Here is a 576,716-nt window from a genome sequence, read left to right on the forward strand (position 1 = left end):
AAACAAGAGATATTTGATAATACATACTGGGCCAATGAATATCACTTTGAAACTATCATATTTTGTAACATCTTTTATTAAACTTCTTAGTCCTTCAACCATTAAAAGGAAGAGGAGAGGGGAAAGGGTGCATCCCTTCCTACGGCCCCTACTTGGTTAGAAGAATGAGATGCAACTCCATTCATTAAGATGGAAAGGGACATAGAGGTATTGAAATTGATCACCTAGACAACAAATTCATGATAGAAACCCAATTGAATGGGGATTAATCCTAGATAGATCTAAATTACCCTATCACGAGCTTTGGAGATGTCCACTTTGATGAATAATGCTCTTTGACTTCTAACCTTGATCAAGTGAAATCTTTCTATTGCTATCCCAACTACCTCATGGATTTATTTTCCATCTAAAAAACCAAATTGTTTTTTGGAAATTTGTTTTCACAAACCCTTTCAAGTCTCATGGCAATGAATTTTGAGATAATTTTGTAGATACAATTGCATAAGGATATTGGTCGAAATATTTCCAAAGACATTGGATTATCCTTTTTAAGAACAAGTGTTATAAAGGCAGTGGTGAAGGCTCCTAGGATTTTGCCAATGGTCCTAATGGCCTCCACCACCTTTCTCAGATCTTCTTTTATGAATTGATGACATCCCCAAAAGAGTTCCACAAGGAGGCCATTTGACCCTGAACTTTTATCCCTTTGGAAGATTCATAAGATTTCTAGGAATTCCTCTTTCCCCACTTGTTTCATCAATTCTTGGTTGACCTCGTGATTGAAAAACTAGGGAATGAATTGGATAGCTTGAATACTTGAGCAATAGTAGCCTAAGAGTCGTCTTTGAAAAGATTTGAGAAATAAATGACTCCATCTACAACTTCTTTGAAGTGTTGTTCGACTATCATTCCCTTTGTCAATTATGAATTAGAGTTCATGTTTTTCCCATTGCTTGCATATAAATTAAAGAACTTGTTGTTTTCATCACTTGCTTGTAGCCATACGACCCTGCTCTTTTTTTTAATAAGAAACAAAGAAAGATATTATATTAAAATACATTAAGATAAAGCTTAGTTCAAATACATGATTTATATAAGCAAGTTGAAACCAATGGACATGGTTGGAATGGAGTATGTATCAACGACCATCTACAAAATTCTAACCTCGAATATTTTGAATAAAATGCTACAATATCTACAGTATTCCACTTGTATATTCACCAATAATGACCTAGAAAAAACCAAAATTTACAAATAATCCAACCCTTTTTCTCCTGTTAAGGAGGGAGGACATACCCCTTTTGCCCCTACCACCAAATTTCACCTTTATTTAGCCTTGATCCCAAATTATCCATGTGATCATCCTTGGAGTTGATTGATTTGAGAACATGCAGACATTTCTTGTTGGGGATAGACTGATACAACTAAAAAATCTGCTTGAAAATATGAATTAACTTTGTATATGAGGGGATAGATCTTGAATATAAATGGTGAATTACATTCAATGAATCACTAAAAACAATCACATCCTAAATTCATAGATTCACAATTTGCCTAAAACCTTGATAAGGCACAGTCTTCAGCAACGTTGTTGGAAGTGCGACTAAAACCCCAAGCATACCTATGTTCTTCTAGATTCTCAAGGCAAAAAATTACCCCCTTGCTTCTACCACCCCCATATGGACTTACTATTGATCCTCCATTATTTCTCCTTTTCCATCAATATGTTACTTTTTTCTCTTCCAGAAGCTTCACATCCATATTTTGGGCCTCATTCAAATACTCAAAACCCTCACTGTCAGATAGTGTTTATCGCTTCTTCCACTTCTTTAAATAGCTTGTCATATTTTTATTTTTTATCCTTATCCCATTGAACTACTACCATATTGTCTATTTATTTTAAATTGTACAAAAGGGTAAATTATCTTAAGGTTGCATCATGGGATTTATATCATTCTTTTATCATGTTTACAAACTCCTCCATCTTGATCCACCCATTATTTAGTTTGAATAGGCTAGCTGGATTTTCCTAACTATAAGCTACTTCTAATACAATTGTACAATATTCTCCTCCCAAGTTGACCCATTGTTTTACTCGAGTAACCTCGTCTAGAATGCCTTGAAAGATTAAGAAAAAGTGAAGCTTCTTCACGATTCTATCATCCCATGTTCTCTCATTCCTCTAAGTGTCAATTGGATTTGTCAATTTAATGTCCAATAGGCCCACTTCCTCCAATTTACTTAACCATACCAAAAATATAGTCTATTAGAGCCATTGTTCCTCATATTTCAAAGGCTCACAAAGTGAATTTTAGGCCTCCCCCTATCACCACTAGGCCATTTTGTATAACTTGCTCGTATACTCCACAATGGATTACATTCCTTATTTCCATGGAGAAAATGGATATCCATTGGGTTGTTGGAAAATCTTAAGACTTATTTAGGGTATAAATAAACCTCTTCCATCTAGTTATGTTCCACTAATAGCATCATTATAGTTGAAATCCCACCCACTCAAAATTATGGAAATTTCTTATGTAGTTTTCTCTCTATCTTGGACGAATTGGTTGGTCTTCAATAGTTTAGTGTTAGAAAGGTCATTTTAAACCCTCCCTGGAGACATTTCTCTAAGGGCCCCTATAAATGATAGTTGCTTTCCATAGCTAATGTTTATGGATGTTTGTTTCTATGCAATGGATATGTAAGGCTTTCTCCCTCTCTAATTTTGTTTTTGACCTTTCTCATCTAGGAACCCTAGCCCCCTTGCCATTTTCATAGGGAAGTCAAGGGTTCTCTTACCCTTGAGTCTAAGGTTGTATTCAAAATATTTTTAAAGAGCTAATGTCACTTATGCCTTTGTTCCCTTTAGATGGAAATTAGATGTCCCTACTTGGGCATTATTGCCTATTCAAGGACTTTCAATCATAGATAAAGGAATGGCAGTCATACTTGCAAATAGATTACGACCGTTTAGTTTCTACCTCTAGCCCCAAGATCATAAAATAATTTTTTCAGAGGATTTTCTTTTAAAAGGGGAAGGTAGCTATGAAGACTTACTTAAATATGGATTGCATACTTTGTTGTCACTGATAGCATCTAAGATTTTACCCTTATGAATACTTGAGGCCAAAAAATAATCCTCTAATTCCAGTGGATAAGGCTAATCCTCTAATTCTAATGGATAAGGATAATCTGATAATTCCAATGGATTAACAAGAGGTTTTTCACTAGTATTCTTGTTTTATGTATCATTCGGTCCTATTGGAATGATAAAGGTTTATGTTAATTCCACCCTAACACTTTTGGCTGACTTTTTTACATCCACACCTTCCTCTAATATGGGTATGGATAATCCATACCTAAATTCCCATAGCTATGGAATCATCCACACGTAAAAGGTATACCTTTAGATTCAATGGTGAGTTGGTATAGGTTTTCCCCTCCCTTATTGACCATTTCCTCCACGAGACCTTTGCTTGTTTTTATGCCCATAAGAATTATTGCCATAACAGACTACCCTATATCCTAGAAAGAGTATTAAATTTCATAACATGGCCCAAGAACATTCCTTATTGCTTTAATCACATCTTCATACCATAATACTGGGGGAAGACCCAAAATTCAAACCAAGTCTATAATGGTATTAACATGAGTAGTTATGGCATCAAAATCCTCATGCCTTTTTCAACAAATTTTAAATTTTTTGAGAACCCCATTTCCATCAAATGCACAAGATTTTGTTCACCTCTATCACCATTCCAAAAACTAAAACTAATTAGTTGTTTTTTGTATTCACAATACAAGGAATTTATCCAATCAAATGTTTAAAAATTAATTTGGTCTAGTCCCTAAGACAATCTCTAGTCATCTTTCTATTAGGAAATTGGCATGTGAACACCAATTATTTGAGTTCCAAGACATCATAGATCCTAGTTTTGTTCCATAGGTTTAGGGTTATTATATCCTCCACTTTTTATGCATTTATACCTCTTGTGTCTCCTTTCACTTCCCAAAGAAGCACACCCTAAAGCCCTTCTTTGACTATGGTGGAAACATCATGCGTATGATCCAATGATTTATTGATAAACTCTTCCTCTAATTTTACTACAAACATGCAAAACAAGTGACATATACGTAATTCAAACCTTTTACAAAATGCCAAATATGGTATATTGGTAACAACACCTCCATAATGGAAATTAATTGCCACAGTCTCTTTAGCACTAGGGAGTGAAAGGCCAGGATTTCCAGTATCCTCTCCATCATGCACCATATGTAAAACATTTGTGGTGGAATTACTTCCCGTAATGGAGATAAACCACAAACCACTCATCCGTCCTCTAGTTTTTCCTCCATCAGGGATCCACTGGTCACCAACCCTTATGTTATCTCACTGTGAATTTTCAGCATATCCTCCTCCAATAGAAGTGCCTCCACTAGGTACCTCCCCATGTAACAATAAGAGTTATAAGTGCGTGTGGATGAAAATTTGCCTAAATTGACCCACCCACTAGTAGGTCATTTGAATAATCCAACATCTCTTCATCCATTTCTAGCCACTATACTTTATTATAATGGCAATATCATAGTAGAGGCCAACTTATGAAGGAGAAATAAGTGTGGTGTTGATGAAGAGGGATGATTAAGTCAGTTAGGCACACTGGAAACTGGTGACTTGAGAAATCCTAATTTTATCCACACTTCACATGTCTAAAGTTGTATCCATTCTCTTATCAATCAATATAGTCTTTGTATTAGCCAATGCTGTTAATTTAGGTCAAATAATGACTCCTGATATGAAAATACACACAAAATTTTAATTTCTTTAACTTTGGTTAAACCATTATATTATCACACCACGAGTGCTAATCCCATCCACTCATTTTACCCCACTACTAGAGGTAGATCATAGATATGAAGCTAGGATTTTTGCAAGAGAATGCCTAGAGCTAAATACTTGAAACATGGTGATATGTGCTAAAGAGGACTATAGAAGTCATGTGTGAATGGTTTCATGGAAGTTTCATAAGAGTGAGCTTGCATGGGAAAGTTAGGGTATTATGTATGTGTTGTATGATCTAGACATGAGCTCCACATAGCCTATTGCTAAAGATAAAAATTGAACATTATATGAAGTTAATATATTATGAGGATTGAAGCTTAGAGTGGATGAGTGGTGTAGCTCCTTTTTTAGTAGTTCATGTACAAACTGATTGGAACATATGCGTTGCAATGACATGATCCTTAAATCACTAAAGGATCATAATCATACTATCCATTATGCTAGAATCATGCCTTAATTGACCCTATGTTTCTCTAATATGTGGGTAAATCTCCATCAAGAATCAAATATCACACATGAGTTTGATTAAGGGCACATAAGGATACGCCCCAATTAGTAGATTTTCCATGTAGAGGCCACAATATGCTTTATGGTGTTGATGTGTGTAGGACGTGATTTGTAGAGGTTGGATTCATATAGAAAATCCTACGCACCATAAAAACATGGATCGCCATTAAAAACATAATTAAACATCACACAAATCTTTAATAAGTAATTAAATAAAAACAATTAAATTTTCAACAAGAATTAAATGAATAATTATAATTAAATAATAATAATATTTTTTAGGAAAAAATTAAATAGCTTTATTTCATAATAGAACAAAATTACATACACAAATGAATACTTTTTTTTATTATGAAATAAAAATATACATCATTCTACTTGTAAAGGCCTTATAGCATGTTTTTTTCGACAAAAAAAATACAACATTGTTATGCTCTTCATTAATCGTTTGTTCACGTATATATCATCATCATGGTTTGCTTTGAACCAACCTTTACTTCTCAAAAAATATCCCTGCATATCTACTTCAATAACATATAGCGAAACCCAAAAAATTATGGGATAACATCTCAACAATTGCATTAACTAATGAAAAGAAGATTCCATTATACAGTTATTGTCCTCTTCTTTAAATTCTTAAGAAAATGGGGACCCCTCTTCCATTATCACAAATTCCTTAGAAAATTAATCAACTCTTGCATTGAATTCTCTATATACATGCATGAAAAATTTGGAATTTCCATAAATCAATGTGTTTATATCGCTTTTCCTGTGTTGTCTTCATCAAAATCCAAAGAGCATAAAACTCTTCTATATTGCTTTTATCTCTTTCTTGTCACATACTTCATAAGGAAATAATGAGAAGGATCTAGAGACAAAATGGCTCGTACCCCAACATTAACAGGTCTCCTTGACAAGCGCCATGAAAAAAAACCCATGTTTTTACATAATCAATGTTAGGTTCCTTTAAAATTGTCAAAGATTTTCTTTTTAAGGACTCCAATTGCCTTTAAAGGATGCCTTGGTTTCATGGGCTAACATAGTTGAATTCATATACAATCCTCGGAAAATCATATTATTTCTCAAAATGCAAATTCCCTATATCATAAAGCAAAGTAAAGCCTTGAAGGATTTTTCAGATTTATTCGACAGACATGAGAAAAAATAATCCATTAAAGTTGATTGATCCCATTTGGTTGATCCAAAAGAGATTTTTAACAATTCATTCCAAACAGCCTTAGATAAAGGATAGGTGACAAAAATGTGGTCCATCATTTCCTCCTATAATTGCACAAAATACACGTAGCAAGACCATAGTAATTCCTCCTTTGTCAATTATCTCATGTAAAATTTGTATTTAACATTGCAACCCAAAGAAAAAATCTTGATTTATGAAGGATTTCCAACTTCCTTATAATCTTCCACCACCAAACTCTTTCTTTTAATTACAATTTAGTCCTCCTTGTTGAATAGCCTAGTTTAGTTGTGTAGTCACTCGTTTCTTTATTTTTTAACCATTTAATATATCCCCTTAATAATATAAATTGATAGCACAATGTTTCAACAACATAACATTTCGAGACCATTCCTGTAGTTTTCCTCCTTGAACATGGAAAGCTAAAGCTAATTTCCAATGTTGACATCATGTGTTTGATCCATTGGTAATTGTTGTGTCTTTCAAAGAGAACATTCCCAATGAATGTAAATCATTAATAAACTCTTCTAATATCTTATAATTTTGTTTACTCTCAAGCTAAGGATTACCCTCACCTTGTTTCCTTACCTAATTTCTAGAATGCCTAAATACCAGTTAATGAGAAAGCCCTGATTGGAGCTTTCCAAATAATCATAGAACCTTCGTAAAAAAAAATTTCTATCTTAAAACAATCTTCCATTTATTTGTCTTCTATTTACTCATACTTCATTACTTTACCTCATATACCTTCATTTTTTAACACAAAAACAATTATGATTTATATTATAAAAACACTACATAGCAATTGGCATATATGCTCAAAGAGATTTGAAACAAAAAAATTATGAGATTTATTGCCTTGGACAAAGAAAGCATTTGAGGGCTATTGATTTCCTGAAAAAACTACTAGTATAATTTTTTGCATATTAGGCTTGGAGTAATTTAACTTTACAAAACATCAAGAAAGCCTTTATACACTGCAAATTTAGGTTTAAAATCACTAGATGATGAATTCCTTTGAGTTTCTCTTTAACCGATAATTCTTGGTCGTGATTTCTTTGCTTTTGAATAACTAAAAGCTTTTCCCTTGGAATGGAGGAGCCAATTTGTGGTTGATTCGAAAAAGTAGACTATAGGACAATTTGTGCCAATTTTTTCTTCAACATATTTTTCTCCTTTCTTAGAATGAAAATATATACTCCCTATTCTGATGCAATGTTGGGGATGAACTCAATTTCTTGGTCTCAAGCTTGACTCTAATTGAGAAGAGACAAACCTACACAATTTTCATAATTGGATAGAAATGGGGCTCTGCACCACATTGAGAATGTCTAGAAACCCAATGACGAGAGAAAAAATAAAGAGGGCAGGAATCCTAATAACTCTTTGCACAACCACAAATAAACAATAATTTACCTTGAAAAACAACAAACCCAACAAAACAAAGCAATCGAAAAATAAATAATAAAAAGTTCTAAAAGGAAGAAGTAATGACCTGAAGCGGGATTTAGAGGTTGATGAAACAAGAGAGAAAAGTTTAACTAAGATCATAAGACTGGTGCAAGTGAGGCTGATAACACGAGATAGAAAGCCAAAGGAAACATTGCAAAGCCAAGGAGGAAAATCTTGTAATTACACCATGACATGAAATTGAGTATGCTACTTAGGGAGATTATTCCACCAGAGATAGTTATAAAACATTAGAGGGGATCAAATGGAGGGGAGAAAGACATTAGAGGTATAGTACCCATGATCTCTAGACATGGAAGAGGAATACAATATGATGCGACAAATGTCAAACATGTAGTGATATAACTTAATGATTCAAATGAGTGGTGGATTATTGAAAATAACACCCATTTTTTATTGATTGGATGCACAAGACAAATAAACTATGGAATATAGACATCATGGTTTCCCAAAGGAGTAATGAGAACTCCTTTTTGGAGGGAGGATGCCTCTTTAGCCAAAGTATTATTACATTCGTTAAAAAAATTTAGTATGTGGAAGAAATTTACCTCTCTAAAGTTTCAAATTTCTTTCTGGATTATGATGAAATTACATTCCATGCGTGAATGAACATTTTCATTTGGATTTTGCTTTTTATGGTTACCTAAGAATCTCCTAGGACCATTAATTTGGTGATCCACCATGAGGAATCCAATCAAATCCTAATAAAAAGAGCACAACATTCAAATTGGTTATTAGTTGAGTGTCCTAATCCCCATGAATAATCCAATTTCTTAGTTCCATCTGGGTTTGGATAACTCATACCACTCCTACCTCCCTTAGATTACCTTTGGAAGCCCAATCGAAGAAGAGGATGTAACTTTCCTTCTCTATTTCCACTAATCAAAATCTTCTTTAGACATACATGGGTTCCAATCTTCTCTCTTAGAAGGAGGATCAATTTGGAATGAATTTGGTACATGTCTCAGGAGGAGAATTTTAAATAACCGACTACACTCCTCTATGTCTAATTCACCAAGGTTAACATTTTTAATCCTTGGAATTTTTAAGTGCTTCAGTAGCTAAACTACAAGCAAGAGTTGCAACTCTCGCAGAGGGAACTTTTTACTATTGAAAAGTTATTTTGTTTCTCGTGAGCCATATTTCCCAACACACAAATTTGGAGATTGCTATCTATAATATGATAAGTAGTGCTTTTTTTGCGAAAATATCATAAGTAATTCTTATGCGAATCTAGGAACATATCATTCTAATTTTGAGGAAGAGTTTCTTGTGAAAGAATGGTGTTTAGGTTAAATACCAAACTTGATGAAGGTAGTTGCATTCTATTGTAGCAGCTACAACAATTGGAAATTCACGGGTAGGACCTCAACATCTCTGTTTAGGCCTTATTTGTGATAGAAGTTTATTCCTCAGGAAGTGTTGACTCAACCCATGAATCCCCATAGCCTTTATCCCTGGTTATGGATGTAGTTTGTTCCATTGCTTTCATCAGTTAAACACATTTCATAAGAATTTAGCTAGACTCCAATTGTTTTGATAAGGGAGAAGGATAGTATATATTTCTGAGTTAGAATGTTCAAAATTTTGATATGAATCCCCGGTGTTGCTCCATTTCCAGTGAGCATCCATAACCCCAATGGTGTCACTCAAGAAATCATAAGATGTCTCATACGTGCTTTTGAATTCATCTATGATCAGTTGAGATCTCTACGTCTTGTCATTCGTAAGTTCACAAGAAAAGTTGGAGTACTTCTGGTTACATCCATTCTCCCTCATAAGCATTCAACCAGAGAGCATACAACTCATTGCGCTGTGTTAGTTAGTATAGTACAAGAATTGGTTAACACCTCCTTAGATGATCTAGTAGATTCGTTCAAAAGGAATTCAGATGAAGGTGAAGAAGGACCAGCCAATTCTAGAAATCTGGAGGGGAACAATGAATTTTTTTATATACCGGAGAACGAAGAGTGTCACGAGAATGAGAACAATAACAAAAATGAGAGATAAGATGAGACCTCTGATTCTAAAAGTGATGAGGAGAATAAAAATAATATGGTTGATTATTAGAAATGGGATCAGATGGCCCAAGGTCCGCTTAACCTTCTAGGGATTCTACATCCTTTACCCTGCCATCTAGAAAAAAACCCTCGCAAAATATGATATAGATAAGTCTATTTCTACAAAGGACCATGTTAACTATTTTTATTTATAAATAATATTATTGGTTGTGCAATATGATGATGTCGCTTGTAGAATTTTCCCATACACACTTGAGAATAAAGCTAGAGAATGGTACCACAGTCTCCCTATTGGATCAATTAGGAATTTGGGATATTTCAAGAAGGATTTTCTAGAGAATTTTGTTGATGATAAAACATCAACCGTGTTGTTAAAATAATTGAACAATCTTAAGATGGAATAAAGAGAAAGTAAAATATTTTAATAAATGTTTAACAACAATTTTGAACAAGTTTCCCATAAATGTCCAACCTCATTACTTTGTCACTTCATATTATTATACTTCAATCTTGTCAACTAGCATTGTTATGTTTATCAAGAGAGTTAATAAAGGCACTTAGGTAGAGAACTTCAGTGAAGCTTTAGCAGTGGAGAATGATCTTAAATCCAATGGAGTGATCGATGTGAAAGGAGACTCAAAGGTTGTTGGTAAGAAAACTCAACCTTGTTCCAGACAATCTAATGATAAAGATGCTTTTGATTTGGAAATCATAACTAAATATCTTAAGAAATTAACGAATGAAGTGTCTGATTTGAAGAGGAAGAGTATCGAGAGCTCTTCTAGTAGTAAATCATTCAAACCCTTTTTCAAGAAGAATAATAACTAGCCAACTAAGTCATCACAAAGTTCAAATGTGATTCTTAACGTGGAAAAGTTGGGCATGGATAATTTTTGCACATTCCATCAAGAAGCCCACTTAGAGAAAATATGCCCACAATGGTTGCACAATACAACTTCCATGGCCAATAAATTCCTCAACGATCAATACACTAAAGATTAATTTGAACGGTTGAAAGACGAAGAAGAGGCATCTCCACTAGAGGAAAATGCTAATGCTAGAGAATCCATATTCACGTTGAGTCTGATTACTATTGAATCCTTCATTTTTGTGACCAATTTTGGCGAAAAATCTGTGGAAATAGGAAATGCAAGCTGGAAAGGCAAATGTCTGAATTGGCCAGAAAGCATAGCAGCACTAGAAAAGAAGAAAGGGATAGGCAAGGAAAATTGAGTAGTTATATTGTAATTCATCAAAGACGCGAAATAAGGATCGAGTTGCTAAGGTTGAAGAGATCAAGTAAATGTGGACCAAGTAGAGATATATATTGTCATGTTAGTTAAAGTGGACCACATGAAGTAAGTGTAGACAATATATAAGAGGCCAAAATTTATATATAGCCGCATAGAGCAATATGGGAGAGAAGAGATCACAAAAAGGTTGTTATGTTGTCGGAATGAGAACTTGTTTTCTGCAAAGTTATTATGTTGTAATGTTACCATAGTTTTGAGTTTGTAATGAGAGATTTGGATATATTTTTGAATAGATCCATCAGAGTCTCTATGGATCGGTGTTTATAATGATTAAACCGACCTAGTTATATACATCAAAAAGAGATTGTTGTGGGGAGTCATATATGTGTTCATGGATGAGTGTTATTGTATTGCATGGTATCTTAAAAAAAATTTATTCTGTTAAATTATTTGTTATGCATTTGCTTATTTTTGTGCAAGAAATATTCAATAAAATTATGGATGTTTGTGAGTTTAATGTGTATTTCAATTAAGGAAATGAACCTTTTCGCTTTCTAAAACCCCAAAACATCATTTACCAATCTCGACACGTATCAAGTGAAACTTTCTCCCTTCGCAGAAGACTGAAGATGTCGGCATTATGCTAGAATACAATACACCCTTTGTTGGCACCCTGCAGTCAAACCCTGGGTCTTTGCAAGAATAAAACTTTTCTCCAACAAATGGTTTTGTTGTCATGACCCAAAGATCAATTGGGGTTCTTAGATAATGGTGACTAGGATTATCAAAATTAGTATTCGAGAATTGTTGGAAGAGAAGATTCATTCATGTATTCATCAACAGGTTGAGCTGCGGCAAATAAATCTAGATATGGTTAGGGACGATATTCTCTTTGCAGAGTCTGCATGCAATGAATGTGAAATATTCTGGTGTAAATTCCCTAATGAATTGTATCATTGTTTGAGTAGAGTGCAACATACTTTTGGAGCCAAAAGTGTTGGGTGAATCTTCAAGACTTGGACCAATGCTGATTTGGTTGCTTTACATCAACTGGACCACAAGTTAACAAGGGTTGTTGATTTTTGTGTACAAGACACATAGGAAGGCTATATTATTGAGTTCACTGTGGAGAATCACCAATTATTCTCTAAATTTGAAGCACTGTTCAAGTATGGATTAAGAGGCATATTTCGCAGAGAAATTCCCAAGTGGATTAAAGTTCTTATGGTTCAACAATAAAATATGGCAACGTAAAACCCTTGTACTAGGGGTAGGGTTCTAGGGGAAGATGTCGAATAATTGTAGAAGTTGAGAAGAAAATGCAATGGATGGGGAGGAGTTGCGTAAGTCACTAGATTTCAAAGAAATTAGGAGGCTACATATATATGTCGAGTAACGGGAACATAAGTTGGATTAGATTAGGAGAAGACGATGGGAGTTGCAGCAGATAGGTGAAGTATTGAGCAGTCAGAGGTTGCAGAGAGGAGAGGTGAGAAAACCATATTTATGAAACAAGATAGTAGGAGAGGGATCAAGTTCTATCGCAATAGGAGGAGCTATAAGAGATGGGACGAGAGATAAAAGTAGGAATAATGAAACCCATCAGGAATTAGATGGAATTTGAACACCAAAAATGCCATAACAAAATATTGTAATGATTGATCTAAGTATTCTGTGGATGAGGAAATGGACTTTTTCATGAGAAGGTTATTTCATGAGGATGACTCCTTACCCCCAAATAGCAGTCCACGAGTTAGTAGCATGGTTGGCTCTCTCCCTGACCTTCCCCTTGTACCCTATCAAAATATTGTCGGTTTTATTTGTAATTTAGTCAAAATTTTAAATTTTAGAGAGTTCATAAGGTGTATGTAGCTGGTAGATCTCATAGTAGCAGTCAATTGCATTCAAAAACTTGCTGACAACTTTGTTCGATAGGATTCATTCTAGTTCCGCCTGGTCATGATTCAATAGTTGGGAATTTAGCAGGATCATTTACTTGACACCCTAACTTTTTAGGCCAAGGAGATGAGGATCCAGAACAACATTGATACCTATGTGAAGATATTTGAAGGTCCAGACGGACACTATATGGTTCCAGGATAAATGACTTCCATACCACTTTAAGAAATAGAGCCCTTCGATGGTTTGTCAAATGGTCAAAAATTGTTCAAGATCCTCCCTTAGATATGGTTAAGCGAGAACTCATTAAGGAGAATAACCTCCCTCAAACCAAGCAGCAAGACTTATTCAAATTATGGGACATCAAACAATGAGAGGGAGAATCTGTATGTGAATGTATGCAGTGGTTCAAGGATGTAGTTTGGAAGGTGACTTATCCTATTCATCCACATCACCAAAAGGATTAGTTCATCAAAACATTTTTATTGTTGACTATAATTACCTTAATGCAACAGAAGATCAATACTATACTAAATGTGTTGGAGCAGGCCATGAAGATAAAGGCAATGACGGGGTATCCTCACAATTTTAGAGCTATTTTTGCTTCTAGTTATCTTGCTATAATTGGTTTGCAACATCAAATTGTTGATTTGACTGAAAGGATGAAGGATATGAATGTTGATAAACCTAGTCATTTTCAAGTTTGGTGTACTATTTTTTATACTGAAGGACATCATGCTATAGAGTGCCTGAGATAGCGAAGTGTAGGACCTTCTACTATACCTTTGGGACCACCTCCGCCATAGCCAGGACCTAGAGGAGTTGCACAAGTTTCAACAAGTGTTCCTTTCCAGGGACATACCCAATAACATGCCTTCCCTAATCAACAAGGTACATATGCTAATTAATATTGTGAAATATGCCGTACTTATGGCCCTTCTCCTCGACTTTGTCCTATGTTGCAGAAATATTCAAATGTCTTCAATAATATGTTTTGTGAGTTTTTTGGGTCTCCCACTGACCATATCAACCATTGCAGAGCTTTAGATGCTTAAGTTGATCATCTATACCATATTGCATTTTTGGTAAATGAATCCCCTCAAGGGAGAGGAGGAGGTGGATATAGACGAGGAAGGGTTGGAGGTAAAGGTCCAGTTCAGTGCTATAATTGCGACCAAGAAGGTCATGTTGCTCAAGACTGCCCATTGCTAAAGAGGCCTTGTGTTCTCATTGTTGAGTGAATTCTGACACCATTGAATATTGCCACGAGTTAATTTCTCATTGGGATGAGAAGAATAGGAAGAGGAGCGCTAACCTTATTAATGCACAACCAAGGGAACCCGAGTCAAGTTTCCAACCTAATATCAATTTTGTTACTAGAGGGGACAAGCACACTCGAAATGACAAGGAGGTGTTGTAATAGCCTGATATAACAAAAGTTGCATTTCCAAGGAGACCATATGATCTTGCTCATAAAAAGGAATATTGTATTAATTTTGCTGATATTTTTAAATAGTTAATTTCCCCTCATAGCCCTAAAGCAGGACAACAGAAAAATAGACAAGTGAATAGTCCTCGACTTCCACAAGAGACATCTCAGCCTATCATGGAGTGGTTCAGCCTGCTTTTGCATATTATGAGTAATGAGCAATTGTATGTTTAGTTGCAGAAGAAGCACAAGAGTGTTGTGAAGAGATGAGGAGTTGGAAGAACAACCCATTTCTGCAAACTTGCCAGAACGACATAGTAGAGGAGTTCGCCATAATAAGCGCAGAACTGGAAGAGAATTCTACATTGATACTTAGATTACGGGATACCAAATTAAAGGCACCATGTTGGATCTCGGTTATGATGTAAATATTATAATGTGGAAGACTTGGGAAGCATTGGGATGACCCAAGTTCAGTATGGCCAACCAGTATTGCGTTCTCCCTATTAGTTGTATGGAGGATGTGGAAGTTGATATCGTTGGAGTAAAAACTATGTTGACTTTGAAGTCATCGATATTATTAGTGACAAAGATCCTTATCCGTCCCTTCTGGGAGTTGATTGGGCATTCAAAAATTATGTTGTCATTGATCTCAAATGGGAGACTATGACATTTGAAGTGGATGGAGTTAGAGTCATACAACCTTCAGATTCTTACCAGGGTCATAGGTTCATGGAGCTTGTTGATGATGCAGAGGAGACTAATTTTCTGGATCAACTATATCATTCAACTATAGGGAAGAGGGAGGATTACATTAATCCTACAATGGATGGTTCTCTCAGTTGGAGGAGTGTTCAACATACTGAATTTGGTTCAAATGTTGGATTGGAGGAATGGAAATAGAGAGATCATGAGTTATACTCTAGAAGATGTGCCACTATTTGATGTGCTAGATGGATTGGTACAAAGGTAAGGCATTATCCTACTTTTAATGGTATTGATCATGTAGCTAATTTCATTAAAGAAGTTGAGTTCAAAATTGAAGAATTTCAAATGATTCCTTTAATGGGTGTTACCTTACAAGCCACTCCTGCTCGATGGTGGGGATCTCATCGCAACCAGTTCCAGACTCGGGACTAGGCTAAATCTGCTATGTTGTGCCTGTTTAACGTACCTGAGAACAAAATGAATGTAATCCCTATGTATGAAGGTTACACTAGCCCACAGAAGCATGTTCAAACACGTAAAATTGTTTGGAAGAAGAATGGATTCCATGTTGAGTTGTGGGTGCACCAATCTATACATACTTTGGGCACTCTTCCTCAAGCTTAGTTCTTGAAGGAAGAAATGAAGAGGCAGATGACAAATTGGGATGCATTGATATCTTAATTTTGTAGTGATTTTACTTTTTCAAATGAGGATGAACAGATCACTGAAGCTTTCAAAGCAATTAAGAGGGTATTGTTCCCTACTGGAAAGCCAATTTTTGAGTTTAGCAGTAATCTAAGCTGTGAAATTCTACCTGAGTCAGGTTTCCAAAAAGTTGTTACTTGCAGAAAAATAAACAAGGAGACTAAAGATGATGATTTGGAAGAGTTAAGGAATTTGTCCTTCAAAGAGTCTAAAGGGGAAAGGAGTACTAAAGATGTTTCTGTAAAAGATGCTTTGCATCTAAAACCTTTAAAGTTGTGCATGCATAATATTGGGACTGAAGACAAACCCATGTTGGCTTCTATTGGTGATTATTGGGATGAACAAACCACTAAAGATATTTTTGATTTGCTAAAGGAGTATGAGGATTTGTTTCCTACATCATCTTTAGAACTTAAATATATTAAAAGAGATCTGAGAGAGATGAAGATTGTTTTAAAACCTGATGCTAGACCAATAAATCATTGGCCTTATCACTTCAATCCATGAATGAAAGAAAATGTTAAAAAGGAAATTGACAAGACGTTAATAGAGGGGTTGATTTTTCCTCTTGACGAAGCTGAATGGATTAGTCCCATTGTTATTCAAGGCAAGAAATATTCAGATGATATCAAGGTCTATGTAGATTACCGTAGCCTCGACAATGCTTATGTTCATGACCCATTTGCCACTTATTTCAATGATGAAGTATTAGATAATGTTATGGGGCATGAAGCTTACTCATTCATAGATGGGTTCTCTGGGTCATCAAGTCATAATTGTTGAGGAGGACAAGAAGAAAACCACCTTCATCACTTAATGGGGATCATATGTTTATCATATTATGCCTTCTGGTCTAAGGAATGCTCCAACTGGCTTTTCCAGAATAGTTATTATTGCTTTTGGGGAGTATATATATAAGTTCCTTGAAGTTTATATGGATGATTGGACGGTTTATAGTCTTCTGAAAAAACACTCTAGTTATTGCGGGTCATGTTTAAACAATGTAAACTATCAAATAAGAATTTACCAAGTACTCGTTTTTTTTAGGTAGCAAAAATTCATCCGGTTTTGAAAAATGTTGATTCAAAATACATTTTTTTTGGAGCATATTTTTGACACTTTAAATATTCTTATGTATCAAGTATGAACTCTTTTTTTAAATCTTAGTGATTTTCATGCTAATTTTGAAAAGTGTTGATTCCGCATAAACTCCTTTCTTTAGAGGGCTTATATTTTACACTTCAAATTTTCTAATGTCTTAGTGTGGCTAATTTTTTTTAAATGTTGGTGATTTTCATGGAGATTTTGCAAAACATCAACAATTTTTTTAAGGCATATTTTTTACACTTTAAATTTTCTTATGTTCTAAGTATACACATTTTTTTTAAATGTTGATTATTTAACCATTTTTCAAGTTGTCTTATGCCTCTTCATGTTTTTCGTCCTAAGGTATTAGTTTTTTAAGGGTTTTCCAAATTTTGTTTTTTGTTTTCCTTTGCAATGTTTTTTTATAATGAAATTTAAAAAATATATATTGCAAAGTTAAAAAAATAATAATAATAAAATTAATATTTTGAGGTTATGATTTTTTTTATATTTATATATCGTTAATTAATATTTCAATACACATAAAATAATTGTCACTAAAAATTAATAATTTTAAAAACTCGACAACAAATACACATTTTGCATATAAATATAATTAAAAAAATATGTATTTCGGAATCTTTTCGCTAAATATGACATGTTAAATAAAATATTTTTATGAAAATTCGAACAAAAAGAGTTGGAAATATAACAAATTTTACAAAATTTTCATGAATTTTATATAAAAAATGATGACATTTGAAAAAAATAAAATACAAAATTCCAAAACAGAATGATTCAGATAAATTTAAAAAATAAAAAATAAAATTGTAAGCTTGGCAGGACTACATCTTCATCATGTCAAATATTGAATTGGTGGCTTCACATCAAGGAGTGCCTTAACAAAGCACCCGATCACCATCTATCCAAGACCAAAAATATATATATATATATATATATATATATATATATATATATATATATATATATATATATAACATTAAAAATAAATAAATTTAAAAATAAAAAATTGCAACCTCTCGAGCTTGGGCCAGTGGAGCCGGCCTAGCCCTGCCCAGGGGTTTGAGGGGTCGCGGGCCCCTGTGTTGGGCGGGGCCTAGCCGATTCGTGCAGTGTCTGCAGCCCCTCAGTTCCTTGGGCGGGGCTTTGGAATCAGCCAATCCCTGCCCAGGGTCGAATGAACCGCAATTTTTTATTTTATTAAAATGTTTTTCATTTTTTATTTTTTATTTTTTAATGTTTTTTGTTTTTTTATTTCTTAAATTTATTTTCTTTAAGCTATGTTTGTTGGTTTTTTTTTTCTTATTTTTTTAAAATGTTTTTTATAATTGTTTTTTTCATGTTTTTTCCTTTTATCATTTTGAATTTTATTATTATTATTATTTTTTATTTTTATTTTTTATTTTTTAATTTAATTATTTTTTTAAATGTTTTTAATATATTATTTATTGTAATATTTTTTATTTTGTTTGTTTGTGTTTTTAATTATGCAATAAAGTATTTTTTATTTAATTATGTTTTTTTATATATATAACTTTTTGTTTTTAGTTTTTAATATATTTTTTTTATGTTTGATTTTTATTTTCTCTTTTTTATATTTCATTTTGTTTTGTTATAATATGTATTTTTATTTATTCGTTATTATTTTTATTGTTTTAATTCTTTCAATGTTTTAATTTTTGTTTTCTTTTGTATTTTGTATTTTTTTTTATTTATTTATTTTCGGCTAACAACTTCATCTCATTATGTGTAAATTTGATAGTTGATTTTAAAGTTTTCGTTATAATGGATACAGTCTACCCCCAAAATGTGTCAATTTCATGGTTGGTTTTTAAGTTTTCATTGCAATGGGTTGAGTTCGTCTACACTTCGTGTCAATTTGATGGTTGATTTTTAAATTTTTGTTGCAACGAATCAATTTGTCTGAAGCTATGATTTTAAAATAGCTATACCTTCAGCATTTAAAAAAGAAATTACTCTTGGTATAATGAGTCTTTCATTCAAGTGTTCATTTTTTAAGTTTTTTTCGTCATAAATTTTTTCCATAATACCATAATTGAAATATGTTGAAAACTTGAAGTTTTTTGTAATCATGATCTTTGGTTTTAATTCCATGGTTGAAAAATTGGCAAAATTTTAAGGTTTTTTTGAAAAAAGATAGTGTTTTTCTTTAACATCGTGGCTGAAAATTGTTGGAATTTTAAGGTTTTTCAAAGATGTGATATTTTATCTTTAATTCCATGCCTAAAAATCATTAGAATTTTAGGGTTTTTCAGAGACCTGATTTTTTATCTTTAATTTCATCCCTCGAAATCGTTGGAATTTTAACGTTTTTCAGAGTCATGATATTTTATCTTTAACGATATTATTAAAAAATGTTGAAAATTTATCAAAAAAATGTTATTTCAACATCAACACTTTTCATTTCAGATTTTTTTTTTTGCATAAGAAAAATTGGCTTTCACTGCCATTTAAAAAAAAATATTGAAAATTTACCCTGCAAATATATATATATATATCAACACTTTTTGTTTTCGCGTTGTTTTTCATGTTTTTTGGGGTTTTTTTGCTAGAGTTCTCATTTTAAGTTTACACTTCTCGTTTGATAGTTTATATTGTTTTTTACATATGTAGGCAATTATAGATCTCCTTGAATCTAAAGAAATGCATTATTGTTGCGCCATTTGGAACTTTCTTAAGACATATTGTATGCAAAGATTGTGTATCAGTGAACTCTACCAAAGTTGCAGTAATTCTAAATATGTTGTCATCTTCAAGCATTAAGAAGTTGTGATCTACATTTGGGCATACAAGTTATTATTGTAGATTTATCCGCAACTATGCTTTGATCATTACGCCATTGGAGAGACTGTTGAAGAATACCAAGCCTTTATATAGATTGTTGAGTGTGATGCTACTTTTGATACTTTGAAAGAAAAGTTGGTATGCACTCTGATTTTGGTCTATCAATAATGGAATAAATAATTCCATGTAGATATTGATTCATCTGGTATTGCTCTCAGTGTTATTCTTGCACAACCTAGAGAAGGTAATCTTAATCATCCTATTTATTTTGCTAGCCAAAAAAATTCTAATGTTGAACACAACTACACCACAATTGAGCGTGAAGTTCTTGCTATGGTATATTCACTTCAAAATTTTCAACATTATTTACTTGGGGGTTATTTTTAAAAATTTGTTGATCATTTTGCATTGAAATATTAAGCGTGTTATGGAAGGAAGGATTTGTAAATGGTTGTTATTATTCCACGAGTTTTCATTTGAAGTTATTGTTAAGCCAGGTCGAACCAATGTGGGGCTTGATCATTAATCACGCTTGGAGTCGGGAGACTCTGGAGGTTTGGTTGATGATTAACTACCTAATGTAAATTTGCTTGGAATTGAAGTTGTTCTGGATTACCTTGAACACGTTGCATTGTTCTTCACCATTGGTAAGTGCACATATGATTATTCTGCCACACATAAGAGGAAGCTAGTGGTGAGAGTAGTTTATTCCCAGTTGATTGGAGGTCATCTGTACAAGATGGGACTTGACAATATTTTGCGCATATGTATTTTGAATCATGAAAGGGATGATATCTTATGGTAATGTCACAATGGTGTTGTGGGATAACATACAGGGGGGAAATCTATTATACAAAAAGACAAGTGGGACTATGGTGGCCAAATTTATATAAGAATGCGATGGATTTTGCTAGAAATTGTGATGTACGCCAGCAAGTTGGAAGGCCTTCTCATCAAGATGAACTTCCACTGCACCTAGTTCGAGTATTACAAGCCTTTGAGAAATGGGTCATATATTTCATTGGTGCCATAAACCCTCCTATCCAACATTCACATGCCTGATATATCATCACCACAACTGATTATCTGACATGATAGACAGAAGCGGTTATTGTCAATGATTTCACTACTAGTACTGCATATAGATTTATATTCAAGAACATAATTACTAGATATGGCTATCCAAGGAGCTTGACAAGTGACCAGGGACCCCATTTCATTAATGAGACCATTGCAACTTTGACATGAGAATTCTTGATTCAACAACATAAGAACAATCCCTATCATCCACCAACAAATTGATTTGTTGAAGCATTCAATAAAATTTTGGAGAAGGGAATCACTAAAGTGTGCTCTACTAACAGGGATGACTATGATGAAAGGATTCCTGCTATTTTATGGGCTTATCAAACTATTGCAAAAAGACTACATAAGCATAACCCTTTTGAGATTGTATATGGTAGAGAAGCTCTAGTACCTATCGAGTTCATTGTTCCTAATTTCTTTATTGCGCAAACCACTTAGATGTCTGATGATGAGCTTGTTGCGAAGCATTTATAAGAGTTATGGGAACTTGATGAGCAATGATTTCTAACAGATTTCCACCAGAGTGTAAAGAAACATTGACAAAAAGCTTGGCATGATTGAAATACTAAATGAAAATCTTTCTCAATTGGCAATCAAGTTATGCTATATGATGGCAAGTACTTGAAACACCCTAGAAAATTAAAACTACATTGATTGGGTACTTTCATTGTTGCAAAGACAAGGGAGTATTGAGCCGTAGAGCTCGCACAACTTGATGGAATTCTCTTGACTAGTTGGGTGAATGACGCATGCTTGAAGCCCTACTTTTGGTTTTCAGATTGTCCTGGTGATTACGACCAACTCGTGAACACATTCAGTGGAGATTCTAAGAATCCTCCCGCTTCAGGTGACAAGGGTTGACCTCTCTTTGACCACAAACGGTATTCTCTCATAATAATGTTAAATAAAGAAATATTATATTTAAGCAAATAAATAAGGCCAAATTAATGATAAAATAAGAGTGAAAAGTTTTCAAACGTTTTATGGTTTGGCTTTGGGGAAAGAAACATATGTGCAAATATAGAATCCATGGTTAAAATAAATAATAAAGTACACAATTAAAATAAATAATTCAAAAGTACATTAAAGAAAAGACACATGTGAGAGAAATAGAAAAAATAAATAAAATAAAACTAAAAATATCTCTATATCTTTTTTTTCCCAGGGAAAAATCGTAATCTTTCATTAATTTGAAAAATTACATGTAGTAGATGCCATAGGCATATGCATAACTGCTAGTCGAAACCAGGTTCATAGTTGTCAAAAAATAATATTATGTGCCGAAGCCATAACCATTAGAGTGTTGTACACATTCATCACACAGGGTGTTCAGAGTTTGCGTAAAAAGATAGATTATCAACATAAATATATACATATATGAAAAAACTTGAATTGTTATGTCCATCAAAAATTTTGTGCCTGGTCCCTCCAAGGTCTCTATATCTTGATTATAATATTATTTATTTAATGCAAAAATAAAGTAACTAATATCATGTATTAAATTACTTTATAAATAATACATAAAACAAATAACTAATGCATTTACTCTAGCAATAATGTATATTGGTAAATAAATGAGTTCCATAAAGATTATAACAGATTAATAAAGTTCACGTCTATTATTAAGATAGAGATAAACCATAGTAAATTATATAAATAAAATAAAATAAAGAGAAATTCATTTGAAAAAAATATATATATATATGGAAATGAAACATGAATAACTTGTACCATCATGACCTAAACTTACAACATATAATTTAAATATGATTTAAAACATTTTTAAATATCATGTATTTAAAAAGATTAAATCAATTTATACGTGCAATATTTACTATCAAATCAAGTTAAATTAGAAATGTTGCACATTTTACCAGTAAACCCTAAATAAAATAAAAATAAAAATAAAATAAATATTGTGATTAATGTAATTTCTTTATAATTATTGTATGTAAATAATTGATTTCGTGCATTATATTATTTAATTAACAATAAACTAAAGAAATCTCTCAATTTGATCACTCTAACTAGTATGCATATCCTGTAAAGCAACAAATCAAGTAATGACTAAATACGAATTGATCAAGTTAAAATCATAAATTACCAAGTTAGATCAGAATATTCAAAAATTAAATAACAAGAACAAATATAAACATAAAGAATGCACGTAAATAAAGAAAATGAAAAAGAATTATTTATTAAAAATTACAAACTTTATATTATAAACTCCTCATGAATCCAGTCTATACAACATGTGTAGTCAGACTGCTTCAAAGCACGAATTATTTTCTCTCAAAGCCTCCATTAATCTCCCTCTTCAAATGAAAATGAAGGTTTTATACATAAATATTCAATAACGAAAATATAATTTCTCATAATTAAAAGGAAAAAAAATAATCTAGAGACAGTTTCAAAACTCCTTCCTCCTTAATGTTAACTTCATTCATAATCCCATATTTTATTTGTTTTCGTCTAAACATTCCATGTAAAAGAGTCTTTATTTGTTTTTTCGTACATAAAAAAGAAAAATATGATTTAGTTCTCTTGAGAGAATTATTTCACGTAGCTTTATAAAATGAATATTCATTTTTACATTGAGTAAAACCTAATGAATTTTTTCGAGCTATATGAAAACATTAGGTTATAAAATCTATTTAATACGTGAATTTACTTTTCAGAACCTTTAACGTGGCATAGAATCCAAAATATTGAACATGCATTAATTTTAAAATTGCCTTTCTTTTAAAACATTGAATTCTAGTCTTTGCAACAATGTAAATGAGCGATTAGATTTTAAACATGTAAAACCAATTTTAAATTTTTAAAATCATTGACCAAATTCTCTTCAATGCTCCTCCCTGTCATAAACAAGTTTACTACCTACCCATTTAAACATTAGAAAAAATAATTCTAAAATTAAAATAAAACAAAACTGAAATATGTGTGTCGAGCAAAACACAAATTTTATAGTAATGAAGGAAAAACAAGTACACATTGTTGGTCATCAACTCGTCATGTCTCACTCCGATTGGATTTGTTAGCAAGGAGAGTTAGAATATACAACCTAATAATTCTCAATATGCACCTTATTTTCGGATGCCTTCTCAGCCATACAAGCCAAAAAACAAACAAAATTAAGACACAGCCAAGCGTATGCATATCAGGGTGGTGGACGCGGTGGATGCATGTCTACATGGGTTGGTTGCTCCTTTTGCATTTTTTGGTCATGCTGATGAAATTCGATGTGCTCGAGAGGCTCCTCAATCTCACTTAGACTGTTATGAATTCTACGTTGGTTGTGACAAACAAGAGCTAGTTGCTCCAGAATTTCCTCTTGCATGAATTGGATGCCATTCCAGTAGGAAACATATTAATTGTGATCCTCATATCTGTGGTCCCGTAAGATGTCCATGTTGGCCTGAATTATCCTCAAGTGTTCAACAATGGAGTCCAATGTGTTAGCCTGGACTACATGGTCTGGTGGCTCACCCGTAATCTGAGAAAGCCCCTCCTCCCTATCCAGGCTAGTTGAATGAGCGTCGTTGGAGGAAGATCCACCAACACCACTATTTTCGGCACACCCATGCTAGTCGCCTCCACAATGGGGCCTCCCTCATTGTCGTTTCATTCCTATTGCAAAACCAATCTCGGGCTTCCACACTCCCAGGCACTCCCTTCTCTCCCTCACACATTTACACACCCACAATCGTAAACACTTAGCTCTTTCCACCCACTTGTCTTCGTTGACTTGTCCTGGGCTCCAAGAATGAGAGTCGTCCGCCCACCTCCAAGCAGCCCCCGACCTTACAAATCCCCAAGGACACTCCAACCTCTTGAATTCACAGAAACACTCTCGGTTCCTCTTAGGAAACCTCTCAAATTGAAAAGGTGTTGGATCTGTGATGTGCCCAAAGCACTCACAGGTATATAATTTCTTCCCCTCAAAGCCCCAAGACACCACAATATCTTGACTAGTCGAACTAATGAATAGAAGGGTCAGGGGAAGGGACTCACTAGAAGGACTGAAGAAGCACAGAGTTCGGTCCCCCAGGGGCCTAGACATCCAACCTATAACTCTAAATTGTTGCCCGCTCTAGCAATTCCCATACCAATTCACTGGGCTCTCAGGATTCCTCTTCGAGCGATCGACAAACTTATTCCGCAAAAGCCACCCGCCCGCTCGTCTAGTGACCCTAAAATTAACAAAGAAATTGAAGTCCAAACCAACGCACAAAAACCAGACCAGACACAAGGGCATTACCCAAGCTTGGAAGATGGAAGATTTCCAGAGAAGCAGTCTATATGCAACCAACAGAAGATAATGTCGCAAATCGATGAGGGTACAGACCACTACTCGTCTCCAAATCTCTAAAAATGGTGCACCAGGATCCTAGAAAAATCCCTGAAGGCAATACCAGACACACAGGCTTATCACTCCCATCAACAATTTCCCACTTTGGCCTTTTATCTTTCACTGGAAACCTGGACAGTGAACATAATCGTTGCCCTTCCACTCTCCTTGTGTTCTCATCGCCTGCCACAGACACATTACAACCCTCCTCCTCTAGCACAAGTACTTAAGCCTCTTATTCTCACGGTAGTTCCTTGGACAAGCTGAGAGCCCCTTGTCATGTCCCATTATGCTTCGCATGATTACCAGTTGGCAGCAGGTGGGGATCCCAAAGCCTCCTCAATCTCCTGCCTGTCACCCCCATCGGGGGAGATATGTTATAATTATATATGAGGCCTTAAAAGACAACATGGAAAGTTATGCATATATGCTGGCAGCTAGCTCTTGGGATAATCTATTTAGTGAGGGGTTTGTCGAGAAACTGGGAGCATTTATTGTGAAGCTTCACAAAAAAAAGGTCAAATACATCAAACAAATGAAAAAGCAATCTGTGCCATACACTATCTTTAACCTCATGAACGTTAAAATAATTTATTTCTTTCTTTCTTTATTTCTATGAATTTATAAAAACCTTAAAATTTTCGTGATTTTCGTGATTCGAGGAGAAAGAAAAATGAACCCAACAAAGATGCGATGAAAATAAAGGCCGTCAACTCAAAACTTTGCAAGATTTTAATTTCTCCGGCGAGGCTCGGTGATATTAACACGTACGAGTGCTATAACAAACCCAAGGTTTTATTCGTTTGGGACATTCGATGGTTCTTTAATAGGCATTTAATACATGCTAGCACATGTCGTAAGTTTCAATGTTGTCATTATATACATGCTCCACCCTTATTTATTTTTTGAGGTGCATGGGAGGTAGGGACCTTTGTTTGGTGCTCTTCGTGTTACTATATTAAGTCCTTTAATATGTGATAAGAGGTGATGGAGATAGGTTAGTTAGGGTAGGTTTTAAATTAATTCTTTTATGTTTTTTTTAATTTTTATTTAATTTATTTTACATTTATTTATATTATTTCACTTATTTAATTGGTTATGTTTGATTTTATATTTATTTAATTTAGGTTTATATTTTAATATTTATTTTTTATAATCAATTTTTTGTATTTTAATTTTATTTATTTATTTCTCACATTATTATAACAATAATTATAAAAAAAATTTAATTGTTTTAAGATTAAGATTTCAAATTTTTCATTCAATGTAATAGTAATTTTTATAAGTTATAATGATCATTATAATAATGGTCTTAATGCAAGGCAAAACATAAATATATTGTCATTAAGATTGGAGCATGCAATTTTGATTGTAGGAATATGAAATGAGTCATATGAGAAGGGAAGTGCAAGACGAAACACACAGAAAGAGCATAGTTGAATAAGGGGATAATCTAGTGACAACACCTACTATGGCCACTAAATTTATTTGGTTTTGATTGCTCTCTGTTTGAGAGCAAAAGTTAGGTTGTAGGGTCAAGTGAATCGCCTTTTTAGTTCTTTTGCTTGTTTCAGTTGCATCAATAGTGTCAAGTCTTATAGTTGCAATATACTGCAAATGATTGTGGTTAGGGAGGTATGGGTTGTGTCTTTTGTTGTTAATTGAGTCATTTAATGTGAGTATTTTCAGCCTGTCGAGTCTTTTCCCCATAACGGTTGAATCCACTTACTTGTGATTTAATTTTGTTTCGATAATTGTCCTTTTGCTTCTGAATAGCTAACGTGTTAAGGCCTTTTTGCTCATTTGTGTCATGCAATGGGGATTTGTGTCTTATTTATCACAAAGTCCCGAATTAAACTATGATTTTGTCAACCTTCTCATTTAATGTCTAACGACCTAGTTCTTTATCGTTGAATCATAACTTTCTATAAATGTCGAGAGTTGAAGCCATATCATTCACTTACCTTTTCATAGCAACTTTTGTCTTTCATCCTAGCTTCTGCATCCAAACCCTATGTTTCCAAAGTCCATCAATGTCCTCCTATCCATTTTGTCTACAGTCGTCGGTCTTCCACTATGGGTTGATGTGCCAAGACAATTGTTCCTTTTGTTTTCTTGGATCCCCACATTGAGCCCATGGATGAGTTATTAGGGCAGTATGAGAAGGAGACATTTGTTGACAACGATTTCTCTGACCCTTCCTTGTTTCTAGCTCTTCAGTGGGAATTATACATGGATTTTTCTTCAATCCCGTCTAGAGAAATCATTCCTGAGATTAAGTTGGATTTCCAACTGCTATATAGGTCCACTTTTATGAAGTTGCACGAGTTGTAAGTATTTAGGACCATAGGTTAAGTAGTAAGATGCACCAAATTCCTCATCAGAAAAATCCATAATGGATCTCTCTGGTTAGACAAGGAATACCCTACATATGTCCATGATATTCAGAAGCTCACAGGGTTGTCAATAGACGGAGAATATGCCTCCACGACCTTCCAAGGAACGTCTAAGTGCATCAAGAAAACAAGCATTGCAAACCTCTATGAAAAGTGTGGTACCAAACGTAAGGGTTGTGGAGTTGTCGTTGAGATAATCAACAATGAGCAGATTAGGTTTACATGCTACCTTATCGCAGGGAAGGTAGTGCAACATTATACTAAAGCTGAATGTACCCTTGACGCCATCTCTATAGCATAGTTTTTTTCTTGGGTTGCGCACCTCAATTGGTTCAAGATCTTATTAGATGAACTCTTCTTTGCATGTGAAGAGGTGTATTGCAAGTACGATACTTCATTTATGGATATTTGGTTGTGACTATTTCCATGATGAAATGGTGCACTCCTGAAGGTTTCACTTTGGTTGAGATTCCAAAAGGAAAAGCTACAGCCCTTTCTCTTGCTCCTTGGAAAGCACAAGCTAATTTCGTTAAGGCCTCTTTTAATGAAACAACCTTTGAGGATTGGTATAATAAGATGATTAATGATACAAGAATTCCTCAATCCATTTTGGATAGGCATGCATTACAAATGTGGTTTGGCATCGACTATAATCACTCTTATGTTCACCCAAAGGTCATAAACGAAGACATCCCAGATGTGAGCATTGCCTTATTATATGACTGGAGAGGCTTTTCACATAAAGGTTATGTCTTGGCCTGATATTCAATGCATGGAGACTCCTGCAGGTGTTCAAAATTCCTTAGAAGGCTTAATGCAACGATATTTCCGCTGGTGCTTCATCATCTCAGAAACTCTCGTTTAGAATTCAATCTAATTTTTAACCTCTTGTTAAGCTACTTCATGATTGTTTATCTTCTGTAAGTTCCCATATCTCCAACATCAAATATTTAGTAAGTACACTTGTTGTGACCTCTTATGTTCCTGATGTTGTTCCTTTTTAGGGCAAGAGTTTTAAACTTAGGGCCCTCCCCTTAGCTTTTGTGTCCCTGTCATATTTTGCACCACTCGTACTTTCTGATGTTGATCATGTTATATTTCCACTTGTTTACCTTTCAAATGTAGATCCTACCTTTTCCCTTGCTTTCGAATCATTAGTTGCTATTATGGAAAGACACTCTTCCTCACTTCTGAATCCTTCCACCATAGTGCATATTCCTAATGAAGAATTTGTAGATCCTATTTAGCCTACTCATGTTATCGAAGAGCGTATTATTCCTCTACCTTCTATATCTACTCCGCATAGCCCTACTTCTTTATCGCAATCCCCTGTACCCTCAGATACCATTTCAGAGGCTCCCTTGCAACATTTTGATCCAGAAGATACCAACGAGCTTTTGAGTGATATTGAAGTTATGGATGACATGGAGACAATTTTTGAACTAGAAGATATAGGGGAACAAGAGAAAATTTTAAAGACAATATCCTTGTCGCCTGTGTAACCTCCTTCCACATCGCAATTAGGAATAAGTAGCACTATTTCTCCTATGGAGATCTCTAATTTGGTTTGGAACCCAAGTCACTGTAAGGAATTTTTACATCTTCGTGCTCAGACCTTAGATATTTCTTTGTTTCTCCCTCTGCAAGTGCTCGTAAAAGTATGGGAGAACTTCCATAAAGAATTATGAGAAATGTCAGAGACATCAATATAGGCCCAATCTAAGAACTTTGTCGCCTATGTACAACCCCTGTAGTCTAGGCTACCATTGGTTGACACCTTATCCACATAAGAGCTTCAACATTGGTCTTCTCAGTAATTGTTTTAACTTATCTGAGCTTCTTCAGTGCAGCTTGAGGATCATTTGGTCATCATAGATTCAAGATATAACAACCTCATTGTCACACATGAGCAGCAACAATAACACCTTCTTAGAGTCATGGTGGAGTGAGCTCAATTGCGTGAACAGAAAGAGAAACTTGCGTATATTAATGCTAAACTTCAACAAATGTGGCCAACAATTGTAGATTATGCTTCCAATGCACCGGAAGATATTTCTCCATATCAACCAATGCAATGCCTCCAATTTCTTGAGAATGCTTGCACATAATTAGTTGTTGCAAATACAAATTTGCACCATAACATTTATGAGTTATGCAATACAACCTTCAATTCTGCAGAGTAGTTTAATGAGTAGATCTATCAAATCATACATCAAGGGTCTACACTTAGATATACACTTCAGTAGAAGACAAGAGATTCTCAGGAAATATTCCATCAAGTGCAGAATTGGAAAGGGTTGCTCGCTAAATGTAATCAATCATTATACAAGTTGTGAGAGAAAAGCAAAATCTTAATGGAGGAGGATCTTGCAAATGCAAACCTTGTGAAACAACATAAGCTCTTTGATAAGGCTGAAGAAATAGTCAAAAAAATTCTTGGTTTAGAAGATGAGTCCTACAAGGCTAAAACCATTATCTGGGACCTTAAACCTATAGCCCAAGAAAAATACATGCATTTGTGTAAGCTTAATCTTGCTTGAGATAATCAGTGGAAAATTTTGATTGTGTTAGGTCATGAGAAGACATATGTCGAGACAACTACGCATTTTATTAATAAAGCCTCCACCTTGCTTGGCACATGGAAAGATACAATGGATATGTACAAATATTTTTTATGCAAATTATTGGAAACATTCCTAAGTTGGGTCCTTCATTTGAAGGAGAGGCCTCTGCACAGGTATAGGGTGCATCAACACCAATTGTGTAGCCACAAGAAGGGCCAAGCACATAAGCAAAGGATTGAATCGAGGGTGATTCAATGGTGATTAGGTGCTCAAAAAAATAGCTCAAAATTCAAAGTTGTCGGATCGGTGTGGAACCTGAAAGATCGTGTAGTGTTCTTCATCCAGAATCCGACACAACGCGTTTTGCGCGAAATCGACTCATGTGCTCCAAAAATCATGTTCTGTTTGTTTTCCCAAACAAGCAAATTTAAAAAAAAAATGCAAACAACCCAATCAACACTCTGTACAGCTGACGTGGCACTGTCTGGGCATTCTTATGTGGCAGCGTGACTATGCAATTCCAGAAAATGGTGTGGTGCCAAATGGCATGGTGTGATTGGTTCAGATTTGGCGGATTTTGATTGGTCAGAAGGTGGCCAACCATAGGCTACCACATGGCCTAGCTAGGGGCAACAAGATAGTCCTCTTCCTAACATTGGCATGTACAAGATGTCAGTGATGGAAAGTGCAGAAATTAAAAAGAAAATTCAAGAGTTGTTGGATAAAGGGATCATCAGGCCAAGTCCTTCGCCATGTGGGTCACATATTGTTTTGGTGCCAAAGAAGGATGGAACATGGCACATGTGTGTGGAATTTCATGCATTGAACAAAATTGCAGTAAAGAACCATTACCCACTGTCTAGAATAGATGATTTACTTGATCAATTGAAAGATGCAAATTATTTTACTAAGTTGGACTTAAGGAGTGGCTACCATCAAATTAGAATCGTTGAAGGGGACATTTGGAAGACAACATTCAAAATAAAACAAGGTTTGTTTGAATGGTTAGTTATGCCTTTTGGTTTATGTAATGCTCCTACTAGCTTCATGTGTGTGATGAAAGATGTGTTGAGGCCATTTCTTGATGAGTTTGTTATAGTCTACTTAGATGAAATCTTAATTTTCAATAAATCTCATGATGAACATGTCATGCATGTGAGAAAAGTACTTAATGTCTTAAAGAAAGAACAATTGTATTTAAAGATGCCAAAGTGCGAGTTTGGAAAAACTTCTTTAGTTTACTTGGGTCATATTGTTGGAGGAGGTGAGTTGAAAATATATCCCTCCAAGGTTGATGTCATTTTGAATTGGCCAAGGCCCAAAACAGTTACTGAGGTAAGAAGTTTTTTGGGAGCAGCCCAATATTGGAGGAAATTCATTGCTAACTTTTCTTCTATAGCAGCTCCTTTGCATGCATTGACTAGTGTGAAAAAGGTTTTTCAGTGGGGAGGCAAACAACAAAAGGCCTTTGATGCATTGAAGGAAAAGATTAGTTCAGCTCCAGTACTTGCACTTCCAGACTTGAGACAGTCATTTGAGATCCAGACTGATGCTAGTGACTACGCCATGGGTGCAGTCCTCATGCAACATGGTAAGCCTATCTATTTTCATTCGGAAACTTTCAATGGTGCAGTGATTAATTATCCTACATATGACAAGGAATTATATGCATTGGTGCAAAGTGTGAAAAAGTGGAAACACTACTTGATGGGTAAGGAAACAATCATTCACACTGATCATCAGCCATTGCAATACTTGCAATCTCAATCTAAGTTGCAGCAATCAAGGCACTTCCAATGGATGGGTTTTCTTCAACAATTCCACTTGGTAATAAGGTGTAAGAAAGGTATCTAAAATAAATATCTTGATATGCTTTCCAGGCCTATTATTAGTGTAGCTACTTTACTCAAGCAATATTATGTTTTGCATGAAAGTTATATTGAGAAATATGCATTAGACAATGACTTTCAGGATGTTTATGTAAGCTTGAGTCAAGGTAACCAAGTAGAGGAATTGGATTATCATTTGCATGATAACTTGTTGTACCATATTGGTAAGCTTTGTATTCCACAGAGAGAAAGAGTCAACATCATAAGAGAGGCACATATTTCTCTTTTTGCTGGTCATTTCGGTGTAAGTAAAATGGTGGCACATCTATAAAGGTATTGTTATTGGCCTCGTATGCTTGAAAGTGTGTCACGTTTTATTAAATGATGTTCATTATGTGTAGTCAATAAGCCTATCAATAGGAAGTTAGGATTGTACACACCATTTTCGATTCCTTCACAACCGTGGGAGAGTGTTTCTATGGATTTTGTAGGAGGTCTTCCATTGTCAAAAAGAGGTCATGGTTATTTGTATGTCGTTGTCGATAGGTTCAGCAAAATGTGTATTTTGATGCCATGTAAAAATCAAATTACAACTAAACAAGCTGCTCAGTTATTATTTTAGAATGTATGGGTGCATTTTTTATTGCCCACATCCATTGTTAGTGATAGAGATTCTTGCTTTGTTGGGAATTTTTGGTCAAGCTTGTGGGGATTAATGGACACCAAATTTAAAAAGAGTACATCATTTCATCCCCAAACACATGGTCAAACAGAGGTGGTGAACAAGATGGTGATACATCTTCTTCATGGGTATTGCAGCAAGCATCCTAACTTGTGGGATGAACATTTGCACTACATTCAACATGCTTACAACTAGGCCAAGCAGTCTTCAACTCAAACATCGCCATTTGAAGCATGTTTGGGATACTTGCCTAAGTCTCATTTGGATTTCATTTTTTGAAAGGATGTTGTTATTGATGGTCATAGTGACATAGAAAAAGAAAGAAGGTTCATTGAACAAATCCAATTGGTACACCAAAGAGTTCAAGAACATCTGGAAAAGGGCCCAGGCAAGTATAAAGCAAGGCATGACAAGCATCGTGTAAATCACAAGTTCCAAGTCAGTGATGAAGTTCGGCTTCACATTAGCAAAGAGAGGCTCCAAGGAGGAGGTAAAAAGTTGAAACAAATTAGATATGGTCCATTCAAAATTCTAGAAAACATTGGCAACAATGCCTTCAGGTTGGATTTGCCTTCATATATGCAAATTTATGTTGTTGATTAATGTTGAGAGATTAAGGTTGTATGAGCCTCCTTTGATTGAAGATCAAGGAGAAAATGTCCAAATTCCTTCCATTGAGGATTTTTCTCCTAAATACCTTGATGAACTATAGCAAGACACCATTATTGACAGAAGAACAAGGTCTTCAAAACAAGGGAGTGTGGACTACCTTCGAGTGGGGCTCAAAGGAAAAAATCCTTCAAAATCCAAATGGATCAATATTTGAAAGGTGAGGGAAGTTTACCCTCACCTACTGGACAACTGAAAGTGATCTTTTAGGGTCCAAAAGGCTTCTAGTGGGGAGGTGTGCTAAAAAAAATAGCCCAAAATTCAAAGTTGTCACATTGGTGTGGAACCTAAACGATCGTGTAGTGCTCTTCATCCTAAATCTAGCGCAACTTGTTTCGCATGAAACAGACTCCATATGCTCCCAGAATCATGTTCTACTCATTTTCCCAAATAGGCGAATTTAAAAAAAAATGCAGACAGCCCAATCAGCAATCCGTACATATGACATGGCACTGACTGAGCATGCCTATGTGGTAGGGTGAATGTGCATGTGATTATGCAACTCTAACAAATGGTGTGGTTCCAACTGGAACGATGTGATTGGTTCAAATTTGGCAGATTTTGATTGGTCAGAAGGTGGCCAACCATAGGCTACTACGTGGCCTAGCCAGGGGCCACCAAAATTTTGGTCAAGGGTCTGAGTAGCAGCGGCAAGTTTTAACTGTTTGCAATTGAATGTCATGCTTAAAAGGTTGAAGGTCAAGAGATGAGAAGGGAAGCTGGTTGAAAGTCCTAAAATTGGGTCAAGGACAAGGAGTGCAAGGTTGCCACAATCTCCACCGCTAGTTCTTCCTCAAGTTGCAGTTGAAGCTTCAGTGAGCATGTCACATGAAGGAGAGCCTACAAATATGAAATAGGATGAGAAGGTCTTTAGGAAGGCTTTCTTTGACATGAAAAAGATGGAAAAGGTCCTCTATGAAGAGAGGAATACTAGACTGCGGGGTGAAAGCTCCAAGCCTCCAAAAGGAGAAGTTTCTTCAGGAGGAAGAGGTAATGGAAATGGAGGTAAACCTCCACCCTCTCCACCATTTTCTTCCTCTTCATCTTCACAAGAATCTTCACCCTCTTCCACTGATACAACCCTTACTCATACTCATCAACATACCTCAAAAATTAACTGGAAAAATACCCCTGTTAAAACTTAATGTTAAATTTGAACTGCCCATGTATAATGGTGAAGTGAATGTAGAGAAGGTTGAAAATTGGGTTCGTCAGTCAGAGGTCTATTGCAGAATTCAAAACCTTCAAAATGATGACATAAAGATTTAGCTAGCTTCCTTGAGACTAGAGGGTGCAGCACTAGTATAGTGGGAATCAAAGACACAAGAAGAGATAAAAAAACATGGTAAGATCTCAATTTCTTGGTCTGATTTCATTGCTGCAATTAAAATACATTTTTACCCTCTAGCATATATGCAGAAAGCCATCATGAATTGGCATAACTTTAAACAACTTAAAGGTCAAAATGTGCAAGATTACACCCAAGAATTTAGAAAAAGGTCTTTAATGTTAGGTGTAGATTTGAAATCACAAGACACATTGTTGAAGTATACAGGGGGTTTACACAGTTACCTTAGGCATACTATCTGAAGCATAAAAACTGATAGCTTGTTGACTTAATATGTTAAAATACATGATAGCTTGTTGACTTAATATGTTAAAATACACAAGAGGTATTTGTAATAATAATTTATTAATATATAAAAATGTACAAGTGATGATGAATGTTACAATGAGACCCTGCTTTTACACCTAAGTTGGTGACCTTTCGTGATTAGGCATATCTTTTAGACATGCCTTTTCACTTAACTTAATGACTATTTAACATAATCAATATTTGATTATTTAATATTTACATTTATTTTATTTATTTACTTGTTATGAATTATATTCATAACATAGCCCCTTCCTTCAGAAGCTTTGTCCTCAAAGCTTTAATGTTGTGGATTTTCTTCACTTAGTGTCTATCGTCTCGATGTATATAATCTGGCCATCCTCTCGTCATGTAGCTCATCAGTAATATTCCCTTGGATTTTTTTATTTTTTATTTTATTTTTTTAATAACTCTAATTTTTATTTTTTATTTACTCTATTTTTTGTGTCTTTTTTAATAAATCAATTTTTTTTCTCTTTTTAAATAACTCTAATTAATTTTTTACTTTATTTTTAATAGTTAATAATATTTTTAATTATATATATATATATATATATATATATATATATATATATATATATATATGTATGTATGTATGTATGTATGTATATATATATATATATACATACATATATATATATATACACACACACACATATATATATATATATATGTGTGTGTGTGTATATATATATATATATATATATATATATATATAGATATATATAATTTAATTAATTAAATTTGTTTGTATTAGTGTATTAATGTTGTATGAGCCACGAAATGACACATCCGCTGACCGAAATGACACACTCCGCCGGCATAGAATTTATGGGAGAAGAATATCAACGGAAATGTTGTGTTGATGTGGCCATAGTCATAAGTCGTACTCGGTGACAGGATACGGGGTAACATCAATTGGTTGACCACTGGCTGGGTGGAGCAGTAGCCGGGACGTGAGCACGATGGCAACGATGGCGTCCGTGGCCCTTATTGTTGATGTCTTGAAACCGTTGTCGTAGCGCCCTACCAAATTGGCAGCGCCTTTGGAGGGGAAGCCCAAACCGATGCACCAACGCAGGCAGTCGAGGTTCATTTTGCCTCTGTTTTCTTTGATGAGCAACATGGGGGCGTTATCCACATCAGATTTATGGTCTGCGAGGGGCGGAGGTGGCGGTTTTATATTTAGTTGCATCATCTGCTCATCCTCCTCATCCTATCCGTAATCGATGTCCTCTGCCGTTTCCGTGGACATTCCTATTCCAACTCTAGGTTCTTCCTCCACTAAAGACAACGTCTCATATCCTAGCCGTCTTCAAAGTTCCCTCTCTCTCTCACTCATTGCTTCCACTACGTTTTCGTTTTTGTTTTGTGCACCCCTCATTACTCTCTCTCTAACCAGACCTGTCAGCTCATCTCTATCACTCCTCAAACTCATATAAATTGCTTGCAAATTGTCAATGGTTGCCATTGCCTTCACTTGAATTTGGAGTACTTTAAGTTGCTTTTGTTTCTTTGATCTCATGTTGAGCCATTGTTGAGTTGATTTTTCTATAGAATCCCTTACACTTGCCCGTTTCATCACCAAAAATTTTTACTATAATTGTTGTGACCCTGCTTGTGTCTTGAAACACAGCAGGTAACTTAAACAAATCCAAAGCAGCAACAAGTAATCTTTGAACTATAACATCTTCATATCACTGAATTGGTGATGTAAAATGTGTATACAAGGGAGATGTAAGACCATAATGATGGAATTCCTGCGGAGTGAGGTCTCCACTGTAGAAATAAACTGCCTGGATCATGCATTGTGTTGTAAGAATTCAGACCAGCTTTTTAAAATATGGATCATCATCCACAACTAGATCAAGAGAATCAACTAATGATTTTGAAGATGAAATATCCAGTTCAACTCCAACATATGCCGTTATGCACAAGAAGGGTTCACTCATTTATGGCAGATGACGCCTCAAAAGTGAACACAAAGGGAAGTGTTTTAATATTTTCTCAACAACTGAAACTCTTGCAGGTAGCATAAATTCCTCAACCATTTGATTTTCCTCACGAATTTGATAAATACCAATATCAAGTGGATCATGCGTTTCAATATCTATGTCAAACTTAACCTCTGCAGATGCAAGAGTCAGAGCTCCTCTTTCAATCCATCTGGCCCTCATGATCTTTGCTAATGAATTCATATTGCACAGATCGACTGTTATAGGATCAGCCAACTGACTGTCATCCATCCGTGCTTGAGCCTCAATGTAAGACAATGTTGCACATGACTTGATAACACTTTTGGTAAATCTCACAGAAACAATATCTGCTGAAGGAGTCATTTCCCAAAGAACTGAAAAGGCCAATCTTTCAACATCTGAATGGAGGGAGCATATATCTTCAGTAAGTGGTTTTGGGAGCATATCTATTCTCCGCTCAACCAAGTAAACAGACGTGCCTCGTTCCGAAGCTTCTTCATCAAGAGGTGTACCCGGGAGAACAAAATTTGTAACATCAGCAATGTGGACTCCAACTTCGAAATTTCCATTTGGGAGTCCTCGACAGCATAGTGCATCATCAATATCCTTGCAACCAGGTGGATCCACACTGAATACTCTCAAGTGGCGTAGATCCTCTCGGTGAGGATCACTCAAATCTTCTGGTTGTAATGTCCAGGGCAAGGGTGGCAGACAAGCTAGAACCTGTTTAGAAAATGCTCTTGTGTTGGTGTCGTTCTCAATTAGTAAAACCTCGGTTTTTGTAGCATGATCACCTATTTCTCCTATCATCCACACATAGTGACTAGATGGATACTGTGATAATTGATCCCATTTATCAACAACTACAATGATATGCTTGCCAATGAGATTTCCAAGTTGGTGGGTTTGAATTCAAATTTTAGGTAATTTGTGATCAATAGATACAAATAAGGCGTTGGAAATTCCACCACCAAGTGCAAGCATAGGAATTGGCTCTAGAAACCCACAGTACGAATTCAAATTCCGCTTAATTATACCAATAACACGCCCAGTTGAATGGGCTGTAATATGACCTTCAACCCCCTTGGAATTCTACTCCAAAATGGCATCACGAGGAGCATCATCAGCGCTATTCGGAACTAAGTGGACCTCCTCGTCTTCATCTTCTTCATCTTCTACAATTTTCATTGTTTTCCCTTCCTCCCATTGATCCTTAGGCAAGAGCTCCATTGCAACTAACTACATCCCCGTCAAAATATCGATTCATATTATCACGTCAATAAATTATGATCTCGTCACCAATACTTTCACTACCAACATAGGCCTCAATTTGGTTGTAACAATTGACACACATTTTCCCTTGTCCATTTTTTTGTTCTAGTCCTTGCTTCCATGAACTTTACATTCGTATAGGTGGTTGTAACCCTTCAACTGTACTTTTCGTTTGTTCATCATTAAAATCAGTAATCTTGATTTATTCATCCTCTACAACTATATTTACATCTTCTTTTATAGATTCTACATGTTTAAGTGTTGTATTTTCAATGACTTCATCCTCTTTGACATTAAGATCAACTTCATTGGAATCACTATCTTGATCATTTTCTGCAACATCTTCATTTTCATTATCATCATTCTGGTCAACATCTTCTTCTCTTGCTTCACCTTGTTTTCTTTCCTCATTGTCGCTATCATCTTCCTTATTATTGATTTCCTTTAGACATCCTTTAACTTCTGCACATGATTTTTCTAAACGCTAAAATGCTTTTTGAATTTCACTAAACTGCTCAATGCATTCAGGACGTGAAAGTAATGGCATATTTTGTGGCGAACAACATTCAAAGACTCGCATCATTATATTGTGTGCCATGGCTCTGATACCACTGAAGCATAAAAATTGATAGCTTGTTGACTTAATATGTTAAAATACACAAGAGGTATTTGTAATAATAATTTATTAATATATAAAAATGTACAAGTGATGATGAATGTTACAATGAGGCCCTGCTTTTATACCTAAGCAGGTGACCTTTCATGATTAGGCATGTCGTTTAGACATGCCTTTTCACTTAACTTAATGACTATTTAACATAATCAATATTTGATTATTTAATATTTACATTTATTTTATTTATTTCCTTGTTATGAATTATATTCATAACATTATCCTTATGTTTAATCTCAATAATCTAGACGAGGTGTGTGTGCAAGCCACTCATCTTGAGGCAAGAGGAAAAAATACTCTAGAAGAGGGTATTAAAAAGTCCATTAATGGTAAAGCAAAATAAAAGGGTTTCAAAGGGAAAGGAAAGAAAAATGCATCCATTAAGAAGGAAGAAAAGAAATTAACATGCAAGCATTGTTCCAAAGAGGGTCACGATGAAGCTCATTGTTGGAAGCTTCATCCTAAGATGAAACTAAAGAAATTCAACAACAAGGGAAAACAAAAGACAGCTGCAACCACTCAACATGATTTGGGATCTGATTCAGGTGATGAAACTAAAATTACAGCCATGGGTATGAAAGGAAAAGAATCCATTGCTAGCATTAGTACTTAAAATTTACATAATGAAATTCCAAATGAAAAGAAGAGAATACAACTTTTTCACATAAGGGTAATCGCAAAACATATCAAAATTGATACTCTTTTTGATAGTGGCTCTCAAGTGAATCTCATCTTTGAAAACATTGTCAAAAGTTTAAACTTGGAAACCATTCCACATCATAAGCCATATCCATTAGGATGGGTGTGTGACAATGCACAATTGCAAGTAACTAGAAAGTGTAAACTGAAATTTGCCATTACTGCAAATTTCATAGATGAAGTGGAACTTGATGTTGTGCCATTAGACATATGTGGTATAGTTTTGGGCAGCCCGTACCTCTATGACAGAAAATCTATCTTCCATATACATGAAAACAAATACCATTTGTTCAAAGATGGAGTAGAATACATTGTAGGATCCCATAGAAAGAAACTAAATCTTTCATTTGTTTAATGTGAGGCAGATAAAAATACTAGTGAATTGTAGCAATAATTTTGTGCTTCTAATGATCAAACCTAAGAATGATATTGATAATGAAGCTTTTCAAGGTTGTGACTCAAGATTGAAATCTGAATTAGTTGATGTTGTTAACCAATATGATGAGATGTTTCAGGAACCAAAAGGATTGCCTCCCAAGAGAGGAATCCAACATGAGATATAATTGCAGTAAGATAGTCCTCTTCCTAGCATTGGCATGTACAGGATGTCAATGATGGAAAGTGTATAAATTAAAAAGCAAATTCAAGAGTTGTTGGATAAATGGATCATTAGGCCGAGTTCTTCGCCATGTGGGTCACCTATTGTTTAGGTGCCAAAGAAGGATGGAACATGGCACATGTGTTTGGACTTCTGTGTATTTAACAAGATTACAGTAAAGAATCGTTACCCACTGCCTAGAATAGATGATTTATGTTGTCACTAAATCACCAGTGGCTTGAGAATTCAAATAGCAGTGATGTTTGATGCCAAATTTTGAGCCATAGAAACTGTAAGAGCCAAACCAGACCCTCTCCAGTGCATAGTTCTTGGAAAGCACTTTTCGGTGGTATATATAAGTCCAAGAAAAGGTTCCTGGATCATAATTTAAGGCATGTTGAAGAATCCCTTTAGAAAGCTCAAAAAACCCAAAAAAATGGACAAGTGTTGAAGAAAAATCGCAATCGGGACTTGGGAAAGTTCGTTGCAATTGCATATCGGTGTCGGCGGGTTTGGGGGTATCACATATACTGCATATCGGCGAAGTCCCAGGTCTAGGCAGAACAATTTATTGGTGATTGCAATGGTTTAAGTCTCGAAACAGGAAAGGGGTCCGATTTACGATATAGCACTAAAGTTCCGGAAAGGGGCCAATTATGATTTACAAAGGAAAAGGTCACCAAACCAAGGATCAAGCCACTCCTTATCTCTCCTCCATGTGGACAAATCATGCATTATCACATATCGGCAAGGTTTGAGTCTCGAAACAGCGAAGGGGGGGCCGATATTTCGATATGGACCAAAATCGTCGGGGAGGGCCGATTTTTAAATACAAAGGAAAATCATGCAAAACCAAGGCCCGCCTGACCTCTTTCTCTCTCCTCCAAGGGGCCACATGCAGCTTCTAATTGGTCCTCAAATTTGATGTTGTGGATGACATCAACAATGACGTGGTAGTGATGATGCCAGCAGTCACGTCAAGAGGTTATCATCTATCGGCAATCAACGATTCTTGGTTTTAGGCTTATCGGCGATTACGATTGTGATTACGATAAGGAAAGGACCAAGATGCGATATATAATGAGTTGTTATTTATAAATATTTCGGGTTTGGGAAATCGACTGATGAGGGACTTCTACGATATAAAGAAAAGGTCCCCCGCACAGTTATTGTGAGCTTTAGCACCAAACACATGGGCCTTTGGTTCCAACCCTTGGTCGTATAAGGAAATTCATAAAAGGGGTTGTAATAAGGGACCTAAGAGAAAATAAAAAGTTCCCGCTTGTTCGTGAGTTTTAAATGATTAAATGACCCGCGGTCGAGCTGCACTGGTAGCGTTGTTGCAAAGATTAAATGGGCGAATGGGTCGGCAGCGATGATATTAAATAAGCCATGGCACGGCTGCAGATCGGTATGAGGAGGATTCAGGAAGTCTTAATGGCACGGCATGGTGCTCCACTCCGTCATGCAGAAAATGACCGCTTGGGCGCATAACTTTCACACTCCATCACTTCTCCATTGAACATCTCACTCAGGTAGTTAAGGTAGAATGGAAAAAAATCGGTCAAGCAGCAATGAACCGCCTCAACAGCAGTAAGAAGCATGATGACAATAGGTACGTGGCTAATTCAGGTGCTTCCACTGAAACATCAAGGGAACAACTCCTCCTTCCCCTTTCCTTTTTCTTTCTCTGTGCATTTTTTTTTTTTTAATTTCCAAGAATGGATTCGATCTCGATTGTAATTTTTTTGGGGAAGCAAAGCCTTAGACTGACCGAGACAGCTAGTCCAGCATGACATTTGGGGCTCGGGCTCAGATATTTTGTAAACTGTAATTCCAGCTCGCCCTCCTATTATAAATAGGCAAAAGCAATATTATATAAGAGGTTCTGGAATATCTCACCCAAGGGGTCTGAATTCTGAGTTGCCATTTTGGTTCAATTTGCTTTTCATGGGACTTCACCGATATCATGCTGAATGTGTGGACTGGATATTGGACACTTTGAGATAAATGGTGTTTCCCTATTGATTCCAAGCATGATTAATGTGCAACACGTTTCCTCTTGGTAAATCTCACTTCATTTGTGTTTTCCCATTCCTGAAATAGTGTAATGAGGTTGTTGGTTTCTTGTTGATTTGTGAATTTATCTTCGTTGTTAAATAGAGAATAGTAGCGGGGTAGCTCAGATTTAATTTAGATGTTGGCAGACAAGGATACCCATGTCATGTTTAGCCTGAAACCTTCTTTTGCACTCCTCTATTTCTATCATTTCATCGGAAAACCACGGTTTAGGATTTTGTGTTGCTTACAGCCCTATCCATCGAATTCCACTTTCTACTGGAACATTGCTACCTAGGATTATGTTTGTTACAACCCTATGCATCTATTTCCCTCCTTCCTTTCCTCCTCTCCACCATCACCACAACTTCAGTTTTAAGTTGTCTCATTATTGTCTGTCAGCCACCATAAGGAGAAGTCATTTCTATTTGAGATTGCCCAAATATTCCCCCAACATTTAGATCCATGAGTTGGCATGAATCTGCCTCATTGAAGCCTTATTGAACCAAGCCCCTCCTATTTCCTTTTTGTTTTACATGACAATTGGAGTGCCGCAACCCCCTCAATTATAACCTTAAAAGCACTCCTTTATTTAAGATGTCTTAGGCACTGGTCTACAATCAACCCATAGGCTATCTCTAGGGAGCTTTCCTTGCCTCCTGCTGCACTTGTGTTGCAGGTGCAAGATTTAGCCACAACATCTTTCTGGCGCCGTTTCCAGGGAACAAATTAGAATATTTTTCCTTGGGTATGAAAAAACATTTCATTTCCTCTGTTAGGTGAGCATACGAAGTGTGGGTTGAAGATATCTCACCTTGGCGACTCCACTGTCAAATTATGGTAAACATCCTAGCGACTCCATTGTTTGAATATCAATTGTAAACACTCTGGCAACTACCTTTGTCAAGACATGGAAGAGACGATGGAAGAGAAGGTTAGCTTAATAAAGAACTCCTTATATAGACTGATGAAACTGGAGTTAGAAAATAGAAGCCTTCGACGACAGTATTCCTCTTTCTCTGACAAAGAGCAAGAAGCCAAGACGCATGAAGAAGAGGAGGATGATCTAGATGAGGATGAGATGGATGATTGTTGCAGGTAGTTCGTCGATTTCATGATGGCTCGACTCCACAAGAGAAGTGCTCCTCGGTTATCTAGAAAGACATCAATGGGACATGACCAAAACGAAGACACTTCCTCCGAGGAGCCTCCCAGGCCAGCTGACAAGGGAAAGGGACTTCTAGATACAAATGGCTTTAAACCTGAAGTCCTCAAAGAAGAGAAGTCACCCTCCCCTTCCTGGCCCATCTGTGAAGAAGCCAAAGAGCCAAGTGGTGTTTGTGGCTGCCATGACCAAAAAGACATTGGTCAGCAGACTGCATGTGAAGAAGAGGTTGCTGCAAACATTCCTTTTCTATTCCATGACCCTGTGGCTGAGTACATAAGCATATTCTTTAGTCAGCACCAGAGGTCATTTCAAGAGCATGTAGCAGGTTCCATATTTTCATATTTTTCATGTTGCATGCATGTTCTAATTTTTTATTTATTTATTTATTATTATTTTTATTTTAATTATTATTTTTACCTAAGCATATTCTTCAGTCAGCACCAGAGGTCATTTCAAGAGCATGTAGCAGGTTCCATATTTTCAGATTTTTCATGTTGCATGCATGTTCTAATTTTTTATTTTTTTTTATTTTAGTGGTCCAGTACTCTTATGCTGGGCTGGCTCTATTGGAGATTTGAACATACTTAGTTGAATTAAGTATTGTACATAAGTAGGATTGTACATAAATAAGCTCACCAACTGAGCATTTACTTTCAGTTGTTAGAATTTTTATTTTCTACATTTTAGATTTCAGAGGAAAGTCCCATGGAGATTTTGTTTGTTTATAAAGTACATATATTACTATATCCATGACCAATGGTGAAGGATGTTGGTTTGTAGGTTCTCAACTCCTTGCCAGCAAGGAATTGTCCCTAGTAGGAGCTAATGTTGTCACTCATTTCCTTTTCAATCACTAGTGGCTTCAGAATTTAAATAGAAGTGATGTTTGATGCCAAATTTTGAGCCACATAAGTTGTTAGAGCCAAACTAGACCCTCTCCAGTGCGTAGTGCTTGGAAAGAGCTTTCCGGTGGTATATAGAAGTCCAAAAAAGGGTTCCTGGATCAGAATTTAGGGCATGTTGAAGAATCCCTTTAGAAAGCTCAGAAAACCCAAAAAAATGGCTAAGTGTTGAAGAAAAATCACAATCGGGACTTGGGATAGTTCGTCGCAATCACATATCAACGTCAACAGGTCTGAGCGCATTGTATATATCGCATTTTCGCATATCGGTGGGGTCCCGGGTCTAGGCAAAACAATTTATCGGTCATTATGATGGTTTAAGTCCCGAAACAAGAAAGGGGGTCGATTTACGATATAGCACTAAAGTTTCGGAAAGGGGCCGATTTCGATTTACAAAGGAAAAGGCCACCAAACCAAGGGTTGGGCCACTCCTTCTCTCTCCTCCACATGGCGCAATCCCACATTATCGCATATCAACGAGATTTGAGTCCCGAAACAGTGAAGGGGGGCCGATATTGCAATATGGACCAAAATCGCCAGGGAGGGCCGATTTTTAAATACAAAGGAAAAGCATGCAAAACCAAGGCCCATATGACCTCTTTGTCTCTCCTCCAAGGGGCCACGTGGTGGCTTCTAATTGGTCCTCAGAGTTGATATGGCAGATGACATGAGCAATAATGTGGTAGTGATGACATCAGCAGGTTATCGACGATCAGCGGTTCTTGGTTTCAGGCTTATAGGCGATTGCGATAAGGAAAGGCCCCAGATGCGATATATAATGAGCTGTGATTCATAAAGATTTTGGGTCTGAGAAATCGGCCGATGAGGGACTTTTGCAATAGAGATAAAAATCCCCCCCCGTACATTTATTGAGAGCTTTAGCGTCAAGCACATGGGCCTTTGGTTCCAGCGCCCAATCATAGAAGGAAATTCATAAAAGGGACTTTAATAAGGGAACTAAGAGAAAATCAAAAGTGCCAGCCTGTTTGTTGATTTTAAATGATTAAATGACCCGTGGTCGTGGTGCACTGATAGCGTTGTTGTAGAGATTAAATGGGCGGATGGGTCGGCAACGATGATATTAAATAAGGCATGGCGCGGCTGCAGATCGGTATGGGGAGGATTTAGGAAGTCTTAATGGCACGGCATGGTGCTCCACTCCATCATGCAGAAAATGACCGCTTGGGTGCACAACTTTCACACTCCATCACTTCTCCACTGAACAACTCACTCAAGCAGTTAAGGCAGAATGGACAAAAATCGGTCGAGCAGCAGTGAACCACCTCAACAACAGTAAGAAGCATGATGCAGTAGGTACATGGCTAAATCAGGGGCTTCCATTGAAACATCAAGGGGACACCTCCTCCTTCCCCTTTCCGTTTTCTTTCTATGTGCATTTATTTCTATTTATTTCCAAGAAGGGATTCGATGCCAATTGTAACCTTTTTGGGGTAGCATAGCCTTAGATTGACTGACACAGCTAGTCTCGCATGATAGCTGGACCTCGGGCTCAGATATTTTGTAAACTGTAATTCCAGCTCCCCCTCCTCTTATAAATAGGGGGAAGAAATATTATACAAGAGGTTCCAGAATTTCTCACCTGAGGGGTCTGAATTCTGAGTTGCCATTTTGGTTCAATTTGTTTTTCATGGGACTTCACTGATATCATGCTGAATGTGTGGATTGGTTATTGGACCCTTTGAGATAAATGGTGTTTCCCTGTTGATTCCAAGCATGATTAATGTGCAACGTGTTTCCTCTTGGTAAATCTCACTTCATTTGTGTTTTCCCATTCCTGAAATAGTGTAATGAGGTTGTTGGTTTCTTGCTGATTTGTGGATTTATCTTAGCTGTTAAATAGAGAACAATACCTGGGGTAGCTCAGATTTACTTTAGATGTTGGCAGAGAATGATACCCATGTCATGTTTAGCCTGAAACCTTCTTTTTCACTCCTCTATTTCTATCATTTCATCGGAAAACCATGGTTTAGGATTTTGTGTTGCTTACAACCCTATCCATCGAATTCCACTTTCTGTTGGAACATTGTTGCCTAGGATTCTGTTTGTTACAGCCCTATGCATCTATTTCCCTCCTTCCTTTCCTCCTCTCTGTTATCACTCAGATTTTCCTTGAAGTTGTTAGAAGAAGGAAAGGGGTCCGAGGTAACCACAAACCAATCTTTTAAGTACAGAATCTGAAGGGGGTCTTTCCTTTTCTCCCACCTATTCAGGAATTGTTGACAGAGAGTTCTTAGGCTATCTATACTATTTTCTGTTAAGGCTCTGAACCAGGTTCTAACTTCCCCAGATAAACTTTGAACAAATATTCTCATTTGCACATTAGCAGTATCTATTTCATAAATTTCAAAATAATCAATCATCTTCTTGGTGTGTTGCTGGGCTGTATAGGTTCCAGTGCCATCAAAAGTAGTGATCTTACTTTGGTAGTCCTGGGGCATGGCACCTAAGTTTGCTGGTAGTACCAGGGGGGCATATCTGTTGGCCATTGCTGTTGGTAATGGTGAAACAAAAGTTGGGGTTTGAATACTAGGGGATGTTTGAGTTGAAGATGAAGAGCTGGAAGTGATGGTCAGATGTGGAGTGGTTTGAGGTTGAGAGATATGAGGGAATGATAGTGAGCTTGTAGAAACATAAGTGATTACAGAGGGATTAGGTGTTCCTTCAGTGGTAATATCAGATTGTGGTGAGTTCTGCAAATATCTATCAATTGACAAATTAGCTGCTCGGATTTCTAATTCTCAGATAAACTCTGGGTCTTGGACTAGGTCTGCTAATTCAGAATCGGATGAAGTCCTAAACAAAGAGGTTTCAAAGTATTCATCAAAGGGTTGGTCTTCAAGGTAAATCCACCTAACAAGACAGGATGAGGACCTGAATGTGGGTCGAGGACTAACAGAACTTTCTTGTCTTCTAAGAATTCTGGGGATCAGATTGGGGTTCTCAAACACTTGTGGTGGATTGGGATCAGGATTAGCTCTAGTGTAACGAGTCCTTTCTGAAGCCAGATTTTTGGGTTTTGTTTTTGGTTTTCTTAACTGATATCAAAACAACTTCTATGATTTCTTTAAGATGCTTTTAGATTTAAGGTTTAAATTTTCTTAAAGATTTGTTTTGACTGAGGAATTTTCATTCCCCAGTGGAGTCGCCACTATGTTATCACTCATATTTTCCTTGAAGTTGTTAGAAGAAGGAAAGGGGTCTGAGGTAACCACAAACCAATATTTTAAGTACAAAATCTAGCCAATCTGTACTCAGAGAGGGCTCTCTCTTTATGATTTAGCTTTGTTTATAGGATATTAGGCTAGTTATGAAAGCTTGGGGGGTTTTGATTTTGTTTGGTGGTGGAATTCAGGAGCAGATGGATAGAACAAGGTATTTTAGGCCATCAGGTTATGGAGTCAACTGAGGATGGCTTAACTGGATCAGGTTGATTTAACAAAGGAGGGTTTCACAGGGCAAGATAGCTAAACAAAAGACAAATGATAATTTAAAAAGATGAAATGGTCTTGAAAAGGAGGAAGGGCAATTAAGAATCCTTCAACAAAAATCAAGATGAGGGAAAGTGGGTGATCATTAATAAAATGCAATTAAGAATTCTTTGTTAAATGATCACAATGGCAAACTAAAAGCAAGGAGCAATTAAGAATTCCCTACTTATGATAGCTTGGAAGAAAGCATTAAGAATATAAACGATTTTAAAGACAGAATGCAGTAAAGCTCTTTCTGAAATATAATTTTTTGTTTATCATTCAGATATGAAACACATGAATATTTAAACAGGAAAACTATAAAAACATAAGATATAGAATACTTATTTGTTTCTCGTTTGACACAAGAATCCTGTAAAAGTCCTTTGCTTTATTACTTTGTCCAGCCACCCATACAAAAGTTGTTCAACAACACTTCTATTCCAAAATAAAGTGTTTACAGAAATGTCTAAGAATCCACACCCAGTACTTCGAATAAGGAAGTACTTATACAAAATTTACATCAAAATATCTCCTAACTAAGAGAGATACATTTTAGGAAAACTAAATATCTTTTACATGAATGTAGAGACAGATGGTCTCGAAAGTAGAAACTGAATGTGAACTGCTTGTTTGTTGTCCCTATTTTTGTTGAAGGAGATGGAGGCAGGTCCTATGAATATGCATCTTGCTGTCTTGCTTGTAATTTTGTGCTAGCCGAATGATTTTAGCTTTTCATTGATACTCTTTTACCTGTGACTGATACTCTTTACCTGTTTTACCAACTTTCATCCTTTTTTACCAAAATTGACTATGGTAAATACTTCAATTTTCTTCACTTTTACCATGGTAAATCATAAGATGTCTGTCATGTTGGTCCACCAATCATCTCTCGGTATTCTTGTCCTTGTCAATTTTCTAAAGATTTCATCTGCTTTTGTGTATTTTACAAAATTTGGTTGTACTGGAAACAAGTGCCTCACTTCATGCTCAATATAAAAAAGGTTCTCCAAACTATCATAGAGAACTCTCCCTGTGGGCAATGCCTTGGGTGCAGATGAACTAGCTTGATTATTAGCATATTGATATAACTTGTTGACATAATCATCTTGCCTCATTAGCTTGTCATTGATGACTAAAGGACTTGGAAGTCCTTTACTTTGTAAAATGCCAAATTTCCCCATAAATTCATCTATGTCTTCCTGCATATTCTGACATTTGCGTTCCAGGCCTTGCATTAGACCCCTTTTGGTTAATACTTTCTTTATTTCGAGGATGGTAGCAGTCTTATCCTCAATGTTTAACTGTTCCAATTGATACCTATTTCTGTTGTTTAGAAAGTTTATTAACCTGATAGCTTCTTCAGGTTTCCCTCCTAGTTCTTCCTTGGTTTTTTCAATCTCTTGAAGAGCAACTTTCACTAAGTCAATTTGTTAAAAAATGATTTGAATTGATGACCAAATATCATTGATTGATTCAATGAGATTGGTCCATAATATATTTCTGATATCAGTCAAAGGCTTTTCAAATGTAAGATCTTTTTCCAGTGTTTTAACCTGTTGAGTCAAGCCTTTGTTTTTCCTCACCTCTTCGGCAAAATTGAATTTTGACACATCATACTTTTTCTCTAAAGTGATGAATTTCTCTTTTACCTTTTGCAGTTCAGTGACCTGGAGCTTCATTTCCTCCATGGATTTGATCAACTCTTCTATGCTCTGATTAGAGGTTACCACCTGTGATGTACCTGTACCTGTTACTTCTATAGTCTCAGTTGTTGCCAAAGGGAAATTTGGTGCTAGAGCAGTTGCCAATGTAGAAGGGACTGTTGTAGAAACCACTGGCACTACATTTTGAGGCTAAGAAGTCGACTCACTCTGCCTACTTTTTGTGTTTTCTCTAATTCTTATTCTATCTCTTTTAGTTGCTCATTTAGCTTAAGGACTAAGTCCATAAGCTCTTCTTCATTCTTCTTCTCAATCACTTCAGCAGTCTGTGGGTGCATGAGTGGTGGAAATTTCAACTGCTTTCTTAGTGCAACTATATCTTCATTCTTTTTCTTTATTAGGCTCTCTGCAGCTTTGATATCGTTTGAGTTGTGGCCCAACTCAATAATCAAATCCTCCAATGTTTTAATTATGTTGTCCTTTGCCTGTGAGGAGGCCTTTTCTAGTTGTAATTGGGCAGTAGTGTTGTTTAGTGAATTTTCCAACCTATGTGCCATCATGGCCTTGCTTGTCAGTGTAGAATAAACCATTTCCCCTATTTGCTTATGCAATTCTATCTGATCTATGGGGTGGATATCTTTAGCTAAGACCTCAAAATCAGTCTTGAGGTAGTCTGCAATTGACCGGGGCCGCTGTACTTTAGGCTTTAGAAAACTCATCTGCATTTTTCCTTTTTTGATGTCATAAGCTGACATCAATTTGGTTTGATTGGTTAGGGCCTTTAGCTGCTCATTTTTTGCCTTTATCTCCTTGAATTTTCCTTTTATGTTTGTGAACTCATCAGATGAAGATTTGAAATATCAAACTTCGGCACTTTGTTGTCTTTCAAGCTCTTGTCTATGTGAACTGGAAGGTGTCCCACCTATTGGGAATGTATGTTGACTATCCCCACCTTCTTTCCTCAAACTCCTTGTTGTTTCCTCAAAGAATTCTTCTTCTAAATATGGATTTATCCTGTGCCTCTTAGCACCAGGCTGGTCTGAAGGACCACTAGCAGGGGTAGCTACTTCCCTGTCTCTTTTCAAGTTCTTTTCCTCATTCAGAGGAGTCTGCAAAACCGGGGGATTTCCCATATTAACCTGGGTTGGATGAGGTTATGGTGGAGCCTGTTCTTCAGAGATTTCAGGCTGCTCTGACATCTCTGGTTGTTCTGATGCTGGAGTACTTGTTCCTTGATCTTGTTCCTGTGGTGGTTCTGCTAGGGGTGCACTAGTTTCCTGTGTGTGCCTTTGAGAAGTCTCTGCTGTAGAGGCACTAGGCTCTGGTGTTGGCTTTTGAGTAGATTCAACTGGTACCTGTTCACAAGAGTCTAGGTCAAGTCTCTTTTCTAAGTCTTTCATCACATTCTCTACATCAACTTGATCACTATCCATTTCAACTAGAGTTCCCTCTCTCCATTCATCCATATTTGCATACTGCTCTATTTCAGGGATTCGATGATGGAAATATGGTGATAGCTTATGTTTCATTCTCCTATCACAAATGAACCCTTGTGGATCATATCTCCAGGCAAAGCTTTTCTTTAATCTCATTTTTTCTAGGATTTCTTCTACAATGTTGCCTGCTTCTCTATTGTTGCAGACAATGGGCCTAAGTGGTCTTTAATTCTCAATTGTGCTTTCTTCTTGGCCTTGGTGAAATGAGTCCGATCAGAGTTTAACATTTGCCTATAATATTCCAAGGCAAACAACGTCATAGGAACATACTTTGGTAGTTTAAACGGAGGAAGTTCACAACCATAAATTTTGATCTCTGTGTGATTCTGGTACAAGTACCAGTCACCTATTTTGTACTGTTTTGAGAGCTGAAGGATTATTTTGATTTCATCACTAATCCTAGGAGGGGAACTTCCTGTCAGCATGGTGGTCACAGGGTGAACAAATTGGTCAATGAATTCATTGTATGAATATGGACAAGTATAGTGGAAGATAGAATTCCAAAAAATGACTGATCTAGGATTACCCTTTGTATCAAGTTTATTGACAGAGAATGGAAACTTGTCAGTCTGATAGTAAAGGAAAAGGCGATATATGACTGTAGAATACTTGAACACCTTTTCATTTTCTAACCTCATAAACTGGTCATGGATTTTCACAGCAATGAAAGCAGCATAGTTATATTTGACAGCAGGAGGCTGACTAGGGGTAAAAATGGACATTAGAGCTAGAATAAATTCATCCACATGCTCACTAGTATTGAAGCCCATGACTGCAACTATCATATTGACTATATTTTTGCCTATTTGTGTGAAGAAAGCTGACAAATAGGGAAGAGGATTTTTGGGTTGATGTTGTTTATCCATTAAAGTTTGGTAAAGGCGGTTGAGTTCAGACTGGGACAATTTAGATGATTTCTCTAGTAATTCTCCAAGGGAAATGGGGGTGAGGTCTTGACTGGGCTGAAACTGTAGCATTTCATTGATTGAATCTGCAGTAATTGTGAAAAGAACAGTTTGATTTGGGGACATTATTGCTCTAAGGGTGGGATCATAATTGGCGTGACATTGATGGATAATGTCAAGGAAAATGCACACCGAGGGGAGTATGTACCTTGGGAGATTTGATTCCCAAAGCCCTATGGGATCGGAGCCATTCAGGTAATTGTCCCGGCATTGGCAAAACACTTTCAAGGAGCTTTCTTCAGTTATCAGGTCTTTTATTTGAAAATATTTATCTGCTAAGGGCAGATAATCCAAGTCTCTGTGAGGGGTAGTGATAGGAGCTATACTGAGGGCCACGGGGGTTTCCATTCTGGTTCTTGTGGATTCAGATAGGAAAATGGGGTTTTCAAGTAGAATTGGCGAAAACAGAGGGTCTTGGGACTCTTCAATTCTAAATTGCTCAACTGAATTATAATGAATTTGGGTTTTTCAAAGTAATTACAGAGGCAACCAAGTATTTACAGGGTTTCTGGAAGGAAACTGGTAAATACTTGTTCTTAAATGACGGGCAATGGAGTGCAGGTTCACTGAGTGCAAATGGTGGACTAGAGAGGCGTCGAACTGCAAGTTTCAGGGTGGCAAGCTAGTCGACTTCAACATTCAGGTTGCATGCATGCGCTTTCAGAATAAGGATGAAAAACTGTTTAACTTTGTTTTTATGCAAAGTCAAAGCTTTTGGTGGGTTCAGGATTTGGACAGATGGCGTCAGCGGGGTGGTGATTTGATGTTTTGTCTTTAGCGGGAGGTGGTAAGCAGATTTCATCGCACCACTAGTGGGAGGTAAGTGGTATTTGGGTGAGACTGCATGATTCCATACGATGCATGACATGTAGCATATGTACTATTTATGAAACCGCTCTCCATCGCGCGCTAAATGTCGACCGCGGAGGCCCGTGCGATATGCACGATGACCGTCAAATCTATGGGATTCGATCGGACAGTTATCGGGGAGGTGAAGTGGTGAAAGGTTAACGAAGGGCGGGCCTAATATTAATTAAAGTGTTAATCATATCGAGGGTAAAGTGATTGGTCATCGAGTTATTAATTAATCCTCATTATATGGTGGCGAGGTATGGGTTCTTAATTAACTACGGATTAGTTAATTAATCCCGTTTTATTATTTGATTTATGGTTATATTTAACCATCAGGGCGGGATATGTAAAAATTTGGGGTTTTTATATAATGTAATAATGTGGGAGTGGATAATGTTGATTTATGGGGGAATTATATAATAAACGTTAGTGGTTAATATGACAACAGTGAATGGTAATGCGCTAAGTTCAAAACGTTTTTATCATACCCATTTAAAACATAGGCTAAGTAAATATGAGGGTTTGTATGGAGAGTGTTTTATTTTTCCTAAGTAAAATAGGATTTTACTTAGGAAAAGCTTTATTAGGGAAACAAATAACTTATGAAGGGGGTGAATATTGATGAAGGGGTTTAAGCACTTAGGCATTATAAATTATTGGGCCGAGGGTCCGGTCCCTCCAAAAGTCAGAGAAATGCTCTGAGCCCCTTTAACTTTGGTAATTACCTTTAGCACTTAGGGAATTAGTGAAGATTTTTAGGGGAATGAGTAGGGAAGTTAATTATTTTGACTTTGAATGTTGATGTGCCTTTCCATGTGATACATGCCTTTGCTCAGTGATGAAAGTAAAAGATTTAAACATTTAAACTTATCATTCACCATATATTTATTCTGCAACCATCATCTACTTACCCTACCTACTTTACCCTAGCATTTTCACTTCTTTATTAGGGTGCACTTGGACTGGCAAACCCTTATCAAACTTTCTTTTCTTTTACATAGTGATATCTATCTAAATCTACACTTATTACATCCAAGGGCTCAGATTAAATTGTTGAGCTCCTTTTATTCACTCTACCTATCTACTTATCTACCAAGATTAAACTGTTTGGTCAGATCTTTATTCTCTATTTCTACAACATGAAATTGAAAATATGAACTAGTCAAGCTTAAACTATTTGACTATTCATGAATTGTGGCATAAGTGACAAGCTGCACACAATTTTTATTATACAAAAGTACAAAGTAGTGGCATTTAGACTTGCACACTTTCCTAGTCTTTTCTTTTTGTTGGGGTTCATTTTCTTTCCTTTTTTGACCTCTTTTTTATTCTTTTCACCCTTTGATTTTTCTTTTAGGGTATACCCTCTTTACATTTTTTTAATTTTTTGGTTTTTTACAAATGTGGAAAACCTTTGCAACAAGTAAAGGTATGAACATATTTCGAAGCTAAACCAAGTCAATCATTATATATGACACCTATTGGTATAGGGGCATAACACTCTCCACCATCACTACAACCTCAGTTTTAAGTTGTCTCACCATTGTGTTTTAGCCACCAGAAGGAGAAGTCATTTCTCTTTGAGATTGCCCAAATATTCCCCCAGCATTTGGATCCATGAGTTGGCCTGAATCTACCTCATTGAAGGCTTATTGAACCAAGTCCCTCCTATGTCCTTTTTGTTTTACATGAAAATTGGAGTGCTGCAACCCCCTCCCATATAACCTTAAAAGTGTTGGACACCTAATCCTCAATTGGTTAGTGTGGAAGCCGAATAGACAAAAGGAGTCCAAGAGACCTTGGGATGTGGAACCCAACGGTCAAACCATGTACTATAAATGTATATCTCTTGTTAATAAAAATGTATTCTCATGTTTTATCCTTCAGATTATGTTGCTGCCCATGTGTGTTTAACATGGTATCAGAGCAGGCGTATTCCTGTCCTGCATAATTACTTTGAGCCATTTGTTTTATGGCCTTTATGTGTAGATCATTTCTGCCATCAATTCTGCATTTCATGAATATTTTCTCAGCTAAATTTTAGCTGCAACCTGTTATTTCTCCAACGCCATTTTTATTCACCTGCCTTCTAAAAACGCTCCTTGCTCAGACCTGCCATCTCTGCCCTAGCAAAAACGCACCTCTGACTTGTCATTGAATGGCACAATTTCATTTGATTTCTACGCACCGTTACTCCAGTCTTGTGTGTCAGACAACTACGTTGCCCACTGTCCGCTGTCATAACAGTTACATTGTCCACCTCTTCTAGTTGCAGAAAATGTCAGTGCGAACGTTCCTAGTATCATTTGTCTCTCTGCCTACCTAATGCCTGGATCTCTGCCCATATACTCTGTCGATTCTCTGCCCTGTAATCAATCATAATTCATGTTATTGCATCTGCTATACAAAGGGACCGTTACAAGCCTTCGATTACTGACAGTGCCTGGAATCACTCTCGTTTGAATGACTGTGCGTTGAATGTCGTCAAGCCGCTGAAGCAATCTTGAATATCCTGCATTTGTGCTCTGCATTGGATACCAAAACACCGTGCTATGAAAGCCAGCGATGAGTTCTGGAGCAATTATTTTTTGTGTGTTGAAGGGGTCATATTTCTTTTGCGTTGAGACATTGTATTGCAACCTGATGTGTTGAAAAGCTTAAATTATTTGAAGAATGGTGCGTGAACTGTGTTGAAGGTCGTCACTGCATTTGGTTGAACCTGGAGGTTAGTCTGTTGGAGTGTGCATTCAAAACCCTGTGCGTACGATGATCGAAACTCATTCATTATGTCCATACGCTTTGCTGCAAACAATCTTGTTATGTGCACAATGCACCATATTGTATGAATTGATTTAGACCATGTGTAGGACTGCGTTATGACATGTTATGGTATGCATTGAATGGTGAATGATGCTGATGTTGAAAAAAAAAATCTCTTATATGATTCTTAAAAAAAAGGTTCCTTCCTAGCCTCCTCTTCAGCTTCCTTTGATGCAAACAGCTTTTCTGCTTCCAACCTCTCCTTCCTCGTTACTTTTCTAAAGTCGAGCAACCGCAGCTTCTTCAACTTGTTAATTACATACAGGCGATAGTTTGGTTTCTTTGTAACTATATTATCCAATAGGCTAAGTGTCTGCAAATTCACAAGAGCTGCGAGTGGATCAAGATCCACCAAGTTCACAAGGCAGTTATTTGTAAGAACTAGTGTCTGGAGTTTTGGCAAAAATTCTCCAAGATTGGGGTTGATGCGGGCAATATGATTGTTATTTATTAACAATGTGGTCAGATGCTTCAGATAAGGAAAGTTTTCTAGCTTAACAATTTCATTGTCTGAAAGATCTATACTGTCAAATTGGTCCTCTGTTGCTCCCATGTTCTCGATAACTGCAATTTTATTGCCACGAAGGTCAAGCTCCCGCTCGCGTACTGGATTGAAATATTGCGGACAGCGATAAATGCGTTGAAGTCGAATTCGTGGAGGAATGTTAAGAAATGCGTTGAAGCAGTAAGTTATTTACAAGTTGACTGCATTGTATTGGTCATGCATTTAATGTATTGAACAGTGAAGGGGCTCAATTTCCTAATCATGAAAATGGCGGAGTTCCCTCTTTGAAATTGGGTTGAATTCCTTAGTACCATTGGCCGAGTCCATTGACAGAATGAAGACGTGTTCATACATCCTTCTGTTGGCTCGATGTATTGTGGAGAGGGATGAATGAAGAAATAGAGGGACAAGTCCCTGCTTCTCTACTGGCCGAGTGCATGCCTTAAGAGGTCGAGTTCCTGAGTGAGGTGGGCCGCATTCTTTTCACATAGAACCAAAGTGAACGTACTACACAGCCGAGTTAGAGCGTGATATCAGTCCACCGGTCATAAATTTCCAAGCTGTGTGGGTATGGAAGTGCAGATTTGATGACTGGTGCAAGAAATTATACGCTATTCAGTTGACTGTCCAAGTTCCACTGTATAATCACTTTTCTAAGTGTGGTTCTGCTATATAGTAGATTTCAATTATAAGGAATTTTGTGGCCATAAAAGATTCCTTGCTTGAGGAGGATTGTTTTAAGCTACCTCCAAATGCTTATTGCATGGCTTTTCTGAACATGGTCACTATTTCAAAAGAGGATGTGTTGGTTATACTGAGGTGTGGATATATGTTGAAGAGGTAGCCAAAAATCTGCCAGTAACTTACTCAAATCTGGTATCTCCAATGCTGAAGCGAACCATGAGTTAATGCCATCATAGACAATGCATATATATATATATATATATATATATATATATATATATATATATATATATATATATATATATATATATATATATATATCAGATTTTGTTTATGTACTTATTAAAAAACAAAAAAACTCTTTATATATATTTCATTCTGGCATATGCTCTCTTAGCTGTCCATAAATTCTGTGTGATATATGAGGGCAGATTGTTTTCTTTGAAGAAAGAGGCAAGATCAGAGAATATTTGTTCGTACCCTAGTCAAAGCATTTATATATGAGCATTCAAGTACTGTCCATGACATGGTGCTATAGTTGTTGAAGTTTTGATAGCCATCATTTTTGTTTTGAAAGTGAAGGAGTATTTGAAGGATCCAAGCAAGTTTGCAGTTGTTGTTGCCCCAGTTGTGGCATTGTATTTAAAACTCATTATAGTTTCTGTCTACATATATATGCATTGATTCCTTGATTCATTTGCTGCACATTTATAAAGGATATTGTTGTGTATTGTGAGTGGGTATTACTTTTCTGCATTGAGTAGTAGTTGTGATCAGTTTTTAAGGTGTAAATCTGACATTGAAAAAAAAATGGCCAAAATCAGTGAAGTATTAGAGTTCCTCAAAACTCTCATATTGTCTACTAATCATGATACATTAAAAGTCAACAAAGTTTCTGTCATAGACATTCAGGTCTGTCTACAAAATGCACAAGAGAAAATTGATTTTTTGCAGCTCGAATCTCAGCTACAGCAAGAAGAACTAAAACAGAGGAGTCATTCTGAACATGTTTTTGTTCAGAACATTGAGATTGCAACCCATCAAAAGCAAGTCAATAATGTTACAGTTGGTTCAGATTTAGTACCCAATAAAGCAGCAGTTGTACATACAGATGCAGAAACTCAGTCTGCACTTCCCAAGCCCATCATCAAACCTTGGGAATAGCTTGTCCACAACAAGCACAGAACTGGTCTTGGATATGAGAAGGACTTGTCCTTTCATATTCCAGACTACTCAAAGCCCATTCAGTTTCAGAGTGTTGGATTCCTTCATGAAAGTTCACCTCCAATTGCTCCAGACTCTGCCCCTCTTCCACAACAGCAGCAGCCACAACAGATTGTGAAATTCCAACACTGTGACCGAGTTGGCCATCTGAAATATCACTGTTTTGATCTTCATCCATGTAAGCATTGTCATAAAACCACCCATTCTTCACACAGATGCTTCAGAAACAAACGTCTTGCAAGAACAAAGATTCATCTTAGATGGATCGCTTCTTGGCAATGGGCATCAACAGCCAAGAAGATATTCCAATCACATGTCAGAACTTGTTCCAGAGTATTAAACAATCTCGCAGTTGATTTTTCTCCATCATCTCACCTTGTATCTGATAGGGGGGAAATGATGGTCATCTACAAGCTTCAAAGTCACATCAAGTGAGCCTGAGCCACAACCTGCCACACCAGTTTCAGAGTTGTAGCCAGAGACAAAGATGCCCCTGAGCATGCCTTCAGTTGGTAATCTGGGACACTTCCTCTAGCAGAGGACTTCAACTTCTTGCTAGTTTCGGAAGAAGTCCAGGAACAAAATTGGGGACACTTCCTCTAGAAAAAGACTTCAGCTTCTTGCCAGTTTTGGAAGAGTTCCAAGAATTGCATTAAGCATTCCAGAGTTGTTGGTCATCCTTAAACCATCACAGGTTGAGACTTCCCTATTCAGGTTGAAGTTCTCCCTTTTATGCGGGGTGAGACCTCCCTTTCATGGTTGAAGATTTCCCTCTTCAAAACAATAGGAGCGCTTCCTCTAGCAGAATAGTTTAGCTTCTTGCTAGTTTTCGAAGAGTTCCAAGAACTGCACTAAGTGTTCCATTGTTGGTGGTCATCCTTAAAGCACCGCCCTTTATACCAACATTTCAGAGAGCACATTCAGCCTAGTGTTGCCATGCATTTTTGAACATTTTGTATTACAGCTCTCTTTTCGGACTCGTACATAAACCTTCGGATTAAGGGGTGGAATGTTGGACACCTAATCCTCAATGGGTTAGTGTGGAAGTCGAATAGACAAAAGGAGTCCAAGAGACCTTGGGATGTGGAACCCAAATGTCAAACCATGTACTATAAATGTATATCTCTTGTTAATAAAAATGTATTCTCATGTTTTATCCTCCAGATTATGTTGCTACCCATGTGTGTTTAACAAAAAGCACTCCTCTATTTAAGATGTCCTAGGCACTGGTTTACAATCAACCCATAGGTTGTATCTAGGGAGCTTTCCTTGCCTCCTGTTACACTTGTGCTGCAGGTGCAAGATTTAGCCACAAAAATTTACTTGAGCAATTGAAAGATGAAAATTATTTTACGAAGTTGGACTTAACGAGTTGCTACCATCAAATTAGAATTGCTAAAGGAGACATTTGGAAGACAACATTCAAAACAAAACAAGGTGTGTTTGAATGGCTAGTTATGCCTTTTGGTTTATGTAATTCTCCTGCTACCTTCATGCATGTCATGAATGATGTGTTGAGGCCATTTCTTGATGAGTTTGTTATAGTCTACTTAGATGACATCTTAATTTTTAGTAAATCTTGTGATGAACATGTCATGGATGTGAGAAAAGTACTTGATGTCTTAAAGAAAGAACAGTTGTATTTAAAGGTGTCAAAGTGTGAGATTGGAAAAACTTCTTTAGTTTACTTGGGTCATATTGTTCGAGGAGGTGAGTTGAAAATAAATCCCTCCAAGGTTGATGTCATTTTGAATTGGCCAAGGCCCAAAACAATTACTGAGGTAAGAAGTTGTTAGGAAAATACTTGGGGGGGGTGGGGGGTGTGGGGTGAATCAGTATTTTCAAATCAAAAACTTTTTACATTTCATATTCATATTTGTATACATGAATTTATTGAAAGGAACCTGCTTGTGTACGCAGACTGTTCTTAAGACAATTAGCATATATATAGTGAACTTATGATTTAGTTAATTCATCATATGTTTGTCTTCAACCAGTGCATCATTACTTTATTAAACATTAGATAAACAGTAACCATGTGTTGTAATAAATGAACCATCACACATAAGAAACACACATGAACACCAATATTTAAGGTGGAAACCCAATGTGGGAGAAAACCACTTGCCGGTGTCGTTTCTGTCTTCTTTTTAATATAAAGAAAAAGTTATTTACAATATTATACTGGTGTAGACTCATACCAGTATGCAGGCACCCACCTGCAGAAGGCTACAACCTTCTCTCGTTCTCCAGCTTCTACTGGAAGGGAGCTACAAATCCTAGCTATTGTATTGGCTTAAATGTTTACCAGTATGTAGGAACCGACCTACAGAAGGCTACAACCTTCACTCGTTCTCCAGCTGCTACTGGAAGGGAGCTACAACCCCCTAGCTCTTGTACTGACTGGTATGTTTACCAATACATAGGCGATGGACTATAGAAGGCTACCACCTTCACTCATTCTCAAGGGACCACATTTCATCAAATTTTCAGACTGGATACTTCTGGTACACATCAACACAATAGTAGGCCACGTTTCATCAAATTTTCATACTGGACCCATTATCAACACTTAAGCTCAATATCAAAAATCAAACTGTAACTCATCACTGTAACATTGTCATTTATCTCTAACACATCTGAATCAATCAATCATTGAAACCCAATCATCAATCTCTGACATAACTAAAACCCAATCATCTATTTCTGAATCAACCAATCATTGAAACTTCTGACACAACTAAATCAAACAATCATTGAATCCTTTGACACAAGTGAATCACCCTGTTGGAGTCGGTCTAGTAGCCCTCCATCAGCGATCAAAACTCTTTGCATTTGCATAAGTAGGTGTATCATCAGTGTCAATTTTTGCATTCCATTAGGCATTCCATAACCCTGATGGAGGAGCTGGTGTCTTTGTCCCCCTCTTGGCATTGCTGGATCAAAGCTCATTTCAGTCCTTAATCTCTTTCAGGCTTGTCTTGTCTTGTCTTGAGGTCAAATTCCTAGGTCTAGGGTATTGGTCAAGTTTGTTTACAAGGTCATGACTCTGAAGGTCAATAAGTGCTCAGCAAGCCAGAGGGATGGTTTTCAAAGTGTTTCTTCGAAAGATTCTATCTTGTACAGTTAATTTTCACCTTGGATTTAAAAACACTGTTTTTAAAGCCAAGGTCATTTTTCAAATTTTTGTAAAAAGTGATGAAATTTCAAAAAACTTCCAGAGACAGCATGTAACCTTGGCTCCCTTGCCAAGATCCCTCAGATGCTGTCCCTACAAAAATTATCAAAAGAAAAGCATCAAATCAACCAATTTCAGGATAAAAGGAAACCATGCGAGTTGTGACATGAAATTAATTCAAACAAGGCTATAAAAGCCCTAATCTCCCTCTATCAAGCCTCATTATGCATCCAAAGTGATAGAGCAACTGATTGCAAGACAGTTTGGGTGAAATATGTGAGCTTGACAGGCGCGCGACCCGTCAGACCAGGCGCGCGACCCGTCAGGCACCCTCCGCTAGTGCAAAATTATAACGGGCGCGACCCGTCAGAGGCGCGCGACCCGTTGGGTGAGGCGCGCGACCCGTCAGCGCCCTCTTTGTAAAACCGCCTGAAAATTCACTAAGGAGCCACAAATTGCTAAATTTTGCAAGGAAGGCCCTCCATCATGAAAAATTATTGCTTGCTACAGTTCAAGAAGATCATGATTGTATTTTTAAAGGTCTTCATTTGCAAGTAAAAGTCTCCATTGTGCTTTTGGGCTTAAAGTTGTCAAAATTCCAATTCATGTCACCATTTAGCTGAGTCTATCATCATTCAGAGGGTTTTCATCATCATGTCAAGTTCCATAGGGTCATTCTACAGCTTATTCATGCTTCAGTTGCGCCTAGGCAAGGTCATTTCCCTCTCCTAGGGTTTTGAAGGCAATTTCTCTTGGGCGGCCAAATCATCGGCAAAACTTGTTTCCTGATGTTCATACACCTTCCCCTATCCTTAAAGTACCTTATCAAACACTTCCCATCCCTTAGATCCGCCAAATTCCTCATTTTTGCACAAACCCTAGTTTCTAGCTACAACTTGGCAATTTTCAAGGTTTGGCCTGTGTTTTGCCCTTTTGGACCCTTTCCCCTCACTCAATCTCTGAGATTCCATTTTCCCCTACTTCCTAACATCCCTCCCCACTCCCAAAAATTTCCCCAAGAATTTAGAAGCCTCTTATCCCCTTCATTTCGCTCCATTTCGACAAAATTCCTTGTTTCACACATCGGGACAAGTCGCACTCAAATGATGTTCCAGAGCAATCAAAGATGAATTTTGGAAAAAAGAGAGAGGTTTTTGTCCATAACATGCCAAAGAAGAAAAATTTCCTTCACTTTTTGCACAGGTGTCAAGGTTTTAGAGAAATGTCAAAATTACAATCGCTGGATCCAAGGCGGTTGACCGAGGAACTAAAACAGAGAAAGAGGCCCAATCCCCTCCGTATCTTGGCTGAGGCTTCACTCAAGGATCAAGGCACTAAATAGCCTAGCCACAGCACAAATCCCAAGAAATTTTGAGAATTTTGGGTGAATTTTGGCATTTTCAAGCAATTTGCGGGTTTTTCCCATTAACGGGTCTCACCCCCCGCGCGACCCTTCATCATGGCAACTCCATTTGGCAAAAACTCAGCATTTCCAGATTTTTCGTCCAAAGTTACACATGCTCATGGATGGACTTGAGATTTGGTGAAGTTTTAGACCTCCAGAAAGTCAAAAAACTAGCAAAAAATGACTTTCTGCCACTTTTTTGAATTGCAGAAAGCAGTCTTGGGAGATTTGATTTTTGACAAGGAAAATGAACTCCAAATTCAAAAATTCCAGTTGGGTTGGAAAGTAGACTCACAGACCTTTCCAACAAGCCTACTCTTGCCCAATTTGGACACCTTCAAGTGCCCCAAAAGTGGCTCCAAAGGCGCGCGACCCGTCAGGCAGGGGCGCGCGACCCGTCAGGCAGATTTTTCCAAAATGCACTGTACAGCTCAGAAAAACGCAGTTTGACCCAGTTTGACTTTTTGGGGTGAATTATGATTCTCGTTGATGTAATTATTGTACTTGTAAGACACCTTTACTCTTATGTAACACTTCTAGAAGATTCATTCATGAAAAGGGTAAATATTAAATGAATGAATTGGTTTCCTAGCTTATAGAGGCAAGTTGTTTTGACTGCCTAGATTTTAGTGCTCAGTTTAGAATTAGTTGAAACAGCTCCTAGAAGGATGAGCTCCACCCCTAGAGGCAAGGGAAGAGGTTGGCTTGCCTATATTATGTATTTTCTTAATCATTTTCAGGGGTTGGAAGGTTGGACTCTTGAGGGAGAAGCTATCATTGTATTATTCACTATATCTCTGCAATTTTTGGCTAAGGAAGACCAGGGTTTTGAAGTCCTCTTTGGGATTCTTGTGAACTCATGTGTTGATGGTGTGTTTCTCAATGTACTTGTAAGCTTGTTATGTGACTCATTTCCTTTCTTTTACTTCTGCACATTAAACAAATGAAGTGTTAAAGTAAGAATTCATGCTTGCCATGCTCTGCTTTTAAGTTTGTTTAATTTCAATGTTTTCTACTATCTAAAGAGAATTCAAAGTTATTGTTTGCTCTCTTTAGCTCTTCACCTTTCATTCCTGACCATCCACCTCAATCAAAGGCATCAACACTGTCTCCTACCTCGCCCCAAGGAATCCCCTGCAGAAACTGTGTCCAATCCCCGCACCCAGAATTGCCCTCTCCTCAATTTGCCACCAAAAACCCCAAATCAACCCTTTTGATCAGTTTACTAGCCTAATATCAGTGTTACCTTATTGGTCATCTCATCTATTGAAAATTTCACGAGATAGACCAGAGAGAGCCTTCTCCTGCCCCGTAGGGCTAGCTACGAGGCTAAATGGTTTGATGTTGCCTTGAGGTTTACCTTTCTCAGCCTGAGGTGAAATTTCAAGAGCTAACATATTGGCGACCATACTGGGGAGAACAAATTAATCGTTTGCTCATTGACGTGTTATTTCATAAGTCTTAGACGGAGCCTGAAGTTACGCCAGGTAGCCTTCGAAAACGCTCTTGTTTTACATCAGCGTTAGTAGATAAACGCTGCTTCAGTCAATCTCCGTGAGCTTGTGAATACAGCACTTCATTTTCATTTCACCCTAGTACATGTATCAAGTTCAGATCTGATTGTTGATAGTGGACAATGATCAGACACTTGAAAGGCTGAAATTATTCACTTGGCGACTCTAAATTATTTTCGAGATCAGATCCAAAGACTCCACTAGAGGATAATCCCGACCAGCAAAAACATGAAAGGACAACATGGACAGACCAGGTATTCAAGTTGGAATTTCATCCGAGACATTTTGTTCTTTGTCATAAATTATTTCTTCTCTTTTCCCAAGAATGTCAAGAAGGCTTTGCAAAGTATATTGTATTTGAGAAGAGATCCTCGGCCTGCAGTTGATTCTTTCCCTTTGAAGATTGTGAATACCAAAGATTTGCATACCTTTGAGCTTGATCAAGATCCTTTTTCCGAATTTTGTGATGACCATCTTCAAATTGATGAGCCCCAAGCAACCAAGACTGATCCTATACCTTCTGCACATACCCCTACACCTTGTAAAATTCCAGATCGGTATAAACCTCTTGTTTTACCTTCTGTTCTTCATGCTTTCCCCAAAAACTATGATCTATACTTGCCGAGGTTCGATGGTGAATGTAAGAATGTCAACGCTGAGCAACATGTGCAGAATGTTGAGACTTTTCTAGATCTTTTTGAAGTTGATGAAGAAGATGTTAGTATAAGGCTTTTTGCTCTTTCTTTGCAAGCCAAAGTGAAGAGTTGGTTCAAAACCCTGCCTGATGCAAGCATTTCAGATTTCCAGCAGTTTGTCAAAGTTTTTCTCGACAGGTGGATGATCGGACAGAACCTTCTCTTGATTGTAGAAGAGTATAACCAGCTGAAAAGATTGCCAGGGGAGACAGTACAATAGTTTTAAGCCAGATTTAACCAAGTTTATTATTCGATGCCAGTTGATATTAGACCTTCTCCTAGATCTGCTCTCTTGCACTATCCGGGTGCCTTTGATCCGGAGATGGAGTTTCAGCTGAGAGAAAGGGATATTGCAACACTTCACGAGATGCAAAACAGTGCAGTAAATGTAGAGGCTCATCTGTTGATCCGAAGGGCAAAGATGAAGGAAGAAGAGATGAAAAACATAGATCCGGAGGAATCAGCATCTCTAGAGGTGAAGCTTGACATTTTGGTAAGTGCAGTGGAAAAGATGATGGACAAGATCAACGCAAGGAATGATTATGATGTTCAAACCCATGGCTCGCTGATTGAAGAAGAACAAGTTGCTGATCCAAAATATTTTGTTTCTTATTCTAGTTGTCATAGATCTGATAACGATTGTTTTATAGATCACCTTGGCGAAGAAAGAACTGTTGATATGACCTGCATGCTTGATGATATGTTTTATACCGATGATTTGCCTCATTTTGATCAGTATGATGATGATTATGTTCTCCAAACAAAAGCTAATCTTACAGACAAATCAGCAGCTAGTTTGTGGGAGGAAGAAGTTCATTTTCAGCAGTTTGAAAACAATGTTCAGCCATCACATATCAGCTATGACAGTGACGAGGAAAGTACAACAAAGTTTTAAGTAAGTGAAGGATCTTTACCTTTTTGTTTTGATTCATGTCAGTTCCTTAGAGACAACTTCCATGAACTTAGAAATCAGCTGTCAACAAGTCTTCATCTAGACCATCTTGAAGGCAATAAAAACCTTGTTCCACACTTCTCATATTCAGATTTGCAACCCCTGAAAGCCATTGATTGTAAGGTTGCAGCTGAAGACTTGGAAGTGGACACACATGATTTAATGATTCAAGGTGACTCCGTACCATTCTGGTTTGAATCATTTCAGTTTTTGAAGGGTAGATTGCATAGTAAATCTTCAAATGAACAGCCTATAACAAATCAGCAATCTCTCAGTGTTAATGTTGAGGATGAGACAGATAACAAAATGCTTGAGCAGCCTGTAGCATCAAATTTGCAGCCACCAAATGAACTTGAAGGGCAGATTACAGATGAAGGTATGGCAGCCGAAATACATGATTTGATGATGCAGGAAGATTCTATGCCCTTTTGTTTCGAAGCATTTCAGTTTATAAGGCAGAATCTTCGTAAAATCTCTCAAGAAAAAGATGAACAGCTAGAAGGATGTCATACATTTTCAAAGGATACATTACAGCAGTCTTTTCAAGTTTTTCATGATCCAATAGCTGATGTTTTGGATGAGGTTTGCAGTCAAAGTCTATTTCCATTGATTACAGGTGAGCTTGAAACGTGTATTGATACAAATTTGATCCGGCAGTCGATTTCTTTGTCATTTTCAGCAGAGGTCTCGTCACAAGGCTCAGATCAAAGGTTGCATTCATGGTATGAGGAAACGAGAAGTAATCCATTAGATGAGCTAAGTTCCAGTGTGCTTGAATTTCAAGATCCTTATGCAGTGTTTTTGGAGGCGGATAGAGAATTCATATCATTCAACGGATCTGTTTCTAAGTTATCATGGGCGTTGACGTTCAGTAGTTCTCTCTTGTTGTTCATAAGTAAGCACTTGCAAAGATTTCAAACAGCAGACAGAATACTTACTTGGTTGCATTGGTTGTTTCATTTCACTTGATCAGGTGATGAATGAAACTGTTAGAGTAGGTTGTGATGAATAAGCTCCCCTTTGAGCATCTTTTCCAGTTTTTCGGTTTTGTCTAAGTATTGAGTCAGTTTTTAGTTGAGTGAGAGTCAATTTGTGTTGTCAAGTCATCAGTTTTCAGTCATGCCTTTCAGCTTGAGTTTTTGACTCCATTTCCCAATGATTATAAAGCACTGGTCTGCTCTCCCAGAGGTCTAAGGTTCTTGGTACCTCCAAGGAGCTACCATCCCCATTGGAGCCAATGTTAGAGTCGGTCTAGTAGCCCTCCATCAGCGATCAAAACTCTTTGCATTTGCATAAGTAGAAATCTCATCAGTGTCAATTTTTGCATTCCATTAGGCATGCCATAACCCTGATGGAGGAGCTGGTGTCTTTGTCCCCCTCTTGGCATTGCTGGATCGAAGCTCATTTCAGTCCTTAATCTCTTTCAGGCTTGTCTTGTCTTGTCTTGAGGTCAAATTCCTAGGTCTAGGGTATTGGTCAAGTTTGTTTACAAGGTCATGACTCTGAAGGTCAATAAGTGCTCAGCAAGCCAGAGGGATGGTTTTCAAAGTGTTTCTTCGAAAGATTCTATCTTGTACAGTTAATTTTCACCTTGGATTTAAAAACCCTATTTTTAAAGCCAAGGTCATTTTTCAAATTTTTGTAAAAAGTGATGAAATTTCAAAAAACTTCCAGAGACAGCATGTAACCCTGGCTCCTTTGCCAAGATCCCTCAGATGCTGTCCCTGAAAAATTATCAAAAGAAAAGCATCAAATCAACCAATTTCAGGATAAAAGGAAACCATGCGGGTTGTGACATGAAATTAATTCAAACAAGGCTATAAAAGCCCTAATCTCCCTCTATCAAGCCTCATTATGCATCCAAGTGATAGAGCAACTGATTGCAAGACAGTTTGAGTGAAATTTGTGAGCTTGACAGGCGCGCGACCCGTCAGACCAGGCGCGCGACCCATCAGAGGCGCGCGACCCGTCAGGCACCCTCCGCTAGTGCAAAATTATAACGGGCGCGACCCGTCAGAGGCGCGCGACCCGTCAGCGCCCTCTTTGTAAAACCGCCTGAAAATTCACCAAGGAGCCACAAATTGCCAAATTTTGCAAGGTAGGCCCTCCATCATGAAAAATTATTGCTTGCTACAGTTCAAGAAGATCATGATTGTATTTTTAAAGGTCTTCATTTGCAAGTAAAAGTCTCCATTGTGCTTTTGGGCTTAAAGTTGTCAAAATGCCAATTCATGTCACCATTTAGCTGAGTCTATCATCATTCAGAGGGTTGTCATCATCATGTCAAGTTCCATAGGGTCATTCTACAGCTTATTCATGCTTCAGTTGCGCCTAGGCAAGGTCATTTCCCTCTCCTAGGGTTTTGAAGGCAATTTCTCTTGGGCGGCCAAATCATCGGCAAAACTTGTTTCCTGATGTTCATACACCTTCCCCTATCCTTAAACTACCTTATCAAACACTTCCCATCCCTTAGATCCGCCAAATTCCTCATTTTTGCACAAACCCTAGTTTCTAGCTACAACCTGGCAATTTTCTAGGTTTGGCCTGTGTTTTTCCCTTTTGGACCCTTTCCCCTCACTCAATCTCTGAGATTCCATTTTCCCCTGCTTCCTAACATCCCTCCCCACTCCCAAAAATTTCCCCAAGAATTTAGAAGCCTCTTATCCCCTTCATTTCGCTCCATTTCGACAAAATTCCTTGTTTCACACATCGGGACAAGTCGCACTCAAATGATGTTCCAGAGAAATCAAAGATGAATTTTGGAAAACTGAGAGAGGTTTTTGTCCATAACATGCCAAAGAAGAAAAACCTCCTTCACTTTTTGCACAGGTGTCATGGTTTTAGAGAAATGTCAAAATTACAATCGCCGGATCCAAGGCGGTTGACCGAGGCACTAAAACGGAGAAAGAGGCCCAATCCCCTCCGTATCTTGGCTGAGGCTTCATTCAAGGATCAAGGCACTAAATAGCCTAGACACAGCACAAATCCCAAGAAATTTTGAGAATTTTGGGTGAATTTTGGCATTTTCAAGCAATTTGCAGGTTTTTCCCATTAACGGGTCTCACCCCCCGCGCGACCCTTCATCATGGCAACTCCATTTGGCAAAAACTCAGCATTTCCAGATTTTTCATGCAAAGTTACACATGCTAATGGATGGACTTGAGATTTGGTGAAGTTTTGGGCCTCCAGAAAGTCAAAAAACTAGCAAAAAATGACTTTCTGCCACTTTTTTGAATTGCAGAAAGCAGTCTTGGGAGATTTGATTTTTGATAGGGTAAATGAACTCCAAATTCAAAAATTCCAGTTGGATTGGAAAGTAGACTCACAGACCTTTCCAACAAGCCTACTCTTTCCCAATTTGGACACATGCAAGTGCCCCAAAAGTGGCTCCAAAGGCGCGCGACCCGTCAGGCAGATTTTTCCAAAATGCACTGTACAGCTCAGAAAAACGCAGTTTGAACCAGTTTGACTTTTTGGGGTGAATTATGACTCTCTTTGATGTAATTATTGTACTTTTAAGACACCTTTACTCTTATGTAACACTTCTAGAAGATTCATTCATGAAAAGGGTAAATATTAAATGAATGAATTGGTTTCCTAGCTTATAGAGGCAAGTTGTTTTGACTGCCTAGATTTTAGTGCTCAGTTTAGAATTAGTTGAAACAGCTCCTAGAAGGATGAGCTCCACCCCTAGAGGCAAGGGAAGAGGTTGGCTTGCCTATATTATGTATTTTCTTAATCATTTTCAGGGGTTGGAAGGTTGGACTCTTGAGGGAGAAGCTATCATTGTATTATTCACTGTATCTCTGCAATTTTTGGCTAAGGAAGACCAGGGTTTTGCAGTCCTCTTTGGGATTCTTGTGGACTCATGTGTTGATGGTGTGTTTCTCAATGTACTTGTCATCTTGTTATGTGACTCATTTCCTTTCTTTTACTTCTGCACATTAAACAAATGAAGTGTTAAAGTAAGAATTCATGCTTGCCATGCTCTGCTTTTAAGTTTGTTTAATTTCAATGTTTTCTACTGTCTAAAGAGAATTCAAAGTTATTGTTTGCTCTCTTTAGCTCTTCACCTTTCATTCCTGACCATCCACCTCAATCAAAGGCATCAACACTGTCTCCTACCTCGCCCCAAGGAATCCCCTGCAGAAACTGTGTCCAATCCCCGCACCCAGAATTGCCCTCTCCTCAATTTGCCACCAAAAACCCCAAATCAACCCTTTTGATCAGTTTACTAGCCTAATATCAGTGTTACCTTATTGGTCATCTCATCTATTGAATATTTCACGAGATAGACCAGAGAGAGCCTTCTCCTGCCCCGTAGGGCTAGCTACGAGGCTAAATGGTTTGATGTTGCCTTGAGGTTTACCTTTCTCAGCCTGAGGTGAAATTTCAAGCGCTAACATATTGGCGACCATACTGGGGAGAACAAATTAATCGTTTGCTCATTGACGTGTTATTTCATAAGTCTTAGACGGAGCCTGAAGTTACGCCAGGTAGCCTTCGAAAACGCTCTTGTTTTACATCAGTGTTAGTAGATAAACGCTGCTTCAGTCAATCTCCGTGAGCTTGTGAATACAGCAATTCATTTGCATTTCACCCTAGTACATGTATCAAGTTCATATCTGATTGTTGATAGTGGACAATGATCAGACACTTGAAAGGCTGAAATTATTCACTTGGCGACTCTAAATCATTTTCGAGATCAGATCCAAAGACTCCACTAGAGGATAATCCCGACCAGCAAAAACATGAAAGGACAACATGGACAGACCAGGTATTCAAGTTGGAATTTCATCCGAGACATTTTGTTCTTTGTCATAAATTATTTCTTCTCTTTTCCCAAGAATGTCAAGAAGGCTTTGCAAAGTATATTGTATTTGAGAAGAGATCCTCGGCCTGCAGTTGATTCTTTCCCTTTGAAGATTGTGAATACCAAAGATTTGCATACCTTTGAGCTTGATCAAGATCCTTTTTCCGAATTTTGTGATGACCATCTTCAAATTGATGAGCCCCAAGCAACCAAGACTGATCCTATACCTTCTGCACATACCCCTACACCTTGTAAAATTCCAGATCGGTATAAACCTCTTGTTTTACCTTCTGTTCTTCATGCTTTCCCCAAAAACTATGATCTATACTTGCCGATGTTCGATGGTGAATGTAAGAATGTCAACGTTGAGCAACATGTGCAGAATGTTGAGACTTTTCTAGATCTTTTTGAAGTTGATGAAGAAGATGTTAGTATAAGGCTTTTTGCTCTTTCTTTGCAAGCCAAAGTGAAGAGTTGGTTCAAAACCCTGCCTGATGCAAGCATTTCAGATTTCCAGCAGTTTGTCAAAGTTTTTCTCGACAGGTGGATGATCGGACAGAACCTTCTCTTGATTGTAGAAGAGTATAACTAGCTGAAAAGATTGCCAGGGGAGACAGTACAACAGTTTTAAGCCAGATTTAACCAAGTTTATTATTCGATGCCAGTTGATATTAGACCTTCTCCTAGATCTGCTCTCTTGCACTATCCGGGTGCCTTTGATCCGGAGATGGAGTTTCAGCTGAGAGAAAGGGATATTGCAACACTTCACGAGATGCAAAACAGTGCAGTAAATGTAGAGGCTCATCTGTTGATCCGAAGGGCAAAGATGAAGGAAGAAGAGATGAAAAACATAGATCCGGAGGAATCAGCATCTCTAGAGGTGAAGCTTGACATTTTGGTAAGTGCAGTGGAAAAGATGATGGACAAGATCAACGCAAGGAATGATTATGATGTTCAAACCCATGGCTCGCTGATTGAAGAAGAACAAGTTGCTGATCCAAAACATTTTGTTTCTTATTCTAGTTGTCATAGATCTGATAAGGATTGTTTTGTAGATCACCTTGGCGAAGAAAGAACTGTTGATATGACCTGCATGCTTGATGATATGTTTTATACCGATGATTTGCCTCATTTTGATCAGTATGATGATGATTATGTTCTCCAAACAAAAGCTAATCTTACAGACAAATCAGCAGCTAGTTTGTGGGAGGAAGAAGTTCATTTTCAGCAGTTTGAAAACAATGTTCAGCCATCACATATCAGCTATGACAGTGACGAGGAAAGTACAACAAAGTTTTAAGTAAGTGAAGGATCTTTACCTTTTTGTTTTGATTCATGTAATTTCATTAGAGACAACTTCCATGAACTTAGAAATCAGCTGTCAACAAGTCTTGATCTAGACCATCTTGAAGGCAATAAAAACCTTGTTCCACACTTCTCATATTCAGATTTGCAACTCCCGAAAGCCATTGATTGTCAAGTTGCAGCTGAAGACTTGGAAGTGGACACACATGATTTAATGATTCAAGGTGACTCCGTACCATTTTGTTTTGAATCATTTCAGTTTTTGAAGGGTAGATTGCATAGTAAATCTTCAAATGAACAGCCTATAACAAATCAGCAATCTCTCAGTGTTAATGTTGAGGATGAGACAGATAACAAAATGCTTGAGCAGCCTGTAGCATCAGATTTGCAGCCACCAAATGAACTTGAAGGGCAGATTACAGATGAAGGTATGGCAGCCGAAATACATGATTTGATGATGCAGGAAGATTCTATGCCCTTTTGTTTCGAAGCATTTCAGTTTATAAGGCAGAATCTTCGTAAAATCTCTCAAGAAAAAGATGAACAGCTAGAAGGATGTCATACATTTTCAAAGGATACATTACAGCAGTCTTTTCAAGTTTTTCATGATCCAATAGCTAATGTTTTGGATGAGGTTTGCAGTCAAAGTCTATTTCCATTGATTACAGGTGAGCTTGAAACGTGTATTGATACAAATTTGATCCGGCAGCCGATTTCTTTGTCATTTTCAGCAGAGGTCTCGTCACAAGGCTCAGATCAAAGGTTGCATTCATGGTATGAGGAAACGAGAAGTAATCCATTAGATGAGCTAAGTTCCAGTGTGCTTGAATTTCAAGATCCTTATGCAGTGTTTTTGGAGGCGGATAGAGAATTCATATCATTCAACGGATCTGTTTCTAAGTTATCATGGGAGTTGCCGTTCAGTAGTTCTCTCTTGTTGTTCATAAGTGAGCACTTGCGGAGATTTCAAACAGCAGACGGAATACTTACTTGGTTGCATTGGTTGTTTCATTTCACTTGATCAGGTGATGAATGAAACTGTTAGAGTAGGTTGTGATGAATAAGCTCCCCTTTGAGCATCTTTTCCAGTTTTTCGGTTTTGTCTAAGTATTGAGTCAGTTTTTAGTTGAGTGAGAGTCAATTTGTGTTGTCAAGTCATCAGTTTTCAGTCATGCCTTTCAGCTTGAGTTTTTGACTCCATTTCCCAATGATTATAAAGCACTGGTCTGCTCTCCCAGAGGTCTAAGGTTCTTGGTACCTCCAAGGAGCTACCATCCCCATTGGAGCCAATGTTAGAGTCGGTCTAGTAGCCCTCCATCAGCGATCAAAACTCTTTGCATTTGCATAAGTAGGTGTCTCATCAGTGTCAATTTTTGCATTCCATTAGGCATGCCATAACCCTGATGGAGGAGCTGGTGTCTTTGTCCCCCTCTTGGCATTGCTGGATCAAAGTCATTTCAGTCCTTAATCTCTTTCAGGCTTGTCTTGTCTTGTCTTGAGGTCAAATTCCTAGGTCTAGGGTTTTGGTCAAGTTTGTTTACAAGGTCATGACTCTGGAGGTCAATAAGTGCTCAGCAAGCCAGAGGGATGGTTTTCAAAGTGTTTCTTCGAAAGATTCTATCTTGTACAGTTAATTTTCACCTTGGATTTAAAAACCCTATTTTTAAAGCCAAGGTCATTTTTCAAATTTTTGTAAAAAGTGATGAAATTTCAAAAAACTTCCAGAGACAGCATGTAACCCTGGCTCCCTTGCCAAGATCCCTCAGATGTTGTCCCTGCAAAAATTATCAAAAGAAAAGCATCAAATCAACCAATTTCAGGATAAAAGGAAACCATGCGGGTTGTGACATGAAATTAATTCAAACAAGGCTACAAAAGCCCTAATCTCCCTCTATCAAGCCTCATTATGCATCCAAAGTGATAGAGCAACTGATTGCAAGACAGTTTGAGTGAAATTTGTGAGCTTGACAGGCGCACGACCCGTCAGGCACCCTCCGCTAGTGCAAAATTATAACGGGCGCGACCCGTCAGAGGCGCGCGACCCATTGGGTGAGGCGCGCGACCCGTCAGCGCCCTCTTTGTAAAACCGCCTGAAAATTCACCAAGGAGCCACAAATTGCCAAATTTTGCAAGGAAGGCCCTCCATCATGAAAAATTATTGCTTGCTACAGTTCAAGAAGATCATGATTGTATTTTTAAAGGTCTTCATTTGCAAGTAAAAGTCTCCATTGTGCTTTTGGGCATAAAGTTGTCAAAATGCCAATTCATGTCACCATTTAGCTGAGTCTATCATCATTCAGAGGGTTGTCATCATCATGTCAAGTTCCATAGGGTCATTCTACAGCTTATTCATGCTTCAGTTGCGCTTAGGCAAGGTCATTTCCCTCTCCTAGGGTTTTGAAGGCAATTTCTCTTGGGCGGCCAAATCATCGGCAAAACTTGTTTCCTGATGTTCATACACCTTCCCCTATCCTTAAACTACCTTATCAAACACTTCCCATCCCTTAGATCCGCCAAATTCCTCATTTTTGCACAAACCCTAGTTTCTAGCTACAACCTGGCAATTTTCTAGGTTTGGCCTGTGTTTTTCCCTTTTGGACCCTTTCCCCTCACTCAATCTCTGAGATTCCATTTTCCCCTGCTTCCTAACATCCCTCCCCACTCCCAAAAATTTCCCCAAAAATTTAGAAGCCTCTTATCCCCTTCATTTCGCTCCATTTCGACAAAATTCCTTGTTTCACACATCGGGACAAGTCGCACTCAAATGATGTTCCAGAGAAATCAAAGATGAATTTTGGAAAACTGAGAGAGGTTTTTGTCCATAACTGCCAAAGAAGAAAAACCTCCTTCACTTTTTGCACAGGTGTCATGGTTTTAGAGAAATGTCAAAATTACAATCGCCGGATCCAAGGCGGTTGACCGAGGCACTAAAACGGAGAAAGAGGCCCAATCCCCTCTGTATCTTGGCTGAGGCTTCACTCAAGGATCAAGGCACTAAATAGCCTAGCCACAGCACAAATCCCAAGAAATTTTGAGAATTTTGGGTGAATTTTGGCATTTTCAAGCAATTTGCAGGTTTTTCCCATTAACGGGTCTCACCCCCCGCGCGACCCTTCATCATGGCAACTCCATTTGGCAAAAACTCAGCATTTCCAGATTTTTCATGCAAAGTTACACATGCTCATGGATGGACTTGAGATTTGGTGAAGTTTTGGGCCTCCAGAAAGTCAAAAAACTAGCAAAAAATGACTTTCTGCCACTTTTTTGAATTGCAGAAAGCAGTCTTGGGAGATTTGATTTTTGACAGGGAAAATGAACTCCAAATTCAAAAATTCCAGTTGGGTTGGAAAGTAGACTCACAAACCTTTCCAACAAGCCTACTCTTGCCCAATTTGGACACATGCAAGTGCCCCAAAAGTGGCTCCAAAGGCGCGCGACCCGTCAGGCAGATTTTTCCAAAATGCACTGTACAGCTCAGAAAAACGCAGTTTGATCCAGTTTGACTTTTTGGGGTGAATTATGATTCTCTTTGATGTAATTATTGTACTTGTAAGACACCTTTACTCTTATGTAACACTTCTAGAAGATTCATTCATGAAAAGGGTAAATATTAAATGAATGAATTGGTTTCCTAGCTTATAGAGGCAAGTTGTTTTGACTGCCTAGATTTTGGTGCTCAGTTTAGAATTAGTTGAAACAGCTCCTAGAAGGATGAGCTCCACCCCTAGAGGCAAGGGAAGAGGTTGGCTTGCCTATATTATGTATTTTCTTAATCATTTTCAGGGGTTGGAAGGTTGGACTCTTGAGGGAGAAGCTATCATTGTATTATTCACTATATCTCTGCAATTTTTGGCTAAGGAAGACCAGGGTTTTGCAGTCCTCTTTGGGATTCTTGTGGACTCATGTGTTGATGGTGTGTTTCTCAATGTACTTGTAAGATTGTTATGTGACTCATTTCCTTTCTTTTACTTCTGCACATTAAACAAATGAAGTGTTAAAGTAAGAATTCATGCTTGCCATGCTCTGCTTTTAAGTTTGTTTAATTTCAATGTTTTCTACTGTCTAAAGAGAATTCAAAGTTATTGTTTTCTCTCTTTAGCTCTTCACCTTTCATTCCTGACCATCCACCTCAATCAAAGGCATCAACACTGTCTCCTACCTCGCCCCAAGGAATCCCCTGCAGAAACTGTGTCCAATCCCCGCACCCAGAATTGCCCTCTCCTCAATTTGCCACCAAAAACCCCAAATCAACCCTTTTGATCAGTTTACTAGCCTAATATCAGTGTTACCTTATTGGTCATCTCATCTATTGAAGATTTCACGAGATAGACCGGAGAGAGCCTTCTCCTGCCCCGTAGGGCTAGCTACGAGGCTAAATGGTTTGATGTTGCCTTGAGGTTTACCTTTCTCAGCCTGAGGTGAAATTTCAAGCGCTAACACACCCGATCATCAATTTCTTATGCAACTGAATCAAACGTTCAAAACCCAATCAACCGACAGTTAATCAAAATTCAACCAATCAACTGGAACAGTCAGATCACTGTAACCAGTACACAGATCTGAAGTTAGAACACTGCATCAACAACCAGAACCAACTGCAACCTTAAAAATCATATGTCAGAATGTATACACTACTTCAATGTTGACAACTTGTGTGTATGCGCTACTTTCTGTAACTCAACCTACGTATACCTCTAAAGATATTGAATCATGAAACTTATGAGTTGTACCAACCAAAGGCATTCTGAAGATCTACTGTCATATTACAGTTCTAAATAGATAGAAGCAAAGATCACCCTTCTTACTCAATCAATTAGTCATCCAGACTCCATCTCCTTATACAATCAGTTTTACTTCAGATCTAATGAAGACATCATTGACAAACATCATTAAAATAGCAACACTGATCAGATAGATAAGTCATTTCTGAACAGCAAGCCCTTCCTCTGCATACGCTACTTCGAAGTGTCGAATCCACATGTATACACACCTTAACCTAGGCGAACTTGCATGCAAATCTGCAAATAATGACTTATAACTTTGCAACTTTTCAAGACTTCAAATATACCTAGATCATAGCATTTAAAGGATAAAACATGCGTTAGCACTCAAATCTAGCCTATCCATTATTAGATGACACAATGATAAGTCATTTCCGGTCTCATGATCTTGATCCATCATTAGTGCATAATTCTATTAGATCTCATTCATCATCAAACACTCAAGTGCATACCTAGTTCAGATCAAGCAAAGCATCAAAAACCCATAACATGCATATTTTCTTTTGATCTAACTCTTCATAAGGTTTTCATCACTTATGCACTCTCACACTTTTATCTTCACCTCCTTATATAGTTTTAGCCTTTTTCAATACCTCAGGTCAAAACCATAGTTATGCCAATGGTATTCTTTGACGGGATCAATATTCTTTGTCACACTCATTACTATGGGCCAATACCATGGTAGGAACCCCTGGTATTCTTTATCCTTAATTTTCCATCCCATACGCACTTTTCCTTCTGTGAAACTGCATGCATATGTATACGCGCCTTTTATTCTGTGTACCCACGTGTATACAACTTAAAACATTCTCTTTCCTCAATTTATTGATTCTGATCTGTAATCCTTTGTCCCATCATCCTGTTCTTTTGTGCCATTACTTTGTTACCTCTGAATTGACCTATTACAATGTGAGTTGCCATCACTTTATCATTTCTGAATTGATTCCTCTAAACTGCCTTGCATTTTGTCACATCTGTAAACACAACGTCCATGCACGCTGGCACATCCTGTTTATACCTTTATCAAGTAGTTAATTCATCAAATAGGTTGTCATCAAGGACAACATCTAATTCATAATGCTAACAATTTCCCATATCAAGTTTCTGATTCTTATCCATAAAACTTTGACCCATTATTCTGTTCCATCATTTTGTCACCTCTGATCTCACCTGTAGATTCATCTCTTGTTCCATCATTCTGTCACCTTTGATCTGACATGTAGATTCATCTATGTTCCATCATTATGTCACCTCTGATCTGACATGTAGATTCATCTAATTACCATATAATTGTTCTATTACAAGTGAGTTTCCATCAAGGAAAACACATGAATGGAAACCACTTTGGTGTTTTGTCACCACGACCTGTAAATAACATCAAGACAAGCACTAAACTTTTCAAAACATCAAGCTACTCTCCCCCTTTGAAATCAAGGGCAAAGGGTTGAGCAATGTTAAATGAAGACTTCCATATCTGAACTGTTGAATATGAACACTGATCATGCTCTCCCTAGGCACATGTTGAATTCTCTTATCAAACTCCCCCTTAGTACATGCTGAGATGCACTATACTGTCCATGCTCCCCCTGAGCACATGCAGAGTTTGCAGAAATATTTTTCAAAAGAATAACATGACTCTATAACTCAACTATGTGAGTATGACCTTCCTATCACCAATGACTCATACATACATCAATCTCCCAACCAAGTGGGGATACATATTTGACTCATCCACCCAACCAAGTGGGATTACATATTTGACATGATCTCAAAAGTCCATACATGACTGAATATGAAAATTATTACATCATAGTTATTTTCATGACATTTACATCAAGTGATATACATGACATTTATAACAAAGACCAAATACCTAAACAAGATCATGATAGTTATCAACAACTATCATACACCATATATGATTTGCATCATAAACATTTGTCAGCAGCATCAAGTGTAACGACCTGTATATGTCCATCATCAATTCATAAGACAATGTAACTTTAATATCATCAACCAATGACTAAGTTTGCCCCATATAGATATCAACTCATCCTCTTGATCTTATCAAGATCAACTTTCTATGTTTCCTTAGTATAAAATGCCTTAACATAGCCTTCCATGAATCAACTAAGCATATGTCATATCTCCAAGCAGTAATACAAAACCATTCACATCATATCATATATATGTGAAACCACCATAGTCATCATCTATGACCATAACATCATCATCGTAGCAAGAACTGCATGATCTTTCCACAAGAACCCTCAATATATCAACCATGTATCATCACTAGGGAGTTTTCTAACATCCCACATCTGATAAGCATCAACCATGATAATCAACATATGTGAGTATCAAGCCTATCATCATAAAGTAAGAAGTCATCATCATTATGTGACTAAGTAATCCATGTCTCCAAATAGCCATGTCTTAAAATATCTATGTCTTCATGAAACCTACAATAACACCATTCTCTTGGCCAACCAACAATATTTACCAATATGCAACTTAAGTAATCATCCATGTATACAGCATAGAGATAGAAATATGTATCTAGCTTCTCATTAATGTGAAAAGAAAACCATGAGCTCACAGTCATTTTGTCAAACTTTCTTGATACCATAAAGTGCAACAATCCCCAAACAATATACCATGTGAGATCCAAGAACTATAGGAATCCTCATTCATAACTGCACCATATGAAATTTATGCATCTTTGAAGGAAACATCATAATGGAAATGATTAATACTTAACATCATCAAATCATGAAGATGTGTACTCAAGCTTTGTTCTTCTCCTTGAACTTGTGAACATCACCATGTAAGCAACATAACTATATGCATCATCAAAATAATCATCCACAAATCTGATCAGAAGCATCAAAACAACTAAGTGGCTCAAGCAAAGTATCATCTGTGATTTCATCAGAGGCAATTCATGATCGCAGCATAGTATGATGCATCATTTAAACACTTCAACAACATACGCATCCTCACCATTGATAAGAATCATTAGGTACCAAAGACTTCTAAACATAATGCCAACAATGCATTATTAGAAGCATAACATATTCTCCCCCTAAACCTGTGCCAACTGTTCACTGCCACATCTTATTATTGCATATGTCAGTAAGAATCATCAAGGCATCATCATCAACCAGTTATACATCAAGTCATCAACAACTTATGAGTGTAAAAAGTACTCCTAAGTAACATCCACAGACTGTAATCATCAACCATCAAAACAGAAAAGACAATTGATAATTGTCTGAACCATATCAGACCCTTTTTCTGAGTCTATCCCACTGCTTCTTCATCAAACCAACATATACGTGACTGTGCAGTTTCGAACTCACGTATATAGCAACTTCTCTTCATAATATCTGCGTATGAAAATTGGAACACTGAAATTTCATACTTTCAATTCCTCCTGAGTCTGTTCTGACTGTACCTAGTCCTAGAACTTTTGCTAAAACATCAGTTCCAAGAATATCATTACCATGATGGTTCTTCATCAGAGACTCCATTTTTCTCTTGTCTCCAGTCATGTGATGAGCACATCCAATATCATCTTCATCTTCAAATGAGCAGAGAGCAAGATCACACCTTATCTGATCTTCCTTTTCTTGATTCTTGGTGGATTCATCTTTTTCAGATTTTCTTATATAAATGTGCTTATTTGATTGCTTACCATATTGTCTACAACGATCCATAGACTTGTTCCTGCATTCTTTTGCTATATGCCCAAACTTGTTACAAGCATAACATCTTATATGTTTCATATTCCTTCTATAGCAATCAATGGCTTTGTGACCAAACATATTGCAAGAAAAACAATATCCCTTAAAGTACCTAGAAGTTGATGATCTTTCTGTGAGACAGTTATTAGCTTGAAACATTCTACTTCTGCACCTAGCTGCAACATGTCCAAAATTATGACAGATAGAACATTCAACATTATTCATCAGAGGAAAGAATCGATTAACACTTCCATAGTTAGGAGTAAATGATTTTCTTTGAAGACTTTCTTTCCTTGGTTGTTGATGAGGTTGACTTCTTATCTCCTTGTTGAGCATTTCAGATTTTGCATTAGAATTCCTTTCCTCAATTTGTGAGCTAGATTCACCTTTAACAGTTTCATGAAAACCAAGACCAGATTTGATGGCAGGAGACCTTTGACTACTAAGAATATTATCCAAAATCTTAGTACTATCTTGAAATCGTAAAAGTTTATCCTTTTCTTCTAATTTACCTTTTAGGATATTTACCTCCACCTTATATTGCTCTTGTTACACAGTAATTTATCACTGCCTTCCTGTCAGTCACCCTGCTGTGTCCAAGAAGTCACAATCACTAAGTGTTTGATCCCTGAACTGGCTAAAAACCCATTTTTCCAAAGTTTTGTGCATCAGCGCGTCTGTTCCTAAAATAACCGCGATGACCAGCGCCCCACAGTCTATTTCGTGCGCTGCCATCGCGGAAGAACATCACTTTTCCGCGATGACGCACAGCGCGGCTTTCACGTGTCCTTCCGCGCTGACATGGCTTGTTCAGTTATTGTCATGTGCTGACAGCGCGGCAGTCTCCATATAATCCGCGCTGATCCAGTTTGGGCGAATTTGTTCAAACAACCAGCCTTCCAGATCTCTCCAGGCTTGGTTGTTAGCTTTGTGAATGTCGACTCCCTTCTATGGCATGTCTGTTCGACCCTTTGCAACTACTCCCCTTGAAGATAAGCTCATCCTTCCACCTTTTTAGGAGACTCCTTCTCCTATATAAACTTCCACCATTACCATGAGCAGCTAGTTAGAAAATAGCTAGACTTAGCTTGGATTATACAAGAGCTTGTAGTGCTCAGATTGCTGCTATAGGTGTGGTGTGTTAGGAGTGGAAGTGATTGATTGCTTTGGGAAGTTTGTTTGTGACATTTGTGTGAGAGAGAGAGACTAGTTTGTCTTGGGAGAACCATCCTCAAAGGTGAATGCTTGAGATACATGCTGACTGATCCCTCCTGAGAAGTTTATCGACGTCAGAACATTTGGTTGTACTCTTCTCTATTCTGATTAATAATAGATGACTGCTATTATTGTTCCATTCTCGTTTGTTTATGCAATGGATAAATGTGAATTATGTCTTTTCTGACTGGCATATAGTTACTTTTACTAGATTTCACGCTTGCGTTTGCTTCCCCTTCGTGTGTGCAGGTGTCCGTTCGCGGGGATCGCGGAAGACTATGACCAGCTGAAGCGAAGGAGCAAGGGAAACATCCCCTCGTCAAACGACAGCGCAGGAATCCAAGTAGGTGCTCTTTACTTCTTGTCTAATTGTAACTAGGAACATGCGTGGCAGCATTGTGTGATTGTTGCTAGACCCCTGTTGGGCTAGTAGGGATCGCCTCTATCCGTAGAGGGGATTTACCTTCTCAACAATTTGGCGACTCCGCTGGGGATCAGCCTTTTTGTCTCTTGAGTCCATCTTTGTGTTTGAATTTGATTGCTCTCTTTTTGAAATTGGGGATTAATTATCAATCTTTTGCGTTTTCTGGGTTGATCTGGAAGTGCCCCTGTTTGATTGAAAGATTGGCTGTTTTGATTTGGGAGTTTTGATTTGCCTGTCACTATTTTTGAGCTCCATCGCGGATTTAATTTTAACAGTCGCGCTGAAAATCGGATCATCGCGGAAAAGACGTGTATATCCGCGATGTCAGCGCTGCTTTCTAGCTTAATTCCGCGCTGACTGTGTTTTTCTAGCTTAATTCCGCGCTGACTCTGCTTTTCTGAGATCATCTCGGTTTTTGGGGCAAAAGTCGCGCTGACAGCTCGGGTGGTCTGTGTAAAAGTTGCGCTGACATGGGTTTTTAGTGTAAAACTTGCGCTGACTCCTGAAAAGTTGTTTTTATAACTTTATCTCCTGAATTCATCAATCTTTCTTATCCCCTGTGGTTTCTTGTCCCTCATTAGCTTGTTTTGATTGCTTTTTGGTTAAGGGATGCTCTCTCTTTGGTTTCATTCGAGTGACTCTTGTGTCTTGTGACCATGTGACCTAGCCCTTTAGAAGTTTCATCGAGAAACCATTTGCTTGGGTTACTTGTCTATTCAAGGTTCATCCACAACCCTCTTATTGATTTGCTTGAGGCTTTTCCACTGCTTATTGCTGGTTGATTTTTAGTGTCGATTATTGAACCACCTTTTTATGTTGATTCGATTTCTTCACTACCAAGCATAGATTACGATTGTTTGGATCGATCAGTTCACATTCGCTTCCTCCTTGCTTGCAATCCTTGCTTGTCTTGCCGAGCTTAGATCACATAGCTCGTGCAGAACTTAGTTTTCCTTTTGATTTGGAAACCTTTGTTGAAGTGTTTTGGGAACTTTGTGTGCTTTCATTAAGTAGTTTACTTGGTGTTCCGGTTCCTCCAAATTATTTTAGATGCTTTGTGTCACTGAAAGAAAATCAAACTAGTAGCTTGCTTTAAAATTCGAAAAGGAAAAGAACATTTCATTGATTTGCATTTTCAAAAGAAAAGTTTCCTTTCCTCGCTTAAGGTTGCATTAAGTTGCTTGTTTGCTTGTACTTGTTTTGTTTGATTAAAAATTCCTTGCCCTCTCGTAGCTAGAATTCATCGAACAAAATGATTCTCTTTGGCATGTAGTTTGCATCTAGGTAATTGTGAGAGAACATACGATAGAGCTTGAAATCGAAACTTAATCTCAAGATCAACTATAAAATGAACCGAATGAATCTAAAAACGCATTGGAACTAAACGCAAATATCTAGAGGTCTAGGTTAGAGACGTGTTCCGGCGTCTTTAAACATAGTCACTGTTGTTTCACATTAGGTTGGGTGATTCCTCCTTCTGTGACTCGATAGTGGTCTAATACGGACTGCGCTCCCACGTACCGTCGAGTATATAGGGAGACCCCACTAGGCTTTTATCCTTTATCCATAGGAAGCCGAGTCGGCCGCCCTACAATTCGCAATGCAGTGAACACAGCATTCACGAAGACTGACCACCCGTACCCTAAAAAGTATTCTGTGGTTTTGCGAAGAGTTTGGCACACCTTCTACCTAGAGTTCCAGAGCAGTCACTTTTGATCCTTTTCGGACTCCCTAAACGAAAAGGTGCCTGTGAGCGTCTTGTCACTTCGTGCTCATTAAACATTCGAAGGAGACTGGAGTCATCTTTTCGTCCTTTTCTCGACTCCTGAAATATGAAAAGGTCAAGTTTGGTTCTTGTGTCTTAAAATTTATTCGGCCACGATAACATTCCCTGTTAGATCTTGTGTGCGTTAGCTTGAGTAGGTTTCGTTTTCATTTGCTATGGCAACTTTTCCAGGATTCACTAACCCAGGTTCCCCCTCTGATGGGAACCCAGGACAATTCCCTCCTCTTGGGAATGTTGGTGCTCCGTATATGGCGACGTTGTCCCTACCAGGGTTAACTGTCGGGTTGCCTGTGTGGTTGTTTTCAACCTCTTTGGTCTCTACCGTATCGGCTGTTAGTCCATCAGTCCCTCCACCTGAACAACATCATGTTGATCCTAAGGTGGATCTCTCCCCTTCGACGCCTACTTCTATGTCTTCCTCTTGTACTTCGCCTGGTGAAACTCTCGATGTGGGTAACCAGGTGGCTAAGAAGAAGAAGAAGAAGACCAAGAGGAAGAAGTCTCATAAGGGAGAGCTTACACACACAGTCCCCCTCTCAAGTCCAGCTATCCACTCCAGTATACCTGAAGTCGGGTCACCTTCTGCTCCTCCGCGGAAGGTCAAGTTTCCTTGTCGATTATGCAAGGAGGACCATCTGCTTCGTGATTGTCCCGGCATTCCCAGGGTATTAGAAGTTTGGTCTCACGATCCGGCCCGCCCTTCATCGTCCACTGATGATCATGGCGATGCTACCTCATCAGTTGGGAATGGTAAGGAGAAAAGGAAGTTTCGAATCCCCTGTCGACTTTGTGAAGGCAAACATCCCCTTCACCTTTGTCCCCTCATGGATAAAGCCTCTGCTGTGTTGGAAAGTCTTGCTGCTCCTCCGAATCCATTTCCCGCCGGTTATCAACGTCTTTCTACAACTGTAGATCGCGCCCTTGTTGACAAAGAGATTGTTTCAGATTCCTCTTTTGTCCAAGCCCCTCTTCCCGAACCTGGCTGTTCCCAGTCTGTTCCAGACCCGCCGTTGGTCGGAAGGAGTGTTGATTCGAGTTCACCTCCTCTCAAGCACTCTGTTTCGGAAGAGCAAAATTCTCATGTTCTTCTCGTCTCCTCAGATTCTCCTGAGCTTGATAAAGGTTCTCCTGAAACCTCTCCGGAGAATTTAGATTCGGTTCTTTCCGAGCAGGGGGGCAACCATATGGTTCCCCCACCAAGTAGTTCGGTCATTTCCTTTGATTGGAGTCGTTTGACTACCCCTCCCCTTCCATCCCACGTGCCTTTCTGGGTCACCGCCTATGCTTGCAATAAGGCGCTGCCCGGCACTGTGTTAGATGAAGGAGCATCGGTTAGTCTCATGCCCGTTACTACTTGGCGAGCTTTGGGTTCCCCATCGCTCGTACCTGTCGCACCGCATCTCACCGCGTTTGACGGAGGAACGAGTCAGCCATTAGGGATCCTTCCAAAGTTTCCTATTACTTTGGGGGGCAAGACTGTCTATATAGACATCTCAGTTACCCAAGGTTCTTTAGACTTCAGTCTTCTCCTTGGTCGTGATTATGTGTATGCCATGGGAGCCCTTGTTTCTTCGCTTTTCCGTGTGGTTTGTTTTCCACACGATGGAAGAATCATGACGTTCGATCAATTATCGTTCGTTCGTCCACCAGCCCCTCCGGCGCACTCGTCCTTCCCTCCTGGCTTTCATCCACAAGTTGCATCTGCCTCGCCGCAAATCAACTACGTGGCCACCTACCCCGTGCCCGTACCTAGTGATGACACCATCGTGCATAGTGTCTTGGGTGCATTAGGTCCTGATTTCCAAGATGTCGGCCTTCCCTCCGGAGCCACTTTCTTGGGGGCCTCCACTTCCCGTTCATTATGATGAAGTCTAGTCGGAGCATAGTTCACTTTCCTATGTCAAGCTCCCTAAAAAATGAAATTAGGTCTGGTTGGAGCATAGTTCCTTTCCGGTGTCAAGCTCCTTAAAAAATGAAACCAGGTCTGATGGAGCATAGTTCTTTTCCGGTGTCAAGCTCCTTAAAAAATGAAACTAGGTCTGGTCGGAGCATAGTTCCTTTCCGGTGTCAAGCTCCTTAAAAAATGAAACTGGGTCTGGTCGGAGCATAGTTCACTTTCCTATGTCAAGCTCCCTAAAAAATGAAATTAGGTCTGGTTGGAGCATAGTTCCTTTCCGGTGTCAAGCTCCTTAAAAAATGAAACCAGGTCTGATGGAGCATAGTTCTTTTCCGGTGTCAAGCTCCTTAAAAAATGAAACTAGGTCTGGTCGGAGCATAGTTCCTTTCCGGTGTCAAGCTCCTTAAAAAATGAAACTGGGTCTGGTCGGAGCATAGTTCGCTTTCCTGTGTCAAGCTCCTTAAAAAAATGAAACTAGGTGTCGGAGCATAGTTCCTGATCTTGTGTCAAGCTCGTTAAAAAATGAAACACGGGTTATGAGGATAGTTCTTTTACTGTGTCAACCTCATTAAAAAATGAAACACCTCCCTTTCCAGATCGAGTCTTTTGATTAAGATCTCGTAAAATACAAGTCAAGTCTTTCATAGATCTTGAGAGTGAACCTTCATTCCATCCACTTTGTCGAATGCAATGAAGCTTGGGGGGCATGTACCTCGGTTTGCATTATTATGCTGGGGGCATGCGAACTTATAACAAGCATAGTTTTTCGTTTCAAGCTTGTGTAAACATGAAACCGAATCCAAGCAAAGTTCTCCATGGTTCAAGCTTGTGTAAAAATGAACCCATACCCGATTTACATCTCGTGATTGCCATTTTTATCCGTTGAATTCTGCTAGATGAGCCTTGGTTGTTTCATTCCATTGCTACCATCTCTTTGGCCGATCATATGCTCTCACTTGGTTGTTTATCCTTTCCTGAGGAACCGCAGCGATGAGTGGTTTTATTAGCCAGCCTCTTAACCATTACATGTTTTGAACAGTTCCACCATTACTGGAACCAGTTGCTACCCTTTATACCACTCGTTCCTCTAGGACAAGTCTCCTTTAAGCTCTTTTTTGACTCGTAAAATGTGAAAAGATTGCCGAGTATTTTTCCCTTTTTGACTCGTTAAAGAGAATAAAAATGGAGGTCTTCTTTCAGCTCTTTTCCGACCGTTTAAAGATGGAAAGATTGCCGAGTTATCCCTCTTGACTCGTTAAAAGTAAAAAGAGGCGGTCGTCTTTAAACCCTTTTCCGACCGCGTAAAAACGAAAAGATTGTCGGACCTTTGTCGTTTCCGGTTCGTTAATGGTTACGAAACGACGTGATATCGATTACTTTTTTACTTTTTCAGATCGATATCACTACTCATGAAAAGTACTCCTCGATCATACTGGTCGGGCGGTTCTCTCGAGCATTGTTTTATACTTTTTCGGGCTCGAGAGACACAACTGTACGAAAAAGGACCCCCCTGGAGTCTCCTTTTCCGCATTCTTTTCAGACTCTCTAAATAAGAAAAGACGCCGAGTTTTTCCTTTGTCAGGCTCGTTAAACACTTGATGACATCGGACACCGTCGAAATGACACTCTTCAAGCATATGCTATCCCCGTCAAGCTTGTCACCCAAAAATAATCGGGGTACCTGCCTGCAAAGGTGGGGAAAATGGAACTTTGATTACAGTCGTCTCGGCAGTACGTCGCTTTTGAACATGGCACTCCGCTGTTTCGTGTCTGGGTGGGGTCATCTCATCCCATTTTCACTAGCCTCCATGGGTTTGGGACATCCTATTTGACCTCTCATCTGTTCATTGCCGTCATCATCCTACCCGCTGCTCGTTTGATGTCAAGTACTGCCAAATCCGTTACAGTGCCGTTATGTGTTCAAGAGAAGTTGTCCTCTGCCACAAAGCAACCTCGTTCGCTATCTCATCACAAATTATTATACCTCTGTCTCGTGTCGCTGATGTGGGAATCATCATGGCCCACCTTCGATCAAGGTCACTTCTCGTCGACTTCAACTCATTATCCGAGAAAGTGACTTAGAGACTCCTTCCAGGTGCCTTGGAGCCTGCATGCCTCAATGGCAGGTTCCTCGTGTTCGACGCGAGGTTTACATCATTGACCTACGATCGAATGATTCCGTGGGTGTTCGACACCAGCTCATTGATTCACACGCTACGGATTGTACCTATAGTACCTTGAGGGCCATTGTCATTATTGGTGGTACCTCTCGCGTCTGTTAACGGTTCTCATCATTGACCGGTAATCAGGCGATGTTCATACATGTTCGACTTCAACCCCTGTATTCACATGTGTGGACTTGTACTCTGTTCGGGTCGAGATGGAGCGCAAGACCCTGGATCCTTGCTCACTGTGGTCCAGGTTGCGATTTTGTGGATAATCATTACATGACTCATTGATGGATGGCTGCGCCCATACCTGAGTCTTCATGGATGGCTGCGACCATACCTTATCATTATTATGGTCTCTTTAGCTGGGTGGCTGCGTCCATACCATAGACCAGTCTTGCATGTCTTTTGGATGGCTGCGCCCATGCCTAGACTGCGTGTACATGATTGTCAGAGATTTTTCGGTACTTCCGGGTGGTGTTCCAGTTCGGCGTGTGTTGTAAAGCATTTCACCCCTCCCACTCTCTCGGTCTTCATGCTTTAGGGGGCATCTGTTACACAGTAATTTATCACTGCCTTCCTGTCAGTCACCCTGCTGTGTCCAAGAAGTCACAATCACTAAGTGTTTGATCCCTGAACTGGCTAAAAACCCATTTTTCCAAAGTTTTGTGCATCAGCGCGTCTGTTCCTAAAATAACCGCGATGACCAGCGCCCCACAGTCTATTTCGTGCGCTGCCATCGCGGAAGAACATCACTTTTCCGCGATGACGCACAGCGCGGCTTTCACGTGTCCTTCCGCGCTGACATGGCTTGTTCAGTTATTGTCATGTGCTGACAGCGCGGCAGTCTCCATATAATCCGCGCTGATCCAGTTTGGGCGAATTTGTTCAAACAACCAGCCTTCCAGATCTCTCCAGGCTTGGTTGTTAGCTTTGTGAATGTCGACTCCCTTCTATGGCATGTCTGTTCGACCCTTTGCAACTACTCCCCTTGAAGATAAGCTCATCCTTCCACCTTTTTAGGAGACTCCTTCTCCTATATAAACTTCCACCATTACCATGAGCAGCTAGTTAGAAAATAGCTAGACTTAGCTTGGATTATACAAGAGCTTGTAGTGCTCAGATTGCTGCTATAGGTGTGGTGTGTTAGGAGTGGAAGTGATTGATTGCTTTGGGAAGTTTGTTTGTGACATTTGTGTGAGAGAGAGAGACTAGTTTGTCTTGGGAGAACCATCCTCAAAGGTGAATGCTTGAGATACATGCTGACTGATCCCTCCTGAGAAGTTTATCGACGTCAGAACATTTGGTTGTACTCTTCTCTATTCTGATTAATAATAGATGACTGCTATTATTGTTCCATTCTCGTTTGTTTATGCAATGGATAAATGTGAATTATGTCTTTTCTGACTGGCATATAGTTACTTTTACTAGATTTCACGCTTGCGTTTGCTTCCCCTTCGTGTGTGCAGGTGTCCGTTCGCGGGGATCGCGGAAGACTATGACCAGCTGAAGCGAAGGAGCAAGGGAAACATCCCCTCGTCAAACGACAGCGCAGGAATCCAAGTAGGTGCTCTTTACTTCTTGTCTAATTGTAACTAGGAACATGCGTGGCAGCATTGTGTGATTGTTGCTAGACCCCTGTTGGGCTAGTAGGGATCGCCTCTATCCGTAGAGGGGATTTACCTTCTCATTGCTAGACCCCTGTTGGGCTAGTAGGGATCGCCTCTATCCGTAGAGGGGATTTACCTTCTCAACAGCTCTTCTTTTTCTAGATAGTGCTTCTTCATGATTTCTTCAACTTTTCTTCCTTCTTCCACTTGTTGCCTTAACTTGAGAACCTCATTTTCTTGTTCATCAAATGCTTGAAGTAGTTCTTCATTCTGCTTATTTGAATTTTCAAGATCTTCTTTTAGAGAGACGACCATAGCTTCAAGACCTTTAGAGTAACTAGTTCTTTCTTTTAGTTCCTTGGTTGTTCTTTCATTCACTTCATTTCTCAATGATGTTACTTCATCCTGCATCCTTTAAAATTGATCTTCCTTTTCCTTGAACTGCTTCCTTATTTTGTTTCCTTCCTCCAACTGAGTTTTTAACCTGGTAACCTCTTCTTTGTAGGTATACTCCCTTTTGTCAAATAGATCTTGTTTATCTCTAATTTTATCTGTGAGCCTTTTAACTTCTACCTCTATTATATTTCTTTCACTTTCACCCATAAGATCAAATTCAGTTGTTTCACTATCACATTCATTATCTTCAATATTGCATGAACAGAGAAATGTATCACCAGAGGACCAAAAATTAGTACTTGATAATTATTGCTTGTTCATCTTCAATCTGAGGTGATTCTGAATTTGAATAATTTCTTCCACCTAGTAGCCAATTGTCCTTCCCGTTGTGACTGTTCCTTTGAGATGTCTTCTTCTTTTGAGGTGATTTCTTCTTTTGCTTCTTTCCCATTGTTACAACAGATCTCCTTCAAGCAATCAAGCTTCTTCCAAAGGACCTACTCTGATTCCAATTATTGGGAAAAATACTAAGAGGGGGGAAGGGGGAGGGGGGGTGAATCAGTATTTTCAAATCAATAACTTTTTACATTTCATATTCAGATTTCTATACACGACTTTACTAAAAGGAACTTGCATGTGTACGCGACTGTTCTTAAGACAATTAACGTATATCCAGTGAACTTATGATTTAGTTAATTCATCATATGTTTGTCTTCAACCAGTGCATTAGTACTTTATTAAACATTATATAAATAGTAACCATGTCTTGTAATAAATGAACCATCACACATGAACACCAAGATTTAAGGTGGAAACCCAATGTGGGAGAAAATCACCTGTTGTTGTCGTCTTTGTCTTCTTTTTAATATAAAGAAAAAGTTGTTTACAATCTTGTACTGTTGAAGACTCATACCAGTACACAGGCACCCAGCTGTAGAAGGCTATAACCTTCTCTCATTCTCCAGCTTCTACTAGAAGGGAGCTACAACTCCCTAGCTCTTGTACTGGCTAATATGTTTACCAGTAAGTAGGCGTCGACCTACAGAAGGCTACAACCTTCACTCATTCTCCAACTATTATTGGAAGGGAGCTACAACCCCCTTGCTCTTGTACTAGATGATATGTTTACCAGTACATAAACGTCGACCTTCACTTTTTCTCCAGGGACCACGTTTCATCAAATTTTCAGATTGGATACTAATGGTACACATCAACAAAATATGTAGGCCACATTTCGTCAAATTTTCATACTGGACCCATTATCAACACTTAAGCTCAATATCAAAAATCAAACTGTAACTCATCACTATAACACTTCCATTTATCTCTCACACAGTTGAACCAATCAATCATTGAAACCCAATCATCAATGTCTGACATAACTAAAAACCAATCATCTATTTCTAAATCAACCAATCATTGGAACTTCTAACACAACTGAATCAATCAATCATTGAAACCTCTGACACAACCCAATCACCCAATCATCAATTTATGATACAACTGAATCAACCATTCAAAACCCAATCAACCGACACTTAATCAAAATTCAACCAATCAACGGGAACAGCCAGATCACTGTAAATGGTACATTGAATTGAACTCAGAACATTGCATCAACAACCAAAACCAACTGCAACCTAAAAAATCATATGTCAGAATGTATACGCTACTTCAATGAGGACAACTTGCGTGTATACGCTACTTTCTGTAACTCAACCTATGTATACCTCTAAAGATACTGAATCATGAAACTTATAAACCAAACATTGTACCAACCAAAGACATTCTGAAGATCTACTATCATATTACAGAGTTCTAAACAAATAGCAGCAAAGATCACCCTTCTTACTCAATCAATCAGTCAACCAGACTCAATCTCCTTATACAAGCAGTTTTACTTCAGATCTAATGAAGAAATCATTGACAAACCACAGTAAAATAACAACGCTGATCAAATAGATCAGTCATTTCTAAAAAACAAGCCCTTCCTTTGCATACGCTACTTTGAAGTGTCGAATCTAGGTGTATGCGTGCCTTAACCGAGGCAAACCTACGTATAGATCTGCAAATAATGACTTATAACTTCGCAGCATTTCAAGACTTCAGATATACCCAGAGCATAGCATTTAAAGGATAAAACATGCGTTAGCACTCATATCTAGCCTATCCATTATCAGATCATACAATGATAAGTCATTTAAGGTCTCATGATCCTGATCCATCATTAGTTCATAATTATTTTAGATCTATTAAATCTCATCCATCATTAAACACTCAAGTGCATACTTAGTTCAGATCAAGCAAAGCATCGAAAACCCATAACATGCATATTTTCTTTTGATCTAACTCTTCATAAGGTTTTCATCACTCGCACACTCTCACACTTTGATCTTCGCCTCCTTATAATTTTTTTAGCCTTTTTCAATACCTCGGGTCAAAACCATAGTTATGTCGATGGTATTCTTTGATGGGATCAATATTCTTTATCGCGCTCATTACTATGGGCCAATACCATGGTAGAAACCCATGGTATTCTTTATCCTTAATTTCCATCCCATACGTGCTTTTCCTTTTGTGAAACCACGTGCATACATATACACACCTTTTATTTTGTGTATTCGTGCGTATACGCTACTTGGACTAGGTTAAACAGCATATACAACTTAAAACATTCTCTTTCCTCAATTTCTTGATTCTGATCTGTAATCCTTTGTCCCATCATCATGTTCTTCTGTGCCATTACTCTGTTACCTCTGAATTGACCTGTTACAATGTGAGTTGCCATCACTTTATCATTTATGAACTGATTCCTCTGAACTGCCCTGCATTTTGTCACATCTGTAAACACAACTGCCATGCATTCTGTCACATCCTGTTTATACCTTTATCAAGTAGTCCATTCATCAAATAGGTTGTCATCAAGGAAAACATCTAATTCATAATGCCAACAATTTCCCGTATCAAGTTTTTTATTCTGATCCGTAAATATTTGATCCATTATTCTGTTCCATCATTATGTCACCTCTGATCTGACCTATAGATTCATCTCTTGTTCCATTATTCTGTCACCTCTGATTTGACCTGTAGATTCATCTATGTTCCATCATTCTGTCACCTTTGATCTGACTTGTAGATTCATCTAGTTACCATATACTTGTTCAGTTACAAGTGAGTTGCCGTCAAGGACAATACATGCATCATAATTCCAATAGAAGTTTTTTGGGAGCAACCCAGTATTGGAGGATATTCATTGCTAACTTTTCTTCTATAACAACTCCTTTGCATGCATTGACTAGTGTGAAAAAGGTTTTTCAGTGGGGAGGCAAACAACAAAAGGCCTTTGATGCATTGAAGGAAAATGTTAGTTCAACTCCAATACTTGCACTTCCAGACTTGAGACAGTCATTTGAGGTCCAGAATGATGCTAGTGGCTACACCATGGGTGCAGTCCTCATGAAAAAGGGTAAGCCTATTTGTTTTCATTCAGAAACTTTCAATGGTGCAGTGATTAATTATCCTATATATGACAAGGAATTGTATGCATTGGTGCAAAGTGTGAAAAAGTGGAAATACTACTTTATGGGTAAGGAAACAATCATTCACATTGATGATCAACCATTGCAATACTTGCAATCTCAATCTAAGTTGCAACAATCAAGGCACTTTCGATGCATGGGTTTTGCTTCAACAATTCCACTTGGTAATAAAGTATAAGAAAGGTATCTACAATGAGGTTGATGATATGCTTTCTACGCCTATTATTAGTGCAAATACTTTACTCAAGCATAATTCTGTTTTGCATGAAAGTTATATTGAGCAATATGCATTAGACAATGAATTTGAGGATGTTTATGCAAGCTTGAGTCAAGGTAACCAAGTAGAGGAATTGGATTATCATTTGCATGATAACTTGTTGTACCATCTTGGTAAGCTTTGTATTCCACGAGGAGAAAGAGTCAACATCATAAGAGAGGCACATAAATTCTCTTATTGTTGGACATTTCGGTGTAAGTAAGATGGTGGCACGTTTACAGAGGTATTGTTATTGCCCTTGTATACTTGAAAGTGTGTCACATTTTATTAAAGGATGTTCATTATGTGCAGTCAGTAAGCCTAGCAATAGGAAGTTAGGATTATACACACCACTTTGGTTCCTTCATGACCATGGGAGAGTGTTTCTATGGATTTTGTAAGAGGTCTTCCATTGTCAAAAAGAGGTCATGATTATTTGTATGTAGTTGTGGATAGGTTCAGCAAAATGTGTATTTTGATGCCATGTAAAAAGAAAATTACAGCTGAACAAACTGCTCAGTTATTCTTTCAGAATGTATGGGTGCATTTTGGATTGCCCACATCCATTGTTAGTGATCGAGATTCTCGCTTTGTTGGGAATTTTTGGTCAATCTTGTGGGGATTCATGGACACCAAATTGAAAAAGAGTACAACATTTCATCCACAAATAGATGGTCAAACAAAGGTGGTGAACAAGACAATGATACATCTTCTTCGTGGGTATTGCAGCAAGCATCCTAAGTTGTGGGATGAACATTTGCACTACATTCAACATGCTTACAACCGAGCCAAGCACTCTTCAACTCAAACATCGCCATTTGAAGCATGTTTGGGATACTTGCCTAAGTCTCCTTTGGATTTGATTTTTGGGAAGGATGTTGCTATTGATGGTCATATTAACATAGACAAAGCAAGAAGGTTCATTGAACAAATTCAATTGGTACACTAAAGAGTTCAAGAACAACTAGAAAAGAGTCAAGGCAAGTATAAAGAAAGGCACGACAAGCATCGTGTAAATCACAAGTTCCTAGTCGGTGATGAAGTTTGACATCACATATCAAAGAGAGGCTCCAAGGAGAAGGTAAAAATTTGAACCAAATTAGAGATGGTCCATTCAAAATTCTGGAAAAGATTGGTAACAATGCCTTCAGGTTGGATTTTCCTTCATATATGCAAATTTATGTTGTTGATTAATGTTGAAAACTTAAGGTTGTATGAGCCTCCTTTGATTGAAGATCAAGGAGAAAATATCCAAATACCTTCCATTGAGGATTTTTCTCCTAAATACCTTGATGAACTATAGCAAGACACCATTATTGACATAAGAACAAGGTCTTCAAAACAAGGGAGTGTGGACTACCTTTGAATGGGGCTCAAAGGATCAAATCCTTCAAAAGCCAAATGGATCGAGATTGGAAAGGTGAGGGAACTGTACCCTCACCTGATGGACAACTGAAAGTGATCTTTTGGGATTCAAAAGGCTTCCAGTGGAGATGAATGATCAGGTGCTCAAAAAAATAGCTCAAAATTCAAAGTTGTCGGATCGGTTTGTAACCTGAATGACTGCATAGTGCTCATCATCCTTAATCTAGTGCAGCTCATTTCATGTGAAATGGACTCCGTATGCTCCTAGAATCATGTTTTGTTCATTTTCCCAAACAGGCGAATTAAAAAAAATGCAGACAATCTAGTCAGCAATCCGTATAGTTGATGTGGCGTTGACTGGGCATGCCTATGTTGTAGGGTGATAGTGCAACTTCGCAGAATGGTGTGGTGCCAAGTGGCACGATGTGATTGGTTCAAATTTGGCAGATTTTGATTGGTCAGAAGGTGGCCAACCACAGGCTGCCACGTGGGAGCTTGAGGGCCACCAAAATTTTGGTCAAGTGTCTGGGTAGCATCGGTGTGGGTGGAACCCACGACCTCCAAGTATCAAGACAAGCCTTCTACCAATACGTCATACCATAGTTCTTAATATATATGGGTAGCGATGTTTATTTAAACATTGTGTCCACACCAATCCGGGGAGGGGCCAACCCTTGGATGCGCCACCGTATGTGACCACTAGCGTATGGAGCGGGGGTCCCGGATGGCAAGAGCGGGCCATTGGCCTTAACCCTGGGTACGTGGTCCCATGTGGCCATAAATTGCGGATTTTAGGTGTTAGAGGCTAATTAAAGCATCCGACAATTTCACCCCGAAATCGATGGAAATGGCGCCTGGTTAGCAGAAATCCGGGTGAAATTGTAGGATGGTGTCAGATTTTGGGGAATTTACAGTGCGATTAGTAGAAAGACTTGGGGAAGCCATATCTTCTTTAGTTTTTGACCAAATCAAGAGCAAAAAGAGGCTACACAGGCATTTTGGGCATTCTGGAGACATTGGAACAGGTTTCATAGCTATATGAGCATTGTAAACTGATGTATTGACACTTTTGAGCATAATAGAGAGGGCCAAGCCATTGGAAGTTGGACCAAGGAGACCTAGCCCAGGCAGGGTGAATTCCTTCATCATGTGCTAATGTGATACTATTTTTGGTGATGTTCATGTATGTTATATGCTGGTGTTCAGTCATTTGTTTATGTTAATTTGTACTTAAAATTTACATAAAAACACTAATAAACTCACGTTAAATTTCCAATTAACCTCATGAATCCTTAAGCACTTTTAATATATTCTAAAAAGGAATTTAGTACAGAAAACTAATTATCCCATTCAGATCAAATGGACTGTGGTTGGGGCTTGTTAGATTCTTCATTTTTGTGACCAATTTTGGCAGAAAATAGTTGTAGAAATAAGAAGCGCAAGCTGGAAAAGCAAATGGTTAAACTGGCCAAAAAACATCACTAGAAAAGAATAAAGCGACAAGCAAGGAAAATTAAGCAGTTACATTAAAACTTATTAAAGCAGTGAAAGAAGGATTAAGTGACTAAGGTTGAAGAGATCAAGTAAATGTGGACCAAGCAGAGATAGATCTCGTCAAGTTGGTTAAAGTGGACCAAATCAAGCAAGCACAGACAAGATCCAAGAGGCCAAAAATTATATATAGCCGCACAAAGCAAGCTGCGACAGGAGGGATCAGAGAAAGTTCGTTATGTTGTCGGAATGAGAACTTGTTTTTAGTAAAGTTATTCTGTTGTGATTTTGTTATAATTTTGAGTCTATAATGACAGCTTTGGACAAAGTTCAGAACATATCCCTTAGAGTCTCTATGAATTTGTATTTGTAGTGATTGAACTGACCTGGTTATATATATAAAAAAATAGATTGTTGTGGGGAGTTATATATGTGTTTTATGGATGAGTGTGATTATATTGCATGGTTCCTTTAAAAGAAAATATTTTTTTCTATTAGATTCCATATTATGCATTTGTTTACTTTTGTGAAATAATTATTCAGTAGATCTGTGGATGTTTGTGATTTTAATGTGTATTTCAATTAAGAAATGAACCTTGTCACTTTTTAAAACCCCAAAACATCATTTACTAGTCTTGGCACGTGTCAAGTGAGACTTTCTTCCTTTGTGGAAGACTAAGAATGTCGATGTTATGCTAGATTACAAAAGGCCTTTCTTAGCACCTTGCGATCGAACCCTGGGTATCTGCAATAATAAAAAAATTCGCCAACAATTACATACAATGAACCCCAAACAATCATTAAAGCTTTAGTCTGAGAAACTCCTCCTACAGAAACCCTTAAGACATACAATTTTAGGAGTAAAGGACTAGTACCTGAGCCTGTTGTCGAAGATAAAAACAAAATGTTTCTAAGAAGGATTATACCCCCTAATGATCTTGCTCAAAGTTCAAATTGTAAAACTTCAACTGACCAAGCTTTAAAAAATACTTCAAGAAATGTTGAAGGTAAGTCCAATACACTTGAAGTGGCTAACAAGGCTACTCCACCAACATTGACAACCCATCCAGTCAAAGAGGATAACATGTCATGTGATATGGACTACAATATTATTGAAGATTTGAAGAAGGCTCGAGCTAACATATCTCTTTTTGAATTAGCCAAGTTGCGTTGTCAGAGAGAATTGATCATCAAGACTTTTACACTAACACCTTCATCAAACAAACAAACTTCTTCTTCCAAGGCTACATCTTCTAGTATGTCTCAAGGTACAATGAATCATGAATCTATTGTGAATTTAACCAATGTTACTTTGAGATCGACCGTGTCTCCATTTTTATTGATGTTTGAGATATTTAATTACAAAGTTCATAATTTTCCTATCGATTATGGAGCATCAATGTAACAACCCTGGTGAAAATTCCATGTAAAATTATATAAATACCACAAATGATGAGACACGTATTCCAAGTTGAATGGTGGGCAGGACATCCTAGTGGGTGTTCATTTGGTTGTTTATGGCTAAGGAAATTGGTAAAGGCTATGGCTAAGGCATTAAAGAGGCAAAAAGGTATTTTGTCACATTTATTTATGAAAATAATGGAAATTAGGAGAAAAAGGAGGTGAAAGGTCACAGGTTGCATGTGAGGAGGAAAATAAAGGAAAATAATAGAAAATGAAGAAATGGAGGCCTCATTCATAAAAAGGCTTTTGAGGATCAATTGGCAAGCTTGGTCAGTGAAGGCTTGATCAGTTTAGTTTTGGAGCTCTCTCATTATTCTCTCTCTCTCTCATACTCTAGGATACTTAGAGTTTTCGTGGAACACTCTTAGAGGCTGTGGCATACTTGGATTCTTGGAGCAAGAAGGCAAAGGAAGAGAAGGAAAGTGCAAGAAGGCATCGAAATCAATAGCTACATCATATTTTCTTGTAGGTACCGAGTTGCATGTATGATTTCTTCACTAGTTTTGGCATGCATGGAACATGCATGTGGTTTCTTGGTTATGATATGTCATTGCCATGGAGGATACAATGGATTGCCTAGCCTTTCCATTTCCTAGATAGCCATGGTGATTGTGGGTTTACTTTCATTGCTTTGTTTTGGTTGGTTCTCATGTTTCCATAGCTTGGGTTGAGTTACTAGTCCTAGAAGCCCTGGTTGAACAAACACTCTGGAAGCCCTGTAACATCTTGGGTTGAGTTACTAGTCCTGGAAGCCCTGGTTGGACAAACGCTCTGGAAGCCCTTGGTGGGTTGAGTTACTAGTCCTGGAAGCCTTGGTTGGAAAAACGCTCTGGAAGCCCTGTATAAGCTGTGGGTTGAGTTACTAGTTCTGGAAGCCTTGGTTGGACAAACGCTCTGGAAGCCCTGGAAGGCTTGGATGGAGACCAATCTGATGATGGTTTTGGTGATGTCCGACCGTGAGGTGGAATCACTATTTGATGGGTTGAGGTGGATGGCCTCTGGAAGCCTTGGATGAGTTTTGATTGATGTGTTCTATGAGATCCCACATTCATGCTTGGAATATGGCACGGGGGTGAATGACTAAAGAGAGATTTGGCTCAACCATTCTATGGTCGGGTGGAACGTGGTAGTCCCATCTCCGGTTGGTTCATTGCATTCATTAATGAGAAATCCATTCCCTTGATTTTCATGTGTAAAGGTACTAATGTATTTATGGATTTGATGGCTAATATGTGTATTGTATTTTTATTCCTATTATGTTAGTTATATGCACATTTCATGAAAACAACTATGTATGGCTCTCAGCATGTTTTTACTTGTATATGAATGGATAATGTGTTTATGAGTTAATGGAGGATAATACAACAAATGGCATGAGGGAACAATGGTTCATAGCGATTCTCAGATAAGTATGAGATCCCTACACTTAATTTTGTTATTTACACCTGTAGGTTACATGTTGATGATATGTTTGATGAAATGCCTATCATGGCTAGTAGGGGTCTGGTGATGATCTTGTTCATATTATTTCTTTTGCATCATTGTTTCCTTGCATCCTTACTAATTCTAAGTGATCATTCCATTATGGGCAGTGTCCCGGGCTCTGGGCCGAAAAAGGTGGCTCAAATCCCGGAATGCTAGCATTAGTGTTGAGACTAACTCACCTGGGTAGTGTCTGGGAAGCGTTATAAAGCACCTGGGCAGTGTCTGGGGAGCGTTAGTCCTGAAACTAACTCACCTGGGTAGTGTCTAGGGAGCGTTACCCTGCCCTTAAGTCTCTCAAACAATAGTAGGACCTAGGGATAGGCAGTCTGAGTGGCTGGCTTGTCTCCTGAAGGTTATTTGGATGATGTTGGATGATTGTATGTGATGTTTTGTTGATTCCATTTCCTTAAAGTCACCAAGGAGGTTGAATCTTATCATAGTGGCCTCTCGTCACATGTTTACCCTGTTAGAGTCGGTCTAGTAGCCCTCCTCCAGAGATCAAAGCTCTTTGCATTTCATGATTAGGTGTCCCATTAGTGTGATCATGTTGCATTCCGTTAGGTATGCCATAATCCTGGTGGAGGGAGTTTGTGTCATATTCCCCTCTTGTTTGGCACTGCTGGTTCAGGTTTGTTCAAGTAAATAAAGTCCTCAAAGGGTCATTCATCTTGCTTTAAGTTTTAAGGTCTTAGGTCTACGGTTGAGTCCATTTTTGTCTTGAGAGGTCATAAAGGACCAGCAGGCCAGAGGGATGTCCTTCATTAAACATTTCTCATCATTGTACAGCTAAATTTTTACCTTGTTCTCAAAAACTCTGTTTTTGAAAACAGAGGTCATTATCTCATTTTTGTAAAAATTCTCAAAATTTCAAATTCTTCAAATGTCGAAGTGCAGCCTTGGTCTCCTTTGCCAAAGCATCCTAGAAGCTATCCCTGCAAAATTTTTCAAAAGAAATCATCATTTCAACCAATTTTTCAAAGAAATGAAATCAAAGGTCATAGCCAATTAATTCAAAAAGTGTCAACACTCAAAACATTACAAAGTGGGTTTTGGGCAAGTAAAAATTAAAAGGAAGCCTATAAAAGCATGTCACTCCTCATTTGCAAACTCATTTGCCTCTCACAAGCTAAGTGTAACCTTGCAAAGGCGATTTTAGGAGTTCTTGAGCAAGTCGAGCAGTTTCAGGGGCGCGCTACGCGTCAGGAGAGGCGCGCTACGCGTCAGGCAGACTTTTCCAGTGTTAATTTACAAGTGCGCTACGCGTCAGAGGTGTGCTACGCGTTGGGCAAGGTGTGCTACGCGTTGGGGATTCAGCTCAAAAAACTGCCAGCAAGTCATCAAAATGACTTTTCTCTCAGGCAAAGTGCAGGTAGGCTTCTCCTCTATGCCTAAATTTGGTTTTGCACAATGAAAAAGAGAATTAATGTGTTCAAATGCTATGTAAATGATAAATCAAAACCCTCTCTTGTTATGGAAAATTTAAAGTTTCAATGGCACTATGGTTTTGAATTTCTCTTGTTGTCCAAGGTTGCCCTTTGTAAATTCCTTTTTCCCTCATTTTCATCACTTTTCTCCCTCAAATTTTCCCTTGAAATTTCATCATTCTCCTCTTTAAAATTCCTAAAAGCATATTTAATTCCTAAAACCCTACTTCTCTTTAAAATCCCATAATTTGGTAATTTCCCATGTTTGTTTTCCCTAAATTCCTTCTTTGTGTTTATTCTCCCTAATTCCCACATGTTCCCCTATCCCTAACAATTCCCTTGTATTTATGTCCCCTTGGTGACAGCATTTGAAAAAGTCAAAAAGCAGTTAATTGGGTGCCAAGTCAGCAATATATTTCAGTCATCTTGCCTTCATAACCATGTCAGAAACTGAATCAGATTATGAGCAGAGCTATGACAGTGGTTCAACACCAGAGGTAGAAGTGCCAAGGAGGCATCATAAGGGTGGTAAGGGTGGTCGGCATGTTAGAGAGGAGCCCACTTCATTGGCTCATTTGCAAGCTTGTCCACTTGCAATGTCATGTTTTCGATATCAATCATGCTTTGGATATTGTGAGAGGATCTCACAAATTCAACACCATAGAGAGCTGGTCCGCTTGTTTGTCCTACATTTGCACAATGGCCATGTTAACCTTGCAGGAGTAGATTTCACCTTATCACCTGAAATGATTGCTCAAGCCACTGGGATACCAAATGTTGGGGAAGAATGGACCAAGCGCAAGCTGCTAGACAAATTTCATTATCAACCATACATCAAACCTGGATGCATGAGGCACCTTACTGCTGTTTTTCCTTTCAGATTCCTAAGGGATGAGTATGCACCCTTGATGAGGCTCATTATGCGCTATTTCACTTGTGAGGGCAGATTTTCACGTTTATATTCGTACCATATCCGTTTGTTGATGCATTTCACCCGGGTACGAATGATGAACATTCCATTTTTCATGTGTCGAAATATAGAGAAGATGGTGCCCGTAGTGCAAAGGAATAATCCCGCACAGCAGCTCAAAAGCATATATCATTATGCACTGATCGAGATCATAGTGATGCATCAGTTGGCACAACAGGTTATTGCTTGGGAGGATTTCATTTCTCGTGATTTCTTCATGGTGCCACAGCCACCTCCCGAGGTTGTCCGTGATGAGGGAGGACCTTCACAGCAGTTTGATATTCCTAAGCCAGAACATGTCAGCACTCCTCCAACATATGTTACATATCAGAGAGGCCACATGGTCTTTTATTTGCATCTGCACGACGAGTATTATCTCCACATCAGGTGGAAGGGGTCTCACCTTCTTCATCGGCACAGCGAGTGTTATCTCCACATCAGGTGGAAGGGGCCTCGCTTTCGACAGCAGCACAGGTACAAGAGAGAGGCAAGCAGCCCAAGATTGATGAGGGGCCATCAGGTGTTCCAGGCATAGATGTTGTTGACCTTGATATCATTTCTCCTAGCCTAGAGTCAAAGGAGATCATCCAACAACTAAGGGCTGAAAATGACTTGTTGCAGCAAAAGTTGGAGATGGAAAATTGGACAATTACTTATTTAGAGCAGCGCAACAAGCAATTAGAGGATGAACACTCTCTTGATGAGTTGCGGAGGATCCGAGAAGACCGGAACTTGGCTCGCAAGAGACCCGGTGATTTGACACCTAAGGAGCAAAGCTCTATGCTCATTCAGGTGAACACACATTTAGAGAGGTTGATAGCAAAGGCAAACAGGGACAAAGACATGCTCTGCCACATGAAGAACCATTATTGGGCCTGCATGCATGTATGCAAAGCAAAAATGAAGGTACTTAAAGCACGCTTGGCCAAGGCACTAAAACGGAGGAAACTATCCGATCCGCTTCAAATTTTGGCTGAAGCCACCTTGAGGGAGCATGGTGCTCAATGATACACCCTCAGCTCAAAATTTAGAAAATTTGGAGCAATTTTGGTCAATTTTGAATTTTTTTTGCCAAAAACAGGTTTTTGCCCTCAACGCGTAACGCGCCGCGCGCTACCCTTAAGTTGGGGAGGTCCATTTCACAAAAACTCAGCATTTTTGGATTTGTCATGACAAATTACACTTGCTCAGCCACTGCCAAGACATTTCATGGAGATTTGAGCCCCCAAAAGGTCAAAAAACAAGCAAAAAATGACCTTCTGCCACTTTTTGGACACACAGGAAGCAGTCTTGGGAGATTGCAATTTTGGAGGGGCAAATGACCACCAAATTGAGAAATTCCACTTGTTCTAGAGAGTAGATATCCATACCTTTCCAGAAAGCCCACTTGTGCCTCATTTGGATGCCGGGAAGTGCCTCAAAAGTGGCCTGAAAGGCGCACTACGCGTTGGGAAATGGCGCGCTACGCGTTGGGGAAATTGGCCAGTTTTGCATCTTCAGCACAGGAAAACGCAGCAGTGACTAGTTTTGACTTTTTGGTTGGATTTTTCATCCCCCTTGATGTATTTGATGTAATTTCATGATTGACATGACACTTTTTACCTATTCTAGAAGATTCATTCATCAAATGGCAAATAATTAATGAATGAATTGGTTTCCTAGCTTATAGAGGCAAGTTGTTTTGATTTCCTAGATTGTAGTGCTCAGTTTAGAATTGGTTGAAACAGCTCCTAGGATGATGAGCTCGACCCCTAGAGGCAAGGAAATGTGTTAGCTTGCCTATATTATGTACTTTCTTAGTCATTTTCATAGTTGGACTCTTGAGGGATAAGCTTAGACTGTTTTACTCTTTGTATCTCTGCAATTTTGGCAAAGGAAAGACCAGGGTTTTGCAGCACTATTTGGGATTCGTGTGGTTATTTGTGTTGATGGTGTGCTTCTCTCATGTACTTGTAAGTGGTATCATTTTCCTACTTCTCTTTTCTGCACATTAAGTAAATGAAGTGTTAAGGTAGAATTCATAATTTATATGCTCTGCCTTTAAGTTTTCTTAATATCTATGTTTTCCTCTGTCTAAAGAGAATTCTCGAAAGTTTCTTGCTCTCTTTAGCTCCTCACTGGTCATTTCTATCCATTCACTTAATTCAAAGGCATCAAGACAATCTCCTACCTTGCCCCAAAAAGACCTCTGCAAAAATTGTGTCTCATCCCCGCACCCAAAATTGCTGTGCTCAGTTTTCCACCAAAACTTTAAAAATTTAAAATCAAACTTTCCCTATCAGTTTACTAACCTAAAATCAGTGTTCTTTATTGGTCATCTCCGCCCTTTGAAGACCTTTTGCCTAGATAGACCCGAAGAGAGCCCTCTCCTGCCCCGTAGGGCTAGCTACGAGGCTAAGTGGTTTGATGTTGCCTTGGATTTTGTCTTTTTCAGCCTGAGGCCAAATTCAAGCGCTAACATACCCCGCCTGACCAGTTGCTTGGGTAGATGTGGGAGGAGGGTGTTACAATCAAAAAATGTTATGCCTCTATTTGTATGTAAAAATATTAATGTTAAACCAAAAAATACGGATGCAAAGATCATACAACTTGATAGGCCTCAAGTTCAAGTGGTTGGGGAACTGAAGGATGTATTGATTATTCTATCCTTCGACTCTCGGGTTCGTCAATGTATTGATATAGTGGTTGTGGACATTCCTGAATCATATGGGTTTCTTTTAAACAAATATTGGTCTAGTAAGCTACACAAATACTTTGCCTCAAACTGATCTCATTTGTGGCTCCTATATAAAGGTAAGAACAACCAAATCAAGGTAAACAATGAACCACACATGAAGTATAGAGTCACCAAGCTGGAAGCACCCAATGAGCCTATCATTGTTGCACACAAAACCTTAGGGAATTTCTTTTTAGAATCAAACATCAGTTGTTATCAACCACTAGCATCACCTATCCCATCAGATACATAACTATAACTCCCTCCTAGTCCTCTAACTGGTGAAAATGATTCTTGTAACATAGATGTAAATAGTCTTAGTTTATACTAACCATGCTAGTACTAACCTTTGGATTTTGTATTCCGCGAATTAAAAACACATGATGGAGCTAGTGTGGGTTGTATCCTGATTGTCCCCAAGAAGAACAAATACCTGATTTATTGTCATTTAGAGTTTGAATGCACCAACAAAACTGCAAAATACAAAGCATTAATTATTGGATTGAAGAAAACTATCGACCTAAAGGTAGAAGGATTAAAGGTAATATGTGATTATGAGATTATTACCAGATATGTACATAATACCATTCATTGTATTATGTGAAATCTTAAAAACTACCAACAAGAAGTATGGTGATTAATTTTTTCTTTTAAGGCTTTTGATATCAAATCAGTATCAAGAATTAATAACGTTGCACTAGATACTTTAGACAATGCACCTGCTAGGTTCGCACCACTCAGGGACAATTTTTCTATAGAAATAATTTACAAACCTTCCATTCCTAATAATGTGTCTAATTTTCACGTGTTTAACAATGATCAACAAATCTTTAATTTTCTAGCCAACACAAATATATTCAAAGTCACAACCATTGATGAAGACAAACACGGCAAATCTTTACAAGACGAGGCTAATGTATGTGATGACAATCCAATGCCTAAAGGTGTTGTTTCATTAGAGAAACTCTTTGATCTGCATAATTGGTTTAAAGGAACCCCTAATATGAAGACCCAAATTTCAACATTATTAGATGAAAAAGATAAATCTAGGGATAGATGAAGACCCCAAGTACGTTAATCTTGGTACATGTTATTTTCCACAAGAAAGGCGGACCTTGATCCAGTTATTCAAACAATAATGAGATGTCTTTGCATGGACTTATGAAGATCTTAAGACCTATGATGCAGTGATCATCCAACATGTCATTCCAATCAAGGATGGGGCCAATCCATTTCAACAAAAGATAAGAAATGTACACACGCTGCTTGAATCCTTAATACAAAAGGAGTTAAAGAAGTTTTTGGATGCTCGGAGTATTTTTAAAGTTAAACATTCCACATGGGTCTCGAACTTAATCCTGGTAAGGAAGGAATCTGGGGAAATTCGATATGTGTGGATTTTTGTAACCTCAACATAGCTTTAGATAAAGATAATTATTTAGTCCCATCGATGGATCAAATGCTCTAGATAGTCTCTAGTTCCAAGATGTTTTCGTTGTTGGATGGTTTCTCTGGGTATAACCAAGTACCAATGGCAAAGCTAAATAGACTCAAGACTACATTGATGACCAAATGGGGTACTTTTTCTCTTAGACGTATATCATTCAAACTAGTTAATGCATGAGCAACCTTTCAGCGAGAAATGGATATTGCATTGAGAGGGTTGATTAGACGAAGTGTGATGGTTTATCTTGAAGATGTTACAGTGTTCTCAAAGAAAAGGTACAATTACCTACACCATTTAGGGCAAATTTTTTAGCAATGCAGGAAGTACAACATATCGTTGAATCCAAAGAAAAGCATTTATGTAGTGTTTGAAGGAAACCTCCTAGGGTACATAATTGCAAAATGTGGTATTAAAGTGGATCATGAACATGTCAAAACTATTACTTAGATCCCATATCCTATTAGTAAGGAAGAAATGCAATCCTTCCCCGACAAATCAATTTTATACAAAAAATTATTTCAGATTAACCACAAATTGTTAAACCATTAGAAGACATGATAAAGAAGGATGCAATTTATAAATTGAATCAGAAGGAAAAAGAAGAATTCACAAAATTCAAACAAGTGATAGTCGAAGCTCCAACACTTTTCAACCCTAACTTTGAGAAATATTTTATGCTTTATACTTTCGCCTCAAACTCCTCACTAGTGTCCATCCTAACTCATAAAGATGATCAAGGAAATGAGCGGCCAATTTCATTCATGAGTGCAGGTTTGCAAGGGTAAGGACTAAATTACCTAGATATGGGCAAACAAGCTTATGCAACATACAAACCAGATAAGCATTCCAGGCCATATATCCTCAAGAATCATGTGATAGTATTTGTTCCCCATGCAACAGTTAGATATTTGTTTATGCAATAATAACTAGGGGAATGAAGGGCCAATTGGATGACATGTTTGAAAAAATATGAATTAGAATTCAAGCCATCTTATACAATTAAAGGCCATTGCCTCTATAATCTTTTCGTTGAAGCTACAAATCCACACAAAGAAGAGATGTCAGGGTGGGGGGAGGAGATTGAAATGTATAATAATGATTTTTCCGCCTCACTGAGTTCACCATCATCTATATACATGGATACTGTGCAATATTTGGAACATGGAACTTTTCCTTCTCATTTATTAGTGAAAAAAAAGAGGGACATTCACATAAAAGATTTATCATATCATTTGGCCCATGGTGTTTTGTTTTGTAAACATCATAATGGCGTTTTCTTGAATTGCTTAGAGTCTCCTGACTCGTAGATGTTAGAAACCTTGAGCACTACTGAGAGGGAGGGGGTGAATGAGTAGTGTGACTTATGACCAATTTTTTTCCCTTTATTAAACTTTCATTTAATCACACACTTGATTAGCAGTACATCACCATATGTTAGCAGCAAATAACACGTGCATAATGATCAAAGAAAATAACCATGAGCAACTAAACATCAAACAACCATAAGAGTAGCAAGATACAACACATCAATGCACAATCATCACACATAGAGACACAAGATGTAAGGTGGAAACCACAAGGGTAAAAACCACCATTGCTAGATAGTCTTCGTCATTGTCTCTTCTATTATCATAAAATTCTTCTTTACGTATGATTCACTGGCCACCACTAGTGTGCAAACCAAAAATTTCTAACCATGTGAGCCACTACTCGCTCCAGAAAACAACATGTATGAACTTTGTAGGCCACCACTTGCAAGAAGCCACCACTCCCTCAACTTTGTAGGTCACCACATGTTGGATGCCACCACTCCTAATAAGTCTTGCTTCGCCACCACTGGACTATCCAACCACCACTGGATGGAAGCCACCACTCCCAAGTTCTTAGGCCACTACCTGAAGGATGCCACTACACCTTGAATATACAAGCCACTACTTGCCACACTAAAGGCCCCAACCTTCAAGCACATCTCATGGACCTCATTTCATAATGTTTCATATTGGGCCCATATACATGCAAATAAACAAAAGAGCGAGCCTCATTTCATCCAATTTTCACACTAGACTCACATTGATCCTATGTTCAATAACAACTAAATCAACAACTCACTAATACATAACTCTCTCTCTCTCTCTCTTAGCGATAGACCAAAATGAACAAACAAATCCCCCTCAATATAGAAGCAACATAACATCACTCAACAACTCAAGTCTCAACAACAACAGGCACCATACTCAACCAAATAAACTCTCAACACATCAACATCATATACAAGCTATGGCTCTCACACACTTGACCATATCTACAAATCAAGCCCTCACACATACAACTTTGCTCATAAAACAAGAAACAACATACATAAACTCTTGCAACATCACCATGCATCAAACCTCCTACATACACACTCTCGAAATATCTCGATCAGTAGAATAATGAATATGAATGCTATAACTCAACCATATAATAACATATCAACCATACAAAACAATATTACAAAGCTACAACAATAGAAGTGAATTCTCTGCCCCTGCAAACACAAATATGTCAATCACATAACAAGGAGATACTCTATGCTTTGTCTCTCTACTCTTACGCTTTGACTATCTGCTATAACATGCTTTAATCTCTTATCCAAAACTTTCTACTTCTGATTTATATTTTCTAAAGTCTCTGCAAACTCTGTCATAGTTTATATATCGAACTCTCCCTTTTCAGTCACTTAAACTGGCCTCTCCATGCACCTAATTGACTTCTAATCTCTGCCATTGATTCTATGTGTGCACATGCTTCAGTAGTTCAACCCCTGTATGTTCCTCTGCTATAGGATCTTGCCCTCTACTCTTTGCACAGACCTCTGCTCACCTTATGATCAACATCCAGTCTCACAATGATTGATCTACTCGTCTATTTAACCTACTTGATCCACTATCTCCACTACTCAAATAATCAATGAATTCACACTTTAAACACTTATATAGGTGGAGATTAAGTCAATTTGAACTTTCCAAACAATTCCATGAGCAATTAACCTAGTTACAACCACTAGAAATCACTAGAATGTTTGAGAAAAATGGAAAATTCCACTTACAGGCACTAACGCAAGTCTCCCTTTTAGGAAGAGAGTTAGTAACATTGGTTTTGCTCTAGGAACTTGCATTAACCTATCTCCTAATGCAAGTTGTCTTAAGGTTACCTACGTTACCCTAGTTTTAGGCCCTCTGCTCCTCAAAAGCTCATCAGTAAGTGTCTCAAAGACCTGTAAGTCCTCCTACACCTGCTCCACACCCTGTCAAACTTCCTCCAACTCTTCTTCATCATCAAGAACATCATCAAAATAGGATTGGCATGCCAAGAACATTTGCATCAAGTTAGGAACATGGGGACCTAGTTGGCCAACCTCCTCAACATGGGTCAACATCTTTGCATTAAATTAGGATATCAACATCAAACCAATGATAACTCATCACAGACCATGAAGGCTACCAACATCATGTTGACATCAATTGATAAGATATACAATACTAAGTCCCTGTTGAAATCAACGCCAACATGCTCCCCCTTTTGCATTGATGTCAACCTTAACTTGATCTCCATAACTCTAAGGTTGAACTCAAAACTCTGTCCATACTCCATTATCTCTTCCATGTTTCCATTCTCTCTCCCCCTTTGATATCAATGGAAAAAGTCAATACAAACACAAGAGATCAATGCCAACACATACTAAGTAAAATACTCCCCCTGAAATGCTCAACACCACGGTGACTACATGGTTGATACAAGTTGATCCTCAGATAAGTAAGATAAGAAAGTGAAACAATAGAATCAACTACCAAACATGTTTCTATGCCAACATTGCTCAAACACTATGCCTCTACACCAACACCATGCACTTTCTTCCACTGATAGGCTAAACAAACTCCCCCTAAACATATATTGGGGATGCAAAACATCTCTCCATGCTTATGTTGAAGCAACAAAACCTGTAGGCTTGTTGGCTTGAATATAAAAATACACAAAAGGCATTTTGTAATAATAATTTATTATATATAAAAATTTACAAGTAATGGTTCAATGTTACAATGAGAGCCTGCTATATATACCTAGGCAGGTGTCCCTTTATGAACATTCGTGTCCTTTGGGGACACACCTCTTCACTAAACTAATCACTAATTAATCATTGTTTTGATGTAGTGTTATTATCTATTTTTACATAATTTATGTTCATAACATTGCCTTCCCCTTCAAAATGCTTTGTCCTCAAAGCTTGTTGATGAAAGGACTTGATCTCTTATCTGCTACGAATGTCTTCTCTTCACTTCCGCTAATAATTTCTTCATTTGACCGCGTCAATTTGGCATGTGTAATTGTTGATAGTACCACCTTGGGATTAGGGTTGTTCCATTTTATTTTATAATTTTTTTTAAATAGGTTTTTTTTTTTTAATATATATATATATATATATATATAATATATATATATATATATATATATATATATATATATATATATATATGTATGTATATATATATGTGTGTGTGTAATTTATATATTCTTTGTGTAATTATGTAACTATGTACTAATCTTTGTAATCATGCAAGTAACTTTACATCTTGTGTGATTGAATGAAAGGATCGAACAAACATAGACGAACGTAAGGTCACGAACGTTGACGGTTGATTCATTGGACCATTCGTGGAACAACGTGACAACTGACAAAGATGGGTTGGACTGTCGAGCGGAATTGTGCCGAAGACACGGTGAGTCGGTAGGGACGTGGAATAGACTGTCGGGCGGATGTGTACCAGAGACACGGTGAGTCGACAAGGACGTGGAATAGATTGTCGACCTGTGGGAACAGATAAACCGACAGCCTGTTTGGTGGTTCAGATGGGAAGTGGAGAGTGGGTGACAAGCACAAGATCGAACGGGGGGAAGCGATAGCAGAAGGGGCAGGTTTGTGGCCATCATGACACGATGTGCCTTGTCGAAATGATAATGACAGGGTATTTTCCTATTAGGATGGAGAAAAGCAACTGAAAAATGATCAACGCAAGGGAAATACGTCAGGTGGATGGTAGGAATTAGACGGAGTTGACTGAAATCATTTGATCTCTGTAATAGTTGTTTGGCTTGATGACCGACCTCCCCAGCCTTATGCCGTGGCATGTATTTCTTTAGAAGTTGAAGAACATACGAAAGAAGATGTTGTGCATCCTGAGGTGTTGTATAAGGTAAGCCTTCTAGCTAGATTTTTTAATAGATCCAACTTTTTTTTCCTTAGGAAGCTTGTCAAAAATAGGAAGTATGTGCTTGTTAAGATAAATAAGGAACTTGTTGTTTAATTCTCCCCTCATGTAAAAGGAAAGAGCCATATATAGACAAGATAACAGTCTGTCTATATGATCATTATCTGATTCATTGAAATGTGCATCCAAATATGCTTGCCCTTCAACGATTTCCATAAGCTCTTGTGGACGTTATGCTAGAGATTTTTCACCAAAGATGCCCAGAGTCTTCAGAAAGTCCATAGACATCTTGAATTCTGCACCAGTGACATCTTGCAAACTCTTCTTAATCAGATCAGTTACATGCATTTCCATTTCCTCTTGTGGTTTCAATAACTCAACTTTAAGGGGAAACACCTTGTCTTTGACAAAATTCAGTACTCTCTCACGAATGTTCTCATCAGAACTCTCAATGTGCTTGAAGAGGGTTGTTAAGGATGCTTTATTGTCCTGCCTTAAAAAGGAAATTAGCGCTTTCTGCACAACATCTCTCTCCAGGTTTTCCTATGCTAAAAGGAGATGTCCAAGCACATCAACAATCTTGGGGACATGCTCTGGTGTGTCCTTGCATAGAAGAGGAAGTCCATGAATTGCCTGCACTCTAATCCCCAACTCTTCTTCTTTACGTAGATCAAAATTTGCATTGATGACTTCGGCTAAAAGACTTGGGAAATACTTGAAGAAGCATGGAATAAGTTGTGCCGATAGCTGCTTTGCCTTGCTACTTCCCTTTGCTGCTGCTATTATCCCAATGTAATCACTCTCATGCTTGGATTTTTCTTTGGCTTCATTGAGACGCTCCCTATATTCATAGAGTTTCTCCATGTCGTTCGCGTCTTCATTTGTTTCAAATATATCTGGATGATTGTATACCTTTCTTAGTTGCATAACAACGTTGATGAGATCATCTCTATCTTCATGTGGATCTTCTTCATTATGATCAAGTTTATCTCCTCCATTATGAAATGTAATGTTTTGTGCATTATTCTCATCATTTTGATCTTGGTTTTCTTCCTCCTCTTTCCCATAATCCTTACCATATTCCTTATTATCTATTTTTTCATAACTTTCCTTAAAACATGTTGTAGCTTTTGCACATGATTTTTCTAAATGCTTAAATGCTTCTTGAATTTTACTAAACTGCTCAACGCATTCAGGACGTGAACATAATGGCACATTGTGCGGCGAACAACGTCCAAATACTCGCGTGATTGCGCCACGGATCTGATACCACTGAAGCAACAAAACTTGTAGGCTTGTTGGCTTGAATGTAAAAATACACAAGAGGTATTTTGTAATAATAATTTATTATATATAAAAATGTACAAGTGATGGTTCAATGTTACAATGAGAGCCTGCTTTATATACCTAGGCAAGTGTCCCTTTATGAACAGTCATGTCCTTTGGGGACACACCTCTTCACTAAACTAATCACTAATTAATCATTGTTTTGATGTAGTGTTATTATCTATTTTTACATTATTTTACATAATTTATGTTCATAACAGATGTTCATGCTATTTGCTACTGCTAATGTCTTCTTGTCACACACAAGAGGCTACTCCACATGGACCAAGGACTATGTTCCAATCATATCCAATGAAAGTACATGGCTTCGTAGGCCTATTATATGGTTGCAAGAATGATAATACATGGTTGTGCCAATGACATCAATAAGCTCATATATGGCTGAAACATCTCTCAAGACTCTCCTCAATGCATGCTTTGACACCAAGACCAATGAACCAACTAGACCAAATGATGAATGCAACAATTTTACAGGGTTGATCTTGCTCACATGAGAGCATACATGGCTGATATAAATTGTCTAATACAATGCATACCAAATACCTCCCTTTCTCACACTCATCCAATAGAATGATTGCATACTAGGATGCATACATGGTTGAAATATATATATTCACTCCTATGCATGCATATCATCATGATTACTCACCAAGACATGACCCAACAAGGATAATGCACGACCATAACAAATACACAACTGAATCATGTTGCTCTACATCCCATGCATAATGCTGCAACACAATATAACTCTCATACCAATATATGACCAACCCTAAAGAAACACAACCAATGACAATGATGATCATAAATGGTTTCACACATGGATGATTCATAACTTCCATCTCATGATAACAAAAGAATAAGTCTGCTATAAGACAAATCAGTGAAAGCACACCTCCCCCCGAGCTCTTTATACCTCTAATGATCATGTTGATCATGCAAACCTAAATGTGTAAGTAGACTCATGATCAATTATGTTGTTGTTATTATCAACACCAACCAAGATCTCTAATCTGTCCCATATTTCTTTGGTATATTTTAATTCACTTTATTTCTCCAAATCCACATAATGGAGATTATTGTATATGATGCATCTCACTAGAGCATCCTACTGCAATACACTAGATGAAGGTAGATCCTCACCACATCCTTCACAAACAAGCTGCCAAAAGTTAGATTCATGAGATAAAAGTAGAGATTTGATCTTTTTTTTCCATACCTTGAATCTTTTTGTTGTGAAAGGAGTCATTCCTTGTGGATTCGTTCTAAAAAAACTTTCAAAATTTTCACCTAATTAGCCCGGATCTACTCTCCAGCGATTAAGCTACAACCAAGAGCCCTACTCTGATACCACTTGTTAGAAACCTTGAGTGCTACTAGGGGGGGTGAATCACTAGTGTGATTTATGGCCAATTTTTTTGCCCGTTATTAAACTTTCATTTAATCACACACTTGATTAACAATTTATCACCATATGTTAGTAGCAAATAACATGTGCATAACCATCAAAGTAAATAACCATGAGTAGCTAAACATTAAACAACCATAAGAGCAACAAGATACAACATATCAACGTGCAATAATCACACAAAGAGACACAAGATGTAAGGCGGAAACCACAAGGGTAAAAACCACTTTCGGCATATAGTCTTTATCGTCATCTCTTCTATTATCATAAAATTATTCTTTACACATGATTCATTGGCCACCAAAGGTGTGCATGCCACAAATTGCTAATCGTGCGAGCCACTACTTTCTCCAGACAACAACCTATATGAACTTTGCAGACCACCACCAGCAGGAAGCTACCACTCCCTCGATTTTGCTGGCCACCACTTGCTGGAAGCCACCACTCCAATAAGTCTTGCCCAACCACCACTAGATGGAAGGCACCACTCCCAAGTTCTCAAGTCACTACTTGAAGGATGCCACTACACCCTGAATACGCAAGCCACCACTCGCCACACCAAAGGCCCCAACATTCAAACACATCTCATGGACCTCATTTCATAATGTTTCATACTAGGCCCATATACACTCAAATCAACAAAACAATGAGCCTCGTTTCATCCAATTTTCACACTGGACTCACATTGATGCTATGCTTAATAACAGCTGAATCAACAACTCACTAACACATAACTCTCTCTTTCATAGCCATACACCAAACTCAACAAACAAACCCTCATTATAGCAGAAGCATAACATCACTCATCAACTCAAGTCTCAACAACAACATGCACCATATTCAACCAAACAAACTCTCGACACATTTGTTATTAATTCCTCTCTAGCATTTCCAGATTTGTTATTACTGCAGGATATTGCTGGACGCTCTTTGCAGGATACAAGACATGATTGCTCTTGGTGGATAATGGAGTTGTGGTTATTTTTGCTATATTTTTAGGATACAAATCTTTTGCTCATTTTTTTTGTCACATTTATGTAATTTGAGTTGATAGAGGACATGACAACTTACAAGATATATGTGCATGTACCAATCTTTTTGATTAATGAAAGTCCATCTTTTTTTTTCTTTAAAAAAAAGTATAACATGATCGCTAATTGATCATGTTGATGTTTGTATCAGCGTGATTTTCAATACTGAGGTTTTTTATGAAAGGAATTGTTGTTGTTTGGATATTTATATTATCGGGATCAAAGTTTGGATTTCATAGCTCAAACTCAAGGAAATATTCAAATGAAAAAAACTTTTATAAATTCATGTTAGATGAAGTTAAAAGAGTCTCCCATATCATCTTCAATGCCCTCACTCCATTCTTAAAATTGTGCTAAAATAGTGACCCAAGCAAACATAGAGTTAGACATGTAATGAGAGACCACTACCATAGTTAGTCTTGCATCACTCATAATTGACTACGTAATAATAATCCTCTTATGCTAAATGCTTTTACAAGTTGAGAAGTAATAACATTAAAAGAATGATGAGTGGAAGATTTAGATTTGAAATCCCTAGCACGGTTTAGGTGCATGTATAATAATAATAATAGCAATGATACCTTCATTATTAATTTTATGTTTCAAGGATGTATAAACCTTATGTTTGTGTAAACTAGGTTTAAATAGTTTTCAGTAATTGATAATAAAAATGAAGCATTAATCATTAATTTTATGTTTCAAGGATATATAGATCTTATATTTTGTAAACTACATTTAAATAGTTTTAAATGGTTTTCCTAATATGTTTGACTTATACAAAAATGTTCTTTGACAATTTTATGATAATGGGTGCATATTAGGATAAAAATAAGAGTATTTTAAATTGTTTTATTTAATAATTATAATGGTTGTTCTCATTTTTTCTTTGAAATGTGTATAATTATAAATATAAATGAAATAAATAACTTTTTAAAATCTTTTATATTAAAAAATGAAATAAACCATTTTTTAAAATTGTTTGTATTATTTTTAATTAAAAAATATTTTGTATTATTATTATTATTTTAATAAAAGAGATGTAATTTGTCTAGAGAAACAATCCAGGGAAGTTAATCAAAATTAGATATCATTCTCTAATAAAATTTAAGTGTACAAAGCTCAGCAACAATGAATGATTTTAATGAGGTGTGCAAGGTTAAACAATAATAAATGATTTTAATGTTGTCGACAACGCCTATCAACCTGAAAGACTAGAGAATAACAACCTTAACCTATCTTTATATTCATATTCCTGACATGATTCTTGACTGAAGCCTGATTGATCTTAGTAGGGAGGGAGGACCAGAAAGGCCCAATCACAAAACACTCACTGATCGGAGTTGATTGCGGTTTCCATGAAATCTATGAAATTTGCTTGTAATTTGATCCATATGATGCATAGAGAGTCATTGCTCCTTCCCAAATGAAAAAACAAATGAAGAGCTAAATAATGTAGCAACCTAAAATTACGTAAACCACATCCTCTGGAAAATCGTGTGGGGAATCCTAGATTGTTCACACTCATAGAGCGTTCCATAGTTCATTGGATGCAGATGCCACTACTAAATTAATAGCAGGGCCGAACGAAGGGAATCCTCCAATACAATTAGCGATGGCCTTGCCAAGTCTTCCACCAATAACACCGCTTGCCTCTACACCCTCCAATTTTGACCATGCTTGGAAAGGATTCGTGGGTTTGAGCACCGTAAAGCTTGTGGGCACGAGGTTATCAGAGGATTCATGGCCGAATTCAAAGAATTTGAGATGTAACAGCAGACCAAAACTACATTGCTCGTCATCCGATAAGGAGGAGACTGATTGCATTGTGGGGGATTTCTGTCCCCTGTATTCGTCTCGGAGCAATCTCACCATAACTCCCACTAGACGACCGCAGCGTTTAATGCGTTTACGTGCTGCTAACGATAGCCAAAATGGGGCTCCTGAGACATCCCTTACAAAAGGTAGGAAAGAGTTGAATTCTCTGTCGTATTTATCTTTTTTGCATTTATATTGGTGCCATTTCAATATTTTATTGGATATGGTGTGAAACTTACTTTATTATCATTTTACAAAGATATAATCACAGCCCTGATTTAGGAGATGCTTGCCTCAAACTCTTGAAAAAGAGAGGACGGTGGACAATCTCATATTCACAACCCCACAACTCAGATAAGTCGGTTTTACTGCCCGTTGGTGGAACTTGATCACTATTGTTTGTTTTCAAAGAATATTGGACCCTTCGTGAAGTTTTCCTCGAAATAATAGGAAAATCAATTTCTCTAATTCAGAGAATCTGAATAAAATGTTCCATAGACGAATGCTCACCCTTTCTCTTTCATCACCCACCTCAGTAATGGGCTCCTAAGTGCTCCTCCAACAAGATGCTGCCAGCGGAATTTGTTCTACAGGTTCATATGTCATCGCTGAAGGTCTAGATTCTAGAAGAGGAATGCTGCACAATCAAAGGAACTGTATTTAGAGACTTGTTGTCTTCTTGTAGCTCAGCATCCATTTTTACCAATCCTTCCAAGCTCCATTCGTGAGTTCCTATTTCTGGACCTTTACTTCCACTATTTGAGTATGATTCAATCTAATAGCATCTATGGTTGACTTCTCTGCCACATTCAAGTTTTGGGTTTCCACTTTATATTCTGTTGCTTTTGCTTTTCCCTTAGATCCTCTGGGTCTCCATTGTTGTTGTTTTGACTGTGAAATTCTGATCTTCTTTGTTAATGTCGATAGCAACGTGTAAATCACCAAGTCTTCAAGATCTTAAGTGATAATATGTAGATTGAATCTATTTCATCAACTAGTCCTTCTGAGCTAGGATCTCTTGGATCCGTTCATCAACTTTTGGCTCGTCAATATTCTCTTCCTTTGATACCTTCGTAGTCACCAAGGCATAGGATCCTCAATGTCTGCAGCTTTAACGTACAATCAAACCCAAAGGCTTTGGTTCCTTTAATGTAGACTCAAGCAGTCCTTCATCTTTTTCCTATCAGAGGGGTTTGGTTCCTTCCCAATATTCTTCTTTTTCTTTTTCTTAAACTTGCTTTTCCTTAGGAATTTTGAGTATCTTTATGAGGATGTAGGTCCTCTCCATGCTCACCTTTTGTTTCATTATTATTTTAGTCATTATCATCCCATTTTGTGCATCATCTCCTGTAGCTCCCTTAATAGCATTATTTTCGGGGGCTTTAACCTTGTTGGGGGATTTTCTTACAACTCCTTGGGATTGTGTTTGCTTGGTGTTATTACCATCTTTTGGGGAGCAACATGTATACAGTGCATGGCCAAGGATTTCCTGTAGAAGTGACGCTAAATTATGCTCATGATCAGTTTGAGAAGTGGGGTGTGAGCTTGTACTGGTACAAAGTTTGGTATTGACCACCTTGCCTTCTTCATATTCATCATTAATCATAGGCATGGATGAAAAAAGTGTTGAAAACATCTTTTGCAGGGCTACTAAAACTAAGATGAAATCAAAATAAGCTAAGGGTTAATGGATTGGGCTTTTTTTTATCAACAGAGCACCCTTAGCTATGAGTTGGTGGTGTACTCATCCCACCACATGGAACAAAAAGTGGAGAATGAGCTAACCTCATTCTCAAAAATAAGGTTATACCTGATCCTCGAAAGAATGAATATGCCCTTCCATTTTTTGCATTACTATTTTTAAATTTATTTGTCAATATAAGACATATTCTTCAGTTAAAAAAACTTTCCAAAAAATTGACAAAATCACAATTCCAAAACCTCAATGAAAAATTGCCACTAAAAATTTGGAAAAATTGCACTACAACCCTTAAAAATTCCCAAGTAGCAGCAAATCATTCACAAAGCAGTGAATTCTGATTTTCTAGGGTTATTTGTCTTTGCTACTGTTGGAGATTGAGAGGGAAGGAGTCTATCATTGTCAATATTTGATCTTAAGAGTATTTTCTTAGAGTGGGGATTGATTTCTATCTACTTATGATTTTGATATTCCTTGGTATTTCTTTAAAATTCCATCCTGTTAATTTATGGTATGTTCTATGCTTAAAGCAGTTTACTTCAAATTCTTCTTATTAGCTACTGTTTAGCAATCACATTAACATAAAGTAAAATGCTGATAGAACATTAATAGATCAACAGAAAACAAGCCAAGACAAGAGACACCAGATGTGGCGGCTAGCCAGGGACAAACCCCAATGTGGGGAAACCCTTTGATCAATTCTTCTATAATCTTCAATAGTTCAGCAGAGAGAGAAATAGTACAAATATACAAATCTGTAATTTTATGACAGCAACAACAAACCCTAACCAGCAAAGTCAAAGCTGGTCAAACAAGATAGAATTGACCTCCAATTTGCTTGGTCAATATCCCAGTCAACTCGGCCTCCAACAGCAAGAAGAGGCAGCCCAAAAATAGTCTGAAAAACTCAGTCAAATGCAGTCAACTGAAGTCAACCTGCTGCCAGCAATTAGGGCAGTCAACACTGGTCAAACCTGAGGTCAGAATGCCTCGGTTTGCATGCCAGAATTTGTGGCCTGCCTGGGAGAGACAGCCACACCAAAACCGCAGCCCTAGAAAGTCCACGCTGGTCAAAGATACCATCTGCAGCTTCTGCGTCCTTCTGCATCCTCCTTCCTTGTCCTTCTGCGTCCTCCTTCTTCCCACGTGTGAGCTGCTCCTTGTGTGTAAACCCAATCAACAAAGGAGAGTGAAGAATGTGAGAGATGAGATGAGTGAATAATGCCTCAACCTATCTTGTATTTATATCAAACGTTGAGCATGTGTGCCATATATTTAGCTACCGGTTGACCTTGACAATTTGTCAAGTAAATACTAATAAATTCATATCTCCATAAATACTTGTCGGAATCGGATGATCGTTAGATCAATCCTACACCTCTTGACGAGAGGAATCCAAGAAAAATATTAGCTACCATAAATAAGATGACCCACATGGAGCTTGGCCCTAGTTGCCAATTTTAACACTCCCTCTCAGTTAGGGAGAACTCCATCTGCTAATCCATTTGACTGTCGATACTATCTCTGCCATCAAATGCATTGCCCTGCACTGCTCGACTCTGCTCTGCTGAACTATGAAGAAGAAGAAATGATGGAGGATGCATCATACCATCCTCCACTGACCCAAAGTGAGTCCCAGAGAGTGTGTCATACCACTCTTATTGATCCCAGATCAGTGCCAGAAGAGAGTGTTTCAAACCACTCATACTGATTCCAGATCAGTTTCATTGATCCCAGATCAATGGAGGTCATCCTAGCATAGGCAGTACGGTAGATACAACGATGCATCCATCGATAGTATTACTATGGTCCCTAACCCCATTTCCCTGCTCATTGGCCAGATGAGAGGTACTTCCCATGAGTCCCAGACTGCATGGGTAGGATGCCTCGACAGGAGAACCACTCATCCACTCATCCTGTCCCAAAGTTGCCATGGGGTACACAACGCACCACTAGGGGAGGGTGAGTCGCCCTATGGTCGCTTGTCACTCCAATAAGTACCCCAAGCCCCTCGGAGCTCCCAAAGCTGAGTGCATGCCTCATGCAGGACCCTCATAAGAGGGTCTCTCAACGACTCCAAGTCGTTCTCAGAAAGTCAAGAATTTGACCTTTCTTAGGGGCTTTGTCAAAATGTCGGCGACCTGCTCATCTGTACCGATATGTTGGAATCTTATTGCTCCCCGTTGTACCATATCCCGGATAAAGTGGTACCTGATATTGATATGTTTGGAGCGATCATGAAATACAGGATTCTTTGATAAACGAATCCCACTTTGGTTGTCACACAGGATCACGGTAATATCCAATGTAAATCCAAACAGCTCACTGAAGAGCTTCCGCAACCAGACAGCCTCACAAGAGGCCATACTCGCAGCAATGTACTCTGCCTCAGCGGTGCTCAAAGCCACCGACTTCTACTTCCTGCTCATCTAGGATATCGAGGCAGATCCCAAAGAGAAACAACACCCGGAAGTGCTCTTTCAGTCCACCACACTGCTTGCCCAATCAGCATTGGTATATCCATGTAGTCTCACATCTCCAACAGTGTATCTTAACCCATGAGTGATTGTGCCACGAAGATATCTCAACAGATTCTCGGCACCAATCTAATGTGAGTGGTGAGGCTCAACCATATGTTGACTCAACGTGTTGATTGCAAAACATATATCCGGACGGGAGTTCACCAAGAACATTAATGCTCCTATGAGTTGACGATACTCGGTAGCATTTTGCAAAACAGGTCTGGCAGCACTACTGCTTAACTTCTTGAAGTCAAGCTCCATTGGGGTAGTCACACGCTTGCAGTCCACCATACCGAATCTTTCCAATATCTTCACCACATATTTTCCTTGAGATAGGAAAATATCCCCTGGCTTCTGCCAAACTTCTAGTCCTAGGAAATAGTGCATCGACCCTAGGTCCTTCATCTCAAACTCGGAAGCCAACTCCCTCTTACATTTGTGAATGAGAGGGTCTGCACCTGTCAGAAAGAGGTCGTCAACGTACAACACCAGTATGAGAGGTTTATCATCTTCAACCTTAAAGTAAAGGTTAGGGTCAGCTTCACTCCTAGTGAATCCCAATTTCATCAAGTAGCTATCGATCCTCTCATACCAAGCTCGGGGTGCTTGCTTTAGCCCATAGAGGGATTTCTTCAACCTACACGTGAGATTCTCGATCATGAATCTCAAATCCTTCGGGTTGTTCCACATAGACTTCCTCTTTGATCGAACCATGCAAGAACACGGTCTTGACATCCATTTGATGTAGGTTCCATCCTTGCGAAGCAGCAAGGGCTATGATCGAGCAGATGGTGGTATATCGGGCAACAGGTGCAAATATCTCGTCATAGTCTATACCTTCCTTTTGAGAGAAGCCACGAGCGACAAAATGAGCCTTATACTTTTCAGCACTTCCATCAGCTCCATGCTTTATCTTGTAAAGCCATTTCGAAGTGACAACAGTTTTGTCCTGGGGTCTGGGGACCACATCCCAGACATCGTTCTTCATGATGGACTCGTATTCCTCAGTCATAGCATCCTTCCATACTTGATGCTTCACAGCTTCTGCGAACGATGAGGGCTCATTTTGAATGATCATGCTCATAATGGTCAAGTATCGATGATACCTGGTCAGCTTCTTACTTTCACGGGAAGTCCTTCTGGGTGCAATGTGTCCTTCAACATCATCAAGTGTCCCCCTAAGCCATGAGGGCCCCTTCCTAGAAGAGGAAGGCTCTTGCGGAGGGGGATCAATAGGGTCCATAGGTTCTTCCACTTCGGGCATCGTTTCATCTTGCTTCCTCGCCGGTTTGCTGGTGTCAGCTTCTCCAGATTTCCTTAGTATAGGAAGATTGTCAACTTTGCTAAGAGCCATATCTTTGTCAAAGGTGACATCATGGCTAATCTCGACTTCCCTTTGACCAACCACATAGATTCTATAGCCCTTAGTATTTTCGCTATAGCCCACGAAGATTCCCTTCTTTCCAGATGCACCCAATTTATTCCTTTTCTCTTTTGGCACATGAAAATAAACAGGACTTCCAAAAATTCTAAAATGAGATACATCAGGTTTCTTACCAGTGAACATCTCTTTGGGAGTCTTGGAATCCAATGCTTGATGAGGGCATCGGTTTTGAACATATACGGTGGTATTTGTAGCTTCGGCCCATAGAAACTTCGGAAGTCTTTGATCATGGAGCATGGAACGAACAACTTCCATAATTGTGCGATTCTTTCTTTCCACCACACCATTCTGCGTAGGAGTGTATGGTGTTGTGGTCTCCCTCTTAATGCCAGCTTCCTTACAAAAGTCATGGAACTCATTGGATTCATACTTGGTCCCATTATTAGTCCTTAAGATCTTGATCTTCTTCTCAGTTTAATTCTCGATCAAGGCTTTGAAGTGATGGAACCAGGGGAACACTTCATCCATCTTTTTCAAGAAGTATATCTAACTCTTGCGAGAATAATCATTTGTAAAAGTGAGGTAATATAAATATCCTCCCAAAGAGTTCACAGGCATTATACCAGATATGTCGGAGTGAACCAACTGCAATATACCGGAGGTCTTGCTATGGCTTGAGGGGAATGGTCCCCTTTTTAGTTTTCCTTTGGCACACCTCGGACATACACCTTCTTGCTCTACTTTAGATTTAGGCATTCCTGTCACCATTTGTCTCACATCGGGTAGAGATTTATAATGAAGGTGAGCAAACCTCCGGTGCCATAGTTCAGATTGAAGAGATGTGTCACAAGACATGACACCCAGCGGACTTCCTCCAACTTGATATAAAGAGTTAACTCGAAACCCAAGAGTGGAAGCATCTTTAAAATTCTTTTTCCATACACGTACCTTGCCATCGATGAAGGCCACCTTGTAGCCTTTGTCTTCCATTGCTGAAATGGACACCAGGTTCTTCTTGAGATCAGGTACATATAGGACTTCGCACATGATTCAATTTAAGAGAAATATTCCTTACGCCTTTCATGGGATATTTGGAGTTGTCTCCAAGAATAATTTCTAGGTTGGTCTCCTTCTCTATTAGATTAGAGAGAGCTTCTTTGTAACTAGTGAAGTGCCTTGAGGCACCACTCTCAATAAGCCAATTGCCCAATGATTCCGGAGGAGAAGTAGTAGAGAGGGCCGATATCAGATAATATTCATCTTGCTTATTGTTAACAACGTTAGATTCGTACCTGGGGTTTCTTGCCTTCTTGGAGGGTTGACCACTTCCTTGATTTCTAGCATTCCTATTTCTTTTGCCATTGAACCTACGCTTCTTTTGATTGTTGTTGGAATTGCCTCGAGAGTGATTTTGATCATCGTCATGAGATGTGTCTTTTCTATCAGGACAGTCCCTCGCATAGTGGCCAATTTTTTGTTGCAAATGAAACATCTTCCTTTCCTTCTACCTTTCGGTCTGGCCTTTCACTTAGATTTTGACCTGGAATTATTTCTCCTTTTAGCATGAGAGGAGAAAGCAACGGGGTTGCCTCTAAATGCAGGCATTTCCCTGCTCTACCATCCTGGTCTCTTCTTGAATGCATCTCGCCATCAATTTCTCAAATCCTGGAATTACATTATTGTTGAGAAGAGTGGTTCTAAATACATACTATTCGGATGGGAGCCTTCCAAGAGTTGTGATGGTCAGTTCCCTGTCAGGAATGACTTCCCCAATTGATAGGAGATCATTCTTGATCTCGGTGATCCTTAAGAAGTAGGCTTGCATATTCTCATCTTTGCCCTTCTTAATTTCCTTCAACTTATTCTTAAGGAACAAAACTTGATTTGCATCACTAACTTTAAACAGGCTTACCAGTCTATCGTAGATTTCCTTGGAGGTGTTCAACTCGGAAACGTAGGCCACTAGGCGCTTGTCGATAGAGTCCCGGATGATCTTCTTTGCTTTGACTTCTCCCTTGGTCCACTTGTTCCTTGCAGCAACCGATGTATTTGATGGAGGCTCAATGATCCTGCCTCTCACATGGTTCAACACTTCCTGCTCTTCCAATGTCAGATCGAGAGACATCTTCCATTTGTGATAGTTAGACTTCTCACGGAGCTTATCTTCAGCGGGGAAGTGTGATGAGGAACCCATGGAGTCTATAGATTTTTTCCAACAGTCTTCGGTGATTGCTCTTGCTTGGGCTTTGTCTTCACCTCAATGCCGATACCATGTTAATTTATGGTATGTTCTATGCTTAGAGCAGTTTACTTCAAATTATTCTTATTAGCCACTGTTTAGCAATCACATTAACATAAAGTAAAAAGCTGACAGAACATTAATAGATCAACAGAAAACAAGCCAAGACAAGAGACACCAGATGTGGCGGCTAGCCAGGGACAAACTCCAATGTGGGGAAACCTTTTGATCAATTCTTCTATAATCTTCAATAGTTCAGCAGAGAGAGAAATAGTACAAATATACAAATCTGTAATTTTATGACAACAACAGCGAACCCTAACTAGTAAAGTCAAAGCTAGTCAAACAAGATAAAATTGACCTCCAATTTGCTTGGTCAATATCCCAGTCAATTCGGCCTCCAACAACAAGAAGAGGCAGCCCAAAAACAGTCTGAAAAACTCAGTCAAATGCAGTCAATTGAAGTCAACCTACTGCTAGCAATTAGGGTAGTCAATGGTGATCAAACCTAAGGTTAGAATGCCTTCCTTGTATTATCGTATTATTGAAAACGATAATACGAACAAGTAACCAAACCACTAGTTGTAAAAATCAGACCTAGAAATTGTTCTAAGACACATGAAAAACGATAATATGAACAAGTAACATGTAGGACTTTTGGACCCTTTTAATCAACGACTAAGATTAACTCTGGCTTGATCCATGACTTTTGGACCCTTCTTACACAATTTTATATTAATTCACATTAATATTTTGTTTTCCCTAAGTTTAGACTTATGAACTCCATTAAAAATATTAATCATTTTAATATCTCCCAATCTGTTTAGAATCTGCCCAAACCATTTCTGGGTATTGGAGATCTCATGTGCTTTAGCCTCTCCACCAATTTTCGTGGCTAGAGCACATCCGATGCTACCCCAAATCAATATTGTCACCAAGTAATGTTATTTTGTACATTATTTTATTAGTTGGGGCATCATTAGGCCTAATTAGGCAAATCAAACCCTTAGAGGATGATATAAATTGATGAGAGGATCATTTGATTCTCATCATCTCTTGGATTTGTATCTTTATCTCTTCTTGAGAATTTCACTATAGCTATTGGAGGACAAATTGGATGATCATTGATGCATTTTGACATTTGGATATCTTTTCTTGGTCTTGGAGCTTCGATTTTGTCTCTCTTTGATGATTGGATATACTCGCTATACTTGTAAGTGTCTTTTCATGGTTTATCTTGCTCTCTTGTATACATGTATAATGTATGGAATTTTCGCTCATGAAATCTGAAATTCTGCCTTAATTTTTATGTGAATTAGTCAAATTTTGATTTTTGTGAGGGTATTGCATATGTTACATGTTTTGGTATAGTGAATGAATGTTCCTAGGGGTACATTATCTTCATAATCACCTTGATAAGTCATCAAATTGTTGCAACAAGAAGTATAAATTCCTTGGTAACCTAGTAGTTGCTTTTAAGGCCATGCGAAGTTGTTAGAGGACTCCTTGATTGGGTAAAAGAATTCCATAAGTTGAAAAGCACATTGACTCCATTCTCCCAATAGACTAGGCACTAATCAATCCTTGGTGATCACCTAAACGAATATCTTTTTCACCTCCTCTCCTCTTTTCCAAGCCCTAACCCTAGAGGTCTTCTAGGGCCTAGTGCGAATTGCATTAGGGAGCTCCTTTTCAAGTGCGAGTTGGTCCACTACTGCGCTAGGGTTTTCTCTAGGTGCCCTCCAGGTTTCAACGAAATCCCGTGGCTAGATCTTGAGATATCCTATGCCCTAGCCCCAACTCCAATTTCGACCCTAGTTTTCCTTGGTTAGTGGCTTCATTAAGGATCATTGCATTAAAAACTCAAGTTAAATCTAATTTCTTTGATCCTCTTCTCCTCCCTTACTTGGTCAAGACCTTTTGTTTGAAGTTTCACCCTAAGCCCTTGACCTTGTTTGGGTCCACTTGGGCTTCTTTATGGTCCCACACCCTTTATCACTCTAATTTCACAAGGATCATCTTAGAAACCCTCTTCTCCTAGGAATCTTAGGTCTAGGGCCTCCCTTATCAAGGATTATCCCTCATCCCTAGGTCTAGGCTTCCCTTTAAGCCTTTCTTGGAGAGCCATATACCTTGCTTCTTGAGCAAGTAAGCTCTATCATCTGAGCCTCTCCTATGAATGGGCTCTTGAAATCACTATCTTTCCATCATTGATATATCATTCTTAGTGATTTCCCATATACCGGGACTCCTCCCATCGATGAAAGTCCGTAAAGAGCAGGGGACATTGACTGAGGTGACAGTGGGTCTTTGTCCCATTGTTGCCACTTGGTCTAGTAGTTGCCCCTTTGGAACCCCTCCTAGGACCCCTGCTAGATTGAGCGGTAACACCACTCCCATGGTCACCTCCCAGTGCCACCACTCCCCCTGTTGCCATTTGACTCTTCAGAGCTACCTTGGTCGTTTTGGTTGTCTCTATTTCTTCCAATGATTTGAGGGCTCTACAAAAGATTTTTGGATTTGTTTTTGTGCAAATCCATACTTCATGTCCAGGAATTTGTGCAAGGTGGTATTTCAATCAGTATACTCCCCCTGTCATATTGTTCCCACATAACTTGCAAGTCAAATTTGATCTGTCAAATCCCCCATCAAGTTCACGAAATTCCCACATAGGGTCCAATTTCCTTGTCATGTTTGTAACTTTGTTGAACTCGAGTTTTATTCTAATATTGAAGTTTGAACCTAGGACAGAGGAAAAATTGCAAGTTCAACAAATGAAATTAAAATTTAACATATGACATTTTGAATTTTTGACTAAAAAAAAACCCTCAACTCTATGCAACAATAATGGCAAAGAAAAACACATTCAAACCCGAGCAAAAATCATGGAAAAAAGCTAGGGCACAAGAAGAATTTAAACAAATAAAAATAGCAATCAAGATTTTGAATTTTTGACCAAACAAACCCTCTCCACTAAATGCAACAAAAATGACAAAAAAAACACACTCAAATCCAAGCAAAAATCATGGAAAATATATGGGTGATTGAAACCTAAGGAAAAAGAAGGAAAAAACAATAAAAATAGGGCCAAATTTGATGCTTGTACCTAAAAACCACGCCATGCTGAAGAAACTTGGTCCAAACTCGATTTTTTTTGCTTGGGATGCTAAATTCCTTCACTTTTCTCCTCTCTTGCCCTTTTAGAGGAGTTCTCTTCTTCCTTAGCTCTCATGCTTGCCCTCTGTTGCAAAATGAATGACAAAAAACCCAAAAAAAGTCTTTAAAAAATTTCTGGCCATTGGCCCCACGATTTTTTCTAGTCCGATCACGAATTGTTGGAAAAAATTGCGATAAAATAATCGGCCGATTTAATCGCCCAAGCGAAAAAATCGCGATTTTTTGCTACACTGCCTGAGACTAAGTTTATTCACAGAGGGAAGGAGTGTTGGCTGTAGCAAAGATTGCATTCTAGGTGCTGCTAAAAGAGGATTGATATTTAATATTGGAACTGTTGAACATTGCCCAGGTTCTTCTATTATATTATCCTCTGTAAACTCTATTTTCTGCTAATGAAATGACTGCTTGTTCTTAGTTATATCGCTGTTGTAAGTGGACTGCCTTATTTATGAGTGTTATATGAATCTATTTGCTGGTTAAGAGTATTTTTATCAGTCATTGGGTCACTGTGCGTCTTGTTTGAAATTAAACTAAAAGAATTGCACCTACAACCTAGTACACACAAATTGTTTGACAAATTGCCACACTGAAAACTCAGAAAATTAAAGGGGATATTCTAAGGTATTCCTAAGGGGTTCCTTACAGTGTAGAAGTGAGATGATTGAACATTGCCTCAACTCAGAAGGGGCGAGCACCAAACTCTATGAGGATAATGGGACAAGGAACTATTTGTTTGCATCAAATGAAGTGACGAATGAGGATGATATGTACTCTCCCTATTGAGGACTAGTCAAACTGTAGTAAACTGTGTCCCCAAAGTCCAAAGCTCAAATCCATATAGAACTATGGGATGGACAAGAGTGTCCATGAGTGACATGTTGGACAATATGTCTCAAAAGTGATGCTAAAACACCACCTCTCTAGAAGTTCAGTAAACATCCTTTGACAACCACCACTAGCCAATGATATGCCATTATATATCCACCACTTGCATAAGCCATATGATTCTCACCCATCCGACATTAGCACATGGGCAAAGGAAGACCAAAGTTAAAATAGAGCAACCATTTAGGAACTTTTACCCTGCCGCTACACCTACCTACAAGTAGTGAGAAAACCCTTCAACCCCACAAGGTGTGGTTGGTGGCAGGGAACTAAGAGAAGGGGCTGTCACACTAAATCCCTTCTCTCTTCATTTAAGCTATTTCCTAGGTTAGCTATGGGGGGTGGTCCCTAAATGGAAAACTAAGTTAAAGAAATGTGAGGTTCTAGGAGAGGTGTTAAAGTGAGAGTGGATTACTTTCAAGAATTATGAGCAAAATATGATATGAACAATAAAAATCATTAATATGATAAAACCATAAAACCAATGCTTTAAGATAAATTGCTCAACATAACTGAAAGATATATTTGCCCAAAACAAAAGTAGAATGCTTCCAACAATGAAAGCAAAGCAATCCTGAAATAGAAACAACGATGTTAGCACGATAATCAATATAAAATACATAATGCTTTAAAAATATAATCAATGCCTAAATCAAAGCATATAGAGATATCTTGCAAAAGGAAAAACAATTAGTGTTCTAATTGCAAAAGGAAAATGAAACAATGCTTGCCAACATAAAATATTCAACAATAACAACTAGAATGGACAATTGCAAGTAAAACCATAAGATGTATTAGCATGAGATGCACTTATACTATATTTGTAATGCAATTAGTCTTTATTATTTTTAATCTAAAATGCCTAATCTAAGTGAGAAGTCCTCTTCTTGAGCTCTTACTAAAGGGTAAAAATTGGGGTGACTGTAAGAAAGAGGAGGCGAGGGCACAAATGTGTCATTTACGATACCCTTCCCCTGAGTCTTACGAGCTAGCGTGTGTTTTTGTTCCTACAAGGGGACAAGCCACCTTCATAACTGCAGGGTCAACGCTTTTACCTTACTTCGTACTAGATGGAAGAACTTTCCAAGAAAGCCTTTTTCCCTATACTTTGTTTCAACCAAGCTTATGCTTGGAGGTTATATTTAGTGAGGCTTTGGAACCTTGGCTTGGAAGCCTTCCTATACTAAAATGCCTAGATGAGAGCGCAAATTGTGTTAATTCCCCAATTAAAATATACTTATATGCAAATGCTTCATAAATGGAAAATGACATAGCTTGTAAAACTTTGAGAATTTAGCATGTAAATGAGCTCATATGTGCTTGCATGGAAAATAAATGAACGAAGTAGATTGTTTTAAAAGCTATGATTGTTCCAGTAGAAATGATTCAAAAGTTACTAATGTGAATTAAAAAAAGTGAAGCATGTATTTGAAGAAATAATCAAAACTTTTCACAATGATGAAGACTTGCACATAAGATAAAATTTACTCAAAATTTTCAAATTGAAGCTTATGCATGTGAGCGATTTAAAATTAGGAAAACTTGCATGTGGATTGGAATGAGTAAATTCTTAAGCATGAAATTAAGTGTTTAGAAGTTAAGAAAACTAGAAGCAAAAATTCATTCAAACTATAATAATTTCCTTCTCAAATGAAGAAGGGGGATACCATGGAAAAGTCCCAAGCTCCCTCAAAACATAAATTTTATTTTTTTAGTGCTTGAAATGGGTTAAAATGCCTCTAAAGAGCTGTCCACAATATGAGAGAGATTTTTACAAAGTGTAAAAATTTAACAAGGCTAGACTCTCTCTCAAAAATATACAACAACAAGCTACAAGTCTTAAAAGGCCCTTCAAAAGATAGTTGCAAGGCTCAATAAAAGTGAAATTGCTCCTTCCGCTGAAATGCTTACGGCCTCCCATGAGTGCTCACGACTTCCCTTGAAAAATCGATTCTTGAAATGGGTGAGGGGGTTCTGCATGCACACAAGTAAGTAGTTTCTCAATATCTCTCCTCAAAGCTCTTTGTTGTCCAATGCTTCAAGCTTATGGGCTGCAAAATGAAAATCAAGAGTTAGTTGAAAATAAATCAAAACAAACAAATTGAAATACAAATTTAATGCACAAAAATACTAGCTCAAGTATTGGGAGTAAACCCCCATACTTGCCTAGTTTTGGTGTTGACTCTTGAATAACCAATATGACTTTGAAAAGTTAGAATCAAAGAAGTATTTAAATGATGATTAAGTAACTATAGAGTGAAGAAACTCTCTCTTGCTTTGTTGGATGAAAGACTTTGCAATAGAAGATGGTTGAGTCTTGGATCGCTATAGCTCCATGAGTTGGTTGATTTCGTGAAGATTTCCCCAACTTGCGAATGGATTCCTGCACACAAAACGAAAATCTATCCTACACACTTGAAAACGATATTAGTTCATACATGGATAAGAACAATATAATAAACATGATAACCAAACATTTCTCCTAAAATGAGTTGGAAAGCCTATTCCTAGAATATAACTCTAAATCAATGAGTGTGCAAGATAACTTGCACACACCAATCCAACTAAGATGGCAAATACAATCTAATACTCATTCAATATACAAAAGGAAATGAAAATGATAGCAATAGCATGAAAAGAAGTCAGCTCATTATGCCAAGAGAACATAAGCCATGTAGCCCCAAAGTCTTGATTCAATTAAAAATATGCAAATATAAACATACAAAGTCTTCTCAAACCCAATAGCTCATAACATGATGATAGAATGAGAACTCAATGGGTCTCTTTATACAAATTTGGGAGGAAATCCCAATAAAAAATACATCAACAAGTGGCAAATAATGATAATCCCAAAGCTGGTCAAGCTCTTCCAAGTGGCAATGTTATTGTGAAGTGGCAGCAAGCTAATCCCTTAGCTATAGCAGCGTATTTCCTGATTGAGAATCAACGTATTCTCTTAATGGCCATGTGTAGAAATGACTACAAACAAAGGGGGACAAGTCTCTTAAATAACTTATGTAAATTCCCAATCAACATGCTAGCAAACTAATGAGTAAACCATCCTCTGCGTATCCTCCAAATCAGGCCTGCGTGGACTGTTGTTGACTGCTCTTAATTGGTTGCGTTGATTTCTCATGACTGCTGTGTAACAAATGCATGATAATGTGGGGGACGAGACCTGCCCCATGTGGCATTATTGTCCCCCTCTAAACTGAATTAAAATCAGCCTACAAATGATGCCAAATAATATTGTGTTGACTGATCTGAACTCTGACTAGACCTGGCAGCCAACGTATGATTTAAGTGGGGACAAAGTGGGGGGACAAGTTTTGCCCCATGTGGCATTATTGTTCCCCTTTAAAGTGCCTTATAACTTTTAATTTGCACATGCCCTTTATTAACTTCACACTTTAATCCCTTCACATTAAATCAAAGTTGAAACTTTTACCATACGTATATCGTATGAGCTCAACGTGGGCCCCTTTGATTTGCATTTGGAATTTTGACTTGAGTTGTACTTTGTGTGGTGGGCCACACATAGTTGCCATATCACTTTTGACCTTCACTGAAATCTGCCATGTCAAAATTTGACTTATTTTGGTTATGGAAAATTTTTAAAATTTTTCCAATTATTCATTTTTTTGAATTTTTTCCTCATTTTTGCCACTTACATTAGAAAAATCGGCTTTTGAGGGATTACGAGTCATTTTTTGACCCTCAAAGTGGGTCCTAAGATAATGATGGGCCTTTAAGAATGAATTTCGAGTAGTCACACGCCCTAGATATTTCCTAAGACCATTTATTTACATCATTACATAGAAAATAATTAAAAAATCTTGTTTTGCGGGAAATTTTTCATTATTTAAAAATTCTACTTAGACCTCGTCAAATTTCGCGAAATTTCAGAGATGACCTAGCATGGTAATATAGATCAACTCTAAACACTAAGATGCATTAGGGGATCAACCTTTAAGCTGTCACCCTGGCTTTGGGGTAATGCAGTGAGTGAAAAAACTTAGAAAAATATTCGCCACTAAAAAGCAGGAATAATTAACCAAGTAAAAAAAACACTCCAAGGTGTACTCGCTTGCTAATCGAGTCCCAATATCCTAGGCCTGTTACATGACTTTATTCATTATGTTAGTGACATTTATACAATATTCCCGCAGGGCTGCAAAATCTGAGGACTGAAGAAGAAAATGATAAAGAAGAAGAAGTAGAGTTTAGAAACTCTGGTAATCTGATGATATCTGATGGTACAAGTTTCCTTTGGTTCATCCTTGGGCATGTAGTCTTCATATAATTATCAAGTGCCACTCTAGTGGTCAACATTTGGCTCCATATGGGGATGCATGCTAGATATGAAGTGATAGTGTGCAAGAACCTAGAATCTGCATCCACCGACAAAAGACATATATCAACAGTATCCATTCAAAATATCATTAAATGAAATAAAATACAGAAATGAAGAAATTGAAATTTATTCTAAGAGCATAAATGACAATCTATTCATGAAATAAAACTATTTAAACAAAATGACAAGGGATAAGGTTAGAAATATGATGCAAAAAGATGCCCCTTGGCATCAAATGTCCTCAATGAAGTTCATGCTGAAAACCTGCTTAGTTTCGGGCATATCCATGGGCTGCTTTTATGATGTGCCCTATCCAATTCTGAATATCTTAGGACTTTGATCCACCCTAACACTGTGTTATACATGGTCATCAGATTCACCAAATCCTTTCCGCTTTTTTCTTTTCTTTTTGATAGATTGTGATGTTGATGTTGATGCGATCAAAGTCGAACTTTTTGCTCGATCTTGAAGATGCTCATATGAAACATTTGAAGTATCCAAGACTTCTGTGACTTGCCTTTCTCCATTCTGCTTCTGCTCTAACATGGGCGATGGATCAATCTCATAAGTATAAACTTGATTCTCCTCATTTTCCTTGCTATCAAGGCCTCCTTCAATTAGCCATTTTTCAATGGAGTAAATGACCTCCTCAGAATGAGATGAAGATTGCTTCAATGAATTGGGAGGCTTATGATTTGTTTCTTTGTTCTTTTCCCATTCGTCATCTATCCTAAGCTGGATTTTTTGTACCTGTAATCTTTCCATTTTGTCTAGCATATTCTGTAAAGTGATCTGATAAGCCTTCATAACACCTCTTTCCTTGGCATGATTTGTTTCCATGGTGTTGATTAACTGCACTTGTTTTTCTACCAAGGCGAGCAACCTATTTTGAAGAGCGACCATTTGACTAGAATGATTAACCTCCATGGTACTCATTTCCTTTGCATGATATGGTATTAATCTTGTTTGATTGAGTTCCTTGTTTTTAATGAGTTGAGCTTGGTTGAGTTGCATATCCTTAATCATTTGAGTCAGCCCCTTGATTAGATCCTTATCATTCTCATTAACTTTCGCTTTGATCTTTCTTTCATCTCCATGTTTTTCTTCAAAGGCGTCAATGATTGATTCTAGAGAATCAAAATTGTTAGCAGGTAAGTCTATGAACCAATTCGTAGCATCGCCATCTAATGAAAAGATGAAAAGTGTCATTTTAACGTCCTCATGGTTGATATCATGTCACCATTCGCTCACACAAAGGTGGAAATTTCTAAGGCAAGTTTCGGTAGTAATGGCATTGTTACCTAGAAAACTAGGCAACTCTTCAATAGCCTCAATGGCTTCATCCATAATGAAATTAGGATAGCCTGAAATGTTAGTAAAATCATAAGGGGCGAACAAATCATTCATGATGTCATGCTCACTTAACCCTGAAAGAGCAAATGGATACCAGAGAGAGGCTCCTGCCCAAGATTAGCAAGAAATCTACAAGAAGCAAGATTCAAGCAGAAATCCTTGCAGAAAATGAAATAAGTGGAGTCGCACCGGTTTTCCCAAGTTGGGTTTTTCCGGGGACATTGGTCCAAAAATATCTATGTAAATTTATGTGTGTGTTCTAACATTTCTTCCAGCGTTTATTTCTTTCGCAGTTTTATTTGTGTAGGTTGCCGTGTGATTGATTCAGTGTTTGTTGTAGCAAACAATAAATAAACTGTTAAAAACTAATTTAACAATTAGGATAATTATTTCCAGTTGCTGCAATAGGATTCGGGTTTCGGAAGTTTCACAATTGTTGTGACACCAAATCCTTCTCACTGTATTTGCACTGAAATCTGCATTACCTTATTGTGATATCCGAACTTCAATTTCAGAGATGATGCAAACCTTTCTTCTGAGATTTTGTGCGAGCTTATTCACTGAACTGTGGAGCCAGGTATATGCTAGTATATTTAGTAGTTTGTCCATAATAAATGAGCTGACATGACTTCATGAACAGTTGCATCTGCATTTATGTTGAGACTGACTTGAGTTCAATTAAATGTAGCCGACTTGATGATGATCTTATTGAAGCCAATAGAAGGAGACTTGATGGAGGAGTCTTTGACCAAACAAACATATTGACTTAGACCCAAATAAATAATCCTAAAGCCTACAATGGAGTCTTGACCTATAACAATCGACCCAAGCATGAAACCCATGCTTTAACAAGTCAATTAAATCAATAATAAAAGTTATTTTTGCTTTCTTTTAACAAATATTACATTTTGACTCGAGTATAATTTATGAAGACCGAACCTAGTTACATTTTTCAACAAAAGATAATTTTATGCCCAAACAAATAAGGATACGATTGATGCTCCAGGATAACTATCACATGGTGATGTTCATGAGAGTGGAGACAGTACACCAGACTTTTTGTGGAAACCCAAAGCAGGACAAAAACCATGGAAACCTTTTGAATAGTTTCACTTTTTACAAGCTTCAACTTGATGGAAGCTACAACCCCCAAGTTTTCCAGCACCCACTGGAAGGAGGCTCCAACCTCCTGATTTTCAGGTTCGAACCTGAAGGAAGCTACAACTCTGTTAGCCTTTCAACACCTTGCCAGCCATAAGATAAAAGATAAGAATAAAGACTATGGGCTCCTGTACCAAGGATATGGCTCACTTATAACAATACTCAATATTCTCAAAATATCACTATCATTGCACTTTCCCTGCACTAATGTCACTGTGCTTGCATTCAATGCTGCTTCACTAAGCTTGCCAAAACTGCTCTCTGCTTCACACAATCTTGCAACTTGTCACAATGATATCTTGTTCACACTTTTGCTTCTAGGAGATGTCAGCAATATAGTGAAGCCCAAGCACAATTCAATGTGCCATTGATCTGTTCTGTGAACAGCTTCTATCTGTCTCAACCTCTGCCTTAGACAACATATGATCATAACCCTTAACAAATTTTGATCACTGCTCAGGTGTCATGATATCTTCAGTATATTATAAATGACATCAACAACCTAGGCCCTGGACAAATCAGCAATCACTCATCGCTGTTCAAACCAATTTGCTTACTCACTGTTTGATGTCACACTATATTTGTCACAGTTGCTATCACTGCTCTGTTGCACTTGCACTATACTGTCACTGTCTCTGTTGCATTGTCATTACGTGGTCATTGTTTTGTTGCACTGTATTGGCACTGTAGCCTCTCAGTCTGCAAGATATTTTATATTGAATGCAAGGCACCTTGGTCTACCACAAATATTCAATCTTAAGGTTCCAATACACACAATTTTGCACTGCTCAGGTTGGTAACTATATACAGAAACACAAAACGATGCCCAGAAATCAATAAAATACTGTCCAACAGATCCTGAGATATTCGGTCTGTGTTTTGCTGGCAACAGGGGTGAAACTTGGCCTGAAGAGTATGAACAAGTTCGGGTAGCCTGGGATTATGCCCTAGAGGCATAGAGAAAGAGCCCTAACTTGGGCTGCAGGAAAACAGGATAATCCCGCCCTCAGAATCTCAGCAAATCTGTAATGAGCCACAGAAATATAATGCAAAAGAATAACCCCCCAAAAAATATGATGCCCTAAAACGTCCTGCAATTTGTCTTCCTCAGGAATTTCGGATGCCTCAAACTCCTCCGATTCTCAGAGCTTGAAAGAATGAATTTATTGATGCACATAATGCCAAACGATGCCTTATATTTTTACTAAATGGAGTAGGAGCTTTTCTGGGCCGACCTGTACTGCAAAGCATAAAAAAAATGTCTTCCGAAAATTCATTTTTTTGCTGGAGCTGACCTGTCAATTTTCCCTTGTGTTTAATATTATTTTATTTTGAATTTTGTTTTGCCTGGCTTTTTCACATTTCAGTAGAGAGGACCTGACTGTAGTTTACATTAAAATTTTTGTGATGGGAATAAGCCCATTCACGTGGGGCACCATACCATGCACTGGTGGCAGATCCAATTTGCAGACTTGAAATCAAGATATCTTTGCAACCAAGAAGAATTGTGTGGCATGCCACCTATTAAAAGAAACGGTGTGACAAGGGAAATCAGATTATGATGGTCTTGCATTTGTTTGCATTGATCTTCATGCTCTTTTTGCTTCATGAATTGTGGGGCTCTAGATCTCTTGTGCACAACCTAGGGTTTCTTCAACAAACCATCAACACATTTTGGCTTATCCTGATGACAACATCTCAACAGTTAGAAATGTGTGTAGATAAAAGGAGATATATGATTAGGCTATGATTCTTGACTGAGAGATTCATGACCATGTAGCTCTTATGGTATGGAAATCTTAAAATTTTAGATCAAATTTCATTAAACCGGGTGCAAAACTTCAGATACATCTATCTTTGCTCTGGAGAGATGCAATGATTGTATATTTATAAATTTGAATTTGTGTTGCTGTAATATTTCTCGTGCTCTATTAACTTTTGATATTTCATTCCTGCTTTGAGGCTGCTAATATTGTTTTGAATAGGTCGCTTTGGAGAGATTGTGCGAGTGACAAAAGAAACAAATGTTCAAGTGAAAATCAGCTTGGATGGTTCAGGAGTTTCTGACTGCAATACTGGCATACCTTTTCTGGACCACATGCTGGATGTAAGTATAGATTACATTTACCACTCAATGCATATGCACACTTAGTTATTGGTTTAGTTTTTGGTCATAAATGCAGGATAAAATAGTAGAAATTGTTATTTGAACATTTGATTCTTTAAAAACAAGGGACAAATCATACTGCAGTCTTGAAAAATGTTGGTGGTGAGTTTTACCTTCTGACATTCTTATTTCAAAACTTGCATTCAAATATTAGTAATTTGCATAAGAGGCGCATTTGCTTCTGTTTTGCAATGTTTTCTTAGAAGAGGAGAAAAAGGAATAGAGAAGTAAAGGAAACATATAGAGTTCCTATGCCATTGGAGGTTTTAGCTCCCTGTTAGTAGAGTTTACTGGTGGTATTGTTAATTTGTGATTTTTTCTTTCCCCAAGGAAAACCTCACTAGGAAACCCAAGAGATGCGTCCCTACATTCTTGGATGACATTCCTACTAAACCTGTTGGCATATACTAGTGCGCCTCATATGGAGGGATTTGAACTGGGCACCTGCCAGTGTGGAACTAACCAAATTCCTGACAACATTGATGACAACTGGTTGAACTAACCCTTTAGGCTACTTGTGGTATTGTTATATGTGGTGACTTCTTGTAGTCTAATGTACAACAAACATGAGGTGCATAGGATGCATGGATTTTTTTATAATCAATCTTGTCTTTACTACTTTGCACTACTACTATTGTACATGGAATATAGTATTAGAATTCCACTATATATGTGTTTTGATCATTAATGCATCGAAGAGCTTTCTTACAGACTTACATTTCTACTACTGAGGGACATATTTTGGGATCACCACTTCTTACATTTACTTGAGAGTACAGTTCATGGGACCTTGTTTTGGTCTGCAGTAGGCCCTCCAACCTCCTTGGCCCTCATCGAGAGACAGTGCTTCTAGGGATAGTTTCAGGACATCTCGACCAAACTCTATCTCATATAGACAATTATCTTATGGCTTTGAGATTTGCAAATCGAGTTTCTTGTAGATGTACTGGACTAGGTTGGAGAAAGTACAAATCCTTGCTTTTAAGGTGCAACATTCATTGTTATAGGACATTTCTGCAGCCCATCATTTAGATAGAGTTCTGTGTCCACCCTTTTCGCCTTGGGGTCATTTTCCACTTGATCTCTTTTCTTGATAGAGCCCAATCTCTTAGAGACTGCCATCAGGAGAGAGACATACCCCTACCTTGCACTTTGCTCATCAGAGGATCTCGCTCTATATCCTTCCTTAAGCCATGCATGAGGTTGATTCACAAAGGCTTCTAAACCAATGTTATCAGAATCGAACCGGTAGAGCCCCCAAGCTAGGAACCAATTAGAATTGGACCAAAATCGGTAAAAAAATTGGACCAAAAAACTGATCAACCAAAAACACATAAAATATTCAAATTTTAAAGAAAAAATATATATTCATGTGCATCCATATGAATCCAAACCATTATACACAAATAAGCAAAAGTTTCCATTTATATAGCATGTAAGAGTGCACATAAACAAAATAGCACTATGTTAAATCCATCTCTAAACTGAAAATACATCAACAAACAAGCTCTAGATGGCCTCTAGCTTCCAAGAAAAATCATACTACAACAAATGTCTACATATCGTCAAAATCATTGCCTATATTGGGATCTTCATCATCAATATCAACATCTAAGCATTAAAATGAGATAGAAAAGGCTTAGCATGTCAAGTCAAGATTTTGTTTGAGTGGTGGGTACATTTTTTGTAGGGTCATGAAAGAGGAGTTCAACAACCAATGCAACTAATATCAATGTATATAGAGGGCTTGGTGCTCGAGTAAATGCTAGTTCCATACCCCTTGTACATGACAAAATTCAGTGGAAATGTTGCAATTCCCCCAATTCTGAAACCTTGAATTTTGAGTGGGATCTAAAATTATACTTTCTCTATATGAAATCCAATGAGGTTGGTACCACTGTCAAACATCCTAAGTCAATTAATGGTAATGTTAAAAAATTAAGTACTTTAAGATTTTAACATTATCATTATTTGCAAGCATTAGTAGGGAAATATGGTCAAATACGAGGCTTCCCCACTCATAAATTATTGCTTAAACAAAATTTCATTCAAAGTGTCCTTGGTAACAATGCACGAAACTGGCGTTTGGTATCAAACTGGCCTTTTTGTATCCGTGATTGTTAAACACACATGGGCAACAAGGGCAATATGAAAGATAATCAAGCGAGTACAATTTTTATTATCAAGAGATAGACATTTATAGTACAATATGTGACCGTTGGGTTTCACATCCCAAGGTCTCTTGGACTCCTTTTGTCCATTTGGCTTCCACACTAACTCATTGAGGATTAGGTGTCCAACATTCCCCCCCTTAATCCGAAGGGTTATGTATGAGTCCAAGAAGAGAGTTGAAATACAAAATGTGCAAAAATGCATGGCGGCACTAGGCTGAATGTGCTCTCTGAAATGTTGGTATAAAGGGCGGTGGTTTAAGGATGACCACCAACACTGGAACGCTTAGTGCAGTTCCCGGAACTCTTCCAAAATTGGCAAGAAGCTGAAGTCTTCTGCTAGAGGAAGTGCTCCTATTGATTTGAAGAGGGAAACCTTCAACCAATAGAGAGAGGTCTCACCCCACATAGAAGGGAGAACTTCAACCTGAAAAGGGAAGTCTCAACCTGTGATGGTTTAAGGATGACCAACAACTCTGGAATGCTTAATGCAATTCCTGGAACTCTTCCAAAACTAGCAAGAAGCTGGAGTCTTCTGCTAGAGGAAGTGTTCTCAATTTTGTTCCTGGAATTCTTCCGAAACTGGCAAGAAGTTGAAGTCTTCTGCTAGAGGAAGTGTCCCAGATTACCAACTGAAGGCATGCTCAAGGGCATCTTTGTTTCTAGCTACAACTCTGAAACTGGTGTGGCAAGTTGTGGCTCACGCTCGCTTGATGTGACTTTGAAGCTTGTATATGACCATCATTTCCCCCCTTGTCAGATACAAGGTGAGATGATGGAGAAAACTCAACTGCAAGACTGTTCAATATTCTGGAACAAGTTCTGACATGTGTTTGGAATATCTTCTTGGCTGTTGATGCCCATTGCCAAGAAGCGATCCATCCAAGATGAATCTTTGTTCTTGCAGGAGGCTTGTTTTTGAAGCATCTGTTTGAAGAATGACTGGTTTATGACAGTGCTTACATGGATGAAGATAAAAAAAATGATCTTTTAGATGGCCAACTCGGTCACAGTGTTGGCATTTCACGATTTGTTGTTGTTGTTGTTGTGGAAGAGGGGCATAGTCTGGAACAGTTGAAGCTGAACTATTATGAGGAGCAGGTGAACTGTCATGAATGAATCCAACACTCTGAAACTGAATGGGCTTTGAGTAGTCTGGAATATGAAAGGACAAGTCCTTGTCATATCCAAGACCAGTTCTGTGCTTGTTGTGGACAAGCTGTTCCCAAGGTCTGACGATGGGCTTGGGAAGTGCAGATTGAGTTTCTGCATCTGCATGTACAGCTGCTACTTTATTGGGTACTAAATCTGAATCAACTGTAACATTATTGACTTGCTTCTGATGGGTTGCAGTCTCAATGTTCTGAACAGAAACATGTTCAGAATGACTCCTCTATTTTAATTCTTCTTGCTGTAGCTGAGATTCAAGCTGCAAAAATTCGATCTTTTCCTGTGCATTTTGTAGACAGACCTGAATGTTTGTGAGAGAAACTTTGCTGACTTTTAATGTATCATGATTAGTAGACAATATCAGAGTTTTAAGTAACTGTAATACTTCACTGATTCTGGCCATTTTTTCTTCAATGTCTGATTTACACCTTAAAAATTGATCACAACTACTACTCAATGTAGAAAAGTAATATCCACTCACAGTACACAGCAATATCCTTTATAAATGTCAGCAAATGATCAGTGTGCAACACAAAAGATTACAATCAACCCACCAAACTCCTTATGCAGCAGTCGAATCAAGGAATCAATGCACTATAATGAGTTTTAATACCACAACTGGGGCAACAGCAACTGCAAACTTGCTTGGAACCTGGATTGAATATTGGTGTGAACACAACAGTTGGAACCTTCGACGCACAACAAGGGTGATTCGTCGTACAACAAAGAGACTAAAGGGAATTAGCCCCTTTCTGCACTATTGATTAGACTCAACTAGAAAGATTCTCAACCAACAATTTACACAGGTGGAAACACGACCTCTTTTAACTGGAACTTTTCCCAAACAACCACAGAAAATACCTTATACAAATTAATCTCAATGTCATCTCTCAAGTATAGAAGTCTGGAATAAAGACCGCAAGGATTCAAGGCATCAAATTTTAGTAGCCCTTAGCGCTATCATGAGCAGCAGTCAGATACTCGGCTCAGTGCAATAAGATCAATTTGAAGGGTTCTTCATCTTTAAAGATCAGCCATAAAGAAGCCCATGGACGTTGTCACTTTTCTCCTTTTTTTTTTTGAAAGGAAACCAATGCTTTGATTATAATCTCTCTTTAAGATACAACCCTCTACATTTGGATGAGAATGAATTTACAGAGGAATGCAAAATACAGAGATTACACTGACATTGTGCGTTTGCTGTTTGTTGAGTTATGGTATGTTCTATGCTTATAACAGTTTACTTCTTTTTCTTATTATATTCCACCGATTAGCAATCACATGTACATAAAGTAAAGTGCAGATAGAACATTAAACGATCGACAGAAAACAAGCCAAGACAAGAGACACAAGATGTGGCGGCTAGCCAGGGACAAACCCCACAATGTGTGGGGAAACCCTTTGATCAAATCTTCTTTTATCTTCAATAATTCAGCAGAGAGAAATAGTACAATAAATCTGATTCATATCAGCAGCAGCAAACCCTAGATCAGTAGCATCAACATTAGCGGCTTCATTATCAAACTAGGGTAGACCATATCTCACAAACCGACAGTCGGATTGACTTCATTCCACCACCAAAAGTTTCGGCTTCCAGAGGAGGTTCAGATGAACCTACAGCGCAGTTCAGATGAGGAGATCTTCTAGGCCACGCAAGTCAATCTTTACTTCTGCAATTGCAGTTTCAGTTTCAACAGTTTTCGGCTTCAAACTAGGGCAGTAGATATCTTGCAAACCGTCCGTCGGATTGACTTCATTCCACCACCAAAAGTTGCGGCTTTCAAAGGAGGTTCAGATGAACCTACATCGCAGTTCCAAAGAGGAGATCTTCTAGGCCACGCAAGTCAATCTTTACTTCTGCAGTTGCAGCTTCAGTTTCAGCAGTTTCCGGCTTCAAATGTGTGAGAGAGAGAGCCCCATTTCAGCGCAGTAGAGAAGAGACTGATATCTGCGCAGTAGAGAGAGAGAGATGTGATGAGATGAGTGAGTCCAAATGAGGAAAAGTCCTATTATATTTATACACAACGTTGGTGGGTGAATAGATGCGACTGTTGGGCTTCTGAGCCTACATGAGTTGTAGGCCGGCTTGATAATAATTCCATAATCAAAATAAATTCATATCTTCATGAATACTTATAGGAATTGGATGATCTTTATATCAATCCTACACCTCTCGACGAGAGGAATCTAATAAAAATATTATTAGCCATGAATAAGATGACCCACATGAAGTTTTGCCCTGGTTGCAAATTTTAACACTCCCTCTCCATGGAAAACTTCATCTGTAATCTGTCTATCGGTCGTTACTATTCATCCATCAAATGCACTGCCTTGTACAGCCTGACCCTTGCCCTGCTCTGCTCTATTTTGCCTGTTCTGCTTTGTCTTGTTCTGCCCTGCACTGATCTGTATTGTTTTGTTCTGTTCTGCTCTGCTCTTGCATTGTTCTGTTCTACTATGCTTTTGTCCGAATTATGAAGAAGAAGAAATGATCGAGGATGTATCATACTGACTCAAAGTCAGTCTCAGAGTATGTACCACTGGTCCCAGACCAGTCTCAACCAACCCAAAGTCAGCGTCATAGTGAGTACAACTTCAATGGTCCCAGACCAATATCATCCTCCACTGACTCAAAGTCAGTCTCAGAGTATGTACCACTGATCCCAGACCAGTCTCAACCGACCCGAAGTCAGCGTCATAGTATGGTACAACTCCTACCACTGGTCCCAGACCAGTATCATTGATCCCAGATCAATGGAGGTCATCCTAGCGTAGGGAGTACGGTAGTTACAACGATGCGTCCATCGGTACTACTATGGTCCCTAACTTCATTTCCCTGCTCATTGATCAGATGAGAGGTACTTCCCATGAGTCCTAGACTGCATGGGTAGGATGCCTCGACAGGAGAACTAATCAATCCTGTCCTCACAGGAGAACACATCAATCCTGCTACAATTGCCATGGAGAACACATCAATCCAGGCCTCACAGGAGAACACATCAATCCTGCTACAATTGCCATGGAGAACACATCAATCCAGGCTGCCATGGAGAACACATCAATCCAGGCCTCACAGGAGAACTAATCATCCTGCTACACAGGAGAGCGAATCATCCTGTTCCACAAGAGAGTGAATCATCTTGTCCCACAAGAGAGCGAATCATCTTGTTCCAGTGTGCACCACCAGGGGAGGGTGAGTCACCCTGTGGTCATATGTTGCTCCAGTAGGAACCGCAAGCCCTCAGAGCTCCCAGAGCTCAATGTATGCAACATGCAGGACCCTTGTACAAGGGTTTCTTGCCGACTCCAAGTTGTTTGGGAAAATCACAGATTGGATCTTTCCTCGGGGCTTTGACAAGGTGTATCAACCTGTACATCATCTTAATGTGATGGAGCTCCCTTGCTCATCGACTTACCATATCCAAGATGATGTCTATCTGCTGGAGCAATTGACGAATATGGGATTCCTCAATAATCGAATCCCACCTCTGGTTGTTACAGAGAATCACAGTGGTATCCAATGTAAATCCAAACAGCTCACTGAAGAGCTTTCGCAACCAGACTGCCTCGCACGAGGTTATGCTAGCAACAATATATCCTGCTTCGGTGGTGCTGAAAGCCACCGACTTCTGCTTCCTGCTCATCCAAGATATCGAAGCAGATCCCAAGGTGAAACAGTGCCCGGAAGTGCTCTTACGGTCCACCACACTGCTTGCCCAATCAACATCAGTATATCCAAGTAGTCTCACATCTCCGGTAGTGTATCTTAATCCATGAGAGATTGTGTCCTGAAGACATCTCAGAAGATTCCTGGCATCAATCCAGTGAGGCTCAACCAAATATGAGCTCACAATGCTAACTGCAAAACATATGTTCGGACGGAGGTTCACCAAGAACATCAATGCGAATGAGTTTTTGAAACTCAGAGGCATTTCCCAAGTCTGGTCCGACATCACTACCATATAACTTCTAAAAGTTAAGATCCTCGAGGTAGTCACAGGCTTGCAGTCCATCATACCGAATCTTTCCAATATATTTACCACATATTTTCCTTGAGATAGGAAAATTTCCCTTGGCTTCTGCCACACTTCAAGTCCTAGGAAGTAGTGCATCAGTCCTAGGTCTTTCATTTCAAATTCAGAGGCCAGCTCCCTCTTACATTTGTGAATGAGAGGGTCTGCACCTGTTAGAAAGAGGTCATCCACATACAACACCAGTATGAGAGGCTTGTCATCTTCAACCTTAAAGTAAAGGTTAGGATCGGCTTCACTCCTAGTGAATCCCAGCTTCATCAAGTAGCTATCGATCCTCTCATACCATGCTCGGGGTGCTTGCTTCAACCCATAGAGAGCTTTCTTCAACCTGCATACATGAGATTTTCGATCATAAATCTCAAATCCTTCGGGTTGCTCCACGTAGACCTCTTCTTTGATCGAGCCATGCAAGAACGCAGTCTTGACATCCATCTGATGTAGGTTCCATCCTTGTGAAGCGACAAGGGCTATGATCGAGCGGATGGTCGTATATCTGGCAACAGGTGCAAATATCTCATCATAGTCTATACCTTCCTTTTGGGAGAAACCTCGAGCAACAAAACGAGCCTTATACTTTTCCGTGCTTCCATCTGCTGCATGCTTTATCTTGTAAAGCCATTTGGAAGTAACAACAGTCTTGTCCTGGGGTCTGGGAACTACTTCCCAAACATCATTCTTTATGATAGACTCATATTCTTCGGTCATAGCATCCTTCCATACTTGATGCTTGACGACATCTGAGAATGTCGAAGGCTCATTTTGTATGATCGTGCTCATGATGGTCAGGTATCCTTGATACCTATTAGGTTTCTTACTTTGATGGAAGGTTCCTCAGGGTGCAGCATGTCCTTCAGCATTATCAAGTATCCCCCTAAGCCATGAAGGCCTTTTCTTAGAAGAGGAAGGCTCATGTGGATGAGGATCAATCGGATTCATGGGTTCTTCTACATCAGGCATTGATTCATCATCCTTTTCTTTCGGTTCCCTGGTGTCGGCTTCTTGAGAGCTAGTCAAAGTCAGCAGATTGTCCACCTTGCTGAGAGCCATATCTTTGTCAAAGGTGACATCATGACTTCCCTTTGACCGGTGGTGAACATTTCTTCAGGAGTTTAGGAACCCAATGCTTGATGAGGGCATCGATTTTGTACATATACGGTGGTGATTGTAGTTTCAGCCCATAGAAACTTTGGAAGTCTTTGATCATGTAGCATGGCCCGGACAACTTCCATCATCGTGTGGTTCTTCCTTCCCACCACACCATTCTGCTCAGGAGTATGTGGTGTAGTAGTCTCCCTCTTAATGCCAACCTCAGGTATGCCTGAGTAGACCCAATTGTAATATATCGGAGGTCTTGCTTTGGCTTGAGGGGAATGGTCCCCTTTTGAGCTTTCCTTTGGCACATCCCGGACATACACCTTCTTTCTCTACTTGGAATTCGGGCATCCCTGTTACCATCTGTCTTACATCGGGTAGAGCTTTGTAATGAAGGTGGGCAAACCTTCGATGCCAAAGTTCGGACTAAAGAGTTGTGTCACAAGACATGACACCTAGCGGACTTCCATCGACCTGATATAATGAATCAACACTAAACCCAAGAGTAAAGGCATCTTTAGCATTATTTTTCCATATACATACCTTGCCATTGATGAAGGTTACCTTGAAGTCTCTGTCTTCCATTGCCAAGATGGACACTAGGTTCCTTTTTAGGTCAGGTGCATTTAATACATTCTAGAATTTCTAGCCTTCTTGAATGCTTGTCCTCTTCCTTGATTCCCAGCTCTCCTCTTACCTTCGCTGTTGAATTTGTCATTCCTTTGATTGCCATAAGAGGGATTTCGAGTTGCACCACTGCATATTGTACCATGCTTCTCTAATCATGATTATCATCATGCTGCCCATGTCCATGATTTTATCCATCATAATGCTGCTCAAACTAGTGTGCATCATCATCATGCTATCCTATATGTCCATGATCTCATGTTGCCCTTTATGTCCATGATCTCATGTTGCCCTTTATGTCCATGATCTCATTCATCATGATGCTCATGATCACATACATAGTGACTTGCTTTATCGCAAATGTAACATCGTCATTTTCTTCTAGCCTTAGGTCCAGCCTTTCCTTTTGATTTAGTCCCGGAATTATTTCTTTTCTTTGCATGAGAAGAAAAGGCAGCAGGAGGACCTTTAGGCATGGGTATTTCTTGCACTTCTTCCCTTGTTTCTTCTTGAATGCATCTAGCCATTAATTCCTCGAAACCAGGAATTACATTATAGTTCAAAAGAGTAGTCCTGAACACATACCATTCAGATGGTAATCCTCCGAGAGTTGTGAGTGCCATTTCTCTGTCAGTAATGGTTTCCCCAATAGATAGGAGATCGTTCTTGATCTCGGTGATTCTTAAGAAGTATGCTTGCATACTTTCATCTTTACCCTTCTTGATTTCCCTCAACTTATTTCTAAGAAACAAAACTTGATTTGCATCATTAACTTTAAATAAACTCACCAGTCTGTCGTAGATTTCCTTGGAGGTGTCTAGATCAGAGATGTAGGCCACCAAGCGCTTGTCGATAGAGTCCCGGATGATCTTCTTTGTTTTGACTTCTCCATTTTTCCATTTGTTCCAGGCAGCAGCAGATGCATTTGATGAAGGCTCAACAATATTGCCTCTTACATGGTCCAACACTCCTTGATATTCAAGGGTTAGATCGATAGACATCTTCCATCCGTGATAGTCAGCTTTCTCACGGAGCTTGTCTTCGGCAGGAAAGAGTGTTGAGGACCCCATAGTTCTTTTAGGATAGCCTTGCCAATCTTCTCTTCAATGATTGCTCTTGCTCTTGCTTGGGCTTTGTCTTCACCTCAGCTCGAATACCATGTTGAGTTATGGTATGTTCTATGCTTATAACAATTTACTTCTTTTTCTTATTATATTCCACCGATTAGCAATCACATGTACATAAAGTAAAGTGCAGATAGAACATTAAACGATTGACAGAAAACAAGCCAAGACAAGAGACACAAGATGTGGCGGCTAGCCAAGGACAAACCCCACAATGTGTGGGGAAACCCTTTGATCAAATCTTCTTTTATCTTCAATAATTCAGCAGAGAGAAATAGTACAATAAATCTAATTCATATCAGCAGTAGCAAACCCTAGATCAGTAGCATCAGCATTAGCGGCTTCATTATCAAACTAGGGCAGACCATATCTCACAAACCGACAGTCGGATTGACTTCATTCCACCACCAAAAATTTCGGCTTCCAGAGGAGGTTCAGATGAATCTACAACGCAGTTTAGATGAGGAGATCTTCTAGGCCATGCAAGTCAATCTTTATTTCTGCAGTTGCAGCTTCAGTTTCAGCAGTTTCCGGCTTCAAACTAGGGCAGTCGATATCTTGCAAACCGTCCGTCGGATTGACTTCATTCCACCACCAAAAGTTGCGGCTTTCAAAGGAGGTTCAGATGAACCTACAGCGCAGTTCAGATGAGGAGATATTCTAGGCCACGCAAGTCAATCTTTACTTCTGCAGTTGCAGCTTCAGTTTCAACAGTTTCCGGCTTCAAACTAGGGCAGTCGATATCTTGCAAACCGTCCGTCGGATTGACTTCATTCCACCACCAAAAGTTGCGGCTTTCAAAGGAGGTTCAGATGAACCTACAGCGCAGTTCCAAAGAGGAGATCTTCTAGGCCACGCAAGTCAATCTTTACTTCTGCAGTTGCAGCTTCAGTTTCAACAGTTTCCGGCTTCAAATGTGTGAGAGAGAGAGAGACCCATTTCAGCGCAGTAGAGAAGAGACTCATATCTGCGCAATAGAGAGAGAGAGATGTGATGAGATGAGTAAGTCCAAATGAGGAAAAGTCCTCTTATATTTATACACAACGTTGGTGGGTGAATAGATGCGACTGTTGGGCTTCTGAGCCTACATGAGTTGTAGGTCGGCTTGATAATAATTCCATAATCAAAATAAATTCATACCTTCATGAATACTTATCGGAATTGGATGATCTTTATATCAATCCTACACCTCTCGACGAGAGGAATCTAATAAAAATATTATTAGCCATGAATAAGATGACCCACATGAAGTTTTGCCCTGGTTGCAAATTTTAACACTGTTTAATTTGCTAACCTCGATGCTATTTTTAACATTCGAAAAGTTGCTTCTCTAAAATCCATGAATCAGAAAAGAAATTTGTGGTGTAGATCGTTCCATAATTTGAAAGATTAATTTTCCTGAAAACACCACCTACAAATTTGAAGACATTGCTGTGTACATTAAAACCCTGATAGATAAAATGCTGTACACTCAACAAACTTCCTAAAGACCTATCAAAGCGACCAGTCCAATGTATATTTTCACACCAACAATGTTTCAACAACGGTAAAGAAATGCGAAGTAGTTATTTGTTTCCTCGACCATCTTGATTAGCATTTCCCTTATCGGTGGTTGGTTTACCTCCTTTGAGTGCATTCAAAATTTTCAACTTAATACTCAAAAACTGATCAGCGTAAATAGATATATGGAAAGCAGATTAATGCTCAACATTTATTGTATCATGATTCACGGACTAAACTTCCTGGAAAACTGTATTATTTATTAACTGACCACAAATGCTTATTTCATTGATCCGCCTAAATTCTTGTTAAAGCAAGCACGCATTATTATAGATACCACCAGCAGAACTTTTATTCCACGCTCTGATTTTTATTTGCTGCCACGCTCCGATACCTTTATTCCGTGCTCTGATTTTTATTTGCTGCCACATCGTTTTCAACATAAACCCCTCGAATAGGAGTTAGGAATGACCGGCCACCGTAAGCAAGCTTGCTCAACGCATATTGAAAGGAAACAAAATCATTCAATGCATGTTCATGCACCATTCAATGTCGGGCGACTCCCACTATTGGGCAGCTTGATTCCGGTCCAACAGGGCCATGGGTTCATATCCCACTCTCAACCGGTTCCGCAACAACCTCTTAATACTTTCAGTGTGTTCAGAACTCAATGCAACAACAATTTATTTCCACCACCATTCAACAATAGTCGTGATTCGTTTCCACCAGCGTTCAAAACTCAAATCAAAAACAATTTCAATCGCTGAATCGACCCATTTAATTGCTTAAATTTCGCAGAGCAGGGTGTACACATCATTGAATGTAATAGTCATGCCCCTTTCAACGCAACAACAAAATAGTTTGCACATACAAATTCGATGGTTTGAGAATCGATGAGACAAATATTTTCATTACAAAGAATAATGACAGAGAATATGGCAGAGGGAGCAGCATTTATTTGAAAAACGACAGCATTCGATACCATTACATTCGATATCATGAGCAGCATTTATTTGAAAAACGCATTGATACACATTCATTTGAAACACATTGAAACAGTCATTCATTTGAAACCATTCTAATTGATACGCTGAGGTTACACCATTCATTTGAAACCATTCGAATTGATACGAATTGATACCATTACATTTGAAAAACAACATTCATTTGTACCAATACTCAAAGCAGCGAACGTATTTCAGGTAGCATGAAAAACAGTTATGTTACCGGCGGTATGTCAATTCAACAAAGGCGTTCTTCTTCCTTCCGCTCTAGACCAAGTAATCATTCACCAAATTAATCCTTTAGAGGACAGAGGCGTTGAGGACAGTGCTCAGTGGATTAGTGCTCAGACTAGTTGCTCAGGGAATAACAACATGTCATTTTTTTTTTAACTAAGGGATAAACCCTGAGGAAGAAAACTACACAGGCCACACATCATGGCTCTGATACCATGTTAAACACACATGGGCAACAAGGGCAATATGAAAGATAATCAGGAGAGTACAATTTTTATTAACAAGAGATAGACATTTATAGTACAATATGTGACCGTTGGGTTTCACATCCCAAGGTCTCTTCGACTCCTTTTGTCCATTTGGCTTCGACACTAACCCATTGAGGATTAGGTGTCCAACAGTGATATCAATTTCAGTCCAGTCCGGTCTGGTTCTGATAACACTGGTAGTTAGGCTTGTATATAACAAGCTTGAGTAATTCTACCAAGAGAGCGTGTAAGGCTTGTGAGAAGTCATTGTAATCCCTTGGGGACAATATTGTAACTTTTCTATTTCGTGAATAAGAATATAGTGTTTGCTGTTCCAAACTCTTTACTGTCCACTATATTCCTGCTGCTGAATATTAGATCTAGTTGCTATCTGTCCACCATTCAACAGTTGTGTTTTATGCAGATTGGACATTTTGATTGGTGTTTCTAGTGTTCTTGCTGTAGATTAATCTATGAGTGTAGATATGTGTATGACGTGGATGTAAAATTTTGACAGAATGCAGACCTGTCCAAAGTTTCCAAACACTAAATATATATTTTTTTCTAAGTAGTATTGATCTATTGATATGATACAAAAAATTACAGAGAGACCTGAACTCAAAGATGTTAAACATCAGTCATAATCACAAAATGAAACTGTTTGTAATGGACTGCCCCAACAGAGGGGAAACCAATCCAAGAAGTTTTAAAGACTGCCCCTGTTATGGGGGAAACCAGCCATTGAACCAAAAAAACTATTTCAAAGTAGACCTTGGTTTTCCAAAATGAACAAAAAGGAGTGCAATTCTAGAACCAAAAACAGGGACATAACCAAGAAACAATGTGACATGTCCACCTGGCGGAGATTCAACCAGAGGATCCAAGACACATGGCGTAGAAACAGAACACACCCAGACCACAAAACCATGAAACAATGAAACATATCCACCTGGAGGCTGGACACCTTTGCATGAGACCTAGAAACCACAAAACAGTGAGATGTATCCACCTGGGAGCCGGAGACCTTTGCATGAGGCCACGTGTTAGGCCGATGGTTCCTCCGGAGCTGGCTCCTCCTCAATCCGGCAGGCAAACTAATACCAATCGTCATCCGCTTCAGACGCGCCTCGACCCTAAGCAGGTGGAGCTTCCACAATGCCTTCTGCATCCATCTGTCGCTCACCAGAGTCATTCTGCCTGCTGCCTGAAGCTTTCATGGTGTTATGCTTGTCCTCCTCACCAGAAGTGTCACCAGCATTGGCTTTGCCATGTAGAACCTCGTTGCTTTCACCTTGCTGCTTATTGCTGAACCCATAACTACCAGGCACTTCCCTGCTCTAGTTGTTTCCATGACTTGACAGAGGAGCTTGCGTCGCAGACTCTTCCTCGAAAGAAATTGTGATGGTTGCAGTGATTGTAGGCCTATTTAAGGCACCGCGGAAGAAAAATTGGGTGCTGTGAGGGGCGGAAAAAGGAGGAAGTGGGAGATCCACCGTGTGTACAACATTGTCCCTCCTACCTCTACCACTTCTGGTATTCGGGTAGCGATGAGTGGGGTAAATGAGCGGGTTGGGCATTTCAGTAGTTGAGTTCGGGGAATCAGAGGTGGATCTGGTTGAAGCTTGCGAGCAGATAAAACCTCCACGTGTTCCTCCATGTCTACTGTGCATGCGGTGCCTGAGGCGAGCCATGGCATAGATGTAAGCTAAATTGACAGTGGAGGAATTGGAAGAAAGGCGATGCTGAGCGTGAGCAGGGGTGGGTGAGCCACAATCTAGGAAACAATGACGGGAACGCGAGTAATGGAAACCATTACCAAAATCCTAACAAGGGAGAATCAGGCAGTGATTGCCTATTGCAGTTCTGATACACGGTTCAGCCGCTTGCGGAGAACAAACGCCATGGAGAAGAGGAGGATTGACAGAACGATTTGTAGGGGCCATGGTGTTGAAGGAGGTGAGCTCGTCACTGCTTTTGGAGTCAATAAATGTTGCCTGCAAGGTGTTGTTAATCCCTCTACGGTGGGCTCTCAGGACGAAGCAAGTAGCCAAATGGCTTCCCAACCCGCCGACAATCCGTCTTGTCATTTCAATGAGTCGGGTGCATTTCCTCTGCATTTGCACTTTCCTTTTGCACTAGATCATTGAAATCCTGCAATTGATGTGTGTTGGCTATAGTGCTAAGAGCTCCCACATGAAGAGTCTTACCACTATCAACGCCAATGTTTGCTAAGAAGTCTGCTACTTTGTTACCATTCCGACGAGTGTGCCTGATGGTAACTGCTCGATGAATGAGTAGCCACTGTTCAATCTGTTCCAGCCTTTCCGCCAATCGCCAACTGCTACCCACTTTTTGTGCTGGAGTTCCCTGTAAGATCTGATTGATCATGTTAATTAAAATCTGAGAGTCCCCTTCTATTATGAGTGGGAAGAATCTATTGCTCTGAGCAAGGAGAAGTCCTTGCCATACTCCTTCTAATTCAGCTGAGTTGTTAGTATCCCAACCGATTGACCCCATAAATGTTTGGAGAACATTGCCCTTGTGATTTCTGAATATTCCTCCAAATCCTGCTTTACCTGGATTTCCTTTTGACGCTCCATCAAAGTTGAGCTGTACCATGGGTGGTGGGGGTGGAGTCCATTATCAGGTGTAGCTCCAGATGGAGGGATTTTCCTTTGGTGTACCTGCTCATGGTTCCACTGAAGGTCCCAGTTCACCCATATATTTTGTTCCTGTGGAGTGGAGGGGAAATCATCATCAAGCCAAGTTTGGAGCATCAAGGTTTCTCGTATGTTTTGACATATGTTGTTCCATAGAACTTCTATGGGAGAGGAATGGTCCTTGAAGATGCGACTATTTCTCTCTTTCCAGATTGTCCACATGAGGAAACCTGGTATTAGCTTCCATAAGGCGTTTAATATTTTGCTTTTATAAGGGTGAGGTGCCCAAGAGCGAATAGTGCTGGTTGAATTCTCCTTATTTCGTCCATCTCTTTGACATCTGAAGCTAACTTTCTCCCAAAGTCGGGTTGCTAACAGACATGAGTTTAGGAGATGTTCCTTAGTTTCTTCTGCCTGTTTACAATTTGGGCAGATGGAAGGTCCGTGAAAACTCCGTTTCCTTAGATTATCCCAAGTAAGGATTCTATTTTGGCACAGCAACCAGAGGAAGGTGGAGATTTTTGGCCAAATTGGTGGATCCCAAACTTTGTGCCAGAGGCTATCCTTGACGGTATGGTCCCTTAGTATTATATGATATGCTTCTTGGGATGTGAAGGTACCTCTCGTTTCATAACCCCATCTAATGATGTCTTTCTTATCTGATTGGTGTATTTTCCTGTTTGAGAGTTCTGTATCCAGGCTATCTTTGATGGACTGCGTGGCTTGCCCAAGAATGAGGTTCGAGCTTAACCATTGTCTGTAACCGTGGTTGTGAACTTCCTTCCAAAGTTGATTTACTTTAATCGTCGATTGCTCTACCCAATCCTGAAGCTGGTGGGGTGTGAGTAGATCCTTCAATTTGGGTCTTTGCTGCCAGGAGTCCTCCCAAAACCTTGCATTATCTCCATTCCTGATTTCCCAAAAGCTGTGTTGTTGGATTAGATCTTTATGTTGTTTGGCAGCATTCCAAATTAGAGAGCCTGTGCCAACTTCTTTGAGCCGAATTAAATCATCCACTGGTCTGTTATTAGCATACTTAGCTGTCCAGAGGATTGCCCAAGGAGTATGAGGGTTCGAGAGCCATTTCCACCAGATGCACGCTCCCATGACCTCGTTGCTATGCTGAGGATCCCGTAAGCCAGTGCCTCCAGAAGATTTTGGGTGGCAAACTGTTTCCCACTTTACCAGAGCCCATTTTCTTTTTTGTTTCGTATTCCCCCATAAAAAATCTCGTTGAAGATTTTTGATTGCTTTAAGAACCCATTTGGGTGCTGCCAGGACTGAGAAAAGGTAGAGTGGCATAGATTGTAGCACTGCTTTGATTAAAACTAGGCGGCTCACCATATTGAGAGCTCTGAAGGTCCATGAAGAGATACGAGCTTCCAATTTTTCTAAGAGTATTTTCCAGGATGAGTGCTTTAAGGCAGAGGCTGTCATTGGAGCTCCCAGGTATTTGGAGGGCAGAGTTGCAATCGAGAAGCCCAGAATTCTGGCTATGGAGGATTGAGTGATGGGGGGTGTGTGAAAGAAAAAGACTTGGGATTTTGCTTTGTTAATGCATGTGCCAGAGGCATCCGAAAAGTCAGATAGAATGGACTTCAGTTTACGGGCTTCTTGGACCGAAGGATGACCAAATAACATATTGTCATCCACGAATTGCTGGTGGGTGAAAGCAGGGGTATTCTGGAAAGAAAGGCCACGAAGTTGCTGGTTATGAAGGGCATCTTTGATGTAACGTCCAAGACCTTCCGCCATAATAACGAATAGAAAGGGTGAGAGAGGGTCCCCTTGTCGGATGCCTCTGGATGGGTGGAAGGGATCCCATTGACAAGAATTGAAAAGAAGGTAGAGGTGATGAGACTCATAATCCATCTAACCCAAGGGGGGGTAAAGCCAAAGGCTAGCAACATTTTTTGAATATATTTCCAGCTTAAAGTATCAAAAGATTTTGAGAGGTCGATTTTTAGGAGCATACCTGCCTTTTTGGACTGCTTTAGGAAGTGAATGATTTCATGAGTGAGAATAATGCCATTGGTGATCTGCCTTCCTTCCACGTATCCTGATTTCTCTGGTGATATAAGTAAGGGAAGCAAGGGCTTGAGGCGTATGGCGATCACTTTGGAGACAATTTTATAAATGACATTGCATAGTGCAATAGGTCGGAATTTGTCCGGAGTTTGGCTGTGCTCCTCCTTAGGGATGAGAGCGATGAAGGTGGCATTCAAGGACGGAAGCATCCATCTGCTAACTCTGGACTCCTCGACTACTTGCCAGACTTCCTCCTTGATTAGATCCCAGAAGTTGTGAAAGAAGTCTGAAGTGAAGCCGTCTGGTCCAGGTGCTTTCCCAACTTTGAGCTGTCGCATAGCTGTCTCCACTTCCTGTAAAGATATAGGCCTGAGGAGGATTTGATTGTGTTCCTCAGTTACGATCTTAGGAATATTCTTAGTGATTTTCTCTATAGCTGGCAGCCGATCAATCTCCGTTTCCTGATGCACCCTCCGAAAGTGGGTGAGGAGTTCCTGTTCTATATCTTCATGCTTTTCTAGATGTTCCCCTTGTCGATTTTGGAGGAGAGTAATGCTGTTGTGCATTCTCCTTTGGATAGTGGTATGGTGGAAGAACTTTGTGTTGTGTTCGCCCTCTTTAAGCCATCTGATCCTCGACTTTTGTCTCCAAAGAATCTCGGCCTATTTTGCTCTTTCTGAGATTTGTGTTTGTAGTTGACGTTCCTGTTCTGCTATGGTTTTGGATCTGCCTTCAGCTATGATTCTTTGCTGTAATTTTTGCATTTCTTGTTCAAGAGCGTCTTGCGCCTGAAAGATATTGCCGAAGGTAAAGCGATTCCACTGTTTTATTTTTTCCTTGAGATTTTTTAGCTTTTGTTGGAACTTGTACATTTTTGTGCCTTCTGGTGGATTGAAATTTTTCCATGTCTCTGTTATCAGGTTGTGAAAGTCTGGGTTATTCAGCCAGAAAGCTTCAAAGCGAAAGGGCCTGCGAACATTGTCTCCCGGTCTTTGCCAGTGAAGTTTAATAGGCCAGTGGTCCGAGCCAGAGAGTGGCAATATAGAGGCCAAGAGATCCCCACCAAGATGTATTGCGTTGTCAGAGAGCAGGAATCTGTCTAACCGAGATGCTATTTGGTGTGCATCTGCACGCTTGTTGTTCCATGTATATACGCCATTGTTGAATTCCATATCTATGAGCCTGTTGTTATGAATGTAGTTTTTGAAGTGAGTGCTTTCACAGTCCAGCTTGACCCGTCCTCCTCTTTTTTCCTCCAATCTTGTAATCATGTTGAAGTCTCCTCCTGTGATCCAAAGTGGGTGGGATCTTTCTGAGTTGATCTGAGTTAAGGTATTCAGTGTGTCTACCTTGTTTGTTGCCTCCTGGGGAAAGTAGACATTGGTTAAGTGTCCATGAACGTTTGTCCCTGTTAAATGAAACATGGCTTGAATAAAGTGCTTACTAGCATGTATGTTAGTAAGTGTTATAGCTCTATCATCCCAAACTATGGCTAGCCCTCCTGAGGCTCCTATGGCTTCCACAACCACTTCTTTGCTTCCTGGCCATGCTTTGGCGAGGATCTGATCCAACGTTGTGGAATTACACTTGGTCTCCTGCAAGAAGAGAATTTGAGGCTTTTCCTGTTGTAGCATGTTCCTTATTAGTCGACCCTTTCCCGGGCTGTTGAGCCCTCTAATGTTCCATGAGATGAGCTTCATGATTCACGATTGGGAAGGGGATTATAATATTTGGTAAGCTTGGAGTATCTTCCAGATTCCACCAGCATCTCCCCTATGCGGATGGTTCTCTGAAGATCTGTTTTCCTTCCTCGTTTCTTGTTGTCTTTGAAGATATTTCTTCCATCCCACTGACTGCCAGTTTGGACACCTAATGATCTTTGCTTCTGTGCTCTTGAGAGAATTACTTCTAAGTTCTCTAGTTGTCGCTCAGGAATTTTGTCATATTCCTTTTTCTTACATGCCTGTTCAAGTCCCAGTATATCTAGGTCTCCGATGTCAAAGCTCTCCGGTTCCTCTTCCATGTGCTGAACTGCTTCCTGCTCTGCCTCTGTATCATCTACAAGCGTGAGCTGCATCTGAGTGCCATCTATCTCCATTCCTTGAGCAGTCCTTTTTTGCGGGTTACTGGGAGAGGGTGATTTGGTATCTGCGGGTTGCTTAGAAATGAGGGCTTTCTTTGAGCTTGAGGGAGCAGAATGGGCGGTAGTCTTAGGAATGGCTTTAGGTTGTTCCTGGTTATCTACTATTTGAACCTCCGGCTGGAGCAGGGTTTCAAAGCTGTTGCTTGTTGATGGCAAGGAGGTGTTGGTGACAGGTTTTTTGACTGAGGAAGAGGGATTTTTATGGGTCTTTTTGCGATTGGGAACTTTTATGAACCCATTCGAGTCTGGTTTGTCCATTGAGGGGGTGGTCGTGGATTTCTTATTGGAGGGACAATCTCGGAATAAATGGCCCAGGGCGTGGCATTTTCGACAGTGGAATGGTACATGCTCGTAATCTATTGTTTGTAACCATTCGTAATCATCATGGTAAAGGCTTACCGCATCCGGGAGAGCTTTGCTGAGGTGCATGTATACACAGATCCGCGCATAGGAGGTGTACCACTTCAGTTTTGTCTCCTCTGCCACTTTGATGAATTTGCCTAAACCATTCCCAATGTCTTGCAAAGAGTCTTCGTCCCAATACTCCAGAGGGAGAGAATAAAGGTGCAACCACACCGGGGCCCAGCTCAGATCTTCTTTGTCCGGGTTAAAGCGCTCGATCCATCCTCTTAGGTATAGTCCTGCTGCGTTGAAGAAATATGGTCCGCCATCCAGTATCCTGTTTCGGTCCTCCAGACAATTGAAAATGGCAGTAAAGAAGCCCTTAGGCCCTAACTGCAGTGTTATGTGCCCTTTTGGCTTCCATTTGGCTGTGATCCAGCCATGCAGTGCTTTCTCCGTTGGCCAAAGGCCTATGAACTTTCCTATCAAAGCATGATCCTTCATAAACTGGATCTGAGTGTTGATCCTCTGACTTGGGAGCTCGATTTTGGGTCTGTCAACTGCTACAGGCTTGCAGGTGGTTGACTTCACTCTTGGTTCTTCATTTGTGTTGTTATTCCTTGTCGCATTTTCATTCTCTGTTGCTATATCTTCTTGATGGTCCTTCCTGACATTTTCAGTTTGTCGCAGGGCATTTTCCGTGTCAGCGGGGGGAGGCACCATGTCCTCCCCCTGGGGGGGTTCCATCGCGCGGTAGCTGTGCCTTATTGTGCTGTAGATGTCTTATGGCTGGAGGTTAATGGCAGAACGGCGCAGTCTGTAAAGGTCTGCCAGTTGCAGAGCAATGTCAAACCCTAAGCGCTCCCTCCTCCGCTCTCCTCCATGTCTGTGCAGTTGTTAAACACTAAATATATTAATGAACAAACAGAATATTTTCTGTATAGTTTATAGTCCCACAACTCATAAGGAATATTATGTTGCCAACCAAATATCTAATATAATCTTTCCTTCAATGGTCAGTGCTACATGACAATAATACATGTGATTTCACGTTATGACCATATAACAATGGGCACAAGGCACCATAACTTTGGTGCCCAAGTGACTCTTACGGTTTACCACACAAATGTAAGGATTAGTGTTTGTGAACTTTTAGTATGACTCGTCCTAGTTGGGGTTTCATATGTTACCTAAGATTTCTCAATATTCTCTAAGTTTCAACATCTGAAACCTCTTAGAAAAGAAGTTATAGTGAAAATGCCACAATCACTTTTTGAATTGCCAAAACCCTAGGATCATGAGCTCTAATACCAAACGTTATGAACCTTGCGCCTTAAAAATGATAAAAAACCCAATAATTACAATCCTCTTTGAGGGGGAAACCTCTTTTTACAATGAATATAATTTACAAGACAAGATTTTATGATCCTAATTCTAGGTCTCCTTAGTATACATATAGGAGACAAATAGTACAATTATAATAAATTGTGACCATGCTAGGTTCTCGCCTCCATAACAATATAACAATAGAAATGTAATCACTCAATATCTAGGGCTTAATAAGGAGTTTTAAGGTTATATGGGGCTTATATAGGGCATAACATTAACATCCTCTCTAATTTGAACAAGGGGCCATGGAGAGAGCATTACATTACAAGATTCACTTCCATCCTTAATGATGAACATGGACCTTGTAGACGTGACTACATATTGCCCCCCTTGAACAACATATTTCCCACATCACTAGGACTCCACAAGTTGGTGAAGATGGATTTTAAATGAGGTGTAGAAGAACAGATTTTAGTAGGATAGGATGCAAACAAATCATGAATAAGGTCCTTGTGATCAACATTTCTTTTCCTAGTCACTGTAGGAAGAGTGTTTAAAGACACACTTAGGATGATAATGTGAAGGAGAGAGATCAATTGAACGATGTTGAGAATCATATATAGGCAAATCATTTGTAAAAAGTTGTGGAAAAGATCGTGGCGGACCATGAGTGTAATGACCCATTTGGATTTTAAGCAAAAAGGTATTAGTAAACATATAATATATGCATATGATAGCTACATATGCATATATCGCATGTCTTACTCTATTATACTTATTAAATAATTACGAAAGATGTTTAAACGAAGGATAAAAGGTTTGAGTACCTAAAATAATTAAGAAATGAGATAATACCTAAAATTTGACACTTAGAATATGCATAATAAATATTTCATAAGTATAAGATTAATGAATAAAATTAATATTCTCCACCATAGTATTAAAGTTATAAATTATATATATATAAATGTTATTTTAGTCAAATATTATAATTTAAAGTTTATAAAGTTAATTTAAATAATAAACATTACAAAACCTATTAATATAAATATCCCTATAATTAAAATTAAAGGTAAAAATCAAACACATCTATATCTAAGGTTATATCATATTCGTATCTCACCTTCCAACACGTAACATGATGACTCCCAAATTTGATTTGTTAAGAATGGTGGAAGAAGGCGGTGACTGCCTGGAAAATACTTACTATTTATGCAAGTACGGGAGAACTAGAGGGGGAGGAGGGCAAACTGAAGACTGAAAGTCTGAACTAAAGATTGAAATTCGAATCTAGAGGAGTGGAATTCAGAACTGGAGAATTGAGCAATTATTCTTGAAGCTTTTGGGCACGGGGGCCAAATTACTTCAAATTGGAAGTATTTTGGAGCTGGGTACACAGATTGTGTCCAGTTTGGCTGGGAGGTTTCGGCCATTTGGTAACTAGAGCGAAATTGGAGCGAGGACAACCTGAAATCTGGGATCGACATCAAACTCAGAAGAAAACATGTATTTATAGTGAATTGATAAGTTTTGTTCTTAAATTTCATTATATGCAATGTTCGAAGTAAATTTCTAAGTTTCTGAATTAAGAACCCTTACAATGAGTTGGAAGTTCCTTATTATCACCAATGACCACTTTCTCTCCACTACATTGCTATTTATGATTAGAGAGGAAAGGCCCTATTACCGCAAAATCTAGCAAGCCTTGGAGAGCGAAACCCTTGTTAGAAAATCAGAAAGGCAGAAAGATTTTCTTATACTTGATAATTAGTTGTGATGTTCTTGACTTCTTATTAAGTTTTCTTTATATCTTCTTTCTTTAGTTCATCAAGCAATTACCAAAGCACATAAAACAGTGGACACCAGGTATAGACACTATGCTAGGGAAAACCCCCCTCGAGGGGAAAACCCAGTGAAAATTCTCTTCCTTTCAATAGTATTCTTTGAGACTCTTCACCCTAGACAAAGACCAAACCTTCCCTCCACACCAAGTCAGCCTCACATATCTTCAACCTCTTTTCCAGCAACTTCGACTATGTAGTAGCTTCCCGCATTAGGCATCTTCCGACATCAGCGAAACTTGGAAGACTTCGATCTGTTGATTTTGGGTAGCATCGGATGTGCTTTAGCTCCGAAATTTTGTGGAGGGGCTAGAACACATGAGATTTCAAGAACCCGAAAATCGTTTGGAGAAATTCCACCGGTTGAGGAGTTATTAAAATAATTAATATTTTTAATGGGTTCCTAAGTCTAAACTTAGGAAAATAAAAATATTAATGTGTATTAATAAAAATATGGGTGAGAAGGTTCTAAGTGACAAGGATCAAGCTTGTTTTAATCTTTTAGCCGTTGATTAGAGATTAAATCACGACCGTTGATTCATCGACAGGAAAAGTATAAGAGGAGGCTTGAGGGATAGTTGGAGATACACTTGAGAGATCAAAGAGTTCGATTTTTCTGGGGTGAGGTTTGCTCAGAAAATCGAACAAGTGATCTATTGCAGCAGAAGGGCAGGGATAATTGAGATCAGAGGATCTTCTCTGAGACCTTGAATACACAACAGAGAGAGGCAGAGAGACGCTAGAGGAGGCAACGCAGACCCTGTGAGGTTGACGCTGGGTCAGGAAGGACCCACGCATTTCCAGCGAAAGGGAAGCGCCACCCTCCAACAGAAATCCGAATTCAACCCGAGGAGCAAGGCAGAAACGCTGATGTCAAAGCTTCAGGAGGCAGAGGAGGCGGCGCAGTGCTGACACAGTGTCCCAGTGTGCTCCACGCAGCTACTGCTTAGGGGCAATGCAGTTGTAGCCGGGGACAATTAGTCCAGTTGCTGGAACAAAGAGAATTTTTGTTAAAATTGGCAACTAGGGCCAAACTCCATGTGGGTCATCTTATTTATGGCAACGGACATTTTTCTTGGATCCCTCTCATCGAGAGGTGTAGGATTGATCTAAAGATCATCCGATTCCGATAAGTATTCATGGAGTTATGAATTTATTTGCATTATAAGACAATTTGTCAAGGTCGGCCAGGAACCAAATAAACCCCACATGTGCTCAACATTTTAGTATAAATAGAGGTGGCCTTCAAGTCATTTCAACACACTTGGGATCTCTTCCTCTCTCTACTTGTCTTTGGGTTTTAGTAGGAGGAGAGATCCTAAGGAATAATGTTGCCCTGATCCAGAGGGCAGAAAGCCGGAAATGCCGGAAAAGCCGGAAATGCTGGAAAAGCCAGAAAAGCCGAAAAAGCCGAAAAAACTGGAACTACTGGAAAATCCGGAAATGTCGGAAAAGCCAGAAAAGCTAGAAAAGCTGGAACTGTCGGAAATGTCGGAACTGTTGGAAAAGCCAGAAAAGCCGGAAATGCCGGAAAAGTCGGAAAAGCCAGAACTGCTAGAAAAGCCAGAAAAGCTGCAAATGCCGGAACTGCCGGGAACTGCTGTAACAGCCGGAGCATCTGTCTCCGAAGGAGAGCAGCATGCAAGGGACAATTAACTAACATAGGGACAACTAGCATGCAACAACAAGCATGCTAAGGACAACAAGCATGCTAGGGACAACAAGCAAGCAAGGGACAACAAGCAAGCAATGTGCAGCCAACGCATAGGTCAGGATGGCAACATGGTGCAACAATGGCACATAATGCAGTACAGTGATGGGTACAGTCATGATTAATGAAGCGTGATGAGATGCAGCATAGTGATGATGGGTGCAGCATGGTGCAGCGCGGTGAGGTGCAACATGATGACGAAATGCAGCACAACGATAGGTGAAGGAGTCACCTTTTGAAGCAACATGTCTTCAACTGATCTCATGTATCATCTTCTTAGAGATGATCTATGCTCTTATCTAGATAAGTCAAAGTGTTGACTTCTGTTGTAAACGTACTCTCTCTCTCTCTCTCTCTCTCTCTGCTAAACTTTTGAAGAACATATAAGAAGAATTGATCAAGGGTTTCCCCATATTGGGGTTTGTCCCTAGCTAGTGCCACATCTTGTGTCCTCTTGTCTTGGCTTGTCTTCTGCGATTTATGTTTATGTTCTATCTGCAGTTTAGTTTAATGCTGATGTGATTGCTAATCTGGAAAAAATATGGAGCTAACTGTGAAAATTGAAATAAATTGCTCTAAGGCTTAAGCATAGAACATAACTAAAATTAACATTTTTACTGGGTGAAGTGAGTTAACCTCACTTAGGTTTCTGCCAGTATATTTTTATCTCTGTAACTGGATTGCTGAGAACTAATGCTTAATAATAAAACCCTCAGAGCTGCTACATCGGTTTTCCCGCATTAGGTTTTTCCGGGGATGATTGTCCAAAAATAACGGTGTCCCTTGTGTGATTGTCTCATTCTATTTCATTTCATGATTTGCATGTATGTGTAGTCTACAATAGTGTTTTCATCGTTGTTTAAAATAATTAAATAACTTGTTGAATGTAAAGAACAAGTAGGAGATGATAAACTAGTGATTACAGTAGGATTTATGATGTGTAGATTCAAAAATTCTCACATGGTATCAGAGCATTGCAGATCATAGGACACTGAAGACACCAGCCAAGAGATCCAGAGAATTTGCTACAGAGATGCAACTGTCTCGAGTGACAACGCTGTTTAATGTTGAAGAAAGTATAACTAGGTACGGTCTTCATAATGACATGATCTTTGAAAATGGTGTAATAAATTATTTTTGTAATCTTGCTACATGGGTTTCATAAGCAAGAAGTGTCATTAGGTCAAAAGACTTCTTCTTGATGTCTTTAGGATTTTATTGATTTGTCAAAGAGTCATTTCATGTAATAAAAGCTCTTCTTGAGCCTATGTAAATATATACAAGTCCTCAAAGTTGTGTAACAACCCTCCAAGACCAAGATCAATAGCTCAAAAGCAAGCCCACTGAAGTCTGCAAGCAAAACAACAAAGAACTCTTATATCGGCTCCAAAATGAATTAAAAGGGAATTAAATACATAAATAGAAGTCATGTCGGCTCAAGGAAATGACATGTCAGTTCATGGGATTGTGTTGGCTCAAATATGGAGCACTCACCACTATAAATACCCCGCCAAGGTATCCGCAAATACGTGCTACAGAACTTCACATTCCTCTCTGAAATTCCGCGTGAATATTGGGTACACGTATATGCTATACAGGAGGGACAAATCTCACATAAAGGAAGGCACAAAACTCGGGTTTTATCTCTGAATTTTTTGTGTGAAGATGGGTGCAGGGATCTGCAATCAAGAAGGGACAAATCTCACATTGTCTCTCTGAAATTTCGCATGTATAAGAAGTAGATCCGCATTATATCAGGGCACCTTTTTGTTTAAGGGCTTGACTGCACCTTAGATGGGTATAAGGTGCAGTCAAGCCAGAACCTCGGATGAATGGAAACCTCGGATGGATGGACAATCTTGGCATAAAGATGTCTTTGACCTTTTTCGGAGGTACAGTATTGACATCCTATAGTTACAATCTCAGTCTCAGCTTAATGAAGACCATGTTGATCCTAAAGATGTTATCCCTGTAGCAGCCTCGACATAATGAACTACAATGGTTAGGGTTGCAAGAAATGGATCTACACTCTCAGCATACTATCTCTGCAAAACCATGTTGATGGAATGAGATTCCATGATGACAGTGATTCTCATACTTGAATAGCACAGTATTCGGATTTGTGATCTCAATCTGAATATGTATATCAGTACAATACACTTCCTCAGCATATTAAGATGCAGTCACAATGATAAGGATCATAAGCAGTAATGTTTATGATAGTTACAGTCTCAACATAATGAGAATGATAAGGATGAATAGTCTCAGATCATGATGTTACACAACCTACAGTAAGGTGCAGTTACAAGGCTTGATCTTGTCCTTAAAGATCATGAGCTCAAAGAATATGTAGAGATCACCTCAGTAGCAATCTCAAAGAGCAGTCATGGTGTAGATGTCATCACTAATGAAGAAGCAATAATGAAGATCTCAGTGATGCAGTGGTGCAACGAAGATGATGATCTCAGCAGTGGCAGAGTAAGGGATTGATGTCTTGGTCTTGGAGAGGCAGAATGTGTCAAGGGTCATGGTCTTGGTCTTCGTCAATTGGAATCTCTATAATAAGAATTTTGTGCGGGTTTTCCTCTCCAAGAGGAAGAGGTTTTGGCCCTTGCAGAAAGCCAAACACTTGTGTTCTTGTCTCTTTTGTTTTTGGTAGCAGTTTGATGAAGTACACACACACTAATAATGAATGGAAGATCAAGCTAAGATAAATTGTATAAATACATCACAAATTGTTATCATATCAAGAAGAATTAATTTAATTTCTGAATGCCCTAGATTCTTCAACATTTCAGAAGTAGAGGAATAGTTGCAGGAGTGACGCAGAGGCTCATGCAGTGCTTGTGTCAACATTTCGAGCCCGCAAGGGGTGACGCAAAGCCAGAGAGGAGCCCACGCAGTGACTGTGTCAACTCTCTGGGTCAGCGCAGAGCCTGAAAGGTTCAAATCAACCAATTGCTGGGGTTGGAGGAGCAGAGCAGATTCAATTTGAGGAGTTGGTGGGACGCTGTTTCTGTTAGTGTAGAACAATGTCTGTGGAGACAGAACCGAAGTAGAGGGAGTCACTGCCTTTATGGGTTTCAAGCCAAAGAAATCTAGATCTGGGTTGCAACAACAAGGGAGGATTGGAGAGGAGTGATTCGATATTTGGCTGGAGGATTTCCCTGAAGCAAATTAGGACTTAGAGGGAGTCTAAAGGAGCTTGTTTCTAGCGCCAAGAATTCCAGCTCTGAGTCTTGCTTAACAGCAGGAGAGGGAGAAGAGAACCAGTCCTATTTTTTTGAGCAGAGATGGCAATGAATCTATTGAGGGATCAGGATAGACTGGTTGGAGCATCCAATTTTGTCATCTGGAAGGCCAGGATCCTCGTAGTCCTAGACAAACGTCGCATCAAGGACTATGCCTTGAAATTAGTTGCTGTTCCGTTTGACACTGATCCGTTAAAGAAGTACGAGGAGGCCCATGTGAAGGCCAAGTGCATGATCCTAGACGGGGTCAAAGATCATGTAGTACCACATATTGCTGAGAAGGAAACAACAAGGGAGATGTGGGAGGCGCTGACCACCTTGTACCAGGGCTCTTCCATCCAACGGAAGATGCTATTAGAAAATCAGCTAAGACAGTACCAGATGCAGAAGGGAGAGGAGATCGATCCCTTCCTTCTCAGGTTGCAAGGGATTTGCGACCAGTTGACTTCCGTGGGGTCTACACCAGATCCTGAGTTCATGGTCAGGACTGCCCTGAATGCAGTCACCGAGGATTGGGAGACTTTTGTCCAAAGTATTTTTGGCAGAGCAACTCTCCCCAGTTGGGAGGATATGTGGGCAGCTCTTTGACAAGAAGAGCTCAGGAGGTTGACCAAGACAGGGAGTAGCGACAAGGGATCCTGGGTCAAGGAGGAGGAGGAGGATGCAACTCTCGCATCATCAGGACAAAAAGGGTAACAAAAGAAAAAGAAGAACGGCATAACCAAGGTCAGATGCTTCAATTGTGGGGAACCAGGACATTATGCCACTCAGTGCCCCCGGAAGAAGGGCAAGGGGGAGGCTTTTGACACAAAGGCTGCTCCAATGAAAGTTGACAAGGAAGGCAAGGATGACGATTGTGCCATGAGTGCTCATGCACCTCTGGAGAAGAGGTGGGGCAACATGGAGTTGTAGTTGAGTGGACAACATGAAAAGGGGTAGGATCCTTGAGGTGCCCAAACTCTTGGATCACATACGGCTACGGGAGCCCTTAATGATAGTAGCAAAATGACGGATGTCGATTGAAGCGAGGTGTGATGGAGCAATAGTGGCAGAGCTAGAATGCCAAAGTTTGAGGTAGCTCAGTGGATGTTGTAGTGGTGCGAGAGGCACAAAGCAGTTTGCAACAACGCAGTAGTAGTAGAGGGACAACATAGATTAGCAGCAGAGGTAGCTTTAGCATCACGAGGGATCCAAACTGACCAACATGTTAGTTTTTGGGTGAAGTTTCAGTTGCTTACTTCTCAGCAACTGAGTTGCAGTGCAACAGTTAGCAGTGGCAGTGCTATGGGTATCATGAGGCAACATTTTGAGAGGGCGCTGCAGTATAGATGTAGCAGTGATAGTGGCAAAGTCATGGGTAGAAATACAAGAAGCAATGGATGAAGGGCATCAGGCCAAGCATCAGCAGCACAGAGGACCGATGCAGTGGATCAGTGTAGTACTTCTGTTGAGAAGTGTTACTAGAGCACATTCCTCGCTAAGAGGGAGTGTTGATTTTGGGTAGCATCGGATGTGCTCTAGCTCTGAAATTTTGTGGAGGGGCTAGAACACATGAGATCTCCAGAACCCAGAAATCGTTTGGAGAAATTCCACCCAGATGAGGAGTTATTAAAATAATTAATATTTTTAATGGGTTCCTAAGTCTAAACTTAGGAAAATAAAAATATTAATGTGTATTAATAAAAATATGGGTGAGAAGGTTCTAAGTGACGAGGATCAAGCCTGTTTTAATCTTAGCTGTTGATTAGAGATTAGATCATGACCGTTGATTCATTAACAAGAAAAGTATAAGAGGTGTTGGAAATAATACTGAGAGGGGGGGGTGAATCAGTATTATCAAATCAGATACTTTTTCATTTTCATACTCAGATTCATATACGCGGCTTCAGTTCAGTATATCCGCGTATATACACGACTGTGTTATATGCAACTAGCGTACATACAGTAATCTTATGATTCAGTTAGCTTATCTTCAGTAAATGCATCAGAACATTATTAACCATATTAACAGTAAACAGGTGCAGTAGAACAGAACAGATCATCACACATAAGAAGCACACATGAACACCATGATATAAGGTGGAAACCCAATGTGGGTGAAAACCACCTGCTGCAATTTGTTTCTATCTTCCTTTAATAAGAAACTTCTTTTACAATGTACTGGTGCAGTCCTTTACCAGCACGCAGGCTGCAACCTGCAGAGGGCTACAACCCTCTTAGCTCTTGTACTAGCCGATCCATTTACTAGTACGTAGGCGCCAGCCTACTGAAGGCTCCAACCTTCACTCGTTTTCCAGCTGCTCTTGGAAGGGAGCTACAACCCCCTGGCTCTTGTACTGGCTGATATGTTTACCAGTACGTAGGCGCCGACCTACTGAACTCTGCGATTTTCCCGGGACCACGTTTCATACATTTTCAGACTGGATCCATAAATACAAAACAATCATTACTGCAATCAACAATCTCTGAATCACCCTGTCAGCAACACAATCATCAACAGAACTCTGCAATAATAACCAGATCCAACTGCAACCTCAAATATCATATCTCATACTGTATATGCTACTTTAACGAACCAAACCTGCGTATATACGCGCTTTCACCAAAGCCAACCCGCGTACAGATCTGCAAATATTTACTCATAACATTGCCGCTGTTCCAAACATCAGTTATACCCAGATCATCACATTCATACAATAAACATGCGTTAATAGATCCAGTCTATCCATAATCAAACCATATAATGATAATCATTCCAAGCCTTAACATCCCAATCCATCGTTCATCATCCTTCACATGAGTGCCTCCTTGGTTCAGATCAAGCAAGGCATCATCAACCCATAACCAGCATCTGGATCTCACACTTCATCAGATATTCATCACACACACACCTTCACTTGGCCTAATGATCTTCTTCTTATATAGGTTTAGGCTTCTCTCAATACCATGGTCCAAAACCATGTAGAAACAATACCATGGACCCAATACTTGGGATCAATCCTTTAGACGAGATACCATGGTCCACAACCATAGGTTCAAATACCAAGGACTAAATACCATGGACCAAAACCATGGTTTCCGACATGTACGCGCCTTTCCTTCTGCGAACCTGCGTGTGTACGTATACGCGCCTTTTGCTCAGCTAACCCGTGTGTATACGCACTTTCATCACTGTCAACCTGCGTATACCTCTCTCTTGACCTGCTGCACTATGATCTGTCATCTGAGTGAGTTGCCATCAAGGACAACACTTGTATCATACCTCTGAGTGAGTTGCCATCAAGGACAACACTTGAATCATAATGCCAACAATCTCCCCCTTTGGACTTGATGGCAACAACACACCAAGTCACTCTCCCCCTTTGACATCAAGGGCAAAGGGCTGACCAAGATATTCTCTTCTTTGATCTCTACCTGTTGTCCATACTCCCCCTGAGTACCTGCTGAAATCTCTGATTGAGCTCCCCCTTTGTACATGCCAAGATGTTCCAATCCGTCCATGCTCCCCCTGAGCATATGCAAGGTCTGCAAAAGCATAACATGACTCTATACATACATCAATCTCCCAACCAAATGGGGATACATCATTTAGACTCATCCACCCAATACATGACTCAACAACAAGAACCATTACATTATCCATCCCATGCATAGTGGGGCAACAAAATAAAGACCAGCAATAATCAAGACCAGCAACTATCATACACCATGTATGATTTGCATTCAGACCTGGAACCTGCAATACCATTCTTTTGACCGACCAACATTAAGTAGCAAGATGTATCATTTAGCTATATCATCACCAAAGACTTCTAACCATCATGCCAACAATGCATTATTTGAAGTATATGCTCCCCCTAAACCTATACTTCTGTATTGCTGCTTTTCTTCAGAACTCCATATACGCGACTGTGCAACGTCTAACTCGTGTATATACGCGTATTGTCTTCATGAAACAGGCGTATGAGATTTAGAACACAGAGGTTCCACATTTTCAGCTTCCTCCGAGTCTGTCATGTCTGTGTACTTTGCTATGCCACATCTTTCTGGCTGTACTTCCTTTTTCTTCCATATCTTCAACTGTGATGATGTTTTCTCCTTTTGGTATGGTGTCCAAAATCTTCTCCTGCATTCCTTTGCTATGTGTCCAAGCTTGTTACATGCATAACATCTTACATGTTTCATATTCCTTCTGTAGCAATCAACAGCTTTGTGACCAAACATATTGCAAGAAAAACAATATCCCTTGAAGTACCTGGAACTTGATGATCTTTTTGTGTGATGGTCTTTACCCATTCTATTTCTGCATCTGGCTGCAACATGTCCACGATTATGACATACATAACATTCAATATTATTCATCGGAGGAAATAATCGTCTATCACTTCCATAATTAGGAGCAAAAGATTTTCTTTGAGGAATTTCTTTCCTTGGTTGCTGATGGGATTGTCCTCTCATCTCCTTGTTGGGGATTTCAGTTTTTGCATTAGAGTTCCTTGTCTTACTTTGTGAACTAGATTCACCTTCAATAGATTCATGAAAACCAAGCCCAGTTTTGAAGGCAGGAGACCGTTGACTACTAAGAATATCATCCAAAATCTTAGTACTATCTTGAAATCGCAATAGTTTATCCTTTTCTTCTAATTTACTTTTCAAGATATTTACCTCAACCTGATGTTGTTCTTCCTTTTTCAGACATTGCTTCTTCAAAGTTTCTTCAGACTTTCTTCCTTCTTCCACTTGTTGCCTTAGTTTGAGAATCTCATTTTCTTGTTCTTCATTCAGCACCTGCAGCATTTGACGAACTCTGAAGGCACATTCCAGCTGAGCTTTTAAGTTGATAATTTCTTCTTTGAGGGCACTCTCCCTTTTGCTAGGTAGATCTTCTTGATCTATGATTTTATCTGATGCTTCATTTGCTTGTCCATCTTCAATCTGAGGTGATTCAGAATCTGAATACTTGCTTCCACTCACCGGCAGGCTGTCATTGTTCCTTTGAGCTGTCTTCTTCTTTTGACGCGCTTTCTTTCCCATTGTTCTACGGATCTCCTTCAAGCGATCAAGCTTCTACCAAAGGACCTGCTCTGATTCCAATTGTTGGAAATAATACTGAGAGGGGGGGGGTGAATCAGTATTATCAAATCAGATACTTTTTCATTTTCATACTCAGATTCATATACGCGGCTTCAGTTCAGTATATCCACGTATATACGCGACTGTGTTATATGCAACTAGCGTACATACAGTAATCTTATGATTCAGTTAGCTTATCTTCAGTAAATGCATCAGAACATTATTAACCATATTAACAGTAAACAGGTGCAGTAGAACAGAACAAATCATCACACATAAGAAGCACACATGAACACCATGATATAAGGCGGAAACCCAATGTGGGTGAAAACCACCTGCTGCAATTTGTTTCTATCTTCCTTTAATAAGAAACTTCTTTTACAATGTACTGGTGCAGTCCTTTACGAGCACGCAGGCTGCAACCTGCAGAGGGCTACAACCCTCTTAGCTCTTGTACTAGCTAATCCATTTACTAGTACGTAGGCGCCAGCCTACTGAAGGCTCCAACCTTCACTCGTTTTCCAGCTGCTCTTGGAAGGGAGCTACAACCCCCTGGCTCTTGTACTGGTTGATATGTTTACCAGTGCGTAGGCGCCGGCCTACTGAACTCTGCGATTTTCTCGGGACCACGTTTCATACATTTTCAGACTGGATCCATAAATACAAAACAATCATTACTGCAATCAACAATCTCTGAATCACCTTGTCAGCAACACAATCATCAACACAACTCTGCAATAATAACCAGATCCAACTACAACCTCAAATATCATATCTCATACTGTATACGTTACTTTAATGAACAAAACCTGCGTATATACGCGCTTTCACCAAAGCCAACCCGCGTACAGATCTGCAAATATTTACTCATAACATTGCCGCTGTTCCAAACATCAGTTATACCCAGATCATCACATTCATACAATAAACATGCGTCAATAGATCTAGTCTATCCATAATCAAACCATATAATGATAATCATTCCAAGCCTTAACATCCCGATCCATCGTTCATCATCCTTCACATGAGTGCCTCCTTGGTTCAGATCAAGCAAGGCATCATCAACCCATAACCAGCATTTGGATCTCACACTTCATCAGATATTCATCACACACACACCTTCACTTGGCCTAATGATCTTCTCCTTATATAGGTTTAGGCTTCTCTCAATACCATGGTCCAAAACCATGTAGAAACAATACCATGGACCCAATACTTGGGATCAATCCTTTAGACGAGATACCATGGTCCACAACCATAGGTTGAAATACCAAGGACTAAATACCATGGACCAAAACCATGGTTTCCGACATGTACGCGCCTTTCCTTCTGCGAACCTGCATGTGTACGTATACGCGCCTTTTGCTCAGCTAACCCGCGTGTATACGCACTTTCATCACTGTCAACCGGCGTATACCTCTCTCTTGACCTGCTGCACTATGATCTGTCATCTGAGTGAGTTGCCATCAAGGACAACACTTGTATCATACCTCTGAGTGAGTTGCCATCAAGGACAACACTTGAATCATAATGACAACAAGAGGAGGCTTGAGGGTCAGTTGGAGATACACTTGAGAGATCAAAGAGTTAGATGATTTTTCTGGGGCGAGGTTGCTGAGAAAATCGAAGAAGTGATCTGTTGCAGCAGAGGGGCAGGGATAGTTGAGGTCAGAGGATCTTCTTTAGGACCTCGAATACACAACAGAGAGAGGCAGAGAGATGCCAGAGGAGGCAGCGTAGGCCTTGTGAAGCTGATGTTGGGCCAGGAAGGGCCCACACATTTCCAAGAAAAGGGAAGAGCCACCCTCTAGCAAAAATCCGACTTCAGCTTGGGGAGCAGCAGAATTAGCTAGAAACGATGATGTCAAAGCTTCAGGAGGCAGAGGAGGCAGCGCAACGTTGATGCAGTGTCCCAGTGTGCTCCACGCAGGCCCCCACAGCTACTGCGTAGGGGCAACACAATTGTAGTCGGGGACGATTAGTCTAGTTGCCAGAACAAAGAGATTTTTGCTGGGTGAAGTGAGTTAATCTCACTTAGGTTTTTGCTAGTATATTTTTATCTCTGTAACTGGATTGCTGAGAGGGCATCCAAAGTGTATTTAGAACAACTGCTTAATAATAAAACCCTTAGAGCTGCTGCACCGGTTTTCCCGCATTGGGTTTTTCTGGGGACAATTGTCCAAAAATAACGGTGTCCCTTGTGTGATTGTCTCATTTTATTTCAGTTCATGATCTGCATGTATGTGTAGTCTGCAATATTGTTTTCATCGTTGTTTAAAATAATTAAATAACTTGTTGAATGTAAAGAACAAGTAGGAGATGATAAACCAGTGATTGCGTAGGATTTCTGATGTGTAGATTCAGAAATTCTCACACGATCTCCCAAACTAGGGCACGAAACAGAGAGAGAGAGGCACCAAAATTTTGTTTTTCTTCTTCTCCTTAGACTCCACCCAACTCACACTTACTTTGGCTTCCTTATACCCACTTCACACTTCTCCGACTTACTTAGAGATATCGAACTAGCTTGAGATGAGATGGTCCAAATGAATTCTACTTGCTTCTATTTATAGGCTTCAAGGGAGTTTGAATTGATGTCCTTAGGCCGACTTGATCTCTTCTAGGCTGACTTGGTGTGGAGAATACATAAATTCCATTTGACTCAATACCAGTGTTACTTGGGAGCGGGAGCGGGAGCGGGAGCGACCATTTTCAGAAGCTCCCGGTTTGGGAGCGAATCCCGGAGCGATTTTTTAAAAATATATATATTTTTTATATTTTTTAATTTTTGATACATATATGTCAACAAAAACATGTAGAATGATGAAATAGACATAAAAAACATAAAAAAACATAAATTGATCATTGAACCATATCACATCAATCATCTAGAAATTATAATCGTCATCAACCTTAGTAAAATAATAAATTAAAATAACATTCAATTCAATAACATTTATCATCATTGATCACCAAAGTAACAAGTTGTACTTGTAAGCCAAGTTTAACCATTACAAGAAGTAATATCGAAGATATTTCTAAGTCCTAACTTCTAACTGTTAACATGATATGAAATGTTAAAAATTTATAAAATGAAACATGAATAATGAGATGAAATGAAACAACTTTAGTCTTTCACAAAGCATCATATTCATAATTCACAATCATTACCAATGAGTTATAATTGCCAAGGCCCAACTTCAAACTTCAAATTTTCATTGTCACAGTGATATAATGTTTACAAAAAATATCATAATGTCATAATGATATGAAAGAGTCAAGAGTCAAGAGTCAAGGACTCAAAACTCAACACTGAACAGTTATGAAAACTAAAGTGACAAGTCTAATAGAAACTAAAAAAGACAAGTAAACTGTAAATCTACAAGTGGCCCTTGCCACGAGAGTCTCCAGGAGTATAAGTAGGTCTTGGCGGTCTTCTAGGAGTCTCCCGCCCAGACCGACGACCAGAACTAGAGCCTCCACGCGAGGGTGTCGATGGAGGTGGCGACAGCAATGGAACAAGACTCGGGCCCCGAGAACTGCTACTGGATGGTGGAGGTGGAGGTGGCATGGCTGCTGCAGCTGCTTCAGCTTCATCCCGTACAAGCTCATCTTCTAGTTCTTCCATATGTACAATGCCATCCTCCAAATTGTCGTCCTCAGGGTGATTGTCCCAAATTTTATATGTGGGATCTTCATTAGCCCGATCACAGTAATGGCTCAACAACCTCAAATTGTAGTGCACATAAACCAAGCTTTCTGCTTGGTTTTCGTTGAGCCTGTTTCTTTTCACATTATGTATATAACTGTAGGTGCTCCAACACCTCTCTGCAGAAGAAGAATTTACAACCTGTGCAAGAACTTTCAATGCCAATTTTCGCAAAAGTCCGTCGCCGCCATATGTTTCCCACCATGTGAGAGAATCAAATTTATCTTTGTCGTCCATTGCATGGAAGTTACCATACAAACCACTGCCAGTGAAGTATCTGCCTATTTCAAGGCGCACAGCTGCACATTCCTCCCTGTCAGGCACCAACTTTTCTAATGCATCCAGATATCCTTTAGTTACCTCTCGATCTAAATGGGGTTTGGTCCTAACACCACCCCCTGCTGCAGGTTTGCCCAACCAAGAATCTGAGTAGTATTTTGGCGTAAGGATATACGCCAAGCAATGTAGTGGAAGGTTAAGCCTTTTCCACCGTTCACACACACAATCGTGAATCAGATTGTACAAGTCGGGATCTCTGTTATTAACAATGTCTTTTATTTCCCCCAACATGGTATCCATTTGCTCATACACCTCGCCAATCACTGGTTTGTCTGTATCTGCAAACCGAATCATGTTATAAATTGGCTTGGTGAAATCCAATACCTGTCTCACAGTTGTCCAAAACTGCCCATCAAGAGCGGCCTCCTCCACCGTTTCAAAACCTGCAATGTCAGCTACATTTGTAGCCCTTTCCTTTAACACCTGCCAATTTGGACTTGATACCATGCTAGCTAAACCCTCTCTTACCTTCAAAAGGCGCCTGAAGGTGAGGTAATAGCTACCAAATCTAGTCCTCGCAATCTTCAGCAACTCCAATCTCGAGTGACTGCGGAAAAGGCCATGGGTATTGCTATGATTTGTAATAAATTTTATCATTTTTTTTCCTCTCTTGTACAAATCACCAATCCATTGGTATTGTTCATTTTTGTTTTTGACAATATCATGCAACAGAAGGTTCAATGTGTGAACCAAACATCCAGACCAAAATATGTTCGGGTATCTATCCTCAATAATTGCTCCCGCTGCCTTACAATTAGGAGCATTATCAATGATGACTTGGATGACATTGTATGGGCCAATACGCTCAATTGTTTCAAGCAATGCTTCTGCAATGTTGATAGCGGTCTTGAACTTGTCTGAGTAATCATGTGCAGCTAGAAAAATGGGACCACTTCGGGACACAGCAAGAACACTTATCAATGGCTTGCCTTTTACATTTGTCCATCCATCAGATACAATGGACACCCCATTGTCAGTCCAAGAACTTGTCATTTTATTCAAAGAATGTGATATTTTTGCTTTTTCATGATCAAGGCCAACTGTTCTTGCCTTGTCATACCCAGGGCTCTTGTATCCTTTAGGGGCATCATTTATGGCAGAAACCATTTCGTGCCAATAAGGTGAGCGTAGAACATTGAATGGTATCCCATTTGCATAGAGGAACCTGTAAATTTTTGAATCCACATCATTCCTACACCCCTCATCAAGGAAATCTGATATGGTTCTACGGCGTAAAGATGATGACCCTGAGCCTCCATGTCCATATCCACTGCCTTGGGAGGATGCTGAAGGAGTTCTTTGTGGGCTTTCAAAGAAACCCCTTGATCTTTTTGCTTTGTATTGGGCGTCCTCCTCTTCCTTTATGTATTTGGCTCTATCTGCTGTTGACACCGCGTCGCAAGTTCTGATTCCTATTTGTTTCTCTCCATCCCATGCCCTTTTCCCGCAAAGGTGTCTTCTCAAACGGGTGTATGAGCCTGTGAAATCATTGTTGCAATGGGGGCAATGAAATTTAGTGGTTCCACCCCCTCTCCCTGTTTCAGGCCTCTGAACATATTTCCACAATGGAGTTTGGTCTTGTTTAGTTTTTTGACCCTCATGTTCACCCTCCACATCCTCCTCACTGGGGTTTTCACCTATTTGACTTCCTCCGGCTTCTTCATCCACCTCTTCAGTTTCAGGCCCCCTCCGTTTCCTACTCTCCACCACCATAATAACCAGAAAAGGGACCAGGAAGAGGAAAATGCCAATAAAAATCCCCAGGTCCATCGTGTTTGATGTTTGTAGGGTTTGAGTCTTGAATCTGCAAATTAATTTAGTTTATTGGGATTAATTCATTTAATTTATTAATTTAATTTAAATTAATGATCTTTAAACTCAAACAGGTAAATTAAACTAAACAAATTAACTACCTAACCAACTAAACTAACTAAATGATTAAGTTACTTACCTCTGCAAGCTTGCTCCTCGCTCCTTGGCACTTGCTCCTCGCTCCTCAGCTCTGGCTCCTTGCTCCTCAGCTCTTGCTCCTTGCTCCTTTGCTCTCAAACTCAAGCTCAATCTCATTGAAATGATTTTGTTTTGGCCCATTGGGCTTATAAACCCAAAAAAATTAGTTAAATTTTTTGTTTTTTTCGGGTCCGCGGAATTTTTTTCCGCCGAACCGCTCCCGGTTCACTAAAATTCGCTCCCGGAGCGTTTTTTAATGCCCGGGAGCGATCAGGGAGCGATCGCTCCCCGATCGCTCCCGGGCATTAAAAAGCGCTCCGGGAGCGCGGGAGCGATCGCTCCCTGAAGCGCTCCCTCACAGACCAGGGAGCGCAAATTTTTTTACGGGAGCGCGCTCCCGAAAATCGCTCCCGTCCGGGAGCGATTTGGGGAGCGCGCTCCCGACCCGCTCCCGCCCGGAGCGCGCTTCGGGAGCGGGTTCGAAGGGGGGGGGGGGCGCTCCCCCGCATCACTGCTCAATACTAAATCTTTTTACACGATTCAAAATCCCAAGAAGGGTCTCTATAAAAGTACAATGACTCTATTGACTTAGAATAAATCCTAGAAGTCCTCAATGGGGACTTTGACCTAAAACATGATAACCCAACCATGAAACCCATGATTTAATAAGTCATAGTAATAATAAAAAAAATATTTTCTTTATTCTTTTGACAAGTACATTACAAGATGACTCAAATACATTAAATGAAGACCGAACCTAGTTACATTTTTCAACACTCACTCTTAACTAGGGAGGTATTCATAATATACAAATACAATGGAAGATCTCAAACTATATGAACAATGAAGAACTTTTGGCACCACAATGCCATGGACTAGATTCTTGACCAAGGCATTTTATCCATTGGTCTCTCAACAATTTAGGCACAACAATGCCATGGACTAGATTCCTGACCAGGGCAATCTATTCGGGTGGGAATAAGATGGACTCAAGCTTTCAGCCTCTCTAGGTACCATCAGGCTTACTTGCTAACCATCAACCCAGAAATCCAGGTGCGTGTTAGAGCTCAATGACCAACGCCACCTTTCCAACTTTGGGACTTAGACATCAACACAAAGTGCCGACCAGATGTCCTCCTAGACAATGCTTCACTCACAAAGCCTCAACACCCCTTGATCTAGCAGATCAAGGACCACAAATCTCTCCCGATCAAACTGATCGGTAACCAACATGCTATCAAAAACCTTCGAGAGATTTACCTGTACAAACACAACCCAATCAATAATATACTTTCACATGTACATAATCAAATACAAACCTTCGGGGTCTTTCAGACAACAGATGTTGCTTCTCAACACAATAGGACTATCAACCAAATCTTTGACAAAAGATTCCTTAATCATACACTTTCCTTTCCTACTTCACATGCAACAACATATCCTTCATTCTCCAATCAAAACTATGTTATGCCCTCCCTCTCAACTAGGGAGCTTTCCTTTATCCAGGCTCCCTCTTAATCTAGGGAGATCAACTTCTTTACTTCGACATTGAAGAATCTTTTGTGGCTTCCAACCATTTCATCAGAGTTGTCATCATCCACATCATGGTTATCAACGAACATCGTCACAACTTAGATAAAAAGTACAACAAAATCTATAGAAGCATGAAGTTAGCCATATCAGAATTACGGAAGCATTTCAACTTATATATCAGATACCAAAACAAACAAGAGACACATACTCTTTCAACATTTTACTAGGGACTTAGTCATAAACCCTAGACTACTTCATAACAAATTTCATTACATCTAGGGTTTCAATGTTTCTTCCAAAGGTATGACATACCTTTCCTCATAGCAAACCCTAGAAACAATTCAAACAAATATATATCAACAAAGCATTTAACAACTTTCAGAATTCATATGTTAGACTTCCCACTAGGGTTTCATACAAATCCTAGATTTCATACATGGGAGTTAATCAATCAAAGCCATTCACAGCTTAGTCATCAACATGACCAACTTCCACTAGGATTAGTTGCAAACCCTATATTTTTCAATCAGACAATAATCATAACTAAAACTCAGATATCAACGATCTTACACAAATCTCAAATTATGACATTGTCATTAGAGATTTTTACTTCTACTAAGATTTAACTCCAAAACCCTAGAATTTCACAAATAATATCATCTTGGATAAACAACCATTGACTAGGGCTTAGTTCCAAACCCTAGGATTCATGATCATCAATAAACAGGTCAAACTCATACATCTAGGACTTCATCATCATGCATAGGTTTTTCACCTCATGTGTTAGTCAGACCCAACTTCACAAATATCAATAAGAGTTAGACAAACAAACTTGATTAGAATAGGGTGTGATCGGTCAAACACACATTCCAAGTAACTCATTTCTAAGACATTATAAGAGTCTTGCTTACACATTCCACCAAACCCTAGTGAGTTAGGGTTTAATATAGGAACATAGAAAACCCAAAGTTACCAATACTTCAAAGGTTCGGGATTTTAGACTTTATCATTCAATCCTGACAAGTTAGGTCTTCCTGATCATACCAAAATCCCAAACATGACATTATCAACAAAAACTTCAAATAGCATTTCTCAATAACCCTAAGTAGTTTAGGGTTTTAGACATTCACATTAGCATACGCTTAGGTTAGGGTTTCCAGAGAACCTGTTGAGGGTTCTATAAAATCAGTTAAGAATATGAGTGGGGTAGATTTATCAAGTGATGAAGCACCCAAAATAAGAATCAATATGATTCAATATAGTTAGACATAACAATGTTAGTAATAGATTGTCGAATGAACAAAATATTTAAAGAAATCAATGTTCCAGCCCTGGTTTAATCATGAGCTTGCAAAACAATGTCTTGACACCATTCTTTCACTTGCAGGCTTGCAACTTGTTTGTCCATTAATGTTATACTGAGCCACCCATCACTGTTTGACTGCCAAAGGAGCATGGCTTTAAAAAATATATTAGACCTTTAGGAGACATAGGCTTATATATTGAGATTTTTAAGATAAGGTCAACCTCCTTTTGCTGTACTTATATATATATATATATATATATATATATATATATATATATGGCACATACCACTTCAAGCTCAGATTCGAATCAAACTTCTCAGATCATACTTTCCTTCAGTGATATGCCTTCAGTCTTCAAAGATTTTGATTTTATGCTTAATTCATAGATGCCACAATAAGCTTGTATTTGATTACCTTACTTAATGAGGGAAAAACAAACATAGATAACACAGGGACTCAACCCTTTTTCTTAGACTTCAGATAGATTTCATCATGAATATTCTTGGCTTACAACTTCATTTTTTATTTCTGTAACCTTTGCTCAAATTATAAGGGATTCAGTATACTCGGCCTACAGTGGACTTCAGGAGTCTCGACCCTTCTTCGGTTCCACACAGATTTGCTTGATCGGACTTGATCTTCTCACTAGCATTACAATAACATCACTGTAACTCAGCCATCACAGAGGTAAGAATGCCTTAGACCTCACATTGTTGACTTCAGTTTTGCATTGAACGCAAGGCTATTAGATTCTCAAATCTGTACTTATCGGAGCCTCAAATTCAAACTCTTTTCCATAGAGAATAAGTGTCGCGGGACTCGCATTATTCCATAGTGATTTTGCTTCATAAACTTCGTATCATACCATAGATATATAGTCTCAAATTTTGCACATCTTCCTTCGAGATAAAGTGCCTTAGGTTCACATAGATTCCACAGAGAATGGGTGCCTTAGGTCCGCAAACTTCCATCGAAGATAGGTGTCTCATGTCTGCAATTTCCATAATGCAATGTGCCTCAGGCTTTTTGTAATGTGCCTCAGAGAAGCTCACATACAATGCCACAAAGAAGCTCGCATAACAGTGTAAATGTCACAGAGAGGTTTGTTACCAACCATTTTGTGGGTAATATCCCGAGGAGAAATTTTTCTCCATGATGAGCCTCAGCGGGCAGCCAATAACCCCTTGATGCCTCTTGCTAGCTCCTTGTGCAATTTATCTGCCACCTGAGCCAACCATGTGGTCCCTCACCCACCTGTATGGATCCTATGTTTGAAGGTGGGCCTCCCGAATCTAAAGGTATGTCTTGTCATTTGATAATTGAGTATTGGGTTTATTTATCATGGATACTTCTGGGTATGGATTGATGGGGGGATTTGACGAAAAGAGCGGGTTTAGTTTGTACTCTTGTCCCTTGATCTCTTTTGGTTGTTACCTTTGAAGCTTAGTCCAGTGGGATCTCCTTTATTGACCATTTGGTTCTAGGGTGGTACTACTTGGGAAACCCCAATTTTGGATGTGTGGTCCTGCTCCTTTGCCCACATACATTACTCCCTTCCCACTCATTATACCTCATTCATCATTTCTCCCACCTGGGCCCACATTCCCATTCTAGGTTCACATTGGATTAGCCTCGCTATCCCCTTGCCCCCACCTTGGGTCAGACCTAGAATGATGCCCTGGAGGTTGAAGCAACTGAAAAAGGAAGAAAAAGCATAATTGGCCACATTTAACAGGAAATTGTACCCCAAAATGCAAAAGACGACTAAGAAAAAAATAATTAGCACGTGGGCGAAAACCAATACATGAGCTCTACCCCAATTGCATGGCCATCACCCTAGTTCCATAGGCCCTAGATGAGCCTCCTTTATCATTCAAGAACCCATGAGTGTCCCAACCCCTAGAGGACAATGAACCGCCCTACCTTGAAGGAGGTAATCATTGCTATATCTTACACATCATGCTCTTGTCCTTTGAGCCCCGAGCAGTTAATTAAAGAAAATTCATAAAAGGCAAAAGGCATATAAAGAAGGGTGGAAAAATCAAGGCTGGGGCACCTCATGTACCATGACTGCTCCCTCCTATACATTACATACCCAGGTGTGGGCTTCCCCTTATCTAGCTACCCCTATACCCCATTATGTGGCCCAGGATTGCCCCTCTCATTCCCTATTCCATCTCACTTGCCACCCCCATTAATGGGATGTACCTTGGAAATACTAATAAGGTACTTGGCTAACCTCCTTTGGAGCTTGGAGACACTAGCACATGCCAAAGCCCACTACGGAAGGGCATGCCATTATGAAGTGTCCACTTTGCTATCCATGGTTTGTAAGCTCTTTTACCCGATTATTTTAATGACTAGTTGTACTGGAAGCCTAGGGGACACATTGGATCTTATGCAGGATTGCAGGTGGTTTCCATTTGGGTTTGGTTTCCCTATATGGGATCTTGACCACAAGAGGTCTACATTGGCACATGTAGGGTGTGCATATAGAGCCATGGGCCTCCATAGCAGCAGACAACACTCCACAGATCTTCATGGATGTTTAGAGACTACTAGCAATCCACTTTTGGGATGATGGTGATATGCTTGGTACACTATGCCCAGCAGGCTCCCACGGGAGCCCCACACTCTTGGCAGGTGTCCTAGCAATTGTACAATGTCGTTGCAACATTCATTCTACCACTTGGACCATTACAGAGGATCTACAGACATTTCTGATTCATATGGAGACCCATGGGGTCATTGATGTGCCCTCAGACCCACTGGGAGCACCATAAGTCTACTACTTGGAGAACAAGGGGCCACCCCCTTGTCCATCATATTCCGAGGAATTTATTCCTCAATATGGCACTTCAGGATACTATTGAGCCTTTGGAGGGCCCTACGACATGTACATACTATTATTTGGCCCCTTGTGAGGCTTATTTTTACATTTGTGAGCTAGTTTGGTGGGCTTGTCACCAATAGGGGTTATTATTTGCACATTATTTTATCATTAGGGGCTAATGTAGGCCCATAGGCTAATTCGAACTCCTTAGGAGGCTATATATTGATGTTAGATACATTCATTTGTATCATCACTTGACTTGGGATCTCTCTAATCATAGAGAACTTCACATTTTTTCCTTGGAGGATATTTTCTGGAGATGGATGAATTTTGACGTATGGATTTGGGCTATTTATCTTGTCTTAGAGCTTTGTCTTGTGAACGAAATTCTGGTTGGATATACTCTATAACGTTGTAAGTGAATTTTGATGTTATTATTCTTGTTGCTGCATACTACTAAAATTAGGGCTAGTTGCTGCATAATTGAAATGTGGAATTGAGCATGTTTTAGTTTAATGTATGGGCCAATGTTATATGAATGAAATGTCCTAGAGATTATTTGTCTCGATAAGCTTGCATTGTTTGCTTTGAAGTATAAATGCTTGAAAGTCACTTTTCTTGTCTTTCTCTCAACATTGGATGAAGTTGACTTTCTGGGCCTCCTTGATCAAGAAACCAAGTTCTTACTCATTATCATCTTTGACTCCATATCCCCAAGTGAATTAGGCACTGGTCCCTTAAAGGGGTGATCATTTTAACCTTCTCCTTACTATTTTCCCCCTTTCCCCCAAGTCTAGCCCCATTAGGTCACCTAGGGCATCAATTTCCCAGGAATTGACCAAAGGAAAAACTTTGATCTCCTAGAGGCTATTGCGCTGGTGGGTCCCCTCCCTCTCCTCCAAATTTGAGGCAATTCTAACAGTGGAATCTTCCAGAATCCCAAGCCCTAGCTCTCAGACCAAATTTTGCCTAGGCATCCCCAAGGCTAGACCTCAATTGGATCAATTCAACCTTTTGAATTAAATATTCTTGCTTGGTCCTTTCCCCTCACCTTGTCCAGGATAGGAACATCATTGGATGCTACATTCTATCCCTGAACCTGGGCTGGGTCCACTTGGCCTTGTGTGGTCCCACTTCTCAATAAAGACTATTTGTCAAGGACCATTTGGGAATCCAAGTTTCCAAGGATTATAGGGATTGAGAAACTCCTTTATAAGCCTATCCTTTCTCCCTCAACCCTCCAATCCTCAACCCTTACCCCTGGTGGACCAAGTCCCTTGCTTAAAGAGCAAGCAAGTTCCATTCCTCACTCCATCCTTGGGAAAGGGTTTTTAGGGTCACTCCTCACCTCTCCATTGACATCTACTTTACAAAGTGATCCCTACACTACCAGGACTCCTCCCATCGGTGAAAGTCCGTAAAGAGCAGGGAGACTTAGCTAAGGTGACTATGGACTAAGCCTCCACTGTTGCCCTTGACCTAGCAGTTGCCCTCTTAGGAACCCATTTTAGTTCCCCTGCTGGTTTGAGTGGTAACAAGGTTGACATTAACACAACAAAGATGGAATTTAATCATAAGACTTATATGCCACAAAATTTGGCTAATTTATTGCCAAAAAAATCACATATTTTGACATAGAAATCACATATTTTCATAGTAACAAATGCCACAAGACTTGCATAAGCAGTGCCACAGAGCATGTCACAAAACTCGCATAAATGGTGCCGCAAAGTCTTTTCTTTTCGGCAGAGAATCAATGCCTCACTGCTCCTTGAGGCAACTTAGCCTTAACTTGACATTGTATCCTAGCCTCAACGAGGGTCTCGACCCTCTTTTTAGCATTCCGAGTTTACTTACTTCGGCCTGGTCACAGATCCATCTCATAATTTATGCCCAGAACTTGCCCATAACAGACCTAGATCTCAAACATGTCCTTAACTCGGCTCTTTTTGAAGTCTTGTGCTTGTCTTTTTATGATCAAAACTACTCTTCAACTTGTGCTTTGATGCCATGTTGATATTTCTAGGGCGAACAAGCTAGAATAATTTTCTTCAACAGATAACTACTTCTAATGATCAATTAACATCAATTACATATATAACATCCATTATCATTAAGCAGTTATACAAAAGAAAATTTCAACAAATAAACATGAAAGAAAAGTAGAAAAATAACCATGAGACAATGAGACAAGTGATACAGAAATTAGGCCTGAGGCTAGGGCAAAATCCACGAAGGGAAAACCTAGAAATCTTTCCTCAAGAGAGAGAGAGAGAGAGTTCAAAGTTTATCAATACATCCAAAAACAAGACATTAAGATAACATCTGACCAGAAATGAAGAGCATCCACAAGTGCCAAACCTCCCATCTGAAATTCGGTGTCCTACATCTCCTTTCTTCGCTAGAACAGAGATAAAACAATAGATGATCGATATGCCAAATGAGAGGGAGGGTTTCTTATATTTATAGTCTTCCAAAGGCGGCGAAAAGGTGCCTCAAAGGGGCCCAGCCGACTTGATCAATTTAGGATGCAAAACTTAATTCAAATTTTCTATTTCTTCACATGATGAAAACATTGACCATGGCTACCAAATTTCCAATGTAGCTCGCTGAAGAACAATTTCTTCAGAAGTAAAGTTGTTGGGTTTTCTACTAGGTTTGGGTTTCCCAGGGAAAATTTGTTCTCTCTATTGCACATGGATGTGTCTTTATGTTCTTATTGTTTTTCATTATATTACTAATTATATTTCTTTGTATAATTGCTCAATGATATCAGTGGCTTGAAGGATAATTTGATAAAGATCATTAGGAAGTAATTATCAGATTAGAAATTCAGATTCTACTATTCATTCTTGTAGAAAATTCAACACATATATCTCTATTTTCTTGAGCTGTGGCTCAGAGGGTTTTAAACGCCTTATTCTTTTGATTAGCTTTGGTGGAGGTGAGCCCACCCTATCTAATCCTTTTGTCTAGTTTCGGTGGGGCTGATCCCACCTTACTTAGATGCCCATTTCCTTGTTCCGACACATACTTGCACAGTATAATTCTTGGAGCAGTTCTGGTCTGATTTGGCACATTGAAGAAGCTCTCTGTTCAGCTAAGGGATTCGATCTGTCTTGTTTTGGACAGTAGAAGTGGATCTGTGGTTCATTTGAAAGGTAATCTGAAGCTGTTGAGGACAACAGAGGCATAGCCAAGACCTGTCCCAGACGCAAGCAATTAGCAAGGGTTCCAAGTTATACCCGGGGCAGCAAGGTCAAGTTGCAGAGCAATGGCTGTAGGCCACAAACCCAGGTCGCAGATTGCAGGCCCTATTTCTAACAAGCGAATACCTGGTCTGGAGCTACTTAGGTCTGTCGAGTTGTGTGACTTCCCAACCAGAGTTCGAGGCTTGTTTTAGGGATAATCTGATGACTGTTGTGAACAATCAAGGGCGTATTAAGAAACAGTAAATTAACCAGTCCTTTTTTGAACGCCAATACAGTAATTGATAGAAAGCTAGCAATTTAGTAATTGAATTAGACTGTGTGGCTTAGCACTGGTGTATTTAATTTGACATCTCATTACTGTTTATGAGAATTTGAATGGCTGGATATATTTTCATTTGAGGGCAGTCAATCCTCACTTCTGGGAATTTGTTAAATAATCACAATTACTGTCATCAATAGAGTTGTAATCCACTGTGCATCATTGGTTGGGAATATTCCTGTTTCCATTGGATAGATAACTCTAAATCTGCGTGAATTCATTGAAGAATTGTACTGTTGTTGCATTTTTTTTTTATATTCATGCCTATATACTGCTATGAATAGATACCACTGTTAATGTTTTTTAAAGAAACCCTAACCAGGGAGGCACCCTAAGGGCAAGAAATGTAATATCCCCAATTTTGTGAGCATGGGAATTTTGCCTAATTTTGGTGATATTAAGTAAATGGGCAAATATTATTTTGGAGAAAGGTGGCAAGTATTATTTTATTGGAGATTGGCGGCTAATTATTATTTTATTAAAATGGAGGCAAAAGTCACTTAGTGGAAAATGGCACCCACCAATAAAATAATAATAAAAAAAAGGAGTCTAGAAGCATGGGGAGAAATTATAAAAGGAGGATGGGCTCATTTGCTAATCATCTTTTGACTATTACACTACACATTACATCTTCTCTTAGAGATGTTTAGCACAAGAAGGAAAGTGCTGTTTAGCACGAAAGTTCCAAGTGGAATTCCACCCTCATTTATAAGAACTTCGAGTGTCTCCCTACTGAGGAAATTTGGGGAGTCCAATTCAGGATTTCCACAGAGCTTAATTGCACGGGTTCACCTAGTTCTTCACTTCCTTGATGTAGAGGCAGTTTATGGAGCAAAAATTTATTTAGCTAGAGTGTGTCGAGAGATTCAGTGATTTCTAGAGAGATTTCCTACCTTGAGACTGAAATTTTGGTATTGTTTCGTAGGGTAGAAGTCTTGGCCATTTGGTGGGCCAAATTTCTCCATTCTGGGAGTGTGTAGAGCTCACTAGAGAATTCTTACACAAGGAAAGAGAGAAACTAATTTCCGGAGGAGATTGGCTAGAGGAGAAGGTAGATTCCGGAGGGGATTTTTTGTGGAATTTTAGTGGCATTATATCGGAGGAATTAGGAGTTTATGGAGCATTATTTCTCAGCAGTGTGTGTAGCCAGCGAGAGGGTCACTCGCACTATTTGGTGGGCTCTCTCGTCACTCGGAATCAACCCAAACCCTTTCTGGGTTTTTGTGGGTATTTGGAGAGGAGTCTGTGGCTGCATTTTCAGCGTGATCCGGGCAATATTCAGGCCAAAAATCCACTTTCTTTGAGCAATATGTTTTACTAGTTAGCTTACAATTTGTGCCACTTTGTGGGTTCCCTAGAGAGCTGGTTTGGGGCCAATCCCTTTCTAGGTTTTGTTGGCCTTGTTGAGAAAGTGCACCTTCTAATTTCTCAGAATTTTCTGAGCACTTTTGAGGACAAATTTTCCATTTTCTATTTGGAAACAACAACAAAAAGTTGTTGGGTCGGTGTAGAAATTGGGGAGGAGCTTCTACAACACTTGGGCTTCATTATTATCACCTGAGTTTTGCCTTGCTTGCTTGTAGCAAGCCCAGGTTCTACTATTACCATCTATTGTACCCATTTTGTTCATATTAATAAAATGGTTCAGAGCTTGGTTCATATTTCTGGTGTTTAATTCATGTGCTTGCATGTTTTTGAGATTACAATTTGTAGTTAGTTCATAACCTCTGTTATTTCCTGTATTTTCCTTAAGGAATATTACAGTGGTATCAAAGCCATGATCTTGGCCAACTTTGGGCTTTAAGCCAAGTGATGACCAACCTTGCATAAAAAAAAGAAGCTAAGAAATCATGGGATCCAAAGAAAGATTAAAATCAAACAACATGGCAGTGACCTTGAATGAGATGATTAGGATGCAACAAATGATGATTGATGTGGGGGAGTAGTTGATTCATACAAGAATTGGGAATTAGGACCGTTCTCAATTCTACAACAAATCCACTATGCCTAAAGTTATGGATAATGCATCAAGATGGCAAGATATGATTGCAACTGATGTGGAGTTATTGGTAGCGAATTGGAGGGCATACCAATCACTGAGACATGACATTCAGACGTCCCTCTCCTTTTGGGAGTTTGGCGAACTAAGAGACATGCACAAATCAGTGGGAATTCAGTGGAATTATGCAAGGATGATGAGGAGGGAGAAGATGGAAAAGTAGTTGAAGAGGCCATGGTTGGCAAGGAGACAATTGAGCATACACCTGTTGATGAGATGCCGACAGTTGATGAAGTACCCAGTGTTGTGACCGAGTGTTCAGGTGATAGCATCACACTACAGATTGATGCGGTGCCTGGAGCCATATCCACTGTTGATGAGGAGTCGATAGGTACAGAGGCATCCAAACCTGTGATAGAGTTTCCAAACAGTAGCTACCTATCGTTTATTGTTGAGGATGTTATGCATGATGAGCTATCTGTAGAGAGGAAGTTAGTGGCTCATGTTGAGCCCGTGGTGGAGGAGGATGAGCAACCATCCTTGGAGTCAGCCATCGATGAGGAGTAGTTAGGAACATCAGCGACTAGCTGAGCTATCGTGCTTTCAAATGACAGTCCCCTTTAGGCATACATCGATGGGGCTTGCAACATTATTGGGCCGCCTCCTTGTGTTAGTGAGAGAGAGGCCACGTTACTTAGGTAGATTACATGGATTGGCCAGACTAGCGAGATGAGGCGACACGTAGGTTGCAACATTCGCAGGATGGAGGACTTGCACCGTGTATGGTTGTTCGTGCATTCGATCCCTCTCTTGGGGTAGGATTGCGAGAGATATTGAGTTGGTACCCAATGGAGCTGGCTAGGAGGTTAGATGCATCCATGGTCACAGATCAATAACTGCTATGGATTACTAGAGGGGCTTGAGGGCCAGACTATTGTTGGGATTCAGGTGGGATTCTCCATCACATTGTGGAGTCAGTAGGTGATGGTAGTAGCTACATGACGAGCTTAGTGGTTGGGCGCATACACCTTTTCATATCCCCTTTAGAGTTTTTGATAGCACTAGTGACAAGATGGATTGACAAGGGAGCATGCATAGTTCATGAGTTGTCATGGCATGTTGGGCATACACGAGATTGTAGGATGATTAGCCTACTTTGGCAGGAGTTGGTAGGAGGAGGTGGCATCGACAGGCCACTAGATAGGGTATTGTATGGAGACCATGCTCTCTCACTGGTATATTGGACACAAGAGCTACCGAGGATAGGATTAGTAGTATCATTCACGTTAGCATGTGAAGAGTTAGGCTGCGCAGGTCTATTTGGGGAGATGTGGAGATATAACTCACATCGTGGAGGGCTTACTAGCAGAGTGGTGGATGCAATGGCGCATGCGGGATGGCATATGATACACGGTGGTACGACAATAGGCAGTGGTACCCATGGGTGCACAAAGATATGTTGCAGAGTCTAGTGTTATGCAAAGGGATGCGACCTGATGCATACAAACCTAATTGTATAGAGGTATGCAGTGATGAGCAGTGGCTTGCAGAGGAACATGGAGATGCATGGTTGTTTGATGTAGCATGTTGGTTTGCATTGAGCGACTCACATTGCATCGAGTACATGTGGGGAGTGCTAGGTGCAATGACACATGTAGGATACAAGATGGTATAGCAGTAGCATGAGGTATCCAGTTGTGTACAGGGATAGGCTGTAGGGTGTTGATTTCTGTAGCATTGGATGTGCTCTTGCCTCGAGATTTTGCAGAGAGGCTAAGACACATGCATTCTCCAATACCCATAAATCGTTTGGGAAAATTCCACCTAGAGATGATTTAATTAAAATAATTAACTTTTTTTAAAATGGTTCCCTAAGGAAATCTGGTTAATCAAAGGGTTTTAATTAAATCAGGTGTGAATCTTCTAGAAGAAGACGAGGATCAACTCCTAGTTAATCTTAGCCCTTGATTATGTTTTAATCTTGGCCGTTGGTGCTTCAACGAGAGATTATAAGGAGTTCGATGGGCACTTGGAGAACACACTGGTGCAATTTGATTTCGCTGGGAAGTCGATTTCTTGAGTAGCAGCTGTGAGTTGCCAGAAGTGACTTAGTAAAGTTGAAGCAATGAAAGAGGGGCAGGGATAGTAGACTGGAGGAGAGTTTTCCAGATCCAAGGAGTGCAAGGTAGAGAATACAGAGGGAGGTTCAAAGAGGCAGCTTTGAGCTTTAGAGGGAGTTCGAAATTCAGCTGGGAGAGTCGAGATCTAGTGCCAGTAGTCGGGGTGTGATACTAGAGGGCCAAAGGGTCGAATTTCCAGACAGTAGGAGATCAAAGGAGGAGGTGATGCAGAGCCCAAAGACTGCGATGCAGATTTGCGTAGGATGATGCAGAGGCTGCATAGAGGCAGCGTGGGGCCAACCATCCAGAGCTTGGATCATATTTGGATTGCCAGTGACAGTGTGAGATTTTTCTCACTATCTCCTTGTCAGTATTTCTTTGTATCAGATTGCCAGTTTGGGCATCTAACGATTTGTACTCAGATTACTACTGCATAATAAATAAAACCCTCAACTGCTGCACTGGTTTTCCCACATTGGGTTTTTCCGGGGACATTTGTCCAAAAACAACAATGTATGTGTGTGTTTATTTCTCTCTAGTGCAATATTTAGTTCCGCAGTATTTTATTTTGTGTAGGCTGCAGTGTATGTATTTTAGTATTTGCCGTAGAAAACTGCAAGCAACTTGTTCAAGTAATTTAACAAGTAGGAGAAATATTATCAGTTTGCTGTAGTAGGAATCGAGTAACCGATTTGTCACATGGTATTAGAGCACAGATCATAAGTCAGATAGCTCATCGTAGAAGGAAGGAGGCAGTTCGAATTTCTGCGTAGGCAGCAAATCGAAACCCTCAAGGGCAGCGTATTTCCTTGGCCAGAAGGGTCAGTTTTTCGTGGGAATTTTTTCTCTGAGTGAGTCGATAGAGAATAAAATTTCCCAGATTGAAGAGTACCAGAGGCAGAGGGAGTAGCAATAGTTTCCTTGCAGAGCAAATCTTCAGCTGGGGGACAGTGATTTTGCAGCAGTTGCTGGCATAATAACGTCAGAAGGACAAAAGAGCACAGATTGAGGGAATTCTTTCCTCAGGGGACTTCTAGCCAAGAAGTTCGGATTTTCTTAGCAGAGGAGCAATAGCTATGAGTAGATTTTCCCACTCCAGCAGGGAGTACGAAAAGTCAGTCAGCAGCTGCGTAGAGGAGAAGAGAAGGAATTCGACTTTTTGCGGAGATGGCTACAGATGGGTAGGATCCATGGAAGAGCAGCAAATTAGATCCAGTTGCTACAAATTTCTCACATGGATCAATATTTTTGCTATGGGAGGGCAACATAATTAGTAGCAAGAGGATCACAGTGTTAGTAAACTCAACTAGTGATTCAAATGACAGTTGCATAGCTAGTTGCAGTCAGTTTCTGGAACACAATTGAAAAACTAGTTGCAGTGACATAGGAAGTGTGAATTGCCCAGTTGTAGTATGCAAGTGCAGTTCCAGCCAAGAGATTACCAGCACAAAGCTTCGTAGTCTAGTTTCCAGTGCAAGAGGACTGTGTGAGTTGCCAGGAGGGAGTAGAGAGATTTCCCATAGGGAGATCGAGACTCAGAAGGAGTCTAGTTTGAAAGGAAGCAACCCTATGGAAGCTAGTACTTAAGGATTGTGGGAGATCAGACTCATTATTGAAGTAGTTGCAGCGGCACTGCAGAAGCATTAGCAGAGCAGTAACAACAACAGTAAGGTGGGGTGATTTGGTTTTGTAGCCCCAAAGAGCTACAGGATGGGCAGGATTCTTGAGGAGGTCCACCTCATGAATCAATACCTTGCTACGAAAGCCCAAACCATGTAGTAGCAAGATGGATCAGTGGCAGTTGGTGCAGTTGGGTGCCAGAGTGACAGATGCAGTAGCTAGTAGCGGTTAGAGACTGAGCAGCGTAGAGCAGAGTTGGAAACAGTGTAGTTGGCACGTAGCAGAGTCAGCAACAGCGCAGAGGCTTCAGTGACAACGTAGAGTCTAGCGACAATTAGGACTTAGGTGACAGATGCATCATACTGATCACAATTGGTTCAATATTTTGGATGCTTTTTTGTTGCAGATGTTACAGTTGCAGCAGCAGCAGATGGGATGGGTTGCAGTGTTGGCAGCAGTTCAGCAGTGCCAACAACAACACAAATGCAACTCATATCAGAGTTGTGCAGTAGTTGGTGGGTAGTAGAGCCAAACATCAGTAGCGCAGCATGAGATGGCGCAGAGATAAAGTGATGCTTTAGTGGGTTGCAACACTAAAGCACATTCCTCGCGAAGAGGGAGTGTTGGTTTCTATAGCATCAATTGTGCTCTTGCCTCAAGATTTTGCAGAGAGGCTAAGACACATGCATTCTCCAATACCCAGAAATCGTTTGGGAAAGTTTTACCTAGAGATGATTTAATTAAAATAATTATCTTTTTAAAAAATGGTTCCCTAAATCTAAACTTAGGAAATCTGGTTACTTAGGGAGTATTAATTAAATCAAGTTTGAATCTTCTAGAAGAAGACGAGGATCAACTCCCAGTTAATCTCAGCCCTTGATTATGTTTTAATCTTGGTCGTTGGTGCTCCAACAAGAGATTATAAGGAGTTCGATGGGCACTTGGAGAACACACTAGTGCAATTTGATTTTGCTGGGAAGTCAATTTCCTGAGTAGTAGCTGTGAGTTGCTGTAAGTTACTTAGTAAAGTCAAAGTAGCGAGAGAGGGGCAGGGATAGTAGATCGGAGGAAAGTTTTCCAGATTTGGGGAGTGCAAGGCAGAGAAGACAGAGAAAGGTTCAGAGAGGCAACACAAAGCTTTAGAGGGAGTTCGAAATTCAGCTGGGAGAGTCGAGATCTAGTGCCCGTAGCCGGGGTGTGAGACTGGAGGACCAGAGGGTTGAATTTCCAGACAACAGGAGATCAAAGGAGGAGGTGATGCAGAGCCCAAAGACTGTGACGCAGATCTGCGTAGGCTGATGCACAGGCTACGTGGGGCTAGCCATCCAGAGCTTGGATCAAATTCGGATCACTAGTGACAGTGTGAGATATTTCTCACTATCTCCTTGTCAATATTTTTCTATATCAGATTGCCAGTTTGGGCATCTAACAAGTTGTACTCAAGATTACTACTGCATAATAAATAAAACCCTCAGCTTCTGCACCGGTTTTCCCACATTGGGTTTTTCTGGGGATATTTGTCCAAAAACAATAGTGTATATATGTGTGTTTATTTCTCTCCATTGTAGTATTTAGTTTCCGCAGTATTTTATTTTGTGTAGGCTGCAGTGTATGTATTTCAGTATTTGCCGTAGAAAACTACAATTAACTTGTTCAAGTAATTTAACAAGTAGGATAAATATTATTAGTTTGTTATAGTAGGAATTGGGTAACCGATTATTCACACAGGGTATAATGCCAGGTCGAGGAGTACAAGGATACTCGGTGGGATGGAGGGGCATATGTTGCTGCACAGTAAGGTCTTGGAGGGTTGCCTCTAGGGATACTTGTGGAAGGAGGCACTGGGCATACCTTTGGGTGTAGTTCACCTAGGATCGACGGGGACACAGATTAGCGATACTCGATGGTATCCATGGGGACTCACATGCTTGCCCCTCTTATACATCACTTACAGGCACAAACGATTTGGTTATTGTCCTTTGACACTTTGGGTGCGAGCAGGGGGGACAAGGAGCTCACCTGAGATATCGGGATGACATTCAATGCACTAGGGGAGAGACTTCTCAACGGTGGAATTGGGTTGGTGCATGAATTGACAACCACTTGTTGGGAGATGAGGTGATCATCTGTAGGGGTGGCATATCGTTCATCAGTGAGCCTACACCTAGGGAGTTGGTCACGAGGGAGACATGTGTCACTTTTTCCACAGGGCATGTTAGGACCATGCATGAGCAGAGGATACCGTGTACGACTGGGGCAACTTTCCAGTATGTATCCGACCTTTAGACATTGTATTGGCACATTATTGAGAGGGCGGATGGCAGACTCAATGGTGATGGTTGGTAGGAGCAGGACAGGTCCGCATACATTGAGTCGATTGCGAGTATCAGATACCCATCTATTGGTTGCATTCAGGGGGTAGTTATTTGGCACATGTGGCTTCTAGCAGTCATCGGTACTACGCAGTGGCAAGCACAGGGCAATTTAGCATGCATCAGATTAGTTCATGATATATGGGGCCTATATGTTGGTTGCATGCAGGGACTAGGGATGAGGCACAGGCAAATTCCAATAGTTGTTAGAGCTATGCCACAGTGTGTCTGACTAGGGGATCCAGGGATTCAGTTGGTTGACAGGTCACTCCATCTCGTGAGGAGCAGAACCATAACAGAGGGTGATCTAGCTCACTTTGGGGTTGAGACATGGGGAATCACTGAGGCCTCCATTGTTTCGCGAGGCAAGCTTCTTCAATTGCAGCTCAAGATTGAGACTAGCGATGGGTGGGCAGATATTGACATCATAGAGACACCCCCGTAGGATGAGCTTGGCCTTTGTCGATATTTTGCCTCCAGGTTTTAGGGGAGGAGGCTGCAGTGTGCACACAATGGGAAGCCTATTTGAGTCAGAGTGGTGCAACGAAAACATGGTGGCGCTTTTCTAAGATGAGCATGGGACTTGGGCATCGCAGTACTAGATAGCTCAACAACCTTTAAGGATGTGTTGGTTGCTATAGGGGGATATGACTAAGATTTTCCATTGGGCTTCAGTGACTTGCTGATGTCATGGGGGACTTCATCAACATGGCAAGTTGTTCAACAGGGGGATATCAAGAGGAGCTCATGCGTGAGAGACTTCGTCCCCACAGGGATTGGGTTGTATCTTCAGGACTTTACTCTTGGTGTGCATGAGGTGGACTACTTGGTAGGGCAACTTCATGGAGAGTTGGACAGAGTCCTACATTATCATGATGCTCTACTTATTGATAGTATACAGAGGGCTTCTGGAGCTTACACTTGGTTGGACGGTGAGTGGAGCAAGGGATGCTTCACCTTGATCAGGATGCCTTGAGGCCCTGGTATTGAGAAATTCCTTCATGATCAGACAATGCAGAGATCAAGGGTGAATCAGTGGCACATTTGGGACCCTAGTATTAGTGGTGATGATTGTGGTGATTAATAGTCAGAAGAGGTGCTTGTTCTGACATTACTTGAGGACAAGCAATTTTTGGCGGGGAGGACTGTAATATCCCCAATTTTGTGAGCATGAGAATTTTGCCTAATTTTGGTGATATTAAGTAAAGGGGCAAATATTATTTTGGAGAAAGGTGGCAAGTATTATTTTATTGGAGATTGGCAGCTAATTATTATTTTATTAAAATGGAGGCACAAGTCAGTGGAAAATGGTCCCCTCCAATAAAATAATAATAAAAGGAGTAGTCTAAAAGCATGGGGAGAAATTATAAAAGGTGGATGGACTCGTTTGCTAATCATCTTTTGATTATTACCCTTCACATTACATCTTCTCTTGGAGCTGTTTAGTACAAGAAGAGAAGTGCTATTTAATACAGGAGTTCAAAGTGGAATTACCACCCTCATTTCAGAGAACTTTGAGTGTCTCCCTAGAGAGGAAATTTTGGGAGTCCAATTTAGGATTTCCACATAGCTTAATTGCAGGTGTTCACTCAGTTCTACGCACTTCCTTGACGTAGAGGCAGTTTGTGGAGCACAAATTTATTTAGCTAGAGTGCATTGGGAGATTCGGTGATTTGTAGAGAGATTTCCTACCTTGAGACCAGAATTTTGGTAGTGTTTCGCAGGGTAGAAGTCTTGGCCATTTGGTGGGCCAAATTTCTCCATTCTAGCAGTGTGCAAAGCTCACTAGAGAATGCTTGCGCAAGGGAAGAGAGAAACTAATTTCCGGAGGAGATTGGCTGGAGGAGAAGGTAGATTCCGGAGGGGATTTTGTGTGGAATTTTAGTGGCATTACAGTGGAGGAATTGGGAGTTTCTGGAGCATTACTTCTCAGCAGTGCGTGTAGCTAGCTAGAGAGTCACTCACATTATTTGGTGGGCTCTCTCGTTACTCGGAATCAGCCCAAACCCTTTCTGGGTTTTTGTGGGTATTTGGAGAGGAGTATGTGGCTGCATTTTCAGCGTGATCCGAGCAATATTCAAGCCATAAATCCACTTTCTTTCAGCAGTGCGTTTTACTAGTTAGCTGACAATTTGCACCACTTTGTGGGTTTCCTAGAGAGCTGGTTTGGGGCCAATCCCTTTCTGGGTTTTGTTGGCCTTGTTGAGAAAGTGCACCAACTAATTTCTTAGAATTTTCTGAGCACTTCTGAGGGCAAATTTTCCATTTCCTATCTGGCAGCAACAACAAAAATTTATTGGGTCAGCGCAAAAATTGGGGAGGAGCTTCTACAACACTTGGGCTTCATTATTATCACCTGAGTTTTTCCTTGCTTGCTTGTAGCAAGCCCATGTTCTACTATTACCATCTATTGTACCCATTCTGCGCATATTAGTAAAATGGCTCAGAGCTTGGTTCATATTTCTGGTGTTTCATGTTTTTGAAATTGCAATTTGTAGTTAGTTCACCGCCTCTGTTATTTTCTGTATTTTCCTATTAGGAATATTAGAAGAAATTACCCTAGGATATTACATTATACAACAGGAGTCAATGGGGCCTTGGCTCTCTGGTGAGGTTGGTTGAGTAATTATTCATCCACCTGGTTTCCATTCTCAATGTGGTCTGCCCTACCCAATTGGCATATTAAAGTGGGATGGGGCTGGGAACATGTCCTTGGTGAATTTGGAGGAATATATACCGTCAGACCTATCATCCAAGCCAAAGGGAGGCTGTGTTATGTGGTGCAGCCCCTCCCAGTATGCGTCTGGAAGCCCTGAAAAGGGAAAAAAATCCAACAGTTCATTGTCCTTGAGGCCCAGTAATTCCTCTTTGATAGTGTAAGAGATGCTTATCAATTTTTGTGAATAGAACGTAACAAAATGGAGTGAAAGGAAGAAATTTAATTTTTAGTACCATTAAAATCTAGCAGACATATAAATGAGGTCAACAAACTAGAGTGCAGAAATGTTATATAACAACAAAGTTGACCATATTCTTCTGTGCTGGACCATATGCATCCTTTTTGGGTCATTAAAATAACATGTAGCTCAACTCATGAGTGAAGAAGTTTTGTTTTGCTATTTGGACATTTTCTATACTTTATTTTCAGTTACAGGGAAAATCTTATAGATACTATTTGTAAGAATTTTAATAACTTTTAAGATTTGATCCATATTGACAACATTTGGCAGCAAATTGCATCACATGGGCTCTTTGACGTACAAGTAAAGGCTTGTGGGGATATCCATATTGATGACCATCATACAAATGAAGATGTTGCTCTTGCCCTTGGAAGTGTAAGTGTTTTTTGTATATTGGTTCCTACTACTACTTCTACTATTATTTTTACTATATGCAAGTGTTTTTTGGTATATTGGTTCCTGTTATAGATTTTCTTTTGTTTTGAACTTTTAAGTTTTCTATATATATATATTTCAATTATATATCAGTTGTTTTATATATATGTTCTGTCTCTGGTGATTGATTTTATATCTTCCTGTGATGGTCAATGTTGTGGAAATTTAGTCTCTACTTCAAGCTCTTGGAGATAGAAAAGGAATCTATCGTTTTGGAGATTTTTCAGCTCCTTTAGATGAAGCTCTTGTACACGTCGCCTTGGTAAAAACTTGCAGCCCACATGTTTTTTTAATTTCAAGCCTTGAAAGTTGAAATTATTGAAAGGCATGTTGAAGAATTTGATTTATGATGGCCAACAATTAAAAACAGTGAAGAGATAACTAATTGACGAGTTTATATAAGAGTGAGGTATTTGAATTGAAATGGTGGTTATATGCATGCGATGCAACAATTTTTATTGACAATTATTTTAGTCATGTTAGTTGTCAAATATGAATTTCCTGCTAGTTATAGCTGAACGTTGATATGTCTACATCAATTGCATGTACACGGGCTATGTGCACATTGATTTTAGAAAGTACTGGATCATGAAATTACACACATACATGTCATGACTGATGATAGAATATTATCGTGCTGTTTTTCTCTAGTTCAACATGGTATCATTAAGGGGTGCTTTTCGATTTAATTGGATAATTCAATCGAAATGTTTTTTCCATTGCACTATTGCAGCTACAGAGGGAGTTATGCTTTTACATGTAGTATCCAGCCAGATTAAGTGATTGGATGATACAAACATATTTTATTTGTAATGCCCTACCTGATCCTATTATCTTACATTACCTTATTAGCCTACTTGCTGAGTGATTTACTTTTGTGCTTAATTACAATGAGTATTATAAGTGTACATATGAGATATACATATGATAGCTACATACCCACACCTTGCACGAATACACTAGTATTCTAAAGCTTAAAGTGTTGGATGATTAAATAAATAGTTAATCATGATTAGTAATTAATTAACCTTAAAACATGATTTATAATTAATAATTATATTTTAAACATGATTCATTTAACTATTAAATTAATAACATTCTTCAAGTTTGACTAACATTTCTAAAATAATATTATTGAATGGTAACATTTATTAAAATCATATTAATTATTGAATGGTGATATTTTATTAAAATTATAATATTATTAAATGAAACTACTTTACTGAATTAATAAAAGGTGGGTGGGGAATGTACCACTCGAATGTTAATGAAGGGATAAGGGGTAGTTGGAGTGATAAGGAGGGGGAGGCTCGAGCGGTGGAAGTCAATAGCATTAAAGTTGAGCATGGGGGGCATTCATGAGAGGCGGTAGGGATGGATAAGCAAGGAAGGATAAAACGAGGAAGGGGGGAAGAGATACCAGGGAGAACTCAAACTAGGCTTTATTGAGAGGGTTGGGTCTACATCTAACTTGAACACAGTACCACTGGTTGGACTTGGGCTCGGAGGGCTAGGGAACATGTGGAGGTTCCTTGGGCTAGGAAGTGATTCTTAGTTGGCTGGGAGGTAAATTTAGTCAGTTTAGCCTCAGCAGGCGCATCCCCAACCAAGCCACCGGATTAGGTATACTTCAGTTTATTATTTTATTTATGTAAATTGTTAAAATGAAATTTATAATATGTTGCAGATCAAATTTTATGTACATGCTAGTGATGTTTTATAAACATGAAATTTTCCTTGTTCCGATTTTTTTTTGTGAAATTTATTTGAATGAATGTAGTAGTTAGAGGACCCCTGGTTGGGTCCTCACAATATTCCAAACAATAGTTTGGGTTTACTGCAGGATTACGCATCCAATCCTGTTGTCACTTGAAACTAGAAGTTTTGAATGGAACACTTGGATGATGTGCCAATGTCACCTTGCACAATCCCCCTCACAGTGGGCGAGTGCTTGCCACCCTCAGCGTGGAATCCCTAATTATTTGAAGTGGAAATAATTGAGTTTTCCCTTAAAATGACACTTGAAATCTACAAAATAGCTCGCTGCAATTTTATATCAGATCTGATTTCTGCTGGGAAATTCGTTAGGACATCATTGAGCGAATAGGCCTCTGAGTATCTTTTACCTGATTCACTTTCTATGTTTTTCTTTTTTTTGACTCCACAAAAGGCACTAGTTATTGGTTCTAATATCTTGCTTTTCACATTTTATAATCAAACAATGAACACTATGCGTTTTAGGCCTATTAGATTATGTATATAGGGTGATTTTCATTCTGTTTTCGTCACATTATGAGAAGATTAACGCCATTGCAATATTCATTTTGTTGCAGAACTAGAGAGAAAATTTACGCTTATCTTGGTTTCCATGCTTCAATATCATAAAAGCTCATAAAATATACAAAAATACTTGAAAATACATTTAAAAAAAACAATCATGATTAGCTGCTGTATTTTCCATTTTAGCATTTAAAAAAGTATGTTTTTTACTTTTTATCAATATAGTTGTATTGGGTTGCCATGCCCGACCCCATCATAATTTTCTAGATTAGTTTTTGTGCTATCTTCAACCTCAAAACAGAAATTACATCTATAAATTCTGTTTTGTTGCTTTATTGGTGCTCCTTTTGAAGCATAAGTGCATCAAACTGTTACTCACATGAGACCGTCTCATTTCGAGGTAACTGGAAACAGTGCATTGTCGCCACATATTCTTTCCTTGCATTTTGGGTAATTGCTTCTTAAACGTAGAGGGGAATCTCTAGATGACTTAAGGAGACTTGCAACAGATGATTAGTGAATCGTAAATTAAAATCACGTCTTGTTGCTCTAAATAAATCTATGCATAAGATGTCACAAACTGTGAGTTTTAGATGATTTAAGGATTGAAAAATGCATGGAAAATGATGCAATTTTTATATATGACTAAAAGGAGAAAACCTAATGCAATTATGCTTTGAAAGAGTGCCAATTAAGTAACAAATCATAATTCACAGCAACTTGTAATTTCTATTTTGATGCTGAAAAGAAAAACTAATGCAGAAAATTACTACGGAGTTGGGCATGCAACCCAATGCAACTATAATGGGAAAAGCACACTGTTCTACCTGTGAAGATGGAAATTACAACAGTTGATTTAGGCTGTTTTAAAAAATTTAAATGTTTTTTCTTTTTAATGTATTTTTGTATTTTTTTATGAGTGCAATTCACAAAGGTCAAGAAAAACATAAAATTTCTCTCCATTTCTGTGACAAAATGAAAGTTACAGCAAAGCTATTTTTGGTCTAATGTGCCTAAAACAGAACGAAATATGACCTATATGCATAATCTAATATGCCTAAGATGCAAAGTGTTCGTTGTTTGATATGAAAATTTATTTAAAATATGAAAAGCAAGAGATTAGAATCAAATTGCCAATGCCTTATGGAGCCAAAGAAAAAGAAAAGATAGAAAGTGAATCAAGCAGAAAATAAATATGAGGCCTATTCACTCCGGCCCTGTGAAGATTGAGATCAATAGCACGTGAAATAAGACATTAGAAATTTCACACATGAAAAACCTGTAGTAGGTGCCAATGAATTCCCATGTCTTTATTATCAAAATTTGTAGGAAAAATAAAGTTCTGACATGTTTGGACAGCAAAACTCCTTAGTACAAATCAAATCTACTGAATGGAACAGTACTAGTCTTGACCTACAAAAGTCAATCACCACCACATACACTCCATGCTAGCTATCAATCTCAATCTCTTTGGGGAGAAGAAGCAAAGGATAGGAGGAAGAAGAGTCAAGACAGCACAACATAAGAAGCTCAAAATCTCACACAATAAAATTCTTTTTCTTCTCCTCGCATGTTACAATAAATAGAAGCAAAATGAGAAAAGAATGAGGGAGAGAGGATCAGATAGAAAATAGAAGAAAAGTAAAAATAGTGGTTTCCAAATATAACACTCATTTTTGAGTGAAAATAGCATGTCTATGAAGAAACTACCACTCCAAAATACCCCCTCCTATAATAGCCACCCATAAGATAAACTACATTTATATTATAGGAACTCGTTTTAATGCACTATTTAAATTATGGGATAAGTGAGGATTTAAAATAGTATGATGATCTAGACTAATTAGAGAAGAAACTTTAAAAATAACAATATAAGCTCCTCTAGGCCAAGCACTCCTCAACTAAGATCATAAAAGTTCCTCCCAAGGATCAACACTATCCAAAATAGCCAATATCTCCATGTGGGCCCACTGAGCTAAATATAGACCATGCCAAAAATCTAATTGGTCTTTGAAAATTCAAAGTGCTCAAAATGGCTTGAAATCAAACACTGATGCTGCTTACCATACTGAGTTCACCAAATGTCTAGTCACTTGCTAAAAATACCCTAGCCTCGGAATTTGATGAAATTCATACCATAGTTGAATCCTCCAAGAAGGTCCTCAAATATGAAATTAGATTATCAATCAGAGCATTCAAAAATTTGCTAAAACTAGCAACTTCTCAGATTTATCTAGAAACAGAACCTCGTGCATAGCTGCCTAAATGGTGTCCAAAACTATGATCAAATCATGCAAAATATGATGTTGCAAACTCACCCTAGTCACATCCCTTGAGGGTCTTGTTACCGCACAATCTAGTAGGCCTTAAAGAGGGAAAACCTATAGGACAAGAAGCTAGACTAAGTGATAACAATGGGACAATGGCTCACTGTCACCATAGCCATTGTCCCCTGTTCTTTACAGACTTTCACAGATGGGAGGAGTCCCGATAGGAAGGAGATCACTTAGAATAGATGTGCCAGGTGTTGTCACACAGAATGTCTAGGCACCGCGACAATGCTTAAATTGGGGGCTGTCACCCTGATCCCCAATCTCTTCATTTAAGCTATCTCCCTACAACAGGCTTAGGGGGGTAGACCCTATGGAAAAATGGAATAAAGAAGAGCTAGTTGGGAACCAACCAGTTCAGGAGACATATTGAGGCGATCAAGTACTTGATTAAGATTTAGCAAGACTTAGGATTTGATTAGATTTTAAACGATTGATACCAGTGCCTTATGGAGTCAACGATCTTGCTAGAGAAATGAAGAGCAAGTAATCAATTAGCCATTGATGCTTAGATGAATGGCTATCTTATATGAAATGCAGACCCCAAAACTTAATGTGAGATGGAGGAATCTTGGTTGATTTTAGTTAAATGCCTACTTAGATTGTGAATCCTTCAATCCTTTTTGTGTTGAGTCTGATTTCATAGTAATTGTGTTAAATTTGGACAACTAGGTCCAAACTCCATGTTCTGATGCTCAGATTAAGAGGCTAATATTTTTGTTGGATTCCTCTTTCTGAGAGGTGTAAAATCCATATAAAAATAGTCTTAATCCGATGAGCAGAACTTATATTTTGAATTTATTATTCTTAATAAATTATATGTGCAAAGGTCAGCCAGTTTTGTAATGTAGGCTCACATGCCCAACAGATGTGTCACACACCCTCATTGATGGATATATATATACAGGGAAAGTTGGAGAGAATTTGATCACAAAAACAACTCACATCTTCCTCTCTCATCCTAAAAAGTACGAGCTACCTGGAGGACGAATTTCAGCCACACGTGGGAAGGACGAAGAGGATTTTTTCTGCTGCTAGGGTTTCGCAGAAGTTTGACCAGCGTTGACTTTGGTCAACGCTTGGTCCAAACAAGCTGAAAACTTGTGGGAGGTTCGATTTTTGAAGGCCATACTACCTGGCACAAAAATCGAGGTCAAAGGGTTGACCGTTTTGCTGCTGCGTTGACTTTTAGCTTGCTGCCCCTGCGTTGACTTTTCAGGACAGCGTTGACTTTTGTAGAACTGACTTGGGTTGACTCATCTACTGGTTGGAGGGTTGTTGTGACACATGCTGGGCTGGCTGACCAAAGGAGACTTTGCTGGTTGAAGCATCCTGTTGACCGCCGAAACAAACACATACATTTTTCTTGTTTCTGATTTGTCTTCTGTAAGATCTGCTTATATGTTCTATCTGCATTTTGCTTATCTACTTGTATGATTGCTGTGAGAAAAGTGAAATTGCTCTTAGCATAGAACATCTACAAAACTTTACAAATTGGCAGAGAGAAGGTCAGGAGAAGCACACTAAGGTGTGATTAATGATACCTCTCCTGAACTTCTAACATACCCGGTGACTCTGGCGCTACAGAGAGCTATGGCTCTGACGACTGCAAGGTCATCGTTTTAAGTACTATTAAAACATGCTTTTCAAGAAAAGACGGATGGAGATCTATCTGTCTATCGACCAAACTTATGCTTGGAAGTAAATTTTATCTATGCAAAGTTAACTTATATGCAAATGCATTGGAAGATGAGATGAACTTAGACTCAAGGATGGGGAAACACTTGCTTTGCTAAAGCCTTCAATTATCCAAATGAGATGTTCGCTTTATTAGATGAAGACTTAAATGATAAACTCTTGAAGATATTACAATTAAAACACTAGCTTATCTTCTTGATACAATTTAGCTCAAAGAGAACAAAAACTACTTTGCAATGCGATATCAATGCCAACAAATGCTCAAAGTATGCTTAGCTTAGGAAACAAAGATACACAATCTATTGTAATTCCACAACAAGATTCCTTAACAATCACTTGAAAACATTTGCAAAATGTCTAGCATGTAATGAGCATTAAATAATCCAAGCAATGACGATAGATTTCAATAGATGCACAATGTTCTAGCAATTAAATTTCAAGAGATCCAAATACTTTAAACAACCACAAAATTTAAATGCTAACCAATTTAGATCCTAGAATTTAAATGATTATGCTTAGTGATCCAAATCTAGGAAATTAACCACCTTCCTATAGTTAAACTTAGGATATAAAAAATTTAAGCACATTTAACTATAGAGAAAAAGAACTGCTGATACCACAAAACTCTCCTTTAGATTTTACCCTTGATAAATTTGATTAGTCTTTATGAAAACTTTTTGATGTGCTAAGCAAGACTAAATGTGACCAAAATAAATTGAAAAGTATTTAATAATTTTTAAATTTTTTTTAATGGGCCAGAGGCCACATAAAAAAATTTAAAAATCTTTAAGTGTGAAAATTAATTTTGATTTATTTCCTAGCCACATAAACTTTTTAGGCCTCTATTTTAGATTTTTTTGTTTTTTTTTTTTTTTTTTTTTCTTTGGGGGTTTTTTAATTAGATTTTTTTTTTTTTTTTAAAGATTTGAATAACACAAAAAAATAAAAAATAAAATCAAAATTAAACTGATTTAATGTAAAATAAAATCAAAGTGGAAAAGAGAAACCAAAATCGAAACCCCTTTTATATGTTTTAGATTTTTTAAATCAAATTAAAAAAAAAGACACAACTAAAATCATAAACCCAACATGAAAATAAAGCCTAACTTAACAAAATGAAATAAAAAATCGAAATGCTAACTAAACCCTAGACTAACCCAACAAATATACAAAAGGAAAAAATATAAAACACAAATGAAGTCGAAGTTTGTTTTTGCAAGTTTGGATAGGCTTCGACAGCGGGAGGGAAAGAGGAATTCGACGACAGAATGGTGAAGGTCGACGGAATGGAGAAGGGACATAGGAGAGAGGGTTCGATGGAGGGTTTAGCAGGTTAGGAGGACCACGTGAGGAGGGCAAGGGATATGCTGCGGAATAGAACGAGGGTGTGCATTTGCTGCAGGGATGCGTGGATGGGCAAGAGCAGAAAAGACACAAGTTTGCGTGGAAAGGAGAGGAGTAATGGAAGCTGGATGGTAAGGAAAGAAATGTGATGAGGGGAGAGCAACGATGGACAGGGAGCAAGGGTTTAGCACACAATAGATTGAGGAGGTAAATCTGGCAGACAACGAGAGTATGAGGAGCAACAACAAATAGGAAAGCTCGAGGATCTCGATTTCTTTGCAGGTTTTGGCAGCGGGTGAGGAAATACGCATGTCTGACAGCTCGACGGAGCTGTGGGAAAGAAAACACAGGCTTATGGAGCTTCAGATCAGAGAAATGAAAGCGGAAAGTGAAGAAAGGCAGCGATGGGCAACAGACAAAGGATTTGTAGCAACATTTCTTCCACAAATACTTGAAACTTCTTCAGCAAGATGCGAAATCTCAACCCCAGGAAGCAACAAAAATACCCACAAACTTCCAAAAAAAAATTCTATTTGAAATTTTCTTTCCAGATCTGAAGGATTATGAAACCCTTACTAGAATTTTTCCAGATTTAAAATAAAAAAAATTTAAACCCTTAGACTGCAACAAATCTAGACAGTATCCCTGCAAAATGATTTCGAGAGTCTCAGGAAAGCAGCCCAAACTCCAGACAACCCAGAAAGAACGAATTTCAGACTTGTACTTCAGATTTATCAATGAAACCCTCGTAAGATTATTTCCAGATTTGAGATATTTGAAAACCCTTGGACTCAAAAATTAATGCCACTGCAAAAGCTGGTTTTGAGGCTAGATCTTACCCTCCAAGGCCTAGATCTGGCTTCAAAATCAAACTTCACCTTCAAATCTGCAACCTGTACCTGAAAACACAAACACCTAGAACCTAGATATATAAAAATAAATGAAACCCCATAAACCCTAGTCAGAAAAGTTAATTTTTTTTATAGATCTATGCACATGAACAACAGATCTATCAGATTTGGCGAGTGTGAGTCCAACTCCGCTCCCAGATCTGATAATCTAAGGCTCTTGAAAGCCAGATTTATCAATTTAGCACAGAAAAATTTGAAATTTTGATTTTAAACAGAGGTGCTTCGCCCAAAACCCTTCATGCATCAACAATAAAATTTCTTATGATAAGCCTGGGATCCAATCAAGCTGGGCTCTTCAGGAAATACGAATCGGGAGTTGGCTGGTCCAACTGAAAACTTCCCCGAACGCCCGATGATCTAAAAATCAAGAATTTCCTGCACAACTCAATTCAACCATTAACGTAGAGCGAGAAAACGATAATAAAATTCAGATTTAATAGAGATACCTGCTATTATATTCAAAACTTAAATTACCATTCAAACCCTAGTGATTGAGCAAGATACCTGTGCTCAAATCACTCTTCAGAAAGCTATCATCAATGGCTAAAAGGAAATCTATGCATGAAAATAACGCATCTTACAACATTTCCACGAAGAGTAACACTAGTTGAAATTAACACTAAAGTCTTTCTTTATTGCTCATAAAAAAAAGATTACAAGAGAGTTTTTACTTAGCACACGACTCAAAGATCGGATACCCTCAACTGACAACTGATCTCCTGTTTAAAGATAAATCTTCCAACGACTAGTTCGAGTGATCCTTGTCAAAGTGATCTCGACTATTGATGAGGATCAAAATTTCTTTTAATCTCATCCGTAGAAATTTTAATTATTGAGGAAATTTCGAAATTTTCAATTAAATGCATTTTAATTAATTCAAAAATTAAATTTTTGAATTAATTTCCTCAAAATTTTGACTTTGACTTGACCCCAGGGACCAAAGGCTTAAAATTTAGCAAAATAATCAATTAACCTTAGTCCTTGGACCTCTTAAAATTTAATTTTAAGGACCCACGAATTTTGCCTTTGGAAAATTTAAATTTACTTAGGCCCTATAATTAATTAAATTTTTGGCTTAGGATTTTAATTAATTTTGGCCAGAAAATTTAATTAATTAACCTATGAGGGGATAAATTATTTTTCCAACCCTCAAGACACTTTACATCATTATTTTCATATCTTTTACATCACAAGGGGGAAAACTCATCTGAAATAGATCCTCACAGACTAACCATTTCTGCGACACAAATATAATCCAGCAAATTAAAAAATTTGTAATAAAATAACCAACCAAATAGTTAGGATTATTCCCAAAATACTTTTACACAGACTCTATCTATAACACTAGGACTTGCCTAAGATCCCGGTGACAAAATTCATTCTGACTTTGGGGTAAGGCTGAAGGAAAACTCTGCCGACCATTTGAGAATGGATCGGTGAGACAAAAAACCTCCTGGAATGTAGTTCGTTACCAGAAAAATAGGTTTACCTAGGCAATTATATACATGACACAAATCTGCTGAGATTATTTACGTCATATACATGCAGAATGGGTTTACATTATGACAATCAGGCTGATGATGATAGGTGGACGACGCGGACACATCGATCAGGTGCTATCCCTTTTGCAAAAAAAGGGGGTGTACTGCTATGGGTTGTTGACACGTAGTGGTCAACACTAGGTATAGGGTACGAAGTGATCAAGCTAGAGCTTATTTGAAAGAGAGGCTCAATAAAGGAACAAGGCTTTAAATAAGCAAATTGCTCTCTAAGAAAAGCCCTAGAAAAGAAGGCACAAGGCCTAGGGTTTTAAGGTTTTTCGATGGTAATAGGTATTCACAAGGTTAATGATCATAAGAAAAGGCTTTTTATGATATACTTCAACAAGTACTAAGCTCATACAACCTTCAAGGAAGTCCTTAAGTTAACTTCTTATGATATACTTCAACAAGTACTAAGCTCATACAACCTTCAAGGAAGTCCTTAAGGGAGAAGAACCTAAGGTTTACCTCTTGGAATAGTGCCTAGGGTAAGAGATTTTATGGATGAAACTCAAGTGGATGCCCACCAAACTTGGAGCATAGGTAGCCTAGACCTTAAGCTTGATGTTTAGGCTCTTGAATTCCTGAAAAATCACCTCCCTAAAATTTCCCTAGAAGCCCTAAATTTTCGCCCTATCCTAAAAAAGACCAAATTTTAAGAGGAAAAATTATGGATGAAAAGTAGAGATAACCACCAAGGACTTGGATTAGTGCCTTGTCCTTTGGGCATATGAAATCTTAGGTTGTTCAAGTCTTCAATATGAGATAAAAAGTCCCGAAGGAGGCTTGAAATTGATGCCTTAGGTACCAATTTCAAACGTTTCTCTACTGCAAGAGGTAATGGAGTTTTATGGAGAATTCAAGGATATTCATCCACTAGGAACATTCATTTCATTCCATACATTGGATAACATATGCAATACTCTACTAGAAAGCTTTCAAAAATCAATCTTCAACAATCACGACACAAATTTAGCATATTCTAGAGCAACAATTCCATACATTAAAAAAATTCAAGAGAAAAATAACATCAACATCCAAGATTCAAGAAATAGCTCCAAATATGAAATGCAAATTAGCTCCAAATGTTAAAATGCATTCCAAAAGATCTCCAATAGCCAAAGAAACAAGTGCAAGTTCTTTATAAGAGAAAGAATCCAAGTGTGATGATGATCCAATACAAATGAAGTTATGTTCTATTTATATGAGTCCTACTAGGTCAAATTATTAGCCTAAGCCCCCCTAACATTATAAAAATGAGCAAGATACATCACTTGGTCACAAGCCAACCAAGTAGCTTTGCAAAATTATGAATTAGCCATTCAAATGCAAACCAAAATGATGACGTCATGCTAGTGGAGGGAGGGCCGTGCCGAGTCCTCTTGGTGCCAAATGTGTGAGAGGGCTCCATAAATCTCGAACAAGGGGCTGGCCCCTCAGTCTCCATTTAAATCATCATGTGGGGCCCCAATTTGTGTTTGGGGCACATAAACAAGTCTCATGGGTCTCTTGATGATAGAATAGCTTGTAATGGTCCAATACTTAGGGCTTTAATGATGGTACTTACCTTCCCATGTCTCAAGGGATGAGACAAACCTTCTCTGGGCCTTGGATCAACTGCCAAGCCATGTGATTGCTGCTAAGCCGACTGGGGCACATTGGTCCAAGTGCATCATCTCATGAATAAAGTGGGGCAATGAGCACGCTGTTGTGGGTGTTGAAGGTGCCCATGGTGTGAATATGATGCTCTGCACATGATGGGAGTCCCATGGCTCTTAATGCTTCACCCGGCAGTGTCAATATGATCCTTTGGTGGACTTGGGCCCAAATTAAGTTGCCCAGCCCATGATGAAACCACCTACCAATTACATACAATATCCAATGCACATCCTCACCATTAGGTACAGTAATTCATTAATGCATCTAAGTGGGGTTCCCTTCCAAATTTGGGCTTCAAGCTCGTAATAGTGTTACCTCTTTAGGGAGGGGTGGCTAATAAACAACCCTATTAGGTGTTCCCATCCCATCAGGGGAAGCCAAGTCCTTGGTACATCCTTCAATTGATAGTTGTCCTGTTAATGGTGATGAATGGATGGGGACACGGGGGTCTCAAGGCCAAATTCCATGGGTTCAAGGATGGCAATGATGAGGGATGTCCACATATTTGGGTGTATAGATGTAGGAGGGAGTAATTGTGGATACATAAGTTACCCTGACCTTTGTTTTTCCACCCTTCTTTATTTGCCTTTTGCCTTTTCTTGATTTTTCTTTGTATTACTGCTCGGGATTCCAAGAAATGAGAGCATGTTGTGTATGATGTAAGCAGTTGTTACCCGCTTAAGGTGGGGCAGTTCATCGCCCACAAGCGGTTGGGATATGCATGGGTTCCTTGATGTGGGGTACTCATGAGCCCTAGGAACCAGGGTGATGGCCATAACAAAGGGGTAGAGCTCATAATTGGCTTTTGCCCATGTGCTATATTAAATGTCCTGACCATCTTTTGGAGTTTATAATATTCCTTTGTTTTGTTTCTTGCTTGTGGCCATGATATGCTTTTAACTTTCTTTTAGCTGCATCAACCTCTGGGGCAACATTTCTAGGCCCGACTTGGACATGTGGACAAGGGGAGGGGGAGTGCCAGTGCCTTGTGGACCCAGTGGTCATGTGGACCCAGAGAAGGAAAATGATGAAATAGGGCCTGTAATGTGTGGAGGGGAGTAAAAAATGTGGAATGGAAAACAGGACTTGTTCCCACACAATTTAGCAGGGGTCCTAAGAGGGGTGCCTAAGGGACAACTACTAGACCAAATGACAACAATGAGACAAAGACCCACTGTCACCTTAGTCAAAGTCCTTTGCTCTTTACGAACTTTCATCAATGGGAGGAGTCTTGATATAAAGGAAATCACTTGGATAATAGGATCAATGACAAGATATGAAATGATTTCCAAAGCCCATTCAAGGAGAGGCTCAATTAATGGTTCAAATGCTTCAAAGGAAGCTGAAAGGATCCCCAAGAAAGACCTATGAAGGATGACTAAACCTCAGGCTTAAGAACGTTCAATAATGATGAGTGCCTATGATCAAGACTTCCAATATTCCTCACTTATGATTAATATGTCTATACCAAGGTCCAAAGTGAGGCAAGGATGGCTCATTCAATGGAAAGATTCAGTCAAAGAGCGAACCCTAGGAGAAGCTAGGATGACTTTCAACAATAACCCCTTGAGTGAAATACTATAAGAGACCTGAGGTTGAGAGATATACTAAGGTAAAGGTTCATCCAATGGTGAACTATAGTTAAGAGAAAAGGTTTTGAATGATGAATTACAAAGTGCAAACCTTCAAGAAATCCCCAAGTCAAAAGCAACTTCAAGGGTTCCCACTTGGTGTGATAGCTAGGACATCAATTTATTTGAAATTCCATCGTTGGAATTCATTCAAAACTAGAGGATGACTAAAGGAGACACAAATGAAGGAATTTGTCTAGACGAAATCCCAAAATTCCTCATTCCTAAAATTTCGCACCAAGCCTTAGAAAATCTCCTTATCCTTAGAGGAACGAAGAAAAGAGGAAGAAAAGAGGTGAGAGAATGATATTTCGCTGAGTTAATGTGATCACCAAGGATTCTAGACCCAGTGCCTGCCTATTGGGAGAAATGGAGTCAAGATAAACCATGAGATGGCAATTTGCTCTTCAAGGAGACCTAGAAGAAATTTCGCTGCCCTAGATGCAGCAACAACAAAACAACTTCTAGAATTTTATACTTCAATGACAATTTTATGGAGTTTCAAGGATGCATATTAATCAATCCTCTAGGAACATTCATTCATTCTTTATCTAATGAGTAACACATGCAAAATTCCAATAGTTTTCAATGGTTCAAGCAATTTGCATTAATTAGGGCACATTTAATCACCATAAGAACAATTTCCATGCATTAGACATTCATCAAAATAGAAACATAGCATCATATGACACTTACAAGATAAAGAAGAGTATATCCATCCACAATATTGCCAAAAAGAAGCTCCAAGATAGCCAACGAATTTATCCAAACATCATAATTCATCAAGAAACATCCAAATTTCGTCCTCTGTTGTAGGTCTGAATCCTTTTACAAGAGAGATCCCAGATCCAAAGTGTGATGAGTTACAAATGAGGCTCTTCTTTTATTTATATAAACCTTTAGCGGTTCGATTTGATCTAATTAGCCTAATAAGCCCCTAAAAATAATTTTAATGTGCAAAATAACAATCCTATAGGTGACAAACCCACCAAATAGCTCAGAAGTGTGAAATAAGCCTTCCTAATGAGGCTGAAATGATAGAAAAAAGGTACAAAGGGCCGTTGGAAGGCCAAGGTAAGTCCTCCATGTGCCACGATGAAAGGAGGGCTCTCAAAATGATAACCAAAGGGGGTGGCCCCTTGGTTACCGAGCAAAACATCAGTGGTGCTCCCAAGTGGCTGTGGAGCACAGTCAATGTTCTCATGGGTATCAAACTGTATTAAGCATGTCGATGCTCCATCACTAAGGGCTAGAATGATAAGACAAGCCCTCCCAAGTCCCTCTGAATGAGATGAAACCCTGTCTGGGCTCTGGATCAAGTGCCAAGTGTTAGGTACAAGTGTGTGGCCGGCTGGGCAACATGGTCCAAGTGCATCAACATCTCTGTATGGCTGGGGCATGAACAAGTAATAGGTGGTGCTGAAGAAGCCCATGGCATGGCAATCAATGCTTTGCTATGGAGGAAGCCCATGGCTCTCAACTCTCACCCTACAAGTGCAATTATGAACCTTTGGAGGGCTTGGATCTCGTATAGGGAAGCCGAGTCCTAGATGAAGACCCACCTTCAAGCCTATATAAGATCCAATGTGTCTCCTTGCCTTCCAGTACAACTAATCATTAGTGCAAAATAGTAAATAAGCTTGCAAATTAGGGGCATATTTTGACACTTCATAGTGGCATGCCATTCCAAATGGGCTTTAGAACATACTGTTAGAAAATGTAACTATGTTTGGTCTTCAATAATGTACTTGTCAAAAGAATAAAGAAAATAATTTTTATTATTGTAACAATGACTTATTAAAGCATGGGTCATCATTATATTAGTCAAAGTCCCCATTGTGGACTCCTAGGATTAATATTGAGTTTATAGAGTAATTGTAATTCGAAGAGACCCTTTTTGGGCTTTCGAATCATGTAAAAAGGTTTTGTATCAGGTCAAATATGAATCATGTACCCTCCACATCATGTCGGCCTAAGGAGTCAGGACCCCCATTCGACCCACAAGAAGCCTATATATTGAAGGAGGTCGAAGTCATTTGGATCACTCACTCTCAAAGAAGTTCGATATCTCAAGAAGAGTTGGAGGAGTGCGAAGTCTATTGCCGGGAGGACGAATGCGAGTTTGGGGGAGTCTCTAGAGAAGAAGAAAATCGAGCTGATGGTGCCTCTCTCTCTCTCTCTTTGTTTCGTGGTTTGGGTTGGGAGATCGAAGTCTCCTAAGATTTCGCTGTTGCCCGAAGTTACTCCCTAGTCGAAGTTGCTAGAAGGGGTCGAAGATCTTGGAGGCTAACATGGTGTGGAGGGAAAGTTTGATCTTGGTCTAGGGTAAAGAGTCTCAAAGAATACTATTGAAAGGAAGAATTATCTTGACTAGGTTTTCCCCTCGAGGGGGTTTTGCCCTAGCATGTGCCTATATCTTGTGTCTCATATAATATGGTAATTGCTTGATGAAAGATAAGATAATAAAGAAGTAAAAGAAGCCAACACATTCACAATTAATTATCAAGAAAGGGGAATCAAACCCTAATATAATATCTTTGATTTTCCAACATGTTATTGGAGCTAAGGTCAAGAGAAGTCGAATATCACTTTGTTGGCATGGATTCTCCCTCTATGGTGAAGTACATAAGATTGGGTTTCAACTCTGCTGGAAGATGGATCAAGAAGATCATCTACTACTTATTCAACAAAGTCAAGAGTCAAGGATTCTTGGCTGCCCTTACAGGTTCTCTTACTGATGACAATGCATGGATCATTGATCGTGGAGCATCGAGACACATGACAAGTGAAAGACTTCACACACTATCAAAGGAATCATCCTCTCATGCAGTGGAATTGGGTGACAACAAAAGCTATGTTGTTAGAGGCATGGAATCTACATCATTGAAGCTGGATAATGGATCCAACAACATTCTTTATGTTCCAGGTTTGAAAAAGAATTTACTTTCTATTTCTTGTTTAGAAGATAAAGGGGAAACAATTGCTTTTGTTGATGGAAAAGTATTGGTTTGGGGAAATAATTGTAGTATTGACAAAACTAGGGTTATTGGAGTTCATGAAGGAAGTCTTTACGGGGTTATCACTCCATCTCCTGAAGCTTTGGCTCATATGGAAATAAGTCCCATTGAACTATGGCATCGAAGGTATGGTCATCTTCATTATAGTGTATCACTACTCTTAGTTAATTGGTTCATGGTATTCCTGATATGAAGTTAGATCATGAAGGTGTGTGCAAAGGATGCTCTTTGGGGAAGCATAAAAGAAAGCCATTTCATCATAGTGAATCTAGATCTAAATAAATATTAGATCTCATCCATTCCGATGTATGCGGGCCCATATCTGAAAAAAATCTTGGAGGACATCTCTATTATGTAACATGCATTGATAACCATTCAAGGAAGACATGGCTCTACCTACTCAAAACTAAAGATGAAGTGTTTGATAAATTCAAGGAGTTCAGGGTTTAGGTGGAAACCCTAACTGAAACAAAGATAAAGACTCTTAAGGTCTGACAATGGTGGGGAATACACCTCTAAAGAGTTAATTGCATATTGTGAGGATGCAGGTATTAAGAGGGAGCTCATTGTTCCCTACTATCCCGAACAAAATGGATAGGTCGAAAGGAAGAATAAGTCAATTGAAGAAGGCATTCGAACTATGCTCCTTGATCAAGATCTACCGAAGTTCTCATGGGGTGAAGCAGCGATGACTGCCATATATGTTCAAAATAGAAGTCCTCATGAGAGTCTTGATAATACTACACCCGAAGAAGTATTCACAGGAAAGAAGCTGATTGTGGATCGTCTCCGCATATTTGGAAGTCCAGCATATATCCTTGTTCTGAAAGATAAGCGAAAGAAGTTGGTCTCGACAAGCATCAAGGGAATATTCATTGGTTATAGTCTTTCCTCAAAAGCATATAGAATTTACATAAAGGAAGGAAGACATATTGAAGTAAGCAAGGATGTCATATTTGATGAGAATCAAGCGTACAAGAAATCAAAGGATATTCCTACTAATTTTGATGATGAAGGAGTTCTCATATTTGAAGAAGATGAAGTTCATCATGAGAATCCTACTACAAATGATGAAGAAGAATGACCTAGTGAGCCTATTCAATTGGTGGTTATCCCAACCACAAGGAAGAGGCCAAATTGGTTGAGAGCTACGTTAGAAGATGTTGAAGGACATGATGTTGTGAAAGGGTCCTCCAGGGAAAGTAAGAAACCGAAAAGGTATTTTGGTTATGCTGCATATATGTCAAAGTTGATTGAAGCCGAACCATCTACATTCCAGGGAACTGAGCATGAAGAGGTTTGGAAGAAATCTATGCAGGAAGAATATCAATCCATCATGAAGAATGGGGTTCGGCAAATTTTTCCTAGACCTAGTGACAAATCGTTGTTACATCGAAGTGGATCTATAAGATCAAACATGCTATTGATGGAAGTATAGACAAGTACAAAGCAAGGTTCGTTGCAAGGGGTTTCTCTCAAAAGGAAGGCATCGACTATGAAGAAACCTTTGCACCTGCAACAAGGTACACTACCATTAGATTGATGGTTTCATTCGCTGCTACAATGCGGTGGAATATCCATCAGATGGATGTTAAGACCACATTTCTAAATGGGACCATTGATGAGGGAGTATACATCGAACAACCTGAAGTATTTGAAGTGAATAACAGGCTCTCTCATGTTTGGAGACTCAAGAAGGCCCTATATGGATTGAAACAAGCACTGAGGGCATGGTATGCAAGAATGGATGCATGTCTTCTCAGAATTGGGTTCGTGAAGAGTACTGCTGATTTGAATCTATATATCAAAGTCATGAATAATGAGCCCGCCATTATTCTACTATATGTGGATGATCTATTCATCATTGGTGTAGAACGAAGAATTCAAGAATGCAAGAAGATGTTGGCAGCTGAATTTGAAATGAAGGATCTAGGATTGATGCATCACTACCTAGGTCTAGAAGTATGACGAAGACCTGGTGAGATATATTTGGGGCAAGGAAAGTACATCATCAAGTTATTGCAGAAATTTTGGATGATGAACTCCAAGTTGATGATTACTCTTATGATCACCAACCTCAAGAAGTTGAGGAGCTCCAACTCTAGTCTCGTGGATTCTACCTCATATCGACAGTTGGTGGGTTCCCTGATGTATCTGGTAAATACCGGGCAATATATGTTTTGCAGTGAACATTCTTACTCAATTTTAGTTGGAGCCTTGTCATGATCACTAGATAGCTGCCAAACATATATTAAGGTATCTTTGTGGCACTATACATCATTGCCTATAGTATGATTGTAAAGAAGTCAAGCTAATTGGCTTCACAAACTCTGATTGGGGTGGCAGTGAGACCAATGGAAGGAGCACTACCAGATGATGCTTTAGTCCGGGAGCTGCTATGATCTCATGGATGAGTAGGAAGCAAGATCCCGTTGCATTGAGTAGTGCCAAGGTAGAATATGTGGCTACATGTGAAGTAGGAAAAGAGGCTGTTTGGTTAAGGAAGCTTCTGATAGATTTGTTTGAGAAGTCTCTGGGTCCTACTGTGATTAATTGTGATAATCAAATTTGTATCAAAATGTCTGGAGATCCTGTGTTTCATTCGAGGATGAAACATATCAATAACAAGTTACACTTTATTAGGAACTTGGTGCAAGATGGGATCGTGAAGTTAGAGTATGTGCCGACAGATGAACATGTAGCTGACATTCTTACAAAGGCTCTTCCTAATAAGAAGTTTGAAATATCTAAGGAACCTGTTGTGTTTGGTAGATATTGGTGATTGTATTGATGATAAGGAATTGGAAGAGATTTGTTGAGGTTTTGCGAGTGAAGCATTGCTAGGGAGACATCAGGCCGACACTCTATGTTGATGTTTGGATCCTGAAATTGAAAAGGTGGTGTTGTTTATTGAGCTCTGTTTTGGATACACACCTCCATGTTTGGGTTGGTGGTTAGCAAGTAAGCTTGATGGTACCTAGAGGGGATGAAAGCTTGAGTCCACCTTAGTCCCACTTGGATAGATTGCCCTGATCAGGAATCTAGTCCATGGCATTGCGGTGCCTAAATTGTTGAGGGTCTGGTTAGATAGATTGCCCTGGTTAGGAATATAGTCCATGGCATTGTGGTGCCTAAAAGTTCTTCATGTTTTCATATAGTTTGAGATCTTCCATCGTATATGTACATTATGAATTCCTCCCTAGTTAAGAGGGAGTGTTATAAAATGTAACTATGTTCGATATTCAATAATGTACTTTAGTCATTATGTAATGTACTTGTCAAAAGAATAAAGAAAATAATTTTTATTATTGTAGCAATGACTTATTAAAACATGGGTTTCATGCTTGGGCCATCATTGTAATAGTCAAAGTCCCCATTGTGGACTCCTAGGATTAATATTGAGTTTATAGAGTCATTGTATATTCGAAGAGACCCTTTTTGGGCTTTCGAATCATGTAAAAAGGTTTTGTATCAAGTCAAATATGAATTATGTACCCTCCACATCATGTCGGCCTAAGGAAGATCAAGTTGGCCTAAGGACCCCCATTCAACCCACAAGAAGCCTATATATTGAAGGAGGTCGAAGTCATTTGGATCACTCACTCTCAAGGAAGTTTGATATCTCAAGAAGATCTGGAGAAGTGTGAAGTCCGTTGCCAGAGGGATGAAAGAAGTGCGAGTTTGTGGGAGTCTCTAGAGAAGAATAAAATTGAGCTTTTGGTGCCTCTCTCTCTCTGTTTCGTGGTCTGGGTTGGGAGATCGAAGTCTACTAAGATTTTGCTGTTGCCGGAAGTCGCTGCCTAGTCAAAGTTTTGGAAGGGGTCGAAGATCTTGGAGGCTGACATGGTGTCGAGGGAAGGTCTGGTCTTGGTCTAGGGTAAAGAGTCTCAAAGAATACTATTGAAAGGAAGGGTTTTGCCCTGGCACGTGCCTATATCTTGTGTCTCTTGTTTTGTGATCTTCATACACATATAATATGGTAATTTCTTGATGAAAGATAAGATAATAAAGAAGTAAAAGAAGCCAACACACTCACAAGTAATTATCAAGAAAGGAGAATCAAACTCTAATATAATATCTTTGATTTTCCAACACATACAGGTGTCACAAAGCTCAACAAGAGAGGTTAATAAAGGGCTCTATTATGTGGTATATTGACATATGATTAAGCGTGCATCTAATGTGATTGACATGCATAACAATGACCCAATGTGGAGAGTTTGAACATAGGGGTGTGTAATGGTGATCTACTGCGTGGTCAAGGAGTGAGGTCAAATCAAGTGTTCTCTTGTTTTAATTTGTTCTGGCACAGTTGTATACAAAGGTATGTGAAGTTTTGGTTCGTGATACAACAACGTGGAGTTTTGTGATACAACAACATAATGATCTGATCTGAGGCAAAATGCTATTGAGGTGTCATCAAGGTATGAGTGTTGTTCCTTTGCCTAAGCCATGAGATAGTATTAGGGGTTGAGAATTAGTATTAAATGCTCATAATAGAATTAGAATCTGAAGCTTAAGTTTAATAGTCTCTTGCTATTAGATTACCTGTGGTTATGATTCTCTATGCTGATTATGTGTTTGCTACTATGATGTAATAAGTTTGAGCCACCAAGACAAAGAGACAGTTTTTTTTTTTCTGTTGAAGAGTGTGTTACTTGGAACATTATACATTGCTATCAGAGGTATGGCTGAGCCTGCTGACATGCTAATAAAGACATTTTCCTTAGCCATAACAGTTACAAAGATTCATGTTGAACAAAGAAAAGTTGCAGAGACATTTAACAGGGATGCTGAAGTGTGTTTGCCTAAAATGTTGTTCTACCTATGATGATGAACCTACTTGCAATCTGTTCATGAAATTCATTGATTATGGTTAATTGACAAATTGACTATTCGACAATATAGTGATAGAAGTAGAGACAATGCAAAAGTGGTATTTATAGCAGTGACACCAAGGTTATTGATGGTAGTAGTTGGACAATGATCAAAGCAATGGTTGTGTAGTGTAGTGATCAAGTGAAGTGGCTAAGTAGCGTAATCTATTTTATTCAGTTTTCTTATTCTTAAGGGTGGCAGGGTGGTGAAAGGAGGAGATTGAAGTATCCTTCAGGTTTGTGCCTAAGAACACTTCAGGTTGGTAGGGTGGTGCTAGGGCTGGTTGGTGTTTGTGCAGCAAGTTGGTGCTTGCAGGATGTTTGTGCATCTTTTCAGTTGGCGCTGATAAAACCAGGGAGTTAGAGCTTCCTTCAGGTTAGTGCCTGTAAATCAAGGGGTCGACGCCTCCTTCCAGTTGGTGTTGGAGAATCTTGGAAGTTGGTGCTTCCTATTGATGTAATCTTTTAGATATATATTAAAGTGCTCTGTGGTTTTATCCCATTTGGGTTTCCACGTAAATAATCTCGTGTACTGTGTGTGATGTTGTGCATTGTTGAATGACATTGTTAATTGTTAATATTTGCATGAGATAATTGAAATGGTAAAATGTGCCCAATACTGATTCACCTCCTCCCCCCCTCAGTATTGGTGAATATTCCAACTATATATATATATATATATAAAACACACACACAGGTGTCTCTTTCTATGTGTGTGTGTGTGTGTATAGAGTTAAATGTTAACATTTTTATTACTTTATTAAAGTTATATTATATGATATAAGTAAAAATTGAATTTATGTAAGCTATTTTTCCAAGGAAAACCTTGAAATTTATGTAAGTTATATAATTTGACACACACACACATATATGAACTAAATGTCAAATTTTATATATATATATTTTTTGAATTTCATTGTTGTTGAATTCAAGCATGAACATGAACTAGGTGATGTAGGTCCCAATGTACAGGTGCCTGCTTACCATCTAATGCAAATAGTAAATACCCTTAAGATTTTTTTGCCATGGGTTGCTTGAGTCTAGTTTTGGTAATCCAAACAGTTAATCCATCAATCCACACTACTTTTATTCTCATTTTCTTCTTTTTGAATGCAGGATTTATCTGGACGCCCCTACTTGGGTTACGATCTGTGCATTCCTACACAAAGAGTTGGCACATATGATACACAGGTGGGACCCGTCACATTTGATGGTATAAATTTAAAAATTTCAAATTGTTTTAGAAAATGGTCTCCTTTCGTCATTTGTGCTAGTCTTGTTGTGCATTTGTAGCTTAGCACAATGTCCTAATTCATTTTGAATAGATTGTTATTAATTTTTAGGATCTCTTGATATCTTCATTTGAAGCTTTGTATTAGAGAAATATTGGTTTTGCTATTTCTAATCAATACTTTTTCTTTGGTACTTTATTCTTCCATTTAACTAGATCTTGTTGGCTTGCATCGATAAACCACATTTTCAAAGATCAATTGAAGGTTGCTTTGAATTGTAAAATATAGATAAATGAAATTATATTTTCCATGAGTTTTGAACACAAATCTGACAAACACAGTGCTAAAAGTGAATTTTATTAAGTACAACAAAAGTCTGTATTTTGTATTATTTCTTTAAAATATTTCTTAAGGCACATTTAACAAGCTTAAATGTAGTTATTTTAATTTGTATAATAAGAATCTATTGAATATCCATATAATTATAGTATCTGTCAATGCCAAGTTGCCCCTAGGTGAAACACAATAGGTGTAGTAAATATGTATTTGGTTGGCATTGCATTTTTATGGTCATCCATGTTGGAAAGTTGATTAGGGCAACTTTTTTTATTTGACTTTTCCTTACTTGACAATTATTTGTGACATTGTAATATTTCAAATGGAAAAATACCATAGATAACAGGAGCAATGAACTAGCTACAACCACAAAATTAAAAAATGCACAACCATACACATTTGAACATGGAAATATGAGCAAAAATCTGAGTCATTGTATTAATTTGGACAAATATGAGTACAATAAATGAGATCAGAGGCACCTGGGCTTCCTACTGCAATCTATGACAAGAACCAAGGTGTGACTACAATGCTCAAATACTGGAAGGATCCCCCAGGAAGAACTACTCATGCCTAGGAAAAACTCCTAGTTGTTGCTGGAAGGAAATTGGAGGCACTGCTCTGAAGAGTGCCCAAAATGAGTTGAAACTTTGATGGTGGCCTCCTCACTAGATACCTGACAAGACCCAGAAATATTTCACGAACCCAAGTGGTGGAAATGGTCCTAGGGTGAACTGCGCCATCCTCTAAGAATTTCTGTTGCTGGATGTTGGATGGAACTAGGAATTCTGCCTTCAAAAGTGCTTAGAAAATTCTGCAAAATTAATCCTAGCCTCCTCTCACCAAACCCACAAAAGCCCAGAAAGAGTTTGCGCTGAATTCACTGGTCACCAGTGACCCCCAAAACTGAGTGGTCCTCTCCACAGGCTGCCAAGAATGCTATAAGATCAAACTGTTGCAATAATGTTAGATTCCCCTCCAAAATGCTTTCCCCTAATCCTGTGAAATTTCCTCTCTCTACCCAAGCAAAATCCAGCTCCCAACTCTCCACAAATCACACCCTGTTAGTGCCTGCGCAAATACCCAGTCAACCCCTGTGCAGGCCCAAATTAGAGCAACTTGGCTCACTCAAAATATCACAGCTCCAGCTTCAGAAATTTGCCAAGTATCTCTGCTCTCCCGATAGGTGATTTCCCTGCAAAAAATCCTCATCCAAACTCCTAATTCGCTGCCCCAACTTAGCTCCACAAACTGCCTTTGCGTCCTTGGATAAACACACCCTTACTGAGGGATGCACTTGAAATATGCTTCTCCAATGCCTGCAATAATTTCCCTACAACTCCCTTAGGGTGACACTCAAAGTTCACCAAAGGAGGAGTTGGAATTTCCGCTAGAATACTCCTTGCGCTAAACAACATTGGTAGTCTTGGCTAAACAACACAAGAGTACTCTAGTTTAGATGTCAAACTGTCAAAAAGCCCCCAAATTGTGGCTATCTCCTTCTATTTATCGTTGTAGGTTCTTTACCTTGTGGGCTCCACCAAATTCGAATTCCTTCTCCACAAGTTTGAGTTGCCTAAGGGTGAGAATTTCCCTTTTGGGTGGCCCCCACCATCCACCAACACTTTAATTTTCCTTTTTCCTTATGTTTGAGGCCTCCTCTTTGCCAGAAATCAAGTGGTGTTTCCTTAGCCCACTTTTCCTAAGTTTTAATGGCAAAATATCTCCCAATTGCCAAAATTGCAGAAATAGAAATTCTTCTTAACAAAATTAATTAATTGAGGATATTACAATACTCCCCACCAAAAATTGCTTGTCTTCAAGCAATGCCTAAACAAACACCCTCTCGATCAACTAACCCAAACAGTCACTGCAAACAATACTGGGGTCCCAAATGTGCCACTGAGTCATCTCGGATCTTTGCACGGTCTTGCCATGGGGAAATCCCTCGATACCGGGATCCCAAGCCATCTTGATCAACATGAGGCATCCTTTGCTCCACTCACTGTGTTGCCCGATGTAGGCGCTACATGCCCTCTACATATTGCCACTAAGTAGAGCATCATGACAGTCTAAAATCCCGGTTATGCGCGATTGCCCAACATGCTTGTACCAGATCCTCCTCTCTGGTAACTCTCAACCACTATATCTATCATGGTCAGCGCTATTTCCAACCTGCAAGGGAAACTCATGAATGATCGAGTTCACCACTCTGTGACTAGCCTTGATCCTGAGCAACAACTTGCCTCGCCATATGATAAAGGTCTCAGTGATTCCTTATCTGTCAGTCAGGGAAAGAATTGAATCACTTTGCATTGTAACACTACCCGTTAAGAAGTGGAGTGATCCATTCGCCAACCGGATCCTTGGATCCGCCAACCATACTGAGAGCTCACAACTCCCACTCCTCACGGGTTGCCGCTGCATAGCTTTAATGCCTATTAGAACCCATTCGACCCTCATCTCTGACCCTTGTATGTATCCCATAGGTGGACCCCAAGTATCAAGAATCTATCCCACACATGCCACATAGTGAAATCTGCTATCCCAACTCTTGATGATACACCCGGACACTGCTTGGAGTCTGGACACTCTCCTGTAGACGAAGTCTACCATCCACTGCCCCTCACGCTGATGTAACGCTTCAAACTACCTCACCGAAAGTGTATCATGCAGTGCCCTAGCGATCACCTCTCGAAGTGTGAGCCCAGGGGTGGAACATATGCTCCCTCATCAATAGACCATGCCATCGCTAGGCGTGTATCCGTCAGCTCGTGCACCCACCAAATGCCTCAATTGGAGAGTCTCCCTCTTGTCCATGACACTATGTCTCATGAAACTGTCTAGGGTGGGCCTCCCATGTCTAGCTGCCTTGACTGAGGGCATCAAGGGGCAACAACCCAACCCTCCACAACTGTAGGCCATATTGGAGAGTGATAGGTATGTAAGTCCCCACAGGTATGACCAAGAGTCCACATGGACACCGAAAGGTAATCCCATGGATGCCCCTCTCTCTGTCCTAGTCTTGCTAATAACTCCTTCGAAGACGTGTCTCTTTTGAACAGGATGTCCCCAGATGCTCGCAAATGCTCCCATTCATATGGTGTGAGCTGCATCAAATGGTATGCCTAATGTTTCAGTCCTTAAGTCTCCTGGGAGTCGGGACGCATCGCTTCAAGAGCTTGCTATGCTGCACCATAAGTCATTGCATACCACCAAGTATTCCTCTACTCCTTGGTAGACAACTGTATACAACAACCTATCCCTCTACACCACTAGATACCTGTGCTTGCTGTAGTATCACTCTATATCGTTTGGGGTCCCATATTCACCAATGCATGCATCGTTCCACTAGCAAGCTCGATATGGTGTAAGTCGCTCCTCCCACACCATGGTGTAACCCCGCGCACCACAACACATTGCCATGCATCGACGTGCTCACCTGCAAACCATTGCTCAACGCTGCATACTTCTACATGCCATTGGATGCCAAGATCTAAAGCTGAGATAGTACGTGTTGATCTGCAACCTATCGGTATCGCAACCTCCACTGTCGTATCATCGTAGCCTCTGATGCATGGGACTTGCCTCTAAATCCTCCCCAAGAGACACAAGAGGTGAATCCCCCATGTACAAGTGGCGATGCCACCACTTTGTTGCTCCTTGGTGACCGCTAAGTCCCAACTAACTAAGGAGAGTCTCTAGCCCTAAACAAGGCATTATTTGGTGGCCTGCCAATGCCACCTCCTCCAAAAAACTCTTGCCAAAGTATGCTGATCATTTTGTGATCCCATGTACAACCATCATACCAAAACGACCCAGGGACTCCCCTCACAAATTGACCGGCTACTGGCACTGACTGAGACTCCCTTAATGAATGCGTGTGCTCGACTGCTAGGTCAAATATACCAACAATGCCATAGTCAATTTGCTTATCTGGTAAATGGTAGGTAGTCCCACCTGGATCCTAATGCCAACCTGTGCCTCTAGTATCCTTGATGCTTGTACGCACTTGCTGACTCTCACTTTGACCTATGACAAACTCCATATGTCTAGCCCACTCCACTGGGTACCAACTCAGAATCTCTTGCCATCCAACCCCTATTGAAGGATCAAAAGCATGAACTCGCTTACACGGAACTAACCTCCCGTCCTACGAATGCTGCCCTTTGTGTAGCTCATGTCGCCTCATCTCCCTGATCTGGTCAACACATAAAATATGTTAGGGTAATTCTGCATCTCTCTCTCCATTGTGCAAAGGTAGCCTAAAAATGTTGCCAACCCCATCGATATAGGCCTGAAGGGAGCTACTATCTTGAGGTACTACAACTCTACTGACAGTCTGTGCATTTGTCTGCTCTAAATTGATGGCTGGCCCAAAAGATGATTGCTCATCCTCCTCCACCATGGTCTTAACATGAGTCACGGATTGCCCCTCCACGACTAGCTCATGTCCCTCTATGTGTTCTCCATGCTGTTGTCGGGGAACTCAGTCGTGGCTCTAGGTACCTCTGAGTCTCCTAACACCTCATCTAGGGATGATACCTCATCAACAAATGGCTCTATGGGTGTAGGCTCTACTCTCTCCACCAAGGTGTTAATCGATGCTATCAAAGAGGTATCCACCAATGGTGAATCCTGCGCCACACTGGGTATATCAATTTGCTCCTCACCATTCTACGTGTCCTCGTGTTTAACTTCCTCCTCAGGCCACTGAAATTTAAAGCCTGGTCTCCATCAATAGAAACACCCCTTGGTAAGACCCTCTAACTGTCCTTGTCCTATCCACTCCCTTTGAGGGGGTTTGGCGTCCTTTTGGTCAAATCTCTCCATGAGCCTTCGTGTGAACTTTCGTAGGATGTGATGTGTGCATGAAATAAAGGGATCAACGCTTGGTACCACCACTCCATATCATCTCCATCCAAGTGCAAGGTAACATATCTAATGGCATCTACCTCTCTCATGGGGTTTAGCTGGAAGTATGTGTCCAATTCCTGCACACATTTTCCGATTGAACTCCTAGCTGATCCATCAAAGTGGGTGAGGGTCATTTTTCCCACCGTCATCTGTACGCCCTGCATGGGTTGATCCCCCCTATGTAATGTGAATGGCCTCACCACCGTGGCATGCTCATCTCTAGGGTCTTTGTCATAGAAATGAAGATGGCTCTGATTTATTCCCTCAATGCTATTCAATTGGGCCTGTTGACCACTACGTGTCAACTACCCATAGCAGTACACCCCCCTTTTCAAAAAAGGGATAGCACCTGATCAACGTGTTCGTACCATTCGCCTATCATCATTAGCTCGATCATGTTATGTTGTAAACCCAGTCTGCATGTATAAATTGTAAATAATCTTAACAGATTTGTATCATGTATGTAATTGCCTAGGTAAACTTAATTTTCTAGTGATGATCTATATTTCGGAAGGTTTTTTGTCTCACCGATCCATGATCGGCAGAGTTTTCCTTCAGCCTAACCCCAAACCCGGAATGGATTTTGTCATTAGAATCTTGGGGGAGTCCTAGTGTGTTAGATCTAGTCTATGTCAAAGTGATTTGGAATAATCCTAACTACTTGGTTAGGTTATTACAAGTTGCTTGATCTGCTAGATTATATTTGTGTCACAGAACTGGGTGGTCTATGAGGGTCTATGTCAAATGGGTTTTCCTCCTTGAGATGTAAAAATGTAAAAATCATGATGTAAAGTGTCTTGAGGGTTGGAAAATGTTTTATCCCTTCATAAATCATAAGTCCTAGGTCTTAGGTAATTTTTTCCAAAGGCTAAGTTCGAGGGTCCAATAAAAATAATAAAAAATAAAAAGAAAATAAAAAAATAAAAAAAATAATAAAATAATAATAAGTCAAAGTTTTGAGAAAATAAATGCAAAATTATAATTTTTTAATATATTAAAACGCATTTAAAATTTCGACGGATGAGATTAAAAGAGATTTTGATCCTCATCAACGGTCGAGATCACTTTGACATGGATCACTCGAACTAGCATTGGGAAATTTTTCTTTAAATAGGGTGTTAGGGGTCATTTGAGATCATTCGATCTGTGAGTCTTGTGCTAAAGAAGGCTCTCTTGTAGTCATTTTTCATGTCAAATAAAGAAAGACTTTGGGGTTGAAATCTTGCTGGTGTTACTCTTTCGGAAATGCTGTAAGATGTTTTATTTCTGTGCATGATTTTAATTTCAGCCATTGATGATAGCTTTATGAAGAGTGATTTTAAACACAGTTATCTTGTTTAGTTGCTAGGGTTTGAATGGTAGCTAAATTTTTGAATATGATAGCAGGTATCTCCATTAGATCTGGATTTTAGTATCGTTTTCTCCCTCTTTGTTAATGGTTGAATTAAGCTGTGCAGGAAATCCTTGATTTTGAGTTTATGGGGCGTTCGAGGAAGTTCTCGGCTGAACCAGCCAACTTCCGGATTGCATTTTCTGAAGAGCCCAGCTAGTTTTGATCCCGGGCTTATCATTAGAATTTCTGTTGCGGATGCATGAAGGGTTTTCTGAAGCACCTCATATCGAACTTAAAATCTTAAAAAAATAATTCTGTGGCATATTGACAAATCTGGCTATTTAGAGCCTTTAAACTGTGAATACTGTAATTATTTAGCTGGTTTTAGGGTTTTTAGTTTTGTTTCTTGCACATTTTATTTTTGGGTGTTCGGTTTTTGTTATTGCAGGTTGTAGGTCAGAAGAAAACATTTTGTCCGAAGCCAGATCTAGGCCCTGGAGGGTAAGATTTGGCCTCAGGATCAGCGCTGGTAGGAATATTTACTTCAGATCTGGAAATTTCTTGTGGGGTTTTCATCAAGGAAATCTGAAGCGAAAAGATTCAAATTTTTTTAAGGTTTCTGAAGAATCGTGGGGGTTTTCCAGGCTATCTTGTTGCATCCTGGGGTTTCATTTCATAGAAAATTTTTCAAATTTTTTTTAAGACAGGTTGTGGGATTACTGTTTCATCTCCATGTGTTTTCTCTCCCCATTCTCACGCTGCTCCCTCAACTCGCCTTCAGTGCTATGGTTTTCCCTAACTCGACTATCACCCACAGTTGATCTATTGATCCGCTGCCCCATTAAACCTCTTTGCGGCTTCCTCTCCCTGGCACCCTCACCCATCTGTTATCCAACGCCTCTACGTCATTTCTCTGGTTGCCATTGCCTCCATCTTCACGCTGCCAGAAATCTGCACCCATAATCCTCGCTGTTCGCAGCCTCATCCCCTCCATTCATCATCCCCAAGCTCCTAACGCTGCGTCTCATGCTGCCCGCAGCCCTTCCAAAACACTCATTTGCTGCTACGCTCCACGCTGCCATACTCATCTGCACGCTGTGCCTCCTTACTTGCGTCCTCCCTGCTCCAAACCCTCTCCACGCACTCCCTCACGCAACTCCAATGCTGCCATAACTAGCGTGCTGTCTCGCAGCCTCCATCTCCTCGTCCTTTGCCATACGAGCTCCTCATGCTGATCTGTTGGTGCTATTCCGCCGTCAAGTGTCCAAGCCTGCACAATAAAAACTCAACGCATTTCTACTTTCTCTTTTCTTCATATGTTTGATACGATTAGATTTGGAATTAGATTTTAATTATTCATCTTTTGATTTTATTTAGCTTAGGTCTTAGTTTTAGAATTAAATTTTAGTTTAGAATAAAATTATACTTAGATTTTGGTTTTAGATTTATTTTATTTTAATTTTTGTTCATTTTAGTTTTAAATCTAGAACTTTATATCATAAAAAAATAATAAAAAATATAAAAATCATAAAAAGTTTTTAGGTTTTGGTTTAGATTAATTCAGTTTTAGGTTAGCCTATGTTTTATTTTTTTATGAAGTATGTTAAAAAAAATCGATTTTCTTTTTGTTATATGGTTTTAGAGTTAGACTTTTATTTATTTACTTTTGATTTTATTTAGCTTAAGTTCTAGTTTTATTTTTAGATATATTTAGGTTTAGCTTTGTTTCATTCATAAAAATAATAATAAAAGAATATAAAAATCCTAAAAGAGGCATAAAAGTTAATGTTATGGTTTTGATTAATTTTTTGTTCAGATTTTCTTAAAAAATAAAAATAAAAAATTGAAAGAATTTTTTTTGTGGTATTTGATATAGCTAAAAGTGCTTAAAGATTTTATTTGAAGATTAGCTATCTGAAAGTGGGGATTCATTTTATGAATTGGTTAGCATTTTGTGGTCGTCCAAAGTATTCTATCTTTTGAAAATTTAATCGCTGGAGCTTTGCTAAGTCATTGAAATTGATCGTTATTGCTTGAATGTTTTAATGCTCATTGTATGTTAGACATTTCAGTAAATATTTTCAAGCAATTGTTGAAAGATTTGTTCATTTTTATATTTTCTAAGCAGCGAATCAATTATTCGATTTCCATTTCATCTAGCAAGGGCACTGGTACTAAACATTTAAAGATCTAACCAGGTTTTAAAATTACTCAAGTGTTTGTTTCGCTCGCTGTGTCTCCCAAGCCAGCTGATTACCAGTTGGTCTTCCTTTATCCCATAGGGTCTACCCCCCTTAGCCTAGGGAAACGACTTAAACGGAGAGATCGGGGATTAGGGTGACAACTCCTAGTCTGAGTGTTGTCGCGGTGCCTAGACACTTTGCGCAACAACATTTTTTGGCGCCGTTGCCGGGGACATTTTATTCTCGGCGTTTCAACGACATTTCCTTATCTTTCTTCTCATTTCTCATCTTTTCATTTGAACTGGAAACGACAACATTTTTTGGTGCCATTGCCAAGGACCAATTTATTGGGCCTGGGCTTTACGACATTCATCATTCAGCGTTCATCTTTCTATCATTCATTTGAGCCAGCAAAGTCAACATTTTTTGGCATCATCTCATCTTTTCCGCCATTCATTAGCCTGTCAAACGGCCAACATTTTTTGGCGTCATTTGATCTTTTCATCGCCCTATCTTTCGTCATATCGTTTAATCGTACCTTTAGCACCTGGACATCTCGGTTCGTTTCTTGTTTGGGTGGCGACTCGATTTCTTTCATTTATTCTCAGACGAGAAGCTCTCCCTCATATCTGATTGATTCATGTTCAAGTGGCGACTCCACTTCTTTCATCTCTTGATTTTCTTGAGCAGAGATCTCTCTTTATCATCCATTTGGTCCCTCATTATTCATCATGGGTTATTCGTTTACCACGTGTCATTTTACTGATGTTCTCCATGATATTCCAGAAGTGGCCATTTCTAAATTGTCTTTGTTTTCGGCTGGTGATTCAGTCGTTGTTAGAAAGCATCTAGCCAGTTTTTCTCGTATAATGTTCATATATTGTAGACCTCCTCAGTATAATCATGAAGATGTCAAAATGCGTCTATTTGTCTTTTCTTTAGAGGGTGATGCTTTGAATTGGTTTAATAATTGTCCTGAAGACTCTTTCACTTCTTTACAAGACATTGTCAATGCTTTTAAAGATAGATATGGTTATCAAGACAGCTCGCCTTGTGCCCCTAAAATTGTGCAACAGAATGAAAGTAATCTTATGAAAGGTCCAGCTGTTAATGAAAGATTTCAAGACAATTCTTCATATCAGAATGTGCCATCCACCTGTACCATTGCAGATCAAATCCATGAAAGGGAAAATCAGAAGCAAATTATAGAAGAACTAATGCAGCTGGTAAAAAATATGGAGGTCAATCAAGAAAAATTTGTAACTGATTATGCCAATGATATGAGAACTTTATGCACCCACCTGGAAAAACGTGATAAGGAGATGGAAATCATGAAAATTAAACACTCTGATCACGTAACCGACATGCAAAGTCAGCATGCTAAGGAAATTGAGACCATGAAAGCTAATCATGACAGGGAAATTAATTTTATGCAAAGCAAGTTATCAGGCTTAGAGGAAAATATGACGATCATGGAACTCAATCATTCAAATCAAGTGACTGCCATGGAAGCAAGTTATCAGGAAGAAATAAGTGCTATTCAGAACAAGTTGTCAACTATGGATGATGAAATGACCATCATGAGATTCGATTATAATAATCAGTTGGCTACCTTGCAAGCAAATCATAAGAAAGAGATAAACTCTATGCAACATTGCTTGATGACCATAAAGGCAAAGGATGACAAAGTAATAAAAGATATGGAAGCTAGTTAGATATGTCTTCAGAATAAGTTATTGACCATGGTGGAAGACCATGCCAGGGAAATCAGTACTATGAAGGTTGAACACTCTAGCCAGATGGATGCCATAACGATACAGGTACAGAAATTTCAGCATCAGTCAGAGGATGAAAGAAACAAGGAGATGCCAATAGATCAGAAGCCTCATTATCTGCTGCAACAAGCTCCATCTTATTATGAGGTCCTTTGTTCCATTGAAAAGTGGCTAATTGAAGGTGACCTGGATAAAAGGGAAATTAATAATCAGGTTGATGCTCACACGGTTAATCCACCAGTCATAGAAGATCAAGTTATAACTCATGACACCTGTGAGACTGATCCATCATCCTTGACAGAGCAGATACAGAATGAAGAAAGACATGTCATGCATATCTTACATACTTCATCTGAGAGTTTCGAAGCAGAATGTTCCACATCATTAGTGATACAGCCTGCCACGAGGAAAAAGCGCAAGAGAAAGGGAATGAGAAAAAGATTTGATGCATCAGATGGCCACGAGCAACTTGATTTTCGGATAGGAAAAAGTCCTACCGTATGCAGGATTGGACATGGCACATCCGAGAAGCAACCAACAGATTTGCCTGAAAGCAGGCAAATGCTCAGTATACACTATATTGAAAGCATCTGATGCCATGGGGCATCCTCTGTATTTTTAACCCTACTCCTTGTCTTTTCAGCATTTCATTTCTGTTTTAGGATTAGATCTACATTTTCATGTTACTAGATAGTTAATAAATGAAGAGCTTATATCTTTCCTGTGCTTAATGTTATATGATGATTTTTGGATGGATGCTACTTATGCTTTGTTGTATGTTGCATGGATGCATTTTTTGGATTCTTACATTCCTACAATGCAACAACGTGTCCCCAAGTACAACCAGATGCAGTGTTGTGAAAATCGCGATATTATCGTTTTATCGCGAGTTTTTCATTAGAACGAGAATATTGCGAGTAGTACTTAGAATTTTTTTTTTGCCCGATTTTTTGGGATAAAATCGTGGGAGGAGGAGGTGACCCAAGCTACCTGTCACACATAGAGGACGTGGTCTACCTCCTGTAGCTTCTAGTTCTTCAGCTTCTAGAGCACAACAGACTCCATAGTCTACTGCGGCCTGCCAACTCCACCGACATCTACATCTAGAGGGGCAAAGGAAATCAATAGTATTAGACTTTAGTTATTTGGTTCATTTCATTGTATATGAAATTATGACTCATGATATGAGATACATTATTATATTTTTTGTTGATATTTTGAGGTTGAGTTGGGACTCAGGAGTTAGGACTTACTATTCAGGACATGATTCACTGTTATATGTGATTTTAGCACTAAAAATGATATTAAACATCTTATATATTAGTTCTTTTATCATATTTATGTGTCAATGTATTTATTTTATGTTGTAGATGGTTTAGATATTAAAAAAAATTGAATATTTTTGTACCAAACGATTTTTTGCCGATTATTACCGATTTTTTGCCGATTATTACGCTTTTTTCTGATTTTTTCCTCACGCCGATATTATCCCGATAATGATTAGTGCAACATTGGCCAGATGTTGACCACTATGTGTCAACTACCCATAGCAGTACACCCCCTTTTTTCGAAAAAGGGATAGCACCTGATCAACGTGGTTGTGCCATTTGACTATCATCATCAGCCCGATCATGTTATGTTGTAAACTCAGTCTACATGTGTAAATTGCAATTAATCTTAGTAGATCTGTGTATGTATGTAATTGCGTAGGTAAACCTAATTTTCTAGTGATGATCTACATTCCAGAAGGTTTTTTGTCTCACCGATCCATGATTGGTAGTTTTCCTTCAGCCTAACCCCAAAGCCGGAATGGATTTTGTCATTAGAATCTTAGGGGAGCCCTAGTGTGTTAGATCGAGTCTATGTAAAAGTGATTTGGAATAATCCTAACTACTTGGTTAGGTTATTACAAATTGCTTGATCTGCTAGATTAAATTTTTGTCGCAAAACTGGGTGGTCTATGAGGGTCTATGTCAAATGGGTTTTCCCCCTTGAGATGTAAAAATGTAAAAATCATGATGTAAAGTGTCTTGAGGGTTGGAAAATGTTTTATCCCCTCATAAATCATAAGTCCTAGGTCCTATGTAATTTTTTTCCAAAGGCTAAGTTCGAGGGTTCAATAAAAATAATAAGAAAATAAAAATAATAAAAAATAAAATAAAATAAATTAAAAAAATAAATAAAAAAATAAATAAAATAGTAAAATAATAATAAGTCAAAGTTTTGAGGAAATAAATGCAAAATTTTAATTTTGTAATATATTAAAATGCATTTAAAATTTCGACGGATGAGATTAAAATAGATTTTGATCCTCATTACGATCGAGATCACTTTGACATGGATCACTCGAACTAGCCGTTGGAAATTTTTTCTTTAAATAGGGTTTTAGGGGTCATTTGAGATCATTTGATTTGTGAGTCTTGTGCTAAAGAAAGCTCTCTTGTAGTCATTTTTCATGTGCAATAAAGAAAGATTTTGGGGTTGAAATCTTGTTGGTGTTACTCTTCCAGAAATGTTGTAAGATGTTTTATTTCTGTGCATGATTTTAATTTCAGCCATTGATGATAGCTTTATGAAGAGTGATTTTAAACACAGGTATCTTGTTTAGTTGCTAGGGTTTGAATGTAAATTTCTAAATATGATGGCAGGTATTTCCATTAGATCTGGATTTTAGTATCGTTTTCTCCCTCTTTGTTAATGGTTGAATTAAGTTGTGTAGGAAATCCTTGATTTTGAGTTTACCAGGCATTCGAGGAAGTTCTTGGCTGAACCAGCCAACTCCCGGATTGCATTTTCTGAAGAGCCCAACTGGTTTTGATCCCGGGCTTATCATTAGAATTTCTATTGCAGATGCATGAAGGGTTTTCTGAAGCACCTCATATCGAACTTAAAATCTTAATTTTTTTTTTTTTTATGGCATATTGACAAATCTAGCTATTTAGAGCCTTTAAACTGTGAATACTGTAATTATTTAGCTGGTTTTAGGGGTTTAGTTTTGTTTCTTGCACATTTATTTCTGGGTGTTCGGTTTTTGTTATTGCAGGTTGCAGGTCGGAAGAAAACATTTTGTCCGAAGCCAGATCTAGGCCCTGGAGGGTAAAATCTGGCCTCAGGATCAGCTCTGGGAGGAATATTTACTTCAGATGTGGAAATTTTTTGTGGGGTTTTCATCAAGGAAATCTAAAGCGAAAATATTCAAATTTTTTAAGGTTTCTGAAGAATCGTGGGGGTTTTCCAGGCTATCTTGTTGCATGCTGGGGTTTCATTTCATAGAAAATTTTTCGAATTTTTTTTAGACAGGTTGCGGGATTGTTGTTTCACCTCCACGCGTTTTCTCTCCCCATTCTCACGCTGCTCCCTCAACTCGCCTTCAGTGCTGTGGTTTTCCATAACTCGACTATCACCCACAGTTGATCTATTGATCCGTTGCCCCATTAAACCTCTCTGCGGCTTCCTCTCCCTGGCACCCTCACCCATCTATTATCCAGCTCCTCCACGTCATTTCTCTGGTTGCCGTTGCCTTCATCTTCACGCTGCCAGAAATCTGCACCCATACTCCTCGCTGTTCACAGCGTCATCCCCTCCATTCATCATCCCCAAGCTCCTAACTGTGTCCCATGCTGCCCGCAACCCTTCCAAAACACTCATTTGCTGCTATGCTCCACGCTACCATACTCATCTACACGCTGTGCCTCCTTACCTGCGTCCTCCCTACTCCAAACCCTCTCCACACACTCCCTCACACAGCTCCAACGCTGCCATAACCAGCGTGCTGTCCTGCAGCCTCCATCTCCTCGTCTTCTGCCATACGAGCTCCTCACGCTGATTTGTTGGTGCCATTCCGCCGTCAAGTGTCCAAGCCTGCACAATAAAAACTCAACGCATTTCTACTTTCTCCTTTCTTCATATATTTGATACGATTAGATTTGGAATTAGATTTAATTATTCATCTTTTGATTTTATTTAGTTTAGGCCTTAGTTTTAGAATTAAATTTTAGTTTAGAATAAAATTTTAGTTGGATTTTGGTTTTAGATTTATTTTATTTTAAGTTTTGTTCATTTTAATTTTAAATCTAGAACTTTATATCATTAAAAAATAATAAAAAATATAAAAATCAGCAAAAGTTTTTAGGTTTTGGTTTAGATTAATTTAGTTTTAGGTTAGCCTATGTTTTCTTTTTTTATGAAGTATGTTAATATATGTAAAAAAAAAAAAAAATTCGATTTTCATTTTGTTATATAGTTTTAGAGTTAGACTTTTATTTATTTACTTTTGATTTTATTTAGCTTAAGTTCTAGTTTTATTTTTAGATATATTTAGGTTTAGCTTTGTTTTATTCATAAAAATAATAATAAAAAAATATAAAAATCTTAAAAGAGGCATAAAAGTTATTGTTAGGGTTTTGATTTATTTTTTCTTCAGATTTTCTATAAAAAAAAATAATTTGAAAGAATTTTTGTTTTGTTTGTTTGTTTTTTGTGGTATTTGATATAGCTAAAAGTGCTTAAAGATTTTATTTGAAGATTAGCTATCTGAAAATGGGGATTCATTTTATGAACTGGTTAGCATTTTGTGGTCGTCCAAAGTATTCTATCTTTTGAAAATTTAATTGTTGGAGCTTTGCTGTTATTGCTTGAATGCTTTAATGCTCATTGTATGTTAGACATTTCAATAAATATTTTCAAGCAATTGTTGAAAGATTTGTTCATTTTTATATTTTCTAAGCAACAAATCAGTTATTCGATTTCCACTTCATCTAGCAAAGGCACTGGTAGTAAACATTTAAAGATCTAACCAGGTTTTAAAATCAATCAAGTGTTTGTTTCCCTTGTTGTGTTTCCTAAGCCAACTGATTATCAGTTGGTCTTCCTTTATCCCATAGGGTCTACCCCCCTTAGCTTAGGGAGACGACTTAAACGGAGAGATCGGGGATCAGGGTGACAGTCCCCAGTTTGAGCGTTGTCGCGGTGCTTAGACACTGCGCGACAACAGGGCCCATAGTTCTTTTGGTTTCCCATTATTTCGGTTGACTCCCTCCTAGAGTTCTTGCATACTCATTGTCCCTTGAGCCATGGGTTTGTCTATGGTTTCACCTATCACAGTGCATACATGCATAAATCTTCCATTATTTTGCTGCTTACCCCTTGTTACCACTCAAATTAGCAGGGGATCCTAGAGGGGCACTTGCTAGGTCAATAACAACAATGAAGCTGAAGCCCACTGTCACCACAACTAAAGCTTCCTTCTGCATCAGTCCCTGTGCTGATGCTAGGCTTGCTGCCCACCATCCTTCGCACTGTTGTATCTTGTACTGCTGCCCATGGTTCTACCACTGCCACTGCTGCATCTGTACGATAGCTCCTTCTGCATCCGTGCTGCTGCTGGTCCTTTCTCCTAGCACTGCATCCACACTGCACCTCCTCTCATCATGTTGCATCGTGCTGCTCACTGCTGCATTGCAATTCAGTTACTGAGAAGTAGGTAACTGATCTCCCAACTCTGACCACCTTGTTGGGCTAGAGATCCCCCTGATGCTGAAGCTCCCTCTGCCGCTGACAAGTGCTCCTTTTCTGACCTCTGCGCTGCTGCAACAACTCCCTGTATCTTGCACCGTTGCACACCTCTCTGTGCCATCCTGCACTGGTGCAACACTCCTGTGCCTCTTGCACTACTACAACCTGCTAGCCTCTCGCTGTCTCGGGACTCCTGCACTGTAGCTCTCTTTGCCGTTCCATTCGCATCTGTCTCTACCCGACTTAGCCAGTCCTGCTACTCCTCTTCGGGGCTCCCGTAGCAAGGTCTAATCCAAGAGGTTGGGTACCTCGAGGATCTTGCCCGTCATCGCCTATAGCCCGCCTGTCTATAGCTTGATGTCTCCCCACTTCCGCTCAAGTGGCGCATGTGCACTCATGGCACAGTCATCGTCTGTCAAAACTTCCTTCTTTGCCCTTGTTGGCGCTGCCTTTGTCTCAGAAGACTCTCCCTTACTCTTCTTCCTTGGACACTGGAGTCTGGGTCGCATAATGACCCAGCTCCCCATAGTGGAAGCACTTGATCTTGGAGAGATCCTTATTCTTCTGCTTTTCTTGCTTTCCCTCAGATGCTAGGGCAACATCTTCCTCCTCCTGCTTGACTTTGATCCCCTTGCTGCTGCTACTCGTCTTCGACTGTCATCTGATATCTTCCTAGCGAAGAGCCGCCCACATCTCATCCCAAGGTGGGAGTGTCCCTCTGCCCAATATACTCTGGACAAATACCTCCGAGTCTTCTGAGACAACATTCAAGGTTGTCCTCACCATCAACTCCTGATTCGGCGTTGCTTCTATAACAGTGAACTGGTTTCAGATCTCATTCAGTCCTCCAAGGAAGGTGTCAATCGATTCTTCCTTATTCATTTGAAACGACCTCAATTGATTCTCAGGTAGCATTCTTCTCTGCACAGAAGTATGCTGGTACAATTTCTTGAGGGCCTCCCACATCTCATACGCCGTTTCCTTCTCAGCAATGTGTGGTACTACATGGTCCTTGACCTCGTCCAGGATGATGCTCTTGTCCCTCGCCATTGTCTCCTCGTACTTGTCGTTATCATTGGGGTCGACTGGGATAGCTATAACCTTCAAGGCGAAGTTCTTGACACGATTTTTGTCAAGTACGGATAAGATTATGGCCTTCCAGACTGTGAAGTTCGACGCTCCGTCCAGTCTATCCTAGTCTCTTACTCCGTGTAGTGCCATGATACCCTTCTACTTCCCTCCTAGAAGTTCTCTGTTCGACTCCTCCTCGTCTCTACTTCCTGTCTGGAAGTTCTCTTTTGGACTCCATCTGAGTGCCAATTTCCCTCCTTGAAATCCTTTTGCCGCTGTCGAGATGCCCCCTACCTTGATCGTCTTGTGCAACCGCACCACTGATCTGGGTTTCTTGGCTAGAAACCCTCGGTAGCAACTCCCTCCTCTTGCCCTTGCTTTGTCAGGTACTGTTCTGACAACAATACCTCACCAACTCCACTCTGCAATATTTCCACAGTCTTCTAAACCCTAGCAACCTAAAGGTGAGAGCTCCTATGCTTTGCGCAATCCCGACACCAACAACCCGGCTTCCTCAACCAACTGTGTCAGCCCTCCCAGCTTCTGTGTGGCTTTGTGTGAGGCTTTCTTTGCCTTCCTTAGCCTCTGCGCTGCCTCTTTCTGTGTCACCCTTGATGACGCAGACACTGTGTCACCCTTCCCTTGTTGCTGTTCTGCTAGAAACAACTTCTGTCACCTCGGGATAGTTGTTTTCTGCTACTATTGCTCTGCTCGGCTGATGTCCTCAGTCCTTCTGTGATTTGCAATCACACTCTGATACCATGTTGGAATTTCTAAGTCTATTTAGTTAGAAACCCTCCATGCACTTTATTGATTTATTCCTACGTACTTGTTCCGTTACTTAACAAGTTATATACAATGTAAATACTGAAAATAAACACTAGTGCATGCTCAACATATTACAGATCAACAATTAAAAGAAACAGAAACAATCACACCATATGACACCATTATTTTTGGACCAATGTCCCCGGAAAAACCCAATGTGGGAAAACCGGTGCTGCTGGTTTCTTATTAAGCAATATCAGAGTACAATCTGGGTGCCGAAACTAGCCTACCCAACAAAGAATTTCCTTGGCAGTAATACCTCTCAGTTTGAGACAAATCTCCTGGCTGAAACCTCGGATAATCCTTCCGGCAGCTCCTCAGCTCCAATCTGCCCCAGAAACCCCAACGTCTGCTCTTTCTGGACTGCGTCATCCCCTCTCTGCCCAACATTGGCCCTGTGTCACCTTGAATGGGTCTGCATTAGCCTTAGGAGGCCCTGCATCAGCCTTCTGGCCCTCTGCATTAGCAACGTTGGCCTCTCTGAGGCTCTGTGCAGCTCCCGACTGCCTCTGTGTGGCCTTGCGTGAGCCCTGGCGGCTACTGTGTCACTCTCTCTGGCTACTTGCTGCTCTTCTGGCACTATCTCTGCCTCTCTGTCTCTCTGTACTCAATACCCCTCAGCTACAACTCCCGATCACTAATTCTATCTCTCTTAGCAAACCCTGCTCTAGAGAATAGAATGACTGATCACTCTGGTGTATTCTCCAAGTGACCCTCAAGCCTCCTCTTATACTTTTCTCATTGACATATCAACGACGGAGATTAAGTCCCTAATCAATGACTAAGATTAGATCTGACTTGATCCATGTCTTTTGGACCATTCTAACACAGTTTCATATTAATGCACATTAATATTTTATTTTCCCGAAGTTTAGACTTAGGGACTCCATTAAAAATATTAATTATTTTAATATCTCCTGAACTGTTTAGAATCTTCCCAAACTGTTATTTTAGGTATGTTCTATGCTTAGAGCAATTTATTTCAATTTTCACAGTTAGCTTAATATCTTTTCCAGATTAGCAATCACATCAGCATTAAAGTAAACCGCAGATAGAACATAAACATAAATCGCAGAAGACAAGCCAAGACAAGAGGACATAAGATGTGGAGCTAACCAGGGACAAACCCCAATGTGGGGAAACCCTTGATCAATTATTCTTATATGTTCTTCAATAGTTCAGCAGAGAGAGAGAGATAGTACATTTACAACAGAAGTCAACACTTTGACTTATCTAGATAAGAGCATAGATCATCTCTAAGAAGATGATACATGAGATCAGTTGAAGACATGCTGCTTCAACTGATTCTCCAAGGTGACTCCTTCACCTATCGTTGTGCTGCATTTCATCATCATGCTGCACCTCACCGTGCTGCACCATGCTGCACCCATCATCACTATGCTGCATCTCATCATGCTTCATTAATCATGACTGTACCCATCACTGTATTGCATTATGTGCCATTGCTGCACCATGTTGCCATACTGACCTATGTGTTGGCTGCATCTTGCTTGCTTGTTGTCCCTAGCATGCTTGTTGTTGCATGCTAGCTGTCCCTTGCATGCTAGCTGTAACATTGCATGCTTGGTGTATTTGCTGCTAAGTACCATACAACTGTCCCAATGTTAGTTAGTTGTCCTTTGCATGCTACTCTCCTTCGGAGATAGATGCTCTAGCTGTTCCGACAGTTTCGGCAATTTCGGCTGTTCCCGGTAGTTCCAGCAGTTCTGGCAATTCCGGCTATTCTTGGCAGTTTCGGCTTTTCCCGGCAGTTCCGACTTCTGCCCTCTGCGTCAGCTTTCCTGGCTGTTCTCGGCAGTTCTGGCTATTCCCGGCAGTTCTGGCTATTCCTGGCAGTTCCGGCAGTTCCGGTAGTTTCGGCAATTCCGGCTATTTCCGGTAGTTTCGCTATTCTCGGTAGTTCCAGCAATTCCGACTATTCCCGGCAGTTCCGACAATTTCGACTATTCTCGGCAGTTCCGGCTTTTCCCCTCTAGATTAGGGCAGCGTTATCCTTTAGGATCTCTCCTCCTACTAAAACCCAAAGACAAGTAGAGAGGAAGATATCCCAAGTGTGTTGAAATGACTTGAAGGCCACCTCTATTTATACTAAAACGTTGAGCACAAGTGGGGTTTATTTGGTTGCTGGCCGACCTTGACGAATTGTCCCATAACACAAATAAATTCATATCTCCATGAATACTTATTAGAATCAGATGATCTTTAGATCAATCCTACACCTCTCGATGAGAGGGATCCAAGAAAAATATCAGCTTCCATTAATAAGATGACCCACATGGAGTTTGGCCCTAGTTGCCAATTTTAACACTCCCTCTCAACTAGGGAGAACTCCATCCACTGATCCATATGTCCGACTGTACTATCTTTGCCATCAATGCCTTGCACTATTTTTCTCTGCTGAACCATGAAGAAGAAGAATTGATCGAGAATGTCTCATTCCATTCTCTATTGACCCGAAGTCAGTTTCATCTAAAGAGAGTGTGTCACATCACTCTTATTGGCCCGAAGTTAGTTTTATTGATCCAAGATCAATATCACAAGAGAGTGTCTCAAACCACTCATATTGATCCCGGATCAGTTTCATTGATCCCAGATCAATGGAGGTCATCCTAGCATAGGGAGTACGGTAAATACATCGATGTGTCCATCGATAGTACTACTATGGTCCCTAACCCCATTTCTCTATTCATTGATAAGATGAGAGGTACTTCCCATGAGTCCCAGACTGCATGGGTAGGATGCCTCGACAGGAGAACTAATCATCCTGTCCACAGGAGAACGAATCATCCTGCCCCACAGTCGCCACGAGAGAACTAATCATCTCGGCCCACAGGAGAGCTAATCATCCTGTTTCACAGTTGCCATGGGAGAACTCATCATCCCGGCCCACAGGAGAAGTAATCATCTTGTTCCATAGTTGCCATGGGAGAACTAATCATCCTGGCCCACAGGAGAACTAATCATCCTGTTCCACAATTGCCACGGGAGAATTAATCATCCTGGCCCATAGGAGAACTAATCATCCTGTTCCACAGTTGCCATGGGAGAACTAATCATCCTGGCCCACAGGAGAACTAATCATCCTGATCCACAGTTTCCATGGGAGAACTAATCGTCCCGGCCCACAGGAGAACTAGTCATCCTGTTCCATAGTGCACCACCAGGGAAGGATGAGTCGCCCTGTGGTCGTATGTTGCTCTAGTAAGTACCCCAAGCCTCCCAGAACTCCCAGAGCTCAATGCGTGCAACATGTAGGACCCTTATAAGAAGGTCTCTCAACGATTCCAAGTTGTTCGGGAAAGTCACAGATTTGACCTTTCCCTGGGGCTTTGACAAAATGTCTGCGACTTGTACATTAGTCTCAATGTGATGGAGCCTCCTCGCTCATCGACTTACCATATCCCAGATAAGGCAATGTCTGATGTCTATCTGCTGGAGCAATCATCGAATACGGGATTCCTCAATAATCGAATCCCCCCTTTGGTTGTCACAGTGAATCACAGTGGTATTCATATGTGTACAAACAGATCACTTAAGAGATTCTGCAACCATGCAGCTTCACATGAGATCATACTCGTAGCTATGTATTCAGTCTCGGTGGCGCTTATAGCAATTGAATTCTACTTCCTGCTGATCCATGATATCGAAGCAGAATTTAAAGAAAACCAACACTAAGAAGTGCTCTAGTGATCCTCCACACTGCCTGCCCAGTCAGCGTTCGAACAATCACGCAGTTTCATATCTCCGGCAGTGTATCTCAATCCATGAGAGATTGTGCCCCAAAGATGTCTCAGACGATTCTTGGCACCAATCCAATGAGGCTCAACCAAATATGAGCTCACCATGCTCACTGCACAACATATGTCCGGACGAAAGTTCACCAAGAACATCAACACGAATGAGTTTATGAAACTCAGAGGCATTTCCCAAATCTGGTCCGACATCACTACCATATAACTTCTAAAAGTTAAGATCCTCGAGGTAGTCACAGGCTTGCAGTTTATCATTCCACATCCAGAATCCAACTCTCTTACTTCTGCAAATGAGAGGGTCTACACTTGTCAGAAATAGGTCGTCCTCATAAGGTGCTGGTATGAGAGGTCTATCATCCACAACCTTAAAACAATGGTTTGGATCGACTTCATTCTTAGTGAATCTTAGCTTCATTTGACAGCTATCAATCCTCTCATACTATGCCCGGGGAGTTTTGCTTCAAGCCATAGAGGGCTTTCTTCCCCCTGCATACGTGAGATTCCTGATCATCAATCTCAAACCCCTCGGGTTGTTCCAAACTTGTGGACCTGCTAATGAGGGGAATGGTCCCCTTGTAAGATTTTCTTTCGGTACATCTTAGACATGTACTTTCATGCTCTTTTTGCATTCAGACATCCCTATCACCATTTGACTCATAGAGCTCCGGTGCTATGTGTCAGTGGACGCGGTCCCCAGTGGACTTCCTACAACTTGATACAACCCTGAACTCAAAAACATCTTTGAAAATTCTATTATCAAACACGCACCTTTCCATCGATGAGTGCCACCCTGTAACCTTTGACTTCCATTATTGAAATGGACACCAGGTTCTTCTTGCGATCAGGTACATAAAAGAAATTCTGTAAATGAATCGAGTTACACTCATTCAATTGAGGGGTAACATTCCCTACACCCTTTCCTGGACAAGTGGCATCGATTCCAAGTATAATCCCACAATTGTTTCCATCTCTACCAAATTAGAGAGTGCACCCTTCTATCCGATGAAGTGCCTTGAAGCACTACAGTCAATAAGCCAGATTCCCAAAGAATCTGAAGGAGAGGGCCAATACAAGGTAACACTTCTTTATCTTGTCAAAAACAACATTTGATTCTTCATACCTGGGGTTCCTTGCTTTCTTTGAAGAGTCAGCCATTTCCTTGATGACCTGCATTACCAGTCATTCCTTTGATCATTGAAGATGTCCCTGGAATGATTGTTATCTTCATCAAGAGATGTGTCTCTGCCATTCGGACACTCCTTCGCATAATGGCCGAACTTATTGCAACCAAGGAATCTGCCTTTCCTTCCACCCTTAGATCCGAACTTCCCATTGAAGTGATCTTTAGGTAGGCCATCAGAAACTTCTGCTGCGCCATTCTAATAATATTCTCTGCTTCGACTTCACCCTTGGTGAATTTGAAGAGGGATGAGGAATCCACTGATCCTTTTGTCCTTTCCCAAATGTCTTCGGTGATTGCTCTTTCACTCTTGCTTGGGCATTGTTTTCACCTCCGCTCTGATACCATGTTAAGTTTAGGTATGTTCTATGCTTAAAGCAATTTATTTCAATTTTCACAGTTAGCTCAATATCTTTTCCAGATTGGCAATCACATCAACATTAAAGTAAACTGCAAATAGAACATAAACATAAATTGCAGAAGACAAGCCAAGACAAGAGGACACAAGATGTGGCACTAGCCAGGGACAAACCCCAATGTGGGGAAACCCTTGATCAATTTTTCTTATATGTTCTACAATAGTTCAATAGAGAGAGAGAGATAGTACATTTACAACAGAAGTCAACACTTTGACTTATCTAGATAAGAGCATAGGTCATCTCTAAGAAGATGATACATGAGATCAGTTGAACACATGCTGCTTCAACTGATTCTCCAAGGCGACTCCTTGACCTATCGTTGTGCTGCATTTCGTCATCATGCTGCACCTCACTGCACTGCACTATGCTGCACCCATCATCACTATGCTGCATCTCATCATGCTTTATTAATCATGACTGTACCCATCACTGTACTGCATTATGTGCCATTGCTGCACCATGTTGCCAAATTGACCTATGTGCTGGCTGCATCTTGCTTGCTTGTTGTTCCTAGCATGCTTGTTGTTGCAAGCTAGCTGTCCCTTGCATGTTAGCTATAACATTACAATGTACATGCTTGGTGTATTTGCTACTAAGTACCATACAACTATCCCAATGTTAGTTAGTTATCCCTTGCATGTTGCTCTCCTTCGGAGATAGATGCTCTGGCTATTCCGATAGTTTCGGCAATTTCGGTTGTCCCGACAGTTCCGGCAGTTCTTGCAATTTCGGCTATTCCCGACAGTTTCGACAGTTCCAGCTTTTTTCGACAGTTCCCGACAGTTCCGGCAGTTTTGGCTGTTCCGACAGTTCTGGCTATTCCCAGCAGTTCCGGCAATTCCGGCTATTCCTGGCAGTTCCGACAGTTCCGGTAGTTCCGGCAATTCCGGCTATTCCCGGCAGTTGCCGCAGTTTCGGCTATTCTCGGCAATTCCGACAATTCCGGCTATTCCCGGCAGTTCCGTTGTTTCCGGCTATTCCCGACAGTTCCGACTTTTCCCAACAGTTTCGGCTTCTGCCCTCTGGATTAGGGCTGCGTTATCCCTTAGGATCTCTCCTCCTACTAAAACCCAAAGACAAGTAGAGAGGAAGAAATCTGAAGTGTGTTGAATGACTTGAAGGCCACCTCTATTTATACTAAAACGTTGAGCACAAGTGGGGTTTATTTGGTTGCTAGCCGACCTTGACGAATTGTCCCATAACACAAATAAATTCATATCCCATGAATACTTATCAGAATCGGATGATCTTTAGATCAATCCTACACCTCTCGATGAGAGGGATCCAAGAAAAATATCAGCTTCCATTAATAAGATGACCCACATGGAGTTTGGCCCTAGTTGCCAATTTTAACACAAATCCTTTCTGGGTATTGGAGATCTCATGTGCCCCAACCTCTCCAACAAATTTTATGGCTAGAGCACATCCGATGCTACCCCAAATCAACAACATTATTGATATATCATTCTTGGAAACTCCACTGGATGAACGAAGCTCTAGTTCTTCATTAAAGTCAATGCTTGTAGGGTGAAGCAAACATTTCTCTAGGCATCTTCAAATTCACCCTTGCGACTCTTACTTAATTTACATGTATATCTCGATAGGATGTCTTTCTTTGATGATTTTCCTACTTTGGACATCACTAGCATCCTTGGGCACCCTAATCATGTCATAGGAAGGATGGTATGTGGGGTGCCCGTGTTTGATGGTGATCCACTCTCTGCAATTGATCATGTAGAAAGATTTAATGCACATGCTTCAAAGGAGAAAGTGGTCCACCAAGATGTCCTTATCTTGTTGTTCATGAGATCTCTCTGTGGTCATAACTCATGGTTGCATAATCACAAACCTAGGAGCATCTCATCTATTGAGGAGTTCTTTGATGGCTTTCTTAGACACTTTCAAGTATGCCCCACATTAAACATTCAAGAGGAAGCCTTCATTGAGCATCATCATGACCTTGGGAATCTAGATGATGAGCAGGAAAGGGGGCCCTCCTTGGGTCCGCATGGTGAAAGATGGGATGATGATAATTCTAAAAGCATGTGTGATAGGGAGGATGAGTTTGTAGAGAGTGAAGTTAGGGTTAACCCTACCTTTTCCAAGGATACTATCTTTGATGATCTACCCTTTGAAAACCTTGGAGAAGGTGATTCCATAGCCCCTTCAAACATTGATATCAATGATTACTTACATATTGAAGAAGGAAAATGGAGGTCCATGGAAATCGTTTTGACAAGGACCCTATCTATGACCCTGATGACGATGATATCAATAGGACCCTTGTCTTTCCTCACAATCCTAGGGTTGTAGTTGAGTCTCGTGTGGACCCTTTCCTCAACCCTTCTTACATTATCACTAATAATGAGGAATCCTCCATCCCTCCTAAGTGTGATCATCGTGGGCAACCTACTTATGTTTCTCCATCTCATCAGTCCCCCTTTCCTACTAATCATAACCCTGTGGAGGCTATAAAGCATGACATAAATGGTAAGGACCATGATGGAAGTGATATGCCTGAGGTTGCCATCCATCAAACGTTTATGAGCCTAATTGTTGACATCTCTATCTTTTGGTTAGAGGAGAGGATCTTGTGGACTAGATTACATCCCTTTGTTCCCTCTTTTCCCATGATCTTATGGGCATTCTATTTTCCCACCTCCCGCCCTGGCGACCATCCATACGATTGTTTCTATTCCTACTATTGGATTTGCTACATAAATAATCATTGGGATTTTTTTATTATAATGATCTAATGATGTATTGGTTGCATTGGCTTTATGATTGCACTTAGAGCTTCGACGATGTAATATGCATGTTAGGGTAGGATGCATTGCATGCTGATTTTCCTTATTAGAACCAACATCATATGATATTATCACGCTAGATTAGTTGCATTTAGATTAATATTGCATTTGAAATTTTATTTACTAGTTGATTTTTAGTGGCCTAATATAAGCGTGTGTGATCATGAGACTCCGCGAAAGCATGCTACCTCGTGTGTTTTATCTGTGATATGTGCAGTTGACAAGTCTACGGACCCAAGAGATTGCTAGAGTTTCATGACCTCCCTGTTCGAGTACATTTGTGCACTCTCCAGAGAGATCATGTCCTAGTTAGAGCTAGATGTTGCCCACCACTTTGTGGGTGATTATGAAAATTCCTCAACTGAAATCCCTACTGCAACAATTGATGATATTACTCCTATTTGTTAAATTCCTTTAAACAAACTACTTGTAGTTTTCCTACGACAAATATCATAATACATACACTGCAGCCTTCACTTAATTAAATATTATGCAGAAACAATACAACACAATTGACACCATTATTTTTGGACAAATGTCCCTGGAAAAATCCAATGCGGGAAAACCGATGCAGCAAATCTGAGGGTTTATTATTATTAAGCAGTAGCAAATTTTGCATACATCTCTGAATACCTCTCGGGTTATTCAGTTACAGAGAGAGATATTGGATGAAGTGCCTCTGGCAGGCCGTACGTTGCCTCTGCACAGTCCTCACGCAGTCTCTGTGTCAACCTCTCTAGGCATTGCGTCACCCAGTTTGCTGATCGATTTGCTCCCCAGGGTCTCTGCTCTCAGCCTCTCGGTCTCTCACATCGGCTCCTGGCTTCTGACACTAACTTTGCCCTGCAAAATCTCGAATTCTCTCTCACCCCCTGTGTGGCCCTTCGTGGCCCTGCGTTAGCCTCTGCGTGAGAGCTGTTGGATCACTCTCTGCCTCTCTCTGCTGATGATTCTTCGGCTGAGAAAATCTCTCTTCGGATGCTATCCCTGCCCCTCAACTGCAAAAATCTACTCAATCAGAACTTCCTCTTGAGAACTTGTCACTTCAGAAAGTCGATCTCTTGATCGCTCGGTGTGTTTTCCAAATGACCCTCAAGCTCCCTTAAATAATCTTCTTGTTGACATTCAATGACCTAGATTAAGAGCTTATCAATGGCTAAGATCATTTCAGCTTGATCCTTGTCTTCTTCTAGAAGTTACACCCACAATTAGATTAATACCCATTAATATTTTTAATTGAGGGGCCCATTAAAAAACATTAACTATTTTAATAAAATTGTCTCTGGGTGGAATTTCCTAAAACACTTTCTGGGTTCTTTGGAATGCATGTGCCTAAGCCTCCCTGCAAAATTTGAGGCCTAGAGCACATCCGATGCTACTCCAAATCAACACTCCCTCTTATAGAGGAATGTGCTCTAACAATACACTGTTGTTGCATACTGCTCTGACTCTGAAGCCTCGTCCTCTGCGCTGCTGATGTCTGACATGTTGTTCACCAACTATCACTGATGTCTGACATGCTTCACCTGCACCTTTGGTACCATGTGAAAATTCCTCAACTGGAATCCCTACTGTAGCAACTGATGATATTACTCCTATTTGTTAAACTCCTTTAAACAAATTACTTGCTGTTTTCCGACGACAAATATCGTAATACATACACTGCAACCTTCACATAATTAAATATTATGCGGAAACAATACAACACAATTGACACCGTTATTTTTGGACAAATGTCCTTGGAAAAACCCATTGTGGGAAAACTGGTGCAACAGATCTGAGGGTTTATTATTATTAAGTAGTAGAAAATTCTGAATACATCTCTGAATACCTCTCTGGTTATTTAGTTACAGAGAGAAAAACTGGTAAAAAAATTTGTGAGATTACCTCCCACCATCACTGAAAAAATCCTGGCTGATCCGGACACTTGATGAAATGCCTCTGGCAAGCCCTACGTTGCCTTTGCGTAGTCCTCACGCAGTCCTTGCGTCAACCTCTCTGGGCACTGCGTCACCCAGTTTGCTGATCGATTTGCTACTCGGAGTCTCTGCTCTCAGCCTCCCAGTCTCACACCCTAGCTCCCAGCTTCTAAAACTGACTCTACCCATCAAAATCTCGAATTCTCTCTCACCCTCTGCGTGGCCTTGTGTCAGCATCTGCGTGAGAGCTGCTGGATTACTCTCTGCCTCTCTTCGCTGATGATTCTCCGACTAAGAAAATCTCTCTTCGGATGCTATCCCTACCCCTCAATCGCAAGAAATCTCTTCGATCAGAACTTCCTCTTGAGAACTTCTCACTTCAGAAATTCAATTTCTTGATTTGTCGGTGTGTTTACCAAATGACCCTCAAGATCCCTTAAATAATCTTCTCGTTGACATTCAATGGCCCAGATTAAACGCTGATCAATGGCTAAGATCAATTTAGCTTGATCCTTGTCTTTCTAGAAGTTACACCCACAATTAGATTAATACCCATTAATATTTTTAATTTCCTAAGTTTAGACTTCGGGGCCCATTAAAAAAATTAATTATTTTAATAAAATTGTCTCTGGGTGGAATTTCCCAAAATGCTTTCTAGTGGCCTAAATTATTTAAATTTTATTTACTAGTTGATTTTTAGTGGCCTAATATGTTGATTTTTGGTAGCATTGGATATGCCCTAGCCATGAAACTTGGTGGAAAGGCTAAGGCACATGAGATCTCCAAGACCCAGAAATCGTTTGGAGAAATTCCACTCGGATGAAGAGATATTAAAATAATTAATACTTTTAATGGGTCCCTAAGTCTAAGCTTAGGAAAATAAAAATATTAATGTGTATTAATGTAAAATGGGTGAGAAAGTTCTAAGTGACGAGGATCAAGCCAGTTCTAATCTTAGCCATTGATTAGGGACTTAATCTCGACCGTTGAATCGTCAACAGGAAAAGTATAAGAGGAGGCTTGAGGATCAGTTGGAGATACACCAAGAGAGATCAAGAATTCGATTTTCTGGGGCGAGGTTTGCCGAGGAAATCGAGTTAGTGATCAGGTGCAGTTCAACAAGGGATTTTCATTTGAGGCTGAAGAATACATAACAAAGAGGCAGTGCAGTGCAGGAGAGACAGCGCAGGCCCTAGAAGGGGTGACGCAGAGGCAGCAGGAGCTGGCGCAAAGCACACAGGAGGCCGTAGAGGCTAATGCAGGTAGTGAAAAGGGCTGTAGAGGCTGACACTGAGTTTCAGAGGTTGCGCTGAGGAGATTTTGTGTGGCAGACTGAGAGCAGATCAATCGAGAGAGGGTGATGAAGTTCTTGAAGAGTGACGCAGTTCTAGAGCAGTGCTTGGAGCAACTTTCGCTGTCCAACACAAGGAATAGTCAGAGTCACTGTGGGGTTGATCATCCGGTTGCTGATTTGCCGGAATATCTGTCTTCGGATAGAGGTACTACTACCGAGGAAATTCTCTGTTGGGTGAACCATTCTGGCACTCTAGTTGTATTCACGAAATCTGCTTAATAATAAAACCCTCATATCTGCTACACCGATTTTCTCGCATTGGTTTTTTCCGGGGACGATTGTCCAAAAATAATGGTGTCCCTTTTGTTATTGTTTCTGTTTACTTCAGTGCATGATCTGTATATCTGTGAAGGCTGCATTTGTGTTTACTTAGATGTTTATGCAATTAAATAACTTGTTAATGTAAAGAACAAGTAGGAGATAGTAAACCAGAAATTGTAGTAGGGGTTTCTGATGTGTTAGATTCAGAAATTTTCACATGGTATCAGAGAGATTGCAAATCAAAGGGGACTGAAGACCCCAGCCGAGAAAATATGAGAATTTGCAGTAGAAGAGCATCTATCCCGAGAGACAACGTTGATCCAAAGCTGAAGAGGCGAGAGGAGTGACGTAGTGCAGAGAGTGTGACGTAGAGGCTCACGCAGTGCCTGGGTCAACATTCTGAGTCGGGAAAGGAAGACGCAGTAGCTGGGAGGAGCCCACGCAGTAGCTAAGTTAACTGTCTAGGCCAGCGCAGAGGCAGAGGGAGGCAAATCAGGCTTACGCAGTGCTGAGTCATCTTTCTCAGTCAGGAAGGATTGACGTAGTGGCCAGGAGGAGCTGATCTGACTCCCACTGTGATTGCGCAGAGCCAGAAGGGCTCAGATTCTTCAGTTGTTGTGGCTAAGGGAACTGGGCAGATTTTGATTTGTGGAGCTGGTGGGACGCTGTTTCCGAGAGTGCAGAACAATGTCTAACGAGACTGAACCAAGGTAGAGGGAAGCACTACCTCGACAGATTTCTAGCCAAGAAATTTAGATCCGGGTTGCAACGACAAAGGAGGATTGGAGAGGAGTGATTCGACAGTTGCCGGAGGATTTCCGAGAGGAAAATCAGGACTTAGAGGGGGTCTAGAAAAGAGGAGCAGAGATGGTAGTAAACGGATTGAGGGATCAGGACAGATTGGATGGGGCTTCCAATTTTGTCATCTGGAAGGCCAGGATCCTGGCAATCCTGGATAAACATCGCATCAAGGACTATGCCTTGAAAACCGTAGCTGTCCCAGTTGACCCTAATGCAAATGAGAAGTATGAGGAGGCCGAGGTGAAAGCGAAATGCATGATCCTAGACGGGGTCAAGGATCATGTCATACCACATATTGCTGAGAAGAACACAACAAGGGAGATGTGGCAGACACTGACCACCTTATACTAGGGCTCTTTTGTGCAGTGGAAGATGTTATTGGAAAATTAGCTGAGGTCATATCAAATGCATAAAGAAGAGGAGATAGATCTGTTCCTTCTCAGGTTGCAAGGAATTTGCGACTAGCTTACGTCTGTGGGGTCTACACTGGATCCAGAGTTCATGGTCAGGACCGCTCTGAATGTAGTCTCTGAGGACTGGGAGACATTTATCCAAAGCATTTTGGGTAGGGCGACTCTCCCCAGTTGGGAGGAGATGTGGGCAACTCTTCGACAGGAAGAGCTCAGGAGATTGACCAAGGCAAGGGGTAGTGGTAAGGGAGTTCGAATCAAGAAAGAGGAAGAGAAGGATACATCTCTAGCATCTGCGGGACAACAGGGGGTTCAGAAGAGGAAGAAGAAAGATATCTCCAAGATCAAGTGCTTCAACTGTGGGGAGCTGGGACATTATGCCTCTCAGTGCCCTAGGAAGAAAGGGAAGGGAAAAGCTTTCGACTCAAAGGCTGCTCCGGCAAAGGTGAAGAAGGATGTTGAGACTGATGACGATTGTGTCATGAGTGCTCATACTCCTCTAGTGAAGAGGTGGGGAGACATAGAGTTGTAGTCAAGAGGACTACATGCAGGAGTAGGATCCTTGAGGTGCCCAAACTCTTGGATTACATATGGTTACAGGAGCCCTTAAAGACAATAGCATGATGATAGGTGTCGGGTGGAGCAAGGTGTGATGGAGCAACAAGGCAGTGTTAGAGTGCAGAAGTCTGTAGCAGCGCAATGGAGGTTGCAACAGTGCGAGAGGCACACAGGTGTTTGCAGCAGCACAGTGGCAGTGGCGGGAGCACAGGATAGCAGATGAGGTAGCTTCAGCATCACGAGGCTTTCAGACTGGCCGAGATGTCAGTGTTTGGGAGAAGTCAGTTACTTACTTCTCGGTAACTGAGTTGCAGTACAACAGTTAGCAATGGTAGTGCTATGGGCAACATGCTGCAACATGTTGATAGGGAGTTGCAATACAGATGTAGCAGTGGAAGTGGCAATGTCATGGGCAGTAGTACAGGAAGCAACAGTGCAGTGGATGTAGGGTAGCAGACCAAGCATCAACATAGAGGATCGATGCAGAGGATTAGTGTGATGCTTCTATGGTGAAGCATTACTAGAACACATTCCTTGTTAAGAGGGAGGTTGATTTTTGGTAGCATCGGATGTGCTTTAGCCTTGAAATTTGGTGGAGAGGCTGAGGCACATAAGATCTCCAAGACCCACAAATAATTTGGAGAAATTCCACTCAGATGAAGAGATATTAAAATAATTAATATTTTTAATGGGTCCCTAAGTCTAAACTTAGGAAAATAAAAATATTAATGTGTATTAATATAAAATGGGTGAGAAATTTCTAAGTGACGAGGATCAAGCCAATTTTAATCTTAGTTGTTGATTAGGGACTTAATCTCGATCGTTGAATCGTCAACAGGAAAAGTATAAGAGGAGGCTTGAGGGTCAGTTGGAGATACATCAAGAGAGATCAAGAATTCGATTTTCTGGGGTGAGGTTTGGTGAGGAAATTGAGTTAGTGATCAGTTGCAGGGAGGGGCAGTTCAACAAGGGATCTTCATCCAAGGCTTAAGAATACATAATAGAGAGGCAGTGCAGTGCAGGAGAGACAACGCAAGCCTTGGAAGGGCTGACGCAGAGGTAGCAGGCGCTGATGCAGAGCGCACAAGAGGCCGTAGAGGCTGGCGCAGGCAGTGCAGAGGGACATAGAGGCTGACATTGGGCTTCAGAAGCAGCGCTGGGGAGATTTTGTGGGGCAGAATGAGAGCAGAACAACCAAGAGAGGGTGACGCAGTTCCAGAGTAGTGCTTGGAGCAGCTTTCGCTGTCCAGCACAAGGAATAGTCAAAGTCACTATGGGGTTGATCATCCAGTTGCTGATTTGCCAGAATATCTATCTCTGGATAGAGGTACTACCGCCGAGGACATTCTCTATTGGGTGAGCTATTTTGGCACCCTAGTTGTATTCACAAAACTTGCTTAATATTAAAACTCTCATATCTGCTACACCAGTTTTCCCGCATTGCGTTTTTCCGGGGATGATTGTCCAAAAATAACGGTGCCCCTTGTGTTATTCTTTTTGTTTACTTCAGTGCATGATCTGTATATATGTGAAGGCTGCATTTGTGTTTACTTTGGATTTTATGCAATTAAATAACTTGTTAATGTAAAGAACAAGTAGGAGATAGTAAACCAGAAATTGTAGTAGGGATTTCTGATGTGTTAGATTCATAAATTTTCACATAATATAAGCATGTGCGATCATGAGACGCCGCGAAAGCATGTTGCCCCATGTGTTTGATCTGTGATATGTGCAGGTGACAGGTCTGCGGACCTAAGAGATTGCTAGAGTTCTCATGACCTCCCTGTTCGAGTACATTTGTGCACTCTCCAGAGAGATCATGTCCCCGTTGGAGCCAGATGTTACCCACCACCTTGTGGGTGATATCCCTAGGACAATTTTTTTCTCCAAGCTGGTCCTCAATCAGCAGCGAGCAACCCCTTGCAGCCACCAGATAGCTCAATGTGCCATTTTCCCCGCCACCCGAGCCAACCTTGTGATCCCTCGCCCATCTGTTATGATTGCATGTTTGAAGGTGGGCCTCCCAACCCCAAATGTATGACTTTCCATTGGTTGAGTAATTTTGTTTACTTATCATTGACACTTTTGGTCATGGATTGGTGAGGGGATTCGATGGAAAGAGTGGGATAGGTTTGTACTCTTGTCTCCTCTGGTTGATTCAGTAGTTAGCCTTGTATCCTAGTCCCGTGAGATCTCTTTTACTAGCCAATAGCTTTAGGGATGGCACTACATGGGAAATCAGGATTTTGGTTACATGTTACCGTTTCCCGACACCATATACATCATTCCCCTTCGCTCATTTTAACCCCATTCATCAATTTTTCCATTCGAGTCCACATGTGTCCACTAGGTCCACTTAGGGTTAGCTCCCCCCCCTTACCGACACTTTGTGTTTGGCTTGGAATGATGCTTGGAGGTAGATGCAACTAACGAAAAATCATAATTTGGCCACTTACAACAGGATATGTACCACAAAATGCAAAAGATGGCTGGGACATACAAATTTAGCACGTGAAAAAAAGCCAAACATGAGCTCTACCCTTCATTCATGGCCATCACCGTGGTTCTTATGGGCCCTAGATGAGTCCCCTCTACATTAAAGAACCCATGGTTGTCCCAACCCCTGGTGGGAAATGAGTTGCCTCACCTTAAAAGGGGGTATCTACTGCATACTCTACACATCATGTTCGCATCCCCTGGATCCCCGAGCAGTTATGAAGAAAAATCAATTAAAGGCAAAAAGCATATGAAGAAGAGTGGAAAAACAAAGGCCGAGGTAATTTGTGTACTACAATTTGCTGCCTCCTACAATCATATACCCAAGTGTGGGTTTCCCTTGTCATAGCTACCCTTGTACGGTGACATGTGGCTTGGTTCCTTCCCTTGATTCCCACTCTGTCCCATTGATGGATGTACCATGGACATGTCACCCCCTTTAAAGGATGAAACCACCTAATAGGGTCCGTGTTTAACTCCCTTATTGAGCTTGGAGACGCCTAGACATGCCAAAACCCGCCATGGAAGAGCATGCCACCATGAATTGCCCACTTGATTCCATGATTTGTAAACTCTTTTACTTGATTACTCTAATGATTTGTTGTATTGGAGGACAAGGGGACACATTGGATCTTATGCAGGATTGCAGTTGGGTCTCCATTTTGGGGTTTGGTCTTCTTATAGGGGGTCCAAACCCTCTAGAGGGCCACATTGGGACTTGTAGGATGAGCGTTGAGAGCCATGGGCATCCACCATGGTAGAGAGTACTTCATGGATCCCCAACACCATTCAGGGATTGCTTGTGTTCCACCTTTTAGATGAGGATGATGCACCTGGATCACCATGCCCAGTCGGCTCCACACATGTACCACACACTTGGCAGATGTTCCAGGGTCCAGATGAGAATGTGCCTCACTACAAGAGATAAAGGGAGGGCTTATGTCATCATCCTAGCTCTTACAGATGGTTTACAAGCATTATCGATCCACTTGGTGACCCATGAGGATTTCATTGTTCCCGCACACCCACTTGGGAGCACCACATGTGACTTGCTAAGTAAACAAGGGGTCAACCCCTTGTCCACTATGTTTGGAGTCGTTTTGGCACATTTGGACTCCATGAGGGCTTCTCAATGGCCCAACAACTCATCATATTCATTATTTTGCGCCCTTGAGAGACTATTCTTTGTATTATTGAGCTATCTTGGTGGGCTTGTCACCAAGTCATGTCATTATTATGTATTATTTTATTATTTGGGGCTAAATTAGGCCAATTAGGAAAATCAAATCCCCTTTAGAGTTGTATTAATATGTGAGAGGCTCATTCTAACCTCTCATCATCACTTGGATTGGATTGGTATCTCTTGAGAGATTTTCACACTTTTTGCTGGGATAAAATTTTTGGAGTTCCTTGATGCAATATGATGTTTGGATTTTCGTTATTGTAGTTGGAGATTCTTTCTAATGCAAAGTGGATGAATAGATATACTCTCTCTCTCTCATGTAAGTCAAATTTTTGATGCTATTCTTGTTATCTTACTTGTCAAATGCATGTATATTATTATCATTCTTCTTGTATGGGATGATGTAATGCGAAATTCTTTTGGGACCTTGAATAAGTGATCTAATGCATGTGTTTCTCTTTGAGGGATTGGGTGAATGTTCCTAGAGGCACCTCTTAAGTTGAAAGACCTCAAAACCTCATCTTTTTGGCAAATTTGAAGTATAAATCCCTATTGGTCTAGTTGCTGCCCTTGGAGAGGCTAGCAAAGATCAATTAGGTCTCCTTAGCTCACGAAAATTATCGATCTATGTGTATCTTGACTCCATTAAGCTCAGGCTTTAAGTCACTGATCCTCGTATCCCATTGGTGGTCAAATTTACCTTTTTTTTTCACTTTTCCAAATTCTAGGCCTAACCCTAGAGAGTCACCTAGGGCATAAAGAGATATATTGTAGCCATCCAAACACCTTGAAAATTGGTCAACAACTGCGCAAGGATCTTGTCAAGGGACTGTTCAAATTTGGGCACAATCCGACAGTGGAATCCCCAAATAGCACAAGCCCTAGCTCGAGGATCATTTGCTTCCCTAGGTTGATTTGGGTTAGTGTCCTCATTTGGATCATTGCATTCAAAATTCAAAAGAAAATTAGTCCTTTGATCCTATTCTCTTTCCTAATTAGGTCAAGTTCCTCATTGGTTGACCAACTCCATATCCTTGACCTAGTTTTGGGTCCACTTGGCTCTCTGTGGTACCATAACTTTATAGCTCAAATTCCACAAGGATTAGATAGAATCCATTTCTCCATAAGAATCCTTAGGTCTAGGAAGCCCTTTGTTAAGGCACATCCTCCAAACTTGGGCTTAAGAATCCTCTTAACCCTTCCTAGAGAGCCCATCACCTTGCTTTTGAAGCAAGCAAGCTATTTAATTGAGCCTCTCTTGTGAATTGGCCTTGGGAATCACTGTCTATCCATTAATAGATCCACCCTTCCTTGTGATTCCCCCCATACTGGGTCTCCTCCCATCCGTGAAGGTTCGTAAAAAGCAGGGAGCCTTAATTAAGGTGACAATGGGCTATCTCTCCATTGTTTCCCCTTGACCTAGTAGTTGTCCTATAGGATCCCCTCCTAGGACTTTGGACCTGTCTAACTGCCCTTTGTGCTCATACTGAATCCTCCTTGTTTGGAGCCTCATGCGAAAATATCTATAAGGTTCAGACCCACAACCATGAAGCACCTCTTGCCAAGGCATCTCAACGAGGTTAGAGTCTACCGGTCTACAACTAGACTCAATCGTGAACAACAAGAAGGAAAATTCCCATTGCCACATGGTGAAGGCCTCAACGATCCTCCATGTGTCAACTTGAAAATCAACTATTGATGTTATAACCCTTGTCATTGAGAGGTTGAGTGATCTATCAACCAATGAAAACTCCGGATTCCACAACCCAATCGAAAGTTCACAACTTCCCAATTTTTCTGACTACCACTGCATAGTACTGATAGTTGTTGGAACCCATCCGTGCCTACCCTCTGATACTTGCATGCACTCAACAAAGATACACCATGTATTGATAATCTACCTGGTTCCTGCTAAGTCGCCCTTCTCCTGCCAGATCACAAAAGTAAATTTGCTGATGCACTCCAACACTGCCTGGTGTCTAGACACCCTCCTGTAAGAGAGGTTTACCATCTGCTGTATCTTATGCTCATAGATCGCCTCAGAGTGTCTTGCCCAAAGTATGTCTTGCATCTCCCTAAGTGTGAGCTCAGGGGTGGAACCTATGCTATGTCTGCAGTAGTTTGGGCCATCCCCAAGCCTGCATCTACCAACTTGTGGCCTGATATATGCCACAACTGGGAAGTCTCTCTCCTGATGCAGTTTGTCCCATCCAACTGTCGGCCTAAGGACACTAATTCGACCTCACATGGAACCTATAAATACAAGCAAGTCAAATTCATTTGGAACACACTCTCTCACAAGAGGTTCGATATCTCTTGAAGTTAGAGGAAGTGCGAAGTACGAAGTCGGGAAGCCAAAAGAAGTGCGAATTTGGTGGAGTCTAAGGAAAAGAAGAAAAACAAAATTTTTTGTGCCTCGCTCTCTTTCTTTCGTGTCCTAGATTGGGAGATTGAAGTCTTCCAAGTTTCGTTGATGCCGAAAGCTGCTTGATGCTAGAAGCTGCTACATAGTCGAAGTTGTTGGAAGAGAGGTCGAAGCTCTGGGAGGTTGATTTGGTGTTGAGGAAAGGTCTGGACTTTGTCTAGGGTGAAGAATCTCAAAGAATACTATTGAAAGGAAGAGAATTTTGACTGGGATTTCCCCTCGAGGGGGGTTTTTCCCTGGCATAGTGCCTACGTCAGGTGTCCATTGTTTTATGTGCTATTTCTTTGGTAATTGATTGATGAACTAAAAGAAAGAATATATAAAGAATCGTAATAACAAATCAAGAACATCACAAGTAATTATCAAGTATAAGAAAATCTTTCTACCTTTTTGATTTTCTAACACGTACCACCTTGTATCTTGTGGTATCCCGCATATGCCAATATAATTGCTACTCTGCTAGTGAACCCACTATGGTCTGAGTAGATCTGAGCATCATAACTCCTGACATGCTAATGGGGATGTCACTCTTGTGCCGATCCTTAGTGGCTCTTGTGCCCAATACATCAAAGGAACAACATCGTCTCCATATAATGCCCCACTTGGTGGCATATCAATGCCCTCCCATTCTAATAACTCATGCCTACAAAACCACACATGGACGATGTGCTAGGACATCTCCCAAAGTTTGTTCATAAACTTACTGGCCGTTAGTGCTAACTAGAACTCCCCTAAAGAATGTGCGCGCTTGGTCATTGAGTCAATCATCCCACCAATACCGTAGTCATCCTGCACCTCTGGTATATGATGGAAACCCCACCTAGATCCCAATGCCAACCTGGCCTTCCAGTATACACTCTAGTCGTGTCAACTGAACTTGGATCCCAGATGGATGTATCCTTGTCTGAAATATACCTGTCTCCACATCCCATGGGTGCATAATTAGGAACCTCTGGGACATACCTCTCTGCAAGTGTCTGTTCATCTGGGTGCTCCTCGTGCTCAACCATCTCTATCAAACCATGAGTGCCACTAACATCCTCTTGTGTGATGGTTGCCATAGTTAACTGACTGTTTGCTATGGAAGATGAAGAGCACACATAACTTAACTCCATACGAAGCTTCTCAACCTGGAACTCTGATTCTTGAATGGCCAACTGGTTACTCTTCAAGGTCTCCTGGGTAGTCTCAAGCTCATGTGTAAGCCTAACAACTTCCTCCTCTTTCCCTACTAGTGCATCATGATATATCTCAACCTAAGTTGCAGGAAACGTGGGGGGAGGGGTCGTTTCAGGCAGGAAACGGAAACGAAACTGGGAAACGCGTACGGTACGGCCTAGAAACGCGTTTCCGGCCGTACTGCCACGTTTCCCGAAATGGAAACGTGGCAGAACGGCCGGAAACGCGTTTCCAGGCCGTACAAGCCACGTTTCCCAGTTTTAATGTGTTGTTTTTTATTTTTATTTTTTTTTTGATTTGTTTTTAATTTTTTTTAGGTTTCCGGTAAATTCTAGAAGCCTATTCTAAAGTTATAAAAGAGCAGTTTGTCTCATTCGCCTTGCATCTCGTAGGGGTCCAGAATACAACAGTGGTCCTTCTAAAGAATGGGATGTGGATGCAGAAAATCTTGATTTGGATCTCTGTCTTGCTGCCCTGAATATTGAGGCTGAATCTGGAAGTGGAATTGGTGCATCATCTTCTTCAGCACTACCATCCACTGTTGAGCATTGTGCTTCTTCTATTTTTGATGAGGATTGTTATGATGAGGATTAGTCTTTTGTGACTTGTCTCTATAGTTCTTGCAGCCTTATAGTCTTTATTGTACTTGCAGCCTCATATACTAATATAAATAAAGGCTGATTTTGGATTTTCCTATATTTTTATTTTCATTATGTGATCATTCATGATTCATGAGTAAATGTGATGTAAATTTAATCTTAATGTTTAAATGTAATAAATTATAATCATATAATGTAAATGTATCATTAATGCTTTATGATTGCACATATATATAATAATAAATTTTAAATATTTTTAATATATATATATATATATATATATATATATATTATTATATATCTTCGCGTTTCCCCGTTTCCAAAATTTGGGGAGGTCGCGTTTCGTTTCGCTTCCCGTTTCGGAAACTCGTTTCCGTTTCCCCGTTTCGTGCAACTTAGATCTCAACAAACACGAGTAGGTGATCTCTATCTGAAAGGAGGTGTAGGTAGTTGGATTTCATCTCTAACAATGACTTAAGTCTGCAATGGAAGGATCTACTCCCAAAATATCATGTGCCAATGCCTTTCTCCAACAACAGTCTGCCACCAATGCCTATGTACCATCAAAATGCCTCATGGTTGCAACAATCATGTCATCAACTATCTTCAATTTCCTTGCCAAATGATGGGACTCATGGGAACTGTCATCATGCTTCCCAAAATCAGCTTACTCCTTGTCATCATTCATGCATAAATCCTGAGAAATTAGATCAACATCCAGGGCTTTATCATGACTAGGTGCTATAACACACTCGAATCATCATAATAATCATTACTAATTGATTGGGAAACTTAGAAGTAAAGGTCTTTCTAGAATAGCCTCAGGCCAAGGTGCTAAACCTAAAGATAAAGGTAAGCAAGCCAAATGGGAAAATAGGCAAGATCAAGCACGTGGGTTGATAGGGATGTCTATTTCTCCAGACCTTAGATTCCATATCGCAGAACTTGATACCCCTGATGAAGCAATGAAACAACTCAATAAAGTCTTTAGAATTAAAAATTAAATTAGAGCCCATCAACTCAAAAATGAGTTGCTTACGTTGAACCCCAATAATTTTTCTTCCATTGAGGATTTTTTGTCCAAGTTCAAGAACCTTAGACTTCTCTTGGAAGGTGTTAAGGTTAAGAAAGAAGATGGCAGCCTTATCTATTCCATTCTTACTAAGTTGGGACCAACCTACTCTGTGTTTGTTTCTACTTTTCATTCTATAAGAGAAGCCTTTATTTCTTAAGGACAAGACTACAAGTCCTCCTCTTTTGATGCCTTTTGTGATTCTTTAATAAGATAACAAGAAAAATTCTTATATCTTGGTTTTCTTAATATTGGAAACTCTTCTAAGAAAGCCTTAGCAGCCCTTGTCATCGAGAGGTGGAGTGATCTATTGACCAACAAAAACTCTAGATTCCACAACCCAATCGAAAGTTCACAAATTCCCAATTTTACTGACTACCATTGCATAGTACTGATAGTTGTTCGAACCCATCCGTGCCTATCCTCTGATTCTTGCATGCACTCAATAGAGATACACCATGTATTGATAATCAACCTGGTTCCTGCTAAGTCGCCCTTCTCCTGCCAGATCACACAAGTAAATTTGCTGATGCACCCCAATATTTCTTGGTGTCTAGACACCCTCCTGTAAGAGAGGTTTACCATCTCCTGTATCTTATGCTCATAGATCGCCCCAGGGTGTCCTGCCCAAAGTGTGTCTTGCATCTCCCTAAGTGTGAGCTCACGGGTGGAACCTATGCTATGTCTACAGTAGTTTGGGCCATCCCCAAGCCTGCATCTACCAACTTGCGGCCCAATCATATGCCACAACTGGGAAGTCTCTCTCTTGATGCAGTTTATCCCATTCAACTGTCGGCCTAAGGACACTAATTCGACCTCACATGGAGCCTATAAATACAAGCAAGTCAAATTCATTTGGAACACACTCTCTCACAAGAGGTTCGATATCTCTTGAAGTTAGAGGAAGTGTGAAGTACGAAGTCGAGAAGCCAAAAGAAGTGCAAGTTTGGTGGAGTCTAAGGAAAAGAAGAAAAACAAAATTTTTGGTGCCTTGCTCTCTCTGTTTTATGTCCTAGATTGGGAGATTGAAGTCTACCAAGTTTCGTTGATGCCGAAAGCTGCTTGATGCCGGAAGCTGCTACATAGTCGAAGTTGTTGGAAGAGAGGTCGAAGCTCTGGGAGGTTGATTTGGTGTTGAGGGAAGGTCTGGACTTTGTCTAGGGTGAAGAGTCTCAAAGAATACTATTGAAAGGAAGAGAATTTTGACTGGGTTTTCCCCTCGATGGGGGTTTTTCCTTGGTATAGTGCCTACGTCTGGGGTCCATTGTTTTATGTGCTATTGCTTTGGTAATTGATTGATGAACTAAAAGAAAGAATATATAAAGAATCATAATAACAAATCAAGAACATCACAAGTAATTATCAAGTATAAGAAATCTTTCTACCTTTCTGATTTTCTAACACGTACCACCCTGTATCTTCTGGTATCCTGCATATGCTAATGTAACTGCTACTCTGCTAGTGAACCCACTATGGTGTGAGTAGATCTGAGCGTCATAACTCCTCACATGCTAATGGGGATGTCACTCTTGTGCCGATCCTTAGTGGCTCTTGTGCCCAATACATCAATGGAACAACATTGTCTCCATATAATGCCCTGCCTAGTGACATATCAATGCCCTCGCATCCAAATAACTCATGCCTACAAAACCACACATGGACAATGTGCTAGGACGTCTCCCAAAGTCTGTTCATAAACTTACTGGCCATTAGTGCTAACTAGAACTCCCTTAAAGAACGTGTGTGCTTGGTCATTGGGTCAACCATCCCACCAATACCGTAGTCATCGTGCACCTTTGGTATATGATGGAAAGCCCCACCTAGATCCCAATGCCAACCTGGGCTTCCAGTGTCTACTCTAGTCGTGTTAACTGAACTTGGATCCCAGATGGATGTATCCTTGTTTGAAATATACCTGTCTCCACATCCCATGGGTGCATAATTAGGAACCTCTGGGACATACCTCTTTGCAAGTGCTTGTTCATCTGGGCGCTCCTCGTGCTCAACCATCTCTATCAAACCATGAGTGCCACTAACATCCTCTTGTGTGATGGTTGCCATAGTTAACTGACTGTTTGCTATGGAAGATGAAGAGCGCACATAACTTAACTCTATACGAAGCTTCTCAACCTGGGTTGCCATAGTTAACTGACTGTCTTCTATGGAAGATGAAGAGCGCACATAACTTAACTCCATACGAAGCTTCTCAACCTAGAACTTTGATTCTTGAATGGCCAACTGGCTACTCTTTAAGGTCTCCTGGGTAGTCTCAAGCTCATGTGTAAGCCTATCAACTTCCTCCTCTTTCCCTACTAGTGCATCATGATATATCTCAACAAACACGAGTAGGTGATCTCTATCTGAAAGGAGGTGTAGGTAGTTGATTTCATCTCTACCAACGACTTAAGTCTACAATGGAAGGATCTACTCACAAAATATCATGTGCCACTGCCTTTCTCCAACAACAATTTGCCACCAATGCCTATGTATCATCAAAATGCCTCATGGTTGCAACAATCATGTCTTCACCTATCTTCAATTTCCTTGCCAAATGATGGGACTCATGGGAACTGTCATCATGCTTCCCAAAATAAGCTTACTCTTTGTCATCTTTCATGCATAAATCTTGAGAAATTAGATCAACATCCAGGTCTTTATCATGACTAGGTGCTAACACACTCGAATCATCATAATCATCATTACTAATTGATTGGGAAACTTAGAAGTAAAGGTCTTTATAGAATAGCCTCAGGCCAAGAGGCTAAAACTAAAGATAAAGGTAAGCAAGCCAAATGGGAAAATAGGCAAAATCAAGCATGTGGGTTGATAGGGATGTCTATTTCTCCAGACCTTAGATTCCATATTGCAGAACTTGATACCCCTGATGAAGCAATGAAACAACTCAATCAAGTTTTTAGAATTAAAAATTAAATTAGAGCCCATCAACTCGAAAATGAGCTTACGTTGGACCCCAATAATTTTTCTTCCATTGAGGATTTTTTGTCGAAGTTCAAGAACCTTAGACTTCTCTTGGAAGGTGTTAAGGTTCAGAAAGAAGATGGCAGCCTTATCTATTCCATTCTTACTAAGTTGGGACCAACCTACTCTGTGTTTGTTTCCACTTTTCATTCTACAAGAGAAGCCTTTATTTCTCAAGGACAAGACTACAAGTCCCCCTCTTTTGATGCCTTTTATGATTCTTTAATAAGAGAACAAGAAAAACTCTTATATCTTGGTTTTCTTAATATTGGAAACTCTTCTAAGAAAGCCTTAACAGCCCAGCAACAACGAAGTTCAAAGAACCCTAAGAAGCAACATCCTAAAAAGAATGGCCCTAAATCAAACAAGGGTCCTAAGCAATTTCTATCTCAAAATGAAAAATCAATTCAACAAAATGATAAGGCAAATAAAAATGAAGGGAATAAGACTGATAGACATTGCAACTTTTGTAATCGTGATGGCCACTTAGAATCCAAATGCTTTAAAAAGATGGAAGCCTTGGAAGCAGCAATGAAGAAGCATAACATCCATTTGGAGTACTCTTCAACTTCAACTTCATCTTTAGGAATAACACTTTCTGCATGTGGTTGTCAAGCATCTTGGTCTGGTTATGCACTAAATGTATCTTCTTCTTCTCATTCTCATGAGTGGCTCATTGATTCTGGAGGTTCTTATACATGGCCAAAAACAAAGCCATGTTTTCTTGTTTAAACGATTGTAACACCAAAAATATATATGTTGGTGATGATAGATCTCTTAGTGTTGTAGGGATTGGAACTATTCATCAAGACAATGGTCAATTTAATGATGTATTATGTGTTCCTACCTTATCCTGCAACCTTATCTGTATATCAGATAACTCATTCAGGTGAAGGTAAAACCATTGAATTTTCACTTCATGATGTTGTAATTAAGGACCTAAGAGATCCTAGACAGATTTTAGTTACTGGCATTGCTAATGATTCTACAAGGTTGTATAAGTTTAACAACTTTGGGTCATCAAATCTTCCCTCGGTATTTGTTGCTCATAATGATGAAGTGAACAAACTTTGGCATGAGCGATTTGGTCACTTAAACTATCGCTCCCTTCAAAATCTATGCAAGGAAAAAATGGTGACAGGTCTTCCTATGGTACCCTGCAGAGATGGTGTTTGTTCCGAATGTGTACTCGGAAAACATCATCGTGATAGTTTTGAAAAATGTGCCTCTTGGCACGCCTCAGCCCCTTTACAACTTGTGCACAATGATTTATGTGGTCGACTTCTAGTTGTTTCATTTTCTGGCTACAAGTATTTCTTAACTTTCATTGATGATTTCTCCAGACGCATTTGGGTATACTTTTTAAAACTCAAGAGTGAAGTCTTTAACATGTTCTTGGCCTTTAAGGCCTTTGTTGAGAAACGATTTGGACATCAAATTCTTAAGCTAAGATCTAATAATGGCGGAGAATATGTTAACAACAAATTCATCAAATTTTGCACTGAGCATAGAATTCAATTGCAACATACTGTTCCATATACTCCACAACATAATGGTGTCTCTAAAAGGAAGAATCACACCTTAAAGGAAATGGCTAATTGTATGTTTCATTCTAAAGGGTTTAGTCTTAATTTTTGGGCAGAAGCAATTAATTGTGAAACTTACGTAGTAAATCGCACTCCTACTAAGGTTTTAAAGAACATCACTCTAGAAGAAGCATTGAGCTCAATTAAACCAGATGTAAGTCACTTTCGTGTTTTTGGAAGTGAATCATGGGCCCATATTCCCGATGAGAAACATAAAGCCTTACAACCTAATAGTGAAAAATGTATTTTTGTTGGATGTTCTGAAGATGTCAAAGGATATAGACTTCTTCCACCTAAATCCAAAAATGTTATCATTAGAAAAGATGTAAAGTTTGCTGAAAATATATCGGCGTACGAGCCTAGTTCAGTGGATGTGCCACCTCTCTCTATCCCTTCTACTTCTGAAAATATTTCTTCTTTAGATGATGACAACGAGGATGACACTCCTCCCCCACCTTGTTGGGATCCTCCTTCAGCTCCTCAGCTTCCAAAATGGGTCCGTGCTACTCGGGATGCAGTAGGTGCTCTTGCAGGTGATCCTACAGATCAACGACGTACACATTCTTAGTTCGATAGAGCCTCTTCTTCACTGGCTCAAGCTTCAACGAATTATGATCCTGACACCTTTGCAGAAGCTTCAAGCCATCCAGATTGGGACGCAGCTATGAATGAAGAATATTGTTCATTATTGGCAAATGATACATGGGATCTTGTTCCTCTTCCAAAGGGACGAAAACTTGCTAGATGCAAAAGGGTTTACAGAACCAGGTTTGGACTAGGTGGAAAAGTTGATAAACATAATGCTCGTCTTGTTGCTAAGGGTTTTTGACAAGTTGAAGGCATTGAATATACTGAAACCTTCCCCCCTGTTGCCAAAATAAACTCTATCTGCCTTGTTCTTTCCCTTGCTGCTTTTTTCAAATGGGAAGTCCATCAGATGGATGTTAAATCTGCCTTCTTGCATGGGGACTTGCATGAAGAAATCTATATGGAACAACCTCCTAGCTTTATACAAACAGACTCCGGCCTTGTATGTTAGCTTAAGAAATCCCTTTATGGTCTCAAGCAAGCCCCTTGGTCTTGGTATGCCAAAATGGATAGCTTTCTTTTAGATACTGGCTTTTCTAGTTGTCATTCTGACAATACTGTCTACACCAAGAAAGTGGGTAAGTCTCTTATCATTCATGTTCTTTATGTTGATGATCTTATCCGTACTGGTAGTGATCCCAACCTTATAAACCATGTGAAGTCCAGCCTTAAAAAGCAATTTGAAATGACATAATTAGGACAATTGCATTATTTTCTTGGTCTTCAAGTCTTGCAATCCAAGGAAGGTATTTCCCTTTCCCAGTCCAAGTATGCTTGTGATCTTCTATGCCACTTTCACATGGAAGATTGTAAGCCAACCCCTTCTCCCTTTCAGAGTGGAGCCAAACTTTCAGTCACTTGTACTTCCCTTGAAGTTGATGCTACCTTATACCGTCAGCTTGTAGGAAAACGTTTGTATCTGACCCATTCCCGTCTTGATGTTTCCTTTGCTGTTGGCCTTATTGCTCGGTTTATGCAAAACCCACATGAAAGTCATTGGAAAGCAGCTAAAAGAATATTTCGTTATGTTCGAGGTACAGTTCAATTTGGGATTCATTACAGTGCAAAAGCATCTCCTCTATTAGTTGGTTTCACTGATTCCGATTGGGCTGGTGACCCTGATGATCAAAAGTCTACTGCAGGTTATGTATTCAATCTTGCTTCTAGACCTATTACATGGGCTTGCAAGAAACAAAGTGCCATTTCTCTTTCTTCACCAGAAGTAGAGTATCGTGGCGTCATAGAAGCTAGTAAGGAAGCCCTGTGGCTTCATTAGATCTTGTCAGAGTTTGGCTTTCAGCAACAACATTCGACTACGCTTTCGTGTGATAATCAAAGTGCCATTCAACTATGCAATGATCCAGTGCAACATCGACACAGCGAACACATTGAACTACACATGCACTTCATCAGAAAGCTCATTTGTGACCATGTTCTTGAAGTGAAATATTGTTTAATCGATGATCAAGTTGCAGATATCTTTACAAAGGCTCTCACAGAGGCGAAGTTTACTAAACTTCGATTTATGGTTGGAGTTCAAGAAGTTGTCACTAAGGGGGGATAGGCTCTAATGCCTCTTTCCTTCTCCTATTGTGTCATATTTGTACATCCTTCAATCCTATCCCAAGTTGTTCTTAAGGGGGGATGTTAGGATATTCCGATAGTTAAGTATAACTTGGTCTAGTGTATAGTTAGGTAAAGTGTGTTTCTTTAGTATGTACTTTTTGTAACTTACAATCCGACGATCACGATATGTTCTAGACATGAAGTGATCCGACAGTTCATTCTCTCCTCGGTGTTACTGACACTTGATCCGTGGCTTAACACCCGATTGGTCCATGATCTCTATTTAAAGAGCATGGACGGTCATTTGTAAGGTGACCATTCATGAGAGAAGCTTATGTAAATTTTATTTCTTTTACATTAATAAATTGCATGAAGTGGCCGCATTGGCTCAGGCCATGGACTGTTTCTCTCTTTGAGGGTTTTAACCACGTCAAGAATACTGGTGTACTAATCTGTGATCTGTTTGTGAGCGGTGTCCTTTGGTGTTCTATCTGAGGAACTTACCCTATAAATTCCTACACTTGGAGGGTCTTTTGACTCTACTTTGGCTCAAATAAATTTTCTTTACAATATGTAACATGCCCAAATGGGTCTTCAATACATGACAATGACTCAATTGACTTTATCACAAACCTAAAAGCACTCAATGGGTGCTTGACCTAAAAATAAATTTCCCTTGAGCATGCAACCCATGCCTTAAGAATAACAATAATAAATCTATTTTTCTCTTTTCATTAAATCATGATTACATATGTCATTATGAAAACCAAATCTAGTTACATATTTCAACACTTCCTCTTCACTACGGAGGTATTCATAATCCATACAATGTACTTGGACATTCTCAATCTGAAGAATTATCATAAGAAGAGTCGGATTAGTAACTTATCTGTTTAACATCATATCAACCAACATTGTTACATAGCAAGGCCTTGACTAATAGATCTATCTCTGCACAAGATCAGAGCACAATGCTGGCGAGACTAACGACTGATAGACGCCCATCATCATTGTCTCTCAAGGCACATACCCCACTCGGGTGTTCATAAGGTATGTCCTCCCAGGACTATTCTTATCTTGGATTCCTAGTCCACAAAGACAATATCGGTCCTCTACTAGTACTCTTATCTTAGATGCCCTACCTCATCCTCAAAGAGTATCAGATGCTAGATGTTTACCCAATCCTCCATTCTTTCTTCGAAAGTGAAGATAGGAATGATGTGTCTATCTCTCCTCATGTCCTTCACTAAGACTTATGGCTATTAGTCCTGGTCTAGTGCATGACACATCAAGTAGAGAACTGTATCTGTCACTTCCTCTTAATCAGGGATGACCAACCCATTCCTATAAAAGGAATGTACCCAAGCTCCCTCTTAACTGGGGACTTGTCCAAGCTCCCTTTTAACTAGGGACTTGTTTTTAACAACTCACTTGTTTTTTGGTGGAGATCATAGTACCTTTAATTGCTTGAAGAGCTCCTGCTTTTGATGTCATGAATTTCATCTTTATCATTATGGAGCTTTCATCTTTTGTGACTTATTCGTAGGACATTGACCAACCATCACTTTCCTTCATGAACTATGTCAGTCATGTCATTCTTTTGTTCATCGGAAAGTGGTCTTCTAATCCCTATCTGGCTTTTCTTCATACAACTACCTCTTCCAAGTCATGTTTCCTTTAGGATCTTTCATCCAACCACATGAGTGCTAGTTGTAGGTGATATTTACAACTCTCTTTCGGTAGCCCTGTATCAACCCATTCAGATGTTGTTCAAAAATAAAAGATGAACATCAAATCAAAGTTACCTTTTGTGATGGCCCTTCATCATGACATTTGCTTGTAGCAACATCAACATCCTGCATACATATTGACACATCTCCAAGATATTCAATGTCAAGGGTCTCCTTTCTTTCCAGACTTCATTAGTCTTCATACCTTTTCCATGGAGATGTCATGGTCAATTCTCCTAGTCACCGGATGTTGATTTCCTTTTCTACGTGCTCATAGTTGCATCTTTCACAATCTCTTCTTTGTTTCTTCACAAATTGCTCCCCAGGAACTTTCATTCATAGTTCATTCATCTTGGTCAACCGCCTCATATTCCATATGGGGACATATTATGTTGATTTCATCTAGTCAATATGTGAACCATGCCCTCATGCATCTTTCCAAAGGAGGAGATCCCTTTTCTTTGATCATGCTCATGAGATAGAACATTTACCCATGCAACCATATGACAACATGACTCCATTAAATACATGCATGCATACCTCTATCCTTCTTTTGGTCACCTAGGCTTCCTTTCCTTGATTGAGGGTACTTCAACCATATTGACATGTTGCATTCCTTTGTCATCATACCATCATTCTTCCAAATAATGAATCCCATACAAGGTGGAATTATTAGCGAGGCACTTGCTTCTTCCAAGAGGTGGACCTTCGAATGAAGATTCCAAAGGAGGATCTTGATTATCCTCATCCTGGAAATGATTCTTCCTAATGATGTATGATGAGCTCTACACTAGATGACTTTCTTCTAACCATAAGTACTACTTATGCTTTCAATGAGGTTACGAAGAGCTACTTCCTTCTATGATCACTGCTACAAGCATGTAGACTTCTACTTTAGCTATCTTTCAAGATTTTATAAGGATATCTCGAGCTCTTGTTTTAATCATATGCTTCTCATATGATGCCATCTTCTACTAAGATGCATCTCGTCATAATGCTTCTCATCTTCACTGCCATGGTGGAGGTCTTTTCGCTTTCCACTTCTCCTTGTTATGTATTGGAGAAACCATAATAGTGAAGATCTATCCCTTTGGATTTCTTCTCATCAGGTTCTTCCACTTCTTCAGTGATATGAACCTCATTTCTTTCTTTCCTCTTGTTGTCCTTCTTGAACTTTGGATAATCTCTCTTGTAGTGCCCATATTCTTGACAACGATAACATTGGATCTTTGCCATATTCTTCTTCTTTTTCTGAGGACCAAACTTTCCTTTTCTCTTACCCATGGCAGCAAATGCTTGAACTTGTTCGTTTGATCCCAAATCACTTTTTTCCTTCAACCTGGTTTCTTCAATCTTACATAATGACCAAAGTTCATTGAATGGGGTAGCTTCCTTCTTTCCATAGATGCTTGATGTAAAGTTGCCCCATTCCTCTGGTAGTGCATTGAGCATTATGGTGGTCATTTCTTTATTGAACATTATTTCTCCCAACTCTTATAGTTGGTCTCTTATTTTTGATACCCTCATAAAGTATGAGGCTATTCCATCTTCCTTTGATATCTTCATCTTATAGAGTTCTTGTCTTAATGATATCACTTCTCCAACAATACTTACGAAGAACAATTCTACTAGCTTCTCATATATTTCTTTTGATGTCTCCAACTTTGATACATATGGTATGAGGGGATCTTTGATGGATTCTATAAGGATACTTTGAGCCCTTACCTCCCCTTTCATGTACTTTGTTAGAGCTTGGGCTTCTTCCTTTGGAGATTTAGTGATTAAACCCTTAACATGATCAATGACTTTGTTTTCTATGAGGATCAAATTTGTCCTCTTCTTCCATGAAAAAAGGTTTGAAGACCCAACCAATTTGTTGCTTTCCTTGCAAAATGAAGTCATTTTGATAGATTCAAATGTGGACATAAAGATACTTACTTGTGAATATACTTCTTGATGACAATATCTTCAACTTGATGCCTTCTTAATTTTGATGACAATGTTGATAATAGAAGATGTCTTCTTGATGAAGATGTCTTCCTTCAAAAGTGATCCTTCAAAGAGAGGGAGATCACCTTGGTTCCTTGATGATGATGAGAATGTCTTTTCCTTGATGAGATTCCCTTTCTCAAAGTCAACTTCAATCAAATTTTCCTTCCAGTAGTTGCAACGTCTTTTTCGACCCCTGCGATTCGACTACAATTTTCGGTCACTGCAGAAACCCTAGTAACCCTAGTTTCTGCACATGTGGGAGAAAGGCAAAGATTTTACCCTTCTCTCCGCTTCGCTTGGATAAAGGCTTCTTCTTTTGCAACTTGGCTTGCAATATGGCTTGTCTTCCACTTGTTTTCGGCCTCCTTAGGTGACTGCAATAATTCGACTTCTGCTGCAACAAATGAGCCCTAATCTCCTTGCATGTGTCACAAGAATAGCCCAAAATAGACCCAAAATTACTTTGATCCTTTTATCTTTTTGACCACTGATGCTCTTTATGATCTTCTAGTGCTTCGACCCTCGAGTGTCCTTCTTTAAGCTGCTTTTCCATGTCTTGTCACCTTAACTTTGATACCATGTTGAGAAATCTAAAGGCAGCTAGAGTAGATGATTTCTCTTGCTTTGCTAACTGCTTGAGATGTATTTTCACTTAACTTTTTTAGCTTTCTTCTTTCACTTGATTATTATTAGTATTCTCTTCATCAAACAACTTCCAAACCATAAAGAATAATAAGACAAAAGATACCAGATATAGGCGATCAACTAGAGCCAAAACCTCTCCAACTGAGAGGAAAACTCAAAAGAATTCTTCTCTTCTTATAGATCTTCAATTGACGAATTCCAAGACCTAGATTCTTGACCAAGACTCCTCCAAGACCAAGTCAACCTTCTTTCTTGATTTGCACAGCTTGCAGCAACAAACTTCGACCTTCCAACAACTTCTTTAGCAACTTCGACCCCCAACAACAATTTTTGCAACTTCGACCTAGTAGATTTACAACTTCGACCTTCATGCAGATTCACAGCTTCGACCTTGCAACTTCACAGCTTCGACCTAGAAGCAACTTCATAGCTTCGAACTTGCAGCTTCACAACTTCGATGCAGCTTCAGAATTTCGTCTTCCCCAGTAACTCTAGAAACCCTAACAAAAGACAGAGAGAGAGACCCAAAACTTCGATCTTGTTCTTTTTCGTCCTTTTTCCAACTTCTATCTTGAGGAGATCGAACTTGCTTGAGTATGTGTCCAAATGAGGTCGAGTTTCTTCTTATATATAGGCTTCTGAGGGGTACAAATTGCTTTCTTTAGGCCGACTTGATCTTTGTTCCATGATGAGGTCTTGGAGTGTCTTTTGACTCTAATTTGACTCAAATAAATTTTCTTTACAATATGTAACATGCCCAAATGGGTCTTCAATAAACGACAATGACTTAATTGACTTTATGACAAATTTAGAAGCACTCAATGGGGGCTTGACTTAAAAATAAATTTTCCTTGAGCATGAAATCCATGCCTCAAGAATAACAATAATAAATTTATTTTTCTCTTTTCATTAAAAGCATAAATTCATGATTACATATGTCATTATGAAGACGAAACCTAGTTACATATTTCAATAGTGCCTCTATTTCTAGGTATCTTCATAGAAAGTGAATTGCTTCCTAGTGAAGCCTTGAAACTAAATTGTGTCTTTCTTGAAGACCTCTTAGCGAGATCATTTCATACCTTAACCTTAGAATACTTATTGTAAGTGATCTCTATTCTATTGGGACTCCTCCATTAGTGAAAATCCATAAAGACGAGGGGGTTTTCGCTGTGGTGATAGTGGGCCACTACCCCATTGTTGGTAATATGTCTAGTTTATACCTTGTAGGGTTTCCCTCTCCAAGGCCTGCTAGATTTTACGGAACAAGACCAACCAATCACAAGGTCTAGGACACTTAATATAGGACTTCAAATGGTTGTTACAAAGCTTTAACTTGTGAGCTTAGGATTACAATCTATGTTGCACGGATTTGCGAACCCAGGGGTGGGGTTCTCGAACCCATCCCGGGTTCTCGTCCCCAAGTACTGGATTCGGGTGCGAGTGCTTTTCAAAAGAACCCATAAGTACCGAGTTCTCCTATGAAGAACTGGGTTCTCCATTAAAAAAAAATTGGGTTCTTTTGTCTTGACGGGTACCAAGAACCATGATGATGGGTACTTGGAACCCCAAAATCAGGTTCTTTGGGGTTCATTTTAGTTTTTATTTTTAAATTTTTAATTAATTTAATGGGCTAATATTCCAGGTAGCTAGTTATTCATTTTGCAAGAGGAATTGGAGTACTTATGCCTTTATCCATTCAGTGAAGAGAAATAGGTTGGGCTCAAAGAAGGCAGAGAACTTAGTGTACATTCATAGCACACTTCGTCTCATATCTCGAAAAGACCCTGGGTACAAGGAGGGTCCTTTCAAGAGATGGGACCAATACACAAATGATGTTATGTGTGTGGACGAGGAGATACAACCAGATGGCCTTATTGAGCTACCTCCAGTTGCTATGGATGAGCAGGGGCTTCAAGATGAGAGTGATTCCTACCTGGAGAGCATGCTAATTGAAGATCTGAGTGATGTTGATGACATGGCTTGAGGAAACCACTGTTCACTATTAGCTATTTTTATTTTAGTATTTTAAAATTTCCTAGTTCTTGTTTGGAGATGCCTTAAGGCAAATTTTGAATGTAGTATGAAAATGGACTTATATCATGATTCTCATTAATATGTAAACTCCAATTTGCACTTGATGTCAAACTAGAAATTTTGGAATTTCATTGTGAGTGTTGAATGTTCAATGATGTGCATGTTTAACTATTCAAAGTTTAAATCATAAATATTTTAGTTTTCATGTTTAAAGTTGAAAAATATACAAATCATATATATTATAATTTATAAAATATAATATTTATATATTATATATATAAATTATAATATACCCCCGACGAACCCACGCAGCGTGTTTCAAAAAATGACATACCTGTCCCCTTCCCCGTAACCGTACCTGTCCCCGAACCCACATTTCCTGGCAACATAGATTACAATGGTGTTGAATGTATTGAAAATTATATGTGTACCCTTGCTGACATCAGTGGTAGCAATTATCCTTGACATAATTTGGTCATTCGTGAACATCAATGAAATTTCTTTCGTTTCTTCCTTCTTGACATGCTTGTTCACCTATAGGTAGTTTCTAAATGAAGTGGGGTCTTTTTTCTGAAGATTTGCACTAGTATCAATTGAGAGAATGAACTCATAGTCTAAATCAAAGACAATGAGCTATAAATTTGTTTAAAGCAGCAAATTGTGGCAATGGAATATGCATGGCTATAGGTACTTACAAATATTACGTTGTATCAAATTAGAACTTGAAGTACACTGAATGGAGATACATTTCATGGCCAACTCCTTGATTTTAAATCTATTTGCACACTATGCTTTTCTATACAGTTTCCAATAGAACTTTAAGCAGTTTATGCTGTTATACTGATTGATAATAACATGCCATTTTTCTTTTCAGCTGGTGGAGCACTTCTTTCAATCTTTGGTCAATACGTCTGGGATGACCCTGCACATTCGTCAGGTTTCTTTAATAGCTCTCTTTATGTACAACATATTTATGCCAAATTCTATAAATTGTCATGCCAGCTTGTGATGGCTTGCTATTATTTAGGTCCTATTCCCGAAACAAAATAAGTCTTGATTGCAGATTCTAACTGTAGGTAAATTCTAAATTTGAATTGTTTCAGATACAATACATTCTATACACTGGTTAATGAAATATTATGCTGTAACGCGGTGTTGATATGAAATACAACTTTCACTGTTGTCCTTTCATTGTTTAGGTTGCATTAATATGTAATAGAAGAAAACAGTGGCATGTAAAACATTTAAGATGATACTTTGAGTGTTCGAGTGTGTAAATACAGAAATGGAATTATTTCTTTTGGATAATATGTTTTATGCAAGGGCAAGATGATCTTTTCCGCGATGAACCAATCAATGAATATAAGCATCTGGATTACCAAGATCATTGTCGTTTGATTTTTTGTGATATCTTAATTTTCCAGTAGAAATTAGGAATTCGAGCACTTGAAGCCTGCTACATTGGCATGTAATACATAATTTATTGCTAGCTTGCAAAGCAAGCAAAACAAAAAGACAGAGTGATCAGCCTGGTGTTTAATAGGTATCTGATATTCACTTGCAAGTTTGATCTATAATAGAAGAGAGAAAAAGAAACTTCTAAACAACAATGAATAACTTGAAGTTGAGACGTTTATTATTACGAAAATAAGAGTAAACTGCAAAACAAGAATCTAGTTACATGCAATGTCGTCACAACAAATACCAGGCTGGAACTGTTTGGGCCACAATAATGACTTGAACTGGAATTGGCCAAAAGACTGATTGATTGAATAGTACATAAACTTCCAATTTTTATTCGAAAAATGCATAAATTCATGTACATCAATGTAAATCCAGACCATTAAAGATCAAATATGCAAATTTTGCTGATTTATATAGTAAGTTTTCAAATAACAATATTACATCATGATATAAGTTTTGAGATACATAAAATTAAAGTTCCGGGAGAAAATACATACCATTGAGGCTCTAAATGTCCTCTATAGTCCAAAATTCATTGTACTAAGATAATCAATGATACCATCCAATGAATACTCCAGATAATGATAGCATCCCCTGAATACTCGAGATCATCCTCATGGCTTGATCTCTGGTTACCCTTCTATTAAGTTCTGCCCTTGAAGGTCAACACTAGTGTCACCCACTTTATTGAAACTGATCACATTGGACTAGAACTGTTCAGCCCTGATTGGTTCACTTCTAGCAAGCTCCAAAACAGTTTTTAAACCTGATCAGCTAGTTGGTTCTATGCTGACAAGTCTGCTTGGGCTGGTTGCAATCCGGTCTGGGTCTCATCCAGTTGCTCACATGGCTGTCATCCAACTGTCGTTATTTGTTTTTTACCATATCTACTACCCAGTGTCTCTGTCAGTTCCAATTCTGATACCATTGCATGGAAGTGGTTCCAAGTCTATCTAGCTAAAGTCGTCTTCTAGAAATGTTGTTGGTTTACTCTCCATGATTCATTTGATGGAGGGATGAATGTCCTCCAAGACTATTCGATTCACAATAAAGGTGTTGCTTGAATGGTTGCAACTCAATCAAAGATGTATGCATTGTGCAATGAACAACAACTGATTTGTCTGTTGTTATTCCAACAATTTCTCTTCTTTGAATGAATGCACACAAATACAGTCAAGGTGCACTCACACCTAGAGTACATTTTTGACTTAGGATCCTAATTGCAAAGTCCGACCTTAGCATCTCAGGGAAATGGGAACTGAATTGGTTCCACCAATAAACTATGATAAGACAAAGTTAGCAGAGATGAGTTATTGGAAGCAATACATTTCAGATTTAGAATTTAAAATTTTGGAGTCTAGAATAATGAATTATATAACTCAAAAGCCTTAAAATTGTTTAACTTGTTAGCTTTGTTCTTATTACCCATCCATGTTGGATTTTGTAACTATGGTCGGTCTTCATAATGTATATTTGGCCACTTCTTGTATTTATATTGATTATTGTAAAGCATATTTTAAATACTAGAGTCAAAAGAAAATTATATATTGAGTCAAGTCCCGTTTGGTCTTTTGAAAGAAGAAAGTTTGAATTTGAAAATTTTGGCTCCAAGTTTGTCAAGTCGACCTGCCTCCAAGTCAAGTCGGCCTAGGCAAAGGACACACCCATTCGACTCAGCAGATCACTATATAAAGGCAGCTTGTTCTCATTCTCTCATCACCAATTCACACTCTCTCAAGAAGACAGTTTTTGGGCATCCTAGCGAAGATCAAGAAGGACAAGAGGGATGAAAAGAAGGATGAATTGGATCTCTTTCTCTCTCTCTCTCTCAGGCTTGCATGTGTGGATAGATTCTCTCTCTCTGCAATTCACATTTTCTGCACAGATTTTGTTGCAGGGGCCGAAATTTTTGGGATTCTGGGATTCTGGCAGTGAAGGAGGGCTGAAATTCTGGGTCAGATCAAGCAGAGCAAAGTGTTGGACCAGGTTGGGTGGCTTGACTTGGAGGGTTTGACCAGGTGTGACCTAGTTGATGACTAGTAGGTCTAGGTGTGTTTTGTTGAATAGAAGAATTTCTCTATTGAAAAGGTTGTTGGGTTTTTTCCCTTGTGGGTTTTCCCAGGGTAAATCTTTTGTTTTCTTTGTGCACTGTGATCTCTACTGTTCTACTTTTCTTGTATGGTTGAATTTTTGAAATATAATTGCTAAATGATATATTGGAATAATTTGAAAGAAGATCAACATAAAAAATAATTATCAATTTTTCAGAAATATTGTGCGAGTCTCTATTGCACTTAGAAAATCAACATGGTATCAAAGCTTTGGTGAAAGAAGGAACATTGAGATCACTATTGTTGAAGTCCTTGTTGATTTGCATCTATGGCCTCTTCTTTGAAATCTAAAAACAAGTTGGAAGGAGCCTCGAACTTCAGAGCTTGGAAACATATAATTGATCTTATTTTTGCAAAGAACAAAGTTTTGGATATTGTGTCAGGAAATGTTGTAGAACCAACAGATACTATAGGAAAAAAAAAGTTTAAGGAGGATGACATCATTGCCATGAGTCTTATTGTGGACTCCATTAGAGATCATTTAATTCCCTACATTGCAAAACTTGATACTTCCAAGAAGATGTGTGATGCCTATTGACCACACTTTGTCAACAGTGCGAGGAAGCAGAATGCAAAGATATGAAGAAATTTTTTCAAAGTTCAAATTCACCAGCCAACACTATTGTATCATTGTAAACCCAATTTCTGCAAGCTATATTGTAAATGATGCTAGTATGATTGTCTATTTATGTAACCACACCTAGGTAAGCCTATGATTTTGGCAAACGGATTTCATCCTAGGAAGTTTTCTAACCTCATCGAATTATGTGCGTTTCTAAACACGGATAATCAACAGAGTTTTTCTTCTAGCTTAAACCCAAAAGCTAGGGTGGAATCTTTTGACAAGGCCTTAGGTGAGTCCTAGTGTTATATTGAGTCTTTGTAAAAGTGTGTTTGGGAATAATTTAGACACATTTGGCTAAATAATTTTATTAAAAACCACTTGGTCTATACTAGATCATATTGAGTCGTATAATTGTGTAAATCGTTGAGGGTATGAGTCTAAATATGTTTTCCCTTTTCAAGGGTTGATATTGTAATAAATTGATGTAAAAAATATTTTAGTGCATGGTCTCTCATATTTAGACACCTTGGCTAAAATATTTGAGGGTCGAAAAAATTATTAATCCCCTCTAGCGTCAATTAATTAAATTTTTTGGCTAAATTAAATTAAAATACTAAGCCTAAAAATTGATTAATTTTGAGTAAAATATAATTATAGAGAAATTAATTTATCTCCAAGTGGAAAATAATAAAAAAATTCGCAGGTCAAAGAGAAGTCAATTTTTGGAGGTCTCCCACCAAGGTAAAAATGGATATTTTAAGAAACTTCGAGCCCTTGGACCTTGGTGGTTAATTCAAAATCAAATTTTTGTAGAAATTAATCCAAATTATTAATATTTGGATTAATTAAAAGTGGGTTTTAAGAAAATTCGAATTTTTCCTCAAAATTAAAAATTTGACGGTGGAGATTAAAAGATGATCAAGTTATTTTCAACGGTCGAGATTATTTTGACAAGGATCAAGCCAACTAGCCATTATTTTCCACTTGGAGTGGTTTCTCTATATAAAGAAGTCATTTGCTTGTATTGAATATCTCCGGATGATGTAAATTCTTGAATGCTGGTATTGAGCTACTGCTCTGCTAAGAACATTTTGTATCATAATAGAAAGACTTTGGGGTTCAGTTCATGGTGTTTTTCTTCTGCTAATATGTGGTATGTGTTAGCTATGTGTGATCCTATTTTGAGCTGAATATTGATTAATAATTGTTATTTCATTTGTCGGTGATAAGAACATTCTATTGATATATTCTATCTTAGGTGATCTGATTCACTATATGATCTAACAATTTTCTTGAGAATATAATAGAGATTTACAAGTACGCTAGCCCTTGGGCTCCAAGTTCACAGATTGTGGGGAAGAGCTGACTATGTTTGGGCTCTGAGATTTCTCTATGGTATTTAATTTTGTAGGAGGGTTTGGCCAATATCTATTTTTTGAAAATATACTCGTCCATTGTTATTTATCAAAAAAATTATTTCTCTAAAAAATTTAAATTTTGTAAATATTGTATATTTGTAAATAATTTGTAAATTATTTCTAACCCATTTGTTTTGCAGCAATTGGGGTTTTAATATTTTTTGGGGTTTGATATTTTGTATATATATATTTGGGGTTTTGGCATTTTTTGATTCATTTGTGCAGCTGAGCTTCACGCTGACCAAGATATTTTTTCCGGGGTTTTGAGGTAGATCTAGGTCTAGGAAGGAAAGATCTAGCCTCCATTCATCCTCCAGGCCCAACGTCCAACAATTTGGCATTGATTTTATGGCATTTTGGTATTTTTGTAGGTTTCTGGAAATTTTTTAGGCCCTAAGGCCTAACCGTCTAACCTTTTCTGACCCTCTCCTTCCCTCGACTCCCTTGTTTTAGCTAGACACAAGCTTGAAAAGGCCTCGACCTCCCTAGTTTATCCTTGCTGTGTGCCTCAAAAGGCCCGACCCTCCTTTAGAGGAGCTATCCAGGCCTAAAAGGACCTCGACCCTCCTCCTTGTGCCCTGCTGTGGCCTCTAGGAGGTCATCCTCCATCTTGACTCCCTTTGAAACCCTAGCTGCAACCCTTTAAGGGTTCCCTTAGCCACTAGCCCTTCTAGGGTTCTTTCTGCCCCAACATTAGCCTTTCTAGGCTTGACGTCAGCCCTTGTGGGCTTATCTTTGCTTGTTGTGACCTTTTCTGGGCCTTTTGGCACTTCCTTTTCCCATCTTTGGCCTCTAGCCTTGACTTGTGCTTCTTCTAGCCCTAGTATTGGGGTTTCCTAGCCTTCTAGCTCTTGCCCTAGCCTTGTATTCAGTCATCTCTAGTTTTGCATTGTTTTAGTGGGCTAACTTTGTAGTTTTGCAACAAATATTAGAGCTAACTTGGTGGTTGTAGGTGGCCAAATTCATTGGAAGTCAAACTAGCCATCAATAAGGCCTTACAGCCCCTTGGTTTGCTCTCTCAAGGTTGCAGGGGAGCGACTCCTCCCGCCAAACTCGCTCCCGGAGTGCGTTCTTGAAATCGCTCCCACAAGGGGTGAATTTCGGGAGCGACCCCGGGAGCAAAATTTTTACTCGCTAGCCTTTTTTGCAATTTTTTTTTTTGCAGTAACATTCCAAATGCAATTTTTTTCAAAGAAACAAATACTTTTTGAGTGGGGCAGCCTAATGATCAAGCCTATGGCCATAATATTGATATGCGATTTATGGTAATGTTAAATTCCTAAAGTGAAAGTGACATTCTCCTTAATCTTCATTTACATCCTTTTACTTAAATTTTTAAACTTTACCATGACATGAGATGACTTAGGATGTTTGAGAGTGGTTTCGACCTCGTTGGATTTCATATGGAGAAAGTAGAATTTTAGATCTCATTCAAAATCTAGCAGACTTATCAGTTTTTCAAGATTTCAAGTTTGGGGGGATTACAATGTTTCCATTGGATTTTTTTCATGTATTAGGGTGTCGAACTCATATTTAATTAAGAGCACCAATCCCTCTATGTACCTTGATATTAGTGACATTGGTTGTCGAACTCCTCTATCATGACCCTAAAAATGTACACATCACTCAAACAAAATCTTGACTTGACATGCTATGTTTTTTCTATCTTATGTTAATGCTTAGAGGGTGATATTAATGACAAAGATCCTGAGTTTCCAACAAGACTAACAAATTAGACATTTCTCGTGGCGGCAAGAGGCCCAAGCATTACCAATAGATAATATATTTACTTGTCTTTTCTAGTTTCTAGTAGTTTTTATAACTGTTGACTCTTTCATATTTATTATGATATTTTTTGTAAACGATATATGACAATTTAAGTTTGAAGTTTGAAGTTGGCAATAATAACTCATTGGTATTGAATTATGAATATGATCCTTCGTGAAAGTTGAAAGTTGTTTCATTTTATAACATTTCATTTCATGTTAGATATTCTTTGTTGTAACCGTTACACTTAGCTTACAAGTACAAGTTTGGTTATCAATGATGATAAATGTTATATATTGAATTTTGAAAGCTTGAAACTTTAAGATTGATGAATCATGAGACTCAATATGTTGTATGTTACTAACCTGTGGACGTGGTTGATGAAGATTATAAATTCTAGATGATTGATGTTATATGGTTCAATCTATGTTTTTATGCTTTTTATATCTAATTCATCATTCTACATGCTTTTGTTGACATATATGCATCAATATATATATATATATATATACTCCCCGATTCGCTCCCGAACCGGGAGCCTCTGAAAATGTCGCTCCCGCTCCCGCTCCCAAGTAAGCTTGTGCTCTCTAACCCTCTATTTTCATCACTCTCCTAATTTTAATTTCTGAAGTATTTTATGACAGCAGTATATTTAAGGGCCTAACACATTTTTGAATAAGCCTAAATTCATCAATAAGTCACCTAGTGCGTTAAGAAGTAAGCCTAAGTTAATTTGAGTGCATATAAGCTGTTTTCTGGTGGGCTGTTTGGTTTATTTCAGATCTGATATGTTTGCTACAGCCACATAAAAACACCTACAACAGTGATTAAATTTCATAACAGTGGCATAATAACTCATTGGTAATCATATTTCATCATTATATTGTCACTTGCACTCATTGGGCTTGCACCTCTATGCATATTTGATCATTTTCTAAAGGCTGTAATAATATTTCAAGGTCTGAAATTTACTGCATAAGGTCTGATATAAAAATTACAGTGGTGTAAAAAGTGGTTGAAAGTCACCTAATCTCATTTAACCTTTGTTTCTTACATCTTGTGGACCTTGGATAAGTGTTTATTTGAGAAATTGCGTGATTTTCTTATTGTTACAATCACATGTTTATTGGCTGATTCATGTTTGCATTTCTGAATCATTGGCATTTAGTTGCACTCTTGCATTCACACATAAGTGCTCTAATCAAACTGATAAGTGTCTAATTGGCTAATTGCTCTAAGGGACATTGTAATTAATGATCTTGTTTCTCGTTGTTTGTATCATTGTTGGATAAGTGGATACATTGCTTATTGTTGAGAAATCTAAATCTCTTTTGAGTATCTAATTGACATATTGATGATCCATTGTTCTAATATTGAAGGTTGCTAATTGTATCAAGTAACATTAATCTTGTCTTTGAGCAATTCTCTACTTGTCACATTTTCTGACACCATTAAGTTTAAGCACTTTTTCTTGTGGTTGAGATTGTTTATTGTTTAAGTATTTTGTTGTTCATAAGTGAAGATCATCGTAATTGAGTACTCAAGTAACTAAATAATCTTACCTTAAGAACACTCATCTCTTGCACTTGCATTCTAGGACTAGCCTCTTGCGTTAATAAATTTACTTCCAAGCATAAGTTTGGTTGATAGAAATATAGGCCCACCTTTCTCATCTAGCTTGAAGAGTCTAGAAACTCTTTAGTAGTTAATATGGTGATCTTCAAGTTGTCAGAGCCATAGTGTCTATAGTGCCGGAGGCATCTGGTGGTTAGAACCCCACGAGAGGTATCGTTAACCAAGCCTCAACTTGCTTCCCCCCAGTTTCTCTCTCACAACTTATTCTAGGGACTAGCTTCAAAACAATTAAGTGAAATGATATACTTAGAATAAACATCTAATTAAAATAAACCAAGATTTTGCATCTCACCTAGACTAGAGGATTTGCATCTCATTTAGGATAGTGAAGCATCTTTAAGCAACAACTGTTCATTTGGTGACTTGGTAATTAATTTATCTTAAGCAAGTAAGTGACTCCATTTAAGGCACTGATCTTCCATAATAATCTAATCAAATCATTTAACTTGCTAATTCAACCAAGCTGCTAGGCCATTCAGTTGTGTGTCCAGGACTTGTCGATTGCCATCAAGTCTCCCATCCTCACATTTCATAGGGACTACTCCCCATTGCTTGCTGTAGGGAGACAGCTAGAATGGAGAGGGCATGCATCAAAGTGACAACCCCCACCTTGAGCGTTGTTGCATTTTCCCTTTACAACTTGGGCGACAACCATGCCCTAATTAATCTATTTACTATCAGGACTGTTGGGCAAGCCATGAGCTTGAAGAATGAGCTTCATGATGTAAGGATGACAAATGATGACACCATAGCTTCATATTTCATAAGGACCTCACAAAAAGAAGACCAAATTCAAGCAATTGGAGAAAATTTTTCGAAGAATGAACTTGTGACAACAACACTCAATGGTCTACCTAGATCATGGGATGTATTTGCAGCAGGTATAAGTAGCTGGAAGGATGCTCCTTCGTTTGAACAACTATGGACCTCTTGTGCCCAAGAAGAATCAAGACTTATATCTGTTAGTTTTTGGCAGCATCGGAAGTGCTCTAGCCTTGAAAATTGGTGGAGAGGCTACGGCACACGAGTTCTAAAGAACCCAGAAACTGTTTGGTGAAATTCCACCCGGATTGTATTTTATTAAAATAATTAATATTTTTAATGGAGTTCCTAAGTCTAAACTTAGGGAAATTAAAATATTAATGGGTATTAATCAAAATATGGGTGAGAATGATCTAGAAGGCGGATCAAGTCATGTTTTAATCTTGGCCATTGATTAGAGACTTAACCTCGGCTGTTGAAGACTCAACAGGAAAAGCATGGAATGGAGGCTTGGAGTTCATTTGAAAACACACAGAGAGATTGAGGAAATTGATTTTCTGAGGTGAGAAGTTCTCAGGAGGAAAATCGATTGGGGAGATCTTGTAGTAGAGGGGCAGTGCGAATCCGAGAGGACTTTACGGAGAATACTAATAGAGAGGCGGAGAGAGCATGCAGAGAGGTAGCGCAGTAGTTGGGAGAGCTGATGCAGAAAAGCTGCTTGTCACGCAGAATCAAGAACTTTTGGAACAACCGAAACTGTTGGAATTGCCAGGAACTGTCGGAACAGCCGGGAGAGCTGACACAGAGGCAACACAGTAGCTAGGAGAGCTGACGCAGAAAAGCTGTCTGTCACGCAGAATCGGGAATTGCCGGAACAATTGAAACTGTTGGGAACTGCCAGAATAGCCGGGAGAGCTAAAGCAGAGCGCAGAGAAGATGACGCAGGGTTGACGCAGAGCCAACGTAGAAATAGTCGGGGTTAGCTAGTCTTTTGCTGACTCATCCGAAATTCTGCTGGGTGAAGTGAGGTAAAACTCACTCAGATTTTCCTCTAGTATTTTCTCTGTAAAGGATTGCTAGATGAGCATCCTAGATTTGTATTCAGATATTTCTCCTGCATAATAATAAACCCTCAGAATTGCTGCACCGATTTTTCCACATTGGGCTTTTTCGGGGGCTATTGTGTCCAAAAATAAGTGTCCTATGTATCTTGTTCCTTGCTCTGTTTTATGTTTCATGAGATCAAATATTTAAGTAGTGTAGGCTGCAGAAGTAATCTGCTTCATTATTCAGAAGAATAACTTGTTTAATGTATATTAAAACTCAAGTAGGTGAAGTAGATTCAGATTTGTTGCAGTAGGGGTTCCTTCAGTAGTTGGAATTTTCACATGGTATCAGAGCATTGATTTTGAAACAGGGAAGATCAAATCCAGTGCTGAGCAGTGAGGCCGAAAGCTGCACTTGGCAGCGATTCGAATCCCCTTGAAGGGATTGCACAGTCCTTGCCGGTAAGCAGATCCAAGGAAATCTCTCTTTGAGAGAGTCGACAGAGGTACAATTTCCAGTTCGTGAGTTTGTAGAGGCAGAGGGAGTGACGCAGAGCCTCAGTGCAGTGCTTGAAGGGTGCAGTTTTTGCCGGGGCAGAAATACGCTAGAAAAGAATGAAGACACGTAGAAGGTGAATTTTCTCCTCAGAGAACTTTCCGCTAGAAAGTTTGAATTTCTCACTTGTTGAGTAGCTGAGTAGTGCTAAGCAGTGATTAGAGGAGTCAGTTCGACAGTTGGGTGAGAGATGGAATCACATGGGCTTTGAGATTAGGACAGGTTGGAAGGAGCTTCCAACTATGTCATATGGAAGACCAGAATCTTAGTTGTCCTGGAGGAATATGATGTCGATGCCTACGTCAATAATGTTGTAGCTATTCCTTTTGACAACGATCAAAAGAAGAAGTACAAGGTCGAGCAGGGGAAGGCAAAGAGGCTCATTCTCCATGGAGTTCAAGATCATGTGGTATTACACTTGCAGGGCAAGGATACAACCCAAGAGATGTGGGAATCCTTGTCTTCTCTGTATGAAGTCTCTTCTGAACAATGCAAGATGTATTTGGAGCAGAAGTTGCAACGGACTTTGATGCAATAAGGAGAAGGGTTGAACCTCTATGTCCAACGTCTTCAGGACACTAGAGAGTAGAGACCAACTTGCTGCATTGGGGTCCACTCCTCAGCCAACCGCGATGGTGAGGATAGTCCTGAATGGAGTCTCAAATGAATGGCAAGTTTTCGTCCAAATCATATTAGGCAGAGAAAAACTACGTTCATGGGAGGAGATGTGGGCGACTCTTCAACAAAAGGAGTTAAGGAGGGACCTAATGAAGGTCAACCTCAATGGCAGCAATGGGAGTGGCACACAGATGAAGGAGGAGGAGGAGAACACATCTTTAGCATCGAAGGGAAAACAAAAGATGAAACAAAAGAAAGACATTTCGAAGGTGAAATGTTTCAGTTTGTTGATTTGGGGTAGCATCGGATGTGCTCTAGCCACAAAATTTGGAGGAGAGGTTGGGGCACATGAGATCTCCAAATATTAGAAAGGGTTTGGGCAGATTCTAAACAGATCAGGAGATATTAAAATAATTAATATTTTTAATGGAGTCCCTAAGTTTAAGGGTTTGGGCAGATTCTAAACAGATCAGGAGATATTAAAATAATTAATATTTTTAATGGAGTCCCTAAGTTTAAACTTAGGGAAAATAAAATATTAATGTGTATTAATATGAATATGTGTTAGAATGGTCCAAAAGACATGGATCAAGCTAGATATAATCTTAGCCGTTGATTAGGGACTTAATCTCGGCTGTTGAGATGTCAATATGAAAAGTATGAGAGGATGCTTGAGGGTCACTTGGAGAATACACCAGAGTGATCAGTCATTCTATTCTCTAGAGCAGGGTTTGCTAAGAGAGATAGAATCAGTGATCGGGAGAGCACCTGAGGGGCATTGAGTACAGAGAAATAGAGAACGCAAAGATTGTGCTGGGAGAGCAGCGCAGCAGCCAAGGAGAGTGACGCAGAGTCAGCAAGGGCTCACGCAGGGCCACGCAGAGACAGCCAAGTGCTGATGCAGGGCCTCCTGGGGCTGACGCAGAGGCTCCAAGCGCTGATGCAGGGCCTCCTAGGGCTGACGTAGGCCTAGAAAGGCTGACACTGGGCCAACGTGAGACAAAGAGGGGCTGATGCAGTCCAGTTTAGGCAGACGCTGGGGTTGCAGGAGAAGTTTTGTGCTGAGGAGCTGCCAGAAGGATTTTCCGGGGTTTTAGCCAGCAGATTTCTCTCAAACTGTGAGGCATAGCTGCTAAGGAAATTCTCTGTTGGGTAGGCTAGTTTCAACACCCTGATTGTACTTTGATATTGCTTAATAAAAAAACCCTAAGATAGCTACACCGGTTTTCCTGCATTGGGTTTTTTCGGGGACATTGGTCCAAAAATAATGGTGTCATGTGGTGTGTTTGTTGTTGTTTATTTTAGTTGCTGATCTGTAGGTAGGAATAAATCAGAAAAAGTGCATGTAGGGTTTCTAAACTAAGTAAACTTAGAAACTTCAACATGGTATCGGACCATGATTGTAGATCACAAGAGGACTAAAAGACATTAGCCGAGCGGAGCAATAGCAACAGAAAACAACTGTCCCGAGGTGACAGAATTTGTTTCTAGCAGCGCAGAAGCTAAGAAGTGTGATGCAGAGCCACGCAAAAGAAGTTGGGAGCTGCGCGGAGCCTCAGAGAGGCCAGTGTTGCTGACGTAGAAGGCCAGAGGGCTTACACAGGGCAGCCTAGGGATGACGGAGACCCATATGGGGTGATGCAGAGCCAGCGTGAGGCAGAGAGGGGCTAACACAATTCACAAAGAGGCAGTCGCTGGAGTCTAGAAGGCAGCAGAAATATTGCAGAGTGGAGCTGGTGAGGTACTATAGTTAGAACAATACTTGACAGAGCAGGGCCAGAGGAGTTGTTACCGAGGGTTTCTAGCCGAGGAACCTAGATTAGCAGTGCAGTTGCACAAGACGATCAGAGTAGGGGGGCATCTCGACAAGCGATAGAAGGATTTCCAGGAGGGAAATCATGACTCAGAGGGAGTCCAGAAGAGAACTTCCAGACGGGAAGTAGAGACCTAGAGGTGATGAACAGAGAACTTCCAGGAAGGAAGTAGAGGAGCATCATGGCACTACACGGGGTAAGAGACCAGGATAGACTGGACGGAGCATCGAACTTCGCAGTCTCGAAGGCCAGAATTTTATCAATGCTTGACAGGAATCGTGTCAAGAACTTCGCCTTGAAGGTTATAGCTATCCCAGTCGACCCCAATGATAACAACAAGTACGAAGAGGCGATGGCGAGGGCCAAGTGCATTATCCTTGATGGGGTCAAGGATCATGTGGTACCACATATAGCCAAGAAGGAAATGACAGTTGAGATGTGGGAGGCTCTCAAGAACCTTTACCAGCATACTTCTATGCAGAGAAGAATGCTGCTCGAGAACCAAATGAGGTCGTATCAAATGAAGAAGGGTCAATCGATTGACACCTTCCTCCGAGGACTGAGTGAGATCCGAGACCAGTTGATTGCTATAGGAGCGACATTGGATCAAGAGCTTATGGTGAGGACAACCCTAAATGCTGTCTCAGAAGATTGGGAAGTGTTTGTCCAGAGTATCCTAGGCAGAGGAACTCTCCTACCTTGGGACGAGATGTGGGCAGCTCTTCGCCAGGAAGAGATCAGACAGTAGTCGAAGATAGGTAGCAACAAAAAATGGATCAAAGTTCAGTAGGAGGAGGAGGATGTGGCCCTAGCATCTGAGGGAAAGCGGGAGAAGCAGAAGAAGAAAGATCTCTCCAAGATCAAGTGCTTCCACTGTGGGGAGATGGGTCATTATGCAACCCAGTGCCCAAGACTAAGGCAGCGCCAACACGGGCAGAGAAGGAAGTTTTGACAGACGATGATTGTGCCATGAGTGCACACACGCCACTTGAGCGGAAGTGGGGAGACATCGAGCTGTAGTCAGGAGGACTATAGGCGATGAGGGGCAGGATCCTTGAGGTACCCAGCCTCTTGGATTAGACCTTGCTACGGGGGCCCTAACGAGGAGTAGTAGGACTGGCTGGGTGGGTAGAGACGGATGCAGATGGAGTGACAGAGAGAGCTACAGTGCAGGAGTCCCAAGACAACGCAAAGCTAGCAGGTTGCAGCAGTGCGAGAGGCACAGGAGTGTTGCACCAGTGCAAGAAGGCACAGTGAGGTGTGCAACAGTGCGAGATGCAGGGAGTTGTTGCAGCAGCGCAGAGGTTAGAGAGAGCGAGCACTTGTCAGCGACAAAGGGAGCTTTAGCATTAGTGGGTGTTTCGAGCCCAACAAGGAGGGTCAGTTGGGAGATCAGTTACTTACTCCTCAGTAACTGAGTTGCAGTGCAGAGTGGGCAGCGCGATGCAACATGATGAGAGGAGGTGCAGTGTGGATGCAGTGCTGGAAGAAAGGACCAGCAACAACACGGATGCAGAGGGAGTTGTCGTATAGATGCAGCAATGGCAGTGGCAGAACCATGGGCAACAGTACAGGAGGCAACAGTGTAGAGGATGTTGGGCATGAAGGCCTAGCATTAGCACATGTAATGATGCCGGATGATCAGAGTAATACTCAGTGAGGAGTATTGCTAGAGGACAGTCCTCGCTAAGAGGGAGTGTTGATTTGGGGTAGTATCAGATGTGCTTTAGCCACGAAATTTGGTGGAGAGGTTGGGGCACATGAGATCTCCAATACCCTGAAAGGGTTTGGGCAAATTCTAAACAGATCAGGAGATATTAAAATAATTAGTATTTTTAATGGAGTCCCTAAGTCTAAACTTAGCGAAAAGAAAATATTAATGTGTATTAATATTAATCTGTGTTAGAGTGGTCCAAAAGACATGGATCAAGCCAGATCTAATCTTAGCCATTGATTAGGGACTTAGTCTCGGTCGTTGAGATGTCAATAGAAAAAGTATAAGAGGAGGCTTGAGGGTCACTTGGAGAATACACCAGAGTGATTAGTTATTCTATTCTCTAGAGCAGGGTTTGCTAAGAGAGATAGAATTAGTGATCGGGAGAGTAGCTGAGGGGCATTGAGTACAGAGAAACAGAGAAGGCAAAGATTGTGCTGGGGGAGTAGTGCAGCAGCCAAGGAGAGTGACGCAGAGCCAACAAGGGTTCACGCAGGGCCATGCAGAGACAGCCAAGTGCTGCGCAGAGCACTAGAGGGGCCAGTGTAGTTGACGCAGAGGCTCTTGGGGCTGATGCAGGGCGTCCTGGGGCTGACGCAGGGCTAGCGTGAGACAGAGAGGGGCTGCTGTAGTCCAGTTTAGGCAGATGCTGGGGTTGCAGGAGCAGTTTTGTGCTGAGGCGCTGCTGGAAGGATTTTCCGGGGTTTCAGCCAGGAGATTTCTCTCAAACTGTGAGGCATAGTTGCTAAGGAAATTCTCTGTTGGGTAGGCCAGTTTCAACACCTAGATTGTACTTTGATATTGCTTAATAAATAAAACCCTTAGATAGCTACACCAGTTTTCCCGCATTGGGTTTTTCCGGGGACATTGGTCCAAAAATAATGGTGTCATGTGGTGTGTTTGTTCTTGTTTCTTTTGGTTGCTGATCTGTAATATGTTGAGCATGCACTGGTGTTTATTTTCATTATTTACTTTGTAAATAACTTGTTAAAGGAAAAATAACAAGTTGGTAGGAATACATCAGAAAAAGTGCATGAAGGGTTTCTAAACTAAATAAACTTAGAAACTTCAACACAGTTGTGGTGAGATGGGTGACTATGCATCCCAGTGTCTTTTGAAGAAAAAGGATAAGGATGAGAAACATGATCCTAAGGCTGCTTTAGGAAAGTTTGATGAGGATGAGTTTGCCATGAGTGCCCATGCATCTCCAGGAGGGAGATGGGGCGATATTGAGCTATAGTCGGGAGGACTACATGTGGGTAGACTCCTTGAGGCATCCACATCTTGGATTAATTCCTTGCTACGAGAGCCCAAGATTCAGCAGTAGCGAGATGGACTTAATGTCAGATGATGCAGTGGATTGATTGTAGGACAGATGCAGGAGCTTGGGACCAGAGACTGATCAACGCAGAGCAAGGTTGGTAGTAGTGCAAAAGTCAGCAACAACGTAGAAGATTCAGAGGGTCAACAACAGTCAGATTCGAACATTCATTGTATTATGCTGAACACAGTTAAGTTCAACTAAATTTGGATGTTTTTCAGTTGCTTCCCTCAGCAACTGAGTTGCAGTACGGATGCAATGTTAGTAGGGGCAGTGCTAGTAGCATAACAGATGCAATGTTTGAGAGGGAGTTGTAGTACAGATGCAACAGTGGTAGTGGTAGTGTCATGGGTAGCAGCATAGTAGCAGCAACAAAACAGTGATGGTGGCAACAATAGTGCAGAAAGGAGGTGCTTTAGAAATAGAGCAGCATGCAGGTGGACATTGTTGCTAGAGCACTTTCCTCGCTAAGAGGGAGTGTCAGTTTTTGGTAGCATCAGAAGTGCTCTAGCCTTGAAAATTGGTGGAGAGGCTAAGACACATGAGCTTTAAAGAACCTAGAAACCGTTTGGTGAAATTCCACCCAAATTGTATTTTATTAAAATAATTAATATTTTTAATAGAGTTCCTAAGTCTAAACTTAGGGAAATTAAAATATTAATGGGTATTAATCAAAATATGGATGAGAATGATCTAGAAGGCGGATCAAGTCATGTTTTTAATCTTAGCATTGTACCATGCTCTAGGTGCCTATTTAAGTCCATACAAGGCTTTCTTTAATCTACATAGATGAGATTTCCTCTCATGTGTCTCAAAACACTCTGGCTGTTCAATGTATACTTCCTCTTCTATTACCCCGTTCTATTACCTGGGCAAAGGTTTCTTCGTATTCTATCCCTTTCTTTTGAGCATGCCCTTTAGCCACAAACTTGGCTTTGTATTTCTCTACACTGCTGTCTGTAGCATATTTGACCTTGTAGATCCATCTCGAACCTACCACTGACCTGTCCTGAGGCCTAGGTACCACTTCCCAGACATCATTGACCATTTTAGAACTGTATTTCTCCACCATAGCATCTATCTGTACTTCATGCTGAACGACCTCCTGAAAATTAGAAGGTTCCCCAACTTGAGCTACTAGGGCCTAGTATTTGTCTGGCTGTCTTCACTCCCTTTTATCATTCCTGGGTGCACCAATGAAGTCCTCTGCATCTCGTAGAATCTGTCGGATTTCCTGGCTCGTTCTTCCACTAGTAGTGGGTACATCTATCAACTCTTCCTCTTCCTGAGATTCCTCCTGTTTTGAATCTTTGTCTCTAGGAGAAATTCTGATACTAGCTTCTGCTGGTCAAATTGGTTGGACCAATGGATCGTCTTTTAACTGCTTCTCAGAAGGAATTTCTCGGGATTTCTTGAAAGCTCTGTCCTCCATGAACTTTATATCCCATCGAACTACTACTTTCCTACTCCTTGGAAGATAGACTCTATATGCCTTATCATTCTCGCTATATCCCACAAGATATCCTTTATTAGTAGTTTGATCTAATTTTTTTCTCTTTTCTTTGAGTACACGATAATACGCTAAACTCCCAAATATCTTGAAATGATTGACTTTAGGTGTCTTCCTGGTGAAGACCCTTTCCAGAGTGATTTTTCCCAATGCCCTGTGTGGAGTCCTATTCTAGACATAAACTGCCGTGCTGCATGCTTCTGCCCATAGGAATTTGGGCATATCCTGATCATACAACATTGCCCGAGTTGCTTGCACAATAGTCCTGTTTTTCCTTTCTGCTAATCCATTCTGCTTCGGATTGTAGGGAGATGTCCACTCCCTTATGATGCCTTCCTTAGCGCAAAATGTTGAAATTTCTAAGTTCAGCGCTCCTAGCCTCTGCGTGGCTCTGCGTGAGCCTGATTCTGCCTTCCTCAGCCTCTGCACTGGCCTCTCTTTGGCCCAACCTGATGACACAGTCCCTATGCATCACTACTTCCTCTGTCGCTCTCTGCAAGGATCAACTCTATCTCTCAGGACAGTTGAATTTGCTGCAAATGCTCTACTTAGCTGATGCCTTCAGTTTTCCTGTGGTCTGCAACCACGCTCTGATACCATGTTGAAATTTCTAAGTTTAACCCGTTAGAAATTATTTCTGCACTATCCGGTTTATTTCACCTACTTGTTTTATTCTTTAACAAGTTATTTAACCATATAAATACTGAAAATAAATACAAATGCAGTCTCAACCATCTACAGATCGACAACTAAAAATAATAGACAAACACACAAGGGACATCGTTATTTTTGGACAAATGTCCTTGGAAAAACCCAATGCGGGAAAATCGGTGCAGCTATTTTGAGGATTATATTATTATGCAGTCTGTCTGAGTACAATTGGGTGCCTAACCGGCTTACCCAACAGAGAAATATATACGGCAACAATACCTCTATATTCGGAAACAGGTATTCAGAAAACCTGCCCCACAAAACCCTCTCCAACACAACTGAAGCTCAACACTGGCTCTTCTGGTCTCTGTGTTAGCCCCAGGACCCTCTGCGTCAGCCCTCTCAGGCACTGCACAGCCTCTAGGACCCTCTGCGTCACTCTAACAGCCTCTGCGTGGATGACTCAGTCCCTGTGGCCTCTGTGTTGTCTCTGCTAGGATCTACGTAGCCTAGATTGGCTGCTGCTCTCGCTCTCTCTGCTTCTGCGTTGGTCTCCCAGTATTGTCCTTGTTTCTCTGCCCCGTACTCACTGCCCCTCGCTACTGATCACTGATTCAACCTTGCTTAGCAACCCCGCTCTAGCAAAATGAATGATTGATCACTCTGGTGTGTTCTCCAACTGATCCTAAAGCCCCTCTTATACTTTTCTCATTAGTCCTTCAATGTCCGAGATTAAATCTCTAATCAACGGCTAAGATTAGATTTGGCTTGATCCGTGACTTTTGGAAACTTCTAACCCAATTTTATATTAATACCCATTAATATTTTATTTTTCCTAAGTTTAGACTTAGGAACTCCATTAAAAATATTAATTATTTTAATATCTCCTAAATCGGGTACAATCTGTCCAAACCATTTCTGGGTCTCGGGGATCTCACCTGCTTTAGCCTCTCCACCAATTTGCATGGCTAGAGCACATCCGATGCTACCCCAAATCAATAGTCCCTCTTAGTGAGGACTGTGCTCTAGTAACACTCCTCACTGAGTATCGCTCTGATTATTTGACACCGGTACCTATGCTGATGTTAGGCCTCCCCGCCCAACATCCTCTGCACTGCTGCATCTTGTACTGCTGCCCATGGCCCTGCCACTGCCACTGTTGCATCCGTATTGCAGCTCCCTCTGCATCTGTGCTGCTGCTGGTCCATCCTCCCAACACTACATCTGCACTGCATCCCCCTCATCATGCTGCATCGTGCTACTGCACTGCAACTCAGTTATTGAGAAGCAAGTCACTGATCCACCCAACTTTTGACATCCCTGTCAGGCTAGAAACACTCCCGATGCTGAAGCTCCCTTTGTCGCTAACAAGTGCTCCCTCTATTGATCTCTGCGTTGCTGCAACAACTCCTTGCATCTCGCACTGTTGCACACCTCTCTGTGCCATCCTGCACTGGTGCAACACTCCTGTGCCTCTCGCACTGTTGCAGCTTGCTAGCCTCGCGTTGCCCGGGGACTCTTGCACTGTAGCACTCTCCGTCGCTTCATTCACATCCGTCTCTACCGACATCCGCCAATCGTTCTACTCCTCTTTAGGGCTCCCGTAGCAAGGTATAATTCAAGAGGTTGGGTACCTCAAGGATCCTGCCCCTCATCGTCTGTAGTCTTCCTGACTACAGCTCAATGTCTCCCCACTTCTTCTCAAGTGGCACATGAGCACTCATGGCACAATCGTCATCCTTCTCGACCTCCTTCTCTGCCTTCGCTGGCGTTGCCTTTGAGTTCGAAGCCTCTCCCTTACTCTTCTTCCTAGGACACTGGTTCACATAATGACCCAGTTCCCCACAATGGAAGCACTTGACTTTGGAGAGGTCCTTCTTCTTTCTCTTCTCCTATTTTCTCGCAGATGCCAGAGCCGCATCCTCTTCCTCTCCCTTCTTGGTCTTGACTCCTTTCCCGCTACTCCTTGTCTTGATCAACCACCTAATCTCCTCTTGGCGAAGAGCCGCCCACAATTCTTCCCAATCTGGAAGACTCTCTCTGCCTAGTATGCTTTGGACAAATGTCTCCCACTCCTCGGAGACTGCGTTAAGTGTGGTCCTCATCAACATCTCCTCATTCGACATAGCCCCTATGGAAGTTAACTGGTCCCGAATCTCCTTCAATCGATCGAGAAAGTGATCTATCTGCTCCCCCTTCTGCATCTGGTATGACCCCAACTAATTCTCAATTAACATCTTCCTTTGCACGGAAGTATGCTGGTAAAATTTCTTCAGGGCTTCTCACATCTCATTTGCCATTTCCTTCTCAACAATATGTTGGACGACATGATCCTTGACCCCATCAAGGATGATGCACTTCGCCCTGCCCATTACCTCTTCGTACTTCTCATTTTTAGCAGGGTCAATTGGGATCACCATTACTTTCAAGGTGAAGGCCTTTATGCGATATCTATCTAAAATGGACAGGATCCTGGCCTTCCAGACCACAAAGTTGGATGCTCCGTCCAACTTATCCTAATGCCTTAGCCCATTCACGACCATCTCTGCTCTTCTGTCGACTCCTCCGAGTGTCTCTACTTCCCTCCTAGAAGTCCTTTGTTCGACTTCTGCTGAGTCTCTCTACTTCCCATCTGGAAGTTCTCGATTCGACTCTTGCTGAGTCTCTCTACTTCCCGTCTGGAAGTTCTTGGTTCGACTCCTCCTGAGTCTCTCTACTTCCAGTCTGGAAGTTCTCTTCTGGACTCCCTTTGAGTCCCGATTTCCCTCCTGGAAATCCTTCTACCAACGTCAAGTTGCCCCACTCTGATCGTCTGTGAAACGGCAACATTGACCCAGATTCCTTGGCTAGAAATCTGCCTCAGCAACAACTCTCTCTACCCTAGTCTTGTCCTATTAGGTACTGTTCTAACCACAGTACCCCACCAGCTTCGCTCTACAAACTAACCACTACCTCCTATGCCCCAACAATTGAAGGATTGAGCCTCTAGGCTCTACGTAATCCCAACACTGGCAAACCAACTCCCTTAGCCAACTGCGTCAGCCCTCTTGGCCTCTATGTGGCTCTGTGTGAGCCTGATTCTGCCTTCCTTAGCCTCTGCGCTTGATCTAGGGGGATGTTGGTGGCCACCCACCTATCCCACTTGGACCCCCACAACTGTCTCTTTCAGTTTTTTAGTTTCCTTAATTGTAGCACAATTTACTATTTTTAGTAGTTTATCGGGTCCTGAACTTCTAGAGCTGTTTTGAGGCCCTAAACAACGTTTTTTGGGAAAACTAGGAGCAACATGGGTCCATGGACCGATGTTGCTCTTTCCAAAGTTGTAGTCCTCGGATAGATCTTTCTAACGAGCTATGGTGCACGTCAAATGAAGATTGTATGCCAAAGTTACGACCCCGGGAAGTTGATGTACCAATTTACCCAAAATGGGGCCCATAGTGTGGCGCTTCATCTCCTAGGGTTAGGTTTTTGGATGTTTACGGTTTTCCATTGTTTCTCAACAATAAATAGGCTTTCGAGCCTCATTGTAACACAGTTCAGAGGCATGTAGTCGCCACATCTCTTCTCAGAGATAAGCTACCATCGCCCTAGCTAGTTTATTTCGATTCTGTTTTTAAACATATTTCAGTATTTTACAATAATGAAATGAAGTATTATTTCTGCTGCATCTCTATATGTATGGTTATATCTGTAATTTGTTGCATTCCTGTTTAAATCCGGATCAATGGTATCAGAGCGGTCTGCTCTTTCTCTGTTTTTCTTTGCATGTCCCCAACGAGGTCGGGATATAAGGAGTTAGGGCTTGAATTGGTCAAACCTTTGCAAGACCAACCTCATCCCGACGGCCTCCCATGGCGGATGAAAAGAAAGACAAGGGGGCAGGAGATCCTATCAAAATCTTGCTTGAAGAGGCTCTCGAGCGACAAAGGAACGTGATGCTGGATAGCTTTGCCCAGATCCTTTAGCGACTACCCAGGGGCGATGCACCGACTTCCAACAACTACTTTGGAAACGCCACACCCTTTAAGGTACAAGTTAACTTTGAAATCCCCATATACGTCAGCCAAATAGACGTAGATGTCGTAGATAAATGGTTAAATCTGCTAGAGGGTTATTTTTCTGTTCATGATTTTTCTAGCCGGGAAAAAACTACTTTCGCTCTTCTCAAAGCAGCCCCCCATGTCAAGGATTGGTGGGAAACCTACTGCGAGTAGAAGGATGAAAGTATGGTTTCACTATTTTCAGCCGCACCCACCTAGAATTCATTCCGAGATGCTATCAAGGAGTAGTACTACCCTGTCAAGAGCTATAAGGACAAATACATAAAATGGGACACGCTGCGACAGGGAAGGGACCAAGATGTGCCAGAGTTCACAAATATTTTTCATACCCTTCGCACAAAGTTGGGTCTCAAGGATTTTGAGCTGCATTTGGTACTCAAATACTGCGATAGCCTACATAGATACATCCAGGACGAGATGGAGTTTCTGAACATCTCTTCGCTCGGCACGACGTACCGATACGCTGTTAAGATCTAGCAAAAGTTTAAACCGAAAAAGCGAGACTTTGGATCTGCAAATCCGAAGCAAGGGAAGGACTTCCCCAAACCGCAGAACCAAGGACAAAGCCAAGACGGGGCAACCCAAGACGACCCGTCGAAGCCACAAGAAAAGAACAACACCTTGAAATCAAAGAAGGACACGGGAAAGTGGTGTGAGTTCCATAAGAGCTCCTCTCACAACACAAGTGAGTGTCAGACCAAGCAGTCGTTGGTGGCCGAGTTGAAGGCTTCAGAATCAGATGCATGTTTCGACCCTGAGTCAGAACCCGACAAGGGTAATGGTAAAGGGAAGCAGATCATTGACGCAGAGCCTAGCACCACTGTTGCCACCGCCAAGATCTAGAAGAATGAGCCTGAAGATCCAGAGGAGGGGGAGCATCTTTTCCACTCACAGATGTGGGTGAAGGGTTCGCCGCTACAATTCATTATTGACAGTGGGAGCCAAAAGAATCTCATTTCAACAGAGGTCGTGAAGCAGTTGGGTCTATGGACTACACCACACCCGCAACCGTATAGTATCGGGTGGCTTCACCAAGGATGAGATCTTTGAGTTCGCCAGCTGTGCCGCCTTCCCCACAACATTAAGCCCTTCACAGATGAGGTATTGTGTGATGTTGCACCTCTTGATGTTTGTGATGTACTATTAGGCCAACCATACTTATGGAGGCGACATGCTGTGTATGAGTCAAGGCCTCGCGTTGTTATTATTTCTTTGGGTAATTCATTATACAGGATACCGGAGGTAGCCCCACCTACCGCCACCTCTTTGATCACTGCTAAGAAATGCAGCAAGCTCATCTCCTAGACTAGGAAATTCATTTTCTGTTTGGTTCGCTCCCAAAGTAAGGGGAAGATCGTTGCCACATCCATGACCCCCGCGAAGGGTTCCTCCACACAGCAGCAGTAGCAGATGGATACAGTCATGAAAGTAGACAGGAACATCTTCTCCTCACCCACAGGGACACCGTTGCACTATCAGGTCAAGCATTCATTTGATCTGACTCCTAGAGCACCTCTACCCAACAGGTCGATATATTGCCGCTCCATTCTGGAAAATGCCAAGTACAAGCAGCGACATGATCAACATTAGGTACCACACAAGTTTCAAGTGGGCGACAAAGTCTGGTTGCATCTGCAGAAAGAACGCCTTACAAGAGCCCATACCAAGGTTGTGGGAAACAATGCTTTAGAGCACAACATTTCCCCATTCCTTCGCTTGCATTGAGTGTTCAATGTGGGCTGCCCTTGACCATGCTTCTCGCCATTACTGGACACATCAGAGTTTGTAGAATTGCTCATCAAGGACCCAACTCAACAGAAGTTTCCTCATCTTAGGGAGGAACTCAACGCAATGGGGACCATTGCTTCCTAAGGGGGGAGGAATGATCTAGGTGGATGTTGGTGGCCACCCACCTATCCCAGTTGGGCCCCCACAACCGTCTCTTTCAGTTTTCTTAATTGTAGCACGATTTACTATTTTTAGTAGTTTTTCGGGTCCTGAACTTCCAGAGCCGTTTTGAGGCTCTAAACGACGTGTTTTGGGAAAACTGGGAGCAACTAGGTCCATGGACCGATGTTGCTCTTCCCAAAGTTGTAGTCCTCGGATAGATCTTTCTAACGAGCTATGCTGTGCGTCAAACGAGGATTGTATGGCAAAGTTACGACCCCGGGAGGTTGATATATCAATTTACCCAAAACGGGGCCCATAGTGTGGCGCTTCATCTCCTAGGGTTAGGTTTTTGGATGTTTAGGGTTTTCCATCGTTTTTAACAATAAATAGACCTTCGAGCCTCATTGTAAGATAGTTCAGAGGCATGTAGCCGCCACATCTCTTCTCAGAGATAAGCTACCATCGCCCTAGCTAGTTTATTTCCATTTTTGTTTTTAAACATATTTCAGCGTTTTATAGTAATGAAATGAAGTATTATTTCTGGTGCATCTCTGTATGTATGGTTATATCTGTAATTTGTTGCGTTCGTGTTTAAATCCGGATCAGCGCTGGCCTCTCTTTGGCCTAGACTGATGACGCAGTGCCTCTGTGTCACTCCTTCCTCTGTCGCTTTCTGCAAGGATCAACCCTGTCTCTCGGGACAACTGAATCTGCTGCAAATGCTCTGCTTAGTTGATGCCTTCAGTTTTCCTATGATCTGCAACCACGCTCTGATACCATGTTGAAATTTCTAAGTTTAACCCGTTAGAAATTATTCCTACACTATTTGTTTTATTTCACCTACTTGTTTTATTCTTTAACAAGTTATTTAACCATATAAATACTGAAAATAAACACAAATGCAGTCTCAACTATCTACAGATCAACAACTGAAAATAACAGACAAACACACAAGGGACACCGTTATTTTTGGAAAAATGTCACCAAAAAAACCCAATGCAGGAAAACGGTGCAGCTATTTTGAGGGTTATATTATTATGCAGTCTTTCTGAGTACAACTGTGTGCCTAATCGGCTCACCTGATAGAGAAAAATATACGGCAAAAAAACCTCTATATTCGGAAACAGGTATTCAGAAAACCTGTCCCACGAAACCCTCTTCGACACAACTGAAACTTAGCACTGGCCCTTTTGGCCTCTGCGTCAGCCTCCGGTTGACCTGCGTCAGCCCCAGGACCCTCTGCGTCAGCCCTCTGAGGCACTGCACAGCCTCTGGGACCCTCTACATCACTCGAGCAGCCTCTGCGTGGATGACACAGTCCCTCTGGCCTCTACGATGTCTCTGCTGGGCTCTGCGTAGCCTGGATTGGCTGCTGCTCTTGCTCTCTTTGCTTCTGCGCTGGTCTCCTAGTATTGTCCCTGCCTCTCTGCCTCGTATTCACTGCCCCTCGCTGCTAATCACTGATTCAACTTTGCTTAGAAACCCTGCTCTAGCAAAATGAATCACTGATCACTCTAGTGTGTTCTCCAACTGACCCTTAAGCCCCCTCTTATACTTTTCTCATTGGTCCTTCAACGGCCGAAATTAAATCTCTAATCAACGACAAAGATTAGATTTGGCTTGATCCATGACTTATGGAACCTTCTAACCTAATTTTATATTAATACCCATTAATATTTTATTTTTCCCAAGTTTAGACTTAGGAACTCCATTAAAAATATTAATTATTTTAATATCTCCCAAACCAGGTACAATTGTCCAAACCATTTCTGGGTCTTGGAGATCTCATGTGCTTTAGTCTCTCCACCAATTTGCATGGCTAGAGCACATCCGATGCTACCCCAAATCAACACAAAAATCAGTGAAGTCCCTTGTCAACATACTCTCCACCATTGTCTGAGCGCAACACTTGTATCTTCTTTCCTGTTAGATTCTCCACTAGAGCCTTGAACTCTTTGAATCGAACAAAAACCTCATCCTTGGTTTTCAGAAAGTAGATCCAAGTCTTCCTAGGGTGGTCATTGATGAAGGTGATGAAGTATTCGAGACCACTAAGAGCTTTTGTGGACATTGGCTCGTAGATGTCTGAGTGTATCGATCCTAGAACACTCTTATCTCTATTGTTACTTCTGGAAAACGCTGCTTTGGCATACTCGCCTAGAGTGCACCCTCTGCATACATCATCTCGTTCGGTACCTAGTTCTGGAACTCCTGATACTATTTTCTTGAGAATTGTCAGAGCCCCATGGTGTAAGTGTCCCATCCTATTGTGCCATAGTTCATTCAAATCTTGGTCTCCATTGTTGCCTATCAGTGTGTTGTAGCGGCTACATCTACCCTCCAAAATTTTGGCCTGCGCCCAAATTCGGAGACTCCCTTGAGAGTTTCGCTTGATGGTTGCATACACTTGGGTTCACTTCGTGAGCTCGTGTGAGCCTTCACACCCTCCTTGCTTGTTTATTCTACCCAAGCTTTTGCATGTTGATGTCAATATCTTGCTTGCGACCATGTTCTGGTCATGCTCAAGGTCTTCACTTCATGTGTACATGTTATGTTTGCTATGAAAGCATCTGTCGCACTCACACATGAAGTCACATTCACTATCGCACAAGCGTCGTCACGGTCGATCAACGATCAATCACGAGTGTCGTGCTTATCGCTTACACCATCGGTTAGTCATGTTGAACATGTGTGTCTGGTTGGTTTGAGTCATCTCGTCATCGAGTCATCTAGGTGTGTGTTTGTAAGATCACATTTGCATCTTTCACTTGTTCACACAATTAGTCATTTTGCTGAAGTTCTGACGACCGAACTCCTCTTTGATAGCCAGACCATCACACCGCCATCGACTCGATCGACTGCCACCTAGAACAATGCAGAAGCACCAAGCAAGTCTTTTCAAGCTGTGCTGCTCTCAAGCAATTCAATCAACCTTCATGCTCGCCACTCAGAGAGGCGGTCCTGGTAGCCACCCTGGGACTGACTCCCTTGAAAAATTGCACAGATAGGTCGAATAGACACCGAGTGCTCGTCCCTGTCTCCCTTAGAAAATTGCGCAGTTTTCCCAGTGAGTCCTCCTGACTGTTCATCCAAAAAATTGCGCAGTTTTCATGAGCAGCGCTTTTGCTACCCAACAGTCCGCTCAGCTTAGAAATTGCGTAGAGATGATTAGCAGGACGACCTCCCAACATCTGTGCAATTCCTCTTACTAGCAGCTCCCGGCAACATACTGATAGTTCCCTCCAAGAATTACGTAGTTTCGGCTGCCAAGCTCCCAACAGTTGACTGCTTGTTCCCCTTGGGAATTGCACAGTTTCTGCTGCCAGTGATCCAACAGCCAACTGCCAGTTCCCTCCAGGAATTGCGCAGTTTTGGCTGCCAAGCTCTCGGCCAGTTCCTCCAAAAAACTGTGCAAATCCTATCTGCGAATCCTCCTAGTAGCCCGACCTGTTCCTCCAAGAAATTGCGCAAATTTTGCTGTCAAGCCCCCACTGCTCGCTCATTCCAGAAAATGCGCAGATTTTGTCTACCTTGCCTTCCCGCAGCCCAGACTGTCCCTCCCAAAATTTGCGTAGTTTTGCCTTCCAGCCGAGCAAGACCTCGCAGACAATCACTGTAGACTCGGATTGCCCATCTTCATCACCCAATGACCCTTGCGCAATTTTCATCAGCAGTGCTCGAAGCCATCATCCTGCATCGCAACCTTGTTGCGTCTCCCAGTCACCTGCATCCAAAATGATCATGTGTCATGGTAGACTATGAGGTTTTTTGATTTGATGTCGTCTCGTCATGAGTGACTGCAGGTACATGTACACCAACAAACATGGCGCGACGACGAATGGGATGATCGAAGGGAGCACATGCAGAAGGACGGGTTCAACAACGAATGAGCGAACGATGCATGCGAAGAGATGTGCTCGCGAATTGATGATCTTGCAAAGATGTGTTCGCGGATGGACGGACGAGCAAACATGCAAGATGTGCTCACGGATGGACAGATGAACAAACATGCACCTTTCATGAACAAATTAAACTGTCAAGCCTTCCAACATACAAGCAAGGAGCAATGCGCCAAAGCAACATCAAGCGAACCAATGACCATCGAAAGACTCCGCACACCTTGCCATGCAGAGGTGACGCTGTGACACACCATGAAGACATCCACCACCTAGCAACACTACAACTCGACATGCACTCCAACAATAGCACGAATATACCAACACTGTCATGTCGAGTCGGGTCATGAGTCTTGTCGTCCACATCTCTATTGTGGGCCATGTTGTCAATCAATGTAATGTAACGTGGAAGTCCAAGAGACCCACTTGCTGTACGAAGAGTCATGTAAAGTCGAAAAGTCATGGAAGTCAAACAGTCATGAGGGTATTGTGTGCTGTTTTTTTCCAGAGTTCTCGTATCCATGATTGTTTGTATCGATGTTTCGAGCCATCCACCGTGGCTCATCATCAGGATAGATCAGTAATTGTGTAGGACAGATCTCCTTGGGTTTGAATAAATAGGGTTAAGAGATGCACAGGGAATGGAAGCTGACCTTGCCAGACTTGTTTTGTAATTTTTGTGTTTTGATTTAATTATATGCTATTTAATAAAATAAGATAATTTAAATTGAGTTTATTATGTAATTGAATGGTTTAATTATTAATCATTAATTTTATGTTCATATCAGTAATAATTTAATTGTTTAATTTGGTATTCTTTGTTTTTTAATTAAAATGTAAATTAATATTTTAATATTTAATTATATATTATATTTTTTTAATGAGAATTTACGTAATGGGTTTTTAATTTATTCTTGCTTCTTTTTTATTTTTATTTATTTTTGTTTTTATTTATTTATGAATAATTATATCATGTTTGTTACTAATTTTATACTTGAATTTATTTTAGTTTTGTTCTTGTTGTTTAGAGCTATTTAGAATTTTTTAATTTATGTGATAGGATTATTTATTTATTTCAATATTAATATTAACATGAATTTTTAATTCATTTTAATTTATTGTTTATTTATTTATGATTAGTTATATTATGTTTGTTACTACTTTGTTTCATACTCTATTTTATTTTAGTTTTGTTCTTATTATTTAGAGTAAATTATTTAGTCTGATTTTAATAATAATCTAATGTTAATTAGCACTAGTTTAATTTTATTAAACTGTTGTTTCTATAATTTTAATGTTAATGAATATTAATGTTAGTATTAGTAATCTAAGATTTATAGTTTTAAGATGTAAATTAACGATTTTGATTTTAATGAAAATATAATATATAATTAAATATTAAAATATTAATTTACATTTTAACTAAAAAACAAAGAATACCAAATTAAACAATTAAATTATTACTGATATGAACATAAAATTAAAAATTAAAAATTAATAATTAAACCATTCAATTACATAATTAAATATTTCAAACTCAATTTAAATTATTTTATTTTATTAAATAGCATATAATTAAATCAAAACCCAAAAATTACAAAACAAGTCTGGCAAGGTCGGCTTCCATTCCCTGTGCATCTCTTAACCCTATTTATTCAAACCCAAGGAGATCTGTCCTACACAATCACTGATCTATCCTGATGATGAGCCACGGTGGATGGCTCGAAACGTCGATACAAACAATCATGGATGCAAGAACTCCGGAAGAAAACAACACACAAAGCACTGATCGCAGAAGCCTCAAAACAATAGTCATGAGGGTAGTCGAATAGCCACAAGGGTTAGTTTCACTCTTAGCTATAAATACCCTCTCATTTGTACATGAAAATGACTTTTCACCTCAGCTCCTCCCACATAGCCAAGAGAGTCTGTAATCTTTTCTTTGAGGAGTAAGTAGTGGCTCCAACGCCCGTCGCACGAGGTTAGTGATGTATGGTGTAACGATGTGTCTTGGAACTTTCACTTAATTCAGAAGCTTGCTAATAGGCCAAGACACTTTCACACATGTATTGTAACTGTTGTAAGACTAATCTTGAACACTTGTAATGCATGTTGATTTAACCTGTGTTGAATACTTGAACTATGCCACTTGTTGTAATGCATAATCTGTTAGTGAAAATGTGTTGTATATGCTGTCTCCCCTGTTATGGCTATCTCCCCGGACTTCAGACAAACTTTTCACATAAAACTTGCTGTAACAACTGTTGCACTAGTGCGGACTCATCCACCGAGTGTTGTATGTGTTATCTTCCCTTGTGTGTTGTGACTGCCGCATCCGTGTCGACTGCTCCTTCGGACGCTGTGCGCGTCCTCTTGTGTTGTGTGTTCCTAGCAAAGTTGGAGCTTCCTCCCAACTGACTTGGGATTCACTCTCACCCTCCCACTCTACAGTGAAAAAACCATTGACACAAATAACACTAGCAATCACCAGGCACACGAACATCACTTCTCGAAGACAAAGCAGACCACTCTCCTGTGCTGACAAGCAAGAGTTGAGGGAAATCCTTAAGAGAATGGCAATCGGGCCATCATACGGATGGGATTCCCACACCAAATGGTGTGAGGTCTAGTTGGGACTTCATACTGGGGTGATCCCCTGAATGTTGGCGGGTCCAGCACCGTCAGCATTTCTGGCACTAGAAGGAGGGCAACCAGTTGTATATGGCTGAACATCCTCTCACACTCATTCATCAACCATCTTGTCAAGGCAGTAACTTGCACCCCCTCTCACCTACACGCAACTCTACAATTGGTGTTGATTTGAGGTAGCATCGGATGTGCCCTAGCCACGAAAATTGGTGGAGAGCCTAAGGCACACGAGATCCCCAATACCCAGAAAGGGTTTGGGTAGATTCTAAATAGTTTGGGAGATATTAAAATAATTAATATTTTTAATGAAGTCCCTAAGTCTAAACTTTGGGAAATAAAATATTAATGTGAATTAATATAAAACTGTGTTAGAATGGTCCAAAGTCATGGATCAAGCCAGATCTAATCTTAGCCGTTGATTAGGGACTTAATCTCGGCCGTTGATTTGTCAACGAGAAAAGTATAAGAGGAGGCTTGAGGGTCACTTGGAGAACACACTGAGGGAGACCAGTTAGTTCAATTTCTGGAGTGGGGTTAGCAGAGAAATTGAGCCAGTGGTGTGGTGAGCAGTCAGGAGGTAGTAAGGAACAAAGAGATGGGATCAACCACTAGAGATCAGTGCTGAGGCAGGAGAGGCAGACGCAAGGCATTTTAGGCAGACGCAGAGGCAACAGGAGACTGTGCAGCCATTAATTGGGCCTGCGTGGGTGATGCAAAGAGGCTCAAGGCTGACGCAGTCAAGCAGGCACTGACGCAGAGGGTCTAAGAGCCACGCAGAGGTCAGTCGAGCTGACGCTGGGATTGGGAGAAGTGTTGGAGATTTTTTTTTTTCTCTGTGGGTAAGCCAGTTTGGCACCCTGTTGTATTGAGGAATTGTTGAATAATAAAAACCTCCCTTGCTGCACCGGTTTTCCCACATTGGGTTTTTCTGGGGACTATTGTCCAAAATCACTGTGTCAATGTGTTGATTCTTGTGCATATGTTTGTTTCTGTATTACGGTGTGATATCTGTAGCAATATTTATTTTAATGTTTATTGAAGTAATTTCATAAATAACTTATTATGGAATAAGTAGGAAAAATAAATCAATTGTTGCAGTGTTAGAATTTTCACATGGTATCAGAGCGAGCAATCAGAGACAGGAAGGGAAAATTAGTTATGGGTCGAGACCACGATGCAGAGGCACCCACGTCAAGGGACTCAGATTTTCAGAAGATTGCACAAGAGAAAGATATTTCAATTTCTCTATGTTAGCTTCCAGGCTGGAAGAAGAAGTGGCGTGTAGGACTAGTGCTACATCATCAGAAGTATGGTATATAGACTGTGGAGCCTCGTGGCATATGACGGGAATCAGGGAGTGTTTCTCAGAGTATTGAGAAGAGAAGATGAACTTTCAGATCACCATGGGGAACAAGGCAAAGTGTACTCCAGTAGGGAAGGGTAGCATAGTCTTTCAGACAGAATTGGGAGAACAATTCCGTGCTACAAATGTGCTGCATGTACCAGGATTAGGGATGAACTTACTTTCCGTGTCACAACTACAAGGCAAGGGCTATGACGTCTACTTCATCAAGGAGAAGGTATACGTCAAACACCCGAGCTGGAAAAAGAAAGTGAAGATCGGGATCAAAAGTAATTGGTTGTATAGATTACAACTAGAATCACCAATGGCCCTAATAGATAGTCATGGAGACAAGGACTTGAACGAACTATGGCACAGAAGAATGGGTCACTTGCACCATGGAGCTCCGAGAATTCTCAGGAGTACTGTAACAGGAGTTTCGGATCTGAGTACGGAACGAGATGATGTATGCAGGGGATGTGCTCTAGGAAAGTATGCCAAGGCAGCGTTTTCTAGGAGCAAACACAGGGCCAAGAGTGTACTAGGATTGATACACTTAGATATCTGCGGACCTATTTTCGTCAAAGCTCTCAGTGGTGCCGAACCATTGGTGAACTACGAGATGTGATCATCCGACTATCTCATGATGGTCGAGTCCACCAATGCATCAACATAGTGGTTGTGGACATACTAGAAGCATATGGTCTACTACTTAGTAAAGACTGGTCCAACAAGCTAGACATATATTTTGCTACAGACTGGTCTCACATGTGGCTTCCATACAAGGGTAAGGGGGGTTGTCCGAGAGGTACATGAAGCATAATGTCTGTTATAGATCTAACCTGGGAATACTAGATCTGATATGAAAATATAAGATAATGCAAATAAACCCAAAAATAATATGAAATGATTCTTTATTGATATCAAACCCTTAAGGTAGGGCAACACCATACATTCACTCCTTAAGGAAGGAGAACACTCCACAAGCCATATGCTTGTTCATACAATAATCCTTGACACTATTCCTTGACATGGAGTCTCTAGCCTCTATATAGGCCTCATACATACAATACCATGGGTCATTACCATGGTTCCCTCATACCATCAACTAATACCATGGGCCCATTACATTATTATTAACTACTTGTGGTCCCTTACATGATATGGGTTAACCACCTTATTTATTACTATGGCCCATCCCATTATTACATTATTACCTTGGGTACCTCCCTTGCTACCCCATATTATCCCCCCCTAGGTATATAACAATGTCACTCCCCTTAATGGCGAGAATGAATCGTTGGCCTTCGCAGATCTCATGTTTGGCAACTGCCTCCTTAAAACAACATTAGGGTGTTATCCTGCACGGCAAGCTCCAACCCCACTAGACACGCGTTGGGACTCCTTCCTTGCCCAACTGATGGTAATGAAACTTGTACAATACATTATACCAATAGTAGCAATAGTAGTAGCAACAGTAGTAGCAGTAGTACTAGCACATCAAACGGTTCGTGTACAGACAAGTTGTGGACCATGTACTTTGATGGATCAAAGACATAGGACGGCTCAAGAGCCGGGTGTGCCTTGATCGACCCTTACGAAGCATCTGGTTTCAAGTTGCTTGGAGTTCGAGTGCACGAATAACATTGTTGAGTATGAAGCACTCGTGTTAGGCTTCTGGAAAGCCATCAGCCTCAACGTGGTCGCACTCAAAGTGGTAGGTGATTCAGAGATAGTGGTACGACAGGTACGTAACACCATTCACTATTTATCACCACATCTCAAAAGTTACCAGGAAGAGGTATGGTGACTAATCTCAAACTTCCAAGCATTTAATATCATTGCTGTACCACGTACGCGTAATGTAGCTGCTAATGCACTGGAAAATGCAGCTTCGAGAATGTCATTGATTAGGGATAAATTTACTATCGAAATTTTGTACAAACCATCTATCCCGGACAACATAACTAACTGATGCATTTCTAATGATGATCAACAAATACTGCATTTCATGGCCAACGTTGACGTCTTCAAAGATGCGGCGATAGATGATGAAGAGCATGAGCGCTCTTTGCAAGCTTCAAATGGTAACAGGAAAGGCCACCTTATACAAAGGGTGTGGCAACATTGGAAAAGCTTTATGACTTGCAAGAATGTTTTCAGGGGCCAAGGAACAACAAGATCCACAGTTCCACCCTGAGGCATGAACTAATTAACCTGGGAACAGAACAAGATCCGAAGTTTGTCAATCTTGGTACATGTTGTACACAGTAAGAGCGGTAGGCCTTTATCCGCTTGTTCAAACAGTACCGAGATGTGTTCATGTGGACGTATGATGATTTGAAAACTTATGACACATGGATCATATAACATATCATCCCGATCAAAGAAGGGGTCAAGCCATATCAACAGAAGCTGAGGAAAGTACATCCGTCGCTTGAACCCCTCATACAGAAAAAGCTTACTAAGCTATTGCATGCATGGATCATATACAAAGTTCGTCATTCCACATGGGAAATCCACTTGTGTGTCGATTTCCGGAACGTAAACTGTGCCTCGGACAAACACAACTACCCAGTGCTGTCTATGGACCACATTTTGCAAACAGTTTTTGGGGCACAAATGTTTTCTCTTCTTGACAGTTTCTCAGGATACAATCAGGTTCTGGTAGTAGAACTTGACAGACTCAAAACTACTTTCCGTACCAAGTGGGGTACGTTCACTTACAGACGAATGCCGTTTGGGCTTGTAAATGCAGGCACAACATTTCAACACGCCATGGACATCGCTTTTCGCGGACTCATCGGACAGAGCGTAGTGGTATACCTCAATGATGTGACTGTGTTCTCAAGAAGACGAGAGGACCACATACGCCATCTGAAGAAAATTTTCGAGCGATGCCGGAGATACGGGATTTCCCGCAGTGTCAACGGGGAACCTCCTCAGACACATTGTTGCCAAAAGCGGGATCAAGGTGGATCCAAACTGGGTCCAGACTATTACACATATCCCTTACGCAGCCAACAAGAAAGCCATGCAGTCCTTCTTGGGCAATATAAACTTCCTCCGGAAGTTCATCTCGGATTATGCACAGATAATCAAGCCCATGCAGGACATGATCAAAAAAGACACAGTCTACAGCTGGGGCAAGAGGGAAAAGTATTCATTTGCCCGGATCAAGCCTGCACTCTACAACCCAGACTTCAAGAAAGCTTTCCTGCTATACACCTTCGTCTCCGATAATTCACTAGTTGAAGTACTCACTTAGAAGGATGAGATGAACGATGAATGCCCAATCTCCTTCATGAGCACAAGCATGTAGTGACCAGAACTCAACTACCCCGCTGTTGACAAGCAAGCTTATGCAGTTTACAAGACGGTGAAACACTTAAGGCCCTACTTGCTGAAGAACCACTGCATAGTCTTCGTCCCGCACCTAATAGTCCGCACATTGCTTGTACAACAAGAACTGGGTGAACAATGTGCAAACTGGATGACAGGCTTGCAAGAGTATAATCTCAAAATCAAGCTAGTTCACACGATCAAAGGACATGGGCTTTATAGACTTGCAGCTGAAGCAGTACATGCCCCGGAGAGCAAAGAAGAACTCGCTGACTGGGAGTAGGAAATTGAGATGTATGATATAAGGCGAGCAACACCCATTGAAGACGAAACCTCTTGGTATGTAGATGTGCGCCAGTACCTTGAGCACGGCACCGTACCCTCTCACTTTTCCATCAGACAAAAGAGGGCATTGTGCCTTAAAGCCTTAGCATATCAGTCGGTGCACGGAGTGCTTTACAGAAAGCACAGTAATGGAGTTTTTCTCAGGTGCCTGGAGGCACATGAATTAGAGAAGGTACTTTAAGATCTGCATGATGGACTCGTCGGGGGTCACTTTGTGGGAAACACCACTGTGCACAAAGTTATGCGAGCCGGTTTCTATTGGCCCACATTATTCAAGGATGCACATGCTTATGCCTGCAAGTGCCCGGTCTGTCAACGATGCGCCGACAGAACACGAAGATCAACAGCCCCACTGCACCCTGTTGCAGTGACCGAACCATTCCAACAGTGGGGTTTGAACATCATTTGGGAAATCCTCCCACATTCGTCAAAGCAACACTGCTACATCCTAATAGCTACTGACTACACGTGGTGGATAGAAGCAATTCCGCTTAAACAAGTGAATGACCAGGAGGTCATTAGCTTCCTCCAACAGAACATCATCTCACGCTTCGGCATTTCGGTATCACTTGTTTTTGATAATGCAACGTACTTCTCGTCTTTGAAACTCTATGATTTTGCATTATAGAATGGTATAGTGCTAAAGCATTCATCTAACTATTACCCGCAAGGAAACGGTCTCGCAGAATCCACAAATAAAACCCTCATTCGCATAATCAAGAAGACCTTTTTCTCTTAGCAGCGTAATTGGCATACCGCCTTGACGAATGCATTATTGGCTGACCATGTAACATCTAAGCCCTCTCTGAATACCTCATCGTACTTCCTGGTTTATGGTAAAGAAGTCATCCTTCCGCCAAATATCTACTTGTTTGCACTTCAACTTTTCCAAGAATCCCAAGGCAAGCCTTGCCAATTAGTACAACGTAGGATGGATGCTCTCTATAAGCTTTAGGATGAAAGGATGAAAGCAAAAGAAAAATTCACACTCCACCAGAATCGTATCAAGAGATTGTTCGATAAGAAGTCTGCAGGGAAAGCTAACTTCGATGTTGGTGACTTAGTTCTGAAATGGGATAAGCCCCATGAAGACAAAGGAAAACATATGAAGTTCCAGTCCCTGTGGATTGGTCCGTACACAATCCACGAGAAGCTTGGCCCACACACGTATCGTCTGCAATCACTTGACGGGAGGATTGACAACCTTCCTGTCAACGACCAAGATCTCAAGCATTACTTTCAGTAGGCCATCCGCAACTGTGCCCTGTACATAGTCTGCTTGCTGCTTGTTGTTTTCATCTTGTTTGCTTTGCTTATTATCTTTGTTTTCACTTTTTTGCTCTGCTTACTATTTTTGTTTACATTTGTTTTATTTGCTTGGTATATTACTATCTTTGTTTCCGAAAATAAGTGCTGCCAACTACTACGTTCTGGCTTTTGAATAGAGTATGTGGTTGAAATTTGAAGAGACTTGTGACACTACAACACTTGGCCAGTCTTGTGTCCGTCTTCTTTGTGCTTAGTTATAACCTTTGACCGATGAAATCTTGACGAAAAATATGAACCGTTTGCAAGGGAAGTTTTGGTCCAACCATGAACCTGTGTCCACTTGGGAATCCCCATGCCTGTACTCAGCCTTCTGCTCTGTGTGTTCAAGCTCATCCAACTAGTAGAAACGGAGAAGGGAAGATCTAAACAAGCAAACCTATGTCAGAGGTCTTACATGCTTCTTTGAAAAAAAAAACCTCTTCTGCTCTCAATAAGTCAGGATCCCTCTTCCGCCCCAAAAATAAATAAGTGCCTATGCACAGTCCTCTTGAAAAATACAAAGGCGAAAGAAGAGAAAGGCTTCCTGCGCAGAGAGGTGAAACATGCAACTCCACCGGGGTACTGACCAGGCTCGTTGGCAGTGGAGCAATGTGTGTGTTCCTGTGTGACTCCGCCAGGGTACTGTCTAGGCTTGCTGGTAGCGGAGCAACACTAGAGATGAAAACTTATACTTTGAAAATCTTCAACTTGCGAGCTAAACTACCCTTCCCGGATTCGAAACACTGTGATCAAGCTGAACTTTTGATTGTGTTTGACTGAGTTGGCAAAAGGTGAACCACGTATGTCCATGGGGTAAGTGGGGAAGCCGAAGTAACCCACACAACGTTTCAATACTCCCCGAAAGACCAAGGCCCTGTGCTATCAATGAACCAAAACAGAGAAGTTGGAGTTCTACCAGTGTGTCGCCAAGTGTTGTAGCGGCTACAACCACCCTCCAAAATTTTGGCCTACACCCAAATTCGGAGCCTCCCTTGAGAGTTTCACTTAACGGTTGCATACACTCAGGTTCACTCCGTGAGCTCGTGTGAGCCTTCGCACCCTCCTTGCTTGTTCATTCCACCTAAGCTTTTGCATGTTGATGTCAATATCTTGCTTGCGACCATGTTCTGGTCATGCTCAAGGTCTTCGCTTCATGTGTACATGTTATGTTCGTTATGAAAGCATCTGTCACACTCACACACGGAGTCATATTCACTATCGCACAATGGTTGATCAACGATCAATCACGAGTGTCGCGCTTGTCGCTTGCACCGTCGGTTAGTCATGTTGAACATGTGTGTCTGGTTGGTTTGAGTCATCTCGTCATCAAGTCATGTGGGTGTGTGTTTGTAAGATCACATTTGCATCTTTCACTCATTCACACACTTAGTCATTTTGTTGAAGTTTTGACGACCGAACTCCCCTTTGACAGCTGGACCATCACCCCGTCATCGACTCAATCGACTGCTACCTAGAACAACGCAGAAGCACCAAGCAAGTCTTTTCAAGCTGTGCTGCCCGCAAGCAATTCAATAAACCTTCATGTTGGCCACCCAGAGAGGCGGACCTGACAACCACCCCGGGATTGACTCCCCTCAAAAATTGCACAAAGGCTGCTGATCTTGCCTCTGCTTACTGAAGAAATTGTGCAAACAGGTCGGATAGACACCCAGTGCCCATCCCTGTCTACCTCAGAAAATTGCGCAGTTTTCTCGGTCAGTCCTCTCGATAGTCGACCGACTGCTTATCTAGAAAATTACACAGTTTTCATGAGTAGGGCTTCTACTGCCCAACAGTCCATTCAGCTCAGAAATTTCACAGAGATGATCAACAGGCTGACCTCCCAGCATCTGTGCAATTCCTCTTACAAACAGCTCTTGGCAGCAGACTGATAGTTTCCTCCAGGAATTGCGCAGTTTTTGCTGCCAATTTCCCGGCAGTTGACTGCCTGTTCCCCTTGGGAATTGCGCAGTTTCTACTGCCAGTGACCCAGCAGCCAGCTGCCAGTTCCCTCCAGGAATTGCACAGTTTTGGCTGCCAGGCTCCCGACTAGTTCCTCTAAAAAACGACGCAAATCCTGTCTGCGAATCCTCCCTGCAGCCCGGCCTGTTCCTCCAAGAAATTGCGCAAATTTTGCTGTCAAGCCCTCTCTGCCTGCTCGTTCCGGAAAATGCATTGATTTTTTCTGCCTTGCCTTCCCATAGCCCAAACTGTCCTTCCCAAAATTTGCTAAGTTTTGCCTTCCAGTTGAGCTAGACCTCGCGAACAGTCACTGTTGACTCCGATTGCCCATCTTTGTCACTTAGTGACCCTTGCGCAGTTTTCATCAGCAGTGCCCGGAGCCATCATCCTGCCTCGCAACATTGTTGCCTCTCCCAGTCACCTGCATCCTAAATGATCATGTGTCATGGTAGATTAGGAGGTTTTTAGATTTGATGTCTTCTCGTCATGAGTGATTGTAGGTGTAGGTACACCAACAAACATGGCGCGACGACGAATGGGATGAACGAAGGGAGCACATGCAGAAGGACAGGTTCACCAATGGACGAGCGAACAATTCATGTGAAGAGACGTGCTCGCGAATGGATGATCATGCAAAGAAGTGTTCGCGGACGGATGGACGAGCAAACATGCAAGATGTGCTCACGGATGGACACGCGAACAAACATGCACCTTTCGTAAACAGACGAACTTGTCAAGCCTTCCAACATACAAGCAAGGAGAAACGTGCCAAAGCAACATCAAGCGAACCAGCGACCATTGAAGATTTCGCACACCTTGCCATGCGGAGGTGAAGCTGTGACACACCATGGAGACATCCACCACCCAGCAACACTGCAACTCGACATGCACTCCAGCAGTAGCATGAATGTACCAACATTGTCATGTCGAGTTGGGTCACGAGTCATGTCGTCCACATCTCTACTGTGTGCCATGTTGTCAATCAATGTAATGTAACCTGTAAGTGCAAGAGACCCACTTGTTGTATGAAGAGTCATGTAAAGTCGAAAAGTCATGGAAGTCAAACAGTCATGAGGGTAGTCGAGCAACCACAAGTGTCAGTTTCACCCTTGGCTATAAATACCCACTCATTTGTACATGAAAATGACTTTTCACCTCAGCTCCTCCCACATAGCCAAGAGAGTCTGTAATATTTTCTTTGAGTAAGTAGTGGCTCCAACGCCCCGCGCACGGGGTTAGTGATGTATGGTGTAACGATGTGTCTTGGAACTTTCGCTTAATTCAGAAGCTTGCAAATAGGCTAACACATTTTCACACATGTATTGTAATTGTTGTAAGACTAATCTTGAACACTTGTAATGCATGTTGCTTTAACCTATGTTGAACACTTGAATTATTTCACTTGTTGCAATGTATCATCTGTTAAAGAAAATGTGTTGTATATGCTGTTGACGCTGTCTCGCCCATGGTGGCTATCTCCCTGGACATCAGACAAACCTTTCACATAAAACTTGCTGTAACAACTGTTGCACTCGTGCGGACTCATCCACTGAGTTTTGTACGTGTTATCTTCCCTTGTGTGTTGTGGCTGCCGCATCCGTGTGGACTACTCCTTCGGAAGCTGTGCACGTCTTGTTGTGTTGTGTGTTCCTAGCAGAGTTGGAGCTTCCTCCCAACTGACTTGGGACTCTCACCCTCCCCCTCTATAGTGAAAGAATCATTGACACAAGTAACACTAGCAATCACTAGGCACGTGAACATCACTTCTCGAAGACAAAGCAGACCACTCTCCTGTGCTAACAAGCAAGAGTTGAGGAAAATCCTTGAGACAATGGCAACCAGGCCATCATACCGGATGGGTCTCCCACACCAAACGGTGTGAGGTCCAATTGGGACTTCATACTGGGGTGATCCCCTGAATGTTGGCGGGTCCAAGACTGTCAACACAGTGCCATTGGTGATTCTAGCTGTAATCTATACAACTTGTTACTTCTAACTCCAATTTGAGCCTTCCTTTTCCAACTCGGGTGTTTTACATATACTTTTTCCTTAATGAAGAAAATGTCATAGCCCTTGTTTGAAGTTGAGATAAGGAGAGTAAGTTCATCCCCAATCTTGGCACATGCAGCACATTGGTTGCTCAAAGTCGCTCTCCTGCTTCTGTTTGAAAGACTATAGTACCTCTTCCTACTGGGGTACACTTTGCCTTATTTTCCATGGTGATCTGAAAATTCATTCTTTCTTCTTAATAATTTGAAAAACATTCTTGAATTCCTGTCATATGCCAGGAAGCTCCACTGTCTATATACCAAACCTCAGAGGAGGCAGAGCTTGCTAGGGAAGCAACTTCTTCCAATTTGGAAGCTAACATAGAATAATCGTGATCTATGTCCCTTGTGCATTCTTCTGGAAATCTGCGTGAGTCCCTTTGAGTTGATGCCTCTACATCATGCTCTTGACCCATAGTTGATTCTTTTCTCCTATTGCCGGATCTCTGCTCTGATACCATGTGAAAATTTCTAATCTGAAATTCTACTGCAACAACTGATTTATTTCACCTACTTATTCTTCACAATAAGTTATTTACGAAATCCCTTCAACAAATATTAAAATAAATTCTATTGCAGTTATCACATAATTACAAAGAGAAAACACATGCACAAGAACCAATCACATCAACACAGTTGTTTTTGGAAAATTGTCCCCGGAAAAACCCAATGTGGGAAAACCGGTGCAGCAGATGAGGGTTTTATTAATCTTCAACAACAATCACTTTTACAAGGAATGATTTTACAAAGAAACTAAAAGAAAACTCTTGAGACTTTCCCCTGGAAACTTTCTGACACTTTGGAGACCCTTCTCCCACTCCTGCGTCACCTCTATGTCACTCTGTGTGGCTCAGCATGGCTCTGAGTGGCTCAGCATGGCTCTGAGTGGCTTTGCGTCCCTCTGCATCAGCCTGCGTGAGGGCTACGTCTGTCCTTTGGACTGCATCTCTCTCTACCTTGCCTCTCAATGTCTTTGCATCACCTCCTTCTCAATCGCTCACTGCCACTGATGCCTTCCTCTTCCTCCACCCTGCAACTCTCCCTCTGAAATCGATATCCTTCTCTTGAGAATCGATATTCCTTGAGACACTGTGTATCTGTCGGTGTCTCTCCAAATGATCCTCAAGTCTTTTCTTATACTTTTCCTGGAATCAACGGCTGAGATTAAGTCTCTAATCAACGACTAAAATATTAAAACAAACTTGATCCTCGTCTCTTAGAAGCTTTTCACCCTCATCTTTATTAATACCCATTAATATTTTTATTTTCCTAAGTTTAGACTTAAGAACCCATTAAAAATATTAATTATTTAATAACTCCTCATTGCGTGGAATTTCTCAAAGCGATTTCTGGGTGTTGGAGATCTCATGTGCTCTAGCTTTGAAATTTGGAGAGGCTAAGGCTAAAGCACATCCGATGCTACCCAAAATCAACAATTCGTATTCGGTTCCATTATCGGTCCTCAATAGTTTGAGCTTCTTCCCAGTTTGATTTTTGACCAAAGCTTTGAAAGAACGCAACCATGAGAACTCTTCGTCCTTCTTCAGGAAATATATCCAAGTTTTGCGAAACAAGTCATACATAAAGATAGCATAATATAAATATCCTCCCAATGAGTTCACGAGCATTGCACCAGATAGATCATAATGAATCAATTGCAATATGTCAGTGGTCTTGCTATCACTTGAGGGGAATAGTCCCCTTGTATCCTTTCCTTCTGCACACTCCTTGACAAACACCTTCGTGTTCTACTTTAAATTCGGGCATACCTGTCACCATCTTCTTCACATCGGGTAGAGCCTTATAATGTAGATGAGCAAATCTTCGGTGCCATAATTCAGATTGAAGTGATGTGTCGCAAGACATAGCTTTCAATGGGCTTCTTCCAACTTGATATAGGCTATCAACCTTGAAGCCAAGTGTAAATGCATCTTTGAAATTTTTATTCCACATACGTACCTTTCCATCGATGAATGCCACCTTGAATCCTTTGTCCTCCATCCCCAAGATAGATACCAGGTTATTTATATCAGGTACATAGTACTTCTTGTAGATGAATGGTATTACGGTTTACCCTGATTCAATTGAGGAGTAACATTCCCAACTCCCTTCATGGGATAGGTGGCATTGTCTCCAAGGATAATTTCTAAATTTGTATCCCTTTCAATTAGATTTGAAAGAGCTTCCTTATACTCGGTGAAGTGCCTTGAGGCACCACTATCAATCAACCAATTTCCCAAAGTGTCCGGAGGAAATGCAGTAGAAAGGGCATATATAAGATAGAATTCTTTTTGCTTGTTATCAACAACATTAGATTCATCATACCTGGTGTTTCTTGATCTCTTGGGAGGGCTACCATTTCCTTGATGAGAACCGAGAGCATTCCTTTTTCCTTGGTTGTTGAATTTGCCATTCCTTGATTGGTTTTGCCCCTGAAATTGTTGTTGTTGTGGTTGTCATCATCATGATGTGTATCCCTTCTAGTAGGACATTCCCTAGCATAGTGACCAAACTTGTTGTAAATGAAACATCTTCCCTTCCTTCCATTCTTGGAACCCGACCTTCCTTAACATTGCTTCTTTGAACTTGTATTATTTTTCTTTTTAGCATGAGTGTAGGATGCAGTAGGATCATTCTTATTTGAAGGCATATCTAGTTCCATCATTCTTGTTTCTTCTTGAGAGCATCTAGTCAGCAATTGTTCAAAACTTGGAATCCTATCGTTGTTAAGAATAGTAGTGTTGAACACGTGCGATTACAAGGGAATCCTCCAAGGGCAATGAGGGTAAGCTCCCTATTAGCAATAGCTTCTCCAATCAAAAGAAGATCATTTTTTATCTCTGTAATCCTCATGAAGTAGGATTGAAGATCTTCATTTCTTCCTTTCTTTATATCCGTCAACTTGTTCTTGAGGAAAATAATTTGATTTGCATTGCTAGATTTGAACATGCAAACCAACTTGTCAGATATCTCCTTTGATGTGTTCAAATCGAAAATGTAAGCAACTAAATACTTATGAATAGAATCCCTGATGATTTTCTTTGCTTTGACTTCACCTTTCTTGTACTTGGTCTTAGCTGCAACCGATGCATTAGAAGGAGGTTCTGAAATCTTTCCCTGCAGATAATCCATCACATCTTGCTCTTCTATTGTCAAATCAAGAGACTTCTTCCATGCATGATAATCAGACTTGTTGTCGCACAGATTGTCACGACAACGCTCAGACCGGGGACTGTCACCTTGATCCCCGATCTCTCTGTTTAAGCCTGTCTCCCGCGGCTAAGGGGGGTAGACCCTGTAGGAAAATGGATGACCAACTGTGAACCAGTTGGGTTGGGAGACACGAAGGGAAACCGACACTAAATTGATTTTATTAATTTAATGGACCAGTGCCTTATGAAATGAATGATTAAACGATTAATTGTCAGATGCTGCAGGAAAATGATCTCATTAACAATCGTTTACCATCAAACAACAAAGATTAACTTTTTACCACATGCGAGATAATCAATAAGTGTTTAATAGCTTAATGATACTCCAGCAATTAAAATTTCGAAAGATAAAGTGCATTAAACAACCACGTAAAATGCTAACCAGAGATCACATTCATTCAGATGAACGTTAAAGCGTGTTAAACATTCATTCCTACATCAAATTTAGCCTCAGCATAAAAGATGAAACGCGATAAATCCCTGAGCCAAGACTGAAAAATATTTCCCAAAATATTTTTATATTTTTCAGATAAAACAAAATTTTGAAACTAAATGAAACTTTTAAATCTAAATGATACTAAATTAAATCATAATCTAAACTATAAAAAAAATTTCTTTATGCTTTTTTAAAGTTTTATATTTTTTATGATTTTATTTTATTTTATTTTTATATTTTTAAAACAAAACTTAAAATTAAAACCTGAACTAAAACTAAAGCAAAACTTGAAAAAATCTAATTTAAATCTAAACTAAGGTCTAATAAAAATAAAAGGAACTTTTTTTTAATGAGATTTTTAATATATATATATATATATATATATATATATATATATATATATATATATTTAAATCATAATTAAAAAAAAGAAGAAAAAGAGATTAAATCTAAAATTATATCTAAATCTAAATGTTAAAACTAAAACTAAAATTTAATAAATCTAAATCGAAAAAAACTGATATCTAATATTTACAACCAAATGAAAATATAAAAAAAATCTCAATAAACCAACGCATATTATAGACATGATCGTACGCTAAAAAAAATCGAACTAATGAAACGCTTCAAGCTAAAAATCAGAACTGGAACGACTGCATACAAAGACCCTAGCCGCAAACGCTACGACTGAAGGAAAAACGAAGGCAAAAATTAACGCTGACCCTGAAGTAAAAACCTATGCATACAATTTCGTCCACGCGCCAAAACACATTACCTGGCCCGCATATACAAATGCCTTGTTCACTGTTTTACTGTGCAGGTGATGGAGAAAGCTTGATGGCAACAGATTCGTTTTGCAGATGGGAAATCGAGCAGCAGGCAGCGTATGATCATTTGTCTTTTGCAGGTGCACAGGTCGACGACAGAGGGAACAAGCTCGACGGGATGGAATGAATGAAGTATGGCGGAGAGCTTTGCAGATTGGACCACGCGTATGGTGTATTGTTGCAGTTTTGATGTGCAGGTAGACAGGCGGGATCTGCTCAGCGTGGAAGCTTGGGTTTGCAGAGATGGGAAAATACAACGAAGAATAAGGTCGCGTGGACAGAGCGAATGGCACTGCGCGTGGGGGATATGGAGAATGAAAAATGCGTGGATGAAATGCTGCTTTGATCTGGCGTATGGTGTTAGGGAATGCAGTGTTTTATTTGCAGCAGCGAACAGGCAGTTGGCCAAGCGGCAAGGGCTTTGCCTAGGTCACAAAAGTTTTTCGAGAAATTTCTTCCTGCAATACAATCGAAACCCTCCAGATCTGAAAACAACTGATATTTGAAACCCTTGGACAACAAAATAGTGTAGATAAACCTCGGAAATCTTCAGAAATCCTGCAACCTGGAATAGAAAATCACCCAAAAATAATGTGCATAAAACAAAATTAAAACCCTAGATCATCTAAACAGCATTTACAACTTTTGACTCTTAAACAGCCAGATTTATCAATAATCCACAGTAATATTTTCAGAGTATAAGTTTAATGTAAGACGCTTCAGAAAACCCTGCATGCATTCATAATTTTTTTTTCGAATGATTAGCCCGGGATCAAGAACTGGCTGGGCTCTTTCAGAAAACACAATCCGGGAGTTGGCTGGTTCAGCCGAGAACTTCCCCTAACGCCCGGTAATCTGAAAAAAGGATTTCCTGCACAGCTTAAAATCAACCATTAACATAGAGGGAGAAAACAATAGTGAAACCCCGATCAAATGGAGATACCTGCCACTATATTTCAGAATCTAAACTATCATTCAAACCCCAAAGATCAGACAAGATACCTGTGCCTAGATCAATCTTCATTAAGCTATCATCAATGGCTGAAAATAAAATTATGCAGAAAAAATAAAACAATCTTACAACATTTTCAGAAGAGTAACACCAACAAGATTTTTAACCCCAAAGTCTTCTTTATTGCACAAAAAATGACTACAAGAGAGCTTTCTTTAGCACCAGACTCTTAGATCAAATATGATCTCAAATGACCCCTAGCACCCTATTTAAAAGAAAAATTCCCAACGGCTAGTTTGAGTGATCCACGTCAAAAAGATCTCGACCGTCGATGAGGATCAAGATATCTCTTAATCTCATCCGTCGAATTAAAAAATTGAAATTCTGCATTTATTTACTCAAAATATTATTTTTTTATTATTTTTTAAGTTTTTATGTTATTTTATTATTATTATTATTACTATTTTTATTATTATTATTGTTTAATTTTTTAATTTATTTTAATTTTTTTTTATAGTTATTTTTAAGTTATTTCTAAATGGATCCTCGAACTTAGCCTTTGGAAAAATCACCTAGGACCTAGGACTTAGGACTTTTATGAGGGGATTAGAACATTTCCTAACCCTCAAGACACTTTACATCATGACTTTTACAACCTTACATCCCAAGGGGGAAAACCCATTTGACATACACCCTCATAAACCACCCAGTTCTGCGACACAACTATAATCTAGCAGATTAACACACTAGGATTCCTCTAAGATTCTAATGACAAAATTCATTCTGGCTTTGGGGTTAGGCTGAAGGAAAACTCTGCCGATCATGGATCGGTGAGACAAAAAACTTTCCGGAACGTAGATTATCACTAGAAAATTAGGTCCACCTAGGCAATTTACATACATGACTCAACTCTGCTAAGATTATTTACAATTCACACATGCAGACTGGGTTTACAACATAAATTGATCAAGTCGACGATGACTGTCGAATGGCATGGACATGTCGATCAAGCGCTATCCCTTTTTGCGAAGGAAAAGGGGGTGTACTGCTATGGGTAGTTGACACGTAGTGGTCAACAAGACTTATCCCTGCAGATAATCCATCACATCTTGCTCTTCTATTGTCAAATCAAGAGACTTCTTCCATGCATGATAATCAGACTTATCATGAAGCTTATCATCAGACTTAAAGTAGGATGTGGAAGCCATTGAATCTTGTCTTTGATTAATGATTGCTCCTCTTGGTGATTGCTCTTTTCACTCTTGCTTGGGCTTTGTCTTCACCTCAGCTCTGATACCATGTTAATTTTAGGATAACAATGGTATGTTTTATGCTTAGAGCAATTTACTTCAATTTCTTTATTAGCCCAATATTAATATCCAGTTTAGCAATCACAACAACATGATAGTAAAATGTAGATAGAACATAAACAATAACAATAGAAGACTAGCCAAGACAAGAGGAAACAAGAGATGGCACCAGCCAGGGACAAACCCCAATGTGGGGAAACCCTTGATCAATTCTTATAATTCTTCAAAAGTTTAGCAGAGAGAGAGAGTATGATGTATAATATTCACTTGGCCAATTACAGTGAAAATATGATCAGTCAAACAACAAAAAACAAAAAGTCCTAACCAGAAAGTCAACGTTGGTCAATAGGGCAAAATTCTTCTTCAATTTAGCTCGGTCAAACTAGTCAACTTCGGCCTCCAACAACAATCTAATTAACCCAAAAATAGTTCGAAAAAGTCCAGTCAAACCTAGTTAACAAAGGTCAACGTTGTAGCCAGCTCTAACACAATCAACACTGGTCAAACATGAGTCAAAGATGCTCGAATTTCGTGCCCAGAACTATGGCCTACTCAAACAGAAATCCTTCATCCAAAACCGCACCAAAAAAGGTCAACGCTTGGTCGATGCAAGTCAAAACAACCTCTACAATTTCGGTCAACTCTGGTCAACCATTGGAACATAAAACCCTTCCTTTCCTTCGCAAGTGTGTAGAACAACCTCTGAATTTCGTACCCAATCAATGAAAGAGAGAGAAGATGTGAGTGAGTGAAGTGTCCAAAATGAGGAGGAGGCATCATGTTTTTATATTGAAATATTGAGAATGAATAGATGTGACTATTGGGCTTCTAACCCTACATGAGATTGCTGGCCAACCTTGACAATTTGTCCATAATCAAAATAAATTCATAATTCCATTTGTACATGTCAGAATGGGATGATCTTTAGATCAATCCTACACCTCTCGGAGAGAGGAATCCAAGAAAAATATGAGTTGCCTCATATGAGCTGTCCAATGTGAAGTTTGGCCCTAGTTGCCAAAATTAACAATAGGCTCGTGGGTAAACCAGCTCAAGCCCTAATACATGATGAAATCAATAAAAATGAGCTATTGCATAAAATATGGCCCTGAATTGTAGTTAGATCATGAGGGTGTTTATAAGGATTGTGCACTTAGAAATAGAGTTGCAGGGGAGCACTCCCCCCTCATGAACTCGTCCCAATTCGCGCTCCGCTTGGCAGCTACTAGGGAGCGCGCTCCCTTTTAAAAAAAAGCTCCCTGGTTTTTAGGTAGTGATTAGGGGAGCGGTGGTTCCTTGACCTCTCTGCTACGCTTTGAGAGCGATTTTTAAGAGGGGGAGCGATCGCTCTTGATCGCTCCCGCTCATAAAAAACGCTCCTGTCCGGCGCCAGAAAAGGAGGCCATGCGACTGAGAGAGAAGGGCGATGATCGACGACAGAGAGGGAGAGGAAAGGGAGGTAAAGGGGAGGGGGAAAATGATAAAAAAAACCCTCTCCCCTTCCATCATTCACAATTTCATCGATTGGAGAGAGCAAGAGGAGCAAGAGAGAGTTTGGAGAAAGATAAAGTTTGGAGCTTGGAGAGAGGAGCTTGGAGAGAGCAAGAGAGAGGAGCTTGAGGAGTTTGCAAGGGAGATTGGAGCTTGGGATTGAAGGCCAAAGAGGTAGGATCTACACTCTAATCTAGCATTTTTTTTTTATGCGCATTGCTAAAAAAAATCTCTATTTCCCATTCCCATTCCTCCATTTTTTGCAGACTCAAACCTTCAAAGTTCAAACATCATGGTTATATGGCTTGGCATTTTATTCTTCTTGGTTCCTTTTTTGGTTATTATGGTGTTGGAGAGTAGAAGGAGGGTTGATCATGATGAAGAAGAGGATGAAGAAGTGGGTTATAGTGGATTTGATGAAAACCCTGGAGAGGAGTACCTTGGTGAGGAGGAAGAGAGTGAACATGATGAGGCCCCAAAAACTAAACAAGACCAAACCCCATTGTGGAAATATGTTTCTAGGCCTAAAGGAGGGAAAGGGGGTGGAACCACTAAATTTGCAGGCCCCCATTTCAACAAAACTTAGACAAGTTCATACACCCGTGCTAGAAGGCACCTCTGTGGGAAAAGGCGATGGGATGAAGATAAACCAATAGGAATCAAAACTTGTGCAAGTGTGTCAGCAAAAGATAGAGCCAAATACATAAGGGAAGAGGAGGAAGCCCAATACAAATCTAAAAGATCAAAGGGTTTCTTTGAACATAGCTCACAATCACATCAACATGGACAAAGAACTCCTTCGGCATCCTCCCATAGCAGTGGATATGGAGGCACAGGAACCGACATCTCTTTAAGGCATAGAACCATATCAGATTTCCTTGACGAAGGGTGTAGGAATGATTTGGATTCAAAAATTTACTGGTTTCTCTATGCATGTGGGATACCATTCAATGTTCTTCGCTCATCTTATTGGCATGAAATGGTTTTTGCCTTAAATGGTGCCCCCAAAGGATATAAGAGCCCTGAGTATGATGAGGCTAGAATCGTTGGACTTGATCATGAAAAAGCAAAATATCACATTCTTTGAGTAGAATGACAAATTCTTGGATTGAGCATGGGGTGTCCATTGTATCTGATGGATGGACAAATGTAAAAGGCAAGCCATTGATAAGTGTTATTGTTGTGTCTGTTAGTGGTGCCATCTTCCTTTTAGCATATGATTACTTAGAGAAGTTCAAGATTGGCATCAACATTGCAAAACTATTACTTGAAACAATTGAACGTACTGGGCCATACAATGTCATCCAATTCATCACTGATAATGCTGCTAATTATAAGGCAACGAGAGAAATTATTGAGGATAAATATCCCAACATATTTTGGTCTAGGTGTTTGGTTCACACAATGAACCTTTTGATGCATGATATTATTAAGAACAAAAACCAACCATACAAATGGATTGGTGATTTGTACAAGAGAGGCAAACAAAAGATAAAATCTATTACAAATCATAGCAATACCCATGGGCTTTTCCGTAGTCACTCAAGATTGGAGCTGTTGAAGATTGCGAAGACTAGATTTGCTAGCTATTACCTCACCTTCAGGCACCTTTTGAAGGTAAGAGAGTCATTGGCTAGCATGGTATCAAGTCCACATTGGCAGGTATTAAAGGACAGAGCTACAAATGCAGCTGACAAGAAAGGTTTTGAACAAGTGGAGCAGGCCACTCTTGATGATCTGTTTTGGGCACGTGTGAGGCAAGTATTGGAATTCACCAAGCCCATTTATAACATGATTCGTTTTGCAGATACAGATAAACCAGTGATTGGGGAGGTGTATGAGCAGATGGATACCATGTTGGGGTAAATAAAAAATATTGTTCAGAAAGATGATCCCAACGTGTATACACTGATTCACAATTGTGTGTAGACAGTGGAATAAACATAATGTTCCACTACATGCCTTGGCATATATCCTTATGCCAAAATACTACTCTCCATCTTGGTTGGGCCAACCTACACCTGGGGGTGGGGTTAAGGTCAAACCCCATATAGATCCAGATATATCTACAGGATATATGCAAGCATTAGAAAAGTTGGTATTTGACAATGAGTGTACTAATCCGCGTCTTGAATTAGGCAAATACTTCAGTTGCACTGGTTTGTTTGGTTCTTTGCATGCAGTGGAAGATAGAGACACATTTGATGCTCTCACATGGTGGGAAGCATATGGCGGCATGGGACTTTTGCCAAAATTGGAAAAAAAAGTTCTCGCACAAGTTGTAAATACTTCTTCTGCAGAGAGGTGTTGGAGCACCTATAGCTTCATACATAATGTGAGAAGAAACAAAATCAATGAAAACAGGGCATAAATCTTGGTTTATGTGCACTACAACTTGAGGTTGTTGAGTCATTATTGTGATCGGGCTTATGAGGATCCAACATATAAAGTTTGGGACAACCATGCAGAGGATGATAATTTGGAGGATGGCACTATACATCTTGAAGGATTGGAAGTAGAACTTATGAGAGATGATGATGAAGCAACAAAAACCATGCCACCCCGACCATCCAGTAGCAGTGCCAGTGCTTGAGTTCCAAGTATTGTTCCTTTGCTGTCGCTGTCTCCATCTACAACCTCACGTGGAGGGCATGTGCCTTCTGGTTCTGGTTGTGCAACTGTGCGGGAGGAGACTCCTAGAAGACCACCATGACCTGCTCAGAAATTAGACATTTCTCGTGGCAAGAGGAAGCTATAGATAATAGATGTACCTGTCTTTTCTAGTTTCTAGTATTTTTAATAACTATTGACTCTTTCATATTTATTATGATATTTTTTGTAAACAATTATCAATATATGGCAATTTAAGTTTGAAGTTTGAAGTTGGCAATTATAACCCATTGGTAATGAATTATGAATATGATGCTTCGTGAAAGTTGAAAGTTGTTTCATTTCATGTTAGATATTCTTTGTTGTAATGGTTACACTTAGCTTACAAATACAACTTTGGTGATCTATTATGATAAATGTTATATATTGAATTTTGAAAGCTTGAAACTTTAAGATTGATGCATCATGAGACTCAATATGTTGTATGTTACTAACTTGTGGACATGGTTGATGAAGGTTGTAACTTCTAGATGATTGTTGTTATATGGTTCAATCTATGTTTTTTATGCTTTTTTATATCTAATTCATCATTCTACATGCTTTTGTTGACATATATGCATCAAAATATAAAAAAATATATATTATATAAAAAATCGCTCCCAAACGGGGAGCTTCTGAAAATGTCGCTCCCGCTTCCAAGTAACCTTGCTTAGAAAGAACATCAAGAAACCATTTCCAAGTAGTGGCAATAGATCTAAAGAAGTTTTAGACTTGATTCACTCTGATGCATGTGGTTTGTGCCTGTAAGATCGCTTCGAGGTTCATTATACTATGTTACATTTATTGATGACTTCTCTCCTAAGACATGGATCTATCTCATGAGGACCCAGGGTGAAGTCTTCACTATGTTTCATTAATTCAAAGCTAAAGTGGAAAACTTGACAGGTAAGAGTGTCAAGATCCTGAGATTTGATAATGGAGGAGACTGCACCTCGAAGGAACTTGTTGCTTTCTATAAGATGCTGTGATTAAGAGGGAGCTGATTATTCCCTATAATCCACAACAAAATGGTGTGGTAGACGAAAGAACAAGTCCATTGAAGAATTGTGGTAGAACGAAAGAACAAGTCCATTGAAGAATCCGTCAAGGCTATGATGCATGATCAAGATTTGCTGATGTTCTTATGGAGAGGAGCATCATTGACAACTGTATATATTCAAAATAGAAGTCCTCATGGAATTTTGGAAGATATGACTCTTGAAGAAGCGTTCTCTAGATGAAAGCCAGAGGTTGGATGTATGAGAATCTTTGGTTTCCCTTTCTGCATTCATGTTCCTAAGGATAAAAGGAACAAGTTAGAACCTTTAGGAAAGAAATATTTGTTGGTTTCCGTGAATCATCAAAGACTTATAGTATCTACATTCTAGAGTAGCGACGAATTGAGGTCAGCCAGGATGTCACCTTCAATAAACATGTTGCATATTGGAAGTCTAAAGAAGTCTCCATGGATTCTATGATGAAGTAAAGCAAGAGGCTTTGAAGGAAGAATGTTAGAGTTCTACAAAATGTCTTGAAGAGTTGAAAGGGCCTTGTGAACCAACAGAACTGATCGTTGTTCCTGAAATCATAAAGAGACCAACATGGCTTAGATCTACATTGGAAGAAGTAGAAGGACTGCAGCTCTTGATGGCACATCCAAAGAAGTAAGAAACCTGAAAGGTTTTCTAGCTATGCAACTCTTATGACCAATCTTACTGTTACGAAACCTTCCACTTATGAAGAAGCAACTAGCTAGCAGGTATGGAACAAGGCCATGAATGAAGAATACCAATCCATAATTAAGAATTATGTCTAGGAGATTGTGTTGAGGGCGGAAGGGAAGTCAATGATTACTTCCAAGTGGATATACAAGATCAAGTATGCTGCAAATGGAAGTAGACAAATACAAAGCATGATTCATGGCTAGAGGGTTCTCCTAGAAAGAGGGAGAAGATTATGATGAGACCTTTGCTCCAGTTTCTAGATACACCTACATTAGATCTATTATTTCTGTTACAGCTTTGTTGGGATGGGATTTACATTAGATGGATGTGAAGACTGCTTTCTTCAATGGCGTAATTGAGGAAGATGTGTACATAGAGCAACCTCAAGGTTTTGAGGTGCATGGAAAGGAATCTCATGTTTGCAGGTTGAAGAAGGCCTTGTATGGACTCAAGCAAGCTCCAAGAGCTTGGTATGCTCAAATTGACAACTATTTGACGAGATTGGGATTTACCAAGAGCGATGTTGATCCAAACCTCTATTTTAGGGTTGTGAAGAATGCACCTGTGATCCTATTGCTATACATTGATGATTTGTTTTTGACAGGTGTTGAGCCTCTCATTGTTCAGTGCAAGAAGCAGCTGGCCTTTGAGTTTGATATGAAGGATCTTGGTTTGATGCATTATTACTTGGGACTAGAAGTGTGACAGAAACCGACAATGTTTTCCTTGGTCAAGGAAAGTATGTTATTGAGATCCTTCTGATATTTGGCATGATGGATTGCAAATTAGTGGCTACTCCCATGGTGACTAACTTGAAGAAGTTAAAAGGCTCTGAATCCAGTTTGGTAGATCCATCTATGTGTTGATGATTGATTGGCTCATTGATGTATTTGGTTAAAACCAAGTCAAAGATTTTCTTTGCAGTAAAGACATTGAGCTAGTTCCAGGTTGAACCAAGACATGAGCATTGGATTCCAGCAAAACATATTTTGAGATATCTATGTGTTACTGTGAACTATGGTTTGAGATATGTTGAAAAAAAGGATGTATAACTTCTGGGATATACAAATGTTAATTAGGCAAGAAGTATTGATGATAGGAACAACACTTTGGGGGTATGCTTCACCATGGGATTTGCTATGATATCTCGGATAAGCAAGAAGCAGAGATCTGCTGCACTTAACACTGCAGAAGCAGAATATATTGCAACCAATGAAGCATGTATAGAAGCAGTGTGGATTCGAAAGTTGTTTGCAGGACTTTTCGACCAAGCGCTGGAACCGATCGTGATACACTGTGATAATCAAAGATGTGTGAAGCTTTCAAAGAATCTAGTGTTCCATGAGAGGTCGAAGCATATTGAGATCAAGTACCACTACATTGTGACATGGTATAGAGGAGAGCAATAATGCTGAAGTACATCTCCATTGATGAACAAAGCACTGATGCCTTAATGAAGCCATTTCCTAGGGAGAAGTTCGTGTACTTCAGAGTCAAGATGGGGCTTGTGGAGATTACCCCTCTTGTTGAGAGGAAGTGTTGATTTCATAGTAGCATGGATGGATATTCTCCCGATAGGGAGAATGGTTTGAGAGGCCCAGAGTGCTCCCATTTGAAACTTTTTTTGGATATTTGCCACCTTCACCTTTGGATATTACAGATGGGTAGCAAGGAGGAGTGAAGGAAGACATTACAGGAGATGCTTTGAGGGATGAAAAATTTATAGAGAAGATCAGGCAAATCCAGCTACAGGTACATGAAACACTGCAAAAGTCACAAAATAATTATAAGGCTAGGCATGATCAACACAAAACAAAGAAATCATTCAAGGCGGGTGATAGAGTATTGCTACAGTTGAACAAGGAGAGGCTGTAGGGGCCTGGTAAGAAAATCAAGGCTCTAAGGTATGGTCCCTTTGATAACTGGAAAAGGTAGGTGATAATGCCTATCGACTCAGTATACCACCATATATGTGCATTTACTTAGTTGTAAATGTAGAGAATTTGAAACTCTATGAGCCTTCCATGCTAGATCAGGGAGAGGAACAGGTCCTACCTTCTATGGAGGATTTGGCAACAGACGCCTAGGCAGAGTTGAAAGAAGATACAGTTTTGCAAAAGAGGTCCAAAACTACAAGACAAGGGCAACAAAGCCTTTGGTAGATTGGGTTGAAGGGACAACTTCCAAGCAAAGCTAAATGGTACACCAGAGAGAAGGTGGAGGAAAAATTTCCTCACCTCATTCAATAAAAGCTTTTCGGGATGAAAAGCCTCCCAAAATGGGGAGTTGTGATCCAAATTGGATCATTATATTGTTTGTCATCCATCTCGATGCATTTGGAGTGGAAAAAGTGGAGGAATTAGCTCACGAGATTGTTTTTACTGGCGGGACCCAGTTTGGCAAAACGGGGTCTGAAACCTTTCGGGAGCGTTTTGAGGCATGAAACAACGTTTTTTGGGGGTAAAATGTTGTTGCTTAAGTGCCACACCTTTTTATGCTATTCTACACATAGAGAGCTTTCCAACGACGCAATAATCGCGTCAATCGGAGTCCGTATGCAAAAGTTATGCCACTCAGAAGTTGACCTTCCTGTTTTCACACCTATAGTTTGGGAGGATGCCGCGTTAGCCCCCATTATTCATAGAAAAGGGGCTAGCCACGTGTTTATGATGTAGAAGACTCTAGAAGAGTCTATTTTGTAACTCTAGTTAAGAGTTGGTGTAGTCAAACTTAACCACTAGTAGGCTATTGAGCTGTGTTATAACCAATGTTTTTAAAAGTGGAACCGGTGACCGGACCGGTCCACCTAATGAACCGGTTTACCGACCGGAACCGGTCTAACCGGGACTGGTTTGGTCTAAACCTAAGTAGCAGGAAACGCAGGGGGGGAGGCCGTTTCCGTACGGAAACGAAACGGAAACGAGTTTCCCCATACCGTACGGTGTGGAAACGAGTTTCCGTCCGTACGGGCGCGTTTCCCGAAATGGAAACGCGCCCGTACGGACGGAAACTCGTTTCCACGCCGTACGGGCCCCGTTTCCTGCAAAATAATACTTGTTTTTAAAAAAAAAAAATTCCTAATTAGTTTTTAATTAATTTTAGGGTTTCTAATCACTTCTAGAAAGCATTTCTAAAGTTATAAAAGAGCAGTGCCTCTCATTCTCTCATCACACTATTCAGCAAGGAGTTTCTCTTGGAGATTGGCAGTTGTTTCAGTAGCTGGTGTTTTGAGCATTGAGCAAAGTAGATTTCAGCAGCAAGAGAAGGAGATTTCAGCAAGAGAAGGAGATTTCAGCAGCAAGAGAAGGAGATTTCAGCAAGAGATTTCTGTAGCAGCAGATTTGGCTCAGCTACAGCCATATTTCTCTTCTCTTTTCTGGCATTTCCGGGTAGTTTCAACCACAGAAAATTAATTTGGGTAAGCCACATTCATTTTGTTAGTTTTTTCTTACTATTTCTTCAATTTTGCTAGGGTTTATGCAGCTAAATTGCTGAAAAACGTTTTTTATTTATAGATTTGTTTTTTAAATTTATTTTTGCAGCAGATTTGGCTTAGCTACAGCCATATTTCTCCTCTTTTCTGGCATTTTAGGGTAGATTCAGCCACAGATAATTAATTTGGGTAAGCCACATTTATTTCTTAGTTTTTTTCTTACTATTTCTTTAATTTTTCTAGGGTTTATACAGCCAAAAATATGAAAAACGTTTTTATAAATTTATTATTTACAGATTTGTTTTTTTAATTTATTTTTGCAGCAATGGCTTCCAGCCAAAGTGCAGCTGCAACTTCAAACCCTAGGGCCAACCCAAGGGCTGAATATTATCCTCTTTGGAGGCATGTGACGAAGCTTCAAAAATGTGGAGGTGGTGGCTCATGGGAATGGCGATGCACTCTTTGCAATATTACGTACAAGGGCTCCTACCCAAGAGTGAAGGCGCATCTGTTGCATGGAGGAGGACAGGGGATTCTGGGTTGCACAAAAACAGTAGATCCGTTGGTAAGGAGGGCATATCAAAGAGAGCAAGATGAGGCGGATGGTACAAAGAGGAGGCATGATGAGCATACTCAGGCTACATCTAACATTGAGCCAAGGATTGTAGTTGAAGCAAGAAAGAGGAGAGGTGGTCACAGTCAAGAACATGAACAAGAAGCACCCAAACATACCAGAGGCTCAGGGGCATCCCAATCAGTTCAGGATAGCAGAATTGCTAGATTGGTGAATGTGCAAGCAAGAGAAGAAGCTGATTCCAGAGTTGCCAGGTGCATTTATGCATGTGGTATCCCATTCAATGTTGTTCGCTCTCCTTACTGGCAAGATATGATAAGGGCAGTTAACAAAGCTCCTCAAGGGTACAAGGGGCCCAACTATGAGAAAGTCAGAACCCAGCTTCTCAAAAATGAGAAGGAACTTGTGGAGGACGTTTTAGCTCCAATTCGTTCTTCCTGGAGTAGCTCTGGGGTTACCATAGTCTCAGATGGTTGGACAGATATGAGGCGCAGACCATTGATAAATATCATTGCCACTTCCCCCAAAGGAGCAATGTTTATCAAGGCAGAAGACTGCTCAGGAGAGGTGAAAGATGCACAGTTCATTGCTGATATTATTATAAAAGCTATTGAACAAATAGGGGCTAACAGGGTGGTGCAAGTTATCACGGATAATGCACCAGTTTGCAAAGCTGCAGGTTTGATTATTGAGGGGAGGTATGACCACATATTTTGGACACCATGCATTGTCCATAATCTGAATCTGATCTTAGAGGAGATCGACAACAAAGTTTCTTGGATAAAGGAAGTCACAGGGGATGCAAGGGAGATTATCAAATTCATCACCAACCACCACCAGTCTCAGGCCATATTTCGAGAGTACTCCAAATTGGAGTTGTTAAAAGTTGCTGAGACAAGATATGCCTCAAACTTCGTGATGTTGCGCCGCCTTGTTGAGGTTAAGCATGCATTAGTTTCTATGGTGGTGAGTCAACTGTGGATTGAGTGGAGACAAGCAGATTCAGAGCGGGGATCTATGGTGCGTAGATTGTGCCTTGATGAGGATTGGTGGAGCAAGGTAGATTTCTTGCTAAAGTTCACAACCCCTGCATTTGAGCTTCTCCGGAGTGCTGACACTGACCAACCTTTCTTGGGAGAGGTATATGATGGCATGGATTCCATGGTTGAGAAAACTATGGAAATCATTTCGCAGGAGTCTCCACAACTTCTGTTTGTTGATGATCATTTTGCTGGTTTGATCAAGAAAATCATTGTTGACAGGTGGAACAATTTCAATACACCATTGCACACTTTAGCACATGCTTTGAACCCCAAATTTTATGATGAGGAGCTTATTGCTAAAAGCAATGGGAAGAGGAAGGCACCCCATAAGGATAGAGAGGTGGCTACTGGGGTGAAAAAAGCACTAATGAGAATGTTTCCTTCTCACCTACATAGGGAGGTAAAGGAGGAATTTGCCAGTTTCGCTGCAGGAATAGATGATTATGCAGATATATCAGCTTTGGAGGAGAGAAGCACCATGAATCCAGTTAGGTGGTGGATTTGTCATGGAGCAAATGGTGTACATTTGCAAAGCCTTGCCATTCGTATTCTTTCACAAGTGGCAAGCTCTTCATCAGCAGAAAGGAATTGGAGCACTTATGGTTTTATTCATTCTGTGAAGCGCAATAGGTTGGGCTCACAGAAAGCAGAGGATCTTGTTTATGTGCACTCCAACCTTCGCCTTGCATCTCGTAGGGGTCCAGAATACAACAGTGGTCCTTCTAAAGAATGGGATGTGGATGCAGAAAATCCTGATTTGGATCTCTCTCTTGCTGCCCTGAATATTGAGGATGATTCTGGAAGTGGAGTTGGTGCATCATCTTCTTCAGCACCACCATCCACTGTTGAGCATTCTTCTGCTTCTATTTTTGATGAGGATTGTTATGATGAGGATTAGTCTTTTGTGACTTGTCTCTATAGTTCTTGCAGCCTTATAGTCTTTATTGTACTTGCAGCCTCATATACTAATATAAATAAAGACTGATTTTGGATTTTCCAGTTCCTATATTTTTATTTTCATTATGTGATGACTCATGAGTAAATGTGATCATTGTGATGTAAATTTAATCTTAATGTTAAAATGTTTAAGTAAATGTATCATTAATGCTTTATGATTGCACATATATATATTAATAATTTTTAAATGTTTTTAATATATATATATATATATATATATATATAAAATATTATTATATATATTCGCGTTTCCCCGTTTCCAAAATTTGGGGAGGTCGCGTTTCGTTTCGCTTCCGCGTTTCCCCGTTTCGTGCAACTTAGGTCTAAACGAACCGGTTTTAGAAAAATACATTAAATAATTATTTTTTAATGGAAAAAACTATTTTTAAGATTTAAAAGCATGATTCCAAGCCAATAGAGACAAAATATGCAAAGATTGCTCATTTATATACCATGTAAAGGTGAATATATCAAAATGGCACCGAGTGCAATACATATCATCGACAAAATACATAAGCAATGAGGCTCTAAATGGCCTCTAGAGTGCAAAAACAAAGCCTACAAACTATGGGGCCAGTGGCCTACTACAAGACTTCAGTCTAGACTCTACATATATGATAATAGTAATACTATAATAGTGATCAACATTATCACTTGAAGTTGAAACTTCTCATGAGTCTCAGTCATCATGATCAAACTCAGTTGGTTGAGTCTCGACTCCCAAACTTTGCAGTCACAAACTTCTCTATTGGTTCAGTGACTTGAGTCTCAAACTTCTGAAGGTATTCTGCCCTAATATGCCCTATTATTTCATTTGGTGCTCCACATGGCTTTACATGGCCTCCTATCCCAGCCAAGTGTTGCTTGAACCTGTTAATACCCCCTCCTTGAATGGATTTTTGGCAATATTTGCAGATCATTTTTCCATCAATCATATCACAATGAGCCCATGCAGTATCTCTGGCTTTTGGAGGCATGATGACTCCCTGGATGGTAGATCATAGAAGTGAGAAGTTTATAACACATAAAAAAAAATTAATTCATGGACAACAGTCAAATAAGGAATTTTCAAGTGCAAATCCTTACCTGGAAATGCAAACTAGCTTCCTTAGCCTCCTCTTGAAGATGGCAACTCCACTGACAGCTACACACTATCTCCAAAATAGCTCCAACTCCAACTCCAAGATGACTACTTCAGCAAATGCCAAAAACTCAACACTCTCCAAGCTCACAAACACTCCAAAACAGTTGTGTGAGACAAATGAGAGTGAGAGGGGCCTCTTAAAGGCTTGGAGAGGGTGTTTTTGGAGGGAAAACACCCTTAGTTTCCCCCCAAAACCCCTAAAACACAGTCCGCATACACTTTTTGCATTACACGGTGGGCATGCCTCTAACCGGCCGGTTTAGGATGGAACCGGCCGGTTTGATACAAAACCGGCCAGTTCCGTCCTAAACCGGCCGGTTAGCACCAGTTTAGGGCAAATTTTAGTGAAATGGGTGATTGAACCGGGTTTTTTTGCCGGTTTAGACCGACGCCCTTGCTAATCGGCCGGTTAGACCGGTAACCGGTTTTCAAAAACGGTTTTGAAAACATTGGTTGTAACAGGGCCGCTAGGAGGAAGAGGCATTCCATTCTTTCGAGAGCATTTTGTTCCATAGTTGAGCAAAGATGGCCAGGAGAGATAGGAGGTAGAGCACACAGAGAGGATCTATGCACTGTAGCAGTGCACGGGCCATAAACCTTACTTCTTTATATCTGCAGCCATATTTTCAGACAGAGAAAGAGAGCGAAGCGGCCTCACCTTCCAGCTAGGTTTTCTCCCAAAAGGTTTCCCAGAGAGCATATCTTGTGTATTATGTGTGTGTGAGCTTATTTTGTCGTTCTCTACTTTTCTGCTTGATTTACATGCATGCAATAATTACAGTTAATGTTACAAATCTAGAAATTAAATAAAACTGTAATAGTATAGAATCTCAGATTTTAAATATAATATTATCATATTTGTTGTGAGGAGTTGTCCAGTGGAATATCCACAAAAGTTTATGGATCAATTATGGCCATCACCCTGGTTCTTAGGGCTTCTCATATTACCCCCTTCACATCATTAAGGAACCCATGATTGCCCCAACCCCTAGGGGGCAATGAACTGCCCCACCATAAGGGGGTATCCACTACTATACCCTACACATCATGCTCTCATCCCCTGGAGCCTCAAGCAATTATGAAGAAAAATCAATCAAATACAAAGGGCATATGAAGAAGGGTGGAAAAATAAAGGTTCAGGTAACTCATTTACAACGATTGTTCCCTCCTACACTCATATACCCAAGTGTGGGCTTCCCCTATTATAGTCACCCTTGTACTGTAGCATGTGGCTTGGAGCCTTCCCCTGATCCCCACCTCATTCCATCATTATATCACATGCCACCTACGACTTGATATATGTACCGTGGACATGTCATCCCCCTTTAAAAGTTGAAACCACCTAATAGAGTCCCTGGTCAACCCTTTTATTCAGCTTGGAGACACTTGTACATGCTAAAGCCTACTATGGAAGGGCATGCCACTATGAAGTGTCCACTTGTTTTCCATGATTTGTAAGCTCTTTTACTCGATTACTCTAATGATTTGTTGTACTAGAAGGTGAGGGGATGCATTGGATCTTATACAGGATTGTAGGTGGGTCTCCATTTGGGGTTTGGTCTCCCTATACAGGGTCCAAGCCCTCTAGAGGGTCACATTGGCACTTGTAGGGTGAGCGTTGAGAGCCATGGGCCTCCACCATAGCAGAGAGCAGATTGCTACTTTGTGGATCCCTCAGCACCATTCATTGGTTGCTTGTATTCAACCTTTTTGGATGAGGATGATGCACCTGGACCACCATGCTCAACCAACTTCACAATTGCACCACACACTTGCCATATGTTCCAAGGCTCAGATGAGGATGTATCTCACCATGAGAAACAGAGGGAGGACTTATGTCATCAATATAGCCCTTACAAATGGTATACAGACATTATTAATCCACTTGGAGACCCATGATGATATTATTGTGCATCCATACCCACTTGGGGACACTACATTTGATTTGCTTCGATATCAAGGGGCCAACCCCTTGATCACTATGTTTGGAGCCTATTCTCTCACCTTGGCACACTTTGGACTCCGGTAGGCCTCTTCAATGGCCCAACTGTTGAAAAATCTAGGGCAATTAGGTGTAGTGTGATTCTTCTTGACTTGATAACAATTAGTGGAGTCTTTTTATTTTTCTTGTTATCTTAATCTTATTCTTCTTATTAATGGATGTGTGTGTACTTCATAAACTGCTACCATGAACATAAGAACAAGAATAAGAACAAGAACACACGATGTTGGCACTCTGCCAGGGCCAAAACCTCTCTTCTTTTGAGAGGAAAACCCTTTAGTAAGTTGCTCTTATTGAAGCTTCTTATTGATAAATGCCAAACCCTAGACCCTTGACTAGAATATCCTCCAAGCACAAGTCAAGTCCTTCCTCCTTCTTGCACTTCGTTTCCCCGACACTTTGTCCTTTTCCTTCCGGCACTTCGTCCTCCTTCTTCAGGTACTTAGTTCTTCTTTCAATTTGTTGATAGTCCTTAGTATACTAACTCTAGAAGAGACTCCAATGTTTGATCCTTCACCAAGAGGATACCTTCTTTTTCTTGACCCAATTGAGCTTCTTCTTGATGTATAGTGCAGACTTGATATAGTGGTACTGCAGCCCTAGTTTCTCGCATGTGTGGGAGGTTTCCCTTATGCTTTTAGCTCCTTTCTCCTTCGCTTGAGAGACCCTCTTCTTCGCTTGAGTATGAGGCCTTATAGGCCTAAGTTACTAGCCCAAACAAGGAGGAATATATAACTGTGATCTTGCTGCTGTTATATCCGCAGACTGCCCTTCTTTTCTCGCACGTGTGACTGCGTTTCTTCCTTAGAACAGCCCTATAAACTTCGGTTTGTGTCTCTCCTTCTTTGCTGCACTAGAGGCTCCTTGTACTTCGACTTTCTTCACCCTTTCTCGGTCTTTCTTCTTCGCTGATTTCAGAGGTAGATTGCGTTGTATTTAGAGGAGTGGACAACCTCTATATATAGAGGACTGTCCCTCCTTTAGGTTGACTTGAGGCTGACAGTTGACTAGAGGATAGTAGGCCGACTTGACATATATAATTCAGAGTGCTTCTTTTGAGGTGTCGTTGCATGGAGGAGACTTATTGACTTCACTTGGAGGTATTATCTTGACTCTAATACATAAATATACATGGTGTAACATGCCCTTAAGGTCTTCAACATTTTTCTTTTGACTCTGACTCACCTATAACACTCTAACATGTGCTAGACCTATTTTAGTGAGCAAGAAATTCATTGACATATATTATAAAAATAATATTTTTTCTTGAATAAATACAAATATCAAAAGTACATTTATAAAGACTGAACCTAGTTACATTTCCTTCAAAACCAACAACTCATTGTATCTACTATTTTTCCCTCTTGAGAGGCCTATCGTTGTATTATAGAGCTATCTTGGTGGGCTTGTCACCAAGTCATGTCACTATCATGCATTATTTTATTATTTGGGGCTTAATTAGGCCTAATTAGGCAAATCAAACTCATTAGGAAGGATATAAATTGATGAGAGCTCATTTGAGTTTCATCATCACTTGGATTTGGATAATTTGTATCTCTTGAGATTTTCGCTAGACCTTTTGATGGACGAATTGGAGAATTAATGCATTTCAATGTTTGGAAGATCTTGATTTTTGTCTTGGAGCTTCGCTTTTCTTGCACTTGATGATTGGAATAATTTCGCTATACATTGTGAGTACTCTTTTCATGCTTATCTTGCAATTTTGTCTCATGAAATGATCTGTGGAATATTTTCATTCATGAAGCTGGTGTAGCTGCTCTTGGGCTTATGCAAAGTTGCTTATCTTGTCTTTGTGAGGGATTTTTCATATTGATTATTGAAATGTATGGTGAATTATTGTCCTAGGGATACATGATTGCTCATGCATTATCTTGATAAGTCATCAATTGCAAATAATTAGAAGTTTAAATTTCCCTTGTTTCCTAGTTGTTTGGGAACTCCTTGATTGGAATTAAGCATCTCTAAACATTGTTTCCATTAGACTCCATTCTCCCAATAGGCTAGGCATTGGTCTAGTCCAAAGGTGATCACAAAAGAAAACTCTTTTTCACCTCCTTCCTTCTTTTCTAAGCCCTAACCTAGTAGGCCTCCTAGGGCATCACCTAAAATCATTTCTAGCCATTGAAAATCCTTGAAAATTGGTCAACTACTGTGCTGGGGTCTTCTTGAGAGGTCCTCCAAATTTGAGGTTGATCCCACAGTGGAATCTCGAGATATTCCAAGCCCTAGCTTGAAGACCATTCTCCTCCCTAGGTATCCTTTGGTTAGTGGCTTCATTAGGATCATTGCACTCAAATTCCAAGATAAATTCAATTCCTTTGATCCTATTCTCCTCCCAACTTGGTCAATAGTCAAGACCATCACTTTGATGATGCAAACCAAGCCCTTAGCTTTGTCCGGGTTTGTTACCACTCAAACCGGCAGGGGACCTAAAGGGGTTCCTAAGAGGGCAATTGCTAGGATAAGGGCAACAATGGAGGCTTAGCCCACTGTCACCACAGCTAAGCCTCCCTGCTCTTTACGAACTTTCACCGATGGGAGGAGTCCTGGTAGTGTAGGGATTCACTTGTAAAGTATATGTCAATGGATAAGTGAGAAGTGACCTTGAAAACCCTTTCCCAAGGAAGGAGTAAAGAATGGAACTTACTTGCTCTTTGAGCAAAGGACTTGGTCCACCATGGGTAAGGGGTGATGGATGATTGGAGGGTTGAGGAAGAAAGGATAGGCTTATAAACAAGGTTCTCAATCCCTATAATCCTTGGGAAACTTGGATTCCCAAATAGTCTTTGACAAATAATCTTTATTGAGAAGAGGGACCACACAGGGTCAAGTTGATGCAGCCTAGGTTTGGGGATGGAATGCAACAACCAATGATGTTCCTATCCTGGACAAGGTGAGGGGAAAGGACCAAACAAGAATATTTACTTCAAAAGGTTGAGTTGATCCTATTGAGGTCTAGCCTTGGGGATGCCTAGGCAAAATTTTACCCTAGAGCCAGGGCTTGGGATTCCCGCAGATTCCACCATTAGAATTGCCTCAAATTCGGAGGAGAGGGAGAGGAACCACTAGCGCAGTAGCCTATAGGAGATTGAAAATTTTTCTTGGGTCAATTCTCGAGAAATTGATGCCTTAGGTAACCTAATGGGGCTAGACTTGTGGAAAAAGGGGAAAATGGTAAAAAGAGGGCTAAAATGATCACCCTTTTTGAGGGATCATTGCCTAGTTCGCTTGGGGATATGGAGTCAAGGATAATGATGAGTAAGGACTTAGTTTCTTGATCAAGGAGGCCCGAAAAGTCAACTTCATCCAATGTTGAGAGAAAGAAAAGAAAACTGACCTTCAACCATTTATACTTCAAAGCAAATGATGCAAGCTTCTTGAGATAAATAAATCTCTAGGACATTTCATTCATATAACATTGGCCCACACATTAAATTAGCTAAAACATGCTCAATTCCACATTTCAATAATGCAACAACTAGCCCTAATTTTAGCAGTATGCAGCAACAAGAATAATAGCATTAAAATCTACTTACAACGTTATAGAGTATATCCAACCAGCATTTCGTTTTCTCAATAAAGCTCCAAGACGAGAAATAGTCCAAATCCATACATCAAAATTCATCCATCTCCAAAAAAATCCAAAAAGGAAAAAGTGCGAAATTCTCTATGATTAGAGAGATCCGAAGTCTAGTGATGATCCAAATAAATGTATCTAACATCAATATATAGCCTCCTAAGGAGTTCAAATTAGCCTATGGGCCTACATTAGCCCCTAATGATAAAATAATGTGCAAATAATAACCCTTATTGGTGACAAGCCCACCAAACTAGCTCACAAATGTAAAAATAAGCCTCACAAGAGGCCAAATAATAATATGTGCATGTTGTAGGGCCCTCCAAAGGGTCAATTATCTTGAAGTGCCATATTGAGGAATAAATTCCTCGGAATATGATGGACAAGGGGGTGTCCCCTTATTCTCCAAGTAGTAGACCTGTGGTGCTCCCAGTGGGTTTGAGAGCACATCAATGACCACATGGGTCTCCATATGAATCAAAGATGCTTGTAGATCCTCTGTAATTGTCCAAGTTGTGGAATGAATGCTGCCATGACATCGTACAAGTGCTAGGACACCTGCCAAGAGTGTGGGGCTCCTGTGGGGGCCTATTGGGCATAGGGTACCGAGCATATCACCATCATCCCAAAAGTGGATCGCTAGTAGTCTCTGAACATTCATGAAGATCTGTGGAGTGCTTTCTGCTGCTATGGAGGCCCATGGCTCTCTATGCACACCCTACATGTGCCAATGTAGACCTCTGGGGTTTAGGATCCCATATAGGGAAAGCAAACCCAAATGGAAACCACCTGCAATCCTGCATAAGATCCAATGTGTCCCCTAGGCTTCCAGTACAACCAGTCATTAAAATAATTGGGTAAAAGAGCTTACAAATCATGGATAGCAAAGTGGGCACTTCATAATGGCATGCCCTTTCGTAGTGGGCTTTGGCATGTGCTAGTGTCTCCAAGCTCCAAAGGGGGTTAGCCAAGTACCTTATTAGGTGGTTTCAACCCTTAGAGGGGATAGTATGTCCAAGGTACATCCCTCTAATGGGGGTGGCAAGTGACAAATAAGTGAGATGGAATAGGGAATGAGAGGGGCAGTCTTGGGCCACATAATGGGGCATAGGGTAGCTAGATAAGGGGAAGCCCACACCTGGGTATGTAATGTATAGTAGGGAGCAATTGTTAAATTTAGGTTTGTTCTATGCTAGAGCAATTTATTTCAATTTTCACAGTTAGCTCAATATCTTTTCCAGATTAGCAATCACATCAGCATTAAAGTAAACTGTAGATAAAACATAAATATAAATCGCAGAAAACAAGCCAAGACAAGGGGACACAAGATGTGGCGCTAGCTAGGGACAAACCCCAATGTGGGGAAACCCTTCGTCAATTCTTCTTATATGATCTTCAATAGTTCAACAGAGAGAGAGAGAGAGATAGAGATAGTACATTTACAACAGAAGTCAACACTTTGACTTATCTAGATAAGAGCATAGATCATCTCCTAGGATGATGATACATGAGATCAGTTGAAGACATGTTGCTTCAACTGATTCTCCAAGGTGACTCCTTCACCTATCATAGTGCTGCATCTCGTCATCATGCTGCACCTCACCGTGCTGCACCATGTTGCACCCATCATCACAATGCTGGACCTCATGTTGCTGTTGTCCCAATGTTTAGCACTGCTGTACATAGTGCCACTGCTGCACCATGCTTATTGCTGTCCCAATGTACTTGTTGCACTGTACTTGCTGTTGTCCATGCTTTACCATGCTGCTGCTATCCATGATTCTTCATGCTTGCAGTTGTCCCATGTTGCAGCTGTCCCACTTGCAGCTGTCCTAGTATCATTACAGCTGTCCCATGTATAAGCTTGCTGTATTTAACTGCTGCATGAAGACATGTAGCATCCAACCATGTCGCTGCATGATACATAGCGTTGTACTATGCATCATACCATGTTGCATCCTTTTTACATTATGTTGCATTGCTACCCATCACTGTATGTTCATAGCACTATGCTATACTATGTATACCGCTGTCATACACTACGCTGTCTATGTCACAACATTCTTCACATCAGGATGCACTCCTTTGGGGTATTCAACACTCCATGTTGACCCAACATGTGGCTCCCACAGGCTGTTCCAAGTCTGATCCAAATCTAGTCAATATCCTTGACCCAATGCACCTCTAACACTGCTTCAAATCTGCTTGACACTTTGCTGTTCCTAACTGTTCTGTTTAGGGCACTTGGGCATACTGCTACAGCCCTAAGTTCCTCTCAACAGTCCTCGAACAACCCTTCAAAAACTGCGAACTAGGCAAGGAGAGATGCTCCTCCTCCATGCTGAAGGTAAGGGCTCTAGACAACCCTCAAATCTGCCCATGCTAGGTTTGTTGTAGTGGTATGGCATGTGGCCTACCACACAACACTACTGCTGCTCACGACACCCTCCAACAATGATACAAACCATTTGTTAGCCTTTAAACAAGCTAGCGTTCAGCTCCCAAGGCCTCGACCTAGCACAACAAGCATCACAGCTTCCTACAATAGACTTCGGACTTTGTTCAACCCATGAAATAGTCCTCCAACCCATGCTGCCCTAGCCTCCCATGTTGTGGCCTCAAAACAGAGATCTCCCTTTAGACCTGCGGCTAGGGCTAGGGCTTGAACACATAGCAATTTAGGGCATATAGTAAACCCTTATAGGACAGCGAGGGAGCCTACTTCAATCTCCTTCATGACAGCGGTGAGGGTCTCCCTTTGACTGCGTAGAGCCTTCTTTGATTAATTGCATTCGGGCTTCTTCATTAGGGCAACGTAGAGCCTTTCTCCATTAGGGTAGCGATATCCCTTAGGATCTCTTCTCCTACTAAAACCCAAAGAAAAGTGGAGAGGAAGAGATCCCAAGTGTGTGTAGAAATGACTTGAAGGCCACCTCTATTTATACTAAAACGTTGAGCACAAGTGGGGTTTATTTGGTTGCTGGCCAACCTTGACGAATTGTCCCATAACACTAATAAACTCATATCTCCATGAATACTTATCGGAATTGGATGATCTTTAGATCAATCCTACACCTCTCGATGAGAGGGATCCAAGAAAAATATCAGCTGCCATTAATAAGGTGACCCACATGGAGTTTGACCCTAGTTTCCAATTTTAACAGCGATCGTGGTACATGAGGTGCCCCGACCTTAATTTTTCCACCCTTCTTTATATGCCTTTTTCCTTTTATGAATTTTCTTTAATTAACTGCTCGGGGCTCAAAGGACAAGAGCATGATGTGTAAGATATAGTAGTGATTACCCCCTTCAAGGTAGGGCCGTTCATTGCCCTCCAGGGGTTGGGACAATCATGGGTTCCTAAATGATAACAGAGGCTCATCTAAGGCATATGGAACCAAGGTGATGGCCATGGATTGGGGTAGAGCTCATGTATTCGCTTTTGCTGATGTGCTAATTATTTTTTGTCCTGGCCATCTTTGCATTTTCTAGTACAATTTCCTGTAAAATGTGGCCAATTATGCTTTTTCTTATTTTTTTAGTTGCTTCAACATCCAGGGCATCATTCTAGGCCTAACCCAAGGTGGGGGCAAGGGGATAGGGAGGCTAGCCCTATGTGGACCCAGAATGGGAATGTGGGCCCAGGTGGGAGAAATGATGAATGGGGTATAATGAGTGGGAAGGGAGTAATGTATGCGGGTAAAGGAGCGGGACCACGCACCCAAAGTCGGGGTTTCCCAAGTAGTACCACCCTAGAACCAAATGGTCAATAAAGGAGATCCCATGGGACTAAGATTCAAGGGTAACAACCAAAAGAGATCAAGGAGACAAGAGTACAAACTAAGCCCACTCTTTCCGCCAAATCCCCCCATCAATCCATACCCAGAAGTATCCATGATAAATAAACCCAATACTCAATTATCAAATGACAAGACATACCTTTAGATTTGGGAGGCCCACCTTCAAACATACGATCAATATAGGTGGGTGAGGGACCACATGGTTGGCTCAGGTGGCAGAGAAATGGCACAAGGAGCTAGCAGGAGGCATCAAGTCGCTGCTACTTGCTAGCTGAGGCTCATCACGACAAAAAAATTTCCCTTGGGGATATCACCCACAAAATGGTGGGTAACAGGGTCCACTTGGGCTTCTTTGTGGCCCTGCAAACTTGAAACTCCAATTTCACAAAGGACACTAGAAACCCTTTTTCTTTTAGGATTCCTTGATCTTGGGTACCTCTTTTCACGTAACATACCTCAAACGCTAGGTCTTAGTAATCCCTTAGCCCTTCCTGGAGAGCCATTCATCTTGCTTCTATAGAAAGCAAGCCCATTATTTGAGCCTCTCTTGTGAATAACCTTTAGGAATCACCTCATATCCTATCATTGATCTAACTATTCTAGTGATTCCTCTCATAGCGAGACAACTCCCATCGGTGAAAGTCCGTAAAGAGCAGGGAGCTTTAGTTGAGGTGATAGTGGGCTATTGCTCCATTGTTGCCACTTGACCTAGTACTTGCTCCACGAGATCCCCTCCAAGGACCCCTATTAGTTTGAGTGGTAACAATCCCAACTTGGTGGTTAATATTGTATCTTAGTCCCATGGAATCTCGTCTATTGGCTACTGGCTTTAAGAGTGGCATTACATGGGAAACCCTGGATTTTTTTGCATGGTCCTGTTTCCCGACACCATATGTGTCACTCCCTTCCGATCATTATAACCCCTTTTCACACTTTTCCCGTCTAGGTCCAAATTTGTCCATTGGATCCACAAGGAGTTAGCCTCCCCTCCCCTTGACCACACTCTGGGTCGGGCCTGGAATGATGCCCCAAAGTTTGATGCAGCTAAAAAGAAAGATAAAAGCATAATTTGGTCACTTATAACAAAAAATGTAACACAAAATGCAAAAAATGGTCGGGATATAAAAATTTAGAGCATGGGCAAAAGCCAAAAATGAGCTCTACCCCTTATCGCTATGGCCATCACCCTGGTTTGTAGGGCCCCTATGTGTGCCCCTTGCGTCATTAAGGAACCCATGATTGTCCCAACCCTTGGTGGGTGATGAATTGCCGAACCTTAGCGGGGTAATCATTACTTTATCATACACATCATGCTCTCATTCCCTGGAGCCCTGAGTAGTCAAAAGAAAACAAATCAATAAAAGGCAAAAAGGCATATGAAGGGTGGAAAATCAAAGGCCGAGGTAACTCATCTTCCATGATTTCTCCCTCTTGCATCTATACACCCAGTTTGTGGGCTTCCCTCATTATAGCTACCCTTGTACCATGGCATGTGGCTTGGGGCCTTCCCTATTGCCTCTACTCCGTTCCACCCTCATTTCATATGACACTTGTCTTTTGACAGATGTACCATGGACCTGTTGGTCCCTTAGAGGTTGAAACCACCTAATAGGGTCCTTTATTAAACTCTCTTGTTGAGAAAGGAGACACTTGTACCTTCTAAAGCCCATTTGGAAGGGCATGCCATTATGAAGTGTCCACTTTTGCCCCTGGTTTGCATCTTATTTACTCAATTGCACTAATGAGTTGTTGTACTAGAAGGTGAGGAGACACATTGGATCTTATACAGGATTGCAGGTGGGTCTCCATTTGGACTTGGTCTCCCCATATAGGATCTGAGCCCTCTAGAGGATCATAATGGCATTTGTAGAGTGAGTGTTGAGAGCCATGGGTATCCATCACAACAAATCATTGATTGCCACACCATGGGCTTCTTCAACACTACACATTTCTTGTTCATGTCATAGTTATACAAAGATGATGATGCACTTGGGCCACATTGCCCAGCTGGCCACATACTTTGCACTTGACACTTGACAGCTGATCTAGGGCCCAAATGAGGTTTTGTCAGAGAGACATGGAAGGGCATGTGTCATTATTCTTTCCCTTATTGATGGAGCATCGACATTATTGCTCCAGTTGGAGACCCATGAGACCATGATTATGCCCGATAAGCCACTTGGGAGCACCACAGATGTTTTGCTTGGAAACCAAGGGGCCACCCCCTTGGTCATCAGTTTGAGAGCCCTCTTCAGCTTGGGCCATGGAGGACTTATCTTGGCCTTCCAACAACCCTTTTGCACCATTATTCTATCATTTCAGCCTCATTAGGAAGGCTTGTTGTACACTTTTGAGCTATTTGGTGGGCTTGTCACCAATAGGGTTGTTGTTTTGCACATTAAAGTCATTTTTATGGGCTTATTAGGCTAATTAGACCAAATTGAATTCCTAAAGGCTCATATAAATAAAAGGAGAGCCTCATTTGTAACTCATCATCATTTGGATTGGGATTTCTCTTATAAAAAGAATTCAGACCTGCAATTGATGGATGGAATTAGATGTAATTAATGTATTTTCAGCTAAGTTGCACGAAACGGGGAAACGCGGAAGCGAAACGAAACGCGACCTCCCCAAATTTTGGAAACGGGGAAACGCGAATATATATAATAATATTATATATATATATATATATATATATATATATATATATTAAAAACATTTAAAAATTATTAATATATATATATATGTGCAATCATAAAGCATTAATGATACATTTACTTAAACATTTTAACATTAAGATTAAATTTACATCACAATGATCACATTTACTCATGAGTCATCACATAATGAAAATAAAAATATAGGAACTGGAAAATCCAAAATCAGCCTTTATTTATATTAGTATATGAGGCTGCAAGTACAATAAAGACTATAAGGCTGCAAGAACTATAGAGACAAGTCACAAAAGACTAATCCTCATCATAACAATCCTCATCAAAAATAGAAGCAGAAGAATGCTCAACAGTGGATGGTGGTGCTGAAGAAGATGATGCACCAACTCCACTTCCAGAATCATCCTCAATATTCAGGGCAGCAAGAGAGAGATCCAAATCAGGATTTTCTGCATCCACATCCCATTCTTTAGAAGGACCACTGTTGTATTCTGGATCCCTACGAGATGCAAGGCGAAGGTTGGAGTGCACATAAACAAGATCCTCTGCTTTCTGTGAGCCCAACCTATTGCGCTTCACAGAATGAATAAAACCATAAGTGCTCCAATTCCTTTCTGCTGATGAAGAGCTTGCCACTTGTGAAAGAATACGAATGGCAAGGCTTTGCAAATGTACACCATTTGCTCCATGACAAATCCACCACCTAACTGGATTCATGGTGCTTCTCTCCTCCAAAGCTGATATATCTGCATAATCATCTATTCCTGCAGCGAAACTGGCAAATTCCTCCTTTACCTCCCTATGTAGGTGAGAAGGAAACATTCTCATTAGTGCTTTTTTCACCCCAGTAGCCACCTCTCTATCCTTATGGGGTGCCTTCCTCTTCCCATTGCTTTTAGCAATAAGCTCCTCATCATAAAATTTGGGGTTCAAAGCATGTGCTAAAGTGTGCAATGGTGTATTGAAATTGTTCCACCTGTCAACAATGATTTTCTTGATCAAACCAGCAAAATGATCATCAACAAACAGAAGTTGTGGAGACTCCTGCGAAATGATTTCCATAGTTTTCTCAACCATGGAATCCATGCCATCATATACCTCTCCCAAGAAAGGTTGGTCAGTGTCAGCACTCCGGAGAAGCTCAAATGCAGGGGTTGTGAACTTTAGCAAGAAATCTACCTTGCTCCACCAATCCTCATCAAGGCACAATCTACGCACCATAGATCCCCGCTCTGAATCTGCTTGTCTCCACTCAATCCACAATTGACTCACCACCATAGAAACTAATGCATGCTTAACCTCAACAAGGCGGCGCAACATCACGAAGTTTGAGGCATATCTTGTCTCAGCAACTTTTAACAACTCCAATTTGGAGTACTCTCGAAATATGGCCTGAGACTGGTGGTGGTTGGTGATGAATTTGATAATCTCCCTTGCATCCCCTGTGACTTCCTTTATCCAGGAAACTTTGTTGTCGATCTCCTCTAAGATCAGATTCAGATTATGGACAATGCATGGTGTCCAAAATATGTGGTCATACCTCCCCTCAATAATCAAACCTGCAGCTTTGCAAACTGGTGCATTATCCGTGATAACTTGCACCACCCTGTTAGCCCCTATTTGTTCAATAGCTTTTATAATAATATCAGCAATGAACTGTGCATCTTTCACCTCTCCTGAGCAGTCTTCTGCCTTGATAAACATTGCTCCTTTGGGGGAAGTGGCAATGATATTTATCAATGGTCTGCGCCTCATATCTGTCCAACCATCTGAGACTATGGTAACCCCAGAGCTACTCCAGGAAGAACGAATTGGAGCTAAAATGCCCTCCACAAGTTCCTTCTCATTTTTGAGAAGCTGGGTTCTGACTTTCTCATAGTTGGGCCCCTTGTACCCTTGAGGAGCTTTGTTAACTGCCCTTATCATATCTTGCCAGTAAGGAGAGCGAACAACATTGAATGGGATACCACATGCATAAATGCACCTGGCAACTCTGGAATCAGCTTCTTCTCTTGCTTGCACATTCACCAATCTAGCAATTCTGCTATCCTGTACTGATTGGGATGCCCCTGAGCCTCTGGTATGTTTGGGTGCTGCTTGTTCATGTTCTTGACTGTGACCACCTCTCCTCTTTCTTGCTTCAACTACAATCCTTGGCTCAATGTTAGATGTAGCCTGAGTATGCTCATCATGCCTCCTCTTTGTACCATCCGCCTCATCTTGCTCTCTTTGATATGCCCTCCTTACCAACGGATCTACTGTTTTTGTGCAACTCAGAATCCCCTGTCCTCCTCCATGCAACAGATGCGCCTTCACTCTTGGGTAGGAGCCCTTGTACGTAATATTGCAAAGAGTGCATCGCCATTCCCATGAGCCACCACCTCCACATTTTTGAAGCTTCGTCACATGCCTCCAAAGAGGATAATATTCAACCCTTGGGTTGGCCCTAGGGTTTGAAGTTGCAGCTGCACTTTGGCTGGAAGCCATTGCTGCAAAAATAAATTAAAAAAACAAATCTGTAAATAATAAATTTATAAAAACGTTTTTCATATTTTTGGCTGTATAAACCCTAGAAAAATTAAAGAAATAGTAAGAAAAAAACTAAGAAATAAATGTGGCTTACCCAAATTAATTATCTGTGGCTGAATCTACCCTAAAATGCCAGAAAAGAGGAGAAATATGGCTGTAGCTAAGCCAAATCTGCTGCAAAAATAAATTTAAAAAACAAATCTATAAATAAAAAACGTTTTTTTAGCAATTTAGCTGCATAAACCCTAGCAAAATTGAAGAAATAGTAAGAAAAAACTAACAAAATGAATGTGGCTTACCCAAATTAATTTTCTGTGGTTGAAACTACCCGGAAATGCCAGAAAAGAGAAGAGAAATATGGCTGTAGCTGAGCCAAATCTGCTGCTACAGAAATCTCTTGCTGAAATCTCTTTCTCTTGCTGCTGAAATCTACTTTGCTCAATGCTCAAAACACCAGCTACTGAGACAACTGCCAATCTCCAAGAGAAACTCCTTGCTGAATAGTGTGATGAGAGAATGAGAGGCACTGCTCTTTTATAACTTTAGAAATGCTTTCTAGAAGTGATTAGAAACCCTAAAATTAATTAAAAACTAATTAGGAATTTTTTTTTTTTAAAAACAAGTATTATTTTGCAGGAAACGGGGCCCGTACGGCGTGGAAACGAGTTTCCGTCCGTACGGGCGCGTTTCCATTTCGGGAAACGCGCCCGTACGGACGGAAACTCGTTTCCACGCCGTACGGTACGGGGAAACTCGTTTCCGTACGGAAACGGCCTCCCCCCCTGCGTTTCCTGCTACTTAGGTATTTTGATGTTTGGGATTTTCACTATCTTGTCTTGGAGCTTCTAATTGCAATTGTGATGGATGGATATACTCGCATTTCCTTGTAAGTGTGTTTTTGATGCTATATCTTTGTATTATTGCATGTCTAATGTATGGAATGTCTTGTCATAATCTTGTTTATGCCCTAATTTAATGTGAATTATTGAAAGCACTGGGTTATTGAAGCATTGCATGCATTACTCATTAGGGAATGTGAATGAATGTTCCTAGAGGCTTGTCTTGTCTTGCATCCTTAAAACTCCATCATCTCTTGCCAGCAAAGTATAAATTCCTCTTGTAGTCAAGTTGCTACCTCCTAGGGTTAGCAAAGGCTACATAGGACTCCTTGATAGAGTGAAGTCTTTTCATCAAAGGAAATCTAGACTCCATTTCTCCCAATTGTCAAGGCACTAGGTCTCATTCCTAGGTGATCAACCCTCAAAACTTGTCTTCACCTTTTCCAAATTTCTGTCCTAACCCTAGATGGCTAGCTAGGGCCTTGTGCGAAATTCATTAGAGGAATGATGTTGAGAAACTGAGTGGATAGGCTATTGCGCAGTTGTCTTCTCTAGTGTTCCTCAAATTTTGAGGCAATTTCCACGACTAGTTTGAGAGAAATTTCAAGCCCTTGCTCAAACTTCGAAATCGACCTTACACATCTAAGTTTAGTGGTCTTTGGACGCTGTTTTCCCATCGAAGTTGATCTCTTTTGGCCTTCTTCTTTGTCCTACCTTCACCTAGTGTCCTCCTACGGGGTCTCTCATTTATGATCAATCCCAAAACCCAAGGTCTCGTGTGGACCCAACCTAGTCCTCTCAACTTTAGCATCATCCACCTTCAAAACAATTACATCTTTCAAAGAGCTGGTTGAGTGGTCATACACCATCTTGGAAATCTTGATTCTAGGACACCTAAGCTCATTGTATCATCTCAAAAGCCTAGATCCTCATTTCCATATTTAGGTCTTTCTTGGAGAGCCATTAGCTTCTCTTTGAAGCAATTGAGCCATTATCTAAGCCTCTCCTTTGAATGGGACTTGGAAATCACACTATACCAAGCCATTGATCCTATCATCTTGGTGATTTCCTTTATATTGGGACTCCTCCCATCAATGAAAGTCCATAAAGAACAGGGGCATTCACTGAGGTGACAGTGGGTCTTTGTTCCATTGTTGTCATTTGGTCTAGTAGTTGTCCCTTAGGCACCCCTCCTAGGACCCCTGCTAGATTGTGTGGCAACAGTCCCAATAGGCTAAGCCTTTTACATAAGTTTCATCATTCTAGTGACATTCTTTTACAATCCCCCTCGAGGTACGAAATTTGCATCCAATGAAGAAGATGTTGGAGAATCAAGTAGGGCTGCAATTAAAGCAATTCTTCTATCCTTAATAACTACTTGCGAACTTATGTTAGCTTCTTATTATTCTTTATTAGATTCCTTTCATTAAACAATTATCAAGACCATAAACCATGAAGATCATAAAAGACAATGGACACAAGATGTAGGCTCCAAGCTATAGGGCAAAATCCCTCCAAGGGGAAAACCTAGAGATAATTTCTTCTCTTCTTATAGAATCAGATCAAATGAGAAATCGAAGACCCAAATGCCAAGAGCAAGTCCACTCACAAGCCCCAAGTCAGCCTGTTAGGCCCCTATACTACTAGTGTAACCCCTTATTGTTATTAGTATAACCCACTTATTATATTGATGTACCCATGTAGTGCCCATATTGTTACTATTATGCCACATAGAAGCCCACCATTGTTACTGTTGCGCCCTACAATATTATTGTTATGTAGGCTTTGATTGTATTGGGACCACTTAGACTCCTATATATAGAAAGGAGGTATTTTCATTTGTATCATCCAAGAATTGTTCATTTATGTAATGTAAAGGAGGTTGCCCCCTCGAAGAGGCTGAATTCTAAGGCGTTGATCTCTCTTTTCTATCTTTTCTTGAGCTGGTTTCATAACATTTGGTATCAGAGCTTTGGATTCTAGGGTTTCGCTGCTCCAAACAGGTCATAGTGGAATTTTCGCTATAACTTTTTTTCTGTGACGTTTCAGAAGTCGCAAAAAAAACCCATTTGAGAAGAAATCGCGCGGAACCTTGGGTCCAAATTTCAGATCTTTTCGCGCGATATTTTCGGAGATATGATCTGCGGAAGTTGGTCTTTTTGCAGACTCCTGAATTACACTCAAAACAAGTGACCTGGGGAAAATCGTCATAACTTTCTTTCTGAGCATCGGATTGAAATTTCGTAAGAAGGTACAGAAAGAGGACGGACTGTAGTTTCTGTTTATATATTTTTCAGAGTCAAAGGTTGAAACAGTGACACGTGGCACTTCATACAAGTTCGCTCTACTGAACTAGTCTATAATCAGGTCACTGCGGGAGATTGTGTATAACTTTTTCTTGGAGAATCCAATTTGGATCAGACTTGTGGCATTGGAAAGAGGACACAGAGGGCTACTACAGGTCACAAGTTCAGAACTTAAAGATCCGAAAGTACAGAGTTACAGTCGTTTCAAGGTAGAGCTCCTAAAATCAAGAAAAAGCAAGATGAGGAAGTTTGATGGCAAGGATCCGGTAAATTGGATACTTCAGATGGAGCAATATTTTGATATACATGGTGTACAACTATTACAAAAGGTATGTATTGCATCTTCATATTTAGAACCAGATCAATTTTTATGGTACAAAGGGCTTTGTTCTCGTAAAAAACTTGTTACGTGGTCAATTTTCACGGAGGAAATGATAGCACATTATGAGGATATAAAGAGCAACACCTTCTTTAGAGCAACACCACAACAATTGGAAAGAGTAAAGGGGCTTTGTGACATAATGGAAATCAAAATTATGGAAACCAGGAAGCATACCCCTCACAACTATAAAGATGGAAGTGTTGTTTCTCCCAGCCTTCCACAACCTACAAGGGTTACACCACAACAATTGGAAGAAAAAAGAGAAAAAGGGCTTTGTTACAATTGTGATAGCAAATGCACTAAAGGTCATAGGTGTGCTGAGAAGAAATTATTTTACATAGAATATGAAGAGGAAGAAGAAAAGGATCAAGAAACATCAAAAGAAGAGGATATACGTCAGGACACCACCCCAGAGAAAGAAGAAATGAATCAGACCATATCTTGTAAAGCATTGGCAAGAATTACCACTCCTCAAACTCTCAAGATAGAAGGACATATCAAGAAGAAAAAGGTGCAAGAAGTGAAAGATCACATCGAGAAAGAAGAAATGAATCCAACCATATCTTGTAATTCAATGGATGAAATTACCACTCCTCAAACTATCAAGATAGAAGGACACATCAAGAAGAAAAATGTTCAAGAAGTGAAAGATCACATCGAGCATCAAGAAATGAATCCGACCATATCTTGTAAAGGACTGGAAGAAATTACCACTCCTCAAAAGATAGAAGGACATATCAAGAAGAAAAAGGTTCAAGTAGAGAAAGATCATATTGAGCATCAACAGCAAGTTCTCCAACTTTTAAAGGATAACGCCACTTCGGTGCAAAATCAAATGGAACAAAAGGTAGATCAACATCGTAGTGAAAAATGTTTTGATGTGAGTGATTGGGTATTTTTACTGCTACATCTCAAGCAAGCTATTTATGAGAAGGAAATGTTGGCAATACTACATGCACTTAAAAAATGGCGACCTTACCGAATGGGAAGACGCTTCAAGGATGAGGATGTGAAAGCATTGTTTTGTGCTATTTATATTATCCAACCAAATTGGATAAACGAAGCAACGGATGAATGGAAGAAGAATGAAGAAGTATGGCCACTTATTCAAAAGTTGCAAAAGATCCCAATTCAAGCAATATTGCCAGGAATTGAAGAGGAAGGAAAAATCATATTGGAACCTCTTTCTGAAGGAGAGGGGCATGTTAGGCCCCTATACTATTAGTATAACCCCTTATTTTTATTAGTAGAACCCACTTATTATATTGATGTACCCATGTAGTGCCCATATTGTTACTATTGTGCCCCATAGAAGCCCACCATTGTTACTGTTGCGCCCTACAATATTATTGTTATGTAGCCTTTGATTGTATTGGGAGTCGGGACCACTTAGACTCCTATATATAGAAAGGAGGTATTTTCATTTGTATCATCCAAGAATTGTTCATTTATGTAATGTAAAGGAGGTTGCCCCCTCGAAGAGGCTGAATTCTAAGGCGTTGATCTCTCTTTTCTATCTTTTCTTGAGCTGGTTTCATAACACAGCCCTCCTTCCAAGCTTTTCCAATCAGTCAATGATGGTCAAACCCTTCCAAAACTGGTCAAACTTCAGATTTTGGCCCTTGCAACAGAATTTCGGCCTGCTGCAACAGACCTGCAATTTTCGGCCTTCCTACAACTCTGCAATTTCGCATGTGTGGGATTTTTTTGGGCAGATTTCCTTCTCTTTCGACCTTGCTTTATCTCTCCTTGACTTTGACTTCTTTCCTTGTCCTTTTCGTTGATTTTTCTCCTGCTTTTTCAAGAGATCAAACTTGCTTGATGTGTTCTCCAAATGAGGTCAAACTTCTCTTATATATACACATCTTTAGGAGGTCGAATTGCCCCAAATAGAACTGACTTGAAGAGGCAGGGCCGACTTGGTCTTGTAGTGATAAAAATTGACATTTTGACTTGAAACAAAATTCTTTCTACACTTTCTTATCAAAATCCAAATGGGACTTGACTTCTAGACTTATGACAAATATTCTTTTGACTTGACAAACCCTAGAAGCATGAAGAACATGCTTGACCTAGAAGACAAATCAATTTGAGCATGAAACCCATGCCTAAAACAATAATTATTTTTCTTCTTTTCCAGAAATATACAATGTCATAATTACAAAGGTAATTATGATGACGGAATCTGGTTACATTTTCCAACATGAGAGAGAGAGAGAGAGAGTAGGGGCATAACTGCTTTTCTGGACTTCTGGACTTGAAATAATTTGACAGGCGCCTTGTCCATTGGGCCATGGAGTCTGGTTCCCTCTTAGGTACATTTGAGCAGTTAACACACCCTCCTTCCAAGATTAATCACTTTCTTTGCGAATAAAAACCCTCATGCAAAATACGAAATTTCTAGTTGAACTCTCTAAAGATAACCTATCATGCATGTTAAAATATCAAGAGATTAGGGCACATGGTTCTAGGAAAGGAAATGTCCAGAAATAAAGCCTAAAGTCATGGAATAAGTGAGAGTCAAAATAGTATGTTGGGCTAGGCTAAGTTTAGGAAAGGAGATACATTAAAAATAGTAACTAGGCCTCTCAAGTAGGGCATAGCACCTCCTAGGCGAAAATAATAATTGTGGGCTTCTATATTTGCAAGAAAACCTCTTCTAGGCCATGTTTTGCCCTAAAGTCAACAAACTTATAAATAGTAGCCACTTCTTATGCCAAATAAATCAAATTTTAAAATAGTAAGAGGCTCTTAAAGAGGGTTGAGTAGGATTAAGCAATGAACAAGGGCTCAAGGAAAGGGGAAGGAATCTCATCAACTAGGGTGCATGAGTTCAGCTCATATGGAAGCTTCACAAGGAAGATAATACCTGAAAATAGCAAGAACCAAGTACCCTTATGTGGGCCCACCAAGTGCCTTCTTGTTCATGCCAAAAGAAACTAGCCCTGACATTCAAAAGTGCTCAGAATGGCTTGAATTCTGACACTGTGACTGTGTCCCACACTGGGTATCCAAAAGTCTAGTGACCCTGTTAAAAGTAACACTGCTAAAATATGCCAGAATTTGTGGTCATGGAATTAGCTAAAACTTGAACCTCGAATAAATCTTCGAACTGGGTACTCAGTTATGTAATTATCCTCTAAATTGGACCAGACTCTAAAATTGCTAAAAATAGTAGTTTCTAAAATTAAAATATGCTAAAAAATAGCAAACTGTAAATATAGAAGTTGCTTCATGTGACCTGAAGTCATCTTGCTGGATGCTGAGGTAAATGGGATGTGACTGAGGTAGTGCGCAAATAGCACAGATTAATCAGATAATGAAGTGCCACTCATCATATTCATTTATGCATGACAATATATATTGATGGGAATTTATTAAACCGATGCAACCATGCTAAACTGGAGCTAGTTGAAGTAATATTTTGTTTCAATGCCATCATTCATCCATATGTTATCCTGCACGGTCAGCTAGTTTCGAAAAAAGCTCTTCAATTTTTCATTTTCATTGCTTTGTTCTTGTTTGGCATTAAGATGAAAGGTTTTTTTAATATTCTCAAACTCATACAAAGATAAATGAAAACAGGTCTAACTTCTAGGTGTCTTGATTGAGACAGCTTGCAGGAAAGAACTCTCACCATATAATTGAGGCAACTTTCAAAGCATTTGCAAGAGCTCTTCGGCAAGCAACTGAATATGATACTCGCCGAAGTGGAAGCATACCAAGGTTTGTGGTCTAAATCTTCTCTGCTCATTTAAGCAGTGCAAGATATGCATTCATACATTTTTAGGGTGTTATTTTTTTATTTGATTCCTGCTGCCGTATGTTACTTTTTCTGAACACATTTTTTGTATCAATGAAATGTTTGCTTTACTCAAGAGAACTATCGGTCACTTGGGTCTTTTCGGAGATTTGTGAATATAAGACTTGAAAAAGTGGAGTCATACTGAGATTGGGATATATATCTGCTATATTTATATGGATAATTTCATATATAATTTTGTTTTGCTTGAGAGGTTATTTTCATATTGCTTATGTTGCATGATCATTTTTTGATCCCTTACCTGATATCAACCAAGCAATTCATTTTTTAAAACAAACTAGTGTATGTTTTCATTGGTTCCAGATTCAGTGTATTAGATAAGTTTACTACTATCCAACAAATGACCAAAAAGTAGGTCAACGGGACTGCTTAGTGCATAAGTGGCAATATAAAGTGGGAGCGTGAAGTCACAGTTGACGTTTTGTTTCTATGATACACAATCCATCATCAGGACAATGAACAAGAGAGATAGAAAGATGATGAAGAATGCATAATGAACCAATTAGATGATACAAGGTCACTTGCATTAGGATTCAAGGTTAGATACAATATATAAAATATTAAAATTCTATTGTTGTGACTCTTGTGACTAGCGTCAACAATTAACGCTTTAGTCTTAAAAATATATTTTGTCCTCAATGTGTAATTTATTATTTTGTAAGTAAAGTAACTTATAGCTGTTAGATATGTTTTTAGGAATAATTTTAAAACAGTAGGCATGTTGGAAGAGAAAATACTAGCACTAACATTGAATAATTTCAAATGTACATTTGTATTATGCAATCAGAATATGTGTTAGAGAACTTTAAAGTCAGTGTTAGTGGCATGACATGTATGCTATGACCAATATGTATCATCTGCTGTTAGTGTTAGTCTTCTGCGGTTAAACTATGATAACAGTGTAAGGCACTATAAATAATGTATTTGAGAGATGATCAATTCAAGAATTTTGTCCTCATTTATGATAAGGGTGCAATCCTTGCCAATGAGAGTAGTAAGGATAGGGATAATTTTATTAATGTCGGACAAGTGACCACAAAAGTACGTTAATGAGACTGAAGAGTACAACTAGTATGAATACAATGTGGGAGTGCAAGAGCATGTCCTAGAAAATGCGGAAATAATATAAAGAAAGAAACCTACATAAGGATACCATTAGAACATATGTATAAAACCTTCACAAAGAGATGGTGATACAAAACACCAAGTGAGTCCCTTGAGTCTAATAGCTAAGGGTGCAGGGGGTGAAGTGAGCACTGGCTCATTGTTAGAGTCCCCTAGATAAGATAAGATAAGATAATTTTATTAATGTCCTCGGGTGACCACAAAATTAGGTCAATAGGACTAAAGGAGACATCCAGTGTAAATACAAGACATGTGGGAGGGAAAATGCAACTCCATTGTAACTCCAAAGCTAATAAGACTAAGATATGACCAAAATAAAACTAACATGGAATAAAAGTACTAATAGAGAATGTATAAAGTGATATGAGATGACCAAAAATGAGAAATGAAACGTATGTTTGCTGCTGGACTGTGCAACTCCAAAGAAGCGAGGGGGGGAGTTGGAGAGCCCAACTGTATGATCCTTGGGGGATGTACGAGCAAGGAACACTGCTAACATCTAAGGTCGAAGGAAGGAACTCTGAATGGATCTCTGGTTGCTCCTCTAGATTTGGGAGGTAGATTGACGAGCATGAGGTTCTCTACTTTGGAGTCATTTGGAGTTGATCTCTCTAATGCTCTGAGAATATGTAGCATCATGTGTAGATCAAGTTCAACACCTCCAAACTGGTCTCGATGAGATTGGGTAGACTCCTAGAGGGAGAGGCTGAGGAGAAACCTCTGGGGTCTCCACATCATGTTGGCTGGTGCATTCTAAGACTTTTCTTGTCCTTTGTTACTCCAATATGACAGATCAATAACGAAGTATGAGATAATTAGCCAGATCATCCTAGAGTGGGTCATGACATGCAAGAGTTGAAATCTATGGCTGAAAATCTCCCTGATGAAGAGGGCTAAACATCTCTAGAATAAATCCTTCATGGACATTGTTGACTACTGAAGTTGCACCTGAAAATTTTTGATGACTCCATGCCCGAAGATATGTCAATGTCAGAGCCTTCATGTTCCATCAGATTTCACTATATCAACAAAGTTTTTTAACTCTAATTTCTTCTTCTCATGTTGTACTCAAATTCCACAACCATTGCGGGGATGATGTAAAGTGATACCAGTGTGATGAATTGAATCATGTAATAGGCCTAGGTAACTTGGAACATTGTCATAAAGTGAATTTACTGTGGGAGATTTTTTATATTTGGTTAATTATTAGGTATTTTCGAGGACTTTATAATTAATGGAGTTTTTTCCTCCAAGCATAACCCCAAAACCGGAGTGCGGCTTGATGGTGAGGCCTTGGGTGAGTCCCAGTGTCTAGAGCCATTGTATATTGCCATACTAGATCACTCATAAAATTTTGTGGATTTTGAATAGGTCTAGGGGTCAGTTTTTTAATTCTTTTAATTTTATGCAGGGCGGAAGTTTGAATAAATTCTGAATGTAAAATGTAATAAGTGATGTCTAAAGAAGTTGTATGGGGTATGTGTACTCAAAATTACACCTCTCGCACTCAACATTCTATTATGACACTCTTTGAGGGGTAAAAAATAAGTTCTAGAGCCTCAAAACCCACTTTTCTTAAGTTTTGTGGAAAATGTGACAATAAATTAGCCCAACAATTAAATAAATTGGAGAAAATAAATATCCACATATGCTAAATGATGTGGAAATGAGGTGGAATATCATCAAAGAGTCAAAGAGTGATGTGGACACCACCATGGACCAAGAATCAAGGAGAAACATGTGACAAGAAAGGAAAATCGAATTTCTTTAGAGAAGACGAGTTCTCAAGGATATATCCCACGATTTGTGGAAACTAGTTCAAGTTTCAAGCTCAAGTCTTGAGTTTGGTTGGGGTTCAATTGAGTGAGGTGGAGAGTGGTCTCCTACCACTCCACTTCACTCTCCCACATGTTGGCTCATCTCAACGAAGTCTCCCTCATCAATGATTGCATGGGCCTCTAAGGAAGAAATCGAGGTGCCCCTCGGGAAATTCAAATTGCATGGAGGAGAATTGGGATTGTCACCCATTTGCTTTGGGATTCTCATCATTTTCCTTGGGATTAGCTCCCAAATTTCTATTTAAGTGAGTAATGGGCTCTCACTATATATTCATGTTATGAGCTATTGGGCTTGAGGAGACTGCCATTTTGTACACTTGCATTTTGCTAATAAAACAAAGACTTTGGGGTATCATTAGTGGCGTTATCTTGGCTATCTTGAGGTGATTTCTTTCCATACTATTGTTACTGTGCTTCAATTTCTTATGCATTTGGTTCTTGTTAGCTTCTATTGCCATTTGTTGTGGATCTATATTCACAAGCTACCTTGCATATATATTTGATTAGAGTAGTATTCCAGGAGTGAAATTGCTATTTGATTTTGGAAGGAATTTTGAACAAGCAACTACTTTAAGTTTTATGTGACAAGTTTGACTCATTTGTTTAGCATTTTGTGTTTTTGGAGTATATTGTCTCATTACGTGTTGATCTATTACTTTGATTGTGCATCATACACTTTGGAGCACTTTACTTTGAAGCAATTTACAATCTAGTAATCATTCATTTACTTACAAGCAAACAATTTCACTTTTGGTTGCATTTCAATTGGTCTAGCTTCATTTACTTGGCATTTTGGCTCGCATGACTTACTAATGCATGCTTCATGTCAACTTGTGTTTAATTATATTGTTCATTGGTACATCTTTTTGAAGCATTTACATGAAGCAAAATTGCAGATTTTGATCATTAATGAAGCTTATATTTACATGCCATTTACTTTTGCAAAGATTGTCAGTAATTTTGGGGGTAATTGAAGTCATTGATGAAATCGTATTTTGAGCAATTGATCCACTTACTTTGAGGCATTTTCGTTTGCAAGCACTATTAACATCCAAGCACCCCATTTAGGCATTTTAGTTTAGATCTTGTACACTTAAAATTTACCTCCAAGCATCAGCGTCGTTGTATATAAATAATAGGGCCAAGATTTTCCTTACAAGTTTTTCCAATTGGTACAAAGTAAGGTAAAGTGTATGACCCTGTAGTTATGAAGATCGCTTTGTCCCCTTGTAGGAACGAAGGCACACATGGCTTGTAAGGATTAGGGGAAGGGTATCGTTAACGAAGACAAGTGCTTCCTCTGCCCCTCTTCCTTGTAGTTATCCCAATCTTTACCCTTTGGCAAGAGGTTGAAGAGAGAATCTCTCACCTAGAATAGGCATTTAGTTTAAAAACTTACCAAGATAATTGCATCTCACCTCACCTGAGTTGCATATCATTCTAACTCATTTATTTCAGAGCATTTTCCAATTTACTTGCAAGCTTATCTCATGTACTTGTTATGGAGAATAACCTCGCTATCCATTGAAGTTATCAATTTTTTTGTTATTGAAGCATCTCATTTAGCGAGTACAACATTTTCTTTTGCAAGTAATGTTTTGTTTCATTTAATTTCATTTGCAAATCATTGTCCTTTAAATTGCTACTATGCATGCTTATGATTATGAATGATAGTATCTTTATGTGAGCATCTCTTTAAATATCTTGCAATTGGTAGCTTTCATCTAACATTGATTTGTTTTTCAAGACTACTTATCATCTCATTTTTGTTAAAAAGTGTAACTAGGTCTGGTCTTCATAATGATGTGTAATTGTGATTTTATGTAATTGATGCAAAGAAGGAAAATAAAATTATTATTGTAATGCTTGTCTCATGGGTTTCATGAGCAAGGAATTTTATTTTTAGTTAAGGCTCCCATTGTGAGCCCTTAGGATTGGTCATAAAGTCAAATTGAATCAATGTGCAAAATCATCTCCTTCAAGATGGAGTAAATAATCTACACCAAAGGACATGTCAGCTCACCCTCACTCAAGTCGGTTTATTTGATGGGCAAACCACTATAAATAGGGCAACTCAACTTTCATTTGAGGCAGAGAATTTTGGTCAAGAAACTCTGCAATTAGGAGTGTGAGAAACACTTGGAAATGAGTCTCATAACGAGCGAGAAGAAGGTAGAGCAAAGTTGTTTGGGTATGTTTTAGGGCTGATATCCACTCACAACTGTGAGGAAAAGGAGTGTCACTGCTACAGAGAAGGGTTGAAGTCTTCCTTGCTGTAATAGAAGTCGAATCAAGAAGTATATAAGTCAGTTCATCAAGTCGAATTGGAGGAGAAGGCCATTCAGTCCAAGCAAAGAAGATTGAGGGGTTAAATCACCATATATCTCTCACATGTGTTGCAACTAGGGTTTCCAAGGAGGCCGAAAAAGTTGCAGGTCTGAAGCAGAGAAAAGGAAGCCGAATTCTGAAGGGTAGCCGAGAAGAAGGAAGAAACAGAGGTTTGACTATTGTTGACTCAAGCAAGAAGGATCTCATCAAGGAAGCTTTGTGTCTTGGTCTTGGAGGGCTCTTGGTCAAGGGTCTAGGTCTTGGTATTCGTCAATTGAAGTCTCTATAAGAAGAAGAATTCGTTTGGGTTTTCCTCTCGAGTGAGAGAGGTTTTGGCCCTGGATGATCGCCTATATTCTGTGTCTCTTGTCTCGTTATTGTTTATGCTTTGGTAGTTGTTTGATGAAGAACACTATAATAATATAACTAAAGAGAAGATCATAATCTAATGAAGTAAAAAGCATTCACAAGCAATTACCATTAGAAAAGAAATCACCTAATCTTGCTATGCCCTAGATTTCTCAACATGGTTTCAGAGCTAAGGTGACAAAGTCAAGGAAGGGCATCTTATCAAGGGACACTCAAGGATAAAATCTCGAGAAAGACATCAAAGCAAATCTAGAAAATCATCTTGAAGTCAAGATCTACAAAGAAGTGTCGAAACACTAGATGGAAGAAGAAAGTCTACACCAACAAGAAGTCTTGGATATCTCAAGAGACCACAAAGACCCTACTCAAGTTGAAGGACTTATACTTTTATTTCTAGAGAAGCAAGATCAAGGACATTGTCATCATCTTCAGAAGTTCTAAGGCAGTTTCCTCTCATTGAAGCAAGGAGCTGACCATTATAGAAGGTCATCCAAGAAGCATGAAAAGGTCATCATTGATCATCATCAACAAGGGCATTTCCATCAAAGGATCTAAAGTGATCTCCTTTGTGAAGTCAAGGATCACTCTTGAAGAAAACTATCTTTATCAAGGAGAAGTTTTCTATTATCTATATCATCATCACCATCAAGGAAGCAACAAGTAGAAGGAACATCCTATCAAGTAAGTATATTTATGTCCACACCTGAATTTGTCAAAACATCTTTTTTGCAAGGAAAACAACAAATTAGTTGGGGCTTCAAACTACCTTGAATGGAAGAAGAGGACAAATCTGAATCCCATTGAAAATGAGGTTATGGAACATGTCAAAGGATCTATCACCAAACTAGCAAAAGACGATGCTCAAGCACTTGCAAAGTTTATGAAAGGGGAAGTGAGGGCTCAAAGGATTCTCATAGAATCTATCAAAGATCCCCTCATTCCATATGTATCTAAACTAGACATCTCAAAAGAAATATATGACAAATTGGTAGAGTTGTTTTCTGTAAGCACTGCAAGAACTCTACAAGCTAAGGATATCAAAAGAAGGAATAACCTCATACTTTATGAGGATATCTGTAATAAGAGATCAACTTCAAGACCTGGGAGAAGTAATGTCTGACAAGGAGATGACCACTGTAGTACTAAATGCACTACCAGAGGAATGGGGTAACTTTACTTTAAGCATCTATGGGAAGAAAGAAACTACTCCATTCTAGGATCTATGGTCATTATGTAAGATTGGAGAAACCAGGTTGAAGGCTAAGACTGATGTGGGATCCAGTAAGCAAAATCAAGCATATGCTACTATGACAAAGAGAAGAGGAAAGTTTGGGAAATTTGGCTCTCAGAATAAGAGAAGGAACATGGCTAAGATTCAATGTTATGGATGTCAAGAATATGGGAATTACAAAAGAGATTGGCCTAGGCTCAAGAAGGATAATAACAAAAGAGGTAGAGAAAAAGCCCATATCACTGAAGAAGTGGAGGAAGATGAAAAGAAGATGTCCAAGAAAGAGGAAGTAAGAGATCTCTACTATGATTGAGATAATCTTCCTCACTTAGTTGTTTTCAAGTTCCTATTTTCAAGTCTTTTGTTGTAAGATATGGCTATCATGATTCTTTAAGAAAAATGATGGGATGCATCATGGCATCATAAAAGCATTAAAAAGCAAGAGCTTGTGACACCATCATAGAGAAGCATGAAAGATAGTTGAACTCTATGGAATGTTGGAAATAATACTGAGAGGGGGGGTGAATCAGTATTATCTAATTCTTTTAATAAATCTTCTTTATTTGTTCTTTGAATTGTTTTTGCATGTCAGTACCATAAAATAATGAGCATGAACAAAAGAAAACAGATAGTCACACCAAAGAACACAAGATGTAAGGTGGAAACCCAATGTGGGTGAAAACCACCTGCTGCAATATGTCTCTATCTTCTTTCAAATTAGAAACTCCTTTTACAATGGTTTTGTACTGGTGCAGTCCTTTACCAGTACGCAGGCTGCAACCTGCAGAGAGCTACAACTCTCTCTCTCTCGTTTTCCAGTCTCTCCTGGAAGGGAGCTACAACCCCCTACTTCTTTTCTTACAAGGACCACTTTTCATAAATTTTCAAACTGGATCCATAAGCATCAAATAATCATCAAGTATAAGAGAATCACCCAGTCAACTGTAGTAACCAGATCAACAATAATAGGACCAAACCCAGAACACAACAATGATAAACAAAAATTTTAAGAGAAGTAAGCACCCTGCTCAACTGCTCGCCTGCTTACGTAAGCACCCTGTTCAACTGCTGGCCTGCTTACAGTACTCACCCTGCTCAACTGCTGGCCTGCTTACAGTACGCACCCTGCTCAACTGCTAGCCTGCTTATGTACGCACCCTGCTCAACTGCTAGCCTGCGTACCTCGCTCTGAGTCCATTGAACTGCCTGCGGACCTCCGCACCTGCAACCCTTCTGTGCCTGCGTATCGGCGCACCTGCAACCCTTCTGTGCCTGCGTACCGGCGCACCTGAAACCCTTCTGTGCCTGCGTACCGGCGCACCTGAAACCCTTCTGTGCCTGCGTACCGGCGCACCTGAAACGCTTCGTTCCTGCGTATGTACGCACTTTTCTCTCACTGTACCTGCGTACCTTCGGGCATAGATGATTTCAAGACTTCAGAAATAATCCAGACAGTCAGATCTACAGATCTGAACATGCGCCGAAGGGATCTCGGTCCATCAGTAGATTCGCCTTTTTTAGATCTAGACCAGATCTAGCCCTCATAAGATATTCAACCAAAAACATGCTCAAGCCAAATGATCTCCTTTGCTTTATATAGGAAAGCTCTTCCTTAAAACATGGATCAATACCACGAGCCGACACCATAATAACACAATACTGTCGGCTAAATACCAAGAGTAAAACATAAGAAAACCCCACATGTGAATTTCTTTGCCTTGAAATGTGTGCACTGGGGGTACGCACCTCCTGAACGGGATAACTGCGGGTATGTACGCACTTTATGTAACACTGACATGCGTGTACGCACCTTATGCAAGGTGTACCTGCGTACCCCTTATTTTCTTCAATATTTGATAGCTGATCATCAATCTCTGCTGCTGACTTGAAGTACTGTGATCTATCACATGAATGGGTTGCCATCAAGGACAACACTTTAGCCATAATGCCAACAATCTCCCCCTTTGGACTTGATGGCAACCTCAAAGCTTCAGCTTCATTCTCCCCCTTTGACATCAAGGGCAAAGGGTTATGCTCCCCCTAAGAACATGCTCCCCCTGAATATGAACCAGATCTGCAACGAAGAACCATAATCCACCATGAAAGAGATAGAGACATATTGCAGCTACTTCCAAGATCTCCTTCTGCACATCCTCCATAATGCCAACAATGCATTATATGCTCTCCCTGAACCTGTACCATCAATCAGAAGAGGTTCAGCAATAAGATGATGCATCAGCAACCCCCAGCTTTTGCCTGAGGTATTCAAAAGTGTCCCTGGGCAATGGTTTGGTGAGAATATCAGCAACTTGTTCCTTAGAAGGAACATACTCCAACTTGACCTTCTGTTCAAGCACTTGTTCCCGGAGAAAATGATACTTGATTGGTATGTGCTTGGTTTTTGAATGCATAACAGGATTCTTTGAGATGCTGATTGCACTTGTGTTATCACATAAGATGGGGATTGGTGGTGTACAAGTGATTTGAAAATCCTGCAAAGTCTGCATCATCCAAAGGAGTTGGGTGCAACAAGATGCAGCAGCAACATATTCCGCATCAGCTGTAGACAAGGCAATCGAACTCTGTTTCTTGCTGAACCAAGATACCAGTCTGGAACCCATAAAGAACGCACCACCACTTGTGCTTTTCCTGTCATCCACGCTTCCGGCCCAATCTGCATCTGTATAAGCATGAAGTGTAAGATTTGTATCTCTAGGATACCATAAGCCATAATTTTGAGTCCCTTGAAGATATTTGAAAATTCTCTTCACTGCCTGAAGATGAGTCTCCTTCGGATTTGCCTGAAATCTTCCAACTATTCCAACTGCATGCATGATGTCTGGGCGGGTACCTGTCAAATAAAGTAAACTTCCAATCATAGATCTGTAGGTTGGTTGATGTACTGCTGTAGATTCATCATTTGCACTGAGGCTACATCCTGTGACCATGGGTGTACATACTGGTTTTGCATCCTGTGACCAAGCCAAAGTTTTGACTCATAGCTTCTTCATTGCTCCCAAAAATAATGTCATCTACATACACAACAAGTATTAGCAATTTGTCATTTTCAACTTTTATATAAAGATTGCTATCTACCGATCCTTTTGAAAATCCTTGTTGATGAAGATATTTGTCCAAACGGTAGTACCAAGCCCTTGGAGCTTGTTTGAGACCATAGAGAGCCTTTTTCAATCTGCATACAAGATTTGGATCATTTCCAAGAATGAACCCATCTGGCTGTTCAATGTACACTTCTTCTTCCAAGTCTCCATTCAGAAAGGCTGATTTCACGTCCATTTGAAATACTTTGAAGTTTTGAAAACTTGAGAGAGCAAGGAACATTCGGATGGCCTCAAGTCTTGCAACAGGAGCAAAGGTTTCTTCAAAGTCTATTCCTTCTTGCTGCGCATACCCTTTACAAACAAGTCTGGCTTTGTTTCTAATTACTTCTCCATTTTCATTCAATTTGTTTTTGAAGACCCATTTTGTCCCGATAACATTCTTATCTTTTGGTCTAGGAACCAGCTCCCAAGTGTTGTTCTTTTCGATCTGCTCAAGTTCTTCATCCATTGCTTTCACCCAACATTCATCTTTGCATGCCTCTTTCACATTTTGTGGTTCAGTAGAGGAGAGTAATGCCAAATAGCTTGAAGCTTCTGCAACTGTTCTTCTTGTTTGTACACCTGCTTCTTTCTGCCCCATAATCTGAGATTCTGGATGGTTCTTCTGAACATATCTGGATGGAGTCTTTTCTTCTATTCTTGTTTGGTCCTCTGGTTCTTCTTGAGGTTCTTCTTGAGGTTCTTCTTCTTCATCATTCTGTCGTTGGGGGTAGCCTTCATCTTCTTCGATGTCTTCATGATGTACTTGCCTAGGAATGTATCCCTTCTCATCAACCACTACATCAATGCTGTCAACAATTCTGCCAAGTCTTTTATTGTAGCATTTGTATGCTTTGCTATGTGGAGAGTAACCAAGAAGAATGCCTTCATCTGCTCTAGGTTCAAGTTTGCCAAGCTGCTCATCAGTATTCTTGATATAGCATTTGCTCCCAAAGATTTTGAAGTGCTTTACTGAAGGAGTCCTACCACTCCAGAGCTCATGAGGAGTTTGAGTGTTGTTCACCCAGACATTTGTTTTGTTGAGAATAACAACTGCAGCATGTGTAGCTTCACCCCAGAAAGTTGCGGGAGTTCCTGACTCATCAAGCATAGCACGAGCCATTTGTTGGACTGTTCTGTTCATTCTTTCCACAACTCCATTTTGCTGAGGAGTTCTTGCTGTAGAGAATTCTCTTCTTATCCCATGTTCTTCACAGAAATCGAAAAATTCATTTGAAGTAAATTCCCCACCTCTGTCGGATCTGAGGCACTTAATTTTGTGACCTGATTCATTTTCAACCAAGGCTTTGAAGGATTTGAATTTTTCGAATGCTTCATCTTTGTGCTTCATAAGTCCTAACCAGACAAACCTGGAGAAATCGTCAATGAATAATATCAAGTATTCTTCTCCTCGAGGTGTTCTTTTCCTGAAAGGACCGCATGTATCTGTATGTACTAGCTCAAGAGGCATGCTAGCTGATCCTTCTTTCTCTGAAAAGTTAGTTCTGGTTTGTTTTCCAAACTGACATGATTTGCATATGGTGTTGTCAGGAATTTTGATATCTGGAAGATCGCGAACTGCCTGATATTTGCATGCTTTCCTTATTTGTGAAAAGCTTAGATGTCCCAACCTCCGATGCCATAACCAGTGCTCATCATCCTTGCTCAGATAGCATTGTTGTTGTCTTTCTTCAAATATGTACAGATTATTTGGAGTTCTTTTGCCTTTGATCATTGTTTTACCTGTATCAAGATCACGAACAAGACATCCATTTGATCTGAATATAACCTCGGTTCTTTGATCACACATCTGGCTGACACTTAGAAAATTATGCTTCAATCCATCAACATACAAAACATTTCCAGCCTTGACCTTTTCTTTTAACTGAGCAATGCCTTTTCCTTTTATAGTTGCAGGAGTATCATTTCCAAAAGAGACTTTCTTTCCCTTTTCTAGAGTAGAATAAGACTCAAGTTTTTCTTTATCACCTGTCATATGCTTCGAACATCCACTGTCAATGTACCATAGATTTTCCTGTCCCTCTGCATAAAATGCTATCCCACATCTTTCTGTTTGAGGTTCCTTTATTCTCCATGTTTTGGTGCTTGAGGCTTGTTCCTTTTTCTGCTGAAACCTGCTCCTGCATTCAGAGTCTTCATGACCAAAGTTATTGCAAATAGAACATTCAACTTCATTTTCAAGAACCGAAAAGTTGTTATAGGTCCTTTTTGTAATCCCCGTCATACTTCTTTGTTTTTGAGCTTCCCTAGTCATGATCGTTTTATATGCAACACATTGAGCTACTTTGTGACCAAAGTTATGGCAAGAAAAGCATTGTCCATTGAAGAAACTTCTGCGGTTATCGAATCTACTAGCCAATTGATTGTAATTTCTATTGTCATCTATTCTTGAACCAAATTGAGAAGATTTTACCTGTGGCTGGTTGTAGCTTTTGTTCACCCTTAAGATGGATTGCCCCTGATAGTTTCTGTTTGTAATTCGTCCCTGCTTTACCTGATGATCTTCATTGTACTTTTGCTCATTTCTTCTTGCTGCATCAAGATAACTTTTTGAGGTGGATGCTTGAAAAGTTTCTCCATTATAGCCCAGACCTGTCTTGTTTAGTGGAGACCGCTGCACATTGATAATCTCATCCAAAGTTTCAGATCCTTTGACAAACTTGAGATTAATAGCTTTTGTTTTCTCAATCTCTTTTCTAAGACCAACAATTTCACCTTCTAATTTTTCAAGATGTTTTTCCTTTTCATCAATTTGAAATTGTAGAGTAACAATGATCATGTTCTTTTCTTCTATACATCTCTTGAGTCTAGTAATTTCATCATAAAGGTTATCCACATCTATAACATCCATATAATCATCATCTTCAAATGCCATTAACAACTTATATTCATTACCTTGTTCATCTTCGTCACTGTTTGATAGACCATCACTATCTTCATGAGTGTAGTAGCTTTTCTTATTTGCATTCTGTTTCTTGTTCCATCTAGCAGGTTCCTTTCCTTTATCCTTATAAGGACATTTTGCAGCATAATGACCTATCTTCCACAAGCAAAGCATTTAAAAGGTAACTTACCTCTGAACCTTCCAGAACCCCTTTGAAGATTTCTGACAAAATTTGATTCTTCTTCCTCTTCTTCTGGGACGTGGCTCGCTTCATAATAATCTCCTTTGCCTGATGCCTTGAAAGCAACTTCTCTTCTGTCTGATGGACCTCCCTTTCTCATTTCATAAGCAGTTAGAATTCCATGTAGCTGAGACATAGTAAGAATTCGTAGATTTTCCTTTTCTTCTATTGCAGATACTTTAGATTCAAACTTGGAGGACAATGATCTTAGAACTTTTTCAACCACAATAGCCTCTTTTATTTCTTCACCCAAATTTTTCATACAGTTAACAACCTCATCTACCCGAAGAAAATAGTTAGCCACACTTTCATCATTATACATTTTGAGAGTCTCATACTGAATTCTGAGAGTTTGAAGTTTAGCACGCTTTACCTGTTCATCTCCTTCATAGCTCGTGACAATTTTGTCCCATATCTCTTTTGCGGATTTATAGTGCATTACCTTCATGAATTCTGATTGAGATATACATCCTAATAGAGTACTGACTGATTTCGCATTTGTTTCATACTTCTTTTTCTCGGCTGCATCTGTAGGAGTAGCTGAAGGAAAAGCGTAGCCTGTCTCTACGATGTCCCAAACTTCTGTACCAAGAGATTGAAGATAGGCAGTAACTCTTACCTTCCAATAATTAAAGTTTGTCCCATCAAAAACCGGTGGCCTGATTGATGCTTCTCTCTCGTAGTTGCTCATGATGAACGATCTACCTTCAAGCGATCAAGCTTCTCTGAAGGACCTGCTCTGATACCAATTGTTGGAAATAATACTGAGAGGGGGGGTGAATCAGTATTATCTAATTCTTTTAATAAATCTTCTTTATTTGTTCTTTGAATTGTTTTTGCATGTCAGTACCATAAAATAATGAGCATGAACAAAAGAAAACAGATAGTCACACCAAAGAACACAAGATGTAAGGTGGAAACCCAATGTGGGTGAAAACCACCTGCTGCAATATGTCTCTATCTTCTTTCAAATTAGAAACTCCTTTTACAATGGTTTTGTACTGGTGCAGTCCTTTACCAGTACGCAGGCTGCAACCTGCAGAGAGCTACAACTCTCTCTCTCGTTTTCCAGTCTCTCCTGGAAGGGAGCTACAACCCCCTACTTCTTTTCTTACAAGGACCACTTTTCATAAATTTTCAAACTGGATCCATAAGCATCAAATAATCATCAAGTATAAGAGAATCACCCAGTCAACTGTAGTAACCAGATCAACAATAATAGGACCAAACCCAGAACACAACAATGATAAACAAAAATTTTAAGAGAAGTAAGCACCCTGCTCAACTGCTCGCCTGCTTACGTAAGCACCCTGCTCAACTGCTGGCCTGCTTACAGTACTCACCCTGCTCAACTGCTGGCCTGCTTACAGTACACACCCTGCTCAACTGCTAGCCTGCTTATGTACGCACCCTGCTCAACTGCTAGCCTGCGTACCTCGCTCTGAGTCCATTGAACTGCCTGCGGACCTCCGCACCTGCAACCCTTCTGTGCCTGCGTACTGGCGCACTTGCAACCCTTCTGTGCCTGCGTACCGGCGCACCTGAAACCCTTCTGTGCCTGCGTACCGGCGCACCTGAAACCCTTCTGTGCCTGCGTACCGGCGCACCTGAAACCCTTCTGTGCCTGTGTACCGGCGCACCTGAAACGCTTCGTTCCTGCGTATGTACGCACTTTTCTCTCACTGTACCTGCGTACCTTCGGGCATAAATGATTTCAAGACTTCAGAAATAATCCAGACAGTCAGATCTACAGATCTGAACATGCGCCGAAGGGATCTCGGTCCATCAGTAGATTCGCCTTCTTTAGATCTAGACCAGATCTAGCCCTCATAAGATATTCAACCAAAAACATGCTCAAGCCAAATGATCTCCTTTGCTTTATATAGGAAAGCTCTTCCTTAAAACATGGATCAATACCACGAGCCGACACCATAATAACACAATACCGTCGGCTAAATACCAAGAGTAAAACATAAGAAAACCCCACATGTGAATTTCTTTGCCTTGAAATGTGTGCACTGGGGGTACGCACCTCCTGAACGGGATAACTGCGGGTATGTACGCACTTTATGTAACACTGACCTGCGTGTACGCACCTTATGCAAGGTGTACCTGCGTACCCCTTATTTTCTTCAATATTTGATAGCTGATCATCAATCTCTGCTGCTGACTTGAAGTACTGTGATCTATCACATGAATGGGTTGCCATCAAGGACAACACTTTAGCCATCATGGCATCATAAAAGCATTAAAAAGCAAGAGCTTGTGATACCATCATAGAGAAGCATGAAAGATAGTTGAACTCTATGGAAGTCACCCATGAGAAGATATAGCCCTTGGAAACCTCATTAGAAACATAAGTGGTACTTATGGGAAAATCATCTAGTACAAAGCTCATCATACATCAGTCAAAAGGAAACATTTGCTGGATGAGGATGCTGAAGATCCTCTATTGGAATCTTCGTCGGAAGGTTCACCTATCAAAAGGAAGTAAGGGTTTCATCAAGAATTCCAACTTCTAGAATTCATGGGATTGTGGTATGATGACAAAAGAGGTGAAGTAGATCAAAGGATTGAAGTTCTTTCAATCAAGGAAGCTGCTGAAGAAAGTCTGGATGACATAAAGGAAAATGAGGTATGTATGCTTACATTTGATATTGTAGAGTCATGTCATATGGTTGCAAGTAAACATGGATAAATGCTCTATCTCGAGAACATGATCAAAAGAATGAATCTCCTCCTTTGAAAGGATGCAGGAAAGCACGAGTCACACATTGTCTAAAATCAACATAATATGTCCTCATATGAAATATGAAGTGGTTGACCGTGATTGGAGGAACTTTGATTAAAAGCTCCTAGGAAGAAAATGTGTGAAGAAAGAAGGAAAGAGATCGTGGAATGTGGAACCATGAAGAAGGCAATCAACATCTGAGGAATAAGAAATTTGACTAGGATATCTCCATGAAAGATATGAGGACTTTGATGACCAACACCAACCCTCCCTCTTCGAGATCTAGACATCAATACATATGCCAACCCGATGTCCTCACAGGCATTTTACACACACGATGCCCTAACACATCAAATCTTTCTAACCTCAAGCATGCTTTTCAAAAAATTTGAGAGATTTACTTGAACAGTCGCAACCCGAATTAGTAACAACCTTTCAAATACTCATCAATAAACACAAACCTTCGGGGTCTTCTGACATCTTGATGTTGCCTCACAATTCATCATAGTAGGACTTCGAGGCTTTCCCAAACAAATCTTGACAAAGGTTTCCTCAATCATTCAACTTCCTTTCCTACTTCATATACAACAACCAAATCCAACTTTCCTTCTTTCAACAACACCTCAATATGCATTCTCCAATTTCTTCTTCAAGGTATCCATCATGACTATAATATGCCCTCCCTCTCAACTCGGGAGATATACTCTTTTCTTTATCCAGGCTCCCTCTTAACTTAGGGAGATCAACTTCTTTTTCATAACATGGGAGAATCTTTCATGGCTTCCATCCTTCTTGATCATCATTCATGTAACTTCCTCCATCATGCTTATGAAATCAACTTTACGTACGAACATCTTCAGCATTTTGAAGGTTATGTACCAGCACAACTTAGATAGAAAGTACAACCAAATACATATATAGAAGCATGAACTTAACTATATCAAAATCATACAATAATGGAAGCATTAGACTTTAGACATCAAATACCTAAACTTTGTTAGGTTCATAAACAACAAGAGACACATACTTCTATACTTCAACTTCTTGCTTAGGTTAGGTTATAACCACTAAATCACATTAGTAACTCAATCAAAATATCAATCTCATTATATCTAGGGCCTCAATATTTCTTCCAGAGATATGACATACTCTACTATAATATATTGCAAACCCTAGAAGCAATTCAAACAAGTACACTTACAATGCATCTAACAACTTTAGAATTCATACGTTAGACTTCTACTAGAATTTAATGCATACATGAGACACTAAGCCTTAGATGTCAACAAATAAAACAATCACAATCTAAGATTTCAACGATATGACCAACTTCTACTAGGATTTGATATAAACCTAGATTTTTATCATCATAATGGAAACACTAACACCATATCCTAGAATATCAAACTTCGACTAGGACTTAGTTAGAAACCATAGAATTTACATATTATGAACAATTAGGTTAGCTCATATACATATCTAGAATTTCATAATCATGCACAAGCATATCCATATCCATTAGGTAAGCCCAAAACACAAATATCAATTTAAAGTCATACATATAACAATCTAGATCAAACTAAGGTTTTTTTGATCAGACAGACAAACATGTACCTAGGGATTCATTCCTTGGAACTTACTCTTGATGCATAAGGGTTTTACTTACAAACCCTAATTTACCAAAACTTCAAGGTCTCGAAACACATTACCATCCAACCCTAAAGGACTAGGGTTTCCAAAACCAATGTTACCAGACTCGGAATCGGCAATAAATCGGCGAGGCAAAAGAGCGAAGAGTTTTAATCGGATCGGGAAAAAATCGGCAAATTCATTAAATAAAAATATACACATATATTGAATTAAAAAAACCATTTTTCATTAATATTGGGTAAAGGTATGTCCAAACAATGCATAATATCAATAGATGTCCAAAATATCATGAATAAATAAGTATCTCATATATGTTATGAGTCCACACATGATCCAAAGCACTGAGTCTTGAGTCCTTAGAAGCATATGCTTCTAAAAGTTTACAAAAAAGTTAAAAACTGCATACTAATCAGAAAAAAATCAGCAACTAAGAGTCTAAGACTCTTAAGAGTGAGAACTAGAAGCGATTCCTCCCACTCCTTCGCTTGCTTGACTCTCAAAGTTCTCCAAGTCATGAAGGCTGAAAAGAGGAGGCTCATCTAATTGAACCCATTCTGCCGCATTTGTAGCTTGCAAATCTAACTCTTCAAGGTCGATTGGTGAATGATCAATACCTGTCATTATCATGAGACATTGAAATGTGAATTAAAATTTCACTTTGAAGTTTGAACTTTAAACTTTTAAAGTACGAACTAGATTATGAAACCTTCAAATTCAAGCTCTCGAATCTCACCTTGTATTTGTTTGTTGCGAAGTCGTAGATTGTAATGGACAAATACAAGGTCATTCAAGCGCTTTTGTGTCAATCGGTTGCGCTTCTTAGAATGTATTTTCTCAAACATGCTCCAGTTGCGTTCACAACCTGAAGCACTGCATGCTTGGTTTAAGATTCGAATGGCAAATCTCTTCAAATCTGGCGTATCACTACCAAAGTTTTGCCACCAAAGACCTAGCAAGTGGTAAGGGTTTGTGAGTAGAAGACTAGAAGTACCAAATTAGTAAATAGTAAAAACTTAAAAAGAAAAGAAAATTTAATAAAACATTTAACATACAAAATAAAGTTTAAACAAATTTAATGAATTGATGAAGCCTTCAAGCTGGGTACCTGGCAACATCTTTGACCTTTGTCTTATAGCACTGGTATAGGCAAACAATTTAGATGGTGCCCTACAATCTTGTAGTTGGGAAAAGACACGACTTTGTTGTTCTGGATCAGGGAAGCACCTTTCCAAGCATGTCATAAGTCCTCTGCCAACCTCCCCATCCTCATTAAATTTGCTCTTATCATAAAAATATTGTGGGTTTAAGAAGTACCCAGCAGCATGTAAGGGGGAATGCAATTGCCTATCCCAACGTGCATCTATAATGTCCCAAAGAGGCATATACTTTGTCTCATCATCCCCATATCTTCTTTTGATGGCCTCCTTTGCGAGATCCATCGCCTCATAAATGTAACCCATAGCGGGTTTGTCACCATCAACCATCTTGAAAGTTCAAGCATTCAAATTTAAAGAAATATGAAACATTGTAAATAAAAAGAAGCTTGAAATGAAATTTAAAAAATGAAAAAGTTAAAAGACTAAAAGTACCTGAGAACTCTAACAAGGGACTCCGTCACAGCAATAATCTCTTCAGCATCTTTCCAGAAGCCATCATTAAACACAAGTGCAGCAATTTCGATGCCTTCAGGGGTCTTGGAATGTTTAGATCCCATCCACTCAGGTCCCAAGAACATCCTCTTCAGATTTATCTTTTGCTCAACCACAGATTGCAAAGATATGAAATTTGTTGCAAATCTAGTCACTGCAGGTCGAACAATTTCTTTACCTTCAGACTTCAGTGTATATTCTCATAGTGTTTAGGACAATAGTGTGGTTGTATAGGTATTTGGTTATGGATTTTGCCTTCTCCACAACCTCATGTATCCAATGAAGCTTACCAATGTCCTCAAGCATTAAATCTATGCAATGGGCAGCACAAGAGGTCCAAAAAATAGTGGGGTGCCTCATCTCAAAAAGTCTACCAGCAGCCATATAATTCGCTGCATTATCGGTGACAATTTGTACAACATGTTCTTCTCCCACTTCTTGAACGACTTCCTCCATCATTTCACAGATAAGTTGGGCAGTCTTAACCTTATCTGAAGCATCCACTGACTTGAGAAACATTGTGCCTGCGGGACAAGATACAAGGAAATTTATTAAAGTTCTATTCCTCTGATCTGTCCATCCATCACTCATGATGGTGCACCCTGTTTCTACCCATGATGAACGAAACTCAGCTAGCACAAGCATGACATCTTCAACACTCTCTAACAACATATCTGTCCTAAGGCTCTCTGATGTAGGGGCTTTGAACCGTGGACCTGCAGCAGCAATTGCATCAATCATAGCTTGCCAATAAGGACTTCTGGCACAGTGGAAAGGTATGTCAGAATAGTACCAAAAGTTAGCAATGGCCTTCCTTGCCTGACTATGGATATTTTTTTTCCAACCAGTGCCATCCAAGGTAGGTTGGGAACGGGGTTTTGTGCGGGGAGCAAAAAAGGTGTTTATGTTTCCACCTCTAGTGTTGAAGGAAGGAGTTGAAGGACTCACATGGCTTTGAGTTTGACTTGGCCTTGGAGGCATGTGTGGAAAACTTGGGAATGGCATTGAGGATTCAACAGATTGAGGTGACATGGGGCTAGTGGCAGAAAAAGTATCAAGTTCAACTCCAACAGTTCCTATTTCAGCATTTTGCTTTGCTTTCTTGGCATTATGCTGCTCTAACATCTCAAGGGCCAAGGCTGCTTGGTGTTTGACATTGTCGTCAACCTTGTCGCAAATACCTATATCATGGCCAGTTATTTGTGCAAGGTGGAACTTGAATCTATAAATGCCTCTACTACATTTTGTTTTGCAAAATTTACAAAGGAGCCTGGGGTCTCCGGGAATCCTGTCACAATAAGCCCAAGCAAAGTCCTTCTCTCTCGGCATTGTTGTTGCTTTGAACTTGTGTTTAATTTGTGGCTTCTGTTAAGATTTGGAGTCCGGCTTCTATTTAATTTGTGGCTCCTGTGAAAGACAACAAAAAATCAAATTTAAAAATCATCCAAAAATTTAAAATATGCTAGAAATTTAAAAAAGTAAATGAAGACAGATGTCAGTAAAGTTGTAAACAAATAAAAGCAGAACCCTGTGCTTGGAATCTGGATTATTTCTCTCTCTCTAGTGTACTTGTGCTGGGGTTTATTTTTCTCTGTAGGGCTGCACAGTCTAAACCTCAGAGCTTATCATCAGTGATCACAGTCAATATCAATGAAACAGGGGTTTATTGGGTCCACCCACACCTAATTTATGAAATAAATTGAAGGAATTATCTGTTAGACAACAGGGTCAACATTTTCATACTGGAATCTACTGGGAAAATTCATAACAGTGACTCTGTATTCACATAGTGAATCTATGGCTCGCTACCTATTCTCTATGGCTTACATAAGAGTGATACTATGAATCTATGACTCTTAATATTCAATTGATTAGCATCATGTTCTATGGCTCTCGATATTCATGTGTGAGATAGGACTATTGACAACAGTGACACTTGATGCAAACCTAATAACTTCAGCAGCAGTGGGAACAGACTCCGGATAGTTGTTGTTTGACAGCCATTATGTATCTCCAAGTCCTTGCATGGAAATCCATTCTATATTTCAGAGTTGTTATATTGGACAGCCATTTTCTATCTTGTGATCTGCAGAGGAAGAAAGAAAGGAGTATCTGTTGCACGTAGAACTTTGTATCTCCAAGCTTTAATGGCCTTGATATAACCTGGATTTCTTTTATCCAGAAGGGTTCTTTTCCAGTTATAAAAACTGTGTCTAAGTTGCACGAAACGGGGAAACGCGGAAGCGAAACGAAACGCGGAAGCGAAACGAAACGCGACCTCCCCAAATTTTGGAAACGGGGAAACGCGAATATATATAATAATATTATATATATATATATTAAAAACATTTAAAAATTATTAATATATATATGTGCAATCATAAAGCATTAATGATACATTTACTTAAACATTTTAACATTAAGATTAAATTTACATCACAATGATCACATTTACTCATGAGTCATCACATAATGAAAATAAAAATATAGGAACTGGAAAATCCAAAATCAGCCTTTATTTATATTAGTATATGAGGCTGCAAGTACAATAAAGACTATAAGGCTGCAAGAACTATAGAGACAAGTCACAAAAGACTAATCCTCATCATAACAATCCTCATCAAAAATAGAAGCAGAAGAATGCTCAACAGTGGATGGTGGTGCTGAAGAAGATGATGCACCAACTCCACTTCCAGAATCATCCTCAATATTCAGGGCAGCAAGAGAGAGATCCAAATCAGGATTTTCTGCATCCACATCCCATTCTTTAGAAGGACCACTGTTGTATTCTGGACCCCTACGAGATGCAAGGCGAAGGTTGGAGTGCACATAAACAAGATCCTCTGCTTTCTGTGAGCCCAACCTATTGCGCTTCACAGAATGAATAAAACCATAAGTGCTCCAATTCCTTTCTGCTGATGAAGAGCTTGCCACTTGTGAAAGAATACGAATGGCAAGGCTTTGCAAATGTACACCATTTGCTCCATGACAAATCCACCACCTAACTGGATTCATGGTGCTTCTCTCCTCCAAAGCTGATATATCTGCATAATCATCTATTCCTGCAGCGAAACTGGCAAATTCCTCCTTTACCTCCCTATGTAGGTGAGAAGGAAACATTCTCATTAGTGCTTTTTTCACCCCAGTAGCCACCTCTCTATCCTTATGGGGTGCCTTCCTCTTCCCATTGCTTTTAGCAATAAGCTCCTCATCATAAAATTTGGGGTTCAAAGCATGTGCTAAAGTGTGCAATGGTGTATTGAAATTGTTCCACCTGTCAACAATGATTTTCTTGATCAAACCAGCAAAATGATCATCAACAAACAGAAGTTGTGGAGACTCCTGCGAAATGATTTCCATAGTTTTCTCAACCATGGAATCCATGCCATCATATACCTCTCCCAAGAAAGGTTGGTCAGTGTCAGCACTCCGGAGAAGCTCAAATGCAGGGGTTGTGAACTTTAGCAAGAAATCTACCTTGCTCCACCAATCCTCATCAAGGCACAATCTACGCACCATAGATCCCCGCTCTGAATCTGCTTGTCTCCACTCAATCCACAGTTGACTCACCACCATAGAAACTAATGCATGCTTAACCTCAACAAGGCGGCGCAACATCACGAAGTTTGAGGCATATCTTGTCTCAGCAACTTTTAACAACTCCAATTTGGAGTACTCTCGAAATATGGCCTGAGACTGGTGGTGGTTGGTGATGAATTTGATAATCTCCCTTGCATCCCCTGTGACTTCCTTTATCCAGGAAACTTTGTTGTCGATCTCCTCTAAGATCAGATTCAGATTATGGACAATGCATGGCGTCCAAAATATGTGGTCATACCTCCCCTCAATAATCAAACCTGCAGCTTTGCAAACTGGTGCATTATCCGTGATAACTTGCACCACCCTGTTAGCCCCTATTTGTTCAATAGCTTTTATAATAATATCAGCAATGAACTGTGCATCTTTCACCTCTCCTGAGCAGTTTTCTGCCTTGATAAACATTGCTCCTTTGGGGGAAGTGGCAATGATATTTATCAATGGTCTGCGCCTCATATCTGTCCAACCATCTGAGACTATGGTAACCCCAGAGCTACTCCAGGAAGAACGAATTGGAGCTAAAACGTCCTCCACAAGTTCCTTCTCATTTTTGAGAAGCTGGGTTCTGACTTTCTCATAGTTGGGCCCCTTGTACCCTTGAGGAGCTTTGTTAACTGCCCTTATCATATCTTGCCAGTAAGGAGAGCGAACAACATTGAATGGGATACCACATGCATAAATGCACCTGGCAACTCTGGAATCAGCTTCTTCTCTTGCTTGCACATTCACCAATCTAGCAATTCTGCTATCCTGAACTGATTGGGATGCCCCTGAGCCTCTGGTATGTTTGGGTGCTGCTTGTTCATGTTCTTGACTGTGACCACCTCTCCTCTTTCTTGCTTCAACTACAATCCTTGGCTCAATGTTAGATGTAGCCTGAGTATGCTCATCATGCCTCCTCTTTGTACCATCCGCCTCATCTTGCTCTCTTTGATATGCCCTCCTTACCAACGGATCTACTGTTTTTGTGCAACCCAGAATCCCCTGTCCTCCTCCATGCAACAGATGCGCCTTCACTCTTGGGTAGGAGCCCTTGTACGTAATATTGCAAAGAGTGCATCGCCATTCCCATGAGCCACCACCTCCACATTTTTGAAGCTTCGTCACATGCCTCCAAAGAGGATAATATTCAGCCCTTGGGTTGGCCCTAGGGTTTGAAGTTGCAGCTGCACTTTCGCTGGAAGCCATTGCTGCAAAAATAAATTAAAAAAACAAATCTGTAAATAATAAATTTATAAAAACGTTTTTCATATTTTTGGCTGTATAAACCCTAGAAAAATTAAAGAAATAGTAAGAAAAAAACTAAGAAATAAATGTGGCTTACCCAAATTAATTATCTGTGGTTGAATCTACCCTAAAATGCCAGAAAAGAGGAGAAATATGGCTGTAGCTAAGCCAAATCTGCTGCAAAAATAAATTTAAAAAACAAATCTATAAATAAAAAACGTTTTTCAGCAATTTAGCTGCATAAACCCTAGCAAAATTGAAGAAATAGTAAGAAAAAACTAACAAAATGAATGTGGCTTACCCAAATTAATTTTCTGTGGTTGAAACTACCCGGAAATGCCAGAAAAGAGAAGAGAAATATGGCTGTAGCTGAGCCAAATCTGCTGCTACAGAAATCTCTTGCTGAAATCTCCTTCTCTTGCTGCTGAAATCTCCTTCTCTTGCTGAAATCTCCTTCTCTTGCTGCTGAAATCTACTTTGCTCAATGCTCAAAACACCAGCTACTGAAACAACTGCCAATCTCCAAGAGAAACTCCTTGCTGAATAGTGTGATGAGAGAATGAGAGGCACTGCTCTTTTATAACTTTAGAAATGCTTTCTAGAAGTGATTAGAAACCCTAAAATTAATTAAAAACTAATTAGGAATTTTTTTTTTTTAAAACAAATATTATTTTGCAGGAAACGGGGCCCGTACGGCGTGGAAACGAGTTTCCGTCCGTACGGGCGCGTTTCCATTTCGGGAAACGCGCCCGTACGGACGGAAACTCGTTTCCATGCCGTACGGTACGGGGAAACTCGTTTCCGTTTCGTTTCCGTACGGAAACGGCCTCCCCCCCTGCGTTTCCTGCTACTTAGAACTGTGTATGTCTATGGCATAAATGTTCTTTTTATTTTGTTGTAGCTAATACGGTATTACCTTGTTTGCGGTTCAATTATTAACACAGATCAGTAGGTAACATCGCTGCATTTTGAAGTCCAGAAGCATGCAGATAGGAAATTCATATCAAAACAGGAATTCTGTGAAGATCTGTAAGGAACAGCTTCTGCATGTTGTAGCCATAGTTTAATACCTTTGAAGAAATCCTGAAAAGAGGTCGAGTCCTTCTTCAACTCGACAAAAGATTCCGAACAAGGCACTGGGTTTCCGCCGGTAACCTACGTTGATCACGCAGGTTCAGCAATCCGCCCGTGCATACGTAACCATTCCGGCGGCGTCGAAGACTCGAATCTCTGCGTCGATAGTGAAACTCACGTAGCCACTCAGCGATCCGGCGACGTCGAAGACTGGAATCTCTGCGTCGATAGTGAAACTGTGAAAGTTCTAACTTCTAAATGCCTCGGCCCCGATACTAATCCGAAACCCGAAATACGCTTTACCCGCCATAATCCGAAACCCGAAAAAAAAACAAAACTGGCGGGACTCGCCAAAAAAACGCAGAACCGACGATTTTTTCAGAATCGCGAGTCAAACTTGCGTTGACCACGATTCAAAATCGGTCAACGCGAGTTGACTCGGAAAGTTTCTGATCGGATCGTTTAGCCGCCGATTCGATTTAAACTCGCGATTTTGCCGATTAAACGACGATTCCTGTTTCACTGTCCAAAACAATACCAAGACTCCAAACATGACATTACCATCAAAACCCCAAACATCAAAGAATAGTATTTTCTAGATTTCATCAGTAACCCTAATTAGACTAGGGTTTTTCACATTAGCATTGACATACACTTAGGTTAGGGTTTTATAGGGAACCTATTAGGGTTCTACAAACATAATGATTTTAATGAGGGTAGATTCAATCTAATGATTAATCTCCCAAACAAGAATTTCTATGATTCAAAGGTCTTAGACATAACACTTGTTAGTAATGTAAAACAGATTCCTCAGTATGAATGAGTATACCTAACAAAGAGAAACAAAACTTATAATCTAAGACATACCTTTGAGTTAGACAAACCTTATAGGACATGAATTCCAATATAACTTCTATGCTTTGTCTTGAGAGGTCTTCTCCATAGCCCTTGAGCATATCAACAAGCTTTTCCTAAACAACTTAAAAGAAATGTTATTAGTATCTAGTGTAAACACGTCTAGATAAGAAACAAAAAACCAAACATTAAAGATAATACAAGAGTAAGATAGTTATCTTTGGAAAATGGTGAGGGCTCCCTCTTAATGCAATGTCGAGGAATACTTATAACTTTAACAAAACAATTCATCAATGTTTTTCAAAGCATGTTAAACCTACAACTACTAAAAATCAAAATACAAAACAATTCAAAAACTTAGAGTAGAAGGACTTAGTAGTATGAGTCCTTTATTTTTGATTCTTTTGTCTTGTGCTTCTTTCAAGATCCTTTGTCGGCAACATTTGCATGATCTCTATTTCTCTTTCTATTTCTCAGATTCTCAGGACAATCACTTTTATAGTGACCCATCTTGTGTCAATTGTAGCATTTGATTTTGGATAGGTCTATCTTCCTCTAGGCCCTTTGGACTTCTTCAAGGATCCTTTGTTCTTGTGATGAGCGAAGTAGGCATTTGAAACTTTTTTTTCTTCATTCTCTTTGTTGCTTACTAGAGAAATCCTGACTTCTTCCTGACTACAAGCATTCCATAGTTGTTCAAATGTAGGAGTCTCCTTCCAGTTGTTGAGACCTAGTGATAAGGCACTCCATGATGTTGGTAAACCTAGAAGTGTAGTGATTACAAGTTCCTTCTCTGGTACTATCTCATCAATTGCCTAGAGTTCATCTCTTAATTTGGCTATTCTCACAAAGAAAGATGCCACAGTGTCTTCCTTTGTCATCTTTATAGATCTTAGTTCATTTTTAAGGCTTGCTATTTGACCAAGATTCTTGATAGTGAATAATTTTGATAATGCCTCATACATCTCTTGAGTAGAGTCTATGTTGGATATATAGGGGATGAGGTTATCCTTTATTCCATCCACCATTAGAGTCATGGCCAATATTTTTGTTTCCCTAAATTTTGCCTTTTCTGCATCACTTGACTCATTAGTAGGCTTCTTTACCTTTCCCTTGACTAGATCCAAAACTTTATTCTTCTCGAGGATGAGGTCTATCCTCTTCTTCCATGCCCTGTAGTTAGATGCTCCTTCTAGCTTGTTTTCTCCCTTCATTGAGTTAGACATTGTCCTTGAAGATGGTAGGCTTGACTTCTTATATGATCCTTTTGATGACCCTTATTCAAACCTCTTAAAACTCCTTTAAATAGATCTTTGAATTGCCTTTTGCCCTTCTTTACCTTAGCTCTGAAACCATGTTAGAAAATTAGAAAGGCAATTTTTTTTCTTTATATAGATAATTACTTGTGATATTCCTATGTTTTCCTTATGTTCCTCTTTTATCCTTTAGTTCATCAAGCAATTACCAAAACAATAGCACAAAGATCACAGACACTAGATGTAGGTGGACAGCTAGGGAAAAACCCTTATCTAGGGAAAACCCAGTCAACAACTCTTCCTTAATAATTTCATGAGATGATCGAAGACTCTTGACCTAGACATAGACTTCCTCCACACCAAGTCAACCTTTTCTTCCTTCTGTAGATGATAACCCTTTCAACAATAACTTTGACCTAGCAACAACAACTTGTAGCAACAACAAAACTTCAATCCAACAACAACTTCAACCCAGCAGTTAGCCCAACAACAACTTCGACCTAGCAGTATCTTCATCCTTCCAGCAAATATCCCAGTAAATCCACACGAGTGAGAGAGAGACAAACCCAGAAACTTCGATCTTCCTTCTTCCAACAACTTCGCACTTTTTCTGCTCTTCTTCTCTTAGATATCGAACTTGTGAGTGTGAGTGTTCCAAATGAATTTGAACTGCTTGTATATATAGGCTTCTGGTGAGGTTGAATTACCTTGTTTGAGGCCGACTTGGTGTGGAGGTGACAAATGACTTATTTGACTCAATAATAAATCTTTTTACATGATTCAAAAGCCCAAGAAGGGTCTCTTTAAATGGACAATGACTCTAATGACTCAGTATAAATCCTAGAAGTCCTCAATGGGGACTTTGACCTAAAACATGATGACCCAAGCATGAAACCCATGCTTTAATAAGTCATTAATAATAATAAAAAAAATTATTTCTTTCTTTTGATAAATACATTTCATAATGACTCAAGTACAAATATGAAGACCGAACCTAGTTACATTCTTCAACAGAAAATTGTAGCCATGCGTGATATTTTCATCATGTGAAGAATTTAATAATTTGAATTTATAATTTCCCTCCAAAATATTTCAAAGTTGGTCTCATGCTATTTCAAGTCGGCTAGGCCCCAAAGGCACCCATTCGATCTCCTCAAAAAGTCTATATAAAGGAGACCTCTCCTCATTTGCACACATCAATTTGTATCTTGGGATCTCTGTTCTAGCCAAGGAGAAAGAGGAATAGGAGGGCTGAATTTCAAAAGGGAGACTTGGAGGATTTCTCATGCTCTTGGTTATTGGTTTGGCCATTCTTCTAAGGTTGTTTCTGATGTATTGTTGTTCTATGAACTCTCTCTCTCATAAGGAAGAATTTATGGGTTCTCCGCTTGTGGGTTTTGCCCTGGCCTCAGGCCTAATTTCTGTGTCTCTTGTGTCATGGTTTCTTGGTTATTTCTTTTGTTTCTACTGTGATTTATTACTGCTCTCTCATGCTTGTGAATGAATTTTCTTATAACTCATTAATCATGTAAAATTTTAATGCTAATAATGATTGTTTGAAGCTGCTATCTATATAAGAAAATTGTTCTAGCATTTCCCTAGTAAAATCAACATCTGTGACTTTGAGAAATGTTAAATGGTGTGTTAGAACATATAATTTAACCATCTATCTCTCTACCTGCTGCTACCCATATAATTCAGGACTCTAGTTAAAGGATCACAACTTTCTTCTTGGTGCTCCTTGATAGGGGCACCAAGAGGCAGGCAGAATGTGGCACTATTCCAGCAGCCAGATCTGTCAGACCCCAAGAGGCAGCGCATCCCCCAGCAGGGAAACCCTTGAGAAGTTGTTGTATGGGACCTTGAAACAGCTCATGCCAGACTAATAGGCAGCGGGGATCTACCAGCTCTTGGCAGAGTGCCACCTCTTCCAGAGAAAGAGACATCCACTAGCCTAGATCCATCTCCTTTGGACTGTTTCTTATAGAGAGTTTCTTTCCTTTTGCCTTGGATGGTAGGAGAGCTTCCCTTTCAACTCCAGAGGAAGACCCCCTTCCTCTTCCATTCAATAGCAGACATTTGTAGCATTGAGGCTCTTTGCCTTGTACACTGCCACAGAGCATTGTATTTCTTCCTTTTAGCATTGTGACAGTTGTGTTTAGATTTACAGTATAGCACTGATTCTTGCATTTGTAGGGGTGGCCATTGCACTCCCACTTTGTACCACCACTTATGTACTGAACAGCGCTGTTGACCTACTTTTGGTCATTTTTTGGACATTGATAAACTTATCTTATCTACAGCCATGCTCTCTTTCTAGTTAAAAGAGTTATCTTTTCCAATTTATATCCTTTACAACAATTATTTTTCATAAACCTTTCAATAACGTCCACTATTTCATCCTTATTCACAATAATTCTGCAACTTGTTGGCTATTGAAGCCAAACTTAATTATTTAATGGAACTTTCTTTGTAATGAGAAATGCCTATTTTCCAATATAAAGTGTTTACACTCCAGAAATAGCTTTCTTTGAAATTTATTTGCAAAAGCAATGCAAAATGAATGGTTTCCTTAGCTTAATGCAAGCTAATAGTATTTTTCTTGTTTGCAGCTCAAAGGGTGTCCTGTCTCGTGCATAAAGAGAGAATCATTTCTCTGAAATACTGTCGTCAGACAATGGAACTCAGAATATCTGTTGTACTTTCTACAGCATTGGAACTCCAAAGGCATGAGATCACCCGTTTGCAAGCTGCACAGACACCCAAGTTTGAATTAAGCATTGATTATTTGAAATCAGATGGTTGTATGTTAAACATAAAGAAGTTTCTACGTGTAAGGATTTTGTATATTATTACACTTTTTTCACAAAAGACTACTCTGCAATGTTCTAATAGAATATTAGATAGTCTGCTAGAATTCTAATTTATATTTTTTCTCCTTGATAATTTGTTATTTTCTCTTCACTGCTATTGTAAATTTTCAATTGGCATTTTTGTTCCTAAATTTGAGTAGTTCTATGAAAAATACTGTATATACATCTGTGCCATTTCCTTCATAAAGATTTAGTGTCTTTATTGCAATGTTCTAATATAATTTTGGATAGTCTGGTAGAATTTTAATTTATAAAATTTCTCCTTGATAATTTGTTATTTTTTCTTCACTGCTATTGTAAATTTTCAATTGGCATTTTTCTTCTTAAATTTCAGTTCCAGTCTAAGTAACCAGATTTGTTCTATAGGGCCCACGAATCCGAATCCGTGTGTCCGACACGATTCTCTTGAAATTCTTGTCCAAAAAACATGACACGCCATGTCCTATTTTGACACGTCGAATCCCCCAGCGTGTCACGTTTTTGTAAATCGTGTCTTGTTTTCCAGGACTCATTAGGTGGCAAAAGTGACCTGCGCGGGTATGAAAAGGCTGCATTTGGTCATTACAGCCACGCATATTTTCATTTGGCAAGCGTTTTGGCAGTGTAATGATCAAGTCTAGGCCCTAGTATTGATATGTTAGTCATGGTAATGTTAAATTCTTAATGTCACTTTTACTTAAATTTTTAACATTACCATGAAATGACTCAGGATGTTTGAGAGTGGTTCTGGCCTCATTGGATTTCATATGGAGAAAGTAGAATTTTAGATTTCATTCAAAATCCAGAAGAATTATCAGTTTTTCAGGATTTTAGGATTGGGTAATTGCAATGTTTCCATTGAATTTTGTCATGTATTAGGGTATGGAACTCGTATTTAATTAAGAGCACCAATCCCTCTACCTTGATGTTAGTGACATTGGTTTTCGAACTCCTGTATCATGACCCTCCTAAAAATGTATGCATCACTCAAACAAAATCTTGACTTGACATGTTATGCTTGTTCTATGTTATGTTAATGCTTAAAGGGTGATATTAATGACAAAGATCCCTATACAGATACAGAGGTAATGACAAAGATACCTCTGGATATTGATGCTTAGAGGGTGATATTAATGACAAAGATCTTGATTTTCCAACAAGAGTAAAAAATTAGACATTTCTCGTGGTGGCAAGAGGGCCAAGCATAATAAATAGATAATAGATTGACATGTCTTTGAATTTTGTATGTACTATGCATGCTAATAGCTATAGATGAAGTTCTATGTTTGAAATCAATAAATTTGTATCATTAATTAAAATTTGTGTAAGAAATATCTAATTATATATATATATAACGAATCCTACGTGTCCTGTTTCGGGGGGTCAACGTGTCCAAATCCGACACCACGAATCCCGAATCCCCGTGTCAGGTGACTTAGGTTCCAGTATGAAAAATATTGTATATACATCTATGTCATTTCCTTCATAAAGATTACTGCCTTTATTGTTTCAGATTACTCTATCTACCGATACTGGTAAAGGAAAAAATGATGATATTTGAACTTTGAACTCCCTGATGGTAAATTTTCCAAATCACAACATAGTTGTTTTTTCTAGTTTGGTACTTCCTTGGCATTTGTGTTAGTTACTTGTCTTCATTGTTCATAGCAGTGTTGCGAAAACCATGATTTTTTGCATGAAACGATTAAATCGGCGATTTTTCAAAATGAAAAAATCGCCATTTAATCACAATTTTTTCAAAAAAATCGTGATTTTTGTATATATATATATATATTGTATTTTTTTAATTTTGCCAATTTCTACCAATTTTATCCCATTTTTTACGATTTTTTCCAATTTTGGACCCTCTGATTTAATCCCGATCGCGATGTTCGCAACATTGGTTCATAGATGAAAGGTTGTTTTCTTCCTCAGCGAAGTCCAGAAAAAAATTGAAATCTTTTATAGTTTCACATTTTTTAGGAAGATAGTTTCCAGAATCAAATATTTCCAAATAAAAACCTTAATAGAAAAAACACGAGTTGTTTTAGGAGTCTGCATTATGTTGGATTCCACCGGAGTTTCTTTCATCAAGAATTATCATGTCAATAGGATTTTGTTGTGTTAATTTTCAACTGCTCTATGCTGTTACAATTATTTTAGCCCAATTCTTAACTTAAATAGCAATTAAATTAATCTTCCAGAAAACAATAGCAATTGTAGATAGAACAGTAAATGACAATGAGCAATAATAGACAACAAAATTTGGTCAAATACAAGTGGGAAAACCCTTTTAAATTCTTCTTATTATTAGATTGTTATAAAATGTTCAACAAAGAGTATAATAATCCAATTTCAACAATGAATCAAAGTCAACCTTTGACTATGCTAATAGACAAATCAATATCCAATCAATGATGAGCCTCAAAAGTCAACTCTGGTCAACTGTCAAAGTCTGCAATTTTTGTCCAAGTTTACAATAGTCAAACAAGCCCTAATCAGTGAACAAAGTCAATGGTCAACTCCACCAATCATCTCTATCAAAGCAACAATAAATGTGGCCTCAAGTATGGGTAAATGTTAGCCCAAAACAGTCCAAAAAAACCCAGTCCAACTCAGTCAATGGAGAGAGAAATTATGTAGTCAATTCTTATGGTCAACCCTGCAGTCAATGCCAGTGAAACAACCCATAACACCTCGGTTTTTGTGCAGTCAACTCAAGCTCAAGAAATCAGAATTTTCCCAGTCAAAACAAGGCAAAACATGAAGTCAAACTCGGTCAAACAGATGTCAAATCCTCCAGCAGAAAAGTCAACATAGAATTGCCTCCAAGACCCTCACACATGTGAACTTGACCTGATATTTTAGAGTTGCACGAACCAATGAGAAGAGGAGAGAGATGCTTGATGAGTGTGTGCGAATGAGGTTGATGTGACACGTATTTATATGTGATGGAGTAGGGCTAATTAGCCTCTTAGGCCGACCTTAACTTTTTTGCCATTGTGGGCTTCTTCATCAAAAATATTCTACTAGACTTCTAGTCCCAAGAAATAGTGTATCATACCAGGATCCTTCATCTTGAACTCAAAGGCCAACTCCCTCTTACATTCGAGCATCAAGGGCTCACTACTTGTCAAGAATATATCATCAACATATAAAACTAAAATCAAAGGCATACCTTGGACCACCTTGAGGTCGATGTTGGGATCAGTGCTACTTCTTGTGAATCCAAGCTTCATCAGGTAACTGTCAATATAGGCATACCATGCTATGGGGGCTTGCTTTAGGCCATACAATGCCTTCTTCAAGCTACAAACATGTCTTTTGGTCCTTCATTTCAAATCCCTGTGGCTACTCAACGTAAACTTTTTCCTGTAACACGCCATGAAGGAATGTCATCTTTACATCCATTTGGTGAAGAGCCCATCGTTAACTAGCAACAAGGGCAACAATCAATCTAATGGTTGTGTAGTGAGCAACGAGAGAAAATATATCATCATAATTTTCTTCCTCTTTCTAAAAGAACCCTCAGGCCATGAACTTTGACTTGTATATTCGATGTTTGATTTGAAAATGGGGCACTAAAGGTTTCTTGTCAAGATTACAAGAACCTCTCCCACTCCAGAGCTTATATATTTCCAAGACCTTATGATTAACCATTTGCGGAATTAAAAAGTGCTTGAAAATAGGTGTATGCTTGTGTTTGTTTTTAAACTGTTTATGTGCTTTAAGTTGGTTTGCTTAAACTGATATAAAAACATATAACAGTGAAACAATGCAGCAAATAAGCATCACACATAACAACAATATAATATGGAGTTCACCCATACCTCTTGGGCTACGTCTCCTTGAGCTCTAGTCAATTCAACTAGGCTCTCTGGGATTATGTCTTAAATTCTTTTACAAGCTCCACGCTCAACTCCATTGGTTTACAACTGAACCTATGGGTTTATAATGCCATCTTATCTTGTTGGATGCCCTCACTTTGCAGACAGATCTAGGCTTCTCTGGACTAGACTCCTTCAATTAGCGCTTTGAGCCATCTTGCTCTAACTTGCACCAACTCCCTCAAAATTCTCTCACTGTCTCTGGAATGTCTTCTTCTATCTTCAGCACACTTTGAACACTAGCAACAACTTGATCATTTCGACCATTTGCTGTTCTGTAGCTTCATTACAACTCCATGGCTCTTAGAAGTCTGCTGTGAGCTTTGTCTCTGGGTCTGGGTCTGGCTCTCGGCTCTGGGTCTGGCTCTTGGCTCTGGGTCTCACGAGCTTCTCTCGGCCTCTGTAGTTCGCTTGACCTCCAAGCGACTCTCGACAACCTTCCAGCGACCTTGGCAACTCTTCGCTGCTGTCAATTGAGCTCTCTGGTTCACTCGACCTCCAAGTGACTCCAAAACTCTCTGCACTGCCTTTCAATTGTGCTCTATGGCTTTTGTGAGGTCTTCTTCGACTCTATGGCTTCCACGACCGTTCCTTTGTCAATTGTGATCATGAGGAATCATTCTTTTTCCCGGCGCTGCCTCTTCGTGCTTCAAAACGCATCCCTGTTACAGAAATGCCTGCCTGTAGCGTGGCACAAGGAATGATAGCTATTTCCAAATGGAAATGCACCGACGACACATGAAACTCGGTTGTTTTGGCCTTTCTGTACAGAAATATTGAAAATGCAATATAACAGAAAATACACAGGCAAATGCATGAAAACGCGTTCATTAGCCATGAGCTGGAACTCAAAATGTATGCAATTGCATCTATAAACCTGTCGGGTTTGCCATTCTATCGCAAATCGCAAGTCGCATGGCGAAATGGCCAAGAACACCAAATACACAGGAATATATTGAAAATTCGAAAATCCAGACTTAAAATAATATGCAGCCGCATTTATAAACCCTATTGGATCCGCGCCCTGATCGCTAATCGCAATCACGCTGTGTCAACAACCCTTTATATGTGGTCGCGATTGCTGATCGCCGATCGCCAATATCGGCGCATCACATATCGCTATCGGAATGGCCCGAGGGTTCTTTCCATATACCATGTAACATTGCGATGCAATCTCATATCGCCGACACCGATCTGCCGATCCGATCATTGCAATCGCAAGTCGGCACTGTTGCATATTGGCGCCATCGCTGATCACATATCGGCATATCGCAGTGCTACGGGTCCTTCCCTTTTGGGTGTGCCGATCACTGATCGGCTGATCGCAATTGCAATCGCGCATCGCCTCACTCGGGGTTCCGACATCGCATGTAGGCCTACCCCCAATCTGATATATCGGAGATCGCTGATCGGGGGTTCGTCCGACGTTTGGTTTAAGTCCGCCCTTTGCCTTTCTCCGATGCGATTTCCTTAAGGAATGCATATAAAGCCGTAAGCCCATTTTTATAAGAATTTGCCTCATTTTCAAAGGACCATGGCAAATTTCTTTCTGCGATAACTTCTGCATCCGAAGTCCATTTTAGCCCATTCAAATTGCAGTAGATTCAAAGTGAAAAGATCTACGAAATGGGACTATTTCCAGGAGCAGCCCTTGACTTTCATTTTCCTCTGTGAGGAACACTTTAGACTTAGAAGTCTATCCAAGATCCATTTTGGATCACACCTTCCCACTAAAAGAACTTTTGGTCAACAAAACACTGACAACTTGATCTGAACAGTAGATGAGAGTAACAACACCCTCTTCTTTCAGCCTCCATACACTTGCTTTGCATAGTGCTTCTGAACCAAAGCCTTTGACCACTCTCCTTCCTGGATGTGTTGGTCCTCTTGGGAAGCACTGTTTTCCGCCTTGACTTCATGCAGAACTCCTGATGAGAAGGTTACAGAATGTAGTTTGAACTTCTCTTCCTTGATCATTGATCCAAGGTGGCTCAAACAAATTTGAAGTTACATCTGCTTCACAAAAATTTACATTTGTACATGTTTGACATGCTATCAACAACAACTATTAACAACAACAGAATTACAGATAACCACTAGGTGGCCTAAACTCCTGCTTCAACAAAAGGAACAAATTTCACATCTTGTGAACACCTCCATGTTTTTACATCTGCATACAAATGATGGACTAGATAACAAGCCCACAAAACATGCCTTTAAAACAAATGACCCTTCAAGTCAAGCATGTAGAAAAGATCTCAAGGATTCTTTTCAAAAGATGAAACACTTCATCATTATCTCCATCTTGGAGACCAAATCAACTTTTCTCAAGTCAATATTACATGCATGTTTACAACAAAGAAATCAACCCTGCAAGTTAATTACACATACATGTTCAAATACAAGGAAATCATCAGCATCCCTGTGTTCATACAAATCATTCTCATGCATGCATTTCATCCTTCAACTTTCGCTTAAGCACACTGTACTTTCGACGCTGAAATGAATATAATGTTGCAATAACAAAGTGAGTCTCCTTCTCAACTTTTCCATTCACCTTCTTGGTAAAAACCTGCAACTTGCATTCCATTAACAAAGAAATGCAAATAGATGCATTATATCAATAGACATGCAATCTTAATTGGATAAGAACTCTAACCATTTCTTACCAATCCATTTGAAAGGTAGGACCTTTGTCTGCACATCAACATCAACATGTGAATCATCCTAAAACACATCATTCATGGAATCTTTCTTTCCATTCCTACCATTTTCTCTTTCCACCTTCTTCAGCTTTTGTGGAAGCATTGTTGGATTCGGAGTCCAACACTTTTCAGCAATGTGTCCTTGCTTATGGCAGTAAGTGCAACACATGTGCATTCTCTTGACAACATGATTTGCCTTGTCCAGTGGACCTTTGGCTTCTTGCTTCCTTTCCTTCAAAAGTTCCCTGTATGTGGCTATTCTCTTCCAACATCTAGAAACATGATGGTTATCCAAACCACAAAAGGAACATGCAATTCTTTTCCAATGCTTACATGGAATTTATCATGCTCATCATAATCAAAAGGAATATGGTTAGAACCAGATTTATACCTTTCTCTTTCACCTTTATTTCCTTCCTGAGGAGGTGAATTGAATGAAGAAGTGGCTCCCCTTGGAACGCCATCAATCTCTTCAAGGCTATCAGAGTTTCCACAACTCTCTGGTCCAAGTGCATGCTTATGAACACCTACATCCTACAAATGATTTTTCAAACTATTGCATTCTCCATGAATACAATCGTTACACTCTTGAAGTAGAAGACCTAAAATGAAACTCCTTCTTGGAACTGTGTCAATGGCCTTCATGGCAGCTTTGGAACTTTCTCCTCTTGGACATTAACTTGGAATCAATGCCTCTGGTATGTTTTTCAAAAGAACCAACATAAACATTCTTAGAGGAATTCGAGGACAAACAAGAATTGTTTACCTCTTCTTCACGCTGATACTTGACTAAGGCTTCTTTGGCAATAAAGAGCTGTGTCTCCAACTCATGCATCATTTCCAGATTCATATTTGCAATATGAAGTTGTCTTTCCATTTCCTGCAATTTGTCAGAAAGAAACTGCTTCTCTTCCTCCACGGAATTCAACTGCTCTTTAAGTATGCTGCTCTTCCTTCCATCCTCATACATTTCTCTCACCATATCCATCATGGTGAACAAGTCTAGCTTCTTCTCTTCATCAAAGACTCTTGTGAAGAAAGAATAATTTGAGGACTCACTTGTAGAAGTTGTCATTATGTCAATGAACAAAATAACTTCAAACAAGACTAACAAAGAGCTTATTCAAGCAACCTTTTGCAACAAACTCTTGTGCTTTCAGGATTGTCTTGAGGTCCTTTTGGGATAAGAAGAATGCCTTCATCCCTTCTTCCTTTTTGTCTTCTCCTGGACTGAGCTATCAATAGCTTTCCCTTCACTTCTGCAAACTCAAACAATAGTCAGTCTACAAACAAGCATACAATCAACCTCTGACTGTTTAAACACCTTTCAAACAAGCAATCTTTGCTCTATCAATCAAGCATTTTGATCTGATACCACTTGCTTTGGTATGACCAACTTTGATATCACCTTCTTTGAAGGTGGAGTTAATCAATCTCAGGCTCTGATACCACCTTATCTGAAAATGGGGCACTAAAGGCTTCTTGTCAAGCTTACAAGAACCTCTCCCACTCCAGAGCTTATATATTTCCAAGACCTTATGATTAACCAATTGCGGAATTAAAAAGTGCTTGGAAATAGGTGTATGCTTGTGTTTGTTTTTAAACTGTTTATGTGCTTTAAGTTGGTTTGCTTAAACTGATATAAAAACATATAATAGTGAAACATTGCAGCAAATAAGCATCACACATAACAACAATATAATATGGAGTTCACCCAAACCTTTTGGGCTACGTCTCCTTGAGCTCTACTCAACTCAGCTAGGCTCTCTGGGATTATGGATTAAATTCTTTTACAAGCTCCACGCTCAACTCCATTGGTTTACAACTGAACCTATGGGTTTAGAATGCCATTTTATCCCGCTGGATGTCCTCACTCTGCAGACAGATCTAGGCTTCTCTGGACTAGACTCCTTCAATCAACGCTCTGAGCCATCTTGCTCTAGCTTGCACCAACTCCCTCAGAATTCTCTCACTGTCTCTGGAATGCCTTCTTCTATCTTCAGTACACTCTGAGCATCAGCAACAGCTTGATCATTTCGACCCTTTGCTGTTCTGCAACTTCATTACAGCTCCATGGCTCTTAGAAGTCTGCTGTGAGCTCTCTGGCTCTGGCTCTGGCTCTTGGCTTTGGCTTTGGCTCTCACGAGTTTCTCTCGGCCTCTGTGTGCCTCTGTAGTTCGCTCGACCTCCAAGCGACTCTCTGCAACCTTCCAACGACCTTGGTAACTTTTCGTTGCTGTCAATTGAGCTCTCCAATTCACTTGACCTCTAAGTGACTCCAAAACTCTCTGTGTTGCCTCTCAATCATGCTCTTTGGCTTTTATGAGGCCTTCTTCGACTCTACGGCTTCCACAGTCGTTCCTCTGTCAATTGTGATCATGAGGAATCATTCTTTTTCCTGGCTTTGCCTCTTCGCGCTTCAAAACGCATCCCTGTTACTGAAACGCCCGCCTCTAGTGTGGCACAAGGAATGATGGCTATTTCCAAATGGAAATGAACTGGCGGCACAGGAAACTCTGTCATTTTGGCCTTTCTGTACAGAAATCCCGAAAATGCAATATAACGGAAAATACAAAAGCAACCACATGAAAAAATGTTCATTAGCCATGAGCCGAAACTCAAAATGTATGTAATCGCATCTATAAACCCATTGGGTTCGCCATTCTATTGCAAATCGCAAGTCACATGGCGAAATGGCCAAAAACACAAAATACACTGGAATATAATGAAAATCTGAAAATCCGGACTTCAAATAATATGCAGCCGCATTTATAAACCCTATCGGGTCTGCGCCCTGATCACTAATCGCAATTGCGCTGTGTCAATGACCCTTTATATGTGGTTGCGATTGCCGATTGTCGATCGTCGATATCGGTGCATCACATATCGCTATCGAAACGACCCGAGGGTTCTTTCCATAGACCATGTAACATTACGGTGCGATGTCATATCGCTAACGCCGATCTGATCATCGCAATTGCAAGTCGGCACTGTCGCATATCGGCGCCATCGCTAATCGCATATCGGCATATCGCAGTGCTACAGGCCCTTCCCTTTTGGGTGTGCCAATCGCCGATAGGCCGATCGTAATCGCAATCGCTCATCGCCTCACCCGAGGTTCCAACATCGCATGTAGGCCTACCTTCGATCTGATATATCAGAGATCATTGATCGGGGGTCCGTCCGGCCTTTGGTCTAAGTCTGCCCTTTGCCTTTCTCTGATGCGATTTCCTTAAGGAACGCATATAAAGCCTTAAGCCCATTTTTATAAGAATTTGCCTCCTTTTCAAAGGACCATGGCAAACTTCTTTCTGCGATATCTTCTGCATCCAAGGTCCATTTTAGCCCATTCAAATTGCAGTAGATTCAGAGTGAAAAGATCTACGCAATGGGACTATTTCCAGGAGCAACCCTTGACTTTCATTTTTCTCTGTGAGGAACACTTTAGACTTGGAAGTCTATCCAAGATCCATTTTGGGTCAATGCTTCCATCAATTATGTGCTTGATTTTATATAACCATTTTGAAGTCACCATTGATTTCCCCTTCAATCTCAGAATGACATTCCATATATCATTCTTCGTAATAGATTCATATTCCTCGACCATGGCATCCTTCTAGACTTGTTCCTTAACAACTTCTTCAAAGGTAGGTAGCTCAGCGTGAATGGTTGTACTCATGGCAACAAGGTATCCCAAATACTTGCATGGCTTCTTACTCTCTCTAAAATTTCCTTTGGCAGAGATGTGTTTCGCAACATCTTGTAATGTATCTCGAAGCCACAATGGTCTTTTCTTGGTTTGAGGATCACTTGGAGGAGGGTCCAAAGGATACATGGGCTCCATAGGATCATCAACAATCTCCTCAAATTCAGGCATAGAAGGACCTTCTAGAATATCCATATCATCATCCTTCTTCTTAGGAGGAGGTGGAGGAAGGTCCCTTGCTTTTCCAAGGGAAACATCTTCATCAATTGTTACATCCATGCTAATCTCAATCTTCTTTTGACCAGATATGTATATTTGAAATGCTTTGGAATTTTCATTGTACCCAACAAACGTGTCTTTCCTTCTGATGGCTTCCAGCTTGTTCCTCTTATCCTTCGACAGATGGAAATACACAAGCTAGCCAAATATCCTAGGATGACCAATGTCGAGCTTGGCACCTGTGAATACTTCTTTCGGAGTCTTGTTGTCAAATGCTTGATGAAGGACCCTATTTTGAACATATATAGTTGTATTTGTTGCTTCTCCCCAAAGGAACTTCGACAACTTTTGATCATGGAGCATAGCACATGCAACTTCTACAATAGATCTATTCTCTCTTTGACCTGAAGACCTTAATTTTATTCTTTGTTTGATTTTTTATCAAAGCCTTGAAGTCCTTGAACATATGAAAGGCCTCATCGTTATGCTTCAAGTAGTATATCCATGTCTTCATGGATAAATTATCAATAAAGGTCATGTAGTAGAGATGGCCACCAACAGAATGCACGGGCATAGGTCCATATAGGTCAGAATGAATGATTTGGAGGATGTTACTAGCCTTATTTTTGCTACAGGGGAATAGTCCCCTTGTCTTCTTCCCACTGGCACACCCTGGACATACACCATCATGTCTAGCTTGAACATTAGGAATCTTAGAGACTAATTTCAAAAGAACTTCATAATGTAGATGTGCCAATCTTCGGTGACATAGCTCGCTTTGATGATTAGTGTCGTGGAACATTTCTAGTAGAGGCCTTCTAGTGACTCTATGGAGCCCTTCCACTCTAGATCCCAATGTAAAATAGCCCTTTATTTGAGATTCCTTCGGCTAAGTGAGGAATTTTCCCTTGATGAAGGCTACTCTCGTTCCTTTGTCCTCCAACACAAAAATATATATTAGGTTTTTCTTTAGTTCTAGAACACACATTACTTAATGAAGAATAATAGGTTCCCCAAAGTCCAAGTCAAATTTGACAGATCCAAGACCCTTCGTAGGTTATTTAGTGTTGTCTCCAAGAATGATCTTCAAACTTGTCTCCCTCTCAACCAAATTTGAGAGGAATTCCTTATACCCAGAGAAGTGTCTAGAAGCCCCACTATCTACTAGCTAACTATCATATGAATTCGGAGGAGAAGAACTAGAGAGGGCAGAAATAAGAATATACTCAGATGACTAGCAGGTCTATTGCTTTCATACCTGGAATTTCTTAACAAGTTTTGAGAACAATGGTCTTCTTCTCGATCATCTAGAGTGTCTCTTTTTCTTCTATCATCTCTTCCTCTTTGATAATCTCTTATTCTATTATTGAACCTGCTATTGTTGAAGCCACGATTGTTGTTGTTTCTTGACCTTGGAGCATCCCTTGTTTCTTGGCAATCTTGAGCATAGTGACCAAACCTATGACAATTGTAACACTCAATCTTTGACAAGTCCTTGTCTCTTTTTGGTTTCCTTCTATGAGAGTCCTGGGGTGTTGGAGCAGAGTTTATTGAATTAGATGGTCCTCTTCTTGTCTTGAGCAACAAAGACAGTTGGCTCTCCTTCATTCTTTTGAATTCTTCCACGGGAAATCATCCTGACTTCTTCTTGAGTGCATTGTCCAACGAGCTCATCAAATGTTGGGAGCTTGTTATTGTTGCTTATGGTGGTAATGAAGGTTTCCCACATAGGAGGAAGACCTTGAAGAGTGATCATCACCAACTCTCTATCAGATATGGGCTCACTAACAGTTTGCAATTGATCTCTTAATTGAGACACCCTCATGATGTAAGATTGTACAAATTCCCCCTTGTTCATCTTCATTTCTTTGAGCTTGTTCTTCAAGGAGAGGATGTGGTTCAAGTTGTTGACTTGATACATCCCTACAAGCTTATCAAAAATGTCCTTAGATTTCTTTAAGTTACCAACATAAAAAAGTAAATGATCCTGCAAACCATCAATAATAATTTCATTTGCCTTGATCTCACATTTCTTGTACTTGGACTTGGTGGCAGCAGGAGCATACTTTGGAGGATTAGGAACCTTTCCTTGCACATATTCCAAAACATTGTTGTCATCCAATATAACTTCTACCTTGATCTTCCATGCAACAAAGTTTGACGAGTCACCCAACTTCTCATTGTCTTTGAAGAAAGAGGTAGTCATCTTGTCCAAATCAAGTAGGCTCTTTCGGCTTCTTTCAAGTATGATTGTTCTAGTCTCTTGTCTCGTTGGGCTTTGTTCTTCACCCTAGATTTAATACAATGTTAATTTGCACTGCTCTATGTTGTTACAATTACTTTAGACCGATTCTTAACTTCAATTAACAATCAAATTAATTTTCCAAAAAACAACAACAATTGTAGATAGAATAGTAAATGATAATGAGTAATAATAAACAACAAGAGACAATAAGATTTGGTCAAAGACTAGGGAAAAACCCCACAAGGGGGAAAACCCTTTTAAATTCTTCTTGTTAGATTGTCATAAAATGTTCAGCACAAAGTATAATAACCCATTTTCAATATAGACAAACCAATATCCAACTCAATGATGAGCCTCAAAAGTCAACTTTGGTCAACTGTTAAAGTCTGCAATTTTTGTCCAAGTTTACAACAGTCAAACAAGCCCTAACCAGTCCACAATGCCAACTGTCAACTCCTCTAATCAGCTCAGTCAAAGCAACAATAAATGTGGCCTTAACTACTTGTCAAAGTCAGTGCAAAACAGTGCAAGAGAACCCAATCAAACTCAGTCAATGGAGAGAGAAATTTTGCAGTCAATCCCATGGTCAACCCTGTAGTCAATGCCAATCAAACAAGCCAGAACAAATAAGTTTTTGTGCCAATCATCTTAGCCTCAAGAAATCAGATTTTTTCCAGTCAAAACAAGTCAAAAGATGAAGTCAAACTTGGTCAAACAAATGTCAAACCCGCCAATAGAAAAGGCAACACAAAATTGCCTTCAAGACCCTCGCACATGTGAACTTGACCTACAATATTTCAGAGTTGTATGAACCAATGAAAAGAGGAGAGAGATGCTTGATGAGTGTGTCTAAATGAGGTTGGTGTGACATGTATTTATAGGTGATGGAGGAGGGCTAATTAGCCTCTTAGGTTGACCTTAACTTTTGTGCCAATGTGGGCTTCTTCATCAAAAATATATTTTTCCTTGATCAAATTGACTGCTTCCAGGGTCAATTTTAGGTCTCTTTGAAAGAAGAATAATGCCTAATGGAGGGAATTTGTCCCTGGACTGCCAAATTAATACAGTGCAATGCTGGGATTTTACACATTGAGAATGAATAACTTTCTAATGAAGAAAATATGGTAGATCATGAGAATTTGGGAAGATGTTAATTGAAGGCATAACATTTGTTTGGAAACATAATACTTGTTGTTAAAACGTGTTTTAAGCCATATGTGAAGGGATGTGTGTAAACATAGGAGGATATGCTCACAGACCCACACCTTATCACATACATGTGGAGGAAAAGGCAGTAAAATATGTATAGGGTTGAAATCAATGTTTGTGTTAAATTGAGATGCTTCTTGTAAATGTTGTGTGAAGCAAAGATGGAGTAAAAATACAACTGGTACAATGTCGTGTTATGTTGAAAATAACAATTGAGATTGGTATACAATCTTTATTGACCCACATATCACGTTACTAGGAAGTTCTCAATTCAAACAATATATAAAAATTTATAAAACTTAGATGGGTAGCAAAAACGAGCCTAGGAATTGATGTATATATGGCCATTACTAACCACTTTAGCTGCAAAATACATCCAACATTTTGATGAAATTTTAATGAAAAATGGGCCAATGTAGTAGGAAAACATCAATTCAGTTTGCCATGGATTTATTGGAATGTTCTTATTAGTAATCGTAAGTAAATGGCATGGCTAGATGATTGGATTCAATTGAGAAAATCTGTCAGACCAGGAGATAACTCCTCAAATCAAATCTCATTTTATTCATTCAGGTTGTTCATTATTATATACAAGAGGGAGTGACTATTCGGTTCATCTCTCGATGACTCTCTATTATTTATTTACATTAATTACAACTGTACACCTAATCCCTCTGATTAGGTGTCAACATTTGCCCCCTTAATCTGAAGGGATGTTGGTGAGTCCAAGCATTGTTCTGAATCTTTCAAACTTTTCTCTTCCAAGTGCTTTGGTGAAAATGTTTGCAATTTGCTCATTAGTGGAACAATGGCAGAGATGGATTGTTTTGGCCTCAACATGATGTCGAATCAGAGGATATTTAGTATTGATGTGCTTTGTTCGATCATGGAACTTTGGGTTCTTGGCCAAATTTATTGCAGAGGTATTGTCAATCATGAGTGTAGTCGATTGTACTTGTTTTACCTGTGAATCTTCAAGAATTTTCCTGAGCACAATTTCTTTTGTTGCCTCAGCTGCTGCCACATATTCTGCCTTCGTTGTGGAATTTGCTGGAACTGATTGTTTGCGTGATCTCCAGGAGACAACTCCTGATCCAAGAATCATAGCATAACCTGAAAGTAGATACCCCAGTTTCTTTGTATCCATCAAAGTCTGAATCAGAGTATCCAATCAAGCTAAAGTCGCCCACCTGTGTATACTTGATTCCAAAGTCTTGAGTCCCCTTCAAGTACTTTAGAACTTTTTTTGTAGCAGATCAATTTCCCTCACAAGGCTTTTGCATAAATCTGGAGAGGATTCCAACAACAAACGAAATGTCTGGTCTGGTAGTAGTTAGGTAGTTGTGACTTCCTACAAGCTGTCTATACTTTGGTGCATCCTCAAATTCTTTTCCTTCAATGGATGTGAGCTTTAAGTTTTGTTCCATTGGAGTAGTTAGAGGATTGTATTCAGTCATGCCAAACCTATTCAACAGATCTCCAATGTACTTCTTTTGAGAAAGGAATATGGACTTCGGATGTTGAGTTACTTCAATACCAAGATAGTAATGAACATAGCCCAAATCAGTCATTTCAAAACCTTTTTTTAATTTCTTCTTTATGGATGCAATGTAGCTTTCATTGTTCCATGTCATTAAAAGATTATCTACATATACCACAAGATATACAACTGTTTTGCCAACTTTCTTGACAAACAAAGTTGCATCATCAAGATCATAATGTTTGAAATTGAGTTTCAAAAGATGCTCAGTCAAATTTTCATACCAGGCTCGTGGTGCTTGTTTGAGGCCATACAAGGATTTCACAAGTTTTCATACTTTATGTTCATGTCCTTTCACAACAAATCCTTCAGGGTGGGACATAAAAACATTTTCTTTTAGATCTCCATTCAAAAAAGCAGTTTTTACATCCATTTGATGAACTTTCCAACTGTTTTGAGCTGCTAGGGCAAAGAGTGTTTGGATGGTAGCCAATTTTTCTGTGGGGGGCAAAATTTTCCTCATAATCGACCCCTTCCTTCTGTGCAAAACCTTTTGCCACAAGCCTGACTTTGTGCTTGTCAAGTGAGCCATTAGCTTTATACTTGTTCTTGTAGACCCACTTGTAGCAATTGGTTTAGTTCCCAATGGAGGATCAACCAGCTTCCAAGTGCCATTCTTTTTCAGGGCATCATACTCCTTTTGTATTGCTTCTCTCCATTCATCATGAGAAGCAGCTTCTTTGAAGGAAGTTGGTTCAAAATCTGTAGACAAATTGAATTCACAATCATAAGAAACATTCATATCAACAGGTGAATCAGAGTCATCTACATTACCTCCATTTTGCTGGTTTGAATTTCTAGTTCCTGTCTTTCCAACCTCATCAGGATGAACACTTCCAAGTGTCTTTGTCAGCCACTTTGGGGGACCTTTCTCAGATGGTCCAGGCTGCTTCGTTGATTGAGTTGGGACTGAATCAAGATTGAGTCTGTAGTGCCCACTCTAGTTTCTTGACCTTAATACGACATTATCCTAGACACTTTATTCTTCGAGGACCTCAGATTGAGGATCTGGACCCATGACACTATTATTAGCGATTGAGATATTCAGGGTTGTGATGTTTATGAATGCTTTCCATTGATATTATGATAGCATGAATGGTTATGTAGCTTATCTATCAGTATTTTGATGATTGCAATATTAAATAGTTAAGTTGGTCTCTATTTGAATTTATGATGAGGGTAGTAAAGAATATGTATGCGCTCTACTAAAAGCATAATGAGGATAAATTTGATGGATAGTTATATTTCTACGATGTTACGATGTTGATAGCTTAATGAATATGTATGTTTCCATTGATGATTATTGATGATAGCCATGAGGGATGTGTCCCCTATGTTACCTACTTCCTTTTCAGACTTACAATGGATAATGATATGAATGACCAGGAATTGTTAATGATGCTATTATGATAATTGACTAACATTGAGAAACCTTGTTACTGATGATTATTGAGTATGGCAGGAAACCATCAGAGGCACTCGCATATGACATGTCGATGACACCTGGTTTGATGAAAATTCATATTATTTTATCTTTTAAAGTCTAAGTCGATCTTGAAATCTGCCATATATGTTTAACTATATTCTGATGATATGTTAATGGTTGCAGACACAAATTAGTTGCTTGACCGAATGACCCACATATGGGTGATGGGGTTGTACAGGTGGATGGAACTACATGGGAGGGGTGGGACAGAGTCCCTGATCTCACCCACTAGCACTCCCGCCGTGACTTGGGCTGGAAGGGTTGAAACACCTTCGCCTTGAAGATCACGATGCCATGAGGGCAGGTCCCAAAGTTGGGTCGCTCATGAGGAATTTACCGGGGGGCGCGCATCAAGGCAGATTCCTTGATCCCCGACACCATTAGTCTCACTATAGCAGGCAACATAGGAGATGATAGTGGTCTATGACGTTGCACTATACTTTCCCCTCGTAGTCACTGGATGCTTGAAGGGCAAGTGGTGTGGCACCCTTGGAACTTCAGGGGAATTTCTTGAAGGGCACGACCAACTTGGCACCCTTGGCATCACAAATAAACTACTAGGTGTGGCACCCTTGGAACTTCTAGGGAAAGTTCTTGAAGGGCACAACCAAACTGGCACCCTTGGCATCACAAATAAACTATTACGTGTGGCACCCTTGGAACTTCTAGGGAAGTTCTTGAAGGGCACAACCAAACTTGGCATCCTTGGAATCATTAAAAATAAATAATAATAAATAAATATAAGCAAGGAATGAAAACTAGGTAAATTTACATCAAGGGTAAATGATGATTAGAAACCAATGTAATTAAATCAAAAATAAAACTTGGAATAAGTAGGATCATAGGAAGAATTAAAATAGAGTACCTTAAAAACTCTACTCTTCCCATTTTGGAAAATACTAGGAAGATTATGTGGTTTAATTAGGAAAAAGGGAAAAGAGAAACATAATTGTAAGGATAAAGATTAATCTTAAACTAATTTAAACCTAATTAAGAAAAGAGGAAGGTGAATTAAAATGAGAATAATAAATTAAATTTAGAGAAATGTAGAGAAGCTCCATGTGTCAACAACCGACATAAGAATATCCATCTAAGAGATAACCTGAGTTAAATTAGAGAGTAGATTGGGGATAAAATCTTGACTCATTAATTGACTTCAAGTAATGAACACAAATTAAGGAATAAAAGGGGGAAATAAAGAGACAACTAGGAGAAGAAATAAGAATCTTGTTGAGGTGAGGAAAATATTAGTTTTAAATAAAAATTTAAGTAAATAATTTTGGGAGACCCTTGATGTGAGAATGACACATGGGTGGGTGAATAATCAAGCTATTGAATTATAAAAAAATAATTAATTATGCATGACATGACAAGTGTCACCTATGAGGACTCCTATAAAAGAAGGGGCAAGCCATGGGAGAAGGGACTTTTTTGGGAACCCTATTGTTGGATGGATGAGATGATGTCAGAGCAGTGATTACGAAGCTATAGTGAGTTTGGTGAGGTAGAGGATTTTAGAGAGGGGACTCTGGAGCCAAGGTGCAAGCCATGGGAGAAGGGACTTTTTTGGGAACCCTATTGTTGGATGGATGAGATGATGTCAGAGCAGTGATTACGAAGCTATAGTGAGTTTGGTGAGGTAGAGGATTTTAGAGAGGGGACTCTGGAGCCAAGGTGTGCTCTCCTCTACCAGCTAGTGCTTTCCTCCATTGTACAACCCCATTGCAGCTCGGGGGTCCGCGACGAAGAAGAGTACCCAAGGAGTAGGCTAGGAGGTTAACCGGTGGGTCTTCGCATTCGGATCAAGTGCGTCATCATTCACTCGCGGAGGTGACTAGCTACAAGGGAATACCAGCAACAGTAGAGCAAGTGGAGTCTCGCCTTCTGGTGAACGGTACATATGTATTTCATTACTATTGATCTTAGTTAAAAGTATGAAAATGGTATGATATGTTTCCTGAAATGAGTGGCAGGAATGTGTGTGCTAAATAAATTTGAATTTCAATGCGTTCCTTTTCTGTTGTATTAGCTGTAAAAAAAAAAAAAAAAAAAAAAAAAAAAAAATGTATATAGTCTGGATATGGTCCTCACACTTGGTATCAGAGCCATGTTGAACCCTTGAGGCCTATGGGCCCATGCATGTATGGCTAGTTTTGTTAAATAATATGATGAAAATCTCTAACTAATGTGACAACCTCCGACCTCCTCCTTCGTTTATCCCTTGCAATTTCGTCTGGCGGGGAATTTTAAATAATCTCTGCTCACAAATTCGTCAGGGAACAGAAAATCCTTCACTGCGTTCCTCAATCCACCAGTCTTGCTCTCATCAACAAGCCGATCATTCATAGTCACTTCGCCAAACGCTGCTGGCTTCTCCAGATCTTCAGTATTCGTTCTATGCTCACTTATTATTTCCATCATGCTCTTTTAATGCTAATAACCTGTGGGTGGAAACCCTGCTCGACATCAGATATAACTATTTTATGAGTCACAACACCAGATATGACTATTTCAGTAACAATATGGATTTCTAAATACAATTGGAAAAGCAAATTGTTTACCCAAACTATTCAGATTCTTCGCACAATACTACTTCAGTTACAATATAAATTTTCATGGGAAAGAGAAATCATCAATCACGTCTCTCTGTGATTTGCACAATGAGGAATTGAATCGAAAAAAACCCCGTTCCGCACTAATATTTAAGATGACCTGAATTTTCATTATATTTAGCTTCAATTATTGGGGGGCATTCGATCTGAATTTTCATTAGATTTTGCTTCATTTATTGGGTGGCGTTGAGGCGAATCAACCCAATTACAGATAATTTATTGAACAGAATTTGCTGGATTTAAGATCTACTCTTGGAACGTATGAGGAACATTTTGCTGGATTTAAGATCTACTCTTGGAAAGTATGAGGAACATTATGTAACACGTAACAATTAAGAAGTGGCCGAATCTGAAAAAAATGGAGACAGTTTATTTCTCGACATCGAATTTGAAGAGAAAGAGGAAGTGAAAAAGCTTTTGGAAAGTAGACTGTAGGTGAAAAACTTGTAAACAAAATGACCCTACAAAAAATCTAGATGGTACATTGGATTTTTATCAGAATTAAACGGATTTGATAGAGTTGGTGAGAAATAAAAAATACAGCTTTGTTGACAGGCGATGGTAGGACGTCAGAGAAGGTATCGTAATTGAAACTTCTGGTCGTACGCGAAGGCAAGAGCTTGATGTGTGTTTGGCCATGGGCACTACATAATACCCATGCGTTCTGTGCCATAAATCCCCACCGGAAGCTCATATTGAACCTTCAAAATTTCTTCTGCATTTAGCCCTCTTTTTCTTAAAAACAGATCCCAATTAATCTGTGCCTTAACAAAGCCAACCCGTTTTTGTGCATAAGGCTCTATATTGAATTCATAACACAATTTCTTGATGCTCCATTCTTTCAGAAGCTGTGGAATGACATCGATGGGATTTCCTTTGAACAAGAGCAAACAAGATCCTCTTTGTCTCAAACTGCCATCAAGATCAGCAATGCACTGCAATAAGAACTGAATTCTATTGATACCCACATGGGCAGAACCAAGAGAAGGTGCATTTGGGTCAGGTTCCAGGAACCATGGATCCAAAAAAAACACAGGAAACACATGCTTGGCATCCTTGCATGCATATTCCAAAGCTGGGTTATCATGAATTCTCAGACCTTTTCTAAACCATATTAGAGAATTCCCCCACATTATTTTCCTGCTAGCAATGCTGGTAGCGTTGTAAAGGGCAACGGTATTTTGAAGACGAAGAAGCTTGTTTGCTGCTATGGATTTGAGTATAATGGAGATGGGCATGTGCCAAAAACTTCGATGGCTTTATGTATATTGAAAATTCACTCTCAGACGAACAGCATTGTTGAAATAACGAGCTGGAGAGGCCATTTTTCTAAATTTTTTATGTAGTGCCCTTTCTCCGACTTTCTGCTCTAATCCGTGGGTAATAGGTGGATCCATCTCCATTGAAAACACCTCCATATCTCCACACATGTTGGCCGGACAGATTCCCATGTGCTCCACTTGCATCGATTACCGGTTTCTTACAACGTGTTAATTCCCCGTGTCAGCTTCAGAGTTTTAGCCATTTCTGGACGTTGTATTGATGGCGCGCTGCTATCTCGACTGTTTATGGTTTATCTTGTACACGAGTGTTCTCCCTCGGTTAACATTCCTTCCGTTGTTTGCAATGGCTCACGTATCAACACTTTTATTTGATATGAATCAAACGATGGCTTGCTTTAACAAAAAGTGGCTCCTATGACTTCTGGAAAAACTCGCTCTTGTGGCCGCCTATAATATGACATGACTCACATTAGTATGGCTCATTGCTTTATATGGAATGACTATACATCCTAAAGAGCCGAGACATTGCTTTTGACATTGCTTTTGACATCATACATGATTGAATGTGATTATCACCTCGCTGTAAAGCATCTAAAATTATATAGACAGTGAAAATGCAAATCGTGTAACTTTGACCGCGAGTCTTGGATAATCTTAACGACAAGGACATGTGACTTGACTGTAGCCCCTACTGCAGCAGTTTAAGAGAAACATTAATGTACAACTGTAGACTTAAATTACCAAGGTGTTTATGATGATGATGGTTAAGGAATGCATATGTCATATATCAATTATGAAGATCGGTATCATAAAAGCCAACCTGTTTTACCTGAAGCACATTGTTGAATATATCAAGTTTGATACAAATCATTTTAAGGAGATTGAGATTATCTGTGAAGCATAAAAATGATAAAGTCGACCTATATAATAACATCATCGCTAGAGCATCAACCGTAGCATTGACTTCTGTGGCATCATCTCTATTGCAAAAATATAGCATTAAGATTTAACCATTGAAGATCTCATCTTTGCAGTTAGACAAGAGAATGATGGAAAGTCTGCATACACATATAAAGGAAGATAAAGATGATACATGTGTAGGACAAAAGATTTTGAAACTAGATGAACTTCAAATACCTCTTTGCTATGGCTCCGGAAAGGCAAGGTACATAGTATTTGTTTATGATGTATGTATAATTGCGGGTTTATTTAATTTCTGGAGAAAGTGATGATATGATGTTTATGTATGAGGGTTTTTGTGATAAGGAGGTTGAGGATGAATAATTTTTTTTTTATGTCTCTCTTAATAATAATAAGATGTAATTTTACCTAGTGGTATAGGGAGTTATATTCTATCTTATTTCTCCCTATGTTTTCAAAATAATTTGGCACAGTGCCCTCCATGTCATTGGGTGGTTCTGCTAGGGTGTTGAGGCTGTGATTTTAAATGCCAGTAACTTTCTCAATATTGATCAGGTTCACTATTATGACCCCAATTTGGAAGTGGCATTGCTGTTTTGCTTCTAATGGCTCCTATCTTGCTGCAATCGGGTTCATAACCAAAGAGATAATCTTGCTGCAATAATTTCTCATGAGGGTTTGGTGTCAAACTTAAAATACTTGTAACTTACATGATACCTCTTAGAATTGTTATTATATAACCCCAACTCTGAAATGCCATTGCCACTCTGCTTCTATGGCACAGGTCCTGCTTCAATTTGGTACATAGACAGATAGAAAGGTGCATGACAAGAATTTCCTAGAGGATTTTGTGTCACAACCTAAAAGAGTTGTAACTTCCATTATTTTTCTTAAAATCTCTATTATAACTTCAATTTTGAAATGCCATGGCCATTTTACTTCTAATGGCACTATGGTCTGGCAGTTGGCTGTGATCTCGTGAAGAGACTAAGAGAAAAGCCTGCCACAAGAAAATCTAAAAAAAAAAAGGAAAAATTTTCTTGCTTCCACTTGGTCTCATAACCACTACAGCATAAAACAGTGACAGTTTATCGTCATTATGCTTCAGTGGTCATCCTGTCTCTTCTGGAGGCCGGTTTAAGATCATATGGTCCCATCCTGCATCTGTATCTTGCTGCATCTTGTAATTGACCAAATAATAATTATTTACATTAAATTTTGTTAGCAAGAGTTATCTACATAAGGCAGACACGTCTCTTATGCCTTGTATATTAGAGAACCTTCATTATTGCATATCACTATACCTTTGTAACTGTTACATTTAATATATTTATATGTAACTGCTATATCCAATATATTTATTTGTCTACTGGGCTACAACCTACATGGCTTTGTGCCTTTATCTATGAATACATAAGATACATTATAATTTATGATTACATTAAGATACACCACAAGTGGTAAACATAGCTTAAGGTAGTCACAGTATGTCATAGGCATTCACAGGAAAAGGTACGAGGGCATGTGGTCCAATAGGCAGAACATAATATTAAATGTAAGTCAATCTCTTTATTTTTTCTCGTCAATGTTTCTCATCATTTTTGTGATTTTCGGCTATCATTTAATACATTGGTGATGCACACGGCTGATAGGAATCCTGCTTTCAATGCTGTATATCCTCCATGTTATTTTGATATAATAACTAACTAAGAACAAGTGATGGATTCATAGAAGATTCTTATAGGTTTGGACATCCTAATAGTCCCAAATGATGAGAGGTAAATATAACCCTGCAAATAATGCACATTGCACGCAGGACCCTGTCAAGAAGATCTACACACAATGGGAGATAGAGCAAGACACGGTGTCTAAGAAATGAGAGATTGAGAGAGTTGAAACTGCAAGTGCATTCACTGATAAACATAAAGAATATTAGCGATTGAGTGGAAAGCCCTTTTACAGGCCTAGGGTTACCCTCCTTAAAGAGATTATCCTAGAATGAATTGTAATTCCTCTACTGCCTCTAGGTTGCTATAAATCCAAATCATTTATACAATGTATTGACTCATTTTAACCACAAATAAGCCTGTGATTATTTCCTGAATCATTTAAATACTTATCCAACTTTCTTTTGTCATAACTACTTATATCATATAATGGCTCAATATAACATATAAGCCACACTATTAAACATGATAATACCTCATGACTATGCAACTGAAACATTTGGCCCGCTTGCTCCTTGTTTTGGTATGGAAAACCATTCTGGTTTGGAATGCCTAGCAAGCCTATCGAGAACATTTCCTTCGATTTTTGGTTCAGAACTGTTGTTCCTCTACTTAAAAAAAATCAAGAAAACAATTAAGAAAAAGATAGTCTCTACTGCAAAAAATAGTGTTATCATACAACAATGCTAGTTTTTATTAATAATAAATACTAAAAAAAATGATATTTCTTTTTCTCTTGAAAACCTTGTGGGGGAATCCAAGGGATGTCTCCCCACATTTGTGGATGTCATTCATAGTGAACCCATTTGCATAGTCAGTGTATCACCTAGAGGATTCAAACCGGACACCTGCTGGCACAGAATTAGCCAAATGCCCAGTGACATTGACGACAACCAGTTGAGTTAACTTCTTGGGCTTTATATACTAAAATATCTTATATGCATGTATGTTTGTATATATTGTTTCCCCATATCCTGAAAGTTTGAAAGTACCGTTCCAGTTTCCTTATTCCCAATGACAGAAGTTTATGATATATCATATTACATTATTGGCTTGTAACATTTGGATGTCAGAACTGTTCATGCTTACAAGTGGGTATTGTAAAGTTGTAGGATGTATTTGAACTTCCCTGCAGTTGCAACTGAATTCGTTCTCGTGACTACAACTAGACTTGGTCATTGTAACTAATTGTTTCCCAATTGCAACTAGCTTCTCTTGCCTCTTTTTAAGTTTGTATGTAATAAACCTTCCATTGCATATATCTTTGTGGATGTAATTTCTGATTGTGCTCACTAAATATCTTTAGGTAGATTTGTAACTAGCTAAGAGCCCTTTTATGTTCACTGTGCCACTTTTTGTATGTGATAGGTAGCAAGGATAGTCTTCAAACTTTATCTGTATTAGAGAAGTTGTATGTATTTGTTGTTGTTAGACTACGTGCATTATTACTTTTATGTTAGGAAATGAGAATCCCTTTATACATTTTGTTTGACCATCATAGCTTTATCTTCTTGTATACTCACTTCACTGTGGTATTTGAGTTATGTTACAAAATGTCGAAGATCGTGTGTCTTAAAAGGTTTTATGTTGACGACTAAATTTATTAGAGTGATTGAAGTAGGAGATTGTTTGTGTAAGTATTACAATATTCACTCCTCTGTGGGCAACCATCTGCAACCAATTTCCTTTTTTAATGTTGGGCAGGACTCCATTGTCTTAGAGTCTCTCTGGGATGCCTAAAAACTATTGGAAACGATAATCTTTTATGGATCAGGCCCAGATTCAGGGTTGAGATAGTTGAGAATAGCTCTTGAAAATATGCTTACACTGGACCTGAATGTATCTAATGCAATTTTTCCCATGAGAGGTATTGGCAGAAAAGGAAGTAGCTATACGTTTGAAAATGCTGAAGTAATTCAAGAATGGTGTTGAAGGTATGGATAATGGAATTTTTGAGATGAGACTATTAATGTGCTTGTGAAGGAATCTGTATTTTATGTTACATTTTGCAAATTGAGAACATAGGAAGAACATACACGTGCTTCTTTTGAAATGATCAGTGTCAGCATGGACTTGTATAGTAAGTAAGAGGTGTAATGCGATGATAATTCAGTTAGTTGTAAATTCAAAGCAATTAGTTTGTGTGGACCTTGATATCATGTTTCCTGGATATATGACAGTCTAATATGTTTTGATCTAGTGAGAACTAAGGCATGTTATTCTCTTCATTGGTGCTTTGTTATTTGCATTTTTGTGCTAGTAAATCCACATATTGACATTTTACTTAAAGTTAAATTATGCAAAAAAAAAAAATGTGCTTAATTTAAAAATCAGAGATACCTGTTACCAGAAGGTTAGCAAGAGTTTCAGGAAGGATTCCTAGGATATGTGTCGTCGTTTTCCTTTATGTTTCGAGGACTTCGGGACGAAGTCCATTGTTAAGAGGGGGTGTATGTAGTGCCCACTCTAGTTTCCTGACCTTAATACGACATTATCCTAGACACTTTATTCTTCGAGGACCTCAGATTGAGGATCTGGACCCATGACACTATTATTAGCGATTGAGATATTCATGGTTGTGATGTTTATGAATGCTTTCCATTGATATTATGATAGCATGAATGGTTATGTAGCTTATCTATCAGTATTCTGATGATTGCAATATTAAATAGTTAAGTTGGTCTCTATTTGAATTTATGATGAGGGTAGTAAAGAATATGTATGCACTCTACTAAAAGCATAATGAGGATAAATTTGATGGATAGTTATATTTCTACGATGTTACGATGTTGATAGCTTAATGAATATGTATGTTTCCATTGATGATTATTGATGATAGCCATGAGGGATGTGTCCCCTATGTTACCTACTTCCTTTTCAGACTTACAATGGACAATGATATGAATGACCAGGAATTGTTAATGATGCTATTATGATAATTGACTAACATTGAGAAACTTTGTTATTGATGATTATTGAGTATGGCAGGAAACCATCAGAGGCACTCGCATATGACATGTCGATGACACCTGGTTTGATGAAAATTCATATTATTTTATCTTTTAAAGTCTAAGTCGATCTTGAAATCTGCCATATATGTTTAACTATATTCTGATGATATGTTAATGGTTGCAGACACAGATTAGTTGCTTGACCGAATGACCCACATATGGGTGATGGGGTTGTACAGGTGGATGGAACTACATGGGAGGGGTGGGACAGAGTCCCTGATCTCACCCACTAGCACTCCCGCCGTGACTTGGGCTGGAAGGGTTGAAACACCTTCGCCTTGAAGATCACGATGCCATGAGGGCAAGTCCCAAAGTTGGGTCGCTCATGAGGACTTTACCGGGGGGCGCGCATCAAGGCGGATTCCTTGATCCCCGACACCATTAGTCTCACTATAGCAGGCAACATAGGAGATGATAGTGGTCTATGACGTTGCACTATACTTTCCCCTCGTAGTCACTGGATGCTTGAAGGGAAAGTGGTGTGGCACCCTTGGAACTTCAGGGGAATTTCTTGAAGGGCACGACCAACTTGGCACCCTTGGCATCACAAATAAACTACTAGGTGTGGCACCCTTGGAACTTCTAGGGAAAGTTCTTGAAGGGCACAACCAAACTGGCACCCTTGGCATCACAAATAAACTATTACGTGTGGCACCCTTGGAACTTCTAGGGAAGTTCTTGAAGGGCACAATCAAACTTGGCATCCTTGGAATCATTAAAAATAAATAATAATAAATAAATATAAGCAAGGAATGAAAACTAGGTAAATTTACATCAAGGGTAAATGATGATTAGAAACCAATGTAATTAAATCAAAAATAAAACTTGGAATAAGTAGGATCATAGGAAGAATTAAAATAGAGTACCTTAAAAACTCTACCCTTCCCATTTTGGAAAATACTAGGAAGATTATGTGGTTTAATTAGGAAAAAGGGGAAAGAGAAACATAATTGTAAGGATAAAGATTAATCCTAAACTAATTTAAACCTAATTAAGAAAAGAGGAAGGTGAATTAAAATGAGAATAATAAATTAAATTTAGAGAAATGTAGAGAAGCTCCATGTGTCAACAACCAACATAAGAATATCCATCTAGGAGATAACCTGAGTTAAATTAGAGAGTAGATTGGGGATAAAATCTTGACTCATTAATTGACTTCAAGTAATGAACACAAATTAAGGAATAAAAGGGGGGAATAAAGAGACAACTAGGAGAACAAATAGGAATCTTGTTGAAGTGAGGAAAATATTAGTTTTAAATAAAAATTTAAGTAAATAATTTTGGGAGACCCTTGATGTGAGAATGACACATGGGTGGGTGAATAATCAAGCTATTGAATTATAAAAAAATAATTAATTATGCATGACATGACAAGTGTCACCTATGAGGACTCCTATAAAAGAAGGGGCAAGCCATGGGAGAAGGGACTTTTTTGGGAACCCTATTGTTGGATGGATGAGATGATGTCAGAGCAGTGATTACGAAGCTATAGTGAGTTTGGTGAGGTAGAGGATTTTAGAGAGGGGACTCTGGAGCCAAGGTGCAAGCCATGGGAGAAGGGGCTTTTTTGGGAACCCTATTGTTGGATGGAGGAGATGATGTCAGAGCAGTGATTACGAAGCTATAGTGAGTTTGGTGAGGTAGAGGATTTTAGAGAGGGGACTCTGGAGCCAAGGTGTGCTCTCCTCTACCAGCTAGTGCTTTCCTCCATTGTACAACCCCATTGCAGCTCGGGGGTTCGCAGGGAAGAAGAGTACCCAAGGAGTAGGTTGGGAGGTTAACCGGTGGGTCTTCACATTCGGATCAAGTGCGTCATCATTCACTCGCGGAGGTGACCAGCTACAAGGGAATACTAGCAACAGCAGAGCAAGTGGAGTCTCGCCTTCTGGTGAACGGTACATATGTATTTCATTACTATTGATCTTAGTTAAAAGTATGAAAATGGTATGATATGTTTCCTGAAATGAGTGGCAGGAATGTGTGTGCTAAATAAATTTGAATTTCAATGCGTTCCTTTTCTGTTGTATTAGCTGTAAAAAAAAAAAATAAAAATAAAAAAAAAAAAAAAAAAATGTATATAGTCTGGATATGGTCCTCACAGAGTCTCCCAATTCTGTCAATCACATCACTTAAAGTATATTCGTTGTTGGAGTTTCATACAGGGGAGAGAGTGCTTCAGAAGAAGATTCCACAAGTTGATGTAGTATAGGAATCCTCCCTTCAAGATGTGGAATCTGATTATCAAATTCTTGAAATGATTTTGCATTTATGAATCTATCCAAGCGATCAAGTTGCCTTTCAACAACATTGTCAGTTTTGGATGATTCAAGAAAGATTACATCTCTAGATACAACAAACTTTTTGTTGACTTCATCATAGGGACGGTATGCTTTGGAGGTGTTTGAATACCCCAAGAAGATACACTTACGACTTCTTGTACCAAGTTTGTTTCTATGTACCTTTGGTATCAAGGCATAACAGGTGGAACCAAAGACCTTGAGATGCTTTACTGAAGGAATGTGCCCATACCACATTTCATAAGGAGTCTTGTTTCTAATAGAATTAGATGGACATCTATTCTTTATATATATAGCACATAGAACTGCATCAGCCCAAAACATCATTTTTACATTTTTGAAGAACAACATGGAGCGTACCATATTTAAGATTGTCCTATTCATTCTTTCAACTACACCATTCTGTTGGGGATTATAAGGCACAGTTGTTTGATGTTTGATCCCATATTGGCGAAGATAGTTTTCAAATTCATTTGATGTGTATTCTTTTCCATTATCAGTGGAAATAGAGCCAATATGAGATTTGCACCATTTTCAATCCATGTATGAAAGTTCTTGAATGTTTGAAAAGCATCAGATTTGTTTTTCAATAAATAAACCCAACACATTCTAATGTAGTCATCAATAAATGTCATCATATATTTATTTCCATTTGCAGAAGGAACAAGTATTGGACCACATAAATTTGAACGAATGAGTTCAAGTTTTCTATGTGCTCTGGAGTGTGAATCGTGAAAGCACTGTTTGCTATGCTTTCTTAGAATGCAAGCATCACATTGCTTAAGCTTCCTAGGAATTGTAGGCAAACCAGTAACACCATTTTTCTTCAACAAGTGGAGGCTGTCATAGTTCAAGTGTCCAAATCTAGCATGCCATAATAAACTTGATGGAAATGTACCTTCTTCATAATGAGAATTGTATGAGAAATGTTGTGCACAGGCAGAGGTACCTTGCAGCTTGAGAAGCCTTTCTTCTTCTATTCTCGTCATGACAAGTGAGTGGTCAGATGCTTTTCTCACCTCAAGCTTGCCATCAAACATATGAATGGAGTGACCTTGCTGGCGGATGTGGACCAAGGACAACAAGTTTCTCCTCAGTTGTGGGAGATATAGAACATGATGTAGAAGAAAGTTTGGAAGACCAGGAAATTTAAGCCTGATTGTGCCAAGCCATGATGGCTTGAGTTTTGATTGGTCTGCAAAGTATACTGCTCCATCAACATTGTTAGTAAATTATTCAAAAAAATATTTTCTATGAGTCATGTGACAAGTTGCTCCTGAATTAAGCAACTAATCATTTTTCAAAGAAGCAAGTGAAGCATTAAATAAGTCTTCATTTACTCCAATATTACATTGTGCCACAACATAATGAGCGGATTTAGGTGCTTTACCTTTGTCTGTGTCATTAGTTTTACCTTTGGGTTAGTTTCTTTGCTGCTTAATTTTGTCCCAAGGTAACTTGCATGTGGAGGCATCATGTGATCCATTTCTTTTGCAGCGTATGCAGTGAAAATCTGACTTTTCTCCTTCAGAGTGTCTGCGCACCCTGCCTCTGAAATATCTTCCTCTTCCTCTTCGAACACCTCTTCCTTTGGAAAAATCTTGGGCAAGATTCTTTTCTTTATGAGCAAGGCACACAGCCTCTTCAGAAGATTCAGGGGTTGTCTTCTTCCCAAAAGCTTTCTCTCTTTCAACAAATTTTTTCACAAGGGAGTCAAAGGTAATATCTTTGAGATTTCCATTTGCTTGCAATGAATCAAGATAATTGGAGTAAGTAGGATAAAGTGCCTTGAGAAAAGCGATCAGAGGAATATCCAATTCAACCTTAGTGACTTTGATATCATGCATTATAGATTTTACTTTGGATGCAAGAGAAAGAGGATCATTATTTTGTAATTCAAGGGTGAAGAGTTTAATCATGAGTTGAACAACTTCAAGTGCAGAGTGTGAGTCATAGAGTTCTTTTAGCTTTTGTAAGGCTTCAAATGCATTTGAAAATGACAAAATGTGTCGACTCACCTCTTCACTTACTGATGTTGCAATCAATGCATAGGCTTTGCTGTTCTTATTTTCCCAAATGGCGAGCTCCTTGTCAGAGGTAGGCTGGATTGGCGCTCCAACACACACTTCTTTCCATAGCTCATTAAAAATGAGAGTGTGTTGGATTTTCCTCGACCATTCATGATAATTCTCCTTTCCATTGGGAACTTCTCCCACAATGGATATAATTGAATGCATTGTAAAATCTGTGTACAGTGGAGAAAAATATTGCTGCTGCAAAATTTTACTCGTAAAATTATTGTTATACCAACAATGTTCAACTTAACAACATTCAACGTTCACTCGAATATCAGAATCTGACTGTAGTTGTAGTTCTTTTGTTGCTTTGTATGGTAGAGATGAACGACAGAGATGAGAGGAGGAGATGAACGGAGGAGGGCCGTTGATGGGAAGCGATCAACGGTTATCGCAAACAAAACAAGTCGGGGCGATAACCACGACTAAAGGCAGATTTCGGGTTACAAGTGGGATTTCAGGCGGATAAAAAACGGTAAGTGGTATTGAGAGGGGAGTGCCCGATTCCACTAAGCGATTGACACGTAGCGACTAGGGGAGAGAGAAAAACCGCTCGTATCAGGTGGGTAACTCTCGTGCAACTAATGCACCTGAAATCGCTATAAACCGTCGGATTTGGAGGTGATGATCAACGGTGGAGATTAAAGGGCATTTTTCGGGCGGGTAACTGCCGTGCAAGTGGTCTCCCCTGAAATCAATGTCAGCGATCGGATCTGGAGGTTGAGATCAATGGTGGAGAACGAGCCAGATAAAGTGAAACCTCGGGAACTATGTCCGAGCAGGTTTAATGAAGGGTATGATTGCATCGCAAACATGCAATGGTATTGATCGGGGCAAGAGATTTGCGATATGCGATTAAAAAGGGACCCGACGATATTTATATATATGGGTTTATAATACTTGAGATCCGGCTCAAGGGAATACGAAAAAGGATATATGGTTCTTCAATGTGGAAGGGTATATATACCATACTCAGAGCAGGAGGAAATCCAAGTCATTACAACATCTTCGACTTCAACAGCTAGCTCCAGTGCAATGCACTTCAACAAATGTATTAAACAATAAATGAGATTTTGCAGGGATTTGACATAAATGTCAGCCTGCAAAAGATGCAAAAAAAAGCAAAACAGAGTAGGAGTTACAAATTAAAAAGGAAGCCAAAAAATGGCACCTGCTCTGATACCATGTCAGACTAGGAGGTAACTCCTCAAATCAAAACTCATTTTATTCATTCAGGTTGTTCATTATTATATACAAGAGGGAGTGACTGTTCGGTTCATCTCCCGATGACTCTCTATCTTCTCTATTATTTATTTACATTAATTACAACTGTACACCCAATCCCTCTGATTAGGTGTCAACAAAATGCATAGAAGCCTAATGAGCTTAAATACCAAATGGTTTGTCACACTTGACCTTGATCATATGTGTGACAGCCCCTTTGGGCTAGTCCCCTTTTTCAAATATTGTATTTATTTGTTGAAATTAAATGGATGAGATATGGGAAACAAATTTTAGAGCTTGGGGAGGAGGTTGCTTGGAAATAGGAGGAGACAAACATTTAATGGCAGTCATGGGAGGTTGATTGGTGTGCCTTAATGGGTTGACTGCACATTGAACTAAGTTGAGGGAAGAGAGGAAACACCCATACGTTTTTTAGGCAAGTCCACAAGAAAAAGAGACATAAATTAATGAAATTGAACAACGCTGGAAGGAGTGGTAACAAGGTGGTATGGGGAGCTGGCATGCCAACTCAACCATAACCACACACAGTTCAATTTGTGGAGAATGACTTGACAACATGCCACCATGAAGATGGTTAAAACAATCATCATGGGAAGGTGGTGGGAAATCCCCTAGGGATGGTGGCATAATGTAGTTAGGCAAGGAAGCACATCTTGTGAAGGGGAGACTTAGCATAAGACAACAAGAATAAAGCTCGGTATGAGGAAGAAGAAAACAGAGACCCAGTGCAGAGAAAAAAGTGTGGAGAGTATTCCTAGGAAGGGTACAAGGAGGAATTGGGAGAGTAGAGGCGAAAGCCTTATGAGGAGCTGAAACGACATTGCGTAACATAATGTAGAGGAAGGGCACATGACATAGAGGCATCAAAGAAGTAGACTGCGCACAATAGGAAAGAAATCATATAGGCTTGGGGCGAGGGGACACTACAAAAGACAAAACAAAAGGGTGTAATATGCACTAGAGGAGAGAACTCAACCTCAAGGGAGTGCGCACAAAGGTATAACGAGGAGATAAGCAGTTGTTGTAATAGCTACAACCATCCTCCAAAATTTTGCCTTAGCCTATTAGCCTATTTTGGAGCCTCCCTACCAACCTTTCACAACGCTTTGTCTTACTTCGTCAAGTACTCAAGCTTTAGTGTTTCCCTAACACAAAGGCAGCGTGTCAATCACAGTTAATCCATTCCCCTCACAAGCTGTTCACCCAGACTTGGTCCAGCTACAGGGTGAGCAACCTCCCCTTGAAAATTGTGTATTTCTGGAGGGTAGGCAACCTTCCCTCCAGAAATTGCGCACTCCTCTTTGGCAGCCTGTTGGGCCCCAAGATTGCGCAATCCTGCCAGCCAACACTCCCAGCAGGGCTGCTCAGCCTAGGATATGCGCAAATATGGGCAGCAGTCAGCTGCTCTGCCCAGAAATTGCGCAATCCTCCTGGGCAGTTAGCCCAGCTTCCAACCAGGAATGCACATTTTTCCCAAGTAGTTGAGTAGCTGCATGCATGAACAATCCGATTGACTAGTGCCACCCGGGACTGAGGAAACTTGACTTGCATGCATGCATGACTTGCTCTTCCCAGAATTGCAAGAGGCAACATGAAAAAGGCATCCCATTATTCAGGGAGCTATTTTTAGCAGCGAGGGGTTACATGCAAAGTTGTTTTAGAAGTTTCCCTCTAAGTGTCGCTTTTACCTAGATTTGTGGCATGCGCATCATGTGACCAAACTTATTTATTCGACGCATCAGAGCTCATTCATTCACATTGATCTTGGAGCTCTGACATCCCACAAGACATCTAAGACTCTTCGACACATCCGCTTTGCTATTCATGGGTAAGTGGCCTCAACTTGTCTTTTTCAACATTTATGTTGCTTTTTTTGTATTTGCTTGTGTGCGTGTTGTTTGGTTGATTTCTTTGAACGCTTGCTATCGTTTACATGTATACTAGTTTGTCCTAGCTCGGTTTTAGTTTCCATTGCTATCTCACTAATGTTGCATGCATGAAACTATTTTGCACGAACGTTCGCCCAACTGGTGAACTGCCACACCCACATGCATGTTGATCTGTTTGCGAATCTTTCATTCATGTTTTGCATGCACTGTCAATCACTTCTGCTATCACTTAGTGTCGCCATGAATTCATTGTCTTATTTTCTTTTAGTTGCTTGTCGGTGAGTCAGCCCAATCGTGGCCCGGAGTCTGCCTTCACCAAGGCTGCATTACGCAATCTGAGGAAGGAAGGCTCACCTTCCTCTCCAGAAATGCACATTCCTACCCAACACTGGCCTCGAGGACTGTTTTTCACATTTCTGGAGGACAGTGGCTGCTTGGCCCAAGAAATTGCGCAAATCTGTCCCTGGGCTAGCAATCCTTCCCAGCTGGAATTTCACATTGCGCAATCCCAACAGCCAACTGCCTGACTGGATTGCACATTTTGCAGATCCAATAGCCAGTCTTGCCTCCCAAACAACCTAGACTGCCTTTTGCGTAGTTCTGGCAACTAGTCACCCAACCTCCCAGTAAAATTTGCACAATCTTGCTCATCAGTTTCCCAGGTATGTGCTATATCCTTCCCCAGATTTGCTTTGTTTTCACTGACATATCTCTTTCCATGCATGTTGCTTGTCTCCAGATCTTTCAGGTGTTCATTTGTCTCAATGGCTTCCAAGAGAACAGGATCACAGGACATTGATGGAGTTGCATTTGGAGCAACAGTTGAGCAGGTGCCCTCTAGTCTGCCGATCTCTGAAGATATGAAGTTGTATCTAGACAGGGACATCAAATTGAAGTGGCAAGAGGTTAATGAAACATTCGCAAACACTTTAGGGGAAGACCTCGAAGAGCATTAGGTGTACGTGAACATTCACAAGTCTGACTTGTACCAAATTGCTTGTAGATACCTCGCGTTCCCATGCGTGGACATGATTCACTAGATCATCTCTCACATTGATCCTGAGACGATGACCTTGAGCAGTGTCAGTGGGACAAAGCTTGCAACCTTCTGGGCACGAGATTATGATGAGATGTATTAGATGTCAGAGCCCGTGACTGTCATGAGTCCTCCATTCAGCTTTCCCAACAACAAAGCTAACTCTAGAGACATTCTGAAGGATTGGGTAAAGGAGCCAGCTCGTTTCAGGATGACACCCAATTAGATCTACAAGACAAAGATATTGAGAAAGGCGTACCAATACTTGGTCATATTCGCATGTCAATTGTGTGGCCAAGCAAGCACTGAAACCTTTCCTCAGAGTTGGGTGATCGCACTGGACCAACTGGCTAGAGAAGGAAGACCATGCAACTGGTCCGACATACTGGCTCATCAGCTGAAGGAACAAGTCACGAAGGCTCAACAGTCACCCGAAGGTATGCATGCATATATTTACATGTTCGCCTACATTCTAGATGCAGTCTGTGCCCGACATGAGTTCCCAGGTTTGGAGTGGGCATGGTCACCGACAGACACTGTTGTGAACACATATTTCAAGTTGTTGTCTGAATGCAGCTTCAGGGGAGTAATCATACGACTGTCCGACCATTTTGTCACCCCAGTATACAGGATGATATTCGAACAGGATCCACCCTACACATCAAAGGATGCAATGGAAACGTTGTTAGGAATTGCAGATTGGTATGCCTCATCGTCCAACACTTTCATCCAAATGTTCAATCGGAGAAGCCTCCACATGTTCTGCCAAAGTTTTCCTTGGATGTACTTGTCATGCAGGAAGTAGTGTATCACATCTCGGTAGGATTGACAGCTAGACAACAGAAGAAGAAGGCACCTTGGCCCACTTTTTCGTTGCGGATTAGGTTATATGAGATCCAGAGAGCAGATGTCGAAGCAGAACAGATGAAGAAGTACCTATTCGACCTCCGAAGCTTCAACCCGTATGACCCACATTGCATTGTGAAGGATCACTGCATGAGAGTTCAGTTCAACTGGATCCATGGGGCATTTCATTGGGTCGAGGAAGACTCATGGAGGTATTGCTACAATTCCTTTGGACCCAATGAACAGGTCAACTTCACCGTAGAGTGGTTAGCAAAGCAGCATGAAGCAGCATCACGGAGAGCACCAACAGTAGTAGCAGCAGCAGAGGAAGCAGAGCCAAGCATACATGTGCACGACAAAGGGAAGAGGAAGATTGTCGACCGCATGGAGGAGGAGCAAAGTTGCAAGTTTCAAGCAGATCCACTTGTAGAACAAGTAGCTATGGCTATTCAGGCAAAGAGGCAGCAGTGCGACAAGCGCATCGCACGAAGGCAGAGGGATAAGAAGAGAATGGAAGAAGCAGAGAAGGAGTTGCATGAGTTGAGGGAGCAACTCCAGAAAGAACAAGAGTTGCGCCAATAGGAGAAGGAAGTGCAACAACGACAAATAGAGTAGGGGGCACATCATGTGTAGACATACGAAGCATCGCCTGTACAAGTAGTTGATTCATCTGAACAGATGGCGTCAGGCAAACAGGGTGAACCATCACAGGGGAGAGACTTTTCTCATGAGATAGAACAGGCACTTGAATAGTTGGATGCAGACATGGAGCAATAGGAGTTGGAATAGGACACCGACCTCATGCCTCACCACAAAGAGGTCAAATCACCCACTTCAATGCATTTAGATGATGAGCAAGTCTCAAATGACCAAGGAGGCATTGAGATCCTTGGTGGTCAACCAAAATCAGAGGTGCACAACTTCTCCTTTGATGAATCTCATCATACTAGAGTTGTGCAATCTCACATAGTACTGACTCCGGAGGACCAAACATCCCCTACACAAGTTGAAGAACAAGTGATCGTGACTAATGTGCACAAGCATCCAGCTACTTTGGCCGATGCAACTAGAGTGTATGCCGAAGCCACTAGCTCAAGTGTTCATTTCCTCATAGCTGAGAATGAGTGAATGGCGAAGGAACTACAGGTGGCCAAGCAAGGAGGAGACTTGGTGACAATGTCTGCCTGAGCTGAACTGAAGAAGGAAATACTAGATGAAGTATTGTCCCTTGACACAGTTATGTGAGCATTGTACTCCAAGTTTGGTACCGTGCACCAAGCAATCGTCCATCTCCACGGATGGCAACAACGATGTGCAAGAAGAGCACACATCTTGAAGAACATACATGCTGCTGTTGATAACATGCAAGCATGGACGATGAAGTACAAGGGAGCCCCGCTTCACTTGCCAAAGATGATGAGGGCCAATGCGGTCGAGCTGCAAGCATGTATCTAGAGTCAGATCTAGAACTATGAGGACCTACCGCAACTCATCACTAGCATACAGGCTTCCCATGCACGAGTATTGAAGAGCATGGATGTTGTGGTGCACACACATGCGATCCCATCAATTGGGACTCTCACCCAAGTGAAGACAAAGAATTAGGTCCGACAAGATCTTGACTCGTACTTTGACGAGTTGATGCGCACTGCCACTAGCCCAGACTTGCCTATCAGTGTAGACATCATGCACAAGTATGTTGCTGGTCCGGCCACATTGAATACAATGATGCACATGCTTTCAGACGAGTTGGAAAGAGGAGCCCGAGCAGTGTACTCAGATGCTATGGAGGTAAGGTTCAGGTTTCAAATAGATTTCACAATAGAACAAACAGACACTATCAAGGAATACCAATCTTGGCATCAATATGTTACTATTGATCAACATGAGGATGTCGAGCAATTGGACTTCTATAGTTGTCTAAGTCAGAATGATATCTAGTTTGGCTTGTTGAAGCCATTGTTCACATGGGTACATGTGCATTGTAATGTTGAGTCAAGTCAAGTGTAAGTCAAGTCTCAATAGTGGATGTAACAGTCATAGAGTAGGTGAAGAGTCATGAGGGTAGTTGAATGGTCACAAAGGGGAATGTCAAGGGTCACCCCACCCTTTGCTATAAATAGTCCCTCATAACTCATTGTATAGGCTTTTGGTCAACCAAGCTTCTGATAAGACTATCTTGGAAAGAGCTTGGACAATATTGTAACGCGCCTTAGCTTCTCCATTGCACGAAACTAGTTCATCTCTTTGGAGGAGCAGGTGGATGTGGCTGTAACGTTCCACTGATGGGGCTAGCAGGTTTACATGGATGTATTGTATGATTGGAACTTACACTTCTTTATATAATAAGAGCCAACACATTTTCATGCATATGTTGTTATTGTAGTTGGATTGTTCTGATTGCCTTAAGATATATGTTGTTTAACTTACGTATTTGTGTATGAACTGGTTTGTATACAATTATATGAATCTTGTTGAAAATGTGTTGTTGGTTTAACCATCAATTTGGATTGTCGACTGCTCTGCTTTCCAGCTTGTGATGCATCTTCGCTTGTGTGTTCCCTTGCTAGTTGAGTATTGATACAAGTTGTCAAGGGGCGCACTCATCCCAACCCCATTTGTGTTAGAACCTCTCATGCACCTTCCTTGACTCACTGCAGCGGTCACACCCTTTCTACTGACAAAGTTATCTTACTTGCCTCTGTGTGACATCGCGGTCAATGCATTACCTTAAAACCCACTGTTGGGCCTCCTACACCAAACGATTTGAGGTCTAATTGGGACTTCTTACTGGGGAGATCCCCTTGACATGTTGGCAGGTCCAGCACCATCAACAACAACGTAGGAGCGCAAATTGACTGGAATAAACCTACTACAGTGGTGAATAAAATAAGGTATTATCTTAGAGTGTTAGTTGATTTGTAGTGTTCCAGTGTCCTCTGGGATCCCAGTTTAGGGTAGAGGCATTGGGGTATCAAGGTATGTGGTTGTTGGGTGGAGATAGGTGGACCTCTAGACTCCTAGTGGTGTTGATTGTGTGAGTAGTTTCCTTTGATCACTCTTCCTCAAGTTCTAAAATCTAGCTCGGGGGTGATTGGTTGCAGTGTAGAACAATCTAAGGTTCGGTGGAGATTTGAAGTCCCAATCTTAGTTGCCAAACTTCTTTTATAGGATAAGTATTTACTTAAGATTTTGTGTGTGTGTGTGTATTGTGTGGCCAAGATGCTTGAGGTATTGTTGAGGAATACTTATCTCATGTGTGTGAATAATGAGGCATGTTGATTTCTATATGATTTTTTGAGGAATGGTTAATTTATGAGTGGTTTATGTAGAATGGTTAATTTCTATGGCTATTTTTGAGCTTAAATTCAATGTAATTAGTAGGGTATAAGAGATGGGTAAGTCTCTACTGTTTGATTACGATTTTGCATTAAAATTTTTGATATTAGTAGGCCTTGTTACCCACCATTTTGTGGGTGATATACCTAGGAGAAGTTTTTTCTCCAAGATGGTCTTCAGCCGACAACCAATAGCCCCTTGTAGCCACCAACTAGCTCGTTGTGCCATTTCTCCACAACATGAGCCAACCATGTGGGCCCTCACCCATCTGTATGCTACAAGGCATACATTTAGGTTCGGGAGATCCATCTATCCTCACCCATCTGTATGCCTTGTCATTTGGTAATTGAGTATTGTAGTTTGCTTATCATAGACACTTTTGGTTATGGATTAATGGGGGGATTCAATGGAAAGAATGGGCTAGAATGTGCTCTCATCCCCTAGACCCCTTTTGGATATTAACCTTGGATTCTAGTCCCGTGGGATCTCTTTTACTGACCATTTGGCTTTAGGAATGGTATTTCATGGGAAACCCTGATTTTGGCTGCATGGTCAGGTTCCGTCATCCACATATATTGCCCCCTTTCCACTCATTATAGCCCCATTCATCATTTCTCCCACCTGTGTCAACATTCATCCTCTGGGTCCACACAGGGCTAGCTCTTGTCTTCCCTTACCCACACTTTGGGTTAGGCCCAAAATGATGCCCCAGAGGTTGATGCAACGAAAAATAAAAGTAAAAGCATAATTGGCCACATTCAACAAAAAAATGTACCACAAAATGAAAAATATGGTTGGGACAAACACATTTAGAACATGGGCAAAAGCCAATACATGAGCTCTACCCCATCATCATGGCCATCACCCTGGTTCCTACAAGTTCTATGAGCCTCCTTCATCATATACAAACCCATGATTGCTCCAACCCCTGGTGGGCAATGAACCGCCCTACCTTAAAAGGGTGTATTCGTTGCTATATCTCACACATCATGCTCTTACCCCTTGAGCCTTGAGCAATTAATTGAAGAAAAATCATAAAAAGGAAAAAGGTGTATAAAGAAGGGTGGAAAAATCAAGGTCGGGGCACCTCATGTACCACAATTGCTCCATCCTATACATTATATACCCAGGTGTGGGCTTCCCTTCTACTAGCTACCCTTGTACCCCAACATGTGGCCCAGGGTTGCCCCTTCTCATTCCCTGCCCCATTCACCTCTTTATCACATGCCACCACCTTTTAAAGGATGTGCCTTGGACATATTATCCTATTTAAAAGTAGAAACCACTTAATGGGATACTTGGTTATAAACTCCATTTGGAGTAAGGAGACATTAGCACATGCCAAATCCCATTATGAAAGGACAAACCATTATGAAGTCCCCACCTGTGTTCCATGGCTTCTATGCTATTTTACTCAATTTTCTTGAAAACTTGTTGTACTAGAAGGCTAGGGGACGCATTGGATCTTATGTAGGATTGCAGGTGGTCTCCATCTTGGGTTTGGTCTGCCTATATGGGGGCCCCTCTATAGGGCTACATTGGCACATGTAGGGTGTGTGTTGAGAGCCATGGGCCTCCAAAACAATAGACCACACTCCATGGATCCCTAGAGATGTTCAGAGATTGCTCGAGATTCACCTATTGGATGAGGAAGATGCCCCTGGTTCACCTTTTCTCTGCCAACCCCACAGATGTACCATGCACTTGGCAACTGATCCAGGACTTGTACAATGATGTAGCATCACCTACACCATCATTTGAACCCTTACAGATGGTGTACAAGCATCTTTGGCTTACTTGGAGACCCATGAGGTCACTTGTGTGCCCTCACAACCATTGGGAGCACCACAGGTTTATTATGTGGAGAATAAGGAGCCAATCCTTGTCCATTACTTTTGGAAGTCCAACTCATCATTTTGGAACTTATAGACTTCATCAGGCCTCTTAAAGAGCCCAACGACATGCATTATTGATCATTCGACCTCTTGGGAGGCTTATTATTTTATTTGTGAGCTAGTTTGGTGGGTTTGTCACTAGTAGATAGCTATTTGCATATTATTTTAGTTGATGGGCTAATGTAGGCTCAAATTAGGTAATTCGAACTCCTAATGAGTGTATAAATAGGAGAGACATGAATTAATTTGTATCATCACTTTGGATTGGATCACTCTTCTCTCTTGAGAATTTCACACTTTTTCTTGGAGGATGAATTGGAGCATTTATGAATTTTGATGTTTAGATTGGAGTGTTTTATCCTCGAGCTTCTTTATTGTCAAATTGTTAATGGTTGGATATGTTCCATTACATGTAAGTGCACACATTTAATGTTATTCTTGTTTTACATTTTCCATATCCATTGAATGGGATTTTCGCTATATTAGGGCTAATCACTGCATTACATAATTGCAAAAATGTGGAATTATTGTTTCTATATAACATCTCTCAATGTTTGGGCCATTTATGTGAATGAAATCTCCTAGGGATAATTCTACTGGTGAATTTATCTTGATAAGCCATCTCTTTTTTCAAAGAGAAGTATTAAAAAATTGAGGTCTCTCTTTCTTGCCCTAAAGGCCAAGTGAAGTAGTCCTTAAGGCATCCTTGACCGAAATACGAGTTCCTTTCTCATAATTCTCCTAGACTCTATTCTCCCCAAGGGATTAGGTACTGGTCCACCTAGAGGTGATCACTCAAAGAACATTTTCTCCACCTCTTCCCTTTCTCTTCTAGGTCTAGCCAAGTTAGGTCACTTAGAGCATCACTTTCTTGATGAAATAGCCATAGAAAAAGTTCGATCTACTAGCCTTTATTGTGCTGGTGTGTCCTCAAGGCCTCCTTCAAATTTGAAGCCATTTCGACGGTGGAGTTGTCAGATAACCCAAGCCCTAGATCTAAGATCAAACTTTGCCCTAGTATTCGCTAAGCTAGCACCTCGTAGGATCAATTTGACACTTTTAATTGGAAATTCTTGCTTTGACCCTTTCCCCTTCCTTTTCTGCATTAAGAACATCATTGGTTGCTAGATTCTCTCCTTAACCTGGGCTGGGTCCACTTGGTCCCACGTGGTCCCATACCTTTGAAAATTCAATTCTTCAAGTGCCATTTAGGAAATCAAGTTCAATAAGGATTTTAGGGGGAAACTCCTTTACAAGGCATATTCCTCTAACCTAACCCTCAAATCCTCCCCTCCTTATCCTAGAAATATTTGTACCTTGCTTGAAGAGCAAGTAAGCTCCATTCTTTACCCCATTCTAGGAAAATGATCATTAAGGTCACTTCACATTCATTTGTTGTTTCATCCTTCACAAGTGACTTCCCATATACTGGGTCTCCTCCCATTGGTGAAATTTCGTAAAGAGTAGGGAGTCTTAGCTGATGTGACAGTGGGGATAAGACTCCATTGTTTCCCTTGATCTAGTAGTTGTCCCTTAAGGAGTCCCTTTTAGGCCTCCTACTAGTTTGAGCGGTAACATTTTGGCGTCATTGTCGAGGACATGGAATGTGTGTTTGGTTCCCCACACGACATATTGACATAAAATTATTGGCGACTTTATTGGAAGAACAAAGCCCTAGTTCTTCATTGAACTTCAAAGCCAATGCTTGTAAGGTGAAACAAGCATTTGCGGAAATTTCATTCACCCTGGCGACTCCCATGTCATTAAGGACCCACCAACATGTTGACCACATATATTCCTGCCATAGATATGACAGGGACCCCAAGATATCCTTCATCGAAATCCATGAAGAATATGCCAATGTTTGATGGGATCCACATTCCGCAGCCAACCACATGGTAAGGTTCATAAGGTACCTTTCAAAGAAAAATATAACTCAACCTTGTGACCAAATTGAATTGTTTGTCCTATCCATTGCCCCAAGTACCGATTGGCTTGAGTCATGTAAACCTAAAATCATTCCTTATCTTCCAATGTTGACTACACACTTCTTGTTGCATGAAGGGTCAAGTTTCCAATCTCATGAAGACATATCCCAAATGTTAGATATGGCCCTTCGAGAGGACGAAGTTATTGAATTTGGTTTTATGCTTGAGGAAGAGTCTCTTATTGATGCATACTTTAATAATGGTGCCAAAGAAGAGAATCATGAATTGGAAAGCATGTCCTCTAAGGATAATGAGGAAGATCTCAACCACGAGAGCCCTCAGACATTGCAAGAATGGATGATCGAATATGAAAAGTCTTGCAGGAAAATGATGGCCACATATAACTCCCAAGAGATTTTCTCCCACTATTGTGAGCAATCGGAAAGGCTCCGTAACACAAAGAGTGAATATATAGAGTCTTACTGGTGACCTTCTTCTTGAGACATTTTATCAAAATCATGTAGTACATACCTTGGAGATCATTTTTCGGGAATGGATGAAGGATGAAAAGTCCTCCCTATCTAAAGAAGAGAATGAATGTCATCCTAATCAACACCAAATATATAGTGAAGAATGGGTGGATTCTAAGGAAGGTCATGATAGTCGAATAAATGAAGAATCTGTAAGTGATTTTTGGGTTGTTGATTGGGGAATTGGGTATGATTGTAGAAATGAAGATCCCATGGTTTCTCAAGTCCATAATAATGAGCTTAGCGGAGAAGAAAATGCTTCGCCCCTTCTAAATAATAATGTTGGTCCTTATGAATCCCTTCCTAGTGGTTGGAGATGTCTATTCTTTGTGTTCCAAGATGATTCATGTTAGGATATTCCGACACATAGGAAATAGTTAAGTATAACTTGGTCTAGTGTAGAGTTAGGTAAAGTGTGTTTCTTTACTATGTACTTTTGTAACTTACAATCCGATGATTTATTCTCTCCTTGGTATTAACGACACTTGATCCGTGGCTTAACACCCGATTGGTCCATGATCTCTATTTAAAGAGCATGGAGGGTCATTTGTAGGGTAACCATTCATGAGAGAAGCTTATGTAAATTTTCATTATTTTATTAATAAATTGCCTGAAGTGGCCGCATTGGCTCAGGCCGTGCGCTGTTTCCCTCTTTGAGGGTTTTAACCACGTCAAAAACCTTGGTGTATTGATCTGTGATCTGTTTTTGAGCAGTGTCCTTTGGTGTTCTGTCTGAGGAACTTACCCTATAAATTCCTACATGGTATCAGAACTATTTGAGGGCTGCATCCATTGGTGATCCAAATCTGAAGTCGGTAGAACTGCATTCGACTGCGGTTTCCTAGATCTATTGTTTCTGACTGCTTTCGGGCTGAGAGGACTGCTCTATTGTGTTAGGAGCATCTATTCCAGTGAGGAATCCCTTTCGTTTCATGCGAAAAGGTTTCCGGTAGCCCTAGCTACGTCATTTTTAAGATCTGGAGGTATACAATGTTTATTTGCAGTTTCTAGTTATTTTCCCTCTGTTTATTTCAGTTTATTTATCTTTTTTTTTTTATATTACCAGATCTACACCTTTCATTTCAGCATATTCTCTTTTCCCCATGACTCTATGCGATCTGGGCAAATCAGAAACAGAAAGGAAGTTTTTTTTCTCATGCGTATGCTCTTTTTCGCCGCGCCTTAGTGTGATCTCGGAAAATCAGAAACGTTGAGGAAAATTGTTAGTTTCGTATGTTCGTGTTGGGCTTTGTGGTTTTTGTTTTGCAGGGAAAAAAGAGCTCTCTCAAATAAGCATGCACCTCAAAGCTTCGGTGACTAAAAAAAAAAAAAAACCCTTCCTCTTTTCCAAAAATTACTAACCTTTTAAACTAGCTCACTTGGTCCAAAGTTACTTTATGAGAATAGAGGTCTTGAGTTCAAGTCTTTGTTTTTGTTGAGCTAATTAGATTAAGTTTGGAAAGGGGGCGGATTTTATTATTCATTTCCGCACATTCCCGCACTTTGTCGACATCTTCAACAACTTTTCTTCAAAAAACCATAACTTCTTCATCCGAAAGCCGTTTTTAGAGCCCTTTTTTTTAATCAGCCTATTTTTTTGAGATATCTCCATTGGAACACTTATTTTCAACATCTACAACTTCAGTTTCTGTTAAAATGGAAAGTCCATGCCAAGTTATTCTTGACAGCACCAACTACTTCCAATTGTGGTACTACATTGTGGATTTACTTAGAAGTAAAGGTCTTTACATAATAGCTCAAGCCAAGAAACCAAATCGAAAGATGAAGATAAGGCAGCCAAATGGGAAAATAGGAAAAATCAAGCACGTGGGTTGATAGGGATGTCTATTTCTCCATACCTTAGATTCCATATCGCAGAACTTGATACTCCTAATGAAGCAATGAAACAAATCACTGAAGTTTTTGGAATTAAAAATGAACTTAGAGCCCATCAACTCGAAAATGAGTTGCTTACATTGGACCCCAATAATTTTTCTTCCATTGAAGATTTTTTGTCCAAGTTCAAGACCCTTAGGCTTCTCTTGGAAGGTGTTAAAGTTAAGAAAGAAGATGGTAACCTTATCTATTCCATTCTTACTAAGTTGGGACCAGCCTACTTTGTGTTTATTTCCACCTTCCATTCTACAAGAGAAGCCTTCATTTCTCAAGGACAAGACTACAAGTCCCCTTCCTTTGATTCCTTTTGTGATTCTTTAATAAGAGAACACGAAAAACTCTTACACCTTGGTCTTCTTGATCTTGGAAACTCTTCTAGGAAAGCCTTAGCCGCCCAACAACAACCAAATTCAAAGAATGCTAAGAAGTTGTATCCTAAAAAGAATGGTCCTAAACCAAACAAGGGTCCTAAGCAATTTTAGCCTCAAAATGAAAAATCATTTCAACAAAATGATAAGGCAAATAAAAACAAAGGTAAGAAGACTGATAGACATTGCCACTGTAATCGAGATGGTCACTTAGAATCCAAATGCTTTAAGAAGATGGAAGCCTTGGAAGCAACAACGAAAAAGCATAACATCCATTGGAGCACTCTTCAACTTCAACTTCATCTTCAGGAATAACACTTTCTGCATGTGGTTGTCAAACATCTCGGTCTAGATATGCACTAAATGTATCTTCTTCTTCTAATCCTCATGAGTGGCTCATTGATTCTGGAGCTTCTTATCACATGGCCAAAAACAAAGCCATGTTTTCTTCTTTAAATGATTGTAACACCAAAAATATATATGTTGGTGATGATAGATCTCTTAGTGTTATAGGGACTGGAACTGTTCATATAGACAATGGTCAATTTAATGATGTATTATGTGTTCCAACCTTATCCTGCAACCCTCTATCTGTATATCAAATAACTCATTCAGGTGAAGGTAAAATCGTTGAATTTTCACCTCACGATGTTGTAATTAAGGACCTAAGAGATCCTAGAAAGATTTTAGCTACTGGCATTGCCGATGATTCTACAAGGTTGTATAAGTTTAACAACTTTGGGTCATCAAATCTTCCCTCAGTATTTGTTTCTCATAATGATGAAGTGAGTAAACTTTGGCATGAGCGATTTGATCACTTAAACTATCGCTCCCTTCAAAGTCTATGTAAAGAAAATATGGTGACAAGTCTTCCCATGGTATCTTGCAGAGATGGTGTTTGTTCTGGATGTGTACTCGGAAAACATCATCGGGATAGTTTTGAAAAACGTGCTTCTTCGCACGCCTCAGCCCCTTTATATCTTGTGCATAGTGATTTATGTGATCCACTTCTAGTTGTTTCATTCTCTGGCTACAAGTATTTCTTAACTTTCATTGATGATTTCTCCAGACGCACTTGGATATACTTCTTAAAACTCAAGAGTGAAGTATTTAACATGTTCTTGGCCTTTAAGGCCTTTGTTGAAAAACAATCTAGACATCAATATCTTAAGCTAAGATCTGATAATGGCGGAGAATATGTTAACAACAAATTCATCAACTTTTGCACTGAGAATGGAATTCAAATGCAACATACTGTTCCATATAATCCACAACAAAATGGTGTAGCTGAAAGGAAGAATCGCACCTTAAAGGAAATGGCTAATTGTATGCTTCAATCTAAAGGACTTAGTCTTAATTTTTGGGCAGAAGCAATTAACTGTGCAAATTACATAATAAATCACACCCCTACAAAGGTTTTAAAGAATATCACTCGAGAAGAAGCATGGAGCTCAATTAAACCAGATGTAAGTCACTTTTGTGTTTTTGGAAGTGAAGCATGGGCCCATATTCCAGATGAGAAACATAAAGCTTTAGAACCTAAGAGTGAAAAATGTATTTTTGTTGGATATTCTGAAGATGTCAAAGGATACAAACTTATTCCACTTAAGTCAAAAAATGTTAGCATTAGAAGAGATGTAAAGTTTTCTGAAAATATATCGGCCTACGAGCCTAGTTTGGTGGATGTGCCACCTCTCTCTATCCCTTCTACTTCTGAAAATATTTCTTCTTTAGATGATGATAGTGAGGATGACAATCCTCCCCCACCTTCTTAGGATCCTCCAACTCCTCAGCTTCCAAAATGGACCTATGCTACTTGGGATGCAGCAGGTGCTCTTGTTGATGATCCTACAGATCAGCGATGTACACGTTCTCAGTTCGATAGAGCCTCTTCTTTACTGGATCAAGCTTCAACTAATTATGATCCTGACAATGTTGCAAAAGCTTTAGGCCATCCAGATTGGGACGCAGCTATGAATGAAGAATATCATTCATTATTGGAAAATGATACATGGGATCTTGTTCCTCTACCAAAGGGATGAAAACTTGTTAGATGCAAATGGGTTTACAGAACCAAGTATGGACCAGATGGAAAAGTTGATAAACATAAAGCTCATCTTGTTGCTAAGGGTTTTTCGCAAGTTGAAGCCATTGGCTATACTGAAACCTTCTCCCCTGTTGCCAAAATGAACTCTATCCGCCTTGTTCTTTCCCTTGCTGCCTCTTTCAAATGGGAAGTCCATCAGATGGATGTTAAATATGCCTTCTTGCATGGGGAATTGCATGAAGAAATCTATATGGAACAACCTACTGGCTTTATACAAACAAACTCCAGCCTTGTATGTCGGCTTAAGAAATCCCTTTATGGTCTCAAGCAAGCTCCTCGGGCTTGGTATGCCAAAATGGATAGCTTTCTTTTAGAAATTGGCTTTTCTAGGTGTCATTCTGACAATACTGTCTACACCAAGAAAGTGGGCAAGTCTCTTATCATTCTTGTTCTTTATGTTGATGATCTTATCCTTACTGGTAGTGATCCCAACCTTATAAACCATGTGAAGTCGAGCCTTAAAAAGAATTTTGAAATGACAGACTTAGGACACTTACATTATTTTCTTAGTCTTCAAGCCTTGCAATCCAAGGAAGGTATTTCCCTTTTCTAGTCCAAGTATGCTTGTGATCTTCTACACCATTTTCACATGGAAGACTGTAAGCCAGCCCCTTCTCCCTTTCAGTCTGGAACCAAACTTTCAGTCACTTGTACTTCCCCTGAAGTTGATGCTACCTTATACCATCAACTTGTAGGAAATTTTTTGTATATGATCCATACTCGTCCTAACCTTTCTTTTGTTGTTGGCCTTATTGCTCGATTTATGCAAAACCCACATGAAAGTCATTGGAAAGCAGCTAGAAGAATACTTCGTTATGTTCGAGGTATAGTTAAATTTGGGATTCATTACAGTGCAGAAGCGTCTCCCCTATTGGTTGGTTTCACTGATTCTGATTGGGCTGGTGACCCTAATGATCGGAAGTCCACTGTAGGTTATGTGTTCACTCTTGTTTCAGGACCTATTACATGGGCTTGCAAGAGACAAAGTGCCATTTCTCTTTCTTTAGTAGAAGTAGAGTATCGTGGTGCTGTAGAAGCTAGTAAGGAAGCCTTGTGGCTTCGTCAGATCTTGTCAGAGTTTGGCTTTCAGCAGCAACATCCGACTTCACTTTGGTGTGATAATAAACGTGCCATTCAACTATGAAAAGATCCAGTCCAACATCAGCACAACAAACACATTGAACTGCACATGCACTTCATCAGAAAGCTCATTCACGACCATGTTCTTGAAGTGCAATATTGTTCAACAGATGATCAAGTTGCAGACATCTTTACAAAGGCTCTCACAGAGGCGAAGTTTACTAAACTTCGATTTATGGTTGGAGTTCAGGAAGTTGTCACTAAAAGGGGATAGGTTGTAATGCCTCCTTCCTTCTCCTATTGTGTCATATTTGTACATCCTTCAATCCTATCCCAACTTGTTCTTAAGGAGGGATGTTAGGATATTCCGACACATAGGAAATAGTTAAGTATAACTTGGTCTAGTGTAGAGTTAGGTAAAGTGTGTTTCTTTACTATGTACTTTTGTAACTTACAATCCAATGGTCACGATATGTAGTGATCCGACAGTTCATTCTCTCCTCGGTATTACCGACACTTGATCCATGGCTTAGCACCCGATTGGTCCATGATCTCTATTTAAAGAGCATGGTGTGTCATTTGTAGGGTAACCGTTCATGAGAGAAGCTTGTGTAAATTTTCGTTCTTTTATTAATAAATTTCCTGAAGTGGCCGCATTGGCTCAGGCCGTGGACTGTTTCTCTCTTTGAGGGTTTTAACCACGTCAACAATACTGGTGTATTGATCTATGATCTGTTTGTGAGCAGTGTCCTTTGGTGTTCTGTCTGAGGAACTTACCCTGTAAATTCCTACAATTCAATCAAAGAAGAGCCTTCCAAAATTGTGGGAAATTATGATGACTCTAATATAGAAGAAATTGAGGAAGATGCTTCCCTAGGCCATGCCACTGATAAATGGTTTTTCTTCATGTTTGAGCGTTCCTCCCCTGCCTTGGAAATAGATGTTTGTGATGATGTTCATTCCCCTAGTCTTGATGAAGAGCTACTTTCCCCTATGAAGGACCAAGAATCATGGCTTTTCCCCAAATACGACGACGGGTCCACTTCTTGTTTTCTGAATGACCAAAATAGTATCATCCTAAACATGTCTGAGTCTCACTCCTAAGGATGATAGGCCTGAAATAGTTCTTCATCAAAGATTCATATACTTGGTCATTGACATTTCCATCCCCTGGTTGGATGATCAAATCCAATCAGCATGATTGGTGTCTTTTCCTTCTTCCAGGGTTCCTTTCTATGGCATGTGGGTCTCTTCTTTTCCCACCTCCCTCCCTCATAACTCATATCATTGTTCCCATTTGTATTTACAGGTCCACTGCAAAAAAAATCATGGAAGCACGTATTTTTGTATTAATCAATTGACATGTTGGTTTCATTAGGTATATGATTATACCTAACACTTGACATTGTATGTTATGCATGTTATAGTAGGATGCACCGCATGTTGATTTTGCATTAGAACTAACCTCATATGCTATTTCTTATGGCAGATTAGATGCATTTAAATTAAAATTTGCATATTTTGTTTTTCTGTCGATTTTATAGCCTAACACTAAGCATGGGTGATCATAAGACACCGTGGAAAACATGTGTAGGTAACAGGTCTACGGTAACTAAGAGATTGTTGGAGTTCTCGTGACCTCCTGTTCGAGTAGTTTCCTCCACTTCTTCGAGAGGTCACATCCCAGTTGGAGCCAGATGTTACCCACTATTTTGTGGGTGATATCCCTAGGATAATTTTTTTCTTCAAGATGGTTCTTAACTGACAACCAGCAGCCCCTTGCAGCCACCAACTAGCTCGTTGTGCCATTTCTCCGCTACTTGAGCCAACCATGTGGGCCCTCACCCATATATCATGATCGTATGTTTGGATTGGAGTGTTCTATCTTGGAGCTTCATTATTGTCAAATTGTTGATGGTTGGATATGTTCTATTACATGTAAGTACACACATTTATTCTATTCTTGTGTTACCTTTTCCATATGCATTGAATGGGATTTTCACTATATTAGGGCTAATTATGTATTACATAATTGCGAAATTGTAGAATTATTGTTTCTATATAGCATCTCTCAATGTTTGAGCCATGTATGTGAATGAAATCTCCTAGGGATAATTCTTATAGTGAATTTATCTTGATAAGCCATCTCTTTTTGCAAAGCGAATTATAAAAGTTTTGAGGTCTCTTCTTCTTGCCCTAAAGGCCATGCGAAGTAGTCCTTAAGGCCTCATTGATCGAAATACAAGTTCCTTTCTCATCATTCTCCTAGATTCGATTCTCCCCAAGGGATTAGGCACTAGTCCACCAATAGGTGATCACTCAAAGAACATTTTCTCCACCTCTTCCCTTTCTCTTCTAGGTCTAGCCAAGTTGGGTCACGTAGGGCATCACTTTAACGAAGAAATAGCCATAGAAACATTTCGATCTCCTAGCATCTACTACGTTGGTGTGTCCTCAAGGCCTCCTCCAAATTTGAATCCATTCCAACGGTGGACTTGTCAGATAACCCAAACCCTAGCTCTGATATCAAACTTTTCCCTTGTATTCCCTAGGCTAGCACCTCATAGGATCAATTTGACACTTTTAACTGGAAATTATTGCTTTTGTCCTTTCCCCTTCCTTGTCTGGGTTAAGAACATCATCGGTTGCTAGATTCTCTCCTTAACCTGGGCTGGATCCACTTAGTGCCTCGTGGACCCATACCTTTGAAAAGTCAATTCTTTAAGAACCATTCAGAAAGTCAAGTTCAATAAGGATTTTAGGATTGGGAAACTTCTTTACAAGGCATATTCCTTTAACCTAACCCTCAAATCCTCCCTCCTTATCTTAGAAATCTTTGTACTTAGCTTGAAGAGCAAGTATGCTCCATTCTTTACCCCCTTTAGGAAAAGGATCACTAAGGTTGCTTCACAGACTTTTACCGATGGGAGGAGACCCGATATATGGAAAGTCACTTATGAAGTATGAATCAACAAACGGATGTGATTTTCGCTATATTAGGGCTAATTGTTGCATTACATAATTGCGAAATCATAGAATTATTGTTTCTATACAACATCTCTCAATGTTTGGGCCATGTATGTGAATGAAATCTCCTAGGGATAATTCTACCAGTGAATTTATTTTTATAAGCCATCTCTTTTTGCAAAGAAAAATATAAAAGTTTTGAGGTCCCTTCTTCTTACCCTAAAGGCCATGCGAAGTAGTCCTTAAGGCCTCATTAACTGAAATACGAGTTCCTTTCTCACCATTCTCCTAGACTCGATTCTCCCTAAGGGATTAGGCACTAGTCCACCACTAGTTGATCACTCAAAGAACATTTTCTCCACCTCTTCCCTTTCTCTTCTAGGTTTATCCAAGTTGGGTCACATAGGGCATCACTTTACCGACAAAATAGTCATAGAAAATTTTTGATCTCCTAGCCTCTACTACGCTGGTGTGTCCTCAAGGCCTCCTCCAAATTTGAATCCATTCCAATGGTGGACTTGTCAGATAACCCAATCCCTAGCTCTGATATCAAAATTTTCCCTTCTATTTCCTAGGCTAACACCTCATAGGATCAATTTGACACTTTTAATTGGAAATTCATGCTTTTATCCTTTCCCCTTCCTTGTCTGGGTTAAGAACATCATTGGTTGCTAGATTCTCTCCTTAACCTGGGCTAGGTCCACTTGGTCCCATGCGGTCCCATACCTTTGAAAAGTTAATTCTTTAAGAACCATTTAGAAAGTAAAGTTCAATAAGGATTTTAGGATTGGGAAACTTCTTTACAAGGCATATTCCTCTAACCTAACCCTCAAATCCTCCCCTCCTTATCCTAGAAATCATTGTAGCTTGCTTGAATAGCAAGTATGCTCCATTCTTTACCCCCTTTTAGGAAAAGGATCACTAAGGTCACTTCAAATCCATTTGTTGATTCATCCATCATAAGTGACTTTCCATATATTGGGTCTCCTCCCGTCAATGAAAGTCTATAAAGAGTAGGGAGTCTTAGCTGAAGTGGCAGTCGACTAAGTCTCCATTATTGCCCTTGATCTAGTAGTTGTCCCTTAAGGAGTCCCTTTTAGGCCTCATGCGAGTTTGAGTGGTAATAGGCCCTATATTATGGAATTTTTGGTGGGAAGCATGTATTTCTTTCTTATATATATATAAGTTGGTTGTCAATTGAAATGGGTTGAATCCCATATAAGCGCAGGGGAGGTACCATAGTTGTTTAAATGCTAAACGGGAAGGCCTTTGTGGGTTAACATATATTTACGTATTCATATTATAAGCTCAGGAGGATAGTCTGTAATGATCGGGCCAAGGTATATATATATAAAGCTAAGGATATGTAGCGATATATGTAGATATGTATATCTGTTTGGGCCGAACAAGGGGCTTATTATAAGCTAAGGAGGGATAACCTTGTCAACTTTATGTTGTAGCCTATATGTTTATATAACTATGTATATATGGGTACCAGAGCTCAAGAGAGATAGATTCTTATGTATATCACAAGATCAGGAGGGAGAGCGATATCAACATTCCTAAGGGAAATTCCCATCAACACACACACACACACACACATATATATATAGGAGTTGCCTCGAAGTTTGCCAAAGTGTCAAGGAAAGGGGTTAAGGCATTGTTCAATAGTTGATGGAAATTAATCCCAAAAATTTAACGATGTAGGGATTTCCATCTCTAGGAGCCCTAGAGTGCCACTGATGTGGAAGGTCGAGACAAGAGGCCAAGATGGGAAAAACTCCAAGAGTTGATGTGAAGTATTATAATGTAAAACTCATGTTTTGCATAAGGGTTAGAACCTTGGTGGGACCAAGGCCACATGACAGGATGACATGGATTAGTGGTGATTGTTGGAAATACTAAGAGGGGGGTGAATTAATATTTCACTTCATTTAGTGAATTTTAATCTTCAGAGCATTAAATAACATTAGCGCCAGATCAAAACATAAATCAACATCACATCATATGAACAATTAACAACACCATTCAACAATGCACAACATCAAAGACAATACACAAGATTTTTTAAGTGGAATCCCTTCTAGGAGAAAAACCATCAAACACTTTTAATATAGGTCTTTAAGGATTACATCAACATGAAGTTCTTGTTGGAAAATCAAAGCAGTTATATTAGGGTTTGATTCTCCTTTCTTGATAATTACTTCTGAGTGTGTTGGCTTCTTTTACGTCTTTATTATCTTATCTTTGATCAAGAAATTACCATATTAGGTGTGTATGAAGATCACAAAACAAGAGACACTAGATGTCGGCACTATGCCAGGAGAATATCACCCTCGAGGGGAAATCCAGTCAAGAAAATTATTCCTTTCAATAGTATTCTTTGAGACTCTTCACCCTACATAAATACCAGACCTTCCCTCGACACCAAGTTAGCCTCACAGATCTTCGATCTCCTTTCCAACAACTTTGACTAGTAGCTGACATCAGCTTCTGACATCAGCGAAACTTGGAAGATATTGATCTCCCAATCTAGGGCACGAAACAGAGAGAGAGAGAGGCACCAAAAGTTCGATTTTCTTCTTTTCCTTAGACTTCCCCAAACTCGCACTTCCTTTGGCTTCAGACTTTGCACTTCCTAGCTACTCTTGAGATATCAAACTAGCTTGAGATGTGATGCTCCAAATGACTTTGACTAGCTTGTATTTATAGGCTCCATGTGAGGTCAAATAAGTGTCCTTAGGCTGACTTGATATCTTCTAGGCCGACTTGGTGTGGAGGATACATAAATTATATTTGACTCAATACTAAACCTTTTTACATGATTCAAAATCCCAAGAAGGGTCTCTTTGAATGTACAATGACTCTATAAACTCAATATTAATCCCAAAAGTCCTCAATGGGGACTTTTTCTAATATAATGATGACCCAAGCATGAAACTCATGCTTTAATAAGTCATTGTTACAATAATAAAAATTATTTTCTTTATTCTTTTGACAAGTACATTTCATGATGACTCAAATACATTAATGAAGATCGAACATAGTTAGATTTTCAAACACTCCCTCTTAACTAGGGAGGTATTCATAATGTACAACTACAATGGGAGGTCTCAAACTATATGAACAATGAATAACTTTAGGCACCGCAATGCCATGGAATAGATTCCTGATCAGGGCAATCTATCCATTGGTCTCTCAACAATTATAGGCACCACAATACCATCGATTAGATTCCTAACCAATGAAATATATCCATTAGTCTCTCAACAATTTAGGCATTGCAATGCCACGGAGTAGATTCCTGACTAGGGAAATCTATCCAAGTGGGGATAAGATGGACTCAAACTATCAGCCTCTCTAGGTACCATCAGGCCTACTTGCTAACCACCAACCTAAATATCTAGGCGTGTATCCATGGTTAGAGCTTTATGACCCATGCTACCTTCCCTACTTTGGGACCTAGACATCAACACAAAGTGTCGGCCAAATGTCTTCCCATGCAATGCTTTACTTGCAAAACCTCAGCAAATCTCTTCCACATCCTTGTCATCAATAAAATCAACAATATCTACCAAACCAAGCAGGTTCCTTAGATATTCAAACTTCATTATTAAGAAGAGCCTTTGTTAGTATGTTTGCTACCTGTTCATCTGTCGAGACATACTCCAACTTCACGATCCCATCCTACACCAAGTTCCTAATAAAGTGGAATTTATTGTTGATATGTTTCGTCATAGCATGAAACACAGGATCTCCAAACATCTTGATACAACTTTTCTTGTCACAATTAATCACAGTAAGACCCAGAGGATTTTCGAACAAATCCATCAGAAGTTTCCTTAACCAAACAACCTCATTTCATACTTCACATGCAACCACATATTCTGCCTCAGCATTACTTAGAGCAACCAATATTGCTTCCTACTTATCCATGAGATCATAGTAGCTCCCAGACTAAAACATCCTCCAGTAGTGCTCCTTCCATTGATCTCACTGCCATTCCAATCAGACTCAATGAAGTCAATTAGCTTGACTTCCTTACTATCATACTTTAGACAGTGATGTATAGTACCATGAAGGTACCTCAATATATGTTTGGCACTTACCCAGTGATCATGACAAGGCTCCAATTGAAACTGACTAAGAATTTTCACTGCAAAACATATATCTGGCCTAGCATTTACCATATACATTAGGGAACCCACCAATTGTTGATATGAGGTAGGATTCACGAGACTAGAATCAGAGCCCCTCAACTTCTTGAGGTTGGTGATCATAGGAGTAGTCATTGACTTGGAATCCATCATCCTGAATTTATGCAATAACTTGATGATGTACTTTCCTTGCCCTAGATATATCTCCCCATGTCTCTGCCATACTTCTATACCTAGGAAATAGTGCATTAGTCATATATCCTTCATTTCAAATTCAACTGCCAACATCTTCTTAGATTCTTGAGTTCTTCACTCTACACCTATGATGAATATATCATCCACATATAGTAGAATAATGACGGGCTCATTATTCACAACCTTGATGTAGAGATTCAGATTAGTAGAACTCCTCCCAAACCCCAAACCCAATTCTAAGTAGATATGCATCCATCCTTGCATACCATGACCTAGGTGCTTGCTTCAACATATAGGGCCTTCTTAAGTCTGCAAACATGAGAGTCCCTGTTATTGACTTCAAAGCCTTCAGGTTGTTCGATGTACAGTTAGTTCCTCATCAATGGTCCCATTCATAAATGTTGTCTGCACATCCATTTGATGGATATTCCACCCCATTGTAGTAGCCAATGAAACCAACAATCTAATGGTAGTGTACCTTGTTGTGGGTGCAAAGGTTTCTTCATAATCAATGCCTTCCTTTTGAGAGAAACCCCTTGCAATGAATCTTGCTTTGTACTTGTCTATACTTCCATCAACAACATGTTTGATCTTATAGATCCATTTAGATGTGACAATTGATTTGTCACTAGGTCTAGGAATGATCTCCCAAACCCAATTCTTCATGATGGATTGATATTCTTCCTGCATTTCTTTCTTCCAAACCTCTTGATGCACAACTTCCTTGAATGTAGATGGTTCAACTTCAATCAATTTCATCATATATGCAACATAACCAGAATATCTCTTTGGGATCTTACTTTCCCTGAAGGATCCTTTCATAGCTTCATGTCCTTCAACATCTTCTAATGTGGCTTTTAACCAATTTGGCATTTTCCTTGTGGTTGGGATGACCACCGATTGAATAGGCTCACTTGGTCCTTCTTCTTCTTCTTGATTTGTAGTAGGATTTTCATGATGAACTTCTTATTCTTCAAATATGGGAACTTCTTCGTCATCAGAATCAATAGGAATGTCCTTTGATTTCTTGTATGCTTGATTTTCATCGAATATGACATCCCTACTTACTTCAATGTGTCTTCCTTCCTTTATGTAGATTCTATATGCTTTTTAGGAGAGACTATATCCAATGTATATTCCCTTGATACTTGTAGAATCCAACTTCTTTCACTTGTCCTTTAGAACATGGATATATGTTGGACTTCCAAATATTAAGAGGTGATCCACACTCAGCTTCTTTTCCGTGAATACTTCTTCGGGTGTTGTATTATCAAGACTCTTATGAAGACTTCTATTTTGAATGTACATTATTGTCATTGTTGCTTCCCCCCATAAGAATTTTGGTAGGTCTTGATACAGGAGCATAGTTTGAATGCCTTCTTCAATTGACATATTCTTTCTTTTGGCTAATCCATTTTGTTCGAGATAATAGGGAACAATGAGCTCCCTCTTAATACCTTCTTCCTTACAATATGTAATCAATTATTTGGAAGTGTATTCCCCACCATTGTCATACCTTAGAGTTTTTATCTTTCTTTCAGTTAGCGTTTCCACTTCAACACTAAACTCCTTGAACTTATCAAATACTTCATCTTTTGTTTTGAGGAGGTAGAGCCATGTCTTTCTAAAATGGTCATCAATGAATGTCACATAGTAGAGATGACCTCCAAGTGATTTGTCAGGCATGGGCCCACATACATCGGAATGGATGAGGTCTAATATCTCTTTAGACCTAGTTTCACTATTATGAAATGGATTTCTTGTATGTTTTCCCAAAGAGCATCCCTTGCACACACCTTCATGAACTAACTTCATATTAGGAATACCATGCACCAATTTACTAAGAGTAGGGATGACCTTATAATGTATATGACCATACCTCTTATGCCACACCTCAATGGGACTTATTTCCATATGAACCAAAGCTTGAGGAGGTGGTTTAATGACTCTATAAAGACTTCCTTCACGAACTCCAATAACGCTAGCTTTATCAATGCTAGAGTCTTTTCCGCAAACCAATACTTTTACATCAACAAAAGCAACTCTTTCCCCTTTATCTTCTAAACAAGAAATAGAAAGCAAATTATTTTTCAAAATTAGAACATATAGAATGTTGTCGAGGTGCAACTTCGATCCATTATCTAGCTTCAATGGTGTTGATCCGAGACCTCTAACAATATAGCTTTTGTTGTCACCCAATTCCACTGCATGAGAAGATGGTTCCTTTGATAGTGTATGAAGTTGTTTACTTTCTCCTATCATGTGTGTCGATGCTCCACTATCAATGATCCATGCATTGTCATCATTAAGAGAACCTGTAAGAGCAGCCACAAACCCTTGACTTTTGACCTTGTTGAATAAGTATTAGATGACCTTCTTGATCCAGCTTCCAATAGTGTTGATACCCATTCTTATATAGTTCATCAAAGAGGGAGAATTCATGCCAACAAAGTGATCTTCGACTTTTCCTGACCTTAGCTCCGATACCATGTTGGAAAATCAAAGTCGTTATATTAGGGTTTGATTCTCCTTTCTTTATAATTACTTGTGAGTGTGTTGGCTTTCTTTTAGTTCTTTATTATCTTATCTTTCATCAAGCAATTACCATATTATGTGTGTATGAAGATCAAAAAACAAGAGACATAAGATGTAGGCACTATGCCAGGGAAAATCTCCCCTCGAGGGGAAAACCCAGTCAAGAAAATTATTCCTTTCAATAGTATTCTTTGAGACTCTTCACCCTAGACAAAGACCAGACCTTGTCTCCACACCAAGTCAGCCTCCCAGATCTGTGACCTCCTTTCCAGCAACTTTGACTAGGCAACAAATTTCGGCATCAGGTAGCTTCCGACACCAACGAAACTTGGAAGACTTCGATCTCCCAATCTAGGGCACGAAACAGAAAGAGAGGCACCAAAAGTTTGATTTTCTTCTTCTCCTTAGACTTCCCCAAACTTGCACTTCCTTTGGCTTCCTAGCTTCAGACTTCAGACTTCCTAGCTACTCTTGGGATATCGAACTAGCTTGAGATGTGATGCTCCAAATGACTTCGACTAGCTTGTATTAATAGGCTCTATGTGAGGTCGAATAAGTGTCATTAGGTCAACTTGATCTCTTCTAGGCCGACTTGGTGTGAAGGATACATAAATTATATTTGACTCAATACTAAACCTTTTTACATGATTCAAAAGCCCAAGAGACTATAAACTCAATATTAATCCGAGGAGTCCTCAATGGGGACTTTAACTAATATAATGATGACCCAAGCATGAAATCCATGCTTTAATAAGTCATTGGTACAATAATAAAAATTCTTTTCTTTATTCATTTGACAAGTACATTTCATGATGACTGAAATACATTAATGAAGACCGAACATAGTTACATTTTCCAACAACTCCAACTTGTGAGATTCTCCAGAAACAACTGGAAGGAGGCTCCAACCCTGTAATATCCCTAATGCTGTGAGCATGAGAATCATTAAGAATTTTTTTCCAACTTTGGTAATATTAACTAAAAATGGGAAAATAATATTTTATTGGAGAAAGGTAGCAAGTATTATTTTATTGGAGAATGGCGGAAAATATTATTTTATTGGAGAATTGTTATTTTATTAAAATGATGACAAAATCCACTTAGTGTAAAATGGTCCCCACCAATAAAATAATATTAAAAAGGAGCCTAGAAACATGGGGATAAATTATAAAAGGAGGATGTGTTGGAAATTGTAACTAGTTTCAGTCTTCATAATTGTCATGTCTTATGTCATGATGTAACTCTTATGTATTCGATCAAAAAAAGAAAAAAGAAAAAAATTGACTTATTAAAGCACGGGTTTCATGCTTGGGTCATTGGTCAATAGGTCAAAGCACCCATTGTGTGCTCTAGAATTTTTGTATTGAGTCAAAGTCAAAGTCATGATCTATTAGACCCATTGGGGCTCATGTAACAACAAAAATAAATTTTATTTTATGTAAAGAAGTGTCTAGTGTCCATCAAAGATCAGTTCGGCTAGCCCTTCAAGTTAGCCTAGAGGATACCCTTCGAGCCCACAAGAAGGTTATAAAGGAAGGAATTCGACCTCCATTTGACATACCTTGAAGTACATTCATCTGATCTAATCTGAGGCAAGAAAGGTGGTGTGAGGGTCTTATAAGCAGCTAATGAAGAAGGAAGAAAGAAGATATGGTGTTTTTCTTGTAGTGATATGTGAAGTTTTGTGTAGACTAGGGTTTCCACAGGTTCAAATCTTGCAGAAGCTAGCAGAAAACCTTGCTGGAGGATAAAATATCTTGGTTGGTAGGTTGGCCTGGTCTTGGGTTAATAGTGCTTGAAGTCTCGTTTGAGGTTGATAAGAGGAGAATTTCTTACAGGTTTTCCCATGTTGGAGGGGTTTTTCCCTGCCATGATGCTTACATCTTGCGTTCTTGTGATCTTTGTTGTTTGGAATTTATTTTTCTTGAAAAGTGTAACTAGGTTCGGTCTTCATAAAGACATGTGATTCTTGTAAATTATGAAAAATAATAAAAATAAAAATTATTATTATGCCTTGCTTAATGGGTTTCAGGAGAAAGAGGTTTTATATTTTTGATAAGCTCTCATTGAGAGCTTTAGGATTTGTCATAAAAGTCATATAGAGTCATTGTCATGTATGAAGAATGTATATGGGTCAATAAGATTGTCAAATAACCCTCTAAGGACAAGCACAAGTCCTCCTCTTCCATGTTGACTTCAAGATGGAGTAACAACACTCATGTCAACTCACTTTTTGAGACACAATCTTTCATAAGAACAAGTCGACTTATATTCATGGAGACCACTATAAATAGGCACCTCAACCTATTCCTTAAACACCAAATTTCAGACATCTCTCTCTGAGTTTTTTGGATGAGTGTGATGGAAGACAAGTTCGGATCACACTCTAATTTCGGGTAAACAGTTCAGTGAAAGAGCTCAGAGCTGGTACATGATTGGAGAGGCATGCCTGTTAAGGAAGCTCAGATAAGGAAGGGACAACAAGGTTTTGTCTAGGGCTGATCTCAGCCAACAAAAGGTTCAAATATCTCTCTGAGTTTGGATGAATATATTGTAATGATTAGAAGGGAAACAAGTTCGGATTACGATGACAAGTATTTCTTATGTTCAGTGCTACACAAGAGGAAGGTCACAAGTGTGTGACAAGATCTCATTGTTGTTACAAGGAAGAAGGTCTCATTGGTATCTCGAAGAGTAGCAACTATGGTTCAGTAGTATGCCTTCAGGATTCAATTTTACTACTGAAGGAGAAGTTTGATATCCTTGACAACCACAGTGATCACAATTGGGTGTCACAGTGATCACATATGTTGCGAAATTTGAAGTAGAAGGAACCGAGAAAGAATAAACGAAAACATGGAAGAGGACTTGTGTGTTGGTCTTGGAGAGGCTACTAGGTCAAGGGTCTTAGTCTTGGTATTCATCAATTGGAATCTCTATAAGAAGAATTTGTTATGCTCTTAACCTGCAAATCAATACCCAAGCGAAGAAAAGATACCGAGAACACAAAATATGCGAAGAAAATATACCCAGAACACAGAATAGCAATGATTTTATTATTCAGAGAGAAATGTTCACAGGCCTCTTCGAGGGGGCAACCTCCAATAGAGCAGAGCTCGATTACAAAACAAGACACAATGCTCCTCGCAGGGAGTCTCTATCCTTTATATATGACTCATACATGCAATACCACGAGCCAATATCGTGGGTTTTATTAATACCATCTATCTAATACTACCGCCTATTTACCATCTATCTAATACTTCCGCCCATTTGCAACTAACTGTGGTCCCGTCATTAATTGTGGGTTAACCACTTACAAATATTAATATGGGCTTTATTGACTCTTGACTATGACGTGATCCCAAGACATAAATAAGGGGGTTAGGGTGGGACCCTAACATGCCCTCCCCCTTAAGACTAGCCTTGTCCTCAAGGCTGAAGCTGCGGAAACTGCTGAAGAATAGTGGTTGGTTCCCAAGTTGCATCTTCCGGAGAGGTGTCTTTCCATTTGATGAGGACCTCCTTAATCATGCGGCCGCACAGGTGCTTGGCTCGTGTGTCTAAAACCTGTTCAGGTTGAAGCCAAATTGATCCTTCTTCGTCCAATTCAGGTAGACTGGTTTGAACTCGGCAATTGTTCCCAATCACTTTCTTGAGGCACGATACATGGAAAACTGGGTGGATTTTTGCTGTAGGTGGCAAAGCCAACTTGTAAGCCACTTCTCCAATGCGCTGAAGTACTTGGTATGGTCCATAGAATTTTGGGGAGAGCTTTTGACAACCCTTCTCTTTGAGTGATGTTTGCTTATATGGTTGCAGCCTCAAAAAGACCTGATCCCCTTCTTGAAATTGGCGCTCTGAGTGATGTTGGTCAGCCTGTTGCTTCATACGGTTCTGAGCTTGATGAAGATTCTCGCGCAGATGGGCAAGCATGGTTGCGCGGTGTTGTAGGAGTTGATCCACGGCTTGTACTTTGGAGCACCCTGTGCGATAAGAAGTAGGGGAAGGCGGAAGTTGTCCATAGACTGCTTCATAGGGAGTCATTTTGGTGGTGGCATGATAGTTGGTGTTATACCACCACTCCGCCAGAGGTAACCACTATACCCAAAGGTGTTGCTTTTATGAAGTGAAACACCTAAGGTAGGTTTCTAGACATTTGTTGACGGCTTCGGTTTGACCATCTGTTTGCGGATGATATGAAGTACTGAGTTTGAGTTGAGTGCCTTGTATTCTGAAGAGCTCCTGCCAAAAATTACTGGTGAAGATTGGGTCACGGTCGGATACAATAGAAGTGGGCATGCCATGCAATTTGAAGATCTGATCCATGAAAGTTTGAGCAACCAAGGTTGGTGTAAATGGGTGGGGTAGGGCACATAAATGAGCATAATTCGATAGTCGGTCCACAACCACCATGATGACTGACTTGTTCCCAGACTTTGGAAGACCTGTAATGAAATCCATGGAAACCTCTGTCCAAATTGACGCCAGAATGGGCAATGGTTGTAATGTGCCTGGTGTGTTGACGGTTTCCCCTTTGTGGCGTTGACAGACGTCACATTCTGCTACGAAAGTAAGGATGTCCTGTTTCATGCCGGTCCAAAAAAATGATCTTCTAGTGCGAGCATACGTCTTCTGAAAGCCCGAATGTCCTGCAATGGGAGATGAGTGCAATTCTGCCAAAATGCGACTTTTGAGGGTGGATGTTGGTGATATTACGACTCTGTCCTTGTAGCGAAGAATATCATTCTGCCACGAGTAGCCCTTGCTGGAATTAGGATCTACCTGCAATTGAGAAATGAGTTGGGAGAGCCCTGGATGTGAAAACCATTCCCTGCGAGCCTCTTCAATCCAGTCTAGAATGGGGAGGGAAATTGCGAGCAGAGTACTTTCCTCCTCAAATTGGCGCGACAATGCATCTGCTACCCTGTTGTCTTTCCCTTTCTTGTAAATGATCTCATAATAATATCCCAGCATTTTGGCTAACCATTTATTTTGTTGAGGGGAAGATAGGCGTTGCTCCAAAAAATATTTAAGACTGTGATGATCTGTGCGGATTTGGAAACGTCGTCCCAACAGGTAAGGTCTCCAGGTCTCGACTGCATGTAAGATGGCCATCATTTCCTTCTCGTAGGTAGATTGGCCCAGATTCTTCCCACTTAGTTGTTGGCTGGTGAAGGCCAATGGTCGCCCTTCCTGCATTAAGACCGCTCCAATACCTGTTCCCGAAGCATCACATTCAATGACAAATGATTTGGTGAAGTCCGGTAGTGCTAAGACAGGAGTGGAACACATGGCGGTTTTTAGAGCGGTAAATGCCTGTTGTGCTTCCTCATTCCAGAAGAAGGAATTTTTCTTTAGGAGTTGCATTAGGGGCTTCGCTATGCGGCCATAGTTGCGGACAAATTTACGATAATAGCCTGTGAGACCCAAAAATCCTCTCAAGCTTTTCAAGGTCTTAGGTTGAGGCCATTCTTGCATGGCCTGGACCTTTTTGGGGTCCACCTTGACACCTTCGCGCCCCACAATGTGGCCCAAATACTCAACTTCTTCCATGCCAAACGAACACTTAGACATCTTGACAAATAATTTATGTGTTCGAAGCAGTTGCAAGAGTAGATCTACATGCTGAAGATGTGCCGCCCAAGTGCCACTATAGATGAGGATGTCATCGAAGAAGACAAGGACAAATTTTCTGAGATATGGTTTGAGGAGGTGATTCATAAGGCTCTGAAAAGTAGAGGGGGCATTACAGAGACCAAATGGCATGACGAGGAACTCATAATGGCCTTCATGAGTTCTGAAAGCTGTCTTGGGAATGTCGACTTCCTTCATGCGAATTTGGTGATAGCCTGAGCGAAGATCCAACTTAGTGAAGAATTGAGCCCCATTGAGTTCGTCCAGCAAATCGTCAACCACTGGGATGGGAAATTTATCTTTGACTGTTAACTTATTGAGGGCCCTAAAGTCGGGACACATCCGCCACTCCCCATCTTTCTTGAGGACCATGACCACTGGGGATGAATAAGGACTAATGCTGGGACGAATGACACCTGCTTCCAACAATTCCTTGATGATTTTTTCTATTTCATTCTTTTGGGTGAATGGATATCTGTATGGCCGCACATTTGGGGGTTGGGCCCCTGGAACCAATGTGATGCTATGATCATGTTCCCCTCGCGAGGGTGGAAGCTCATGAGGCTTGTCAAAGACCGTCCGATGTTTATTTAAAATCTGTGGCATCTCAGGATGAACTGGCGGAGACATGGTGTCTACTACCTGGATGGCATTAAATTGAGCTACCACTCCATGATGGCCCTTTTTTAACAATTTTTCCATCCTATGTGAGCTGATGATAGAGGGGGCTCCCGCCTGTAGTCCACGGAGGGTATGTGTGGAGTTGTTCTGCTTAAAACTCATATATAACTCCTGGAAATCCATTGTGATTGGCCCAAGAGTGCGGAGCCATTCCGCACCGAGGACAATGTCGCAACCCCCCATGTGTATTGCAAACATGTGGGTTTTCAATTGATAATCCCCCATTTGAATTTTGACATTTTCACAGCGACCTTCACATTTCATTATGCCCCCATCTGCAATCTGGACTTGGAAGTTAGAAACTGCCCGGACGAAACAATGTGCTGCTTCAGCGATCTTTTGGTGGATGAAATTATGGGTACTTCCACTATCAATCAAGACTAATTCTGGGCGATGTTTAAGAAAACCCCTGATTTTGAGAGTTTGAGGGGAAGAAATTCCTGCCAATGCATTCAGCGAAATAATTGGTTCATCAGATACAATCTCATGTTGGTTATCTTCTTCGATCGCCTCCGGTTCCTCAAGTGGTGGATCTTCCTCTGTGGAGCTGTAGTCAGTGGCATCTATTTGAAAACACTTGTGCTCTTTGCATTTATGACCCGGGGAATATTTTTCATCACAGTAGTAACATAGTCCTTGCTTCCTTCTTTCGGCCATTTCCGCAGGTGACACCTTTTGAATCTTAAGTGTCTGGGTCATATTGGGAGCCTGTGAGGGACGACCTTTAGCGGGGAAGTTGGGGCAGCTGGATTGGGCTGTTAATGCACGTTCCACCTTACGGGCTACCTGGCAAGCCTCTGTCCATGTGGGAGGGTGGTGGAGTAGAACCTGAGCTTTGATGGCTTCTTTAAGACCGCTAATAAAGCATTCCATGTAGAACTCATCTGTGAGACCCTTAGTGCGGAAGGCTAAGGCTTCAAAAGCAGTAATATATTCCTCCACTGTACCCGTCTGTCGGAGCTTAGTGAGACGCCCCAAAAAAGAGTCTTCTTGTTCAAAGGGACTGCGAAGAGTTTTGGCAAATTGGGCCCAATTCTGAAAATGTCCATTGCAACGCTGATGCCATTCCTTCCATTGCCATCGTTCATTGTCTAAGTACATGGTGCCAACCATAAGCTTAGTCCCCTCATCTGTGATATGATTCAATTGGAAATACTGCTCCGTTTGTGCTAGCCATGCGGACGTGTGAGAACTGTCAAATTTCTGCATATCCAACTTGGGAGGTCGCTAACTGGGTGATGGATGGGAGTGCCAAACGTGAGGAGGGTGGCTAGACTCACCCTCATGGTATTCATGGCCATTATACGCCTCCTCGTGGGCTGGCTTCTTGCGCTTTGAGAATGCCTCCTGTAACTGGTTACTCATTCCTTTAAGCTCAATTTCTATGTGGTTACTCATTCCTTGAAGGTCAAGTGTGATCTTGTTCACCGCAGTTTGGAGGGAGTTGACATAGTTTTCAATTTGGTCGATCCTTTCATTGGCCATCGCTTGAGCGCGAGTTTCTACCATACACCAACCTGATGAAAAATTGGGACCGCCTAAAACTTTTTGCTAAGAAATTGAATGGTACCACCTTTCTCAGCTCGTCGTCCTGATACTGATGGGCTAGGTCACCAATAAGCGCCCCGGAAGATCTCAGACTTTTTTTTTTTTTTTGGAAAACTCCTAACGGAGTTTTACTCCTTCCTGATCAATACTGCAGTCGCCAAATCCTCAAACTGTCAATGCCGCCAAAAGTCCTGCGAAAATCATATCCAGGTACAGGAACCCTTCGCAACTACTCCGATCTGGTGGATCTGAGATATCTGAATGGTGGAACAACTGCTGCTACTGATCTGGAATATCCGATTTGGTGGATCTGAGAGATTTGAATGGTGGAACAACTGCTGCTGCTGATCTGGAATATTCGATCTGGTGGATCTGAGAGATCTGAATGGTGGAACAACTGCTGCTGCTGATCTGGAATAGATGATGTGTGATCCCCCGATAGAAAGGGAACTATGGTCTTGGGGAGTGTCAGGTGCTACAGATCGCAATATACATAAGGGTCTGACAGTAGTACTCGGCCCAATGTTTCAGGGCTCTAACTAAGGAGGATCGACCGTACCCTTAGCCGTACCACCCGACTACCCTATCGTACGGGCGAGTAATCTCTCCGAGTGCTGTTCTCGGTGTACTGTAGCAACAAGACGGCCGAAGGTTTATCTATGGCGAGGTTTCAAGGGAGCTAGGGGGCTTCCTATATACCCAGAGGGTACGTGGAAGACAGTCCGTGCGCGGTTCTGTCTAATGCGCTACTACTCGAAGGGGTACCCACAGGGGTTACAAGGGAGTCCAACAGACGTGACCACCTCTTGTATTTCCTGCGTGCATGCCTCCCCAAATCCGCAGGTTTATGCGCTTAACGACAGATCCCGTGGTTTAAAGACGCCGGAACACGTCTCTAGCCAAAAAAAAAAATTTGCTAAAATTTGGAGATCCCACCGAGCCCTGGAAAGTGCTCTGATACCACTTGTTATGCTCTTAACCTGCAAATCAATACCCAAGCGAAGAAAAGATACCGAGAACACAAAATATGCGAAGAAAATATACCCAGAACACAGAATAGCAATGATTTTATTATTCAGAGAGAAATGTTCACAGGCCTCTTCGAGGGGGCAACCTCCAATAGAGCAGAGCTCGATTACAAAACAAGACACAATGCTCCTCGCAGGGAGTCTCTATCCTTTATATATGACTCATACATGCAATACCACGAGCCAATATCGTGGGTTTTATTAATACCATCTATCTAATACTACCGCCTATTTACCATCTATCTAATACTTCCGCCCATTTGCAACTAACTGTGGTCCCGTCATTAATTGCAGGTTAACCACTTACAAATATTAATATGGGCTTTATTGACTCTTGACTATGACGTGATACCAAGACATAAATAAGGGGGTTAGGGTGGGACCCTAACAGAATTTGTGTGGGTTTTCCTCTCAAAGAGTGAGAGGTTTTGGCCTTGGATAATAGCCTACATTTTGTGTCTCTTGTCTATTTTATGTTCTTGCATTGGTAACTTTTTGATGATGAAGAACACTAATAACTTAAGCAACTAGAAGATCCTAATATAATGAAGTAAAAGTCACTCACAAGTAGTTACTAATTAAGAGAAATCACCTAATGTTAATGCCCAAATTTCTCAACATGGTGTCAAAGCTAAGTTGTCAAAGTCAAGAAAAGGGCATGAAATCAAAGAGACACTCAAGGATCGAATCTCGAGAAAGACATCAAAGCAATTTGAAGGATATCAAAGCAAAGTTGAGATCTACATCGAACCCTAGATTGAAGAAGAAGTCTACACCAGCAAAAGTTTTGGATTCTCTAGTCTTCATTAAAAGATCGCAAAGACCCTCATCAAATTGAAGAGATCTACAAAGAAAGGTAGCCCAAATCATAGACATCCAAGAGAAGCACTTCAAGGACAAATATCACATCATCTTGGAGAAAGTTGAAACATTTCTAGATCTGCACTCATTCACCACCAGAAAGGTCGTAGTATCTTGAAGGTTAGTTATCCAAAGAAGGCTATTGTAGAAATTTTGAATAATTTAACACATATTCAACAGAGATTATCCTGATCATGTACTATTGCAGAATACATACACAATACATAAGCTCCTCTAAGTTGATCATCAATATAGTAGCATCAATAACAATAAAACATCAAGAGCATTCACACATTAACACAGTATGTAACCCGGGGAAAGCATCTCGCTAAAAACCCCAACTATCTGTATATTAATGATTGAGAACATGTAACATTACACAGTACAATTCTTATCACAAGAAATCCAGTACCAGTTCCACCTGTTACACACAATACAGCTCAGATCTGATCTCCAAATCTATTCCACTGCTTGCCTGCCTCCACTGCTCAATACCTGCTCAAGAACTGATGAGAATGGCTTACCAAACTCGTATTTCACCTCAAAATAATCACTCACACTTTGTTGGATGTGAGCAAAGGCTACAATACTGGGCAAATACGTGAGCAAACTCATTGGCATACTCAATCCCTTGATTGTGCAAGATCCGGTGCACAACTATAGTCACAACTGATAGCAATCTGATTCTCTAACACTTGTCCCTGTTGAACTGAACATGCACTGACATGCAACTGAGTTAACTGATGTATTCATTAGTTGCATCATGAGTTAATAATTAGTTTAACAACTCATCATTAGTCTATTTGCAGTTAGACTAATTACAACTAGTTTAACCAAGTCAAACTGAACACAACTCCATCAACTCCACAATCAACTCCACCAAACTCAACTGATTGAGTTCTAACTGAAGTCATGCATGCAACAACTCAACTGACTCATAAAAAAAGCGTATTTCCTTCTGACAGCTGCATGTGCCACCTCTGTAGCTCAAACTGAAGTGCTACAAGAGAATAAGATCAAGTTTATAGTCCAAATATTATTATGAGATAATAATATTTGACTTTTCTATTTTTGACAGCTAGTCTAAAAATAGACTTTGATCACTCACACTGTGATCACTCACACTTTGATCAAAAATAGAAGTCCATCTATTTTTCCCAACTTGACCAATCATCCATAAACAACAACCTGCAATCCATAGACATGATCCATATGTCTAAAAATAGACAGCCTAAAAATAGACTTGCGCCAAAAATAGCCTGCGGGCCCACTTAGTGAAGGCGACTCTTTTCACTAAGCTCCATCATCTTGTTGCAATCTCAACAGCTATAAGGCAAGATCCCTCTCATTGAAGCAAGGATCCCCTCATTATCCTTGAAGAAGATCATCCAAGGAAGCATCAAAACATCCTCATTAATCGCCATCAACAAAGGGAGCTATATCTAAAGGCGTTGTCATCATAAAAGGAGCAATCTCCTTTTATTGAAGAAGGGATTTTCATTTGAAAGAAGATCATCCAAAAATGGGCACTAATGCGTCTTCTTCAACCACCATTAAAGTGATCAAGTTGAAGATTTCATCTTCACTTGTCAAGTAAGTATCTTTCATTATATAATCTAACATATTAAAATGACTTCGTTTTGCAAGGAGATCTATAAGTTGGTTGGGTCAACGAAATTCCTTGCATGGAAAAAGGAGGATAGACATAGTCCTCGAAGAAAGTGAAATCACTGTTCATGTCAATGGAAACGTCTCCAAACCATCTAAAGGTCAAGCATTATATGAATACATGGAAGGGGATCAAAGGGCTTGGGGGATTCTTATGAAATCAGTCAAAGGTTCCCTTATTCCCTATATAGCAGAATTGGAGACATCAAAGAGATATATGATAAGCTCGTAAAACTATTCTCTAAAGATAATGATAAGAAAGGTCATACCACTTAGACTTGATCTACACAAATTAAAGGTATCAAAGGGTTATCTTCATAAGATCTCAATTGCAATATTTGGGAGAGATAATCCTCATTGTTCTAAATGAATTAACTAATGAACAAGGTAAAAAATGTCTATGAGGATAAGAAGGATATTCCATTCAACAACATGTAGTCTTTATGCAAGATAGGAGAAGACAGGTTGAGGGAAAAAAATAGACATTCGTCGAAAGGAAAGCAGAACATAGCTAAGATTCAATGCTATGAGTGTTACAAAAAATATTGTCCTAAGCCTAAGAAGGGCAATAACAAGGAAGATAAAGAAGAAGTCCATTTCACCGAGGAAGTGGAGGAAGCTGAAATAAGGAAGTCCAAGGAAGAGGAAAAGCATTAGAAGTAAGAGCTCATGTCATCCCCATAGGAAATATGAAGGATGTCTGATAGTCAACTATGAAGGATATAGCTGTTGGGAGCCTCATTGGAAACTTAAGGAAGGAAGAAGTCATCTAGGACAAGGCTCATCATACATCTAAAGGTGAGATCTGCTGGATAGGGATATACAAAATTCTTTGATGAAATCTTCATCGGAAGGTTTACCAATCTAGAGAGGAAGCAAGCGTTTCATCAGGAAATCCAACTTGTGTAATTCATGAGATGATGGCATGCTGACATAGGAGATGAAGTAGATCAATGGGTTGGAGATATTTTCAATCAAGGAAGCTGTTGAAAGAAGCCTAGATGACCTAAAGGTAAATGAGGTATGTATGCTTGTATTTAATATTATAAAGTCATGTTGTATGGTTGTAGGTAACATGGATCATTTCTCTATCTTGAGAAGCATGATCAAAAGAAAGGAATCTCCACCTATGAAAGGATGTCAAAAGGCATGTGTTACACTAGATGAAATCAAAATAATATGATCTCATATGAAGTATGAGGTGGGTGACTACAATTAAGGATCTCTTATTGGAAGCTCCTGGGAATGAAATGTGTGAAGAGAGGAAGGAAGAGATCATGAGATATGCAACCATGGTAAAGACAATTAACATCCAAAAGACCAAAAAGATTTGACTAGGAAATCTCCTAGAAAGATATGAAGATTCTAATGGAAATATGAAAAAGATGGAGACCCTTGATAATGGATATCTTTAGGAGATATGTCAACATGTATACAGGATGTTGATGCAATTTGGAAGATGTCGTGATGAAAGACCATCACAAAGGTAAATTTTATTTAAGTGTTCATTTCTTGTTTTTTGAACAAATATCTTGTTGAAAATTGTGTAACTAGGTTCGGTCTTTATAAGTATGAAATGTATTCTTGTAAATTATAAAATGAAAAGAAATTATTATTAATGAAGCATGGGTTTCATGCTCAAGTTCTTTTATGTTATAGGGCAAGCACCCATTAAGTGCTTCTAGGGTTTGTCCTAGGTTTAAGAATCATTATCATATATTGAAGACGCTATGAGCACATTGTATCTTGTAGATAAACCTCTGTTTTGTCTTTAAAGTTTCAAAATACCTCCAAGATCAAGTGGGCCTAGAAGTAGTCAAAGTCGGCCTACATGAAGAGCCACGTCTACCCTTGAAGAAGCTTATAAATAGAGAGGAACTCATCCTCCATTAGTCACACTCATCTCATTCTATGTGGAAAGGAGGACATCAAAGGAAGCTGAAGGAGAAGGACGAAGAAATGAAAAAGGAAGTCGAAGTGCTTGGCTAAAGTCTCTCTCTCTCTCTCTCTCTTTCTCTCTCTCTCACGTACAAGTCGAAGCTATGGTTTCAGCGCTAGGGCTATATTTGGTTCGATCTTAGAGGAAAGAGAGAAAAGAGGTCAATTGAAGGTCACTTAGGGTATCTCACTAGCCCTAAGTCACAAAGAAAGGCAAGAGAAGGGAAGAGAAGGCCATATGAAGAGGATCGAAGTTTTCTAGAGGAGCAACAATAGTTGTCGAAAGACAAATTTTTGGATCTAGAGTAGGAGGTCGAAGTTCTTGCAGCAGGAGGCCGAGTTGATCTTGATCTTGGAGGGTATTTGTCTAAGTCATTAGGTCATGGTATTCGTGAATTGAAGGATCTATAAGAAGAGGAGATTAAAGGGTTCTCCCCTCAAGAGGAGGGGTTTTGGCCCTGGCTTGTAGCTTATATATTGTGTCACTATTATTATTGTTTTGGTAGTTGTTTGATGTATCTCACACTATAATAATAAGGACCAAAGCTAACAAGTAAAAAGGTAACACAAACAGTTATCAAGTTAAAGAGAATTAATTGATTCACTACCCTACTGAATTCTATACATGGTATCAGAGCTAAGGTCATCTAAGGGCATCATGAAAATATCCTCTACAATAAAGAAGTTAATAAAGAAGATTGCAAGCCATCTCAAGAAAGGTATCAAGGAAGCATGGAGTTTCCTATTCTCTACAAAAGAAGGTATCCATCAAAGAAAAGGATGAATGTCACTTCTCGGCTCTCTCTGGCGCATTCCAAGATGAAGACAATTGGGTAATTGATAGTGGTGCATTAAGGCACATGACTGCCCACTCCAATCAATTGAAGACCTTATCAAAAGGAAAATCCACTAATTTAGTGGAACTTGGAGATAACAAGAGCTATCCCATGAAAGGTATTAGATCAAACTCCATAAAGCTGGAAGATGTAAGTAACCTTCACCTCAACAACATTCTATTTGTTCTAGGTTTGCACAAAAATTTACTTTCCGTTTCAAGTCTAGAAGAAAAGGGTGATAGACTAGCTTTCACTAATGGTAAAGTCATTGTATGGAGTAAAGACTCAACATAGATCAAGCTAAAGTCATTGGCATTCAAGATGGAAGACTTTACAGACTAATGTCTCTCATGGCCCAAGCCCTAGTTCACATTGAAATTAGCCCATGTGAACTTTGGCATATAATATTTGGTCACCTACATTTCAAAATCCTTCCAACTCTAAGTTCCATAGTAGATGGAATTCTGAATCTGAAAGAAGATCATGAAGGAGTTTGTAAGGGATGTGCATTAGGAAAAAATACCAAGAGACTATTTGGAAGCAGTGCTTCATGGTCAAAAGAAATATTGGAATGCATTCACTTCGATGTATGTGGCCCTATGACTCCTAAATATCTTGGAGGTCACCTATATTATGTCACATTCATCGATGATCATTCAAGAAAGACCTAGGTTTACTTAATGAAAACCAAGGATGAAGTATTTCCAAAATTTCAAGAATTCAAAGCTGAAGTGGAAAACCTTATAGGAAAAAGAATCAAGATATTAATATCTGATAATGGAGGAGAATATACATCCAAAAAAATTATAACATTCTGTAAGGAGTCTGGGATTAAGAGGAAGCTAATAGTCCCATACAATCCTGAGCAAAATGGAGTTGCAGAAGAAAATAATAGATCAATTGAAGAAAGTGTAAAAAAAATGATACATGATCAAGATCTTCCTAAGTTCCTATGGGGAGAAGCCATGAAGACCGATGTCTACATTCAAAATCGAAGTCCCCATAGATCTCTATACAACAAAACTTCAGAAGAAGTGTTCACTGGAAAGAAGCCATCTCTAGAGCATCTCTAGATCTTTGGGTGTCATGTATATATCCACATACCCAAGGATAAAAGAAAGAAGTTGGATCCTTCAGGAATGAAGGGAACATTTGTTGGGTAAAGAAAATCATCAAAAGCTTATAGAATCTACATGAAAGATGGACATCACATAGAAGTCAGTTGTGATGTCATATTGGATGAAAGCACAGATTTCAAGAAATCAAAGGAGCTTTCCATAGACTTTGATGATGAAGAAATTCATGTATTTGAAGAAGAAGTGGATAAGGGAGAAGAAGAATCACATCATGAAAAAGAAGGTCCTAGTGAGCGAGTTCAACCTGTGGTTATTCCCAAAACAAGAAAAATACCTAATTGGTTAAAATCTACTCTACTTGATGCAGAAGGTCATGAAGCAGTGAAAGGATCATTCAAAGAGAGCAAGAAACCCAAAATATATTCTGGGTATGCTACATACATGAAAAAACTAATAGAAGCAGTAAAGGGTTTTGATGGAAGGATGCCATGAAAGAAGAATATCAATCTATAATGAAGAATGGAATCTGGGAGATCGCACCTAGGCCCGAAGACAAATCTATGGTTACTTCCAAGTGGATCTATAAGATCAAACATACAGCAGATGGAAGTATAGATAAGTATAAAGTAAGATTTGTGGCTAGAGGCTTATCTCAACTTGAAGGCATTGACTATGAAGAGACATTTTCTCCAACATCAAGATATACAATGATTCGATCATCAATATCTCTGGCATCATCGATGGGATGGAACATCCACCAAATGGATGTCAAGACTGCATTTTTTAATGTCACAAAAGGTGAAGAAGTCTATATAGAACAACCCTTTGGATTCGAAGTTAAAGATAGGAAGGCATATGTTTACAGATTGAAGAATCATTATATGGCCTCAAACAAGCACCAAGGGCATGGTATGCTAGAATGGATGCATACCTATAGAGAATAGGCTTCACAAAAATTTATGTTCATCCAAACCTTTATATCAAGGTTGTATATGGACAACCTATAATCATTCCTTTGTATTTAGATGATCTTATCTTAATAGGCGTAGAAGGTCAAATTGAAGAATGTAAGAAGAAACTAGCAACAAAATTTGATATGAAGGACCTTGGGTTGATGCATTACTATTTGGGACTAGAAGTCTACCAAGGATATGATGAAGTCTATTTGGGTCAAGGAAAATATGTGATCAAGATGCTAAATTTTTTTGACATGATGGATTGCAAACCTATGACTACTCTGGTGATCACAAACTTGAAGAGATTAAGGAATTCCAAATCTAGACCTGTGGATCCTTCCAAGTATAGAAAAATTATTTGCTCATTGATGTACTTGGTGAATACTCGACTAGACATATGTTTTTCAATATACGCTCTCAATCAATTCCAAGTGGAGCCACAAGTGACAACATGATCACTGAGTAGTTGAAAAACACATTCTGAGATATCTGCGAGGAACCATCCACTACTATCTAAAGTATGATAGAAGGAATGATGTCCAACTGATTGGATATATAGATTCCGACTGGGGAGGCAGTGAGCAAGATGGAAGAAGCACTACGAGAGAGTGTTTTAGTTTAGGATCCTCTATGGTCTCATGGATGAGCAGAAAACAAGGCACAATTGCCTTGAGTAGTGCTGAGGTTGAATATGTTGCAGCCTGTGAAGTAAACATAGAAGCAGTATGGTTGAGAAAGCTGCTAACCAACCTGTTTGACGAATCGATAAAGCCTACAGTGATACTTTGTGATAACACCAGTTGCATACATTTGTCTGAGGATCTAGTGTTTCATGGAAAGACAAAGCATATAAACAACAAGTATTACTACATATGAGAGCTAGTACAAAGTGGTGTGCTGCAGCTACAATATATCTCCACTAATGAGCATGTAGCTGAGATAATGAGAAAGTCACTTCCCAACAAGAAGCTTGTATACTTAAGAGACAAGTTTGGGTTGGTTGATGTATCATCCCTAATTGAGAGGGAGAGATAAACATGGTATTCTTGCCTTCAATTAGGAAGACAAAATAGAGGATTGGGTAATCATTTGGCATTTGATACTCTTTGAGGATGAGATATCACATCGAAAATAAGAGGAGTCGTGGAGGACCAATATTCTTTGAGGGATGGCTACCCAAGATAAGAATAGTCCCATGGAAGTTCATATTTGTTGAACACCCGGGTGGAGTATGTACTTTAAGAGACAATGATTATGGTGTCTATACTTCATTGGTCTTGCCAACATTGTGCATAGATCTCGTGAAGAGATAGAGCTATTAGTCAAGGCCTTGCTATGTGACAACGCTGGTTGATATGATGCTATACAAATGGGTTACCGATCTGACTCTTTTCATGAGATCTCTTCAAATTGAGAATGACCATGTACCTCTTATGAATGCCTCCCTAGTTAAGAGGGAGTGTTGAAAAATGTGTAACTAGGTTCAGTCTTCATAAGTATGAAATGTATTCTTGTAAATTATAAAATGAAAAGAAAGTATTATTAATGAAGATGGGTTTCATGCTCACGTTCTTTTATTTTCTAGTTCAACTACCCATTGAGAGCTTCTATGGTTTTTCCCGGGTTTAAGAATCATTGTCATATATTGAAGACCCTATGGGCACATTGTATCTTGTAGAGAAAAAATTGTTTTGTCTTTAAAGTGTCGAAATACCTCCAATATCAAGTCGGCCTAGAAGTAGTCAAAGTCGACCTGCATGAAGAGCCACATCTACCCTTGAAGAAGCCTATAAATAGAGAGGAACTCATCCTCCATTAGACACACTCATCTCATTCTATGCAAAAAAGAGGAAAGAAAAGTACGTCGAAGAAGAAGGAAAAAGAAGAGAAAAAGGAAGTCGAAGTGCTTGGGTAAAGTCTCTCTCTCACGTACAAGTCGAAGCTATGGTTTCAGCGCTAGGGCTATATTTGGTTCGATCTTAGAGGAAAGAGAGAAATGAATTCAAGTGAAGGTCACTTAGGGTATCTCACTAGCCTTAAGTCACAAGGAAAGGAAAGCGAAGGGAAGAGAAGGCCATACAAAGAAGATCAAAGTTTTCTAGAGGAGCAACAATAGTTGTAGCAGTTGTAGGAAGACAAAATTTTGGATTTGTAATAGGAGGTCGAAGTTCTTGTAGCAGGAGGCCGAGTTGATCTTGATGTTGGAGGGTATTTGTCTAATTAATTAGGTCATGGTATTTGTCAATTGAAGGATTTATAAGAAGTGAAGAGATTTAAGGGTTTTCCCCTCAAGAGGAGGGGTTTTATCCCTGACTTGCAGCCTATATACTGTGTCACTATTCTTATTGTTTTGGTAGCTGTTTGATGTATCTCACGCTATAATAATAAGGAACAAAGCTAACAAGTAAAAAGGTTACACAAAAAACTATAAAGTTAAAGAGAATTAACTTATTCCTTGCCCTACTAAATTCTCAATATATCTGGATGGGCTTATGTAGGATTTCCAAAGGAAGAGCTTTGGATTTCTTCCTAGAGGACCATAGAAAAGGATGTAAGATCCTTCCAGAAAGCATGACATGAATCAAGTCTAGATGAAGATTAATGGATCACTTTCTGATGAAAGGAATAATGACATGACTGACCCATGGATGAAAGTGATGGATGGTATGTGCCATATGAATCAGCCACAAAAGATGAAGACTCCTTGATAAAGAAATTCATGACATTGAAGGAAGAATCTCTTCAAGCAGCTATTTGAGGAGATTTTGCAGGTCTGTAATTAAGAGGGAGCCTGAAATTACTAAGTCAAGAGGGAGCTTAGGTACATTCCTTCCGTATGAATGAGTACATTCCGTTATTGGAATTGATATGTCCTCCCTAAGTGAGAGGGAGAGATAGACAAAACATTCTGGTCTTCAACTGGGAAGACAAAATGGAGGATTGGCTAAACATCTGGCATCGAATGCTCTTTGAGGATGAGATAGGGCATCCAAGATAAGAGTAGTCGTAGAGGATTGATATTCTTTGAGGAATGGCTACCCAAGATAAGAATAGTCCAAAGTAGGTCATACTCTGTGAACACCTGGGTGGAGTATGTACCTTGATAGACACTGATTATGGTGTCCATGAATCATTGGTCTCACCAACATTGTGTTAGGATCATGTGGATAGAGTTTTTAGTCAAGGCCTCGCTATGTGACAATGCTAGTTGATATGATGCTATACAGATGGGTTACCAATCTGATTCATATTATGAGAAATTATTCAAATTGAGAATGACCAAGTACCATTATGAATGCCTCCCTAGTTAAGAGGGAGTGTTGAAAAGTGTAACTAGGTTTGGTCTTCACAAAGACATGTAATTGTGATTTTTGTAAATGATGAAAAGAAGAAAAATAAAAATTATTATTATGACTTGCTTCATGGGTTTCATGAGAAAGAGGTTTTATATTTTTAATAAGTTCCCATTGAGAGCTTTCGGATTTGTCATAAAATTCATATAGAGTCAATGTCATGTATGAAGAATGTATATGGGTCAATAAGATTTTCAAATAGCCCTCCAACGACAAGCACAAGTCCTCCCCTTCCATGTCGACTTCAAGATGGAGTAACAACACTCATGTTGGCTCACTTTTTGAGACACAACCCTTCATAAGAATAGGTCAACTTATATTCATGTGAGACCACTATAAATAGGCACCTCGACTTATTCCTCAAACATAGAATTTCAAACATCTCTCTCTCAGTTTTTCGGATGACTATGATGGAAGACAAGTTCAAATTACACTCTAATTTCGGGTAAACAGTTCGGTGAAAGAGCTCAGAGTTGGTACAGGATTGCATAGGCATGTTTGTTAAGGAAGCTTGGGTAAGGAAGGGACAACAAGGTTATATTTAGGGTTAATCTCAGTGAAAAAAAAGGTTCATATATCTTTTTGAGTTCGGATGAATATATTACGGTGACTAGAAGGGAAACAAGTTTAGACTAGAGTGACTAGAAGGGAAACATTTTCAGATTACAGTGACAAGTGTTTCTTATGTTTGGTGCTACACAAGAGGAAGGTCACAAGTGTGTGACAAGATCTCACTGTTGTTACAATGTTACAAGGAAGAAGGTCTCGGTGGTATCTCAAAGAGCAAGAACTATGGTTCAGTAGTATGTCTTTAGGATTCAGTGTTACTGTTGAAGAAGAAGTTTTAAATCCTTGAATAACACAGTGATCATTGTTGGTTGTCATCACATATGCTGTGAAATCTGAAGTAGAAGGAATCGAGAAAGAGTAAACGAAAACATGGAAGAGGACTTGTGTCTTGGTCTTGGTATTCATCAATTGGAATCTCTATAAGAAGAATATGTGCAGGTTTTCCTCTCAAAGAGTGAGAGGTTTTGGCCCTAGCTGATAGCCTACATTTTGTGTCTCTTGTCTATTTTATGTTATTTCATTGGTAACTCTTTTATGAAGAAGAACACTAACAACTTGAGCAAATAGAATATCCTAATCTAATGAAGTAAAAGTCACTCACAAGCAGTACTAATTAAGAGAAATCACCTAATGCTAATGCCCTAGATTTCTCAACAATTTGAAGATAAAAGAATACACACATAATAAAATAAGCATAATCACAAATAACTATCATGTATGGAAAACATAAATCATTAAGCCATCCTAACCAGTTTTCCAACATGGAATCAAAGATTAGGGCATTGGCATAAGGGAAGTTGGGAGGTCATAAAAATGGTAGAGGAATTCAAAACAAGTGAAAGAAGGCAAATCTAGTTCCATAGGTTCGAGCTCCTAGAAGAAACTCTAAATATATTTTTGGGTCTATTTCCTTATGACTAGGCCGCAGGCCTTAGCAAGGAGGACAAAGGGCCTTGAAGCACTACTTTGAAGGACTGAGAGGCTAGGTAAGTAGACTATACAAGGCTGATTTCATTATAAGGAAGAGCATAGTTCTACACTCAAAATTTAAGGTCTGAAAATTGTCCTTAAGACTTGAACATTCAATGTTCTGTGCATGAACTCTGTGTCACCTGAGAGAGCGAAATTTAGATTTCTAAGCACCATTACAGAGTGACCAAATCTAGGTTTGTAATGTCTCTTTTGTGGACTTGAAGTAGTCCTAAAATCCAACAAGGAAGTTCAATAGTATAAGAACCAATGTCGAGTTGTTTGAAGGTGTTTTAGGCCTATTTTGGAAGGTTTGTTATCAAGACTACAATCACCATACTTGAAGGAGCCGAGACTCCTGTGGAAGGACGAAGAACCTGAGCATATACATATATGTAGTCCAAGCCTGATCAATGAAATATAAGCTGACCTTTGATAGGACTATTCAAGTAAATATTCTAATAGAAATATGTATCAGCTATTGAAAAAGCCTATAGAAATCAGAATAATATGCAAAAAAAAGCTACAAGTGTCCTATTAAATATAATCATGGAGATCCATATAGGAAAGGGACTAGCCTTATTAGTGAAGAAAGAAGTTTGTGTGAGCCTATCATAATGAGAGGAAAAGTATATTTGAGTCTTGTAGCAGCTCCTACATCGTTCCCTAACCATAAGTTGATAAGGAACAATGAAATTATCTTCTTGTCCAACCTTTTGAAGATCCATTGAGATTGAAAAAATAAGAAGATATTTGTACACGACCTATCATTGAGATATATTATTATCTTTTTTCTCAAGGGAAGAAGTAGTCTACAACAGTGAGAAGAGTGTATCGACCTAGCATATTGAAATCTTCTTACATCAACTTGTGGAACAAGCCTTGAAAATCTTATCAAGTTAATGATTCACAATGAAAATTGGAAGTTGTAACCAGTGGACAGGATACCTATAATAGCACTTATTCAAGAGTGGTAAAAGAGCAGAAAAATAATCTCTTAGAAGGATAATATTTTTTGGTATTCTAAAGGTCATTGGAAGTCAAAAATTTGGCTTTGGAATTTTGGAATCAATAAGAAGATTGTGGCAGTTGGGGAAGTGAAACTACCTTGGACAATGTAATAAAGGAGAATTCCTTGCAGCAACTTCAAGCAATATTGATATGTAGTCATGAGGTATGTGCATTTGCATAGTTGAATAAAAGGTATGTTTTTTATTATCTTGGGATTTTCTATGTATTTATTGATCATAGGGTTTGTACACTTCACCATTGAAATGTAGGGATCACAAAACCTTAGATGACGCTTGAAGTATAAAACTCTTGTCAAGTGATAAAATCCTAACCCTAATTTGATAGAAACCCTATCTCCTGACTTCTAGGGTTTGTAGTCTTCATTTGATGGCAATCATTTATTTTTGTAAAAACCCTTGTTGATACTTAGAAACCCTAGTCAAGAGAGAAACCCTAACCATAATATGCTTGTTCCCTCATAGAAACCCTAACATTTGGTTTTTAGGGTTTGTAGGTAGTCTAGGGAAAATAGTAAATCCTAGTAAGGGTATGATTGGATTTGAGACTCAAACCCTAGGATTGATATTTCAAAAGGAAGTATAAAGAGATTTAGGGTTTGGATCTGAAAACCCAAGGAATTATCCCTCTCTAAGATTTCATGGAAACCCTAGAGTGACAAATATGTCCTCATGCACTTGTAATTGTATATTTTTCTTGGTTGTACTTGCTATTAAATATTGCAGGTAAAAGAAAGATGAGGAGTAAGAAGTAAAGAAATGATTATGCTTGATGATGCCTCCTTATAAATAATGAGCATGATGAATGGAGGGAATATTGGTAACTTGGCAATCAAGTTGGATCCTTTGGAACTTTGATAAAGATAGACTCATATGAAGTTGAAGCATGAGGATGTTAATGTTTTGTTGAAGACTGTCATGGTGATGTAAGTATGATATATGTTATTGGCTATCTTGTTAACATGTTGTTTGTGCTGCCCACGGGGCTTTGGATTGACGGTGAATGGGTGCGTTGTTAAGGCACTCCTTGCAATAGGTCACCGGCTCAAATCCCCCGTGGGTACTTAGGTTAGTCTTAACTAGAAAAAAAAACATGTTGTTTGTGCTACCTAGAAAGATGTTGCAGGTATACATAATGATAGTTGAGGCAAGTTTAACTGTGTGGATGATGAGAGAAAGCTCAACATATGGTAACCAACATTTATGAAAATCAAGATGTGTTCATCTTGGGATTTGGAAGGTAGAAATATGAAAATAACTTGAAGGTATAGAAGGGAGATAACTTTCGTGAGGAAGCTATGATCAGATTATATAATGGGAAGGCTCAATAGAAATCCTTCATTGATAAAGACAAGATGAAAGTGATGTGGAAGATGGATGACCTGAAATCTATTGTGAGAGGATGGCTTCATGATCCGTGATACTAGAAGAGTGATTTAATATGTAGAGGAAAGAGGAAGCCATGCAAGCTATGAAAGACAAGTAAGAGGACTTGTGGTTGTGACTTCTCTAAGGAAGTTGGAATATACTCTAGGTTTGAGAGGGAGTAAAAGGAGTCTCCTTGAGTAAGAAGGATCTATTCTCTAATTGCAAAGAGAATATGGTTGTCTTCCCTGATTGAGAGGGAGTATGGTTGGACACTAGTTCTCCCTGTGTCACGTACTAGACCAAGACTAACAACTGTAAGTCTAGTGCATGCATCACAGATAAATAAAATGATGACTTGTTTTTTTCACCTTGTGTCAGGTACTTTGATGGCTTAGGATTGATGTCCTAGGTCAAGTACATGGACATGGATAAGGATAATGTTGGATTGGATAGGAATATTGTACATACATTCTTGGAGTCATGTAATGTGATGGATTAGGATGAAAATTCTAAGTCACATGGACTTGGATAAGAATAGCCTAATGGTAGGATTACTCTAATATCCTAGATGGAGTAAGTACCATGATGAGGCGGTATGGTGTACCGTAGAATGCCTCCCATCATTGTGCTTTGATCTTGTGAGAAATAGAGTGTACCTATCAAAGCCTTGGGTAATGTGACAATGTTGGTTATAATGAGTGATGCTTATCAATATGGTTCTCTTCTTATAAGAACTTTTCAAATGGAGTATTTTCCTTGTACCTGTTGGAAAATTATGAACACCTCCCTAGTTAAGAGGGAGTGTTGGAAATTGTAACTACTTTTGGTCTTCATAATTGTCATATGTCTTATGTCATTGATCCAGGTGGATATTGGTGGCCACCCACCAATTCCACTTGGACCCCCACCATTGCTTCTTTCAGTTTTTTAGTTTCCTTAATTATAGCACAATTTACTATTTTTAGCAGTTTTTTTGTTCCTAAACTTCTGAAGCCATTTTGAGGCCCTAAACGACATTTTTTTGGAAATCTACCAGCCAACGATTTTTTTGCCTAAAATCATCTTTTTCATCATAGTCCTCAGAGAGATCTTTCCAACGGGTTATGATGCATGTCAAACAGAGATAATATGACCAAGTCGCGACCCCGAGAAGTTGACAGTCCAACTCACCCTAACGGGGCCCATAAACTCTTGGTGTTACGTCTCCTCAGGTTAGGGTTTTGGTTGTTTAGGGTTTGCTCTTATTGTTCAATAATAAAAAGGCCCTTGAGCCTCATTGTAACGTAGTTCAGAGGTATGTAGCCACCACATCTCTTCTAAGAGATAAGCTACCATTGCCCGAGCTAGTTTATTTCTATTTCTGTTTGTAAGCATATTTCAGTACTTTATATTAATGAAATGAAGTGTTATTTCTGTTGCATCTCTGTATTTATGGTCATATATGTAATTTGTTGCGTTCTTGTTTAAATCTGGATCAGTGGTATCAGAGCAATCTACTCTTTCTCTATTTTTCTTTACATGTCCCCAACGAGGTCGGGATATAAGGAGTTAGGGCTTGAACTGGTCAAACCTTTGCAAGACCGACATCGCAAATCCCAACAGCCTCCCGTGGTAGATGAAAAGAAAGACGAGGGGGTAGGAGATCCTATCAAAATCTTGCTGGAAGAGGCCCTCGAGCGACAAAAGGAATGCGATGATGGACAACTTTTCCTAGATCCTTTAGCGGCTACCCAGGGGTGACACATCTACTTCCAGCAGCTACTCTAGAAGCGCCACACCCTTTAAGGTACAAGTTAACTTTGACATTCCCATATTTGAGGGAGATAGATGCAAACGCTGTAGATAAATGGTTAAATCTTCTAGAAGGGAATTTTTCTGTTCATGATTATTCTGACCAAGAAAAGATTACTTTTGCTCTTCTCAAAGCCGCCCCCATGTCAAGGACTGGTGGGAAACCTACTGCTGGCAGAAGGATGAAAGTACAGTCTCACTGTTTTCAGCCACACCCACTTGGAATTCATTACGGGCAGCCATTAAGGAGTAGTACTACCTTGTCGGAAGCTATGAGGATCAATACATAAAGTGGACTGAGCTGCAGCAGGGAAGGGACTAAGACTTGCCAGAGTTTACCAATATTTTTCATACCCTTCGCACAAATTTGGGTATCAAGGATTCTGAGCAACATTTGGTACTCAAATACTTTGTCTTCCTACACAGGTACATCCAGGATGAGATGGAGTTCTTGGGCATCTCCTTGCTTGGCACGACGTATCAATACGCTATCAAGATCGAGCAAAAGTTTAAATAGGAGAAGGGAGACTCTGGATCTGCGAATCCAGGAAAGGGAAAGGTGCCCCCAAACAACTGAACAAAGGACAAAGCCAAGGCGGGGTGGCTCAGGACAACCTACCAAAGCCGCAAGCAAAGAACAACACCGTGAAGTTGAAGAAGGACACAGGAAAGTGGTGTCAGTTCCATAAGAGATCCACTCACAACACAAGTGAGTGTCAGGCCAAGCAGTCACTAGTGGCCGAGCTAAAGTCTTCGGAATCAGATTCATGTTTTGATTGTGAGTCAGAACCTGACAAAGGGAATGACAAAGGGACGCAAATTATTGATACAGAGCCCAATGCCACCGTTGCCACCACGAAGATCCAGAAGGAGGAACCCGAAGATCCGGAGGAGGAGCGCCTCTTCCACTCCCAGATGTGGATAAAGGGTTCCCTGCTACAATTCATTATCGACAGCGGGAGCCAAAAGAACCTCATCTCGACAGAGGTCATGAAGTGGTTGGCCTTACTGACCACAACACATCCACAACCATACACCATCGATTGGATTCACCAAGGATGAGATCTTCGCGTGAGACAGAAGTGTCGCCTTCCATACAACATCAAGCCCTTCACGTATGAGGTATTGTGTGACATGCTCCCCTTGATGTTTGTGATGTATTATTAGGCCAACCATACTTGTGGAACCGACATGTTGTGTATGAGTCAAGGTCTCGTGTTGTTATTGTTACTTTGGAAAATAAGCTGTACAGGATACTAGAGGTAGCATCACCTACCACCATCTCTTTGGTTACTGCAAAACAATGCAGTAAACTCATTTCCAAAACTGGGAAATTTGTTTCTATGATGATACGCCCTCAAGGAAATAAGAAGATGGTCACCACGACCTCCAGATAGGTCCCCTCTACATGACAACAACAGATGAACAAGGTCATGGAGGAGTACAAGAACATCTTCACCTCCCCCACAGGGGTGTCTCTGCACTGTCAGGTCAAGCACTCCATTGATCTGACCCCAGGTGCACCACTACCCAATGGACCAATCTATCGATGCTCCGTTCTAGAGAACGACGAAATCAAGAGGCAGATTCAAGAACTGCTGCAGAAAGGTCACATCCAACCGAGTTCATTGCCCTGTGGGAGCACAATCGTGTTGGTACAAAAGAAGGATGGGACTTGGAGACTCTGTATTGACTGTCAGGTGTTGAACAAGATCATTGTCCAGAATAGGTACTTGATCCCTCGAATTGATGACCTTCTGGACCAATTGAAGGGGGAAAAATATTCTAGCAATATCGACTTGAAATCAGGATATCACCAGGTACCAATCGAACCCTCTGATGTGTGGAAGACTACATTCAAAGCTAAGGAGGGCCTTTTCGAATGGTTGGTTATGCCTTTCGGGTTGATAAATGCTCCTACAACCTTCATGAGGTTGATGGATGACATCTTACGGCCATTCACCAACTCATTTGTAGTGGTATACTTGGATGACATCTTGATCTTCAGCCAGAGTTGGGAAGAGCACCTCTATCACATCCGACAGGTTCTCCAAACACTGCAACAACACAAGCTATGTGCTAATTTGGAGAAATGCACTTTTGGCATGACCCAAGTTCAGTATCTAGGATACATTATTAATGAACGGGGGTTGCATGTAGATCTAGCCAAGATCCAAGTCATTAAGGATTGGCCAGCTCCAACCACTCAGACAGAGCTTCGAAACTTTTTGGGTCTTGCCAATTTCTACCGCAAGTTCGTGTTGGGATTCTCTCATATCACTTGGCCCTTGAGTCAAGTCACTAAGGGAGGAGCGAAAGAAAAATATTTCGGCCTGAATCTCAATAGAAGGCATTCACAGAGTTGAAACATCACCTTTGCTCAACACTAGTGCTCGCATTACCGAACTTTCAACAGCCATTTGAGATTGAGACAGATGCCTCAGACTATGCTTTTGGGGCAATCCTTAGTCAACACGGGCATCCAGTGGCATATCACAGTGAGACACTTTCAGAAACAGTCCCGAAGTATCCCACTTATGACAAAGAGATGTATTCCATTGTATAGGCCTTCTGACAATGGAAGCATTACATTTTGGGGAAGCAAACGATCATCCACACAAACCACCAGCCCATGTAGTTCATACAGATGCAAGGGAAGTTGCAAAATGACTTCCATCAGAAGTGGTCCACATACCTGCAACAGTTCCATTTGAATATCAAGTATAAGAAGGGCAACACCAATAATGTTGCATAATGCCTCATTCGACCACCGATCATGGCGTTAACCACTATGCTCAATTCTTGTGGGCACGAGAATTATGGTTGGCCACTTCTCTACAAAAGCGACCCATAATTCAGCCACACATACCAGACGCTCTTGGAGGGTCAACATGTTCCAGATTTTCACCTCCAGGATTCCCTGTTATGCCACCTGGGTCACCTTTGTGTTCCTTCAAGAGAGTGGGCTAATATTATTTGGGAAGAGCATTACAGTCGAGTTGCTAGGCGTCTCGGGTTGAGAAAACAGTGGTAGTACTGTAGAAGTATTTCTATTGGCTGAATCTTCGACAGTATGTCGAGAAGTACATCAGATCCTGCACTGCTTGCACCATTGCCAAACCGACCATCAAGAAGCAAGGCCTCTATACTCCGCTGCCTACCCCTAGTCGACCTTGGGAATCCATCTCCATGGATTATAGGTTGGACCTTCCTTCTACTAAGCATGGAAATGACTGTGTTTTTGTGGTCGTCGATAAATTCTCGAAGATGGCCATGATGGCCGCTTGCAAGAAGAATATCACAACAGAAGCCACTGCTAAACTCTTCTTTGAATGAGTGTGGGTACATTTTGGGATCCCATAGTCTATCATTTCATATCGGGACAAAAAGTTCCTCAATACATTTTGGTCCAGTCTCTGGTCGATGCTGGACACCAAACTCGCTAAGTCCACAACTTTCCATCCCCGAACTGATGGCCAGACAGAGGTCGTCAACAGGATGATCGTACACATTCTGCGCAGGTACAACTTGAAGCATCCACGCAGATGGGATGAGAGCCTCCCGTATGTTCAGCACAACTATAACTGGGCTCTCCACAGCTCGACTGGCCACAACCCTTTTCAGGTGGGCTTGGGATTCCAACCACTATGTCCCATTGATGTGGCCATGCCATTTGCAGTTACTCAGGCAAACAACTTCATTGAGCACATCCAACATATCCGCCAGCAAGTCCATGACATTCTAGAGAAATCAAATGCCAAGTACAAGCAGCGACATGATCAACATCGGGTCCCACACAAGTTTCGGGCGAGTGACAAAGTCTGGTTGCATTTGCAGAAGGAATGCCTTACATGAGCCTATCGTAAACTCAGACCACTTCGATATGGTCTTTACGCCATTACCAAGGTTGTGGGCGACAATGCATTTGAGCTCAAAATTCCTCCATTCCTTGGCCTGCACCCAGTGTTTAATGTGGATCGCCTTCGACCATACTTCCCACCATTGTTGGACACATCAAACATTGTAGAACAACCCACACCTACAGAGTTAAATCCAGATTGCATGGAGAAAGCCACAACTGATCGGATCATGGACACGTAGATCAAGAACACTTGCTAGCAGAAGATCCAACTGTATCGAGTTGTCAAAGCAGGCCAACTCCTTCACTAGGGCAAGTGGCTCATTGGGGACCAAGTTCAGTAGAAGTTTCCTCATCTCATGGAGGAACTCAACGCAATGGGGACCATTGATTCCTAAGGGCGGAGGAATGATCCAGGTGGATATTGGTGGCCACCCGCCAATTCCACTTGGACCCCCACCATTGCTTCTTTCAGTTTTTCATTTTCCTTAATTGTAGCACAGTTTACTATTTTAGCAGTTTTTCGGGTCCTAAATTTCCTAAGCTACCATCACTCGAGCTAGTTTATTTCCATTTATGTTTGTAAGCATATTTCAGTACTTTACATTAATGAAATGAAGTGTTATTTTTGTTGCATCTCTGTATTTATGGTCATATCTGTAATTTGTTGCGTTCCTATTTAAATTCGGATCAGTCATGATGTAACTCTTATGTATTGAACAAAAGAAGAAAGAAACAAAATGACTTATTAAAGCGTGGGTTTCATGCTTAGGCCATCAGTCAATAAGTCAAATCACCCATTGTTTTCTCTAGGATTTTTGTATTGAGTCAAAGTCAAAGTCATGATGTAATTGACCCATTGGGGCTCATGTAATAAGAAAAATATCTCTCTCTATATATATATATATATATTTGTGTAAAGAAGCATCTAGAGTCGACCAAAGACTAGGGCATCCAACTCTTCAAGTCGGCCTAGAGGAGACCCTTCCAGCCCATAAGAAACCTATATAAAGGAAGGAATTCAACGTCCATTTAACATACATTGGATTACATTCATATGATATTATCTAAGGCAAGAGAGAAGGTGTGAGGGTATTATAAGTAGCTAGCGAAGAAGGAAGAAAGAAGATCTCATGTTTTTTCTGAAGTGATATGCAAAGTTCTGTGGAGACTAGGGTTTCCACAACCCCAAATCTTGCAGAATCTAGCAACAAACCTTGTTGGAGGAGCAAATCTCTTGGTTAGGTGGCTGGCCTAGTCTTGGTGTGTTGATATTAGGTCAATGGTCTTGGAAGTCTCATTTGAAGTTGATAAGAAGAGAATTTCTTTCGGGCTTTCCCCTGTTGGAGGGGTTTTTCCCTGGCATGATGCCTTCATATTGTGTTCTTGTGATCTCTATTTCTTTGGAATTTATTTGATGATAAAAGAATACACACATAATAAAAGGAGCATAATCACAAATAACCATCATGTATGGAAAACATAAATTAATAAGCTACCCTAACCAATTTTTCAAACTTGAGGGTTTCAAGTGAAATCCTCACACTACCTTTGGTGGATCCTTTGTCACCCTAGTTAGACTTTCTTCATCCTTCTTCAGTGGACACTATTTTCCACCCTAGTTGGAAATTTCAACATTATTGGGTTCATTTTCTAATCTGGTTGCAAGTTTGGGTTAAATGATTTCTTGTAGGGGATTGAACATTACATCATTTAGCAATGCTAAAATAGATTGATTTCCTCTAGTTAATAGTGAGTAAATTCGAAGATCAGATTGATTGTTTATATCCAGCCTTTTAGAAGATTAATTTTGGGAGCAACTTCAGTTGTTTGTCAAGGTAAGGTGAAGGTCGAATTCCTATTCCAGTCATCATAAGAAGGTCAAAATTCATTGTCTTTTCAAGCTACAAATTTAATACCCAAACATCAACTTGTTCACCTATTATCTCAGGGCCACATTGGATCCCTCTCTCTCTCTCTTTGGGACATTGTATCCACTTCATATTTTCATAGTGAAAAAAAGGGTGGATGATTGTGCATCATTTGGGATCGGGGTTGTCATTGAAGTGGAACGTATCACTTAAATAATGTTGAATCTCATTAGTCTCAATTTTGTAAATTCTCGAAGGGATGAATCATTTATTCAGTCAAGTTTAGAGGTGCATATTCAAGAAGGAAGCCACATTCTCTTTTATGCCAAATTGTGCTTGCATTTCAGATTAATTTATGAGACCGCAGTGCCAAGAACATGGTTTATTGCAAAGGCCAAACTTATTATTTATGCATAGGATTAGAAGAGGATATTTAGTGCGTTTGAGGTCGAATTTTTTATCACTAAGAAGGTCAAATTATTTAAGGTTTTACATCCATTTGTTCAATCTCTCCAAGGTCCGAAGTTCACATTCATAATTTCTAGTGAGGAGGATGATTGCTCATTTGGTGTCCAAAGGGTGTTATTTAAGAGGGTCGAATCAATCTAAGAGGAGGCCGAAAGTTATATGGTTTAAGTGCTTTATTTTCCAGGGCCAAATGGATCATTGAACAAAATCACTTAAGTTTAGAAGGCCACATTTCATCAAAGAATAGAGCCATCTGCTATATATTTATCATCAGCTCCAGTTCTGTAATTTTAACCTTAGACCGAGTTCACTTCTATCATAGTCCTAGTAAAAGAATCAATTAAAGGGAGTGTCACAACATCTTGCCTACTAAAGAGGCTGAATTGTTCCTGTGTGTCCAAGAGACTTATCAAATCATCTAGCCTGATTTTCATATCAACTTGGAGCATATTCTAGGTGTCTTCCTTCTAGTGGCCTTGTAAATTTTGAAATTTGTTCTCCAATAAAGATAAAACATTGCCTGAAATATTCTCTTTCAAGTTTGTTTACAAATAGTTTGACAAAAGATCTTTGTTTTCCATTGAAAGTGAATTTCTAGAACTTGCACACTAACTATTTGAGAAAAGGTGTCAAAGAAAAATTCAAATATTTTGGAAACATTTGCTTGAAGTTGTTCGAATTAATTCTATCAATTTCTTGAAGTTTTCCTCGTATATTGCATTGGTATCAGAGCATGATATTGGCTGGTTGTGGGGAAGCCAGTGTTGAAAATAATGTAACTAGGTTCGGTCTTCATCATGTCAAATATTGTAACAATGTATTTTTGTATCAAAGAATTATTTTATTGTTGCTTGAGTCATGGGTTTCATGCTCAAGAAGTTTTTGCTCCAATTAAGAGCCCTAGATAAGTAATGTAAAATGAATACAGTCATGTATTATTGTTTGTGTAAATGAAATGGATGGAAGTCAAGAATCCTTCTAGATCATCAATGAAATACTCCAACATGTACCCACATAATTGTTGCAAGGAAACTGCTCAAAGAAATTATGGAAGCCTTCTATATTCACGTCATCCTAATCATTTGATCTAGGTTCATGTCAGCTCAATAGATGATAGGGCAAGCCTATATATAGGATACGTTGGCTCCTCCTCAATCCACATTCACACTCACTAACTTACAAAGAGAAGCAGTAGTGAAAGAGTTGAAGAGTGGAAGGGTAGCCGTAGCAATTGAGGAAGTATGTTCCCTCATGCGAATATATCAACAAGTATGCTCTCCCATACGACAATTCGATCTTCACTAGGGCTTCACGTTTCATGACTATATGAAGGGTTGTTCGAGATGAAAATGCAAGGAGAAGGTCACAACCGAAAAGGTAAAAGGTATTGCAGGGCTAGAGGAGCCCTAACCCTACTCTCATATATGACTACACTGAAATAAAAGACTTATGTTCTCGTTGTATTGGAAAATCACTATTGTTGCATTACGAAGCCCTAAATATCAAGCCCTAATCATTGCTCTATCGAAGTATGAAGGATCTTTATGAAATGTGAGGATAGAGAAAGGCTAGAAGAGCCTATCCGAGATTGTTGGTGTAGACTGTCATGCTCATGCTACAGACCTAATCCACTACAGAAATATACAGTATGTTTGGGTACATGTTTGGAGGTATTGTCATTTGATGTTGAAGGCATTTCTGTGTCAATGTTTGGGTCATGTAATTTCTCAATAAAGATTCTATAAGAAATAGTTCAAAGGGTTTTTACTCTCAAGTTTAGGAGAGGCTTTTGTCGTGGCTTGGTGCCAATATGTTGTGTGCTTGTGTATCTTGATCTTGTTGTTTTGATAATTGTTTGAAGATAATAATACATAAGAAGAAAAATCTAAAGAAGTTATATCTCAAGCAACTATCATAGTTAAGAGAAATTGAATAATTAAGATTGCCATTAATTTCTCAACAGCCAATAAGGTCATGGACGAATGGGGCATACATGCACAGTAACTGATGGAGTTATAGACCTTCTAGTGACTTAAGGAAGAAGGGGTACAGATGAAATCATGGACGAGATCCTCAGGAACAATAAGAAGCTAATATAAATGTTAGCTTGTTTGACCAACAGTCAAGTGATAGACTAGAGTCATCCTCATCCTTATGACAAAGAACCTAGAGGTGTTCATGCCACAGGGGTGAAACCATGTACACCATACAAGGAAGATCATTTGAATCGGGGCATATGGAAGATGGTAGGAAAAATAACCCTCATCAAATTTGATGGTTTAGCTAAGGTTTCTACTAGAGAGTGGGTGCAAAAGCTAGACACATACCTCCAACGAAACCCCATGAGAGAGGTAGATGCTATTAAGTATGCCACCTTATATTTGGATGGAGATGCACAGGAGTGGTGGTACCAAAGGCTGATCACTTTGGATCATGCAGGCATCACGTCATACACATAGTTCACACAAAAGGCTCGTAGAGAAATTTGACCATAAGGACATTAGACCTCCTCAAAGGGAGTGGAAAAGGAAGGGACAATTAGATGAGGAGACTAGGAGGGACCTCTAGAGGAGGAACTTTGGTTTCACACGTGTTGTCGCTACTACAACACCCTCCAAAGTTTGGCCTAAATTCAAATTTTGTCGCCTTTGTTTTGTCATGTGAGTTGTCGTTTCTACTTGTTAGAGTCATTCCATGCTTACTTTCTAAGTTTCTCCCGTGTGAAGGAATTCAAAGTGTTGTCTTTTATTAAGGGAAGTGTCATTATTTGTGAAAGGCAGTTGTCACATACCTTTTAAGAGGAATATCTAATGCTCTATCTTGTACTAATGGATTCTATCTAGCAAAGGGATATGCATTGGACTTATTTTCAAAGTATTGTGCACTTTCTTGTCACAATTGACACTTGTGTCACAAAGTGTATCTTAAGTGTCACACTTGGAGGCAAGTGTTGTTTTGTTTTCGTTTCAATGAATCCATGTTGATTTTGGGTGTTAAGTGTTCCATGTTCATGTGGTTGATTGTTTATGAGTGTGTGATCATGTTTAAGTCTTTTTTATGTTTAGGTCTCACCTTTTTGTCTGATTGATCTTTTGAAGGCTCAAAATGGTTGCCTCAAGATTAGGGAAAACCACTCGGTTGGGATCTTAGAGCAGATCCTTTTCTGTTTTGGATGGTGGCTATGACTAGGTTGTAAGGGACCAGTTTCCCTTTATATAAAATAAGAAAATGGATGAAGTGTATAGATGTGAGACTTATGATGTAATTAAACTGAGAATTAAAAATTTATTTAAACTAACTATTTATCTATCTATCTATCCCTTGAAATCTTATCTATATATGTGATTTAAAAGGATCTCACATATAACATGACAATATAGATTATCAAGCCAATATGAGGTTAAAGCAAATTATGATAACTAATTTAATTAAATAGTTAATTAAATTAGTTGATGAGCTTGTTACACATATAATATTTCATTTCTTATGCATAATATATATGATTCCAATCACACATATTAATAGTGGAAGATGTATGACTATTTACAACACACATATGATAAATGTAATCAAATAACCATTTAACTCTTAAGCAAAGAAAAAAAGATAGATAATAGTACTTGATATATTGTAACTCTGCTCATGAGTAAATAATAGTGGTTCATATTTTTATGAAGATAACTTAAGTTATAGTGGTGCAAACAAAGCCTTTTCTCTCCAAAATTCAGAACCCCTTCTCCATTCAAATGAAGGGTATTTATAGTTTTCAAATAAATTACAAATATAGAAAAGTAGAATAAAAGTCTGAAGCGATTTTAAAAAACAATGCTTAAAATAAAACCATAAGACAATTTTAGACTTTGTTGTAAAAACCCAGCTAAGACTGTGAAGAAGACTGCCCTCCCATACGTTGTTGTAGTTCGTAAATATCTGTCATAGGTTTCAATTCAAGTGGAGACCGAGGCTGAATCTACATCTGACTAGTAATATAACATCCCTGAGTGCTGGAAGCATATGAGTGGTTGTGTTATATAAGCATATAAGCATTATCCATTGGTTGTGAGGCTTGAATAAGAAATGCCAATGGCATTGTAAGTCAATATTAGATAGCTTTTCAATCTTCTCGACCTTTTTCTTGGACAATTCCTACCATGTTTTGGTCAACAACTTGATATCGGGTAGAGTTCCATCAGGGCAGTCTGAAATAAGATTTTCCTTAAACAAATTATCATTGATAGCTTCAATGAGGTCATTAGAGATGTCCCTTGTATTGAATACCATTGTACTGTATGTTTAAGGTGAATTTCCCATTCTCTGAAGACTATATCCTTATGTGATTCCTCTATCCTTGGGAGATCAGCTAATATCCCTTCAACACTATCTTGCCATGTTATGTAGCCTGCAATCTTCTCCTCAATATCATCAAAATATGTCCTCAGGTCAGACAATTGGTCTACCAATGTATTGGTTGTTTGACACAAATCGTGAATGATAGCTAATTTTTGATAGAAAATGACTTGTTATTGAGCAAGGAGAGTATTTAATTCTCTTGCTTCCCTTTTAAACTTTGCCATTTCAGGATTGACTTTCAGTTGTTCAATATTTTGCTGTAATTCCTGAATCTGAGCATCTTGGACCTTTAAATTAGAGTCATGTTGAACTTTAAGGGTGTTGAAATTGTTTTGGAGTTCAACAAGTTGTTCTTGCCATTGATTGGAAATCCTTTGCTTCTCATTCTCAAGGCCTTGTTCCAACTGCATAATCATGTCCTCTTTTTCTTTCAAAAGTTGTTATATCTCGGTGGATTTGTCCATAGTCACAGAAGCATAAGGTCCTGTGAATTAAGTCTGCTAAGTTCTTCTGCATGATTAGACTATGAACCTTTCCATAGTACTTCAAATGAAGAATTTATAGGGACTAAGGCCTGGGTTTGGTCAATATTCCTTTTCTTTGTTTGTATTTTCACCACAACCTTATGTTGGGGATTTTAGAATATGTCAAGAGGAGGAATCTCTTCAACTCTTAACACGACCTCAGAGGTTGGAAATGGTGGTATAATTTCAATATATTCAACCTATAAAGGTTGATCTGTAGTCCCTGTTGTAATCAAAGTCTTCTCAAAAGTTTCAAAAATGTTGAAGACTTTTTCTTGTGAGGTAGTCTTTTAAACCTCAAGTTTATTTCCTTTCAAGACCTGGCTGCATTGTTCCCAGATTTCTTCAAGTTTAGAACTTGGCAACTGTCCCTCAATCTAAGTGGAAGAAGAAGCCCTTGTATCTTTTGGGTCAGGGATATCAATAACCTATGTAGAAGAAATATCTATGACCTTCTCTTGAGCTGTGTTTTCCTGTAAAAGTTTTAATGAATCCAAGGGTAAATAGGATAACCTCATTTCCCTGTATTGGGAAAATTGATTGATTTCTTGTGGAGTTATTTGCTCTGAAATCTGTTTGGAAACTATGGAATAGGTGGCAACTTTTTCAAGGACATCATCAAATTGATCAGGCTCATGAGAGAATTTCCTTACACTTGATTGAGTGGTAACATTTTTAGCAGTTCCATGAGGATCGTACTTCATGCTAGGGACAGTAGGAAACTTCAACTCTAAAATAGATTTCACTTCACTAGCTGCATGTTTGAAATTATCTAATGTATACATACCACAATAGAAAGGAAAGGTAGGCCATACATTCTTATTGGATTCTTTCAGTACTTTAGAAATTCCATTAGCTACAATTTGGTAGGCTATTTCACGATCCAGTAGCTTATCGTGGACATACAAGGGTAAAACATGTGGATTATCAAGACTACCAAAAATATAAAAAGAAGGAATTACATTTTCTGAAAGTGTATGCCTTCTTCTAAAATTCAAGATGTGAGTGGCTAAGTTGTTAGATAAAATATTTACCCAATCTACTATAAATCACTCTGAAGCAACATCAATCATTGGAGTCCATTGATCTGGGAATTTATGAGTATTAGGATAAGCAAATAATCTACATACCATGGCAGTAATTTGGCAATAAGGTCCTGTTAGTGTCAGTCTTTCCAGCCTTCCTACAGTGATCAAATACGCTCTTACAAAGTGATTTTGAAGTGTCAAGGTCAAATTTTGTCATTTCAGTAAGTCTTCAAGCAAAATTTGGTCACTAGGCATTAGGTCTAGGGTTTGCTTTAACTCCTTCTAAAGTCGTCAAAATGTCGGTCCATGTCATTATTCAGCTGAGTCTATCATCATTCATAGGGTTTTCATTATCATCTCAGTGTCTAATGAGTCATTGTACACCTTGTTCATGCTTCAGTTGTGCCTTGGCAAGGTCATTTCCCTCTCCTAGGGTTTTGAAAGCCCATTTCTCTTGGACGGTCAAGTTATCGGCAAAACTTGTATCCAGATGTTCATACACCTTTCCCTATCCTTCATATACCTTATCAAATGCTTCCCATCACTGAGATCCACCAAATTCCTCATTTTTGCACAAACCCTAGTTTCTAGCTACAACCTGGCAATTTTCTAGGTTGGGCCTGTGTTTTGCCCTTTTGGACCCCTTCCCCTCCCTCAATCTCTGAGATTCCACTTTCCCTTGCTTCCTAACATCCCTCCCTACTTCCAAAAATTTCCCCAAGAATTTAGAAGCCCCCTATCCCCTTCATTTCGCTCCATTTCGACAAAATTCCTTGTTTCACACATCGGGACAAGTCGCACTCAAATGATGTTCCATAGCAATAAAAGATGAATTTTGGAAAACTGAGAGAACTTTTTGTCCACAACATGCCAAAGAAGAAAAACATCCTTCACTTTTTTCACAGGTGTCATGGTTTTAGAGAAATGTCAAAATTACAATCGCCGGATCCAAGGCGGTTGGCCAAGGCACAAAAAAGGAGAAAGAGGCCCGATCCCCTCCATATCTTGGCTGAGGCTTCACTTAAAGATCATGGCACTCAATAGCCTAGCCACAGCTCAAATCCCAAAATTTTTTGAGAATTTTGGGTAATTTTGGCGATTTTTGGAAATTTACAGGTTTTGGCTCCTCAATGGGTCTCACCCCCGGTGAGACCCTTTGTCATGACAGCTCCTTTTTGCAAAAACTCAGCATTTCTAGATTTTTTATGCAAAGTTACATATGCCTATGGATGGACTTGAGTTTTTATGGGGTTTTGGGCCTCCAGAAGGTCAAAATACATGAAAAATTTGACTTTCTGCCACTTTTTTGAACTGCAGAAAGTTGTCTTGGGAGAATTGATTTTTGATAGGGAAAATGAACTCCAAATTGCAAAATTCCAATTGGGTTGGAAATTAGACTCAACGACCTTTCCAACGAGCTATCCTGCACCCAATTCTGACACCTGCAAGTGCCTCAAACAGACCTCCCAATGTGCGCGACCCGTTGAGCAGACTTTGCCAGATTTCACTGTACAGCTCGAAAAAGCACAGTTTGACTTGGTTTGACTTTTTGGGGTTGAATATGATTACCTTTGATGTAATTATTGTAACTCTAAGACACTTTTACTCTTGTTTAACACTTCTAGAAGATTCATTCATGTCAAGGGTAAATATTTAATGAATGGATTGGTTTCCTAGCTTATAGAGGCAAGTTGTTTTGACTGCCTAGATTTTAGTGCTCAGTTTAGAATTAGTTGAAACAACTCCTAGAAGGATGATCTCGACCCCTAGAGGTAAGGGAAGAGGTTGGCTTGCCTATATTATGTATTTTCTTAATCATTTTCAGAGGTTGGAAGGTTGGACTCTTGAGGGAGAAACTATCATTGTATTATTTCACTGTATCTCTGCAATTTTTGGCTAAGGAAGACCAGGGTTTTGCAGTCATCTTTGGGATTCTTGTGGACTCATGTGTTGATGGTGTGTTTCTCAATGTTCTTGTAAGCTTTGTTATGTGATTCATTTCCTTTCTTTACTGCTGCACATTAAACAAATGAAGTGTTAAAGTATGAATTCATGCTAGCCATGCTCTGCTTTTAAATTTGTTTAATTTCAATGTTTTCTACTGTCTAAAGGGAATTCAAAGTCATTGTTTGCTCTCTTTAGCTCCTCATCTTTCATTCCTGATCATCCATATCAAGTTAAGGCATCAATAATGTTTCCTACCTCGCCCCAAGGAACCCCCTGCAGAAACTGTGTCCAATCCCCGCACCCAAAATTGCAATTCCTCAATTTGCCACCAAAAACCCTAAAAACCCCAAATCAACCTTTTTAATCAGTTTACTAGCCTAATATCAGTGTTACCTTGTTGTTCATCTCATCCCATTGAAGATCTACCGAGATTGATCGGAGAGAGCCTTCTCCTGCCCCGTAGGGCTAGCTACGAGGCTGAATGGTTTGATGTAGCCTTGAGGTTTACCTTTCTCAGCCTGAGGTGAAATTTCAAGCGCTAACATACTGGCGACCATACTGGGGAGAACAAATTTGTTTGTGGATTGATGTGTTTGTTTCATAAGTCTTAGACGGAGCCTGAAGTTACGTCAGGTAGCCTTCGAAAACGCTCTTGTTTTACATCAGCGTTAGTAGATAAACGCTGCTTCAGTCAATCTCCGTGAGCTTGTGAATACGACCACTTCATTTGCGTTTCACCCCAGTACATGTATCAAGTTCAGATCTGATTGTTGATTGTGGACAACGATCAGACACTTGAAAGGCTGAAATCATTCACTTGGCGACTCTAAATCAGTTTCGAGATCAGATCCAAAGACTCCACTGGAGGATGATCCCGACCAGCAAAAACATGAAAGGACAACATGGGCAGATCAGGTACTTAAGTTGGAATTTCATCCAAGACATTTTGTTCTTTGTCATAAATTATTTCTTCTCTTTTCCCAAGAATGTAAAGAAGGCTTTGCAAAGTATACTATGCTTGAGAAAAGATCCTCGGCTTGCAGTTGATTCTTTCCCTCTGAAGATTGTAAATGCTAAAGATTTGCATGTCTTTGAGCTTGATCAGGATCCTTTTTCCGAATTTTGTGATGACCATCTTCAAATTGATGAGTCTCAAGCATCCAAGACTGATTCTATACCTGCTGCACATACCCCTACACCTTGTAAAATTCCAGATCGGTATAAACCTCTTGTTTTACCTTCCGTCCTCCATGCTTTCCCAAAAAACTATGATCTATACTTGCCGAGGTTTGATGGTGAATGTAAGAATGTCAACGCTGAGCAACATGTCCAAAATTTTGAGAATTTTCTAGATCTTTTTGAAGTTGATGAAGAAGATGTTAGTATAAGGCTTTTTGCTCTTTCTTTGCAAGCAAAAGTGAAGATTTGGTTCAAAGCCCTGCCCGATGCAAGCATCTCAGATTTCCAGCAGTTTGTCAAAGTTTTTCTCAATAGGTGGATGATCGGGCAGAACCTTTTCTTGATTGTAGAAGAGTATAACCAGCTGAAAAGATTGCCAGAGGAGACAGTACAACAGTTTTCAGCCAGATTTAACCAAGTTTATTATTCAATGCCAGTTGATATAAGGCCTACTACTAGATCTGCTCTCTTGCACTACCCGGGCGCCTTTGATCCGGAGATGGAGTTTCAGCTGAGAGAAAGGGATATTGCAACACTTCATGAGATGCAAAACAGTGCAGTAAATGTAGAGGCTCATCTGTTGATCCGAAGGGCAAGGTTGAAAGAAGAAGAGATGAAAAACATAGATCCGGCCGAATCAAAATCTCTAGAGGTGAAGCTTGACATTTTGGTAAGTGCAGTAGAAAAGATGATGGACAAGATCAACACAAGAAATGCTTATGATGTTCAAGCTCATGGCTCGCTGATTGAAGAAGAACAAGTTGCTGATCCAAAACATTTTGTTTCTTACCCCAGTTGTCATAGCGATTGTTTTATAGATCATTGTGAAGAAGAGAGAGCTGTTGATATGACATGCATGCTTGATGATGTGTTTTATAGTGATGATTTGCCTCGTTTTGATGAGTATGATGATGATTATGTTCTCCAAACAGAAGCTAATATTGCAGACAAACCAGCAGTTAGTTTGTGGGTGGAGGAAGTTCATTTTCAGCAGCTCGAATACAATGTTCAGCCATCACATATCAGCTATGACAGTGATGAGGAAAGTGCAGCAAAGTTTGAAGTAAGTGAAGGATCTTTGCCTTTTTGTTTTGATTCATGTCAGTTCATTAGAGACAACTTCCATGAAATTCGAAATCAGCTGTCAACAAGTCTCGATTTGAATCATCTTGAGAGCAAAGAAAATTTTGTTCAAGATTTTACATATTCAGATTTGCAACCCCCGGAAGCCATTGATTGTCAAGTTGCAGCTGAAGATTTGGAAGTGGACACTCATGATTTAATGATTCAAGGTGACTCCATACCATTCTATTTTGAATCATTTCAGTTTTTGAAGGGTAGAGTGCATAGTAAATCTTCAAATGAAGAGCCTATAACAAATCAACAATCTCTCAGTGTAAATGTTGAGGATGAGACAGATGACAACATTCTTGAGCAGCCTGTAGCATCAAATTTGCAGCCACCAAACGAACTTGAAGGGCAGATTACAGATGAAGGTATGGCAGCCGAAATACATGATTTGATGATACAGGAAGATTCTATACCCTTTTCTTTCGAAGCATTTCAATTTATAAGGCAGAATCTTCGTAAAATCTCTCAAGAAAAAGATGAACAGCTAGAAGGATGTCATACATTTTCAATGAATACATTACAACAGTCTTTTCAGGTTTTTCATGACCCAATAGCTGATGTTTTGGATGAGGTTTGCAGTCAAAGTCTTTCTCCATTGACTACATGTGAGCTTGAAACATGTGCTGATATGAATTTGATCCGGCAGCCGGTTTCTTTGTCATTTTCAGCAGAGGTCTCGTCACAAGGCTCAGATCAAAGTGTGCATTCATGTTATGAGGAGAAGAGAAATCCATTGGATGAGCTAAGTTCCAGTGTGCTTGAATTTCATGATCCTTATGCAGTGTTTTTGGAGGCGGATAGAGAATTCATATCATCCAACGGATCTGTTTCCAAGTTGTCATGGGAGTTGCCTTTCAGTAGTTCTCTCTTGTTGGTCATAAGTGAGCACTTGTGGAGAATTCGAACAGCAGATGGGATACTTACTTGGTTGCATTGGTTGTTTCATTTCACTTGATCAGGTGATGAATGAAACTGTTAGAGTAGGTTTTGATGAATAAGCTCCACTTTGAGCATCATTTTCAGTTTGTCGGTTGTGTTTAAGTATCGAGTCAGTTTTTAGTTGAGTGAGAGTCAATTTGTGTTGTCAACTCATCAGTTTTTAGTCATGCATTTCAGCTTGAGTTTTTGACTCCATTGCCCAATAATTGTAAGGCACTGGTCTGCTCTCCCAGAGGTCTAAGGTTCTTGGCACCTCCAAGGAGCTACCATCCCCATTGGAGCCAATGTTAGTGTCAGTCTTTCCAGCCTTCCTACAGTGATCAAATACGCTCTTACAAAGTGATTTTGAAGTGTCAAGGTCAAATTTTGTCATTTCAGTAAGTCTTCAAGCAAAATTTGGTCACTAGGCATTAGGTCTAGGGTTTGCTTTAACTCCTTCTAAAGTCGTCAAAATGTCGGTCCATGTCATTATTCAGCTGAGTCTATCATCATTCATAGGGTTTTCATTATCATCTCAGTGTCTAATGAGTCATTGTACACCTTGTTCATGCTTCAGTTGTGCCTTGGCAAGGTCATTTCCCTCTCCTAGGGTTTTGAAAGCCAATTTCTCTTGGACGGTCAAGTTATCGGCAAAACTTGTATCCAGATGTTCATACACCTTCCCCTATCCTTCATATACCTTATCAAATTCTTCCCATCACTGAGATCCGCCAAATTCCTCATTTTTGCACAAACCCTAGTTTCTAGCTACAACCTGGCAATTTTCTAGGTTGGGCTTGTGTTTTTCCCTTTTGGACCCCTTCCCCTCACTCAATCTCTAAGATTCCACTTTCCCCTGCTTCCTAACATCCCTCCCTACTTCCAAAAATTTCCCCAAGAATTTAGAAGCCCCCTATCCCCTTCATTTCGCTCCATTTCGACAAAATTCCTTGTTTCACACATCGGGACAAGTCGCACTCAAATGATGTTCCATAGCAATAAAAGATGAATTTTGGAAAACTGAGAGAGGTTTTTGTCTACAACATGCCAAAGAAGAAAAACCTCCTTCACTTCTTGCACAGGTGTCATGGTTTTAGAGAAATGTCAAAATTACAATCGTCGGATCCAAGGCGGTTGGCCAAGGCACAAAAAAGGAGAAGAGGCCCGATCCCCTCCATATCTTGGCTGAGGCTTCACTTAAAGATCATGGCACTTAATAGCCTAGCCACAGCTCAAATCCCAAAAAAAATTGAGAATTTTGGGTAATTTTGGCGATTTTTGGAAATTTACAGGTTTTGGCTCCTCAACGGGTCTCACCCCCGGTGAGACCCTTTGTCATGACAGCTCCTTTTTGCAAAAACTCATCATTTCTAGATTTTTTATGCAAAGTTACATATGCCTATGGATGGACTTGAGTTTTTATGGGGTTTTGGGCCTCCAGAAGGTCAAAATACATGAAAAATTTGACTTTCTGCCACTTTTTTGAACTGCAGAAAGCTGTCTTGGGAGAATTAATTTTTGACAGGGCAAATGAACTCCAAATTGAAAAGTTCCAGTTGGGTTGGAAATTAGACTCAAAGACCTTTCCAACGAGCTATCCTACACCCAATTCTGACACCTGCAAGTGCCTCAAACAGACCTCCCAATGTGCGCGGCCCGTTGAGCAGACTTTGCCAGATTTCACTGTACAGCTCGAAAAAGCACAGTTTGACTTGGTTTGACTTTTTGGGGTTGAATATGATTACCTTTGATGTAATTATTGTAACTCTAAGACACTTTTACTCTTTTTTAACACTTCTAGAAGATTCATTCATGTCAAGGGTAAATATTTAATGAATGGATTGGTTTCCTAGCTTATAGAGGCAAGTTGTTTTGACTGCCTAGATTTTAGTGCTCAGTTTAGAATTAGTTGAAACAGCTCCTATAAGGATGAGCTCGACCCCTAGAGGCAAGGGAAGAGGTTGGCTTGCCTATATTATGTATTTTCTTAATCATTTTCAGAGGTTGGAAGGTTGGACTCTTGAGGGAGAAACTATCATTGTATTATTTCACTGTATCTCTGCAATTTTTGGCTAAGGAAGACCAGGGTTTTGCAGTCATCTTTGGGATTCTTGTGGACTCATGTGTTGATGGTGTGTTTCTCAATGTTCTTGTAAGCTTTGTTATGTGATTCATTTCCTTTCTTTACTGCTGCACATTAAACAAATGAAGTGTTAAAGTATGAATTCATGCTAGCCATGCTCTGCTTTTAAATTTGTTTAATTTCAATGTTTTCTACTGTCTAAAGGGAATTCAAAGTCATTGTTTGCTCTCTTTAGCTCCTCATCTTTCATTCCTGATCATCCATCTCAAGTTAAGGCATCAATACTGTTTCCTACCTCGCCCCAAGGAACCCCCTGCAGAAACTGTGTCCAATCCCCGCACCCAAAATTGCAATTCCTCAATTTGCCACCAAAAACCCTAAAAACCCCAAATCAACCTTTTTAATCAGTTTACTAGCCTAATATCAGTGTTACCTTGTTGGTCATCTCATCCCATTGAAGATCTACCGAGATTGACCGGAGAGAGCCTTCTCCTGCCCCGTAGGGCTAGCTACGAGGCTGAATGGTTTGATGTAGCCTTGAGGTTTACCTTTCTCAGCCTGAGGTGAAATTTCAAGCGCTAACAGGTCCTACAAGAGAGTCTACTGAATATATACCCTTTTCCTCATGTTTGTGCTTATTGGGATCTCTCCTCCAATTCTTGATGGGCTCGGATGCATGATTGATGTTGCTCATGAATTTCTCCACAAACTGTTTGTCATATTTATATTATGGATGTGGAAAATGGTACATCACACTGAAATCACTGTCAGTGAAAGAGCTTATGATTGTGTCATTCTTTGTCATGAATTTTCTGTCTGCAATGTTCAAGTTCTCCACGACCCATTGAATCATATTTGTATAGGGTAGGAGCTTGGGCCGAGTAGCAAATCTTTGTAAAAATGAATTTGCGACATCGTTGTAGGTGGTATTAGAAACTGGAAAAGAATCCTCTGTTCTGACCATTTTTTGGTCCCTCTTCTCCGAATAACTGATAAATAGATTCCCATGAGGTACTACCAGCGTCTAAAGAACAAATTGTATCTGAAAACATCCTTGGTGTGTCAAGATTTTCAGTTGGCGGAGCAGTTGGTTGCTACTAAGCAACTGGTTTCTTTCTTGCGTTAGCTACCCTAGACATATCTTCTGAATTGTGTTTATCGGGATTGGCCTGCAATGGAAAACAAAAGACTAAGTGATAATTCTTTTGCCAGAAAGTCCTTAGCTCGAATGACAGTTTTTTATATGATTTATGTATTAAAGGGAAAATCATAATAATATCTCGTCACAATGAATTAAGTTGTTTAGAACTTCAAAAATCATGAATTCATCACTCTTGAAAATTAAATGAAAAACGTGGATTCACATGGGCGATGCACACATTAGCATATTAGAGGATTTATCAGAGAAATCTCATGGTTACATACCAAAAATTATGATATCTAAGGCTTTCGATATATACTGTTTAAAAACATAATGGCTATAAGTATAAGCGGAGAGATATACAAGAGATTTATTTATTTTTTATTTTTTATTTTTTTAATATATATATCGGGGATTTGGAATATCGGGTTTTTTAAAGAGTTACATCTGATATGAAAATTCCCAATATGGGCAGGGATATGAATATTAGAGGATTGTGATATCAGAGGGGAGGAGTATCAGAGATATCGGGTATCAGGAGTGTGGGGCATCAGAACATTATCATATCAGAAGTTCTTGAAATATTGGAAGTGTGAGGTATCAGGGATATCAGATATTAGAGGCTTGAGGTATCAGAGTTTTTCTAGATGGCACTCATTAAAAGTTACGATATTCGGAAGTTCCGGTATGCCAAGTGGAAATGTTGTGGGGCCAACTATTCTTTAAAGTATTTAATATAAAAGGAAGCGCCCATTATATCTTTATATATTGAGAAATTTCGATCGTGGAATTTTTATCATAACTTTCCTATAAGGAATGTTACGATATTTGGATGATCTGATATAACTCCTTAGATATATATTATTTTAAACAACAAAATGCCTATCGAGTTTTGGTAATGCTTGTAAGGTTTGATTCCTCCGATATTTAAGTTCTGATATATGAAACCTTTATGAAAGAAGGCTATTTACAAAAATTAAAATTTGTCTTATCTTTGTTAGGACTAAAGAGATTTTTTTTTTTTTTTAATTTCAAAAGGGTACCCATTATTTATTATATAGCTAAAATAAAACTAAATGTGGAGTTGTGGAGTACTACAATAATTGGTGACACACTGGGCAAAACAATTATCTCTATAAAAATAAATGAAATTTTAACTACTACAGAAAAATACTTAGAAAGGTAAAAATATTTGAATTTTTAATTGATAAAGATTACTTTGAATAAAAGAGCTCACTATTTTGTAAATTTCCTTACAACTTGTTATTGATGAAAATCTTTATTATATTTGTTGGTCATTTAATTAGTTGTAAAGATAAAGTCAAGGGCTATAGAAGTTTAACATTTTAGATAGACTTATTTGTCACTAGTAGAGCCACTGCTTCCAGCAGGCGTCCATAGCCTCGACAGGGTTACCATTTAACCAAAATGTACCAGTATCCCATCCACTTATAGTAATTTTTTAGAGGTATTAATTTTTCTTTTGAAGCTACTTGAAAGCCAATGTCCTAGTTTGGTGGCCAGATGATGACACTGCCATTCACAAGTTATAATGATATTGAACAAGTCATCTTGTGATGAGACCTCTTGTCTTATAGTTATATAGCCACAAGCCATTATCCTGGTTTGGTGACCAGTCATGATAATGTCAACATCATTAATTTCTCATGATCATGGTAAGTCGGCTCGTGATGAGAGCTCTTATCTTTCAAGTTTTATATATTTTTGAATTACATTCTAAAAAATGTAAAATTAGTTGATGGAGAGGTAAATTTTCTCCTTAAGAGTTATGGATGACAATTGGAGTCAAAAGGTGCTAAAACTTCAAAATAGTCTTCACTTATTAAAGAAAAAATTTCATGACCAAATAGGAAAATAAGATCTCTTATAGTTTCAAGTTATGAAATATTTACAACTTAATGGATAAAAATATTTCAGAGATTTTAATAGATGCAATACAAAACACCAATGTTATAATTCACTTTCTAATGTTTCTCCTTTTATTAGTCAAACTTCATGTAAAATGATGAGAGACCCCAATATAAAGTCAAAATAGTATCACCTAACATTATTAAAGCTAAAGACATCGATATGTATGTATGTTTATTTACATATTTACAATAAGACAAGGTATTTTTTTAAGAAAATATGTTTTCAAAACTAGCCCATTAACGGGAAGAGCATCCCTCTTTCCTTGTAAATCTTGAAGGATAAAAGTTGATGGGCCTAGTTTCTCAATGATCTGAAATGGGCCTAGCCATAATTTTCGGAATTTTGTGTGTTTGCATTTCTCTTCATGGGCCTTATCCCATTCCAAAACTAAGTCGTCGTTATGAAAAATTTTGTTATTCATTGAACCTGCATCAAACGATTACTTGACCAATTGCTGTTGGTGGGCATGAACTTGTTTGGCTTTATCTCTTTCTTCTTCTAGCTTAAGAATTTGGGACATCCTAAATTGTAAAGTAGAAGAAGGTTTTTCTTCAATAGATTGCACTAGGGCTAGTGAAGGAAGAGATAGATTGGGAGGTAGGATAACTTCTTTTCCATACACTAATTGAAAAGAAGAAGTTCCTATAGAGACCTTCTGAGTGATTCTGTCATCCCATAAAGCGAAAACTATAACTTTGTGCCAATTTCTTTGATTTTGGTCAACTGTTTGCTTGATTATCCTAATGAGGTTTTTATTGGTAGATTCTGCTAGGCCATTTCCTTGAGGATAATAGTTTGCAAAATATTTGAGTTTGAAACCTCTTTTGAGAGAAAATTTAGTTATGGTATTTCCGGAAAAATAAGATGCATTATCAAACATAAGGGCATAAGGAAGGACAAACCTGGTAATAATAAATTGATCAATAAATTCAATAATGTTTTCAGGATTTTCAACCTTCAGAGGTATTTCTTCCACTCAATTGATGAAGCAATCCACAGTAGTCAAGATGTATTTATGCTTCTTAGAAGAGTTAGGAACGATATCACCTATGATGTCCAGTCCCCATCGCTCAAAGGGTTTCTCAATGTTAATTGGATGCAAGGGCAAGGCTGGTTTCTTTTGCCTTCTTGAAGCAATTTGGAAAACTTTTCATTTTATGACATAGGCATGGGTGTCCTTAAATAGAGTCAAACAATAATATCCAACATGCAGGATCTTATGAGCAATAGTGTCCCCACTATAGTCTCTACCAGTTGTTCCATCGTGTAGCTCCTGCAAAACTTTCTCTACTTTAGTTTTTCTAAACACATTGATAAAACAACATCATATTTTTTATAAATAATACATCATTAACAAGTTGTTACTGATTAGCTTTAAGTCTTAGAGATCTTTTTCTTTTGTAATTGAGTTCTAGTGGATCATAACCATTTTTAAATAAAAGATTAAATCAACATATTGAGATTCGGTGTCAATGAGGCATACCTTTGTAATTTGAACATTATTACTTGAATCCTCATTAGCCGAAGTGTCATAAGCTCCAGTGATTAATCTGCAAAATCCTTGACCCCTTACTATTTTAGCTGGTTTGATTTATAGGTCATATTCTTGCAGGGCAGTAACCCAATTTGCTATTTTCTCTCCTAATTCCTTTTGGATAAGCAATTGTCTTACCGCAGGGAAAGGAATAATTACTTTTGTATGTGTTTTAAGGAGGAAAGGCCTAAAATGTTTTAAGGACTTAAAAACTACAAAGGCTTGTTTCTCAACCTCATTTAGCTTAGCTCATTGTAAATTGGAAATAAAGAAGGAAATAGGAGCCTCAACTTGTTGTTCATTGGGTTGTGTTAATACTGGTGCATAGGATTGTTGGGAAGAAAAAGTGTAAATAACAAATTCTTTTGAAAAGTTGGGAGTTGATAACGAAGGAGCATCTATGATTTCTTGTTTTATTGATTCAAATTATTTTCTTTCAGTCAATATCCATTTGAAAATTGATTTCTTCTTGATCATAGTCTGTAAGGGTAAAACAATTTCTGAAAAATCTGGGACAAACCGTTTACCAAAATTGATCTTCCCAAGAAAGGATTGCATGGAGATTTTGTTTTGTGGTAAGGGAATTTTAGAAATCACCCTAATTCTCTCTAGATCTATGTAGATTCCCTCTTTGGACACAATAAAACCTAGAAGCTTACCTTCGCTAAGGGCAAAAAATGACTTTTTGGGATTCAAGGAGATTCCAAATTTTTTACATCTTTCAAATATTTGTTTCAAATCATGGAGGTGATTACTTCTCTTTTTTGAATAAATTGTAATGTCATCTAATTACACTACAACTATTGTATTAATCAAACCTCTGAAAGAAATGTCCATGGTTCTTTAGAAAGTGGCTCCAGCATTAATCAATCCAAAAGGCATGTTTTAATAAGCATACATTCCCCACTTGGTTCTGAATGTAGTTTTCAGTCTATCTTATGTATGTACAAGGATTTGGTTGTAACCTAAAAAATCATCTAAGAAAGACATTAGCTCATAATTGGCAACAGATTGTAAAATTTGTTCCATTGGAGGCAAAGGAAAGTTATCCTTTTCACATGATTTATTCAAGTTTCTAAAATTCATACAAATACGAATATCTCCATTCCTTTTTCTAACTGGTACAATATTAGAGACCCACTTGCAATGTCTGACCGAGAATATAATTTTGGCTTTGAGGAGCTTGTTCAATTCAGTCTTAATTTGGGCTTCCAAGTTAGGATGAATCTTATTAAGCTTCTATTGAAGCGGATTTGCATCTGGAAGCATAGGTATGGTGTGTTGAATAATAGATGTGTTGGAAGTAATACTAAGAGGGGGGATGAATCAGTATTATCAAAATATTTTCAATTTATACAAATATTTGTAGTTTTGATTAATGAAACTTGTGTATACCTTCCAGACTTATAATTTAATATATTCTTCAGATGTGGATCATTAATCTGTGTGTCAGAACCATATAACAGTAAACAGGAACAAGAAAAATAGAGCAACCAATCACACCAAAGAACACAAGATATAAGGTGGAAACCCAATGTGGGTGAAAACCACCTGCTGCAATATGTCTCTATCTTCTTTCAATTAGAAACTTCTTTTTACAATGCTTCTGTACTGGTGCAGTCTTATACCAGCACGTAGGCTTCAACCTGCAAAAGGCTACAACCTTCTCTTTTCTTTCAAGGACCACGTTTCATGAATTTTCATACTGGATCCATGAATATCAATCAAACATAAAATAGATCTGCAATTAATCAACTTCCTTATGCAACTACAGAATCAATAACTTCTCAGAACACAGTAGTAACAGAAAGTAGTAGTTAAAACATATTTCAAGAAAAGTCCGCAACTTCACCAATAGAAACCTGCACACATCACGACTTCTCTGTGTCTAATCTGCGGGTCTCTACACCCACACTGTGTCAGTCTTGTGAACTTTGCACCTGTGGTGTGAAAAACCTATGAACCTCCACACCTTTTCCTTGATAGACCTGCGGATCTCCGCACTTTCTCCTTGTCTACCCTACGGTTCTCCACACCTGCACCGTGTCGCACCTGTGGTCCTGCGGGTATAGATAGTTTTTCAGACTTCAAGTATACCCCAGACTATCAGATTTACAGATCTGATCATGCGCCAAGGAGATCTCAACCCATCAGTAGATCCGCCTTATAATTCTCAGGTTTCTCCTTGATTCAGATCTAGCTATCACTCACCAACCGATCACCAGAATTTTACATCTTGCTCTCCTTAAGATATTCAACACATAAGTGCCTATCCAATTGATCTCCTTTCCTTTTTATAAACAAGGCCTTACTCAAACCATGGTCCAAAACCATATAGATCCAATACTAGGGACCCAAAACCTAGGTTCAATATTTTAGATGCAATACCACGGACCAAAACCATAGGACCAAAAACGTCGAACTAAATACCATGGATCAACCACAAAATTTCCCACGTGCGCACGTTTCTCTGCATGAAAGTGTGTGAACTTGACGTCCACACTTTTTGTTCAGAGACCCTGTGGGTATGTCCGCACCTCTTGTTCGGAGAGCCTGCGAGTCCGCGGCTTTTGTTTGGCGCACTTACGGGTATCTCATTTTCTATCATTTTGAGAGCCTGAACTGTGATTTGTCACCAGAGAGAGTTGCCATCAAGGACAACACCTGTGTCATAGCGCCAAACCTGAGTCATAATTCCAACAATCTCCCCCTTTGGACTTGATGGCAACAACACCAAATCACTCTCCCCCTTTGACATCAAGGGCAAAGGGCGGACCAAGATATTCTCTTTCCTTGAAAAACATTCCACTAACCATACTCCCCCTGAGTACCTGATGAAATCTCTGAATGAGCTCCCCCCTTTGTATATGCCAAGGTGTACCAATCTGTCCATGCTCCCTCTAAGTTCATGCTGAAATCTCTGCTCTACTGAAGAGTGTTGTTCATGCTCCCCCTGACTGTAAGCAAGATCTGCAAAAATATGTTCTAAGAAGAACATGACTCTATCATAAATGAACTTCCTATCACCAAAGACTCATACATACATCCATCTCCCAACCAAGTGGGAATTGACTCATCTACCCAATCAAGGTTTACACATGATAACACAAGAGTATAACATCATCCATCCCAGGCATAGTGGGGAAACCAACATAGGCCGTTACATGACCTTGACAAAAGAAATATAAGACATAGAGACAAAACATCAGCATCATAATAATGCCAACAATGCTCTATTAGAAGAATATATGCTCTCCCGAACCTGTGCCAATTGGTCTCTGACAGATCCATAAACCAGCAAATGTATACTCCAACAATTTCTGAAACAGATAAGATTCAATAACAAGATGATGCATCAACTACCCCCAGCGTTTGTCTAAGGTATTCAAAGGTCTCCCTGGGCAGTGGTTTGGTAAGAATATCAGCAACTTGTTCCTTAGAGGGAACATACTCCAATTTGACCTTTTGTTCAAGCACTTGTTCCTGAAGAAAATGCTACTTGATTGGTATGTGCTAGGTCTTTGAATGCATGATAGGATTCTTTGAAATACTGATTGCACTTGTATTATCACAGAAGATGGAGATAGGTGGAGTACAAGAGATTTGCATGTCTTGCAATGTTTGCACCATCCAAAGGAGTTGTGTGCAGTAAGATGCAGCAGCTACATATTCTGCTTCAGCTGTAGATAATGCAATAGAGTTTTGTTTCTTGCTGAACCAAGATACTAATCTAGGACCCATGAAGAATGCACCACCACTAGTGCTTTTCCTGTCATCCACGCTCCCTGCCCAATCCGCATCTGTGTATGCATGAAGTGTGAGGTCTGTACCTTTAGGATACCATAAGCCATAGTTTTGAGTTCCTTGAAGATACTTGAAGATTCTCTTAACTGCCTGAAGATGAGTTTCCTTTGGATTTGCCTGAAACCTTCCAACTATTCCCACTGCATGCATAATGTCAGGTCGGGTACCTGTTAGATAGAGCAAACTACCAATCATGGATCTATAGGTTGGTTGATGTACTGCTGCCGATTCATCCTTCGCGCTGAGGCTGCATCTTGTCACCATAGGGGTACATACTGGTTTCGAATCCTCCATCCCATATTTCTTCAAGATCTGCTTGAGATACTTGGTTTGTGATAAAAAAATACCGTCTTTGTTTTGTTGGACTTGCAAACCAAGGAAATATGTGAGCTCACCAAGCATGGACATTTCAAACTCCTTTTGCATCACCAAGGCAAAATTTTGACTCATGCCTTCTTCATTGCTGCCAAAGATGATATCATCAACATACACAACTAGTATTAGCAATTTCTCATTGTCAACCTTTATATATAGATTGCTATCAGTTGATCCTTTTATAAAGCCTTGTTGATGGAGGTACTTATCCAACCGATAATACCACGCCGTAGGAGCCTATTTAAGGCCATAGAGAGACTTTTTGAGTCTACATATAAGATTTGGATCATTTCCAAGAATAAACCCATCTGGTTGTTCAATATATACTTCTTCATCCAAGTCTCCATTCAGGAAAGCAGACTTCACGTCCATTTGAAATCTTTGAACTTCTAAAAGCTAGATAGAGCAAGGAACATCCTTATAGCCTCAAGTCTAGCAACTGGTGCAAATGTTTCTTCAAAGTCTATGCCTTCTTGTTGTGCATACCCTTTACAAACAAGTCTTGCCTTGTTTCTAACCACATCCCCATTTTCATTCAGCTTATTTTTGAAAATCCATTTTGTTCCCATGACATTTTTATCTTTTGGTCTAGGAACCAACTCCTAGGTGTTATTCCTTTCGATCTGCTCAAGTTCTTCATCCATTGCCTTGACCCAGCATTCATCTTTGCATGCTTCTCTTACATTTTGTGGTTCAGTGGAGGAGAGCAATGCCAAATAACTTGAAGCTTCTGCAATTGTTCTTCTTGTTTGTATACCTGCCTCTTTCTGCCCCAAAATTTGAGATTCTAGATGATTCTTCTGAACGTACCTGGATGGAGTTTTTTCTTCTATCCTTATCTGTTCCTCTGGTGCCTCATGGGTTTCTTCTTCATCATGAATCTGATTTGATGTTGATGGATAGTCCTCATCATCTTCGAAATCTTCAGATCTTACCTGCCTAGGAGTGTTTTCTTCATCAACCACTACATCAATACTTTCAACAATTTTTCCTAGCCTTTTATTATAGCACTTGTAAGCTTTGCTGTGGGGAGAGTAACCAAGGAGAATGCCTTCATCTGCTCTAGGTTCAAACTTGCCAAGATTTTCATCAATATTTTTGATATAGCATTTGCTTCCAAAAACTTCGAAATATTTTACCGTAGGAATCTTACCATACCAGAGCTCATGAGGAGTTTGAGTGCAGTTTACCCGGATGTTTGTCTTGTTGAGAATAACAACTGAAGAAAATGCAGCTTCACCCCAGAAAGTTGCGGGAGTTCCAGATTCATCCATCATAGCACGAGCCATTTGTTGAACTGTTCTATTCATCCTTTCCACTACTCCATTTTGCTGAGGAGTCCTTGCAGTATAGAATTCCCTTCTTATTCCATGTTCTTCACAAAAATCGAAAAAATCATTTGAGGTAAACTCCCCACCTCTATCAGACCTGAGGCATTTAATTTTGTGATCTGATTCGTTTTCAACCAAGGCTTTGAAAGATTTGAATTTTTCAAATGCTTCGTCTTTGTGCTTCATAAGTCCTATCCAACACATCCTGGAAAAATCGTCAATGAATAATATAAAGTATTCTTCTCCCCGAGGTGACCTTTTCCTAGATGGACCACATACATCAGTATGGACAAGTTCAAGTGGCCTGCTTGCTGATCCTTCCTTCTTAGGGAACTTAGTCCTGGTTTGCTTACCAAACTGACATGAATTGCATATTGTATTTTCTGGTATTCTGATCTCTGGAAGACCACAAACTGCCTGGTATTTGCATGCTTTCCTTATTTGTGAGAAGCTTAGATGCCCTAATCTCCGGTGCCATAGTCAGTGTTCATCATTCCTACTTAGATAGCATTGATGTTGCCCTTATTTGAATATGTATAAATTATTTGGAGTTCTTATGCCTTTGATCACTGTTTTTCCTATATCAAGATCACGAACACTACATCCATTTGATCGAAATATTACCTCAGTTCCTTGATCACACATCTAACTGACACTCAATAGGTTATGCTTTAAGCCATCAACATACATAACATTTCCAGCTTTGACCTTTTCTTTCAACTGAACAGAACCTTTACCTTTTATGAGCGCAGGGGTGTCATTTCCAAATGAGACCTTCTTCTCCTTCTCTAAGGCACTATATGACTGAAGTTTTTCCTTATCACCCGTCATATGTTTCGAACATCCACTGTCGATGTACCATTGATTTTCCTGCCCTTCCGCATATAAGGCTATACCACATCTTTCTGGTTGCGGTTCTTTCATTCTCCATGTTTTGGCACTTGAGGCTTGCTCCTTCTGAGTTGTCTGCCGAAACCTGCTCCTGCATTCAGAATCTTCATGACCGAAATTGTTACAAATAGAACATTCTATTTCATTTTCAAGAGCAGAAAAGTTATTGTAGGTCCTTTTCATGATCCCAGTCATACTCCTCTGTTTTTGAGCTTCTCTAGTCATGATAGTTTTGTAGGCAACACACTGAGCTGCTTTGTGTCCAAAGTTATGACAAGAGAAACATTGGCCATTGAAGAAATTCCTGCGATTATCAATCCTGCGGACCGAATGATTGTAGTTTTCATTGACATCCATTCTTGAAGAAAATTGAGGATGATTTACCTGTGGTCTGTTGTAGCTTCTGTTTATCCTTGACGTCGATTGTCCCCAATTTACTTGGTGATCTCTGTTCATTCTTGAAGTAAAAGGTCCCTGATTTACCTGGTGAGCAGCATTGTGCCTTTGTTGTCGATTGTCAACTTGCTCACTTCTCCTTGCTGCATCAAGATAACTTTTGGAGGTGGATGGCTTCTGCGCTTGAGATGCTTCTTCATTATATCCCAGACCTGTCTTGATTAGTGGAGAACGCTGCACTTTGATAATCTCATCTAAAGTGTCAGATCCTTTAACAAATCTAAGGTTAAGAGCTTTTGTTTTCTCAATCTCTTTTCTAAGTTCCACAATTTCACATTCTAACTTTTCATGATGTTTTTCCTTTTCAGCAAGTTGGAATTGTAGAGTATCTATGATCACATTCTTCTCTTCTAAACAAATTTTGAGTCTAGAAATCTCTTCATAAAGACCTTCTTCATCTCTAGCATCCAGAAAATCATCATCTTCAAAAGCCATTAAAAGTTTATAATTATTACCTTGCTCATCTTCATCACTATTTGAAAGTCCATCACTATCCTCATGAGTGTAATAGCTCTTCTTATTTACATTCTGTTTTCTGTTCCATCTAACTGGTTCCTTACCTTTGTCAAGCTTATCTTTATGAGGACACTTGGCAGCATAGTGACCGACTCTTCCACAAGCAAAGAATTTGAAAGGTAACTTACCTCTGAATCTTCCAGAGCCCCGTTGAAGATTCTTGACGAAATTTGATTCTTCCTCTTCTTCTGACATATGTCCTGAGTCATAGGAATCTCCTTTTCCTGAGGCCTTGAATGCAGCTTCTCTCCTGTCTGATGGTCCTCCTTTCCTCATTTCGTAAGCAGTTAGAATTCTGTGCAGCTGTGACATGGTAAGGCTCTGTAGATTCTGTTTTTCTTCTATTGCAGAAACTTTTGATTCAAACTTAAAGGACAAATATCTTAGAACCTTTTCAACCACAACAGCCTCTTTTATTTCTTCACCCAAGTTTTTCATACAATTAACAATCTCATCTATTCATAGGAAATAGTTAGCCACACTTTCATCATTGTGCATTCTAAGATTTTCATACTGAATTCTGAGGGTTTGAAGTTTTGCTCGTTTTACCTGTTCATCTCCTTCATAGCTCAGAACGATCTTGTCCCATATTTCTTTTGCGGTTTTGAGCTGCATAACCTTAATGAATTCTGTTTGAGATAGACTCCCTAATAGAGTATTGACAGCCTTTGCATTTTTTTCATACTGCTCCTTACCAGCCGGATCTGTAGGAGTTGCCAATGGAAATGCGTACCATGTATCTATGATATTCCAAACTTCTATACCAAGAGATTGAAGATAGGTTGTGATTCTTACCTTCCAATAGACGAAGTTAGTCCCATCAAAAATTGGTGGCCTGATCGATGCTTCTCTCTCGTAGTTGCTCATGATGATAGATCTTCCTTCAAGCGATCAAGCTTCTTCTGAAGGACCTGCTCTGATACCAATTGTTGGAAGTAATACTGAGAGGGGGGTGAATCAGTGTTATCAAACTCTTTTCAATTTATACAAATATTTGTAGTTCTGATTAATGAAACTTGTGTATGCCTTCCAGAATTATAATTTAATATATTCTTCAGATGCGGATCATTAATCTGTGTGTCAGAACCATATAACAGTAAATAGGAACAAGAAAAATAGAGCAACCAATCACACCAAAGAACACAAGATATAAGGTGGAAACCCAATGTGGGTGAAAACCACCTGCTGCAATATGTCTCTATCTTCTTTCAATTAGAAACTTCTTTTTACAATGCTTCTATACTGGTGCAGTCTTATACCAGCACGCAGGCTTCAACCTGCAGAAGGCTACAACCTTCTCTTTTCTCTCAAGGACCACGTTTCATGAATTTTCAGACTGGATCCATGAATATCAATCAAACATCAAATAGATCTGCAATTAATCAACTTCCTTGTGCAACTACGGAATCAATAACTTCTCAGAACACAGTAGTAACAGAAAGAAGCAGTTAAAACATATTTCAAGAAAAGTCCGCAACTTCACCAATAGAAACCTGCGCACATCCGCGGCTTCTCTGTGTCTAATCTGCGGGTCTCCGCGCCCACACTGTGTCAGTCCTGCGAACTTCGCACCTGCGGTGTGAAAAACCTGCGAACCTCCGCACCTTTTCCTTGATAGACCTGCAGATCTCTGCACTTTCTCCTTGTCTGCCCTGCGGTTCTCCACACCTGCACCGTGTTGCACCTGCGGTCCTGCAGGTATAGATAGTTTTTCAGACTTCAAGTATACCCTAGAATATCAGATTTACAGATCTGATCATGCGCCAAGGAGATCTCGACCCATCAGTAGATCCGCCTTATAATGCTCAGGTTTCTCCTTGATTCAGATCCAACTATCACTCACCAACTGATCACCAGAATTTCAAATCATGCTCTCCTTAAGATATTCAACACATAAGTGCCTAACCAATTGATCTCCTTTCCTTTTTATAGACAAGGCCTTACTCAAACCATGGTCCAAAACCATAGAGATCCAATACTAGGGACCCAAAACCTGGGTTCAATATTTTAGATGCAATACCATGAACCAAAACCATAAGATCAAAAACGTTAGACTAAATATCGTGGATCAACCATAAAATTTCCCACGTGCGCGTGTTTCTCTACATGAAAGTGTGTGAACTTGACGTCCGCACTTTTTGTTCGGAGACCCTGCGGGTATGTCCACACCTCTTGTTCGGAGAGCCTGCAGGTCCGCGGCTTTTGTTTGGCGCACCTGCGGGTATCTCATTTTCTATCATTTTGAGAGCCTGAACTGTGATTTGTCACCATAGAGAGTTGCCATCAAGGACAACACCTGTGCCATAGCGCCGAACCTGAGTCATAATGCCAACACGATGTGTTATAAGTTTTGAGATCATCATAATTCCAAGCAAATACATCCTTTTATATTTTCAATAGATGAATGAAAATAGCTCTCTCATCTGGTGTGATTCCAAGGCCTAAATTGATGTTCTGAGGCTTATGATCAGATCCTAAATTAACTAATTCAAATTTCAGAGTAGAACTCTGAAGCTTGCAATTAGTTACTTTTTTAAACCTATCTTTCAGATCTTATAAATCTTCCAGTTTTACTACATATTTAAGTAAAAAAATTTCCTCAAAAGATTTATTCAGCTGCTTGTCATGCTCATCTTCATCAATAATCTGGGTAGAATAAGACCCTTCTGATGTCATAAAGCTTAGGATGTGCTTGTCATCATTAAATACATGCCCGTTACTTATGTTTTCTGGAATGGAGGGGTGAAAAATTAACTCAATCAAAAATCTGTTGGGACTGAAATCTTTAGGTTGAATGAGCTTGGAGGCAACATTGGCTAGGAGATTTGCGCTAACATTTTGTAATCTTGGGATCAGAGCTATATTGAATGTAGTAAGATGCGAAGTTAGGTCTTGGATAAAAATTTGATAATGCTTAAGGTGACTAGAAACATGATGGATGTTGTTTCTAACTTGTTTGATTACAATCTCTGAGTCACCAAAAAATTTAAGGTATTTGAAATCAAGAATAATGGCTTTCTGTAAGCCTTGTACCAATGCTTCATATTCAACAATGTTATTGGTACAATGAAATTCCAATCTGCAACCCAACATAGTTTTATCTCCATCGAGTCCTACAAGGATGCAACTAGCTCTTGCACCATCATTAGATTTCAATCCATCAAAGTAAAGAGCCCAAAAAAAATTATCATGCTTATTTATAGGATTTTCTACAATATTAATACATCTAGATGAATCTGTTTGAGAAACATTTTCAATTTGAGATCAAACAAAGTCAACTAAAAAGGGAGATTTTTGTGTTGAAAAATTGCCAAAGAAGCATTCAAAATAATAACTCCCAAGAATGTTGTTTGTAAATACTATTGGTTCATTTTCTTCATCAAAATCAATCACTGGATATTTCATATGTTTCTCCCTATCAACATGAATTTGATTGGGTTTTCCATTGTAGGGAAGCCACATGTGTGACCAATCAGTTGCAAAGTAACCATGTAGTTTTTCAGACCAGTCTCTGCTTAGAATAAGACCATAGAATTTAGGAATGTCTACAACTAATATATCTATTATTTGACAAACCTTCGAATTGGAAGATAATATGATTAAAACATAATTCATTTCTCCCAACACTTTGTGATTTGATTGAATAATATAGACATCATATTTTTGGGGTGAAATATTCAATTTACGACAGACTACATAAGGCATGACATTATATGATGCACCAAAATCCACTAAACAATTGTGAACATTCTTATTAAAAATTTCAAAAGTCAATACAAAGGGAGGAGTATGGGGATTCGATCTATCTCCAATTAGAATAGCATCATAAGGGTCAATTGTATCTAAAGAGACATTAGGGGGTTTTCCTTTCCCTTTTGAGGCTTTTGCAGTGACAACAACAGGTAAAGGAGATGTAGGGACTGCATATAACTCTTTAAATAAAAACTTCTGGTGTTGTTTTAACTTGCTAACCTCATATTGGGAGATGTTGGCCTTGACCTTTTTCATGTCTTCCACAATATTATATTCAATGGTATCAGAGACTATCAACATCTTAGATGAAGAAGGATATTTATAAGTAGTTGGAACAAAATCTGAAGATGGAGGAGAAGTATTTTTAACTAAACCATTGTCTTTAGTAGGAGGACCAGGGGACTTTTGTTATTGATTTGATGTCGATGTATTAGCAGGTCCATTACTTCTACTACTTATTGGTAGGGATCCTCTTCTTCATTTTCTGAAGTAGTTAGGATAAAATCCCATGAGCTTCAACTATTTCTTCTTCTTGGGATTCTTCAACAGATAAACCTAATTCTTCTTCTTCATCATCTTGGTCAGATTCTGCATTTGATATAATGGTAGGAGGTTGTGACTGTGACGATTGACTCATTTTAAAAGGTCGAAAGGACTTCTTTGAAGATTCAACTACTTGTTTCTTAATCTCTACCATTTCACTGGACATTGTCTTCAAAAACTTTTGCAATCCCTCCAAGTCAAAAGGATCTTTGGGTGCTTTCTTCTTGGATTCATCTTTAAAAGAGATTTTCTTAGTCTATTTTCTTTCCTCAAGGGCAGTTTTTTTCAAGAGATTTTTTTTTCCACAAATAGAGCTTCATTCATGTTATCAATAAATATTGTTTTATTAGCTCTATCTATGAACATGGAAATATTTGAAGGAAGGGAAGAGATATACCATTCAATTTTTACATCAATTCCAGGTTTGGAAGTGTCTGAGATTTTATTCAGCAATTTGTTAAATCTTGAATTAAAATCTTTAATTTTTTTCATTTGGGTTGGCCCTAAGATTTGAGAAATCATTAATCAAAGTAGCAGTTGTTCGATCATCACCAAGTTTTTAAAAAAATTGTTCTTCGAATAGATCCCAATTTGTTATTGATCCAACAGGAAGGGACAAATACCAATATCCTGCAAATCCTTCAAACATATAAGGAAAAATTCTGACAACAAAATATTCTTTTGTGACTCCATTCACATTGATGGCTAACATGAAATTGTGAAGATGTTCCTCTGCAAGGAGGCCATCATCAAGATTAAATTTAGGAATCCATCACTCTGGATGTTTGGGAAGAGGATGTAATGGTGGAGTCATCTGTATTGCCCCAAGATTGTTCCATGGTCTATTTTCCATTTTGGGAGTACTAGGAACAGAGGAAGTTGCATAAGGTGCAGAGATTGATGGAGATTGAATAGTTGAATAAGTTTCTCTTGATTATAATAACACCAGTTGATTGTGGCTGAGGAATGTGGATGGAATGGACAAAAGGATGATAAGAGGAAGGTAAAGGGGTAGAGGAAGAAGCAGGACCAATATAAGGAGTATGAGGTGGAGAGGAAGATGTAATCTCACTAGTAGAAGAGAGAGTTTCTAGAGTACTTTTCTTTTTCTGGTGAGTGGGTAATGGAAACTCAAAAGGTTTGACTCCAATATTTTCACTCTAGGATCTAGTTAATACACCAGAAGAATGTAAAGATGATGTGACACCTCATTTTGATATAATACACTATAATATTGTAAAGACAATGTGACATTTCCTTCTAATATATCAATTTGAATAGATTTTCCTCCAAAAATGGAAATTCCTTCTAATCTCTGAATTAAAATATGAAATTCAAGGGGCTCTATAGGTATTTGTGAAGAATCTTGGAAAATTGAATTTGTAAGTGTGCTAGGAGATTTGGTAGTTGTTTGAACAACTTTAGATCTAGGGTTAGGGGATTTAGAATGTGATTTTGAAGTTGGTGGTGATTTTGAGGGAGATTTACTCTTAGAATGACCTTTTAATTTTGGGTTTGACCTTGTTTACATTCATAGTCTGAAGGCCCTCCTTCTAGCACCAAAAATGTTGAAGGCCCAAAATGTCTGCCTCAACATCAGGGAAAACCACCTAGTCAGGACCTTAGAGCATATCCTTTTCTATTTCCGATGGTGGCTCCGACTGGGTTGTAAGAGACTAGTTTCCCTTGATATAAAATAAGAAAATGGATGAGGTATACAGATGTGAGACTTATGATGTAATTAAACTGAGAATTAAAAAAAGTATTTAAACTATTATCTATCTATCTATCTATCCCAAGAAAGCTTATTTATATATGTGATTTAAAAGGACCTCATCTATCTATCTATCCCAAGAAAGCTTATTTATATATGTGATTTAAAAGGACCTCACATATAACATGACAATATAGATTATCAAGCCAATATGAGGTTAAAGAAAATTATGATAACTAATTTAATTAAATAGTTAATTAAATTAGTTGATGAACTTGTCACACATATAAGATTTCGTTGTTTATGCATATAGTATATGATTCCAATCAAACATATCAATATTGAAATATGTATGACTGCTTGCAACACACATATGATAAACGTAATGTAATAACCATTTAACACTTAAGCAAAGAAAAATGGACAGATAATAGTACCCGATATATTGTAACTATGATCATGAGTAAATAGTAGTGGTTCAAATTTCTATTAAGATAACTTAAGTTACAGTAGTGCAAACAAAAGCTTTACTCTCCAAAATTTAGAACCCCTTTTCCATTCAAATGAAGGGGATTTATAGTTTTCAAATAAAATACAAATATAGAAAAGCAGAATAAATGTCTGAAGCAGTTTTAACAAACAATGCTTAAAATAAAACCATAAGGCAGCTTTATACTTTGTTGTAACAACCCAGCTAAGGTTGTGAAGAATATTTCCCTCCCATATCCTGTCGTAGTTTGTAAATATATGTCATCGGCTTCAATTCAGGTGGAGACCGAGGCTGAATTTGCATGACTGGTAAATATAGCATCCCTGAGTGTTGGCAACTTGTGAGTGGTTGTTAGATAAGACTCTAAGAATTAGCCATTTGGCTATGAGGCTTGACTAAAAAATGGCAATGGCATTCTAAGTCAATGTTAGATAGGTTTTCACTCTTCTCTGCCTTTTTCTTGGACAATTCTTGCCATGTTTTGGTCAACAACTTGATATCGGGTAGAGTTCCCTCGGGGAAGCTTGAAATAAGATTTTCCTGAAACAAATTATCATTGATAGCTTCAATGAGGTCATTGGAGATGTCCCTTGCATTGAATACCATTGTTTTTGTATGTTTAAGGCAAATTTCCCATTCTCTGAAGACTATATCCTTATGCGATTCCTCTATCCTTGGGAGATCGACTAATATCCCTTCAACACTATCTTGCCATGTTATGTAGCATTTAATATTCTCCTCAATATCATCAAAATATGTCCTCTGGTTGGTCAATTGGTCTACCAATGTATTGGTTGTTTGACACAAATCGTGAATGATAACTAAGTTCTAACAGGAAATGCCTTATTGTTGAGCAAGGAGAGTATTTAATTCTCCTACTTCCCTTTTAAACTTTTCTAGTTCAGGATTGAATTTCAGTTGTTCAATCTTATGTTGTAATTCTTGAATCTGAGCATCTCAAACCTTCAAATGAGAGTCATGTTGAACTTTAAGGGAATTGAAATTGCTTCGGAGTTCAACAAGTTGTTCTTGCCATTGATTGGCAATCCTTTTCTTCTCATTCTCAAGGCCTTGTTCCAACTACATAAACATGCCCTCTGTTTATTTCAAAAGTTGTTGTATCTCAGTGGGTTTGTCTATAGTTGCAGAAGCATAAGCTCCTATGAACTAAGTAAGTCTTCCAAGTTCCTCTGCAAGAGTAGACTACGAACCTTTCCATAGTACTTCAAAAGAAGAATTTCCAGGGACTAAGGCCTGGGATTGGTCAATATTCCTTTTATTTCTTTGTCTTTTCACCATGACCTTATGCTGGGGATTGTAGAATATGTGAAGAGGAGGAATCTCTTCGACTCTTAACACGACCTCAGAGGTCGGAAATGGTGGTATAATTTCAATATCTTCAACCTCTAAAGGTTGATCTGTAGTCCCTGTTGTAATTAGAGTCTTCTCAAAAGTTTCAGAAATGTCTAAGACTTTTTCTTGTGAGGTAGTCTTTGAAACCTCAGGTTTATTTCCTTTGAAGACCTGGCTGCATTGTTCCCAGATTTTTTCAAGTTTAGAAATTGGAAATTGTCCCTCAATCTGAGTGGAATAAGAATCCCATGTATCTTTTGGATTAGGGATATCAATAACCTGTGTAGAAGAAATCTCTTTGACCTTCTCTTGAGTTGTGTTTTCCTGTAAAATGTTTAATGAATTTAAGGGTAAACAGGACAACCTCATTTCCCTATATTGGGAAAATTGATTGATTTCCTCTGGAGTTATTCGTTCTGAAATTTATTTGGAAACTATGGAATAGGTGGCATATTTTTCAAAGACATCATCAAACTGATTAGGCTCATGAGAGAATTACCTTACACTTGATTGAGCAGTAACCATTTTAGAAGTTCCATGACGATCGTATTGCCTATTAGGGATAGTAGGAAACTTCAACCCTAAAATAGAGTTCACCTCAATAGTTGCATGTTTGAAATTATCTCATGTATGCATACCACAATGGAAAGGAAAGGTAGGCCATACTTTCTTATTGGATTCTTTCAGTACTTTAGAAATTCTGTTACCTATATTTTGGTAGGCTATTTAACGAGCTAGTAGTTTATCAAGGACATACAGGGGTAAAACATGTGGATTAGTCTGACTACCAAAATATAAAAAGGAGGAATTACATTTTATGAAACTCTATGCCTTATTCTAAAATTCAATATGTGAGTGTCTAAGTTATCAGATAAAATATTTCCCCAGTCTAGTATAAATCCCTTTGAAGCAGCATCAATCATTGGAGTCCATTGATCTAGGAATTTTTGAGTATTAGGATAAGAAAATAGTCTACATAGCATGGCATCAATTTGGTAATAAGGTACTGCAAGAGAGTCTAATGAATATATTCCCTTTTCCTGGTGCTTGTGCTTATTGGGATCTTTCCTCCAATCCTTGATGGGCTTTAATGCATGATCGATGTTTCTCATGAATTTCTCCATGAACTATTTGTCATATTTATACTGTGGAGGTGGAAAATGGTACATCGCGCTAAAATCACTATCGGTGAAAGAGTCGATGACTATGTCATTCTTTGTCATGAATTTTCTGTCTGAAATGTTCAAGTGCTCCACGACCCATCGAATCATATTTGTATAGGGCAGGAGCTTGGGCCGAGCAACAATTCTGTGTAAAAATGAATTTGCGACATCATTGTAGGTGGTATTAGAAACCGGAGAAGAATCCTCTATTGTAACTATTATTTGAGTAACCCTTGGTCCCTCTTCTTTGAATAACTGATAAATAGATTCCCATGAGGTACTACCAACGTCTAAAGAACAAACTGTATCTGAAAAAAACCTTGGTGTGTCAGGATTTTCAGCTAGCGGAGCAACTAACTATTGCTAAGCAACTATTTTCTTTCTTGCTTTAGTTACCCTAGACATATCTTCTGAATTGTGTTTATCGAGACGAGCCTGCAATGCAAAACACAAGACTAAGTGATAATTCTTTTGCCAGAAAGTCCTTACCTCAAATGACGGTTTTTATATGATTTATGTATTAAAGTGAAAATCATAATAATAACTCGTCACAATGAATTAAGCTGTTTAGAACTTCAAAAATCATAAATTCACCACACTTGAAAATTAAATGAAAAACGTCGATTCATGTGGGGGATGCACACATCAACATATCGGAAGATTTTATTAGAGAAATATCATGGTTACACACTGAAAATTACGATATCTGAGGCTTCCTATATATACTATTTAAAAATATAATGACTATAAGTATAGGTAGAGAGATATACTAGAGGTTCTGTTAATTTTTTTTTTTTTGTTAATTTTTTTTTAATATTTTATATTTTATATCAGGGATTTGGAATATCGGGGTTTTCAAAGAGTGACATCCAATATGAAAAGTCTCAATATGGGCAGGGATAAGAATATCAAAGGATTGAGATATCAGAGGAGAGGAGTATCGGAGATATCGGGTATCGGGAGTGTGAGGCATCGAAATGTTATGACATTGGGAGTTCTTGAAATATCAGAAGTGTGAGGTATCGGTGATATCGAATATCGAAGGTTTGAGGCATCAAATTTTATTGAGATAGCGCTCATTAAAAGTTATAGTATTTAGGAGTTCCGATATGCCAAATGGAAATGTTGTGGGGCCAATGGTTCTTTAAAGTATTCAATATAAAAGGAAGCGCCCACTTTATCTTTATATATTAGGAAATTTCAATCGAGGAATGTTTTATCGTAACTTTCCTATAAGGAATGTTATGATATTTGAATGATCCAATATAATGCCTCCATTATATATTATTTAAGCAACAAAAGGCCTATCGGGTTTTCGTAACACTTGTAAGGTTTGAATCCTCTAATATGTAAGTTTCGATATATGAAACCTTTATGAAAGAGGGTTATTTACAAAAATTAAAAATTGTCTTATCTTTATTAGAACTAAAGAGTTTTATTTAAATTCAAAAGGGTCCCCATTATTTATTATATAGCTAAAATAAAACTAAATGGGGAGTTGTTGAGTACTACAACATGATCACACACATAGTCAATTTCTGAAATGTTCTTGTCTTCGTAATTTTCCTGACTAACAACCCTTCCTCTTGCCTTCTTGAATTGTGCACTACATAGTCATAAGCCCTGGTCACCTATCCTTGCCTTCTAGAACTGCACATTGCACAATCACTGCCTTCAAGACTTTAGATTGTGCAATCTCAGTGCCTCGTCCCTTCCTCTAGCACTTGCTCACTGTGTAATCTATACCTAGGCAAGCCTCCACTATGCACTGCACATTCTCAGTCAATAGTCAGGCCCTGTCTCATTCCTTGATTTGTTCAACTGCGCAATCAACTATCTCAGTCCTTCCAAAACTGCGCACTGCACAATCATAGTGAGAAATCATGCCTCACCAGATCACTAACTCCCTCAACTGTGGAATCTTGCCTCCTTACCCTTAGTCATTGTGCACTACGCAATCCTATATCTTAGACCCTCACCTTTGTGTCTTGTTCTTGTGCATTGCACAATCCTTGAGTCTCCTCCTCAATCTTGTACTTTTTCCTCACTCAATCAGTATGTTGCATGGAGAAAAAGTTAGATTAGGATATTTTGGGATTGATGTCGTCTTGTCATGAGCAAATTTCATTTGTAGGTCTTGATAAGATGATTCTCAAGGACGATGCCAAGGGGATCATGTAAGAAGACACTTGTGAAGTTGAAACCATGAAGAGATCACCAAGAGAAGAGATAAAATGACACTAGATTATGATGAAAGAATGAAGATAAAAATCACAATGAAGAGTCTATATCATTCAACCTTTTGGAGGATGAAGATGAAGTACATGCAAGAACTACCATGAAGATACAAAGATGGAAACAAGGACAAAATATTGGCCTTGACACATCACAATGAATTTTCATGCCATCATGGCCAATTCATGTCCTTTCCAAGTGTCACCATAACAGCCATATGTTTCATTGTATTTTACCACATCATTTACGAAAATGTAATATTATATTTTGAAAATAAAGAGAAAATGTAAATGTGTGGAAGCCCAAGGGTCACAAATAGAATGTGAAAAGTCATACAGAAGCTCAAAGGTCTCATAGGAGTTTGATGTTAATTTTTGCAACTAGGGTCAAATTCAACCTTAGACAGTTTAGATGACCGAGATGATGATTTCATTAAATTCTTCTTTTCGAGAGGACCAAAATCGACCTAAAAATCAACCTATTTGGACAAGCGGAAGTCAATTTTTGAATTATTTTATTCACTCATGTATAATGCAATGGGTTGGTCCTAAGCACAAGCAAAATTGGTTAGGTCGGCCTCAACCCCAAGTGGACCCTCATGGAAGTCTATAAATAGAAGAGACCTCAAGCTCATTTCTACACATTTTTTGATCAAGCCATCTTCTACTCTTCTCTTTTGTCTTGGTTCGAACAGGCTTGACGGAAGAATTTCGCAGAAGGGTCCGAAATTATAGGCGTGAAGCTTGCACAGATCTAGGGTTTTTGTTTCTTAGACGCAGGCACATAACTGAGCTTTTTCGTCCTCGAATGCACACACACAGTAGCTAAGGGAGCACCCAGGAAGTCTCGGATGCTCGCATAAAGGCCTGAAGAGAGCGTCTAGGGGTTTTGAGGTGGATCAGATAGTATTAGTCCCTGGATGCTCGTACATAGTGGTCAAGAGAGCCTCTAGGAAGTCTCGGACACATGCACAGTAATTGGAAGAGAGTGTCTAATGGTTTGGAGTAGATCTGAGTGGGTTTGATCCCGGACACACACATACATTCTTCTTGAGAGGGTTCAGGCAGACAAAGATCCCCTCAAACAATGTATGAGGGAGCATCCAGGGAGTTTCAGATGCATGTAATCAGTCTTACTGGGAGTGTCCTGGGTTTTGATCTAGGGTTTGGTAGTTGCTTTCAGTTGGCTTCAGTGATCTGACAGATCAAGGGTTTCTCTCTGCTGTTTTGTAGATCTGCAATCTATTTATGTAAATATCTGTTGCAAATTTATGTATTGGGCACATTGTACTCTCTGCTAAAAACTTTTTATGACAATCTAATAAAGAAGAAGATTTGAAAGGGTTTTCCCCCTTGCGGGGTTTTTCCCTGGTCTTGGAGCAATTTTTTGTCTCTTATGGTTGTGTTGTTGTCTTATTTTTCATTACATATATTGTTTTATCTTCTATTACAGTTTATGATTGGTTACATTCCTTATAATTGGATGCATTGTTAATGAAGAAGTTAATTGGGATAAAGTAATTGATACAACATAAAGCAATATGAAAAATTAACATGGTATCAGAGTTGAGGTGAAGGACAAGCCCAAAAGAAGACAAGAATTGAAGCCCTCATTATTAGAAAGAATATTTCCTAGCCAAGATCAAGATGTCTTCCTCTACTTTCAAGGAGCATGAAAAGTTGGGTGATTCATCAAACTTTGTTGCATGGAAGGTCATGTTGGAGATCATAGCTAAAAGCAATGATGTGCCAGAATACATTCAACGAAATATGCCCAAGCCTCCAGAAAAGCTTATGCTTCCCTCAAAAATAGGTACAAGAAAGGTGAGTCCAAAGGAAAGAAAATTATAGTTGATGGTTTACAGATCATTTACTTTCATATATTGGGAATTTAAGAAATTCTAAAGGCTTGTATGACAAGATGGCCGACATGTATGAAATCAATAATTTTAAAGGTATCATCACCGTGAAAGATCAACTCAAGGAAACCAAGATGAACAAAGGATAAGTTGTTCAATCCTACATTATGAGGATTTCGTGCCTTAGATATCAATTATAGAGAGTTGGAGAAAATGCGTCTAATAGGGAACTAGTAGATGTGACTCTTAGAGGTCTCCATCCTATTTGGGAAACCTTCATTTCTACAATAAGCAGCAACAATCTCCTTCTGTCATTTCGTGAAACGTTTGGGAATCTTACTCAAGAAGAATCGAGGATGATAGCAAGAGGAAGGATTCAAAAAAATTAAGGTGTTCATAAGTGGTTTTCATTGAAGTTAACCCAAGAAGCACTAGGGTCTACCCCAATCTTGCATGGGAATTTTGACTTTACAACTCATATTATTTTTCATCAAATACCTTCTCAATGGATTCTACTGGTTGATATGTTTCCATTGATATATGGTATGCCTCCCAGTTCTTCATGGTTTGAGAGTTATTTTCATTTGAAGTCGGAAACCCCCATTAGTGGGTTAGAACCCCAGGGGTTGATACATCACCTTATTCCCCAACTATTGTCAATATATGACAGGGATTCTCACCGTAATATCACCACGTATAAGCTGAATATATTGAAAATCCAAAGGCAGTGAACCAATCATTGACTTCACACTCGGGTAGGATCATATGCACTAAGCCAATCATTGGATTGATTGCAATTAACATCAAATTTATTAAGAGTTATTAAGGTTATGTCACTAGTAAGAATAATTTAAGTCAATAAGTATTAATAGAAATGTTAAGAAGAATATTAAAATGATTCACTTAACTTAGAATAAAAATATACATATTTTAAAATATTTAACATTATAAAATATTATGAATTACTCCACTAACGTACATTAAGAAGCCCTCCTTAACACCCAATGATCAAATGATCATGGTTTATTGTCACATAAGGAATTTATGTCTCCTACAAACAAGGAGCCCTATCCAACATCTAATTAAGAACCATATACTATATATAAGTTTTGGATTTAAGACATCTGTGGTTTATATCTTTTGACTCAGTTACCGGAGAATCCACAGTATGAACCATTTATGTCAACATTTCAAATCCCAAACGGGATCCATCATCAGGTCTTTATGAATATCATTTGCGCTTACTTTTATAGAGCTTGATACCTTTGAGTCTTCAATGGCAGCGTTCAGTATGTCACCTTTGTAATTTGGACAATTTCTTGCGCTGCCTTGTTTGAGCAATTTGCCCTTCATTATCCGCTTTCAGAGCAGTCCTGGCATCAATAATAGACCAGAGATTCTTGACGATGTTGCTGGCTAGTTTTAGGTGTATTGAGAGTGCTAAGTTTCCAAGCTTATCTAGAGAAGCCAAGGCTAGGGCTTCTCTAGATAAGCTTGGACGCTTAGCTCTCTCAGCACACCTAAAACTAGCCAGCAACATCGACAAGAATCTTTGGTCTATTATTGATGCCAAGACTGCTCTGAAAGCGGATAATGAAGGGCAAATTGCTCAAACAAGGCAGCGCAAGAAATTGTCCAAATTACAAAGGTGACATACTGAACGCTGCCATTGAAGACTCAAAGGTATCAGGCTCTATAACAGTAAGCGCAAATCATATTCATAAAGTCCTGATGATGGATCCCGATTGGGATTTGAAACGCTGACATAAAATGGTTCGTACTGTGGATTATCCGGTAACTGATTCAAAATATATATAAGTTGTGAAACTTTGACATAGAGTAGATCATGCACTTGAACGATTATCTTGAAAAAGGACGTTTGGAATTTTTCGGTTACCCTTGGGCAAAAAACAAAGGAATTTTAGAAGGTGAAGGGTTTCATTAGACACTAGTTTGTGTACAGAACTTGAGTTTCAGGAAGAATAGGGACAAGACAATCTTTCTTATGTCTTGTAGTGCAGATCATTGGAGTGAAGGTCACCATTTTTAGGAGTAACAAATATTCAAAAGAAAATAACTTTCAGGCATCTTATGATAAAGGGTTCAGGACTGCAATTTTGTGCGAGGTTTGTGCATCATTTGATTGTGGTTTTGTTAGACTGTTCCAACCTTAAAAGAAGCTAATGCAGGAAATCTTGAGTGGGTTTAAGGCTTGGTTAGTTTGGGAGACTCATTGAAGAAACTCGCAAACCCTTTCAAAATACTGACAAGAGATTAACACCTCAGACGCATATCAAGATTATGATAGGAGAGAAATTCACTAATCTTCCATAATATTTCAACATCAAATCACATTAAAAACACAACACTATTTGTATTTTTGAATACAAAGAAAACTTGTGATATATTGCAGTTACACATCTGCTAAATTGAAGTCTTGAAAGGCGTAGTTAAGTGATTCATCTAACTGTAGTCTCACTCATCTTAACCTATAATAGTAGAGAGGTTCCAAGTGATCCAAATTGCAATAACAAGTATGTTTCTTGTTGTCATAATGTTGACTGGGTTAGTATAGGGCTAATGTTGAGGTACTGAATTGTGTCTAACTAAAGTTACATTAGGGTCTTTGATGAAATCTAGGTCTATGTCTAGAATTTGTTGTAATTTAGATTGTATATAGTCTCAAGGTCATTAGAGTAGGTGTTATAAGTTTGTCCTCAAGTTTTTCAAGCACATTGTAGGATTTCAAATAACACAACAACATCACAAGGTAAGATAAGGTAAGCTTGTCCATTGTTTTCTTTTGCATTGATGTTTACTGACTTGCAGAAGTATTTATTTTGGTTATTATCATTAGTTTTTGTATGGAAAGGGAGATTCTTTTGAGTGTGTTGCAGGTACAGATTATTAGGGAAACATCTTTAAAATACAAACAACCAAACATTGAAAATAATAAAAATAAATCCATCATCAATAAGAGTAGCATTATTGAAGGAAAAATTACAATACCTCACCAACTGCAAGTTATCCAAGAAGCAGTGTCAAGTCAAGTGTCAAGTCTTGCCAAAATTCAGTGTTGTAAAATATCATCATTGTAAATTTATAAAAGAGACATCATTGAAAGAGTCATTATTGTAAAAGAGTCAATCTGCCTAGAGTCAAAGAGGCATTGTTGGGAGGTATAGGAGTCACTATTGGGATGATGTCATGGTTGGGTTGCAGGTCATAGTGTGATTGGGTGTTATATCAAGTACAAGAAAATCATTGTAAATCATATTGTATTGTAGATCATTGTTCCTGGTATGGGAGTCCACAGTCTTGTCTCATTTCTGGTCATTTTAGGGTGGTAGGGAGGTGCTAGACATGTGCATGAAGTCACCTACAGGTTAGATCCTGTGAACACTTCAGGGTGGTAGGTTGGTCTAGGATGTTGGGGCATCCATTCAATTGACTACTGAAGAAATTGGGGCATTGGGGCATCCTTCTAGCGGGAGCTGGAGAAGAATTATCTTTCTAGAATTCTAGGAAGTTGTAACTTTCATTTCAATTGGGGCTGGAGATTAAAGAATTTATTAGAAAAGCATTCGGTGGTTTTTGACTCGGAGGGGGTTTTTCACCTAAAATTCTTGTGCCTATTGTGTTCTATTATTTACTATTTTTACTGCATAAACATTAATAATAACTGAAGATTAACTAATGTTCCGCAAAGATTTTAAAATTGCTAACTGCTAAGGAATATTGATTCACCCTCCCTCTCAAATTTCCAATAATTGGAATCAAAGCCTGGTTCCTTCAATAATAGTCTAACAAATGGAAGGAGATCATGGAGTATACTAAGAATAAAGTTTATTTGTTCAATGGAAATAACCATGCACTTTGGAGCGAAAGAATGCAGGTTCATTTGTAGACACAAGGATACAAAGTATGGGAAACCGTTGTGTTATGAAACCAGCTCAAGAAAAGATAGAAAAGATAGATCAACGCCTTAGAATTCAGCCTCTTCGAGGGGGAAACCTCCTTTACCTTACATAAATGAAAAATTCTTGGATGATACAAATGAAAAGACCTCCTTTCTATATATAGGAGTCTAAGGGGTCATAACATAATCAGAGCCGACATAACAATAATAATGTAAGGGCACAATAATAACAATAGTGGGCTTCTATGGGGCACAATAGTAACAATATGGGCACTACATGGGTACATCAATATAATAAGTGGGTTATACTAATAACAATAAGGGGTTACACTAGTAGTATAGGGGCCTAACATGCCCCTCTCCTTCAAAAAGAGTTGTCCTCAACGCTTGAGTAGCTCTTGATGCTTCTGTATAAAATTCTTGTCCTCCCCTGTGGAATATTCAGCGGATAAGTTCTTCCACTTGATAAGATACTCTGAAATTGATCGCTTTCATAGCTGTCGGGTTCTTGTTTCTGTGACTGCTCCAGGTTCCAATATGATTTTTCCTTCCTCTTTAATTTCTGGCAATATTGTTTGAATTGGGATCTTTTGCAACTTTTGAATAAGTGGCCATACTTCTTCGTCCTTCTTCCATTCATCCCTTGCTTCGTTTATCCAATCTGGTTGGATAATATAAATAGCACAAAACAATGCTTCCACATCCTCATCCTTGAAGAGTCTTCCCATTCGGTAAGGCCGCCATTTTTTAAGTGCATGTAGTATTGCCAACATTTCCTTCTCATAAATATCTTTCTTGAGATATAGCAGTAAAAATACCCAATCACCTCCATCAAAACATTTTTCACTACGATGTTGATCTACCTGTTGTTTCGCTTGATTTTGCACCGAAGTGGCGTTATCCTTTAAAAGTTGGAGAACTTGTTGTTGATGCTCGATGTGATCTTTCACTGCTTGAACATTTTTCTTCTTGATATGTCCTTCTATCTCTAGAGTTTGAGGAGTGGTAATTTCTTCTAATCCTTTACAAGATATGGTCGGATTCATTTCTTGATGTTCAATGTGATCTTTCACTTCTTGAACATTTTTCTTCTTTATATGTCCTTCTATCTTGATAGTTTGAGGAGTGGTAATTTCGAACAATGAATTACAAGATATGGTTGGATTCATTTCTTCTTTCTTGATGTGATCTTTCACTTCTTGCACCTTTTTCTTCTTGATATGTCCTTCTATCTTGAGAGTTTGAGGAGTGGTAATTCTTGCCAATGCTTTACAAGATATGGTCTGATTCATTTCTTCTTTCTCTAGGGTGGGGTCCTGGCATATATCTTCTTCTTTTGTTGTTTCTTGATTCTTTTCTTCCTCCTCTTCATATTCTATGTAAAATAATTTCTTCTCGGCACACTTATGACCTTTAGTGCATTTGCTATCACAATTGTAACGAATCTCTTTTTCTCTTTTTTCTTCCAATTTTTGTGGTGTAACCCTTGTAGGTTGTGGAAGGCTAGGAGAAACAACACTTCCATATTTATAGTTGTGAGGGGTACGCTTCCTGGCTTCCATAATTTTTCTTTCCACTATGTCACAAAGCCCTTTTACTCTTTCCAATCGTTGTGGTGTTGCTCTAAAGAAGGTGTTGCTCTTTGTATCCTCATAATGTGCTATCATTTCCTCTGTGAAAATTGACCACGTAACAAGTTGTTTACGAGAACAAAGCCCTTTGTACCATAAAAATTGATCTGGTTCTAAATATGAAGATGCAATACATACCTTTTGTAACAGTTGTACACCATGTAGATCAAAATATTGCTCCATCTGAAGTATACAATTTACCGGATCCTTGCCATCAAACTTCCTCATCTTGCTTTTTCTTGATTTTAGGAGCTCGACCTTGAAACGACTGTAACTATGTACTTTCGAATCTTTAAGTTTTGAAATTGTGATCTGTAGTAGCCCTCTGCGTCCTCTTTCCAATCCCACCATTCTGATCCAAATTGGATTCTCCAAGAAAGAGTTATGCACAATCTCCCAAGATGACCTGATTATAGATTAGTTCAGTAGAGCAAACTTGTACGACGTGCCACGAGTCACTGTTTCAACCTTTAGATCTGAAAAATGCATACAAGAAACTACAGTCCGTCCTCTTTCTTTACCTTCTTACGAAATTTCAATCCGATCCCCAGAGAGAAAGTTATGACGATTTTCCCCAGGTCACCTGTTTTGAATGTAATTCAGGAGTCTGCAAAAAGACCAACTTCCTCAGATCATATCTCTACAAATATCATGCGAAAAGCTCTGAAATTCAGGCCCAAGGTTTAGCATGATTTCTTCTCAAATGGGTATTTTTTGCGACTTCTGAAATGTCACAGAAAACAAGTTATAGTGAAAATTCCACGATGACCTGTTTGGAGCAGCGAAACCCTAGAATCCAAAGCTCCGATACCAAATGTTATGAAACCAGCTCAAGAAAAGATAGAAAAGATAGATCAACGCCTTAGAATTCAGCCTCTTCAAGGGGGAAACCTCCTTTACATTACCTAAATGAACAATTCTTGGATGATACAAATGAAAATACATCCTTTCTGTATATAGGAGTCTAAGGGGTCATAACATAATCAGAGCCGACATAACAATAATAATGTAAGGGCACAATAATAACAATAGTGGGCTTCTATGGGGCACAATAGTAACAATATGGGCAATGGTTCCTTTTTCATGGTTGCTTTATGTGCAGTAAGATGGAACATTTCAGGAAGTAAGATAAGTTTGAGTATCGAAGACGAGACGGAGGCTGCTGAAGGCGATTCATCTTCCCGCGCTTGACTGGTTCCGCTCCCCAGGCTCTGCCTGGCAGGCTGCTGCCAGTTGTTGCCTTCCTCCCTCCTGCGCGTTTCGCTTCCATCCTTGGGCCTCCTGCCCGGCTCCACGCTGGGGCCCATCCCTGATCTCGCCCTTTGAGCTAGCTTCTCAGTCTTGAATGGCTGGGAGCGCACCCCCCCCCCCCTGAGAACCATGCAAAGCTCTTCGCTTCCCTGATCCCTGATATTGCCTCTGCAAAAACTCGTCCCTCTGTCTCTAAGTTTATCAAGAAACTGGATGAAATCCCCGAGGTATCTCTCCCTCCATCTCTGCCAAGGAAATCTGCAATCACCCTCGTTGAAAGAGGTCTCGTAGGTTAGTTCACTGGCCTCTGGCCTTCCCCAAGATCAGTCCAAAAATGGGTGGAGCGCAACTGGATCGCAATGACACAAGGGAAAATAGCCATCAGATTTTGTGGAAGGGGCTATTATACATTCATCTTCGAAACAAAAGAGGATAGGAATCTCATATTCAGAAATGGCCCCTACTTCATGGATTCAAGAGGCCTCTATCTGAACAGATGGACTCCAGACTTTGATCCGGAGATGGACATCCCAAACGCAGTCCCGGTCTGGGTCCGCCTCCCACACCTGCCGCTCCACTGTTGGGGGGACGAATCAGTAAAGGCAATAGGGAATGTGGTTGGCAAATACATCGACAGATCCGAGCCAAGGGAGAACATGCATGCGTGTGCCAGGATTTGTGTAGAAGTAGATCTTGGGAAAGGCCTGCCAGAAGCCATCAAGATCAAGGTCGACCAATGGACGCACATCCAACAGCTGGACTACAAGCAACTGCCCTTCAAATGCAAGGTATGTCACGAATACGGACACTTTGCAAATAGATGTAGCAAATCAAAATCAAATGAATCCATCGAAAATGAAGAATCTCCGGATGGCCAATGGGAACAAGTAAAAAAGAAAAAATCTTCTGCCTCTCAAGGGCCTAGCTCTAAGCCCTCCCTGGAAACCCCCCCCCCCTCCCTCCCCTCCCCCACCCAGCTCAGCTCCCTCTTTTCCCTCTACCTCCAACCCCTTTGAATCCTTGGAAGTTGAAGATCCCTCTTCTCCTCCCCCTTCCCCTCGCAACAACTCTCTAGTTGTCATCTCCTCACCTTCGATCCCTCTGCCCTCCCCTCCCCCAACAATAGAGAGAATACTCACCAGAAATAAACTGAAAGAATCCAGTCTTCCCTTAGATCCCCCAAGAAAGGCAGGAAGAAAGTCAAACAAGGAACTTAGAGACGAGGCAGTAGCAAAAGAAATGGCCATTGGAGCACAGCAACCAATGGACTCCTATCTAGACAGGCAAAAAGGAAGTGGAGAAAAAACCAAGGAGAAAAGCGGGACTCACCCAAAAACTGGTAAATGATGAATCTGGTCTCTTGGAACTGTAGGGGAATGGGCTCCTCCTTAAAAATAAATGCAGTTCATGACTTAATAAATCAGGAGCAGCCAAACATTGTCCTCATCCAGGAGACCAAAATCTCAGATCAAGATTTTCAAAAACAAGTAAAACGATTCAAAAATTTTGAAGGTTACTCAATAGGATCAGAAGGAGCATCAGGAGGTATAGGAACACTCTGGAACAAGAATAAATGGACTCACATCAACCTCCAATCCTGCAATTGGTGGATAAGAACAGAACTCAGAAACAAAGCCTCTCAAGAAGTCTACAGCATATACAACATCTACGCTCCAAACCATTACAGGGACAAATCAACGTGTTGGGAGTCTCTATCCTTAGATTTATAGTCCTCCCACGACAGTAACATAATTCTGGGAGGAGATTTGAATCTCATAAGAAATGTGGATGAAAAGTTAGGAGGAAATTTTCATTCGGACCCCTCAAGAGAGGCGCTGGAGGCTATAATCCAGTCTCATAATCTCATTGATATACCTCCCTTCAACGGGAAATACACATGGAGTAACAAAAGAACAGGCTGCCACAATATCAAAGAGAGGTTAGACAGATTTCTTGTGCAGGAAAGAATCACAGCAAGCTTCTCTACCATCAAGAGAAAAATCATTCAAGCTTTGGCCTCTGATCACAAACCTGTGGTGATGAACATGGAAAAAGGGAGAAATCTGGGGCCCCTCCCCTTCAAATACAACAAAATATGGGATTACAAAGAAGACTTTCGCTCCCTCGTTCAAAATCAGTGGGCAAAGGAAGTGTGGGGATCGCCTTACTACGTTTGGGAAACCAAATTAAAATCTCTAAGAGTAGTCATTAAACAATGGGCCAAGGAATATGCAGCAAAGGAGAAGAGGAAAAAAATGGATCTGCAAACGCAAATGGAACAGTGGAACAAAGACAAGGAGAACAGCCAACCCACAAACGAAGATATAATCCATGAAAATGAAATGTACAGGGAGCTATATAGACAAAATCGAGCTGAGGAAGAGGAACAAAGGCAGAAATCGAGGTGCCCATGGCTGAGGGCGGGCGACAAAAATACCTCCTTCTTCCATAACAACATAAAGCTCAGGCACGTCGGGAATCAGATAGATAAAATTGAGGCAGAAGGGCACGAGTACAGTGACCAAGATGAAATTAAGGAGGCGGCTTTCAACCACTTTAAATCTCTTCTAGCAGCAGCCCCGCAGCAGTCGGACAGCTCTAACTTCCTTAGCGCAGTTGAGAACAAAATCTCAGACCCTCAAAACAGAGAGCTGGATCAGGAGGTCACAGAAGAGGAAATTAGGGAGGCAGCATTTAGTATGCAACAGGACAAGGCCCCAGGCCCTGATGGTTTCACGGTGGCCTTTTACCGAAACCATTGGGACTCCATCAAAAAAGACTTTGTGCGGATGGTCAAAAACGTTTTTAAAAATCACAAGATGGGAGACAACACAAAATCCTCACATTTAGCTCTCATCCCTAAGGAAGTTAACCCTCGTTCTTTCGACCGCTTCCGGCCAATTTCCCTTTGTAATGTTTCCTACAAGATAGTAACCAAAATTCTAGCCAATAGGCTCAAAAAGCTCCTCCCTTATTTAATATCAGAGAACCAAGGGGGATTTGTTCCCCACAGGAAAATCACAGATAATGTCATACTTATTCAAGAGGCAATTCACAGCAGCATCAGCAAGAAGGAACGAGGAATGATAATCAAACTTGATATGGCAAACGCTTTCGACAGAGTCGACCACCACTTCCTAACTGCAGTTCTCAAAAAGTTCGGGATTTCAAACAACTTCATAAGCACCATCTCTGGTTGCATCTCCAACCCTTGGACTGCCCCTCTGATTAATGGTCGCCCAAGCAGGTATTTTAGAAGCACCAGGGGATTGAGGCAAGGCTGCCCTCTCTCCCCTTTCCTATACATCATAATGGCGGAAACTCTGAGTATACACTTAGAAAAACTCCGCAAGCAAAAAGAGATCACTGGAATTGGTATAGGAAGAGGGACTAAAGAGATCAATCATTCGCTCTTCACGGATGATACCCTTCTCATTGGGGGAGCTTCAAGCCTAATGGCAAAAATATTCAAGAAAGTCTTGGATGCCTTCCTAGCTGCCTCTGGAGGGATGCTGAACAACAAAAAATGCAAGATCTATACCTGGAATGTCCCTGAACAAATAAGGCAAAGAATCTCTCTGATCCTGGACATTCCAATGCAGAGGAACTGGAGTTATTCCTCTTATCTTGGTCTGCCTTTAGCCAAAGAAACAGTTAAGGCTGAGATATCGGCCAAACACATAGAAAAGATGAGAGGTCTCCTTCAAAGTTGGGGAGTTTCTTGGCTAAATCTGGCTGGTAGATCGACCCTTATAAAGTTCGTTCTCTTTGCTCTCCCCATCTACCAATATGCGGTCACTTTGGCTCTCGCCAGCACACATATGCACATGGAATTATTAATGAGAAGTTTCCTCTGGCAGGGGGGAAAGCAAGAATCCAAGAAATTTAGCCTTTTCAAATGGGAACAAGTCATCCTTCCCTATGACAAAGGTGGGCTCGCCATCAAAATTCTGAGCTTCTCCAACAGGGCTATGGGATTTAAACTAATTTGGAAAATCCTCACCGGCAAAGGCTCTTGGTGGGTGGAAGTATTAAAGAGGAAATATCTGAATGGACCAAATTTTAATCTTCTTTCCGAAACAATAGCTGAAAGATCTTGCACCCCTGTTTGGAAGCTAATTAAAAAAGTCCTTCCTCAGTTCAGAGAGAACATTTCCAAAGTTCCTGGAAGCTGCCAGGAGGTCAATATCTAGACTGATAGAATCATGGGCACCAGACCAGGAATCCACAACCAAAATCTCAGGCCTCTGCACATCTGGATGGAAGCTAAAAACTTAACCTCCTTGTATGACATTTCAACTTGGGACCTGAACACATGGCAGGGTTGGAAGGACCTGCAAATTCCCAATGAGCTCAGAGAACTATGGCATAATCTCAAGGTCTCCCTCACAGGCGCAGCACCCACCAACAGAGGGGCTGAAGACAGGTATATATGGGACCCAAGCGGTGGGAAATTCACTGTCAGAGATGGTTACAAATTCCTCCAGGCATCCACTTCGACAGCCAAATGGAACCTCTTCACAACTGTCTGGAAATCAGAATGCATCCCAAAGGTCAAACATTTCAATTGGACCCTCCTCAAAGGAAAGGTGCTTACCGCTGAAAATCTAAGGAAAAGAGGGATCTTGGGGCCATCAATATGCTGCTTTTGCCGCGCTGAGGAGGAGAGCAGCCATCATCTATTCTTCCACTGCCCCCTCGCTCAAAGTTGTTGGACTCAGATTGTCAGCCCAATGAAAATTGAAGAGACTTTTGATCAGCTATCCTCCCTTCAAAAAAACTGGGCAAAATGTTATCCCTATCCTAAGAAAGGTAAAAACAATATCACCCGTATGTGGAAATGCATCCCGGCTACCCTTAGTTGGCAAATCTGGTTAGCTAGGAATAACTGTATTTTTAATGACAAGAAGCCCAACCTTGTCCGCATACTGGAAAAAACAACAGCGCTCATATCTGAAACAATAAGTGAAAACTTGGTAGCTCCTCCAGACCAATCAAGCTGGCACAAAGAAGAGATGGAATGGTATAACAAATTCAGCATCAATCATAGCAACAATCAACTAGCACACCCCAAAGCTAGCACGAGAAGAATACACTGGAAGCTCAGAGGAACAAGGGAAGAAGTAAGTCAATGGATCCTAGACCAGAATCGCCCTACTTTGCATTACGACGGGGCCTCCAAAAATAACTCGGGGGAAGCTGGAGCAGGGGGTATCATAAAGGACAGCCATGGCAAAACTCTGGTAAGCTACGAATGGGGTTTGGGCCAAATGTCCAATAACCTGGCTGAAGCTTACAGCCTCTACCTAGGTACCCTCATTCTGAACCGGCTGAGAATCAGGAATCCAATAATAGTGGGAGACTCGGCCATCGTCATTGCAGCCATGGTGGCGGGAACAGAATTTAAAAAAGAGGCTCTTAATAATGTAAAGCTCAGGATTGAGGATAATGTCAAAGAAATGGGAGACACGACTTTCAAACATGTTCTAAGAGACAACAACACTGAAGCGGACCATTACGCTACTAAGGCAACCAACAGACAGATCGGCCAAGTCAAAGAAAATGATCTCATATATGAAAATCTCGTCCCGTAGTTGGCTTAGTTGCCTGTCAAAATCTCCGACCAGTTATTCCAGCACCCATTCGACCTCCTGTCTTATCATTCCCCACCCTCATTCTTGTGATCTCTGGCCAAAATCAGTCAAGTCGCACGCTGCTCGCCAGGCATTGAATTTCGATCCTCCCTTCTTCATTCCCACCACTCAACCTTTTTGGTCCGATCACAGGATCTCGATACCCCAGCTCTCTCGTGACTATCCCATGCAGAATATAGGTAGAAGTCTTTTCACGATCTCCTTAGACTGCTGCAAAGATTTTAAGCTGGTGGCTAATCCTAGCCAGATCACTGAGCTTATGTCGCATCCTCGGCCCGCTCACCCTTCCTCTTCGCTATATATATTCACCTACCCTCCTCTCTACGAGCGCATCAGAAACTCGTCCCTTTCTTCGCAGGAGAGTAATGGTTCTATTCCAGGCATTCAGCTCAGGAAGTTCGGCATCAAGAGAGGCCGCTATCCGTTCAGATCGGTTGTGAGATCGTTCTCAAAAGCTCCCGGGGAAGTCAGCAATCTCCAAGACCGGAATATCGCCTTCAGTTCGGCTGCTCCTCTCCTCCTTGACAGTTTGGTAAATCTCTGTGCCTGGTTCCCCATTTTAACTGTGTTTTCCTCCCTGCTCTGTTTCTTCTTCGTGGCATTTTCCCTCTATCGCGCAGGTCTCTTTCCCCTTCACCCCAGCTCCTTTTCCCTGTTCCCGCTCTACATCCATATAAGTTCCCTAGAAATGGCAGAGATCCCGGAAAACAGAGAGCATATTGAGGCTCAAGAAAATCATGAGTTGCCCGAGAATCCTCTGGACAGAGTGCTTGGAAACGGCAACTACACGTTGTGTAAAGCTCATTGCTTTATGATTGCAAGGTTTTTCAAACATTTCAACGAGCTCAAAGAGGACTTTCAGGCAGATAGAAGATCAAAGAGAAAGAAACTGGAAAAACACAAGGCAGAGATAGAAAGCCTAAAGGAAAAATGCAAACACATAGAGGAGGCAATCGCCCACATCAAAGCCATCACTCAAAGTATGCAAGTTGAGACTTCAACCAGAGCAAGCGTCAAGAAAGAACCCCAGATTGATGACTCTGTCAATCAGCTCTAGTAATCTAACTAATGACTAGCAAATTTTGTCTTCTCACAGGTCTGTTTGTAAGGCTATATAGCCATTTTCTTTTCCAATCTACACTACTCAAGTTTGTCTATAAGAAGTCAGGGTCTGCAAACCCATTTTGGACTTCTCTTTATCTACTTCCATCCACTTATGTAACTGGATTTGGCTCCAAGCAGTTTTATAATATATAAGTACCCGATCATGTTAAAAAAAAAAAAATAGTAACAATATGGGCACTACATGGGTACATCAATATAATAAGTGGGTTATACTAATAACAATAAGGGGTTACACTAGTAGTATAGGGGCCTAACACGTTGACAAAGGCTTCACACCGAACCAGGATGAACATGGTAGGAAAAATATGATATATGATTCAAATTCTAAAGATCTTATTATCAGTGGTCTTATTGAATCTATTTATCTTAAGGTATTGAGTTGCAAAATTTTTAAAAGGTATGGGGCAAGCTTGAAAATATATATGCAGGTGACTCGAAGGTGAAAGAAGCAAAACTTAAAATTTTCAAGGCAAAATTTGAGCAACTCAAAATGATGGAAGATGAAGATATTGTTGCATACTTTCAGTGTGTTGATGAAACAACAAATACATTGGAAGGTTTGGGAGAACCTGTTGAAACAAAAATTGTTGTCTGAAAGATTATCAGAACCATGCCAACAATATTTAACCCTAATTTATTTGTATTGGAAGATAGATCTAATTTGACCAATCTTAGCATAGATGAATTACATGGAATTCTTATGACATATGAAATGAGGGTTGAAGAAGAGGATGGCACATCTCACTTATAAATAGCATTTTCCCCATCCAAGAAGAATAGTAAGAACAAGCAGACTCCGAAAGAAAAAACTTGCAATTGTAAGGATGAGGAAAAGGAGGAAGATGAAGAAGAATTCTCAAATAAATAATTTTACTATTTCACGCGGAAAATGAGAACAGGTACGAGAAAATTCAAAGGTAAACTTCCATTAATATGTTTTGATTATGGTGAGGTTGGGCATATTGCAACCAAATGTCCTCACAAAAATGAGGCTGCTATGAAAGGAAAGAAAAGTCCTAGGAAGTTCAACAAGCAAGGCAAGAAGAAATGGTTTAAGAAAAATTTCTTCTCCAAAGAATATAGCTCCACATCCAAAGAAGATAGTGATAAAGAAGAAGAATTCAATGAAAGAGTATTGTTTATGGCCAAGCAAAATAAGCAAGAGGTACCTGATGAAGAAAGGGATGAAGAAGAAGAAATGACCGAGGTTGAATTTCAAAACGAAGTGACCAAGGTTTTCAAGGAGCTCAAGGCCAAGAATAAGCACGTTAACACTCTTGAAGATGAATTAAAGACAGAAAGGGAATAGCTCCTGAATCTTAAAATCAAGGTTTAAGAATACAAACCAATTGAAGAATCGCTCAGGAAAGAATTAAAGGAAAGCAACAAGGAAACAGAAGCATTGGAAGTTGAAATCGTTTCATTAATGGAAAAAAATCTTCAAAACTATGCCAATTGTTCAAAGGCTTTGGACAAACTCATCAGCAACCAACGATCATGCAATGACAAGACTGGTCTTGGTTACAAAGAAAATTTTGAAAAGGAGTCAAGTCCTTTTATGACAACTAAAGAAGATGGATATGAAAAATCTACAAAGCAGGTAGATCTCCCAGCTAGATCAAGAGATCAAGACTCGCAGGAAGAACCTTGGAAGACAATTCCTCGAAGAAGAGTTCCTGCCAGGTATCAACCTATCTTTTATGGTCATTGTTATTCATGTGGAAGGTTTGGACATAGAGCCGCAGAATGTCGCATGTATGTTTGCAATAAATATAATTCCAGGAGATATCTTAGAAATGGATATTCCATAACTTAGCATAATATCAATATATTTGATCATTTGAGAGATGATGTCAAATGTTACAAATGTAACAATTTTGGACACCTGGCCAAATATTGCAGACTTGGAAGTTCTTCAAAGGAATTCTCAAAAAATTAGAATGAACAAGTATGGAAACGCAAGACTGAAAGGTGTGCTCTTGCTCTTAGGGCTCAAATAAATAGAAATGTATGGTATGTTGACAATGGTTTCTCAACACATATGATTGGAGATAGAAATAAGTTCATATCCTTGAAAGAAAAGAAGGATGGAACACTATCTTTTGGAAATAATAGGTCTTCAAATGTCATAGGAGAAGGTACGGTCACTCTTGGAAGCAAGGATGCATTAGCAAAGGATGTGTTGCTAGTTGAAAATATGAATCAAAATTTTCTCAGAGTTGGAGAGATGTGAGATCAAGGACATGCGATGTTATTCAACTCAAAGAAATGTGATATCAGGAAAGGCAAGTTTGGTAAAATTGTGGCTAGAACAAGTAGAGCTCCAAATGACATATATATTTTTTATGAGACACCTAAAGGGTGTTTCTTGGAAAAATAAGATGAGAGATGGTTATGGCACAAATGAATGGTACATATAAATTTCGACAATTTGGTCAAGATCAACAAAAGGGAAGTAGCTAGAGAAATGCTGAAAATATCAAAACCTACCAATACGATATGTGAATATTGTCGGCACGGAAAATAGACAAAAGTTGAGTTCAAGACAAAGGAACATTTTGCGTCATGTCCATTGGAATTAATACATACTGATCTATGTGGTCCTATGAGAACAAAAGGTTTAGACGATGAATTATACTTGATGTTAATGATAGATGATTACACCAGAATGACATCTGTTAGTTTCTTGAAGAAAAAGTCTGAGGTATTTGAATGTTTCAAAATATACAAGGAATTGGTCGAAAATGAATCCAATTTGAAGATCAAATATCTAAGGTTAGATAATGGCAGAGAATTCACGTCCAAATAATTTCAACAATACTGTGACGAAAATGGAATAAAAAGGAAATTCTCAGCAGCCAGAACACCACAGTAGAATGGAGTAGCTAAAATAAAAAACAAAACCATACAGTAAATGGCTAGAACCATGTTAAAAGACTCAAAATTAGACGATAAATTCTGGGTTCAAAAAATTGATATTGTTGTATTCATTATAAACAGAGTCTTGCTCATGAACAATTGTAACATGACTCCATACGAACTATGGAAAGGAAGACCGGCTAACGTCAAATACTTCAAAATATTTGGAAGTAAATGCTACATTAAAAGAGAACACCAAAAATTGGGCAAGTTCAATTCCCGTGTTGATGAAGGTATTTTCGTTGGTTATTCACACGAAATAAAGGCTTATAGATGCTATAATCTGAGGTGAAAACAAATAGTTGAAAGTATAAATGTTACTTTTGACAAAGACTATGTTCTAAAGGATAACAATGGGAATGTCTCTTCAAGCAAATATGAGAGGCTTGAGGTAGAATCTGTGAAGGATGAAGAATAAGCTCTAGAACAAGACCAATCAAATAAGGAAACACCAGTCAACCAAGAAGAAATAAGAAATGATCAGCAGGAAGTACAAGAAGTTTCTCCAAAGGTTTCAAAAGAGTCATCCGTCAAATCAGATCATCGCAAATATAAATGAAGGAATTGGAACCAGAATAAGTCGACAACTTCGTTCATCATAGCAAGCCCATCTTTCCCTTTTAGCGGCTTTTGAACCTAGCCATTTTTAGGAAGCTAGTCAAAATGAACACTAGGTAACAGTTATGAATGAAGAACTAGATCAAATTGAGAAGAACGACACTTGGGAATTGTTTCCACGACCAAAGGATAATTTTTTTATTGGAACTAAATGTGTCTTCAGAAACAAATGGAATGAGGATGGACAAGTTACCAGGAATAAAACAAGATTAGTCTGCAAAGGATATGCACAAGTTGAAGGAATCGATTTTGAAGAAACATTTTCTCATGTTGCCAGAATGGAAGCTATCACGATGTTTCTCACTTATGCATGCTTGAGAAAAATCAAGGTCTACCAAATGGATGTTAATTCAACCTTTCTAAATGGTGAATTGGAAGAAGTTTACATTGAACAACCTAAAGGTTTTCTGTTCACTGACAAAGAAAACTACGTTTGTAGATTTAAGAAGGCTCTATATGGTCTCAAGCAAGCTCCTAGGGCTTGGTATGCTCGTCTTGATTGGTATTTACATCAACAAGGATTCAAGAAAGGAAGCGTTGACAAAAAACTCTATGTGAAAGTGGATCAAGATAACGTAACGATTAGCGAGGTATATGTGGATGATATAATCTTTGGAAGCAATGATGACATATTAAGTAAAGACTTTTCCACAAAAATGCAAAGTGAGTTTGAAATGTCTATGCTTGGCGAGCTGACATACTTTTTGGAGCTTCAAATTTCTTAGCAGGATAAAGGAATATTCATATATCAAACCAAGTACATCAAGGAAATGCTCAAAAAAATTCAGATGGAAGATTGCAAGCCAATCCTTACCCCCATGATAACATGTTGTAAGTTAACCTTAGAATATTCATCAAAGGATGTGGACCAAAGGTATAGATCCATGATTGGTAGTCTCCTATATGTGACAGCCTCCCAGCTTGATGTAGTGCAGGCAGTTGGACAAGTAGCAAGATTCCAAGGAGCACCAAAATAATCTCATATTATTGCCGTCAAAAAGAATTCTTCGATATCTTAAGGGCACAACGGAATATGGTCTATGGTATCCCAAAGGAAATGATCCAGTTATCCAAGCTTATATAGATGTAGGTTGGGCAGGAAGTGTTGATGATCTTAAGAGTACTAGTGGAGCAACATTGTATCTAGGTGGTTGTCTTATTTCATGGTTAAATAAAAAGAAATCTTCAATCTCATTATCCATAGGCGAAGCACAATATATCGCGGAAAAAACTTGTTGTACTCAATTTCTCTAGATGAAGCAAACTTTGCAAGATATTCAAGTCAAGTTTGATGAGCCTATTCCCATATTTTATGATAACACCAATGCCATCAGTATCTCCAAAAATCCCATGATGCATTCCAAAATGAAGAACATTCTGATCAAATATCATTTCATTAGAGAGAAGGTCGTTGAATAGAATATCAAGCTTGAATATGTTGGCACAAAGGAACAAATTGCTGACATATTTACCAAACCATTACCTCGTGAATCATTTGAGTATCTTTACCAAAAGCTTGGCATTCTCCCATTTTTTAATTAGACTCTTTCTCTTATCTACTCAAGTAGAAATGGGGAGTGGAGGTGTGTACATGTCTACGAGATGGCTGTTTTTTAGGGGGAGTTACACTTTTCCATTAATGACAAATGGGAAGGGGGAGTACTTGTGTTTCGATCAATGCCACAGGGGAATATTGTTGATCAGTGGTTGGGTGTCAACCCAAGTAGCATCAGGGGATACGCCGATCTTGCATGGGAATTTTGACTTGACAACTCATATTATTTTGTGTCAAATATATTCTCAATGGATTCTACTTGTCAATATGTTTCCGTTGATATATGATATGCCTCCTAGTTCTTCACGGTTTGAGAATTATTTGTGTTTGAAGTTGGAAAACCCCATTAGTGGACTAAAACCCCAAGGGTTGAGACATCACCTTATTCCCCAACGAGTTTCAATATATGACAGAGATTCTCACCGTAATCTCACCATGTATAAGTTGAATATTATGAAAATCTAAAGGCAGTGAACCAATCATTGACTTCACACTCGAGTAGGATCATATGCACTAAGCCAATCATTGGTTTGATTGCAATTAACATCAAATTGATTAAGATTTATTAAGGTTATGTCACTAATAAGAAGCTAACGCATGAAATCTTGAGTGGGTTTAAGGCTTGGTTAGTTTGAGAGACTCATTGAAGCAACTCGCAGACCCTTTCAAAATAGTGACAAGAGCTTAACACCTCAGACATATATCAAGATTGTGACATGAGAGAAATTCACTAATCTTCCATAACATTTCGGCATCAAATCACAGTAAAAAACTCAGCACTATTGGTAGTTTTGAATACAAAGAAAACTTGTGATATATTACAGTTACACATCGGCTAAATTGAAGTCTCGAAAGGTGTTTTAAGTGATTCATCTAACTGCAGTCTAACTCATCTTAACCTATAATAGTAAAGAGGTTCCAAGTGATCCAAATTGCAACAACAAGTATGTTTCTTGCTATAATAATGTTGACTAGGTTAGTCTAGGGCTAATGTCGAGGTCTTGAATTGTGTCTAACTAAAGTTAAATTAGGGCCTGCGATGAAATCTAGGTCTGTGTCTAGAATTTGTTGTAATTTAGATTGTATATAGTCTCAAGGTCATTAGAGTATGTGTTAGAAGTTTGTCATCAATTTTTCAAGCACACTGCAGGTTTTCAAGCAAGGTAACAAAACAACATCACAAGGTAAGATAAGGTAAGCTTGTTCATTGTTTTCTTTTGTGTTGATGTTTACTGACTTGAAGAAGTATTTATTTGGGTTATTATCATTAGTTTTTGTATGGAAAGGGAGATTCGTTTGAGTGTGTTGCAGGGATAGATTATTAGGGAAACATATTTAAAAGACAAACAACCAAACATTGAAAATAATCAAAAGTAGTCCATCATCAAGAAGAGCAACATTATTGGAGGAAAAATTACAGTACCTCAACAACTGCAAGTGATCCAAGATGCAATGTCAATTCAAGTGTCAAGTCTTGCCAAAAGTCAGTGTTGTAAAAGATCATCATTGTAAATTTGTAAAAGATTCATCATTGAATGAGTCATTATTGTAAATGAGTCAATCTGCCTAGAGTTGAAGAGGCATTATTGGGAGGTATAGGAGTCACTATTGGGATGATGTTATGGTTGGGTTGCAGGTCATAGTATGATTGGGTGTTTGGTCAAGTACAAGAAAATTATTGTAAATCAGATTGTATCATGGATCATTGTCCCTGGTATGGGAGTCCACACTCTTGTCTCATTTTTGATCATTTTAGGGTGGCAGGGAGGTGCTATGCAGGTGCATGAAGTCACCTATAGGTTGGAGCCTGTGAACACTTCAAGGTGGTAGGTTGGTCTAGGATGTTGGGGCATCCATTCAGTTGACTACTGAAGAAACTAGGGCATTGGGGCATCCTTCTAGTGGGAGCTGGAGAAGAATGCTTTTTCTAGAATTCTAGGAGGTTGTAACTTTCATTTCAGTTGGGGATGAAGATTAAAGAATTTATTAGAAAAGTGTTTGGTGGTTTTTGAATCGAAGAGGGTTTTCCACCTAAAATTATTGTGCCTATTGTGTTCTATTATTTACTATTTTTACCGCATAAACATAAATAATAATTGAAGGTTAAATAATGTTCTGAAAGATTTAAAAAGTGCTAATTGCTAAGGAATATTGATTCACCCCCCCTTTCAAATTTCCAACAATTGGAATTAGAGCCTGGTTCCTTCAATAACAGTCTAACAATTGGAAGGAGATCATGGAGTATACTAAGAATAGAGTTTATTTGTTTAATGGAAATAACTATGCACTTTGGAGCGAAAGAATGCAGTTTCATTTGCAGACGCAAGGATACGAAGTATGGGAAACCATTGACAAAGGCTTCACACTGACCCAGGATGAACAAGGTAAGAAAAATATGATATATGATGCAAAGGCTAAAGATCTTATTATCAGTTGTCTTATTGAATCTTTTTATCTTAAGGTATTGAGTTGTAAAACTGCTAAAGAGGTATGGGGCAGTATTGAAAATATATATGCATGTGACTCGAAGGTGAAAAAAGCAAAGCTTCAAATTATCAAGGCAAAATTTGAGAAACTCGAAATGAGGGAAGATGAAGATATTGCTGCATACTTTCAGTGTGTTGATGAAACAACAAATACATTGAAAGGTTTGGGAGAACCTGTTGAAACAAAAATTGTTGTCTCAAATATTCTCAGAACCTTGCCAGCAAGATTTAACCCTAAGGTATTTGTCTTGGAAGATAGATCGAATCTGACCAATCTCAACATAGATGAATTGCATGGAATTCCTACGACATATGAAATGAGGATTTAAGAAGAGGATGAAACATCTCACTTAGAAATAACATTTTCCGCATCCAAGAAGATTAGTAAGGACGAGCAGACTTAAAAAGAAAAAACTTGCAATTGTAAGGACGAGGAAAAGGAAGAAGATGAAGAAGAATTCACAGATAAAAAATTTTACTATTTCATGCGGAAAATGAGAAAAGGTACGAGAAAATTCAAAGGTAAATTTCCATTAATATGTTTTGATTGTGGTGAGGTTGGGCATCTTGCAACCAAATGTCCTCACAAAAATTAGGTTGTTACGAAATGAAGGAAAATTCCTAGGAAGTTTAACAAGCAAAGCAAGAAGAAATAGTGTAAGAAAAGTTTCTTCTCCAAAGAATATAGCTCCACATCTAAAGAATATAGTGATAAAGAAGAAGAATTAAATGAAAGAGTATTGTTTATGGCCAAGCACAATAAGCAAGAGGTACCTGACGAAGAAGGAGACGAAGAAGAAGAAATCACTGAGGTTGAATCTCAAAACGAAGTGGTCAAGGTTATCAAAGAGCTCAAGGTCGAGAATAAGCACATTAACACTCTTGAAGATGAATTAAAGATAGAAAAGGAACAAGTCCTAAATCTTAAAATCAAGTTTGAAGAATACAAACGAATTGAAGAATCGCTTAGGAAAGAAATAAGGAAAGAGAAGCATTGGAAGCTGAAATCGTTTCTTTACGAAAGGAAGTAAAAAATGGAAAAAACTCTTCAAAACTATGCCAATAGTTCAAAGACTTTGGATGAACTCATCAACAACCAACAATCATGCAGCGACATGATTGGTCTTGGTTACAAAGAAAATTTCGAAAAGGAGTCAAGTCCTTCTATGACAACTAAAGAAGATGGATATGAAAAATCTACCAAGTAGGTAGATCTCCTAGCTAGATCAATAGATCAAGACTCACAGGAAGAACCTTGGAAGAAAATTCCTCAAAGAAGAGTTCCTCCCAGGTATCAACCTATCTTTTATGGTCATTGTTATTCATGTGGAAGGTTTGGACATAGAGTTGCAGAATGTCGCATGTATGTTTGAAATGAATATAATTCCAGGAGATCTCTCAGAAATTGATATTCCATAACTTAGCAGAATATCAATAGATTTGATCATTTGAGAGATGATGTCAAATGTTACAAATGCAACAAGTTTGGACACCTGGTCAAAGATTGCAGACTTGGAAGTTCTTCAAAGGAATTCTCACAAAATTAGAATGAACAAGAATGGAAATGAAAGACTGAAAGGTGTGCTCTTGCTTTCAGGGCTCAAAGAAATATAAGTGTATGGTATGTTGACAGTGGTTTCTCAACGCATATGACTGGAGATAGAAATAAGTTCATATCCTTGAAAGAAAATAAAGATGGAACAATGTCTTTTGGAAAGGTACGATCACTCTTGGAAGTAAGGATGCATTAGCAAAGGATGTGTTGCTAGTTGAAAATATGAAACAAAATTTTCTCAGTGTTGGACATATGTGCGATCAAGGACACGCAATGTTATTCAACTCGAAGAAATGTGAAATCGGGAAAGGCAAGTTTGGTAAAATTGTGGCTACAACAAATAGAGCTCCAAACGACATATATATTTTGGATGAGACACCTAAAGGGTGCTTCTTTGCAAAATAATACGAGAGATGGTTATGGCACAAATGAATGGTACATATAAATTTTGACAATTTGGTCAAGATCAACAAAAAGGAAGTAGTTAGAGAAATGCTGAAAATATCAAAACCTATTTTATACGATATGTGAATATTGTCGGCACGGAAAATAGACAAAAGTTGAGTTCAAGACAAAGCGATATTTTGTGTCACGTCCATTGGAATTAATACATATTGATCTATGTGGTCCTACGAGAACAAAAGGTTTAGACGATGAATTAAACTTTATGTCAATGATAGATGATTGCACCAGAATGACATCCGTCAGTTTCCTGAAGAAAAAGTCTGAGGCATTCTAATGTTTGAAAATCTACAAGGAATTGGTCGAAAATGAATCCAATTTGAAGATCAAATGTCTAAGATCAGATAATGGCAAAGAATTCACGTCCAAATCATTTCAACAATACTATGACGAAAATGGAATAAAAAGGAACTTATCAATAGCCAGAACACCACAACAGAATTGAGTAGCTAAAAAAAAAAAAATCGTACAGTAAATGGCTAGAACCATGTTAAAAGTCTCAAACTTAGATGATAAATTTTGGGTTCAAGAAATTGATATTGTTGTATTGATTATAAACAGAGGCATGCTCAGGAACAATTGTAACATGACTCTGTACGAACTATGGAAAGTAAGATCGGCTAACGTCAAATACTTCAAAATATTTGGAAGTAAATGCTACATCAAAAGAGAACACCAAAAATTGGGAAAGTTCGATTCCCGTGTTGACGAAGGTATTTTCGTTGGTTATTCGCGCAAAAAAAGGCTTATAGATGCTACAATTTGATGCAAAAACAAATAGTTGAAAGTATAAATGTTAATTTTGATGAAGACTATGTTCTAAAGGATAACAATGGGAATGCCTCTTCAAGCAAATCTGAGGGTTTGAGGTAGAAACAGTGAAGGATGAAGAATAAGCTCCAGAACAAAACCAATAAAATAAGGAAACACCAGTAAACCAAGAAGAAATAAGAAATGATTAGCAGGATGTACAACAAGTTCCTCCAAAAGTTTCAAAAGAATGGTATCAAAAGAATCATCTATCAAATCAGATCATCAGAAACATAAATGAAGGAATTGGAGCCAGAAGAAGTCGACATCTTCGTTCATCACAACAAGCCCATCTTTCCCTTTTAGCGACTTTTGAGCCTAGAAATTTTGAGGAAGCTAGTCAAAATGAACACTGGGTAACAGTTATGAATGAAGAACTGGATCAAATTGAGAAGAACGACACTTGGGAATTGGTTCCACGACCAAAGTATAAAATTTTTATTGGAACTAAATGGGTCTTTAGAAACAAATGGAATGAGGATGGACATGTTAACAGGAATAAAACAAGATTAGTCTGCAAAGGATATGCACAAGTTGAAGGAATCGATTTTAAAGAAACATTTTCTCCCATTGCCAGAATGGAAGCTATCACAATATTTCTCGCTTATGCATGCTTGAGAAAAATCAAGGTCTACCAAATGGATGTTAAGTCAACCTTTCTAAATGGTGAATTGGAAGAAGAAGTTTACATTGAACAACCCGAAGGTTTTCTGTTCACTGACAAAGAAAACTACGTTTGTATATTAAATAAGGCTCTATATGGTCTCAAGCAAGCTCTTAGGGCTTGGTATGCTCGTCTTGATAGGTATCTACATCAACAAGAAGGAAGCGCTAACAACAATCTCTATGTGAAAGTGGATCAAGATAACCTAATGATTAGCTAGGTATATGTGGATGATATAATCTTTGGAAGAAATGATGACATATTAAGTAAAGCCTTTTCCAAAAAAATGCAAAGTGAGTTTGAAATGTCTATTATTGGCAAGCTAACATACTTTTTGGGGCTTCAAATTTCTCAGCAGAATAAAAGAATATTCATATATCAAACCAAGTACATCAAGGAAATGCTCAAAAAATTCCAGATGGAAGATTGCAAGTCAATCCTTAGCCCCATGATAACAGGTTGTAAGTTAACCTTAGAAGATTCGTTAAAGGATGTGGACCAAAGGTTGTATAGATCCATGATTGGTAGTCTCCTATATGTGACAGCCTCCCGGCTTGATGTAGTGCAGGCAGTTGGACAAGTAGCAAGATTCCAAGGAGCACCAAAAAAATCTCATATTATTTTTGTCAAAAGAATTCTTCGATATCTTAAAGGCACAACGGAATATGGTCTATGGTATCCCAAAGGAAATGATCTAGTTATCCAAGCTTATACAAATGCAGATTGGGCAGGAAGTGTTGATGATCATAAGAGTACTAGTGGAGCAACATTCTATCTAGGTGGTTGTCTTGTTTCATGGTTAAATAAAAATCAATCTTCAATCTCATTATCCACAGTAGAAGGAAAATATATCGCGACAGCAGCTTGTTATACTCAATTTTTTTGGATGAAGCAAACTTTGCAAGATCTTCAAGTCAATTTTGATGAGCCTATTCCCATATTTTACGATAACACCAGTGCCATCAGTATCTCCAAGAATCTCGTGATGCATTCCAAAATGAAGAACATTCTAATTAAATATCATTTCATTAGAGAGAAGGTCGCCGAAAAGAATATCAAGCTTGAATATGTTGGCATAAAGGAACAAATTGCTGACATCTTTACCAAACCATTACCTCATGAATCATTTGAGTATCTTCACCAAAAGATTGGCATTCTCCCATGTTTTCATTAGACTCTTTCTCTTATCTACTCGAGTAGAAAGGGGGAGTGGAGGTGTGTACAAGTCTGCAGGATCGCTGTTTTTCATGGGGAGTTACACTTTTCCATTGATGACAAAGGGGGAGAGAAGGAAATAGGAAGAGGTGTCATGATTGTAGGGGCAGTACTTGTGTTGCCATCAATGCCACAGGGGGGGATTGTTGATCAGTGGTTGTCATTGATGTCAATCCAAGAAGCACTAGGGGCTGCGCCGATCTTGCATGACCATTTTGACTTGACAACTCATATTATTTTGCATCAAAGATATTCTTGATGGATTCTACTCATTAATATGTTTCCGTTGATATATGATACGCCTCCCAATTCTTCACGGTTTGAGATTTATTTGTGTTTGAAGTCAGAAACCCCCATTAGTGGGCTAAAACCCCAAGGCTTGAGACATCACCTTATTCCCAAACAATTTCCAATATATGACAGAGATTCTCACCGTGTCTCACCATGTATAAGTTGAATATATTCAAAATCCAAAGGTAGTGAACCAATCATTGACTTCACACTCGGGTAGGATCATATGCACTAAGCCAATCATTGGTTTGATTGCAATTAACATCAAATTTATTAAGAGTTAGTAAGGTTATTTCACTAATAAGAAATAATTTAAGTCAATAAGTATTAATACAAATATTAAGAAGAATATTAAAATGATTCACTTACCTTAGAATAGAAATATAAATATTTTAAAATATTTATATTTCTAAAATATTATGAACTACTTCTCTAACGTACATTAAGAAGCCCTCCTTAACACCCAATGATCAAATGATCATGGTTTTTTGTCACATAAGGAAGTTATGTCTCCTACAAAAAGGGATCCCTATCCAACGTCTAATTAAGAACCTTATACTATATATATGTTGTGAAACTTTTTCATAGAGTAGATCATGCACTTGAGCGATTATCTTGAAAAAGGACATCTAAAATTTTTCAGTTACCCTTGGGCAGCAGATGCAGGAATTTCATAAGGTGAAGAGATTCATTAGAAACTAGTTTGTGTACAGAACTTGAGCTTTAGGAAGAATAGGGAAAAGACAACCTTTCTTGTGTTTTGTAGTGCAAATCATTGGAGCGAAGGTCACCATTTTGAGGAGTAACAAATATTCACAAGAAAAGAACTTTCAGGCATCCTAACATAGGCATCTTGTGATAAAGGGTGCGATTCTTTTAAGTTTTAGGACTGCAATTTTGTGTGAGGTATGTGCATGATTTGATAGTGGTTTTGTTAGACTATTCCAATTTTAAAAGAAGCTTACGCAAGAAATCTTGAGTGGGCTTAAGGCTTTGTTAGTTTGAGAGACTCAACTCGTAGATGCTTTCAAAATATTGACAAGAGCTTAACACCTCAGACGTATATCAATATTGTGACATGAGAGAAATTCACTAATATTCCATAACATTTTTGCATCAAATCACAGTAAAAAAACTCAACACTATTTGTAGTTTTGAATACAAAGAAAACTTGTGATATATTGCAGTTACACATCGACTAAATTGAAGTCTCGAAAGGCGCAGTTAAGTGATTCATCTAACTGCAGTCTCACTCATCTTAACCTACAGCAGTAAAGAAGTTCCAAGTGATCCAAATTACCACAACAATTATGTTTCTTTCTATAATAATTTTGATTAGGTTAGTCTAGGGCTAATGTCGAGGTCTTGAATTGTGTCTAACTAGAGTTACATTAGGGCCTCTGATGAAATCTAGGTCTATGTCTAGAATTTGTTGTAATTTAGATTGTATATAGTCTCAAGGTCATTAGAGTACGAGTTTTTCAAGCACACTGTAGGATTTTAAATAAGGTAACACAACAACATCACAAGGTAAGATAAGGCAAGCTTGTTCAGTCTTTTCTTTTATGTTGATGTTTACTGACTTGCATAAGTATTTATTTGGGTTATTATCATCAGTTTTTGTATGGAAAGGGATATTCGTTTGAGTGTGTTGCAGGTATATATTATTAGGAAACATCTTTAAAATAGAAACAACCAAACATTGAAAATAATCAAAAGTAATCCATCATCAAGAAGAGCAACATTATTGGAGGAAAAATTACAATACCTCAGCAACTGCAAGTGATCCAAGATGCAGTGTCAAGCAAGTGTCAAGTCTTGCCAAAAGTCAGTTTTGTAAAAGTTTCATCATTGAATGAGTCATTATTGTAAAATAGTCAATCTGTCTAGAGTCGAAGAGGCATTATTGGGAGGTATAGGAGTCACCATTGGGATGATGTCATGGTTGGGTTGCAAGTCATAGTGTGATTGGGTGTTCGGTCAAGTACAAGAAAATCATCGTAGATCATATTGTATCGTGGATCATTGTCCCTGGTACGGGATTCCACACTCTTGTCTCATTTATGGTCATTTTAGGGTGGCAGGGAGGTGCTAGGCAGGTGCATGAAGTCGCTTACAGGTCGGAGCCTGTGAACACTTTAGGATGGTAGGTTGGTCTAGGGTGTTGGGGAATCAATTCAGTTGGATACTGAAGAAACCAGGGTGTTGGGGCATCCTTCTAGTGGGAGCTGGAGAAGAATTCTTTTCTAGAATTCTAGGAAGTTGTAACTTTCATTTCAGTTGGGCTGGAGATTAATGAATTTATTAGAAAAGCGTTCGGTGGTTTTTGACCCGGAGGGTGTTTTCCACCTAAAATTCTTGTGCATACTGTGTTTTATTATTTATTGTTTTTACTGCATAAACAGTAATAATAGTTGAAGATTAACTAATGCTCTAAAAGATTTAAAAAGTGATAATTGCTAAGGAATACTAATTTAGCCCCCCTCTCAATATTTCCAATAGAAGGAGAGTCTGTTGCATATATCACTCATGAAAAAAAGAAGAAGGGAAAAGTAGGTGCATCAAGGAAGCCTCCTTCTAAAAATGAAATGGAAGGAATGACATGTCTCTATCTCATATTGAATGCTCTAATTGCCACAAGAAAGGTCCTTATGCTTGAGATTGTCCTGAGAAGAGAAAAAGGCCATGTTACAACACTAGAAGCAACAACAATAATAAAAGAAGAAGAAGAAGAAGAAACAATCAAAGGAATAACCTCGATAGAATATACAAAATAAGAAGAAGAGATTCCTCAAACAACAGTGAAGAAGATCATCCTCCTAAAAAGAAGTGAAGAGCTCCCATATATGAAAGTAATGATGTAAATAAATCATAATACATTCTTATTTCTTCCCTTACTAGTTCTTCTACACCTGATTCGTGGGATAGTTGGTTGGTTGATAGTGGGGCCACCCATCATTTCATGGATACAAGGAAGTCCTCTCTAATCTAGTAGAGAGGGAGACTAAGTTGAAGATTATTCTTGGAGACAACTCCACTCATCTTGTGAAATGCTTTGGGTTCGTCCAATTTCAGTTGAAAAATGGGGAATTAGTTCTGCTGCATGATGTTAGTTAGGATTGATGAAGAACTTGGTATCTATATTCACACTGGAAGATAAAAGGATGAGGCTTTCCTTCATCAAAGGAAAAGTTTTGAATTGGTTTGTTGATTCACCTATGAGAGATGCATTCACATTAGGATCAAGATTTGAAGGACTCTATAGAGTCACTGGAAGTCCACTTCTATCATTGTTTCATAATACCAATCATTTGAGTGATTTGTGGCACTACAGACTGGCTCATCTACACTATGATTCTCTTCCGAAATTGAAGAAATTGGTCTAAGATATTCCCAATGTTAAAGTCCATGATGATAGAGTTTTTCTAGGTTGTGCGAGTGGAAAGAAAATGAGGGGACCATTCCCCTCTAGTGAGAACAAGACAAATGGCATCCTCCATCTCATTCAGTCTAATATATGTGGTTTGATGCCTGTGAATTCTATTGGTGTTCATCTCTACTACATCACCTTCATTGACGACTTCTTAAGAAATACATGAATATACTACCTTAAGCACAAAGATGAAGCCTTTGAAATGTTCAAGGAATTCAAAGCCTTGATCGAAAATCAAATAAGGAAGAGAATCAAAGTATTCAGGTCCAACGGTGGAGGGGAATACATGTCAAACGAATTCATAGCATTTTGTAAGAAAGAAGGGATCAATAAGGGAACAATTGCGCCATATACTCCGAACATAATGGTTTAGCTGAATGAAGGAATAGGTCTATATTAGAAGCTTCCCATGCCATGCTCCATGATCAAAAGGTGCTAAAATTCCTTTGGGAAGAAGCCACATCTGCTACTATATATGTTCAAAATAGGGTGCCTCATCAAGAATTATAAAACAAGACCCTCGAAGAAATATCCATAGGTGTCAAGCCCGATATTAGGCATCTTCGTGTATTTGGATTCCCCATATATTTTCATGTGCCAAAGGAGAAAAAGAAAAAAATGGAAGCTATAGGAAGAAAAGGTATGTTTGTGGATTATTTTGAAAATTATAAAGCATATAGAATATATATTCCTAGTCAGAGGAAGGTCAAAATTAGCAGGGACGTAACATTCGATGAAGATGCAGCTCTTGGAAAAGTAAGAGATCTTCCTTTGCCTCCTCCTCCGGAAGATAATGATGACCAGGATATTCTAGATGGTCCTTCCATGCCCAAATCTGATATTGTTGATGATCCCGTGGAGCCTATGGATCCTTTAGATCCTCCTCTAAGTGATCCTCCTACTAGGAAGAGACCAATTTGGCTCGGCGATACTACAGAATGATGAAATAATTTTTCCCATTCATAGATCATTTAGATAAAAGAAGCAACCATGTAGGTATCAGGGATATGTTGCAGCCATGAGCACTATGATTCAAGCCAAACCGTCCTCATTCGAAGAAGTTATAAAAGAACAAGTTTGGAAGGATGCTATGGTCGAGGAATATGAATTGATTGTGAAAAATGATGTATGGGAGGTTGTGACAAGACCAAATGGGAAGTCTATCATGACTTCAAAGTGGATATTCAAGATCAAAGATGGAATTGATGGCAACATTGTGAAATACAAAGCAAGGTCATAGCTCGAGGATTCTCTTAGAAAGAGGGAGAAGATTATGATGACATATTTGCTCTCGTGGCTCAATATACAACCATCCATTCAATTGTTTCCCTTGCTGCTAGTCAACAATGGACTCTTCAACAGATGGAAATAAAGGTCACATTCCTTCATGGCATGTTACAAGAAGTATATGTTAAACAACCACAAGGATTTGAAGTGGAATATTGAAGATCGCATGTTTGCAGGTTGAAGAAGGCATTATATTTTTTGAAGCAAGCTCCCCAAGCTTGGTATGCACGCATTGACATTTACTTAATGAAGCTGGGATTCACAAGAAGCAATGTCGATCCCAACCTCTACTTCAAGGTAGTCCAAGGTATGCTATTGATTTTGGTTTTATGAGTTGACGATCTATTATTGATAGGTAGTGAGCCTCTAATGGTCGAGTGTAAGCTTGGATCTAGCCTCTGAATTCAAGATGAAGGACCTTGGTCTCATGCATGGCTAGTGAGCCTAGTGAGATTTTCATTTCATAAGGAAAAATATGTTGTGAAGTTCCTGGAAAGATTTGGAATGATTGGATGAAAACCCATGGCTACACCAATGGAAATGAACTTCAAAAAGTTATGTGAAGAAGTTGCACGACCCAATTTGGAAAATTCATCCGAGTATAGACAACTAATTGGGGCTCTGATGTTCCTTGTGAACACTCGTCTATACATATGCTATGCAGTAAACAAATTGAGTCAATTCATGACCGAGCCTCTCCATGCACATTGGATTGCTAAGAAACACGTATTGAGATATTTGCATTGGACAATCACACTTGATCTGAGATTTTCTTCCTAAGATGTTCAACTTCATGGATACATTGATGCTGACTAGGCAGGAAATGTTGTCAGCAGAAAGAGTACATATCGATGTTGCTTTAGCCTTGGATCTTCCATGATATCCTGGATGAGCAAGAAACAAAATTTTGTAGCATTGAGCACGTCGAAGCAGAATACATTGCTTCTAGCATGGCTAGATGTGAAGTAGTTTGGTTGTGGAAGATCTTTGGAGAGCTATTTGAGCAGGTCCTAGACACTACAGTGATATATTGCAACAACATGAGTGGGATCCATTTGAAAAAGAATCTTGTGTTTCATGACAAGTCCAAGCACTTTGAGATTCGATATCACTTTATTCGAGACATGGTGCGAAGAGGAGCTATTAGACTCCATCACATTTTGACATATGAGCAGATTGCAGATATTCTCACCAAGGCACTACTGAAAGGAAAAGATCTTGGTCTTCAGACAACAACTTGGACTGATGGATGTGGCCCCTTCGGATAAGGGGTAGTGCTAATCGAGGACACTGACCCAACTCTTCCCACCCTGTTTGAGCTCCCAGGGTAAGGAATTGAGTTAGAGGGCTCCTGCGGTTGGTCGAGCTCTCCCATTTGGAGCTCTTGATCTTATCATTATGGGCCTTCCCCTTGATTTTGGAGACCTCCTTTTCGTGGATGACCAATTCCAAGCAAAGACTCTTCAAGCACTCCTTATCCAAGTTAGAATGGGCAACATTTGGGCATAATATCAATATAGGAATGCAGGCAATCAATGACCAACAATTTGGGGATGGAAGGGAGTTGATTTATAGAAAGGGAAAGGGAGTTAGGGATCCAAAAATAAATGAAAAAGCGACCCCTGGAGTCATTTTTAAGCTCTTTTCTGACTCTTGAAAAATGAAAATATTGATGAGTACTTGTCATTTCGAACTCATTAAAGTAAATGAAATGACATCTACTTAGTATAAGTTTAAACCTTTTTCGGACTAAGATAGACTATTGTATGAAAAAGGAATACCTTAATCAAACATGGCTAAGAGGTTGTCTTGGATATTGTTTTCTACCTTTTCGGGTTCAAGAGATGATTTATGAAAAGGGACCTTTGGAGTTTTCTTTTCCTCTTCTTTTTCAAACTCTCTAAACATGAAAAATATGCCGATTTTTTCCTCCATCAGACTCGTAAAACTTAAAACGACGTAGGACTTGTCACCACGGCAAGATGATTTTCTCCTTCCTAAGGGCTCATAAAACTTACTAGGATGGATTCATCTGAAGGATGAACTTATATGGAAATCATATGCTATCCCCTTCAAGCTTGCGATAAAAAATAATGGGGTACTCACTAGAAATGGTGGGGGGAAAAGTGAAAGTGATCATCTCTTGTATTTTGTAAAGGCAGCATGTCACTCTTGAACATGACACTCATATGTTTCTCGTGTCGGGTTTGGGACATTCTCACTTAGTCATTTTCCTTCCTGAGTTTGGGAAATCCATTTTGCCTCTAATTTTATTATACCACTTCATCACTAAGACCTATGATCCTCTGTTGATTCAAATGCTACCAAAATTCGGAGTCATGTTGATGATATGTTCAAGAGAAGTCCTATCTATAGTTATTTACCATTTATACATTGTCTAACTTTCTACCACAGTCTTGAATCACACTCATCTACTCCACTACGTCCTTTGTTTCGTGTCGATGATGTGGGATTCATTATGGCCCTCCTTCGACTGATCACTTCCTGTTGACTTCACCTCATTATCTAGGAGGATGATTTAGAAACTCCTTTCGAGTACCTTACAGATTGCATGATTCAATGGCATGTTCCTTGCATCCAACAACAAGATTACATCATTGACCTTCGATCGAATGATTCCATAGGTGCTCAATTTCAGCTTCGTTATTCACATTTGTGGATTGTGCTGATTGTACCTTGAGAGCCATTGTTATTATTTGTGGTTTCTCTCGTTCCTGTTAAAGGTTTACATCATTGACTGGTAATCAAGTAGTTTTATAGCATTTTCGACTTTGACACATCTATTGACATGTTAGAATTCATACATTGATCGAGTCAAGACAAAGCGCAAGACCTTGGATTTTGTCCGATAAAATCCAAGTTGCGTGGAGTTATGAGTTATTCATGATTGTACACATTCTTCCTCTGTACGGATGGATGTGACCATACCGTGGGTCCATACATATGATCCTCTTTATTCAAATGGCTACAACCATATTGTGAATCCATACACATGATCCCTTCTATTAAGATGGTTGTGTCCATACCGTGGATTCATGTGTCAATAGATGCCTATTCATATATCATTAGGCATGTTTATCTGAGATGTCAAATATGTATATGTATATGTATATGCTTGATTTGCAAGTCTCCTAATGGTGTTGTTCTAGTCCTTGCCTTGGCTTGTAAAGCATCTCAACCATCACTCCTTGTTCTACCTTCATGCTTTAGGGGGCATCTGTTACACAATATTTTGTCACACCTCTTGTTCTTTTCCTGTTCCATATCCCAAAGTGTCGAAATGTTGACAACTGTGAAGTATATCCATCATGATACACAAACAAAAACATCCCTGAAAAACCAAAGGAAAACTACTCTTAGTGAATTTTGAAGAAGGTTAGCTAAAACCCTAATTTTTAGTGCCAGCGTGCTTTGCTCCACTGCCTTCCCGTGTTGATGGCAGGTTACAATGTTTTTCCCTAGCACTTCCAGCGCAGATTTTGATATGAAAACCTGCGTTCAATCTCTTTTGGCGGGTTTTCCCAAAATGGGGGAGAGGCTTCGTATGCTAGAAACTTCAAGAACAATGAGTTGGATATTGGTTATTGTAGATATGGTCAAGATATCCCATTTGGAGCTCTTGATATTATCATTACGGACATTCCCCTTGAGATGTGGACCTTCCTCACTCTTTTTTGGATCCCTAACTCCCTCTCCCTTCCATCCCCAAATGGTTGGTCATTGATTGCCTACATTCCTATACTAAAACTTTTCCCAAATGCTCCTCATTCAAACTTGGAAGAGTGCTTGATGAGTCTTTGCTTGGAATTGGACATCCACCAAAAGGAGGTCTCCAACATCAAGGGGAAGGCCCATAATGATAAGATCAAGATCTCCAAATGGGAGAGCTCGACCATATCTACAACAACCAATATCCATCTCGTTGTTCTCGAAGTTTCTAACGTACGAAGCTTCTCCCCCATTTTGGGAAAAGATTCCAAAATAGATTTAGCATGGGTTTTCATATCAAAACATGTGTTGGTAGTGCTAGGGTAAAGCAGTGCAACCTGCCATCTGCACGGGTAAGCAGTGGAGCAAAGCGCGTTGGCCCTAAAAATTAGGGTTTTAGCTAACCTTCTTCATAATTGACTCAGGGCAGTTTTCCTTTGGTTTTTCAGGGATGTTTTTGTCTGTGTATCATGATGGATATACTTCACAGTTGTCAACATTTGGCACTTTGGTATATGGAACAGGAAGTGAATAGGAGGTGCGACAAAATAATGTGTAACAGGGATCTCTAGACAATAGGGTACTCCCCTGTTTTTTACCCATAGGGTTGGAGATGCTTCTCCCCTATTTTCATAGGGTTGGAGATGTTGCTCCCCCATCTGGTCGATGCAAAGTATACCGCAGGTGGAATCATACCCTCAAGTATGACTTGTTGGGAATATCGCTCCTCGTTTGGCCAACGGGTTGAGAGTGTACTTCGAGTGTACAACCCAAGTCGATTATGATGTAGGTGTTCTACCACATGACCATTGAGGTTCATTGATGGGAAGATCATTAGGAAATAGGATTGGTTTGAGACTTTCTCCCCTTTTCAGATTCTAGGTTGAGAATGAGTTCCTCGATGAGATTCCAGGGTTGAAGATGTGCTCCCCTATATGATAAAGTTATCCTATTGCTCAGTATGGGTGGAAGCTATTGCTCCCCGATTCGTCTTCTTTTAGATCTGAGAAAGTTTTAGCATATAGAGTTGAGCAGAGACAACCAAAGCATGATGACAACATGATAGGATGATGTGATGATAAACATAAAGATATTGGCAGGTGGAATTATTCCTAGTTGAGAGGGAGTGTTAATTTTGCAACAAGGGTCAAATTATACCTTGGACAACTCATATGACTAAGATGATGATTGCATTAAATTCCTTTTTTCGAGGGGACCAAAATCGACCTAAAAATCACCCTATTTGGACAAGAAAAAGTTGATTTTTGAATTGTTTTATTCACTCATGTATAATGGAATGGTCTGCCATAAGCACATGTGAAATTGGTTAGGTTGGCCTCAACCCCAAGTGAACCCTCATGGAAGCCTATAAATAGAAGAGACCTCAAGCTCATTTCTACACATTTTTTCATCAAACCATCTTCTACTCTTCTTTTGTCTTGGTTCGCACAGGTCTGACGGAAGAAGTTCACGCAAGGGTCTGAAATTACAAGTGTGAAGCTCGCACGGATCTAGGGTTTCTGCTTATCCGCGGATGCACAAACACAGTAGCTAAGGGAGTGTCTAGGAAGTCTCATATTCTTGCATAGAGGCTTGAAGTGAGCATCTAGGGTTTATGAGGTAGACCAGACAATATTAGTCTTCAAACGGTCGCACAAAGTGGTCAAGAGAGCATCCAAGATGTCTCAGACGCATGCATAGTAACTGGAACTGAGCGTCTCGGGGTTTGGAGCAAATCTGAATGAGTTTTACCTCAAACGCACATATACAGTCTTCCTAAGAGCATCCAGGCAAACACAGATGCCTTCACACAATGTCTGAGGGAGCGTCCAGGGAGTTTTAGACACACACAATCAATCTTACTAGAAGTATCCTGGGTTTTGATATAGGGTTTGGCAGTTGCTTTCAATTGGCTACGGTGATCTAGTCGATCAAGGGTTTCTCTCTATTTTTTATAGATCTGCAATTTGTTTATGTAAATCTCTGCTACAAATTTATGTATTGGGATCATTGTACTCTCTATTTATTTTTTTTATGATGATCTAATAAAGAAGAAGATTTGAAAGGGTTTTCCCCTTTATGGGGTTTTTCCCTAGTCTTTGACCAATCTTCTATCTCTTATGGTTGTGTTGTTTTCATATTTTTCATTACATATATTGTTCTATCTTTAGTTATAGTTTATGATTGGTTACATTGCTTATAATTGGATGCATTGTTAATGAAGAAGTAAATTGGGCTAAAGTAACTGATACAACATAGAACAATTTAAAAAATTAACATTTGAAAAGTCACATGGAAGCTCAAGAGTCACAAGGGATGTGGAAAGTCACTTAAATTGTTATATATACACCCTCATAGTGTTAAATTTTGGCCACCTTAGGATGAATTTCAAACCCTTGTCTTCCATGAGAAATTATATTGACCAAAATTATTTGAACAAGTAATTATTGCAAGGGGAATCTATTTGGAGAAAATTCAAAATTCAAAATTTATGTTTCCCACCATAATAATTTAAGGTCGGCTTCAAGGCCCCTCCCCTAAAGGGTCATGACCCTTCATGGAAACAACTATATATATCCCATCATATTAATCCTCACTGGGAAATTTGTATAGGTCTTATATTATGAGATTTTGGATGCATCTTCGAGGTTTTGCAAGGGTTATTGTCTAAGGTTTTAGAGTTATTGCTATAGGTCTACATTTTCATTGGTTGCAGGCCTTTGCTCTTAGGATTATACTCTCGCAAAGCTTTTCTCTCATGCTACAAAATTTTGCTTCAATTCTATGGCTACAAGATTCTTACGTCAACTCTTTGAAACTTCAGATTTACTATTTTTGTTAGACTCGGTCTCTCTATGTTTGCACTCATTGGATTTATCTTTGTTTCTTGATCACATCTATATGATCACTATAATGGAAACATCTTTTCATCTCAATGTAATGGTGAATGGCTTGTATGGTTTTGCGATATCGATATTATATATATTAGTCATTGTTGTACATTGATTAGAATGACATGTGAACTCGACATTCTAGACATAATCTCTTATTGTATATATTGATCTCACATCTCAACACTATATATATATATATATATATATATATATATATATATATATATATATATATATATATATATATATATATATATATATAGATATATATATAGATATATATTTCTCGACTCTTTCTTAGATATGCCTTGACACTGTCATAGGTACATCTCGGCACTATGGATGACTCTCGGCACATTCCTCTATATCAGTAGATAGTATTTATACTCAGTTCACAGATTTGGCATTCAATTTATGACGGTGATTCAGATTTCCGTCGCTTGATTCTGAGAGTAGTATATAACATTGAATCTTGGTCATGCATGGTTCCTTTGTGGTTTCATTACATCATTGCAATATAAGAACAATATTGGGAATGACAACACCATATTGGTATTACAGTCCCGGTATGTGTATCTTTCCAATGAGCCCAGACTTGTATCTCTACACAATGGCATCTATGTTTGATATTTTGTAGGGATTCCCTATTGTAGAAATGAGACAGTGGTAGTATGATATATGTATGAAATTTGATATATGTATGCCATCATTTCAGCCCAGGATCAGTGATAATTTGTATGTTGCAGCCCTAATGGAAAGTTATTGATGATATTATTGTATAACAATATTGGTGATGTAACTTGTTCAAAAATGAAGTTTTTAACAAGTCATGTATAGGCCCTGGTTAGTCTCATGACATTTGTACTATGTATTACCACTGAACAATTGATGAAATCTAATAGAAGAAGAAGAAGAATTCCAGGTTTTCCCCCCTTCTGGGGTTTTTCCATGGTCTCAAACCAATCCTCGTGTTTCTATGCATACTTGGTTTTCTTCTATTGTTCCTTTATGTTCCACTTCATTGTTGTTGATATTGTTATTTCTACATAATTTCATATGATGTAATGGTGTTATAATGTTGTGGGATGAATTCAATGTATATGTGAATAATGAAAAGTGTAAATGCAATTTTCATAAGCAAAGGACAATATATCCCTAAGAGAAAATTAACATGGTTTTAGAGATGGGATAGAAGAAAAGTCATTTAGATCACCACCTTGAAGACACCTATGATGAAAAAGGGAAGATATTGGAGACCTAAAAGAATGCTAGGGTTTGAACTTTGAAGAAAAGCCTAGGCACTCTTGCTAAGAGGATTTAGGGTTTGATAGATAACATGAGGCAAAGGTTTGAGAGAATCCCATGAAGTATGCCAGGAAGAAGTGTCTGTATATGATCTACTCGCATAGGTATAAAGATGGTTTGAAAATTAGTTCATGGAAGTTTGAAATTGTGGGATTTGAGCTTGCACATTATGAAGAAAATAATTTTGTCTATGGTCGCAGGGTTGGAACTCGAAATATTTTGTTATAGTTGCACTCTTGATAGGGTTCTTCATGCGGCTGGAAATCTTTTGTCATAAGCATGGTCACTAGCTCTGTGTGGTTGTAACCTATTGTTTTTTTTTATAGTTGATCAATGACTTTTACCATTGACTACAAGATTGGAAACCCTAACTTGGATAGTTCTACTGGATAGTCTCTTGAAGATGGACTAGTCTTAGTTTGGCCTAGTTGTTGATGAAAGACAATTGAAAAGATTGAAAACAGATTGACATATGGATGATAATAATGACCCTTGAAGGCTAGTTCAAGAGGGATTTGATTACCTCTCATTAAAGATAAGTTCCTTTTAGACCTATGCTACTTTTTTATGTCACTACTATTGTCTTAACATTTAGATCATGGCTTGTCCTTTCTACCTGAATACTTGAGTATTTGAATGCTTCTAACTTCCTGATGAATATGTGATAGGAAAATCTTTCTTGAGGATCATCCATATGAAAAATGGAGCAGGAAAAGAGAACTAGTGTAGGAAGATGAGGCTGAAGCAGGAAGAGGAAGCCGGAAAAGATAATTGATGCAAGTTTATGTAAAGATAAAAAAAAAAAAAATTACATAAAATATGGTATGCAAAATTTTCAGATGCAAATGAAGTTACTAAGGTATCTAAATACTACAAGGTATGTATTGTATATTTTTTTTAGTATTATAATTTAGCTGCAATGTTGGATGGAAGGTTATGTCCCGATGTATGTCAAGAATATCACCCTCCATAATTACTTAAGTCATCCATAAAAATCACATTCATATGAAATTAAGTTTACTCTTTGGTACATATGATACATTGATGCACTTTATAATAACAATTAATATGATCTCCTTGATATTTGGCATTTGGATACCTATCATGTGATTGAAATTGACTTGATATTCTTGGAAATGCTTGTAATGAGTAGGGTAACCTTGATGGAAATAGTGTTGTTGGTCTACTGACTATCTTCATGAGAAGGTTCCAACATGATGACTTCACAACATAGTGAATTTAACAATATAACAAATGGATGCCCTGATGGAGTTAGTACTATGATGAAAAGTGTTTATATAATGTGATAAAGAAGTAATGTTATGATCCTTGAAGTATGAAGATATGCCCTAAATATATGACATTAACCTCTGATGGATGTTTGATAACATGATCATATGTGACAATGAAACAACTAATGGTGACTTGTCATGACTATGATGTATATATGTACATATAGTTCAATGCCATGATCTGACAGTTGTGTTGATGCATGACATATGAATAGCAAGATGATGATTTAAGAGGCTTCCCATTTAGAGGGAGAAATCCTTAATGAGATCCCAACACCTATGATTACAAAACGAAACATTTCTTCTAGACATGAATTATGAACATATAATGTTGATAAAGATATGTATTTGCTAATAAATTTTATGAGCTAACAGTTCTTTGACGTTGGGACAAGTTCACCAAAGAAGTTTCAAGATCTACTTCCCTATATTAGAGGAATTATATTGTTAGAATCATGACATATTGGATTATTATTATATTTGATGGATCCCTTGATAAGAAATCGATCAAATGGATCCTTGTATGCACTCTAAGCTAGACAGAGTTTGATTGTATATAGTTGGGACAAGAGACATCTTTGTGGATTGGGATTATGTTGTTATATGAGATGAGCATAGGCTTATGGTTATTGCCTCCATGAGAGGGAGATGAATAAGGAAAATATAGAATTGTTGTTCTTGATATTGCATAAGGAAATTTGATTCAAATATTTAGTGAGTGTTTGAGTCGGTATCAGATATGAGCACTTTGTATACATTGATGATTGGCTTCTCTTTGAATATATAGTGGGCATGACTATGATATACTCTAACTTATTGCGAGATATGACATGTAGAGAATAATGTGTTCCATGATATATCAGGTATCTAAGATATGAGTCTCCATCACCTTATTGATTGATGAGAAGGAAGACATTTGGATTCTTGTGTTGCAACATGTATAATGTGGTTCACCTGATGATCTCTCAGTGTCATTCACTATGACTAGGACTAACAGTTGTAAGCCTAATGAAGGAAATGATGAGAGGAAGGAGCCGTTGTTGATCGAGAACACTAAGTAAAGTTCTTCCCCCCTATTGAGCTCCCAGGGTGTGGAATGGAACATTGAGCGCTCCTGTGGTTGAAGGATATCTAGAAAATAGGTGTGTGTGATCCCTACTCTTGAATTAGGTCAGGTATCTCCCCTATTGTCACTGTAGGATGTGTCTGATCCTTGTATTCCATGAAAATTCGGGTATCGCCCCTATCAGGATTAGCAAAGTATACCCCAGTTGGCATCATACCCACAAGTCAGGCTTCTTGGGATTGTCCCTCCCCATTTGGCTAATGGGTTGAGGGGGCTTGGGGCATGTGATACTTACCTTTGGTAAGTCGGGTATCTCACCCAATCTTGGATTATGATGATGGTGTTCTTCCACTTGACCCTTAAGGTTCAACTTGGGAAGATCAATGGACATTGGGATGGTTGTGATCTTTACCCTATACATATAGCAAGTTGATCTCGCATGTTGACTAAATAACATGATGGTTGTGATCCTTGTTGGTAGATGGATGTCCAATTGTCATTGAGGGTTGAGGTTGACTCTCCTATGTTACGGGTTGATCTTGGCTCCCCGATGTGGTTTTAGGTTGAGACAAGCTCCATGTTGTTTCAGATTGGTCTAAGCTCTCTGATGTTGTTGTGGGTTGAGTTGGGCTCCCCTATGATGTCAGATTATCCTTCTTCATATATTTTTCAATGGATGGAGATGAGCGAGATGAGTTGAGATTAGATATGACTTAATGATGATGATTGTATTGATTATTGGATATAGGGTGGAAGTCGAATGCTCCCTTATGATGATGATGTGGGTTGAGATGGAATCCCTTATGATTCTTCTTCTTATTATTCTATTGGATTGATATTTTTCAACTGATGGTTAAATAAAATTGAGGCGAGATGTGATGAGATGGATTTTTTGATGATATAGTTGAGATGGAGGTCTGAGATGGATTTTTTGATGATACAGTTGAGATGGAGGTCTTGAGATTTAACTTAGAGATTAGTACGATTTGAGGATTGATCTCCCCTACCTCATATTGTATTCTTCTTGTATGATACGAAACTAGATGTAATGATGATGATGATACTTGCCTTCTTATACAGAGTGACATGTAATCCAAGATGAGATTGTTTCGAGAGGGAGCAAATTAGAGATGATATGAGACTATTTATGATGGAAAATCCTTCCTAGCTGAGAGGGAGTGTTAAAATTTGGTAATCTCAGGATGAATTTTAAACCCTTTTGTTCCATGAGAAATTATATTGATCAAAATTATTGAACAAGTAATTATTAAAAGGGGAATATATCTGGAAAATTTTTCAAATTTCAAAATTTTTGTTTCCTTCCATAAGAATTTAATGTCAGCTTCAAGGTCCCATATCGACTCCCCTCAAGGGTCGTGACCCTTTGTTAATTTTAGGTGTGTTCTATGCTTAGAGAAATTTATTTCAATTTTCATAGTTAGCTCAATATCTTTCCAAAGTAGCAATCACATCAACATTAAAGTAAATTGTAGATAGAACATAAACATAAATCGTTGAAGACAAACCAAGACAAGAGGACACAAGATGTGGCGCTAGCTAGGGACAAACCCCAATGTGGGGAAACCCTTGATCAATTATTCTTATATGTTCTTCAATAATTCAACAGAGAGAGAGAGAGAGATAGTTCATTTACAACAAAATTCAACACTTTGACTTATCTAATTAAGAGCATAGATCATCTCTAAGAAGATGATACATGAGATCAGTTGAAGACATGTTGCTTCAATTGATTCTCCAAGGTGACTCCTTCACCTATCATTGTGTCGCATCCCGTCATCATGTTGCACCTCATCATGTTGCGCCATGATGCACCCATCATCACAATGTTGGACCTCATGACCATGTTGTACACATCATACTGCTGCACCTTATGCTGCACTACTATTCCATGTGCCATTGTTGCACCATGCTAGCCACTGCTTTCCTATGTGGCATATTGTTGTCCCACTGTTAGTGACATAACCATTCCATGTTTGCTTGTTGTCCCATTGTTTTTCTACTGTCCCATCATAGCTTGCCATGCTTTCCATGTTGTACATGCTTGTTGCTTGCCATGTTGTCCATGCTTGCTGTGATATCCCATGCTTTCCATACTTTCCATGTTGTCTATGCTTGCTACTGTCATACATACACTGATCCTTCTAGCAATAATCTCATCATCAAATTATCCTCATACTTATACTTGAATGTTGGTGCACTGTTGTAGTTCTGCAACTCTGGTTAGGGCATCAACTAATCCAAAACACCCTCTAAGTCTTCAAACATTCAAAACTATCACATGAGAAGAACTTTTGGAAAAGTCGGATAACACTATCGGGAGGAAAAAACATAGAGAAAACATTGAAAAACATAGTATCGACGGTTTAAAACTATTTTGCATGAGAGCCGTCAGATCTGGCCAATCAACGGTCCAGATCTGATCGACATATCGCAATTGGCGAAGGCAGGCAAGCTTATCGAAGGCGGCTATATGGGAAGCGCGACAGCGATCAACGTGACTAAATGAGAGTCGTTGATCTATGCGCGTAGATCAACAGTCTAGATTTAATCGCGCTATCGCATCACTGATATATATATATCTATATATATATATATATATATATATATATATATATATATATATATATATATATATATATAATGGACTTAATCATGGCCTAGAGGATTGGTGACATGTGATTGCGATATCACAATATTGCATCAGAGCAATGCAAGGGAGCAGGGTCGATAACAAATGTGACTGTGATGAACCGGACTCAATAAAATTATAAACAATATTTGATATATTTTCAAGTCCGGAAAAAGGGCTTTTTCAATGTAAATCACATTTTTGTTAAATAAACGAAAAACAAAAGAAAATGCATCGATGCGATGAAAACGGACCCGAAAGAGTTTGTTAATGCAAATATATATTATTTCAAGTCCGATATGAGCAGGATTTTCATGTTTTAATGTATTTTTAAATATAAAAGGAAACCACAAAACCAATGGGATTTTGGGAGGAACGAAAGCGGTAAGAGGTTTTTGTTGGGCTCCACCCGAGCCCATACATTGGTTGCCACGTGTCCAGGCCGTGGACAGAGAAAACCACTCTTTTCAGAAGGTTAACCCCCATACGAATGAGCTGCCCGAAATGGATATTAACCATTGGATCAAGACCACTTAAATCAACGGTGGAAACACGATTAAGTGACATAAAGGTGGACCCGATAGGAGTTATAAGGGGAATTTCTAGTATTTCAAATCCGATAAATGACAGTTTGGCGAATTTCCTGTGTTTTTAGTGTATTTCTCTATGAACACAGAGAACGACTATTTTAGGTATTTCAAAGGCCCGATGGTCCATTCCATTATAGAACAGGTGGCCACCATCCCTGAAGGCGTTTAGCAATGATTGCTAACACTCAAAGGGGAATCTAAGGGGACAAAGGTCAAAGAGCCAGAGAGCCTGAGAAGGTGAAACGAATAGACAATGTCGATTGGCTTTAAAGCCACAGATTGAAAGAAAACAGAACAAGCAGTGCTGAGATAGAGAGTTAGTGAGGAGAGTCTGTGTACTCAGAAAGACTTGGGGGATCCAAGTCAAGCCTTGTTGTTTTGTATCTGTTGTGTAAGACTCAAATTGAGCTCAATTTTATAAAAACTCTGCTTCTGAAGATATAATGGAGAGGTCACCACTGGAGGCTGGACTAGGAGACGTAGCCCACGATTTTTGGGTGAACTCCTTATTAAACTTGTTGTGTGTTTGTCTATTATGTTCTTTAACTGCTTCATTGTCTATGTATTTCGCAATCTTATCAATCCATTGCACAAAGTAATATAGGCAAATGCATGCACATTAGTCTATAATACCTTAATAATTGTCTAATATCTTATCATCATATCAAGTGGTATCAGAGCTTTAGGTTTGCTAAGGTTAGACAAGCTTGTGCTGGATTGTTGAATGCTAACTAGGTCAAAGCTCAAACTAGGAGAAGGAGAAATTTTTGAGGCTATTGGTAGAGACTATCCTAGGAGGGAAATAGCAGAACAAATCTTATTGGAATCAGACTCTCAATTCATGGACAGTTTCATGACCATGAGAGCCATGGTGGAAGAGATGTATCGAGAATTTAAGAAAGGTCGAGGTGAAAGTACTTCAACCTCCAAACAAGACATAGGAACAGAGGAATTGGATTATCATGTTAAGGACCAAATCTTGTATCATTTAGGAAAGTTATGCATTCCTCAAACTAAAAGAGTTAACATAATCCGAGAAGCACATACTTCTCTAATATCGGGTCAATTTGGTGTAAGTAAAACAGCGGCACAGCTACAAAGGTTCTGTTATTGGCCAAGGATGCATGAAACAGTTTCTAGATATATTAAAGGGTGTACCATGTGTGCTTAAAGTAAGCCCGGCCATAGAAAACTAGGCTTGAACACTCCACTTCCAGTTCCTTCTCATCCTTGGGAAAGTGTTTCCATGGACTTTGTTGGGGGATTGCCAAAATCTAGAAAAGGTCATGATTATTTATATGTTATTGTGGACAGGTTCAGCAAAATGTGTATTTTAGTACCTTGTAACAAGCAGATTACAACTGAACAAACAGCAAAGTTTCTCTTTCAGCATGTATGGGTTCATGTTGGACACCTAATCCTCAATGGGTTAGTGTGGAAGCCGAATGGACAAAAGCAGTCCAAGAGACCTTGGGATGTGAAACCCAATGGTCACATAATGTAGTATAAATGTATATCTCATGTCAATAAAAATGTACTGCATGATTTATCTTTCATATTGTTCTTACTACCCATGTGTGTTTAACATGGTATCAGAGCGGGCGATTGCTGGTCCTGCTCCAATTTCAGCCATTTGTTTTATGGCTTTTCTGTGCAAGTCAGTTCTGCATTTCATGAATGTTTTATCAGTAGTATTTTAGCTGCATTCTTTGTGCACAATTCCCCAAATAGAAAATTCTGACATTATTCTCCTGCTATGACGCTTCCACTGGCCTGAACGCTGCTCCACCTGCATACAAAACGCTGCTCTCTGCATACAAAATGCTCCTTCACTCAGTGCTATTTGTGCCATTCTTTACCTGCGCCCTCTGTCTTTTACAGTCCTGACCCTTGAAATTAGACCTGTGCTCTCTGTCTGACATCCATCTAACATGGGAACGTTTGCGTTGTCCTGACATGGTTTGAAACATTTGCGCTGGCATGCTGGTCATCCTGACCTGGTTTGAACGTTGGACGTTTCTTGTTTCAGTTTCATTTGTTTGAACGTTGGACGCTCTGTTGCTTCATTTCTTGTTGGACGCTTTGTATGTAGCTAGGGCCAAGTCTGTTCTATCATTGCTTGACACACCATGATGGGCACCGTAAAGGGTTCAACCTTGAAATGCAGCTGCTCTTTCCAAGATTTCGTATGAGTGACATGAGATGTGCCACTGATCCGCTTCTTTTCGTTTGGCCTTCGCGTGCTAGAGGCTTCTTTTCATTTGGGCTTACAACAAGCTTGGTGGCGATTCTTGATGCATAATAGTATACATAGGCATTTACTGCTTCCTTCTTGGAGATAAATTCTCGTCGATTAGAATATCAAGAAGTCGATGATCAGAAGAACCAGAAAGATATAGAATTAAAGTTAAAGATTACTAAGAAGAACCAGAAAGAATTCCCCCGCTTCTGATGATGATGATGTGAGGAGATCAGGAAGGGCCGAAAAATCTCGTGAACTGTTATCCATCTGTTTTTAAAAGCATCCGAAATCTTTAATCCCACATGATTCATGGAGAAGGGTTTGTCGTCGGTCACAACCAGTGATTGGCTGTGGAGGAGAGTCGGGAGTCTTTTACCCGCCGGAAGACGCATAAGATCGGCCATCAACAGCCTGTTGTTGGGAACCACATGGTATCTCACATTGTTTGTAAAATCTCCCTCGAATTCTGAAATACTATCAAACGCAGTGGGGACTCTGTGGATTGAGACCTCAGAGGCCGCGAAGGGCACAGAGGGCACTGATAAGGTCATCCTGGATATGACTATCGATGGTTTTTAATCATAGACGAGCGAGATATACGATAAATTATTTCTAGCTCTGTGAGGCTTTTTAATTGTATCGACGGAGAATTGAGGCAACCATAATTTGGACTCTCGTCAACAAAGTGTTTGCTCATGGTTTCGAGGCAGAACATTGCTATCAAATCTGAGGCGCACTTTGAGAGTTTGAGGGCAAGATCTACGTGAAAACCAACGACGTCAAAGATGTCATCAGACGATGCGAAAGTTGGAGATTTTCCAAAACAATGAAGCAGCGCAATGTAATTTTGACAAATTGAAGCGTCGGTATAATCTGGAGTAGCGGTGTGAATCCTGCATTCATTAACATATTCGTTAATCCTAATGCGGTCATATAAAAACCTGTGTATCTGTACTTTCTTGCCCTGTGTTCATGGTTGTGTTGAATTTTCTGCCGCTCCTGCGCGTTGAGACTTTGACTGGTCGTGGTATACATCGAAAAAAAAAAAATCAAGGACTGTGTTGAATGTATGGTTGTGTACAACTCTTATGTGCATTGAACCGTCGCTTACATGTTGTTTGCTTTTCATCGCTGAGCCATTGGAATGGTCAAACATTGCTACCCTAATTAACATACCGATTTTCTTCAAAAGCGAAAGCGTTGGTATTTATCCCCTCTTGTTGAAGTCGATATCACTCAATGTCAAATTGTGGAAGTCTGGCTGAATGTATGCTCACAGGGTGACAGAAGATTGTTGAGCTACTATACATAGCAATTGGGAGCTCATTGTCGTCGTAAGTCCCAGGACAGAATAAAATGAGACTGAGTTCGGTTTGAAGGCTTGTGGGAGTTTGTCTTTGGGGGTTCCTTATGGAATTCAGGAGCTTGTATTGGCATAAAATTACAGAAGACTGAGCTTGTCATACTCAGGTGGTTGAAACCACTACTGTACAATGTCAGAAGAAAAGGTTTCTCTTGGGTACAATTTCTGGGTATTGCAGAAGTGGGAAATCTTCATCTTATACAGTTGAAACTTCTACCGAGGTTCTATATTTCAGTACCATTTTCTCTTATGTTTCCAAATATCGCTATTTTTAGTTATGTCTCTGTGTGAAGCAAATAAATAAGTACTAAGCATTATTGATAAGGGTGGACTGATATCTAAAGGAATGTGCATTGGAGGCTAAAACAAAAACAACAACAAAAAGGGGGGGGGTGCATTTTTGGTCATTTGATTATTTTTACAAATACATTGTTGATTTGATTGTCTGAATAATGGATAAAAATCATGGATTATTAGAGTTATTAAGCACTCTAATCTTATCTACTGATGGAAGTACAGTTAAAGTCAACAAAAACACTCTCAGAGATATTCAAAAATCTTTACAATATGCACAGGAAAAGATTGATTTTTTGCAGCTTGAATCTCAGCTACAGCAAGAAGAATTAAAACAGAGAAGTCATTCTGAACATGTTTCTGTTCAGAACATTGAGACTGCAACCCATAAACAACAAGTCAATAATGTTACCGTTCATTCAAATAAAGCAGCAATTGTACATGAAGATTCAGAAACTCAGTGTGCACTTCCCAAGCCCATCATTAGACCTTGGGAACAGCTTGTCCACAACAAGCACAGAACTGGTCTTGGATATGACAAGGACTTGTCCTTTCATATTCTAGACTACTCAAAGCCCATTCAGTTTCAGAGTGTTGGATTTATTCATGACAGTTCACCTGCTCCTCATGACAGTTCACCTCCAGCTGTTCCAGATTCTACTCCTCTTCCACCGCAACAACAACAACAACAGATTGTGAAATGCCAACACTGTGACCGAGTTGGCCATTTGAAAGATCATTGTTTTGATCTTCATCCATGTAAGCACTGTCATAAAACCAGTCATTCTTCACACAGATGCTTCAGCAACAAACACCCTACAAGAACAAAGATTCATCTTGGATGGATCGCTTCTTGGCAATGGGCATCAACAGCCAAGAAGATATTCCAAACACATGTTAGAACTTGTTCCAGAGTATTGAACAGTCTTGCAGTTGATTTTTCTCCATCATCTCACCTTGTATCTGATAGGGGGTGAAATGATGGTCATCTACAAGCTTCAAAGCCACATCAAGCGAGTCTGAGCCACAATCTGCCACACCAGTTTCAGAGTTGTATCCAGAGACAAAGATGCCCATGAACATGCCTTCAGTTGGCAATCTGAGACACTTCCTCTAGCAGAAGACTTTAGCTTCTTGCCAGTTTTGGAAGAATTCCAGGAACACAATTGAGAACACTTCCTCTAGCAGAAGACTCCAGCTTCTTGCCAATTTTGGAAGAGTTCCAGGAATTGCATTAAGCATTCTAGAGTTGTTGGTCATCCTTAAACCATCACAGATTGAGACTTCCCTTTTCAAGTTGAATTTTTCCCTTTTATGCGGGGTGAGACCTCCCTTTCATGGTTGAAGGTTTCCCTCTTCAAAACAATAGGAGCATTTCCTCTAGCAAAAGACTTCAGCTTCTTGCCAGTTTTGGAAGAGTTCCGGGAACTACACTAAGCGTTCTAGTGTTGGTGGTCATCCTTAAACCACCGCCCTTTATACCAACATTTCAGAGAGCACATTCAGCCTAGTGCTGCCATGCATTTTTGCACATTTTGTATTACAGCTCTCTTCTTGGACTCATACATAACCCTTCGGATTAAGGGGGGGAATGTTGGACACCTAATCCTCAATGGGTTAGTGTGGAAGCCGAATGGACAAAAGGAGTCCAAGAGACCCTGGGATGTGAAACCCAACGTTCACATAATGTACTATAAATGTATATCTCCTATTAATAAAAAATGTACTGCATGATTTATCTTTCATATTGTTCTTACTACCCATGTGTGTTTAACAGTTCATTTTGGGTTACCCACTTCTATTGTATCTTATCAAGATTCCTAATTTTTTGGGAATTTTTGGTCAAGTCTATGGGAGTTAATAGACATCAAATTGAAGAAGAGCACAACATTTCATCCACAAACAGATGGCCAAACAGAGGTGGTCAACAAGATAGTGATCTAGTTGCTCAGGGGCTATTGCAGCAAGCATCCCAAGCTTTGGGATGAAAATTTGTGTTATGTGCAACATGCTTACAACTGTGTTAATCACTCTTCTACACAGAGATCTCCTTTTAAGACTTGTTTTGGTTTTACACCCACGTCTCCCTTGGATTTTGTCTTTAGTAAAGACATAGCAGTTGATGGACACAGCGATGTGGACAAAGAAACCAAGTTCATTGAACAGATCCAAGAAATTCATCAAGCAGTGCAGAAATAGCTGGAAAGAAGCCAGGCCAAGTATAAGTCAAGGTATGATAAGCATCGAATTGAGCATAGCTTCCAAGTTGGTGATCAAGTCTGGCTGTACATTAGCAAATACACATTGTAAAGTGAATGTAAGAAGCTAAAGCCAAGAAGGTATGAGCCTTTCAAGATACTTGAGAAAATTGGTGAGAAGTATTTTCGCCTTGATTTGCTAGCTTACATGCACATCTATTCAGTATTTAATGTAGAGAACTTGAGACTATTTGAACCTTCATTGATTGAAGATCCTAAAGAGCAAAGTCAATTGCCTTCTATTGACGATCTGTTACCTGAATATCTCAATGAGTTGCAGCAAGATACAGTTATGTACAGGAAGGTGAGAACTACACGCAGAGGGGATGTTGAGTACCTCAGAATCGGACTCAAAGGTTCAAAACCAAGTAGTGCAATATGGATATATATTGGACAAGTGAGGAAGCTATATCATCACTTGATTAATGCTTAAAAACCAACTTTTAGAGCTCCAAAAGCCTTTTCAGTGGGAAGGTGTGATCCAAAATGGATCCAAAACACCCTCTAAGTCTTCAAACATTAAAAACTATCGCATGAGAAGAACTTTTGGAAAAGTCGGATAACACTATCGGGAGGCAAAAACATAGAGAAAACATTGAAAAATAGAGTATCGGTGGTTTAAAACTATTTTGCATGAGAGCCGTCAGATCTGGCCGATCAACGGTCCAGATCCGATCGACATATTGCAATCGGCGAAGGCAGGCAGAGCTTATTGGAGGTGGCTATATGGGAAGCGCGACAGCAATCAGCGCGACTAAATGAGAGCCGTTGATCTATGCGCGCAGATCAACGGTCCAGATTTAATCGCGCTATCGCATCGTTGATATATATATATATATATATATATATATATATATATATATATATATATATATATATATATATATATATGGACTTAACCGCGGCCTGGAGGATCAGCGACATGCGATTGCGATATCGCAATATCGCATCGGAGTAATGCAAGGGAGCAGGGCCGATAACAAATGCGACTGTGATGAACCAGACCTGATAAAATTATAAACGATATTTGATATATTTTCAAGTCTGGAAAAAGGGCTTTTTCAATGTAAATCGCATTTTCGTTAAATAAAGAAAAACAAAAGAAAATGCACCGATGCAATGAAACCGGACCTGAAAGGGTTTGTTAATGCAAATATATATTATTTCAAGTCTGATATGAGTGGGTTTTTCATGTTTTAATGTATTTTTAAATATAAAAGGAAACCATGAAACCAGCGGGATTTCAGGAGGATCGAAGGTGGTAATAGGTTTTGGTTGGGTTCTGCCCGAGCCCATACATTGGCTGCTACATGTCCAAGCCCTGGAGAGAGAAAACCACTCTTTTCGGGCAGTTAACCCCCATATGAATGAGCTGCCCGAAATGGATCTTAACCGTTGGATCAATACCACTCAAATCAACAGTGGAAACGTGATTAAGCGACATAAAGGCAGACCTGATAGGATTTAGAAGGGGAACTTATAGTATTTCAAATTTGATAAATGACAGTTTGGCAAATTTCTTATGTTTTTAGTGTATTTCTCTGTGAACACAGAGAACGACTATTTCGGGGATTTCAAAGGCCCGATGGTCCATTCCGTTATAGAAGAGGTGGCCACCATCCCTGAAGGTGTTTAGCAATGATTGCTAACACTCAGAGGGGGATCTAAGCGGACAGAGGCCGGGGAGCCAGAGAGCCCAAAAAGGTGAAACGAACAGACAGCGCCGATTGGCTTTAAAGCCACAGATTGATAGAAAATAGAACAAGTAGTGCTAAGACAGAGAGAAAACAGAGACAGAGAGTTAGTGAGGAGGGTCTGTGTACTTAGAAAGACTTGAGGGATCCAAGTCAAGCCTTCATGTTTTGTATTTTTTGTGTGAGACTCAAATTGAGCTCACTTTTGTAAAAACTCTGCTTCTGAAGACATAATAGAGAGGTCACCACTGAACGATGGACCAAGAGACATAGCCCAGGAGTGTTGGGTGAACTCCTTATTAAACTTGTTGTGTGTTTGTCTATTATGTTCTTTAACTGCTTCATTGTCTATGTATTTCGCAATCTTATCGATCCATTACACAAAATAACATAGGAAAATCCATGCACATGAGTCTGTAATACCTTTATAATTGTCTAAGATCTTATCATCAGATCATCAACAGTACCCTAACAACCACCTCTAAACTCTACAACAGTCCTTGAAAATATTATGGCTTACCTCCCTTGAGAAGTTGTTGTCCTACGCTACCTGTGACATGTAACTGTTGTAAGAGTATGGTCATACACCCTCCAAAACTCATCCAAACAGTCCTCCCACTATACTTACAACAGGGATTTTTGGCCTCCAATTTCAAGAATAATTTTACCCTAATCTGCACCAAATAGTCCAGATTCAATGCTACTCTTTGGCCTTATCTCCTGCTCAAACTTGGACCCAAAACAGTGAAGAGAAACACCATAAATATTGCCCATATTTGCCTCTAGGCCTGTGGCCTACCTCCTATAGCAGCTCGACCTTATTATCGATGTTTTCTTGCCCAAAACAGACCCTTCACATCAACGTCCTCCTTCTTCTTAAGTTGCCTTAGGACAGCTTTGTTAGGGCTACCTTTAGGTCTTAGCGAGGGATGCCTTTAGGTCTGCGTTAGGGCAGCCTTTAGGTCTGCATTAGGGCAACCTTTAGGTCTGCATTAGGGCAGCATTTAGGTCTGTGTTTGGGCATCCTTTAGGTTTGCGTTTTAGTAGGGACCATCGTATAGGTTTAGGGATCCTTCTTGATAGAGTTAGGGCTTCTCTTCATGGTTGCATCCTCTAGTTTTGGGCAACATATTTCTTCTTCTAGACTACAGCTAGGGTAGCCTATTTTCCTCCAATGTCTAGGGCTTCCACTCCTAGATTTCTCTTCCACTAAAACCCAAGACAAGTGGAGAGAAATCAAGATAGAAGTGTGTGTGTGTGAAATGAATCTCAAGTCATCTCCTTTTATACTAAAACGTTGAGCACATGTGGAGTTTATTTGGTTGCTGGCCGACCTTGGCTAATTGTCTTATAACACAAATAAATTCATAACTTCATGAATACTTATCGGAATGGGATAATATTTAGATCAATCCTACACCTTTTGATGAGAGAGATCCATGAAAAATATCAACTGCCATAAATAAGATGACCGACATGGAGTTTGGCTCTAGTTGCCAATTTTAACACTCCCTCTCAACTAGGGAGAAATCCATCCGTTGATCCATTTGTCCGATTGTACTATCTCTGCCATCAGTGCCTTGCACTACTCTACTATTCTCTCCTCTACTAAACCATGAAGAAGAAGAATTGATCAAGAATGTCTCATACCATTCTCTATTGACCTGAAGTCAGTTCCATATGAAGAGAGTGTGTCATACCACTCTTAGTCATCCCAGATTAGTTTCATTGATCCCAGATCAATGGAGGTCATCCTAGCATAGGGAGTATGGTAAATACAACGATGCGTCCATTGATAGTATTACTATGGTCCCCAACCCCATTTCCTTGCTCATTGGCCAGATGAGAGGTACTTCCCATGAGGCCCAAACTACATGGGTAGGATGCCTTGATGGGAGAACCATTCATCCCGTCCCTAAGTCGCCCTAGGGTATCACAGGGGAAGGCTGAGCCATTCACCCTATACACAATGCACCATTAGGGGAGGGTGAGTCGCCCTATGGTCGCTTGTTGCTCCCAGCAGTACCCCAAGCCCCTTGGAGCTCCCAGAGCTCAATGCATGAATCATGCAGGACCCTTATAATAAGGTCTCTTAACGACTCCAAGTCATTTGGGAAAGTCACAAATTTGACCTTTCTCCGTTGATTTGACAGAATGTCTGCAACCTGTACATCAGTCTCAATGCGATGGAGCCTCCTTTCTCATTGATGTACCATATCCCAGATAAGGTAATATATGATGTCTATATGCTGGAGCAATACTGGATTCCTCAACAATCAAATCCCACCCTGGTTGACATAGAAGATCACGGTGGTATCCATCATATGTACAAACAACTTGTTGAAGAGCTTCCGCAACTAGGAAGCTCCACACGAGGTCATACTCGTAGCTATGTATTCGGTCTCAGCGGTGCTTATAGCAACCAACTTCTACTTCCTTCTCATCCAGGATATCAAAGTAGAATCCAAAGAGAACCACCACTCAGAAGTGCTCTTGTGATCCTCCATAGTACCTGCTCAGTCAAAATTCGAATAATCATCTAGCTTCACATTTCTGGTAGTGTACCTCAATCCATGAGAGAGTGTGCCCTGGAGATATCTCAAATGATTCTTGGCACCAATATAGTGAGGCTCAACCATATATGAGATCATCATGCTAACTAAAAAACATATATCCAGACCGGAGTTCACCAAGAATATCAATGCCAGTATGAATTTGTGAAACTCAGAGGCATTTCCCAAATCAGGTTCGGTATTCCTACCACATAACTTCTGAAAGTTAAGCTCCATCGAGGTAGTCACGGGCTTACTATTCACCATTCCAAATCCGGAATCCAACTCCCTCTTACTTCTGCAAATGAGAGGGTCTGCACCTGACAAAAATAGGTTGTCCTCAAAAGGTGCTGGTATGAGGGGTCTATCACCACAACCTTCGCTTACTTTAGTATGCATCTTTGAATTGTGTGTCTTTTTTCATTTTCACGATCATAGTTTATTTGTGAACTATTTTGCAAAATACCTAATGACTCTTTTATATTTATGTGTGTGTCTTTAATATGATAATACGATTACTCTTCTTTTGAAGACTCACTTCCTCTTTCCTTTTCTGTGAAAGAACCATTATACACTTTGAAATTAAATACAGCAAAAGGCTAACTTACTTGTTTATGTAAAAAATATATTTGTTTATTTTGTGTTATTATCTCAACCAAGGAAATTCATCAAGAATATGTCAGCTAGGCCTTTATCTCAGATGGTTCTCCTACTCCAAATGGTGTGAGGTCTAATTGGGACTTCATATCAGGGAGATCCCATGATTGTTGGTGACATCTAGCACCATCAATGGTTTTGGTGCTAGGAGAGTAGCCTTTTTATGGCTAAAAATTCACCACATTCACATATAGAACCTTCGGTGCAAGGTAGAAATTGTCCAAGTCCAACTCCAACTCACATATCTAAGAAAGGAGAGTTCTCTCACCAAGGTCTGAAGCATGCATACAAAGTTACTTACGATCAACTCCGTCAGTTTCAGCCTATTACTCATCAATTTTCTAGATCTCTTGGATTAATTCCTATTGCATATGTTCTTCCCCATAAGCCATCAAAGAAAGAGACCACCCACTGTGGTGTCTTAGTCTCTTTAGTGGAGGAATTGGTCACTGATACCCTTAAGGATTTGGTTGTTTCACTTAAAGATTCCATTTATTAAGGAGATCTTCCACCACATATTGGGGAGAATTTGGAAGGAGACGGGGGGATTTTCATTTTTTCGATGAAGAAAATTTGAGAGGTAACAGACAATCGGATAACAATGAGAATTTGAACAGTGAAGTATAAGAGTATTCAGAATAGAAAAGTGAGGAGGAGCAGGAGAATGAAGACATAGCTAATGACCAATTGGATTGGATGGCCCAAGGGCCTCTTACTCTTCTGGGAAGTCTCCATTGCTTACCGAAACACCCAAAAAGGTTGCTTACAAATTATGATCTTGATAAGAAAGTGAAGGTCGAGGATCACATTGATGATTTTTACTTGAATCTATGAATTTTAGAGGTATGTTTTGATGATGTTTCTTGTAGATTATTTTTGTATACTCTAGAAGGTAGAACATCAGTTTGGTACCATAGCCTTCTGCCTAATTCAATCCATAATTGGAGGGAGTTCAAAAAATTATTCTTAGAAAAAATTGTTGATAATAAAACTCCAGCCATGTTACTTAAAGAACTCAATAATATTAAGATGGGGGATAAGGAAAAGGAAAAATATTTTTACCAAATATTTACACATATTTTGAACAAATTCCCCACTGGTGTGCAACTACATGATTCAATCACTAAATATTATTATCCTATTTCCTTGCCTACTAACATTTCCATTTTTGTTAACCGTGCTTAAAAATAAACTATGGCTCTTAATTTTGCATAAGTGACCGCCGTTGAAAATGATTTAAGGTCAATTGGGGTCATTGTTGATCATGAAGATTCTAAGGACTCCAAAGACACTAGTAAATACTCCCAAACCTCTTCTACTAAAATTAAACAGAAAGATCCTTTTGAGATGGACAACTTGAATAAATCCTTGAAGTTGTTAACCAACAAAGTATCTAAACTTAAAAGGAATTCAAGTGGGGATTCTACTAATAACAAATATTTTAAGTCTTTGTTTAAGAAAATATCAATCAACCGGCTAAGTCCACATAGAGTTCTAATGGTGTATTTAATGGTGAGAACTTGGGCATGGATAACTTTTGTAATTTCCATCAAGAAGTACATTTAAAGAGGAAATGCCCTTAATGGAAACATAACATGAATCTCTTGGTTTCCAATGTTATGGAAAGTTTGTTCACTGAAGAGAATTCAGAGCATAATCAAGAGACTGGAGAACCAACCTCGATTGTGGAAAACACAAGTGATGGCGATTCAATTTCACTTTTGATCTTATCTTGAATAATGTTTGAAAAGGTGTTGGTGATCCCCCACAGATTGATGCTCCTCCTCAACAACCTACTAAAAAATATAATCTGAGGAGAAAAGGGCCAATGCTTGAGAAAGATGTGAGGAAGCAATATTGAGGAAAATATTACCTCCTAGTAATCCTGCACAGAACACTTAGAACAAATATGAAAGTACATTGTCTCATAAGAATTCTCTAAGAAACAATAAGAACAAGTTTTTCCCTCTTGAGGCATCAAAAAAAGTTACGCCACCTACCACTTCAACACACACTGTCCAAGGGGAAGATATAGATTATAATATTCTTGAAGATATGAAGAATGCTCATGCAAATACTTACATATTTGAGTTGTTGGTTGTCAAGATGTCCTCAAAATTTACTTATCAAACCAGGAAATCGTATAGTTTGAGGCACATCACCGTCAATGCCAATAAGGACTAGTAAGCATTGTGTTGCAAGGCCCTATCTCCAACCAAACATTAAATCTCCTTAAGTTCTGGAATAGAAAAAGATCAAGAACCCTATTGTTTTGTTCCTACACTAGCTGATTTGACAATCCCAAAACCACTTTTATTACTAACTGTTACCGGGAATAGTGTCTATGCAGAATTGCTAATCCCACTAAGGCTGGTAGCTACCTTAGAAACAAACAAACTAAAACTACTTTCATTTTCCTTTATGAAATATAGATGAGAGAAGAATAAAGGAGACTAAGCTCTGTCTTGCGCTTGGTTCCTTGCTCGATTCCTCTCTCTTCTGATAGTCCTTTGCTACTTGTTTTCGTACCCATATTCATAGAATACCTGTAGAATGAAAGCAGCAGAACACTATACGAGAACATAGATCTATTATCATAAGCAATACAGGATCATATGTATATTAACCACACAAATGCATAAAACATCAATCATGCAAGTGTATGGAGGAAAACTTGAATAGTTTTATTGATAATCAAGAAAGAGCCAAGAGAATTACAACCAATTGTTCTGACCCAGCATCATCCTCTTAGCAAGTAAGCCCTTCTTCACCTCATGAAAAGCTTAGATCACCCAACACTATGATGTTGTCTCAAGAAACCAACAGCAATTCCTTACAAGATGCAAAATTCCAGCCTCTGGATCTCTAGGATGAGGGATCCATATATAGATGTCTGCAAGGGAGGTGATTCAGTTTGAGATTTGATTAATGTCTTCCCTCTGATAGTTCTTGATTCCACTTGGAGATTGATGATCTCTTACTCATCCCTGGTCGAATTCAAAGAGGCAAGTGTCATAGGAGAAGTTTCTGGAAGATTCCATGCTTCTCCCCCTTGCGGATTGACGCTGCCATTTGTCCTTTCTCGCCCATCGCATCCCATAGAAGGTCGTTTTGAAATGCAACGCACCTAGTGTGTGTATTTAGGTGGGATGCAACGCACTTTGCCTATGGAGCAGGTGAAATGGTCCAATTTTGACCAGTTCTGAGTAGTTTTTCATGGAGAACTTCTAGGAGATGCTGTAATCAGTTGACCTTGATCTTTTAGGGGTTGGAACAACACCTTTAGGGACTTAGGATCCCTTGTTTTATGGACATTTATGCTTGGGGTTGCAGTGCCCAAAAATGTCTATAACAGTTTCCCCCTAAAGCATGAGGTCGTTAATGTTTTGATGTCGGGTGAAATTCTTTATCATGAGGATCCGAAGTTCTTTCAAGCTGGAAGGAGACCTGTAATAAGATACAATACAATACATTATCTTCATAATATTTTCATGATCTAGCTGAGGCGGGCATTCCCATGCTCAGCTTTATAAATTCATTCTCATGTACATAGGACAGACAATCGTCTGAGTGTAGACTGATGATTCTGGTAGAGCCCTCATCCCTTAGATTGGATGATTATCTGTGCAGCAATGATGTACATTTGATGTCTCTATTTTCTTGAATATATATCGCATCCCGGATGGATGAAACTAGATCCGGGGTCTTCAATCTCGTTCGATCTTCACTCAAAGTACAAGTCAATCCATGTGAGAGATGTTCTGGAGTCGAACATGGAAAGACATCGCCTGATTACCAACCAATGATGTAAGTTGTTAACAGGCGCGAGAGGAATCACTGATAATGATAATGATCCTCAAGGTACTGCAGTACAATTCACGTGGTGTGAATAAGGGACTTGGCGTTGAACACCACGTAAAATCTTTCGGTCAAAGGCCATTGATGTAAACTTGTCGCTGGAAGTGAGAAACTTGCCATTGAGGCATGCAAGCTTCAAAGTACTGAAAGGGTTGTTCCTAGATCGAATTCTTGGATAATGAGTTGATGTTGACAAGAAGCGATCCGTCATAGGAGGGCCTTAATGAATCCCACATCAATGACACGGAACGGAGCAAATGATTTTAATGGAGGTGAAAACGATCTGGTGATATATGGTTCAGGGTGGCGGTCATGAAAGAATGGAGCAAAAATGTATTATAGTGGGTGAGACACAGGTGAATTCTCTGAGCGACTTCTCTTGAACATGTCGGCGACACTGACATGATGGACTGGTAGCATTAACCCCAAATGTGGATGGTGTGATGGAACCATGGTGATGTGACTAGTGAATGGAACAACCCAACCCGACTTGGATGAGGAGTGAAAGTGTCATGTTCAAGAGCGACTTGCTACTAAGAAAGTTTCTTCAAGTTTTCTTCCCAATTTTTCCCCAGTCATTGCTGACCAGTACCTCTTTATTTTTGTCAAGCTTGAGGAGGATAACATATGCTTGTTCTATAATTTGCCCTTCGGGAAACCCATCGCTATGTTTTAATGAGCCTAGCGATAGTGAAACTCGTTCTTGTCTGTTATGGTTTTAACGAGTTTAACGACAAAGATAACTCGATCCTTTTCAATTTTAGAGAGTCTGAAAAGGAACGTAAAGGAAACTCCAAAATCATTTT

At 39.4% G+C, this 576,716-nt stretch overlaps 2 protein-coding genes and 3 pseudogenes across 3 annotated transcripts; 2 read left to right on the forward strand and 3 right to left on the reverse strand.

Annotated features, from left to right (window-relative positions):
• Positions 1 to 36,669: 36,669 nt before the first annotated feature.
• On the reverse strand, positions 36,670 to 55,515 carry LOC149182473 (exosome complex exonuclease RRP44 homolog A pseudogene; annotated as a pseudogene).
• A 416-nt stretch (positions 55,516 to 55,931) lies between these two features.
• Positions 55,932 to 56,471, reverse strand: LOC149182474 (U2 small nuclear ribonucleoprotein A' pseudogene; annotated as a pseudogene).
• Positions 56,472 to 110,828: 54,357 nt separating this feature from the next.
• Positions 110,829 to 112,432, reverse strand: LOC149182475 (apoptosis inhibitor 5-like protein API5 pseudogene; annotated as a pseudogene).
• A 4,097-nt stretch (positions 112,433 to 116,529) lies between these two features.
• LOC149182476 (uncharacterized) lies at positions 116,530 to 388,073 on the forward strand. 2 transcript variants are annotated; one of them, XM_089416867.1, is made up of 8 exons: positions 116,530 to 117,252; positions 137,866 to 137,987; positions 198,173 to 198,277; positions 198,507 to 198,599; positions 220,742 to 220,816; positions 275,248 to 275,310; positions 357,665 to 357,774; positions 387,661 to 388,073. In XM_089416867.1, the coding sequence occupies exons 1-8, from the start codon at positions 116,904 to 116,906 to the stop codon at positions 387,686 to 387,688; spliced, it is 945 nt and encodes a 314-aa protein (XP_089272993.1). In that variant the 5' UTR covers positions 116,530 to 116,903; the 3' UTR covers positions 387,689 to 388,073. The 2 variants fall into 2 exon arrangements, with proteins under 2 accessions (XP_089272993.1, XP_089272994.1); XM_089416868.1 differs by lacking the exon at positions 198,507 to 198,599 and having other exon boundaries at positions 116,531 to 117,252.
• A 140,334-nt stretch (positions 388,074 to 528,407) lies between these two features.
• Positions 528,408 to 528,986, forward strand: LOC149182477 (uncharacterized). The gene has a single exon (XM_089414570.1). It carries the CDS (start codon positions 528,408 to 528,410, stop codon positions 528,984 to 528,986), a length of 579 nt encoding a protein of 192 aa, XP_089270696.1.
• Positions 528,987 to 576,716: the final 47,730 nt, after the last annotated feature.

This window comes from Pinus tabuliformis, chromosome 3_2, assembly GCF_031772625.1.
Source record: "Pinus tabuliformis cultivar Carrire ecotype Pingquan chromosome 3_2, CPIR1, whole genome shotgun sequence".
NCBI classification, from domain to species: domain Eukaryota; kingdom Viridiplantae; phylum Streptophyta; class Pinopsida; order Pinales; family Pinaceae; genus Pinus; species Pinus tabuliformis.

Excerpts from the sequence above, each read along its gene's own strand:
- LOC149182476 (XM_089416867.1), top strand. The coding sequence starts at position 116,904 with ATGGCCTTGCCAAGTCTTCCACCAATAACACCGCTTGCCTCTACACCC. Across the intron at positions 137,988-198,172 it reads TTCTGGACCACATGCTGGAT|CAAATTGCATCACATGGGCT; the intron begins GTAAGTATAGAT and ends AACATTTGGCAG. Across the intron at positions 275,311-357,664 it reads TGACCCTGCACATTCGTCAG|CTTGCAGGAAAGAACTCTCA; the intron begins GTTTCTTTAATA and ends TGATTGAGACAG.
- LOC149182477 (XM_089414570.1), top strand. The coding sequence starts at position 528,408 with ATGGAATGGTATAACAAATTCAGCATCAATCATAGCAACAATCAACTA.